The sequence below is a fragment of the Musa acuminata genome, chromosome BXJ3-4 (genome assembly GCF_036884655.1).
Source record: "Musa acuminata AAA Group cultivar baxijiao chromosome BXJ3-4, Cavendish_Baxijiao_AAA, whole genome shotgun sequence".
Lineage (NCBI taxonomy): Eukaryota > Viridiplantae > Streptophyta > Magnoliopsida > Zingiberales > Musaceae > Musa > Musa acuminata.
The window spans coordinates 39,300,378-39,807,959 of record NC_088352.1 but is presented as its reverse complement, the minus strand read 5'-3'; the positions used below and the strand labels follow the sequence as shown (position 1 = coordinate 39,807,959).

General features: G+C 39.2%; 63 protein-coding genes, 6 long non-coding RNA genes and 1 pseudogene across 129 annotated transcripts; 35 read left to right on the top strand and 35 right to left on the bottom strand.

Annotated features, from left to right (window-relative positions):
- Window positions 1–1,186: 1,186 nt before the first annotated feature.
- On the top strand, window positions 1,187–8,918 carry LOC135636285 (uncharacterized). Its single transcript, XM_065147935.1, has 8 exons — window positions 1,187–1,483; window positions 2,648–2,824; window positions 3,855–4,089; window positions 4,542–4,603; window positions 4,699–4,743; window positions 5,550–5,671; window positions 7,172–7,277; window positions 8,599–8,918. The coding sequence occupies exons 1-8, from the start codon at window positions 1,202–1,204 to the stop codon at window positions 8,632–8,634; spliced, it is 1,065 nt and encodes a 354-aa protein (XP_065004007.1). The 5' UTR covers window positions 1,187–1,201; the 3' UTR covers window positions 8,635–8,918.
- Window positions 8,919–9,515: 597 nt separating this feature from the next.
- LOC135636286 (uncharacterized) lies at window positions 9,516–26,663 on the bottom strand. Of its 2 annotated transcripts, none has more exons than XM_065147937.1 (10): window positions 26,504–26,663; window positions 25,495–25,587; window positions 25,244–25,380; window positions 25,094–25,160; window positions 24,162–24,214; window positions 22,319–22,373; window positions 22,164–22,238; window positions 10,270–10,387; window positions 10,066–10,112; window positions 9,516–9,973 (listed from the first exon to the last, which is right to left on the bottom strand). In XM_065147937.1, exons 2-10 carry the CDS (start codon window positions 25,561–25,563, stop codon window positions 9,866–9,868), a joined length of 729 nt encoding a protein of 242 aa, XP_065004009.1. In that variant the 5' UTR covers window positions 25,564–25,587; window positions 26,504–26,663; the 3' UTR covers window positions 9,516–9,865. The 2 variants fall into 2 exon arrangements, with proteins under 2 accessions (XP_065004009.1, XP_065004008.1); XM_065147936.1 differs by having other exon boundaries at window positions 25,483–25,587; window positions 26,504–26,662.
- Window positions 16,763–19,477, bottom strand: LOC135636284 (uncharacterized). Its single transcript, XM_065147934.1, has 3 exons — window positions 18,211–19,477; window positions 17,577–18,133; window positions 16,763–17,511 (listed from the first exon to the last, which is right to left on the bottom strand). Exons 1-3 carry the CDS (start codon window positions 18,890–18,892, stop codon window positions 16,900–16,902), a joined length of 1,851 nt encoding a protein of 616 aa, XP_065004006.1. The 5' UTR covers window positions 18,893–19,477; the 3' UTR covers window positions 16,763–16,899.
- A 5,964-nt stretch (window positions 26,664–32,627) lies between the features above and the next one.
- On the top strand, window positions 32,628–39,631 carry LOC103983242 (lysophospholipid acyltransferase 1-like). 3 transcript variants are annotated; one of them, XM_065147195.1, is made up of 9 exons: window positions 32,628–32,982; window positions 33,978–34,033; window positions 34,764–34,783; window positions 36,572–36,792; window positions 36,900–37,305; window positions 38,137–38,222; window positions 38,623–38,686; window positions 38,797–38,915; window positions 39,282–39,631. In XM_065147195.1, exons 4-9 carry the CDS (start codon window positions 36,580–36,582, stop codon window positions 39,402–39,404), a joined length of 1,011 nt encoding a protein of 336 aa, XP_065003267.1. In that variant the 5' UTR covers window positions 32,628–32,982; window positions 33,978–34,033; window positions 34,764–34,783; window positions 36,572–36,579; the 3' UTR covers window positions 39,405–39,631. The 3 variants fall into 3 exon arrangements, with proteins under 3 accessions (XP_065003267.1, XP_065003266.1, XP_065003265.1); XM_065147194.1 differs by having other exon boundaries at window positions 34,764–34,850; XM_065147193.1 differs by lacking the exon at window positions 34,764–34,783.
- Window positions 39,632–44,258: 4,627 nt separating this feature from the next.
- LOC103983243 (BAG family molecular chaperone regulator 1) lies at window positions 44,259–46,037 on the top strand. Its single transcript, XM_009400456.3, has 4 exons — window positions 44,259–44,682; window positions 44,783–45,039; window positions 45,136–45,282; window positions 45,362–46,037. Exons 1-4 carry the CDS (start codon window positions 44,448–44,450, stop codon window positions 45,743–45,745), a joined length of 1,023 nt encoding a protein of 340 aa, XP_009398731.2. The 5' UTR covers window positions 44,259–44,447; the 3' UTR covers window positions 45,746–46,037.
- Window positions 46,038–50,879: 4,842 nt separating this feature from the next.
- LOC103983244 (protein DETOXIFICATION 49) lies at window positions 50,880–52,864 on the bottom strand. Its single transcript, XM_065147623.1, has one exon. The coding sequence runs from the start codon at window positions 52,634–52,636 to the stop codon at window positions 51,080–51,082; it is 1,557 nt and encodes a 518-aa protein (XP_065003695.1). The 5' UTR covers window positions 52,637–52,864; the 3' UTR covers window positions 50,880–51,079.
- A 6,603-nt stretch (window positions 52,865–59,467) lies between these two features.
- On the bottom strand, window positions 59,468–70,690 carry LOC103983245 (ribosomal RNA small subunit methyltransferase, chloroplastic). The gene is made up of 11 exons (XM_065148721.1): window positions 69,625–70,690; window positions 69,376–69,525; window positions 68,139–68,195; window positions 66,380–66,475; window positions 65,214–65,309; window positions 64,005–64,089; window positions 62,240–62,292; window positions 61,273–61,356; window positions 60,221–60,331; window positions 59,936–60,118; window positions 59,468–59,824 (listed from the first exon to the last, which is right to left on the bottom strand). Exons 1-10 carry the CDS (start codon window positions 69,838–69,840, stop codon window positions 60,053–60,055), a joined length of 1,014 nt encoding a protein of 337 aa, XP_065004793.1. The 5' UTR covers window positions 69,841–70,690; the 3' UTR covers window positions 59,468–59,824; window positions 59,936–60,052.
- A 345-nt stretch (window positions 70,691–71,035) lies between these two features.
- On the top strand, window positions 71,036–71,952 carry LOC135636737 (dehydration-responsive element-binding protein 1G-like). Its single transcript, XM_065148722.1, has one exon. It carries the CDS (start codon window positions 71,036–71,038, stop codon window positions 71,810–71,812), a length of 777 nt encoding a protein of 258 aa, XP_065004794.1. The 3' UTR covers window positions 71,813–71,952.
- Window positions 71,953–72,216: 264 nt separating this feature from the next.
- On the bottom strand, window positions 72,217–80,938 carry LOC135636736 (flap endonuclease GEN-like 1). Its single transcript, XM_065148719.1, has 9 exons — window positions 80,798–80,938; window positions 79,101–79,468; window positions 78,812–79,006; window positions 77,542–77,712; window positions 77,229–77,410; window positions 76,898–77,129; window positions 76,554–76,689; window positions 73,661–74,133; window positions 72,217–72,669 (listed from the first exon to the last, which is right to left on the bottom strand). The coding sequence occupies exons 1-9, from the start codon at window positions 80,823–80,825 to the stop codon at window positions 72,403–72,405; spliced, it is 2,052 nt and encodes a 683-aa protein (XP_065004791.1). The 5' UTR covers window positions 80,826–80,938; the 3' UTR covers window positions 72,217–72,402.
- LOC103983248 (sorbitol dehydrogenase) lies at window positions 80,611–84,678 on the bottom strand. 2 transcript variants are annotated; one of them, XM_009400460.3, is made up of 6 exons: window positions 84,416–84,575; window positions 84,135–84,202; window positions 83,799–84,035; window positions 83,058–83,348; window positions 81,374–81,561; window positions 80,611–81,197 (listed from the first exon to the last, which is right to left on the bottom strand). In XM_009400460.3, the coding sequence occupies exons 1-6, from the start codon at window positions 84,531–84,533 to the stop codon at window positions 81,005–81,007; spliced, it is 1,095 nt and encodes a 364-aa protein (XP_009398735.2). In that variant the 5' UTR covers window positions 84,534–84,575; the 3' UTR covers window positions 80,611–81,004. The 2 variants fall into 2 exon arrangements, with proteins under 2 accessions (XP_009398735.2, XP_018680634.2); XM_018825089.2 differs by lacking the exons at window positions 83,799–84,035; window positions 84,135–84,202 and having other exon boundaries at window positions 84,416–84,678.
- A 967-nt stretch (window positions 84,679–85,645) lies between these two features.
- LOC135635216 (L-idonate 5-dehydrogenase-like) lies at window positions 85,646–88,777 on the bottom strand. 3 transcript variants are annotated; one of them, XM_065146158.1, is made up of 6 exons: window positions 88,317–88,777; window positions 88,023–88,090; window positions 87,605–87,922; window positions 86,898–87,188; window positions 86,304–86,491; window positions 85,646–86,157 (listed from the first exon to the last, which is right to left on the bottom strand). In XM_065146158.1, exons 1-6 carry the CDS (start codon window positions 88,378–88,380, stop codon window positions 85,965–85,967), a joined length of 1,122 nt encoding a protein of 373 aa, XP_065002230.1. In that variant the 5' UTR covers window positions 88,381–88,777; the 3' UTR covers window positions 85,646–85,964. The 3 variants fall into 3 exon arrangements, with proteins under 3 accessions (XP_065002230.1, XP_065002231.1, XP_065002232.1); XM_065146159.1 differs by having other exon boundaries at window positions 87,686–87,922; window positions 88,317–88,769; XM_065146160.1 differs by lacking the exon at window positions 88,317–88,777 and having other exon boundaries at window positions 87,998–88,090.
- Window positions 88,778–89,500: 723 nt separating this feature from the next.
- LOC103983251 (nudix hydrolase 14, chloroplastic) lies at window positions 89,501–96,885 on the bottom strand. The gene is made up of 7 exons (XM_009400462.3): window positions 96,526–96,885; window positions 96,331–96,436; window positions 96,106–96,183; window positions 94,518–94,610; window positions 94,234–94,326; window positions 92,133–92,231; window positions 89,501–90,042 (listed from the first exon to the last, which is right to left on the bottom strand). Exons 1-7 carry the CDS (start codon window positions 96,789–96,791, stop codon window positions 89,818–89,820), a joined length of 960 nt encoding a protein of 319 aa, XP_009398737.2. The 5' UTR covers window positions 96,792–96,885; the 3' UTR covers window positions 89,501–89,817.
- A 199-nt stretch (window positions 96,886–97,084) lies between these two features.
- On the bottom strand, window positions 97,085–102,247 carry LOC103983252 (DEAD-box ATP-dependent RNA helicase 7). The gene is made up of 14 exons (XM_009400463.3): window positions 101,628–102,247; window positions 100,580–100,714; window positions 100,346–100,486; window positions 100,147–100,258; window positions 99,523–99,593; window positions 99,058–99,212; window positions 98,866–98,977; window positions 98,619–98,720; window positions 98,469–98,529; window positions 98,226–98,397; window positions 98,039–98,135; window positions 97,859–97,953; window positions 97,590–97,723; window positions 97,085–97,475 (listed from the first exon to the last, which is right to left on the bottom strand). Exons 1-14 carry the CDS (start codon window positions 102,144–102,146, stop codon window positions 97,231–97,233), a joined length of 2,151 nt encoding a protein of 716 aa, XP_009398738.2. The 5' UTR covers window positions 102,147–102,247; the 3' UTR covers window positions 97,085–97,230.
- Window positions 102,248–104,824: 2,577 nt separating this feature from the next.
- LOC135634804 (LRR receptor-like serine/threonine-protein kinase SIK1) lies at window positions 104,825–110,869 on the top strand. The gene is made up of 27 exons (XM_065145416.1): window positions 104,825–105,007; window positions 105,075–105,264; window positions 105,361–105,432; window positions 105,534–105,605; window positions 105,696–105,767; window positions 105,851–105,922; window positions 106,108–106,179; window positions 106,281–106,352; window positions 106,458–106,529; window positions 106,622–106,690; window positions 106,957–107,028; window positions 107,106–107,177; window positions 107,255–107,326; window positions 107,406–107,477; window positions 107,582–107,653; window positions 107,724–107,795; window positions 108,062–108,133; window positions 108,224–108,295; window positions 108,388–108,459; window positions 108,550–108,621; window positions 108,703–108,774; window positions 108,859–108,930; window positions 109,015–109,088; window positions 109,175–109,306; window positions 109,397–109,735; window positions 109,813–110,183; window positions 110,265–110,869. The coding sequence occupies exons 1-27, from the start codon at window positions 104,911–104,913 to the stop codon at window positions 110,613–110,615; spliced, it is 2,991 nt and encodes a 996-aa protein (XP_065001488.1). The 5' UTR covers window positions 104,825–104,910; the 3' UTR covers window positions 110,616–110,869.
- Window positions 110,870–111,511: 642 nt separating this feature from the next.
- LOC135634805 (transcription factor MYB61-like) lies at window positions 111,512–114,037 on the bottom strand. 2 transcript variants are annotated; one of them, XR_010495448.1, is made up of 5 exons: window positions 113,826–114,037; window positions 112,871–113,697; window positions 112,680–112,809; window positions 111,998–112,604; window positions 111,512–111,789 (listed from the first exon to the last, which is right to left on the bottom strand). XR_010495448.1 is itself a non-coding variant. In XM_065145417.1 (4 exons), the coding sequence occupies exons 2-4, from the start codon at window positions 113,001–113,003 to the stop codon at window positions 112,079–112,081; spliced, it is 789 nt and encodes a 262-aa protein (XP_065001489.1). In that variant the 5' UTR covers window positions 113,004–113,697; window positions 113,826–114,036; the 3' UTR covers window positions 111,848–112,078. The 2 variants fall into 2 exon arrangements, 1 of the variants encoding a protein (XP_065001489.1); XM_065145417.1 differs by lacking the exon at window positions 111,512–111,789 and having other exon boundaries at window positions 111,848–112,604; window positions 113,826–114,036.
- A 5,213-nt stretch (window positions 114,038–119,250) lies between these two features.
- Window positions 119,251–123,411, top strand: LOC103983255 (putative pentatricopeptide repeat-containing protein At1g68930). Its single transcript, XM_065149816.1, has 2 exons — window positions 119,251–119,640; window positions 120,068–123,411. The coding sequence occupies exon 2, from the start codon at window positions 120,229–120,231 to the stop codon at window positions 122,542–122,544; it is 2,316 nt and encodes a 771-aa protein (XP_065005888.1). The 5' UTR covers window positions 119,251–119,640; window positions 120,068–120,228; the 3' UTR covers window positions 122,545–123,411.
- Window positions 123,412–125,764: 2,353 nt separating this feature from the next.
- LOC135637239 (phosphatidylinositol 4-kinase gamma 6-like) lies at window positions 125,765–128,039 on the bottom strand. Of its 3 annotated transcripts, none has more exons than XM_065149817.1 (2): window positions 127,882–128,039; window positions 125,765–127,796 (listed from the first exon to the last, which is right to left on the bottom strand). In XM_065149817.1, the coding sequence occupies exon 2, from the start codon at window positions 127,721–127,723 to the stop codon at window positions 125,939–125,941; it is 1,785 nt and encodes a 594-aa protein (XP_065005889.1). In that variant the 5' UTR covers window positions 127,724–127,796; window positions 127,882–128,039; the 3' UTR covers window positions 125,765–125,938. The 3 variants fall into 3 exon arrangements, with proteins under 3 accessions (XP_065005889.1, XP_065005890.1, XP_065005891.1); XM_065149818.1 differs by having other exon boundaries at window positions 127,915–128,039; XM_065149819.1 differs by having other exon boundaries at window positions 127,886–128,019.
- Window positions 128,040–129,377: 1,338 nt separating this feature from the next.
- On the top strand, window positions 129,378–134,245 carry LOC135634781 (transcription factor BIM2-like). Of its 3 annotated transcripts, XM_065145368.1 has the most exons (8): window positions 129,378–129,582; window positions 130,702–130,816; window positions 132,138–132,225; window positions 132,305–132,397; window positions 132,663–132,801; window positions 132,898–133,048; window positions 133,429–133,564; window positions 134,023–134,245. In XM_065145368.1, the coding sequence occupies exons 1-8, from the start codon at window positions 129,510–129,512 to the stop codon at window positions 134,131–134,133; spliced, it is 906 nt and encodes a 301-aa protein (XP_065001440.1). In that variant the 5' UTR covers window positions 129,378–129,509; the 3' UTR covers window positions 134,134–134,245. The 3 variants fall into 3 exon arrangements, with proteins under 3 accessions (XP_065001440.1, XP_065001438.1, XP_065001439.1); XM_065145366.1 differs by having other exon boundaries at window positions 129,380–129,582; window positions 132,663–133,048; XM_065145367.1 differs by having other exon boundaries at window positions 129,382–129,582; window positions 132,156–132,225; window positions 132,663–133,048.
- Window positions 133,553–141,402, bottom strand: LOC135584526 (nudix hydrolase 2-like). 5 transcript variants are annotated; one of them, XR_010495444.1, is made up of 11 exons: window positions 141,189–141,402; window positions 139,998–140,218; window positions 138,413–138,478; window positions 135,973–136,110; window positions 135,678–135,755; window positions 135,526–135,576; window positions 135,360–135,394; window positions 134,895–135,003; window positions 134,438–134,662; window positions 133,978–134,255; window positions 133,553–133,888 (listed from the first exon to the last, which is right to left on the bottom strand). XR_010495444.1 is itself a non-coding variant. In XM_065145372.1 (9 exons), exons 2-9 carry the CDS (start codon window positions 140,178–140,180, stop codon window positions 134,453–134,455), a joined length of 870 nt encoding a protein of 289 aa, XP_065001444.1. In that variant the 5' UTR covers window positions 140,181–140,218; window positions 141,140–141,402; the 3' UTR covers window positions 134,257–134,452. The 5 variants fall into 5 exon arrangements, 4 of the variants coding, with proteins under 4 accessions (XP_065001444.1, XP_065001443.1, XP_065001442.1 ...); XM_065145372.1 differs by lacking the exons at window positions 133,553–133,888; window positions 133,978–134,255 and having other exon boundaries at window positions 134,257–134,662; window positions 141,140–141,402; XM_065145371.1 differs by lacking the exons at window positions 133,553–133,888; window positions 133,978–134,255 and having other exon boundaries at window positions 134,257–134,662; window positions 141,159–141,402.
- A 714-nt stretch (window positions 141,403–142,116) lies between these two features.
- LOC135584521 (vacuolar protein sorting-associated protein 32 homolog 2-like) lies at window positions 142,117–149,214 on the top strand. Of its 4 annotated transcripts, none has more exons than XM_065145375.1 (7): window positions 142,117–142,214; window positions 142,597–142,695; window positions 145,526–145,625; window positions 147,991–148,076; window positions 148,175–148,266; window positions 148,577–148,691; window positions 148,776–149,214. In XM_065145375.1, the coding sequence occupies exons 2-7, from the start codon at window positions 142,624–142,626 to the stop codon at window positions 148,965–148,967; spliced, it is 657 nt and encodes a 218-aa protein (XP_065001447.1). In that variant the 5' UTR covers window positions 142,117–142,214; window positions 142,597–142,623; the 3' UTR covers window positions 148,968–149,214. The 4 variants fall into 4 exon arrangements, with proteins under 4 accessions (XP_065001447.1, XP_065001449.1, XP_065001446.1 ...); XM_065145377.1 differs by having other exon boundaries at window positions 142,135–142,158; XM_065145374.1 differs by having other exon boundaries at window positions 142,135–142,376.
- A 4,225-nt stretch (window positions 149,215–153,439) lies between these two features.
- Window positions 153,440–158,651, bottom strand: LOC135635709 (uncharacterized). Its single transcript, XM_065146986.1, has 7 exons — window positions 158,518–158,651; window positions 158,187–158,383; window positions 156,362–156,587; window positions 155,941–156,033; window positions 155,307–155,394; window positions 154,720–155,062; window positions 153,440–153,764 (listed from the first exon to the last, which is right to left on the bottom strand). The coding sequence occupies exons 1-6, from the start codon at window positions 158,592–158,594 to the stop codon at window positions 154,778–154,780; spliced, it is 966 nt and encodes a 321-aa protein (XP_065003058.1). The 5' UTR covers window positions 158,595–158,651; the 3' UTR covers window positions 153,440–153,764; window positions 154,720–154,777.
- A 688-nt stretch (window positions 158,652–159,339) lies between these two features.
- LOC135636184 (uncharacterized) lies at window positions 159,340–159,952 on the bottom strand. The gene is made up of 2 exons (XR_010495831.1): window positions 159,810–159,952; window positions 159,340–159,648 (listed from the first exon to the last, which is right to left on the bottom strand). It is a non-coding gene; the product is annotated as an uncharacterized LOC135636184 (long non-coding RNA).
- Window positions 159,953–160,630: 678 nt separating this feature from the next.
- On the bottom strand, window positions 160,631–163,221 carry LOC103983262 (heavy metal-associated isoprenylated plant protein 47-like). 5 transcript variants are annotated; one of them, XM_009400484.3, is made up of 5 exons: window positions 162,775–163,216; window positions 161,778–161,822; window positions 161,598–161,679; window positions 161,280–161,358; window positions 160,631–161,193 (listed from the first exon to the last, which is right to left on the bottom strand). In XM_009400484.3, exons 3-5 carry the CDS (start codon window positions 161,601–161,603, stop codon window positions 160,850–160,852), a joined length of 429 nt encoding a protein of 142 aa, XP_009398759.2. In that variant the 5' UTR covers window positions 161,604–161,679; window positions 161,778–161,822; window positions 162,775–163,216; the 3' UTR covers window positions 160,631–160,849. The 5 variants fall into 5 exon arrangements, with proteins under 5 accessions (XP_009398759.2, XP_065003871.1, XP_065003872.1 ...); XM_065147799.1 differs by lacking the exon at window positions 161,778–161,822; XM_065147800.1 differs by lacking the exon at window positions 161,778–161,822 and having other exon boundaries at window positions 161,598–161,674.
- A 1,472-nt stretch (window positions 163,222–164,693) lies between these two features.
- Window positions 164,694–169,388, bottom strand: LOC135635904 (probable galacturonosyltransferase 4). Of its 3 annotated transcripts, none has more exons than XM_065147363.1 (9): window positions 169,150–169,388; window positions 168,976–169,010; window positions 168,783–168,890; window positions 168,600–168,714; window positions 168,212–168,420; window positions 167,047–167,318; window positions 166,498–166,855; window positions 165,828–166,409; window positions 164,694–165,344 (listed from the first exon to the last, which is right to left on the bottom strand). In XM_065147363.1, the coding sequence occupies exons 1-9, from the start codon at window positions 169,247–169,249 to the stop codon at window positions 165,069–165,071; spliced, it is 2,055 nt and encodes a 684-aa protein (XP_065003435.1). In that variant the 5' UTR covers window positions 169,250–169,388; the 3' UTR covers window positions 164,694–165,068. The 3 variants fall into 3 exon arrangements, with proteins under 3 accessions (XP_065003435.1, XP_065003436.1, XP_065003438.1); XM_065147364.1 differs by having other exon boundaries at window positions 168,810–168,890; XM_065147366.1 differs by having other exon boundaries at window positions 168,846–168,890.
- A 2,316-nt stretch (window positions 169,389–171,704) lies between these two features.
- On the bottom strand, window positions 171,705–176,638 carry LOC103983264 (probable galactinol--sucrose galactosyltransferase 2). The gene is made up of 14 exons (XM_009400489.3): window positions 176,230–176,638; window positions 175,535–175,794; window positions 175,363–175,453; window positions 175,196–175,244; window positions 175,005–175,096; window positions 174,499–174,606; window positions 174,288–174,416; window positions 173,806–174,216; window positions 173,572–173,713; window positions 173,332–173,399; window positions 173,110–173,244; window positions 172,781–172,998; window positions 172,173–172,261; window positions 171,705–172,096 (listed from the first exon to the last, which is right to left on the bottom strand). The coding sequence occupies exons 1-14, from the start codon at window positions 176,529–176,531 to the stop codon at window positions 171,809–171,811; spliced, it is 2,382 nt and encodes a 793-aa protein (XP_009398764.2). The 5' UTR covers window positions 176,532–176,638; the 3' UTR covers window positions 171,705–171,808.
- Window positions 176,639–177,370: 732 nt separating this feature from the next.
- Window positions 177,371–178,028, top strand: LOC135635812 (uncharacterized). The gene is made up of 2 exons (XR_010495741.1): window positions 177,371–177,547; window positions 177,813–178,028. It is a non-coding gene; the product is annotated as an uncharacterized LOC135635812 (long non-coding RNA).
- Window positions 178,029–179,045: 1,017 nt separating this feature from the next.
- LOC135636215 (uncharacterized) lies at window positions 179,046–185,123 on the top strand. Of its 2 annotated transcripts, none has more exons than XR_010495841.1 (4): window positions 179,046–179,557; window positions 183,922–183,988; window positions 184,068–184,191; window positions 184,632–185,123. It is a non-coding gene; the product is annotated as an uncharacterized LOC135636215 (long non-coding RNA). The 2 variants fall into 2 exon arrangements; XR_010495840.1 differs by having other exon boundaries at window positions 179,053–179,494.
- A 901-nt stretch (window positions 185,124–186,024) lies between these two features.
- On the top strand, window positions 186,025–189,473 carry LOC135635252 (ubiquitin-conjugating enzyme E2-17 kDa-like). 3 transcript variants are annotated; one of them, XM_065146211.1, is made up of 5 exons: window positions 186,025–186,174; window positions 186,572–186,677; window positions 187,325–187,452; window positions 188,585–188,689; window positions 188,922–189,060. In XM_065146211.1, the coding sequence occupies exons 2-5, from the start codon at window positions 186,608–186,610 to the stop codon at window positions 188,928–188,930; spliced, it is 312 nt and encodes a 103-aa protein (XP_065002283.1). In that variant the 5' UTR covers window positions 186,025–186,174; window positions 186,572–186,607; the 3' UTR covers window positions 188,931–189,060. The 3 variants fall into 3 exon arrangements, with proteins under 3 accessions (XP_065002283.1, XP_065002281.1, XP_065002282.1); XM_065146209.1 differs by lacking the exon at window positions 188,922–189,060 and adding an exon at window positions 189,086–189,473 and having other exon boundaries at window positions 186,026–186,174; XM_065146210.1 differs by lacking the exons at window positions 186,025–186,174; window positions 188,922–189,060 and adding exons at window positions 186,255–186,384; window positions 189,086–189,473.
- A 230-nt stretch (window positions 189,474–189,703) lies between these two features.
- LOC135635251 (protein ENDOSPERM DEFECTIVE 1-like) lies at window positions 189,704–195,158 on the bottom strand. Its single transcript, XM_065146207.1, has 6 exons — window positions 193,903–195,158; window positions 193,695–193,814; window positions 191,703–191,819; window positions 191,505–191,594; window positions 190,517–190,624; window positions 189,704–190,404 (listed from the first exon to the last, which is right to left on the bottom strand). Exons 1-6 carry the CDS (start codon window positions 195,016–195,018, stop codon window positions 190,321–190,323), a joined length of 1,635 nt encoding a protein of 544 aa, XP_065002279.1. The 5' UTR covers window positions 195,019–195,158; the 3' UTR covers window positions 189,704–190,320.
- Window positions 195,159–195,646: 488 nt separating this feature from the next.
- On the bottom strand, window positions 195,647–203,350 carry LOC135635005 (65-kDa microtubule-associated protein 1-like). The gene is made up of 11 exons (XM_065145790.1): window positions 203,210–203,350; window positions 202,057–202,163; window positions 201,883–201,971; window positions 201,600–201,803; window positions 200,369–200,626; window positions 200,073–200,288; window positions 198,321–198,476; window positions 197,883–198,194; window positions 197,207–197,294; window positions 196,226–196,374; window positions 195,647–196,121 (listed from the first exon to the last, which is right to left on the bottom strand). The coding sequence occupies exons 3-11, from the start codon at window positions 201,952–201,954 to the stop codon at window positions 195,816–195,818; spliced, it is 1,761 nt and encodes a 586-aa protein (XP_065001862.1). The 5' UTR covers window positions 201,955–201,971; window positions 202,057–202,163; window positions 203,210–203,350; the 3' UTR covers window positions 195,647–195,815.
- A 4,249-nt stretch (window positions 203,351–207,599) lies between these two features.
- LOC135637147 (fumarylacetoacetase-like) lies at window positions 207,600–215,366 on the top strand. The gene is made up of 14 exons (XM_065149619.1): window positions 207,600–207,908; window positions 208,016–208,094; window positions 208,667–208,725; window positions 208,816–208,940; window positions 210,048–210,122; window positions 211,283–211,358; window positions 211,606–211,705; window positions 211,803–211,862; window positions 211,954–212,024; window positions 212,482–212,544; window positions 212,725–212,789; window positions 213,994–214,090; window positions 214,203–214,328; window positions 215,105–215,366. Exons 1-14 carry the CDS (start codon window positions 207,684–207,686, stop codon window positions 215,165–215,167), a joined length of 1,284 nt encoding a protein of 427 aa, XP_065005691.1. The 5' UTR covers window positions 207,600–207,683; the 3' UTR covers window positions 215,168–215,366.
- A 546-nt stretch (window positions 215,367–215,912) lies between these two features.
- On the top strand, window positions 215,913–222,924 carry LOC103983269 (transcription initiation factor TFIID subunit 6). The gene is made up of 12 exons (XM_009400494.3): window positions 215,913–216,115; window positions 216,242–216,328; window positions 217,183–217,284; window positions 217,365–217,473; window positions 218,582–218,688; window positions 218,809–218,946; window positions 219,024–219,119; window positions 219,268–219,392; window positions 220,500–220,632; window positions 220,708–220,833; window positions 220,915–221,026; window positions 222,436–222,924. The coding sequence occupies exons 1-12, from the start codon at window positions 215,990–215,992 to the stop codon at window positions 222,786–222,788; spliced, it is 1,614 nt and encodes a 537-aa protein (XP_009398769.2). The 5' UTR covers window positions 215,913–215,989; the 3' UTR covers window positions 222,789–222,924.
- A 923-nt stretch (window positions 222,925–223,847) lies between these two features.
- Window positions 223,848–231,922, bottom strand: LOC135636705 (DNA topoisomerase 1 beta-like). Of its 2 annotated transcripts, XM_065148623.1 has the most exons (16): window positions 231,756–231,922; window positions 229,597–230,940; window positions 229,182–229,376; window positions 228,307–228,387; window positions 227,676–227,735; window positions 227,480–227,574; window positions 227,250–227,406; window positions 226,953–227,078; window positions 225,942–226,022; window positions 225,774–225,864; window positions 225,536–225,690; window positions 225,079–225,147; window positions 224,905–224,994; window positions 224,716–224,819; window positions 224,475–224,643; window positions 223,848–224,273 (listed from the first exon to the last, which is right to left on the bottom strand). In XM_065148623.1, the coding sequence occupies exons 2-16, from the start codon at window positions 230,899–230,901 to the stop codon at window positions 224,205–224,207; spliced, it is 2,847 nt and encodes a 948-aa protein (XP_065004695.1). In that variant the 5' UTR covers window positions 230,902–230,940; window positions 231,756–231,922; the 3' UTR covers window positions 223,848–224,204. The 2 variants fall into 2 exon arrangements, with proteins under 2 accessions (XP_065004695.1, XP_065004696.1); XM_065148624.1 differs by lacking the exons at window positions 225,942–226,022; window positions 226,953–227,078; window positions 227,250–227,406; ... (4 more) ...; window positions 229,597–230,940; window positions 231,756–231,922 and having other exon boundaries at window positions 223,982–224,273; window positions 225,767–225,864.
- Window positions 231,923–240,334: 8,412 nt separating this feature from the next.
- LOC103975070 (pentatricopeptide repeat-containing protein At2g19280-like) lies at window positions 240,335–243,116 on the top strand (annotated as a pseudogene).
- A 5,210-nt stretch (window positions 243,117–248,326) lies between these two features.
- On the top strand, window positions 248,327–253,266 carry LOC135636430 (zinc finger A20 and AN1 domain-containing stress-associated protein 8-like; the record flags this gene model as incomplete). The annotated part of the gene is made up of 2 exons (XM_065148117.1): window positions 248,327–248,726; window positions 253,040–253,266. Coding segments are annotated over 2 exons (627 nt in total), but the record flags the coding sequence as incomplete, so codon positions are not given.
- A 243-nt stretch (window positions 253,267–253,509) lies between these two features.
- Window positions 253,510–257,893, bottom strand: LOC135635380 (transcription factor bHLH48-like). The gene is made up of 7 exons (XM_065146413.1): window positions 257,002–257,893; window positions 256,758–256,916; window positions 256,603–256,668; window positions 255,623–255,691; window positions 255,396–255,470; window positions 255,023–255,260; window positions 253,510–253,754 (listed from the first exon to the last, which is right to left on the bottom strand). The coding sequence occupies exons 1-7, from the start codon at window positions 257,524–257,526 to the stop codon at window positions 253,717–253,719; spliced, it is 1,170 nt and encodes a 389-aa protein (XP_065002485.1). The 5' UTR covers window positions 257,527–257,893; the 3' UTR covers window positions 253,510–253,716.
- Window positions 255,256–255,929, top strand: LOC135635381 (uncharacterized). Its single transcript, XR_010495612.1, has 2 exons — window positions 255,256–255,494; window positions 255,574–255,929. It is a non-coding gene; the product is annotated as an uncharacterized LOC135635381 (long non-coding RNA).
- Window positions 257,894–262,820: 4,927 nt separating the features above from the next.
- On the top strand, window positions 262,821–266,775 carry LOC135636671 (uncharacterized). Its single transcript, XM_065148553.1, has 5 exons — window positions 262,821–262,973; window positions 263,105–263,535; window positions 265,111–265,394; window positions 265,503–265,730; window positions 265,976–266,775. Exons 2-5 carry the CDS (start codon window positions 263,112–263,114, stop codon window positions 266,468–266,470), a joined length of 1,431 nt encoding a protein of 476 aa, XP_065004625.1. The 5' UTR covers window positions 262,821–262,973; window positions 263,105–263,111; the 3' UTR covers window positions 266,471–266,775.
- Window positions 266,776–267,040: 265 nt separating this feature from the next.
- On the top strand, window positions 267,041–269,532 carry LOC135636672 (small ribosomal subunit protein cS22-like). Its single transcript, XM_065148555.1, has 4 exons — window positions 267,041–267,466; window positions 268,110–268,211; window positions 268,358–268,657; window positions 269,338–269,532. Exons 1-4 carry the CDS (start codon window positions 267,146–267,148, stop codon window positions 269,374–269,376), a joined length of 762 nt encoding a protein of 253 aa, XP_065004627.1. The 5' UTR covers window positions 267,041–267,145; the 3' UTR covers window positions 269,377–269,532.
- A 138-nt stretch (window positions 269,533–269,670) lies between these two features.
- LOC103983274 (myb family transcription factor RLI1) lies at window positions 269,671–272,773 on the bottom strand. The gene is made up of 7 exons (XM_065148554.1): window positions 271,823–272,773; window positions 271,522–271,708; window positions 271,335–271,411; window positions 271,218–271,257; window positions 270,711–270,762; window positions 270,552–270,621; window positions 269,671–270,460 (listed from the first exon to the last, which is right to left on the bottom strand). Exons 1-7 carry the CDS (start codon window positions 272,423–272,425, stop codon window positions 270,272–270,274), a joined length of 1,218 nt encoding a protein of 405 aa, XP_065004626.1. The 5' UTR covers window positions 272,426–272,773; the 3' UTR covers window positions 269,671–270,271.
- Window positions 272,774–276,753: 3,980 nt separating this feature from the next.
- On the top strand, window positions 276,754–279,011 carry LOC103983275 (uncharacterized). 2 transcript variants are annotated; one of them, XR_010495631.1, is made up of 5 exons: window positions 276,754–276,972; window positions 277,097–277,240; window positions 278,281–278,351; window positions 278,465–278,557; window positions 278,670–279,011. It is a non-coding gene; the product is annotated as an uncharacterized LOC103983275 (long non-coding RNA). The 2 variants fall into 2 exon arrangements; XR_010495630.1 differs by having other exon boundaries at window positions 276,754–276,980.
- A 2,235-nt stretch (window positions 279,012–281,246) lies between these two features.
- LOC135636824 (uncharacterized) lies at window positions 281,247–282,423 on the bottom strand. Its single transcript, XM_065148896.1, has one exon. It carries the CDS (start codon window positions 282,421–282,423, stop codon window positions 281,353–281,355), a length of 1,071 nt encoding a protein of 356 aa, XP_065004968.1. The 3' UTR covers window positions 281,247–281,352.
- Window positions 282,424–282,596: 173 nt separating this feature from the next.
- LOC135636825 (non-structural maintenance of chromosomes element 4 homolog A-like) lies at window positions 282,597–287,509 on the top strand. Its single transcript, XM_065148898.1, has 7 exons — window positions 282,597–284,264; window positions 284,345–284,425; window positions 285,117–285,363; window positions 285,502–285,592; window positions 286,455–286,671; window positions 286,789–286,880; window positions 287,220–287,509. Exons 1-7 carry the CDS (start codon window positions 284,099–284,101, stop codon window positions 287,295–287,297), a joined length of 972 nt encoding a protein of 323 aa, XP_065004970.1. The 5' UTR covers window positions 282,597–284,098; the 3' UTR covers window positions 287,298–287,509.
- Window positions 287,510–288,828: 1,319 nt separating this feature from the next.
- On the bottom strand, window positions 288,829–294,070 carry LOC135584497 (enoyl-[acyl-carrier-protein] reductase [NADH] 1, chloroplastic-like). Of its 7 annotated transcripts, none has more exons than XM_065147101.1 (14): window positions 293,719–294,070; window positions 293,109–293,500; window positions 292,732–293,028; window positions 291,808–291,917; window positions 291,663–291,718; window positions 291,454–291,538; window positions 291,310–291,357; window positions 291,068–291,142; window positions 290,893–291,004; window positions 289,987–290,038; window positions 289,853–289,904; window positions 289,691–289,748; window positions 289,285–289,383; window positions 288,829–289,161 (listed from the first exon to the last, which is right to left on the bottom strand). In XM_065147101.1, the coding sequence occupies exons 3-14, from the start codon at window positions 293,003–293,005 to the stop codon at window positions 289,031–289,033; spliced, it is 1,152 nt and encodes a 383-aa protein (XP_065003173.1). In that variant the 5' UTR covers window positions 293,006–293,028; window positions 293,109–293,500; window positions 293,719–294,070; the 3' UTR covers window positions 288,829–289,030. The 7 variants fall into 7 exon arrangements, with proteins under 7 accessions (XP_065003173.1, XP_065003174.1, XP_065003175.1 ...); XM_065147102.1 differs by having other exon boundaries at window positions 293,352–293,500; XM_065147103.1 differs by having other exon boundaries at window positions 292,732–293,029; window positions 293,378–293,500; window positions 293,609–294,069.
- Window positions 293,989–305,037, top strand: LOC103983279 (citrate synthase, mitochondrial-like). Of its 2 annotated transcripts, none has more exons than XM_065147098.1 (20): window positions 293,989–294,093; window positions 295,276–295,341; window positions 295,487–295,549; window positions 297,974–298,015; window positions 298,914–298,979; window positions 299,058–299,123; window positions 299,299–299,412; window positions 299,982–300,045; window positions 300,680–300,762; window positions 301,422–301,471; window positions 301,543–301,620; window positions 302,062–302,190; window positions 302,279–302,321; window positions 302,486–302,572; window positions 302,923–303,024; window positions 303,380–303,487; window positions 303,591–303,641; window positions 303,893–303,966; window positions 304,594–304,645; window positions 304,729–305,037. In XM_065147098.1, the coding sequence occupies exons 2-20, from the start codon at window positions 295,291–295,293 to the stop codon at window positions 304,819–304,821; spliced, it is 1,416 nt and encodes a 471-aa protein (XP_065003170.1). In that variant the 5' UTR covers window positions 293,989–294,093; window positions 295,276–295,290; the 3' UTR covers window positions 304,822–305,037. The 2 variants fall into 2 exon arrangements, with proteins under 2 accessions (XP_065003170.1, XP_009398778.2); XM_009400503.3 differs by lacking the exon at window positions 293,989–294,093 and adding an exon at window positions 294,960–295,071.
- A 285-nt stretch (window positions 305,038–305,322) lies between these two features.
- On the bottom strand, window positions 305,323–306,390 carry LOC135635777 (exopolygalacturonase-like). Its single transcript, XM_065147106.1, has 2 exons — window positions 306,047–306,390; window positions 305,323–305,981 (listed from the first exon to the last, which is right to left on the bottom strand). Exons 1-2 carry the CDS (start codon window positions 306,349–306,351, stop codon window positions 305,351–305,353), a joined length of 936 nt encoding a protein of 311 aa, XP_065003178.1. The 5' UTR covers window positions 306,352–306,390; the 3' UTR covers window positions 305,323–305,350.
- A 1,722-nt stretch (window positions 306,391–308,112) lies between these two features.
- Window positions 308,113–325,263, top strand: LOC135635587 (AT-rich interactive domain-containing protein 5-like). 4 transcript variants are annotated; one of them, XM_065146765.1, is made up of 14 exons: window positions 308,114–308,526; window positions 308,606–308,809; window positions 310,083–311,260; window positions 311,341–311,380; window positions 312,710–312,762; window positions 313,958–314,003; window positions 316,660–316,752; window positions 322,990–323,109; window positions 323,180–323,210; window positions 323,305–323,380; window positions 324,206–324,272; window positions 324,428–324,478; window positions 324,620–324,712; window positions 324,801–325,263. In XM_065146765.1, exons 3-14 carry the CDS (start codon window positions 310,086–310,088, stop codon window positions 324,903–324,905), a joined length of 1,950 nt encoding a protein of 649 aa, XP_065002837.1. In that variant the 5' UTR covers window positions 308,114–308,526; window positions 308,606–308,809; window positions 310,083–310,085; the 3' UTR covers window positions 324,906–325,263. The 4 variants fall into 4 exon arrangements, with proteins under 4 accessions (XP_065002839.1, XP_065002837.1, XP_065002836.1 ...); XM_065146767.1 differs by lacking the exon at window positions 308,606–308,809 and having other exon boundaries at window positions 308,113–308,526; window positions 322,990–323,088; XM_065146764.1 differs by lacking the exon at window positions 308,606–308,809.
- A 25,234-nt stretch (window positions 325,264–350,497) lies between these two features.
- On the top strand, window positions 350,498–357,205 carry LOC103995890 (pyrophosphate--fructose 6-phosphate 1-phosphotransferase subunit alpha). The gene is made up of 19 exons (XM_009416662.3): window positions 350,498–350,985; window positions 351,662–351,834; window positions 352,020–352,132; window positions 352,470–352,544; window positions 352,638–352,751; window positions 352,841–352,908; window positions 353,118–353,201; window positions 353,620–353,673; window positions 354,015–354,095; window positions 354,197–354,290; window positions 354,361–354,434; window positions 354,512–354,622; window positions 354,714–354,758; window positions 354,836–354,892; window positions 355,065–355,169; window positions 355,245–355,361; window positions 355,505–355,608; window positions 355,939–356,104; window positions 356,773–357,205. The coding sequence occupies exons 1-19, from the start codon at window positions 350,896–350,898 to the stop codon at window positions 356,899–356,901; spliced, it is 1,854 nt and encodes a 617-aa protein (XP_009414937.2). The 5' UTR covers window positions 350,498–350,895; the 3' UTR covers window positions 356,902–357,205.
- A 31-nt stretch (window positions 357,206–357,236) lies between these two features.
- Window positions 357,237–362,105, bottom strand: LOC135636568 (cinnamoyl-CoA reductase 2-like). The gene is made up of 6 exons (XM_065148338.1): window positions 361,943–362,105; window positions 361,089–361,258; window positions 360,548–360,733; window positions 358,818–358,980; window positions 357,747–357,936; window positions 357,237–357,641 (listed from the first exon to the last, which is right to left on the bottom strand). Exons 1-6 carry the CDS (start codon window positions 362,067–362,069, stop codon window positions 357,503–357,505), a joined length of 975 nt encoding a protein of 324 aa, XP_065004410.1. The 5' UTR covers window positions 362,070–362,105; the 3' UTR covers window positions 357,237–357,502.
- A 2,995-nt stretch (window positions 362,106–365,100) lies between these two features.
- Window positions 365,101–378,937, bottom strand: LOC103996027 (kinesin-like protein KIN-14I). 5 transcript variants are annotated; one of them, XM_009416863.3, is made up of 24 exons: window positions 378,585–378,937; window positions 377,848–378,090; window positions 376,729–376,801; window positions 375,044–375,175; window positions 374,554–374,792; window positions 374,096–374,423; window positions 372,626–372,725; window positions 372,322–372,503; window positions 372,107–372,222; window positions 371,910–372,012; window positions 370,995–371,147; window positions 370,762–370,908; window positions 370,441–370,641; window positions 370,072–370,236; window positions 369,810–369,980; window positions 369,514–369,651; window positions 369,149–369,343; window positions 368,869–368,995; window positions 368,568–368,770; window positions 368,215–368,397; window positions 367,341–367,436; window positions 366,874–367,071; window positions 365,915–366,186; window positions 365,101–365,464 (listed from the first exon to the last, which is right to left on the bottom strand). In XM_009416863.3, the coding sequence occupies exons 2-24, from the start codon at window positions 378,000–378,002 to the stop codon at window positions 365,272–365,274; spliced, it is 3,870 nt and encodes a 1,289-aa protein (XP_009415138.2). In that variant the 5' UTR covers window positions 378,003–378,090; window positions 378,585–378,937; the 3' UTR covers window positions 365,101–365,271. The 5 variants fall into 5 exon arrangements, with proteins under 5 accessions (XP_009415138.2, XP_009415221.2, XP_065002273.1 ...); XM_009416946.3 differs by having other exon boundaries at window positions 377,848–378,084; window positions 378,585–378,921; XM_065146201.1 differs by lacking the exons at window positions 377,848–378,090; window positions 378,585–378,937 and adding an exon at window positions 377,007–377,223.
- Window positions 378,938–382,921: 3,984 nt separating this feature from the next.
- Window positions 382,922–390,683, top strand: LOC135582120 (serine/arginine-rich splicing factor SR34A-like). Of its 9 annotated transcripts, XM_065149140.1 has the most exons (16): window positions 382,946–383,027; window positions 383,647–383,688; window positions 383,754–383,833; window positions 383,914–383,985; window positions 384,136–384,245; window positions 385,540–385,605; window positions 385,686–385,760; window positions 385,837–385,945; window positions 386,053–386,099; window positions 386,177–386,234; window positions 388,243–388,292; window positions 388,376–388,432; window positions 389,347–389,432; window positions 389,629–389,715; window positions 389,831–389,867; window positions 390,468–390,683. In XM_065149140.1, the coding sequence occupies exons 5-15, from the start codon at window positions 384,159–384,161 to the stop codon at window positions 389,856–389,858; spliced, it is 750 nt and encodes a 249-aa protein (XP_065005212.1). In that variant the 5' UTR covers window positions 382,946–383,027; window positions 383,647–383,688; window positions 383,754–383,833; window positions 383,914–383,985; window positions 384,136–384,158; the 3' UTR covers window positions 389,859–389,867; window positions 390,468–390,683. The 9 variants fall into 9 exon arrangements, with proteins under 9 accessions (XP_065005213.1, XP_065005215.1, XP_065005212.1 ...); XM_065149141.1 differs by having other exon boundaries at window positions 382,922–383,027; window positions 383,647–383,833; XM_065149139.1 differs by having other exon boundaries at window positions 383,914–384,245.
- An 851-nt stretch (window positions 390,684–391,534) lies between these two features.
- On the top strand, window positions 391,535–392,843 carry LOC103996625 (large ribosomal subunit protein P1). Its single transcript, XM_009417607.3, has 5 exons — window positions 391,535–391,658; window positions 391,742–391,835; window positions 391,958–392,081; window positions 392,186–392,280; window positions 392,415–392,843. Exons 2-5 carry the CDS (start codon window positions 391,758–391,760, stop codon window positions 392,466–392,468), a joined length of 351 nt encoding a protein of 116 aa, XP_009415882.1. The 5' UTR covers window positions 391,535–391,658; window positions 391,742–391,757; the 3' UTR covers window positions 392,469–392,843.
- Window positions 392,844–395,360: 2,517 nt separating this feature from the next.
- LOC103996709 (granule-bound starch synthase 1, chloroplastic/amyloplastic) lies at window positions 395,361–400,442 on the top strand. The gene is made up of 14 exons (XM_009417716.3): window positions 395,361–395,520; window positions 396,314–396,686; window positions 396,813–396,893; window positions 397,000–397,098; window positions 397,207–397,296; window positions 397,754–397,817; window positions 397,896–397,996; window positions 398,095–398,204; window positions 398,297–398,540; window positions 398,613–398,789; window positions 398,872–399,063; window positions 399,638–399,724; window positions 399,799–399,927; window positions 400,031–400,442. Exons 2-14 carry the CDS (start codon window positions 396,327–396,329, stop codon window positions 400,145–400,147), a joined length of 1,851 nt encoding a protein of 616 aa, XP_009415991.1. The 5' UTR covers window positions 395,361–395,520; window positions 396,314–396,326; the 3' UTR covers window positions 400,148–400,442.
- Window positions 400,443–402,353: 1,911 nt separating this feature from the next.
- On the bottom strand, window positions 402,354–406,934 carry LOC103996799 (AT-hook motif nuclear-localized protein 1). Its single transcript, XM_009417838.3, has 5 exons — window positions 406,168–406,934; window positions 405,326–405,393; window positions 404,261–404,392; window positions 403,251–403,412; window positions 402,354–402,947 (listed from the first exon to the last, which is right to left on the bottom strand). Exons 1-5 carry the CDS (start codon window positions 406,607–406,609, stop codon window positions 402,663–402,665), a joined length of 1,089 nt encoding a protein of 362 aa, XP_009416113.2. The 5' UTR covers window positions 406,610–406,934; the 3' UTR covers window positions 402,354–402,662.
- A 4,369-nt stretch (window positions 406,935–411,303) lies between these two features.
- Window positions 411,304–413,461, bottom strand: LOC103996875 (ACT domain-containing protein ACR8-like). The gene is made up of 6 exons (XM_009417960.3): window positions 413,181–413,461; window positions 413,063–413,108; window positions 412,794–412,979; window positions 412,155–412,712; window positions 411,964–412,068; window positions 411,304–411,883 (listed from the first exon to the last, which is right to left on the bottom strand). The coding sequence occupies exons 1-6, from the start codon at window positions 413,240–413,242 to the stop codon at window positions 411,515–411,517; spliced, it is 1,326 nt and encodes a 441-aa protein (XP_009416235.2). The 5' UTR covers window positions 413,243–413,461; the 3' UTR covers window positions 411,304–411,514.
- Window positions 413,462–416,362: 2,901 nt separating this feature from the next.
- LOC135635689 (kinesin-like protein KIN-UB) lies at window positions 416,363–430,068 on the bottom strand. Of its 3 annotated transcripts, none has more exons than XM_065146939.1 (19): window positions 429,705–430,068; window positions 428,068–428,168; window positions 427,802–427,924; window positions 426,169–426,354; window positions 425,778–425,999; window positions 425,530–425,695; window positions 424,151–424,300; window positions 423,587–423,675; window positions 423,218–423,421; window positions 422,075–422,191; window positions 420,827–420,961; window positions 420,602–420,733; window positions 420,034–420,172; window positions 419,866–419,958; window positions 418,997–419,122; window positions 418,737–418,862; window positions 417,559–417,702; window positions 417,012–417,140; window positions 416,363–416,930 (listed from the first exon to the last, which is right to left on the bottom strand). In XM_065146939.1, the coding sequence occupies exons 1-19, from the start codon at window positions 429,895–429,897 to the stop codon at window positions 416,770–416,772; spliced, it is 2,736 nt and encodes a 911-aa protein (XP_065003011.1). In that variant the 5' UTR covers window positions 429,898–430,068; the 3' UTR covers window positions 416,363–416,769. The 3 variants fall into 3 exon arrangements, with proteins under 3 accessions (XP_065003011.1, XP_065003010.1, XP_065003009.1); XM_065146937.1 differs by having other exon boundaries at window positions 416,497–416,930; window positions 426,169–426,309; window positions 429,705–430,033; XM_065146938.1 differs by lacking the exon at window positions 422,075–422,191 and having other exon boundaries at window positions 429,705–430,033.
- A 5,190-nt stretch (window positions 430,069–435,258) lies between these two features.
- Window positions 435,259–436,244, top strand: LOC135634912 (protein SMALL AUXIN UP-REGULATED RNA 12-like). Its single transcript, XM_065145650.1, has one exon. The coding sequence runs from the start codon at window positions 435,624–435,626 to the stop codon at window positions 435,921–435,923; it is 300 nt and encodes a 99-aa protein (XP_065001722.1). The 5' UTR covers window positions 435,259–435,623; the 3' UTR covers window positions 435,924–436,244.
- A 1,246-nt stretch (window positions 436,245–437,490) lies between these two features.
- Window positions 437,491–438,744, bottom strand: LOC103977449 (indole-3-acetic acid-induced protein ARG7-like). Its single transcript, XM_065145649.1, has one exon. It carries the CDS (start codon window positions 438,729–438,731, stop codon window positions 438,246–438,248), a length of 486 nt encoding a protein of 161 aa, XP_065001721.1. The 5' UTR covers window positions 438,732–438,744; the 3' UTR covers window positions 437,491–438,245.
- Window positions 438,745–440,607: 1,863 nt separating this feature from the next.
- LOC103997225 (protein IQ-DOMAIN 32) lies at window positions 440,608–447,476 on the top strand. 3 transcript variants are annotated; one of them, XR_010495763.1, is made up of 7 exons: window positions 440,610–440,838; window positions 443,564–443,902; window positions 443,980–444,171; window positions 444,908–444,982; window positions 445,061–446,735; window positions 446,820–446,895; window positions 447,102–447,476. XR_010495763.1 is itself a non-coding variant. In XM_009418429.3 (6 exons), the coding sequence occupies exons 1-6, from the start codon at window positions 440,752–440,754 to the stop codon at window positions 447,119–447,121; spliced, it is 2,379 nt and encodes a 792-aa protein (XP_009416704.2). In that variant the 5' UTR covers window positions 440,608–440,751; the 3' UTR covers window positions 447,122–447,476. The 3 variants fall into 3 exon arrangements, 2 of the variants coding, with proteins under 2 accessions (XP_009416704.2, XP_065003474.1); XM_009418429.3 differs by lacking the exon at window positions 446,820–446,895 and having other exon boundaries at window positions 440,608–440,838; window positions 443,573–443,902; XM_065147402.1 differs by lacking the exon at window positions 446,820–446,895 and having other exon boundaries at window positions 440,611–440,838.
- Window positions 447,477–454,335: 6,859 nt separating this feature from the next.
- On the bottom strand, window positions 454,336–455,678 carry LOC135637163 (uncharacterized). The gene is made up of 5 exons (XM_065149650.1): window positions 455,517–455,678; window positions 455,319–455,363; window positions 455,127–455,238; window positions 454,977–455,034; window positions 454,336–454,873 (listed from the first exon to the last, which is right to left on the bottom strand). Exons 2-5 carry the CDS (start codon window positions 455,350–455,352, stop codon window positions 454,571–454,573), a joined length of 507 nt encoding a protein of 168 aa, XP_065005722.1. The 5' UTR covers window positions 455,353–455,363; window positions 455,517–455,678; the 3' UTR covers window positions 454,336–454,570.
- Window positions 455,679–455,810: 132 nt separating this feature from the next.
- LOC103997468 (armadillo repeat-containing protein LFR) lies at window positions 455,811–461,893 on the bottom strand. Its single transcript, XM_009418741.2, has 8 exons — window positions 461,653–461,893; window positions 460,583–460,752; window positions 459,525–459,661; window positions 459,180–459,424; window positions 456,951–457,056; window positions 456,725–456,863; window positions 456,282–456,409; window positions 455,811–456,204 (listed from the first exon to the last, which is right to left on the bottom strand). The coding sequence occupies exons 1-8, from the start codon at window positions 461,831–461,833 to the stop codon at window positions 455,952–455,954; spliced, it is 1,359 nt and encodes a 452-aa protein (XP_009417016.2). The 5' UTR covers window positions 461,834–461,893; the 3' UTR covers window positions 455,811–455,951.
- A 1,832-nt stretch (window positions 461,894–463,725) lies between these two features.
- Window positions 463,726–465,591, top strand: LOC103997554 (hexose carrier protein HEX6-like). Its single transcript, XM_009418852.3, has 3 exons — window positions 463,726–463,926; window positions 464,015–464,334; window positions 464,414–465,591. Exons 1-3 carry the CDS (start codon window positions 463,803–463,805, stop codon window positions 465,491–465,493), a joined length of 1,524 nt encoding a protein of 507 aa, XP_009417127.2. The 5' UTR covers window positions 463,726–463,802; the 3' UTR covers window positions 465,494–465,591.
- A 144-nt stretch (window positions 465,592–465,735) lies between these two features.
- Window positions 465,736–469,320, top strand: LOC108952519 (uncharacterized). Of its 2 annotated transcripts, XR_001977540.2 has the most exons (4): window positions 465,736–465,870; window positions 467,244–467,326; window positions 468,313–468,363; window positions 469,182–469,320. It is a non-coding gene; the product is annotated as an uncharacterized LOC108952519 (long non-coding RNA). The 2 variants fall into 2 exon arrangements; XR_010495770.1 differs by lacking the exon at window positions 469,182–469,320 and having other exon boundaries at window positions 468,313–468,541.
- A 1,291-nt stretch (window positions 469,321–470,611) lies between these two features.
- LOC103997646 (phospholipase A1-Ibeta2, chloroplastic-like) lies at window positions 470,612–472,417 on the top strand. Its single transcript, XM_009418972.3, has one exon. The coding sequence runs from the start codon at window positions 470,668–470,670 to the stop codon at window positions 472,303–472,305; it is 1,638 nt and encodes a 545-aa protein (XP_009417247.3). The 5' UTR covers window positions 470,612–470,667; the 3' UTR covers window positions 472,306–472,417.
- A 550-nt stretch (window positions 472,418–472,967) lies between these two features.
- LOC135635986 (uncharacterized) lies at window positions 472,968–478,185 on the top strand. The gene is made up of 6 exons (XM_065147474.1): window positions 472,968–473,150; window positions 473,247–473,381; window positions 473,828–473,929; window positions 474,792–474,854; window positions 477,151–477,222; window positions 477,967–478,185. Exons 1-6 carry the CDS (start codon window positions 473,004–473,006, stop codon window positions 478,129–478,131), a joined length of 684 nt encoding a protein of 227 aa, XP_065003546.1. The 5' UTR covers window positions 472,968–473,003; the 3' UTR covers window positions 478,132–478,185.
- A 1,630-nt stretch (window positions 478,186–479,815) lies between these two features.
- LOC103997831 (uncharacterized) lies at window positions 479,816–483,546 on the bottom strand. Its single transcript, XM_009419194.3, has 4 exons — window positions 483,287–483,546; window positions 483,058–483,170; window positions 482,379–482,548; window positions 479,816–480,379 (listed from the first exon to the last, which is right to left on the bottom strand). The coding sequence occupies exons 1-4, from the start codon at window positions 483,327–483,329 to the stop codon at window positions 479,953–479,955; spliced, it is 753 nt and encodes a 250-aa protein (XP_009417469.3). The 5' UTR covers window positions 483,330–483,546; the 3' UTR covers window positions 479,816–479,952.
- Window positions 483,547–484,638: 1,092 nt separating this feature from the next.
- LOC135637034 (actin-2-like) lies at window positions 484,639–488,553 on the bottom strand. Its single transcript, XM_065149370.1, has 5 exons — window positions 488,406–488,553; window positions 486,964–487,036; window positions 486,468–486,861; window positions 485,079–485,692; window positions 484,639–484,986 (listed from the first exon to the last, which is right to left on the bottom strand). Exons 2-5 carry the CDS (start codon window positions 487,021–487,023, stop codon window positions 484,921–484,923), a joined length of 1,134 nt encoding a protein of 377 aa, XP_065005442.1. The 5' UTR covers window positions 487,024–487,036; window positions 488,406–488,553; the 3' UTR covers window positions 484,639–484,920.
- A 3,158-nt stretch (window positions 488,554–491,711) lies between these two features.
- Window positions 491,712–494,521, top strand: LOC135635549 (uncharacterized). Of its 2 annotated transcripts, none has more exons than XM_065146689.1 (3): window positions 491,712–491,939; window positions 492,925–494,088; window positions 494,169–494,521. In XM_065146689.1, exon 2 carries the CDS (start codon window positions 492,964–492,966, stop codon window positions 493,876–493,878), a length of 915 nt encoding a protein of 304 aa, XP_065002761.1. In that variant the 5' UTR covers window positions 491,712–491,939; window positions 492,925–492,963; the 3' UTR covers window positions 493,879–494,088; window positions 494,169–494,521. The 2 variants fall into 2 exon arrangements, with proteins under 2 accessions (XP_065002761.1, XP_065002762.1); XM_065146690.1 differs by having other exon boundaries at window positions 494,155–494,521.
- An 850-nt stretch (window positions 494,522–495,371) lies between these two features.
- On the top strand, window positions 495,372–499,859 carry LOC103998191 (vesicle-associated protein 1-3). Of its 2 annotated transcripts, XM_009419629.3 has the most exons (8): window positions 495,372–495,706; window positions 495,878–495,948; window positions 496,086–496,167; window positions 496,253–496,368; window positions 496,475–496,636; window positions 496,761–496,802; window positions 497,534–497,611; window positions 499,507–499,859. In XM_009419629.3, exons 1-8 carry the CDS (start codon window positions 495,640–495,642, stop codon window positions 499,609–499,611), a joined length of 723 nt encoding a protein of 240 aa, XP_009417904.2. In that variant the 5' UTR covers window positions 495,372–495,639; the 3' UTR covers window positions 499,612–499,859. The 2 variants fall into 2 exon arrangements, with proteins under 2 accessions (XP_009417904.2, XP_009417983.2); XM_009419708.3 differs by lacking the exon at window positions 496,761–496,802.
- Window positions 499,860–502,579: 2,720 nt separating this feature from the next.
- LOC135634581 (scarecrow-like protein 6) lies at window positions 502,580–506,701 on the top strand. Of its 3 annotated transcripts, none has more exons than XR_010495393.1 (4): window positions 502,580–503,022; window positions 503,212–505,860; window positions 506,318–506,392; window positions 506,479–506,701. XR_010495393.1 is itself a non-coding variant. In XM_065144966.1 (2 exons), exon 2 carries the CDS (start codon window positions 503,651–503,653, stop codon window positions 505,838–505,840), a length of 2,190 nt encoding a protein of 729 aa, XP_065001038.1. In that variant the 5' UTR covers window positions 502,581–503,022; window positions 503,212–503,650; the 3' UTR covers window positions 505,841–506,081. The 3 variants fall into 3 exon arrangements, 1 of the variants encoding a protein (XP_065001038.1); XR_010495392.1 differs by having other exon boundaries at window positions 502,581–503,022; window positions 506,327–506,392; XM_065144966.1 differs by lacking the exons at window positions 506,318–506,392; window positions 506,479–506,701 and having other exon boundaries at window positions 502,581–503,022; window positions 503,212–506,081.
- The last annotated feature ends 881 nt before the right edge of the window (window positions 506,702–507,582 follow it).

Below are 507,582 nucleotides of genomic sequence, written 5' to 3'. Positions count from 1 at the left end.
TTGGAGATGTTTATTGTGTTGTAACAAATAGAGAGAGATCAGTTCTCTATAACCAGTTAGCAATAAACATTGTAATAGACAACTGCACAGAGCAGATATTGTCTGAGTGGATACACTCCCCTGGTTAGATTGATTGATTCTAATTCCAGCTGACACCTTCATCCATCCATTAATTACATTGACCAAGTCAGTCATTTGTTTTTTAGATCATCCCATCCCTTGATGCTTTCATCACTCATGTGGTCACTCATCAATGAGCTCAAGACCATCAAAGGATTTTTTTTTGGTACTTGGTTGACAGGATTTCCATGTCAAGCTAAAAAGTAGGAAGAGAAACAGATGACTAAAGCCTTGGAGATGTTTATTGTGTTGTCACAAATAGAGAGAGATCAGTTCTCTATAACCAGTTAGCAATAAACATTGTAATAGACAACTGCACAGAGCAGATATTGTCTGAGTGGATACACTCCCCTGGTTAGATTGATTGATTCTAATTCCAGCTGACACCTTCATCCATCCATTAATTACATTGACCAAGTCAGTCATTTGTTTTTTAGATCATCCCATCCCTTGATGCTTTCATCACTCATGTGGTCACTCATCAATGAGCTCAAGACCATCAAAGGATTTTTTTTTGGTACTTGGTTGACAGGATTTCCATGTGCTAGTCTCATCAATCTTGAAACAGCAGAATTATGGCTGTGGACCAGTCTTTCATGAAGTCTGGTTTCTTCTAGGAGAAGGTAAAAGAATGGTGCCCTGACATATTCCACAATATGTTGTTTTCCTGATGTTTAGACAGTTCAATCAGCCATAATAAATGCTCTTATGATCCATCATCATTCATATGGCTACTAGAAGACTCTGATGGTCCTGGTCAAAATTAGTGCTTGGCACAAAGATACAGAGGGAGCCAGAGAATGGCTATGAACATGGTGCATGTTCTTCCTCACCTCAGTTGTGTAAATGCATCACATGATTAATCTTATCACCTCCTACAATATACAATAGAGAGATTGTTGACCCCCCCCCAAGTCGTCTTCTTGGATTTGCTTCAATCCCAAACTTGCTCCCATGGCCACAAGATGATGACAGAAGTGGTCCCAAGAAGAAAGACTTTGACTTGGCAATGGTCGTCTCTTGGAAAGCGCAATTGGAACGGACGGCCAGCTCGGGTTCGCCGAGACACGTCAACAGGGCCATGGAGGACGAAGTCCAACCAAGGGGGATCACGGAACCTATCGGATGGCGCCACGCAGGTGGCCGGTGCAGGGCGGCCACGGTGGAAGAAGCCAAAGGAAGAGCGAGTAAGATACTCGCTCTTAGCGATGAGGACGCGGTGGTTCCCGCGGCCCACTTGACGCCCGCCGTCCACCACTCTCTCTCTCTCTCTGTATATATATATGTACATATAAAACCCTCACAGTTCTTCTATAGGGAGAGGGCAGAGCGGCTAACAAGAGGAGAAGACCCATCAGACAAGGTGAGCTTCCTTCTCATCTAAGTTCCATCCTGAATGATCTCCGAGTCTTCAAGAACAACTGATTGATCTAAAAAAGTGAATTTGATGCCTTCTTGTGGTGTCATCTGGAATTCCTTTTCTTATTTTTGTTGCACCAATCTTTGTTTCTTGGGTAGAAGATGATCACAACTTCGTTATAATCTTTGGTTCAACCATTAGATTGGTTCTTTAGTTGGTGTTTTCTTGATGTGATTGATATGTCAGGAAGCAACAATGAGTTAAAAAGGCTCAGCAGAAAACAATCAAGAAAAGGTTTTTCTATATTTTACTTCGGAATGTGCAGCATCCTAATTGGTTAATTCGTTTGTCTTCTCTTTTCTTCTTGAGGAGTAAGTTGGCAGAATTTTGTGCTATATGAATACAAATCGAATTGGAAGATGAATCAAACAGTTCGAATCAAGAACATGTCTGAGATGTTTTGCAGAGGTCTTTCATCATAGGTTTGAACATCCAGAGCATGGAAGACCTATTCTCAACTGAAGGTTAGGTTATCCCTGCCAAATATTTGGGAAAATACTTTATCGAGGTATGTGTATGGAGCCTTGTGAGGACTAACAATCACTAGAATAATTCTCATTCACACCCAGGGTTCGAACTTTCTTACCTTATGCAAATATTTTACCGATTAATATTGACAAATGATAATGCCAATTTTGAGATACCGAAATATAACTTTGCATGAAACCAGGACTGAATTAAAGAGTATGAAATTATTTAGGAAAGACTAGTTGATTACCTCTTTGTTTCTTGTTGTTGCTTTTTAATCTGTCATCAAATTTTCTCCTCTTCCTGATTCGATGTCATAATTGATTGAACTCTATCAGGCTTTTTCCTTTTCATGTTTGCAATATGGTTTTCACTGTGAGGATTAACGTAAATATGGCAGTTGTATATTTATTTATAGGTCTCAGGTTGCCCTCTCTTTGTTGGTGTATAAAACTCATTTTGTACTACATACCATGTCGAGAAAGACTAATAATGTCTATGTAAATCGACTTAACGGTGAAGTTACTGTATAATATTTCTGGTGTTGTAATCTTCAAATATACTACATCACGGAAGGTTCTTTTCAAAACTGAGGTGCATGTCTTTTTGTGTCACTTATTGCAATTGATAAAATTTTAGCTAATAATCCTTCAGAACCAGGGGGAACCTTTGATCAAGGTGGCCATCATGACAATGGAACATCAGATTGTTGAGAAGCAGGATGTGGCAATTCACCGTCTACACACTATGGTACCAAATGTCTCAGAAGAGATCTCTGAAGAATTTCTCCTGGATTTTGATGATCTTGCAGTTCAGGTGGGTCTTCTTCTGACTTCTATTTTCCCTACTTTTAGATTGGTTACTCATGCATGGCATCTAAGGTTCAGCCATATATGGTTCACAACTTCATATATTTTATCTCCTTGTCTATGAGGCTAATCTAATTTCCCTCCCTGACGTAAAACTATATTTAATATGCTATACTCAATCCTATATTGGACTACTATTATTGTCCATTGCCCAATGTAATGCATCACAGAAGACAATCCGGAGGCTAAAATGTCCATCACCTTGCCTCATCCACTGTTCCTATTCTTTCTCCTATTCCTCTTATTGATGGAGATGTCTGTCCTCCTGAACTTGATAATTTTTTGTTTTGATTTTTTTAAAAAGGAAAAAGATCATAAAAAAGTTAAAAACATTGACCTATGGAAAAGAGAGTTGATAGGGGCATGTTTTCTTCTTCTTCGTTTTTTTTTCCTTCCCTTGTTTTCTCATTTTTCAAGGGAAACCAGACTGCAACAGATGTTAGAAGGGGAAACATTTACACAAGCCTATTCAGTCCAACAACCCACACCATGGGAATGAGAAAACTCTGCAGTTTCATCGTTTTTAAGACACAATTGGATCAAGCAGGTCAACCTGTTGAACCACTGACAAATCCAGCCTCTGAGAAAAACCTGATATATTTTTTTTCTAAAAATCATTGATCATATAGCTCATCATTGTTTCTTAGATATATAATTAGAAAATAAATGCAGATATTAAGAAGAATTGTTTTATATATCAGTGCCATGTTTGTGCCTGGATTTTTACCCAAACTTCTGGATTACTTCATATTCTGCCGAGTCTTTTAGAAAGCAGACTGGCATATGAAATTATCTTCTTACTTGAGAGACACTGCAATGATGGTTATTATAGTAATCAGCTAAGTAAGAAACACTATAATGTCACTAATTCGTGGTGCAATTTTTGTGGGGAGGAAACCTAATAATTTGATGTTCCACAGCTTGAAATGAGTTGGACTTATCACCAAGTAACTTTTTCTTGCAACTATTCTCTGCAGGAAATCGTTTATCAGTCATTCCAGAAAAATTCTCATGAACATCAATGCCATGCTTCGGTTAGTGAATCTAGATCCAATCATGAGATTGGCCAGAGCAGTAATGGTGGCAGCAGTTCAGTGACCACTGATATCCCACTAGAATTCACGTCTGATGAAGCTATAGCTCGGCAGTATGAAATACTGGATAATTTGCCTGCCGATGCATCTTTCAGTGCATTAAATCAGTCAGAAGCTGGTGAATTTTTGTTCAAATCTGCCTCTAAAAATATCAGATTTAACTGCTTACTGTATTTATGATATCTATTCTTATGCTGCAATCATAGCAATGGCAGAACCAACTGGTTGCTGGTTCTATGAAGATGCAGGGTATTTAAGCATATCATTACAACCATGAAATTTATGAGGATAATTCTCTAGTTTGATAGATGAAAAGCTAAATTTTGTTCATTATAGAGAAGAATAGTACTTTATTACTTGTATGAAATCTAGAAAAGTTTTATAACAGTATAGTTGGTCCTCCTAATAAACAGGTTTTTACATAATTACATAGTGATTATATCATAAAAATAAAGTTTGCTCACATTATTCATAATCTTTATTTTATTTAATAATTTTTGTCATATTATTCTCGACAATTTATTTATAAAATAACTTATGCTCATATGATTCTTATGGTTCTTATAGCAGAAAACATTTCAGAGTCTTCCACCATCAATGGTGGATCTTCTTCTGCCGACTCTCCTGGACAGGTTCATTGTTTTTCCTTCCATCCTTCTTTATAATCACAATTCCTGGTGTCACATCATGCATCATGCATCTGAGGTAATTGTTTTGCAATATGCAGGTCACAAGGCAAGACAGCATTGACCCAGATGAAATGTCTTATGAGGTATGCTAGTCTGTATTCAAGAGACCCTGTCCCTTGAAAGGCTTCGCAATTTCCTTTACATACAAACATTTCTGTTTCTCAGGGATATTTCTGGCTTCTAAATTGATTTTGAACTTTCAGTTTGTTTTCAGTGGGTGTAACCGCTAACATGACAGACTGAAATTAAAAACAATGTATTATTACCAATTCGAAAGAAAACATGGAGAAACTCATCTTTCCATTTAGACTGTTATATTAGCATGTCCTACTTGAGATGATATCTAAAAGACTTGGAACTTCTATAGGTAGATTGGCTGGACTACATAACTCTGAACAATCATCTGGACATCACTAATCTTGTTTGATAATATTTTCTTGCTGTGTGATGCTCAGTATTGTTGTGCATGTTTGATATGGAGTCTGTGGTGTTCTGTATAGGAAGAAACATATAGACGACAATGAACAATTCCAACCTACAAATTGGGAGAAACTTGTCTGTTTGCAGTTGCCAGATTACAGTCATGATTTTTTAGCAAGTGATTACAGACATGATTGTACATAGTTAAAGGTTCAGACATTTTCTACTATCATATAAGACACGTTGATCTCCAGCAAATGTGATTGTTGAACTGACCATTCAAGAATTTAGTTTAGGACCTTATTGATAGACTCTACCAAAAATGGTTGGTGAACTCTACCAAAAATGGCCTGTGCAGACTGTCGTTTTAGTTTTCATTTGCAATGATTCATCTAATTAATTGTCTACATCTTTTAGATGTATGTTATATATTCCTCAATTCAACTGAACTCTGATTTACTGTATTTAGCAATTGCAATCACTAGAGGAAGAAATGGGTAATGAAAGCAGAGGGTTGTCGGACGAGCTTATATCTTACTTGCGAGATCTAAAGCACAAATGCGGGTTCTTCTCAAAAGGCAAAAATGAGGAGTATGTCTATAGATTGGATCCTTGATTTACTCTTTGGTGGTTTTATATACATGTTTGAAGCATTTTTGTGAACTGTGCCACCAATATTAATGGATATTTTGTTTCTTATAAATTTTATATGATGATCATAGGAATTCTAAACTGTACAAAATAAAACAATTCTGAGAAAATATGCATATATTCATTGTTGTATTCGTGTCATGTTGTTGTGTCCTCTTACATGATCTGCCATGTTGATGTGTCTGTATTGAATCATGAATCATGTCTGTTTTCTATGTCAATGACCATGCTTCATAGGATATCCTAATATTCATGAAGTGATAAACACTACATGGACACATGTTCTTGTTAATTTCACTCCTTTGAATGTCACTTTGTTTCCCTTTACTAACGGATAAATGAGAGTCAAAAGGAGCTCCTAGGAAGACAACCTGAGAGAAAATAAAAGAAAAAATCTAAAGAATTTGACCTTTCTGTGTATATGTATAATTTGACCTTTAAAATATAATGTACAACCAGATATGGACTTTGCAGCTTATTTGCCTATTGATCTGTATCTTAATTTTTCTTTGAATTGCAACATTGCACTCTAAATATGCTCAGAAAAATGTGATACCAATCGTAGTCTTTTTAAGGAAACTCATTAGGTTTTATGAAGACATACATATATTTCTTATTTAAAGTAATGAAGTGACCTCTAATAAAACGAAGCCAGATTTTGTCATGCAGCACACAATTACTTCAGTACTGGATGACCGTTTCTGTAATATGCACTTAGGTAGAGTCATAGAAGAAAGATTGAGGCCTCAATCATATCACCTTTGCACATATGTATGCATGCATGCTGTTAGAATAATTCCAACATATGCATTCAATGGAGGAAATCTCAAGTAGTTTAAGCTAGAATATGATATGAGGCTAGTATTTCATTTTCTTGATCTAATGCTTCTGAAAATGTTGTAGCCAGAATTCTGAATCTCAAGTGAAAGTAAATAACTAATATAGTTGATCTAGAAGTTGCATCGCTTGGCTACAACTAAAACAAAAATCAATCAGATCTTGCTAGGGAACACTTCACACCAAGTAACAACTCCTCTCTGAAAGAAAAGGAATGCAGTAAAAAAAAAAGGTTTTGTTAAGTGACAACCATTTGAATTCTAGTCATGAAGGTACATCAATTGGCATGATCAAATATGCTTGCTCAGGTAATAAAATCTCGGAAGTATGACACAGAAAAATGCTTATATATATGTTCACTACTGATAACTCCAACAAATGAGCAAAATAAAAAACTATTGTAGTTGATGCAATTGTGATATTTCAAAGTAGGTTTGTTTCAATTGGAATAGATAAGAGTTCTTATGTATATTCAACAAACAAAACAAAATTCTTTTGGTGGCATAAGCACGGGGAAATGATTGTAAAATGTTCTTTAAAATGTTTGTATGCTTTCCTATAAACATTTCTTTTAGAATACTAACAATGACTTCTTTTGTGCAGATGTGTCATTTGTAAAACGAATTATAGGAGAGAATGGTTGATTACGTTGCCTTGTAAACATTGTTATCATTCACACTGTATCATTCGTTGGTTGGAGTTCAATAAGGTAAGATGTTATATGACATTGCTATAAGTATCACCTGCCTTTTAGCTGTGGTTAAAGAAAATTTAGGTTCATTTAAATTGCAACCAAACATGTGTATCATTCACAATATGTTAGTCTTCGAAGGGAGACTTTTCAGTCTAGATTTAGCTGTACAAGAAAATATCAAATTCAATGCTGACCTGAAACTTGAACTGGAAATGTTCTGATGATTCTGAACACTAACCAAAGGAGTTTTACCCGACCAAATAGTACTCTAGAGTTTAGAAGTCCCTAAATTTAGTCATCATTTAGTTATTAATGAAAACTAAGAAGTCTTTCTGCACTTCAGAATAGAACCTTGCAGTCAGGATTTGCTCACCTGATTGTATTACAGGACAACAGCAGAATCTGAACTCTCTCTCTCTCTCTCTCTCTCTCTCTCTCTCTCTCTCTCTCACAAAAACACAGTTTTTGGCAAAAACAACCCAGAACGGTTGAAAATCCTATAGGAGGCCACAAGCATCTGGCTCAGTTGATTGACCTATTTTTATATGAGCCGTAGAAAAAATTCATTATTGAACATATGACACCACATTTTGGATTCATTGAAACAGATTGTTCTATATGTCTAGTCCCAGAGCAGTTACATTTGCAACCTATCAAGCCTTTATCTAGAATGTTGGTCCATTCACATCCCATGTTTTGGTCTGCATTTTGTCTATGGTTTAGATAAAAAGAAGATCTAAAAGATATAAGAAGTGAATAAAAAAAAATACTATAAAAGACAACAACAGCACCACCAAAGGTATAAAGTCCCAACTATTTGAGTCGATTACATGAATCTTTTATCACCGTTGAAATCCGTAAAGAGTCATATCTTTAGTTAAGTTAAAACTTAAATGTATTTAAATTTTCATTTATAGTTTCTTTTAAAATATTTTAAGATCTCCTCTGACCCTTCTAATACTACTAATAATAATCATTTATCTCTTCTTGCTACTGCACTAGAGTAGTTACAAAAGAAAGGGGCTAAATTGACATGATTGAGCTTTGAATCTAACTATCTCAGCAGCAGCACTCAGATAGTAGATGAAATATTGCTGCAAGTGAAGTCTATATTACAGAAAGCTAAACACATTTTCTCTTGGTATGGAGCATAAGCTTTTAGAGCTTTCATATGGTAGAATATAGCATAAGAAATCATTGCTATCCCAATGTCAACCATTAGTTCATCTAGCAGTGTCAAGAAACTAAGATACTTTGTCATCTATTATGCATTCTGCAACATTGCCTGAAATGTGAAGGTTTGTAACTTTGTATGTTAATGAGATCCTTTTTGCAGGCATGTCCCATATGCAAAGAGGAGGTATTCGGATAATATTGACATTGCTGCAAAAGAATGCCATGAAACTGATGACTCAATGAGCCATGATGTGTAGATCACCATGTAATGAATTACTTATTCTGTAGTATGTGGTGCCAAAGAAATCTCGCCAAATAATCATACATTTGTCATGTAAAGGGGATGCATAAAAACCTGATTCGGTTTGGTGGAGATGGATGTCAAGCGTGTTTGAGTAATGAGTATGTTGTTTTTGTGCTTTGACTTTTTTTTTATTAGCAGAATTATATCAATGCTTATGCTTATCAGCTTCTAAGAAATCGGTTTTTGCAACAAATTTGCTTAAAACAATTGAGCTTGGTGGAGATGGATATCCACTTGTTTGAATAATGAGTATGATTACATTTGTGTTATGACTTTCACATTAGCATAGTTGTTGTATCAAGGCTTATGCTCATATGGTTTATGTGGCAACTTGTTTTCTGGAGCACAAGAATCTATAGAAGCTTGTTCATTCAGAAACAACACAAGTAAAAGAAAAGAGCAATAGGTTACCAGATCTGATATAAGAAAATAAAAGATAAAATCAAGATTTAACGGATCGAAACAATATTAAGACTTTGTACATTGTTCCTAAGTTATCGTAAAAAAATTATTTTTCATTTGAATATTCTTGATGCTATTTAGGAAATAAAAAGTCAATACTAGTCTGGAGTCGTTTCTTTTGTAGAAGTTGGCTGAAGGCATCAAGGAAGATGAGGGGAATCGAAATCCCCTACCGTCATCAACAACAGCAAAAGATCATAATATTAATCAGATCCACTTCCTTGATCATGAGCAGGTTAAGCTATAACAGCAGGTCATGGAGACCAAGCACCATTACATGACACAGGAAACCACCATAAAGCCACACTAGCTAAAGAGAAATGGAAGCAATATATACATAACAAAAGGAGATTTAGTGATATAGTTGCTGCTTGGGATTGCTAAGAATTCAATACAATTCCAATTCCAAAGAACTAGTTTTGGCATCTTGACAGGCAAAGCAGGCACCCATAGTTTGCAACATATATGACCAACTATCCAGATCTTGTTCTAAAAAGAGGATAATATCAAACAAGAACAATTCTGGGCATTCAAGCAAACAAGGCCCCGGCACGGCCCTGGGCACCACAAGATCCTGCAGAATGAGCAGTAGCAGAGAGTTCTTTCGGGGTTGGGATGGAAATAAATAGAGCACATTGACTTTGAACAAGAGCACAAGCCTCTATTCTTGTGCATCATTGCCAGATCTGCGGTAGGGCATGTAACGGTGGTCCTTGGAAGCATTTTTCTTCTGCCTCTTCTCAATGTAAGAATCAAGCTTGCCTGCAGCCTGTGATGTACTCAAGAAAAACGTGGAAGCCAATTAAGAAAATTGTAATGTTTTCAGACAAACAGCCAAGGTTAAATGGGAAAAGATAATACCTTGAGTTCATTGTACTTCTGTATCAGTTTTCTTTCTCGAATTTCCGCTGCATAAACAAAATTCAAGTTAGATGAGACAAGAAGAAACACAGAGCATAGGAAGACATGCACACGCACAAGCACAAGCACAAGCACACAAGAAATATCTGACTGTTGTGCACCTATAGAGATGCAAAAAAGAGACAAATGAGCATGTAGACTGACATTTCTTCAAGTAATACGGTTGTTTCCCACGTTTTGCTGCTTCTCTTTCTTTCTTTATATGCTCAGACAAAATCTCAGATTCAGCACTCTTCTGAGGACCTGATTTTATCTGTTTATCCTGAATAACCAAAGTTGTTTTAGACAATGATTAGCCTTTCAGGTCATCCAAAATGTAACATAGATAATTTCAGCAGATATTATTAGCACAAATTTCCAAATTTCAAGTAAATTGTGCACAAGAAAATGAATTTGTAAAGCATTTTCGACCATAAAAACAAACCAATCACAGAGAATATTATGTTGCGGACTAGCACATTCCATATAAGGTTAAATCTGGATAAGAACCAAGGCCTCTGCACTCTAGATAGAACTACTAATACATGGTCTTGTTCTTAAAGATGGCCTTCCACCAAAACCTTGACCTTGTGATTCAATATGTGAAATGAGACTTGGGTTCTCAGTCTATAGAGCAAGGACACAGAAGGTGATATGGCAAAAAATGGTAAACCCCACCCCCGGCGACTTCCCCCGCACGTGGACAGGCGCGGCGCCCCAGGGAGAGCCACGAGGGCAACAGCCTGCGTCCGGACGATTAGCCTCGCGGGGCCCGCAGCCCCTTCAGTTGACCCAGCACAGTAGGACGAGACAGGAGTGGGTAGCGGTTGAAGCTGGCCCATACCCTGCGATTCCCCGTTCCCATACGCAACGTCCTCAGCGATGTCGGACGCCATCAGAGGTACGGCCCCGACCGACGGGATGGCGCTGCCGAGGATGCCGAGCTCCCTATAAACGTCCCCAAGCCTGAAGGGAAAGGTAAGACAAAATTCCCCCAAAACAACCGCCACAGCATCTCTCTAACTTGATCGTCGGAGGGGTCGGGTCGAGTGCACCCGACCATTGTGCAGGTACCAAGCCGAGGTCTCCCGACCGGGACGCGCCAGCAATCCCCGCTCGGGAAGAGCCGCCGCATCACCCCAAGTCCGAGGCCGTACCCGACCACCCCGGAGGAGACGAGTACCGCCCCAGGGAGATCCCCGCCATTCGGACCCCCGAACGAGCCGAGACGACCTCCCGGGTCACGGCTAACGAAAAGGGTGTTTACATTAAGTAGAAAAAAGGTGTTTACACTAACATAATGGCGCTAGAAGGAGGGCCGGTCCGAATGTCAAGCGATCCACAGGCTCACTCCGACGAACCCCCAGTCATCCGGTCGCACGCGACCGACGCGATGGAGGAAAACCCCCAACAGGAGGGAGTTCGGGACGAGCGCCCCGCCGCGACCTCAGAGCGCTATTGGCGATTATTCAACGACCCGGGCCTATCGCCTCCCATCGCCAATCCCGGTGGCCCCTCACCCGTGCCGCCAGAAGCCCTCTACGACCTCACGCATCAGGTTCGGGCCCTTACGGGAGTAGTGCAGACCATCATCCCGCTGGTCTCTCCCCCGACGTCTTCACACTCAACCTTACCCCCACCGCGGCAACGGCCCGCCGGCGCTCAAAACGCCGCACCACTCCCCGAGTCTCCCGCTTCGCCACCGCGCCAATCGACCCGACCCGGGAGCCGAGGAGCGGAGGAACCAGCGGCGCACCCGACGCCCGTAGCCCCACTTTCAGGCTCAGCGGAGGAACTGTGGGCCCAGCTACGCCTCGTAGGCCGCCGGCTGGACGAGGTGCAGCGCGAGGTTCGCCGGACCGGGGGAGACCCGGGGGCCGAACAACACCAGGGGTCCCCCTTCGTCTCCGAGATTCAAGAGCAGGCCGTCCCGCCGCATTTTCGGCTCCCGTCACTAGATGCTTATGAAGGTGCCACCGATCCGGCAGACCACGTGGCTGCTTTCCGCGCCCAAATGGCGCTATACGGGACGTCCGACGCCCTGATGTGCAGGGCGTTCCCGACAACTCTGCGGGGCCCGGCCCGAGCGTGGTACAGCAATCTGAAGACCGCGACCATCGCCTCTTTCGACCAACTGACCAGGGACTTTGAGCTTAACTTCCTGGCTCATGCCAAGCCGAAACCGTCGGTGGCGATGCTCCTCGGGCTCAACCAGAGGGAGGATGAGCCCCTCTCTCACTTTGTGAACCGCTTCACCGCACAAATCCGCGGGCTATCTGATGCTCACCCTTCTTTGATGATGCAGGCATTCATGATGGGCCTGCGCCCTACCCGATTCTTTTGGTCTCTGGTGGAGCGACCCCCTACTTCGGTACCCGAAATGTTGCAGCGTGCGAACCAGTACATCGCTGCCGAGGCATGGATGGTCGGGAAGCGTGACGAGCGCAAAAGGGTCAAGCCAGAGCAACCCCAACAGCAACAGCCCGCCACCTCTCGGCGCAGGGCCGCCGCCCTCGACGATGCGGTACCTAGGTCCCCCCTTCCGGGCCTGAACTCCTCTCGGACCGAGATATTTCTCCATATTAAGGAGAAAGGCCTTCTCAAAGACCCCTACCCGATGAGGAGCCCGCGCGAGCTCGCGGACCGCTCCAAATACTGCCGTTTCCACCGACAGCCCGGTCACGACACCGAGGAGTGTCGGGAATTAAAAAGGCAAATTGAGGAGCTCATCCGCCGAGGACACCTCGGTTCATACCTCCGACCAGACAAGGAGCTCTCGCCACGACCGGAGGGCCCCATCGAGCAACACATAGATGTCATAACCGGCGGGCCGGCGTCCGGAGGGAGTTCCGCGGCGGGTGGAAGGGCATACGCCAGGGCCTCCCGGGTTGAGGATTCCAAACCCGAAAAAGGTCCCGAAGTCACTTTCCCGACCGAGGGATCCGAACTGGCCGAGCATGATGACGCACTGGTGATATCAGCCAGAATTGCCAACGCGCAAGTGAGAAGAATCATGGTCGACACTGGAAGCTCGGCCGATATACTTTATTGGGACGCCTTCCAAAAGCTCGGCCTGGTAAAGGAGAACATGCAGCCGGTATGCTCGACACTCACGGGGTTCACCGGCGCCTCAATCTCGTCACTAGGGGTCATCACCCTACCCCTAACTCTGGGGACCTTCCCGAAGGCAAAAACGGTGATGACCTCCTTTCTGGTAGTCGACCTCCCCACAGCATACAACGCCATCCTAGGACGGCCAACCCTCAACAAGACCCGAGCCGTCATCTCAACTTACTATCAAACCATCAAGTTCCCGACCCACGACGGGGTCGGGGAAGTGGCGGGGAACTCCTGGGAGTCCAGGCGCTGCTACTTGACCGCTGTGTCATTAAACAAAAGAGCAAGGATCCAATCCCCGCTGGAAGACCCCCGGGAGGGAAAAAAACCAACCCCCCGCCCCGAGCCAAAAGAAGCCACTGTCGACTTGCCGCTGGTCGAGGGAAGGCCCGATCAAACAGTCAAAATCGGGTCGGGACTCCTCGAAAAAGAACAACAACAGCTCGTCGGCCTTCTGCGAGTCAACGCCGACATCTTCGCTTGGACGCCGGCCGACCTAGCAGGAGTCCACCCGGAAGTCGCGCTGCACCACCTAAACATCTCGCCCGACGCCCGGCCGGTGAAACAGAGGCCCAGGCGACAGGCCCCGGATCGGCAACTGGCCATCCGAGAAGAAGTAGACCGGCTTCTGACGGCCGGTTTCATAGAAGAGGCAAAGTACCCACAGTGGCTCTCCAATGTAGTCCTTGTCAAAAAACCTAATGGGAGCTGGCGGATGTGCGTTGACTACACCAGTCTCAACAATGCTTGCCCAAAAGATTGCTACCCCCTGCCAAAGATCGACCAGCTGGTCGACGCCACGGCCGGCCACGCCCGACTCTCGTTCATGGATGCCTTCTCCGGGTACAACCAGATCAGGATGGCACCCGAAGATCAAAAACATATAGCCTTCATCACCGAGCAAGGGATATATTTTTACAAAGTTATGCCGTTCGGATTAAAAAACGCCGGGGCAACCTACCAGAGGACGGTGAACAAGATGTTCGCCCACCAGATCGGACGAAACATGGAGGTATATGTCGACGACATGATCGTAAAGAGCCGAACGGCGGAGGCTCATCCCTCTGACCTGGCAGAAACATTCGACACTCTGCGGAGGTTCGGCCTGCGCCTCAACCCCGCCAAGTGCGCCTTTGGTGTGACCTCGGGAAAATTCCTCGGATTCATCGTGCACGAGAGAGGGATTGACGCCAACCCGGAAAAGATACAGGCCATCATCGACATGCGGCCTCCCCGGACGACCAGAGACCTGCAGCGCCTTAACGGGAGGCTAGTCGCTTTATCGCGTTTCCTCTCCCGATCGGGAGATCGCTGCCACTCCTTTTTCCGGGCCCTGAAGGATCCGAAAAACTTCCGATGGACGGCGGAATGCGAGACGGCCTTCGAGCAGGTGAAGCTACATCTGGCCAGCCTCCCTCGACTCGCTTCGGTCTCCCCAGGGGAGAAGCTGAGTCTCTACCTTGCCGTCTCTCGGCACGCGGTCAGCTCAGTGCTAGTCAAAGAAATTTCCGGCGAACAACTACCAGTCTACTACGTCAGCCACATGCTGAGCGGGCCAGAAGAGCGATACCCGCCAATCGAAAAGCTAGCGCTGGCGCTCATCCTGTCGGCGCGGAAACTCCGCCCCTACTTCCAGGCCCACCCGATAGAGGTAATAACCGATCAGCCGCTTCGGCTTGTTCTGTCCAGATTCGATGTTGCAGGGCGTCTCCTCAAATGGGCAGTAGAGCTCGGCGAGCACGACATACAATACGTACCTCGGACCGCCATCAAAGCCCAATCCGTGGCAGACTTCATTGCGGAGCTGACCCCGAACACCGGCGAAGAACTCGAGCCGCTGCGCGACGCCTGGACCCTCCACGTAGACGGCTCGGCCAACGCGAGAGGCGCCGGCGCGGGTCTGGTACTAACAACACCCGACGGCCGCTCGATCGAGCGCTCCTTCCGCTTCGGGTTCAGAGCCACCAACAACGAGGCAGAATACGAGGCTCTCCTGGCGGGACTCCAGTTGGCACTGGAAATGCAGGTGACCGACATACGCGTCATCACCGACTCGCAGCTGGTGGCTAGGCAGCTCGATGGCGAATACGAGGCCCGGGACCCGACTATGGCGAAATACCTAGCGCAGGTAAGAAGCCTGGCCGCCAAGTTCGCCCATTTTGAACTGTCGAATGTTCCCAGGAGCGAGAACCAGCGAGCCGACGCCCTGGCTAAACTGGCGTCCGGCCCGTTCCCCTGGGCTCGACCCGAGACCGAAGAACGCCCTCGCCGAGCCATAGAGGTCGTCGCCACCGTCGCTCACGGCGCGCCGGCCACTTGGGTACAGGAGATGTTACGCTTCAAGCAGGACGGGACCCTGCCTGACGATACGACTACAGCTCGGCGCTTGCGTCGAACGCAGGCGTGGTACACCGAGATAGGAGGACGGCTGTACAAACGGTCTTTCTCGCGCCCCCTGTTGCGCTGCCTGGAGCCGAGCGAAGCCTGGACGGTTCTGTCCGACATGCACGAAGGGGCTTGCGGGGAACACATAGGCGAGCGAGCCCTGGCGCACAAGGTACTCCGACAGGGGTACTACTGGCCGACCATGCGCCAGGACGCAAAAGTTCTCGTGCGGCGATGCAGCTCGTGCCAGGAGCACGCCCGCACTTCCCGACGGCCGGCGGTCCTGCTCACCCCCGTCGACTGTGCCTGGCCATTCGCGCAATGGGGGCTGGACATACTCGGGCCTCTCCCGCCCGCCTCCGGCCAGCGGAAGTACATCATCGTGGGGGTGGACTACTTTACCAGATGGGTCGAAGCCGAGCCCTTAGCGACCATCACGGAGTCGCAAGTGAAAAGGTTCGTATGGAGAAACCTCATAACACGTTTCGGCCTGCCCCAATCCGTCGTCGCCGACAATGGGCCGCAGTTCGCCGGCAGGAAATTCCAAGAGTTTTGTGCCAAGCACAAAATTCAACTGAGGTTCAGCTCGGTGGCCTACCCCCAGGCGAATGGGCTAGCTGAAGTAACCAACCGGGCCATCGTCGACGGACTCAAGAGAAGGGTATCCGCTGCCCGATCGTCTTGGATCGACGAGCTCCCGAGCGTCCTGTGGGCGCTTCGCACTACCCCCAAGACCCCGACCGGGGAGTCTCCCTATAGCCTCACGTTCGGGACCGAGGCCGTGCTACCACCCGAAGTGGCCGTCCCGACTCCGCGGACGGCAGACTACAGCGAAGAAGCCTCGGGCGAAGGGCTCCGATCGAACCTGGACCTGCTCGAGGAAAGACGGGCCGACGCACACCAGAAAGCCCTTTCTTACAAAAGAGCCGTAGCGAGGGTCTACAACCGGAGCGTGCGACCCCGGTCAATAAAGTTAGAGGACCTGGTCCTGCGCAAAACCGAGGTCAGCCACCCCACCCAGGTAAGGGGGAAACTGGCCCCGAAGTGGGAGGGACCCTATCGAGTCATCGGAGTGTCCCGACCGGGGACATTCAGGCTCGCAACAATGGATGGCGACCCCGTGCCCCGGACTTGGAACATACAGAACCTTAGGAAATATTTCGTCTGAAGAAATAGACAAATACGCAAACACGGAAAGTCGAAAGGGAAAGATCATCTTATTAAGGAGGGGATACAGAAGTCGAAGCCCATATACAGAACCCTCACACCCTCAACCCATACAGAAAACAACCCTCACTCCTCGCCCGGAGTCTTCGGGCGGTCGTCAAACGGCACGTCCTCCGGCATATCCACCTCCAGGTCCACAGGGTGGGAGGCGAACGGATCCCTTTCCACCGCGGAGCCGGGAGGACATGAATCGAAGCGACCCAGGGCGATCCTGTATCCGTACTCGTAGGATACTCGCCCCATTCGGGTCAGTCCGAGCTCGAAGTTCTCGGACTTCTTGTAGGCGTCGATCGCCTCCTTGTCCTTCGATGGGCGGAGGCGAAGCTCCTCGGCCAACGCCTCGGAAGCAGCGCGGGCTTCAGCCTCGGCCTTCTCCGCCCTCTCGGAGAGACCAAGCGCCTCTGACTTCGACTGGCGGAGCTCGGCCCGATCCAAACGAAGGAACTCCTGGAGCTCCTTGACCGAATCGCTCGACCGCTCGAGCTCCGCTCGTAAACGCGCCACTTCTTCCTCGAAACAGGTCGCGCGCTTTTCCGCAGCCGCTACCGCCTCGGGGCCCGACCCAGCCCGGATCTCCTCCAGCTGACGACACAACTCGGAGTTGCGCTCGCTGAAGTCCCAGATTATCTGGCCAGCGTCGCGCACTCGATCCATCAGCGCCGTCGAATAGTGGAGGCCCTGCCACAAGAAAATAAGGGTCAGACCACAGTTGCGGGGACACCCGGAGTTAGCGAAATGCTTACCAACGTCAGGAACCTCCCCGCCTTGCTGAGCATGGTCTCCGAGGGCAGTGTGTACAGGTCCCGAGCCAGGTCGGGGTGGAGCACGCCTCGGAGGAAGGCGGCCGAAGGATCTCCTCCAGCCCATACCCGGTCCCCTCGGGACAGCCCCTTCCATCGGGCGACCAGCGGGTCGGAGGCCTCCCCTGTCGGAAGCTCGCCCATCACCGCTGCCCATAGGGGCTCATCGGCCCCCGCACGTAGCCCGCACAAATCATCCACCGTCGGCACGTTCGCCCTCTTCCCGGCCGCCCCCTGGCTGGGCCCTTCAAATCGGGAAGGCCCCTCCTCCCGACTGGACCGATTGGCACCCACGACTGTCGGAGGAGCGGTCCCCGCCTTGTTTCTCCCCGGACCCGTCGTCCTCGCCTTCTTGGACGGACGTCCCGCAGGGATCTCCAATGGGGCACCCGCCGAACCGGGCACCGGGTCGGCTGGGGAACGCAGAGGGGAAGCAGCGGACTGGCGAGGGGAAGAAGCCGACGAAGAGCGACCACCACGGAGGGACAGGAGCTTCATTCCTGCGAAGAAAACAAGCGAAACCGTCACAAACTGGGGGAACAAATAAAAACGTGGAGAACACCCTCTATAAACATACCCCCGAAAGCCGGGCTAAGACCCGCCTCGGCTAGCCACTCCTCGGTCATAGCTCGGATGGCCTGAGAGCCGGGAAGGATTGCCCGAAGCCTCTTCAAATCCCGACACTCCTCGTCGTTCAAATCCGGGACGGTGTTATCTATCACCCTCACCGCCCACCGAACCCCGAAGCCCCAATCCCTCGGCCAGCTGACGTAAAAAAACCGCCCCTTCCACCCTTTATTACTCGAAGGGGCTCCCCCGACGCGAAAGCCAGTCCGGGCCGACACGAAATAGCCCCCCGGCCCCTTGAGAAGGCGGAAACACGAAAGAAAGAGGTTTCGGGTAGGGGTGATGTTAGCATAGTAACACTCCCCCAAGAACGCTACCAGGTACCGCCATGAGTTAGGCGTCACCTGGGAAGGCGAAATCCGCCAGAGAGATAAGCAGGAAACAATAAGGGGGTGAAGGGGAAGGCGCAACCCAGCCTCTAGGGCATCTTGAGTCAGCGCAAAACCTCGGGGGACCGGGTCGTATGACCGCTGCCCCGGATCAGGGGCGACCAGGACAAACTCCTCCGGGATGTAATAACGCTCCCGGAGCTTTTCCAGCGACGACCCGCTCACCACCGAGTCGAGGTCGTGCGGCCACATTAGCGCCTCAAGGGCTCGCGCCGCCTCCTCGTCCGGGGAAGACGGAGGCATGCTCTCCCGGACTCGGTCGATGGACGAAGGCGAAGGGACAGGTGAGAAGGACACTCCTTACCGGCTCTTGGAACGAACAAGAGGGAGCGACGGTGGGATGGTAGCGTGGGAGGGGAGAAGGAGCGATGGCAGAAAGATACGACGAGGCCCAAGACTCAGCAGCAGAAGTCACGAAACGGACAGGACACGCCATTTATGTAGGGAAAGACCCGCCGAAAGAGACGTCCCTTCGCCTCCCCCTAAGCGGCCGACAGCTCATCCGCACACCCGCTCGCATCAGGGAAGACCAACGGACACCCCGCCATAAATGCTGACCCAAAGCCGCTGCAAGAAGCAACGTAGAGAACGGCCGCTACGACTTCTCGACGCCTGAAAAGAACGACGATCTTGCCTCACATTCCCCGAGACCACCTCCTCGGCGCGGCCGGCCAGCCCGCCCGAGACGTGCTCCTCGGCCGCATGCTCCCCGAGACCACCTCCTCGGCGCGGCCAGCTCGCCCGAGACGTGCTCCTCGGCCACATGTTTCCCGAGACCACCTCCTCGGCGCGGCCAGCCCGCCCGAGACGTGCTCCTCGGCCGCATGCTCCCCGAGACCACCTCCTCGGCGCGGCCAGCCCGCCCGAGACGTGCTCCTCGACCGCATGTTTCCCGAGACCACCTCCTCGGCGCGGCCAGCCCGCCCGAGACGTGCTCCTCGGCCGCACGCTCCCCGAGACCACCTCCTCGGCGCGGCCAGCCCGCCCGAGACGTGCTCCTCGACCGCATGTTTCCCGAGACCACCTCCTCGGCGCGGCCAGCCCGCCCGAGACGTGCTCCTCGGCCGCATGCTCCCCGAGACCACCTCCTCGGCGCGGCCAGCTCGCCCGAGACGTGCTCCTCGGCCACATGTTTCCCGAGACCACCTCCTCGGCGCGGCCAGCCCGCCCGAGACGTGCTCCTCGGCCGCATGCTCCCCGAGACCACCTCCTCGGCGCGGCCAGCTCGCCCGAGACGTGCTCCTCGGCCACATGTTTCCCGAGACCACCTCCTCGGCGCGGCCAGCCCGCCCGAGACGTGCTCCTCGGCCGCATGTTTCCCGAGACCACCTCCTCGGCGCGGCCAGCCCGCCCGAGACGTGCTCCTCGGCCGCATGTTTCCCGAGACCACCTCCTCGGCGCGACCAGCCCGCCCGAGACGTGCTCCTCGGCCGCATGCTTCCCGAGACCACCTCCTCGGCGCGGCCAGCCCGCCCGAGACGTGCTCCTCGGCCGCATGCTCCCCGAGACCACCTCCTCGGCGCGGCCAGCTCGCCCGAGACGTGCTCCTCGGCCACATGTTTCCCGAGACCACCTCCTCGGCGCGGCCAGCCCGCCCGAGACGTGCTCCTCGGCCGCATGCTCCCCGAGACCACCTCCTCGGCGCGGCCAGCCCGCCCGAGACGTGCTCCTCGACCGCATGTTTCCCGAGACCACCTCCTCGGCGCGGCCAGCCCGCCCGAGACGTGCTCCTCGGCCGCACGCTCCCCGAGACCACCTCCTCGGCGCGGCCAGCCCGCCCGAGACGTGCTCCTCGACCGCATGTTTCCCGAGACCACCTCCTCGGCGCGGCCAGCCCGCCCGAGACGTGCTCCTCGGCCGCATGCTCCCCGAGACCACCTCCTCGGCGCGGCCAGCTCGCCCGAGACGTGCTCCTCGGCCACATGTTTCCCGAGACCACCTCCTCGGCGCGGCCAGCCCGCCCGAGACGTGCTCCTCGGCCGCATGCTCCCCGAGACCACCTCCTCGGCGCGGCCAGCTCGCCCGAGACGTGCTCCTCGGCCACATGTTTCCCGAGACCACCTCCTCGGCGCGGCCAGCCCGCCCGAGACGTGCTCCTCGGCCGCATGTTTCCCGAGACCACCTCCTCGGCGCGACCAGCCCGCCCGAGACGTGCTCCTCGGCCGCATGCTTCCCGAGACCACCTCCTCGGCGCGGCCAGCCCGCCCGAGACGTGCTCCTCGGCCGCATGCTCCCCGAGACCACCTCCTCGGCGCGGCCAGCTCGCCCGAGACGTGCTCCTCGGCCACATGTTTCCCGGGACCACCTCCTCGGCGCGGCCAGCCCGCCCGAGACGTGCTCCTCGGCCGCATGTTTCCCGAGACCACCTCCTCGGCGCGACCAGCCCGCCCGAGACGTGCTCCTCGGCCGCATGCTCCCCGAGACCACCTCCTCGGCACGGCCAGCCCGCCCGAGACGCGCTCCCCGACCAAAGCACCTACGCCGCGCGGCCTGCTCGCCCCGAACATGAGTCCCGGTCGCGACCCACAAAAAGAACCGTCGCTTGCCGATCAAAAGCCATGCCTCGAATCCCCACCGTCCGATGCCGAGTCGTGGCTTCCTTTGGGGGGGGATATGATATGGCAAAAAATGGTAAACCCCACCCCCGGCGACTTCCCCCGCACGTGGACAGGCGCGGCGCCCCAGGGAGAGCCACGAGGGCAACAGCCTGCGTCCGGACGATTAGCCTCGCAGGGCCCGCAGCCCCTTCAGTTGACCCAGCACAGTAGGACGAGACAGGAGTGGGTAGCGGTTGAAGCTGGCCCATACCCTGCGATTCCCCGTTCCCATACGCAACGTCCTCAGCGATGTCGGACGCCATCAGAGGTACGGCCCCGACCGACGGGATGGCGCTGCCGAGGATGCCGAGCTCCCTATAAACGTCCCCAAGCCTGAAGGGAAAGGTAAGACAAAATTCCCCCAAAACAACCGCCACAGCATCTCTCTAACTTGATCGTCGGAGGGGTCGGGTCGAGTGCACCCGACCATTGTGCAGGTACCAAGCCGAGGTCTCCCGACCGGGACGCGCCAGCAATCCCCGCTCGGGAAGAGCCGCCGCATCACCCCAAGTCCGAGGCCGTACCCGACCACCCCGGAGGAGACGAGTACCGCCCCAGGGAGATCCCCGCCATTCGGACCCCCGAACGAGCCGAGACGACCTCCCGGGTCACGGCTAACGAAAAGGGTGTTTACATTAAGTAGAAAAAAGGTGTTTACACTAACAGAAGGAAGCAGGAATAGGATCACGAGTGAATGACAAAATCACGAGTGAATGAATTTTTGTCACATCACGCAGTTTGAGGTTAGCAATCAAGAGTCTACAATTAAGATTACACAAATGTGCACTTGTTTTATTCCTTTTTTTAGGATAAAAGCTGAAATGAACCATTACTAAGATGACAATAATATCAGTAAGTAAATAAACAGTGAAACAATGAAGCAACATTTAATTTAGACTCTCTCAGTGAAGACGTACAATCCAAGAAAGATGGCTCTTTAATTCCTCAACTGCATTTGGGTCTTTTGACTTCCTGATCAACTTTTGAAGTCTCTGCAGACATCCAATGGCATTAGTACAACTATCTATCATTCAGTAATAATTTGAAAAACATGTTCATCTGAAAAAGTCACCTCTTTCTCTGCAGGAAGTTCAACCTCAAACAGAAAACTGTACCGTTTTCTAAACCTGGTATTACAGCAAAAAAACATAATAAAAACATTTAGTTTGTTAAAATAACAGAAGAAAGCATAATGTTAATGAAACAACTAAAATTTAGAGGAAAAATAATGTAACAGCACAATTATTGAGTTTACTTTTTTTACCATTTAGTGATGTATCCATTCAAACGGTACAACAATAAAGGAACCAACTCAGAAAAAACATGTGAGAACAGGAAACACATAAGAAGGATACATAAAGAAAGGAAGCATCTTAATTAAGCGTATTTAATGTTCAATTGACTAGGTTATTTTCAACAAAGATACCTCGACACCACCTTTGAAATATTGTACATTGTTTATTACAGTTTATAAATTTCTGGAAGGCACATTCCACCCAATTAGCAATATACAATAATATTGGCTTGAAATTCGTTAGCGATCCTCAGATCATTCTCTATTATTGTAAGTATTTTTTCTCTTCATGAAAGGATATGGGGTTTTGCCATTGTTTTTCTCCTTTCACTTTTTCTTGAAGAAATTAAAGCTGAACTCTTAAAGAGAACAAGGTTGCAAATCCTAACTTGAACCATAGGTATCACTCAAAGTAGCACAATAAAAAGTCACAAAATTAGCATGCGTATACTCATGCAAATTGGTTCCAGTTGTCGCACTTCTGAACAATTAGCTTTTCATCTTTGTCAATTTGTAAGAGTCAGTTCACTTTTTGTTTCATGATCCAAGAAGTTCTACATGGAACTTGTCTCACAATCTATGTTTATAAGTGCTGAAAGAATCCATTTTTCACATTTAGGTATCATAGAGTAAGCGGCTGCAAATGATACATATATAAAGAACAAACGTCCTCACACTCAGTATAGTCAAATTACAGCAGTTATGCAAATGCCTGTAAAATTGTCTGACACAATTCCAGAACAAGATACCATCTCATGGAACTCCCACATTGCAAGTAACTGCTTATTTCATGTGCACCAGTAAGCATGAACTATATTCAGGATCATGTCATCAAAATGTTACGACATCGGCAGCATCCTCGAGTCCATTGTCTATGCCACACGCATCAATGTAGGGCCTTTGTTAACATTTTTTAATATAAAGTCACAGTTCAGTGAGTTTACTAAACAGGATAATTGTAAAGATACAGTGGGACAATCAATGTATTAATTTATCAGGATATGCTGAATCCAAACAAGTAACAGACCATAGTATTTTTCTTTCTCCAAGCATAAATGGTTTCGGCTTGATGGCCTGAAATTGATCATGTTCTTAATATAAGTAGCTTCAACATTTAACTAATTCATATATGTCAGATCTATCAACCTATATACTTTTATTTTGTAACTCTTGTTTTATGTTCTATTGGTATTGGCAGAATTAGTTGAATGAGCTAAATCTTTCTTTTATTTCTCATACAACTCTAAACAAAATAATATACAAAGGGAGAAAATGATGACGTAATCAATATGATGACATAGCTGTTGATCATTCCTATAATCCAAATCTTCAAAAAATTTCCAAATGATCTAACTGACTATTAGAAAAGGGATTACATTAAATATGTTCATTGTGTTCTAGGTAACAACTGGTGTGCTAAAATCATGAATAATATTTTCTGAACATTTGTGGTTAAGCACGTGGACCAAAATGCACACAAAATTATATATACAATCAGAAAGAACATCTAGGATACTGGATAAAGCTTATTCCATGGTACTTGAAACCTCCCCCACTCCCCACACACAAAACAAAAGAATCGCCAAAAAGGAAAGAAGAAGAAGAAGAATAAAAGGCATACCCATCTGTGTCAAGAGTTCCACATAAAGATTCAAACCGTGGATCTCTTACGACCTGCAAAAAAAATGATGACCACACTTAAAACAATAGATAAAAGTGAGTAGTTCACTAAACTGCAACTTATGGAGTTGTGATGTTATTTGCAATTTGAAGAGTTTTATTTTATGGGAATCAATACAAGGTCCAAACTCAAAGTTGTTCATAAATAATTGTAAAGCATTAAAAATCACAACAATACAAATCCAACAGAGTAATCATTGTTGAACTAAGACAAAACAGAATGACATCCGAATATCTGTCCCGAGGGGCTCAGAGGATTGGTATTTGGCAAATCCGGTGTAAGCACTAGGACAAGTTAAAGCATTGGTTATCTGAAGCAATTACTTTAATCAGTGAGTTCTGCTGCTGTTGGAGATGAAATTTTAATGTATTTTAAAATGCATTTAACAAGTGCAAAAAAGCATTTTAAGACATCATTCTAATAGTCCTTTAAGATAATTCGTAATGGGACAAGACCAGTATCATAAGAGTGGCATAGTCACAAAGCAGTATTGACAGTGTTGCTCACACAGATATGGAAGCAAATGCATAAGCATGACAGGGTTAAACAAGTAACTTCAGGTGATATACTGACGATCCATTCCCCGTAACATACTGTAAACCTACCTCTCTTTGGTGTAACACCACATTTCCAGACTGTACTAGCACAGATGTCATGCTGTGTAAAAGTATTGCTGTATGTACACATTTTATATGCTGGCATCTCATGCATCTCATGCAGATAGCAGGGTTCTGTAACACCATGCAATTGACTATGGCGTGGCACCACCAATACAGCAAAATAACATATCCGACTCCACAACTGTACTTCAAATGACATCAGGCATACTTCTGAATATGTGAATATGAAACTGTGGTATCACAAAAGCTCACCTTTTTTGGTGCCTGGACGACCTCCCTAAACCTCCCAACTCTCACTTTGCTACTCATCTCCATTGGCCTATTCAACAAAGAAATTCCAAACCAATGTGTATAATCAGTACCAATCAATTACAAAATACAAGAAAAAAAGAACTGAGATACCTATTCTTGTTAGCACGGCTGGGCTTCAGTTGTTGATTAAGCTTAGAGGCATGGGAGCCATGGGAGCCATCAGCCCGAGCTCTTTGGAGATCTTCGAAGGTTATATCAGCAAGCTCGTGCTCCAACTCCTCCTCTTCCTATTAACATAAAGAAGATCAATTAGATGAATGAAGAAGATTTGGAAGACATGAGGAATAAAAAGTTTCTCGAATGAAAGTGAGCGTTCACTCTTCTGTTACCTCTTCAGAGGCCTCTTCATCTTGTTTGTTGGGCTCCCTCCTGTTAAGAGCGCTAGAGAACATAAATTTCTCAGTTCCCATGGACACTCTGCCTTTTGATGTGTTCTGAACAGGAAAATCTCAATGTTAGATTCTTTTAGTTCTAATTCCTGAGTAGCTTAATCTGAGGCAGACCACCGCAGAATCAGTATAGTCAAAGGCGAGAGGCGGTAAATGGCGCCAAAGGGGCCAAAACATGGCACTAGGCGCTCGCTCGGGCAACATGAGGCTCTCCCGATTATTAAAATTTTAAAAATATATATATCATGACTAATAGATATAATCATTAAAACAAAAAATAGCACAAAAGGACCAAATTACATTGTTCAAATTTATATTATAAAAACAATTAACGTAGTAGGAGGACGAGGAGGAGGATGATGATGATGGAGAGGGGGTTGTTGGGTATGGGAAGGGGTTCCCCTCAATTGGGAGGGGAGCAAGGATGAAGGGTGGTCCGAGGAGAAGGAGAGGGAGGAGGAGGTAAGGGAGAGGGTTGCCGACGGTTGGGGTGGCTGTCTGATTGTTGTCGGTTGTGTTGCTGTCAGTTGGGTGGCAGTGGGTTGTTGTCGGTTGGGAGGGGAAGAGGGAGGAGGAGGAGGCTGTTCGCCGCAGCGAAGCGAAGGGGGAGTAGACGCTGGCCGCGGGGGTGAAAGGATGATACGGAGAAAGCCGCTGGCGTAGGGAGGAGCAGGAGGCTATCGGCGCAGGGAGGAAGAGGAGAAGACGGCTGCGACGAGGCGAAGAAGAGCGGACGCCAGCGGCGAGCGTAAAGGAAGAGACAGGGGTAGACGCCGGCCGCGGGGAGACGTAAAGAAAGAGACAGGGGTGTGGCTACGTCGAAGGTGGAGGCAAGAGGGAAGGGAGACGTTGGCGGCGGGGGGAGGGGAAGAACGCTGAGAGAAGGGGGGGGGGGAAGACGCTGGCGGCTACGGCGGAGTGTGCGACGGCGAAGAAGGAGGAGAGAGAGATAGAGATATACCGACGACAAGCCCGCTGGAGGAAGACGCTGCTGCCGCCGCCGTTCGTTGATGGAGAGGAAATTGCTGCCACCGCCGTTCGCCGATTAGGTTTCCACGGGTCGTCTCGTCGCAAGTGTGCGCCGGTTTGTGTGAAGATTCGTTGATCTGGTTCGATCGAACCGGATCCAGTAAACTCGATCCTGTCCGATTTGAATCAGGCGGTCGCCTGAGTCGCCCAGCGCCTACGCTCAGTCACGCGCCGCCCAAGTGAAGGCGCTGTGGGCCCCCGATCGGGCGCTCGGGCCGTGCGTCATCAAAGCACCTAACGCGCTAAGTGCTCATCAATATAAAAATAATAAAATATATATATAATTATTAAAATAAAAATTAGACATAATATGAGTTTCATATCATTTCATATTCGAATTATCACCACTAAGTATCAAATTATATTCATTTAATCATCTACAAATTATTAAGGTACTAAATTGTCCCAACTAGAAAAATAAGAAGAAGATTAACATCAAAATTAACGATATTCAAAATTATAGCAAAATTTAAGTCATAATTACAGTAATTCACTATTCATAAATTATTATTCATAATAATAAAATAATAGAAACAAAAATTAACATGATTTTGTGGGAGAGGGGGTTGAGAATAGTATAAGGTCAATTGAGAGTAATAGAATCCAAGTGAGGGATGTTGATGGTAAAGAAAGATAAGGATGTAGACTTAAAGCATGAGAATCCAAGGGCGAGTGCCAAGAGCGATAAGGGAAGGCAAGGATGTATGTTCAAAGTATGGGAGCCAAGAGCGATAAAAGATAAATAGGAGATGTTACGTCCTCCCCGAATTATCACATTTAAGAAGTGTGATCTTATCTTAAGTCGATATTATTAAAATTTCATCAACAATCTAATCCAGAATCCAAACTAACATTTGAGGACATTGAGAAACATTAAGTATCATTCACCTCCATAAAATCTATGTAATTTATAACACATCACTCAACAATTCACATTTATTAAAACCCAAGCCAATTTAACAAAACGTTAACCACACTTATAAATCCACAAGAGTAAGAATTTATATAATAAAAAACTCCAATCATTTATCATGAATTCATTTCATCGTAAACTAAAAATAACATTCTAAAATTTTAAATGTGAGAGCTCTTTTAAAACTTTTACAAATATATCAATTCAAATCTATTGCCAACATTTCATTACATATAAAATATACTTCTACAACAACCATAATATAATATATCCACTGATAAAACTTACCCAAAATCTGAATAACTTTCCACTACCTCAGTCCAATTCTAAAATTTCAATGAGTGACAAGTTAACTTGAAAATTTTATATAACAACAGAGTGAGTTACAAAACTCTGTAAGTGATAAGCATAACAACGATAAGAGAGGATAGTTTCAAACAAATTTGGTATCAAAACGCATGGTAGAGATATAAGAGTTCATAGATATCATCTCATTAGAAATAGAATCGCAATGTCATTTCATTCAAAACATATTTGATTCATAAAAAATAGAGTAAATAGTAATTGAAGCATATCAATAGTGTATGAAATATTTCAAAGTATATTAATAGCGTATAAAATATTTCGAAATATATTAATGACACATGAAATATTTCGGAGCATATCAATGGCATATGAAATGTTTCAGAGCATATCAACGACGTATAAAATGTTTCGAAACATATCAATGACATATAAAATATTTTGGAGCATATCAATGACATATAAAATATTTCAGAGCATATCAAAAGAACAAATACGAAACAAAAGCTTAAATGTCATATTTAATGTTGTATTCATTTAATTCTTATCCAAAGCGCACATAGAAACATATAACTAAACCTTTGAATATCATATCAAATACATAGAATGTAAAGTATGATCATAACCTAATATGGTTCATCTATGTCTGATTGACCACTAAATATAAGTCTCCAAAGTCTGGGAGCTTTATCCACCCGCGTCTGAGTAAAGTCATAGGGGGTCGACAAAGCATCGCAAGCTCTAAGCATAACTCTTTTTATAATTTCTGATAAAGATTTATATTATCCTATAAATACTAGAGTATAAAAGGACGTTGTGAATAATAAAATTGACACATATGGGAAGCACATGCGGAACAATAAAACATACATGTGTCTTTATGAGTCAATATAATACAAATATATTCTTTCACAAGTGTATTCAAATTTAAAAGAAAATAAAAATAAAAGTATATAAGGATTCCAAACAATCATATATAGCTCAATTGAAGGAAGAATGCTAGATAAATTCAATGTCCAAAGAGATAAAGCTAGAATAAGCACATTTGACGAAAGTTTTGTTCTAGTAGATTCTGTAAGGGATATTTTATAAATAGTTCAAACTATCAATTATACTCTAATTTACTTAAGAAGGATATCTTAAAAATATAGTTTAATCTACTTTCAGATAAAATAAGTCTAATATGAATTGAACTTTCCAAAAGAGAATTACAAATAATTTGGTAACTAAAGGTCAAAGAACAAAATCTTTATTTTACAAAATTTATAGTATCAAATTTAATAGATAACTAGGTAGGTATTTGCACTCCAAATCTTTCAATCAATATATAAAAAAAAAGATATATGAGTCTAATTTTTACAAAGTAATTTTTGTATAAATCAGAATTTCCAACAAGGATTTATAAGTAGTTTAGTATCAAAAGGTTAGAAGTTATGATCCCTATTTTGTAAAATCCATAGGGTCATTTGAAACATAAGCTTAGATAAGCAAATTTACTCTAAATCCTTAAAATAACTATCAAAAGAAAGATTTATGAGTCTATATTTAGATCAAATAATTTTTACCTAAATTAAAAATTAGTGTAGAGATTTATAACTAAAACAAGGTAGAATGGTAAGAATATCGATAATTTTTCATATTCAAATCTTTACATCCAAATAAGAGAGATATCATATTACAAGGCTAGAATTATTTAAATTTCCTAGCAAAAGAGAAGATAAAAATTATAGTAGAAAAGGATTAGGACATTTGTCTTTCAAACATTTTGATCCAAGAAAGTTTTAAGTCTAAAACCTTCTTCTACTCTTCCTCCTCCTCTTCTCCCTGGTTTGTTTTTCTTTTCTTCTCTTATCTTCTTTCTTCCTCCATAGTTGCTGTTTCTTCTTCCTCCCTCTTTTTCTTTCCCAACCATAGCCACAACCTCTTCTTTCCCCTCTCTTCTTCCTCTCATTCTCTTCTTCCTTCCTCATAGCCGTAGCCCCTTCTTTCCATTCTCTTCTTTCTCTCCTCTTCTTCCTTCCTCTTCTTCTCCCAACTGTAACCTCTTCTTCCACTCCTTCTCTCCTAACCACAACTGTAGTCGTAGCCCCCTCCTCTACTTCCTTCCTTCCTCCCCCCCTCTTCTTCCTCTCATTCTCTTCTTCCTTCCTCTTCTTCTTTCCCAACCGCATTTGCTACAGCTATAGCCACAGTCACAACCTTCTTTCTCTCTTCTTCTTCTTCTCCTCTTCTTCCCTTCTCCTCCCCGATGCACCGCACCTCCTCTCCTCTGCTTCCTCATGTGGGAAAACAGAGGTGCCGTAGCCTCCTCTTATTCTTCTTCTCTCTTCTCTCTTTTCTTCTTTTTCTCTTCTTTTTCCCTTCTCCTCTCGACGTACCACACCTCCTTTATTTCCTCATGCGGAAAACAGAGGTGTCGCAGCCCTAGCTGCAACCTCCTTCCTCTCTTCTTCTTCTTCCCTCTTCTTCCCTTCTTCTCTTCTTCTTCCCTTCTCCTCCCGGACGCACAGCACCTCCTGCTCTGTTTCCTCATGTGGGAAACAAAAGTGCATGGGAGGCGATAGGATAAAATTATTATTATTATTATTATTATTATTTAACTTTAACAATTTAATTCTTAAAATTTTTATATTTATAAATAGGTCTTCAAATTTATAAATAGGTCCTTATATAAATTTTAGAAGTGAGAGATATTATAGAAGAAATTGCACGAAGAAAGAGAGAGGAGGTACTTGCTTGATAGAGTTCGTTATGGCAACAACAGCAATGGAAGTTGGGGCTTTAGTTCGTTTTCTCATCGCACGATATTGGTTTCATTTTTATATTACCTTTTATGGAGCTCATCAAGTCAGACTCAACTTTCTCATTGTGTGACATTAGTTCTATCTATCTTTTAACTTTTAATAGAGCTCTAGGAGTTGACTCGAATGAGTCAACCGATTTCAACGAGTTGACTCATGATTCAATTTGATCATACAAAATTTTATATTTCAAGAAACGATTCAACTCACCCAACTTAACATAGATCCTGATCACAAGTTTGAGAATAATATTTTTTGAGCAATGACAACAACAATAATAAAATCATAAATCTCATTAGTAATATTTCTTGAGTAATTTCTATTAATTTTTTATTTTTTAAATATATTTTTTTATTGTTCTCATATTATCATGTCCCATATTTTTCATAATTAAAAAAAAAACTCTTCATCCTTTCCCACTTACTTCTAAGGTAGCCTTCTTTTTTTTCTAGTATTAGCTTTCACCTTGTTGCTACTCTTAACGATCTCCTACAACTCTCCTAGGCCTCGGAACCCCTTCACCGTCAATACCTCTTAGGTCGATTGCCTCCTTGATGACCTCCTTTAGGGATGTGAGTTGCATAGGTCCCGATGTCAAAATGGCAACAAATACGTTGTGGCATAGAATGTCAACTTTAGCCTCAAAGAGATGTTGCTTGAAGGTGATGGCGATAGAGTGGAAGGAGCCATGGCCATCGATGAGGTATCCAAATTTTATATTATAAAATATATATACCAAATATATCAAGGATGAATTCTTGAAAAAAATCTTTACTTATGAAAATTTCTCGTAGAGCATCCCTTTATTTGTGAAAAAAAGATAAATTTACTCCTATTTTTATCGGACCTTTCCTCGGCTCTGCTCTACATCATTGTCTCCTCCTCCTAGATTTGTAACTCATAGCTCTCATGCATCGCGGCCCTCATGTGAGTAACGAAGGGGTATAAAGATGACTATAGGTTTGATAGGGGGTTAATAGGGTCCACAGAAGCGACGATGACCCTTACCACCTCCTTCCTCGTATAAGAGTTACGAGAGAGATATATAAGCACAAGGTTAATAAGGTTGACAAGGTTCACAAAGGCGATGACGGTTCTCATGCGAGTGCCATGAGGCAATAGTATGACAATCAGAGGGAAGGGGAGGCAATGTAGGGGGGTAATGACGACGACCCTTATGCTTCATCATTCCTTATACGAGGGTCATGAACGAGCACGACAATATAGGGTGGAGGCGATAGCAGTCCGAAAAAATCCAAGAGTAAAATAATTATTTATGAAAAAATATTTTGAAAAAAATAAAGGCACTATACAGGAAAATTCTAAAATAATTTTTTTTTCAAAGATCCTAATTAGGCGAAGACAGCCTGTTACTTTTACAAACTTTAAAATGTAGCCACTCCGACACCTGCCAATAACCTTCACCAAGTATTTTACGCAGCACCAAATTGGGACAACTCAGCCGCATGGTGTGGTGAGTGGTACGTGGGACGAGTCGCCGAGCTATCAAGAAAGTATTATGTTATGCAGAGTCGACACCCAACTTTATACCCAATTTTAGGCCGCGAAGTTACCTCACTATGACTACTCACTATGGGTGTGTCTACGTGAGAAGACGTTTGTGGGCCCAAAAACTAGGTCGAGGAACACGCGCTCACTGTTGAACTCGTCGCCCCAATTTTAGGTTACAGAGCCTAAATCTTGGTCGAGCTTCCAATCAAGCTCGTTTTATTTTAGTTGTGGACGAGGACCCACAAACCTGCTTATGGGACCCATAATATACCCAAGGAAAAGTGTCCGTCTATGTTCGGTCCCTCGATCGAGACACAAAGAGTCTGCGATTCTCTTACCTCGTACCATCATATTAATAACTTCCTATTATATTCAAAATAATATATTAAAAATGATACATATAATGATTTTTATTTATTATAATATTATGTATATGTACATAATATTCCTTTTCTTCATTTTCTTTAGTTATAGAATGTAATTATAAATTAGCAAAGGAAAATTACAGAATTACGGATGTTTACGGGGACCGCAAACCCAAAAGAGTTGCCTCTTCTCTGTCTCTCAATCGCCCGTTCCCATGGCGGCGGATATGGAATCGATGGCGGCGGTGATCGGGGTCTCCATTCCCGTCCTCCGTTTCCTTTTCTGCTTCGTGGCCACGATTCCGGTGAGCTTCATGTAGCGGGTCGTCCCCGGGACGCTCCCCCGCCACCTTTACGCCGCCCTCTCGGGGGCGGTTCTGTCCCACCTCTCCTTCGGAGCCTCCTCCAACCTCCATTTCCTCATCCTCATGGCCATGGGCTACGCTTCCATGGTCCTCGTCCGCCGCTACGCCGGCCTCATCACCTTCTTCCCTGGCTTTGCGTACCTCATCGGATGGTAAGATCTCGCTCCGATTCAAGCCCAGTCGAGCTTAATTTTCTCCTATCATGTTGGATCCCCGGTGCTTTGTTTCGCGATGTACCGCCATTTGGATGATTGGGAAGACTGGGGGGCTTTGATTCCGTGAAAGATGATTCTTTTACTTGATGTGTTCTAAGTTTTCAGTAGAAACGGGCATTGATAATCACTTTACCTATCCTGGATATGTTTATGGTGCTTTGACGATCCTGTTTGCTTGTTATCTTTGTGGTTTGCATGATGTGAAGGTATTCGTACTGTCTTGCAAGCGTCATAAATAAGAATTTATTCTTTCTTTTGATATCTGATCTATGCTAAGTTCATTCCATGAGAAGTCATTGTCCTCTATTCTGAGTTAAAAAGGCACAATTACCACTGCCTCTCTTTTGACACCTACAAAGAAGTGCAGCATCAGATTTAGGTGATATATGCTGTGAAACACGTGGCACGTGTCTTTACAGCTATATGTCCAAAGGATGGTTCTTTTTACCCTTGAACGGAAAAAGTGACATATGTGGTCATTCACATGGGGACAATTTTTTGTACAGTGATAAGTATCAGTCAGTGGCATCTTAAATAATCTGAATTTCTTTGCTTTTCCTATTTATATCTAGCTACTTTTCCCGTGATCTGAGTTTCAACTAAAAATGTAAAAAAAATCAGTGGATTAATTGAAACCAAGCTTGAAACTTGATACTTCTGGCTGTTTCAGACAAAACCATATGTACTTCGAATTTTAGATCTGGTCTTGGCATGGGATTGGCTTGTTTGAATCGATATTGGTTGTGCTCCAGTCCCGTTCATTTGTGTTTTTTCTTTTAATTCCAAAATCATCATCTACCCACTACCCTATAAAAATGAGAAATTTCTCTTTAAAACCCCTTTGTTTTAGGATCGAAGTCATTATATTATCTTTTTAAGTGTCTAATTGTGTTCTCTTCTTGACACATTTTGTTAATTGCCTTCTTTTATAGCCATATGTATTACACGAGTGGGGAAGCATTGAAGGAAGGAGGGATTGATGCAACAGGTAATGAAGTTTTGCTGGCATTAATAAAATTTTTCATTAATTAATCATTAGTTTTATCTTTTTTCATTGGTTGTTTCTTGCTGAGCTATAACTTCTGAAGGCATGCATTACATGCTTCAAATTAAATACAATTTTTCATCCTTTTGTTTGGTTTAGAAGTTGGGTTTATATATTTTCTGGGGCATATTTGCATATTTAATTTTCCTCATTTGATTTAAAAAAAATCGCACGGAATAAAGCTTATCTTATCTCTGTTTGTAGAATAAGGGTGGTATTTCAGCTTTCAGAGAATATAGATTATTTGATTGGACGTACCTATTAGACCTGGAAGAAATTGTTTATTAGGGTCTTCAACTCTTTAAGCTTTGAAGATAATTCATTCTTCAGGATTTTAATGCAAAAGTAAGCGTTAATTATAAAGCATATTTAGATGAAAAAAAATGATATTTGCTGTTGAGCTGTTGTCACAATACTGCTTGTTTGAGGTGTGAACTAATTGTAGTCCTAGTCATGATAACCAACAGAAATGGACCACAAACAAATGAAGAACATCAATTCTCATTTAATCAAATACCATGTTCATTGAAGTTGGGCAAATGCGTGAACAAACTCTATGATGCATAAGTTTGTAACATGTACAGTGTTGTTTTGTTTGTTATCCTTTGTTACACAGTTGCTGATAACAGCTTGCAAAAGTGAATCATTTCTGGCCTTTTTTCTGAATTTTCAGGAAGGAGGTGAAGAAAACAGGTTCCTCTGAATTTTCTTCACTGATAGACTAAATTTTGCATGCTGCTGCATTGACAAGCTTATGCAGGTTGTCCTTCTGATCTTACTACTATTTCATTACCTTAGATTTTTGATAAACTTAGGCAAAATACGATAACCCTTTCTTTTTTCTTTTTCAAATTGCACCTTTTTGTTGCAATGATTGAATAGAATAGATGGATATATTTAAGGATATCTACCTATTATCTACAAATAATGCAGTAGCAGGTATATCAAGTCATTTGTTTGTTCTTTTGAAAGAAAAAAAAAGCTTATCTACGATGAATGGCAAGCAAATCCATTCTCAAAAGTTGAAACTCTGGGAGTCAACCAGGGAGCCCTTTCACAATGGAAGCATGCTTTGGAGAACTCATTTTGGGCCAACAAAAACCCTTACAGAAAGGCATGTACATAGAAGGGGTGGGCCAGATGGCCGCAATGGTATAGGAGGGGGAGGCCTTTGACACTCTCCTTAATGGGTGCCATGCAGTTGTCCTTGGCACAGGAAGCAACAAACAGAGACTTGTAGTATCTCTACTCAAGGCATGCTTGTGGTCAAGAATCTGGATTGACTTATAAGAATCTAGGACATAATGGATGTACTATCGCCAACTTAGGTTTAAACATTTTGGTTTTATAGTTCAGACTAAACGATTTAGTGAGTCCGTTATTATATTTAAAGGAATTGAGTAGGAAAGGATTACTTGTAGATAAAACTAGGGAGCATATCATAGCATGAAGTCACCACAGGGTTGGGCTTTATATGCACCATGCTAAGGTTCTTTTAGGTCCTTAACGAGGATATCAAGCCTTGATTTAGTTTAACATTAAATGTGTGAAAGAATTTATATTGACTTATAAGTACTACTGTTAACTTGATTTTAAACATCTTGGCTTAGTGGTTTAGATGAATGTACTACTGTTAACTAGGGTTTAAATACTTTTGGTTATTGGTTCAGGTTCAAAAAGTTAATGGTTCTATCAGGCTGGGTTGTGACAGTGTTTCCCAAATGATTCTCTTATTTTTCATGTACATGAAATTGCTTTAATGACTTCAGGAATACTTCAAGTTAAACTGAAAGAAAATTGACTAAAGATTGCCTAGATCTTAATTATGTCAGCATGAGAAAACTTTTGTTGAGTTCATTTCTGTTCATAGTGCTGATTCTTTCCTATCTGGATACGTAGGTTTCAAAAGGACTCTTGCATGATTCTTTGGCAACACGAGCTGAACTATTGTCACGATGTTAAAATCTAGTAATGATGAGATACTGTTCATCTAATAAATTTAGGCAATTCTGTATACTGATAAACAGTGTCTAAGTTGATGTCTCGTAATATTGACACTGATTGGAATATTCATAGTGTGAACTTATTCTTTTAAAGTGAAAAATAAGAATATTAACTCCTGAAGACTGCATCTATATAAAAAGATGCCACTTTTTATTTTTCAGATTATACATGAACCTGCATTGTAATAGGATGACTCTTTGGTAGTGACTTTCTACCTTTACTGTCTAGGAAGTCTGGTTCAGTATCTAATAACTGAGAAGTATTAATTTTTGTAATAATCTAACCACCAACATTCAGAAGTTCAACTCTTAATTCCTGTAGAGGTATCTTAACTCTTGAGCTCATAAATGATCTTTCTGTTGCAGCAAAACTAATCTTTGACATACGGATTTATGCTAGTTGGAAACACTATTCAACATCTGTATGACTGCATCATGCTTAAATAGTGACTCAGGGTTTCCCCTTTTCTCATTATAGGAGCTCTCATGGTGCTAACTCTTAAAGTCATATCTTGCACAATAAATTACAGTGATGGGCTGCTTAAGGAAGAAGACTTGCGTGAGGCTCAGAAAAAGAATCGATTAATACATTGTCCCTTTTTATTTGAATATATTGGTTACTGTCTCTGCTGTGGAAGCCACTTTGTAGGGCCTGTCTATGAAGTAAACGATTATCTTGAGTGGACAGAACACAAAGGAGTAAGTGCATCATGTCGTTTTTTCTTTACGTGATTTGATGTAGATTAACTCTTCACCTTTCCTCCCAGATTATGTTCTGTGGTTATAGTTTTTTGAATTTTATCCAGATTTGGGCTGCTTCCGGTGACAGACAATCGGCATCACTTGGTGCAGCATTATGTGCTTTGCTTCAAGCTGCAATATGTATCGGTTTATACTTGCAACTGGTACCACATTATCCACCTTTTCAGTTCAGTGAGCCTGTATTCTATGAATGGGGTTTCTGGCAAATTCTGTTCTACCAGTACATGTCTGGATTCACTGAACGTTGGAAGTACTACTTTATATGGTCAATCTCAGAAGCTTCTATTATCATATCTGGTTTTGGGTTCAGTGGTTGGTCAGATTCTTCTCCTCCTAAAGCACTGTGGGGCCGTGCAAAAAATGTTGATATTCTTGGGATGGAGTTTGCTACTAGTGCAGTTCAGTTGCCGCTTGTATGGAACATACATGTCAGCACTTGGCTACGTCATTGTAAGTTTATAAACCTTTTTTTTTAATGGATTTGGTTATTATATGATGTTTCCTGTTCGATCTAAAACCACAAATATTGATGTGAGCTTCTAAACACGCATTGATCTAAGTTGATCTTGGTCTGGTGTAACTTCTATTAGGTAAAATTGCTTTTGGATTGTGTCGATATTCGACTGTTGTACATAAAATGTGTGTATTGACCGTTTAAACTTGTGGATGTCTCCTAATGCATGTGTGCATATTCATATGCCTTCTTAGACACATCCTTTGCAGATGTCAATGTTGAAACAACAGTATAGTTGAACCTGTTATGTAGCCAGACTGCCAGAGAAGCTTGGTGTTTATTAGTTATTGCTACTTAATTGATTTTCACCTGTTGAATGTGTTCATCTTTCAGAGAGGCATCAGCAAAGTCGAAGAACTCCTTAGTGTGGTTTAAAGAACTTGAATGCACTTATCAAATTTGCAAGGATACAGTGTAACAGAAACTCTATTATTTTGTTAAGTTTATGCTGTTTTTCACTTTGCTTAGGTAGTCAGAGTGAGTATTATTTTCAGTTCTAATATGTTATGGTGTGTGTCGTTGCTATTACATGTTGCTAAACTTTAACTAGTTCTATTGTGATTTGTTTTGCCCATAGTTTGAACTCTTTGCTAATTTCACAAATTTATACCACATGATCTGCCATGAGATCTAAGAGGCCATTTTGAATCATACAAATTTATGTGATCTGAGAGCATGTAATCTGAGAGACCATAGCTGTTACTCTTCTGCTAATTAAGTTGATTTATTGAGTAGAATCTGTAACCTGTGAGGCTATTTTGTTCCAGATGTTTATGAAAGGCTCATTCAGAAAGGGAAGAAACCTGGATTCTTTGAGTTGCTGGCTACAGAGATGGTTAGTGCTGTTTGGCATGTAAGTTATGCATAACCTTTTCTGAAAAGCTTAAATATCATATGAGATGTTTTACATGGAGAAAAGTTTTACTTGGCAGTTTCATAAGTCTTGAGCTGTTTGTTTGTATTTGATTCTATTTAAGTCTACATGCAAGTATTAGCCCATTAAGAGCTAATGATCTTTATGTTTTACAGTGTCAATTTCTTTGTTCATTTGATCTCTTAAGTTATTTTAGACTTTACTGCTAGGTAGTTGTCTGTCAATGCTATTCAAAACAAACATTACCATTTTAGATCCATTGGTATTATAAATAGGACTGCAGTTTATCCATATTTTTCTTTTCTTTTGTGTTTGTTCTATACTAAACTTGCCTATGCAAAAATGTCTGCTGCTAATAATTTCTCTCATACCTGTACAGGGACTGTACCCTGGATATATCATATTTTTTGTTCAGTCTGCATTGATGTTTGCAGGTTCACGGGGTAATTCTCTACCAAAATTTTGTCTAAATGTTGCTATTTTCATCTTTATTTTATTTCATCATGAGTATTGTCTGAAGTGTTTTAACTTTCTTTTCCTTTGAATTGAACAGTAATCTACAGATGGCAACAAGCTGTCTCCCCAGAGAATCTTTTGTTCAGAAAGATGCTGATACTAATGAATTTTGCCTACACTCTCCTCGTTGTCAATTGTTCGTGCATTGCTTTCATGGTTAGTTAGATCATGGTTCTAGTATTTTGCACATAGCCATATTTAGGTTTACAATTGCAAATAGTACAAGTCATTCCAGCCTCATCTTCTTTTGTCATTATTATGCTCAGTTCTGTCCTCCTTTAGCATTAGAGATAAATTATAATGATTCCTTGGGTCCTTCCCCAACACTTTCCACACAAGTGAATTATTTGTGATGAGAATCACCAAACCTGGCCATTATTTTAGTATGTTTCTTGCTGAAACCCACTAGAAAACATGATGTCATACTCCTAATTACTAAATGCAATGTTACTTATTTCTGTAATAGATATCTTAATCTGTAGCAAAGGCCTTTGGTTGATGTTTTTTTTCTTTTTCTTGAAGGTTTTGAGCCTGAAAGAGACCCTCGCAGCTTACCAGAGTGTATATTTTGTTGGCACTATCGTTCCCATCATATTTATCCTGCTTGGTTATGTTATCAAACCAGCAAGACCTGCAAGGTCCTAGACAGAAAACCCAATAAGACAAGAAGGTTCTTTAGTTTTTGTTGGTGCGCTGACAGAAGAGGTGAACGTTGCAACTTCTGGTTATGGGATTTTCACCCTGATCCAGAGTTGGTCGAGGATATTTGTCTTTATGAATGCAGCTCTATTTCTCCATCTCTCTTCTTGTGTCAGCTAAGACACTTGGCTTCAGAAACTTAATTTTATTTTCTAACTATGCTAATTTCATCAGCTTTGCTGTGTTGGTGTTCAACATTTCTGTGTGACCTCCAAAGATTGCTTCATTCCAACATCCTGTTCTATGAGATTTCAAGTATATCAAGAGATAAGAACTCAAAGACAGTGGCAACCCTTCGGAGATGAATGCCATCTTTTATTCTAGGTCTCTTCTGTTAATTAGGTTTAGCCGTCTCTATATCTGATTATGTCATTGATTTGGAAGATAATCATAACTAATCATGTATATGGTTTTTAACCATTCAGATAAGACAGTTTTAGAATCCAGTCAACTCCAATGTGGTCCATTAGTATGCTAATTCTCTGTGTCTCTCTTGAAGTAAACTTGGGGCAAAGTTGACCTAATGGGAATGACATCTCATGGCCAATCTGTCAATGACTGCGACAGGCTGTCATTGTTTCCAAGAGCCAAAATTTTAATTTTAAAGGGAGGGAATGAGAATTAACTTTTGACCGGAAGCCTTATCAGCTACAAGATCAAGATGAAACTATTCTTTACTATATCATTTAATGACTAAAATGTTCTCAGTGATCTTTCTCTTGGTCTGCTGTAAAACAGTTCCTATGAACAGTGGGGGAGTGTTCTATTATTTGTGTTGTGTCATCTTTCCATTTGCTATAGAGTTTATGTCTGACTTCAATTAGCTAATAAAAACTTCTATCCATCACTGTCAAATCTTGCTGTTGAGATCTCAAAGTGATTGCATATGGAAGTTTTAAGGACCTGTCAAATAAATAAAGAATAGATCACTTGGTTCTTTATGCAACTGATATAGGAGTACCTATCCAATAAATAAAGAGCTTTAATAACCTTGTCTCTGCTACCAATATACATTTCCATGCATGGCCACACAACCTTGCAAAATTTACTTTTAATTTACATTTCCTTTTATTTTGTGTATCATGAATATCTCCCACTCTTTTTCTTTCGAACACATGATTTAGGTGCCATATTTGCTATAGTCGGTGGGAATTCATTTCATACCTAACTCATACTTGTGCTAACTACTTCAGAATCATGAATCAATAATCACCCTTTCATATTGAGTACTCTTTCTTAATGGAGGTCTAGTGACTCATAATTTCAACTCTCATGTCTCTTTGGAGTCCAAATTTGATGGATACTGATAGATGGAACTCTGAAGTAGATGGACTCAATGTGACTCACCACCTGCATCAACTTGAACTTACCCCCACCATCTGCTGTTCTGGGTCTCAATGATCCAGCTCTAGAACTTTGCTCTGCAATCCATTTGTTCTGGTGATTCCCTCTCATACTTTGAACTGGAGGTTCAATGGATCATTTTTTATCTTTGGTTCGTATTTCTGTGTTTCTTTGGGGATAAAGAAAACAAGTTGTGGTACTAAATAGAAAAAACCTTGGGACTCTTTTAAGTTGTTTACATGTCTGGTTTCTTCTTAGCATGCTCTAGAGACAACGATTGTAATGTTTTCTACATTTACTGATAACGCATGCATTCACATATGATTTGATTGTGTTAGAAACTTCTCCATTCTTGTGGGCGAGAATATAAGCTCTTGATTGATGAAGAATTCAACTTTCTTGTTTTCACACTGACAAGGAAAAGTTGAAAGCTTCATCGTAACCATTACAATTGACAGCAAATGATACATGAGTGACTTCTTAACCACTTCATATTAGCCACAGCTGAAATTTAGATACTTTTTGTTGGAATTTTAGCAGATTGGATTTCTTTATTGTTACTGTACTACGGTGATGATTACATGAGTGACTTCTTAACCACTTCATATTAGCCACAGCAGAAATCTTTGTATTCATCTGATTTAATATTCAATTTAGATGTTTTTTGTTGGACTTTTAGCAGATTGGTTTTTTATTGTTATCGTATCATGGTGGTTTCAGTGCCTGTGCTGAACTTGGAGAAAGTTTATGAATCTTTAACTTTTTTTTTTTTTTTTTGAAGCAGGCTTTAGCTTCTATCTAGTTAAATTTTGATGATCTATCCTATGATCTTTTAGATAATATAGATGGCAAAAAAGTATGACAACTAGTATAGTAGGACATGAGATTTTCATGATGAACATTCTGTTCATTATATTGTCTGAATGAATTGTTTAACAGGAGCCAGGATTCAACCTTGTTGCAGATTTTGGTTTTGCTTATATGCACATCATGAAGAACACCAGGATTTCAGTATCTGATTGACTGTATCCTTGGCATTATCTTTTTGTTGACTAACACGATATTGCTTAGCTAGCTCTGGGGGGGAGACAATAAAAGTAGAGGCTCACTTGATTCTTGTGAAGTTTCTCAAGCGACATCCAGAAGTTGGTGCACACAGGAAGCTTTGTCAGGGATGGAGAAATCTGACCTAATGGTATCACGAGAAGCCTAACTTTTATCTGTTAATTAATTTAATCTGTTTGTGCATGCACATAATATAGTCATAGAATGGAAGGGGCATAATCCTGTATCATCAAATCATTATGGTTTGATCTGCATGAAAGGCATAAACAGTCTTGTGGGTGATCCTAATCCAGCTTTTAACATGCCAATGTGTCTTAATTCCAGGATCATGATTAGTTAAAGTGACCTTAAAGCTTGTTCAACATGCATTATTCTAGGAACAAAAAGCAAGAAGCACTACTATGACATGTGACATCTGAATGTTTTGTGAAAGACAAATATGTTTGGTTGTCAAGCTTTTATGTGATGCATTGTGTTTGGGTGGACTCGAAAGTGCTATTTAATCTCCCTATGGACATGAAAGCTTTTTGCCTATCTTTTATGACCATAGACTTTTGCTTGTTGGTCTTCATGTCTTTTAGTCTGCACATATTGCTTGGAAAACACATGTACCAATCTCTAACAAATATTAGTCCTAAAAAACTTAAATATCTTTAGTGCTGAAGTTCTTTATGTTATAAAAAAATAAAAAAAATTAAAAGATGAGTAAATTAAAAGAAATATTATGAGTATTAATGTAAAATTGAACTGTTCTTAGTTTGACAAAATGAGATTCATATAGCTGATCTGAAATAGTTAAATTGAACTATGACAGCTGATTGTTGTGTCATAACATATGTAAAATGTGAGACATGATTCACATGATACAACAATAAGATTAAGTTATAGTAACCATGAATCACAACAAATATGATGAGCAATCAATAGAAGTTTATTTGTCATGAACTACTTTTTTTAATTTATTTTATGAATGAATGGCAGGGTGTGTTAGAATTGGAATTTTATAAGGTGTCAACTTCAGCAATAATTGAAGTATTTTCTGTTTTCATTGACAAGAAAGGTGAAAGTACTTTAGGAATTTTAAGTTGGAAGGCATTTTTGTTAAGAGTTTAGAAATGATATTTTATTCTGTTAAAGTTATTTTATTTTTAGGAATTTTTTTTTGTAAAACAATATTTTATTTGGTAGTTTTATAAATAGTGTCCTGAAAAATAGAAAAAAAATATATACTCTCATCCTTTTTTCTTTCCCCATTGATTGCAACATGTTTTTTTTTTCTTTTTGCTTGTTCCAGTAAAAGAGATTTATTCTATTTTTCATAATTATATTTGTATTAGAGATAATATCGATTGAATTTTGAGATTATCCCCAAATTCATTTCTTACCTTTTATCTTTTAATTCATTTATTTAATCATACTCGATTGTTTTATTATTTCTTTAGCCTATATTAATTATGGTCCATTTGGTCAACGAGCAAATAATTAGTGTCCTCTCTGCCTTACGCAAGAAGTACGTGTCACCTATTCGCTGTTATGCAATTATTAGCTGTGCTTCTTAATCATTCGACAAACGTTTTCCTTCTATTACGTGCCACCATCTCATCACGATGGATCGATCACGATCCGACGGTCACCAGCGGTCCGATTGATGTCGCACCCAATCCCTTTTGTCCTTTAGCTGGATGCTATACTGTTAATCATGCAATTAACATATCTCCGTCGATATATAATACTAATTAACCCCTCTTTACACTCATTGACGATGAGATTAATAATACGGCAGGCTTTATGTGGTAATTATTTCTTAATCATGTACAGCGCGCAGATCCGACGGCCCTGGAAGCCCCCACGTGGCTCCTCGGACGAGACCATCAAGTTCTCGGAGTGTCGGTGGGCGCGGGGCCCGCCATGCAGGTAGCCGACGTAGGAAGCCGGCCCCACCGGCTCGTGTCGGCCGATACGATCTGCGTGGGGTTCCAGTCACCAGGCGGGTATGACGCTGGGTGACTCGGAAAGAAAGTAACGGGATGGAATCCTGGGGAATTAAGACACGTGAAGGTGTTTGTTGACCACGAGACAGAGGGCGGGTCCCGCGAAGCGATTCGTTCCGACGCGTGGGTAGGTGGAGTTTAGCGTCATTATTGCTGGACTCGTATCGTTTTGGACCGGTTTAACAGATAATTAAGAGGGATGACGTAAAGCGTGTCGGTTTCCTCGTGGCGTGTGAATATAACGGGATGTTACGTATCGGCTTCGCTGCTGTGTCGTGCTTTTGGTCGTGTTGGCATCCTGTTGTTGTTTCTGCTCGGTTCGTGACTTCCTCACCGATATAAATATCCGCTTAGTCTACCCGTTGTGTTCGTGTCTCCGTTAACACGATTCATCCCCCCCTTCCTTCCTCCCTCGCTCCCTTCCTCTCCTCGAAGCAAGAAAGCGGAGCTCGGAGAAGCAGTTCGTCTCCTTCTTGGCCTAAATTTTGGCTCGTGCTCGACGAGTTGTGGTCTTCGTTTGCGGATTTGGGAGGAAAGTCGCGGTCTTTGGGTTGCTTGCTGCTCTGTAGATCCTCCGGATTCCGAAGATATGAAGAGCAAGATGCGGTCGAGGACAGGCGAGAGAGCGGCAGCTTTCAGCCCCATAAAGGAGTCACCGCCGGCGGAGAAGGCAGCGGAGTGGGAGGTCAGGCCCGGGGGGATGCTCGTCCAGAAGCGCGATCCCGACGCCGATGCCGTGGCCGCTCCTGTACCCGCTATCCGCGTCAAGGTCAAGTACGGCGCCGTGTACCACGAGATCTACATCAGCTCTCAGGCCACCTTCGGTAAGAACTCGAACCGGCGTTTTCTGTTTCTTCTCCTTGCTGTGGCGGTTGGTCCGGCCAAGGCGGTCGACGAATTGACTGAATGAGTGTGGCGGCGCAGGGGAGCTGAAGAAGGTGCTGTCAGCCAGGACGGGGCTGCACCCGCTCGACATGAAGCTGATGTACAAGGATAAGGAGAGGGAGTCGACGGCGTTCCTGGACATCGCCGGCGTGAAGGACAAGTCGAAGGTGGTGTTAGTGGAAGACTCCACGGCGCAGGCCAAGCGCCTCCTCGAGATGCGCAAGACCGACAAGATGGAGAAGGCCGCCAAGTCCATCTCCGCCATCAGCCTCGAGGTCGATCGGCTCGCCTCCAAGGTAATCGTTCTCCCACCCACCATTGTCTATCCTTCTCTCAACAGTAATCTCCGTAGGATCATCATCCTGAGGACCTTCCATTGACCGAACGACTAGGTGTCGGCGTTGGATGGGATCGTGAACAAGGGCGGGAGGGTGGTGGAGACGGACGTGACCAATCTCATCGACTCGTTGATGAACGAGCTGATAAAGCTGGATGCCATCGTCGCCGACGGGGACGCGAAGCTGCAGAGGAGAACGCAGGTCAGATCAATTCCTCGCCTTGTCGGCTAGGCGTTTGCTCAATTCGGTTGCTTGGCGATTGATTCCTTGCTTGGAACAGATTAGGAGAGTGCAGAAGTATGTGGAGACCCTGGACACGATCAAGATGAAGAACTGGATGCCGAGAGGAAATGGTCCCCCGGGCAAAGAACAGCCGCAGTGGTCACAGCCAAGGCAGCAGAGGAGGGACTCACAACCTCAGCATCAGCAGCAAAAGATGCATTTGCAGCAATCACAGAACCAGTACCAGCACCAAAATCGTCATCAACCACCACAATCCCATTTCCAACAGCTGCAGCAGCTAAATAAGCTGCCGCAGCAAGCCGTGGTACTGTCGTCGATGAACTGGGAAACATTCGATTCCCTGTTCACGACATCCACCTCCACGCCCACGGCCGCCGCCACCTCCACTCCCCATGCAAGGTTGGACTGGGAGCTGTTTTGAGCATGGATGATGCATTGCAGCCATCGGAAGGAAAGTTGCTGATGTGTGTGATTGAAGCTCTGTTGCTGCTGCAGTTAAAGAACACCAACACTTGCTTGTGCTCTCTTCGTATTCTTTGTGTGTGTATATCTACTGTTTGAGAGGGGTCTCACTGAGATCCAAGAGAAATAAATGGACTCACGATGGTCATGTCCTATCTATGTATGAAGAAGAGAGGAAGGTAAAATGATCATATGGTGCAACGAGAGAAGAGAAGAGTGGTTATATAATGGGATTGAATTCATTGTGTTGATATGAGCTCATCATTCAGCCTATGAGAACAGCCTTTGGGACCTTGGAATGTTTCCTATGTACCAGTATATATCTTTTAGGTGGATGCCTCAGCAATGATGATAAGGTGGATTTAGGAAGGTTCAGGACCATGTCTTGGATAGTGGAAATGAGTGGAACTTATAATTCTCTCTCTCTTCCTTTTTTTTCTCTTTAATTTCAGGAGAAAACTTGTCTGTGTTGGATAGTGGATGTGAGTGGAGCTTATAACTCTCTCTCTCTCTCTTTCTTCCTCTTTTCCTATGTTTCAGGAGAAAATTTTTCCAAATTTTTTTCCAAAAATACCATTTGTTCCATTACTTTCAGGCATTAAATTGCTACAGCCACAAGCTGGACCCCAGTGGGGTCTTGGTGGGCCCCTCATTTGGTGGATCTCTCTGTGCAGCAATGTATACCATCTGACTCAGTTGACCTGAAACTTAATGGATGGCCCAATGCTGGTTGTACAGTTGTGCTCTTCTTGTTCTATAGCACACTATCCACATGATGAGAAAAAGACTGCTCCTTGGATAGCATGTTGAATATAAAATATTGAGGAGTGAGATGAGTTAGAGAATATTTTTACATAATTGTGAATATATATATATATATATATATATATATATCATATGAACATAATCCATAATCCAAAAAATTAGTTATGAATGAGTTTTCTTTTTTTTTTTAGTTGTTAGGAGACAATAATCTAATGGCCAATGTTTGTGATGAGAGATTTGGCCTCTAGGCTACATGTTTGATCCAAGTGAGCTGCTATTAAAGTACATGAAGGGGCAAACAGTAGGTAACCTTATAAATGTTCAGCCATTGCTCTATGTTGTCTGCCAGTGTACCACAATGATTGTGTTCATGAAGGGAATCTTAGCTTGCCACTGTCTCTCACAGGTTAGGACACAATCACTTCTCTAGTTTTTAGCCTTTATCATGATTTGATGCATACCACATATCAGTAGTTCTGTTTACTTGCATTGCCCATAGTATGCTGATATCAAATATCATTTGCAAGGATGGAGGTCCTCATGACACACTCATTTCATTCATGAACTAGTTTATCCTGTAAAATGTTCCTGGGAATGTATTCTTTTTCACTTTTGTAAGTCTCATCAGATCATGTGCTTATGAAATTACTGGTAAAGTTCTGTTCTTGGCAGTTTATGTATGTGTGCTTTTGGCACCACTTGGTGTAGGGATGCTTCATTCTTCAAGATACACAATCTTTTCCATGTAGAGTAGTATAAATTGTGGAGTATTTCAACATCTATCCTACTTTGTTTACATGAATTTAGACATAAATACTGAATTTAATGTGCACTATATTTAAATTATAATAAGGACAATTTTAAACAAGACAATGTGTGGCACCTCAGTTAAATCACACATGCTTAGATGAGCTTATGGAAAGCTTAAACTATGGTAGTTTGAAACAATAATTCATATTTATAAGATAAATGAGTTAATTATCCCATCAAATCGGATGACGGGACGGGACATACAAATAATTTTAATAACATTATATATATAATATATTTTTACTAATATGAAAATAATTGATAAAAAGACAACAAAGTATCAAATCCATGGAATCTTCACAAAAAATATTAATTATAGCCTACCAACCACAAACTCCATCTTTAATGCTTCTTGTCTCATATTTTATGAGACTAGTGACCATATGTTGTGCTATGCTTCCAAGCTACCCATTCTTATCTGTCAATGGCTTTAAAGTTCACTAATGTGCTTCATCTCCATCTTTATTACAATGTTTGTTTGTCTTCTACCATATTGAAATATTCTTGTTCTTCAAGAAATTTAGTGCTGGAGAAATCTCCAGATGCTAAATGAGACCAGAAACAGCAGGATGATCTATGAATCAAAATCTGCTTCTACTCTCAGGTTCACAACATAACCTGGAATCTAATGCAAATTCAATGTAGAAAATAAAGATATTGCTACAAGGGAAGTTCATCAAGAGTTTCAAGTAAAATACAGCAACAATTTTCACTTAATTTTTTTGGGTCTTGTTATGTTTGTCAAAATATTTATAAATGAAGAGTATTTTAGAAAGAAAATAAAAACTATGGATCTAAAATAACTTTTGGTATCAGTTTATTAATCTAAATGGTCTCAGTAGTTTCTGCTAGCAGAAAATATACTTCATAATAGTGTCAGGATAGAAGAAAATATTCTGTGAAATTATTCTTCCTTGATTCGGAGGATTAATGTGACAAATAATACGTCGATCGAACCGGACCTAATATCGGATATGGTGAGAGATACAAGTTCACAAGGATCATCCATGGATGGTATTGGGCTGGGCTTTACATATTCTATTAAATGTTATTTGCTATTAGGTTTTGATGAGAGAAATCAAATTTTGGCTTGTATTGGGTCTATAGGTTAATAGATATAAATTGCTATTAACTTAAGTATAAGGATTTCAAATTATTTGATTGAAGTCTATATCATGTTAACGAGTCGATTATCCTATCGAACTTCTTTATGACCGACCAACAATTCTTACCTTCAGAATCTAATCCAACTCTGGCTCAAACTATTTCTTTGCCGTGATAGATTTAATGTTGAATTCTGTGAAAATATCAATTTTCATCCTCTGCTTGTCTTCAATAGTCTCTCTCTTTCATGGATTCTTTTGTTCAAGAACAGCTGAGGTATACCACCTGCATAGCAAGGTGTGGCTTTAATTCCAATCATCACCTTGATTTGATGTGACTAGTTAGTATAAATCAGTCATTTCTTTGTCAGTGATTCAATAATCCAACAGGTTTATGGTTACAATCAATTAATTTATGCTGTTCTAACTCCACTTTGCACTTCCTTCAACCTCAGATCATTATGCTGAATCACTTGCTTTCCAATGGATGCTGTCAATTTGCACTTCTTTCAACCTCAGATCTTTATGCTAAATCACTTGCTTTCCAATGGGTGATGTCAATTTGCACTTCTTTCAACCTCAGATCTTTATGCTAAATCACTTGCTTTCCATTGGATGCTGTCAATTACTACTGAACTGTTGCTTGATGTTCTTCCAGCACTTCCCCTACTTTAACCTCCTCTCTTCTTCTGGTTGTTGGTGTTGATGTTTCAACTGCATGCCTTTGTTTGACTCCCTGCTTTTGTCTTTAGCATTGGAGTCAACATCATCATCCTCTTCAGAGTTCCCTCAGAGCCGACAATCTCAATTTTGGAATCTGCAAGGAGCTGGTAATCCTTGTCCTCTCTGGAACTGAAAGCAAGCAAGCAAGCAAGCAGAGAAGACCAAGCCACACTGAGCTCTGCTCGTTTCTGCTGCTCACTTCAGATGGAAATGGCAGATTACTGTAAGTATACGGTCCCTGCCGGCTTCCACAAGACACGCCAGGCTCTCTCTCTCTAGAACAAGAACATGCATCTATGGGATCTACACCCTTTGTTCACTATAATTTATGATGTAGACTAGTCTTCAACACCATCTTCTTCATCGAAAGGTGGCATGATTAGTCCCTCTCTCTCCTTCTCTGTTCTGGGCACTGTTCATGGCCCTGAAAAGGAAGATTAAGAATGCAGTGGCACCACTTTCTGCAAGCACTGACAGTGGTTACTGACACTAAGATTTCACGGCCAGATTCAGTGTCGATGATGGTGTTTGAATGCAGAGTGGAAGTCCTTATCACCATTACCACTAAGACATGTGCACTCCTCTCAGAATCATCTTGATGAGCGAATCAGCAGGTGGGCATATGATCAGTGAGCACAAAAAGATGGTCCTCGACCTGGTGGATTTAAGCTGTGATTTGGGGACCAATCGAATGAATCATATAGCGTGAATTGCTCCTCTCGTGGATATTTTTCCTGGCAGTCGATGGTGGACAAGATCTTTTAGCTTCAGCCATCCAATAATTGGTGAGCTCAAGCGTGCATGTTCTTCTGCGTCATCCACCATGCAGGCTGGACCGCGTCCTCAGACGCAGGCCTGATCGTTTACTTGAATCTTACTCATTTTTAATCCTGCAAACAAGATTAGACTTTTGTGTCGAACAGTTGGGGAGTGATTAGAGTAATCGGGGGAGTTGACACTGCGGCGTACTGGTGACCTTTGGGGGTACCGAAAAGCCCGTAACGCTTTAGCTACGCGTTGCTTGCTTCGATCCTGCAGTCGCCCTCTCATTAAACTAGTCGACAACTGCAGCTCCGGAGGAACAAGTTGATCCTGGAAACTCGTGGGAGGGATCGGCTCTGCTTGTACTTGTTGTTGGTATATTCTTATACGTGCATGCATGATGAACAGGGCGACTAGGTATCCAAGTTGCTCCAAGAATCTTCTGGGCTCCACCTGCATCTCCAAGGATCAGATGAGTGCTGCCACTTTGGTGAGAGCAGGGATGGATAGGCCTCTGTAACTTCGTCTCTGGCAGGAGCAGAGTCATGGAGGTGAAAGAGATGGGGTTGGCTGTGTCTGTGCAAGATGATGATGGTCCACAATTTGATGGTCTTTTCCCGTGTGCTAGTGGAGTACTCGCAGGTTTCTTCCGGATTGACTGCGTGCTCTGCGAGTTTGGGCTCTGTTTCTTCCATGCAAGCTTCAAACTCTCTTCGATTGGAGCTGTACTCGTTTGACCGAGTAGGCGACGATCTAATTGGTGAGTCAACAACTTGGACGACGGATCAACCTGCACAACTTGGAGCCAAGTTGAGCGGTAATGGAATTGCAATGTATCAGGAAGGGGCGGCCAGCAGCGAATCACTGGAGAGAGAGAGAGAGAGAGAGAGAGAGAGAGAGAGAGAGGATTGAAGATGCGGCGAAGTCGAGTGGTGTGAAGCTTGAGGAGTTTTATTGTTCTTCCCTTTTGCTACAGTATTTGATCCCTTCACATGCGAAAAGATCACAAGAATTTGGGTGATGGCGACGAATGGAAGAAGAGATGAAGCTCAATCGACTACTGCGGAATGCAGTCAATCGGTCAATGGTTTGACCAACAAATGAATCGCGCGCACACACACACAGACTTCTCAGTGTTGTTGGGCTCCGAGCTTTGCGGCTTGCTTGATTGCGTCGAGATCGTTGTCTTGGACGACGACGACGACGACTGTGGCGTCGGTGTTGAGAGGGCCGCCGGTGAGACGCTGCGCCCGCTGGGCCTGCAGCTGCCAGTCGGTGCGGTGGATGACCAGCAGCATTAGCGCGACGCACGTGGCCTGCGCCGCGAGCATGCCGAGCCACAGCCCGGGGAAGTCCAGGCCGCCCCAGAAGGCCAGCGCCGCGGCAACCGGCATCCCCACGCCGTAGAAGGAGCCGAGGTTTATGTTGGCCCCGGTGCGGGGGCGGGCGCTTCCCCGCAGCACGCCGCATCCCGTCGTCTGCGGGCAGTTGCCCAGCTCGCACATGCCGACGATGGGGAGCACGGCGGCGGTCAGCCCCACGATGGCGCCGTCGGACGTGAACATGCGCGCCCACGCGTTCCTGACCGCCACCGCGAACGCGAAGGCGAGGAGCCCCAGCGCGGCGCCGCAGGCCAGGCCCACCGTGGCCGCGCGACGGGCGCGGTCGGGGCGGTTCGCGCCCAGCTCGTTGCCGACGCGCGTCGACACGCCGAAGCCGAGGGAGGAGGGGAAAATGTAGATCAACGAGGTGGTCTGGATTAGGATTCCCATGGACGCGACGGTAGACTTGGGATCGAGGAGGAGGCCGCAGAGCAGGACCATGATCTCGTACCACCACCACTCGAGGCACACCGAAATGCAGCTGGGTATCGCGAGGTTGAGCAGCGACCGCCAGCCCCTGAAGCTCTCCGCCGTGATGTTGAGCGCCCCCGTGCGCTCATGCACGCCGGAGTGGTAGATGTAGACGAGGAGGAGGAGGAGGAGGTTGAGGTTGGTGCACACGGAGGCCAGCGCGACGCCGCGGATGCCGAGGCGGAGGACGCAGACGAGGACGTAGTTGACGGGGAGGTGGAAGACGGCGGCGGCGGCAGCGCAGTAAGTGAGAGGGAGGGTGATGGACTGGGAGCGGAGGTAGATGCGGATGGGATGCAACAAGGACTGGACGAGGAGGTCGGGGAGGGAGGCGAGGACGTAGGTATGGGCGGCGGCGGCGATGTCGTCGTCCTGGCCGCAGAGGAGGAGGAGGCGGCGCATGGAGACCCAGAGGGCGGATACGGGGAGGGAAGCGGCGAGGAGGAGCAGGACCGCGCGGTGGAGGGCGAGGCCGAGGAGGGCAGGGCGGCGGGCGCCGAAGGCCTGGCCGCAGATGGGCTCCATGCCCATGGCGAGTCCGGAGAGCACGGAATATCCGGTGATGTTAGCAAACCCGATGGCCAGCGCGCCGCCAGCAAGTGGAAGACGGCCGAGGCGGCCGAGGAAGATCATGGAGACAAGGGAACGCGAGTAGAGGAGGAGGCCGGCGAGCGCCATGGGGGAGGCCAGGCACAGTATGGACCTTGCCTCCACCACGGCCGCGGTCACGTCCTTTCTCGCCTTGGGCTCGAGCCGTGGCGCCTCGGTTGGACTCGCCCACTTCCCCTCGACCAATGGCTCACTCAGTCTCTCCTTGTCCTCGCAAACTGACATGCTTCCTTCCCCCCCTCCCTCTCTCTCTCTCTCTCTCTCTCTCTCTCTCTCCCTCGCTCTTAATCCAACATAAAGCACACTTAAACACACCTGCCCTCTCTCTCTCTCTCTCTCTCTCTCTCTGTATTGAAGCTGTTCCTGCACTTGTGGGGGAGGCTGCCGTGTGGGAGAATGAAGAGGAGGCGGAGGAGGGGCCAAAGAGTAGCTAACAGAAGGGAGGAGCGGGAAGAGCTTATATAGAAGCTCAAGTGTTGTGATGCTGAGGGAGAGATAGGGTGGACAGGTGATGTGAGGTCAGAATTGGATGGGCAAGTCTTTTGTCTCTTATACTACTATTCCTTATAATGAGCAAACCTGCATGGCTCTCTACTGCCTATGCCTCCCTCACCTGGTCACCACCACCTACCAAAACTTGGACTTCCCCATTTTATTGCCATTATTATGACCATGTCATGCTTCAGGTATGCATGCAGGTATCCATACACACATACGTATACGGACTTACTACTGCTACTGTCCTCTAACCCATCACATGTAACTTTACAGTACACTCGCATCATTTACACACATTCATGGATAAGGGCAGGGGAGGGAAAGGGTGCACAGAGGCGGCGCGGGACCAGTGACTGGTTGGTGAGGGTGGGGCCGGCGGAGTCGTCCTATAGCAACATCTCACTCGCAAGTAAATAAGCGAAGGGTACCAGAATGGGTAAAAAGGAAGGACGGTTTGGAGTCTTCCTCTGCTTCCTCTTCATCTTCATGGGGAAAATATCTGGACACCTTCAGATGCTGATCAGATGACCGGTGATGGAGATTAGCGAGAGAGTTGACATCAGTTCCGTATGGCATTTGGAGATGATTTGGTCCAGCTAATTGATGCTGACTCTGTTCTCGGGTTGATGTGTCGGTGATCGAGCCTTGTGGTCTCGGAAGATTAAACCTCTGATGATCCCTTGGGAAGGAAGGGAGAAAGAAGTCAACGTGGTATGGTCAGCTTTTCTGCAGGCGGATAGCATTGTTAAAACAGTACGGCCAAATTACAGACAAGAGTACGAGGTAGAAAGAAGATTGAGAGAAGAGACAGAAGAAGAAGAAGAAGAAGAAGAAGAAGAAGAAGAAGAAGCGAGGTTTTTGGGTTCAGATCTCAAATCACATTGCTGTTAACGTGATAAACTGGGATCACATGATGCTTAAGGAGGAGGGAGAAAAAGGCATCGGTGTTGAAGCATGAAAGGAGACAAAAGGAGAACAGTGGCTGATGGTCATCACCTTTGCTTCGTTTGCTGCCGCCGCTGCTGCTGCTGCTGTGTGTGTCTTTGTCTGCATCCATTTCCTTTGTCGTCTCGTGTGGAGGGATTCCTTCTCCCCCTCATGATGTTTGATCCATCATCATCATCATCATCATCATCCGTGGTAACTGTGATGCATTTGCAGGCAGCATTATCCTCTGCAAATGCCTCTTCTGCAACCTTGTAGGATCAATAATGGGATTGCTTCCTCATTGCAGGACACAGGGCAGGATTGTTTCCTCCATGGGATAACAGTGCCTTGTGCAACCTAAAATGAGTTCAGTCCATCAATGTTCTTCCCCTTGTTAGAGACTGTAAGACTGCCCCCACAGTCGCGTAGCAGCAGCACTCAACAGTATCCTCTCCTCTCCTCTTTGGGATAAGCACAAAGGCTGCTCAAGTAAATCGTGGTGCATTGGTGTTGTCCACCACGGATCCAGATGGCCTCATGTTGCAAACAGGGAGAGTTGGGTGGCGTCTTCTTATCTTGTAGCCCAGTTGCACAACTGTTCATCACCATTGTGGTCCAAGCTGAGGGAGGACCACGAGATCCAGGTTCTGATTGCCCAGATTTGGAGTTGGATTCTAGCGCACAAGTAGGGAATCAAGGTCAAAACTTGGAAGATTGTAGCTGTGAAATTGGGCAAAGTCAAATCATTGAAGCCCATGGCAGGCAGGCGGGCAGGCATTTCCTCAAGCAGCTGGTGCGTACCACAGCCTGTGCACAGATTTGATCCGACCTTTATGTGCACAGTGAGAGGGTGGAGGTCATCAGCGTGTCTCGGAGTCCATTTCGGTGGAGAGGAGGCTTATCTGGAATCCCCTCCACAAGCAGCAACAGTGCTGCCCACCTGCAAGTGGGATTCGGTGCTTATCTGCTCGACCGAAATGCCAAGGTTTCAGCTGCCGACTTCGACTGTGGCCAAAGCAGCAGCAGCAGCTGCTGCGTGGTCCATGTTCTCATCATCATCATCACCATCACCCTTCTTGCCGCCATTCGAGGCCACAGCGGCGCCGGCTGTCAGGATAACTCCAACCCTCGCAGGCTTCGGTTCCACACGTTGCTTCGCTGTTGTCGCCGCCGGCCGAAGGCGATGGCACCGAAAAGGCTGGCGTACGTCTGCTTCTTCCTTTTTTTTTCGTTCTCGATCTTGGATTCAAGACCGCAAATTTGTCGCCTGTTAGGAGACGAGCAAGTCTTCGCTACCTCGTCGTCTCTCGTTCGGCCTCTCAAATCGCATCCCCCCCATTGCACACATTTTGGCCACCAAGCTCTTCTTCCGTGTCTGCATACGGAGAAACACAACATCGAACTCCGCAAGTAACGTGTTCGACCAAATGACACCGTCACGTCGAGGCGGAGTTACTTGACCCAACCACTCCTCCAACTCCATTTTCTCCGGCATTAGCAGCCGCAGACTCGATCATTTGCAGCAGCGACCCACGAGTAGAGAGAGTGCACCGAGAACCGGCGACGAAGTCACGAGTCAGAGTTGAGGGGCTTTGACAAGTCTAAGATCTCCACGGTCGATGCTTCAAATCTAGAGAGTGACAGAGAGATGCGTGTGAGACTGAGACTGTCGAAGAGTTTGGCCAGGAGATACCAGTGATTCGTACAAGGTTGGGAGCTGAAACCATCGCCGATCACATCCGTAGTATCAATCATCACGGACTTCAAACTTTTTGTCTTCGTCGATAGAACAAATAAATAACTATTATCGACGAGATCGTATAAATATTATTGGCAAGGCAACAAGTAAAACCACTTTCTAAGCTTTGGATCACCAGACGACGGAGGTGTAGGGTTCATCGGAGGGGGACGCTTCACATATATTTGTGTTGTATGGGCAATTGTGCGTGCAGATTTTGGTGGGGGGCAATGGACCGGCATAGCTGCTATTTGAATGATGGAAAGCTGGAAGAGACTTAGTTACTTGGATCCGTGGCCTTTGCCAAGTAATGAAATATTTGTGGAGTGAGAGGAAAATAATAATACCCAAACTCACTCCTTCGATTGCTTATTCTCACCGCTATTAGCATTACTCGATGGAGGGTGTTCTTACTTACACGTGCTTATCATGTTATTAATAATTTTATTAATTTTATTTAAGTCATACGATATTTTTACGTGTTCATCCACGCACGAAGGGTCAACATCCTCGAAACCTCTTATAATTTTATAAAAATATATAAAAGAGAAGATGAGTTTGAGAAAATATTTCATAAAACATTTGATAGTTATACAAATTAGACTTTTCAAACTCTAAACGATTATACAACAAAAGAGTTTACGATCAAAAATTCCTACAAGTATCCACATGATACTATTGCAGAATAAAACAATGAATGAAACCTAGATAAAAAATTTCTATAAGTATCCACATGATACTATTGTGGAACAAACAGTGAACGAAACCTAGACATTACCTCAAAAGCTCATCTAGTGATATGCCGTCCTAGGAGCTCTAGGGTGTTACGTTGGCTAACCATTCTGTGAAACTAGAAAATCTTCAAAATGATTGTTTGGATAATTTATTTTTAGATAATTTTATCTCTGCATAATAACTACACATAATCTTTATTTACAAGATTAAAATGACTCTAATAATCAACTAAAATAGAGCTGTCAAGCCTATTGTAAGTCATTTATATGCTATGTAAAATATGAACAAAACTGAAGAATGCAAACATACACAAATATTATATTAAATACTCTATTTATAGATTTATTTATGATATTCTTTCTCACTTATTCCTTCGATATATTTATTGAAGCCTTTATTGACTCTTCAATCATCTATTCTAATTATAATATGCCTCTTAGCTCCTAACTACTCTTTATTATTATTATTGAGTAATCGAACTTTGATAGCTTCAACTCGTTAATGACTCTAATTTTGATGTGTAGTTGGTCTAGTTGTGTTGAGCTTTGTTGGTTCCTACGGATCCCTTAGATGAAAAAAAAGACATTTCTTATTGTGTGTTAGTCTCTCATCTCTTGAACTGCTTAGATGCTTGATAGAGTTTTGACGAGCATCACCTCGTAGACCTTAGCTGTGGCACTACTATTGCATTGGATACATGTTATTTTGTTCATTCTATTATTAAAAATATTATTTTCATTTCATGATTGATAGTTTTTTAGAATAATAGTTATTCAATTATATTGGATAATAAGATCATCACTAGAGGAACACTACATAACAACTTATTTATACTAGATATTACTCTACATATCATGAATGTAAGTGTGTCTAAGAGAAAACTTAATGAGGTGAATAGTGTGTACATGTGGCATTGTAGGCTAGGTCACATCTATGAAAAAAGAATCCAAAAGTTGCTAATGAATGAATACCTAGATCCATTTAACTACGAGTCATATGTAACTTAAAAGCCCTGTATTTATGAAAAATTGATCAACTTTCCATTTAGTGGAATTAGAGAGAGAGCGACTGAGTTACTAGAACTTATATATAGTGATGCATATGATCTCATGTCAACTCAGGCCATAGGAGGTTATTCTTACTTTACTACGTTCACTGATGACTTCTCTAGGCATGGACATGTGTACTTGATGAAGTACAAATATGAGGCATTCGAGAAATTTAGGGAATATAAGAATGAGGTAGAAAATCAGACTAAAAAGAGGATTAGGACTCTTTGATCAGATCGAGGAGGCGAGTACTTGAGTACAGAGTTCACCCAGTTCCTCTAGGACCATGAGGTTCTACTCCAATGGACATCTCTTTATGTACCTCAGCTCAATTGTGTATCAGAAAGGAGGAATCACATGCTAATAGATATAGTGCAGTCTCAGAGTTCTAATTAAGTCGGTAATATCTACACCATATGAGATATGGAAAGGGAAGAAACCCGATCTTAAGGTTGTTATGATTTGAGGCTGCCTTGTCTATGTTAAGAGACACAACCCTAATAAGTTGGAATCTAGAATAGAGTTGTGTAAGTTCGTGGGATACCCCAAGGAAACTTGTGGGTATTACTTTTATCACATCGATGATCAAAATGTCTTTGTAGCCAAGAGAGCAATGTTCCTTGAGAAAGAACACATTCTTGGTGGGGATAGTGGGAGCGTGAAAGAGTTGAACGAGATTAGAGAACCTAGCTCAAGCATAATTCCATAACCCGAGTCTGTTCAGGTACCTAGCACATAAGTTTTGACTTTACGTAGGCCCGACAGAGTACTACATCCTTTTGAGAGATATGTGAGATATTCAAAGGAGAGGATATTGAAAATATTGATCCTTAGACCTACGAGGAGGCTATTACGAGTATAGACTCCGGGAAGTGGCAAGAAGCCATGAATTCCGAGATGGATTCCACACGCTAGAAAAAATATTTAACTTGGGATCTCACAAGCAAATATTTTAGCAAATACTTAATAGATAATATAAATTACAAGCATAAATTTCGTAAGCTCTAAACGATTGCATGATAAAGGGCTCAAGGTGGTTCATGACGATCAAAAGTCCTCACAAGTGCGCACATAATACTATTACGAAACAAGATAGCGAACCAACCTTATACGTTACCCCAAAAGCTCGTCCAATCATGTGCCACTTAGGTAGTTCTAATGTGCTGTGTTGGTTGATACTCTGCACTACCTTACAAAGCTATAAAACCCCTAAAATAATTATGTTTAATTTTTAACAATTTTATCTCTACATGATGACTACACGTAACCTTCACTTACAAGAGTAAAATGATTGCTCAACATAAACTTAATCGAAAATAAAACCATTAAGAAAAGCACTTTTGACATTCATTTGAAATAATTTAAAAAAATTAAAACATACATAGGTAAAAAGTATTCTTATAGCTTCAAGTCTAGCGATAAGAGCGAAGGTTTCTTCATAATATATACATTCTTTTTTGTTGAAGCTTTTGACCACTAATCGAGTATTGTTTCGAACCATGAGATATTGTTCCTTTTGCTTAAAACTCATTTAGTGCTAATCATAAGATGATCACTAGGTCTGGTAGATTATCATTTCCTTCGGTATATCGTCTAGTCCACAAACATGTCGATTTTCCCATGACATCTAATTTTTCGGTATAATATTCGATCATTCTAGCACGATGATCGAACCTTTAGCACGAAATCTTATTTTCGACATGTCAACCAATTCTCCAACTTGACATCCAATTTTTAACATTATAATTTTTCGACACATCGTTCAACTCTCCTTCTCAACGATTGACTCTTCGATAGTCCGAGTTGGTGTTTGAAGCATTTTCTATGTCACTTATTTCGAGATTCAACGTTCTAATTCATATCCGGCTCTTCTTTTATCTCAAAGATTAGGTGGTGTCAAGGAGGAAATAGAAATAATATGAAATGACACTTTATAAGATTGCATGGTGCTTCCTTCCTCTAATGCTTGCATGCTTATGTTAGTTTCTTGTTCGAAGGATTCGATCGAATATCGCGATCGAATATCGAATCTACATTTTAAGTGCAAGTCACTTAAAACCAATTCATTGTTAGTTCTTGCAAACACTTAATATTAGCAATTCAAGAACAGAAGCCGAATGAATGATCTCATTTTACCTTTACACAGATCTTGAAAGGGAGATACAATGCAACTGCAAGTTTTAATTCAGCTTACCAACCAGAGATTTCCAGTTCCAACATGTAACTTCGTCGTTGTTGGGGGTGCCATTCTCAGTTCATCAATTGTTCTTTCGATTCTCCGCAAGGTAGTCATAGACCCAGCTCCAAATCTTACACAAACCCTAAAGATTACCATGCGAGTAGAATCACTTCTTCTACATGTGGCAGCCGAAATTTGTAGGCGTTTTATACTGTAATCATGCTTCGTGCTATTGTGCTTCTAGGATGATATTTCTCACCTTTCGGAATCTGGTCTTTGCACAAACCCTGGCAAAATCGATCAAATAAAAATTATGCGATGAAGATTATAAGATCACATGAATGGTTAACAGAACAACAACCAGACATCACTCTTGTTCTCCACTAAATGCCGCTTACCTTCTCCACAGATTTGACCTACTTGATCAAATAACTCTTCCTTGAAGATCCGAGCACAAGAATTCCCTTTCTCGCTGTCAGGCAGCTCATGATCCATTCTTTATAAGACACGAAGAGCTAATTTTTTGCAATTAAATTGTGTAGGCTCACAAAATCATCCAACGTTAGCTCTTCGGGTCTGGCCTGCAAAAGAAACAAGGTAAAATAATTAAACAATAACAGAAGATAAAAATAAATAAATAAATAAATAAGCTTTAAAGAGAAGGAATTGTTGTAACCACTTACTGTGACCGGCTGACCAATGGTAATTAAAGCAGCCTCGATTTCAAAAGATGGACATATATGCTGCAGTGATTTACGCAGCATTTTCCTCTTCCCATTAAAGGCAGAATTAACCTAGCCAACAACAAGATCATGGGGTTTGAGTGCTTATTTCCATCAGAAACCTTGGAGAAAAAGATGATTATTTTACATGATTCATTTATCTCCATCCATCATATGACAAAAACTCCTTATCAAATCAAACTGCTTGGCCTTCTAATTCGCAACAATATATTGTATATAAAAAATCCAGATAGCAGGTTGAATTTAGGTCTGCTAAAATGAGACCTAAACAACTAAGTAATTGACTGTAAAAACCAACCTTATTAATTAATAGATGCACCATGAGATAGAAAAACAGAAAAGAGGTTAAGTACAACCACAAATCCGGAGGCAGGACCTATAACTTAGTCTCCTTTCTTCTAGAATTTGAATATCTTGAAATATCCCTCCAAAATATAGAATGTAAAGGCCAAAAAGAAAGCAGGATCTGTAACTTCGTCTCCTTTCTTCTAGAATTTGAATATCTTTAAATATCCCTCCAAAATATAGACTTCATTCCTTATTCAAACCTGACAGCAGAATTTTTCTTATTGCACCAAATTATAGTTATTAGTCTCCTCTCTTCTAGAATGTGCATACTTTCAAATTCCCTCCAAACTCAAATAGACTGCCAACCATATTCAACCTTGATTAAAGAAGTTTCTTACAGCTCCAAATCATAGTTCAAAAAATCCTTGTCTGTTTATTATAGAAGTAGAGGTAAAAGTTGCTTTTTATAATCCAAACAAGCTATATAAAAGAAAAATTACATAAACAATTGTATTTTGAAAGATTTTAAGCTGCTGAAATACAACCAAAAAAAAAAGTTACAGCATCACTTTTCAAACTGTATTAATCTAAGTTTACTTGCTCTGTCTTCCCAATTTGATCCAACGACAATTCAGAGATTATGAACATAGGTTCCAACTATTACAATCAATTGAAAGTAGAGAAGTGGAGGATTGCAAACTCACCATTGAAAAGAAGCTTTTAGATGAAGCAACCAATGGATATTCTGCACTTCGCTTCAGTCTAAATCTAATAATAGCAGCATCAACCTGCTAGGAATCAAGCATCAAACCAACAAAAAACCAATTTCTGAACATCCATGAATTACTTTCTAGACTTTTTTTTCCATTGTTTTTCCTGATGAATTTATAAGTAAAGTCAAGAGTCAAGACCATCGTATTGGATTTCATAAACATAAGTAAAATTTGCAATGTATGAGCAATCAGCATTTACTAGCCACAAAATATCAGGTGTTTCAAGGTATTCACTATTTACTCTGTAAAAATATGAATTGCTTCCAAAACATATTCTTAAAATACAAATTGAGGCAATATCAAGGATCAACAATATTATATTTTCCAGAAGTTAGTCCAGAAAAGGCCATTCAGACGACTTTGTACCAAAGATGATACCCCAAATTAAGCTTGCATCTGGCATAGCACACGACATCGGGATGAACCAGGTTGATGTTGAGCCAACACATGTAAGCCAGAGGCACCAATCACAAGGAGAGAAGCCAACATGTAATCCAATTTTATTAAACCGACTAATAGGACAGTCTAAGAGTGCTCACTTCAAAAAGATGAAACAACCTCTCTTTTGTCAGGGCTCATAAAGCTCTTTAAATTGAACTTGTAATAACGACCAAATGTTGGACATGTTCTATAGAAGCCCTAATTAAGTGATGTTAATGAAATTTTGAATGGCTTTTATGTTGATTGAAATCTCCAGTATGAACTTAAAATTTCCAGATAGAAACAAAATTGTAATAGCCAAAAATTCAAGGTAAACAAATATTCTTGGACTTAATCCAAGTTTTTCAAAACAGATAGGACAATGATGATAAACATGCAAGCCATTAGGATAAGGAAATCAGAAACAGAAAAGACAGTCACGGCAAGCACGTAAACCAAGATAATGAAAAAAACTTACATTTGGCTCAGGAAAAAAATTGGTCCTTTCAACTTTGATTATGTAAGCTGGATCTGTACCATCATGGAATAAATTCTTTGTTAGGAATAACACCATGGGAAAAAAAAATGTGCCAAGACAAAACTATATTATTCAGCATTCCCATGTTTTCACTTTTTCATTCACCAACACTGTGAATTCGAGGCACAACAAGACAAAGTAAACACCACCAATAATCTACTCATAGTCTTAGCATAAACAATTTAAGTGATGATTCAGGCAACGAAAAATAGCATTGTAACATGACATGGATCTTCCAACAATCAAGAGTCTCACACATTTTTTGTGGTATAACTTTTGTTGAATGAAAAAGCATTGATGATCCCATACTTGCTAATCATTGAAGAGAATACCAGTAAACACACAGCTAACTAGAAACTTTAAATCTAGCAAACAGCCTCTAACTAACTACCAAAAACTTTCAAGAATATCACGATCCCCTCCAATTCACACGAAAAGACTATGCCAATGACCAAATAGATATTCATTAAATAAGTTATCTCTTATTACCACTTAAAATCTTTAAAAATGGTACTAGTGGATAATGCATGTGCCTTATGCATCGTTCATAGAAACTGTGATTGCCTAGTGGAAACTGGTTGGAGTAATGCAATGGTGTCCAATATACTAACACCGAACAATGATTCTCTAGAATCATCTCCATGAATGAACATTAGCTGTCTTAAGGAAACAAAGGATGAATGAGAGTCCATCACTAAGTTAAACAAAGGCTGCACACTGTAGTATGCATGATTGATATGCTGTAGGCCATAAGAACCTCGTAATGGACCACCTTGTTCATTGTAAGTAGTGGTAAGAAACAATTTATATTCATGGAAAAATAAATTTGCATTCCTTTAGATGAACATTATAAAAATAAAAAGCACTTAATGCATAAGGACTTGCAAACACTTTAGTTTGCATATATGCTAATAAATATTTCCAAGCCCACCAAAAATCTGGATTGATACATACTCTAATTATTTAATGATTTATATCTCAACCAGTAACATAACCATGGTTTGGCTGGTCAAAATCTCACGCAATGGAAACATCAAAAAGTAATATCCATGCAGTATCTCCATAGTACATTTACTGCCTTCATCAGAAGTGTCTGCCTGTCAAAGTTACTTAGACATTAAGAGGGCTATATTTTCTCAAACCAGGCATCTGGCAGAGAAAAAGAGATTTCCTGCATTCTAGGATCCAAAATGTCAAGTGTAAAGTCCAGTCTATGTACCTAATTTTGTTTTCCATAATAAGGTATAAAGCTCGAACTAAAGATGTAATCCAATATTGAAATTGTATAAAAAATTCACTTAGAGTTGACATCAATCAAACCTACACTAGAATCCAGATAAGTTTGTCTGGCAAGAAAAACATATAGCTAACAAGTTCATTAGTAATCTGAACAAGAACAGATGACATTTAAGATGAACTGCTTTCAAATGTAAAAACTTCTAGGCATTCACCATGGGACCAAACCTTAACAGGTCACATTCGTCATAACATGTTGCCACCATCCAATGTTAACATGTTGCCACCATCCGATGTTAATAGTGACACGACAGAAAGACAAATACATGTAAGTAACCACCTAACCTGCATAACTAAGGAATTGGCTCGTCTCCAGTTTTCTCGGTGAGGGATACGACATTTAAGAGCACAGTATTTTCATGTAAATCAAAACTTTCCTCTTAAGTCCACAACACAGAAAAGTGTGTACCTGAGTAGAACTTCACAAAAATGTTAATGGGTCTGTACTCTGGTGTTCGTAAAGAACAATCTGCCAGGCGTGATGCAGCCTCATCCTACAAACAACGCAATTACTTCATCAGTCATTAACCAACTATCATGAATTAAAGCGTGAAATAATCAAGTAAAATATAAAACATAAAAAAAAAAAGCAGAAGCTTCTAACCTACAACATTGTCGATTGTCGCCAATAAAAGAACTAATTCTCCACACAAACTTATCAACCATAAAGAAATTTGACCAGCAAGTATTAAGTGACCAAGTATGAAAAGTGTAACATAATTTGTTCAAGAATAAATCAGTAGAACACTAAGTGAAAATATAACAATGCTCAAGACATAGCTTGACAAGTAATAGTGGAAGTTAAGCACATGACCAAAAAAAGTACAACTGAAAAACCTTACCAAAGTTTCAAGAGCAGGATCATCAAATATTACAAAAAATTAGAAGTGATAGGACTTAGGAGTAGATTGTCATGTGGCAATCATGAGTTGCCTATAAATGTAAGGACTAACGAGACCTTACCGCGTGCATGGTATGTATCATAGAATGCTGTGTTGAACTTGCATATGTGAGTTGTAGGTCATGTACCAATGGTAGCCGCATATGAAAGTTGATGGATGCCAATGTGTATCATGCACTAGCACAGTATCGCATGCACAGTATGCACCTCTGTACTGTATCAGTATTTTACAAGCATGATATGTAAAACATTACAATCCGTTGCTCACAGCACTTTCATTTTTCATACAGATTATGTTTATCAAGGTGAAACATCATCTCTGACAATTAACATATTTATGCCAGAAAAGAATGTTCATATATTCCTAGATCCACAGTAACATCCGAGTAGTGCATTAGACAAATCCGAACGACATTAGAAAATGTCTTACAGCAAGGTAAATGAATTGCAAATGACAGAAATTTTCTGGATCAAAATAGGAAGTAGAAGCAGTGAACAATTGCTGAACCACTACTGATATCTAGAGGATGGATTGAAGTATTATTAGCAATTCTAAGACCTTCCATCAACTTGCCAAATAAATCAGAAAGAAAAAATGCTGACCTACTGAGAGTGGGGGTTAATGTTACATTTCAAAGTAATAAATATGAGTGAGTACTCATGTCCCCAAATTATTCACATTGAAACAGGTATAGGTGACAAAGTAACACTCAAGACCTGAAGTAAAAGCACGACATCAGAGAAGACATCACCCATAGGAAGAAGTTGCTTTACGACTTCGGTGCTTATATTAAAAGGTAAGTTTGAAACCACCTGCAGAAAGAAAAGAAAGTGGAACCATAAAATAATGAGTTTGATGCCTTCTTATTGCTCCAAATCTATATATAAATATGATGTAATCAACTTAAATTTTATAACATGCTAGCAACATGATCTGCATAAATCAAACTGAAACTCTAATTGTCAGGTTTACTTACACTTGGTAAGGGACAAAGTAAATCCTGGGGTACTATTAGAACACAAGGTATAGGCCCATTAATTTCATAAATGAATGGCATACGTAACAACAATACAAGAGAAGAAAAGATAAAATGTACAAGTACAATATTTAAACATACCATAGATATAGGTCTGTTTCTAATGGCCTACCTAATGTACTTTGCAGCAGCCGAAAATTTTTATTCAGGACCACTGCTTTGGAAGCCTATGTTCTCAATTAAATACTAATTATTTTATTATTGTCTTTTGGTTTACTTAAGTGCTGGTTCTATGCACCAAACCTGTGTTCTATACTTCTATGTCTATTTTAAGGCACTAACCGCTGCTGAAAGCATAGCCATATATTGCAAACTACATACTGTACATAGATACTGTACATACATTGCAACTAAACCACATGATTTGCAAATGGATTGATGTTGAGAAGCAATACAGGTAGTTTTCCATGGCCACTCTGGAAACAACTTCTTAGTTGCTTAGTGGACTTGGAAAATACTAGTCCTTAACCGAAGCAGCAACTTGACAAAGTTATGAAATGGGAAACTCACAGAATATATACAAACAACTTTAACATGCTCTTCTAGCAAAATTAAGTATAATGTTACTCATTGTAACTATTATGTATGTTTCCTCCCATCACATTCTTGGAGTCAATTGTAAGACTCAAAAAGAAAAGAAAACAGAATCTAGATGCATCTAATGATGAATACTTGCTTATGTAGAATTGACAATATGGTAACTAGCAAGTGATAAAAACTTTCAGAAATGCTATTATAAACATTAATCAACTATGTCAAACTACAAAACTCACTAGGAATAAACTACACAATAGAATATGTAGTTTCATAAGAAATAAAAAGAAAAGAACCAAAAATAATGTAAACCTTTGCATATGTTGGACTGCTTTCCTTGTGATTCTTCTCCAATAATGAACTTAAATGTGAATGGATATGGCATTTTGTGAAGTCTTCTTGCAAAACCTACACAACCAGTAGAAGTTTCAACAGATACTTTATTAACTAATTGAAAGTACACTGCTCTGACATGTCGCCTTAAATTAGCCTCTCAAATCAATTGGAAATTCAGCTCATTACATATTGATCTGAGGGAATCTAGATGGAATTTTCTTTCTAAAATGTGTCAAAAGGGTTTGATAGGGAAGTGGTACTGAATCAGGTACAAGGTCCTGGACACTTCTTGAAAAATTTTAGGTGACTAAAGAATCTTTGATAGTCCAATTTAGAAATTTTAGAATTCACTATCAATTCAAGGAACTTTAGTTTAATAATGTGAGTTAAAAATTTAAATATTATTACAATCCTTGTTACATTTTCAGCTCAAGGGTCTTTAGTTTAAAAATTAAAAGCTTAAACTATATTGCGATACTAAGAAAACTGATTTTTTTTCATATTTAGAAGTCTGTTTCAGTTACAATTTAATTAGATATATGAGCCTGTTATCTTTATAAAACGTTCTTAACAACCAGAAAACAGCATGTCAGGAATAAAATATATTTTTATGAGAAGCACCTCCATTTCCTATCATTCTTGTGATAGTGATACTACATGTGTTTGTATGATACACACATAATTGTATAGAATTTTCAACAATTATAGGGATATAAATAAAACTTGCTAATTATCTTTCATATGTGTTACAGTTTTGTCAACATGATATGAGGTGCATATTACAGGATATATGGCATATTGAGAGCTCCACATAACGATTAAGTAGTCTACTCCAACACATTTTATGAAGGAACGGTTTTTCTGGAAAAAACAAACATTGAAAAGTTCTGGATTTAATTGCTTTGAGAAAAAAAAAAGGGATTTAAAATGAGAAAAGGTTTCCAAATCACGAAGAATGGGTGACAACAAGCAAGATTCAAGACAAGTCACACATGCAGACAAGGATATGCCCATTGAAAAAGGGAGATCAAGGATGTGAGATCAAGTACAACATATTAAGGTAATCTCAGAAGGCCATTAATAAAAATGATAACTAAGCTATAGATGACTCCTAGGTCAAATTTCATCAAGATAAATGCATTAGGACATGGCACAAGATAGTAATTATGGCTCCAGGAGAGATTCATAAGGTGGCTTGGTTGATTTACTCATGCAATGAGTTACTGAGAATTTGATTATTACAAAATGTCAAAAGTACTTTAAGGGCCATCAATGAAGAAATTAGCGATTTATGTTCCACCATTTAGTTAAACATGGAAATAATTAAATATTTAGATCTTCAAGTTTCGAAGAGAGCATGTCAATCATGTAGGTGTCATCTTCTTCTTTAGGCAGGTTTCCAAAAGGTTTAGAGAATAAGGAGAACTGCCAAGTGATATGATTCAATACCAAACTACTTGTTGGTAGGTTAATCAAGAACTTTCAGGTACATGCCTGATAAGCTGATAACAGGATCTAGAGGTAGCTGTATATTATGGAAATTATTATCACAAAGTCCGTGACTCCTGAAACAAATTACAGAAACTACAGCCTGAAGTATCATTTAAGTTTTTTAGAAAAGACTAAATAATCTTAAATCGTACTGAAAAACATTTCCATGGCAATAACCATGGCAAGAACAATGAAACAAACAACATTTAGGGAAAGATCCAATAGTAACTTAAAGCAGGATTACCATCAATTGGTCTGTAGAACGAAACCTTTCCTGAACAAGAGTGGCCATGTGTGGATCCTGAAATAGAAAGGAAGTTCCAAATTTTAACGATAATTTTGCAACAAATTGGAAATTTGGATTAAAAATCTTCATAAACAAAGTAGTCTAATCATTTATCTTAAAGATTTAAAGCATGAGTTTGAAGAAAAATTGAAACCGAAAATGCCCTATCTTTAGAACTAGTAGTCAACAGTGAATTCACTGTTAATCAGTTCAATACCTTAGTTGCAAATAGACATGTCATCTACAAAGGAGCCTAAAGTAGTGAAACTTCATACAAGCCCAATTCTCTTTAGTAAAGTAAGATGGATACTACTCCACTAGCTTGAAGACTCAAGAAATAAGAGATTCACTTTCCAGAACTATCGAGTCTGGAATAACTACTAAGCTCGCAATATGTGAGTGACAATTTATATTAAAAAATGTAGACACATATTATTATTATATATATATATATATATATATATATATATATATATATATATATATATATATATATATATATATATATGCAACTCACAAAGATATTCAATTCTTGATACATTGCAATCTAAATCATCAGGAACTTATTCCAAAAGTGGAAGATTTGCTCACAAGAGAAAAAGAAGTGAGTGAAAATATATATGGCCATATTTATTAATATTTTTATATGAAAAAATTTCAAATATCATGTAAAATTTTTATATAATTTTATATTTTTCAATTAAGCAAATGGTCTAATCGGTTAGACCAGTAACTGAGACTTGGCCGGACTGTCACTCCAGGTCTCATAGTTATGTCACTCTAGTGACAAGGAGGAAGAAATCAAGTAAAAAGAATCTAATTGACGTATATCCTTAGGCCTAAAGAACTCGCTTACACCCAAAAAGCCCGAAAAGTCTTGGCTGATTTGTGCTTTATCTTAAATGAATGTTCCTCCCGCAGCTCCCCAATATAGTCTTTCTTCACTCTATCATTATGGTTACAGACTATATGTCAAAACAAAATTAATAAAGATGTACAGATAAGAAAGGGAAGAATTTGTAAAACTTCATAGAGAATATGAGTTCTATAAATTAGTGGCAATTTTGAGGTGAAATACATTAATCTCAACACCTATTCAGAGAAAAAGTAAAAGAAAATTGCAGCTTCGTCATGTAAGCAAACATCTAAATAAAGAAAAATGCGTACAGGGTCGCGAGAGCGAAGAATTGCTGACCTTTTCGATGGCAACCACCGTAGCGCCGGCATCTATCAGGACGTTGGTCAAAGAACCTGTTCCTGGCCCTATCTCCAGGACCACATCGCCTTCTCCGACCCCCGCGACCCTAACGAGCTCCTCGTTAACGCTCGAATTCAACATATAATGCTGGGCGAACAGAGGAGACGAAACGAGTCGAATCAAGACCTCGAAAGGTCCAAGAACCGGACGATCGTTATCTTTCCTTCTTGCCGAACGTGTTCTTACCTGGCCGAGCGACTTTCTTGGAGTGTGGCGGCCGCGGGAGTTGAGGGACCGGATGGTAGCGTGGTAATCGTCGTCGCCTCGTCGCCTTCGTCGCTGTCCAGTGGCGGCGGCCACGGCGACGCAGGGGAGGAGCCGCCGAGCAGGGCAGGGGCGGGTGAGCGGCGGAGGCGGGGCCGCCAGGCAGGGCGGAGGAGAGGATGGCCGGACGGAGAGCATCTCGATGGGCGGCGGTGGGGTTTCTTTGATACACCGCCCGATGACCCGCTTTGAAGGTGGGATGTGGCAGACGCGGCTGGACAATCCTGACCGTTGGATGGATCCTGTCCTGCTCTGTTCTTCACATATCTATCCCTTCAAAGGTTCGAAATAGCATATTTGCCCCCTTACACACATTTCTATGCTCAACATATGTAAATATTAATTAAAAATATTAGTATCCTTGCAATGAAGTCACTTCCAATAGCAAAGACTTCAATCTAAAAGTAAAAGTAATTACTTTATGAAAATAATGTTATTTGAAGCTTCGATGACGTTATTAAAAATTAACTATAATGACATTAAGGATCCATTCAGCTTAATTGTGCTACCCAGCAGCATCAGTACTCCACTCCCTGAGAGAGAGTCTGTGGACGTTGGTGGTCGAGTACTGTGACATTTCTCATCTGCACCAGTCTGTGCAGTCCAAGTTGGTGCAGGAGTCGGATCTTTCCAAACTGCCACAAGTCAAAACAACATGTGCTTTAAACGGATGGTTCAATGCTTGAAACTCTTATCCTTATCCTGACGCCATGCTGCTAGCTTTGACGCAGTCAGAGAGAGAGAGAGAGAGAGATCAGAAAGACTGATGGATGGCTTGGGAAGGGTAGAGAAGCTTCAGGGGATGCTTCTTGAGTGGAGAGAAGGGGGCATGTTAAGTCGGGTTGTTCGGAATTGCCAACCGTCACCGACCGTACCACTAGAAAGCGCGTGTCTTGCGCGGGTGACCAAACTGACAGCTAACCGTCAGAAGTGCGTCAAGATATCTTCCATACCAAGAAAAAGTAAACGGGCCGCTGTGCCCAAAAAGTCGGTACTTGACACCTGCATACGTGGCATCAATCTCGGGTCGGCGGCTTCCTTCCTCGATCCTGCAGCAGAGGCTTTACCTTTGACCACCCCGAGTCCAGTTCCGGCAGCGCCGGGCTCTGACGACAGCCCGCACCGCCCCTGTCGTTGGACAAGTACGGTAATGCCAGCGCAGACGCGACGGCCACCTGTGTCGCGAAGGTAGAGCACGCCATTACCATTCTATTATCCTCGAGAAGGAAAAGAGTGGAGTGAAGTCGAAGGTCTCTGCTCGGCTTGATCCAGCTGTCATCGGTGTTCCCGCGTTGCGAGGGCGACGTCGCCGCTTGCCGCTGTGTGTATATCTATGTCCGCATGGCTCTGCCCCTTCTTCCCCAACAACAAGACACACCTCTTCAGTCGCTCCACCGCACACTCCGGAACAAAGCGTCATAGCCGAAGCATGGAGACCTTCTCTGGTGGCGAAGACGGCGCCGCGTCCGCCTCGGGATCACGGGAGACGTGGTCCTACCCAACGGTGTCGCAGGCGCCGCCGAAGCGGCCCGCGGGGCGGACCAAGTTCCGGGAGACGCGCCACCCGGTGTACAGGGGCGTCCGCCAGCGGGGCGCCGCCGGACGGTGGGTCTGCGAGGTCCGGGAGCCCAACAAGAAGTCCAGGATCTGGGTGGGCACGTTCCCCACCGCCGATATGGCGGCGCGGGCGCACGACGTCGCGGCGATGATGCTCCGGGGCCGCTCCGCCTGCCTCAACTTCGCTGACTCGGCGTGGCGGCTCCGCGTGCCGCCCTCGTTCTCCGGCCCCCGGGACATCGCACGGGCCGCAGCGGAGGCGGCGGAGGCGTTCCGGCCGCCGTCGGACTCCAACGGCGATGCAAAGGAGGGGAAGACCTCTGCAGCAGCATCATCGGCAGCGGCCACGACTTCAACGATGTCGCCGGAAGAGGATACCGGAGGAGGAGACGCAATCGATGCGATGGCTTACGACGACATGGATTTGGGCTACGGTTACTACTCCGGGATGGCGGAAGGGTTGCTGCTGGTGGAGCCGCCGCCCAACGGTGGGTGTAACTGGGACGACGTGGACGCAGGCGCTGACGTGCCACTCTGGAGCCACTCCATCTGACGACGGAGATGACAACGAGTTAAAGTAGCCAATATATTTTTTTGATGGTACAGATTAGGAACATAATAAATTACATACGATTTCTTCACATGAGATAGATATGTTTATGAGGGGTTGAATATATTACCAGCTTATGCAAAGATCTCTGTCAACATCTGCCTGATGACCTCTCGCATCGTAGGATCCAATATTGATGGGCAGCATTCTATCGAGGCAAGAAAAGGAAGCCCTGTCACTGTCAAAAAGGTACAGGTCTAGTTATAAGGAAGAATATTCCAGGAGAGTCTTAGTAAAAGAAGATGCATACCTGCACATCTGCTACCAACAATGGTAGTGATTCCCATCTTTCTCCACCGTTTTCTTAGTGATAAATGAGCTGAAGAAGCCAATTACAACAATTCAAATGTCAAAAGAACTTAATTGGTCAGGCTTTGTATCATATACTTCGATCACTAATTCTCAAAATGGGTTGGGCAAAAGATGAGGCTGCCACATTTAACATCATTTCTTCATAATATACATGAAAGCGCAGAACGAGCAAAATAGCTATACAGACACGAAATCTAAACTAAGAAGAGAACGGACACAAGCTAGTCGAATAAGAGGCGTCTCCGAACAGATTTGGGTAAGTTCTTATCCACATCATCTGACTTCCTTCTATGATCTCCTGGTGACTTGCCTTTGCCTGATTTCTTCTCTGAGTCATCACCCAATGCAGGTTGAGCCAATACTTTTTCTGAACGGTAAAACTCGGTGATGCTAAGTTGGACGCCAGTGGATTTAGAAGGTGCCAATTTGTCAGACATACCAGCTTTGTACATATATTTGCTCTGTTTTGATCTAAATTCTTCTGACCCCTGCAAAGTTTGACAATTGAACCTCTTAATATACAGAAACCTATCAAAAATTTCCCAAAGTTGGAGAACTAAAAGTGAACCTTACAAGATAGATTAAATCTGTGAGGTCCAAGATTTACTTGAAGGATAGAATTAAACGGTCCTAAAATAAGAAATACTTAATAATCTTTTATAAATTGAAGTGCTAATATGTTCCAATACTTCTGATTTAAGTACAATCTGAAAGTAGCAACAGATCTGCAGCATCATCAACAAAATAAATTCCAATACTTCTGATTAATAGCAAGAAACATAGAATACTAGAAGAATAGAGGCATCAAAGGAGGAGAAGAAAAGCAAACATAAGTTGCAATAGAGGATAAAAGAAACCAGAAATAGTAAAAGGTCAGTGACCCTTTGAAACTGTAAAAAATTTTTGACAAACAAGCTGTACTCCGAAGCCAAGACCCCAAGCAACCAGACTTTCTTCCTTCTCAAACTAGGATTCTGTTAGCTCGGTAAAAAAGCTAACAAACATTCTGGGAAGCAGGTGCCTACTATTATTGCTATAACATAAGAATTACTAGCATATACTGACAAATTTAATCTGAAAACTGAAAAGAAGCAAATCCAGTAATCTGGTCAAAACACAGCCAAGTATATGCATGGTAACTTGATACCAACATACTAACCTTCTGATTTCCCAATCCAATTTGACTATTTGAACTTTGTGTTGACTGAGTCATTAATTCAAGGACCTTAGATACAAAATAGCATAAGTAAAAGATTTAGAAGATTGTCCTGTTGGTTTTTGTATATCAGGTTAAAGGCAATCAGCTCATAAGCAATGTGCTCATAAGCAACACATTGATGTCCAAGGACACCGTAACTCCTGATTGACAAATAAACACAGAGAGCAAACACGTCGCCCTAGAAATACCTTATTACTGGAATAAATGTTACAACTAACAACATAGAAGATTGTTATGAACAAGTAAAGAATAGTGCGTACCTTTTCTTCCATGAAGTTGTTGACCTCTTTGGGAAATGCAGCTTGTACAAGATTTATGTTTTCATCAGTCAAGAGAAACCAGCATCCATTATCCACAAGAATTGTTGGAACATCTGGCTCATCTAATGGATCTGTTGACTCAATGGATCCCGATAATTGGGTCTGGTCGACTTCAGTTTGCTCAGTGGAGACACTATGAACGACAGTATTGATGGCAGCTCTCTTCCATTTGACCAAGTAGTAAGGATGACCATGACTTATCTTCACCCGCAGAATGGAGTGAAACTTATATTGGTCATTTAGCAGTGAGCTCTCATTCTGAGTTGAGGCCATTTCTCTCAAGTACACAGTAGACAACATGGGAATCATCCTCTGCCGAATATAAGATGGCTCCCAGTGCTGGTAATAAGTTAGGAAGTCAATCAGATCCTCAACTTTAGGCTTATCCCAGCTAAGCGATGGGCCATCCTTTTCTGCAGAGTACATTATAATTGACTAAGCAACAATCTTTTATAGGTGAAAACAAAGGTTGAGAGATTAATCATGAGTCTAACATAAGGTGGTAAAATGACAGAACATACTGAATCATGAAAGGAAGATAGTCAATGTAATCTTGGAGATGATTCTATCGGAACAGAAACTGTCCAAATAACATTTTCAATCTTCAGGATACTAGAAAAGATTAAAGCATCAAAATTTAGGAAATGGTTCAGCAATAAGCAAATTAGAATTTGTATGCTGCCATTTTGTTATTTATTCAACTCATCCTTAGTAATGTTTCGGCATTTAAGAACACCTCATGAAGATGAAAACCAATATGATTATTGGATATGAACATTTAGAAAACAGAACATTTTAACTTGTCACCCAAGTATCAACACATTGCATGCCCTTGTATGCTGTGTTATGCCGACCATGTCAAACTCTTGACAAAAGCTAATGTGAGACACAATATACTGCAATCCATCATTTCAATATTGAACAAAATCTAGCTTTATAAGCACAAAACATGGATTAGGTTACCAGGATATTAAATTTCATCGGCAATGGAGAGTAGCAGTGTGTAGGCCATGGTTTTACTTAAAAAGCCTTAACCGAACTAAACTGACATATACATCAGGTGCAATGTATACAGTCAATAGTTATCACAAGGAATGTGGTGAAAACTATCAGTTAAATTGTTCTAAATGGATAACACAGAATCAGCACGTTCTTAGATACCAAGGCTCTATGAAGGCTCCATGCAATGGCTTGGAGACATCAGGAAGGTAATACAATGCCACCTAGAACACTGATCTAAATCATCCTTAGGTTGCATTGACTGCTCACTGACTTCGATCAATATAAATGTTAATGCTCACATACCCCTACTTATCATTACTATCTTACTAAGCATTTAAACTTTACCTTAGAAAAATATGTGAGCCATACATAAAGTTTACACATTAATATGCATGTCTCTTTTTCCATCAATATGAATGGTAATAGCATAACTGTTATGCAAATTCTTTTGCTTACACTAGTATAAAGTTTGAAAAACAACATATACTTGCACTCGGTGGTGGACTACAAATATGTGTTTGATTTGGTATGACCTTGTATTCCTTTTTGTAAATGCATCATGTATCACCTCAAAGAACTGCACAAATTCCATGGTACTTGTTACAGGATTGACATCAAACCAAGGAAATAAAAACCAGCACGTAACATGTACTCGTATGCAGTGTATGCTAGCGCACGCGCGCACGCACACAAACACACGTAGCTGTACTTGTATGCATCTATGCAAATTCTTTTGCTTACACTAGTATAAAGATTGAAGAACAGCCTACACTTGCGCTCGGTGGTGAACTACTAATATATGTTTGATTTGGTATGACTGTGTATTCCTTTTTGTAAATGCCTGAAAGAACTGCACAAATTCCATGGCACTTGTTACCGGTTTTACATCAGACCAAGGAAATAAAAACCAGCGTGCAACATGTACTTGTATGAAGTGTATGCAGTTGAGAGTAACATACACATAACATATATATATATATATATATAACAGATACAAATTTTCTATACCACTATGGGGTTTGGTTGTATACTGGTATTTGAATCCATAACTCAGAATCTCTGAAGCAGTCATCCAATACGAAACAAAAACAAATACTGTGAGGAGCCCATACAAAATAAACTCTAGAACCCAATGCAATAAACCTATGTACAACATCTTCTCCAAATGGCTAAAAAAATTTGAAGTACATGCAACAATTCTTGTCTACAGGAGCTACATGGTCTATAGCTGCTTTGAGATAATTCTACCCATTCATGATATAAGGCACTACAGACAATGATAACTAATATCTCACTCATTACCAAGCTTACTATAGGTGTCCAAACTCTGGATGAGGAACAATTCTGAACCAATTCATGTTCACGCATACTGTCATACTAAAGACTATATTATGGACTGATTATTAAGTCAAGTATTTAACAATATATTTGTTGGTTGCCCCAAACAAGTTAAATCTGTAGTCACTTTCACAGAAAGGACACCTCAAATAGAAAACCATTAGGAGAAAAATCAACATCATTAATTAATGCAGAGGGACAGCATCACACCTCCAAAGAATTCAAACCCTTGGCCATGTATGATAATATTGCTATAAAGTATGCACAGGGCTGGTATATTTCGCTAGATTTATGACATAAAACAAAAAAGGCTCCTCACAAGGACTAATCCCAACTACTGTACTACAAACCACAGTCAGAAGAAAAAAGAAGAGAACTTTTACATCAATAATTTCTATAAGACCTAGCACATCAATTTATGCATAATGAAGGTTTCCTGTTTTTTAGGGGACCACCAAAACCATGATAAAATTCACAATTTTAGAACTTTTACCGCTGTAATACCCATGGTTGTTAGCTAAAAATAATGCAATGATCTCATTGTTCGGAAACTTCGGCTCAGCAGAAATGATCTTGCACATCTTGATTTGCCAATTTTCATGTTTTTGATGCACCTTGAACTTGCGCTCCTGCCATTACAAACCAAGATCACAAATTTACTCAAAAGAAGGTACAAGAGAAAACAAGTAGACAACAAGGGAGGGCAAAGACGAGTAACAGTTATTTTACAATAATTACGATGCTCTTGAGAGACAAGTCAATTTTAAACTGCTTAAAGACAAAAAAGAAAAAACGAGGACAGACTAGGTTAATGAGGCAATCAGAAATAAAACGTACCTCAGCACAGCTGGAGCATGTGCATTTGAAACCAGAAGACTTTTTCAAGCAGTTCCGAGAACCATTAGTAACACAGTACTCACAAGCAATTTTGAGGTGAGCACTTTTGCTGCCTGGATGACCACAGTTTGAGCAGTGTGGGGATCTTACATTTCCAGAACCCACACTTGAACTGGGTGACTTCGTAATTCCATTTACTAGGTCTATGTCCCCCTTGCCTATCTCCAATAACCTGTAAAACATGCCAAAATTGTCAAAAGAAAACATTTGCCTAATTGCTCATAACATCTAAACAAGTAAAAACAAGGCCAAAGATCAATCTGGCAGTTACCTATTCAAAATCTCATCCTCATTAAATAACCGGACGAAGCGAACAGCAGTATCAACCCCAAAACCAGGGACCCCATGTAAATTATGATCGCTGCCAACCAAAAGAGCAATGGCTATCAGCTGTTTTCTTCCCAAACCCAGGCCTGCTTCAATATCTGATACATTGTAGCATTCGAATGGTTCCTGATAAAGTGTGACGCTTATGCATGTTAGGGTGGAAAATCAAATATGCATGATGACGACAAAAGCAGTTAAAGATGAGAATGTACTTCAGTAAATCAAATATGACTGGGCATAAAAGACATATTCCTTACTTTAGAGTTAGATCTTAGTCTCTTTATGACGCATGTGGCTCCAAAAAGAAAGGCATCGCTGTCAGCAGTGATACAAGCATCCACATGACCTTCACTATTTAGTTGTGCACAGAGAGCTTCAGCTTCTGAACGAGCTTCTAAAACAGGCATTCCTAGAAGTCTGAGGAGCTCCTATTATTGAAAAGCATTGCGCATATATGACTACTCCAGTTATTTTAGAAAAACTGCATCCTTAAAGAAGATACAAATATAAAATCAATAAATTATCAAAACACGGAGTGTACAAACTCCTACCAGGAAAACGAAATTCCAAAGACTATCCAACATCTACAACACAGTTAACACAGAAAAGTATCAAGAAAACATAGGATACCCAATTTTACCTAGTCAAGAAATGTAGGAATTCAGTTGGCAAAACAACCTTTATTCTAAAAACCAAGGATGTAAAAAATGGATGACTTGGATGCATAATATTCCAACATATCTAGTGTTATGACTTGTAAAACATTAAAGTGCACAAAATATAAAGCATGCCTTATCATTCATAGCAATCAACGGATACTTTCTAGTCATATTAGTGTGTCATCCTTGCATCTTGCCTAAATGGTGTCCAACAGATGTAAGCACATACCATGGGGGAGAATAACATGCCAAACCATTAATGCAAGGGTGATAATGGCAGTATCATCCAAAAGAGCCTTCCAGCATGCTCACATCTGTCGGCATATTTATGAAATGACAGGCAATTTATTTTAATGTGCAATCACATTGGTCAAACGAAAACCAATGTGTGAGGAAATTCTTTTTATTTTGGGCAAGAATACTCCAATTTTGATGAATTATATCTTCTGATTTATGATAAACGAAGAGGAACTTTGGATAGTATGATCTTAACATCAGAAGAATCATAAATTATGAAATGACAAATGAAACAATTGTGTAAATGATGAACATGACTTTGTGTAATGCACATTCGATTGGCTTGTTCATCCATGGTCTAAGTGCAGGCGACCATGAAGCACCATGCACGAAATTACTCTAGCAGTAAGAATAATAGTCGGTGTGGGTAGTGTACAAGTGTAAATCAATATTAACTAGAAAAGTATTCCATTAATTCATCTTCTCTCTTTCTGTAGGTTTCTATTTTTTCTCTGGGGTTTTGCCTACCTCTGAAGTAAATCTTGAAAACAAGCAATTAATAAGCAACCATCAAGAGGAGGCCATGACAAGTGCATTGTGAATACAGAAAACGCAATCATTTTCAGCTCACCATGCACTCCCGCACACATCTGGTGAAGGCCTGATTCCGCTGCTTCACTGGACTTGCCTCCCCCTCCTCGTCCTCCACGGGCTTCGGCAGCGCCGTGGGGTCCAACCCCGACATCCGAAAGAAGCGCTCGATCCTCGCCTGCGCCTTCAACGGCGACGGCGCTCCGTCCACCACGAACACCGGATACGCCCCCATCTAACCAAATATTCCACGGATCATAAACCCTAATCAGCCATCTTCCCTTGAGGAAAGGAGGGGGGGTGGGGGAAGCCGGATCGAGAAACCGAACCTTGGAGAAGAGGGCGACGGTGCGGAAGAAGGTGGTGCGGAGGTGAGGGTTCCGAGCGCGGGGGCTCCTGCTTCGGACGGCGGCCTCGTGCTGGACGAGCCAGAAGGAGAGGTCGACGGCGACGCGCTTGTCCCGGAGGAAGTCGACCCCTTCATTGTGCGCGTAGGGCTTCAACAGGTCCCAGAAGTTACCGCCGACGCCCATCTCGGGCGAGGAGACGGCGGCGAACGAAGAGGACGAGGAGGAGAACGGTTTAAACCCGGTTGACGACTGCGCCGGTTCACCCCGGTACGATGGCGACTTGATCGGATATAGCCGGTAAGCCTTTGAGATTCGTGAATGGCTCGATGGCACTTGCTGCACAGGATCTGACCATCAAATAGAAATCGAAATGAGGATTCGCATTTATGATATTTGATTAGGAAAAATAGAATATAATTCCCATCTTAAGATACAATTAAAATTTAATTTAATATCAAAGTTTAAGTTAATAATAATAATAATAATATGTATGTTCATCAAGATCTTATATATCAATTTAATCATTATTTAACTTCTAATATGGAACTAATCGTCGTTAAGGATGAATATAATATATAGTGCTGCAATCTCTTAACCTAACATGAATATTTTAATGACTAAGTGATAGCTTTACATCATGATGTTTATCTAATCTCATCTCATTTACAACTTGCCTATGTCCTTGATTTTAATATTATTTACCATGATTCAATTTGATAAAATAATAAATCTATTAATCTTAATGCTAAACTAAAATATTTTTAAGTTTTAATTAATTTTAATATGGTCATAAAATTCCCATGAACCAATTCAATTCATTACTCTGTTACACTAACATGTATTTCACAAAAAGAATTGATGATGACACCAAGGCCCAAAAAACTCTAAAAAAAGCAAAAGTCAACCCAAGGAAGATCATAAGCAGTTCATTTTAGTGAATGCAGAGCTATATATTTGAAATGCATATTTCAAATATGAAGTGATATTTGTTTCATAATTTTTTTAAAATCATATCTAATCAAGATTTTGAAATGCTCAAATGCTAATGTTACCTTAGGATAGTATTAGTATTTTAATATTTTCGAGATGCTAATATAAATTTTTAGATTTTTAGAATACCATATGACATTATCTAAAATTATAAGATTACTAAAATGATGTAATAAAAAATCAACATAATTTATATTTCTATAAGATGCATTTTTAATTATTTATTTTTAAAATATATATATATATTTATTTATATGATTATATTTTTATTTAAGAAACAAATTTTTTTATAAGATTGCATATATATATATATATATATATCATTTACTAATTAATTTGAATAAAAAATATATTTAATTTTGAATAAATATTAAAAATATTAAAAGAATAAATTATTTAATGTACTGTTGAGATATAATTTAATTTTACCCAACAATAATTACGTCAATGCATATATAAAACACAGTCTTCATCTATTACTTATCAAACACCTAAAACATTCTATAACTGTATGTTTACTCAAACTTTTATTCTCTAATTGTATATTTAAAATGTATATATGTTCTCAAACACAACATATATATATATATACTATCATATCAATCCCTTTTGAAGAAATATGCTACAAACACTAGCATGTCTCGACTCTACTAGAATCTGAACTATCAAATTTATAGCATCATTACCAATATCTCCTCGGCAGAACTGCAACATAAACTCACTCGAACACTACCAACACTGGATGACCATGACTTGGCAGCTGGAGTTTCAACATCAAACTTAGAGCATCACCACCACCATATTCTTAGCAGAACTGCGTTGACATCTTAGCATATCTCTTAATAGACAAGCTTAGCTGCTATAAGCACTTGATGACCACCATGTCTTGGAAGCTAGAGGTTGAACATCACTTTTATGGCATCACCACCGCGAGCGCTGACTTCAAAGGCTTCCACCACCTCCTCCTGAGAGAATCCAAATCTATGTGTTATCAGAGGCTTGACATCAATCTTTCCACTCCTCAAGAACTCGATGCATAGTGGCCAAGTTTCCTTGTAGCGGAAAATGCCAACGACATCCACCTCTCTGTGAAAAACATACAAAGGAATCTTATAATCAGCAAGTAACGAATCAACTTCTCTCATCATGTCATATTCTAAATCTTTACTAATAAGATTTTACAGTTTGATATCAAAACTATTCTTTCAAATGTTCGATCATATGTAAAAGTTTTCATACGTCAGTCTTGAAGAATGTTGTACCTTGCTGCGGCAGGAGTAAGGGGGACAGTCATCTCATTATGTCCCATGCCTACAAGGCAAACTTTACCACCAGCACGGGTGGCATTCAAGGCTGTCGACATTGTTTTGCTAAACCCAGCACAGTCAAAGCTCACATCAATGTCACTGCCCATAGCCTTTTGTATCTGAACAACATCCTCATCTATGTCCTATAGATGTAAGTTGTGTTAGACAGCCACACCACAAGCAACTAATAGCGGTGACATCCTCAATAAACACAATAAAAAGCAACTACAATGAAGAGCATGCTGCACAGACAAAAAGGAAATCTGTTCCATTACCTAAACAAATTCAAGCATGACAAGTGACAATACCTATCTTGTTGGAGTTGCTTTTAGCATTGATGGCAAGAGAATATCTAATTAAGTCCGCATTTTTATAGCATGTCATTTACACACCTAACATGAAGAGCTGAAAATACCCATCCTTCAGACACATACATCCATCTCCATCTTTTGGGATCAGATAACTTCATGGAGAAAAATGCAGAACACATCCAAATTTGTTACTTCCAAGCTTTGTTTGATGCATCATGAATAATTACATTGGTTTCACTGTGGTGTGCTTTTGATGTGATTTTTCACTACTCCAACCTTGATCTTCATGTCTTCTAACAGCTTTTATCTATTAGCAGAATCTTTAACCTAGATAAGAAGCATCATCCAGCCTGGCACCAACTGCAGCTTAGATTGAACCCAACCAATCCAATTTTGTTATTAATTTCAAACCAGGATATGTCTTTATGAATTCACATACATATTCATATAGGATCATGCGTTGGCTTCTGCATGAAATAAAAGGTTGTGAACAACTTTCACATTTACTCTCAATTGACAAGTCACTTCTTCCAGTTCTCCAACGTTACTAAGAACAATCCACAAACACTATGCCAGAAAACAAGAACATCAACTTGCTTAAAAGCTTTTGCTGTACCATGCATCTAATAGGAAACATTCTGACATCAACTAGAATAAATAAGTTATCAACAGATGCCCAAATACCACCTAATAACATAGCTTTAACCCTGTGATGCAACCATCATTTAAATTCTGACATACATCAGGCAGATAAAAACTTGGGAACAAGTTGGACCAATCTAGTGTGAGTAGAAAGAATAATCATACGCACCTCATCTATGATCAGTGAGCGGTCTTAGTTTCAGGGGTAAAAAGAGACTTCTAATTCATATCAACTCAAAGCATCCACGTATGGACCCATAACGGATTGTTTTTGTTATTTGTATCAACTCAAAGCATGATCATGACAATAGCAACATTGATAAAGGTGATGGAGTATATGATTCAAGTCAAGTTGATGGAATTTCTGCAGAACTTATCATTAAATTTGAATTCAAAAATCGATCTTAACAAAGAGAGACACATAGGGTGCTGAAAATAGATCATATGACACTACAAACAAAGATAAATTGGACCAGAACAATATGAAATATAGAAGCCCAACCAATGTTTGAACAAAATGCTACATTAGATAATACGATATGTCATATCAAAAAGCTTATAAATCATGTTCAAGAATTTGCAGATTAGAAAAGATAAGGAAATTATTGTGCAGTAGATCAAAAAGTTAAATAGCACAATATACTGCACTACTAATTCTTGATGAAAGCGACGGAATAGGCAAGAACCTGATTGCTTGTAGAAACTTTTACAACGTCATCTGCACCAAGAGATTTTGCAACAGATAGACGATAACCATCAACATCCACTATGATGATTCGTGGAGCACCAAAAGCACGAGCTGCGAGCATTGTGACTAACCCTATTGGCCCAGCACCCATAATTAGCACATTAGTTTCTGAACCTACATTAGCACGACGGCAAGCATGGATCCCAACACTAAGGGGCTCACACATTGCCCCTTCCTCCAAGCTCACATTCTCAGGAAGCTTAAAGCACAAATCAGCAGGATGTACCACCTGTAAATGCAGCACAAATTTTCATTAATTCCAAAACCAGCAACTGTGCACATTACTTTTTGAAACTAATTTTTCATGTAAGTCATACAGGTTGCATTGCAAGTATATCATATGATAAGATCCATGATTATTAGCAACAATAGAATTTATAGCTGAAGATTATCAACACATCAACAACGATGCATTTTATGTTCAAAACAAAAAAAAGAGAAAGTGGAGAATCCATTTATTAAGTTTCTTAATGCATTGTCATCTTCTTCAGCAACATAGAAAACAAAAGTATAGAGACGTGATTGTAATTCTTTATTTTTCTTCTTAATCATGTTATGAGGAAATCCTACTCATTAGATAAAGCAAATTACCTCCAAAATTCTAATTGGAATTACAGCTTCTTTTCCTATTTATTTTAGCACAAATAGAATATTTTGGGTAAAATCTAAGCTTTGGCACCTGATTAGCTAGGGAGCCATGAACAGGGGGTGTAGCGAAGAACTTCATGTCAGGGCAAAGGTTATAGCGGCCACCCTTGCAGTATTTGCAGCGCCAGCAGCTGATCCCAGGTTCTAACGCCACGCGGTCACCCACAACCAGGGACTCCACTTCGCTGCCCACCTCTTCTATTACCCCAGCACACTCATGCCCGATTACCATGGGTTCTTTGACAACGAAATGGGCACACCTCAGGGTCTGCAGTTCTCAGACAAGATGAGAAGGGACATCACTCGATTCATCCAAATCGCTGTCCTCTCAAACCAAAATAGCAAGGATTCCGTAAGCAAACCTAACCTTGAGGTAATGAACATCACTGCCACATATGCCGACAGCCTTCATCCTCACCCGAACGTCGTAAGGCCCTAAAAATTTCGATTTTGATCAGTAATCTCCACCAAACAATCGTCAAGATAACTCCTTCCCCAAAAGAAAAATAAAGCCATGTTTGTACCCGTATCCAAATTCCATGGTCAAGGACTCAAGATCGGTTCTCGAATAAGAACATCTAAACTAGACAACCGTATAGAAGCAAATCATGCCGAGAAAAGAAAGAGATGATGGAAGAGAGGCCAAACCAAGAGACGGGAGTCGGAAAGGTTGGATCTTGAGGGTATTGACAGACACCAACCACGCGGCCATGTTCTCCTCCTCCACCTTCGCCCCATCTCCGCTTCCTTCTCCGCCCTTCCCCATCTCTGTGAATGCCGATCTGCTGCTGCACTGACGGTGGTTGCTATATAGAAGGGCTTCAAGGGAGGACAAGGAGGAGGGCTCCGATAGCGACGGGGAACAGAACAGATGACCATAAAGACGGATTAGCGGCGCGGAAGAGAGATACTCTCAATCATTGTTCCTTATCCGCCACACGATCCTCTAACTGAACTCGAAGTCTACCTTAGTAAAAATTACCCGCCGTGCACCACGGTTGATGGTGGTAGACCCCACATTGTGCGTCCAGTGGTACGATGCGTTGGTAAAGAATGATGTTACTGTTGGATGGGAAGAACCAATGCTCACACCATATGAATGTGATGATATGGTCCAGTCATAGACATGAATTGTCATCATTAAAAGGACTAGTATCAAATGCATGTAGTGTTAATGTGTAATTAATTGTAGCTTTTCGTTGTGATCATGACAGCATATTATATATATATATATATATATATATATATATATATATATATATATATATATATATATATATATATATAATTAATTAAGGGGCATAATAAGTTAAAAATCTAATAGTAAAAAAAAATTTTAAGTAAAATATCCTAAGATTTCTCAAGATAGTCATTCACCATTTTTTATTTATTTTTTAAAATAAGAAACTCATGATACTTCAAATTGCAAGTATAATTCACCATTTATGATCTCTTACGTCCGATATGTTTGGATTAGTTTCCAGTTTTATAGGTGGTTTTCAAGATTAGATTATTTTATGACCTTGTAAATAATGTTGCATAACCATTTATGAGTAAAGTATATGTGTTTTCGGTTGCTAATGAAGTTTTTTTATTTGATTATGCTTATGTGATCTCGATTATGCTTATGTGATCTCCGGTTATGTTTCGATAGAACAATGATAATAGTTACCCATGTATTAGCTAATTCTTGTCTTCTAAGAGATTGAATGAGATCTCAAAGGGGCTAATCCTTTGTCAACAGATATTACAAGGGTGTCATACCACCTAAGTCACATGAAATTATGTACACGACCTTATTCTTTTAATCAAAAATGTATTTTGTAGCTCAAATTCTAATCACCCAATGTGTTGTAAAAGGGATTAACCAAGGCGAAGGAAGCATTCAATCACCATATCATTTTGTTTGATCAAATCAACCCCTTTTATCGAAGAACACTGCTACAAGCACTTGATGACCATTTTTTGATGCTGCTACAATTTATAATTTATACATCAAATTCATAGCATCATCACCAACATCTTCTTAGAAGAACTGCAATGACATGAACACACTACAAACACTTGATAACCATGTCTTTCAGCAGGAGTTTCAACATCAATTTAGAGCATCACCACCATCATCTTCCTGCAATCACAACTCTTTCCAGACAAGCTTAACTGCTACAAGCACTTGATGACCAATATGTCTTGGAAGCTAGAGGTTGAACATCACTTTTATAGCATCACCACCGCGAGCGCCTACTTCAAAGGCTTCCACCAGCTCCTCCTGGGAGAACCCAAATCTGTGTGTTATCAGAGGCTTGACATCGATCTTTCCAGTCCTCAAAAACTCAAGGCATAGTGGCCAAGTATCCTTGTAGCGGAAAATGCCGATGACATCCACCTCTCTGCAACCAACATACATAAGGAACTTATTATCAGCCAATAACGAATCAACGTCTATTATCAAGTCATGTATTATTCTTTCATATGTTCAATAATATCTCTCAAGCATCTAACACTTTCCACAGATCAGTCATGCAGAAGGTTATACCTTGCTGCGGCAGGAGTAAGGGGGACAGTCATCTCATTACGTCCCATACCTATGAGGCAAACTTTACCACCTGCACGGGTGGCATTCAAGGCAGTTGACACTGTTTTGCTAAACCCAGCACAGTCAAAGCTCACATCGATATCATTGCCCATAGCCTGTTGTATCTGAATAACCTCTTCATCAACGTCCTACAGAAGTAATTGTGTTAGAGGCCACAACACAAGCGACTACTAATGCTGGCATCCTCTATAAACTCAATAAAATGCAATAACTATGATGAAGGGTATGCTGCACAGACATAAAGGAAATCTATTGCTTAAAATTCAAGCATGACAAATGATAATACCTGTCTGGTTAAAGTTGTTTCCAAGTATTGATGACAACAGAATTTCTAGTTGGGTAATGTCATAAATATTCGTAACTTACGACAATCATAGCATCAAGGTAAACTGACTGCAAATAGTTGGGGACATCACAGCTTGCTATTGGTGTTGTTGTTGTGTTTAAGAATGTGCAGACTAAAAATGAAAGTGACTAAATAGCACAATATATGCACTACTGCTTCTTGATTTAAGTGACTAAATAGGCAAAAACCTGACTGTTTGTAGAAACTTTTACAAAGTCATCTGCACCAAGAGATTTTGCCACAGATAGGCGATAGCTATCAACATCCACCATGATGATCCGTAGAGCACCAAAAGCTCGAGCTGCAAGCATCGTAACCAGCCCTATCGGGCCAGCGCCCATAATTAGCACATTAGTCTCCGGACCTACAATAGCACGACGGCAAGCATGAATCCCAACACTAAGGGGCTCACACATTGCCCCTTCCTCCAAGCTCACGTTCTCGGGGAGCCTAAAACACAAATTAGCAGGATGTACCACCTGTAAATGCAGGACAAGTTTATTATTAATTCCCAAACCAGCAACAGTGCACAAAATTTTTCTAAAAACTAAATTTTGATGCAATTATACAGGCTGTGTTGCATGTAATATATGGTAAGATGCATGATTATTAGCAAGAATATAACTTGTAGCTGAAGATTATCAACTTATTAGCAAGGTTGTGAAGCTGATGGCCCGACAATGATTCTCCTGTTTGCATACCGCTTTATGTTGAAAAGAAACAAAGGACACAGACAGAGACACTGTACGATTTAGAAGTTTGTTATGCATTTTAACCTTCTCTTGTATGAGTAGCAACATAAAAAACACATCATAGAGACTTGGTTGCAATACTTGATTGATTGTTGCTTAATCATGTTACTAGGGAATCCTATTCATTAGACAAAGCAAATTACCTCAAGATTCGAATCGGCATTGCAGCTTCTTCTTATTTTAGCAGAAATATAATATTTCGAGTAAACTCTAAGCCTGATCACCTGATTAGCTAGGGAGCCATTGACAGGGGGTGAACCGAAGAACCTCATGCTGCGGCAAAGGTTATAGCGGCCACCCTTGCAGTATTTGCAGTGCCCGCAACTGATTCCGGGTTCCAACGCCACGCGATCACCCACAACCAGGGACTTCACTTCGCAGCCCACCTCTTCTATCACACCAGCACACTCATGCCCGATTACCATGGGCTCTTTGACAACGAAATGGGCACACCTCATGGTCTGCAGTATTCAGAGGAAAATGAGAAGGGACAATCATTTGATTCATCCCAATTTAGCACTCAATTGATACACAACTCGTGACATGTTCGCACTCAATAACCTTGAGGTGATGGACATCACTGCCACAGATGCCGACAGTCTTCATCCTCACCCGAACGTCGTGAGGCCCTGAAAATTTCGATTTTGATCAGTAATCTCGATCAAACAAGCGTCAAGACAACTCCAGCTCCAACAGAAAAGGGAAGAAGAAAAGAAAGAAAGATCCATGTTTCTGCTCGAATCCATACTCCATGGTCAAAATTGAGTCCCGAGTAAGAACATCTAAACTAGATAGCAGTATAATGCTAATCATACCACCCATAGAAGCAATCAAACAAAGGAAGAGAGGCCAAACCCAGAGGCGGGAGTCGAAAAGGTTGGATCTTGAGGGTGTTAACAGCCACCAACCAAGCGGCCATGTTCTCCTCCTCCACCTTCGCCCCATCTCCGCTTACTTCACCGCCCTTGCCCACCTAAGCGACTGATATATAGAAGGGCTGTAATGGATGGGAAGGGGGAGGGCTTGTGTTGCGATGGGCATCAAAGCAGACGACCACAAGAAGGATCCCCTGCTAAATCATTGTTCCTTATCCATCGGATGGTCGTCCATATTAGGGTCTGGCGACAGTGGACCCCGATCTGTGCGTCGCACGGGTTCGTGACGAAGGCCGTTGACTCCGGACCCGATGAGCTGTTGGAGGGGCAAGGCGTAGTTCATCTGACGGCCGTCCTTGACTTCTATCCGGCTCACGATCCTCTCCTCCGAGAGAAGCTCCATCGCCATGTCAACGGGCCGGGGCCGGTGCCGATGTGGACGGCGGGTGATGCTGCTGTAGTCAATGCGATGGAAGAACGCGGGAGGAACTTACACAACAGTTTAATTGTTGATGGGAAGATTCTATGATAAAAAATCCATTTAATTATTAAAAAAAAATAATAAAAAAAAAGATTACCATTTGTATTTTTCTTTTACTATTTATAATTTTATTTTAATTTTTTTAACTTAAATATCTTCTTCTTCTTCGTCCTCTTCTTCTTTCTTCTCCGATGGCTACGTTTATAGCAAAAGAAGCAAACATGACATAAGAGATAAAAATATAAAATAAAATTGACATTGCTAAGGTAATAAATAATAAAATAATATTTATTTTTTTTTATTTTTTTTTAATTATCAATGGTAAAAAAAAATCAATAGTAAAAAAAGGATATAAATAATAAGCTTCATTAAAAAAGAAAAAGAACTACTATAAGATGCCTTGTTGAATCAACCTGACTTGAATTATGAATTCCTCAATTTACATGTTCTTGATGTCCAACATGAGGCCCCATCTGATCATGTAGTCATACGATCTCAATTGCAATCTTTGTTTAGATAGATCATATCGAATTGATTCCAATATCCATTTGAATTGAATATATCCAGAAAAAGGAAAATATCCTTCATAATAATATCGAATCTTGCTTTCATCACTTATCATTCATATAAAAAAAATAAAGATAACACATTTGGTAACACATTAACAAATCAGACGAAAAAAATTAGCCTTTCCAAAAGAAAATAACATGTTTACTTTCTCTCGCATATGTCACTCCATCAAATCTGGATTTGAACAATGTGGTTAATCTGTCTGGTAGCTCAAAATGTCCTATAGACAAGTCATCTAATTACCTTCACTGCTTAAATCAGCAAATTCAGATCTGCTTATCAAAGAAAAAATTGCATACAATTCGTGACACCAAATACAAAGATTTATTGGCTAAATGAAAGAGAGCAAATCTCCAATGTGAAATGTTGACAAAAGGCAGCTTCAGGGAATTTGTATATGGACTTGCACAGCATACTCGAGTCGAGCAGTTCAAGGCAAAAGGCCATTCCTCTTCGCCATTTCATATAGGGCAATTGCAGCTAGAGCTTTTGCATCAGCAGTCACACGCCAAAGTGTATCGTAAGGAACAACATGTACCTTAATCAGCTCACCATGATCACGGAGGCCCATCTCCTTTCCCTGCAGGGCACTTATGATCTCCTCCTCTACATGGCCTCTATAAAGAAACAGGCTCAGTTCCTCATCGCACCCACCCTAACAAAGAACAAGAAGAATCCTGTGGGTTTGAAAGTAAATAACAAAGTCTGAACTGCAATGTGATGCGGCAATTATATCATTCCACTGGAAGTCAATCAAAATGTTCATAGCATATTTTGACGACTTCAATAGAGAAGATCTACACATACAACCCTGTGAATTCCCTTGAAGACTGACTTAAAATGGTGCAGGAGAGGGATCAACAGCTCATGGTTACATGGACAAAATTCCAAAACTGAGAATACCTTCTCAACCTGAAAATATAGTCACAACCTAGAGAGTAAAATCTTCTACAGATTGGGGCCACTTATGCTTTATTTGCAAGATTTCTTTATACTCGTTGTGTTTTGTAAATCTTGGCAAATGTAGATGTTTCCTTAAGGTAAGCTTTCTGCTTCATCCTATAACCTTTGAAAATTTGAAGGTTTTTTTTTTTTCACAAAGAATAAGTAATGAAGACAAGATTCGAATACAAGACCTTGCGATAAACTATCAAGATCTTTACCAATTAAGTTAGCTGACAACTTTCAAAATATAAATCAGATGAGGTTTCAAATCCTCAACCTTTAGTAAGAGGATCTAGTACACCATCACCAGATTAATGTTTTAGATGTAAAAATATATCGAATAAGTCTTCGAATTCTCAACCTTTGGTAAATGAACCTGGTACACCATCACCAATATTTAAGATTATATTTTGTCAATTTTGTAGATTTGAAATTGTTTTACTAGTCAAGGACTTTGTAATACAATTTATGTTCCACATTATCAGGCAAAATCTAACTTTATTATTTTTCTGGTGGTGTGTCACGTCTTATAACAAACAACGTCGCCTTTGAATACACTAGCAAGCATGGCCTTCATTGTTGCTCAGCTCTTTACCCAATTGATGTAGAATATTAGTTGCGATTATTATATCTGAAACTAAAAGGTATTTTCTTTCTTGTTCTGCAAACTGTATCACACACATTTTACATATTTTCCCTTTAACATTTATGTTGAATCTGCTTTAGATTTGGTAAACTTTAAGATTTTTCACTGCCTTGCAAGTCATCTTACCCAGTGATTTAAAAAGGCACTCAGGCGCTCGAGCAAGGCGAGGCGAGAGCACCTCGTTTAAAGGCCAGGCGGCATGCTTCAAAGAGGCGTTGCCTGGGCGCTCGCCCGAGACCAGGCGCCAGGTGCTTGTTCGATTCAATTAAGCGAACCGAACCAGACTTTTAAGTCTGGTTTGGTTAAATAACGTAGTTTCTTACCTCAAAAGCCACCCTTCACGCCCACGCGACCTCGAGGAACCCTAGCACTGCTTTTGCCTTTGCCATCGATGCTTTTTGTTGCTACCTCCGCTGCATATGCAACGGACCGAGCCTTCCTCTGTCGCCAATGCACGAGTCCGACGGTCCCCGTAGCTTTCTTCCGTTGTTGCTCTGTGTGCAATTCCTTCCATTGTCGAGGGAGTGGACCGCAGTTTCCTTTACCACCGACAAACGTCCTCTGGAGCTTCCACCACTGTTGCTGTCCACAGCTTTCGTCGATGTCACTATTGCTGTTCATAGCTCCCGTCGCTACTAATTTTGTTGTCCGCAGCTTCTGTTGTTGCTATCGTTTGCAGCACTACCGCAACAATCTTAAACTAATCCTCTGTTACTATTAACATTTTTTCTCCCCTCTAACTACTATTAACAGTAAATAATATACTATAAACAATATATTTTAAATTTAATATCATATTTTTATTTAAATAATTATATTTTTATTATATTATATATTTTTTATATTTTAATATTCCAAAGTGTCTCGCTTCGTTCGGACGAGCGTTTTGGGACCTTGGCACTTTTTAAATCACTGATCTTGTCTGACTTGTCAAGACATTTAAATCAATGAGAACAAAATAAGTTGATATTATGAGATTTGACACTAATGGATCCCTTGAAATGGATATAAATAAGCTACCCTTTATACCCATCCTCGTCGGTGACATTTTATACTTCACTCTGTATCCTTTCTAGATTGACGGCACATGGAATTGTGGTTCCTGGTCATGCCATTAATTTTAATGCAACCTGGGAGAAGTTTCATCAATTTACCGGTGATGGAAAAACTTTGCATCCAGTTACAGGATCAAGAAATGCTGTAAGATTCACCATATCCTCCTTGTTCAAGTGTATCCCTATCTCCTCTTCAACCTGTCAGTGATTTATCATGCATCATTGACAAAATAAAAGAAACATAAGACAGACATTGGAGTGCCTGTACATTAAATAATTATCTTGAACTTAAAACTTAAGAGCTTAACAGACGGATAACTGCACAGACATTACATGTAAAGTCTGGAAGCATCATATTGACTCCTAAAGGTGTAAATACAATATATACCATTGTAAAGATTTTGTCATGCATGCCCAGGCTATCTGCATCATCAACTATCCTTATATCAGTTATGACTAGTGTTCAATAAGCAAAGGATTCACGTGTCAAATATGAAAATGCTGGAAATACCATCATCCTATGATTTGTCTTAAAGGATATATATGATTTGTCTCTATTGCAAATTAGAATGAGGAGAAACCCTGCAGCCCAAAATGGAACATGATGGCCAATACTGTTTTGTATGTCAAAAAGAGAAGTTTTGGTCCAATTATTGATCTCCATATTGATCCAGTTCATGTTATAAGTAGCTGATTCAGAAGACAAGTACAAGTTGAATCTCTGACAAAACTAAGAGATCTATGTTCATTTTTCCATTAGCAGAAGAGATCTTTCATGTAAAAGCCTATGTTTCAATAAATCTTTAAATCTTAAAAAATGACGAAATAGATAATTTCTATGTTTGTTTATATATAGCATTTAATATATCATATTCAGTTTTGTTTGAATGTATTTTTTAACCCCAAATGAAACTATATCAGGAGTGTCCATCGTTTAATCAACCCAAATTGATTGATATAAAAATCTAAACCAGCACCAAATCAAATGCAATGGTTCCATTTAATTACTAAGTTTGGCTATGCGACATGCTAATAGTCCCATGTCAAAAGTGGGGGATGAGTTAAAATGGTACATAGGGCTAGACAAATCTAATATCATTAACTTTGTTTTAAGCATTGATTAGCAATATAGTTTGGAAGCCTCCAAGTTATTGAGTTAATAGTCCACCAGAATCAATCATGACAAATAGTATCTTAGCAAACTAAGCATCTAAGGTGAATGGACTCGAGTTATATCAGATGTGGAGTGATCATTGGACTGGACTATAAGTCATGTCACCTACTATGGAAACTGCTCGAGTTATATCAGATGTGGAGTGATCATTGGACTGGACTATAAGTCATGTCGCCTACTATGGAAACTGCTCCAGTTCTATAAGACGTGGAGCCACCATTGGACTTGACTATAAGTCATGTCACCTAGACACCTACTACGGAAATTGCTCAGGTCATACCAGATGTGGAGCCATAATTGGACTGGACTGGACAATAAATCATGTCACATGTTATGGGATGATTCTGAACTATGTTGGGCATTGGGTTTTAACAAGAACACTGAGCCTTTAATTGGAGGAACTTATGTCACCCCAACCCGTTGGACTATTGATCCAATAGCTTTGAAACCACCTAGACAAGAATGCTTATGCATTTTAGTAGGCCGCTTGTGAGGCTTATAGCCCAATCCAGAAATGACTCTACATTGTCACATTCAATCCTAAAAGACTACAAAACTCAGCAACTCAAAAATGTTGACTCAAAAATGGTAATAGGCTAATCTAGCCCTATAAATAATTACAATCACTCTCCCACCTTGAGTGTGAGACTAACCAAGATGTCACAGGTTTAATAGGTTCATTTGCAAAGCCCCAACTAAATTATCTAATCCACCAAATTGCATGGGCATCAACATGTTGTTCAAATAGCAGATATGAAATGTAAGATCATGATCATCCCAAAGTAAGTTTTGAATAATAGGTTCATTTGCATAGCCCCGACTAAATAATCTAATCCACCAAATTACATGGGGATCAACATGTTATTCAAATAGTAGTCATATATTCCCTTCCCTAGGGCTATGCACTTGACTACCCCTTCAAATCTGATAAGTGCAGCACCTTCCATTCATAAGGTTAATATTCAAACGAAACATGCATCCTTTTATTGAAGTGGGTGAAAAGCAAATTAAAATAATGGATATTACCTCACGAACTGCTGTGCCAACAACATCACCGCCTTCATCATCTATCATGCCAGCTGGGAGTTCCAAAATGAGTTTTCCAACAGGAACCCTAGGCTTAAATATTCAGTAAATTTTATCAGATTTTCAAGAAATCAAATAGCATAAAGTCTAGAGTTCTGTAGATACTAAATAGATTTAAATAACTTGTTATAGCTCATAATTGTCTTGAGAATCTATCAGGCTGTGCCCTTAAGGCATCAAAGGTCAAGTTATTCATAAAATCTGTTCTCAGTGTTGGAGCATACCTGTTCTGTAAGAACAACATAAGTTTTTCCTCTCGAGTCTAAAAGAATCAACACAGCAACAGCTGGTCCCCTTGCAAACACAATTCCTGGAATCTAAAGATATTATAAAGGACACATAAACAAACCGAACAAGATCTTACATATAAATAAATGCTCATAACTAGTAACTAAAGATGCAAAGCTCACATAAGTTAAAAGTTTTAATCTTATGCAGATCACAGATAATATGATAGAACATAGTAAACACATGTATTATCAAAAACCATTCCAAGAAATTAATTTCTCAGCAGAATGCTACAATCAGAAAAAATTTCATGAAACAAGTAAATGCAGTTCAACAAAAGATGGTGATATTTTAAATGAACAATGTATACATGTGATTATTACCACAATGCATGCATGTGGCCTTCAACTCTACAACATCAGTATTTTATACATGATAACTGTGATACTTGTTTGTTGCTGCATCCTGAGCATTTCTATTTTAGTTTCAGAAACTTGCCTATTCTTCAAGAAGCAATAAGAAAAAAAGTTTGAGACAAATAGGCAGGTTCCTGGGTAAAGTGTGCTCATCTCTCGAAGACTGCAAGTATTTTGTGTTTAAGTATGCTAAATAAGCTTTGTTTACAGAATATCTTCTATGACAGTGTTCCTGATGTTAATAAGAGACATTTTTTCTTCCTATACTTCCACAGTTCTACTTAATGAATGGTTCAGTATGGTGGACACATATGAAGAGACATTTTTTCTTCTTATGCTTCCACAGTTCTGCTTAATGAACGAGTTAACTATGGTGGACACATATGAAGTTTCCTATGCATTCCAAAGAGTGCAAATGCAAATTTACAAGTCACAACCAAAAGGCAAAGACAGTAAAAGGAAAAGGCATATTAGTATCTCATTTTATGTACATTTTGCTATGCATTTATGTTAAGATGGGCTCTGTCCAAGATCTCAAAACTGCAAATTTTTTCATCAGTCTCCATCTTTTTGTCTTTAAGTGTTTCAATGAAAGTGGTCAAACACACCTTCAACAAAAAGAAAAATGAAAGGACAACCCAAAGGAATCTAGTTGGCTTTCAAGCTGAAAAACAGCATTCTCAGTGACTAACATAACTCGACAACGACATACAAAATGCAAGTTTTGTTAATTAAATATAAGGCATATTTGCAGAAGCATAAAATATAAAATGCATCACATACTAGATTGAAAGTTGTGATCCACCTTCTAAAGGATAAGCACATTATTTTTAGTTTTGTCAAGAAGCAATTTAACATAAAGTAAATCAAAACATACGCACATCAAAAGTGCAGCCACGTGATCACAAGCATATGCACTTGCATACAACAAATAGAAGAAAACAAGACACTGAGGAAGGATGAGATCTTTTTTCAAAGCATCTGTCTCTAGTAAGTGATATCTAGCTTGATTTATTTGGATTTCCTTGTCACCAAAGGAAAAAAGTCCTAAACTTTAAAGATCCAACACTTTATTTCCAAACATAGCACACACATACGACAAACACATCACTTTTCCGAAAATGGTGGACATTAAAGTTAATTATCCGAAAATTGATAATTAGGTTACCTTTGCTTGTGTTTCTTTATCAAAAACATCTGCTTTGAACTTTAAGAACCCAACACCTCTACCAAACATATCCACTCCCTGCAAACAACATATCAATCATTCAGAAAACTACAAGAATTCCAAAGGCTTGAAAACCAGATCGACAAGATAGGAGAAAAAAATTTAATTGTGCAACTGCAACTGGTTTCTAAGATTTAATCATAGATGAGCAGAAGATCAAGCCACCTGAATGTACACTTGTCTTAAAGACATGTGCCCTCCCGCTAAAAGGCCAGTGTCACTCTGCATATTCTTCAACCACTGCTTAAAAAGGGAAGAACTGATGGCATTTCTGCGATTAAAGATGCAGATGTAAAATAATAACTAAAATTTAATAGGAGATAAGCATGCATGTCATAGAAAAGGCATCATAACTTTAACCTGAGGTCAGAATCGGAGACGCCGGGGGCGGCTACGACCTCGACAGAGTCGCCGCCCGGAAGGGTGATGCGCGTGGGCGAGGAAGGGGCTCGGGAGCCACCAGACGCCATTCTTCCCACGATTAATTGGGCGCGAACGCGGCGTCGACGGGCGCCGCTGCAGATTGCGGTGCTCAGCAACGGGGGTAAAAGGTGGAGAGAGGGGTCGGGGATCACGCTTCGGTGGAAGGCAGAGGGAAGGAGGAGCCGGTGCGCGCGAGCTGCCATTCGACGCGGTCCGTTTTGGCTGAACCCCTAATCGCTCGAAATTGGAATTTTGTTTTGAGGGAATTATTAGATTAAAATCGATGATCTAAGAAATTCTGGTCTAATTTTGCTTTATTTTAGGTTTATTTGAGGTCACGTCTTTAAGCCGGCCGGTCGAGGGCAGAATCGACAAAACCAACCGGGCCGGCCCGCGGTTCATCTGTTGCCCCATCTCCCTCTTTGCTTGCTTTATCGATCGAACGTTGTCCACGGCGGAAATCGAACCCATGTTAATACTTACAAATCTGGAGATCGACTGCAACAGCAATAGCTACTGTTTCATTTTCATTCAAACGAAAAAGCGTAAGTCATTGCATGAATGGATATAGGTTTAAATAATATAAGTTTAATCCCTCGATTAGAAATACAAAAATTAGTTGGACACTCAAAAATTGCAGCTTCACTTCCTCCTGTTAAATCTGTTAGCTCCACCACCATATCCTCTTCCCCGACCACCTCCATTAGAGAAACCACCAGTTCTTCGATATGAACCGCTGCCGCCGCCTCTACCGCCAGAGAACCTGCCACCGCCGCCGCCACCGAACCTTCCTCGACCTGAGTTGCCACCTCTCGATTGGTCTCGGTCTTGCAGGGGAGGCAATTTTTCCAGGACCTCGATGTTCACCGAGTGAGCATTTTCTTGGCCTGCAAAGCGGAAGAAAAAATCTCAGTGGATACAAGTCCAGTGTGATATGTTTTGAACAATTAGCAGAACAGGAATAAGGTTACGATCAGCCCTGAAAGGTGTATACAGCTTACCTTCCAGGAATGCATCCACATCATCAGCAGGCACATCGAAAACTGCACCTGTGCCATCGGCAGTAAGAGAGAGGCCTTTAACACCTTCAATCTTGTCATCAGGCAAGAATCTTCTGAAGGTACTAAAAGCAAACCTGAGAAAAAACAGTGACCAAAAATGAGGATCATGTACTGAATACTAATGTCTCAAATTGCAGAAAACACCATCTATAAAGAGTTTCCAAATAACTTCAAACTTGAAGAATATTTGAAAAAGGTTCAGCACTTACGTAGGTGAATAGATTGGCCTTCCTGTCTGAAGAAGTAATGTTACATAATTCTCCATCGAAGAGAGCAGTGACCTCTTCTTTATATCAGTAAATCCCTGTCATAAAAAATATACATATTACAAAGGAGGATTACGAATCAGTACAAGAATTAATTAGCTTCTACAAGCAAGGGCGACTTACAGCAGCCTTAGCAAGGGCTTTTGCTAGTATATCCACTGCTGATAACCCAGAGGAGCTTAAGAGATGTTCTGCTTGTGAACGAAAAACTGGAATAACACTGCATTTCAACCAATAAACACTTTGAGTTGACAATAAAAGCTAACCTAGCACTGAGGAATTTCCAAATAGGAAAATTTTGACAGCTTACCTGTCAGAGACATTTGAGATAGCATCAACTGCTTCAGATCCAGCTGATTCAGCAATATCAGTAGGCTGAGGTGCAGAGATGTGCTCAAACTTAACACCCGACTCTCTTTCTATTCTAGAAATGCTAAAGGAGTGTTTGGGTTCATAAAGCAAAATCGCAACCCCGGTATTGCCTGAACGAGACATCTCTTAGCAACTCATTGGAATAAAAAACCAACATTGGCCACAAAGTTCAAATGATTACCAGCCCTTCCAGTTCGCCCTGATCTATGGATGTAAGCTTCAACATCGCGTGGGGGCTCACACTGGAAAAGTTAACCAGTGATTATTATTTATGAAGGTTAGATGTGCTCATTTAATTGATGGAAATACTTCCAGGAAATAAAGAATGCACCTGTATAATCAGCTGCACATCATTTATGTCTAACCCACGTGCTGCCACATTTGTAGCAACCAAAACCAAAAACCTGCCTGACCTGAACCCAGATAGTATGACCTGCATAATAACAAGTCATATATGAATATTGACAAAGAACACCTGCATGCCATCCGATTCTAAAGCAAGGATATATGATTGTATCTAGAATAACTGAAAAAGTGCAAGCAAGACCAGATGCAGTTTGAAATCTCATTGTACTTACTTCACGTTGTGCTTGCATTACGTCTCCATGCAAAGCCCGGGCTCCAGGTAATAATCCAGCAAGTTCAGATGCAGATTCTTTTGTCTCAGTGAAAACAATGGTTCGACCACCACTACGAAAGTTTGCATACAAAGACCATTTAGGAAATGAATAAAGAAAATTAATATATTGATGACCGTAAAAATTACAAACCGGCTATAACAACGGATGACATCAGGAATAACTTGTGGCCTTGCTGAACGAGTACAAGGAAGAACAAGATGTCTGACGCTAGCACTAGCCTTCAGTTTCTCATTGCCGACAAGATCAGCTGTTTTCTTATCTTGCTTTAGAAACCTTGTGGAAATCTGGAAGCAATTGAAAAGGTATTATATGCAGGAAAAGGAATTCAAACATATTAATGCACTTAGATCCAAGGTATTAAATAATGTTACTATTATTGATATTGGAAACTTGGACAGATACATACTGACCAATATAGTATTGTTTGCAGTGCACAAATGTATTAACTTATTAAAAAAAATTTAGTACATCTATGCACCAATCTACCAACTTGGTATTGTTGGCATACCATAGTATTTGAAACCATGCTTAGAACCTTATCTGAAATTTACTTGAATGGAAAGGGGGTAACACATAAGATAAATTGATTCAAACCTTCTTCACCCAGTCAGGCAAGGTAGCACTGAAGAGAAGCGTTTGAACCTTGGTAACATCCTCAACTTTACCTGCAAGATAAGAATAGCAAAAAGAACACTGAGTTCACATTAACCACATATATGCAGATTACCATGCAAGTAGTTAGTCAATAATTATAAGCAGGCATGAGCTGCCAGTCTGGATCGCAAACCGTAGATGTAAATCTCAAGATAAAACCAACATATTTGGTGCTTTTCGAGGAGAAAATTAAACATATAACACCAAAACATTAAACACACTACATATAAGTGGCCATAAGACTAAATTGTCATACATTCATCTGATCAAGTCAATCAACTGGAAATTAATATTGATCAAGCATTTATCTGAAAACTTACATACAGCAACATCGATTCAACAAGCCTTTCAGTACAGCTAAAAATAAAAAATCCAACAACAACAAGAATCTGCCAACATTTTTCAATATGGTACAATTAAGAGTTCAATATGGGACACTGGAGTTTGATCGGCCTACAAAGAAGGAAGGCAGATCTAACTCAAAGCATCCAATACACAGCATCATGGAGATATCCTTCACAACTTGAAAAGCTAGTGCAGAAGCTGTGAACAGAAAATCCATACCGAGAATGAGTTCCACATCATCAACAAATCCCATGTTCAACATTTCATCTGCTTCATCAAGTACACGGAACTTCAATGTTTTTAGGTCAAGAGTCCCCCTCTCTATGTGATCCTGTAAGAAGAACAAAAATATTTTCAGTGGAGAAATAAAGTCTAAAAAGCCAACAAAAACATATGAAGCTAAAGAAAGATAGCTCACTTTTATGCGCCCTGGAGTTCCAACAACAATATCAACTCCTCGCTTTAGTGAAATTTCCTGAGCACGGTAAGGAGATCCACCATATAAGCAGCATGAAGATAACCCAACTGCCCCACCATAGACCTCAAAGTCCGAATGAACCTGAGATTTAATATGATGTCCATCAAGTTCCATCTAAAGAAACATAAGATACTTGTGCATTTAACATGTCAATAAACTCAGATCCGAAACTACCTGATTTGCAAGCTCTCGAGTCGGAAGGAGTACCAAAACACTTGGACATCTTCCATAACCGGTTTTCCTTGATGCTTTATGAACCCCATTTGTCAATGACTCCAATATAGGCAACACAAAAGCCAAGGTTTTGCCCTGTAAATATGGCCAGATATATCAGAAAATCATCAGCCAGCCAAGCAATTAATATTATTTACAGCAAACAGTAAGTACAGCACAGATAACAAGGAATAACATCTAATTATATGCCCATGAATCAAAACCATCGTCACGCCAAATATATAGATAAAAGCAAGAAAGTAGAAGATATGGAAATACATAAAAAGATGTTTTTACCAGATTATATGACAATATCAGCAAAAATGACAACAGAATGCTTGGCTCTAATTGGTGTTGGCCACATAAACCCTTTTTGTTACTTAACTCTGTTGAGGGAAATTTAATTAGTAAACTTCACAACAGATAAGCCATAAGATTTTTGGATCTTGAACCAGATCACCCAAATTGGACCAGGCAACCAATTCAAGAAGCTACAAGTTTAAAGGGATCATTTTAGAACTGGCCATAACCAAGAAAGCACGTTCCTGTCAGATAATTCCATACATTTAAATACATGCATATATAGGACCTAGCCAATCTCAACCCACCAATCCGGATCAGCACCAACCTTCGCACAAACCATGAAAGTCACCACGTTACTAGTAATTAATAGATTGTCTGTGATGATAACATGTTATGCCATAAAATGTGGGATATTAGAAAAGGATTCTATATGAAACCTAAGGGAATACCCTTCATGCCACCAACAGTGGAGCAGACCGAACCATACAATACAAAAAAGCATGTTTTCCGAATAATTAGCCAGAAATTTTCAATTATACGTTCCATCTGCTTCCCCTATGAATTCTCAACACGTGCATTACTTAGTTGATTAAAAAAACTATTTGGAAGTCTGAGAACTACCACGTAAGTATGTTCTTTCGCAACAGTATTTTGAAGCATGAACTACCAATGTTGGTAAAACATAAACAAGCAAGAGATTCCGCACCTGACCAGTCCGTGCTCGACCAACTAAATCAAACCCATCGAGTACGAGATCGAAAGTCATGGCCTGGATGGGGAACAGCGCTTTTATCCCCTTCGAATTCAGAGTCTCCCTCAAGACCTTCGAGATCCTAAAATTGGACAAGGCGTTCGGATCGTCGGCCGCACCGCTATCTGTCTCTCCCTCGTCCTTCATCAGCTTCGGCTTCTTCGCCGGGGCCCCATTAGCTGTCGCGGTTTTCTTCTCGGGAACCTCGGTGGAATCCGAGGTGGTGTCGCTCTTATCCTCATCATCGGGAACCTTCCTCTTCTTCTCCTTCTTAACCTTCTTCTTCTCAGACGCCGTCGTCTCCCCCGTGCCGTTGTCGAGCTCGAGGTCGCTGAGCTCGTTCTCCACGTGCTGCTTCTTCTTTTTCTTGTTCTTCTTCTCCTCCTCAGGGGAGCCGTACTGGGGCTTCTTGGGCTTCGATTTCTTGGTCTCCTCGGAGGAGATAAGAGGATCGGACAAGACGAGAGACGGCATAGTGGCGGCGGCTGCGACGCTCTCTGCCGTGGTCGGTGGAAGGGTTGTGCGTGGAGGCGCAGCGACCCAAGCGGGAGAGAAAGAGGGAGGGATCAGTTGGAGGGCTTTCGATCTTTATACGGTTCGCGTTGTTTGATAGGAAAGAAACCCTAAGTCGGCACGTGCCGTTGCGGCCCGACTTCAGCCTTTCGTAGCTTGAAGTCGTATCCCAAGTCGGGGCGCAAAAGCAGCACTCACGGCAACGGACGCATGAGAAGCGGCGGCTCAAACGGAGCGGTTCAGTTATTCGGCTTGAAATGGATACAGGATCGGAACCGAGCCATCTGATTGGTAAGGAAGACAGCGGTCCCACATAAATAATTAATTCTTATTTTATTCCCCGACAGGATGACTGATTATTTATAATTAATTCTTTTTTTTTAGAATTCGACTTTATTTAAATTTATTTTAACATCATATACATTACATAATATTTAATCAAAAATATAATCAGATTAATTGATGAACTGATTCTGTCAACGAGTCAACGGCCCAAGATTTGATCGGGCCGAGCCGATGGATATGAGCCGGATCTCATAAGGAACCGAAGAAGGAAGCCGCGTGGAGCCCTAAGTGAGCGGTCCAAACCTTTATAGGTTGGAGAAGCCCACCTACGTGAGATGATGTAGAAGACAGACACTGTGACCAACTTGAGATGAGTCCACCAAAGCCATGAAAGTATCATATTGTCTTCTTCCTCTTCATAAGAACTCATGATGAATTCAGGGAAACAAAAGCATTCTTTCTCTCAATTTCTAGATTCTCATAACAAGTTCCACTGCAGCAAGTTGTCTTCATGCTCCTCCCACTACCATCGTTTCAGTCCCAGGTAAACGCTAAGGACACCACCACCACCCTATGTTTCTTCCAATACTTGCCATGGCAGGAGGAGTAAAATGCCGTTGCTGGGGGTGGGGGAGAGGAGGGATAAGATTTCTCTCAGTGCTGCAGCAGTCCATCATGACTTCATTAGACAGGAGAGAGAGAGAGAGAGAGGGGGGTGTCACGGATTCCATGACGGGTTCAATCAATCCATCTTCATGGTTCCATTGAATGCTGTAGGTCCCTCACCATGCACCACCACCGGCCACCACCACCAGTGTCAGCTACAGGCGGTGGCTGAGGTCTGATGAGCTGCTTCCATGAACTGGCATGTTTGAGGCAGGCAAACAAGCATGCATGCAGCTGCCCTATCTCAGTTCTTGTCTCCCCTCTTCCCCGCCCCACCCCCCCCCCCCCCCCCCCCCCCTCCCCTCATCTGGATGTGAGGATGTCCTGTTGCGAGAACTTCTTCTCTCTTTCATCCTTTTGGTGGTCTCCAATGGATCCTCCTGCTCGGCGGAGGAAGATTCCACTGTTGTTGTTGTGATTGTGTCCTCGTCTTAACTTGTCATGCCAGTTGAGCTCACTTGGCAATGGGAGGGATGAGCTGAGTCATGCCAATCTCTGTCTCTCTCTCAGAGAATCATAGGAGGGACACAACCGGTGACTTGAGTCAGGATGTAGATGAACCACATCTCCAATCATTGAAGCTCAAAACAAAGAGGATGAGGAGGCAATGCACGTTCCTGTCAATGGCTGCTATTTGGATGAGTTAGCGCTGTAGCAGTTGGATCAGTATCACTGTTCCGTGGTGGACACTGCATTGGAATCGTCTTGTAGATAGAACACATGCATGACTTCCCTTCCCCTCACTACATTATTGCTGGTCCCTTCTTTGATATCTTCCCCTCGTCCTTGCCTAATCGGTCTTCCCTCTTTCACTTCAATCCCATGCATGCGAATCCACACCTGTACGTACGTACGTATTCCGATATGCTCTACATGCATGTACACGTATACGTACGTGCGCCTTCTTCTCTGCATGAGCTGTGTTGCTGCCGCAGAAGTAGCAGTCATAAGCATCACTGTCGCCCGCGCCCGCGCCCTCCCATGTGAGCGTATCGTGGAGAGTGCAGGGCAGGTCGCCATCGCATTCTCCGGTCGACAAGCTGTAATCTCCCTCCTGCCGCGAACGTAGCCTACAGCGGCAGCGGGAGCAGCGAGGCACCGGCATGGCAAGGCCAGCTGTTTGACCACGCGCCCCCAGTGTGACTGAGCTCGACTGACCGCGGTGCACAACGCAGTCCCCCCAGACAAGCCCGCTCTTTCTTGTGGTTCCCTCTTTCCTGCCCGCCCCTACTCGCTCGCTGCGTCCCTCAGCGGCGGCCAGGCTCTGTTAGCATGTTTGTCTCTTTGGGCGCGCTTCCCGGTGCATGGAGATCGGCGCTGCCTTATGAGCGAGCGACCGGTATATGATACTTCCAATGGCGATATTGCTGGGCCGATTCGCGAGGGCGAAGTAAAGTTGTGTCACTTTTTGTGAAGGTTGGCAGAGCAGTAGGCCGAGCCGCGGAAGCACTGGTTGGAGCTGCAGCAGCAGGAGTAGGTGTGCAGGTACTGCTGCTCTCTACGGGGCGATATTATTGTGTGGTGCGCCCGCCAGGGAGAGAGAGAGAGAGAGAGAGGAAGAGGGACCACGGGTCCACCGGCGGGTCCACGGCTCTGGAGCTGGAAGGAAGAGTCACGTCGTTGTCGCCACCGCCGTTTTGGCTGGTGTGCCTGCTTCATCCGCACAAATACACACACACCACCTCTCAGTCTCACTCTTCACTCGTTCACAGTCGAGGAATGTACCACGCCCCTCTCGGTTCCCCGCTTGGCTAGCTTCCAAAGTGCTCGAGCTATGGAGGGGGAGGAGCCGTCGTCGACGCGTCTCGTGGTCGCTGCAGCAGTGCTGCTCCTGCTCATCGCGCCGCCCGTCTCCCCGCTCTCGGACGAAGGTCCATTTCCCCCTCCTCTTCCTCCTGTTCCTCCTCCTCCTTGCCTGAACCCGAAGTTCCACGACAGGGATAGCGCTGTTGTCGCTCAAGGCTTCCTTCAGCAACGTGGCCAACATGCTCTTGGACTGGACCCCCGCCGGCGCCGGCGCCGGAGCCGCAGCCGGAGGTGGCAGTGCCAACGCCACCGGCGACGCGGACGACCACTGCTCCTGGAGAGGCGTGCTCTGCGACAACCTCACCTCAGCCGTCATCGCCTTGTATGGGTTCCCCTCTAATCTTATCCTCTTTGTGTTGTCTGTTTGTTCGACTTTGGTGCTCATGAGCTTTTCCTTGGGTGGCGATTGAAACGGAAGAAACCTGTCGAACCTCAACCTCGGTGGAGAGATCTCGCCCGCAGTTGGGGAGATCAAGAACTTGCAATCCATGTGAGAAATCTGGTTCCTCTTTTAGGCTCTCGTTCTTAGTTGTTGGTTAGCTCAATGGAGTATTCTAATGCTGTGTAATGGATATCTTTTGACGGGTGCAGTGATTTGAAGGGGAATCAGCTCACAGGGCAAATCCCAGATGAGATTGGGGACTGTGTAGCTCTAAAATACTTGTAATATAATACACATTCTCTATTTCTTCCCACTGTTTCCTCGATATATATCCATTTTGGTTTCCTCAACATCTGTGGAAAATCGTGCAGGGATTTGTCTGGAAACGCTCTGTATGGGGACATTCCATTTTTGTTATCGAAGCTCAAGCAGCTCGAGGAATTGTGAGCTGATCTCTGCAACCTTCTTGGTTCCTGTTTTCACCAAAGAATCCTAAAACATGAGGCTAATGCATGTTGCGATGCAGGAACTTGAAGAACAACAAGTTGACAGGGCCCATTCCCTCAACACTATCCCAAATTCCAAACCTCAAAACCCTGTGAGCTTCTTGGATTCCTTGACCAGTTTTATTCTTTTCCCCTCATTTTAATGCTTCTCCAAGTTCTGGTCTTTTGCATGCCAACTTGTGCGGATCAGTTAGCTGTGGTGTTACATATTCTGTGGCTGTTGACCAATATTAGCTTCATTCCACCAAAAATCTGATGTGTTTGGCATTTTGGACAGGGATTTAGCCCAGAATCAGCTCACTGGAGAAATTCCTCGGCTCATCTACTGGAATGAAGTGCTACAGTATCTGTAGGTTCTTCGACACCTCCATTTCCAATCATCCATGTGATGAGCAAGATTTCATTTGGACACATAAAACTGTGATGCTCACTTGTTGTTGTGCATTCCAGAGGCTTGCGTGGTAACTCGCTAACCGGTAACTTGTCTCCTGATATGTGCCAATTGACTGGCCTGTGGTACTTGTGCGTCGTCTTCATCCTATCTTCGGACTGTTCATGTTTTCTGGTTTCTTACTGGCCAAGATTATGTCCTTCTCAAGTAACACTCTCTACATTCTTGTCATGCAGTGATGTTCGAGGAAATAATCTTACTGGGACTATTCCAGAGAGCATAGGCAACTGTACCAGCTTTGAGATACTGTACGCTGGTTTGCCTCCACAGAGATTGTTGGAATAGAATCATTTTTTTGATCAAGGGAAATGGTCTTAACATTCTTCTTTATGATTTGTAGGGATATATCATACAACCAAATCACAGGGGAGATTCCTTATAATATTGGCTTTCTACAAGTAGCTACACTGTATGTCTGCTTTTACTATGCCGAGACTAGGTTAAATAGTAGTAAAAACTCAGACTCTCATGTTCATCTTGGTTCTTTGGAGGTGGTTGCATGTACTACCTATTAAGCTTTGAACTTTGTGTTTCTCCTTTCACCTATGTTTGCCTCAGATTTATGATCTGGTCTCTGAATATGTCCCTTATCTTTATTAATCTTCTAATATAAACCTAACTACTGTTTCTTTTTTTTTGTTTCTAACTATATTCTGGGCCTGTTTTGTCTTGCAGCTCACTTCAAGGGAACAGACTAATCGGAAAAATTCCAGATGTGATTGGGCTGATGCAGGCCCTTGCAGTTCTGTAAGTGTCTGCTGTTTGGCTTGGGAGTACGACCTATTTCTGCTGAAATGATCCAATTTGTTCCTCTTAATTTGCAGTGATTTAAGTGAAAATGAACTGGTTGGGACCATTCCACCCATACTTGGCAATCTTTCATACACTGGGAAGCTGTGAGTTTTGAGCCTTTTCCTTGTTTTACACCAATCTTTTATCTCATTTTTAAATACTGTATCCTGATTCCTTCCAGGTATTTGCATGGCAACAAGCTGACTGGACCAATCCCTCCCGAGTTGGGGAACATGACAAAGCTTAGCTATCTGTGAGATTATTTACTTCAGTGAAGTGCTGAAAATTTTCCAGTCTTTGTTGATGTCTATTTTACTGTCATGGATAAACAGGCAGCTGAATGATAACCAACTAGTAGGTAGCATTCCAGAGGAGCTAGGAAAACTTGAAGAGCTGTTTGAACTGTGAGAACTTTTAGTTATATAACTTTTCAAGACACATTCCATTGTTTCTCGAAAAGATGATTTGATGAGTTTTATGATCATATGCTTCTATACCTCTGTCTTAGGAATCTTGCCAATAACTGCCTCGAGGGTCCTATTCCTCGAAACATCAGTTCTTGCACTGCACTGAATAAATTGTGAGTAACAGTTTTTAGCTTTCTCTTTTAATCTACCAGTATTTGTTCTTATCATGAATGTCATCCTCAGCAATGTTTGCGGTAACCGATTAAATGGTTCCATACCTCTAGAGTTTCAGAAGCTCGAGAGTCTGACCTATCTGTAAGTACCAACCACTTATTTTTCTTTCCTCTTTTTGTAAATCATGCCAGTGCTTTCAGCAGTAGGAAAGCATTGCTTTTGTTATTCTAAATGAATTATTCTTTTTTGCAACAAGTTCAAATATATTTGGCTCGGAGGGTGTTTCCTACTATGCATGTGCCTTTTTGTGAAGATCTCATGACCTTTTTTGCCGAAGCGACAAAGTTGACTAAAAAATTGATATTTAATTTGTCGTGTTTTGATGTGTCGTCTCTGCTTATCTCCAGAAATTTCTCTTTGAACAATTTTAATGGAGAGATTCCCTCTGAGTTGGGTCGAATTGTCAATCTTGACACTCTGTAAGTGATCCATTTACTTAATAGGCAAATACTTCTAAATAGTACTTTTGTGTCATATTCGATACTTATGTCTACTTCCATAACTTCCAGAGATCTCTCTGACAATGATTTCTCTGGTCCAATTCCTGATTCTGTTGGCGACCTTGAGCATCTTCTCGTACTGTAAGTCAATGGCATTCTTCAACTAATTTCTGTGTTTCTTCCTAGTGTTGATAGTTGCAATCAGTCTTACAGCATTTTTCTCATGATCGTAGCAACTTAAGCAGAAATGACCTTGCTGGACGTCTACCTGCTGAATTCGGGAATCTAAGAAGTGTTCAAGTCATGTAAGTCAATTCAGTTGTCATGTAAGGTTTGGTGTCTTCAATATTGTCATCCCTTTTCTTTTTTTCTGAATGTACATCTTTGTTCTACAGTGATATGTCATACAACAAGCTGTCAGGAAAAATTCCTGAGGAATTGGGTCAGTTGCAGTATTTAGATACTCTGTAAGTCCATTCACTTGGATATCTTAACTTGGAAATATTTGTTTTCTGCAATTGACTCTTCGTATTGGGGGCGGGCTACAGGATTCTAAACAACAACAATCTGTATGGAGAGATCCCTGCCCAGTTGGCTAACTGTTTCAGCTTAACATCCCTGTGAGTTTTGTCATATTCTTTAGTGTTCTGGAACGATGACTTGAAAATTTACTAATCATTGACTTTCCTTTTATATGAATTCAGGAATCTTTCTTTTAACAACTTTTCTGGTGACATTCCTCTGTACAAGAACTTTTCAAGATTTCCTCCAGAAAGGTGAACATTTAAGTTGTTTGTTTTTCCAGCTCAATTTTGTCGGTTTTGTAGTCAGATAAGTATTAATTTGACTTGCATCTCCAGTTTCCTTGGTAATGCGCTGCTTTGTGGAAGCTGGTTACAATCACTTTGCGGACCAACTTTTCATCAACCAAAAGGTATCTCAAAATTTGCAATTTTGTCGGCTGTCATTCTTTTATGTCATGCTTAGTGCACTATTCTTACTGTTTTCACTGTTTTGCAGTCGCTGTTTCTAGAGCTGCAGTGGTTTGCATCACTTTAGGGTGCATTACACTGCTAACAATGGTGTTAGTGGCAATATATCGATCCAATCAACCAAGCCAAGTTATCAAAGGATCAAACCGAGATATCCAAGGCATGTCTTAATTATTTCTCCATTAGTTATTCCTTCTTGGTGGTTACCGTGCATGGTTCTTTAAATTTTGTTATTGTTTCTATGTTTCAGGTCCTCCAAAACTGGTTGTTCTCCAAATGGACATGGCCATTCATACATATGATGATATCATGCGACTCACTGAAAACTTGAGTGAGAAGCACATAATTGGTTATGGTGCTTCAAGCACAGTGTACAAATGCATGCTCAAGAACTCCAAGGCAATTGCTATAAAGAGGCTTCATAGTCAATATCCACACAATCTTCGCGAGTTTGAGACCGAGCTAGAGACTGTCGGTAGTATTAGGCATAGAAACTTGGTCAGCTTACATGGTTACTCGCTCTCCCCCAATGGGAATCTTCTCTTCTATGATTACATGGAAAATGGCTCCTTGTGGGATCTTCTTCACGGTTGGCATATCTGACACATCTTCCTCTGTATTCCTTTTCCCTTTGGTCACAATTTCGAATGAATTATCACATTTCAGGCCCATCGAAGAAGGTGAAGCTTGACTGGGAAACACGACTGAAAATAGCAATTGGTGCGGCACAAGGGCTAGCGTACCTTCACCATGACTGCAACCCGCGAATCATCCACAGAGATGTGAAGTCATCCAACATCCTGCTTGATGAGAACTTTGAAGCTCACCTCTCGGATTTTGGCACAGCCAAGTGTCTCTCTCCTGCCAAGACTCATGCATCAACTTATGTGCTTGGCACTATCGGCTACATTGATCCAGAGTATGCCCGAACGTCCAGGCTCACTGAAAAATCTGATGTTTACAGCTTCGGAATCGTCCTTTTGGAGTTGCTCACTGGAAAGAAGCCGGTTGACAATGAATCCAATCTGCACCAACTGGTGGGATAAAGCCTTTAAACATCAAATTGTGTCTGTCACGTTCATAGTTTTTTCAAATGAATCAACTCCTTTGATGTGCAGATACTGTCAAAGGCGGATGACAACACTGTGATGGAGGCAGTGGATTCGGAAGTGTCGATAACATGCATGGATATGGGGCTTGTCAAGAAGGCATTCCAGCTTGCACTGTTGTGTACCAAGCGGCACCCATCTGACAGGCCCAGCATGCATCAGGTTGCGCTAGTGCTGGTCACCCTGCTACCTGCACCAAGTTCAAAACCCAGCACGGCAGCCCCAAAACCGACGGACTACACACATTATCTTGCAGCTGGTCCGGTCGTCAAGGCTAATGCGAAGCATGACAGCAGCAGCCTGTCTGACGGCCAGTGGTTTGTTCGATTCGGGGAAGTCATTTCAAAGAGCACTCTGTGATTCTCTTACTGCAAGGAAAAGAACTGGTTCCTGTAATTTTGTTGCTGTGATGGTAAATTCCGAAAACACATACAACCTAGAGTACAAAATCTTAACTTGTTCGGATCAATGGTCCTGTAGTACATATTAAGAAACTCTTCTTTGTTCTGTGTACTTTTGAGGCACAGGGCATTGTTTTTGGATGTCTAATATTGTGAATGCCTTGAATGCTCCACGAGACATTAATGAGTATTCAGGGAGTCCATTTATGTGTCTTGGATCTTGTGTTGTCATGAAGATTGTGGTGTGTGGGATCAGGATTGCAATTGCAGAATTGCAGATGATGAATGATGTATTTATAGCCTCCCAAGTCCAAGGAGAGTGAAGCCTGCATTGCTGATAACTAATGTGCAGTGAATCAGACCACTTGAAAGAAGAAGAAAATTTGTGGGATGTGAATGAACTCATTGCCAGTGTTTTATGCCTTGAACATGATGACCTGAGACACTAAACCTAGTTTGATCAACCACCAACTGAGATGAGGATTGATCCACACTTTGGTGAGCAGGCCAAGTTACTTGACCTCGATCCGTCGATAATTCCTTTTCTAGATAATTCCTAATAAAGAACAAGGATAATTCCTTTTCTAAAAGTATAGATCCATCGATAATTTCTTGTGATTTAAAGACTTGACACCGATAAGATTAATTCTACATTAGTTGGAGAATTAGAAAGAATTGACACTGATTTCATTCTTTTTCCTCATATATATATATATATATATATATATATATATATCTATCAATGATCAAATCAAACAGTTGGATTTAATAATTCATACAGTGACGTTGTCGAATGATTAAATTCATTTGTTGTATCATTCAGATAATCTTGTGAAAGTAACTAATGATGTGAACAATCTGAAAAGGAAATGGAGGAGAAAAGGGTGCTTTTCAAGGACAACACACACTTTGTCCAAACAAAAGAGAAAACAAACAACTACTGCATGACTATTCCACCAAATTGATTGCAGAGGTAGGGAGGGAGTCACCACCTTGCCATGTTTCTCTTACTTTTTTTTCCTTCATTTGCAAGTTCTGACTTTTCTAGACATCTTACCAGTAGTTGGCTGCCAGAAAAGTCAACATTTTCCTTTCCTGGATTCTGCATCATTTCTTCTATCAAAGCCTAGAAACTGAAGTTGAGGAGATTTAGATACCATCAGATGAGCAAGACACAGACAGCAGTGAAGGTTGATTACAATGCATGCATGCATGCAGTGAGATCAAACTTGAAATAGAGACTTGATTGTTCCATGTAATAAATAAGCTACGAAGTTTGGAAGAACAAATCCAGAGAGAGGTAACAGATTTATGTGCATGACAAATCTGTGACTCACAAACCTGCAAACAATCTGAAGTCTGATACTGTGTTAAATGAACTGCTTCCTTCATTTGGTTGGGTCATGTCACAAGAATCTTCTTCTACTCCTTTTTGATCTCTCCGAGCAATCCATCATCGGAGCCGATGGTGCCGTTGAGGTACTCAGACCACTTCAGATCCTCCGGCTCGCCGTCGAAATGGTGCTGGGCGCCTTTGCTTGGAAACAACTCCAACCACTGGAAGATGCTGCCGTCGAAGAGGCTGCTGCTGATTTGCAGCTCGAACTCACTGCTGCTGTTGGCACTGTTTGCGCTGGTGTTGCTGCAACTGCCGGCCTCCAAACACCGGAGGTCTGGCACGGAGATTGAGATCGATGACGGAACAACAACATCATTTGCTTGTAGAAGAGGAGTGCATTCGATGGTATGGGATGGTGGTGGTGCGGAGGTGGAGCTTCTGCCGCTGGCCATGGCTTCTTTGTCGTCTCCTCCCTCGACCTCGCTGAGTGGTCTGTGGGTGCTCGGATCGATCCCGCTCTGCCTCAACTTCTTCTTGATGCATGAGTTCCAGTAGTTCTTGATCTCGTTATCGGTTCTTCCCGGCAACTGGGCCGCAATCTGAGACCACCTGAAGGCGAGAGAGATGAGACGGCATTGGACTTCAAGACCAGTGCTTGAACTCGAGAACGTAAACTGCCGCTACCTGTTGCCGACGGCTGCATGGAGCTCGATGATGAGTTTCTCCTCTTGCTGCGAGAAGGTGCCCCTCTTCAGATCAGGCCTCAGGTAGTTGATCCACCTCAATCTGCAGCTCTTTCCGCACCTCTGCAGGTCTGCAGAATTGGACATGTCACGCAAGGAAAGAAACACTGCAGAATCGAACAGTCGAATTACCAGCAAGCTTGGGGACAGAGCTCCAACAGCCATGGCCATACTTGGCGATGTGCTTCACAAGCTTCTCGTCCTCCTCCGGAGACCACAACCCTTTCCTCAGCTTCTGCTTGTAGCAGCAAGAGTGCCTCCCCATTCGCGGCCAGCGGAGAGCTCACAGGGCCAGATGAGGCAGTTTTGGCAACCGGGATTCCGGCCCTGAATCGTGCTGCAAAAGATATAGTGCAGAGGAGGAGACAAAGGGGAATGGATTTATAGCAGGGGGGGATGAGCTTTAGATCTCTCTCAAGTGAATTCGCTCCTTGTAGATATGTTCTCCATTCAATGGCTGCCTCTTTTAGAGGAAGAGGCCAGGGGGGCTTAATTCTGCTTATTGCCTGCTTGATGCTCCAGGAAGAGAACTTGAAGGACTTGATCTCAATCCCTCCAAGATCTCTATCTTCCTCCTACAGTTCATCACCATACTCCAAACAAAGAAGCCATGGCTTTGTCAAGGTAAACCAAGAGAGAGAGAGAGAGAGAGAGAAGTGCCATGAAGCACCAAAATACTTCTTTTCTGATGGACAAGAAGCCAAAAGATTCACTGTAAAGATTCACAATCATGGTTGAAAAGAGCAAAAACACTTGAACATGTCTAAGAGTAGATTAAATGAGCATCACAATCAACATATATCATGAGAAGAACTCAACTGAGACTACTTGTGGCTTATGATGATTACATACCTTATTTTGCCACCTCTTTTATCTTTCCAGGTCAGTCGTAAGAGTGGATTAGGTGACCTTAAATGATTGCTGTAAGCCACCAACCAGGTCTTGATTCAAGTACATTTCTGGGTTCATTACATCATAACGTCATTATAATAATCGAGATTCAAGTTTGGACACAGTTCTTGTGATGCTATCAGTAGTACCAGTAAAGGTGTTCTTTTCCAAACAGTATGAACAGCAAGAATCTCACCATTTCACTTCACCCTTTGTTTGCTCATCTGTTCATTCTGCAACTAGAGAAATGTGAACAGATCGAAAGTGGTTTGCACAAGCATGAGGGGATATTTCCACTTTTCCTTCTCCATTTCCTGAGAAATGATAATATCATGGGCTCTTGCTTGACTGTGCTGCAAGTCAATCCCCATCCTTCCACACTTGTTCATGGCAGCACACAGCAAGTTCAACATCAACACCAACATCATCTTTGTTTGATTCCTTTCGAATCCCATTCCCCCCCCTCCCCCTGCAACATATTCCAAACCAATACTCCCCTCTTCTCTACTTCTCCTCAGCCATCAACTTTAGCATACTTTCCCTAGAAAAATGGAGAGTTCAATAATATAAAAAGTTAGACATAAGATTTAATCAAAATTTATTTTTTATGAGAATAATCAAATATGAAGAACAAAACTCTTTCTGAATTAATTCAATTTAATGTAAAAGTACTTTCTTTCTCAATTTTTTTTCTGATTGCTAAAGTTTTCATTAACTAATAGAATTTCAAACTTTTATATGCATGTAATTTACTCCAAAATGAGTAATGGATAGAAACACTGACCACAGCTGCGGCAATGGGGCCTTCTCGAAGAAAGCGGCTTCTCCTTACTGTTTCCAGCTTAGTGCGAGGGGCAGCTCGCGAGCAGTGTGGGGGCGGTCCATGAGCGTGACTGATCTCTCACGCACGAGCTCTGCAGCTACCAACACTGTCTGCTGTTCTCATTGCCAAGACACGAGGAAGAAGAGGAAAAAGTAGTCCATGAGGTGCACTGTGCAGCAAGGCACTGCTCCCGTTCGATTTGGCTCCATTAGCTGTCGCCGCCCGTCGCCGTCTGAGGTGCCAAAAGTCGTGTGGTTCTCCGTCCGAGGGGCGCGCAGGGATTCCACCTCAATAAGGGGGGGGGGGAGAGGGGAAGACGACGGCTTCTTTCTTATCGGGGTCGGATCCGTAAAGGATCTACACCCGGATCCGATAAAGAATCGTACGTAATTAATGTGAAGAAATGGGTTTGAACAATATAAGAAGAAAACGTTAAATATAATCAATATCTAAAATAAATCACCAAAAAAAAAAACTTAGTATTTAGACTTAAAATATATATAAATAAATAATAATTTGGGGAGAATGTCACGAATAGAGTTCTAAACAGGATGTTTAATATAGTGGGGGAGAATACCACGAGAACGTCGAAGGAATAAGTGAAGAAGAATGTCGCGGACAAAATTCTAAACATGATATTTGAAGAAGAATGTCGCGGACAAATAAGTGAAGAGGAACGATCGAAGGCTTAACAACCATATATTCAAGCTTCATTTATATCTCTATCGTGATGACACCGATGATGACTACGATAAGTCCGACGATCGACCTCATGGATAGGTGACATCTAACGAGCATAACCACGCCCACGACCACGACCACGATCCAGTATCCAACATCAACACATCTATGTCAAAATATAAAATGACAAAGTGTCGGTCCAATTATATCCTTTGGGGTACTGCTCAAGTCTTTGTGTGTTGTCAGTCATACATACAATGCCAAGCTACATGAGCTTGCTTTTGACATGTCAAAGATGAGATGCTAAATGCTTTTCTATGACTCCTCTGACCACCGTCTTCCTTATAATTAAATTCTTGTAATAATGCACTTCTTCCACCACCGACACACATCAAATTGAGAATATATAAATATATATATATATATATATACTATTTTAATCTCTTTTTAGAGAGAGAGAGAGAGAGAGAAAGAGAGAGAGCATTTTTGTAATGTCTTTTTTGTTATTGAATGAATATATATTTTTACATTATGTCCATTGATTTGATTGCCCAATTGACATATTTCACATTCAAGTTGATGTCAATTATAGTTTGAAAAGATGTCCTCGGCTGATTGGTGTTTAAGTCCCCTGAAAAGCGACATAGGGTGGGAGGGGATGAGAGTCTTGTTCGACTCGAACTTTGTTACATCATGAGATGTTATCGATAAGTTGGATTATTTGGAAATGTAATCCCAATCGAACGATAAATATTATCAAAGGCTAATATGGGCGAGAGATCAATAATAAATAAGTATCACAAGAGAAAAAAAAAAAGTTAAAGAGTGCTTGAAATTGTTAAGAGGAAAATAGATGAGGATCGATGATGCGTCTCTCGATCGGATGTATAATTTAATGAATACCAACTTATATGTCGTTTAATTTAATGAATAAAAATTATTTATTTAAAATAAAAAAAACATAATATATTTTTCGATATCACCAGATATGGTCTTGCAAATGGCAGCCCATGGGCCCAAATTGTCTGAGTTCTCGTTGTGCCGGCCCATGGGCCTAATCATTAATCCTATTTCATGTTTCCTAATTAGTCATAATCCTCATTGTTTGTGTGTCTCAGAGCACGAAATGGAAGAAAGAAGAGATGGATTAGGAATAGTTAGTTATACTCGTCTCTTCATAAGCTTTGACAAGCCTTACAGCCCACGCTCTCTCAACCTGCTCGTTGAAATGCCTTACTGAACCCAAAGCCTCCCTCGTTCCCTGTCATCGGCTCCTCCCGCTCCCGGCAGCTCACCTTCGGTCATCCTCCTGCGTTGTCTGACGATGAACTCCTCGGCTTTCCCGTCGATGTCGAACTCGGAGAACCAGCTGCCGCAGTCCTCGTCGGTCCGCCGAACCTTGCGCTGCACCGGATCCAGCGGCCTCGACGCGTACCGGTAAGCATCGTGGCCCTTCCGCCGCTGCTTGCTGTTGCAGCCAAAGCAGGCAAAGAGGCTCCCCACGTTTCCCATCGCTGCTCGCTCTCTGCGACTTGCCTTGCTCGCTGCTGCAGCGGGAGGAGCCCGGTATTTGTGGTGGAACGACAGGAGCACCTCGGGGATTCCACGATCCATAAAAGTCGAGGCGAAGGGAGGTAGGGGACGGTGATGCTCGATTGGGACGGTGATGCCCATCGTTTTGGGGAAGCTTCGGAGGATGCGATGACGTACCCGTCTTTGGTCTCTTGACGTCACTGGTCGGTCTTCCGCAAGGATTAAGATGGATACGTGGTGCCTAAATATTGGATGTTTTGTCCACGTGGTAAGTGGTGGGGGCACCCATAAATAGTGAGTAAACAAGAAGCCATGGTATTCCTTAGAAAATATTCTGATATTTTTTTATTTTTTATTTTGAATCTTAGCTTTATGGAATAATATGTTACTGTTGAAATATGAAAAAATTAGAATTTCAGATCAAAACACTATATATGAATTATATATGAACTATCTAAATAATAACCAAAGGCTATTATTACATCAAATAATTACCATTAATGAGACTATATAAATCCATTCGAAAATTAAAAAAATACATATATGATGAAATATTTATTGCTATGATCTTCCAATTGGGATATCTCCCATATAGATAATACATATCCTCTAATTTTAATTATTTTATTTTGAAACAAAGATATAGATCTGTTCATCTAGATATTCATACTGGATTGTTTTACGAATAGACGTTTGTTTATTTTATAATTCACTCAACTTGATCTATTTTGGGAACATTAAGTGCTCATTGAATAGATAAGTCGTCCATCCCTAAAATAAATTATTTAATGTACTTTATTTGTTGAGTTATGAGTATTTTACTAGAGGTTTTTATCAATCCATGTAATTATTTAATGTACTTTATTTGGTGGGTATAGGATGGAACTATAAAACCACCATACGAATTTTACTTTTTTTTAATGAATTAGAACATATGGATTAGAAACAGATATTAAAAAAAATACTATTCAGATAAAAAAAAATTATAAAGTCAAAAGAGTAATCAAGTTGGAAAAATAAAGGACTTGTTATCCTCTTGTAATTATAACAAAGATATCCTCTTGTAATTTGATAGAAAAAGCGAATAAAAAGATATATTGTTTGGACCCCTTTTTTTTTTCAGGTATACATTTTTATTACTATTATATTATACATATATAATAGAATATAAAATATCATGTTTTGACTATATTGCATTATGTATCATATTATCAGGATATTTAGAAATATAAATGAAAAAAATATAAGGATATTTAGAAAAAGATAGATCTTGATAACAAAACTTTTTACATTCATTTATTTTTCAAGAGTATATTTATGTATTTATTTATGATCATGATTTAAATAGTTTCAATTTTTATGAACCTATGAATTTTTTGGGTTATGGCAATAAATGTAGTTCAATGCTTGTGAAACATTTTTAATTATTTGAATGTATCAACAAAATTATTCGATTTATTCGATTAATGATTCTTTTTAAAATCGATTCGTTGGGTATAATAATTAATTTTATTTCCTTTTTATTCTCAAATGACATCATATGGTTTTGCAGACATTGTGGAAATTTCATTCTCACTGCAATTAGTGTCCATTCATTCAATAATTTTTTTTAAGGATAAATTATCATATTTAAATTATCTATCTATCTATCAAATATACGAAAACCTCATCCCATCCATAAGGAAATCTTGATCGATGCATCTATCTATGAACAAATCACATTAATTAATATATTGAACTTCCTTAGTATCAAAATGAGTTAGAATTAGGTAAATCGTAGTATATAGAATAAGGGTGTACGTAAATCGAATTCTAAATATTTTTTATTTACTTTGATAGCAGAAAAATATTTTTCTATTGTGAAAAGTATGGCATGATTATAATAAAAATGAAAATTCTTTTATTTCTTATATGCGTAAAAAAAAACTTAATTAGTTTGGTAAATTTTACCATTATATATATAATAAAGAGTATTAGTTCTCTAATGATACTAAGGTATCAAAATTGTTAGAAAATTTTAAATTCATTGGATGTAGTGATTAAATTGTTATACATATGAAATCCTAGTTATTTAATCTTCTTCGTTGAAAAAAAAAATATTTTTTATTTTATTTAAATCCATGAAATCAAATTAGATAAATACAAAGCGAATCATCCAATTACAACAAAATTATTAAGTTGTAACTATTTTAGCTTTTAGTATACATAAATTTATTATTAAATCTATACTTATATAGGGACAAACGAAATGTCTCGAGCCAATATCCGAGTACCAAGCGTTATTGTATGAAAATGATCAATGACATACTCCTAAGAAAAGTTCAAACGACCTTCAATAAAATCGTCAAGTGGGTAGATAAAGAATACATAAGGGAACAATACAACTCTCATATACCTCATATAAAAAATAATATAAAAACAATAAAAATAGAAGCAAAAATTATATGAAACCTTTGTCTTTTATTATAAGAAGAACTTATGTAACTAAAGAAAATACTTAATTATGATGAATTAAATACTTGTTCACTATAAATAAAATAACCAAATATAGTGTTATACTTTATATTTTTGTACCACTACGAGTGGTATCCGCTCGTGGTTTTCGTTTGGGTCGCACTTAGAGTAGGAGAAGGGAACGATGCCGATGCCGATGTCGATGAGGACGCCGGATACTATCTTGAAGAAGATGATCGTGCGGAGGAGGAGGAACTGCGCGGCGACACGGTGGAGCATGAAATCGACCAAGATAACATCGGAATCACCCCCGCGGCGAGGCCGGTCGTCGAGAGGCTTCCGATCGTGGTCTTGTCGGACGAGGACGCGGCTAAAAGAAACACCTTCTGCGCGGTCTGCAAGGATGGAATCGCACATCTACCATGCGGGCTGCATCCTGCCGTGGCTCGGGATTAGGAACACGTGCCCGGTGTGCCGCCACGTGCTCCCTACCCAAGACGACGATCTAATCTCTCGCTAGGTATGATCTCGAAAACCAGAACTCAGCTCTCCGTTCTGTAGTGCGGCATGTTATCGAGGTTTTGAGATAAAAATCGAAGCTTTGGTCGCTCAGATGATGCGTGTCAACGGATGCCTGTAAAAGTGTCGTCAACTCCTCTCATGCCCAAACGGTGTTTGTCAAAATGTCGCTTCGTCTTGTAAAGCTCATCATGCATCCATAGACAACAAACAATGTGTTGCTATGCATATTCGAAGACCATTTGTGGCAATTGCGAGATTGAGATTAAAAGATCGAAACATCGAGTAATGATAAATAAAAATCGAGAATTTTAAGTATTTTTTTATACAAGGAAAAAAAATATTTTTTTATATATTTTAAGTGACGAGAAATTCGAATCACATATAGTACCTATAAAGATATTGACATTGGAATCGTATTAATTTAGTTGACTTAAAAAGTCAAGACGGGCGAGGCTCAAATGGATCCAACAAAGATCTGCTGCAAGATCTTCTTGTGCCTTTTGTTGGATCTTCGTCTCTTCTATGGCATGACTGGTTTCACTTCTCCGGACATGATTTGATTAGACCTCAGAAGAACATTCGGTTGATGTCACGGCCACTGAGGAATCCTTGCGGATTCTTCCCCAATAAATGCCCGTCTCGGTCACCCGCTCTTCTTCCTGCCGCCATGGCTTCCTCTCTCTCAAACCACTACTCTTCCCTCCTAAAGCTCTGGTCCCAAACCCAAGACCGATCGCACCTCAAGAAGCTTCACTGCTTGATCCTGAAGACTCTCAGCCTCTCGGCCGACACCTTCCTGTCCAACACACTCATCACCTGCTACGCCAAGTCCGACCTTCTCAGCTACGCCCGCAACCTGTTCTACAAAATTCCCCATCCGAATTCCTTCTCATGGAACGCCATCCTCTCGGCCTACTCCAAGGCCGGGTGCATCCCACAAATGGAAAAAGTGTTCTTCTCGATGCCTGAAAGGGATGGCGTGTCGTGGAACTCCCTCATCTCGGGCTATGCAGGCCATGGCTCCCGAGATAGAGCTGTCGTGGCCTACTGTGCCATGTTGAGGGAAGGGCGCATACCCAACCGTATCACTTTCTCTACCATGCTTATACTCTCGTCAGCATGCTCGTCGGCCAGTTTGGGTCGGCAAGTCCATTGTCAAATAATAAAGTTTGGATTCGAGTTGTATGTCTTTGTGGGCAGTCCTCTGGTGGATATGTACTCGAAATCTGGGTTTATCAGAGAGGCACTGCAGGTCTTCCAAGGTATGGAGGAGAAGAATGTTGTTATGTACAACACTATGATGATCGGGCTGCTTCGTTGTGGTATGGTTGAGGATTCAAAGAAGTTATTCCGAGAAATGGCAGAAAGGGACTCGATTTCATGGACGACGATGGTTACTGGGCTTACAAAGAATGGATTGGAGTTGGAAGCCATTGATTTGTTTAGGGAAATGAGAGCAGCAGGTGTCGGTATCGATCAGTTTACATTTGGCAGTATTCTAACTGCCTGTGGAGGTCTTTCTGTTTTAGAACTAGGGAAGCAGACCCATGCCTACATAAGTAGGACTCACTACGACGACAATGTTTTTGTAGGGAGTGCTTTGGTCGACATGTACTCCAAATGTAGGAGCATCAGGCACGCAGAAGTGGTTTTTAGGAGGATGAGAACTAAGAACATCGTGTCATGGACAGCGATGCTTGTGGGCTATGGTCAGAATGGATGTAGTGAGGAAGCTGTCAGGATTTTTTGTGAAATGCAAAAACATGGGGTCGAGCCAGATGATTTTGCCCTTGGCAGCGTGATTAGCTCCTGTGCCAATCTGGCAAGCTTGGAAGAAGGCACACAGCTTCATTGTCGAGCAATAGTTTCAGGGTTGATTTCATTCATTACTGTTTCTAATGCAATAGTGACCTTATATGGTAAGTGTGGGATCATTGAAGACTCACATAGATCGTTTGATGAGATGCAGACTAGAGACTCGGTCTCATGGACTGCCTTGGTCTCAGGTTATGCACAGTTTGGAAAAGCAAAAGAAACGATCGACTTGTTTGAGAAAATGTTGAATGATGGTGTGAAGCCTGATGGCGTCACGTTTATTGGTGTTCTTTCTGCTTGCAGTCGAACAGGGCTGGTGGAGAAAGGATATAGCTATTATAATTCCATGATACATGATCACCATATTGTTCCTGTAGCAGATCACTACACATGTATGATTGATCTATTAAGCAGAGCAGGAAGGTTAAAGGAGGCTGAGGATTTTATAAAACAGATGCCTTGTCACCCTGATGCAATTGGATGGGCAACACTGCTGAGCTCATGCAGATTCCATGGTGAATTGGAGATTGGGAAATGGGCAGCTGAGAACTTAATAGAACTTGATCCCAATAACCCAGCAAGCTATGTGTTGCTCTCAAGTTTGCATGCATCCAGAGGAAACTGGGATGAGGTAGCAAAACTGAGAAGGGGAATGAGAGATAAAAAGGTAAAAAAGGAGCCTGGTTGCAGTTGGATTAAGTACAAGAACAAGGTTCACATCTTTTCTGCTGATGATCAGTCTCACCCCTATTCAGAGAGAATATATGCTGAACTAGAGAAGCTCAATGATAAGATGATTGCAGAAGGATACAAGCCTGACTTGAGCTCTGTCTTGCATGATGTAAGTGAGTCAGAGAAGATTCATATGCTTGGCCACCACAGTGAGAAGCTTGCTATTGCTTTTGGTTTGATTTTTATGCCACCAGAACTACCTATAAGAGTAGTTAAGAACCTCCGTGTTTGTGTGGATTGCCACAATGCAACTAAGTTTATTTCTAAAATCACTGGTCGGGATATTCTTGTAAGAGATGCCATCCGCTTCCATAAATTTAGTGGAGGAGTTTGTTCATGTGGTGACTTTTGGTGAGTAGTCGCTAGATCATCTTCTTTAGGCACATCATTTCTCTGCTCCTGATGTCAGGACACAGTCAGCTACTTGAACCAGGAAACTCAGTAGCCTACATAACTTAAGTTTGGAGTTGCTTTAGCCAGTAAGCAAGATATCCAGGGGTATAATCTTCTTACTTAACTACACTTGTTTGGAGCTGATATATGGTGGAAATATCAGCCAGTGGATGTTTAATGAATATATTGAGCAACATGTCTTTGTTCGTCAGCTTGTAGGATGGATGATATCACAGCAACCCTATAGTGACGGCCTTATTTGGGCACTGGCAGGGGCAAAGATTCATGTATGTTATGACCAAAATCAATACAGAAAATTGAGTTGGCAAATATGCAATTAGATTTTTACCCACATGAAGGATAGCAAGAGTTATAATAAAACCATGTGCCCTCACTGACTAGGGATCTTGCTTTTCGATGAAGGTAAATTAAGATAAGCTGATTGTGTTTCTGTTATAGTGGAGAGTGCAGAGACACCAATTTTTGTGGCCATAGTTATAGATGGAGATACTGACAAGATGGACGATTCTGTAAATACTCCGACGACTTCTTTTTTTGTAATTTCAGAAAGCATTTAAGAGGAAACTTGGTTATTGATTGAGCGAAAAAGAAATCTAGCTTCAAGAGTCTGCTAATTCTTCAGCTTCTTGTAATGCAAGAAAGGTATTCTTTAGTATGTGCAGGCCTGTGTAAAAGGCTTAGTGGAGTGGTGTGAGCAGGCACAGTGTTTGCCTGTTATTCAGTTTAATTTTGAAAATTTTCATGAATCATTCTTTTGTAATGGGAAGAGTAGAAATAAACATGGAGGCAAATAAAATCTGGGTTCTTATGCTGGAATTGTCTACGGAAGACATATTGACTACCTTTCAGCTTGCTAAGAATAATTTTGAACTGTTTTCTGTATAGTGCAGGTGACACCAGCAATTCTATAATTATAATTGTTGTTTTTGAGAAGTGATGCAGACTTTAAACTACAATTGCCGGGTTGCAAGTTCTGTGCTTCTTGCTGAACTGCAGCCTCAGTGTTGAAGAAAGCATTCTACCATTATCTCAGCAAATCTCCAAAGAGAAACTTCAGCCGACCACATTTCATTTGTAATAAGGTAATGTCTGTTCTGCTGCCACATTTTGTTTCAGATTGCAAAAATAAGAAAACCATTTTATAGTTTAAATTAGAATCTTAAGAATTGGCAAGCCTTCATATGAAGCAACATATACTCTTATTCACATACTAGTCTTTGTCCTTAATGGAGCAAGGAAGTAGGATGTTTCTCTTTCATAATCTTTGCTGAACAAGCAATGACTAGGTAGAATTGGATGAACTTTTTTTGCAGGCATTTCATGAGAGACTGTGATTGAAATTGACAGGGTTTACTGCTGAAAATACAAGATTCATCACCATGCAGAAAGGAAATCAGGAAAGAATGATCAGATATCAAGATGTCTTTACTAAGTTCTATGATATATTCTTTTTGCTGATTGTTGATTTAAGGTGAAACACATCAAAAATGGGTATTAGGAAATCTAGTGCTTCACTTCCTTAATCAAGTCAGTGTTCTTTTCCTTGTTGGCATGACAAGTCTCTTCACCAAAAGCTAATGATAGGAGAGGACCACTGTTTGTGGTAAAAACACTCGGTTAAGGTCTTAACAAAGCTCTTCGAGTTATCAGCACATTTCGTCAAGGCTCAGAATTGAATCCATAAATGATTTCAGACATCAGAAGTTAATGAGCCAGATATTTGTCATAGGGTGAGGTTAAACAGCTGTTAGTCAGAACTCTGCAATTGGGTTATTTAGCTATAGGCAAGCATATCAGCAGCAAACAGCAGAGAAATACTATGCAAATCACTGTAAGAGAAACCAGGGCATGGATCCTCAGGAAAGCTAGCATCTGAGAGTATGATACAATAGTTTCTGAAATTTTATTGTATTCAAATAATCTTATCACAATCAAAGCCATCATCTTGGAACTCAAAAATGGAGATTGTGGGTGAAGTTGGACAGGGACTTGCAACCTGCAGAGATGTTCCTCACCATCAGAAACAATTATGGTCAGAACCAAGATCAGAAAAACTTTGGCTGGGTGGTCCTACAAACTTACAGTGGGCTGTATCAGCAACTGGCCCATCATTTTCCTGTTTCCTACCAGCATCAATTATGCTGCAATGATTTCTTGGCATCTGTTTCAGAGACTGTTGCCCATAATTTTGGATGAGGGAGGCAGCAGAGCTTTTTGTCCCTATTTGGGACTCTCTCATCAAGCTTCCACCAGACTCCATTGGCAGAAATCTTTGCTACAGGTTTAAAAGGTTGCAGAAGTACAGCAAATGCTCCCAACAAAGTGAACAGCACAGTGTGACCCTTCAAAAAACAAAGTGACGAAATATAACATACAATCCCTACCATTGTGCTTCAGCATTTCTTGAAGAGGTCACCAACAGTATGAATTAGATCATTAAAGTAAATGAGTTAGCAGAGGTCATTTAGCTGATGAATGATCTATGACCATATTACTTGATGATATATCATGCTTGTGGTTGAATGAAGAATCTTGCTAGTGAATAATTTTGTATTCAAAACTAATTTCAAAGGATATCTACCCATGCAAAATTGCCTTATGTGAAATCCAGTCAACCTACACTTTATGAAGCCTACTGCATTTCTTATATCTTCAATTGGGGGTTCATTCTGTAGATGATTTTGGGCACCAAGCAACCAAGAATCAATATCTTTTACAAGGTCAGTGACTCACATTGTCTTTTATCCTCTACTTTTTTGTGATTAATATTATAGAATTGCTTTAGTTTTCTATTTTCAAGAATCATTCAATGTGATGAACCACCAAAATCCCCACAAGGAATCTACATTTAATCAACTAAGTTACCAAACCAATCCAAATTCTTAAATCCATAGTGGACCTGCCAGGAGTTCTCTTATTATTGCCAATCTACATACACTAAGCTATAGTTTCAACAGATGCAGAGAATGATCATTCCTAGGCAGCAAAAATGAGAATTATTTTTGTAAGTGATAATTGAACTTCCCAGAAGGATTTTCACATAAAAAATTTTAAATGCATTATTGTTACCTAAATTACAATCACAATCAATCTCCACAAATTTCAGTGCCTGCAGGGAAAACAGGTTGATAAAAACAATCCAAAGACCATTGCAGACAATATGCAAATTAGATTGCAATATACATTATCTAAGTTTTATTTCAAGCAGCCATGGCCTAACATTATTCATGTCCACTTTTTGAAGGTTTTATTTCTAGCAGCTACAAGCTGAAAATACACAGGAGCATCACAAGCTCACTTCCTCCTCCCTCACCAAATTGTATGCTATTATTATGCTATCCCCAGCCTCTGCTTCTGCCTCTGTTTTGTGGCCACTTTCGATCATGGAATGCACTCTGCAACAACACCTGGAAGTTCTCAAGAAAAGCTCCCCATTCCTCTTCACTCATGTCTGCCAGCCTCACAAAACTCGTGCCAAAAGGAAGTGTTTCATCCCTATCATATGCCTTAGCAGTCTGGTTTCTCTTGGTTGTTTCAGTGAGGTTGACACCCTTCAGTGATGCAGCAGACTCCTCACGAACATGTGTGAAGTAGTCAGTGATCTCCTCATCTTCCTCGATGCTCTCCTCCAACTTCGGCGGATGCTTTCTGAATGCTCGCAATGAATTGTACGTGTTATCCTGATCATCCACTTTGCATTCGACATGAAACTGTATGTCTTCTTCCTCCTCCTTCTTTAACTCTGCTTTTGGACAAAGTACCACTCTTTCTGCTACTAACCTCCTCGCCTCCATGCAAACGACCTCCAGCTCGCTGGGTTCTTCCTCCATTCCCCTCAACTCTCTGCTCATCATCTCACCGATCTCCGCCAAGCAAAGCCCGATTCTTGCTGCTTCCTTGAGAAAGATCGTGCACAAGACCAGAACTCGAAGGCAGGCTTCACGGATCATCGGCAGCTCCATCCGAAGCATGTCGGAATCTCTCGTCGGATCGAGATTGGCAATGTACTCTAACTCGTCTTCAGAAAACGGTACCGATGCCTGTGGCCAGTGGACCCACTCGAAATAGGGATCCTCCATGCTCTCCGGCAAGCAGAGGCCATGATCTATGGGGATCAGGTCCATCCATCCCCCAAGTCTACCATCCCCAGTCTCAACCTTCCTCACCAGCAGATTCCCAGCATGCCTATCCGTGTTGAGGATTCGTACATCAAGCATCCCTATTCTGTGGATCGCAGAGACAGGGAAGCTCGACGTGCCGTAGTCGCTGGCATCGAAGTCATGCGGGATGAACTGCTGGAACGAAGCGATCTTGCTGATACACTGTCGCTTTCTGCTGCAGGTGTTGCCGCTACTCAATCCAACGTTGACATGGAACACCGAGTGGGTGATCTTTACAAGCGCCGTCGGAGGAACGCGTGCGAAGCTCCCATGGTCAAGAAGGTACGCAGCCACCTCCCTGAAGCCGGTCTCGCCAACACGCACGGATCTCTTCAGGCCTGGTTGCCCGAGAGCTTTCCCGGCGAAACCTTTGGGATTGTTGGGTGCCAATGGCTCTTCATCCGTCGGCTTCACGATCGCGACCTTGTCGCCGCTGCTGTTCCTGAAGTAGTACGCACCTCCGAGCCCACTGTGCACGGGTACGGGATCGACACCGCGTCTGATAGCCTTCACGGCGTCCCCGACGAGCCGTTTCATTGGAGCACGGCGACTGGAGCAGCCCAGCATCTCAACTGGCCCGCTCGAGTCGCTCTGGTGGAGGTCCTTTACGCCCGGGGAGAGGCAGGGGGTGGAGGAGCTCCTGTGCATGGAGCTTCTCGTGAGAAGCAGTGGGGAGTCGCCACGAATGGCGCTGAGATCGTTCTTCAACACGAGATCACCGAACACGAGCGAGCTCTCCTCGGCGGGGACATGGAGAGCGAGCTGCAGCCTCCTCTTCACCGTGTGGGCATTGTCCTGCCGATCTAACTCGATCCCCAACACGCAGCCAGTCTCCGTCTGGATGAACACACGCCGCCTCCCCACAGGCTTTCCCTCGCTAGCTCTGTTGTCATGGAAGTCACCGCTAGTGGTACTCCTTAAGACTGCAACTGCCATCTGTGCCGGCAGGTTAGGAGACATGGAAACCAGGCCAGAAAAGCCAATGTGGAGAGCGTCTTCTTCCTCTCCTTGGTGCGCACGGAAGAGGCAAAAGCTGCAAGAGAGTAGATCGTCAGAAAAAGAGGACTCACAGCTAAGCCATACTTCTCCGTGAACTACTAAGATGCAGAAGAGCTTACACACACGAAGCACGGCAGGGTAAGCCCTCTTACCAAGGAGATCGGAGATCGACTCAGCTGGAACCGACGGCCGCGATCCCTCACTTCTCTCCGCCCCGTTCCCCGACCTCCCCTCGGTCTCTATGGAACCCCGCCGTGGCGGCGATACGGGGTTAAGGAACTAACCGTGGTTAAGTACAGAGATCTTGTCTGCGAGCGCATTCATCCGCCGTCGGTGCTCGTGATGCCAAACGATCTCACCCGTCGGTATGAGATCCGCACTCCCCTTACGGATCGACCGCCCATGCGAACTGCTCACCCGGTTAGTGTCAGTGGGGCCCATGCTCGCCGCCCAACGATGGAAGCGAGTGATGACGTGGAGGATAAGCAGTGGGGGATCTTTGCGACGGCGACGTCACCCTGTCCGCGAAGGCTTTGGCGCCTTCTTTTCCGAAGGGACCGAAACAGCCGTACCGCCACCGCGGGATAATTACGTCAAATAAAAAATACTAAAAACTCTTTTAACATAACATATTATAAATAATAGAATGCTGATAAATCATATTAGTAAGAAAATAAAAGGGATATGTCAATGATTGAATGCCTAATTCTGTGATCTGATCATGGAATGGTCGATGGAGAGCTCTTTATGCGTGGCAATAGTGCACAAGACAAATCGATCAATCAAGATGTTGAATTGAGAGCTGCATGACGACATTTCTGTGCCCACTTTGATGATCAAGATATCATCTTTCAGTGTAGAAAGTCTTCTCAACAAAAATAATTTAAAATTGATATTATAAAAACATTAATGTAAGATCGTTGCTTTGTAAATTTGATTTATTATATTCAAATTTAAGATGTCATTTTTTTATAAAATGATTTATTATATTCAAATTTGATTTATAATATTCAAATTCAAATTTTATTTTTTATAAAATGATTTATTATATTCAAATTTAAGATATCATTATTATAAAATTTACATTTATTATATTAATGTAAGATATCATTTTTCTTTTCCCTTTTTTTTAGCTCCTATTAACAATACTTCGTTAAATTTGATTTATTATATTCAAATATATAATTTTTAATTAATAAGATTATTATTATAATATTTTTATAAATCCACTTTTACTTTCTTCTCTTAAATTCTTAGTGATTAAATCTAATTGGTTCAAATAATTAGGAGTTATAATAATAATAATATTATTATTATTTTATTTTAATCATTAAACAATATAAACAGGAAAATGGAGATACATTCCATTATTCATCTGGATATTCTTCTCATAGTATTATAATCCATCTAAAGACAGTCAAAACTAGTGAGAAGTTGTACATATATTTAGTGTATTCTCTCTCATATATATATATATATATATATCAATATTATTATATTATAAAATGAACAAATATATATCAATATTATTTGGTATATTGTCACAATTTATAACGGAGTGTAAAATTGCACTTTGGCCCTCTATTTGTTGACAATTGGCAGGTAGAGGACCCAATCAAACAAAAGGGCGCGCCGGGCTTAGGGTTTCGGGTTTCTTTCCGTGGATCGATCAATCTCCATGTGGTCGCTGAGAGCTGGTGCGAGTTAGGCGGACGTTGGACGACGATCAGGAGGGGGGAATCGATTGATGGAGTCGGCCTGCAGATCGAGCGGAGACGAGGAGGAGCTCGGGAGGGGACGGCGCTCCTGCTCTCCGGGAGGTACTGTTTTCCTTTTCTTACCCTTTCCTTCCTTTCTCTTCTCTATTTTTCGGTGTTCGATTGCTTCTATTTTCTCTTCATTTATCTCCGTATAGAAAAATATACCCTTTTTATTCGTTTATCTGGATTCATGGGGAGAAATTAGGCTCTTAACTTGCGGAGTCGAATAGAGCAATTAGGTTTCGTGGGGCTTTAATTCTTCTTTCCAATTAAAAGATGAAATGCAGTAAGTTTCTGCATCAAATCTTCTTATTTTGCTAATTCCTATGTCGGAGACCTCTTTTTCTTTGCCCTATTCGTCCATCTTCTTTTCTTTGTTAAAATAGTCTACTTTGCTGAGTTGGAGAGTATCCAGATTGGGTTCCTAAGTCTGCTTTCATCTCTTTCAGAAAGATTTCTTCTTTTTTTTCCTTTCATGGTCTTTTAAGGTATGGAATAAAGATAGTATGTATTATATGGGAAGACTATGCCAGGAAGATAAGCTCGCATGCGTTTGTATAAGCTTTTTATTCACAATATTCTTTCCCAACAATAGCTGAATGTGCCCTTTGCTCAATGGCAAGAACGACTTCTGGTATTGAGATATTCCATGAATGAACAGGCAATGCGTGTTGAATGAATAGGGAGTGCATTTTTACTTCCAATCTCTTGTCCCTGTCTCTACAAGGAATATATATTAATTTGCTATGGCTAAATTAAATATTTTTAAGGTCTGCACGTGAGAGTAAGTGTTAGAAAGTTATGAGACAGTATGTTTGTAGATTTAATGAAATGATGACATGAGAAGCTACTTTTGTGGGAGCTATCAACAGTATATATGAATACACATATCGAAACATCACAATGCAATTCCTGAAATTTCAAACTGGGAAGGGTAGTGGTGGTCAGATCAACTGTGATTTGTTTGTTCCACAGTTCGAAGCTGTTTGGCCATCATTAGGTTTCTGATATGTTTTTTTATCGCTTGCATTTGTTCAGACCAAATGGCTTTTTTTTTTTTTTTTGCTTTTTGATGAATAAAATGTGTTTTATTAAGCATAACAAAGGGTACTTCCAAACTATCACAAAGTTTTGATTGGCTGTAAATTCGATACTTCTTTTGCTTCCTCTCTGTTGTAGTGGAACTTTCGGCGAAGGTGGATGGGAAGAGTGGTGAGAAGGCAGCCATGCCCACAAGTCCAAGATCAAAGCATTCCGCAATGGAGCAACGCAGAAGGTGCAAGATCAATGACAGGTAGGCAAAATTACAATTCATTTCTTTTTCACAGGCACATACTCCTTTCATTAATATTCTCAAGGAACTATCTTGAGATCTTCTTATTGGATCTCCTCCATGTCCTTATCATAGACACCTCTAAACTTGTTTCTGTAAAGGGTTCAGATTTCGGATTGGCTGCAGGATATAGGATCAGGATTTTTCGAATTGGATCATCAAAATGGTCTTTTCTAAGAAGATCGGAAGTTTGTCAGGAAAAAAATGCTGAAACAATCAGTTAGGATAGAAGCCAACCAGTATCGACCGTGGACCAGTCAGCACCAATTGAGTTAATATACAAAGTGATCCTTATAGATTGTATTTATTGAGACCTGTAAAAACTACTTAAGGTAGATGAGTCAAGTTTGTGGTTTCTAGACTATACCTGTCAAATACCAACTTGAAATGACCATTCTTGCATATCATGTCTAGTTATGTACTTGATGCAAAACCTTATAGAGCAACATGTGGGTGAAATATCACTTTCTATAGTATTGATCTTTCCCAATGCGGCATACATTGGTATTAGACTTTCAAAGGACCAATTGAAATCTTTTAGCATTTAGATATCTAATTAGTCCTAGACAATCTAATAAGTCATATGTAATCTTTTTAAAGAGGGGCCTCATGTCTAAAAGGTTGATGAATTTATGGCTACTTAATTCTCTCTCTCTCTCTCTCTCTCCTCTTTGGTCAAGTTAGCATCAGCATCCTTCAATTTTGTTCTAAAATATACAAATCTAGTATATCGAAATTTGTTTAGATTTTCCTTGTTTTTCTCCTATGGCTGTTTTTTTTTTCTCAACAATAGTTTTTTTTATTCTTTTCAACATGGTTCACCTTATTGATCCGTATCGATGTATCGACTGGCCATCGGTATGGTACGTACCGACATACCAAACACATGGTATGATGGGTTGTACTGACGGACTAGTATGTACCGCTCATACTAATCCCTTGTTAGACTGATACATACTGCCCGTATTGAGCGGTACACCATGATACAATGATCCTTGCTTTTCAGTGATAGTGAACTTGTTTCTATACTAACATCACAGAGAACAAATTTGCCTATCATGTGACCTTTGTTGCACTGTTTTGTAGCTATCTTTCCTTGTTTGCCTCGAGTTTTATAATATGTATCTTTTTTGGCCTTCAGTTATTTTAGGATCACTTTTGTGGTACTACATCATTGAATTTAGGGCTAGAATAGCCAAAATGGAACAATGAACAACTTATTGAGCCCTAAGCTTTTTTTTATTGCTCTTTGACTTACTATGGCCAATACATCATGCAAGAGAAATGGCTTATACTACAGATTTCAGATTCTTAGAGATCTTATACCACATAGTGATCAGAAGAGGGATAGAGCTTCATTTCTCATGGAGGTACAACTTTACTTATTTTTTCTATTTGCAACTAAAGCTATTTGAACACGTGATTCCTAAACATTACGCCCTTATGCAGGTTATTGAATATATTAAGTTTTTACAAGAGAAGGAACAGAAGCACGAATTATACTCAGGCTGGAATCAGGAAAATGCAAAACTTGTGCCATGGGTAATATGATATTCTATTTGGTTGAAATGGGCATGAGTTAATGCATATGTTTAATTTCTAGATTCCTAAATATTACCTATTTTCCCTTCCCAAAGAGGACATTTTCTTGAATTAACTCATTTAAAATCATTTAATTGTGGTTCAAGGTAGCTTATGTTTGAATTTCTTATGGTTAGTGTGATAACTGAGCATGCTTAAGCCTAGAAGTGCTCACATCAATAGCGATTTTTTGTATTGAAGTTCCTTTTGTGTTGGCTAATGACAGAGTAACACAGATGGCATCTGCGACCCTAAAAATGGGCCTGCTCAACCTGGATTTTTGTTCAGTGAAAAGTTCATTGACAACAACATCCCAGTAGTGCCATTAAATGCAACAAATGCTGCAGAGACTGATACTAATGCTGGTACAGATACAGTGCTTGATCCTTTGCAATCAAATGCTTATGCCTCGCTTGAAAGAGGACCTGGTTTATCCCATCCTCAAGAGAGGTTAGTTTCAGATCCAGATAACTTCCTATCTCAGCCACAATCTGGATGGCAAAGATCATCATGTCCAGCTGACTGCACCATGAGCAGCGACATGTTGAGTGAACAAGGAGAGCTAGTAATTGACGAAGGCACAATAAACATTTCCACTGTCTACTCTCAGGGGTGAGTCCTGATTAAACTACAATATTATTTTCTCTTTAAAGGTGTTTTAGGCTTTAAAACTGCCAGATCATCTGCCTCTATTTTGTCGGGGCATCCATACTTGTGATTACTCAGTGAATTATAGATCATAATATCTATCAATGATTCGCTGGGTATGATCGTGACTTTTCTTTGAGCATTTCTGCTGATAAGTCTTGTACAAATTGTTTAGACTTCTTGAATTTTCTGCAAGCTATCAGGAATTTTGGCGTTTGGTAGGTTTACTACTTGCTCTCTTTCTGTTACTTATATTTGTGAGAGTTTATTCATGCTTGTCAACTCTGGGTTCAGAATGACTTAGAAGAACTCAAACTGTTTTCTTATTGCTTATGTGCATACAGGTTTTTAACAACGATAACACAAGCACTGCAAAGTTCCGGTGTGGATCTGTCTCAAGCTAGTATCTCTGTTCAGATCAATCTAGGTAGGCGAGCAAATAGAAGGTCTGTTGCCACTACTACTATGTCCAGTGCAAAGGTATATGCTATGTATTCATTTTCATCTGTTCTTACTACCAGCTTTCCATTTAAATTTGTGAATGCACATGCTATCGCAACTAGAGATGTATCGAGGTCTCGTCGGTTGTGATCCTTTTTCTCTAGTGGTAACCCATGGATGTCGGTATTCGTACCTCCTTGGTTAAAGCTGTCTCGGACTAATCTTCATTGAGTTCCATTGTTTAACTCGGGCCCCATCAATAAGGTTTCAAACGATAATGTTTGTTTGATGCTTGTTTGGTGGTCAAGAATAACTCAGTGACCCTTACGATGCAGTAGCCATGTCGAATTTGTTGCACTTTATCTGCAGGTGATTAAATGAACATGTCGAGAATAAATTAGATATAAATGCAAGTCTTGTTGCAATTAAATCGAACATATCTTGTACAATACCATTTTCTTTTTATCTGAACATCCTATCAATCGATGTGCTTGTAGGATAACTGCAACCATTCACCTCTCGATCAAGTAATGGGAGACTCGGTGGTGGGGAGCAACGGTGATGAGTCTGAACAAGCTCCAAAGAGGCAAAAGATTGATGACCATTAAGAGCTACTCATCTTCTCTTTCTTAGTTGTCATCCATACTGTTACCATGTGACATTTCACGAAGCATGTAATATTAGAACTCAATGCGTGTTATTGATCACTTATATCTTTTAGACTCGGCACCTGCAGTCACAGTATCTTCATGCGTCATTAAATCATCCAATTACATCTGAATGGAAAGATATGGTTCTAACTTACAGATAGATATCACGAAGACTGTCAATAAGTTTGATCGCCCCTAATAATGTACGAGAAATTGCATGTGACTAGATAATAATGAAGAAGCATGAATATAATGAACTCACAGACAATTAACATCTCTAAGACATGTTGACAGTTCTTGGCAGGTTCAAGTCCCTGCTGTTTAGATATAGATGGCCCTGTGAACCAGAGAATGGTGCCTTCACGGAAACTGGCGAGAAGCCAGAATAGCCCTTGTCGATCTTTGCCATGCCGACATCAAGAATATACTTTAATAGCTCATGTTTCTGGACGAGAGGTTGTGCTGCATATTCCTCCACTGGCATCCACTGCATAAAGATAATTATCATCCTACAACATGCTGCAAATTGGAATTGCTACTTTCTATATGCTTGCATGATCACGCAGAAAAGCTGCATAAAGATTGTCACACAGCTTGCTACCGGTATTATTAACCAGGGATGGTCATGCTAGATGTAGTTATTCCAGGAAGAAACAGTTGCTTGTATGAAGAACCAAGGGACGATAATTAGCTTTTACCAGCCTTGTCTCTTCCTTTACCTGGGCAGCTTCGATCTCTAATTCTTGAGGATAAATGTCGTGTGAAAGAGGGCGTAGCATGCACACAAAGAATAAATCTGACTTCCCAAAGAACGACTTGTGGCTCTGCCTGTAAATACACAAATCATAAAAGGCTGAATGATGTCAACTAAATGCAATTTGTTGGTACAGTTTAGTCATGTAAAGACATCTACATCTTTTTTTACTTGGGCTGTAAAGCTTGCATGCCTGTGGTAATATCTAAAAGAACTATAACAGTGACAACGAATATAGAGAACAAGGCTTCCTATCGTAATAAACTCGTCACACATAAGTTCTCAAAAGCAATGAAAACCATCTCCAAGAAAGAATCACATGTTGAAAGAACTTGATCATAAATGCCAGATGGATATGGTACATACAACAAAAAAAGAAATGATCTTTTAGTTACATATATAGTTGTCATAAATGAGTATGCTGCAATACCTGAATGCAAGAACTTCAATAAATTCAGTGTCAATCTGTGATATATAGAAAGAGAAATTAGTTAGACTGAGCAAATTGGCCTTGAAAATTTTGAGGTTATTAAAATAAGAAGACCACTCCGATTTATTTTTTTATTCCTTTGTGTATCTGAAGGGAAATTACATACTCCTGTCTCTTCTTTTACTTCCCTTATTACTCCAGCATGAATATCTTCACCCTACAATAGAAAAGGAACTCTTTAGATGGTGAAAAAATAATATCTAAACAATCCAGAAAACATCAATATTTTGTTCAATATTCAAGGTTGGAGTATTTTACTTGTTCAACAACTCCTGAGGGAAACTTCCATAGACCTAAACCTCTAAGTATGCCATTCTTTTCTTGGACCACCAAAACCTACCAAGTGAAATTATTTTAAGATTCAGAATAACTGTAAACAATGATGGTCACTAAAAAAAATGAAACAAAAATCACAACACATAGAACTCCATTAGAGAAGTAGTAATGAGCAAAGTAAATGACATAAGAGCAAATGAATCTGAAGAAAGCATATCAGGTCCATATCTGTTGCCTATGGAGACAAATTTAAACATAAATAACACATTTGAAATACCTCTCTTTTATCATTCATTACAAAAGCTCCAACTCCCACTCTATGTGAGGCATTTACAGGTATGGTATGTTCGGTATTAGGAAGCCAACAAACAAGCATCAAGTAACTGGGTTCAGCATGGTGGTACCAAAATCCCTCCTGAATAAGAATAAAGTTCATAAAAATATTCAGGCAAAATTACTCTATTAATCAGGCTAAAATAAAATTTCCAAAATAAATGTAATGTGACTGCTTAAAAGGAATGATTTTTTTTATATGTATTTCAAAAATTCAGCATTCTATGACACATACATCTATAAAGGTCAGGCTAGAAGAACATACGCAAGTTCAACGACAAATTTTCATGAGCAACCAGTTGGTACAAAAGGCAATTCTGCCTAAAATGAGGTACACATGTTAGAAATGCAAGGAGATGTACTCATATAAGTAACAATAGATTGTTGGAAGATTCGATAATATGCCTCGAGTAAACAAATTTTCTTCAAGTTAAGATTGATTGAATAAAATAATTATGACTCCATAACAAGGAGAAAGACATAATCACAAACGTAATAAAGTAAAAAGGAAAAATAAATGTGTAACAGATAACAAACTGTATACTTCACTTTAACAGAGGTTAAATCCCCATAACAGATATCTGAATGTATAGGTACCCTCTTTATTAACCAATATTAGGGTGTATAAATTCTCTAATGGAATATTTGATAATTTGTTTACACAATTTTATATTTCTAAACATTGTGTCTAAACAAAAAATTCATGCTATTTTGCTCAAAATAGCACAAAATCATTGTCTATATATCCCCAAACAGTTTTGTTTAAAGAATAGAATTTCATGCTTCACTACATGGATATAGGCAATTACCATCTATCTGCTAGTCATAAGTGCCCTGCAAGCCAATCACGTGAGTGATGACATATGTGACATGACATGCATACTTTTTTGCTCATTATTATTTTGATATTTTATCACTTTATATTGCTTGATACATAAGTATATTATGATGTTCATGGATCTATGCAATAAGAATCGATTCGTGATTAGATTATAATATGACTGGTGTGTTGTATACCCATCCATATGATAGAGACGACTGGTGTGCTGTATACCTATCCATATGATATAGACGACTGGTGTGCTGTATATCCATCCATATGATACCTCTTTGTCAGACAACGATTTCGTCATCCTAGTAGTGTACCTGGTCCTTAGACTTGAGACCCCAAGGATGCCCTGTATGAGTACTCCACTCTTTGATACCGGACTTATAGGTTTGAAATTTCCAGATCTAGTATAACCGATCATCGAAAGTGACAAACCAACCTTACAAGGGCTATTGAGTGTCGACAGAGGATTATCCACTCTCGTTATCATGAGAGGAATATCTCATGTGTTCTTACTCAAATAAATCATTGACCAAGGTCATTCAGATTGAGAGAGAGAATACTCCGAAAAATTCCGAGTGAGATTTGAGGAGAAACCATATAAGTCTGACAACACACCAATCGATAAGTCGAAGTCGATAAATTGAGTGAATTGTTATGAAAATAATAATTCACTAAGTCAGAAGGAGTTCTGACAGGTACGACTCACGGCCAGCTCGATATTGGACCTAGAGGGTCACACATATATAATAAGTATTACGACGAGTAGAGGTTCATATATGAGATATCCACCGGAGCCCCTATCTTATTAGATATTCATTAAGGCTTGAATTATTAGATCTTATATATGAGATCCAATAAAAGCTAATAATAGATTAATGGGTAGAGACTCACTAATCTAATAGGCTTGGATAATTGGATGAAAATCCAATACCCAATAAGACAGGATCCAAGGAGCCTCTATAAATAGGAGGGAACCAAAGTACTATATGCTAGGGTTTTTTTTATTGTCACCTCCTATTATCCTCTTTCCTTCTCCTTGGACATCAAGAAGAGGTTGGGGCTTCCCCTTCTTGATTACGTGGTGTATGCTGCGATGAGGATTATGCAGCGATTTGAAGAATGCTGTGTGGATCATCGCTAGAGAAGAGGGACCTCTTTCATCCTATTTGTAGGAATTCAGGGATATATGATCTCCTCAGGTAACACAATCTCCTATATACGCACAGTTTTTTTGTTTTGCGGGTTTTTATGCACCAATCTTTGCACGACAATAAGAAACATTTTTATGTGGAAAATCTATTATTTCTGTTTCTGTTTTTTCGCTACGCATATGATGCCACCCCAGATTTCCCAACACTATCTTGGTTACATATAAATGTGTCTCTTGCATGTATATACACAGAAATAGGGGGTGAGAGAGGAGAAGATAGAATAAACTTTTAAGATTCATTGAAGAATTCTTTTTTACAAATTGTTGAATCATAGATAGAAGGCATTCATGAAACTTCAGATAGGAATTTCTTGCATATCATTTGTCTATAAAAAAAATTACCTTAACACAAGCTTCAACAAGATTTGCAAGTTGAATAGGCAATTTAATCCAAGCACCTTTTATTCCCTGAAAATGGAATAAAATAATGGCAAATATTAAATTTCAAGCCAACTGTACATGCATTCAAAATTTATGCAAAAGCCAAAAACAAAAGATGAAAGTATTTGGGAGACACAATTGTGCAACAACACACTAGTGCCCTAGCCATTTGGAGTTGACTACATGAATCTTTTACCATGTCAATCTTTGTATAAAGCATCATGTATAGTTAAACTTAGCAAACACCTACTTTTATTGCTTCTAAGAAGCCTTATCAAGTCTCTCTCAACCTTTTCTTGGCATCAACCATTTCATCTAACATCTAAATCCCCTTCAACATTTGTTCACGATAACTTATATGATTTCATCTTATATGTTAAAGTTAAACCTAGTTATTTATGAACGAAAATATTTCTTTCCTTTAGTGTTTTATCTCAACTACAATTAAATTTTTGTATGTTCTTTTAACAGTCCAACACCACTATTATAAGGCATGGCCAACCTAAAAAATATCATATGATTTTTTTTTAATATAAGGGACATTAGATGATCATAAAACCTTTGTTCAATTTTTACTATGTGAAGAATATCAATTTCTCCTTTTTGAATGATAATCTAAAATAACTATAACTGGACCCCTTGTTCTTTTCTTAGTATTACAAATTCATAGATCTTGTCTTAGTTCTACATGATATAAAACCTACGAAATAATTTTCTAGGTAAGTCTGTATAATTCAAGTTCATGATTAATCTTAGCTAATCTGTCACCAAGAAGAACAATACCATAAGCAAATAACATATACCATGTGAACTAATCTTATATATAACTAGTAAGACCTACATTAGCAATGCAGAACACTATGGATCTAAAATGGATAATCACTTAACTCTCTTAATCATTGAAAAATCACTATAATGACTATCCTATGATAAATATTTTTTATCATATCACTATACTTACTAAATACTTCTTTCTATTTTAAAACCCATCATAATAGATTCCTAGAATTCTATCATAGGCCCTTTTTAAGTCAATAGAATTATGTACAAATGTTTGTTCTTCCTCTATCTTCCTTTATCTTCCACCTTCTTACTCCTCTTCTTCCGCCCTTCCTCTTCTCTCTTTCTTCGTCGTCGAAACACGAATGCCGACAACCAATAAGGGTCCAGTACCTGATACGATACGACAATCCTTAAATATTGTAAATGTTCTATCTATTGCATAAGCATTTGGCAGCACATTCAAAGGTTAAAGTATTCCCAAGCAGCATATGCAATTTAGCATATGCCATAGAAAAGGAGTCGTGTTCATAAAGCAGCAACTCCAGTATACCATTTCAAAGTTTCTAAAACAAGGAGAGAGCATATAGTCCTCCACTATTGATATTAAAAATATTTCATGTAATGAACAAGCATATTAATTGGCTTCAGATGTTGAGCCAGTTGCTATTACTATGTAGCACTAGCTAGTTTATGTACCAAGAAAGCTGAAGCAAAACACAGGACATCCAAGAGGGGAAAAAATATCCATGATTGAGAAAATAACCTGCTTCTTCCAATTACTTATAGATGCTCTTAACGAAGTATGGAAAGCTGCAGGGTCCATTGGTTCCTTCAATTCAACAATGACACCTCCATGGTCATCATCGACTGCAGACAGCAGAGCAACCTCTACATCATCAGTCAATTCTGGGCCCAAAACGGATGACTGATTCACTAAAATCGACATAAATCTGTTCCTGAATAGTTTTGCAGCCCTCCTAGAACCTGATAATTACAAAATAATTATAAAATAAGATAAACAAAGTGAGATCGTAATCTTATTAAAATTGCAAAAACATCATTGGTGTTGCAACAGAAGAAATAAGACACTAAGAAGACCAAATAGTAACAGCAAGAAACTTAGTATGTGTTACATGCTTCTTATTCATCTAAGTGTGTATTCAATAGAAAACAGTATATTCAGAGTAAAAACATGTAGAATATGGCAATAAAATAATTATAGTCTACTACACAATTTCACCGAACGTAAGTGGCATGTCATTCTCAAACCCTCCTAAATGATTGTTCGACATTGCTCTTCTCTTTTTTTCATTTTTCGTTTTTTATTTTGCGTGTAGAGCGGTCAATGAAACATAGAGGTCAGATAGAAAAAGAACAGTAAAAGTTTAAAGTACCTGAAATGAAAGGCCTAATTTGTCCTTGGTTCTAAAATCAATTTGAAGGACACATTAAACAAGAGCAAATTATTGACTGATGTGGAAAGAACAGCTAGCAAAATAACAGTGTGCAAAGGTCAATTCCTAATGAAACAAAAAAGTGAATGGGCCCAATATAAGACGAATACAAATTTTCCGGTAAATAATCATCATGATGGTAAGCATTATTTTCCTCCATAAAAGGTCAACAAAAAAGTGGGGAAGATAAACAAACATTCATCTTTGTGTAATCCCCCCAGCCGGAAAGGAAAACACGCATTCAATTTCAACTAAAGTTGCAGCGCAACTAGTTGCTCTGCCATACACTTGGTAGGCGGATCAGATGCACAGGACTAAAACAACCAAAGGTAATCAAGAACCAATCTGTAAATGAAAATTGCCGAGAGGATAACATCAAAAACACATCTCCAAACGGAAATATCCAATTTTCGTCGAAAGAAAGGGCAACACCAAGAAGCCTAGCGCTAACTACGAAAACGAAGGAGGACCGAAATCGAAGTATCGGCAAGACTGTCGACCACGAGAGAGGATCCGTCGGCGGCGATTCAGGCGATGAAAAGGCCGATGGTAGCGAGCGTGTGTAGATCGGGACGTTAGGATCGGATCATCGCTTCAACAGACCAAACCAAAGGCAATTCTCTAAACGACAACCCTAAGCCAATGACGTGATGATGCGATTAGCTATTGCGGCCCGCAACCGAATCAGCGGCGGCACGGGAACCACTCCTCGAGAATCACCTGATGCGGATCCTCTCCAGCTTTACTTTCAAATAGAACTCACAATATTCATCAGGAGCCGTCCACTAATTTAGGCCGCACAACGGTATGCGCCCGATCGAACCGTTTCATCCTTCAGATCGAGATTGGACGGTGGGGATAGACATCCCCAAGCATGAGGAAGTCAAAACTGCGATGAATGAGTCGACGCCGTAGTTACAGATGTTGTGTTGGAGCTTCTCGGCGCCGTAATCTTTGAAGCAAATTGCAACTGCACGACCTTAGCATCTGTTCTACTCTTTGAGTTCTAAGGAGATAAAAGGATCGTATAGAGATCGAAATACTACAACGCCAATTCAAGAAGAGAAAGAACGAAAGCTCGATGACGTCTGCCGATCGGAGACGAAAGATCACCGAACACTGTTGCGTGGCGTCCGACTCTGTTTCGAACGAAGGGGAAACAGAGGCGTCTCATAAAAGCTCTCTCGAGAACAGGGTACACTACGATCTCTTTGTTTACCCAAATAACCCTTGGGTTGGCAACTTCACAGCGAGACTCCCGCGTAATTTAATGAGGTTTAGGAGGGCATTATAGGTATTATCGTTCCCGATCAAAAGCTGGATCCATCTCTCAGACCACCGAGATCAGATCTGGACCGTCCAACCTGTAAGGGACAAAGTCGTAACACAACGAAACGAGGCACAACTACCGTAAATGGTGCGACCCGCTTCGGTGACGGATGACGTCCGATCCTTGGGGTCTTCTCTGGGGTGAGTCAGCCCGATCGAAACACGCAGCGGCCGGACTTTGTCGGCCTACCTCTCGTGTATTCATCTTTACCCTCCTTCGCTGGATTCTCGTCGAAGGAATCCTGTGCTTCCTACTACCGTTACCCTCGAATTCTCGGATCATCTGTTGATCCCATCCACGATCGCCCTCGTAGGGTCCTTGTATCCCCTAAGGACGATCGATCGGTCTCCTCTTCTTGGTCCGTGTTGGGTTCGATCTCGAAGATTTGATCATCTGTCGCAGACATCTCTTTCTCCATGCTTCTTTTTCTTGTTTTTTTTTTTGTTTTTACCTCGTTTCGACAATGGATTATCCCGTACGCGATCGTTGGGAGCGATCAAAGAGAGATTTTTCAGTTTTCCATCTAGGGTTTTGGTTTTGAATTGGGGATCCGGGGCTAAAACTTTGTCTTGTTGCAGAGGTTTGTCCCTTAGAAGCCGGTCAAGATGTTCAGTAGGCTGTTTGGAAAGCCCAAGGAGCAAGCCAATGCCGTGGCCACTCTCGATAAATTAAATGAGGTACCGATGGATTTCGCCCCCCTTTTCTTTGGTTTAATTTATCTAATTATTTGTTATTGGGTGCAAAGTGCACAGTTAACTAGTGGAATTTCTTGTATTACGAAATTGCTTTTGTGTTTGTTTGGATACTATATGATCAGGGTATATGATTGATTGTCTTTCTAGATGGTGGCCTATTATGGTCCTCGCAGTAACGACACTGAAAACCTATGTAAACATGAAAGAAAGATTGTCTTTTTTACTTTGTCTAATGTGATGGTTATTTTGTGTTAGAATCTTAATGACAATCAATCTCTGATGTGTTTGGCCAGTTGTTAACAGAAACCTTCCTCTCGTTTTGTTATTTTCTGTTTGTTTTCTTATTGTCCTTAGGAAGTCCCATTGCTGCTGAACCCGCCGATAGTAGTCGTTTCATTTTTTGTGCTTCTGATAGTATATTTTATGTACTTTACTAGGAATGATGTTTGAAAGTAATTCCGTGTGGTGCTACCTTCCTCAAGATTTAGGTAAAGTCTGTGCAAGTTCATCATTATATAGGATGATGGCAGGAGAAATTTTTACTTATGACAAATATGATTTGTGGTAAGGTGTCTTGCAATAAGGTCTTTTTTTTTTCAGCTCACTTTGTGGTGCAGCTTAGTCTTTTTGGTTTCTTTTTCTGAAGCTAGATATGATTATAATTCATAATTACAAATGTAATTCTATCTTTTACATAATTAAGTTGCATTAGCTGTTGGGAGAACTAAGGCCAAGTGCTTTCCATAAGTCCAATGATTTTCTCAGATATGCTCCAAAATGTTGAAATGTTGAAGCTATGACATAATTAATGTGAGATAACTGACTTTGTTGATCTAAAATCTAACTGATCTATGTGAACTAAGTGAGATTAAAGACATTATAGCCAAGTAAGGGGCCAACAAAAGATCAAAGTAGAAAAAAATCAAGTTCTTGAATTAGAATAACATTCTTGTAGAAGTTGAAATTGAAAGGAGAAGCAAAAATTATGACAGTGGTTGCATGGTTGACCATGTATTGGACATTTATGTATACTCACATTTATGCATCCTCGACTGCATTGTAAGCTCCTTTCTTTCTTTGGAGGCAAGTCTTATCTAAGGCTTCTGCACTTCAACTTAAGTAAGCCTTTCTGTGATATTCATAGTTCATCAACCGTGCTTGTCTACAGATACAGGTTGCTCTTTGTATTCTTTGATTTATCATGGTGGAAAGATAGACTTTATACCTATCAAGTATAGAGATCTAGAAAAGAGTTTTTACAACCTGGATAAAGAACTAATTCATTGCATTCCTTGCCTTATGATGAGAGGATGTGTGTTGGGACATCTGCTGATGACGGATTTAAAAGTTGTCACTTGATTCTCCAGGACATAGAACCTTGAAGCCTGCCACAAGGGTCTCATGTTACTTGTCATGATCTAAGTGATAAAGGAAAGAAGTTCAGGTTCATCATAGGAGAAGGTGAAGAGAGTTCTAACAGGGGAATAAAAAGGGGAGGCGACAGTTATGGGCATGTGAAGTACTATAAAAAAAGTCAAGAAAGATAGACTCTTATAAAAAGAACTTGGAGTATGGACGCAGAAGATATATTGCCATGATCAGTTTGCTATTTCTGCCATAGTTATCAAATCATATAGACTATGATGTTTGTGTCTTGAGGTCCAATACAGTGCTTATCAAACTCAAAAGGAGTGAAGCCAAGACTCGGACATGTGTTCTTTTGGATTTCTTATTTGATTTGTTTCAATCTAAGCTTGTGCAATACTTTGTAGATTTGATTATTTGGGGTGGCTTCATGTACCTTTTCCTGCCATTGAGCTTTACTAAGGGTAATACCACTAGTCAAATTGATAGCCATCAATATTCTTTTATTGTTTCTAATAAAGCCATACTAGGGCTTCCTCTACCTTTCTTTGCACCACTAGTTTCTTATCTTAACAATGCATTTATAAGTCTACTTTTGAACATGCCCAGATTTTCTTGAACATATTTTCTTATAATGGGTGCTATCCTAGTTGTTCACAAATGGAAACATTTTTTGTTGTATAGTTTTCAAGTAACCTTACACATCCATTTAAATCTTGAACAACGTTATTTTAGCAATACTAACTCTTATGTGACCCTGAACTAATTAGGAGGTTAGAAGCCTTTTTCTTTTCCAGAAATTATGCTGGATTATTTTGATTACTATTCTGTTGGAATGCTATGCGTGAATAATGCACAATAATAATAAATGATGCTTCATCTGTTTGGTGCATCTGACTGATCTTAGAAAAATGATTTACACTATAAATTTTCCTTTAATGATTTTGTTATTAACACTGCAAATTGTGATATATGTGGGAATGGGATGTGAGCAATTCATTTTTTTTGTAAAATTGTTATAAAGAAAGCTGCCTTTGGGCTAAATATTGATAACTTTAAGATGGTTCATAGGTTTCTTTTTATTTAGGACTTGAAGAACAAAACTTCTGATGCTTTATTTTGTATTTAATTTCACAATGAAGTTTTTGAACTTCTATATAAATCTTTAAAAAATCATCTTTCTTCATCCAAGAAGCAGTATCTAAGTAAATAAAATAGATGTTGAGTCATGTATGGTGTCCTCTATTATGGTTTCACATGGTAGGTATGGACATTTGAAGTGACTCGTTATGTATATGCACCTAAGCATCTCCCTTAAAATGACTGTGATCCTCACGCCTCAGAGATATGATCTCTTCGATATACTGTAAAGTCATTGTTATCATAATTAGCATAGTTGCAATACTGCATTAATTATTTCTCTAATTTGCTGGTCTTTATGCTGCAGACACTTGAGATGCTCGAGAAAAAGGAGAAAGTTCTCTTGAAGAAGGCTGCTGCTGAAGTTGAAAAGGCTAAGGAGTTCACAAGAGCAAAGAATAAGAGAGGTACAGATTTATGATCTACTTGTGTATGTTTATAATGCTCACAAACACTAGTTCTACCAACATGATCTGTTAGCATGGTCTTTTTTGACATGCTTTTCCATGAAGGTAGGGCTACATTGTTTATGTAGCTAAAGAACCAAAATGTTGATACAAAATAATTTTGCCATTGTGACTAACATTGACAAGTGTTTTCTGTGTTGAGGTTCATGTACTGATTTGTTTACGGTGGCTGGATGATCTGCTCACATTTGTGTCTTAGTACTGAAATTTCATAGATTGCTTTGGGTGACCTTTTATCCTCATAAGTAGCTAGTCTTCTCCTTTCTATATCTCCTTGCATTCTACAATTTGAAGTTTCTTGTGAATACAGATGTGCATATAAATTAACTAGCATTCTATAATTATTGGTATTGAGAGAATGGAGTGTAGAAAAAAGTTTCGACTGGTTCAAGAATTATATTGGTTTTGGTGGATTTTTTTTGTTTTTTTGTTTTCTAAATTCTTTGTTTTCCATTCTCGCTAAAGAAAACAACTGGATTCTTTTACTTGTCAAATATGTTCCCTCTTTCTTTTGCTCATTTTATCATGGAGTAAGTACTTGTAGGTTTCAATTATTTAACATCTTTGCTTGAAGGGTATCCTTTATCACATTTGGCAGTCTGGACTATTCAGTATTGTGTATCTAGATATTGTCCCTGAGGGTACACCTGTCCCTTGCTAGCTTGATATTTCTGTTTAGTACAATAACCTATATACTGTTACTAAAGGCTTTACTGATCATGATCAGTCTCTTGTACGTGCTTGTTTCACTTTCGCAAAGTCAATTTTATTTCTTCTTCAAATTAACTTATCCATCCAATCTAGCACTTTGACCTCTGAGCTAATTTTGTTTTCGTTTTTCTTCCTGTTGTTTCCTGTGTGAAATTAGACATTTTCTTCCATCATTTTGTCCCTTATATTTTGTGATACATCTCGATATCTGCTTCGATTGAATACCAGACATCTGCCTTCCAACTTTGCCTTTGATTTTTATCCAAAGTTTTCTTGTCGACACTGTTAACTGCTTTGACTAACAGTTAGTCCTTTGTGGGTATGCTGTTGTTTATTATATCACCATCTTTGCCTAGGTATTGTTGTCCTTCGGGAAATGCAAAACTGAATATATGTATAAAGGAGATAATCAGAGCAATTCAGTGCATGAAACAAAGACGTCATGTTTATATTAACATTCTAAATATGAAACTATTTATCTTATTTAAGTGACCCAGGAAGAATAATCTCTTGTGTAACTTAAATGATGAACCTCTTCCCAGATAAACTTTTAGTTTAAATGTTTAATGGTAAAAACCTTTGCCATACAAGAAACAGCTCATAATAGTAGGCAGCAGGATTAGATTGACCTGATACTGCTCCTAGATGTTTTTCCAGTATATTATATATAATAATACAACATGTCATATGACTCCTACTAGGCTGCAGGGGTAGATCCAGTGGTTTTATGAGAGCAAAAACTGTTGAGTTGGCTGATTCAGGAGTTGGGCAATGGTCTGTTTATATCTGAGATGGATGATTCCTAGAACATTTTTATAATGTTGGATGCTTATCCTGGTCCCACTTGTTCAACAAAATGAATCAAGTGCTCCACCTACTCCATGCAATCATCCTTGGGAGCTGAAAATTTGTGTCATGGTTTTATAGCATTGTCAGTTCTAGATGCCATAGAGGTGACTAATGGCTCATCAAAGGATATTTTGGAACAAAGCAAAATTGGGGATGGCTATCACTATACTGTGTTACCATATGAGTGTATTGGTTCTATATTTATCTGTACTATGCTAATTTAATATTCACTATTCTCACTCCTCTCTTTAGTACATGCATGTCTGCCCATTCCAATTATTGACTTGTTCCTTGCATCTTTCTCAAATCCTGGTAATTTTTATATCATTATGCTCCTTCCTTTCTTTAGTGTATGAATGTTTGCCTGTTCCAATATCATGTAAGTTGATCCATAGGTAAATATGAAACTTACTTTTTTAGACATGGACAGGCCTGACATACTTTTATCATCATCAACCATTTAAGTTTCATGGAGGTTTTTGAAGGTTATTAACATGTTCCTTGCGTCTTTCTAAAATCCTGATTTCGGTAGTTCATTTTTTTCAGAAACTTGTTTAGTAATAATGTCATGTTTTTGATGACATGATCTCAGTGACCTTTTAGAAACTTGCTTTATTATACCAGCATTTGAAAATCAACATGCACATCAGTGCAACTATTATAGCCAGCTTTCTTGCGGTAAATGCCATTTTATGTTTATTTATCACATTTACACTAATGGGATTTTTTTATCTATCTCTATTAGCTGCTATACAATGCTTGAAGAGGAAGAGGCTTTATGAACAACAAGTTGAGCAACTTGGAAACTTCCAGTTGAGGATTCATGATCAGGTATTAACTCAAATTAAGTATGATAGTGGTTTTCAAGGCTATGCTTGCATATTTCCTTTATATCATTCTGACTAATATTTTATTGGGATGAACTCCAGATGATAATGTTGGAAGGTGCAAAAGCTACAACAGAAACTGTTGATGCTTTGAGAACTGGAGCAGCAGCAATGAAAGCTATGCAAAAAGCAACGTAAGTAGATGAACTCCTATTTGCTTATTTGTTTGCTTTAATATCCATTACTTCAGAATCATTTGTAGTGTTTGCCCTTAGACCTGTGAAAACAACTCATTGTTTGTCACCTACACTGAAACTTTCTTCCAGGCTATGGTCTTGATGAAGTCATTATTTCGTTACATGATGCAGATTTTGACTGACACTAGAATTGTTTGTGATGCTCTGGTCATCCTGTTCCTTACTGTAGTGTGCTGTTATTGTTGACCTCTTGTATAACAATAAAGAAGGGGTGAAAAACTGATTGATGTTGTTCTGTTTTCTATAGTAATATTGATGATGTTGACAAGACCATGGACGAGATCAATGAACAGACAGAGAACATGAAGCAAATTCAGGAAGCATTAGCCACTCCTATTGGAGCAGCAGCTGACTTTGATGAAGTATACCTTCTTCCCGTGATCAGTGTTCTTACACTTATCTACTTTTCTTAATTTTGATGTATGAACCAAAAACTGTGATGGCAGGATGAGTTGGAAGCAGAACTGGAAGAGTTGGAGGGAGCCGAGTTGGAGGAACAGCTTCTTCAGCCTGCTACAACTGCTCCTGCTGCGCCAGTTCATGTTCCTGCTGGTAGAGTACCTGCTCGGCCTGTTCCCCAGAAAAATACTGCCGAGGAAGACGAACTTGCAGCATTGCAAGCTGAGATGGCAATGTAGTGAGGCACTGTGATCTTCACATCTGCCATGTGTCTCGGAAGATTAAGACAGCAGCTAATGACGATCCAACCTTTCTCTTGAGACTGTTCTACCCAATCTCTCTGTTGAAAAGCACCTGTAAAATTCATGATCGAAGTGTGATTGCTACCTGTAAAATTTCTGTTATAATTTGGATGTGCCATGACAGGGGATCTTCTCTGTTGATGCTTTATGCGCCCGTGATATAAGAGCTGATTGCCATTTCCAATGTTTTATGCTTCTGAGGTGTATTTGATATAGTTGCTTTGTTTTAGATCTGGTCAAATTTTCTGTTAATTTTAATTTGAGATTGTTTTAGGTCTCAATTGGGAAGTTCTTGTCTGATTTGTGTTCGCGATGTTTCCCCTTTCTTTCATGAGTTTGTAACCTGTGGCACATAAAAAAACGCTTTGAACACTTCATTTCACCCTTTTTCTCTTTCCGAATGCTTCTAATTAGTTTTTCTTTTCTCCGGTCATAATCTATAAAGACTACTATTATTTTTTTTTATTGTGAATATATATATATATATATATTACACGTAATAATTAGCCCTTGAAAGTCGATAATATTAGATAAAATTAAGATAATATTAGATAAAATTAAGAAAGCTTTATATTTATGTTTGTGTTAATCTATGTTGATCGTTGTTGAGGAAAAAAGTCGTCCGAGCTATCGTTAAGGTGTACGAAACTTGAGGTTTTTTCGACTTATATATCTCGAACATATTTTGTCTTATGTCTCTTAATGACGGATTTCTCATTAAATTGAGTTTTTTTTATTTACGCATCTCAAGTATATTTTGTCTTGTGTCTTTCGTCGTGACAAGTTTCTTTTCATGCATTGGTTACTTTTGTGCCTTCTGAGGTGCCCTTTTGTCTTTGACTAATAACATCACCATTACATCACAGCTCTTTTTGATCGTGTACTGGATGTCGGCTACGCCATTAATCAATTGTCTCTCATGATCGACAATCTTCGCGAGGAGGTAGAGGAGATGCCTAACGATTATTGTTGAGGCAAAGGCTCGAGGAGTCGACTTGGCAAGACAACTATAATAGGCCAAGCGATACCTTGCTAAGAGCTAGGTTTGATTAGGGTATACAACTCTGAGCTCATCGAGCAAGTTACAAGATTTTGGGAGGAGACGTTCCTTGTCTTGTCTTGTGAGATGTTGGTTTTTACTAAGTCATCGAGTCTACCTAGCTAACTTAGTCCTTGCGTCTTTTTCCTACTGCATCATCGAGCTTATCCACTCGATCAGTCTCTACCTCGGTAGGTCAAGGTCTCATTTTGGATGTAGAGGCTCGATCGAGTTAGTATAGTCTTTTCATGTAATGAAACTTTCTTTCCTCAACTTGCAACACTAATACCCTGAAAATATTTTTACCTTTTTTTTTTAACTTGCACCAAAGATATGGTGGACCAAGACTTGATGATTGGGGCATAGTCACCTTGACATAACCTTGAGAGATGCCTCAAAGGGTAGAACCTCTTTTAAGTTTGCAATATGTAATGTCCTTAAAGGCACCACCCCTTATGTTGTCTCAAGGCAATAGGTTCCATTTCAAACAATCTTGATGACGCGATATGGCCATTTTGAATTTGGCACTAGCTTATCCCGGGATCTAGTTGGATCGTTGACTTTAGCTTTCTAAATTACTAGGTCATGTCTAGGAGTGCTTCAACCCATGGCTCTACCAACTCAGGATGTGGGATGAACTTGGTGAGGTCTCAAGGGTCCATAAGTGGCGTCTCGGGTTGAGCCTTCTTCAGTAGGAAGACTACCATCAGGTAGGCACTAGAGTAATTCCCTTGGGTTACTTCTCAGCTCTCTAATGTCGGTTCTCGTTAGAAACTTCATCACCATGTGGTAGGTCGACACGATCGCCCTAGGTTTATTCAGTGTGGGTCATCCTATGATTGCGTCGTATGCCGAGGGGATATCCATTATAAATCTAACTAGTATCATTTTAGAGGAAGGCTTATCTTTGAATGTAACATGCAGGTTCACGATCCCGAGAGAGGAGATAGAGCCGCTAGTGAACCCCGTCAACAAAGAAGTCAAAGAGGTAAGGTCATTAGTCCGGAGGCCAGGTTTTTAGAAAGTATCAAAGTAGAGGATATCGGTAGAGCTACCTATGTCAATCATGACCCTCTTCACCTGAGCGTTGATCATCCTTACAGAAACTATCAAAGCATTGTCGTAGTTTAAGTCGAGGTACTATGTCTTTTCCTCCTTGAAGGTTATCTCAAGGTCATCCTCTATCCTTGGGCGCTTTTCAATGGTAACTCGGGCATAAGTTTTATGACCCAAGGAGCTATTTTCTCCTAAGGCGGGTCCACCAATGATGAAATCAATTTGTCTCTCCACCGGCCCTTAGGTTGGGGTGAGGGTTCCCGGTGCTTTCGAATGAACCGCTCGAGGTGTCTCTGATGTATGAGTTCTTTAATTTGCTCTTTCAAGTTGCGATAATCCTTTGTGTCATGGTCATAATCCTGATAGAACTGACAGTATTTGCACTCGTCTCTTTTTGTCAATAGTCTTTATTAGGTGAGGTCTTTTAAGAGCCTCTTCTCTTTTATATGCAAAAAAAATTCAGTTTTAGACATATTCAAGGGGGTCAACTTGAACCTTAGACGAGGTAACTTGGGCTGTTTGTTCCTCCTTCACCGTGGTGATCTCGGGGTCGGGGTGGATTGTGGTCGCTCCTACTTCGGCCTCTTGAATGACTCCTAACGCTTACCGAGACCATAGCCTTGACGGTAATATACTGATTAGTCCTCTGAAGTATCATTGGTATCGTCACCGAAGGCCTTTCGACCATGACCAAAAGAGATGAGAGGGTTTGAGCCCCATCATGAAAGTTTATATTATAAGCGACAGATGGATATCTACCACACCTCAGATTTCATTGGTGAACCGATTGACAAAGTGCATTTCCTCCTCCCCTTGCTTGAGTCTAAGAAGCGTTGCCGCGGGCGGACATTCCGGAGGAAGTGAAGTTCGAACTCCCTCACGAGCTAGGAAAAAGAACCGATGAAAAGCGACTTCGGGCGGGTGTGTCATTCTTGTGTTGAGCCTGGTCCGGAAGGTGTGGCACATCAAAGCATCCAAAGTGCCACACAATTATATTTGGGCATGAAAAGTTATAATGTGCTATATTGGGTTGGCATTATCATTGAATGCATTCAACGACAGGAGGCAAAAGTTTATTGGAATCAATTCTTCCTAGATTTTCTAGGTTAATAATGACCGACCCAAGGTGGGGTCGACCAACGCTTCCCCTTTGGATTGTTGGAACTCTCATCATATCTCCTCCAAACATTGGTCCATCTACCTAACATGATCCATAGGGAATCCTCTGTTGAAACCACTGACTGGGTCTCGAATTCAGGTAGGGTAGAGTAGTGGTGTAGTTCATTAAATTCTACAGTTGATAAGTGAAGTGCCCCCTCGGCCGGTAATTTGACGGGTCTTGGGTGTTCTTGGGATATCGACACCACATTAGGTGGGGGAACCTCGATAGGTGTTGGTACCAATGCTAGTGCTTGTGCCGATGCCGGTAACGATTGAGCTAGTGACCATGGATAAGTTGGTGGCATCACTTATTAGACTATTTGGGGCAAAAGTGAAACGATAACTTATGTCATGTTTGTTAGCATCTACAATTGCTAGGTGAGATTCAAAAACACATCAACAAGGATGAATGTGGCTTAGAGTCATCCGTAGGGGTGAGAGGCCCGAGTCACTAAATGAACGCCAGTATCACATCGATGTTTACGCCGAGGTGGATGTGTCCGTGTACTGAAAGGGTGGCTATTGCCCAATTGAGTGAAAGTATTATAAGTCAAGGGCAAAGCCTCTTCGCTCGAGTGTTGATTGAGAGGGTCAAATGAGCATTTCTACGACATTGGGCCTTCCTAGCATGAGAGAAGAAGTTGTTGACGTCCTTGTCAATCCAACGTAACCCAAACCTGCATGCACAAAGTTATCAAAGGTACCTTCAAGGTGAAAACATCGAGCTCCTGATATACTACTTACACGAAGACCACGATTCAAAGAGATTTCCTGACTCGATCCCTTCGACGTCTAAGTTAGTAAACCGAGATGTATAAGTATGAATGCTAATAGTCAAAAAAGATAAACCTTATTTTTATTGTGTTGTGTTAAAGATCAACTTTTATATCTAATTATAAAATGATAAAATATTTAATAAAATACTTTACGAAGAGACAACCTCTAACTACCTCCAACAATCTCTCTTTGATCTCTTATCCACGAGGACAACAAGTATACGACGACCACCTTTGTCCACGTGAACAGACAAGTGGAGGATGACCTCCGTCTTCTTCTTTCACCTAAAATACCACATGCAAATCGCATATCGAATGATAATTAACTGATAATATTCTCTCTATCAACTATCATTTGTCTATTAAAATAGAGACAATGAAAGTATAATTGGCATTTATACCTTATAAAACTCCATGAAAATTGTTAGGAAGCAAAAAACAAAAAGTTTCAGCATCTTAAGTTGTGAAAGATATGATTGCTTTTGTGTGCAAAAATCACTGTTAGTCTTGTGTGCAACTAGCCTCACATATAGAGAATAAAGCTTGATTGCTTTTGCTGACTCCAAAAGACAATGAGATGAACGCACATCCCCTAGTGCAGGATTTGGAACATCAACCAATTGGTCATGCCATTATCAACATGCATCAAGAGTAGGCAAAAATGTTCTCCACAAGTGATTCAGCAGAAGCCACTCTCCAAACCTACCAAAAGCAGAGAAATCAACATCAGCTATCTGCTCAGTTCATGGAGATCTCACAAAAAGTATATTATGCATAGTGAAGAACATCAGCTATCTACTTTCCAAGAAGAGGAAGAAGAAGAAAAATTCAAGCACATATTTTTCCACATTTTCAAGCTGGTGCAATTGGACCATCCTTTCAGAATGTCACCACAAAGCTATTACATGTAAGGTCTTAGCTTTCCCAAGAACATAGCATTTCATTACAGAATGTCACCACAAAGCTAGTCATGTAAGGTGTATAGAGAGCATTCGGAAAGATCATGTAAACAGAATTTGATTCTTTGGAAAAAGAAATATTAAGAGAGAAAGATCATGTAAACAGAATATGATTCTTCGGGAATGGAAATATTAAGAGTTACCCAGGAAGAAGACGAAAAAAAAGAATTCGTATGAGGTACTCTACTGATCTACAACCTTAAGACTTCACAAGGCTTGGATGGAGTTTCCTTCAGTAGTGGTACAATGCAGGCAAAAGTCCATTTAATTAATGCATTCCAGACCAAAACCAAGATCCCTCTACTAATTCAGCTTAAATATTGACGTGGTCAGCATCCAGGGCACTAGCTCCATCACTTTTGCTGTGGCGATTTTGAAGGGTGGTGCCAAGTTAGATGAACACTTTTATGGAAATGTGTTACCTCTTCACATTTTATGGAACTGTGAAACACAAGCATTTCATAGTATAATGTAGATTACCTAAAGGAATTTCTATTGGATCCCATTTCTAATTTGTGAACTCATCATTTTCAAGAAAAACATGTGAAATGTAAGGATTACTGCCAACATTTTCCACTTTGTTTATATGTTATAATTTTCCCCCATCACATACTTGAGTTCTGCTGTACAATTGTGGATGCTTAAGGCTGTAACATTATATGTAATCCTTGGCTGTGAACATTGTGATGGTAATGTACCTGGGCAATAATTACAGCAGGATTTGGAGAAATTATCAGCAGGTTGCCAAGGACACTCTCATGGTGGATAATCTGATTCGAGCCTTCTTAATATGTTGTTAGTGATTACCCAACTGAATCCACGGTACTGCAGCCACCTTACAATTCTCGACTTCCGAATCTGAAGAGATGAGTCCTGGCTGCGAAACCACTGCTTAGAGGCCTGAAGATAGAGATGTTCCATTGAATGTTTGGAAATGCCATGTTGTATGTTCTGATCGTTGCCACCAGTGTCATCCTCCTCAAATACCTCTTTTGTTGCTTTATCTGCTACCATTTCACTCACCCCTTTGTGCCTAAGTGCCTGTTTGAAGACCATAAACCTGTTAGTGCATATGCCGACGATGTCCTTCTGGTAGCCAAAAGAAGGACCGGACATTTCACTGTGACACCAAATCAGCTATCGATGAATTTTATGCCAAACCTTCAAACAGATATGTGTCCAATTGTGCACTCAAAACATCAGCCATTAAGTTCCATTAAATTACAATGTCCAGGAGTTGAGACTAAAGAATGCATAAGAGAGGAGTTGGGTTCATAAGTCTCACCTTTTTTATACGCTTTGGACCCCAAGTCGAGGACAACCAACGGGAGTGAGAGAATGACTCCGCATATAGACCATCATTTATCAAACCCCTATAAGAATTAAAATCATTGAAACAGATGAATGCTTGAGAAAATTGTCATTTTGTGTGCATAAAAATATGTTGAAAATTAACATGTATCTATGTAAATTTTTCCTTATGATGCATGAAAGTAAAATGTCCAATCAAATCTTATATGTAGCATTATCAACAGAAACTACTCACTTAGCACTCTTATGTGGCTTCCTAGCTATGAAGATGAAGTGAAAAAAGTTAATCATTAAGTTGTTAGTGAGGCATAACATATCTCAGTCCACCAAATGTATGCATAACCTTGTAGCTTTCAACTGTTGAAATCAGAAATAGTTTTCCACCAAACCAGAAAACTAGTTCAATCTATAATATTACACAAGTACCCCTATTTTCACAAAAAATTAATACAAGCTAGTTGAAATTGACCATCATAAGTACTATTATTTTAATAAGCACATGAACAAATTGCAGTTTATCTCCATGGGACTGTTAAACCACTTCCTGATTGTTAATAAATAAGAACAGACTCAAAATAAATGTACTCAGAAGAAGATTAGAAACTTGCCTGTCTTTTAAACTGGCTATCAGCGAGTCAACTATATCAAGAGGGTATTTTTTGCCTCGTAATTTTTTTCGCAGCTCAAGTGTTGTAAATGCTCTGTGCAGAGACTGCATAGTTAATATCTTGTCATAATTATTACTCAAATCATCCATAACTAACATACAACAAGTGGTAATGGTAAGAGAAAAAGCAGATTGAAATAAGTTATTCATAGATTGAAGATGCCAATGCTTATAAGATAAGAAAAATAAGATATTAAAAATTTAACATACAACATAACAGAATAAGAAAAGAGGAACACATTAATAAGTCAATGAAAGAGCCTCTCAAGTTCAACAACATGGTTATATGGCAATGTGCAATAATAATCTTATGACACACCAAATCATAATAAAAATAACTTTATAGGTGCATAAGTCCAAACCTGGCCGAAAGTAATTCAATTGCCATTTGCTCAGCATCCTGCTTAATTCTACTTTTCATTACTTCCCCAGTTTCAGCGATCTTTGTTATATCAGAATCTTGTTCCTCACCAGGGCATTGTCCAAACTCTTCCTCTGCAGCATCCTCCATGATATCTAGAGAACAACTACTGGCATCTTTGAACTCTAGGAGTTCTTCAGTTCTATCAAAGATACCACTTGAGCTTGCTGCAAAGAGGTGGATGATAGTAAGCAATAAATGAAAGCATCATCAGTGTAGATAAAGTACAGTTGGGTACAAAAGGTTCTGAAACCTATCATTGGCTTAACTTCTGGTTGTTTGTTGCATTGCCTTCTCATAATAACCCGCCTAGTTCACTCAGACCCTCAGGATTACAAATAGGAATCTTAATTTACTATCAGAAAATGAAATGCATGTACACAATTCTTCAAGAACATCAGCACAATCATACAATATTTTTCAGTTTTTTTAAGAAATAGAACTAAGAAGCACTGACATGTGCTTTCGGTGGATGTGTCTGTGTTCGACACATGTCATCGTATCAGTTGTCTTTTTTTTTTTTTTTCATTTCTAGTTGTGGGACACGGCATTGCCCCCGCTTCGCTCCTGCACGCTTTGTCACATGGCCCTCACATGAGGGTCATCTGCTTCGGATTCTAAATGGAGACAAATCATTGGCATCGCAAGAAAAGAAATCTGGAGATCGTTGCAAGGAAACATATATCAATTATATCTGGAGATTGTTAAATATTATTTGATGTACTCAACCTTTATTTTGGATACTTACATTAGATGATTTTAATTGTGATATTTATTTGTTCACAATGAGGAGTTTATAAAATTTACGTACAAATACTATAAAACTCATGTTAATATAATATATATATATATATATATATATAAATACACATGTCCTCACCATGTCTATGTCCTATTTTTTTTTAAAATGACATGTCATGTCTGTGCCTGTGCTTCTTAGAACTAAAAAAAATGAACAGTGTACAGAATATGATCATTCACTCATATTATGTTCATGTCTAAAGGGGACTGTACTATTTGACAATCGTAACTCTGTTTCAAGTAAAAAACCAGGAAATTACTAGAATCTTCAGAAACTAAAATGGTCAATCTCAATTTTTAATCACAACCCTAAATAATTAGTCGGGTGACGGAGAGGAAGATCTCTATGTCTGCTTTGCTTAAAGTATAAGAAACAAATATCTGATAAAAGAAGCAGCTCAGATCATAATGAGAAGCTCTTGCCTCCTTTAGAAACAGAACTGACATGGTGTCCCATGGAACAAGAAAATCATCTAGTGTTCTTTTTCCTGTGGATACCAGCAACATTAACACGTCTCTTGTTTTGGCTAAGGAATGTTAGGAACCATTTGCATTTGTATTTTTTAGTATGTAACGAAAAATAATGCAACCAACGAGGCATGGTGTGTATGTGCCTTAAGCATTTGGCACCTTTTCTTTAGCTGCTTCTTATAATGTCACATGTAAAGCATATCCAAGAGGCACTTCTTCACTGAAAGGAACTAGAGGAAAGCATAATGTCACGAAACAAGCTCTTCAATGCAAATATCTAACCGATTTCGCTGTTTCTTCTGATGTCTCACAAAACACCAAAAAAAAAAAAAAAAAAAAAGAAATCCGGCCAAGCTATCATCAACAATAAAACCACAATTAAGATCAAGGTCTAAAACAAAAGCACATGATTCTACATCAAACCACATTTAACCTAGTCCTCAAGCGAATAATCAGATAAAAATGAAATTAAAAGACAGGTTCGAGGAACTCACTGCCTTCTGCATCAGGGAGACTGTTGCGTGAAAAATTCCGGTGAAATTTGATATTTTTGGAAGAGACTGTTTCGGTCGGGTAGGTTTCTTTCTCCTTGGCAGTCTTCAGATGCGAAAAATTTGATGCTTTCCTGATCTTGGCGTATTCCCCCGGAATGCATCTAACACGACCGAACGAATCACGTCTGTTCTTCACCCTAAAGATCAAAAAAGGAGAACGCAAAATTACTCCAACCAGGTAAAAATCCACATAATCAACCTCGGTCATCTTTCCCTCCTTCAAGCGATCGAGGAGATGGTGGAAAGAGAGAAGTTGGGACAGACGAATTACCCCGAAGAAATAACGAGGCATCGAAACTGGCCATGGAGGGAGATGTGAAACCTTCGGTTTGCCAACAAAGTTGCCATCTTTTCTTGCCTCAAGAGCTCCCCCTTCTGATTAGGGCAAGTGGAGGAAACCGAGTACGGGACTGGCAGCGGATCGATAACGTACTTTAAGTTATATATCGTTGGCAGACGACTGTTCTCAATATCGTCCGATACGTCGGCTGTTAAGGTCTCAGTAAATGTATGTTTGCCATATAAACTTTATTAAATCTTAATATCTTTGACATGAAAAATCATATTTCAGATCCGAAATGATCTAAAGAGGGCATTGATAATTCCTCAACAAGAATCTCTAGCAATTAGCACGAAATTATTGAAGTGTTAAATTGATTCCTTCTAAGCTCTTAATTGTTATAATAGTATATATATATATATATATATATATATATATATATATATATACTATTATGTTATTTAATAATAATTTATGATGCTATATGGATGTAATAAATATATTTTAAAATGCCAATCATATCGACAGATGTAATAGATGTTATGATCAAAAGTGGAGAAAGATAAGGATTGGATGAGTAAACTATTACTTAATTTACATATTTTTGGAACATATCTCATGCATTCTTACATGCCAAGGATTTTTTTTGTGTAAATGTTGGGTATTATTGCAACTAAGAGAAGATACAACCATGCATGTTGAAGATAACAATTTGCATTTAATGTGTACATAGAGAGGAAATCGAAGAGACACACATTCCCTACCTTGCTTGATAACCAAGTCAGATCTTTATTTATGAGAGAGAGAGAGAGATGTGGTAAGTTCATCTGCAGCATCTTCTTCTTGTCACAAGGAAAGAAGTGATAAGCTTCAAAATCATGATGCAAGTACACAGAAAGAGGTGTTCATAGATTGAGGACAGCTGAAGGAATGGTTTGTTTCTTCAAGGACTTCGAAGCCTTTCACAGAATGGGATTGGGTATTGCTGCAGGATTCCAGATTAGAAAGTAGCAACAACCTGGGGAACGCCTGTGAGACAAAGCTTGATAGGCTTCAACCGTGTGGTTCTTATATGGTGATGATTGCAAGCTATTGAAAAACACATCAACCAACCCAGCTTCTCTGTCATGCATGAATCAAACTATAATTAGTGGGTTTGATTAGACATGTTCCGAAATCAGTGTTGCTCTGGTGAAGAAACAAATCTATTGGCAAGACATTTTGCATATAAAACAGAGGTTTACTAGGAGCAAATCCATACAAAAGAATGGGTAGATAATTACCTGGAGCCAAAACATGAATATGATTGCAGTAATTGTTGATCTCCTGTAGAAAAGAAGACATCCAATTGCAATGAGGTGGGGCAGATGATAAGGGGAGATGACTGGTTCTCCATAGATCACATTTGTGTTTCAGAAAAGATAATTCAGTCTAACTGGAATTTAATATTTGAAAATGAAAAGCTTGCCTGCTATGACTAGAATTATTTTCCAAGACTGATTCAAATGAGATGCAGTGGATTGTACACAATGCAGTCGATGAGCTCTCCACATGCAGTTCTTCTCTCATTTCTTCACACTACCAAACCAAAGCATCTTAACTTGCAATTAGCTTTTTAACTTACATAAGATCATCTGGAATTAGCTACATTTTAATACAACAGAAGAAAATAAAAGTAAAAGAAGCAGATATCAGTATACAAAGCTAGGAAATTGCTCACAGTCAAAATTCTACATACTCTGCAACAGACTAAGCTGTGTTCTGTCACTACCATGCTTTCCTCCGCAGAAACTGTTTGCCTCACTGCCTTAGCTGCTCTGCAAGTCTACGTTGTCATACTAAAAATTGGGAAACACATCAGCAGTTTTACATAATTGTAAAACCATAAATTCAAACACTAGTAAGAACAATTATATACAAAAGAATAAAACTTAAAACTACTTATGTGTGCAAGACCTTGTAAATGACCTCTCAGCTAACAGTAACAGGCTGATGAATAGTGCATCACCTCTATTGCTTGAGTCTCCAGTGTGATCCTCGTCTTTGACTCATTCATAACCAAGAAGAAATGAAAGAGCAGATATCATAATCCTGAGCATAAAGGTTCCAAACTGGTCAACATAACAAAAGGCGAAAAAAAAGTTTGGTACACAAAGCTCCTGCCGTTGTGGAGCATAGAAAGTTCAAAGACTATGTTCAAGTTCATATCCATGTGGCAAATATACATGAGAAAGTACCTACCTTCTCCTTATCATTCCATTCAAGTTCCATATGAACAAATTATTCAAGCCCAAACCAACATGACATTACTTACAATAATATTTTACATAATCGTGCAAAAGCTTGGGCGAGAGGCATACCACCCATCATGGATGGTATGTGGGTGTGGTGGATAATAATGGTTGTAACCATTTGAATATGTATTGCAAACTCCATTAGACATCATCTGCGGAGGTCCACAGTAATTGTTGTAACATTGTGGTACTTCCTGATGGCCTGGCACCTCACACTCCTGAACCTCATCAATGCTCGCTCTGCTTATACCAATGATCTCTGCATAGCCCATCTTCTGCCTTAAAATGCTTGTTAAGCATACAGAATCAACCCCTTCTCCAGTCACTACTACACGGTTCCTGTTCCTGCCTTGTATTGCAACAGATTCCACACCTACCATAAGGAATCCTTTGTTAGGCTGATAGGAGCATTCAACCTATGGTAAACTTAGTGCCCAGGACATATAAAAAAAAAGATACCTCTCACACTTGATGCTAACTTCAGGGCCTTGTTGCGGCACCTGTCACATATCACATTAATCTTGATCACTATTTTCTGCTGCAAAACCAAGCACACATGTTAATTCCATCAATCAGATCATCAAAGATCTTGTTTTCTTTTTTGAATCGCTTCAGATAAGTAATAAGTTATGCTCAACAAAAGAAGTTCGCCACATAAACCACCCAATCGTCTTGGGTAAAGCTTGCAATCAAAATTTATTTCAAGAATCCAAAAGCGTGACAACTATTTAACAGTCTTTATAAATGATATATTTTAAGAATTATTGTCAAGTGTACCTCCATCCTTTTTTGTAGGGAAGAACTTGCAAAATTTTCAAGCTATATAAGTATGATGGAAACCTGCGGAAAGGATCCTGTGCTGAGAAGGTAAGAATGATGGTTAAGACAAGCCTGAGACAGGGAAATCATAATACTACAAGATTCTTGCTGAACTTTCAATGAGCAAAGCTTGTTTACTGAAATTCTAGCAACTCCAGGTTCAACGATGCTTCAACAATTGCCCTGTTTGATGGAAATTATGAGGATTTTGTTTAATCAAGAAGATGGTACTAAAGTCTCTTGGATTTTCTTAACTTGATATAAACAGGATATTATTGGAAAATCAATTAAATCTAACAAAATCTAGCTATGTATGCATAAAGTTATTATTTGAAATGATTTACAAGCCCTAAACCATGCAACAAAGCTACTTAGTGATTCAGAATTTTATAAAACGAACGGATAAATAGAGACAAAGTTGAATTACTGCTATCTGTCGATTTTTTTAACTATTGAGACAGCAGATAATTTCATGAAAGCTTAATCCTTCTATTTCTCTTTTTAGAAAAAAAAGCTGATAAGACAAAATGAAGAATTAAAAAATAAAGTTCGGTGACTTCAGACATCTTCAAATAGGAAAGGAAAAGGAAGAACAAGTAATCAGATTCTGAGTAAAATAAATAGGGTACTCCTGAAACAAAATAAGAAAGACACATAAAGCAAAAGAAAAAGGAAAACAACAACCAGATCAACGAGCTGATCGACATGACCAATGCCATCTGACGCATCAAAATCTTCATAAACCAAGAGTGTTCAACAGAAAATTAACACATGCATCGGGACTATCGGCGACAAAATCTCTCTAAACTGTTATAGAATCTACCGTATAGATTATGAAGGCCACTATAGTGGAACATACTGGTTCTTTCATTTCTGTCTATAATTCTTACATAGAAACAAAGTGGAGCAATTCACACAATTTCAACAACAAAAAGTAGAATATCGTAGATTGAACATCATCTCATACTTGCCAAGCAATGAACACCCATGCATATTTTAAGATTCCTGCATGCGGTTGAAAGGTTCAAGCCGACGCATGACTGCATTCATGATTCCCATGCAAACATTCAAAACATGGAATGGCATTTCAGATGTTCTGAAATGAGGGAAACATGGAGCACAAGAACTCACAAACCTCTGCTCACAGCCGAAGATACGATGAACCGTAGAAGACCAAGTGAGAAACGCACGTAAAGGATAAGAAGGTATCACTGCCCTGTTGTACTCTACGTTCCATCTCGCTATTTATGAGCTCGCAGAGGATAAAGGCCGCATCTTTCTTTGGATAGGTATCGTCGGGAAGTAAATTTGGCTTACCATATGAGTCGCCAGTGGATCGAGCAATGATAACCAAATCGCAGTATCCTCGTCCCACGAAATCCCGATCCACCAGCCGTTCTTGGCCTCTTTCTTTCCTTCCTTTCCTGGTTCGATCTTTCTCCTTCCTTCTCCCGGCCGGTCCCTCCTCCTCCCGGGCATCGGGGGAATCCATAGGCTTCTCGCCGCAACGAGCCCTAACCATGGACTTGAATCGAGTCCGACCCAATCAGATCGGAGTCTGCGCGGATTGGACCCAATTGACATATGAATGATTTCTTGTCTTCCTATCTCTCTGTAATAAATATGCGGATTAGATTCATGTAATGCAACTTAAATATCAAGATCTCGATCGATGGAAACCATTCTCAAATCTTGAAAATATGCACGCAACAACATACAAATTAAATGTTGGTGAATTATGATTAGGATGCTTCGATTAGGCGAAAGAAATAACCAATTAATAAGATTATTTGTCTTTAACCTATTGAAGAGTAAATGTAGATTACTCATTTAAACCTTGTAGATTACTCGTATAAGCGAATCTGGCATTCATTTTTGGCTTAGGAACAGGGAGTTATGTGGTCATTCTTGTCGTCATTAACCCATATTAACATGACATAGAAATATGATGTACTTAACCCTTCAATAACAATGTCATAGGATAATATTTATTTACATTCATATCATAATTATTCATAATAAGTTTGGGTTAACTCGATTGACGTTTTATACACTATTTAACGTAATAATTTTTTTATTTTTTAAATAAAACTCAAAGCTTTTCTGTTTGGGTCAACAATGAAAAAATAATAATCATTCCTTCTATAATTTTTTTTTTATACTTGTCATTTTCGATTCATCTAAAATTTTCAAATTTATCATAAATTTATCACTTCTGATAACTTATCATAAATTTCTAAATTCGAATCCTATTTACATCATTTATTTTAAAATAATTAATTAAAAAATCAAAGTACTCCTCCTCAGGAACATATAATTAAATTATACAGCGAACAATGTAGAGAAGACAGTCCACCGACATGTGCAACAATTCATTGCTCCTGGGACCGACCCTGTTCTTTCCAGCCATACAAGAGCTGATGGACACATCAACCTCTTGACCATCACCTCACATGGAAGGCATGCAAAGACAAAAGCCCTCACCAGATATGAATAAATGATGCACCAATTTGTCATCAATATGTCACTCAACACTTGTTTTCTTATCTGCATTCGGCACCATGCATTCAGGGCTCAGAATACACAGGTATTGAGAAGGGACAAAGGTAAGAGACAAAGTGCTTTGGCCACCGAGGAAATCCAATCAACAATCACATCAGTGTCCTCACAGTCATTATATTGATACGACAGATGAAAGCATTAAGTACATGGGGTAATGGCTTAGTCAGCTGGAAGAAAATACAGAGGCTCTCATGTTGTTAGGTGCAAGAAACCATGGACTCAAAGTTGTTAGTTTGTCAAAGAGGGCTCGACATGTGAATCATCAATGTTGTCAACTTAAAAGAAAAGGGACAGGAACTTACAGCTGCAGTATTTATGATGCTCGTGGAGGAGTTGATAGCTTTAGACCATGCCTGCTCATGTTTGTAATTTGTTTAGGACAGATAGCTTTTAGAACTAAGTCGAGTTCTGAGGAAGTCAAATGAGATCAGCAAACCAACAAGACTGATTCTTGACTACCAGAGAGAAGCATGATAAAAACACAAGTTATAATGATGAGAAAGAAATCCATTGCAATTAAATCTGAAGCCAATTGAAACAATTGGGCATACAGTGGTTTTACATGAAAGTGCTACAACACAAGTTTATATTACATGAAAACTTTGGAAGGAAAAAAAAAAAAAAGTATCCCATGATGTAATCCCTGATGCCTAATATTAGTAACGAAGCATATACAGTAGGACAGCATTTGTGCAGATACTAAAACCATGGGAACAAGAAAAGCTACAATGAATACGAGGCTATCGAGAAAATTCGAGCAAAATCGAGCTGAGCAGTTTTAATTCGGTGCTGAGAAGGAAAACAAGAAAGAACCTCAAAAGATACATGGAAAGTGGGTCGGAAAATATCTGAGAACCATGTCCAGTCTCAAGGATTGATGTTGCATTCCCGTAGGAAAATGTGATTGTAATCTACATTCTTAGACCAATAGCCACGATACTGAGGTATGCCAATATCCAACCAAGGCTTCATGTTTCCATTGTAGTGGATGACTGCTGCTTGCTCAATATCCTTGTGGTCTACATGTGGGTTATACCCAAGGCCCAAAACATGCCACCGACGATCGATGGAAAGTGTACGGTTGTAGAATGTTATTAAACCAGGAGGAAGACTTCCCAATTTCCATAGTTGTCTATCAATATTCTGTGAAAAGCATAGACATGAGACAGATTGGAGATATATGAAGTATAGAGTGCAGCTGCAAAGTCAGATAGAGAATTTCAAAATCTAGCATACAAGAGAGGCCTGGGAGATCTTTTACGTTTCTAACTAAATAAAGACAAAACAGAATTCTCTTTCTCCAAATAAACAAACCAGTTACCCTGATCACACTACTATATTGGCATGTGACACTAGAGAAGTTATAAGCTTATCCCACACCTATAAACATGGTAACCACATCACCAAGGCTCAAAAAGTTGACTGCCTTTCTGAAGAAGGTTCTGGTTCTCTAATTCAAATTCTCCAATATTGAAAAGAATATGAGACAAGATAATAATCCAAGATTTCAAAATCTTGACTGGAAAAATAGGTTATAATGTACAAAAGCAAAGCACGAGGGATAAGCAATGTATACAATAGATAACAAGTAAACAAAACATTAGAAAGATATGCATCATATCTTACCAGATTCTGCCAGTAGTGATAAACTTCAGTAACCTTCTGCTTCCTCCACTCATCCAAATCAAACACATTCATTCCGTACGCCCAACCACAAGCACGAGGATTGAATCTCTTGGCAATAAGAGGATTTGAGAAATTAAGATACTTATCAAAACGGTGAAAGCTTTGTCCACATGTCTCAATTGCACCATTGACTTTTCCTTTCATATTGATCTCCCAAAGGCCAGTCAGGTCTCTCCGTACAACAACATCATCATCTAAAAACACCACTTTGTGCAGCTTTGGAAATACCTCGGGTAGGTAAAATCGCAGGTGATTTAAGATGGATAGGTACTTTGGGTTTCGGTACTTCAGGTTTGCATCAGAGTTTGCAGTAGCATGATGAGTCCTGAAGTAATAGTCGATCATGGACTGTGACCTCAGCTGTTTCAACACTGGACTATAGCTGTCATTTAGCCATGTAAATTCTTCAATGTTCTGAACTTGAATGGCAGCTTTTCCAGGTGGGTTAGCTAAAAACCACATCCTCATGGCTGCATAGTTCAGTCTGTCAGTTACAATGTGGAAAACATGATCTGATGGGTTCTGCAAGAAAGATATTTCTGTTTAACTAACAGAAGCAAACTGAAATCAATAAATTAATATGAATAGCAGCAATGTATCAAGCACTGACCTTAGCATTAGATACAGTTGAGTTCACCACCACTGCTGTAGCCAACACATTATCCGAAAACAAAGCATAGTGAAAGAGGTCAGGGTCTTCAAGTTTTTCTTCATATGGGAACTGCCGCTGGCTAGAGTTCATAGAGAAGTACTCGGCAGAAAGCCTTAAAGGAAGACAATGTAGACCTTTGGGAATGGTCTTTGCAGCAAGTTGTGCTAGAAATAATGACTGTTTCTTATGAACTCGTAACTGTTCCTCGCTGGAGTGAACCATAGCACGGAGCTTCTTTACAACAGCAGCACAATCATCTTGGATCTGCTTGCCTTTCGCCAAAGTTAGCTCCATCGCCTTCAGTCTCTCATATGCACTAAATTAGACACCATGAAAGTAACGTCAAGAAAACCATAAGAGCAGAAGCCATGTATATATGAGTACAAGTACATAACATCCATATACATGAATAAAACATGCAGATTAATCAACATTACATAAGAATTAGAAACAAAATTCCATCAAACAATCAGATAATCAGAAGTTATTGCAAATCCAAGCGCTTACTTTCTTGGCAGATCAGAATCCTTGGTTGCATCCCCAAGGGCACGCTGAACATCCTTTATACGTAAACGTAACTCCCTTACAAAGTGAGGATTCGATCGAATGGGCCCGATGCTGAGATAAACCTTTGCACGAATTAACTGATCCTTGAGTTGCCTGACCCTAGCATCAGGAATTGTTGTGCTGCTGCTCTTTTTCTCGCTAGGAACTATATGATGTTTTTCAGTATTGTTCCTGGGAGGCACCTGTTTAACTTTCTCTTCAGATTTGTTTTCCTGAAAACCAACTAATAGGTGAACTTTGGTGGCATGGTTAGAAGCAAAAGATGACAAAAGGGACTGGAGGCAAATACTGCAAATTACAAGTTAAATGATTCTCTTCAGCGAGTAGTCATGTCATTCTTTTCTCTTCACTCTCTTGGTTAACATCAAAAACATCTTCCAAACTAATCTACGGCTCCTGCAGATCTCATCAAACTACCTTTTAAAGGGGCTTAAGCTGAATTCATTCAGATCTCCCATTAGTTATGAACTATTCTGATGCAATAGAGATGGTGACTTAAAGAAATTAAATTGAGAAAGCTTCCCAAATAATAATATCAAAAGTACCCATCCCAGTTATCGCTTTCTTACAAGCCTATTCTGAATATGTTAATTTGGTTGTGATGGATTGACGTAATCATTTATGCAGTTTATTATGTCAAGATTGCCATAACATTACAAGGCTAGTGCACCTATACACAGTTGTATCGCAGAATTTATTATATTTAATTTTCCCACCAAAGCATAGAAGTATGTCTCATGTCACCAATATAATATAAGATCTTCTTCCATCAAGCCACATCAGCAACTTATAGTTCATATGAATTTCTGTAAACAGTAGAGCATCGAAGTGCTCCAGCAACTTCAACAAAAAAATTTTCCCACCACAAAGAACTGTCCGAAAAGCACAAACAGATCATAAGTAAGTTCAAATAGGAAAAAAGTAACAAGTCATCACCAATGAAACTATGTAAACTTCATATGATCCCACTGGTCCACATACAGAAGCAACAATTAACAATTACAGTATGATATCCCCAAACCCAAAGATAATATAACTAAAATGGGGAAAAAAGAAACTTATATCAAAAGAGATGAATAATCTTAAAAATAAATAGTTAAGATACCTCTTTTTCTGGAACAGTAATTGGAATAGTATGTTGGGATCCTGTTTCCTCCCTGTTCTCTTCCACTGACTCAGGCTTCTCTAAGCTATTGTTTCCAGTCACCCCATCGGTCACTTCCTTGATCACGCCCTCCTCTGGCAAACTCCTCTCATCTACTGCAGCCGACAGAACTCTGCTCTTGTGCTCCTCAGATTTCCCCAATGGCAGTTCTGTAAATCATTGAACAAATTAACAGTCATCAGCAACCTACCACTTCTTGGAGATAAAACCATATATCTTGTGACCTTGAAAAGACCTCCATTGACAAGAGATCTCTGATCTACCAACACATCAAGATCCACAAAGTGTAAAATTCTTCCAACAGAAGGCAAATAAAGGGGAACCCGACCTTTGGCGGTTGAGTCTTTCGATCCATCCTCCGGAGTAGTCAGAATCTGATTGGAATTGTTTGAATTATCGGAGTATACGACTCCTATTGGCTCCTTCACAGAATTCGTCAACTCCTGTAACAGAATAGGATATTTTTATAGTGTCAAGATCAAGATCTTGCGAAAGAGAACCAAGTCTTCACCGGAACTTTGAGATCCAAAAGACGCACGGAGGCAGAGAACTTGGGAGAGAATTCCAGTGCTACCTGCGCAAGCGCGCGCAGTTCCCCGACGTCGGAAGTCCCAAAGCTCTGGAGAAGGAACAGTCGTCCCGTGAATTCTTCTAAGATTGTGCATCTCCAAAATTGGAATTAGAAAGGAAAAGTTAATACTTACCAGACTGGAAGCCTCATCCCCGACCTCATTGTTTGCTGTGCAAACAAGAAGAGAAAGAAGCATGAGAATACCATCAAAACGACAAGAATTTCTCAGAAATCATCAAGCACAACCCCCATTTCCCCCTTAAAAAATTCGATCCTTCCCCCCGTCCCCTAAAATTCGGGCACTCACAGCTGGGATTGGAGGATGCAGAGAGCCGATCGGTGTAAAGAACGATGGGCGAGAGGACCGTGAGGCAGAGCAAGGCCAGAACGAGTCTCCTCCTCGTCATCTTCAGCCGTCGCTCATCCTCCGCCGGGAAAGCCTCGCTCAAGACACGCCACCACCCACCCTCTTCCCTCCACTGTCCCCAACAGCAAGGACGACCAGGAGAGGGAGGCGCCGACGGGAACCGCTTCCGGCCTCTCGTCGAGGGCTGAAGCAGGCACGAAACGAGATGGGGAGCGCTTACGGCTTTCCTGCCCTTTTCCTTCTTTTTCTACTAAAAGGAGTATATACACCTGGCGAAGCAGATAAACACACCCCCGTTACGTACCATCTACCCCACCACGCAACTCTGTTCACCGGGAGAGAGTGCGAGAGAAGAGATGCGTAGTTACTCGATTAAAGGGAGTGTATGTATATATCGGACATCCCAGCCGTCCATTAGGCTTCAAAAGCCCGTTGTGATCGATCTGATGGACAACGTATATATACTTCGACGAATCAACTTGTGGATGGAGACAGTAACGTGACTGGATTAAACGATGGACTATTTGGGTTACAATTATTTTAATGTGGCTCGTCTGTCTCCCACAGTCTTGGTTGGTCTGATTCGACCATTGATCGGAAAATAATTAAGAAAGACGAAGTTGAATTGGATCCAATTTGATTGATTTTTTATTTAATTAAACGGAAGAACCAGCCAATTTGAGTTTCCTGAAAGAGAGTATTGGAGACTTTTTTAGTCCTTTTTTAGTGTTAATAATAATCTAACAAAATATAAAAATTGCTGGAGATTTTATAATCGAACTATCATATATATATTGTGAGAGTTATTTTTTAATTATTTTATTCATTCGATTAAAAAAAATCGGAGGCGGAGTGGGACACCCTCTGCTCCATTGGCGCCACGTGGTGGGCCATCAAGTGGGGTCCACCTCCATGTGCGTTGTCACTGGTCCAATTAAAATTAAATAAAATAAACACTAGAGAGAGAGAGGGGTCAATCGTCACTGTCTGGTCGAATAAATAAATAAATATATACATATAATGGGTTTTTTTAGAAAATATTCATATTTTTTAGTATTTCTTAAAAAGTATCTTATCTTTTTTTTTCAAATAATATCTATGATTTAAAAATACCTAAAATATCTCTCAAAAGTGTTTTCTGCTAAAATTTCTTATATATTTTTATTAATTTTTAATTATTATAATATTTTATTTGTCTTATTTATTTTTTAATAATATTTATAATATTTTATTAAGTGATATTATATTATATCTCTTTAGTCATTATTGTTCATAGACTATTATAATATTATATTTTTAAGCTTATAATTAGTTTGATTGAAATTAACAGTTTACTTAAATCATTTATAATATTCTTAAACATGTTATATATATATATATATATATAATTCTAATTTTGAGCACACTGTAATTTACACTGTTAGTATTCAATAAAAAATAATTAAATAGTTGTTATTCAATAAAAAATGATACTGAAAAGTTGTGGAATGAAGAATTTGGTGATTATTTTCTACTGTTCACATGGAAATTTGAATCAAAATAATTAATCCAAATCAAAGGCAATTGAAAAGCTGTAAAAGGAAGGATTTGGTGATTATTATTTTATCTACTATTTGACAAAGACATTTTAGAAAACAAGAGCTTACTTCATTTTGGGTGGGGCCCTTTTGGAACTGGTGGACCCACCTGTTCTCCTTCTTAGGAACACAAAGTCCGGGATCTAAGTGGGCACCAACTTTGGCAACCCCAAATTGTCTCCAACTTGTAATACACGTAGCGGTTCTCCAGCAATTCGCCATGGCAAGCTTAGCTGCGAAACATCATCAACAGCTCCAGCATCACCGACACTTTTAAAGGGGTCACCTGTCTTTTATTTATTTATTATTTATTTATTTGATAATATACATAATTTAAGATGAGGATGATAGAGATATAAAGGGCCATTAGAGTGATTAAGTTTTTTCTGACCTTTCAGTCTTTCTTATCCACTTAAATCAAATTTTTGAGTTTACTTAGAAAAACAAATATTATTTTATTTGGTAATATACATAATTTAAGATGAGGATGGTAGAGATATAAAGGGCCATCATTTATGAGTGATTGAGTTTTTTCTGACCTTTCAAGTCTTTCTTATCCACTTAAATCGATTTTTCAGATTTAGTTAGAAAAATAAATATTATTTTTATTTATTATTTATTTATTTGGTAATATACATAATTTAAGATGAGGACGATAGAGATATAAAGGGCCATCATTTATGAGAGTGATTAAGTTTTTTCGGACCTTTCAGTCTTTCTTATCCACTTAAATCGGATTTTCGGGTTTAGTTAGAAAAATAAATATCTAGCTCAAGATTTTTGTTCAAGCTTGGATGTGATGAAATTGGTGGGTGGTTGTGTTTTTGTTGTAAAGGTAAGTAGTAATGACAGGATTCCATATCTAGTTACTAATTAAGCTAGCTAATATCTTCAAATTTTGTTTTCTTCAAACTGCAATTTACTGAAATTCTTTAGATTGAATCTTTATTTTTCTGTCCTCTCTACATAATTGATTACAAAAAAAAAAGGAGAAATGAATGGTTTTGAGGCATAAACAAATGTCATGCATCAAAACAAACACATATTTCCCAGTAATCCACTCCTGAAGGAATTGTTAGTGTCAGCATGTGGTTGTCATCCTTGAACATGAACTCCTCAGATGTTGAGTTAACTGTGCAAACTTTGGGTTTTAAGCTGGAATAAGCTCCAAAAAGACCAGATCCTCTGCCTTTGATGCTCAAACGGCACAAAGATCCATCGCTCACGAAGTCCATGGCTTCGATGGCACCACCAGAGTTGTACATTTTGATCAGTCCGATCGGTGCAAATTGGATGGTATCGTCGTAGCTCTGAACAAATGGAAGAACAAGGCATGACGCAGAAGAATTGTTGAGGCAACAGTCATTAAAATGAATAATAACTTACCTTGATTGGAGATATGGTGAAAAGTTTGCACTGCAGAACATTTAGTGTGACATCCAGTGATCCATTCTTTGGCAATATGGAGAGAGATCCTGTTGTTTTGGAAGAAAGATGAGCAAGGAAAGGTGCCTGTGTCATGCGATTCTGATAACAAACTAGAGAGACACTCAAAATCAAACTCTACATGGCAAGTTTTAATCACTGTTATCCATCTGCTCATTCAGCCATGTCTCTTCCTATATTAGTTTGCAGCTCAATATAGTGTATGAAAGAATATATAAATTATACTCTTTTTTTCTTTTTCTAAAGAAAATAAGAAAGCAGTGAAGTAATTCTAGTCTGAAACCTGAATAGGATAAATTTGCCATTTTGTTCTCAAACATTCAGTATCCTGCAGCTTTAATGTCCATGTACTTGGCATCTCTACTATTTGGACACTGAAATATTACAGTGGATGGCAGTGTCTTTGGTTGTTCCACATTTACTGCCATGTGATCTGTCTCTCTTAAGGGTATAGTCAGAATAAATTTGCATTTGATGAAGTAGGTAACAATTCTGTGGATGAATATGTACTATGTATGAGAGCATGAGAGAGAACTAATGATACTTACCATCATGGTAGGAGTAAACTGCACAATCACCAGTCCAATTATCACCTGCAACCTCTTCAAGATACTCAACATCACCAGGGCTAACATGGCCAGTGAGGTATGTGACCTCAGAACTTGGAGTACTTGGAACTTTAAGGCATGGCCATGTCCCTGCACCCTGACAATTGAAGATGCCAAGGATTCCAGTACATTTGTTATGATTCCATATCTTCAGAAGGCTGTTCATTAGAGAGAGAGAGAGAGAGCAAATGTTATATAAAGCACAGTACTTCCTCTTGATAGAAGGTAACAGTTCTCTGATGGAGTTTACTGATAGAAAGGAACTACACCTTTTCCCATCCATCACTGGATCATCAAATAAACAATCTCGAGTAGGCCTCCCGGGATATTTAGCTCTGAGGATTGATCCATCGGGAAGAACAAGCTTTTTAAGAAGCTCAAAATCATGCTGATTTGGTTTGTCACTGTAAGACAGTTTGATCATCATACCTCAAAGTTTTATAGTTTGAACAAGTTATCTCTACATGCCAAAACATGTCATATGTTTTCACCTGATGTAGACTCCACAACCTCCCAAAGCTCTTGCAGCTGCATGGAACTCTGCGGCATAATGGAGGCTCTGGAATCATTGTTATGGCATTATTACCACATAGTCAGTTTACAAAGGGAAAGACAACAGATGCAACGACAAGAATCATAAATTATTTGCTGCATTATTGGCAATCAAGGTGTCATGAGAATAAAGAGTCAAAATCATTTCAATTTAACTGATAGAAGTAGCAAAGACTCACATAGAACATATCCCAGTCTGGGACCATAACTTCTCCAAGCCACATACTATTGAATGCAACAGCAGCAACATGAAGTGTCTGTGATAACATGTTTCTTGGCATGTAATCATCTGAGGCTCTGGTAATAGAGTTCACTTTCGAACTGGAATCACGAAATATGAGACAAAACATCACTGTGCTGTTAATGTTGAATTAAAATGAGATTAGAAGCATTGTTCTACTTGTATTCCTCGCCTGTATATTGAGTCTGTGCTTTGTGCCATGCAGCATATGATACTATTATCCTGAAAGTTCTTCGCGATAGATTTCTCGAGTGCCTCATGAAAGCGATGAGCCAAGGATACCCGGCCACCATGACTTGTTCCAATTGTTTCCAGGATATTTTGTACATCCACTTTAACTCCATCTATATTTTGTGACATGAGATAGCTGTGCAGATCATCATAGAAATCGAATGCTTTCTCAGGGTCGACCATGCCAACCCCATACTTCTCCATGCAATCCATAGTCAAGTCTCTGGAATGTGAAAGATTTCCTGGAGATTGAACAGGATAAACTAGCTTTGAATTGTACTTCTTTGTTTCTGCTGCATCTGGACTTACTCCTCCCCAGTATCCCATCAGTGCGTGCCATACATAGACATACCTAATTGGGGTTTAAAGAAGAATGTAACTTGTGATACATTGAAAGAAAAGGAGATATGGTTGAACATCTACCTTAGTCCATATGTTTGCTTTATATTTGAAACAAAATCCTTCAAAGAAGTAGCTCCATTGTTTGAGGCTCCATCTGCTGTTCTTCGGAATTTGTTGTTCTCTTTAACACTGACTAGTCTAGCACCATACCTTCGTATTGGAGATAAAAATTTAGATGATAGATAAGGACTACTTGTATCAAGATGAAGAACTAATGCTGTAAAAAACATACTGAGATCCTTCAGCAGCTGGTTCACCTTCTTTCTGGAATTCATTTGAGGTGTCCTGCCAACCATCATCTATCAGTAGGAATTTTGGCGGTGTGCCTCCTTTCGATAAACTAGATCAACAGAGATCAGTGAGTATATTAAGCACCACACACACATACACACACACACAGATCAATGAGTATATTAAGCACCACACACACACATAATGTATCTTTATACTTTAAGAAAATTCATAACAAGATATTAAAGTTAGAGCAGATATTTTTCTTGATTGCCACTGTGCAGGAACCAGTTTCTTATTTATGCTGCCAACTGATCCTGTAGACTGATGGAAACCAGCAAAGTTCTATCATACATTAAATCCACATTCTTGCAGTTGCAGAATAATCGTTTTGCAATTTACAACTTCAAACAACTAGACTAATACAACAAACCAGAATTGTCAGCAGAGGCAGCTACACATATAATACTTGATAGATTCCATTGGAAAAAGCATGAAGATAGTTACCTCTTCAATCCATCTTCAATTCCTTGAGGATTAACATCAAAGTAGAAAGCATCCCAAGTGCACCAGCCAAAATAATCCAGCACTCCAGGTTTCTGATTCAACAGCCAACAAACCAGAAGAGGTAATAAGTTTCAACATGTCTCATCCGATAAATCATTGATACATAACATATCATGTGATCCTCAACTTGCCATTTTATGCTCACGCACTGAAAAGGTCCCCTTGTGTTTCTCTAGCATTCTGTAAAGGGTAGTATATCAGAGGAGTTGATGATGATGTTCTAATCCTGCAGAAAATTTAAAGACTGTAACATTTAATAAAGATCAGATGTTCTTCATTGCAATTGGAGGAGACATACTTCATGGATTCCTTCATGAGGTCAAATGGATTGCTCCCGTGACTCACAAACACTGCTTCCAGGAACCGGGATCCTGTCGTCGCTGGATCACCTACAGGAGCAGTAACAACATCAAAGCAGTCATTAAAGGAGTGTGACGATAGCCATTAGACAATGGCTGCAAGATAGCTACCACTTTCAATGCAGAACTCAAGTTCATCTGAGGAGTTCCCCTGCAAGCTGCTTCTGTAATCACCATCTAAGACAGGCAAGAAGAGTATATAGAATGCTGGATTGGCTGCGGCTTCGCGAACTCCTCCATCAACAGCCTCATATTGTCTTGCTTCAAGAAGCAGCATTTGGGTCTCAAAAGGCACATCACTGCCTGCAGTCCCCATGCGGGGAATCATCCACCAGATCTTGAACCTGAATAAGCAAAGTAGTCGGTAGTCCCTGCATCACAACACCATGAATGAAGCTACATCAAAGAGACAATTCCCTTCATCTAAAATGATAGATGAAGATTGTTCTAGTTTGGCATCATATGATGAGGCATTCAAGCACATCAAAACAGTGGCATTCCAATAAAGCAAACTGAAATAAGAACAAGACGAGCAAAATAAATTAACAAGAGTGATAAAGGTTAAAAGGATTTTTTGTTGGGGGGAAAGAAGAGTAAAATGTGTATAATCAATAAAGAAAAAGAAAAACCAAATTTTGGCATCAGATGGTTGATTTCTTGACAATCTTTAATCATCTTGAATCAAAGTATAATGTATATTGCTCATCTGAATCATTCAGATCTCCAATCATGAGAAACCAAGAAAGGCTTCGAGATTCATATGCGAATGTATACGTAACACAGAGAAAGAAAGATGCAATTTTTACCTAAGAACACCGAGTTTGAAGACGTGCCGCGAGTCCTCTCGATCGGCCACCGCGCCCAAGAACGCCGCTGCTCCATCCATCAACGGCGGCGAGACGACGACATTCTGGGGCACGCTGGTTAACGCATCTCTGCCATTGACCCTCAGAGCTCCGTCCTTGACGAACGGCGCAGCAGCCAAGCACATGGAGCTCCTCCAAGTCCATCCCCGCCTCCGGCGCCCCCCATTTTCTCGGGGAAACAGAGGCCTGGGGCACCGGAAGGGGGAGCGCAGTCGTAGGGGACTAGGAAAAGACGCAATCATAGCCTCCTCCTCCTTCCCTTGGGTTAGAGGGGGGAACACTTCACTTGGGCGGTTAACAACACAGTCTTTAGGATGGAGAGGAGGACATAGGGAGGCGGCGACCAACCAAATCTATGGCCAATCATATGACTTGGATAACATCCGTTGAGGACACCTCACATGGGCCGGTAGTCACACGATCATAGGATGGACTTATCTTGAGAGAAGGGAGTGACGACCAAATCTATAGCCAATCCAAGAGTTGGATATGTCGGGGACATAACTATATCTGCATGGAGGACAAAAGAATGCGTGTCTGTATAAAATCTAATCATCAGATATCATTAAAATATACTTATTGCGTTAGTACCAAATCTAATGACAATATTCTTCCAATCGAATCTAATCCATTAAATCGTCAGACAACGTAAGTTAGTCTTCTCTCCTTCATACTATTTTTTTATATAGAATAACTTTTTATATAACTACCGAAGAAAATTTGTTCGACATACTCTTAAAAATTAGTCTAGTTATCGAGACAATCCAAACTGGGATCTTCGATGTTAAGAAAAGAATCATTTTTCAAGTTTGAAAGCATAAGAAAAAAAATTATTTTTGAAAAATAAATCGAGTCAAATTAATTTTAACACATCAATCAATCATCAAAATCAACATTAAATTGAATAAAATAGTTAGGCTTGTCCATTAGAATCCACACCAAGCCATTCAAAGTTTGGCATGGACCATAGGAAATCCTGACCAGAGTTGGAGGGTCAAACAGGGTACTTGTGACTTCTTCTTCATCAGGTGTTGACTAACAAGCAGCAGCAAGAATTAGATCCCCTCTGGCGAGGACTTCGAAGGTGCACTGACACAACTGCTCTATAAATCTAAGAGAGTAGCATCATGGAGAGAGAATGAGTTGAATGATAACATGGATAGCAGATGCTGTCACAGGGTTGTCTTCCTTCTGTTCCTGCTTGCTTGCTCAGCTGCAGTTGATTCCAGAGTCATCATGCACCTTCCAAATGCTCTTGGTATCTCTCTCTCTCTCTCTCTCTCTCTCTCTCTCTCTCTTGCTTGGTGGTAGTTCTTCCCCATTGGCAAACACTAGAAAATAACAGCAGGTGTATTGGTCTCTTCTTTTTTTGTTTTTTTGTTTTCTTTCAGTTTTTATCCTTTTTCTTTGGATTAGAATTGCTTCAAGCTCTGGGAGAGACTCAGTTCCTCATGCATCTTAGTTAGTCTCGCTTAGAGAAAGTCCATATTTAGTTTACAGTTGTTCTACATGTTTGTCTACAGAAGATGGAGTCCTTCTTCCCAAAAGGCAGCTCCTGGGTGACAGAGCTTCACAGAATGTGCCACCATCTCCCAAAACTCATGGCAGCTACAATAACTTTGCTCCTGGACATGGATATTGATGGATTCTACTCTTCTCTGGCATGGAGATCATGTATTCCATTATTTTCAGATCTACTTATCATTGAAAATAATACATTGCTCATCAATTTCTACTCATTTACAAATCTATGATTCTGACTGCTTCACTCCAAGTTGGAAACAGAAAAGACTCGGGTGTCGATATTGGTAAATGAGGATGAAGTTGTTCTAGCATTCCAAGAAATCCTGAAATCAAGTGAACATTGATCACATTACAAATACAATGATAATATCAGGCAATCAGATATAATTTGATAAGCAGATTGCATTGCAAAGGATGACATGATAGTAAGATTTCAACTGTTAAGGGTGAACATTTTTGTCCTGGGAGATGACAAGAACAGGTGATGGTGGTATCATTTCCATGGTCTCTGTTTGTGTCTGTCCATCAGCTTCTTTGTTTGTCTGTTTTGATGCATCTGAGAGAAGACCTGCAATGTGCAGCCACACCCATGGTTTTGAGTAGGCCTGTATCACTGAGGTCCATGACATGGCATCCTCTGTTTCCAGTCCATCATCAAATGCAAGCCAAGCTGATACTATTATGCAATAATGTCATCAACATCAATCATATTATTGAACTCCACGAGATTTCATGGACAGATAGCCACCATTATATGATCCACCCACTTATCATCATGGATAACCCAATGGAACATCAATCATTCCTCAGATTCAAGGTTTCTGAATCCTTTATACCCTTCAATCTTAGATGGTTAACAATCACAATCTGCTTCAATTGATCTTCCAACCTGTTACATATTGAGTCCAAGTTCTACCTTATCAAGGATAAAAAAGAACAAAGAATTCTTTTAAGAAGATGAATGATCATAGAAAAGTTGGACCTTCCTCTTATGTGCATCCCCCATGCCCACTTCCAGCCTCAGCAGGAGAGGATGAAGCTCTAAAGAACAAGCATCAACAACTCCTTTGTGAGGTTAAACAAAGAGTACAACCTATAACAACATCAACAACATGAAGAAAAGTAGATGGAAGAAGCCACAGCCGTTGACTTGTTAAAGACAATAGATGCTTCAGCTAAACGCAGAGGTCAATTGAAAAGCGAACGTTGTACGTCTCTCTCTCTCTCTCTCTCTCTCTCTCTCACTCTAGCCGTATGGTTCATTCTTGTTTCCTAATCCTTCTTCCTAGCCCATCAACAACTATAATTCAATTAAAATAGAGAGAGAGAGAGAGAGAGAGAGAGCTTTGAGCTTTTTTCTTGGTTCAATGCCAAAAGGGACCAAAGTCCACCTCGCATTAAGACCTCAAAGACCATTGGAATAACCACAGCAAAGAGCCAAAAAGCTACCACATTTCCTCTTCTCTCTCTCTCTCTCTCTCTCTCAGAGCTTGAGAGAGTGTGTAATTGTTTTGATCTTGTTTTCTGGGTTGATCCACCGACCCGAAGCTTCGATTCCATCGGAGGAGACCCACAGCCCGAGCCTGGTCCCGACGGCGGACCCCAAGCTGCAGCTTCCGATGGACGGCTGACCTCCACGAGCGATTCGTCGACGCCGTCGCCCAGCTCGGGGCCCCCGAAAGTTGGTACCTTTTTGCCTTTTGCTGCAAGTGTTCCCTGGTTCTCCATCATCAATGACCGAAAGGTGTGGGCTTTCGAATCGATTTCTCTGTCGTTTTGAATCGCTTCGAAAGTTATCTGGTTTTGTTGCGTTGTTTATTCCTCTCGCTGCCATCCCTGTCTCCCTCCTTTTGCCTTTTAGGCCGCTAGAACTTGTTCTCTGTTGTCTCTCATGAATGACCGAAACGTGCGCCTTCTCAATTGACTACGGGCTTTTCGTGATCCAAGTAGGAGTACTTTGATATCGTTGCTTATTTGTTCTTCTGATGTCCCATGCTTTCGGGTTCCTCTTTCCATTTGCCTCTCATTAGCCATCACTCAGCTCCAATGGCCACTGTAATGTGCAGTTGTTGCAATTAGTTTTTAGCTTTTGATGTACTCATTTGGCAAACAAAAGCAAACGACAGATTTAGGACTGACCAATAAAAGTTTGACTTGTTTCAAGTAATCAAAACAAGCAGATAGCAAGTAAGCAAATAAATGGTTTCGTTGGATACATTTTTCTGGCTTTCTTTAGACATAACCATTGCCTAGTGGAGTCTTGATCAGCCAAAGGCTTCACCAATGACTTTGCTAAGGATAAACAAAGCAAGATCCAAATCATTTTCATGAGAAATTTATAGCTGGTGAATCTGGATGAGGCATAGCTTTCTTGGTCGTGGTGAATGAAAATAATCAAAAATAGTTTTGATATCACAACTTCACAGCATGACCAGATTCTGCCTGACTTTACACTATTTCTTGGTGTCACTGTTTAGACAATTCCATCTAACTTACCTAAAACTTGTCGAATAATCTTGAACTAATCCTCAGCAAAACTAGCAAATGGAGTCGCAATTAAAATACAATTATGAAGCTGAATAATGTGTGGTGATATAGGTTGATGACACATGGAACACATGTATCAGAGTTATGAACAGTTTAATTTTCCCCCAGTCGTTGATGCTTCCCTTGTCAAGTAATCTTTTACGTTATAGAGTCAGTCATGAACATATGAATCAAATTCTCTTTGTTTAAGCATCTTTTAAAGCCAAAGTATTATCTCTCATCTTAGTGATTTGAATTGATGTAAATTGTTGGTTTTGATGATCGTTTGTCTGTGACATGTTGAACACCAAAGGCTATCATGATTCTCAATTCATGAAGCGTCATCCCCAGGTACTGTTAGACAAGTTAACGATTCTCAATTCATGAAGCTCCTCTGAGTTCTTGTTGCTGCTAGAATCAATTTGATTTTCACTGATACACTTGGTTTTCCCTATTAATGTTTTCAGAAATACAGTGTTAGGATCCTTTTTCTTAGCTTTTGAATAATGTTTATTGAGTCTAGTCCGGTTGTTTATTGAGTCGGTTTGGTTCGATTAGAGTCAAGTAGAGGTTTATTTAATATTTATTTATTATTAGAGTTCTAAGTCCTGATCGACTCTGGGTGGAACTCTATAAATAGGAATGTAACTGTTTCTTTTCAGTTATCTATGAAAAATATTATTCTGTGTTTTGATAAACCCTAGGAGGCCGATCCCCTCAAAGCGATCAAGGAGGCCGATCCTCTCGAAATGATCATTTTCATTCCCTTTTCTCTCATTTCTTCCACGATAAGACCTTAGGGTCTTATCATTTGGTATCAGAGCGACGATAAGACCCTTATCATTTGGTATCAGAGCCTACGATAAGATTTTAGGGTCTTATCATTTGGTATCAGAGCAGCGATCCTTGACGTTCTCGTTGCAACGAAGCTATAAAAAAAAAAAAAAAAGAGAAAAACGAAAGAAAGAAAGAAAGAAAGAAAGAATGAAAGAGAGAAGAAGAAGCAGCAACCGCAGCCACGCACCCCTGCTTCCCCTGCTTCCGGTCAGCCCACCCGCCGCTCGTCGTTGCTCTCTGGCCAGCAACCGACTCTGCCCCACTTCCAGCTAGAGTTCACCGCGCCTCCCACCCGAGCCACCACCACTGCCAGGAGACGACGCTGCCAGCGTCCCACTCCGCCGCAGCCCTGCTCATCTTCTCTACCTCCACTGCAGGGTAACTCCTTCTCCACCGCCGCCGCTGCTTCCCGGTCGATCGATCACCGCCGCTACCTCTCAGACCACAGCAAGCATCATTGCCTCCCACGCAGCGAACACAACTACATCCCCGCATCCTCGCAGCAACCCTTCATTTCCATAGTGTTGCCACCGACTGCGTCACAACAGCAGCACCGAATAGGGCAGTGATTGATGCCCTTTACCGACACCAAAAACAGGAGTTGAAATTACAAATTTGCAGTCTTACGCAATGGCCACTGATAACTCGGTGAAAGCACAAATGGAAGCATTAGAAATCAGAATTGAGAATCGACTGCAAGAAACACTTAATGATTTCAAAAAGAGCCTACTGGAGAGCCTCAGCAAATTTAAATAAAATGGGGGCTCAAGTTCTATGTTGCACAGATATGAAAATACAAAAAAAAGACCCCAAGATTGTGACACAATCTACTCATACATGAAGGTGGATGAACAGCTCTCAAAAATTTGTCAGACTTCTACAGTGTTCGAATATCATAGTAGGTTTGAAAGATTATCAAATCAAGCTAAAGATTGGTTAGAACGATAACTTCTGGATACATTTATTGAAGGTCTTATTCCAGAGATCCGGTGTGAAGTTAAGGCTCGTCAACCTCGCACTATGATAGCTGCGATCTCATTCGCACATCTACATGAGAAAAAAATCAATAGGGAAAATCATGGAACAGAAGTGATAATAACTAGATGATCAGTAAGCCACCATCCCTATCTATTCCCAACCAAAGCCTTGACACCCGAAGACTAACCCAAGAAGAACTTAAGGAAAGATCAGTACAGGGTTTGTACTATGATGAAAAGTGGAGTATGGAGCACCGATGTAAACAAGGGCAACTTCTGATGATTGAGCCAATTAGAGAGGAACCAGAAGTAAAAGAGTTGGACTCCGATCATAAAGATATGAAAACTGATGAAGATATTGAAGCCATCACACATACAGTACATGCATTGGCTGACTACACTAACCCACAAACTATGAAAATCAAAGGAACTTTGAAGCATCAACCTGTCACTATTTTGATTGATACAGATAGCACTAATAATTTTATGGACAGGAAAGTTGCAGCCCAATTAGCCTACTACATTGAAGGCTGTGATATATTCGAAGCTGATGGACGAATTTTAACTTATGATAGCAAGGGCCAGGAATTTCTTGCAACGATTACTACACTGAAAAATTGACCTATTTCTTACACTGTAAAAAAGTGGAGACCATACTTACTTGATCAACGGGTTGTGATGCGTTGCAAATAGCCTATGACTGAAGTGCTAAAAGACAAGCTCCCCGAGATTGATGCTGCTCAGCCTTGAGGACAAGGCTGATTTGAAGAGGGAGGAACTGTTAGGACCATTTTTTCTGAGCTTTTGAATAATGTTTATTGAGTCTGTTTAGTCCAGTTGTTTATTGAGTCGATTTGGTTCAGTTAGAGTCAAGTAGAGGTTTATTTAATATTTATTTATTATTAGAGTTCAAGTCCTGATAGACTATGGGTGGAACTCTATAAATAGGGATGCAACTGCTTCTTTTTAGTTATCTATGAAAAATATTATTCTGTCTTTTGACAAATCCTAGGAGGTCGATCCCCTTGAAGCGATCATTATCATTCTCTTTTCTCCCCTTTCTTTCACGATAAGACCTTAGGGTCTTATCATTTAGTATAAGAGCGACGATAAGACCCTTATCATTTAGTATCAGAGTATACGATAAGATTTTAGGGTCTTATCATACGGATCAGGAAAGCAATCAGGCAAAGAAATGACTAAATAGTCAAAAGATGGCAGGTCCAGAAGTTCTTCCTTTGTGTTGTCTTTGCTAAACACCTTGTCTGCTCATTCAATAATCTTTCCAAAAAGGTTCCAAAGAATTTGGTAGAAGGCCTTGTTGTCTTTAGGTGATCTATTTAAACCCCCATCGTTATAACTACCTATCGGGGAAAAGAAGTTTGGAGTCTGTCTCAGTTCTATCTTCTTTCCTAATATAGTCAGATAAGTCAGATCTCGGATCTCTTTCCAAATTCCTCTTAAATTGTCCTTCTTGTCGATGGAACTTGCTATATCTTTTTTTTCATAAAATGTTTCTCGTCGGCTACCAATTCAGAAGGCTAGTGGAAAACAGATAGAGCAGGCAGAGTAAATACTTGAAAGAGATTCTTGCATTGACTGTCTTGGGAATCACCTGTTCATATCTAGTTGTATGAGAGAAAATAATTGAATCCAATCATCGGGATTTTACGTTTTTGGCAATCAGTACAAGTGATCATACATCAGCCTGATTGTTTTACATTTATTCGGCTACATCACTTTTAACTCCTTGCCACTTGAATCTCAGCTTCCTGCATTTTAGAGAATAGGAGCAGCAGTGCTTTATCTCCAAAAAGTACCTACTCTTGATGTCAGTAAGTAGTATCTAACCTTCCCGTCGAATAAACATGAGTCTATTTTGCTTGGACCTCTAATTCTGTGAATTTGTACAAGGCACGATGCATGAGCAAGTCGGGAAACATTGGACATGGTTGGTGCTCCTGCTTTTAGGGGTCAGGAAGTGAAAGAGGCACTAAGAGCACAAATGGAAGTGCAAAGACTGCTTGAACAAGTGGAGGTAACTAACTCTTCTTTCTCTTTGATTTCATCAACATTTTTCATAGCCTCAGGTCCTAAACATTTGCCATCATTTAAGTGTTCTGCTCTGACATGATAAAATTTGACTTCATCCATGTTACCAAGTAACATCTTGTCTACATCAAGATTCCTGGTTTCGACCTACTACGCTGTGATCCATATGATCTTTTTCAGCCTCTTTGACTTTTAATCTGTGATAGACATTCACATATTTCTTACTACACTGTTTTTGTTCATCTTTCTTCTTTAGTTTTATTATCAGCCTGTCCACATACGTTCATTTCTGTATCAAGTTTAAACTTGGAGTGTCAACTGTGATTACACATAACATCCATCTTAACTTGTAGTATTTCTGTCAACTAAGATCTTCATCTTATTAGCTTCTAATGCTTATCAGATTGTACTAAAACTCTTTGTCAGGCTCCTTGATCAGGTTCAGAAGCATCTACAGATTCGAATGGACGCGCATCAGAAGTACATCGATTCCTTGCTAGCAAAGGCATATAAGATAGCGTCAGAGCAAATCGCTTCGAATGGTTTCAGCATGACCAAACAAGAAGCTCCAGACATGGCAACCAGGGCCATTTCCTCCCCATCTCTCCTCCATCAGCTATCGATGAGTTCAGTAAACCTGCACAGCTCCAGTTGCAAGACTTCTCCCTCATCCACCACTGCCGCAACCATCGAAGGCCAGTTCTTCTATCAGAAGTTTGCTGAATTAGGAAACCAACCGTGCTGATGTATTGTCTGCAAGATGGATTCATTCTCTGTTATCAGATCTTGCAAATTTGGTGCCATCTTGTAAGATCATTGAGAAAACTCCCACTGTCCCGCTCCACAATTGTTCTGTAACAGCCCTTTAATTGTTCGTGTACTACCTGCTATGAAACAAAGTCGCATTGTTGTGTTCTACGAGTTACTTGGAGTTGACTACGGTTGTCTTCTGGTCCAACACACAGCAGCGGTCAAAAGGTCCTCTGCTTTGGATTTAAGTTGTTAGTGGGTCGGGTTTGGATATGATACAATTTGCGGGTACTCCACCCGTTAAGCACACGGCTGCCACTAGTGAATAGCCGCAAGATCCATGTCTCAAGGGACCAGAAGATGCCACGTACCCTATTTGAGGATCGTCGGTGCAGGAGTGGTTTGCTCTATTATATTTCCGTTTTCCAAAGGCAAATAAGAACTTGTTAGCCAGTGTTATAACATTTGTTACGTGAATAGCTATGCATTATATCTTTCTATGGAGAATTATATTTTTATTATATATATTTATATAGTAATTTATCTATCCATATATAAATCTTAGATTTATGTGGATTTTATTTTTTTATGCAATTAATTATTTTTTTCATATATATATATATATATATATATATATATATATTAAAGAAAAATAATCAAATCAAACAAAAAAGGGTATTCATAATTACAAAATTCTGTCAATGTATTTGGAATATTATGGTAAAGTTGATTCAGAAGAATCCCATCAAAAAGGTTGACCAAAAAAAGTGCGATAGAAAAGTGTTGACTCTCTACTCTCTCACCTATCAAATATTTATTTTTAGTAGAATAATATTATTACTTTATTATTCTTGTTGTTGTATTATTGATAGTGGGGTTTCCTCCACCGTACAAGTGTAGGGCAGGGGGATGGCGACTTGAGACGAGGGATGCGACACGACTTGGTAACCGGCTACTTTAACCAGCGTGCTTCTCACGCGACCCCACCCCGCCTTTAAATCCAGAGGAAAGAAAAAGGATGCGGTTGCCTTTACGTGTATTCGAGCCATCGGATCCGTCCATCCACCATCCAACGGACAATATTTACCCATTTCCATCATAGGAAACGCGCCGGCACAATCCAAATCCCGCCCTATAAATACGCCTCGGGATCGGGAACCGGCCGAGCGAGAGCGCGAACGAGTCGATCGATCGAAGTCCATTTCTTCGACCTCGGACGGTATGATTCTGGCGATGGTGGTTCTTTTAGTTCTTGGTTTCTATGTTTGATTGGTACAGTTTCGACCGCTGACTCAGTGGATTTGCTGACCTATCCATCTTCGTTTTCTTTGAGGAGATGAGAGATTGCTGATCTATCTGTTCATCATCTTAATTTGAACTTCTCGATATTTTGGTGGATTTTGTCGAAAAAGATTGGATTTTGGGCAAGGTAATAGCTTCTGCCATGACATTTGAAGGTGTTATTAGGCCTCTGGAGGGATATTCTTCGTTGGGGGAGGGGCACCCGAGTCTCGATGTTACTTCTAGTGTTTGATTTACCGGTGCATTACATCAAAATTTTGCTTTTGCATCTCATGGGATCACTTCAAGTCTCGATTGTTCTTCGATTGTTTCAGAGACCTCGACAAGATTTGTGATTCCGATTGCTATTGATGGCCTCGAGGCGGATTTTGAAGGAGTTGAAGGACTTGCAGAAGGATCCTCCCACATCGTGCAGCGCAGGTGATGCTTACTTCCTAGCATTACCTGTTTGAATGGTTGCTTACATATCTTTATGCCGATTTCAACTAATTATTATAACGGAGATGATCCTCATATTAAACTAAATCTCTGCTCTTGTAAGTGTTGGTTTGGTGCACCCAAAATTTTGAGTAACAGGGTAATAGATGACTTGAGTCTTTATGATTCGTTTATTCAAGGAGCCTAGCTTCTTCAAGAAAATTGTTTAGAGAACTGTCTGCTTAATTTAAAAGACATCAAATGGTCCCTCACAAGCATTGGAACCAATGCTTTTTGAAATGTGTAAGCAATAAAAAAGAGGGAGTCTAAACTTGGGACTACAGCTTATAGATAGAGGGATTTCTGTGATATAGTTTTTGAAATTGTTGCAATTATAATATTATAGACTCATTATTTTTAGAAGGTTTCTTCCTATTACACAAGTGAATTATCAAATATAACATTTGATTGTGTATGAACATTTTCATTAATGAAATAGATGGTAGGAAATCTGGTTCTCAAAGAAAGGGACATATGAAAAAAAATAATGGATCTTAATGAAGGATAAATATTAATATAATTGCTACATGGTGGTCTTAATAAATTGCTTCTGCAATCACATTATATTGCTTGTTTCTTTGATTCTATAGGCCCTGTGGCTGAAGATATGTTCCACTGGCAAGCAACTATTATGGGACCTAGCGATAGCCCTTTTGCTGGAGGTGTATTTCTGGTGAATATACACTTTCCACCAGATTATCCTTTCAAGCCACCCAAGGTAAATTGTTCATATTTTAGACTATTGTTATTGACTTGGCGCACATCTATTAATGATTTGTGCTTTAAAATATATATCTGCTCTATCCTTTCTTGTGATCAGTTGCAATTTACTTAAATTTCTTCTTTGAAATTTTTGTTTGCTACCAGAGCTGCTTATAAATTTTATTTCAGAATCATGTTTGTTTCTTTTTTTTTCCGATAAATTTTAAAGGTTTAATAGCTTACTCAATCAGATGATTGAAGAATTCTTTCAAGTTAAAATGAAACTATGGCATTTAGAATGGATCATTATCCGTGTCAGCAAAGTTACATATTTCCCTGTGTTTTTGTATATGAACAAATTTAATAAGACCATTTGTTTGACAACACTAATAAATATGACCTTTTTTGACAAATAAAATAATACAATCAAAATCTATCTATACAAGTTTAGTGTCAGTTTCTGACACATAATTAGACTTTATTGTTAACTGAGAAACTTATGGCAATCTTTAAAAGCTTAAGTCCACTGGGAGCACCAATAAGCTGGCCTTTTAACAATATACGTAAGATATTCCCATGTATACATCTAGAGTCACAAACTTGTAAAAGGGAGCTCCTATCATGCACATCATGTCATATATGGCTAATACCTTTTCGTTTGTACATGAGAATATGTTGCAATTGGAGCTCATGACTAGGGTTAGCTGTAATGACTGAACAAAATAGCAATCTTTGTTTTGAGATAACTAGCATCATTTACATCTTTAGAGTCGGCTAAATCACCAAGTGAGCATAAACCAACATCTGTGTAGGTCTTAAGCTTATCTCATTATTAATTTGATATCTTCACATACTTAATTGAAGGATACTTATAGTTTTTTTATGGATAAATGTAATGTGTTTTTCATGTCAGCTTTTCGTGTCCTACTTCCTAGCTACTCAACTGTGGCCTAACAAAAACTTGGATCTAGGTGTATTAAATGTGAGCCCAAAATCGTGGGCATCATAGAGTCATGGCCACACAGCTTATTAACTTTATCTAGCACATTATTATGCATATCAAATTATTTGCACTGCTTTCCATTTTGTTGCCACGCCCATTGCTCGCATGTCGTAGAATAATTTATGCAACATTATGTCCTCTTCAGGTGTCCTTCTGCACCAAGGTTTTCCATCCAAATATTAATAGCAATGGGAGTATATGCCTTGACATTCTAAAGGATCAGTGGAGCCCTGCCCTGACTATATCAAAGGTACTTTAGATCTGTTTCTAGACCCTTGATTCTTTCTCATGTGTGGAACAGCCTCAATTAACTAGGTGTATCTATTAGTTCACTATTGGCTTAAATATATTTTGGTACTAAGAAGGGTTTGAGAAACTGCAGCTCATGATCCAAATTGTTCTTGTTCTCCATGTATGATTTACCATTTAACAACTATAAACTCCTAGCTAGTTTGAGAGCTAACTTTGGATGACTGGACCAGTTGTTATAGGCTTGTGGAATCTGGATGGCTGGACATTGTGGAGCTACTCTAGGATCTGTGGCAACAGAGATGTCCCAATGTTGCTTAGACATAGTTGTCTTGGTCAATGAATCTTTCCTTGCGGCTTTTAGATCTTAACATATGATGTATTTGTCTACTTCTAGGTGTTGCTGTCCATTTGTTCCCTTCTGACAGATCCAAATCCAGATGATCCATTAGTGCCTGAAATTGCTCACATGTACAAGACTGACAGAGCAAAGTATGAGATGACTGCCCAGGCCTGGACGCAGAAGCATGCCATGGGATGAGTGCAATTTGGTGCCTGGTATGTCAGCAAACTATGTGATGTCTGCGAAAAATGTATTCTCTTGGTGTGTCTCAACATAGTAGATTTCTATCTCCACCTTTACTGCATTAAGTTTGCAGTACTGTTGTTAAATTTGGTCTGTGTTGAAGCATTCCTTGATACTTACAAATTGCAGAATGCTTTTAGTTGATATAACTTCAAAATAGGTTTTCTTTTCCTAAAATTAAAAAAATTTCTTCAGTGAAGTATTTTTGTTGGACTTGGGTTGAGTCAGGTTGATCCATTCTTGTTGCATAGCAACGATTTATTATTCTGCCTGAATAATTTGATGATTCATTTAATTGAAGAGATGGTTTATCTGAGAGAGAACCTCCCCTGACCGTAGATTATATGTTAGAACAAGTTAACAAACTCTTGATAGAACAAGAGTTTTAACAAACTCTTGAACCTGAAATTTTAACCTCCCTATGATCCAAAAACTGTTAGAAATAAGCAATGTTCTGCAGCTGTAAAAACTCCATATATTCTTGAGGACAGATGAAATCTTCCCAAGCTTATGAGCAGGCTTGACACCAGTTTTGAGTTAAAAGAAAAATATCATTGAGCATGATACATTATGTTTGATACAATTCTGAAAACAAATCAAAGGCACCTTGTTTCAGTTGGCTTCATGATTTTTCCCTCCATAGCATTTATCAATATCAATCTGAATCTAGTTTCCTGTAGTTTCTAGCTTAGCTCAAAGTTAAATCTTAGCCAACAAGGGGACCAAGTTTCTTCTTCCCTAGATCCATGAATCGTGTACTCTCTTCAGAAATCAGACTAACAACTGAAGCACCAGAAGACACAAGACCTTATTCTGAAACTGTTCATCCATGATTCAAAAATGTTTCCATACAAGAAAAGGCCACTCTGTTTGTTTGCTTGATGTACAAAAGTTGAGATACTAGATCTAGCCTCATAATGAATGGATGTCACTGTCTTCACTGGAAACTCTCTCCTTTCTGACGGTTGTTCTTATTGACACCGTGGCATCTCAATGAACTCAAAGAATGAAAGAATAACATATGGTATTCCTGACAGTTGGAATGCTTAAGAGACCTGAAGTACTGTACTTGAGTATACATTGTGCTGCTTTACTTGAATAAGTTGGGTTCTCAAGCTGCATTCCTTCACCTGAAAACAACAGTATTAAAAAGATTAAACTTCTTTTTGCCAGATTCCACAACTACTAAGAGTTGCCTCAGAAAATGGATGTAAGCACCATCTTTGGTGAAACTAGGCTAACCTGCAACCTATGTGCCTCCGATAAAAGATTTCCACATTCCTCAACTAGAGTTTTCTGAGTACTGATTACACTTGCGAGATCTGAAGCTACATTATCAATATCTGCTGTCTGTTGTAAGAGTAATCCATTATAAGAGTCTAGCAATGTAAAGATAAACATGGTAGAACATCAAAGACAAAGAAGGACTACAAGCTGCAACTTAGCAAAGTTAAATCTTTACTACAGTCTAAAAGAAAATTAGGTGAGTTGGTGACATGATTTATCAAATCTTGGTAAATAGTCTTTCATAAGTAAATAGTCTTTCACATAAGACATACTTATGCAGTTCAAAAGAACTTAGCTAACCTTTAAAAAAAGAGTCCCCAGCACTTGATAGAACTTTATACTTTTCTTTGACAGTTACAAGTTTGGCATTCACAAGTAATCACCTAGGTGGAAGGCTCATGTACCAAAGACACAAGGGGAGAGAGGAGAGAAGAGAGAGAGAGAGAGAGACAGAGACTGTTCATCAGAAGTTAGTCATTGGTTTAGGTGTCTAGTTCTTGATAAAATTTCTTGATATATTGGTAACATAATTTACAAATACTTGAAAGTTCATTTGAAGTAATCATTCAGGAAACTAAATGCCTAATTCATCACATAAGACATGCTCATGCAGTTCAAAAAGTTTTAGTCAGCCTTCGAAAAAGAGTCAACCCTCTCAGTACTTAAACAGAACTTTATATTTCTCTTGCACATCACAAGTTTGGCATTTAGGAGCATCGACTTGGTTACAGAATCATGTATCAAACAATCTTATAAAAAAAAAATTAATGAAAAACAGAAATATTGCGCATGTGAGTGATATGATAAACATTGGTTTATGGAAGAACAAGCCTGCAGAACTAAGGAGAACATATGGCCGGTAGATTAGTAACGAAAATTCTCAAATTCTTTTTTAGAAGAAGTTAGAAATCATGCATGCAGTTATATATCCAACAAATTTTACCTTTGGTAGAAAATTTTCCACACATGGAGAAAGTGATTCCAGCATTAGTAATGCATAGTCTAGAACTTCTTTGAGTTCTCTATTATCAACCTGCAAAAAAGATCATATATAATTTAAAATTAACCAAAAAGAGAAAAAAAAAAAAAAAAGGGAGTAAAATGTTATGATTCATAGAGAAATTAACCAAAGATGTCGTACCTTCACATTCCCATTAATTGGGAGTCTAAGTGAAGCTTCCTTAAGAGCCTTTGTTGCTCCTGAAAGAGAACTTGAATATTCATCTTCAAGAACAGTCCACTCATCCAAATACAGCATCTAGGAGCAGAGGACCATGATTCTATTAGTATATGATCACGAACAAGATGTTGTATGTTTTTGCATTTATCATGGAAATGGATTCATAAATCATACAAGTCAGCCTTGCAAGCATCCCTCAAAGTATAAAAAAGAAAAGAAGAGAAAGAAGGTCCTCCTAGTAATGCTCCTACATGAGCATTGAGGCCACACATAAAAAGAGTCGATCATTGTCATCATGATGCAAACACACTTGGTTCATCACCTGTTGTTGGATTTGCCAAAATTACTTCACTAGATGCTTAAATTTTGCATTTTTCTTATCCTGCTAGTTTAGTTTGCTCCGGAATACTGCTGTTTCTGATGAAATCAGAGTAGTAAACCTGGGAAATCTGATGCATGAGTAGCTACAATGTCATTATTGTCACACGATGATTGACCTATTAACCTGTCTAAATCACTAGTTCAAAAATATTTAAACCCAAATTAATGATCGTAGGCTAAATCACTAGTTCTATCACTTTTGATGTGCGATTAAATAGGGTAACGTGTCTTTTAACTTCATCCTTACCTACTCGAGTCTTTTGAGTAGGTAGTCATCCTTACCTACTTGAGTCATTCGTTGTACGCTCGTCGGCTTTGATAGTATCAACCTATTAACATGTCTAAACCACTAGTTCAAAAATGTTTAAACCTAAATTAATGACCGTAGACCCATCTTCTATCACTTTTGATGCACGATTAAACCAGGGTAACATGCCTTTTAACTTCATCCATGGGTAGTAGTCATCATCCTTACCTACTTGAGTCATTCGTTGTATGCCTGTTGGCTTTGATAGTATCAACATATTAACATATCTAAATCACTAGTTCAAAAATGTTTAAACCTAAATTAATGACCGTAGACCCATCTTCTATCACTTTTGATGCACGATTAAACCAGGGTAACATGCCTTTTAACTTCATCCATGGGTAGTAGTCATCATCCTTACCTACTTGAGTCATTCGTTGTATGCCTGTTGGCTTTGATAGTATCAACATATTAACATGTCTAAATCACTAGTTCAAAAATGTTTAAACCTAAATTAATGACCGTAGACCTATCTTCTATCACTTTTGATGCACGATTAAACCAGGGTAACATGCCTTTTAACTTCATCCATGGGTAGTCATCATCCTTACCTACTTGAGTCATTCGCTGTATGCCTGTCGGCTTTGCTAGTATCAACCTATTAACATGTCTAAATCATTAGTTCAAAAATGTTTAAACCTAAATTAATGACCGTAGACCCATCTTCTATCACTTTTGATGCATGATTAAACCAGGGTAACATGCCTTTTAACTTCATCCATGGGTAATCATCATCCTTACCTACTTGAGTCATTCGCTGTATGCCCGTCGGCTTTGATAGTATCGACCTTTTAACATGCCTAAATCACTAGTTCAAAAATATTTAAACCTAAATTAATGACCGTAGACTCATCTTCTATCACTTTTGATGCACGATTAAACCAGGGTAACATGCCTTTTAACTTCATCCATGGGTATTACTCGTCATCCTTATCTACTTGACTCATCTTCTGTTGGCTTTGATAGTATCGACCTAGTCTGATGGGATAACTAACCTATTAGTTTGTTGAGCCTATACTACTGGTCCAAAAATCGTCTAAAACAACGACGGTTAACATATCTTTTTACCATTTTTGATATCCGACTAAATGGGGTGTTAAATTGTAGCTGGATTGAAATCCTAACCCTGGTTCAAAAACTTTGCCTATTGCAAGCATTGAAACCTTCTGAATCAACAAACACCCTTTGCGTGGATCAGAGCAGAGTGATCCAATGCAGATGAGGAGAGAATTGAAATCCACACATATAAGAAGAACAGGCCTTACCTGACAGCGGATGATGGACGAAAGACTTTCTCTTCTCTTGAGTTGTTCGAGTTGGATCTTCTTCTCAGTAACGGAGCTTTGGAGCTCTGCGATCGTCGCCGAAAGCCCGTGCAGTGATCTCTGAAAACAATACAATCTGTTCAGAATTTGTGTGATGATCGATGAGAAATCAGCTCAAATTGTTGATGGAGCCTCAACGTTCACCAACCTCGGCAGCAATTCTCCGAGCTTCCATTGCTGCTCGTGCTTTGGCGTTAATGAACCTCCACTGCACGTAATGGTTGTCCAGTAGCTTAAGCACATGGACTTCCTCCTTCCGGCTCGACTCCTTCTTCCCCTTCTTCACCTCCGTGCTGGATTTAGCAGTCGGAGGTTGCGGCGGCTTTGACGAGAAAAGGGGCCTATTGACGGACTTGCTCAAATTGAGCGGATGCTGCTGCTGACGGCAGGACATGGCCGGGGTTAGGGATCGGAGGCAGAACGAGCTGGTCGACGCCCTACAAGCAGAGTCTTCGGCGCCGGTTTGTCGGCTGGAACACGCTTCCGTGGTGCGTCTGGCCGACAGGAGGTCGGCCTCCGGCATGGAGGACCGAACCTCGGCCACCGGCCTCGATCTGCAAGACGCAGGGGGGAGGAGGGGTGGGCTGTCGCAGAGGCCGCCCTGGCTGCTAACGCTGCAAGTCTCTGAATCCGAGAAAGAATTCTCCGACAAGGTCTCCTCGAGCCGATTATCGCCGCTTCCATGACCGTAGCTGTTGCCCTCGAACGGAAACGGGCTCACCCGGGCCGGCGTGGGAGGGCGGGGGTTCCTTCTCCCGACGCTGGTGCCATCCGCGACAAGGTGGGGCGGCATCGGGGTTCCCGGCCTCGGCCTCCGCTTCGTATCACCCGGCCGCGGTGGCTGCTCCGCTGCACCGGTAGCGGCATTGTTGTCCGCGAACAACCGGACGACGGCCTTCTTCTTGAGGGTGGCGGGAGGCTTGGTGGAGACGGGGAGGGGCGTCTCCACGCTGCGCCGGGTGGATGCCAGGGGCTGATTCTCGTCGGCCTCCGGGGGTTCGTGATGCTTCTGCGGCTTCTTGGGGAGGAGCGGGAGGAGGGAGACGGCGGGGCAAACATTCCTCGGAGACGCAGCGAAGTGTTGGGTTTCGGAAGACGAACAGGAGGAGGAGGAAGGGGAGGGGGACAGGTAGCGAGAGGTGACCTCCCTAGCACGGGGCCGGCGGGGCCTCCTGTCGGTGGCCGGAGGGGTGGGGATCGGGGGCTGTGCAGCCGACGCCAGTGGAGGAGGAAGAGGAGGAAGTGAAGAGGATTCCACCATCATTTTGGCTTAGGGAAAGAAAGAACAAGAAGACGAACAACATCCAAGAAGAAGAAGAGGCGATTTAAGTAGCCGTTGGAAGAGACGGCGACGTCGATGATACCGCAACGGCTAGTTTCCCGTGCACGGGGGTTTAAAAAAAGGCTCCGGGATATATATATATATATATATATATATATATATTATTTATATGTATGTATATACATGTATGTGTATGTATATATGTATATATACGCAAATACATGTATGTATGTATATATATATATATATTTATATTTATATATACACACACGAGGAATTCTTAATAAATATTTTTATTTTTAAAAAAATTTCAATTATCCCTTGTCATGAGAAAAAAAAATCAATTTAGAGCCTTGTAGGTAGAGGAGATGGATCGAATGAGATCAGCATCATCACAAGTGATGATAGAGATGACATGAGGTGCAAGACAAAGACAAAAATAGATTGATGAGCGTTAAGAGTAAAATAATCATTTATAAAAACAAAAACACTCTTACGAAAATTTTTGAAAGTTTAGACCCGCTCTAGGAAAATAATATATTTATATATATATAAAGCTAATTCCATATATGCATGAATTCTGTTAATTAAGCATAGTCTTCACCAGAAATGAAGTAATACAAGGCATGCTTATTTAATTACAATGACAAATATTATGTTCGGAAAGTAAACAGGACACAGTTTATAAGTATAGAGCTGATTCCTCGGTCAAGTAGATCAACTTATCACAACCTAACAACGACTGCATCAATTGAGAAGGAGAAGAGGTGCAAATGTAGTCATGGTGAAGCTGGAGCTTGTTCAGTGGCAGACATTTGGGAGGTTGCCTCCTCCTTGACGTAGTTCACTGGAGCTGCAGGCCTGTTGCTGTCTCGCTTTCCATCCCTGCTCATAGATCGAACACCGTTAACACTGCCTTGATGGGCATTGAGGGATAGCCGCCGGCTTGGGGTCCCATTTGATGTACTGCCATTTGGGCGAGGCCCCACCACCTTCTTCGGACCAAGCGGCCTGGCTGGACTTGGCCTTGAACCGAACAAAGCTTCTTGTTCGGTGGCAAGTTGCTCATGGATGCGCTTTTGATCCTGTTTATGAGCACAAAGCAAGGAAATATAAGCCTCATGACCTGTGACTGGCCATGAATTAGGGTTAGTAGACCATCATGAACATTGAACAAACTGAAAATTACCCTTTGCTTTCGTTTCTCCCCCTCTCTTTCCTGCCTTAGCATGGTGTATTCGTCTAGCATCGCAAGAAGTGCAACACCATCGTAGATGAATGACATGCCACGATCCTCCTCCCATGTACGAGTTTTGGCAACCAGCATATCAACAAGAGCTGAAAAAACAAATGGTGTCAAGTCATTAAAACATTTTGAAATGATTTTCCAGCCATTACAGACTTAACTGTAGATCAATTTCTAATCATAAAAATCAGCTGCAGAATCAATCTACTAAAGAGGAACATTGATTGGCACTCATGTTTTCTGTTACTTGTCCCAATCAGGATCTTTTAGCTATCAAGGAGCTAGTAAAATGCAGTCTCAATCTGATTCTGATGATATTGGAAATAAAAATGCACCAGAATGATCCTTTAAGAAAAGTAATACAGATGATGAGAAGCCAGCATTCCTCAGTTATGGAGAAAATTACATTGTTTTCTAGGATTAGGAATACAGGAAAGCAAAGGATTTCACATCTTTGGCAGTTTGAATAATCACCTTAGCTGAAAGCTTGGTCATATATTTGGCAATTGCAATGTTCACTTGCCAACGACTCCATCCGATAATTGCAGTTGTTAACACATTACCAATCTTTTGAGGCAAGCTATCAATATGTTAAAATATGATAGCAACATACTAAAATATCGATCATTAATGCATGTGCAGGTACTAAAATATATTTGCTATAAACCCTTGCATCTATATATTTTTTCCCATCTGATAGAGCATTTATCATACTGCTCCAGTGTTAAGTGCACCTTTAATAGGATAAGGAACCTGGAAATGAAAATATCCATTGCTTGTCTATATGGAAAAGCAGCCACCTACTTATCCTCTACAAGTGCATTGAAAACAATTCTTGCCAGAAGGCATAAATTTTCTTACAGAAATTTGATCATAATAAGAGATACAAAATTGATAAACCTCAACAACGTTTTACAAAGATACCTGGAATCTTGTTAACCAATACACGAGCTTTTTCAGCACGCTTCAGATTTAAATGTGCACCTCTACTCGAGTTATATCTGTTATCATCCTGAAAAACGAAATCATACATCACACAAGTCAGATTTGGTTGGAATTTTATCATGGGTCAAGAGAATTGCTTGGACCACAGAAAGGAACTATTCCATTGTAGATTCCCTTCTTTATTCTAATAATTTCTCAAGTTCAATTATGCACAAAGAGACTACATGGACAAGCTAAATGTCAGATGTCATGTTCTAGTAGCAATTATATAACACTTCAAGCTGGTCTTTGTAAGAAACTTCAACTTTTACGTTGTCATAGCATGCTAAAAGAAACTTGATATGAAAGAACATATACCCAGAAGCAACTACAAGTTACAAACAGAAAAATGATTAGCATAAAGCAACATCAACAAATGTGTGCGCATCAACATAAGACACAGTGTAGAGAGACAATTGCTCTTGTCGGAATTAGATCTTACCTTCCATCAACAGAAGATTTTTATCACAAAGTCAGGAAATTTGAAAAGATGTATAACAGAATACTGTTGGACTTGGAGATCAAGGTGGCCACCGAGCAGAATAATAAATTAGTAATGCATAAAAAATTGTAAGTGTAAGAATATGTAAACATGATAGCAAGTTACTGTTGGTACCCGATTATAGTCTTCAAGCCAGCTTTCTTCTTCGCATGCTGACATCCATTTTTCAACCTTTTCCAAAATTTCTTTCCTGCTCATTGCTTCCTCTTTAGCTTTCAATATCTGGTTATCCATTTCTGCTAGTAAGTCTGAAGGTTCAACATTTCCAGAGTCAATTAGAGCCAATATTTTATCTCTTGCAGCTGCAGAATCGATGTCTACATGAGCATGAGTGTAAATGTCTTCAAGTTCAGTTTGTTTCTTGAAAGCTATTTCCTTCATCTTGCTTGCCTTTAGCTGATCTAACCTTTCAACTTCCACTTCAGCCTTGACATAGAAAGAGAGAATATGTGCAACAACAGAAGAAAAATGAAAAAAAAAAGAACTTTAGCATCGACTCAATTGTACGATACAAAAAAGTTGAGCATCATTAAGAATTCTCTTCTAACTAACCTGCTCAATCAGGTCAAGGGCGAGAGCTCCAGGAACAGTGACCTCATCCACTGTAGCAGACATATTACTGGTTACATGACTAAACTGACTCTGCTCTTCCATTGGTGTATCCATCAGATTCCAAAGATCAGTAAGCTGAGCAGCTAACTCTTGAAGCTGAAAAGGGAATAAAAGCAAAACTCAAAACTAGCTCATGCATTTTCTAATTGATATAAAATGTGAAGCCAAACATCAGAAGAAAAGAGATGATAACAATAGAACGGAAAATATTATTACCTATAAACATGTTTATTCCTGCCTCATCATCTAAACACAATAATGAAATTATGTTTGATCTGATCAACAGCACATAGTTTACACATATATTATTCGTTATATTCTCTCCATATAATCACATGTTCTGTGACAGAAACTCAATCCAATAGAGATGACTTAACAAATAAACCCCAAGCTGAATTCCAAGGCAAGATAAATTTAGGCAAGAGAGGAGACTGCCACATATCAAAAAGGGAAGAACATGGACAACTCTACTTTATTAGTAACACTTCTAAGGTCATTTAAAGATGAAAAAGTGATATGTTTTAAAAATTCCAGATATATTTTAAGCTCGCTTTTGCTTACACATGCATACTATTGCATCCTATTCATGGTAATCCCAAGCCTCAAGAATAAGGTTGCACTAGGTAACTAGACCAGCATAATAATTGGGAATATCAAATAAGGATGTGGATTTTTGCAGATGTTAGCAACTTAAAACAAATTTGATGGCCCTGGATTTGACTAGTGATATTGCTCTTGAAAGAGCTAAATCTCAGAAATATACAGCTGATACCAAATAGTAATAACTATGCTTGTTCTTGTTGAAGTAGCAAATGTAAGGATGTAGAACAAGGAACTGAATTTCTGGTCCATCAAATGGAAGCCTGTGGCAGAAATTTCCATGGCTTAATGCCCAGCAAGAAATTAAAGTCTGAATAAATTTGGTATGGCCAATGAAAGAAGGGCTTCGATCAAGAATATAGAGAAAAGAATGCTCCTCATGTGAACTAGAACAGGAAAAAGCTGTATCTTGCAGAAAGGAATGCGGGTAATTGGAAACAACAAATTAACACAAAATTAGTTGCTAAATCATAATCATGGTGCACCACGGAGTATAATCTAATCTCACTTTCTTTTAGGATATGCTCCATGAAGAATTGACATGTGAAATCATGGAGATCTACTCCGATAAATGAACCTCATTCCTGATGTTAACAAATACAAAATTAACATGTCTGATACAGAAAAGAATGTCAAAGATTATGAACCGGGATGTTTAACAAATACAAAATTAACATGTCCGATACAGAAAAGAATGTCAAAGATTATGATCCGGGATTTCAGTTGCTATTTAGAGTCAGCATGCAACAAAACCAGCAGTTAATTCCAATATCATTTTTCTAATACAAGACAATACCCATTTGATCAAACTATAGACATCAATATAACAAGCCAGAATCATTAACGACATTACATCTAAAACGGATGAATGCTCGATTGTCATAACATGCCAATACATGTGGAAGTTTAGAATTTCAAATAGTGGTAGACCCCAAGCACAATCAGGAGATTGAAAAGTTTGAAAGGAATGCTGTCCAAACACCAAAACTAGGATTGAATCCAGTGAAGTGTACAGTTATGTTGTTTATCCATTAGCATAAAGCTGAAAAGAACTACTGAAGAGCCAATATGATGCTGCATTGTAGAACTTACCTTTTTTAGTCGCATTTTTTTATCTTCTTTAAGCACCATGACCATCCCAGAAAGCTTGGATAAGGTATCATTACTGATGCTCTTTGATTGTACACTAACAGAGTCATTTAAGCTAGGATGAACTTCAGTTACCGTACTGAAGAAATCCAACCCCAGAACAGCACACAGATCATGAACTGTGCTAACAAAATCAAGGATCTTGTGCAGCCTATCACTCTGCAGAATTATACATGCAAATGTTACCACAGGAATCATCCTTTCAAGATAAACTCAGCAACATCACTATGACAAGGAACCTTTTCTTTCTGAAGTTCTTGCAGTTGTTGCTGATACTCATCCAGCTTTTTCAGTGACAAATCCTCCTCATCAACTGTTGGTGTCCTCATTTGCTCACCAATTATTGAAGTTCCAGCAATTTCTCCACGGATCTTCTCAATTTGCAGTTGCACATCAGCAAATTCTCTTATCCTATCCTCTTTCTGCTTGCACAGTTGCTCCAGAAGTGGTGCTATAGCTGCTAGTTGCTCCTTGATTGTGCCAGAGGATTTATCAGGCTGAAACATATGAATTAGCAACTGTTATTAATTAAAAATCCAATTTTTGATCATGGAAACAGAAACCAAAAATAGGTGGTTTTGCAGTTATGGTTCAAATCCTGTACTTGTTAAATAAGAACTATTCTGGTCTGACAAATACGCTGTATCTGTGTACTATGAATTTCAGGCAGTAACTACACAACCACTTCTCAGGACAAAGTTTTACATTGGAAGGCAACTTATTGCAATATTATGTTACTTATAAGCACTGATGGACTCTGGAAAAAAATCTTAGAAAAAGGAAAGTTCCAGCTCTCGAAGGATACTTACGTGTTCACAGGTATGCCAAACCTAATTAGTATGGAACTAGTTGGCATAAAATAGATGCGAGTTTTCTGATGATTAAAGTCAACGAAAGATATCAAAAAGAAAAGAGGAAGGGTATTAATGGCCATTAAATTTGACACCTTGTTTTGATCTCAAAATAAATTTATTGTTCCCGACGACATAAACAACATTCTTTGATGGTTTCTATCAGTTGAAATAATATGTCACTATAAACAAGGGCTCTTCAGGCATGGAAATAACCATATGTCAGAGAGTCCACCTTATTTCTATCAGTTGAACCCAACTCCTGCTCCAAGAGTTGATACAGATCAATACCTAATTATATCCTAAGGTCTTGGAGACTGAGATAATGGTATTGTATGATAAATAAAAGAACCAGTGCCATATTCAGAGAGTTTATTTTTATCTAAATATAATATTCTAAAGCAGACTTCAAAAGCATGCTTGTAGGTTACAGCGTAACCACTTTCCTGTCTCTCATCATAAAGAATTAATCTAAGAATGTGTTGCCAATGCACAAGGTAATGTCCCATCATGAAGAATTTATGCATTGTAAATATGATGCAAGTCATAAAAAGGTCACTTTTTTTATCCAGGTAGATTTCTTGGCCACTGGATTCTGAGGAACATAAATGTAACTCACGATGCCATCAAAAGACTTTTCTCCAAGAGCAGAAAGCAGTCTGAGAAGCTCAGCTTTTGAATCAGCCAAGGACTGCAGAAGAAGGACCCTTGTCTTTGAAGCCTGCTCAACTTTCCTCTTATATACCTCTAAGCACTCTTGCTCTAGCTGAAGCAACATCCTATCGCGTTCTTCATCACTTTCACCAACCTCGTCCCATATTAGCTGAAATACAGGGACAGTCATTTAATCAGCTTCATGTTGCTGATTGCAAGTAAGAAAAATCTGCAAGAAATTGAATAACCTGCAACTGCTGCAGCAAAGATCCGCATGTTGTTTCACCTAATAATGGATTCTGAGTATCTGAAACCGCCATTTACAGCTCAAGGGAACCTGCACAATGGAAGACTCCATACACATACTATCTCCACTGTACTGGACTAGAACAGTCAAATCGAATCAGGCCAGATCATTATACCTTATAGAACAGTAAGAAAGCTTACTCCTGCTGATTGATGAAACATGCAACAAGCGAGTCCTTGTCACGAAGTATGAATTTTAGACCGCTCCAACTAGCTGAGATTGCTGTAGTGATAAAGAAACAAAAGAGTTGGGTTTTTGTCTAGCAAGATGGAGTAAAGAAACATGTGGTGCAATTGGCACACTAAGAATTAATTTAAAAGAACTCCCGACAGGATTAAAGCACAAAATACTGAAAGTTTCTCAAGGCACCTGAGGGCCAACTACACCTAGCTAAACAACCTCAACAGTGAAGTGCTCCAGCCTCAAGTCCATAATTATTCCCAGATCAAACTAAAAATTCACCACATTTAAGGAAGCAGCTGAGTCTACTCCAAAACAGTAGAGAGCAAAAAGCAAATGAAGAACTCCAAAAAGAATGTAACTAACCATGTCACACAAGTTATATGTTGCCAACTGTATGTCCTTATGTTAAGATAGCGACTGGTTGACGTAAAGAAGTAACATTTTTAGATCAAACTAAAATTACACCATAGAACTAGCTAAGCCTACTCAAAGATTGTAGAGTAAAAAGAAAATGAAGAACTCCAAAAAGAATGCAACCATCACCATCTCCCCCAACCACATCACACAGGCCGAATCCTGCCAACCGTAAGTCTTTATCTTAAGACAGTCACTGGCTAAAATAGGAAGTAACATGTTCTCCAGCCATGATGTTACGATATGGTGTAATCGAGACAACTGTCCAGTAAAAGCAGAGTGGGAAGTTGAAAGCCGGACCGCAGATCCACGAAAAGGGCATGGAGTCGACAGTATCCAGCGAAACTCCGACGGAGAGACTCAAGAGAGAAGCAGCCTTTGGAACCTGAACTAACTCCAATCGACGGAATCGGAAGCAGGAATGACCATCTCCGAGCAATGCATCGAAGAAAAAGACTCTTCGTTTAGCGAACCACGCGCCAATTGCTAAAAGGCCACTTCGAATGGAGCCGAAAGGTACCCATCAAACCGATCCCCTGAGAATGCGGGCGGTTGGGGCAGCGAAAAGCCCGAGGCGAGCGGCGTTTCTTCACGAGATCACGAGAACGCAGAGGGTTCCAGGCTGGGAAAGAAGGGGAAGCAGGAAGAGATGGGAGGAGGAGGGCGCTCACCGTAGAGCGTCGATCGGAGGGCTACGGTTCGGAGGGGTGGATCTAAGGAGGAGATCCGAGCGCTTCCGTGCTCCTCTCTACCCTCCTCCGTTGCTGCTGCTGCTGCTGCTCTGGGTGTGAGAGAAGCGAGGGTGACGGTGTGCGTGCGCGTTCGCGTTCGCGTTCGCTTTGCTGGCTTCGGACAAAGAGACAGTGGGCAAAAACAATATAATAATGGAGGTCATGTGGTGGGCCCCGGTGGGCACCCCAATTGCGTATCGGGTATGGAATACTTGAGATTGCGATGCGGTCACTTCACCAATGGCCCCCAGCTTAACTGCTGCTACAGCGCTTGGCCCCCTCTCTATAGTACATGAATAATGTGCCATCAAAAATACTTGGAATCAAGGAAAGGATATATTATGATTGATGATTTGATGAGGCCAAGTCCGATAGTTATATCAAGAAATCAATTTAAATCTTCTTTACATATACAGTTGGGATCAGACAAATTTATATTTTACGTGCATTTTTTTTTATCTATTTTTCATATCATTGACATGGTCAAAAAGTCTTTTCGTCCTTTTGATTGGACTGGTGTTCTGTTACACTATTTTTCATATAAATCTAAAGTATTTTTTTTTGAAGATGTCAAAAATCACTATAATATATTTTAAAAAACCACAATCAATATAGAGTTCGATTATTTTATAGTTTATTTTTATTCTTGAACTAATTTTATAGTTTATTATATAGAGAGATCATTGTCTTAGATTTTGTAGCTCTTCGTAATTGGATAAAATATATAATATAACTAATTAGATTCTGTTCAAATATTTTAGTCAATAGAATAGAAATCCAACACGATTCCTTATAAAATAATCTTGATAGGAGGAAATCTCATAATATTTGATCATAAACCTCTAGATAGGACCTAGGGACCGTGGGCACACATAAACACACGACTCACAGCGAACATAATTGAGGAAGTACACTTTTCTCCTCAACTCTCTCCCTAAACCATCAATCTAGTTGGTTCTGAATCTAGTTTGTCCTGTCAAATGACAGGAAGAGAAAGAGAAAGGATCTAGTTGCACAAAAAATATCTGAATAGATCACATCAAAATGTATGCATCGTTAAACTAGATCTAAGTATTTGATTTCAATCTTGGCATAAAAGTTATTTTCATGTTCAGCATATTACATATTTTTAGGAAAAGATATATTATGATTGATGATTTGATGAGGCTAGTTATATCAAAAAATCAATTTAAATCTTCTTTACATATACAGTTGGGATTAGACAAATTTATATTTTGCGTGCATTTTTTTTAATCTATTTTTCATATCATTGACATGTCAAAAAGCCTTTTAGTCCTTTTTTATTTGATTGGTCTTTAGTATTTTTTTTGAAGATGTCAAAAATCACTATAATATATTTAAAAACACCACAATCGATATAGAGTTCGATTATTTTATAGTTTATTCTTGTTCTTGAACTAATTTTATAGTTTATTATATCAGCAAGGAGAGATCATTGGCATGCATGCTTCGACTTCTAATTGTCCACCAATGAGAAGACATCCTTCCCCAATTGAAGGCTGAAGCCGAGCACCTAACATATTTATAGCCATCCAATGCTCTAAATAATTGAATGATGATTAATTGAGTGACAAAGACCGGCATAGAATCATCAGTGGCACGTCGGATCAGCTACAGAGCACATACTGTCTTCGATGTTTCATCGATGGAGCCAATCATGGCGGAACGGATGGCAGATCCGACGGTCGATGATGCGCCCTCTTGGTGATCAGGGTGCATGAAGATTCGTGCCGGGAGGTGCGGATTTTGTCGCGGCCCTTCGTACACGTAATCGGATTTTGCCCCTTCGTCGAGGGTAACGGTAGCTGTCCGGCGGGGGCCACGCGCCGCACATGGTCGCGGGCCCATCAAAGGACGAGGGCGGGGTAGGTGTTAGAGTGGGTTGACGATCTGTACGTTGGTTTTCGATCTAAAATATCATGCAATCTAATAAAGACGTCTACGGAAACTTTCTTAGCCAAGAAAGACAACCAAAGTACAATATACTGAGATGTAATGTTAAAATAATGACATTTTCTTCACGTACGCAATTCATTGAATCATCATGAATTTTAAGACTAATTATAAATTATCTTTATAAATAATTAATTATCTTAAATATTTTTTTTTATATTTTTAAAAAATTAAATTAAGATATCTATATTTACGATGAAAATATACGTATTGAATGATAAATCGAATAAATTTTATGATATTTTTTTCAATAGAATTGATAACGTAAAGAAACATGATTAAATATTTTACTTTTATAAGTATAAAAATTTTAATATAAAATTTAAAAATATAAAGATTAAAATCTTAATAATAACTAATTATATAGAATAATATGTAATTAATCTTGAATCTCATGTAATCTTCAAATTTGCAAGTTGGAGTGTTCTGGATTGCATGTCCGCGGTTCTCATGGGTTCATGGTTGTGAACATGGCAGTGATTGATGGCGAGGAACTCGGGCCCGCCTAATACAAGGCAACCTTTTTGAGTTTGTTTCACGTTGCATGGTTGGTCAGACCATGTTGTTTCAGCATGGCTACGTGGCAAAGAGGAATTCATGGGCTCCCGTTCTTCCTCGGTACAACGAAACCCCAACGACTCTGCTCTTCTCCGATCGGAATTGAGGTTAGCGTTCGGATAGGCCTTCTTCTATCTGCGACTATTTCCTTTCGCCATCTCTCAGTTCTTGGGTTTCCGCTTTTTTTAGTTGATTTTTTATTTTGTAAGATCCTCTATTTCGGACAGTTTATTCCGATTCAAATACGATTACGCATAAAAATCGTCTTTTTAGTTGATGTTTTCTGGGCCTAGGACTATTGATATTGCCATCTTCGATGATGGACAATTTGAGGAGATGGAGACCTTTCGGAAGGAATCATTTCTCCAAGAACATTATTGATCGCGGCATTTATCGACATATAGACTCATAAATAAATCTTGTTAGAGTGAAAATTTCAATCAATTTGGAAGAGTTCCGAATCCTGTGTTCTGCTTTAGTTTCTCCATATCTTTCGTCGAAGAAACGCTCGTTTTTGATTCAGTCCAAACTATGCTGAACGCAACTTTAGTTAATTGCAGAGAAGGGATAGGCAATCATGGCCGATTGCAGGCTGCAGGGAACCCGGGTCTGGCAGAAAGGACACTAATTCATGTTCGCAATCAAGATGGAGGCAGGAAAATTCTTACTTTGATGGAAGCGATTCGAAGGATGATGACTCTGATAACCCAGAGTATTAAAAAAGACGGCCTTCGGGCTCTTCGATTCCTCTAAAGACGAGGTTCGACTCACTTGAGAAATACAGGAGGCACGGCTGGAAGGATGATGACAATGGCGGCAGGCATAGCAGTGGTGTCTCCAACAATACTCTTTCAGTCGGAAGAGATATTTACAAGAATGATGCTGATAAAGAAGAATCGGTGAAGACGTCTGAATTGGACAGGGAGATGATATTGGCCGGGAGGAGTTCCAAAGTACATTATTACGAGTTAAAGAAGATGGCATGGTAATCATAGTCAAAAATGGAGAAGAGCCGAAGGAGAGGTTTTCCCCTCTTGCCACTCCGTGGCCGCTCCTTCGCCCAAAATGACAAGACTCAAAGCTGTCAAGAGCGCTTTGTGAAACAACAAGATCCTGATGGTTATCACTGTCAGCTGAGGGATTTGGCTGGCGAGGGAAGAAGTGTTGGTGGCTTTGGTCTCTGGAATTCTCCCCCCTTTGAGCAATAGAAACTCGTAGCTCTCCTAGCAATGAAGGGGTCAGAGTGGAGGCAGTATCGGTTGAATTACGCCATTCCGGCTGTTTGTTCGAGGAGAGATGACTGCTACTCTTACAGCATTTTGGCGAATGCATGAAGCTTGGTCACGCAGCTACTTACTGTCTTTGTCTTGCCGTCACAGGTTATCTTCTTTTGCAATGCGTCGGTCTTAAATTAGAACCTCATTTGACGACCAAGTAGTGAAAAGCCTCCTTCATAAAGTCCCAGCACCAAAGCACATCAAGACAGATATGCTTCCAGTCTCACTTACCTTGATGTGGATCTTAAAGAGCTGGAGCTGGTAGACATGCAGATGTGGTTGCTGGGTCCGAAGACTGGAAGGTAAAAAGCATCCTTCCACTTCTTTTTCTTTTCTTGTCCTTTGTGAGATGATAATAATAATAATAATAATAATAATAGATCAATTGGTAGGGATTAATAATGAGGATTTTAAATATAAAATATATTAAGAAAAGGCGAATTGTAATAAAAAGTAATATTTTTATAAAATAGTCAAGTAAATTGGGATTTAAAATTTTAATAGATTAATTCCCTGTACCTAACCAACCCTTACTTTCTCGTCTCGCCTTTCATACGATAAAACCCTCGATCGAGAGAGAGAGAGAGAGAGAGAGAGAGAGAGAGATGGGACTGAGGTCGTTCGTCGAGGTGTTTCCCGACTCCCACTTCCCGCTCGAAAACCTCCCCTATGGCGTCTTCCGCCCCACTTCCACAGCCAGGGGTGATGGATCCCGTCCGGCACCTCGCCCCGGCGTCGCCATCGGCGATTTCGTCCTCGACCTCTCGGTTATCTCTGCTGCTGGTCTCTTCGATGGCCCCATCCTCAAGGACTCACCATGCTTCCTCCAGGTTATGGCATGAAGAACTGGAAGTTCTCTTTGCTGTGTTCCTGCTCATTACTTGCTTTTCGATTCTTTTATCTGTATAATAATTATTTAGTTCCTCTCTTGGACCAGCCTTCTCTTAACATGTTCGTAGGAATGGGAAGACCTGCGTGGAAGGAGGCGAGGTTGACTTTACAAAGACTTCTGTCAGGTAACAATTGTCCCAATTTTCCATTTTGTATTGGCTTTTGCATGTTATGCAACAATGTGTTTAGGATTTTGTAGAAGGTTTGCTTTTTGTGCAAGATGTGGAAGGTACCTTAGGTGAGTATAGACCAATATCTTTCCGTTATTGCAGGATTCTGCTGGTTTTAATCATAAGAGATCCCCTTGAATTTCCATTAGTTCATAGCATGCTGAAAATGGAAGAGACCGTGTTGCAGATTTGTGATTTTATTTTTGCTGAAACTGACTAGTTATCGTCGCACAAAAAATGCAATAAATGTTTGTCTTGCTCAATTTTACCTTTGATAAGAAAACTAAATGCTGCATAAACCAAAAAACTCATGCGTCAACGGTTCCATTATGACTATCTTTATCTATTCTCCTGTTGTCGTCCCAAGTTTTTTCTTGTACTGTATCAACATCTGCAGTTGTCATTGGCTCAGTGGCAGAAAAAGTAGGCTGAATTTGTTGTGTTAATGTCTAAATAGGTGTACATAATATATCAGTGATCCTGAGGTTCACAAAACTTCCCCTACACTTTTTTCTTATTCTATGCAGCTGAAGACCCAACACTACGTGACAATACTAGTTTAAGGGAGAAGTCCCTTCTGAATATGGTATGTGAATGTCATTGACTCATATCTATTTCTGAAGTTGAAAAGTTGTTCTTGAAGTTAAATGACCGTTTCACCATTTACCAAAAACAGAATGAGGTGGAGATGCTTCTTCCTACTGTAATTGGAGATTATACAGACTTCTTTTCTTCCATGCATCATGCAAAGAACTGTGGGACCATATTTCGAGGACCAGAGAACCCAATTCCAGTCAACTGGTAGCCTTTGTTCTTCTCTACAGCAGTTACCTTTACATGTTATCTGGACTCGATCTGCATAGTCGAACATATTATTATAATTAGTACATTTTTTAACATCAGCCCACAAATCTACTTTAGAATCTGGCCACTAAATCCTTTATAACATCCGTATCCTTTTATCTAATGCGATACTTGCTCATTTTATCCTTCTGACCTTTATCTGCTTTTATTTCTATATTCTAGTTATGCTATGCTAATCTTTGACACTTAAGATTTTTTCATACCTGCAGTTCTGGTTATCTGCTGTCCTTTTAGTATCTATTGTTTGTCCTGTAACCCACAAGTTCTGAAGTCATGCATTGATTATGTGATCCTATATGTTACTTTTGTTAGCTCTGTCTAGTTCTTCTGTTACATCTTGGTTATGTCTCATTTATTCTGTGCAATTATTTAATGTTAAATTAAACATGCTAGTATCTTCAATGGCAGATTGATTGAGATCTTCTATTTTCTTTCATACCTTAAATTTTATTTTTTAGAAATAGAATTGGTATTTTACACTTATCATTTGATTCAGTTAGACAACCACTTGACTTGTCAAACTTAAGATAATCTGAATCTATACCACGGTGATCTTGATTATTTTGGATGTATGTATCCTTCTCCGCTCTCTCCCAATTGATCAAAACCATGTAACTATCTTTTAAATATTGTAGTTGACCAGGAAAAAGAGAATGTTCTACTTTTTATGCTGCATCTATTCTGATTTACATAATCTAATATTCTCATTGTGAAAATAACTTATAACAATTGAGAGAGAGAGAGAGTGGTGGTGTCAGCAATGTTTCTTGCTCGTCCACAAACAAACTGTTGCTAACTTGCTATATCTGCCACCAAAAAATGAATATATTTGACCTTAACAGGCAATCTTGTAATGAAAACCTACTCACATCAGGTAAAATGCTGAAATTATCGCTAATATTCTGTTAATATCTCTTTGGGCACCATTTTTAAGCATTAAAAATGTTGTTTATCTATTCTGTTACATGCATTGTTGCATGAAAGCAAAATTTCTATATTGAGATTGTATGCCTTTTCCCTAATTGAAAGTTGGTGAAATTTCAGGTTTCACCTTCCTATAGCTTATCATGGGCGGGCGTCTTCTGTTGTAATTTCTGGTACAGATATCATTCGCCCAAGGTGCGCTTTAGTTGCTTTTGAGATGCTCCTTACGATAATTCAAGTGGCACCAATTTGATAACCTTAATATTTTTTAGAACATATATAATTTTTTAGTCTGTTTGTGTATGTTCCATGTCGAATATGTGATCCAGAGCATTTAGTTTCGTTGCTGAAGCTTAAATCCTTATATTTACTTGATTAGTTTTTTTCTAAACAACCATCCTTCAGAAAATATATGCATAAAGAGTGCATCTATTCAGATGATAAAGGTCATATCAAGTCCATAAGATTTTCATGTTTACCATCTAAAAGTATACCTTGGAACAATGAAAGGGTTAAATCCCAACTATGATCTTCCTTCAGAAATATATGCATAAAGAGTGCATCTATTCAGATGATCAAGCTCATATCGAGTCCATAAGATTTTCATGCTTTTTTACCATCTGAATGTATACCTTGGAATGACGAAAGGGTTAAATCCCAACTACGGGAAGTAGGCTTCAAGAAACCTTCTCTTTCCATTTAACCAGGTGTTCCCACTTTCCTTAGATAGTTCAAGGGTTATCATTTCCCTTCTCATTGTTTCTGACCATTTAGATGTACCTTGCAAGGACAAATTTTCATTTTTGTTGTTGTTTTATGAAGTCCCTATTCATGATTAATGGTCTTTTTTTCAATAAAGGGGTTGGTTTGGTTCAACCAGCTTGTCCTGCTAGGTCACTACTTCAATAAGATTTAAAAAAGGGTGTGAACACAATGCATGAGACTCTCACTGGTGTAGGGTTTGGAAGGATCAAATATGCGGAGGCCTGCTCTAAAAATGTAGAAATTGTCTCTGTGACTTGAATCCCTGATTATTCAAGTTGCAAAGAAGTAACCCGGGACCTAAAATATTCTGAAATTTTTATTCTTATTACCTCTTTTAATATCTTTGTTCCATGTCTTATTATGTCATACTCCTTAGCCATATTAGTAATTTACTACAGATTCGATCTCTTTCCCAAATTTTTTAGAATTGGGCTTGCTGATTTTATGTGATAACCTTCAGAGGACCCCACTAGTTCATGCCCACACTTCATTCACCTGTGTGGTTAATTATTTATTATATCTAGCAAATTTGACACAACACGCTCTGAGGTATTGTCATTTGAAGCTAATATATGTTTCTGTATGATTAGAGGACAAGGATATCCAACGGAAAAGTCTCCACCTTATTTTGGACCAACACAAAAGCTGGACTTTGAGCTTGAAATGGTTAGTGTTGTATGAAATTGTTTCATACCTTTTTGTTTCACATAAACCACCCAGTTTCTTATTTCATTTTTATATGAATTGATCTCCATATCTCAATGTCTTTGCTCATTCGATGGCTTGTTTATGAATCATGCATTGCCCATTAAATTACCAGAGGGTACATGTTTGTAATAGTTTCTGCTGAATTGCATGATATTTACTTAGCAGTTAATTATCATCTTTAAGGGACTTTCTCCTGCTACTCCAGGCTGCCATAGTTGGTCCAGGAAATGTATTGGGCAAACCGATCAATGTTGATGAGGCAGCAGATCATATATTTGGACTTGTACTGATGAATGATTGGAGTGGTAGTTAGCATTTCTTTTCTTCTTGTAGTACTTTTAACTTATTAAACATTTGGTTTCTTTGCTCTGGATTTTTAATCAACTAGAAGATTCTTGACAGCCAGGGATATCCAAGCATGGGAATATGTTCCTCTTGGGCCTTTTCTTGGAAAGAGTTTTGGTAAGCAAACATTTAGTGTTTTCTTTTAATGCATAATTGCATTCAACTTACTGAGGTTTGGAAAAAAATTGTCCTGCAATTTTTTTTTCAGGTACAACAATATCGCCCTGGATTGTGACACTAGATGCTCTTGAACCTTTTGCTTGTGATGGTCCAAAGCAGGTGCATATATCCCTTATTTTAGTTGGTATTAGGAATTTAAATCAAGATATGCAATTTCGAATAATACCGTCCGGTATGGGCGGTATGTACCGGTCCGTCAGTTGACCGATACATGGACCGCCCGTTACCGAACGGAACGAAAATAATATATATATATATATATATAAACGAGGCGACGTCGCCGAGCTGAGAGAAGAGTTCAACGACGTCGCCGAATTTTATATATATATACCGAACGGTATACCACTCGGTATACAGTATCGTACTGTACCGAGCGAACGTCGAAACTCCGGTACGGTACGATATTGCATACCTTGATTTAAATTACTCTGTTGAATACAGTTTGGACAATTTTTTCTGCCTGTTTGTTGAACTAACTTACATATGGTTAATTGACTAGTAAGATGGTATTTGTAGGACAAAATTTTAGCTACAAGTAATATTCTATAAATTGCAGGATCCTCAGCCCTTGCCGTACTTGGCAGAGTCTAAGCATATAAACTACGATATTCCTCTCGAGGTATGACCCTTAGCTTATTTCATTGGTTAGTTCCTTTGCTTTCCAACTGCTCCCCGAAACTTCAGTTTCCCAAAAATATTTCTAATATCAATGTTATATTGACCAATTACTAATCTGTATAAGCTTTCATGGATGGTTTGCTGTATTCTTCTATTGATATTGTACACTTTTGCTGTAAAGGTATGGATCAAACCTGCAGGGCATGAACATCCAGTGATCGTCACAAGGAGCAATTTCAATAATTTGTAAGGACATGCTATCCTTCTTTCAAAAATACTTCTGGCCATCTTTCTTTGCAAGATTCTGTTAATTTTTAGTTGGTTCTTCTATTTTCACCTTTCTTTTTACTATCTCAAAGAAGAAAATGTCCATCCTGATTATTTTGGTGCTTAATTTCTTTGATTTTTTTTTGTTATAATGGATAAAATAGTTGCTTCCTGTTGTAGTCTCGTGTATGTGTGTGTCTTGGGGTGGTTCTACTACAATAAACTGTCACTAGTAGTTAGCATCTAATTTGCCTTGTAACTTTTTAACTCATTGATGGAGCTGTGCATGTGGACCTAACAAGTTTTCTGACATTACAGTGATTTACATTTTACAAACAGTCGTTGAATATCTATTGGGATGACACTAGTTGATAAACATTCTAACTGAAAGTATTACATTTGCATTTGTTTTGAAGCCCATATGATGCAGTCTGATATATATTAGGTTGGATTGAGTTATGCTTTTAGGTCTAGATTTGATTGGAAGTGTTCCATACTTTGTTCTTAAAAACACTTTTGACATTTTCTTTTTGTATAATCTAAACAAGTAGTTGGCACATTCAACATTGCTGTTATATAAGATATACTTGCTTTGTCATTGTGATTGTTTAAAAAGCAATAATTTTTTTTATGATATACTTCTCCATGCAATTTGTATTTTCTGCAGAGAAAAGAAACCATTTGCAGATTGTCACACATTTATTCATAAAATGGAGAACAAATTGATGGTTTCATTCCCCTCCTTTTTTTCTTATCTAACTTTGTACAGATAAAACTTTCATAAGATGAGCTTTGGTGGCTTCACATGGCTTCTCATGATTGATTATTTATGTTTCTCTGGAGATTTTTACAATTATTTTTGCTTATCAGCACAATATATAGGATGATATTTTTAGTGTTTTTTACCTAACATCTTAATGTATAGGACATATACCTAGTATACACCTCTTGGAATTTTACATGTATACGGCATTTTACTTCATATCTTTATTAGTGCATCAGCTGTATAGGAACCTGAGAAAGTGAGCATCAGCTATGTGTCCTTTTATAGTGCTTCTGAATATATAATCTTATCTACTAATTGATCTTTATAACCAACTCATTGTTTTTGTTATATGCCCTTTTTGGAATCTAATACTCGATTTAAGCAACAAACTGTGGTGGTTTATATCATGTGAACTAGGTATTGGACACTAACTCAACAACTAGCACACCACACTATCAATGGGTGCAATTTACGACCTGGTGACCTACTTGGAACTGGGACCATCAGTGGACCTGTATGTGTTTTTCTTGGTTATACTTTTGAAAATAATCAACTTTTGGACAGTCTTTCTTCTTTTCAGTTATTACTGATCATTATTTTCTTTAATAAAATAATCATTCTACCAGGAAGCAGAATCCCTTGGATGCTTGCTGGAGTTAACTTGGAATGGACAAAAGCCACTTAACCTGATTGGTGCAGCTCGCAAATTTTTGGAGGATGGAGATGAAGTCTTTTTCACAGCTTGTTGCAAGGTCTGTTCCAATGATATTAAATTTCTTTATTTAAGGCTTTTCGTATTTACATCATCATTGCCCTCTTAAGGAAAAGAAAATGTTTATTAGACTGTTTTATTGTGACTTATGTCATATTGCTCGTGCCATTAGGTTGCTGCTTTGGGTGGTAGAAATATCACAATAAATTAGCTTGTTAATTTTCATAGACCTATCATGAATTATGCTTTACCAACATGCTTTCTAAATTTGGGCAATATAGACCAGTTATACTTTCATGTTGTTTTGTATAAAGTGTTTACTTTTAAGAGAGATCATAATTCGTGTAGCATGCTTCAAGAGTGACTCACAAATTATCAATTAAATGTTTAGCTGTAAGTTGATCTGCCTAAGCTTTAAGGTCCATTAAAACAGTAACCACAAAGCAGTGTTATCAGTGCACCTCTAAATCTTCTGCACTATGTTTATATATATGATTTGGTTCCTTTTTTCCAGCCGATCCTAAAGAGGCCTACGACCCCAAATTAACTTGTGTGCGATGCTATCTACTTTCCAATTGTTTGTTGAATGTGTCATTCTTTTTTCAGTCTCCCATTAGTTATCGTTCCAGAATCATAACAGTACAGTTGATTGTCATAATGAATTGTAGATCCTTTTTTTGTTTCAGGAGAAAGAAAGTGCTCATCATGATTTTATAAGAAATGTTTTCATTCTAATCAGAAAGAAAGTGGTAAATTATGATGCGACATATGTTATACATGTATGACAGTTGCTGATTCTCTGTGAAACAAATGTAGGGGAAGGATTATAACGTGGGATTCGGATCATGTACTGGGAAGGTTCTGCCAGCTATTCCGTGATATCAGCCTAAGACCAGTATGGCCAAGCTCATGTTGTGAATTGATGGTGGCCGTATCAGTTGACTTCTCTACAGCAACAATTAGAACTTATTTCAATTTGGTACCTTTATAATTGGTCTATTCAATAATCCCATGTCTCGAGTCCCTGAAAGAACAATCAATTCTCAGTTAAGCTCTCTTTTGTTTGCTGGAGGAGAAAGGTTTGTGTATATGTTCATATTAGTAAAGCCCGGTAGAGAAAGATAAAAACTCAACCCATCGTCTTTCATCATGTTGACTAGTTAAACACAAGCGATGGTTTAACTTATGAGTTTGGGACAGTAAACAGGATCTCGACTTTTTATGATGAGTAGTCCTCAAGAGCATCAATATCCCAACATTGGAGCCTAATGAAGTTATTAATGAAGACGATACTGCATGCATGTAAATTTACTGTGATCAAAGAAAAGAATCATAAAACAATTGACAGCATCCACCATATATTTGTACGGTTAAGATCTAGATTAATACTTGGGTGACTCAAACATGCTTGGACCAGCGAAATCATATCTTAGCTGATGGTTTTTACCAACACAATAACAACAGCTAAAAATGTTGCTGGATTCCGATCAAACCAACATCTCCCATGCACGCATCATCGCATAAACGTCGGAGAGTGACCATATCCCATCGACAGGCGGTCACCTCACCGTGCTCTTAGCTGGTTAAACCCGATTCGCCATAACCGGATCCGATTTAAAAGTGTCACCGGAACACGTCCTTGCGGTTTCTGCCTCGCGCGCGGTAAGAGGAGGCGGAGGAAGGGAAGAAAAGAGAGAAGCGATGAGTATCGTACCGAAGGAGACGATTGAGGTGATCGCGCAAAGCATTGGCATCGCCAACCTCTCCCCCGATGTCGCCCTCGCCCTCGCCCCCGATGTTGAGTACCGCCTCCGTGAGATCATGCAGGTTCTGCACAAAAATCCTCCTCCTTCCCTTTAGGGTTTTCTTGAGGTTCTGAGTTCCGGTTCTTTCAGCCTGATTCTTTGTTTTCTTTTGTTTCCGTGGCCTCTGACGTGGTGAGGGTCTGCGCAGGAGGCGATCAAGTGCATGCGCCACTCGAAGAGAACGATCTTGACGGCGGATGACGTGGACAGCGCGCTTAGTCTGAGGAATATTGAGGTTAGTAGGGTTCGTTTATGTGGGCCTTCTACCTTCGAATTTTGCTTCCTTTTTCTTTCTTTCGGCGGGGTTTTATTTGAAGGGCTTTTGATGCGGGACCACGAGATCTGTTGCTTGTAAAGGTACAAATTTTAGCTTCTGGTGATACAAATTGCTTCCTGCTGCTGTGGATTCGAACGAATGTTGTGGGAACCTCGAATAAACACCAATTTTCTTCTCTCTTCATAGTCCCGTAACAGTTTCGAATCGAGAACCACACTTGACCAACTTGATTTAAAAATTAAGACCTTTATTAGGGTAAGTACTGGTTATTATTCCCTCCATATCGATTATTCTGGGTACCAAATGAGGCAATGTACTAATTCATCACTCTTTGAGTTCCTTGTGTGAAAAAAGAGAACGTATATGTTAAGCATCCTGGGTTCGACTCACTTCAACAATGTTAGTCCTTACTGTGGTTTGGCATGTCCCCCGCCTTCTGATGACATTGTTAGTTTTTCTTCCATTGTCAATATCTTGGTGAAAGATCCCTGTGTTGTTACCTAGAGTTAGCTATAAATTTTGTGAAACATGCAAAATTTAGCTGTAACACCATCATTTTCATTGTGAAACTAGCTAGTCTCTGTAGTCCACTATGGTGGTTTCATTTCCGCTTCTCTGATTACCAAGTAATCTTTCACAAGGATTTTCAGTTCTTTTGACAATATGTTTAGTTTGAATCAGGGAATATTCGTGCTCAGAGGATTCTCAATTGGGTTGGAAATCAAAAGAGATTTGTTTGAAACTTTTTGTGTGCCTTTTGAGTAACATCACATCAAAACATAATTATTGTAGATGTGTTTTTTCTGTCACAGCCTTTATATGGATTTGCATCTGGGGATCCTTTGCGGTTCAAAAGGGCTGTAGGGCACAAGGATCTGTTTTATATTGATGACAGAGATGTGGATTTCAAGGAGGTATGTGAAGTTGGTATTTTTGGTATAATTTCTATTGCTCCACAGACACTGTCATTTTTGCTGGCATTGGGAATCTGCAGGTTATTGATGCACCCTTACCCAAAGCACCACTTGATACTGCTGTTGTGGCACACTGGCTTGCTATCGAGGGGGTCCAACCTGCGATTCCAGAAAATTCTCCTGTTGAAGGTTTTATTTCCCTATGTTCATGACAGAGTTAATATGCCTTTCTTTCTTGTCAACTTGGCTGTGGGACTGATAGTGTGATAGCTGGAATTGGATAAAAATTTGATCAGAAAGGAGCATTGCGAATCTATCTCACATCTCCAACTGTTAAGTAATTTAGAATATGTACCTTGTTTTTCTTGTTGACGTATTATATCTTAGACTTGCCACAGCATGTGAGCATGGCAGTGTTAGTCATCTATATGAGACAGCACTTGTACTACATTATTAGAATTGGCTAATTGGATGCCAGAAATCCCTCATCCTTAAACTGGAATTGGATAATTCATATGTTCACATCTGTAGATATCCAGCAGCATCAGCTAATATTAAAATGAACTCATACATGAAGAAGACTTGTACTATTTGACCTAAATTTTGTAACACAGAGTTAAGGGCCAAAATATCCTGAGATTAGTTGCATAGTAGCACCCTGTCCCTTAATAGTATCTTTTGAGAATGTTTATGCTGCAGTTGGACCTTATTCCTTACATGAGGCTTAAACCTCTTGGAAAGTGGAACAAAATCTATTATAGGCTGATGTACATCCTGCTTGCGAGCTTTCTGGCACTCATCATTTTTTTGTGTGCTTGCAATATGTTGTCTCTTTATGTAGTTGACCTTTTAACATAAGAAAGAAGAATATTACAATCATTACAAATCATAAAGATAAACTTTCAAATATCTAGTATTAAATTGACTTTTCATTTCTAGTATGGTCCTCGTGAAAGATGCATGCATAAGTACATAGACATAGACATCCACACCTAATGAAGTTTCTAGTACATAGCCTGAGGAAGCATGTTTACTACATTTTTAATTCTTTGAGGGTTATGCATGAATCTTTTAAACTTTGATGGAGTATGTGAAGTTTTAAACCCAACATTTTTAATTCACCCTAGTTTGTTTATTCCTCAATATTTAGATATTTGCTAGTTACTCAATCTCCTCTCTTGCTCCTCAAATCATCAATTCTAGAAATTCTAAATTTTATTTATAATATCCACCTCTCTTTTGGTCATATTGTTTTCTAATTAGAACTGAGATTGATTGTTGTGCATATTATTTCTAGCAATTGTAGCCCCATCTGAAAATAAGAAGTCTGATAACAGCAAGGATGATGGACTTCATGTTGATCTTAAACTTCCTGTTAAGCATGTATTGTCTAGAGAACTCCAGGTATTTTTTCCTTATTCCAGTAACTCAGTTTAGGTTCTCTTTTGGTTCTCATTGTTATATTTTATAAGCTTCCTTAAAAGAATTCTGTCATAGTTGTTTTCTCTTAATTTCTTGTTGCAGCTCTATTTTGACAAAATTACTGAGCTTACTGTGACTAGGCCTGAGTCCATCCTCTTCAAGGAAGCATTACTGAGTTTGGCAGCGGATTCAGGAATTCATCCATTAGTTCCATATTTTTCGTACTTCATTGCTGATGAGGTCAAGTTTGTCAATCACAAATCAGTAGAATATATCATCTTAGGTCATACATTTGTATAAACCATTTCCTGTTGCAGGTTGCCCGAAGCTTACATGATCTTCCTATCTTGTTTGCTTTGATGCGTGTGGTCCGAAGCCTTCTCCATAATCCACATATTCACATAGAACCTTATGTATGTCATCATTTTGTGGATTGTATCCAGTGTATTTGTTGGCATGAACTTTGATATTTATTATGCTGATCCTTGTGACACTATATTTCAGACAATATTGTACAGCCACCCACATTCCTTCTAATTAATGGTTTTTTCTCATCTACAGTTGCATCAGCTGATGCCATCAATTATAACATGTGTGGTTGCCAAAAGGTTAGGGAGTAGAATAGCTGATAGCCACTGGGAACTCAGAGACTTCTCTGCAAATCTAGCTGCATCAGTGTGCAGAAGGTTGGACATTCTGTGTCAAATCTAGAACTTCATTCTAATTCTTTAACAGCACTTCAATATTCCAAAAAAAATTAAATAAAGAATGTTCATCACTGTTTAGCATAGGGAAAATATCTAGATACAACTTATCAGTAGAATAATGCTGAAACAGAAAAATTATTATAAACTTCTATGCATATGCTTGTAAGGGCATCATTTTGTTTGACTAATCTTGTACATCTCCCTGTTCTTTCCAAAAGTTTTTCTATGAACATCTTGCATGCAGTAATCTGCAAGGAGATTATATCTGTTAGCATCCTTGAGATTCAACATTTGAGTGGTTGGATGAAAAAATGATGACATTTGGGACTTTCAAACGTCAGTCCCATAAACATATGAATCAGGGATGGGATGGGTAGCCTTGCTTTTAGTCTCGGGGATGACAGTTAGCCCATGTTGTGCTTCTGGCAGTAGTTTGACATGTTCTTTTAAGTCTCTTTCAATATTGTTATGATAGTCGTGTCTTAGTTTAAAATGCACTTTTAAAGGTGCTTTTGAAATGCCATTCATCTTAACCAACTGTGACCAAAATATTGCTAGTCAAGCGAAAGTAATCAAGTGCACCTATGAAAACAAGGTGAAGTGCAGACATCTAAATGTCCAATATAATATGTAAGTTTACTACAATAACTAAGACATTACTTCTGAGCTTCAGTGGTTAGTATTTACTCTTTTAAGATGGGTAAGTCATCAGAAAAGCTCTTGTTTTCATATTTAACAACTTAAAAATAAGTAGTCACTGCTTACTAGTGTGCAGTCTTCCATTGCACCAGCAAGAAGTTGCATTATATCCTTCTCTGATTGTCATTTTTTCTAAGAAGAGATGAAATTTGTGATACCTATATGCTAATGTTTAGGTCTTGGAACAGTTATGTCATGATGCAATTTGCCTGAGCAGTGATGTTACATGCTTGTGATGAATTGTCTATAACATTTTATCGGGTTCCAGTACTTCAATTCCCTTGAAGCATCATTTTGTGTATTCTTAGAGAACATTTGCACATTTGGTCATTTATGCTTTGAACTCCCAGTTCTGAGTATCAAATTCGCTAATAATTCTTTGAACAGATATGGTCATGTGTATCACAATCTGCAGTCCCGATTGACAAAGACACTGATTAATGCTTTTCTGGATCCATCTAAAGCACTGACACAACATTACGGTGCCATTCAAGGCCTTGCTGCACTGGGACCTGGTGTGGTAGTTCCTATTACTCTGTCTTTCTTGCAATCTTATTTCTGCTTCCAACTGATAGGTGTATCTCAACCTTGCTAGGTACGTCTTCTAGTTCTGCCTAACCTCGAGCCATATTTGCAACTCTTAGAGCCTGAGATGCAACTGGAAAAGCAGAAGAATGAGATGAAGCGGAAAGAAGCTTGGCGAGTATATGGTGCCTTACTGGTATGTCTTATCCATTTCTTCAGTTATATCTTAAAAATATATATTGAAACATGATTCTTATTTGTAGACTGCATATTTCAGTGTGCTGCAGGTAAATGTTTATATGACCGGCTCAAGTTGTTTCCAGGTCTCTTATCTCCTCCAAAACATAAAGTTTGGAGGAGTAATGGAAAAGTTGCAACTAGCACACCGAGTAAGCAATTTTGTTTATTCTTGAATTTTTAGTTGCTACATTTTTTCATTCCATATATCTTATTCTTGTCAAACAATTTTTGAGCAGAAATGCTATCTATCATCATCGTCTTGTGCTCCTCTTTTTTTGTTCCATAAGGACTTCACAACTTCTTTGTTATTCATCTCTAACAGTAGTTCATCAGCATTATCGTTGATCCTGATCTGTGAGGAATCTTCAAGAGTAATGGTTAAATTGAAAAACCTGGGACTTCTGTACTAGGGGATTTTCTCTCAAACTGGAGCAAGGTGGAATTCTGATAGAATGGTAAAGGCTTCTGAAATGATGCAGGATGGGGTTTTGGTAATAACAGTGACAACAAAGCTATTATTTAAAGGAAGTTCCAAATTGATCAGATGGTGTTAGTCACATTCCATCATGACTCCCAACCCTCTCACCACAAAATTTTCAGATACTGGAGTAAGGTGTAGCTGTTGTAGTATAGGAAGGGCTTCTGGAAAGATGCAGGATGGGGTGTTTGGTAATAACAGTGTAATAATACAAGACACTAGAACCAAGCAAAAAAATACTGAGAGGGGGAAAGAAGCCTGTAGCATTACTGTAGCGCTACTGTAGCACTGTAGGCTACTACAGTACTCGGCACGCCTGAATATACCGCTCGGTACACCTGGGTGTACTGAGCGGTATACCGTACTGTATCGGTACCGAGCCCAGGTCGAAACTCCGGTACGGTACGGTATTGCGAACCTTTCTCCAAATAACTGAGGTGGTGGTCACAATATGACTCGCTGAACTACGCTGGACATGATAAGTTTGTTTACAATCGATTGGCCATTCTGAAACCATGTCTAGTCATGATGGTGGTACACATGATTGCAACATGCATGCATGGTGGTACACAAGAATTTCTTGGAATCTGGTGGTGTTTGCACGGTGTTGTGCGTCTGTTGTGTGGCGAATCCAGATTTAGGGTTTTGTTTGTGTATCTATCACTGATGGACAATAATAGATTTATACACTTACGGACAAGTTAATTTTTTTTGTATCATTGTGCTAATTACTTTGCTTCTTGGAGCATCATTGAGATCAGTGTAGATTATTCATGTTTGATGGCAGGCTTTCATGGTGACGAGACTTAATCTTAATTAATTTTCTGTACTCTTCAGTTTGATGCTCCACTCAAGACATAACTAACTTATAAGAGGACATATGACATGGTGGTCTGCCATAAACAGACTAGTCAATCCGTACCTACTTTTACTACTTTACTGTAATATAAACATAACAAATTCTCTTAAACTTGGAAATGCCATTGTATATGCTCTTGGATAAGTGTTCTTTTCTTTCACCAAATAGCTAGTCAATATCGTTATAATTTCTAAGAGTTATTTGTTTTCTCGTGCAACCAGACAAGCGCAAGCCAAGCACCATCCACTCTATGCAGCAGCCACCATTTAAGAAGATGGCAGTTGATGGAGCTATAGGTACCATGCAACCGATTGCCATGACAACCGGCTCGCAAGGTGCAGAGGACAGATTTCCTACACAATCATCTGGAACCGGTATGGGGCAATCGTCTGCTGCAGGGCAGGTATCGGTCGAGGCATTCGGAGGTAGAAGAACACCGCCCGGATCTGCCGTGTTGGCCCAAGCCTGGAAGGAGGATCTTGATGCAGGGCATCTCTTGGCATCACTGTATCAGTTATTTGGTGAGGGCGTGTTGTCATTCATTCAGCCGGTGGAGATGTCTTTCTTTATCTGAGCCTCTGTTAAATCATGAGGGGCTTCTGCCACCGAGATTGGTGCATCTGCAACTTTTACAGGATGACACTCCTTTTAAGGGTGTAGTGATATTTATTTATATGGTGATAGCTGCTCTGCCCTGTTTTGAGATGAAACTGCTATTGTTTGAACCATGGTTTGCTGTGTACTGGTCCGAGGGTGGACCATGATCCAAAGTAGATTAAAATTTTGATCGAGTTATAAAAATCTGATGGATATATTGTTCTTAATTTAGATCTTAATATTTTACCTCTGTGATTTAGGTTATTGGGTTTAGGTTCAATAAGTTAACGATCCCCTATTCTATTCTATAAGGGATTTGGTTAAGTCTATTTAATCAACTATTAAGAGTAAAAGAGTAATATTATATTAAAAAATTATTATGTTGAAAATTGAATGTCGAGTTAAAAGATTAATACTTATCGAAAATCAAATTTCATGCTAAATGTTCAAACATTATGCTAAAAAAATATAGAAAACTTCTTTTTCCTCTGTTGTTACTCTTCTACTGTACAATATAAGAAAGAAAAAAAAAACTCTTTTTCTCTTCCTTTTATCTCAACCTCTTTTTGCAAACCTTCTCCCTCCCATTCAAATCTCTTCCATAGAATTTGGTTAAAGAGAGTCTAATTTATCAAGAACTTTAATATTTCATAACTTAATAATTTAACCTATGGGCTTAATGTAAGAAGATTGATGTTTGTTTTAGTGACTTGGTTTTAGATAGTCAATTATCAGATCCGTACTGATATAGCACGCGTCGGTACGCTTGGGAAGGTGGACCTGAAAAGAATCTATTTCTCACTTGGAAGGCTTCAGAGAAATGGTGTTTAAAAGTCTGTAAAGTAAAACACCTCTTAAATGAATGATCATAACATCAACTTCACTGTGGTTTCAATCAACTCTGGCAAAGAGAATGCGATGCAGGTAATAGATTATATTGGCACTTGGGCAAGAAAGATGGGTTCAAAATCACCTGCGATCAAATCATCCATCATAAATAATATCCAACAATACATCCAACACAGACAGCAGGATATCTTCCAAAGATGGCTCATTAAAGTTGGAAGTAGTCATTAGATTCCATCAACAAACAAAAGCATTTTGCCTAGCACTAGCTTCAACTTGGCGACTAAAAGGACCAAAGCTCACATAACAAGTTAGTCCCGGGGAGAACAGATCAAGGAGATCAATGTGAACATTTTAATGTATATAAAGAAACAAGAACTCGAGTTCCCTACCGATTTGAATCACAGTGTATATATAAATTTCTATGGAAGTATCGTGAGAGACTTCTTGATGCAGCTCCAGATGATTAGAAACAAGATTGGAACCTCCTTTGGTTTTGAGAAGTGGATGGCGCACATTAGAAATTAAATCATTACCAAGTGATGCATTAGAATCTGAAGTCTGGCTCCACGTCCATTGCCCAGGCGAATTTTGCAAGTAGTGACTTGTTAAATATCTGGATGGCATAACAGGCCAAGAATTATAAATATGAGAAATGAGTTTTCTGTTGGGAGAAATAAATATATGTATTTGACCGTGGAGTAACATCTAATAAATTAAACCATCTACTGGATGCAATCGCTAATGGATGAAAATAAGTTTCATAAACGCTAAGGTTAAGAGAATTTTCAGAAATATAAAGTAGCAGATGATGAACCTTCTCGATGGGAACTTCATGGCGCTTGCACCATGCAACCGATATTCTGGGATCAAGGTAATTAATCTTTGATGTTCCAAGTGCAACTGTTTTCAAATCCTCCTTTATTTTCTTATCCAACTCCATCTTTTCGATCTTTGCATCAACCTGAGCCAGCTTCTTTTCTATCCTGCAACTTGAAATGCATCAGATCAGACATTCAAAGAAATTTCAAGTTCAAGTCTCCAGATAAGTATATTACACTTCAGGGGACAAGTTTTTCTTTGTCTTCCCTTCTCTATCTTTGAGTGGAGGCTTCCCTTTCCTAGCCCTACTCAAATCCATCTCCAATTCCTCTCTCTGGGTCTGTTTGCAACACATAAATCATACAGGTATCTTTAGAGAAAAATTTACAGAAAATAAATCAACAAGAACTTGTAAAACAATAGACCTTTAAGTCGTTTATCTTCTCATTTAACTTAGACATCTGACTTTCGTGGGACTTTGAGACACTACGCTGATGATTACAAATAATTGCAACCTGTTTTGTCACAGAGACCATCAATTGTGATCAGGATTTAAAGCTACACAATCAATGAATAGACAAAAAAGAAGCCACCACTACCTCTTTGTTTGCATGCTGATAGACAGCGATCTTTTCAGGAAGAGTGCCATCCTTGGTTTCTTTATTCAACTGTGATATCATGGCAAAATAATTATGGACAAAAAGGAACCAAAACCCATTTCTCTAGTCAATAGGATTTCAATACATTGATGACAGTGTGGAATGAAATATCGATTAAAAAAAAGGTGCACATTTGAGGTGACAATAAAATCAAGTATTAGTAAAAGATATAGTATATAGTCTAGAGATCAATAGACTTAAAAAAACATGTTTCAATACCCAATAACATCATTCCCCAGCACTCAAGAGCAGAAATACAACTATACATCAGTATTGCATGGAATACCAAGCTATTCATTATCAGAAAGCAGGTCAGAGGAAAGGAGTTGATAGAATTTGTGGACTGTCGTGCTTACAGAGGAAAATCATAGAAATTTGCTGTCAGCTTCATACTTACTATATCATCCAAAGTAATAGAAGCATTGTATGTACGGAAAACTTTGGCGGTAAGCCCAGGCATGAGTTCCTTCAAATGTGCATTGAGTTTGCTTGTGTCCAGCAGGTCAAATAGATCATCACCCTTACTTTTTCTGCCTCCATCACTCTTTTTAGCTGATGAATAATAATGTATAATTAACGTTCAAACATACTGTTGACAGAAACTGGACATACAAATTTATGTAGTCACCTCTCACCAGTTTGGAATTCTCCAATTGCTTTATAGACAGGCAGTTCAACTACTACAGTATTCAAGTATCTGATAGAATCTTTACCCAGGAAGTCAAACTGGAGAGATAAAAAGTGTTAAAATCATTCGAGGAATGAATGAAACAAAACAAGTGGGTATACCTAAAAGATTATACCTTTAACATATTTGGAGGCACCAACTCAACATTCTCCACCTTTAGAGTGCAGCAACCAACGGTATCAGCCTCATCATCATCCTGTAAGAATGTTCGAGGAAAAAGAATAAACAGGCAACATCTCAATGTAAGAAACAAATATAATCAATTGCTCTTGCAAGATAAGATACACCCAGCACAAGAGCAACCATCCTGAAAAGTAGGATGGCAACATTTCCCATGGTCATTAGCTGAGGAAGTATCCCTCAGCAACCTGGAAAACTACGGCCAACAAAAACAACAACAAAAATGATAGTAAATTTTGATCTTCATGTTTAAGTCCTTCAAGATTGATCCTGGCGAAATCTGATGGATAAGCAGTCAAGGTTAGGACCATCAGCAATTTGATGTTTCAGTGTCAAGTGAATGAATAACTATGATGCAGCTCATTCGATATCAACCTCTCATGGTGAATAAGAATTTTACTAGGCACAGTGACTATGAGAAATCCAGAGTGCATGGAATTTTATGAGGCATTGTAACAAGCTTAAAGCTAGATTGACGCCATCAAAAAGTAGTAGGATAGGATTAGATCAAAGTTTTGCTAACAAGGTGTAATATAATAAGTCAAACTGCAACTTATAAGTTCTCAATAAACTGAGGTATCAACAAATAGGAACACCTCAACATAAGCTCATGTTTACATGTCGCAACCACATTTCATAATGTGTAAGTTGGAGACAATTTACAAGCTTCACCATCCATTCAATCATCAGCCTGTTCTTTTCGGAAATGACATAGCTAACCCATCTAGGTTACCAACAAAACTTGTAAAAAGAACATCTTGCAATTAATATGCATGTGTTTGGGGGGAAAGGTTGATATGGTCTGGCCTAGTTTTCAAGATCAAATACGAGTTGACCAGATAATTGAAAGGGTTAGAAAAATTGGAAATTTAGACACTAGCAAAACTCAAACGTACAACAATGCAAAATAAACGAGGATCAAACTGTCGAAATGATACTGATTTACCTTTTCATTGCCAGCCCTAAGTGCTAGCTTATCAATAAGGTAGGTTGCTACTGCTATTTGCCGCTTTGTTGGATCTTTACTGGTAAAGTCCCTTGTATAATTCGCACGAATATTGTGTATATAATTCTGCAAAATAAATAGAATATTATGAGAGACATGCACCAATGTCTAATGGTGGACACTAGAGATTTTTAACAAAATCCTAATTCTTTCTACTTAATGCCTAGGGACCAAAATACTGGTCAAAATTCATGCATGTTATCGGTTCCAAAGGAAAAAAGATCAAGCAATCAGTACCTTCAACAGCCTCGCTTTCTCATACTTCTCTTTGTCGCTTTGTCCTTTTAATGAACTGCTGGCTGCCAAAAAGACATACTTGAACTCTTTTGGATTTATGGGATCATTCCAAAAAGCCAACCATGTGACAGTGTTATCATGTTTTACTTCTTTCCACCTGAAAAAGGAGACTCGAGTGCTGAATTTAGAATGCTCACTAGTAATTTCATAGTATTTTTGAATTGCATTACCTTTCACCAGGTATTGGACATTCTGGAATTGGTGCTTCTTTTCCTATATTGATTGTAATATCACTTGGGCGAATTCTCTTTTTCAGCTTTCCCATCTAAAATTTCATAAACAATGCAAGATGTTTCTGAATTTATACTCATCCTGTCAGACGGCTAATAACAGTTATTAGCAGTATAGTAATGATGGGAATAGAACCTTTGGATGCTCTCCTCGGCCTCGAAACAACCCTGGTGGTTCAACCCTAAAATTTCCAACCTATAAAAACCAACTCATTAGCTCTAGGCATTATAAATCAAAGACAAAGAATGGCCACAAACTTTACAATATGCATCACCATAATCAAGGTATAATACTTGACAAAATGCATCCTAGATGTCATAGCACTGATGAAGAAAGATACCTTGCATTATGTATCAGTTCTCTTCCAAAAACACCTATGCTGAGAGTACCAATTTAAAAAATATATATCTATTCAAGAAACTTGTAGGTGACTTCCAAAATTCAAAGCATCTATCACGGATTTACTTATCATGTGGTGGATGGTATGTTTCAAGCTGCATAAAACATGCCCATAACATAACAAACTTGTACTAAACTCTAAATTTGATAAAAGTTACATGCACAAATCAATTCACGACTGTCAATAAAGAACAAACATGCAACATCTTAACTCAAAGCCATGAGAACCAGGTAATAATATAATTCAAGTTTAAAAGCTTTCCTGTAAATAGAGATGGAGCATAAAACATGTTAACTACCAACTTCATATTACAAACCAAAACACTAACAAAGAACATGAAATTTGAAGTCAGAACTTAGAGTTTACCTTCTCTTTCACACCATCAACAATAGCCCACATGTATTTCTCCTCTTGCTTTAATTTCTCTTCCTTTAAGGCCTTCTTCTCCTACATAAGAAAAATAGACACGTAGTAACTCATACTTACTAACACAATAAGATAAATTTTAATTTGGAGGTAAAAAAAGAAATGACATGGATTGTTTTGTCCAAGATGCACTGTCAATTAATAACTACATGCGTTTGTTCCTCTCGATACATCTTTATTCCTTTTTTTTTGAACTATTGCAATAACAAAAGGAATTTTTGTGGCACAAAATTTTCAAATCACAGCTAAAAGTAGGATGGTGAACAACATCTTAATAGTTCTGACTAACAATATTCTCAACAGATTTGCAATTTTATTCACATTTTAAATCATAGATGTATGATGAAAGTTTAGAATTTAATAACTTCAAATAGAAGTTGTACACTAAGCATTACTGACAAGAAAAATAACGAGGAAATCATTTAACAATCATGGTAAGTTATAAATGAAGAGCAAAAGACTAAAAGAAAGCCCTCTTCACAATCTAAGAACTTGTAATCAGTTATCCCCTAAAAAGCAGTAATGGACAAGAAACAAACTCACAAAAGAATATAAATGTGATTATTCCTAGAGGCTTATTCTCCATAGAGAAAAGGGCCAGAAGTACATCAACTACAACTTCTAATGTATGCCAGCATCAAAATTCACACGATTCCATGTACAATACTATATGCATGCAAATGAAGCAAATAGCTAAATCTATAGTTCATGTTAGATAATAACAAATTCAAAAGGTAAGAAACCATTGCTGGTGTGTCTATCTCATCAAATCACAGTATCAGATAACCTATATAGACAATTGCAGGGGAATTTACCTCAGTGCTCATCTGCTTCTTCTTTTCCTTCTCCCTTAGATGCCATTCATAAATTGGGGTGAAATCACACAGCTCAAATTTCTTAATTACATGACTTTTACCAAGTATTTGTCGCCAGTCATTCATGAAGTTCTCAATAAATTGGTTTTTGGTGGCATACTCTGTGTCCTTCATCACGGCAAACATTGTTGCAACCTGCAACCGGAGAGTTTAAGAAGTAAAAAAAGGAAAAAAAAAAAAAGATGTTTGAACCTGTAAATCATCAAAACTCCTTGCAGTTCGACAAAAAATTAACAAATATTACTGGTCTTTTTTGGAAGTACAGGAAGCAATATGCAGCAAAAGAGTGAAAGACAAGGGAACAAATGTTGTAATTGTAGGACAACAAGTGACCCAAACATCTCTGAAAGCTAACCTCCTCTTGTTCGGGAGTCAGATCAACTGGTTGTCCTTTGTAAAGCATTTTAATGCCATGGGGATTGTATGGAGGAGGAAAAATAACACCATTGTGTTCCAAGGTAGTCCACTTCTGTCCCCCACCAGATCCAGGAGGCACCTTCAATATCTTTGAAAATTTAGAATCCTTATCTTTTTTCTTCATTTTCTTGATATCTTTCTTAAATAATGAATGATTTTTCTGAGACACATTCTTGCTGGTTGATGCGCTGTTAGAAGATACTGACTTCTTTATTCTTTGTGAAATTGACACATGATTGGTATCGTCTGCTTTTATTTCTTTCTTTACCGCAACTTCGTGCTTAACTTTCACAGAAGCAGAGGTTTCAGAAACTTTTGCTCTCTTAACTGACGAAGAACCTGTAGGATCAGGATCACCAAGAGGCCGCTTCTGTCCACCACCAGAGGACCTATTCTCACTATTACCTTCCTTCTTGCTAGAACCATTTAATTTTAACTTAGAAGACAAAGGCTTGTCATCTGAAGTTGAACTTTTCATAGATGAACTGCCAATGGCTTTTGACTGAAACCTAGAAAGAAGAGGTTTTTCATCTTCTGAATCATCAGAGCAACCCTTGGTATCTGAGTTAATCTTCAGGGATGGAAGTAAAGTAGGCTTTGCAGATTGTGTCTTCATGGCATGTGAGGGACCACCTTTATTGACAACAGTCGAAGAAGAAAATTTTAAGCTCAGTGGCTTCTCATCATCAGAATCATCAGAATCCTCTCTTTTGATGATTGGCTTGTCCAGATTCATCTTATCTGTACTCTTGTTTACAAACTTGTGATCTGAGGAATGCATATGTGTCTTCTCTGAGCCCATGGAATTTTTCTTTTGAACTGCTGCTGGTGGTGAATTAAGTCTATGGCTTAATGGTTTACCATCATCTGAATCATCAGATTCTCGAACTTCAAGAGATGACACATCCTGATACTTTGGTCTCACATCATTGGTTGTGGATTTATGATAGGATATGTGTTTTGACTGGACAGAGACCGAAGACTGTGAATGTGAGATAGGCTTCTCATTCAATGTCTTTGCAGTAGGGAGCACTTCGGCACTTTGCAAACGAGAGTTCTCACCATTACGAGCAATTTGACCAGAAACAAGATTAGAACCGTCATGCTTTTGAGTTGTCTTCTTTGATGTAGAGCTCAAGTGGCTTTGTTTCGATGAAGAATTTGGCCTCTTAAAAATAATAGGTCCCTCGTCGTCTTCTCCACTGTCATTCATAACTTGATTGATGCAACCATGAACAGACATTAGCTATATTTTAGTTTGTCCACGTAGACCGAGTTCCACCTGAAATACATACAAAATTCTGGAAGCTGAAGCAAGAAGGTAGGAAAAAAGAAAGAAAATTGGATTCACAATAAAATAAAAACAATTTTTGCCAGACATTCACAGTGCAAGTGAAGCTAACGTTGAATAAGGAAACAGATCAAGGAATCAGCTCATTCTCTGCTAATCCATTTACATGTCTTGGTTCCTAGAGACACTAGCATCTACATTTCTCAGTGCACATAGTTGATCATATAAATGTTTATCTATTGAAGAAAGCAAAGAATACTTTAAGACTTTGGTTTCAGAGCTAAGAGGATCAATCAAGATATGTCATTTTGAAAGCATTTTTGCATAGTACATGGGAGACATGAGTAAATGCGAATAAAAGTTGCAGGTCTCACATCAATCACATCCAGGAAACCTGGATCTACCTCTCAAAACTCACAAATATATCATCCATTCTCCGTCACTTAGTAAGCCCTAAAATGAGTCCTCACCGTATAAATGGCTGTTGCAGCAGACATGCATTTTCTGCAAGTAAACATGCACATATAGGGACCATCTACAACAGGTACAAGCACTAATTCCACTTCAAGATATCATGCTCATAGTCGGCCTAAAATACAATCCACCAAAGACAACGATACAATGCGCGTTCAGCTGCACATATTCACGACCACCCAGATTTTTGCCAACGAGCAACAAATCCACAGAAAACATAACAAAACCAACAGATTAAAGGGCACCAATCGACAAGGTTCCACTTTTAGCGCACCGATCGGACAAAGACAGAGGAACACCAAGCCAATTACAACTATTCTTAGAGGAGCTACCTGATTTCTTCCACGGCAGAGCAACTACCGATGAGGAAAGGGAAAGGAGCCGGAATCAAGAAGCTACTTCTGCGGAGCTTCGAGATTAGGGCTCTCCCGGTAGTCGATTAGGGTTTCTTGGGCGAGCGATGCTTCCCTTTTGGCTTTGTCCCGTCTCTTTCTTCCCCAAATCCGTGAGGGTTGGATTTCTCTTGTTCTTGTAGGATCAAATCTTGCAGAAAACACCCTCGGATTTTACGGAATTGTATTCATAATATTTATTTATTTCTTCGGATTTAAATCCCCTCTCCTTTTCTGTTGCAGTTACATATTGATTTGGTTTGGTTTGGTCAAATTTTGATTAGATTTAAAATTAGGAAGGAATTGATTGGCTTAAATCTGCTTAATCTATATATTTATACATATAAGACAAATATTATCATTAATTTTATAACGTAAGAGTATATAATAGAAGAATTCATGTATTGTCGTATTTAATTTTGACTCCGACGGGGTTATATATGATTAGTTCCAATCCGGCTCAAGTTAGCACCATGATCTAACTCGAGTTCCAAAGCTATCGAATCAGTCCTGGTCCATGATCGGGTTGGGTTGGGTCGAGTCGATCGAGTTGGGTTCAATTGATCGAGATAGATCAATTTGGATATATCTAATCAAATTAAATCAATTTAAAACCGACTAATATGACTCGATTAATTAATTTATATTTTTAAATAATTTAATATATATATATATCTTAAATGAACCGATTCAATTTAATTGAACCCAATCAAATTTTTGGTCCAATTAAATAACACTATAAGATTTATAAAATTGAATTCATATCATTTGTAAAATTAGACCTTTGTGTTGATTTGATTAATCAGTTTGAATTGGTTAAAGGTTTATGATAGCCAATTTAATCGGATTGGTATCTTTTCAATCAAAATCACTTTTGTTCAACCTGGTTAAATCGATGGATATCTGTTATGTTATTTATTATGGCACTATTTGAGAATAGTAGCGGCTTGTTGGGGGTGTTTAAATTGATTAGCATCAAACTGTTAAGATCAAATCAAATCTCTTTTCTATTTGATTCAATTAAAGTAAGATAGTTTTAATCAAAATCGATTTGGATCTATCTAATCGAATAGATTCAAAACCGATTAATCTGACTCAATTAATCGATTTATAATTTTAAATAATTTAAAAATATATATCTTAAATGAAATTATTCAATTTAATTGAATCGAATTGGAATCAAATTGAAATCAAATTTAGATCAAATCAATTTAAAACCTAACTAATATGACTCAATTAATTAATTTATAATTTTAAGTAAAATTATATTAAATAGAACCGAATCAAAATTTTGGTCCAATTAAATAACACTATAAAATTTATAAAATTAGACTTTTGTGCCGATTTCATTAATTAGTTTGAATTGGTTAAGCATTTAGGTTAGTGAATCACTTCAGTTTGAATGGGTTAAATCTAGTGATATATGATATTTATTGTGATAGTATTTCAAATAAGGACCGATTTGAGAATGGTAGTGAAGTGTTTAAACTGATTCATATCGAACTGTTGTTGGATTTTTTTGTTGGATTTGATTAAAGTAAGATAGTTCTAATCAAAATTGATTTGGATCTATCAAATCAAATCGATTCAAAATTGATTAATCTGACTCGATTAATTGATTTATAATTTTAAATAATTTAAAATATATATCTCAAATGAAATGATTCAATTTAATTGAATCAAATTGGAATCAAATTGAAATCAATTTAGATCAAATCAATTTAAAACCCGACTAATATGACTCGATTAATTAATTTATAAGTTTAAGTAAAATTATATTAAATAGAACCGAATCAAAATTTTGGTCCAATTAAATAACACTATAAAATTTATAAAATTAGACTTTTGTGTCGATTTGATTAATTAGTTTGAATCAGTTAAAGATTTAGGATAGTGAATCACTTCAGTTTGAATGGGTTAAATCGATTGATATATGATATTTATTTGAATGTATTAAATCGATTGATATATGATATTTATTGTGGCAGTATTTTAAATAAAGACCAATTTGAGAATGGTAGTGGCTTGTTGAGATGTTTAAACCGATTCATATGGAACTGTTAAGATAAAATCAAATCTTTTTTTTTGTTGGATTTGATTAAAGTAAGATAGTTCTAATCAAAATCGATTTGGATCTAGCAAATCAAATCGATTCAAAACTGATTAATCCAACTTGATTAATTGATTTATAATTTTAAATAATTTAAAAATATATATCTCAAATAAAATGATTCAATTTAATTGAATCAAATTGGAATCTTAGTCAAATTAGATACCACAATAAGATTTATGTAATTGAGTTCAAAATATTTTTAAAATTAGACTTTTGTGTTGGTTTAATTAATTGGTTTGAACGGGTTAAGAATTTAGGATAGTAAATCCAATTGAATTGATATCCTTTAAATCAAAATCAATTCGGTTTGAATTGATTAACCAAATTGATATCTTAGCATCCGTCAATCTTGACCTTTAAGAAGGTCTTACCTCATTTTGATGATTATTAGTGTTAGATATATGTAAGAGATGAATCTAATAGCAAAAATTAGGTATATATTTTTCTTAATACTTTTTGTGTTGTTCATTCTAAAATGATATGAGTTGAATCCTCAAGTTCAAGTTTCCTCCCCTAACAATAATCTTTGGCATGACGGTTAAAATGTGAGGGTCCATTTTGGTCATCAGATATGATAAAATAGATTTAACATATATTATTTTCTTTATGATTTAGAAAAGATATTCTTTAGAGTTTGTATATCTTATTATGTTTCTACAACAGAATTACACTAGGAAATATGTTAAGTCCCACATAATCTTTTTGATGTTCTTAGTTTTAACTTATTGATTGTTGATGAAAAATATCCATAAATAACTTAAGAGCTTAAGTTTACTATTGTGAGTTCATAAATAAATTATATATATATATATATCATTAATTTAATAAAAAAATATTTTCTTAGTATGTGTGGTGGCCTTTTGTCATTTTTAGAAAATACTTAGAAAATATTTTTAGAAAATAAAATATCCAAGCATGGTCAAATTTCATAAGTCTTGATTCATCCAAAATAATAATCATATCATTTATATTTAGAATATATGTTTGTATATCTCAAACACAATGACCTTACCATTATTATTTATATTAGAAGGTAATGAAACGATACTTTAGTCATTTTTTTGGTCCTATGTAGACGCATAAAGTGAAAGGGGTTTGGTTATGTGAGATGTATCGAATGCTTTGTTATCTAGGGTGGATGGAATATGAGTTTGTCTATTCTAGAACACAAATATCATCTATAGACCATGATAGCTATTACCTACATTACAAGATAATTGAGTCCTTGGTCACCTTTTAATCTCAAGCAATGGAAGGGATGATTTAGTTATATCAAGAGCATAAGATGCTTTTGTTTCTTGTGGACACTTTAGTCATTATAGGCACTTAATATGTTTTTTTATCTTAAATGGATAGTTCTGTTGGATGCTTAAAATGATTTGGTTACATAAAAGAATGAGTTATACACAATAGGATGGTTTGGTCGTATCAAGTGTTTTACTTCTTTTATGGTGGATGGACGCATCAAATATGAATAATATTTCTTTTTAGATTGAGCACATGAATTATTTTTTTTAATTTGGTCTAGATAAAGATAGTTTAAACGGAAATCAATTCGGAACTACCTAATTGAATCGATTCAAAATCTCTTAATTCAATTCGATTAATTGATTTATAATTTTAAGTAATTTAAAAATATATATAATTTAAATGAATCGGTTCAATTCAATTAAATTGAATCAGAATCTTCCTCTAATTAGGTGACATGATAATATTTGTGAAATTAAGCCCATATTATTTGTAAAATTAAGTCTTTATATTGATTTAATTAATCAATTCGAACTGATTAAGGGCTTAAGTCAACGAACTTATCAGATTAATATATTTTAAATTAAAATCGATTCGATCTATTGTAATGTTTATAGTCTTCAAAACTGAACTATTAGTGAATCAGTTTTGATTTAATCGATTTTGGTGAAAGTTATGATTAACTTAGAGATTTCAATTACATCCATGGATATGATTTGACACTAAATAGTCAATTATCCTCGGGTTAACTTATTCAAGTTTATTTAATCAAAATCGAAACTAATCTATTTTAAATTAGACCAGGTCCAAATCGGTTAAATGATGATTGAAGATCGATTGAGTTAGGTTCCAGTTAAATCAAGTTAAATTAGATTATTGAGCTAGGGTTCCAATGAATTAAGAGTTAAGTGATATTCTTTCACATTAATGATATTTGAAAGATAAATTTGTTGAATCTCGTATTTTGATGATGAAACTACTTGATATATGTTTATGATTTAATCTGAGTTTTGAGTGACGTAGGGTGCTTCGATAAGGATGAGACAATTAAAGCAGGAACATCATGTTGTGCCGGAGGAACATGTCAGAAGATTGGACGTCGAGCCGGTGGATCGGTTGACGTATCGATAGAAGGCTTCGGGTCGTGGACTCGGGCATCGGGCCAAGAAGAGCGGGTATTGTGCCAAGGATATCGGAGTTGCGGAGTCAACTGGCCGATTGGACAATAGGCTGCAGGAAAGGACGATGCGCTGAATAATTGGACGAAGCGTCGAGGGACCAATGACATGCCGGACAACTTGGTTAATTGCTTAGGATTAATTGTCTCGATCGAAGTTTTTGTTTTAAGTGTGCAGGATTAACTACGATGAAAGTAAGACATGCAGTAGGAGTTGCGCCGGAGTCATGACAATGATCACGTTGGGAGTTCGAGAGCTCGACGGAAGTTCGGACAGTCGTTGGAGGTTCTGCAGGAACAAATCCGAGAAGTTCAGAAGCTTGCCAAAGGAGCTCGTCGGAACTTGCCAAGTGGATCGTCGCAGTCCAGGAGTTTGCCGGAAGTCCGCAGGAGTATCACCGAGGGTTAATCGGATGATCGACGGAAGTTCGCCAGAAACTCGCCGGAAGAAGCGAGTGACGCACCGAAGCAAGCTGCAGAATATGTCTTAGGAAATAATCATAGTTAGCACTTTGATTAAGTTAGAAATGGGAGGTGATCCCATTAGCTTAATCCTGGGGCAATTGGGCCCCTAAAGAACTCAAATTGGGTCGAATGGTTCAACCCATTCAGACCCAGGTTGCTGTGGGAGGTGCAACCGCCCAGGCAGGGAGGTAGCACCGCCCAGGCTATGTCTCCCAGCGAGTGTGGGAGGTGCAACCGCTCTAGCCAAGAGGTGGCACCGCCCCGGGCTCAGTCTCCGAGCGAGACTGGGCGGTGCAACCTCTTCTGTCAAGAGGTAACACCACCAGAGCTCAAGTTTCGAGCTCTGCCAGGCGGTCCAACCTCTCCAGTCAGGCGGTGCAACCGCCTGAGCTCGGTCTTCGAGCTCTGGCAGAGAGGCGCAACCGCCCCTGACAGAGGTGGCACCGCCCAGAGGCTCAGTCTTCGAGCTCTGCCAGGCGGTGCAACCGCCCAGTCAGGAGGTGCAACCGCCTGATCCCGGAATTCCGGGATTTGATCGTTTTGAGCTCCAAATTTGAACTGGGTTGGGGCCTATAAATACCCCACCCATTCAGCACAGAAAGAGCAAGAGACCTACACCGAAATCTTGATCTTCTCTGTGATTCTTGAGCTCAAAATTGTTGAAAAGCCTTTAAGTTCTCCTTCTTCTGTTCTTCAAAGTCTTGAGTTGTAAAGAGAGGAGAGAAAGGTTCTGTAAGGGTTGTCTCCTGATCCCGTCAAAAGGAGTGAAACTGTAAAAGGGCAGTTGGCCTTCGCCTATTGAAGGAAGGCCTCTAGTTGACGTCGGTGACCTCGTCGGTGGAGGAAGCCAAAAGTGGAGTAGGTCAAGACTGACCGAACCACTCTAAATCTCTGGTTTGCTTTTACTTTGAGCACTTTATCATTACTGCAAACCTCCTACATAGCTACTGCCCTCTGCGCTTTTACGAACAAGTCTCTAAGTTCTTATCTTTCTGAATCTGCATTCAGACGTAAATCGGTGTTTTCGTACAAACTTTACATTGCAGTTTACGTTTACGTTCTTATTCCATTTATAACTGCAAACTGTCTTCTGCGCTTTTACGAACAAGTCTCTAAGTTCTGATCTTTCCGAATCTGCATTCAGACGTAAATCGGTGTTTTCGTACAAACTTTACATTGCAGTTTACGTTTACGTTCTGATTCCATTTATAACTGCAAACTGTCTTCTGTGCTTTTACGAACGAGTTTCTAAGTTCAGATCTTTCCAAAACTGCGTTTAGACGTATAACTGCGTTTAGACGTAAAACTGTGTTTAGACGTAAACTGCGCAAACTGTGTTTAGACGTAGAACTGCGTTTGGACGCAAGCTGCGTTTAGACGTAAAACTGCGTTTAGACGTAAACTATGCAACCTGCGTTTAGACGTAAAATTACGTTTAGACGTAAAACTGCATTTAGACGTAAACTGCGCAAACAATGTTTAGACGCAAACTGCGTTTAAACGTAAACTGAGTTTAGACGTAAACTGAGTTTAGACGCAAATTGCGTTCAGACGCAAACTGCGTGCAGACGTAAACTGCGCTTAATCTTAAGTTATCTTAGAATCGACTTTTACATCGAAATCGTTTTTTATCGAACGAGCGCAGCTTTCGTTTTTAATCGCTGAAAGATTTCCGCTGCACTAATTCACCCCCCCCTCTTAGTGCTCTCGATCCTAACAAAATTAAGATATTTTAAAATATTATTTTATTTCGATACGGACATGACTAGTATGAGATGATTTTGTTTCTCTACCAAAGAGAGGTAGGTCGATCCTCTTCGGGGATTAACGGATTATCAAACATGACAGTTGAATGGTTTCTCTATCCGTTGTTGGGAGGAATGTGTCCCTAATTTCACGAGTGACGAACACCACTTTATTCGTTGTTAGAAGTGCAATATGAGTCTGTCTTCATCCATTTTTTTGAGAACATAACTTATCCCGTAAGATAAAGCTTCTTTATCTGCATTAGGGGTGAGCTCCTTTGAGTATTTGATATATACTAGTAAGATAATTGACTTTTAGATGTATATTTATTTTATAGTTGACTTATTGAGGTTCTTACTTAGTGTTGCTAAATAAAGCCTATGGCTACTTATTGATTTTCAAAACAATCTCCCGATAGCATAGACTTGATTCTAATAGAGAATATGCTTTTCTCTAATATTAGGTAGAATTAGTTGGATTTTATTTTTGAGTTAATATTAGTATGTTTACTATTTTGAACTTTTATTTTAATAAATAAATAAATTATAATAAATATTTATAATTTATGTGTATTAATAAAGTTATGATTATTTATTTATTTATTAAAGAGTGGAAAGATGTAATAATTTTATGAAGAAAAAAAATTCAATATGGGCTCAACGAAGTTGATAGGCTAATCAACCCATTAGGCTCGAATCATGACAAATGGTATCATAGTTGACCTAGTATTGAAGTTTAGTGAATGACTCGAGACAAAAATGAGGATGAAGTCAGAGGACTCATGAGTCACCAGTGGACTATGACTCACATGTATCATATTAGGATTCGATTTAGACTGTATTGGATCTTATTGAGGATGTCAAACCCTTAAACGAGAGAGATTGTGACACTTGTATTAGTCTTACATTATAATTGAATAAAACTAAGATGAACTTATAAGGTATGATGGATGAATTATTATTAATTTTAAATTAAATATTTTGACTAATGATTTGGGCTAAATGAAGTTGTGATAGGATGCAATCGATGAGATATTTGAGGATGATCTCATCGAGTATATTGGCCATATCATCAGGAATTGTATTGCTTACGTCTATCAATATAGATTATTTTCAAGGAATGAGGTGAGGATGGGGGATAAGAGATGAGAGATGAGATGTGTATAGGAACGGAGTGGGGAGTGCTATGTGCTAATAAAGAAAACCTTTCGTTTGTTCCTGCCTCTATTTCCATTTATTATCTTTATCCCCGCTCCTTATTTAACTTAGAAGTGTTAATTAAGCGACAAACATTAAAAAAAAATTTCTCTCTATGTGAATCAAATAAGATATAATTTAATGAATTTGATTAGTGATAAAGTACTAAGCAAACGATGAGACAATATTTAAATAAAAAAATGTTTCGATATGAAAAGAAAAAAATCATGAGCAATTAGATAAATATTTTATTATAAAATAATAAAATTATAAAGTTTATACTCTCTAAACTAATAAGAGGATATCAAATATCATATGAAATCTATGCATACAGATGAATTTTCATACTCCTAGCATAGGGAGTGAGAGTCATTCCTGCTTAGTCCCATCTTGACCTTGACAAACAATATCCTAAAAGTTGATCTTCAATACTCAAAGGGGTTGTTAGGTCGAGAACATCCCTCCAAGGCTGACTAATTGTATAAACAGCTTAGCGAGGCTTAGGTGGCACTTCGGGACTAATCCATAACCCGTTTACGATGAACAAACAATGCCTCGGATCGTGCCAGTCGGATCCATTTTCTGATCTTCTCACGTCACCCACCCCATGTGCCCCTCGGCGGAGCTTGTATTTTCGGGACCGAACCGAATCGAACCAATGTGGACTCCCCGTCGACGGCATCAACAACAGAGGCCTTTGAACAGGAGGAAACAACCACCAGCAAGGGGATGCTTTGAATGAAAGGCAAGAATCCGACGCGATCGAGAACGTAGTCCAAGAGATCCACAAGCACGGTCTCGCCGGCGCCGCCGGCAAGCCCAAGTAGCATGATGGTGATGACGGGGGATGTTGCTTTTCTTTGTACCTTCGTCGCCTCCCGGCGAAGGTACTCCTTCTCAAGACAATGGTTCTGCGAGGCCGACATGATGAAGTGGATGCGGGCCAGCCTCTCGCGCCGGGGCTGGATTCTGGGCTCCCCGAACTCGCTCGAAGTCGAGCTGTGCGAGTGCAATGTGGTTGCCCTGCTGAACGATCTGTTCGAGGGCAGCTCCGACGCGGCGCTGGATTTCTACTTCTTTAGGCTGTCGCAGAGGTACAGCGGTTTGAAGCACGGCGTCCGCGCGGTTTCCACGATGGTGCACATAGCGGTTTCGGGGAATATGAACCACATCGCAGTGAATCTCCTTCGGAGTGTTCTTAGGGATGTTGATGAGCACAGCGCTGGAGAATGGCATCAGCTCTTGTTTGATGCGTTGCGTGAAACTAGCAATAGTAGGAGAGTTTTGGAAACTGTATATAGCATGCTCGTTAAGTGTTATGTAGATAAAGGAATGATCAAGATGGCTATTAGTTTGGTGGATGATATGAGGAACCTTGGCATGTACCCGACCATCCGTGTGTAGAGTTCTCTCATCGAGTTGCTGCTGGAATCCAAGCAGTTCAAATTGGCATGGAAGGTATTTGTGGAAATGCCGATTATAAGTTTATTTATCCGGGAGTTTGGTGCTCATGGTGACTTCGACTGTGCTTATACATTGCTCTTCGAGATTCAGAACTATGGTGGTCAAGCCGATGTTGTTGTGCATACAACAATGATAAATGCCTTGTGCAAATGGGGACTCCTCAAAGAGGCAACTGCTCCACTATATAAAATGTTGCAGTTGGGCATCTCTCATGATGATGTTTGGGGCTCTTCAGTTGTTGATGGTTATTGCAAAGTTGGTAGGTTGGTGATGCCGTACATCTTTTGAACTCTCTAAGTAGCATTCCTGATGTTTTTGTGTATAATAGCTTGATACTAAAGTTATGTAAAAATGGCAATATGGTAGAAGTTTATGAGCTGTTCAAAGAGATGTTTGAGGTGGGGTTAGATCCTGACTCATTCAATCACACAGCTATTATCGTTGGTTACTGTAGAGCATGTGAGATAGATCAGGCTTTGAAGACATTTGCACTAATGATGAAAAGAGGGGTTAAGCCTACTGTTTTTACATATACAGTGTTGATAGAAAGCTGTTGTGACAGAAATGATCTTTGTGGTGCATGGTACACTCTTTTTTTATGCAAATGGAGGGTGTACAACCTGATGTTGTCACCTATAATACATTGATCAATGGTTACAGGAAGAAGGGCCACATGCATAGGGCATATGAGTTGAAGGATGTCAGAAAAGGATGGTGTATCCGCAGATGTCGTGACATATAGCATTCTCATGCATGGACTTATTAGGAGAGGCTACGTCAAGGAATCAAGAGAAGTCTTCAATGAACTTGTTAGAAGGGGGTTTTCTCCTGAAAGAATCACATTTACCAATGCAATTGAGAGTTATTCTCAAGTTGAAAATTTGGAAGAAGCATTTCTCATATGGTGTACCATGAGCAATAATGGAATAACACCTGATGTTGTCACTTGTTGTGCTCTCCTTAATTGTTTCTGCAAAAGGCAGCACATGCAAGATGCAAGTGTTTTATTTCACAAGACGTTGTGCTCTCCTTAATTGTTTCTGCAAAAGGAAACGCATGCAAGATGCAAGCGTTTTATTTCACAAGATGTTGTATGCTGGATAGGAGCCTGACCTAATGTGGATTCCGTAAAGAAGGGAACATTAGTGAAGCCTGCCGTTTTCTGTTCATGATGAAAGAAAATGATAATTTTCCTAATAATCTTACATATGAGGCTCTTGTTTGCTGCTTTGAGAAAATAGGAGTGAAAAATGCAGTTGAAAATGCTGCCATGAAGATGTATGAAATTTTCTTTGAAAATAGAATGATGGATTCTTAATGAATTTTTAGATGTGCTTTAATGCCATTGAATTGATTGGTGGAGCTTCAAAATAATTGTGTCACTTGCCATCTTCAAACTAATATGAGGGTGCAATTTCTTATGGGAGCTTTGGTGGACAAGTCTGCCAGTAAGGTTGTCAGTCAAAAAAGAAAAAGTAAGGTTTCTCCTACTTTCTTTTATTCTGTTCTACTGGACCGGAGATGTAAACATCACATTCATTCTGCATTCTCTTTGCTGCACAACATCAGGAATTCTGTTTTTTTAATGTTCTCAGAGTTTAATTTATGCAATTAGATGTGATGTTTTACCTGATTTTTCTAACTGATCTGGAATTTTTCATCTTCCTGTTTTATGTTTACTTGATCTAACATACGGCCAATTTCTTGAACATAGTTGGCAGGAGTATAAAGTGACCGATTGTTGTTAAGAACCATTCAGTTAATTCTGCCTGGTCCACTGACTTCTTTTTTGCAGTCTTCTCTCGGTGCAATAAACAATCTTTGAGAACTACCCGTGCATGCTACCCACTGGTCGCTCTTTCAAAACGATTCTAAGCAGCACCTATCATGACCAACTGTAAGATATTCCAATTAGAACTTTTTCCCTTTTACATTGGTACACGTCTTGATGCCTATGCACGATTGAATGTTACACAAAAACATGGAGTTAACTTGATACATTGCAATGTTGTGAATGTGGTTGGATCTGAACAAAGGTGGAGTTTGTGCTTGAGAAAAATGATAACAACCCTAGTTGTTTTCTAAGCTAGTATGCGGTATAGACTAATGTGCTCTGTCCTCTATAGGAACACTATTTTGTTCTCTTTTAATTTCTGCCTTTGTGATACAATCTGTTGCATACTATTATGATGTTTGTCAAAATCTCTGGTGTTACACAAGCTTTTATTATGATGAGAATTAAATCTTGATGTATCTAATAATCATTTAGAGCAACTAAAATTTCAATAGGATAATGCAACCACAATGTGTTGCTGTTGCTACAAGTTAAAGATGCATCCTGGAAGCAGTAATGTATGTCTCGAATATATCTTTACCATGTTATTTTTTTATTCTAATTCTTGCACTAACTTGGGTGGAAATTATGACAATACTGCTATGAATAGTGTCTGTAGTGATAGATGCTGAATTTGGAAATTCTTAGGTAACGAGGGGTTAAGAAGGTTAATGGCATTTTTTATCATGGCAATAAGTACACATAAGATCATTACTAGCTCGGAGAAAGGAAAACTAGATTTAATGATAATTTCTGGAGTCCTTTATCATTAGTTAACTGGACTCAAGCAGGCAAAGGTTTTAATGCACTCAGTATTTCTGAAATCACTTGATGCTTATTGGTAATGCTGAAAAACTGGAGATTTTTCATCTCCTTTGGTTGTCCCTGATAATATGACTGTTTGGAGGACATTCAACTGGTATCCTATCCAAGATTGTGAAATTTTGAGTGATCAAATTTTTGTGACTACAATCTCTCCATCAATATCTCTCTATTTTTGGTACAAGTTTCCTAGAAAATTTTGGATGGCGACAGATATGTCACCACAACTACACGATCAGCCATGTGAGAGTGATCGCTAGCGGCGCGCAAGTAGCAAATGACCGCAAGACCCATGCGCGTGGGCGTGATGGGACACAACGATGGCTACAAGGGCTATTGAGGTTTTAGGGTTTCTTTTTTATTAAATGTTTTCACACCTAAAAAATTAGATAATTCTAATATGTATCTTAAGAAAAATAATAATTTTATCTTTTAGAAATTAATTTTTTTACTTATATCCTCAATTATAAAAATGACTAATCGATTTATTTTAATCAAATATTTTGATTGAATTTGATTATGACTGTATTTTACCTGCTTGATTGAATTTAGATTCGATCAATCAAGTTTTTATTGATTTCAATAAAGTCAATTTTTGACTGAGTTAATTAGGTTAATATTTAGCCTAATTCTAGGTCTGCCTAATTAAATAGGATTGACTAGTCTAAGGGTTTCATATAGAATTTTTTTAAAAATAAATTATTAATTGTTTTTATTTTTCTCATATGACATATTGATAAAATTTTACATATGATAATTAAAAATTTATTTAATATTCTTGGATATCTGTTTGGTTACTCATATACATATATTCGAAATTATAAAATAATATTTATTTTCATATAAAGATATGATTTATGTTTTATCATTATTATAGTTATTATATGAGTTTTTATTTTTATTGATTAATATTCTATAATTATTATGATTATTTTTTTTATTATTGAACTATTTCAACATACATCATATTTAAAAATAATAATATTATTATTTATAATTTATACCCTTAAATTTTATTTGATTGATAGCTACCAAAGTGGTCTAAATTGATAGACATATGAGATATAAAATATAATAATTATTTTATTATTTATAAAATATTTTTAATTATATTTTATATTATTGTATTGATCTTATAGCCATCAAAGTGGCCTAAATCGATAACTTATAAAATAACATTAAAGCATCACTCTTAAATAAAATTAAAAAAATAATATTCATATGACACACATAATTATGATATTTAAATAATTTTAAAAAATAATCTATTTTGAATAGTTATGTAATGAGATAGGATGATATTATTTTGGATATTTTTATAGTTTAGAGTTATATATCCAAAAATAACAATATTATTCCATAAGGATGATATCAGTTCTCCATAAATAATTTTATATGAACACTAGATATATTAATATTTCACTGAGATAATATTAATAGTTTAATATTTATTAAAAAAATTAAAATATTAATATTATTTTATTTTATTATAGTGATACTTCCTTCATTGTATTTTTATAAATATCCCTATATTTTTATTAAATTATTAGAAATAACTTGAGCATATACAATTTACGTTGAGTATATTAAACTTTGATCAAACTAGTTGAAAGGATCACAAACATAACTACCAAAAAAATCTATGGAATAAATAATTAAAATAAATGATAAAAAAGCTATAGAAGACTTAATTTTATGATAATTACTAATAATATTTAGATTTTATTATAGTCTACAATTAGCACATTAAATATTTAAAGATCAATTTAAATATATTGATAAGTCATTGACTGATATATTAATAAAAGAACTTATTAAAATTTAATATAATAATATTTGAGGAATTCAAGATTATATTATCAATATGACTAACAAAACTGTAAAGTCAAGAACATTGAACATGAATATTGTTGAGTCTTTTCTCATATAATTTATTTTTATTTTTATTTCTTTTTAGTTTGGCTCATTTAAAATTCGTCACAACACAAATAAAGGATAAGTGGAATTTAGATTAGTTGACTAATATATACGTTAAGAAGAATTAAGACTAAAGTAGAAAAGGCTTGTAATATTTTGAATACTACTCAAGGAGTAGGTAATGATAAAAGAAAGTTAAAACGTAAATCATCTCCGGTTTATAAATGCTATGTAAACTCACAATGGGAAAATTTTTATAATAAAGTATTTGTGGTAAGAAAGGTTATGTGAAAAAGGACTATAAGATTTTGGTTTGAAAAGAAAAGGTATAAGTTTGACCTTTGCATGTTTCGAATCAAACATTATAAAAGATATTTTTTAAAATTTGGTGGATTGATTTTGACGCTTCAACTTATGTTCCCAATAATAAATATTTATCTTAATATGAGATTCAAAAGAGTAAAATATTCATCATTATAAGAATTCATCTTAAAGTGGAAGCGATAGTACTGGATATGCTTAGAGATGATTTGTATGATAGATCTTGAGGATGCATGTTATGTTACTACAAATTTATGTTCTTTATCTAGAATTGTTAAAAATATTATTTCTCTTTTGGTGATGGTAAACTCATCATTATGCAATTTTTTTTTTAATTATGTATGATAGTTTGCATGGAATTAATATGAATTTGAGTTTATAATGATCTTGTAATAAAATATTAGAATGAAACGTAGTTTTATGAAATCGTTAAGATTATATATGTTTGCATCTATGGGTTATTCCATATTTCATATTTATATATTTGCATCTATGGGTTACTCCACATTTCATATTTTAGCAGAGAGAAATATTTTATCACTTTTATTTATAACCTGTTAAGATATGATTATCTAATGTCTTAAGCTACTAACATCTTTAGGTGTACAAAAATGAAATCAAAAGATGATTAAATAAAAAAGTTAAAATTATCAGATCTGATAAGAGTGATAAATTTTACGATAGTTATGAGAAATTTGATCATAATTCTGGTTGGATATATGTTCTCGTTATGTTTTACTAGATGTATCATAACAGAATGAGATTACTAAAAAGTAAAATCATACTCATGCTAAGAACATAATGGGTTATTCTTATATATCTGGATCAATATCAGAATAAGCTCTAAGGACGATTATATATATCTTGAATAAAGTTTTTAGTAAGTCAATTCTATCATTTTTTAATTATAAATTTATAGGAAACCCAATTAAAAATATTTATATATTTAGGATTGTAGTCTTCAATTCACATGAAAAGAAATTATATTCAATTATTATTTATGTATTTACCTTCATGTACGAGGATCGTTAAATCTAGTAATACAATATTCCTAGAAAATTTTTATGACTACAATCTCTCCATCAATATATCTCCTATAAAAACTAAGTATGGTATATTTTAAGAAATAATTTTTTGGCAATTACACTTAAATGTTTTACTCATTATTGGTTAAGAATATGTTAGGAATCAAAATTGATTTAGTTATAATTATAAATCTTAGTATATATATTTTTCAATTTGGTTTAAATTAGACAAAAGTATAGATACGAATAAATATATAATATGATTATTAGTTATTTCTATTATGTAAAAAAATGAGATTATGTCTAGAGAAGTAGGATATCTCTTCTATAAAATCCCAATCGAATATCTTCAAGTCATCAAAAAGCAAGATTGATCGAAGGAAGAAAAGAAAAATGTCGACCGCCAAGAAAGAGGAGACGAAAGGTAGTAATCCTTATTATTTCTTATTGATACATTCTCGTAAATATCTTTTTCGATATATTCCTTCACACATTTTATGCATACCATAATCTATATTGAAAATCAACTTGTTTAAATTAATTTATCATACAATCTATTGAATGTAGAGGTGAAATTTTATGATCTAGTCTTGTTGGTCAAAGGCTAAAGACTGATAGTTCGGCTAATTAACTATAATTTTGGATCAACTCATTCCAATATGATAATTCTTCATTATTATAAATATCTCCTTGAACGCATGCACAGAAGTACTTTGAAACTAATTGGAGTGATCGTTGAGCTGGTTTTGGGCTAATGCAAACAGCATATTCAGCTAGTTCTTGCTTAATCCAAAACACCTCTCCCGTAAATGTATAGATTCAATTTCCTTCACTATAAATAAATAATTCTATTCTAGTTGTAAAATTAGATTGTATTATTATTTTTTACCTACTTTTTATTTACGTATCTATTTAATAGGAAACTAGTCAAAATCATTAAAGATTCATGGAAAACAAAAAGATTCATAATGTTAATCTAGCTATGATAGTTAGATTGATGATAAAGGTTTAGGGTATTGGCTTGTGACTCTGAAATGATTGAAGGTGCTAATTAGCCTCATTGGTAATAAAGATTTTGATAGTTCATCGTTCTGAACTTTGAGTCCTGTCTTTACCTCTTATCTTAAAAAACAAAAGACTTTGGAATGACTATATTTTTTTATTTATTCTCATCTGTGGTTAATTTGATGTAGGAGATGATGATGAGACTAGAAGCGAAGCCGGGGAAGAGCCAATTCTCTGTATCAACAACTGTGGTTTCTTTGGAAGTGTGGCAACCGGAAATATGTGCTCCAAGTGCTACAATGAGTTCTCGACGAACAACAATGTTTTGGCACCATCGGTTTGTGCTTCGAGCTCAAGCGAGCCTGTAGAAGCGAAGGCAAAGGAGGGGCCAAACAGGTGCAGCACTTGCAAGAAACGGGTTGGTTTGACTGGTTTCACTTGTCGGTGTGGGAACCTCTTCTGCTCTGTGCATCGTTATTCGGATAAGCATGATTGCTCATTTGATTACCGGAGTGCGGCACAGAATGCAATCGCCAAAGCGAACCCTGTTGTTAAGCCTAAAAAGCTTGATAAGATATAGAGAATTGGAGTAAGCAAATGCTACGGCCATTGGTCTATTGTTGGTAGATGTTGTTACTATTAGTCACCGTATATGAAACCTCTGATAAGATACATCGCTTTAATGCATGACACTCTATATATTATTTTTTATTATGCCTCGTTGCAAGGTTATGATTGCCTTATGTATTGATAAAATGCAACCTAAATGGAAGAGATTAAAAAAAAAACTGTTTGAAATTAGAAGACCAGAATTTATATAAGATATGCATCTTATAATTGCAAGATGTTTTGTATCGCCTTTGATTTATGTAATGCTCTGATTGGTTCTGCGTCATAAGTGAATGGTTCTATGTGTATTATTATTAATTTTAATTTAAAAATTTTGATCAATGATTTAGATCAAATAAAATTGATGATGAAATTGATGCTTTTTTAATTGGATAGAAAAAGTTATATATATATATATATATATATATATATATATATGTGTGTTAGATTTTTTAGAATTATGCTCGGATGGTTGTTTCTTAAGGTACCTTTGGTCCATATTTTGAAGACCTCTCGATAAATTATCAAAATCTTTACCGATTAAGATAGTTAACACTTTTAATCATTTGACTAACAAAGATAGTTTATTCGTTCAATTATTTACGTAAAAAAAACATAATTAAGATGATAAGATCTGATTCACTTTTTTTCTTATATTGATACTTTTTTCATTAAATAGGATAAAATATTTAAAATATACATTAATTATTTGTTATAATTAATTTTATTATTATTATTATTATTATTATTATTATTATTATATATATATATATATATATATATATATATATATATATATATATATATATATATATATATATATATATATATATATATTGTGAGGGATTGCTAGAGGAAAATATTAATTTTTTGTAACCAACTCACGTGTCAATGATTTTGTTTGTTATCTCTTACACTGACTCGTGTAAATAACGATTCTTATTGTTGCATTGCTTATGGATGTGGTAACACTTTTTGGATGGATGGAAGAAGCTATCAATTTTTTATTTTCATTCAATTAGAGGTGTTGAAAAAATAACCCAATCTTATTATACACTTTAAGAGTTTTTATCTTCTCTACCTTTTTTATTTATAATTTTTTTCTTTTTCAATATGTTAATATTAAAACATCTTCGGAATTCTTTTCGGTCTACCAATTGTATCTTAGGATGACTTTCCCAAGTATATTTGTATGAATACCAAAAATACATCTTAGGATAATGATTTATATCTCTGGATTTTTTCTAACTAATCTTTGTTTTAATCGTAATCACATATTTACTTGGTTATATAAATATTTTTTATTTATTTTATTCTAAAATGTAGTTAATCCCTAAATGGAATCATTCTATCGTTATACATTTTTCTTTGAAAAAAAATATTATCAAATATTATTTTATTTTATCATTTAGATAATTAATGCATATCCAATTATCATAATGAATCATGCATCATTTATTATAGTGAATCATGCTTAGTGAATGATATAGGGGAGTCATGACAACCCTTTGCTCCTTTTATATGGAGCATAATCGAGATTTTATGATTATATATTAGATCAGCTAGTTTAATTAGTAAAGAGCTTGATAGTTTATTATAGGGTCCTAGAATGATTAATAATCAGCTAGTTTATGATTATATATATAGTAATATAGAAATATATCTAATTATGTTAATCGGGCAAGAAATGCTTCCCTATCCCTATCCTCATCTCATCCTTTATCTTCCATCCCCACCCTATTTCCCATTTAGACAGGGTGAGAGCATAGACGAGGAATCTCCACTAAGGGCAGGAACCCATGAATTTTTTATATTCTCTTACTTAATTCATTTAATTTTTTAAAAAATAAAACTACTATAATGCTTAATTAATAATATAATAAATTATACTAAAAAGTAAATATATTTAAATACAAATAGAATCAAAATTGCCGTGGGAGAGGCAAGAGGAAGATAAAGGAAGATCAAGAACAACTATGATGAAAGGGGAATATGGGAAAAGGAAAGAGGGACAAGAGAGTGTGATGGGAAAAGGAGGAGAAACAAAATAATAGTAAGGAATCATTATTATCATTCATTATTTGTCATTTGTAGTTATTTGGAGACGAAGTTAAACAACCATGATGATAGTGCCTAGGGATTGAGTATGCAAAGCATGTGGGCCACGAGATGATATTTTTAATTAAACTATATGGTTTATAATTGAATCACAATCAATTGGTTTGCCTAACCTAATTTTAATAACGAAAGTTTAGCCCATCTAGCGTTTAGGTCTAACATCTCAACCCATATATTAATAGTCGAGTACAAGATAGAAAGTATCCTATTCGTCCTCATCCTATATTTGTGCAAGTAATATAAAATGTCTCCATCCCTAACTAATTAGGGCAAATCCTTATAGATATCCATACATATAAGTATAATTGACATCCCCACGTATTTCAATAATGGATATATGCTTGAAGAATAAATAACATGATATGATCGGTAAAATAACATTAATATTAATATTACATTTGTATCATTCTACTATAAAATCAATTTTATTCTAAATAATTGGCTAAACTAAATTAAATTAAATTTTCAAGTAATGACCTAAAATTCATTATAAAATATATTAAAAAATAACTCATTAAAATAATCATTGGACCTTAGGCTATGCCGAGGGATGATACATATCAAACCATGCTCAAGCCAACCCATATTCATGTACAAAATGTTACTACTTACGATTTAAGTAATTGGGAAAAATCCTAATGTTATTTCATTTAGAATTTAGGTATCATTTACATGTTAAGTTTAAAAATTATATATATATATATATATATATATATATATATATATATTAGGTAGGGTATATTTTAAGAAATACATTTTTGGCAATTATAGTCACACAAAATATGAATATGGGTTAAATATAGAATATGATTATTTATTATCCTATCATGTCTCGTTGGTAGTAGGATCTTTTATAAAATCCCCTTTGACTCCTTTCAATCACCGAGAAACATAATTGACTATAGGAGGGGCAAAAAAAAAAAAAAGGGGGCTATAGGAAGGGAAGACATGATGAAAGGTATTGATCCTTATCATTTCTTATTGATATTTTTGATATATCGGTTATAAACTTAGTTAGTTTTATATTTATTTATAATAAGCTTATAAAGTAATTTATATTGTATATCAAATATTTACTAAAATATTTTACTCGTGAGATTTCTAGTTAAACGTTTTATTTGACGCGACTTCTCTTTTGTAGGTCCTTAAGAAATCATAAGAAATTTTTTGGAGATTTGACTCTTTGTAAATGGACACATAAGGATGTTGTATAACTTCGGTAAAACCAACAAAGTTCATATATATCATATTTGATATATTCTTTTATGTGTATTTTACATAGTATATTCTATATAAAAATTAACATATTTAAATTAATTTATTATATGATTGAATATTTGAAGTAGTTACTTTTTGCATAGTGGTGAAATTTTATGTGGCAAAGGCCAGAGACAAATAATTACCTTAGTGTTAATAGAAAAAAATATTGGTTTTTATAAATCGTAAGTGATGGGGATTTAATAAAAAAATTTAAGCGGTGAGGATAAGATTTAATCTTTAGTCATTCGAAAGTATTAATAAGACTTAAGCCTTAGTATTAACGAAAGAAATCTTTTTTTTCTTTTGCAAACGATAAGTGATAAGAAATAGGTTTGAAAAATCTTAACTAGCTAAGATGGCTTAAGATCCTAAAAAAAAAAATTCTATATTCAATCAATCGGTAGTCAATTAGATTTCATGCTGATGAGGCTTGATGATTCATTTTATTTTAGGACAAACATTTGTACGATTCTTATGGCATGTTGACAGTCGAGAACTTACCTTCGACAAGTATAGCAGCATTAGCTGAACAACATTTGTACTATTCTTATGACATGTTGATCTGTCATCTTACTTATATATATATATATATATATATATATATATATATATATATATATATATATATATATATATATATATATATATATATATATATATATATATATATATATATATATATATATATATATATATATATATATATATATATATAATTTGTCATTAATACTTATCTGACATAAAATGATTAACTCATCCTATTAGGCGAATAAATGCCTCCCTTAATTCATTGTACTATCCGTAATAACATAAAATGATTAATTCATATTACTTAATGATTCTTCCTTATTATGAATACCTCCATTAGTATTCATGGAAATAAGTAAACTGACTGTTGCTCAAGGCTCGAGCTCTGGAGAAGCAAAGGCAAAGGAGGAGCCAAACAGGTGCAGCTCTTGCAAGAAACGGGTTGGTTTGACTGGTTTCACTTGTCGATGCGGGAATCTTTTCTGCGCCGCGCACCGCTACTCGGACAAGCACGCTTGCTCGTTCGATTACCTGAGGGCGAACCAGGACGCAATCGCCAAAGCAAACCCTGTTGTTAAGGCTAAAAAGCTTGATGAGATCTAGAGATGTGGAGTAAAGCAAACGTTGAAATCATTAGTCAGTAAGATGCGTCTTGATTGTTCAGAGCTTGGTTTGGTGATTGTTAATACACCCTGATAAGATCCATTGTTTTAATGCATAACACTCCATGTTTGGTGCATAGAAGCATTGGCTAGTCCAACATGTTTTAATTATGCTTCGTTGCAAAGATTATGACTGCCTCATCTAATTGATAAAATGCAACTTGAATGGAAGAGATAAAAAAGCTGCTTCAATCATAAGGCTGAAATTTATATAAGCATAATGTACGAGAAAGTAGAGTATATATTCTGCAATAAATTATCAGAGAGCTGGTCACATGAAATTGTGAACGAAGCTCTTTCAACTTCCACTCCACTAATCGTAACAATATATTAATTCTGCTCTGTACAAACTGGTGTTATATGCCAGTATGAAAGCACCATCACTTGCTGTTTAGAGTTCCGTCTTCAACTGGTTCGTGTTCAGCAACACTGCAAAACCAAGGAGGATGCAGTTCAGTGTTTCATCTATGATGCATGTCTAGATATGCATAAATGTCTAAAATAACAATAAACATGATCATTGATGCAGGTTTCTTATTACTTAAATAGACTGAACAAGCATCGCGCTCTCTCTCTCTCTCTCATATGAGGTATTTCTATCTGTTTATGTACAAGTGTAAAAGGAAATTTTCTCTTTTCATATATGAGGTAATGCACCACTGACTTCCAGATGAGGCGAACATGATTTGCAAAATGATCCAACTAAAACAAAAAATAATAATAAATGCATTCTTCTGTAACCAGGCCTTCCCATCCATTTCATATGAATGAGGAACATCAAAAGGATTTTGCTGAGTAAAAATGCTTGAACTCATGATAAGTCGAGCCGCTCGACATCTGTGACGAGATCTTAAGATTAGTGTCAATTGTAGAGTTAGAAAGTCAAAAGTAAACAGTAAAAGTTCCCGACATCCAGGATAAGATTCCAACCCAAAGTCCAAATACAGCGACTAGCTAGTTTAAAATCGTCCAGAGCGGTGGCCCAGATGCCTGTCACAGTAATATCAAGATCGTCAATTAATGACTTAGCTTCGACACACAATGGTACATGAGTTGTTCGGCACCGAGCTTGGTTGGTACCAGCTGGGCTTAGTAAAACCAAGTGTGAACATCCAAGACCTAGGGGAAAAGACAGTCTTTGATGGTGAAGTCTAGCGAAGAACACAAGAAGCAAAATATGACACGAAATGGAACCTACAGAATGGCTATGCTGCTTTCCACTTGATCTGAAGTAAATAGTCAATAGGCTTGTACAGGACTGATTGTGAATTATGAGGTTGGAACAGGGGAAAGACAGCCACTGCACAGACGAGAGTTATGACACCAACTTTTTCCTTGAAGGCCCAAGACCGTCAGAAATAGAAGACAGACAGTTGTACATGGTGAGGGAGGAAATCTACATGCCAAGGGGACCATTGGGACCAGATTTGAGAAAGGTGTGGTCCGGGGCAGGCCGATTAAACAACAGGCAGCCCACGTTGCCTGAGGCAATCATTTATGGCTTTGGGCCCGACAATGCCACCCGACTGGGACAGCAGCAGTCAGAGACCAAAAGACAACGGATCTCATCTCTGTCCTCCCAAAAGTTCTTCCTACACTCAGTTCGGAGCCCACGGGATGATTCAAGACGTGCATTCTCAATACGTGCCAATTAAGTATAAGAAGATGAAATAACGGGAAATTTGTGCAGGAATTACCGGAGCTGGCGGGATCGTAGCCGACGAGCGAAGCCCCGGGGTTGAGGAGGGCGTGCGGATGGGCGGGTCCATCCCTCGTCCACGCCGTCGAAGACTGCTGAGTTGGCCAGACATCGACGTGCCGGATTTGCGGCTGCGGCAGCCAACGTGCTCCGTTCGCCGTTACCGGGTGCGACGACCACAGCGCAGGATCCAAGGCCACTCCTCCCCTCCCATTAGCCGTCGCCAGCGGTCCACACTGCCATCAACGACCACGTTTCAGGTCACACTAACTCGTTTCCAGTCTTCGAGAACGGAAAATCGCAAGAGAATATTTCTAGCCCTTCCACATGGGATTCAGAAAAGATGCGCAGAACGGAGAACGATAAGTTACCTCCGCCGATAAAAAGCTGTCGAGGCCGCCAAAGTCGATCCTCGGGTTCACGGCCGCTAATCTCATCGACAGGAACTGCGAACCACAGTGGAGAAATCGGTGATCTCATCATTATTTCTCTCGTTTATCTTATCTTAAGCTAATAATAACAACTGAGGGGCTTTTTGGTGAATTCCAGTGATACAGCTGTGCGAGCGACAACACTTGTGGTGGAGCGAGTAGTGTACCTCAACTTGCCTTTGAAGCGACTGTACGTGATTGATGATTTCATCCAGCACCAAAGCCGTACCTGTTATCTGCGTCACGGACAGACAGATTAGATAGTTCACTCTCAAGTCCTTTTTTTCTGTCTCCGAATGAAAAAGAGAGAGAGAGTTCTAAAAGACCAACAGCTTAGTCGTTTGTTTCAGCCAAAATTTGGTTTTTGATTCTGATTTGGGAAAGAAAAGTCGTTCAATCACACAATTAACAACAATCCCTGTCGTGGGTCTGCACAAAAGTTGCTTAGCAGAATAATAATAATTGGTTTCCTCACTAGGTACTAGCATTTAAGTAATCGAGTGGATCCCTCTTTCTGCGTGATGATGTGCATCGTTTAATATACGTGTGTCAACCGCAACATACCCAAAGTCTACTCGAGCGCCCAAATCACATCGTGTCCCCGTCTCCGTCACTTTTCCTTCACAGGCACCTAGAGCATTGAGCCGCACTTTGCGCTGGATTGCACACGCCCGACCCACTTCGTTCGCGGCCCCATGCCTTATTTACCCACGATCTAACCCCATCGAGAGACTAACGGGCCTTCAGAAGACTATCGGATCAAAATCCAGATCCGACCTGTGGGATAAGGTAAGCGAACGAGTTCGACACATTGATTGACTCTAACAGGTCGGATCACAAGTGGATATACCCAGACCCGAACAGGGAGGGCACCTAGTTAGAAAGGGCCCCAGCCGAAGGACACACAAGGTCGCTTACAAAAGGAAGCCGACCGAACCAGATCCAAATTACCTGGCTCCAGGGAATCCCCCTCTCCATAAGACCACTAAGCATAAATAGTAAGCCATCAACGCACAATATTTATTGCAAGTTTAGCACAGTAAGCATTATATATATATATATATATATATATATATATATATATATATATATACTTGTTACTAATTAAATGTCAATTAAGAAAAAGCGTAATGAGAAAAATACCAACCTTGCTGCACCCGGGAACTAATTCTTGGAGAAGCTTCATCCTTGCATTTATTTTTTCCCTCCGCGCCTACAATAAATTAAAGAAATAAATAAATAAATAAATGAGCTAAAGGAATTAATTAATGGATCATTAGGCCACAAATGAAGCAGTAGTACTCTCTCAGCTAAGCTGTGGCTATCGGTGGCTTGGCCTCGGCGAGCACGGACGTGAACATAGGGGAGCTTCTCACCATCGGTGTTCTCCGCCGCCGTCTCCTTCGCTGCTGCGGCAGTGGTCTCCTCCGCGCTCTTGCTCTTCTTTGCGGGTCCCTTCGCCTGCGTCCCAAGGGAGGAAATTATATCATCCCCACAGCTACAAGAGGAGGTTACCTTACTGGGAGAGGGGAGGTTCCCGGTTTACCTTGCTCTTCTCGCACTCCTTCCTTTTTGCCGGCCGCTGAGTCTTCTCGGTAGGCATAGGGAGGAGAGGGGGGGAATCGGAGTCGAGGGGCTCCGCCTTGAGCCGTGGCGAAGGGCCGCCGCCGGAGCTCAACGCCGGTGAATCCTCGGCGGCGAAGACGGAGAACCTCGCGGCGCGCTCCACGAGGGCAGCGTTGGAGGGGAAGGTGGGAGAGCAGCCAAGCGGAAGGTGGAGGGGGCTGGCGGCGTGCTCGCCGAGGCGGAGCCGCCACAGCTCACCGGTAGGGGAGGGGGCCGCGGCAGAGCCGGGGGCCTCACTGGGGCCCGTCTCGTGGAGGAGCTCCACGGCTTGGTTGGCTGGGAGGCCGAGGAGCGCAGTGAAGGAGCCGCCAGCCGCGGGGGAGGAGTCCAAGCTGGGGTGGACAATGCTGTGGATCTCCTCCTCGAAGCGTAAGGATTCCGCAATTTCCGTCGTATAGGCCCCGGAATTCCCAGATCCGACGCCGGAGCACCGCGCTGGCCCCATCGACTCCCTCCAAACCAAACCGATCGCAGCCCAATTCGCCGAGTCCCCCGCCGAATGCCACCGGAAATCCACAAATCGAACCGATCCCTCTCGATTCCTTCACCCGTTCCGCCAGATCGAAACCCCTGCTCTCGGGAGCGATTGGGGGACACGTCGGATGGGGGGAAACCACCGCGGAAGGCCTCGAACCGGGAGGACAATACGAAAGGGAAGGCGCTAAGAGGAGGCAACCAGCGTCATCTAGAGCTCGCCTATGGCGGTCAAAGAGCTCTTCCTCTCTCGTCCCTTCTATATCATCTCTCTCTTGTTTTTTTCTCTTGAGGCGGTTTCAACGGCCGCGCTCTGAAACGAACGTATGATAACCGTACTTAAAAATTAGAAGGGGGTTGGGAGTCCGGTCACCTTCAGTCGTAGCAAAAAAAGAATCTCATCAAAGGTGAGGATAATTTTATGCTATTGGATCAAAATTCTGCTCACATTAACACAAAATACAACTTGAAAACTGTCTTAAAGCCTTTATCTCCAAAGAGATGTATCGACTCGTAGTAGCTACGAGCTTCCCATATTTGAAGATTCATGTGGAATGATGATGTTTCTTTGCCAAACTAGAAAATTCAACAAGCTGCTTCTGAGTAGACATGGCTGGCACATAATTGTCTCGGTAACCTCACCGCGGATTAGGTGTAGCACAGGCACGCGGCACTTCAGGGAAAGGCAACGGAACGGGGAACAGGAGCACGAAGAACGAGGAGGGTGCAGAAAGATGCGTTCGTAGGAGATTACGGGACTTTCTTTATTTCTTGTTCCCCTGTTCCGTTCTCTGCTCTTCTTCTCCGTGTTCATATACTGTGGCCGGGAGGGGAGAGGTGGGAGATCGAGACTGGCGGTTCCGAAGGGGGCGGCGACGAGGGCGGGACCGCGGGCCCCGAACCGGTGTACCTACGGCTGCCGTCATGCACACGTATAAACATACGGCGCGGGCGTACTCGCCACCGTATGAGGCGGGGTGGGGACGAGAAGAGAAGCGGTGGGGACGAGATAGCCGACAGCTTTTCTTTAACAGAGGCCTCGACACGTCGCTCTCTCGCATCGATACGGGAAAGCCAGTGCGGGCAAGTTTCACTGCGGGTAACTCGTCCGCTTTCGTTTTCTAACACCGGATCTCCTCCAGCTTGTGAGGTATACTTCTCGACACCAGTTTTACCAGTGGCATGTATAAGTACAGTAAGCATTTATGACGCTGTCCATCCCCACCCAGTCGTCTCCACCAGATCAAAGCGTCCACTTTAAGGGGTCCATCTAGATGGACGGCCCTGATCAACCGAGGGCGCAGTGATCCTTGCTTGGTCCCGAGTGTACTGACTCTGCTACAGTACGTGCGCGGTATGGTATGGTGGACAGGTATACGGTGCGAAGACGTAGACAACGGGGGCTTCTTATGGGGGTGGGCCATCAGGAAACACCGTATGTAGATCGAGTCAGCCTGTGACACGTACTCTGGCCTGCACGATCGAGAGATCACGAAAGTATGGCGACCTCGGCTTCAATGCTGCTGCGAATCAAAGACAAGAAATGGTGATCGCAACATCAATTTCTAAGAAGAATGATGGATGTCTAGAAGGAAAGAGAGATCTAAAGTCAAGTTCTGGGCTGCAACTCGAGGTACAATTGTGTCGTAATATATTTTGCAAGTCCATTTATGATATATAGGAATTTAGTTATCTATTTATGTTTGTAAGTAGCTCATTTTGCATCACATTTAATGAAGCTTATAAGGTTTCTGAAGATCATATGGGATGCATCACTAAGAAGTTCAATAGAAAAAATCTAATGGAAGAGGTGTAAAATTAGATTAATTTCACATCCAAAATAGATAAAATTAAGACTAGTCTATAAGGATCTGATAAATATAATATTATCATTTTTATCTTAAGTATTTTGACTAATAATTTAGATTTAACAAAATTGATAAATCAATTAGTCCGAGTTATGATATCTTGATATCAAAGTCAATCTTATAAGAAAGAGTTACTCGTGAATAGAGTCATAAAACTCACCAGAGCAACTAGAGTTACGTCCTATATACATCGGGTTTGATCGAAATTATAATATCTCAATTAGTTCTATATCAAAAATAAATAAAATTAAGATTTATTTATAAGAGTTTGATAAATATATTAATATTAATTTTAGCTTAAGTATTTTGATTAATAGTTCATGCTATACGAAGTTGATAGATCATTTTGATAGACTAAAGATGATTTGGATAATCATTCTAAATGTTATTAGATATATAATTTATCTTAATAATTTGTTTGTGTAGGTCAAGTTTTTTTAAGAAGAGTGTTGGACCTTCTTTTATTTCTGAAATATATTTTTGTTCTTTGTAAATAATGTAGAGTTTTTATCCCTAAAAATGAGTAATTTATTGGAAGACAACTAAAAGTTAGTAAGTGAGGATAATTGTTGCAAAAACAGTTTGAATCAATGATCCATAATGGACAAAGTGGGCAGAAAATTATCCGCCCATAAAGTGAGGATAATTGTTTCTTGAAGTAAGTCTTCATTGAGAGTGATGGGCTGACGAAAACCAGAGTCTCCATTACTTCTACCGTGCCAAAGCACTTTCTTCTCGTCTCTCTGTCTCGTATCTCCTAATTGAGCTCCTGGAGGGCTGTCAATGATTGTGTAGTCCATTTGACACCCTTATACTATCACAACACATGGAGTTGAGCATGTCATGTGTTGTTACGTTGCTCACATCACGGTGAGAAATAAATGTGGCTGATCAAGCATTTTGAGTAGCACCCTCACATCTATCATCCCTGACGTAGTGCTCGACTATAAACATGTTCTCCAGTGAACCCAGCATTGCCCTCATCCTCTTGTCTCCTTGGCTACTTCTCCTCACCTAGTGCACTTGTATCAGAAAGCTTTGGGGCTTTGATTGTCCAGACCAGTCTCAAACTGTGCTCAGATTCAGTGGTAAGCAACACAAGACCCTAAGGACTACTCTGAAGCTGATTTAGCTTGAACTGGTTGGCTATAGCTTTGCAACAGCTCTTTGCCAATGACCACAAGCTATCCTCGACCATCTCAAGCCTCAACTGGCTGAACAATTTGGATTTCCATTGAATTGAGCCAACCATGTTTTGTTGTGGGCTGAGATGTCCACATGACCAAACACAGTCCAACTATTTATATTTGTATTGTTTTAATAACAATCATCACATTGGCCATATCAAATGGTGTCATAACGATGAGTCAACTGGCCAATAACTTTTGTTTAAATATTTTGATCCATAGTTGATAGGCCAGTTAGCTCATCAGGTTCGGGTCATGACATTTGGTATAAGAGTCGACTTAACATTTGGGCACGGTGAGGGGGTTCGAGTAGGAAAGGACTATCTGTAGACGGAGTCAGATGACTCGTCACGACATGGAGCCATCATTGGGCTATACCTCACATGCACTATGCTAAGACCTGATTTGAGTTATATTAGGCTTTGACGAGGATGTAAAGCCTTTGAGTGGAGGTGATTATGATTAGTTCCATATCGAAAGTAGACAAGATTAAAATTGACTTAGTATTTTGATCAATGATTTAGACCAAACAAAATTGATAGACTAATTAGCCCGGCTCGAGTCATGACAATTGGAGCTGGAATAGAAGTTGAAAATAGCTTCTTATCTTTTCAAGATAAATAATATTTTCTTTCCCTGGATGCTGATATACAAATATCTATGCCCCAGGTTGAAGACTGGCACTGGCTGATCATGAAGCTGTTTTCGAGGTTGAAGACAACTTCTTGTTCCATGGAATGGAGAGATCCACAAAAATTGCACCTACTGACAAACATCAGAATATCTCCATGGCCTATGTGCTTATGGAAGTCTTTTCTTATTGGACGTCCCTGATGTCATGCTAAGCTCCATTTCTTAAACATGTGAGGTTGATATATTTTAAAGCAGTTTGCTGTTATATAAAATAAAGATCAGAATCAACAGCAGGCCTGATTCAGTTCATCATCTTGAATTCTTGATTCTGAAAGCTACTTGTTACTGTAGAAAACATGCCAGAATCAGCAGGTCTGATTCAGCTCCTCTTGAATCCTTGATTCTTACACCAATATCATAATCTTTAGCAAGCTTGGATCACCTCATTCTGAATCCTTGACTCTGAACATGATTCACATCTCGAGCTCTTGATTCTGAAAGAAGCTGTGTCATTGGTGTCGACTACCAATGAAGTTGCAATAGCTATTAAATGTAATGGGAGTTGCAGGACAAGTACATATTCTAATCATGTATCAGTAGCTCAAAACTGGAAGTAATCTTATGTCATTAACAGAGGAAGAAGCGTACAAGCAACCACACTAGCAGTAAGGCTGTTCGCGAACATCAGCAGAGCAACAAAGAAGGTGATCAGATCAGGGATTAAAGAACTGCTATACCATGTACTGCCCCAACTAGATCTGCCAAATCTCGTGGTGGATCCCCTGCGTCGAGGACAAGAATGCACGAAGCAGGGAATAGAGAAATGATCGGAGGTTTCCTCCCATGGCACGTTCCCAAAGTCGTGTCATTGCAGCACAGAATCCAATAATGTTACGGAGTCTGAGGGTGTTCACCAATGAGGAGGGAAGAACGTACCGTTGTCTCATGCTGACTTTGCAACGACAAATGTTGTGCTTGATTCCACTTGCAGCAGCGAATGGACGGCCGTGATTGGAGGTTCTCGTGGTTTTCCAACATGTAAAGTCAGCGGTCTTTCTTTTATATATCATTGGAAGAATTTTTTTGAAAGAATTCCTTAGTTTTTAAAAAATATTTACATGTATTTTAATTTTAAAAATATTTTACAAATCATTTTACTTTTGTCTTTAGTGAATCCGTCATCGTCTTCGGCCTACACCGGCACTCTCGTCTTTATAATATTAACATAAACACACGTGAAAGGGGTTACGATTATAGAGATAATAGGAGATCGATGAGGCAAAGGTGAGTTGAGTTAGCATACGAGTCCAACAATAACGAGTAAAAACGATAATAATAAAACAAAAGGAGAGTCCAATAAAAACCAATGGGTTCAATAAGGGTCATAATGCTAAACAAAGCAATAAGGATAATATCATTATTTATAAAAAATATTTTTTGATAATTTTAAAAAATAAAAGTGTTAATCAGAAATTAAAAATAAAATCGTAAATTCGCTCTAAGATAATTATATCGTGTGGAATTGTCGCTGTCGCTAATATCTGCTCATCGGAAGACAACGAATGGTGGCTTTTCCATAGTCAAAGTCTTCCTTTTGGTTGCAGGACTTTTGGGTTTCTTAAGTTAATATCTCTCTCTCTTTCGTCACGCGAATTGGGTCTCACTTTGAAGCTTCTGGAGGGGAGCGACGATCTTTGTCTCCCCTCTTTCTCTCGGACTTCGGGAAGAACGTGAGTGCAAAAAAAAATAATTTCAAATCTTTCTTCGAATTTCACCCTTACAGGGATACTTTATCATCGATTTCGAGAAAAGATCGATTTTTGGCGGTGGAAGAGCCGTAAAGATTGAAGCTTTGTTGTAGAGGCGCGATGAAAATGGACCGATACGACGGCGGGGGACGCGCGACGGTGGTGGCGATCGAGTGCGTGGCGGGGGGCAGCAAGGCGGAGGAGTGGAGCGGGGCCGGCGGGGAGACGGCGGCGCTGCAGACCGGGGACATCCTGGAGGAGGTCACCTTCGGGGGCTCGCCTCCGGTCCAGGCGCCTTTCAAGGGCGGGCGGGCCGGGGTCATGAAGTACCTCCACACCGCGTTCAAGCGCGGCGACACCTCCGTCCTCCTCAAGGCCCGCCGCGGCGGCGGCGACCCTAGCGCCGTCATCCTTGAGCTCCACGCCTGCGTCGTGCCCCACCCGCCGGCAGGGCGGCGGCAGTACCTGCTCCGCTCGATCCGCGACCCCAATTACGCCGTCGCCCTGGCCGACCGTTCCGAGTCCGAGTGCATCGCCTTGCAGAGTAAGTAATTCTCCTCCTTTCCTCTTTCATTTGCACATAAGCCCCTCCAAAGTTTCGAATAATATATTAATGCAATTGTCAAGAGGCAAAGATGAAGTTCTGCGGTGCTAAATCTATAAGCAATAGTTTCACCTTCTTTTACTGTGTTTTCTTTTGGTGTTAAACGGGAATCAAATTCCAAGAATCCATTCATTCTTCTTCAATTATAGAACAGATCTTATGGAAAGAATGTTTAGAATAACATTATAGATGCAGATCACTAGCATACAAAATACTAAGTCTCTCTTGCATGAGCTCTCCTTGTGTAACATATAATTGTTAATTCTGAACCTTTTAGGTTTTATTTGTTTGTATAGAGAGAATGTTTCAGGGGTGAGTCCACAACTTGCGATTTGAAGTTTAAGTTCTGTTTCTGTTTATAGAGAAGTATGAGGATTTCAGGTTGTATGCCAAACCTATTGTGGTTAAGTATTGATTTCATTGGCCTATTACGGAAAACTATTGTGGTTGAATATTGATTTCATTGGTCTATTTTTCAATTGATGGCTAGAAAAAATTGAAGATGAAAGTTCTTCTTTTGTGTTGTTTCAGTAGGTCGGTAAAATTTTACAAACCTGTGATCGAGATATTTCTTGTACTTACATTGGTCAGTGATTAGGTTTCTTGGCTGAGAATGTTTATGTAGTTTTCATACAGACTTGAGGTATCTAGTGAATATCTATCTGATTTTTGGAGTTTTCTTTTTAAATCCAAAGGAATTGGGTCGGGATCCCTTTGTAAGAATAATGTAATTATTTCGTAATCAGCTTGTGGGACACTAAATTTATGTATTGAGACCTCGTGAAATTTGTCACGATGCATGGAACCAATATTTTGCTCTGTAAATATGCTTATGTGAACTTGAAGGGTGAAATGAAGGTTTATCACCTTCTTTGTTTATATATGTCGTTTGGCCTTTACAGAAGCAGATACTCCATAGACAGTACTAGATTCTATTCAACAGAGAAAATTTTGTCTGATTCTTTTTATTTCCAGTTCTCCACATGTACTGTTGTTAGTCTAATGTCAAATAAAATTTGGCTTCTAGGGCACATCCACAGGGATGACTTTTGAATAAGATTTGTTTTGAAGAAAGCAATGGGTCATGGACGGTATTCTAGAGAACCACTCGCATGCCACTTCTTGGTGATTGCAAGAAATGTTGCCCTGGGTGATTCAGATTCTAGATCCAGTCCCCAAAGTGTTAGAATAAACATTGTGCATCTTCCAAGTACACAAAACATAATGTGGTCACAATAAATATTTCTAGGATTTGTGTGGAATCAATCCACATGAGTAGATGCTTAAGTTCTTATCGGCAGTTAAGATCCCTGCTGTATCTGTAGATTGCTTTGAAGAAGATGCATTATAGCTTCGCTTCACTGGGATTAAGTTAAATTAGTGCCATTAAGAAGTTAACATTAAGTTAATAGCTTATTTTGATATGGCTATTTGAAAGAGCTGGCAAAGGATGCTGCCAGATTGGGTTTCATCTTTCTCAATCTAATGGTTTTTGTACTGACCGCTTCTGAAAAGGGTCAAGGAGCTCCAGGGTGGTGTGTGTGCTGAGCAACACACAAGTCCAGGATGGTTATGTCTCGTATCCATGGGAGAAGAAGATGAAGGAGTCATTGCGCACCTCGAACTCGAGCTGTTTTCTTTCCATGCTCATCCTTCCCAAGGCATCAGATCCTTCAGGCACCCGCTATAGCTCTCTCGAGGACACCTTATCCCGAGCCAATGCTTGGTTCAACTCCTCGCAGGCATCAGGGGTCCCCATTGCCTTCAGCAGCCTCCAAACTGAGGCCCTGCTTACTAAGGTAATCTGAGAACAAGCTCCAGATATCACCCAATGTTGTTCTCTTCACCAGTCTTCTTTGAGCTCTACTGTTTGTAAATTGAAAGTAATTGTAATTTTGTCGTGACAGATCTCAGGAGAGACGGCTTCATCTACGGTAAACATGGGATCACTGGCTGACCTCTCAAACTTGGCAAATGTCAGCCTCTATGGATTTGAGGATTACCATGGAGTGGACATTGGGGTGGTAAGAGCTGTTAGGCTTTGGTACACTCCAATAGCAGGGGAGATGCCATTGGAAATTATGCTACAGGAAGGTGATACGAAGCTTGGCTTTGCGATTAGTCGCACCGAAGAGGTTTTCTTTAACACCTTTCAACAAATTCAATTGTTGGATTTGTTTTGTTGGTTGTTCATTCCTTAACTTTCCTAAAATCATTCATCCCTTTCGCTAGAATTGTTTGAATCTAGACAGAATTTATGGACCCTAAGTCTTCGAAATGCTACCGCCATTTCCTTCAGTAAATGTTTTCTCATGCCTTCAAACATGTCGTAGCTTCAAGATCCTAAATATGTTCTGAAAGACGATAGTTTTTTTAACAGGGTTTTATCTACATATCGTCCGTAACGGATGATAACAACTCAGGAGTTGCTGCAGCTCGATCGGGACTCAAAGAACTCTTCAAAGAAGCTTCGGAAGCTTCAAAGCGACTAGTGATCTCAAGGGTCGGGGACGAGAAGGTCCTTCCATGGATGGTGTCCACATCAGGAGCCATCAGGTGCTTCGACACGGTCTCCCTCAGCCAGAAGCTCTCACTGCACCGACATGCGCTGAAGCCCATTTTACTCCACCTGCTCATGTGGAAGACGCCTCCTTCCAGTCCGACGAGCATGGCCGAGAGATCAGAGGCAACGACACCGTCGTCGCTGCCATTTGAGCTGTCACCAACACCGTCTCTTGTGCCGCCATCCCCAGTGGATAAAGTGCTGCAGGATTTGGTCTACAGAGGTGGTGCCGAGGGCGGTCTCAGTAGGGACACTGCCGGAGATGTGTCCTTCAGATTCCACAACTTCTCAATTACCAGGAACTGGGTCTGACCTTGACCTTCATGTTCTTCTCATCTCTGTACATAAAAGAACAGGTCCTCTGCATTGAAGAAACATCACCAGGTAACAACTATTACAGATTGAAGTGTAGAACCGAAGTAATAAAGGAGCTCTCAGACTGTAAATGTAGCATTGCAGCTTGCAGCTTTCAGCTTTGACATCTAAATGTGGTTGTAGAATTATAAGTCAACTGCTTTGCGTCGATCCATTCTAGCAAAATTCCGAGTTTGTCAGTGTTTTCATAAAGACATGTAATGATGATTGGATATAATGCAAGTGAAGTTGTTTTTGCCTCATTTAATGGATGAGTGATAACTTAATTCTGATGAAAGTGCAAACGAGAAAGAATATAAGATTTGACTTTGGAGGCATGGTGGCTTGTGCTGCTCGTTGACATTGGTTTGACTTTGGGCTATAGTAAGTGACATGGGCCTTCCTCTTTGATGGGCCGAAACACTGTTGCGGCATTACGATGTGCCTCAGGAACATGTGAACGCAGTCGCCATCACCCCTTTCGCCCACCGTTGTCACCGTTTAAAGCAGATAACGCTCCTCATCTCTTTCCCTGCTTCGCCCCTCTTCCTTCGCCCGCCCCAAAAACCCTAACTCGCTCTTTGCTAGAAACCCTACACCTCAATTTCCTTGTTTCTTCGTTCTCTGGAAGGAATGGCGGCGATCTCGTCGTTCTTGTCTCCCAATCTCTACCATAATCCCAGGGAATGCAGCGGAATCCCCAAAGTATCCGCCTGGCTGGTTGCCGGAGCTTCTCCTGCGAACTACCGATCATTATCCTCCTTCTCTTTGTCCTCTTCTGCTTCTTGCTCTGTCCGCAGGAGGAGAGCTTTTTCCATCTTGGCCGTGGATTCCACCGCAACGGCTGAGCCGGAAGTCGCGCGGAGGCTCTACGTGGGGAACATCCCAAGGACCGTGGACAATGAGGAGTTGACCAAGATGTTTGCGGAACATGGATCTGTGGAGAAGGCCGAGGTATTATGACCCACTTTTTCCTTCTTTTTTGTGATTGTTTCCCCTTAGAACTTGAGAACTTCAATTGGTCGTAGTTCAGAAAGCTTCTATCTTGGAGGGGATTTGGCAACAATTATTGGGTGTACTGTGTTGTTGATTTGTTTTCGTATATTTAAACTTTTAACAGACGTAATGATACTTTGAATTCTCTGCTTGGATGTTTGAAGTTGATTGTCTGCCACATTCTACAATGAGAGTTTTTACTTCTCTGGATTTCTTTCTTCCTATTTTAGCTCTACAGCTTCGTGATATACCGAGTTTAATTTGGAGTTCGTCTGTCTTGTACTATGTAAAAAAATTTAATAAGAGCTGTGTTTGGTAGCGAAACCGCTACTTTCACCCTACCTAGTTGCAAATTGGAGAGCTCGAACTAGAGCTTTAATAAACACTCTCTGCCACGAATGAAAGCTGCCTCAAATGTTTCAGAAGCAATGGTCTGCAAATTCTTTCAGCATGCTCATAATATCGTCACTGTAATAACTGACATTAATCTGCAAGTTGATCATGGGTAGAAGGTTCGGTTCCTTGCTTTCTCTAAAACCATGTTATGTATGCCTGATCATATTCTAGGAGAATTTAATATGTCATGTGTTTTCTCTTTCAGGTTATGTATGATAAATATTCTGGAAGGAGCCGGCGTTTTGCATTTGTGACAATGAACTCTGTAGAGGATGCAAATGCAGCTATTGAAAAGCTCAATGACACTGTAAGTTTGTGAGGTTCGTTTGTTTGTCCCACTTTATGGACCATCAGATATGGGACACTTTTACTTGATATTTAGAGCATTTGGTTTACTTTCATTTGCTATATGGACATGTTTGAGCTCAAACATTAAATGCAACCTGGTGTCAGGAAGTTGGAGGTCGGAAAATCAAAGTAAATGTGACAGAGAAACCTTTTCAAACCATTGATTTATCCCTTCTCCAAGCTGAAGAATCGACGTTTGTTGACAGTCCACACAAGGTTTACATAGGCAATCTTGCGAAGACAGTTACCACTGATGTACTCAGCAAGTTCTTCTCTGAAAAGGGAAAGGTTCTTGGTGCAAAAGTATCCCGAGTTCCAGGAACTTCGAAGTCCAGTGGCTTTGGCTTTGTATCATTTTCTTCTGATGAGGAAGTGGAGGCTGCTATTGCATCATTCAACAATGCAGTAAGTCGTGCTACATCTTGTTCTTAATATTAGTTGTGCTACATTTTGAGCAAAGAACCACTTATAGTAAGTCTTGTTCATTCTGTATCAACTATAACCAACTAGCAAAACCATTGCATTATTTCAATAGCTTTAAAAGGAATCAAATTTCAATCCATAGTTTAGTAGCATTTGAAGCTTCTATTCTCTTATGAGAGGACACTTGTTCATTTAGGTGTTATGTGTGATTCCAATTTATTTCTGCTTATGTGTTTCTGTTTGCAACATTTAGAAGTCTCAGAACATTATTTTCTTTCCATCTTGCTGATATGATTTTATCACTAATGTATTAGTTGGGCAGCTGAAGTGTGGGTTAATCTTTAATTTACCCAGCTGATTCTTCTCGGCAATGTAGAGTTCACTTGGAACCACTTCTATAGGAAACCCTAATAATCTCACATTCGGTTCTTCATTAGTATGTAGCTCATAACAAGCTTCTCCCTAGCACAACCTATCATTCAACACATGCCCTTCGCTTTTGAAGAGATATACTTAAGTAGATTCTTAGGGTGAGATTTTGCTTGAACCATATCTTTCCTCCTAATGCTACACATTTTGAATAACATGTAATTGACTCAAGAACAACCATCGTAAGTGGCTGGAATTTTTTTCTTTTTTCTCTAATACTTTTGTCTTTTCAGATGTTGGAAGGGCAGAAGATTCGCGTCAACAAAGCATAATGTATTGCTTAAGCACCCTGGAGCACTGGAGCAGTCGTGTGTTTCATACAACATTGAAGGCCTAGCTCCGGAAATTTTTCTTAAACTGTCTTGTAAGCTTGCTACCAAACATTTCCATCCCAGATTTTGAATACAAACCTGAGCATTTCAGTGTCAGGCTTACTGTGTTTTTTTTGGGAATTAGGTGCTCTGAATAAATAATCTCTGGTCCATTTCTAATCCAAGTCATTTCTTGTTGACTATTGTAAGTCAGCTGCAGCAAATTGGCATTAGGAGAGAACAAACAGCAATGTTGTTGAGAGATACCTAAAGCCACTCAATTTGAGGTACTAATGGACTACCCTACACACTATGCTGTTTCGGATAGGTAGTTTATCAAGTGCCACCATCCATAATACAACTTTACTAGGCCAACTTACTTAGGTCATGACATTACAAGTGCTCATCATAGATGTAAAAAAACAAAACCTTTGATCTTTAATATTTGTTGGAATGGATAGGAAAAGCGAAAATTCTTTGCCAGAACAAAATAAGAGCCTTTTATTATGGTCAAAAGTTATATGAACACCAGCTAAAGGACCTTAGAACACTTATCAGCATCATTCTTCTATATGTAAGAAAGATTCATCTATCCTTAATTCAAACAGTGTGATCATATGGAATTCCAAGTCTTGGATCCGTTTTTGTACCAAAACAGTGGAAAAGCTAAGTGAATTCACACACTTTGAGTGTTGGAAGAAATTGATCATATTACACCAAGCATCCATTCAACAAGAATTTATCGGACAAAAATTTCATCTTTAGTACGTGTTAGGAGACTTGACTTGAGGAATGTTCAAAGCTGGTGAGCCTGTCCACACTTGAAATGGAACTGTGTGCTGCATCTTAAAGCTAACTAATCTTCGATGGAAACTTGGTGTAACAGTTGAGCATCGTCGAAACTTTCTGCAGGACTATCTCCTGCAGACGAGACATCCATGTTTTCAGGCTGCACAAGACTTGTATTGCTTTTGGCTTGCTCTTCAAGCATCTGCTGCAGCTTCCTACTCTGTGCCTCTATTCTCAACTGCAGGTTCTTTTGAATCTACTCAAGAACAATGAGACAAGACACAACAACTTGTGATGATTCAACATGAGAACGCCTATCAGAATCATAAGCAGGAAGAGCATCGCACCTTCAGCTGCTCGTGAAGACGCACTTGGACATCTAGTTGAAGCCTCAATGCTTCTGTAAACTGCATGCCACTGCAACAGAATGGTAGCCTCTGATTAGTGAAAGATGCAGCTGCACCCAATCGATTCTTTTTGTGCATAAGATATCAATCAGAAGTTACATTTTCGGATCGAGTTCTGCAACATTGGCAGCAGCTCTTCTTTCAAACTTGCCTGCAACATTTAGAGACACACACTGTGAAGTTGGAGATGAGGCCATTGACAAAGTAGCTCTAAGGGCACATCACACATAAACAGTGAAGAATATGAACATCTTTAAGAGCATACATAGTATGGGCAAACTATATTTTCTTCAGGAAATCAATATACGGCAGCAAGAAACTCGTTTGTGTGATTTTTGATGCAAACTTGTTCCGATGCATTGCTATATCTTATGAGACATGAAAAGCACAGAAGCTTAAGACTGAAAGTTCACATGAAAGACAGATGAGTCTCAAGCAGGAAAAGATTTTGTTCTGCATGCCAAACAAAACATTTGCAGGCCATGTTTCCATCTTCAACATCTCTCGTTTTATTCATTTGCTAATGTAAATCTTAATTTGCTTCATAGAAGTTCGAACGACAGCTTATGGATTAGGCTAAAGATTCTTACAGAAGAAGAGTTTTACCTTCTGCTCGTTCTGGCATGTGCTTGGCAATCCTATATTTCTGCAAGACAAACCATCTCAGCTTGAAACTGCAGACTATGATGCATCAAACTATTCCCTGCTCAAGTTTAGGATTACCTGCAAATGGCTCTTGACATGGTATATGGTTAACCCAGCTGAATTCATCAACTTCAGAATCCCCTTTGGAGTTGCTTCTGCAAGCGAACCCACAAGAACACACGAGAATGATGATGGTTTAGGATCCGAGGAGAAGTCTAAACCAAATTCTACCTTGTAGAACAGGTAATCAGATCAAGCTACTTACTCTCGGCTCCTCCGAGCCGATTCGCACACTCCACAAACCGCTCATGGAGATCCTGCGTCCACCTTATTCGCGTTTTGTTGGAGAGAGCCGTGCCGGGAGCAGTCGACAAAGCCTTGGGCAGTTGCTTCTCTGTCTGAAGCTGAGAGTTCTGCTTTTCCATCGAGGAGCTTGATGGACCGCATCCGACCTTAAGAGGGAGAACCGACAATTAAACAAGCAGGGATACGTGCGCTGCGGAAACCAATACCAAACAAGCACGAAGAGGAGGACAGAACAGAAAAGAAGAGGCAGAGATACGTACAGAGGGATCATGAATGACAAGAGGTGGACTTGCGGCACTCCAACCTGCCTGTCTGCTCCTCGGATGAGGCTGGGGATCTTCACGTAGAAAATTACTGAAATCATCTCTGGAGCTTGGAACTCTGCTTTGCAGCATCCGAAGATTCAAGACAGAGTCCAAAGCATCATCCGTTGACCGACAACTAATACCGTCTTGCTCGAAGAATGACGCTGCAGGCTTGTTCGACGACCAAGCTTCCGAGGAAGTCCTTGTCGGTTTAGAGACGGATCGGTAGTCGAGCTGAGGCAAGCCCATCATTTGCTCAGCAGCATAGAAGGCGGCAGGAGACGATCCAACACAGCTCGAAGCAGGAGTGGGCATATCAGGCGGCATGAAACCTCGCCTCGGTGCATGAGAAGAGAAGGGATTCCTTCCCACAGGAAAACAACACCCCAAGAAAGCGGGCGCCTTGTAAGAAAGGTCGGGAGCCTCGAACGGAGCATTGCCTAATGATCCAAAACAGAGGTCATGGAGATCATTCGTCTGGAGATTCATCGCAGACCACCACAAGAACGACTGGAATTCCCGATAAATATTAGATCTTTGATCACCGGAGCAACTCATTCACTCATTCTTGATCCACAAGAATCCTGAAAGCGAAGGCAGGCAAGCCGCGGAAGTTATTCTAGAGACCGAAAGCTCTCTGTTTGCAGGATTACTGTCACCCCATATTCCACGAGGCTTCAACGACAAGACAAGCATAACGCCCTCAACTAGCTGTTGAAGCAGAAGGCTTGAATGAAAACAATAGCCCACAACAAATGACAGATTGCTGTCATCAAGATCGAACAAGAAGCAAGCTTGACTGTCAGCTCTCTCTCTCTCTCTCTCTTTCGGATCGAGACAAGAGGCTGGAAGAAGGTGGAACTACGTTTCGGCCATAAATATAGCTGGGAAAAGGGAAGGTTGATCGTAACGAGGTGGGCCTTCCCTCAAGAACATAAAGAAGCACACAGAGAGAGAGAGAGAAAGAGAGAGAGAGAGAGAGAGAGAGAGAGAGAGAGAGAGAGAGGGAACGCAAGAGAACAAATCTGGGAATGGAGAATCTCTTTGGAGTTATCAACCATGCTGACACCGGTGGCATTTTCTTTTCTTTTGCTCTTTTAGTCTATAATGATAATAATTAACGACAATATGAACAAATATGTATGAGAATTATATCCAACAAAAAAAGGTCAATATTTCCACGTTGGAAAGCTCGACATTGTTTTCTATTTTACTTCTTGTAACGAAAAGTCAACAAATAAAGAACAAAAAAAAAAAGAAGTTCCAAAATCAAAGTCTAACAAAAGCACTTGGAACATTTTATTATTTATTTTATATTTTTAGGAAAAGTAGATTAGGGTTTGGTTTGGTGTTCCTCAGGTCATGTTCGAGGATAAAGATGATGGCCAACAACAGCACCTCTCTCTCTCTCTCTTCTACGTGGGGATCCATGCACTACAAACACTCACGTCAGAGAAGTCTGTCTGTATGTATCGACCTTATGAAATATTTTCTTCAGCTGGTGATGGAATAAGATGGGAAAAATAATATCACTTGAACCTAAAAAATAGTATCATTACAGCTATCAACACTCTCTTCTTGCTATCTCAAGGAGAACATTATAAACTAGTAAGTAATCCAAATCAAGAATTAATCCTTTGCATCATATTCTATTCTCAATCTAGCTAGCTGTATACAAGAGGACGGCCATCTCATTACAGACGCGATCCGATCGAGTGAGAAGATAAGTGTTGCTTTGAGATCTATGAACTCTTGTAATAAAAGATTACACCAACAATGAGGCACACCATATCATTTTCTATCAAGTCAAGGGAGCACAAATGACAGGTTTGCAATAATCAAATGCACCCCTCTCACCCTTATCACAAGTCAGAAAGTGTTGTTCTCATGTAAACCTGCCTCAGTTGTTTGCAGTATTATGCTCATCATCATCATCATCATCATCATACAAAACAGTCTTTTGTTTAGCTGCATTAAACATAATTTGTAGGCAGCTAAAACAGATTGATTCACAGGTTCATATTCAATATAGAAGAAGAGGGAAGATAGTGAAGGCTTGGATGGATTCATCTTGTAATTGTTGATAAGCTTGTGCTAGAACACCTAAAATATATTTTATTTCTATGAACTAGATAAGGTTCTTAAATTAATCTAGACTGAAGGGAAGTACATCCCAGAGAGGCCATGTTCATCTTCCAGTTTGTAACTCTCAGTTTGGTAGCACATCATTGATTCAAAGTGATTCAAAGTCTGCGACAAGGATCATTTGGAGTCTTGTTATCTAAAGGACTGCAGATGCAAAGTTTTCTGACTTCTAATGGTGAGCCTTTTCTTGGTGATTGGATTCTCATGTTGGGTAGTGAAGAAGGGTGGAGTCAGAATGTTGCCATGGCACCAAAAGAAGGCTTTTTTGGCATATGGAAAGTTGGTGATGTGAATTAAAGATGACAAGTATCAGATGATGGGGAATAGACAAATGATTGGATGCTCTCATTAGAATAGGGGAAGTGAGACACCACAGAAAAGGGATGAAGGCTTTGCAGATTTGTTTAAAGCATGTTTGTATTAAATGAAGCATTTTAATTGTTTGTATTATTGCCCTAAGCAACAATATGACTCTTTGGGTTCTGAAAGGACATCAATTATTGGATAGCTTTTTTCTAAGGGACATCATGATCACATTCAAGCACATAAAAGCTCACCAAATGTCATCATCCATCATAACAGTGAAAAGACATTGTAGCTTATAAAGAAGGAAATCAAAATCTTCATCTCTTTCCAAGGAGAGATGCTAGAGAAGGATTTAGCCTAATAAAAACTTGGCTTTTGTGTCAGGGCATATGAATCCTTACGATGAAAAATATAGGTGAAATTGTGATAAAAGTCATGAAAATTAAATGATAAAAAATATTTAATTTCAGTTGTCAATACATAATGCTCATCTCTTTCAGAGGAGAGATGCTGAGTTAACGCCTCAACAAAATGTTATTCGTTCAACAAATTTAGGTAAAATTCCGATAAAAGTCATGAAAATTAAATGATAAGAATGTGAAATTTCAGTGTCAAATGTATAATGCTCACCTCTTATTTTTATTCATCATGAACTTTTTTTAATTGACCATAACCATTAAATTGCTGCTTCACAAAAAAAAAATATCATGTATGTTGTTGGGAAAAAATATCATTGGACATCCTTACCGATCTGATGTAGTCCTGATCCGTATAAACAGAATCAATCGAGGTGAAAAGCATTTTCTCCGAAGATAGAAACATCATGCTCATAAGATGTTATTTGCACAAAAATTAAAGTCTGGAGAAATTTTTCAAATCGATTCATTCTATACTCAAGTTACTTCCGAGGTTAACTTTTGTAGATCTATATTCTCGATTTTAAAAACCTTTTCTATGGAGTTGAGAATATTTTACGAGTCTCTTTGTTAATAAATGTTTAAAATGAAAGTAAGAAACCTGTGTAATAATTTTGACCATGAGTTAAAAGGGAAATTCTATTTATCAATTTGATTCGAAAGAATTTGGTCTTTACCATATTGATAATTTTAATATACTGGGAATATTTACCATACCATTTTAATATACTTGTACACTAAAACAGTTCCATTTTTGAATTATCCCTAATAAGTGTCACTCACTTGAATTCTTTCTTTCTTTTTTTTTTGTTTTATATTACCCAAAATACTTATAATCATTTATTTGTGAATTCTAAAAAAATTATGTATTTTTTAAATTTTTTTTACAAAGCACTCCTATTTTGAAAAATTATGAAAAGATTATTTTGTCACTTCTTTCGTCACCCGTCACTAATCTCCCTCTCTATCGCACTTGAGATTGCCTCCCATCGACTTTAGGCGATCATTATCATTGCAAGCTGTTGTGTTTCGACAAGGGTGATGATGAAGGTAGTGGCTGGGCTAGGCTAGGCGGAGGCAGACAGAAATAGTGCAACCAATAAAGGGATAGAATAATCATTTTTTAAAAATATTATTTTAAATTTTATTAAAGTAGGAGTACTCTGCAAAAAAAAATCGCTATATGTTGAACGTGTCTAGCTACTATGCTTTTACATTACGTTAAAGTATTTTCAATAATACCAAAAAAATCGCTATAACATAGTAAACAGACATTGTAACTTTATAATATAAAAATATTAATAATATATTAAAAGATACTGTTCCTTCAGCATTGCAAAATAAACACTATGTTACGGCATTTATTTGATTTTATTGAAAATAATATAATGTAGAATAAAAATTTATACAAAAATATTATAATTTTATCGAAGACACGATAACATAGTATAAAATCAATGTAACATAGTATTTTATTATTATTATTATTATTATTATATATATATATATATATATAATACTATGCTACAATATTTTTATACTTGGTTATAATGTTTTTATGATATTATTGAAAATAATGTAACACAGTGTAAACCGTATAGGCGGTCCATAGGAAAAAGGAGAAAAAAGAATATTTCATATTTTAGATAAAAAAATACTTTAGAAAATTCAAAAAAATAGGATATCTTTCCAAAAAAAGATTTTTTTTTTCTAGAATTCACCCCAAGAACATATAGAAAAAGAATGTGGGCCGTGACTTAAGTTGTTAGGACAGCCATCACCTCATCGTCACTGGTTGGGCTTGCAAAGCCCATGGGCTTTTCATGTGCTACTCGACCCGGGCCTAGGCCGCCACGTCGGATCTATATTGCCCGCCGAATCAGAGACTACAAGCCGAAGCTGAAGTGCAATCCGGGAAGTTCATATTTTTAGGTAGTTTACTTAAAAGAACCGCCTAAAAGGCCGAAGATTTGGGAAGGCTATATAAAGCGGCCTGTCGAGCGCTCCACATCACACGGTTCTTCCTCTGCCTTCTCTTCTTTTCGGTTTCCCCTTGCCAAATCTGAACCCTAGACTCCCGAATCCTCTCTGAAACAAGAAGCCGTCACTTCCGATCCAAGAACTCAGATCACGCAGGCGATGGCCTTCTCTGATCGACCGCTCCTGTTGCCCCGGCATGGCGACGACTGGGGCGTTGGACAATCTCCCGATGCCAAGTCCTGAGGGAGATTCCTCATGGTTCGGCGGTACCTCTGTTTCCTTCTTGTTTTCTTCTCCTTGTTTCCCTTTTTGGATCGAAGCGATTATACTTTTAGGCTTCTAAGATCGATCTACATCTCGTTCTCCGTGTTTCCGATTGCAGCTTCTAATGTCAGGTTGTGCTCGCCGATGTTGGAAGGGGTTACCGCACCTGGAACGTTTGACGCACCAAGAGAAGGACATGATCGTGAAGCTCGAAGCAAGGTTGTGGATGTCTTATGGAAACCCAAACCCTTCACTGGCTAAGGTACTCTTTCTTGCCGTATCGGTCGTTTGCGTAGTACTGTTAATAGGGCATGGGGTATCAGGACAGCAAGCGGGGTCATGATCTGATTGACTTTGACATGAATGTAATTTATCTAACAGGTCGAGCTATCTCTTCTTTCCTGGTAAGATGTCTGTAACCATAGGAGCAACGAAGCACATTTGACAGGAGCGCTAGGGTTCTAAGTGACCATTGATTGAATATTACTTTGCATTGTTTAAAATCTTCATTCAGTATCTATCTGTTCTTGTTGAGAGATGATAATACCAATTCTGTGACCCTTGACTTTATTCCAACAAATGCCTATAATGTTGACATGTGGTCCTTATAAAGAGGATATAGAGATGGTTGTAGATCCTTTAAAGTATAAGCTAACACTATTTTAGCATTCAAATTGAACTGGACATGCATCATTATCAATTTCTATTGTAAATTATATAAATAAAAGAGAAAGAGTGGTTGCGCGGTCTGGGGAGGTCATTGTACATAATCTTACCTTTAAATATTTAAAAAGATGACTTTTGTGACACAAATCTTGGTCTCGTAGGGGTCTCAAACGAGCAACCTTACCATTGTCTCGAGGCCCGTCTACTGTAAATTAGATAAATCTCTTTATAAATTAAATTGCATGAAGGAACTTGCATGTTACCGTGGTTTGGAACTTGGCAAAATTTAGTGCATTGCTAATGGTAACATTTTATGCTCAGCTGCAAAGGAGTGCAACTCACCGTCCATCTATTCTAAAATTTATGGAGCTTTTGATTAGATCAAAGCATTTTAACTTTTCTCATTGGTTTTATGCTGTCGTCTTGTTAGCTTTTCATCAACTACAAACTGATGTGACAAGAGAAATTCCTTAAAAATACAGTATTTAATCTACGTTGAAGCATGTGAAGTGTCATGATGCAATATTGCTCTTCTTTTTTTATATGTTCATCAGGAGTATTCTATTTCTATTGTGATAAGTTTTGCCTAATGTTTTGATGTTTATGCTCCTGACCTTGTTGCAAATTTCATTACAGAAGCAGGCATCAGCTGTGTCCTAGCTTCATTTATAACCAGCAGTACCTTCCATCCTTAATCATATTATGATGTGAGTACATGAATTTTCCTTGACTATATAGCTTCAATTTTCTTGTATAGGAGTAGAACATGTTTTTGTAGAAGTATGGTCACTGATGGCGAAGTTTATCTTTACATTGGCAGCAGCTGATTGAGTCCTGTGTTCGTGGTTCACTGTCTCCAGAAATAATCCCATCGATGCTTGCTGATGGATTTGAAGGATGAGCGACAATAGAGGTACAAGCCATTTCAGCTATGCTTCCCTCTCTCCTTTTTCTACTCATGCATTTATTTGTTCTTTTTTTTTTTGGTTATTTGGGTAATGACCACGAGGTCGATGATTAATCAGATGGTGGGACCAGCTGGTTTTGCAAGGGGTGGACTCTCCCCTTCCTAGTGCTTGTAAGAGATATAGTCCTAACCCCGTTAGGACTCTCCCTTGCTAGGGTCAGCCTCCTTAATTGTCCTCCAATTTGGCTGCAAGGCTTCTCCCAGTCCGAGTGTAACTCTGCTTGGTTATGCTAAAATTAGAGTTGATGTTGGTATGATCAAAACTTGATCTTGAGATTGGGCTTGCATGGTGTTTGACTAGGTTAGATTAGAATTAGTGTTCGAGTCAAACTTTAATTGAGCTGAATTAAACTTCGATCGAAATTCAATTTGAGTTGAACTTAGTAAGACTTAAGTTGCATTTGAGTTTATTCGAGCTTGAATTTGATTTGGTTGGATTTTGGCCAATTTGAAGTTTGACTTGAACTTTGATTGAATCAAACCGGAGTCTCTTTTGGATCAACATCGTTGAGGAGGAAGGGGGCCCGGTGTGATGTTGGAGTAGCTCTTGTCAGCAGCGGTATCTGAGATGATAGCTTGCGTTAACAAGAGGAAGGGCGTGATGAGAAGAGGGCTCTGTGTGCAATCAGAAGATGGTGGCAAATGATACTTGTTGGGAAACATGTCCTCCCTTGGGAACAGAACATTTGGAGGAGAGGTAATTGTCTTCTCTGAGTCGAGGTCAAAATGCACTCGTCTTCTTGCCAGATCACCTAAAGGCATGATTACCCTAGCTTCAATAGCAAAGCAACGACGAATAATGATGGTAACGAATGATTACGCAGATGACAACAGGTAATTCCTCTTGGGCTCTTGGGCTCGTTAGCATCGTGATTTTTATATTTTAAACAAATATATTAAAATCTTAATTAATAAATTATTATATTTGATTTCGGTTTTAGTAACACTATCTATTTATTTGGAAATCGTTACGATGTGACATCAGCTACACTATCTATTTTTAGTAACACTACCGATGTGACATCAGCCAAATTCAAGGATAAAATGATTATTTCATATACTAAGATATTCGTACAAAGCCTCACACTGTTATCGCTGATCAAGATGTTGTTACCTCCTCCACGATGCCCATTGTCATGCTTGCATCGTCTGCCCGTCCTTCGTTCCCCAGCTTTTCTTCCCTGTTCCCAACCCAATCCCTCCTCTCCTAAAGTCCTCCACAACAGCCACTTCCATAAAAGGGAGGATGTCCTCCGCTATGTTCGTATTCTCTAGTATTACCGTCAACTCCTGCTTTGTTGGTGTCGGGCTTCTGCTCGACTCTTCCCGGTTCGATGCCCTCGTTGCCCCCTTCTGGGCCCACATCGCTTGCGCCTTCGCCATGGAGCCGGACGCCCCTCTCGGCTCTGTCGACCTCACCCTCTGCATCGATTCCCCTAATCGCAGGCACGTGCATCTCCCACATAGGTTCTACGGCAATCCCTTCATTGTTTCATTGCTTTGCTTGCTTTGTCTCTCTCCTCAACCCTTGCAATTGCTTCATCCCCAAGCGCTTAAACTTCTCTTCGACTACTGAGGGTTGGTCGCTGGCGGGAGCCACCCGGTGTGGAAGTGACGGTAATGCCTTGGAATATATAGTTGCACAGCATGTGCATCTTAAATCAGCTAACAAGCATACCAGCTGTGCAAGTGGTGCATGCGGATACGGTGATTTAGTTGACTGGCCTCCGTTCTCTTCTATGATAGCAGCAGGAAGTCCTATCTTTAAGTCGGGCGAGGGCTGCGGTGGTAGCTATCAGGTATCCATTTGCTTCGAAGACGTGCACATCATACTTGTTCAAAAGATTGACTTTTTTAACCTTGGTGGTCATGGAAGATTCGATGCACGGAGAATGCTGCACGCTCTGGGAATCCTGTGACGACTGTGCTCACGAATGAGTGCCCTGGCAAGTCTCGCCGAGCTCGTCCACTTCGACCTAAGCGGCACTGCGTTCGGGGCCATGCCAAATTCTGGACAATCATATCAGCTTTGCAACGTCGTCGATCTCCAAGTACTGTACACTCGGTGATAACTCCTGAGCTTTTTCTACTGGTTTGTGCCATCTTAAAGAGGAACTCAGTCCCAACACCAATTAAGATAACACCATTTCACGTGGCATGTTTATATAATCGCAGAGTGGACTGCAACTACGTAGGCATCGACGTCCACGCGGAAGTCGCCTACTAGATCACGGTGGTTATCGAATACGGAGGGGACGGAGATCTCTCCGCGTGTGTGGACATCAAAAACGTGTCGTCGAAGCCCAACTCTTTATAGAGGGGGGTAGCCGCATGCTGATCCAGCAGCAGCAAATTTTGTACCAATATTTTAGTACATGAAATAATTATTTTATGTCCGGTGTCAGCTCAACGTATGATGTAACGGGCAGTGAATTTTATGAAATAAAATATTGTTTAAAATAAGATTAAATTTAATAATTTACTAATTATGAGGATCCAATGTAACTTTTTTTTAAAGTGAACCGGACCCGTAGAAATTAGCCCGATCAGAACGTTATTATATCTCATAGAACTGTTACTCGAGTTCGCTAAAGACACCTAATTAACTACACAGTTTCATCCATAAGCCCAGACATGAAATCATGGTAGTATATTTTGAAAACCATGGTAGCATATTTATCGGCTCATCTACAATTCAACAACCTTCCACTGAGCGCAGATCAAGTGTTCGACGTTGGTGCTCACTTCCCGGAGGAGCCGGTGGCAGCCATCAGCGCCTTCTTCAGCTCCTCGTTCACGTCCTCCGTACGCGCTTTGACTCCAGTTCGCAGCGACTTCCCGTCGATTCGCCTATCTTTGGTATCCGTCGGCGCCGATGGTGGTGGAGGCCTCATCTCAGCCTTTCCGCCCCGTTCGACGCCCCTCCATTCCTTGACCTGGGCTCCGCCGGATGTCGGGGCCTGCCTTCTCGCGAAGACCTCGGCACAAAGCTGCCGCACGTCCCTTTTGAGAACTCCGTTCTCTGCCCTCAACGCCTCCAGGTGCTGCTTCACCGACGACCACGGCTCGGCCACCACCCCGGTGGCGGACTCGCTCTTCTGTTCCCGTGCCTTATTACGTTCCACCATGTGCTCGATCGTGATCTTAGTCATCACGAGCTGTGGAAGCCTCCGGAACGAGATCCCATCTCCCGCCGCGGGGTCCTCGCCATTCGCGATGCGGAGCTCCGCCGGCAGCCTTACCCCCCAGCGGAACCTCAGGGCCGTTGGCCCTCGCAGCGGAAGGACACTGCTCGCTCGGAGCTCTGTGCCGAAAAGCAGGCTGCGGGCATCGTCGACGGAGGCGACCCCGGGGCCGAACCCGTTCACGCTCTTACCGTCGTGGAAACCATTCTCCGGAACTGTGGATCCGAAGCCAGCCTGCGGCGGAGGCGTGCCTGATCCGGATCGAGCGATCCTTTTGAGGGAGAAGTCGCCGAGGCGGGGCTTGAAAACGACGGAGAAGAAGGGGCTGCCTCCGCCCCATGCGAGGGGGTTGAACTCAGCGCACATGCCGAAGGGGGCGGCGATCGGGGAGCCGAGGGCCCCGGTCCCCATCCTTACGGCGAGACAGACGGGGCTGCGGGTGTCGTTGGGGCGGTAGGAGAGGCGAACGACGGGGCCGGCGTCGAAGGCGGTGCTGAGGTCGAGGCGGAGGTCGCGGGGGTCGCCGGCTGTGAAGGCAGAGAGGAAAGGGAGGCCGAGGGCGGTGAAAGGGAGCTTGGCTCGCAACAGGGGACTCCGATCCTCCCGGAGCTCGAGGGATGCCTTCATGGCGACGCCGAGGAGTGGGAGGGTAAATTCGAATCTCGCCTTCTTCTACCACCTGTGATCGTCGGTCGCCATGAAAGAGCGGAAGACTTGCTATTTCGCGATTGATTTGGGTGATGGTGGTGGCGATTTGCGAGGAGCATGGGAGAGAGGGCGGGGCGGCGACGGCGTTATCCTTCGTCCCTGGCTTGGTTGGATGCGAGAAAGAACGTCGCGTCACTATTATAACGTGCGGTAAGGCATGGGGACACGTAACTCAACTGCAGCCGTTTAGATTCCACCGTGAACGACACATGCCACGATGAAACAAAACAATGATAGAGAGCAGGTACTCCAAAGATTACTTGGCTAGAATAAAAATGCCGCTCTCCCAAGCTTGATAACATCACCTTCTTCGACTCAGGTACGCAGCAAGGTCTTCTATGGAAGCCGCTCATGGCACATTTTGATTGCGGTAATAGACAAAGGACATTCGGACTAATACAGAGCGACACCTCATATCCGAACGAGGTGACCATGTGACCTCCGTATTGTTTGACGTCGGATACCTTGGAGCTGTTTCTGTAAAACTCGTGATGGCACCAGACACCCTAGAGTCGTTCCATAAAACTCGGGATGACACCGCATGATATTGACCTATACGATGTTGGATACCCCAGAATCGTTTCGCAAAACTCGAGATGACGTCGCACGACGTCGACCCGTACGAGTTGATCGATGCTTGTTTGCATGGTACAAGTCATCCTCTCGAGGAGTCAATAACCATTAAGGGATAATGTATGACTGATTATCTCGTCACATGTATAAAAGTTAACCCTCTGACCAATGAGGGCGACTTCGAACACTCAACTATCTCTTACTCCACTCAAATATAATTTTAGCTTCGAAGGGATCGAATCGAGAAATCTCTCTCCTGATCTTGACTTGAGTATAGTAGCCCGACGATGAGGCCCATAGGTCATCTCGACCTAATGCCCACTTCTTCCACTTGAACATTTGCGTGGACAACCTTACGCATTCAAGATTGGATCAAGTCGTGTTGACACCTAAGCCATGGTGTAAAGGTTCACCAATAGCTCTCATCTGGTTGAGTACGAGAATGATAGTTTGATTCCACACCTCATCAATATCCCTTGATGATATGAAACCTGGGTTAGATTGACCGATTGGATTAGAAAATTAGAGAATGGACCCCATAGGATTTAAGTACCCTTATTATAATTATCATTTTGTGTACCTCATAATATCATCATTTTCTTCATTTTTCTATCATTTCATTTTGCGTTCGGATTTAACTATAATCATATCGCACATTAGAGTTTTTATTTCGAGACAGTTCACAGATATATCTAATATGAAGTATTTAACAGCTGTGAGTGATCATACTGACGTATATTACATAGCCGCAAAAAGTCCGTTCCCTTCACTGCTTCCGATGCGCGCACGAACTCGCTCAAGTTTCCCGGCAACAGCGCGCGGGATATCCGAACGATCCTCCCATTGCGGAATCCCCTATCAGTTACCGCTCCTCTTCCCGTCCTCTCGTCCTCCCGTCTTTTGCTGCCTTCTTTAGGGTTTTCGATTAGGGCTCGGTCGGGAGATCAACGCCGGAGTATCTCGTGGGAGATCTTTCTGGCTTCCGCGAACAATAATAGCTCCTCTGCTGTAGACTCGACCCATGGCGAGGGCTGTTAAGAGAAAGCCGGAAACCAGGGGCGGGACGGCGGCAGAGGTGTTGGGAGGCGAGCACGGCGGCAGCAGCGACGCCGGGCGGCGCCGGCAAGGGACGGCAGACCGCCGTATTCTTCGATCTCGTTACATTGCCGTCAAGAACCTCATCAGCAGTGCGGATTTTTCTGCCGTCTCTTCTTAGGTAAACGAATTAGGTAATCCCTTGTGCTAATTTGTGTTTTCGCTGCTTCAGGTAAACGGGAGGATATCACAAGCGCTAAATCGGAGAGGTTTAATTCGATCATCACGGAAGTGGAAAGCTTGCATGAACATGGTAAATTTGCCGATCCTCCAAGGATTTGATGTTTTTACCTCGTATATTTCATCTTTCAGCTCCCGATGTTATGCCCTACTTGCCAACCTTCTTCACGCTGTTGTAATTCCCGTCAACCTGATCTTGTTTCGTGAGTTACTGATATCCCACGACATGCCACTTATGCTCATGATCGAGCGCTGACTCGCATGGTGGCGATGCTTTTTGCTTGTCGTTTGATGGGCTTTTCTAGTCTCATCACAGTGAGCGATGTGGTAATTCTTTTTAGCAATTCCTCTTGGTAATTTCCCACCTGGAACAGTTGGAATGGAAGGCTTACGGTAGTAGTTATTGCTTGTGTGGCTGGCTCGACTGCCATGATCAATGATGACAACTGAGCTCCGGTGTTTTAGATTATTGGCTGTGTTCATTGTTCAGTTGTGATACGGCAGCCTCCACAGTATCATTCATGAACAATTTCTGTTCTCTTTAGTGCTTCTGTGCTTTGCTTGGGATGTTCTGCGTGACATGAAAACTGCATATATTATGCTGAAGATCCATTTAGGTGTGGTGAATTGTTTTCCTTATGGCTTTAACATTGAACAATGTTGGCTTGTTCCTTTTCTTCTCCCTTAAATGCTTTGAAGTGAGTGAGATTTGAATAACAAAATTCTGGATTCTTTTTTCTCTTTTCCTTTGCATATCATTACAGTTCAGAGACCTAGGGAACAAGTTGCAGATGCTGAGGCTCTACTGGACATTGCCAATACCTTGTTAACCTCAGTTAGGTCCCAAACAAGCAATGGAGTGACACCTTCTGATTTTGTGACTGCATTGCTAAGGAATTTTGGTCAACAACAAGGTGAAGCAAATATTGAGAATATTCCAGTTTTCAACTGGGATGACATTGGTCATGCAGCTTCTCATGTTTTTAGGACTGCTCCTGGATGCCCTACGATGTAATGGACCAATCTAAACTGTAAATTCCCATGGTCTTTGAAATGTGTTCTGGTTTGGCTTTCAAATAGTTTCAAAATAAGTAGATCCTAGATATTGTTGCCTGTATTCTACTTCTCATTTGTTATTCACAATGTCAGGATCGGTCCCATGTATACTGAATTGAAACAGCGCAAGGTGGTTGTTCAGAGAAAACGAACAAGGGCTACTGAAAGCAGTCATCCTGATGAGGTATCAGGTGTTGTTTGTTTAGATCCTTTTTATCTGTCAAAATATTTTCATCTCTTTATCCTAATATATTGGTCAATATTTTTCTTTGAGCTGTAATAGTTAATAATTATATTGGAAAAAGAAGAGTGTCACACTATTTCTACATTGTTACTTCTATTCAACACTTTCTCTTTAGATGTAAAGATTTGAAGTTTAGATATCTATTATATGAAAATCTATTCATTTGTTTCCAGGCAATATCATGTACTTTCTCAAGCACTGGTTATCTGTTATTTGTCTTGGCTTGTCGTCGACATGCATTTAGCTGCATCATAACTGCTACTCCTCTTTGGAGTTTGAATTATCAAATACATAATTTATTATTTTAGGCAACTTTCTGTAATTTCTGAAGGACCTCTTTTGTCAAGTATTTATTTTTCTATGCTTGCTACAGAATATATTAATATGCAATCTTCTACAAGTTTTGAATATCTATGTTTTGATATTTAATCATTCAATTTACTATTTACTATATTGAGCACTATTACATGGTTTCTGAAGGACCACTTTTTTTTATCGAGTTTTGTTGTCTATGCTTGCTGTTAAATTCATTAAGTGCATCATATCGGTAAGAAAACACTGCAAGATTTAATGGATTTGCAGCTGCTCATAATGTTTTAGATAGAATATGGTCTGCTGTTATCTGAAGAACATCTTTACTGTGGCAATTACATTATAATGCTAATGTTTGTGGCAATTGATTCCCCTGCATTGAATCTGGTAGTGACGGGTAGGTCTGAACATAAGTTGTAGCCTTGTTGAAGTTGATTGCGATTGTTTGCATGCTTCACTCAAACAATGTCGTTCTTTCATGAACTTACAGCTCGTTGATGCTGGGTCTGAGGTGAAGGCTGATACCGAAAAGAATATGTCAACCATATTTGAGATCTTACGGAGGAAGAGAAACGTAAGGCTGGAAAATCTAGTGCTGAACAGGGGATCTTTCTCCGAGACTGTAGAGAATATATTTGCCCTCTCATTTCTTGTTAAGGATGGAAGAGCTGAGATTACGGTGGATGATAGTGGGCATCACCTAGTTTGTAGGTCTTTCATCTTTGAATGCTGCCTTTTTCTTTTGGACTCCATCTTGATCTTTGGTCACATTCTCAAACACATTCGGTTGCATTGCTTCTGACATACTTGTTGATCATGGTTAGCTCCAAGAAATGCTCCCAAACCCTCTGCAGTGGCATCTGGCGAAGTATCATACAGTCATTTCATTTTCAGATTCGATTTTAAAGACTGGAAGGTATTGCTTCTTTAACCAGGTTCTACTAACTTTTCTTTTATATATATTACAAACGTTACGAAGTGAATGAAGAACTTATTAGATGACTGGTTTAAGAGGAATATGGGCAGAATTGCCAGTTCTTAGGCTTCTAAAAATTTATCAATTTCTATGGCACAACCTTAGTGCTGCACTGCTTCTTCGTGATCTTAATAATGTTTGAATCGGTAAACAATCATAGGGGGTAAGATTGTAAACAGAAATCAGTAGAATTATTGTGTACTAGATTGTCACTTTTATGTTCTAAGATGTCACTATGATTGCATTTGATTCTTCCTGATTCATGTTATGTTTTTGCAGTTGATGATGGATTCTGTTGCTGCTGGGGAAGAGCTAATGCCGCATAGAACTTTTGCAATGGATGATGTGGTAGGTTAACTTACATTTTATTGAACTTTGTCAAAGCTTTGGAGGCCTAAGCGTCTCCGTAGAAGGACATGTATATATTAGCCATATGGTTTGTTCAGCTATCTTTGGAGAAAGTAAGAGTCCAGTGATTTTTTTTCCAATGTCTTAATAGCTTCATACCACATGTATTATTGACATTCGTTCTTTTGACTAATTAATTAACCCAACTATTTATACTGTGAGTTTGGGAATGTCATGAAATACTAACTTGTGATGCCAACCAATTAGTTTATTTTTTATTTAAATAAATGTAATTACTTTAATAATATTTTGGCGTATGTAATGAATTGTGAGAGAGGAGAAAAACTAACCAAATACAGAAAAGAAAAGATGACGTTAATCAAAATATATTTTTGATTGAAGATTATGAATCGGAAGATTCATCTTTAACAACTGAAGATTATTTCTTAATTCAAATTAGAAATTTTATCCCTGTCAAAGAAATAAATTTATAATTGTATACCAGCGAAAGACAAAAATATATATCGAGAAAAGACGAACGATAATCGTATTTATAATTTGATGGACGATAGATAACAACAATAATAATAAATTCGTATGTCCCAACTATTTAAAATCAACTATTTATATCTTTTCTCGTTATTAAAATATAAAAAATTATATATTTAATTAAATTTAAAAATATTTAATATTTATTTATAATTTTTTTTATAATCTTCTTGTATCATTAATATTAATTATTTCACCTTTTCTAAATATCATATTCTCTCCTCATCTTGTTTCATAATTATTCATGAATAAAATATATATTTTTATATTAAAATATCTTATATTTCATAATAACTCAACACATCAATCAATCCTAACATTTTCATCTCAATAACATAAATTTTTTTATATACTTTTTTTAAACTATCTCAAAAATATTCAATGATCACACAACTCTCAATGACCTTTATCATTTTACCCATCATGCTTTCAATGAAAAAATAAAATGATTAAAATAACAAAGAATGTCAAAAATCATATATGATCATCAAATATTTTTGAGATTAAAAAATATTTATAAAAATATACATTAATACAAAATAAATAATAAAAATATATATCGACAAAAGATGGCAAACAAAAATATATACCAACATAAGACAAACGATGAAGATATATACTAACGAAAGATAAACAACATAAAATATATGCCCATAGATGATGAAAATATATATAATGAAAAACATATGATAAAAATATAAATCGATAAAAGTTGAACGATGAAAATACATACTTACGAAAGAATGATAAAAATATACATTGACAAAATACATAAGATGAAAATATATAAGACCGACGATGAAAACATATGCCAACGAAAAGTGAACGATGAAATTATATACCAACGAAAGACAAACGATGAAAATTATATTGAAGGAAAATAGATGATAAGAGACTAAATCTCATGATTATCTCAACATTCTATCTCATGATTATGCTTTCCACGACACCCAACTAAACTGAAACTCAACAAAAATATATGCCTATGAAATGTAGAAAACAAGCATACTAACATCATAAATTAGACTAAAAATAGTTTGAACACGTTTGACTTTTTAATTACTCCACTAGCAAGTGCCAAGTAAAATGACTTGAACCCTAAATGCACCAAGACAATCCCACTCTTTATTCAATGGTGACAAAGCCGCAAAAGAAACAAAAGTCGAAACCTCTATTCTTTTTTATCCCTACGATTATGTTGCTAGCGTTGAGCTATCGATTGCGAATCCCATGGTGTTCAGACCATTGTCCACATACACAACAGAACCTGTCACTGCTGAAGCTAGTGGGGATACCAAGAAAGCTGCCGTGTTGCCAACTTCATCTGTAGAAGGTATTTTATTTGATATAAAAAACATGGTAAGGAAATGGGAACAAAGTGACACTCATTGCACTTGATTAAAATAAGATAAAGTAGCAATGATTTAATTAAGTTCTGAAGTTTGACCTGCGAGCAATTCTTTCTGCAGAGGTGCATTAGAGTATGAATAATCTATCATCTTTTCAATGAATCCAATAGCTTTTGCAGCTCGACTTCCCAATGGCCCTGTGTACATGTTTAATCTCTATGTGATTATCAAGATAATACTTGCATGTGATAAATGGTTTGCAACCGAACTGATCAGTAAAATATGATTGATAGATAGTAATAACTGAAAACAACCAAATGCTTAGCTGAAGTTTGTGTGTGTGTGTATATATATATATATATATATATATATATATATATATATAATAAAGAGAGAGAGAGAGAGAGAGAGAGAGAGAGAGAGAGAGAGAGAGAAGGTTTAATCTCATCTCAAACAACACGAGACTCCAATTTTAACATAATTAGAACTTGCAAAGAAAAATACCTGCAGATATTGTATTGACTCTAATTTGGCCTTTTCTTCCAGCTTCAAAAGCCAGCACCTACAGCCAGGAACAAAGGTACTAAAAAACAATTAAAAAGCAGCAATAAACACCTTGCTAAAACATTCAAAAATTCAGGACACTTTGTAGAAAATAGACTTTACTCTGGTATCACTCTCCAAGGCTGCTTTTGCTGAACTCATTCCACCACCATATCTACCAGTTTAAATAAAAGATAAATATATAATTTGAACATCATATTAACTAATTTTGAGCAAGAAGGTAGGAAAGATTATACCCTGGGATAGTTCTTTCAGAGGCAATGTATGTTAGAGATATTGAAGCACCCCCTGCCACATTGAGTTGCAGATTTTAAACTTGGTTTTGAGTCTTTTGACACATTTGCAAAATTGAAGCATTAATAGATGAAAATATCAAAACTTTAGCAAAGAAGTAAAAAATTAGATCCATCAGTCCAACTAGCACTTGAGAGGTAACTAAAAATTTGTTGATTTACTTGGGTGACTTATATGATGAGGGATTGTTACAACCCTGTTAGTTTTAAAATGTTTCAGTTAATTCTTGTTTTAAATTGTATAAGTTATTCCTAGGTAATTTTAAATGATCTTGATCCTTCTTCTACATCTGACCTCCCTCTCACTTTTCCTAGATCTACATATAAAATGCTGCTGTTATAATGTGATATTTGTTTCCACTTTCCTACAAGGTCAAACATATAATGAAGGGCTCCTACTATTCAGGCTTTTTTTTATACTATCCTGTGGGTTAAAATATTCAGGTTAATTTATCCTAATCCATTTAAGTTTGGCTGCCAACCAAAATATCATTTGGTAGATAAAGATAGTCTATCTAAGATAGACATGACTAACAAGAGGAAACATGTAAAGAAAAATAAGGAAAGGGTGGTTATAGGGACAAAAAGTGGTGGATTAATCAATTTCACATCTTCCCATGGGTTATTTTATCCAATATCAACTAGGTTAAGTTGCATTGAGGAGATTCATCTATTCCACCTTAACCAATATCAAGTTTAGCAGGATAAACCCTTAACCCACCACTCAACTCATCTTAATCAGCAAAAAAGCAATACCTAAATTAACAGTTGTCACCAGTATTAAAAAGACACCTACACAACCCATGATAAAATATGGCACATGTAATGTTTTAAGGAAATGAAATAAACCTGAATTCATTATTGGGAGGAAATGCTGGAGCAATGAAACAAAAGAGTAACTTGATGCTGAGATCGCAGCAAGGTATCCTCTTCTAGATGTCTCCAACAGTGACTTGGTTACCTGTTCATATAAATTAAGACTTTGAACCAACACACACACACACACAAATTGAAGGAATAATACCTCCGGGCCATTGGCAAGAGAATGCACAAGAATGTCAATGCTGCCAAAATCATTCTTCACAGATTCAGCAACTTCCTGTGCAAATAACAAAAAACTGCAGTATCAGAAGACAACCAATATGATATTCAAAAGCACCATTGTCACAGAGATCGGACTGATGCACTCTGTGTAGTGGCAAGAAGATATGTATAATGTGAAATAAAAGAACATAGTTTGGTAAAAACAAGGATTTGATGGTCTACCTTAACAGTCCAGTTTGAACATCCTGCATAACGTTTATTTGTCTTGACCTAAAATGATAATAACACACCAAAAACTGTTTATGATTGAAAAAGGAAAAAGAAAAGACCAAAGGAACAATAGAATTATAGGCATTTGTTTCATACATCTTCTGGAACATCCTCAGGTGTATCATAAATAGCATCAAGAGGATATATTTTGGAGATCTCCATAAGTGAACCATTTGGCAATCTGCAGAATGCAATCATTGACATAACCACTTCATAGAGTTACAAGCCATGGGAAGCTGTGCTTATACATTAAAAGGAAACAAATAAATCAAATCATAAATGCATGACTCTCATAAAGTGCATACCGACGTGACTCGTCAAATTTTCCACGCCTTAAGCTTGTCTCAAAAATGTTTAGTGCCTAAAGGAAATAGTATGGGTCATTAGAAAACCTGATAGGTAGTTACCCAAAACAAATGGCAAAACTAATTAGAGTTCAAATTGACATACAGGCACCCATGTACCAACGATAATTTCAGCCCCAGCAGCAGCAAGAGCCTTTGCAATTGCCCAACCATAGCCATTGTCATCAGCCACTCCAGCAATAAATGCTCTCTTACCTGAACAAAAGAATTTGGTATGTGGACTTAAAGCTTACCAAAGATGAAACAGTGGCTAATCATCAAGAGGAGGATGGAGGTGTCTCCACTTGGAAGTACAGGTTAGTGATATGAAATGTGTAACACTATCATAAATTCAGGAACCAAGCATAAGTGATCATCTGATCTCTAGTAGTTTAAAAGATATGAGGTTAAGGAATTAGGCAATGATCTGTCATAAGATATAATGGGAAAAGATGTCTACGGGCTTCAAGGGGAACCTGGAAAATCTCAAAGGATCAGATAGTGTAATATTTAACTAAGCGAAGCACAACAATGTGAAGGTACAAATGGCTGAACTATGTATTATTGATCTGAAAATCAATTGACAAAACAATCTGAAATGTTCAGATGGATATATCAGCTGCGTATAACAAGTTTCACCAAAACTCCAACGTTGCAAAACAAAAACAATGCTAAGCTAATTTAAAATCAGAAAGTAGTTCATTTTTCTATTTTCTTCTTACGAGCTCCTTTCTATACTTTCTTCTTACTAGCAATGAGAACAACAATCTGCACCCATTGATTCCTGATAAATCATTAAAAGGCTCATTATGTGAAAAAAGAACCGAGAAAAAATATCACAAAAATCTAACTTCTCAGGAAACTGAACAGATTTTTCACAAAAAAGCAAAGTCATTACAAAATTTGATATTTTAAGTAAAGAGAACAATTTCAGGTAATCAATCTAATTTGGTGCAATGATACGAGAAGAAAGAAGTTCTAAATTAAACTAAGAGGCAAAGAACTGTTTAAACTACAACGAATCCTGTACCTCTTAGATCAATAGGCAACCCATATGCAGTCCCTTTCTCAGTTTCCCCAGACATTGCCCTAGTAACAACTCTGCAGTTCTTTGAGGAGGCTGACGGATATCTCTCACATAGAGATTGGCGAGAGAAGATGCCAGATGAGTTTGTTAATCCTTGTTTGGCTACTTTCAGGTTGAACCCAGAAATTGTTGTCGTCGATGTGAACATTCGTGTAGGAGAAATGATGTAAGGCCGTGCTACCACAGCTTGCAAGCCAGCAGCTGCGGATGCCCCCATTGTTCTTCACAAGTCAGATAAACCTGGATGAACCATGACAGAACCCAGTGATTTGGCTTCAGATACCCTAATTTGATCCAACGAACAAGTCTGAAAAACATACAAACAGCTTATATCCAACATTCCGAATCACAGGAAAGCTCAACTCCACATTAGCATCTTAGAAAGATAAAGTCAATTAGTTCAGGTATTAAGTAAGCTACGAATTCCATGTATCAATCAATAGACAACCGCACGTAATCCGGTGAAAACGCACATCATGTTGCCTAAACACAACTAATAAATGCAGTTCATGAAAGAATCGACAAACTCCGCATGCATTGAAGAAAAAAGCAGAACAAGAAACCAAGTCATTCAAGAGCGAAGCATTCCACTATTTGAGCTTAGAATGAGATGTAAACTCCAGTTCACTGTATGATTCCTCGCATAGACACCACCACGGGTAAGATTTCATCTCGTCCCTTGTGCTCGATCTTGGAGTTTCAGTACAACATACTGCACCAAATTAAGCATTTCGCACGAAAAGTCAATCAATTTAATCGCTCCAAACTTGTTTCAGAGCTAATCTACAATATACAAGCAAAACAAATTCCACACATCGACCTTCCTAAGAGAAAGAGATCGGCGGCCATATCTCATCATCGACGGCAGAAATGCCAGATACAAGACCAAAGAAACCATGAGAATCACATCAGGATGACGCGATCTCTCACCTGCAGGAGGAGGATGCGCGGGGTTCGCGTCTGGATCGATCGGAGGCCGCCCCACTCCTTAAATGAAAGAGGTTTCGATGAGACCGAGGCGCTGCGACCGGTTCGTCGCAGGTGCGGAGAGATCGAGGGGGTTTCAATGAATTTGCCGTCGAGCCACGGGTGGGTTAGCGTTGAAGGCTTGGGTTTGGCTCGATGTCATCAAGCCTTTTGCTGGGCCGGTCGATCGCTGGTGATTTCTAAATGGGCCAAAAGCCCTAGGGTTTGCTTTTGGAGCGAAAGAAACCCTAAACGCCATTAGAGCTGCTTCCAAGGCTTGGAGCCGCTGGTTTTCCTCTCATCATTCTTCGTGACTCGCCGCAGATTCCTCCGAATCAGGTTTCTTCGGTTCCCTTGATTTATTTGCCCATGTCGCAGTGATTTGGTCGTCCAAATTTACGATTTTCTGATTTATTAGCAAGAAATTTCTGGTTAGCAAGAAAATTTCTTCGTCGACCAGCCTCGCCAATCCAATGGTTCTTCCTGCCGTTCATGATGGTGCTTCTGCACCTACCATCAACACCGGTGTATGCAACAGGTGCAACACATCCGAAGGCTGCAAGCCCATTCTATCCACCATTGATGGTCTAATGACACCCCCAATGGGAAAAAGACTGGGAGGCCGATTTGAGCCGCCTCCGCCTGCTGGTGTGGATGCAGCTGCTGCTAGCTTTGCAGCCACTGCCACTGCCACTGCCACTGCCACTGCAAAGATTAGCGTGGCTGCAACCCTTGCCGGTGATCGGTGCATATCTGTCTGTTCGTGATTATGAGTCTGACCCTAACCTGAGGAACATCGAGCTGGAGGGACCTTTGGATCACGCAGCATGGTTTATGCGAGGGGAAAAGAAGAGTACATTTCCAAATTTGCCTCTTGCACGGTGTCCGGTCTGCAGTGCAGCGTTTGGTTCACGCGGCCTACAAGTTCCTTCCAACGACTCGACCTTTTGGTGGAGTCAAATCCCTCTCAGCCGTCCGGTACGATCTTTAATCGGGTCAAATCTTTCTCAGCCGTCCGATCAAGCGGTGACGTTCCTATTATTCCGGAGATGAAGCACGTCTCTATTTAAAAGGAGGGTATAAAAGGAGAGTCCATTTCGGAAAAAGGAAAATAAAGGGCCCCATTTCCGCCTCCAATCATAATTAGTAGGGAGAGGGGTAAAACGCAGAAACGGGTGGCAAAAAAATAAATAAATAAATAAACAACAGTTGGCCACTCCCTAAATATGATCTAAAAGTCCTCTTTCTTGGCTTCCGCCACCCGCCCGCCACCGCTTCTCGAGTCGCCCTTTCCCAGTTTCCATCCTCTCGCTTCAGGTAGTTCGTCTTACCCTTTGTGCTGGTTTTTCTCATCGATCATGTCATCTTTAACCCCTTCTGTTCACCAAAACCCTAACTCAATCGGATCTATTTCTGTTTATTGTTTGCTTTCATCTGGACTCAGATCTTTATTGTATGTGATTTCTTTCTTGACTTTCATTTCTGTTGTTGTTCTTTGTCTTGATATGATGCTTATCGCAGGCGATTTCTGAATCCATGGTGTTCTTCCGGAGTGTTGCGGCGCTCTCGAAGCTACGCTCTCGTCTGGTAAGTGATTCTCGTGGGAATATAATATATTTTTCTAGACTGCTAGTTTAATGAAATCGGAACTTCTTGTATGGTCTATCCTGTGTGGTTAATCTGTTTGCATTCTGTTATTTGTCATAATTCTTTGGGCGACCTTTGATTCCAGGCACACCAATCAACATCGTTGGGTTCAATCCGATGGCTGCAAGTCCAGAGCACATCAGATCTTGTGAGTCCTTCTTTCTGTTTCACTACTGGATTTATTTGACTAGTGGTGATTGCTGATATGAGACTTGATGTGCTGTGGACTGAAAAAGAATGCTTGTATTTGCTAAAAGGAAATTTGGTGTTCATGTCTACTTAGTCTGACATGCTTATTACTGGTATGACACTGACATTGCACATTATGGCTAAATATGGTTCTTGCAATCACCATTAGATATAAATTTGAACTGGAGATGCTTAATTCTTTTGGTTGGTCGTCCTCTGAACTAGTTAGTGAGAGTTGACATGGACCATGCGCTGCAAGTCCCAGGGGCATGAGGGTTCGCTATGGCATGGTTGCCTGTTATGGTCATGTTCACAACTGATCAAGCTAAACGAGTAATAACTGGGACTCTAAGAGAGCCTAGGCATCCCTTGGCTGCCTTCACATCCCTTTATACAGGCATGGTTATACATAAGTAATTTAGTAGAGGTAGTGGATTTCATTGTTTGTGACCTCAATAGATAAGGATATCTTGAATGGCAATTGTTATTATTGGCCTAATCCAACTCAAGGGGCAGCTTAATTCTCCTCACTTTGATTATTTCAAGTGTTGTAAGCTTTAGTGACATTGAAGCTACCACTACTAACTGTTGATAATGGGAGGGATCAACATTCCCCGAAAGTGGAATGTTGAAAACCATTAAGCAGATTATCTTGTATTGTCTAACATACCTTTCTTTTTTATACAAACTCTTATTTATTTATTCATCAAATACATTTACAAGATTCCAAGTCATGCCAAAAATTGGATTGAAATCTCTAGAATAACTGATTTTTGGGGGACCCAAAACCACCCTGATAAAATGAAATGCACTATTGGCCATCGATAACACAAAATTGTCAATATCGATTTCTTTGAACTGCATGACCCGAGAACCATTTCCCAGGATTATCTATCATTTGGCAATCACCTTTATCTTATGTACCCCACCACTGGTTGGTGGTGATCCAAAACCTTCTTGATTGAATGTACTTATCTATCTGGCGATCCAAAATCGTCTAGATTAGACAAACTGTACTACTAGTCAAAGTCTACGAAGATTATCACTGTCAATTGCTTCGACTTGGAAAATGGGAACATGAGAACTGTTAACTAAAAACTCAAATCGTTGGCAACCTAAAACCACCTTTATTGGGCATACTTGTGGGTGCTACATTGGACTAATTATATTACAAACAATAGTTCTCATGACACATGGATTTCTATTGTGGGTGTGTCGTTGTCCTCCGAGGTGGGTGTCCGGGGCCATACTTTGCCCCGGTGTCTGGAGTGGATCCACTGATTACATCATGACCAATGGTTAAATCTTCCTAATTGGAAGTTAATCTTTGTCAACTATAAAGGTGTTCCCCCGACATAGGTTCATGCTTGCTTCTCCAAAAGTTCTTCTCTTTTCTGAATTGACACGTATATCTACTGTTTTGGGCTATTAATTTTAGCTCCAATCCCAATAAGTTGAGGCCCATGGTAAACACATCGAAAATGATACCCTTTTGTGAGGAATCTTTAACTCTTTGTTCAGGGAGTGGGTAGATCAGACTCGTCCCCACCAGATGCTATGGATATTGGAATTAAATTTTGAATCACGATTGAACACCCCAATCCTGAGATAGTTGATTAGCATGGGAAGAAGAGATGAGCTTGGTTGACCAACCACCACTCGAGGGTGGTACATGTGATGTGAAACGGGCTTCATTGGATTAAACTGAAAATGAGGCAGCTTGTCATGATTTTTATCAGCTTGCACAGTGTTATAATGCTTCTTGGTGTATGACATAGAGGAAGGGGTGGAAAAGAAGCTATTAATACAAAGAAAGAAATGGATGTATGATGTGTCAGCTCTCTCCCCTCCTGTTACCTAATAGTGGCGAAAGCAGAAGAGAGACAGGATCATGTCTGTCCCATTGCTTCTTTAGTTATAGCTTCTTTTATGCCACTGGCCTTCATGTCACTAGCTAATAACTTCTATAACAACATGGAGAGCACCTCATCTACCGCTCTAATTTGCCTAGAATCCCTTCCCTGCCACATGTGCCACCCTTGACTGAAGGTTTGCCAGTCCAATGGTGATCAGGTTCATGCCCTTCTTGTGCTGGTCCTTCGTCGAAGGGTCGGGTTGTCAAGCCATATCTCGGGATTTGGCATTGATTTTAGTAGTGCTGGGTGGGGAAGGCAATTATCATAGGATCAATGAATAATCTACTTGATCATCTCTACTTTTTTTCTTCATAATCTAGCGATTCTCATGATTCTGTCACGACAGCTAGTTTGTTAGATTGCTTGCCTGTATTTATCTTCTTCCTTTTTGTGCTAAAATTCATAATTTTGGTTTGTTTCCTTTATTATTTAACTGTTTGCTGCATGTTCCATGTTTCGCATTGCAGGATCTTCATGCTCAATTGAAGGATATGATTCCAGAGCAACAGGTATTGTTTTTTTTTTCTTTTTCTGAAGTAGTTCAATCCTCATTTTGGAATCATGGTTTCCAGTCATAATTGCTGGAGAAGCATATGGTGTTGACTTGATAGTCCACGATAAAATTTAGTACTTAATGATTTTTTTTGAGTCTTGGCTTATTATTGTTTTGATGTTTAAAACAACTATTAGCACTTAATTTGAAACATATTTTAATGTCTGACATAAAAGTTTAAACAGCTAAAGCTGCTGAAAACAATTTGTTTGATGTTTAAAACATGAAAAATTTGACAACTGAAGCTTTAGCTTGTTGTGGATTTTTATGATATTTATATAGCAAGTTTTTTGTTGCTTGCAACTGACCACTGTGTAGCTATTGTAAAATTCAATAAACATATCTTATAAACTTTTCTTCATTCATTGTGTATCTCTCTGTCATTCATATCTTATCTCTCAAGTACTCTACGAAGTATTCTTTCTGTAATAATTATGTAATTACAAAGAGAGTATAGGATATTGATTAAGCTTTGTTTTACGTGACAATTTGCTTGGAAAACATATCATCTTTTCCATTGATCCATATTTGCATGGGTGTGAATTTGTTCATTGGTTCATATCGTTAAGTTTTCTACTGGATTTTATTCTTATTTATGCAACTGTGAACTTGAATCATGGTATGTGAATGCTGAGGCAAAGGAAGGAGCCAACAATTTGTATGGACTTGTTCTTCTAACCTATATTCAACATACAATTGACAAGCATTAAAGGGCATTTTTTGGGATGCATTAATTATTTAAATGCCTTAGAACTAGTTTGCATTAATGTGAAACTTCCATTAGGTAGAAGTAATGAAATTGTGAAAGAGATTGTTTCTTATGCTTTGCTAGCAATACTATTTTTTTCTTTCAGGAATGCTTGAAGAAACTGAAAGCAGAACATGGAAAAGTTCAACTTGGAAATATCACTGTAGACATGGTATATGTATTTGATCACATAGCAGTTTAAGATACATGTGAGTAGTTGCCATTTCACTAGTAACTTGCATGTGAGCAGGTCATCAGTGGGATGAGGGGAATGACAGGTTTGCTGTGGGAAACTTCATTACTTGATCCTGATGAGGTGCATTTCCTCTGAATATAAATATTTGTGCTGAGAACTTATAATTTCCATAATCCCCCTTTATGTACAGACAGTTTACTTAAGAATTCTGCTTTTAAGCACATGATTTTTTTCCTTAAATTTATTATTTGTTCCAAGATTTGGTAATACGATAGACATGCTGATTATTTTTCAGGGGATAAGATTCAGAGGGCTTTCTATTCCTGAATGTCAAAAGCTATTGCCTGCTGCAAGCCCCGGTGGGGAGCCATTGCCTGAGGGTCTTCTATGGCTTCTTTTGACCGGAAAGGTGATCTCCGAATTTGTTTATCATTGCATTAGTACTGACTCCTTGTCTCCTTGGTTCTCTGGAAAGTGCTCATTATTGTAAATTTTGGTTCCTTAAATAGGAGACCGTATATGAGTAGATATGAGATTCTTAATAGACTGATAAAGGAAGTGTCTTTGCTAGTGGTTTAACTAGCAATGCTAGAAGAGTGCTAATATACACAAGACTGCTGTGGCTATGGTTTCTAAAATTAGGTCTTCTGTATATGCCAAAGGTCATTTGGTTACTAGTTCATAGTTTTTTAGACATTTGCTGGGAGTTTAGTTCTTAGGGTGCCACAGTTTCCTCATTGGTGAAACCTGCATGCCTGGTGGTCACTAATACTACTCAACTGAAAACATAGTCACCAATATGATTTCATGCCTTCCTGAACACTTTGTGGTTCTCCTGCTATCAGTTTTCTCTTCTATGCTTTTCTATCTCTATGATGTGTATTCTACATAAAGTGTCTTGTCTTTGCCTTAGTTAGTTTGGTTAAAAGCATAATCTTTTTCCATACCTCAGGCTATACTACTTTTTCTTTACCCTAGGTGCCTAACAAAGAGCAAGTCAATGGGCTGTCTGCAGAATTACAGAGCCGTGCAAAAGTTCCAGGTTCCCTTATTGACTATATATTTTTCGGGTTTTTCATGGTTAACGAGATTATTGCAGCTAATATTTTGGTAGTAATTACATTCTTCCAGTATTCTTTTATATTTCAAAGACATTGGCTGGTCACTTGTGTTCATAATCATAGATATGTTAGGAATTTTAAGGCTCATCAACATAGAGATATCACTATTGTAATATTTTTATACAACATAGAGATTACCTGACATACATATAGCTATGCTGTTTCATAGTTGTGAAGAATTAAGATCCTTTAATTTATCACATGAATAATTTATGAGAGGGTTTGTCTTACATACAAGTAATGTGGCATGAAAGGTCACCGTATAAATTTCAAAGTTTGGTTTCCTACCATGGTTTACACTGTAAGTCTCATTGTGCTTGTTCTGTCTTCCAAAGTAGCAATAATACTGACAATTGACTGCCGTAACCAACAGATATTCTTAGAATAATCTAATATGTATGCCAATGACATCTTTTAGGACACATGGACCTAATACTTTGTTAGGCCAACACATGGATCTATTACTCTATTAAGCCATGTGTTAACACATATGAGTAGTTGAACTTTTTTTCTTTCAGATTTTTTTCTGAATTTTGTGTGGAAACTTGGCTGCAGAACATGTTTTTAGAGCAATTGATGCTCTCCCTGTCACAGCTCATCCAATGACACAGTTCGCTAGTGGGGTTATGGCACTTCAGGTAATTAGCTGACCATTTTTAGCACTAGGTTGGGCTAAATTCACAAGATATATTTAGTCTGGACTCTGGAATTTATAACTTTTGCATTATATTGTGAAAAGGCCATTTAAATGAATGCCAGATTTTAAAGATGCATTTTTTGGTATAGTAGAAGAAAGAAAAGAAGTGTTAGACTATCTTGGCTATGAATTATTAGAAAGAATGCATATGATACGGTTGAAGTCATATATAGTTTCACATAGCGGTATTTATGCATCCCCAACATCTTATATTCTAATTCAATTTCACTTTAATTTGTAATATCATGTCTGGTCTTGTGGGAGTAGTTCGGTCTCAGGATACCTAGCTGACCTCCTAGCTGCCATGCTCACAAGTCACAGATTTAGATTAATTTTTCACTAATTAATTCCATTTTTGGTAGAAAAAGCTAGTTGGAGTTTTTTTCTCTCCTTGAGTTTTAATTATTAAAAAAGATATTCCTAAAGGTGATCTTTCAATTGGTATATCTTTAAGGTAGTAACAAAATTAGCATCTTCCCATGATTCAAGAATTTAAGATTGTAAAAAGGGTAAAATCTCTCAGTTCATCAAAAAGAAAGGATAATACATTTGAGGTTTATTATAATGCCTTTTAAGACAGAATTTACTATACTATCACAGGTTGAAAGTGAATTTCAAAAGGCATATGAGAAAGGGATGCCAAAAACAAAGTAAGTGCTCGTGACATTTATTTACAATTGATTGATATATAGGAGCACATAAGAGTTACTATTCTTGATAGGTTTTGGGAGCCAACATATGAAGATTCTATGAATTTGATTGCTCGGCTTCCAACAGTGGCTTCCTATGTCTACCGGAGGTAAGTTTCTGCAACTTCCCAGATTGTATTTCTACTTGATGACTTATTACCTAGTCTTCCAGTCTTGTAGAGTATCTCTTTACCAGCAAAAAGTTTTGAACTACGTTTTATTTAATACAGTTCTTATTGCCTGGTAGTCTCTCATTACTGAAGATGAAGCTTAACAGTGATCTATAATTTTGTTCATTTACACAGATATAATTTCATTTTAGCTGGTTCTTTGGCGAGCTGCCTGATTATGTCAACTGTTCACCAAATTGACTTGCTCTTTATTAGTTTCCTGAACACACAAAACTTCTTTTAGTATCTTGTTATGTGTAAAGAAATCAAATTTAGTTCTTCTATATGGCATACATGTCTTTGTTCATTATTGTTTATAAATTGTCAGTGCCAGAGATTCATGTTTAGAAATTGATGGAGTTGTTTTTCTGCATCATTCAGAATTTACAAGGATGGTCAAATCATACCTGCCAATAGTTCTTTGGATTATGCGGCAAATTTTTCTCACATGCTTGGGTTTGATGATCCCAAAATGCTTGAGTTGATGAGACTGTATGTAACTATACACAGGTGATCAATCCGTTATCCTTGCCCAAGTTTGTTATTATATTGGGGGTATAGGTCCATATCTGACATTTTGAGGCATATAATTTTGCAGCGATCACGAAGGTGGAAATGTTAGTGCACATACTGCTCATCTGGTAAATGAGATATTATAATCTATTGGTCTTCTCACTTGCATCTTATTTTTTGTTTGATTTAAATATTTTAGTCCCAAGTATTCTATTATTGAAGATAAATGTAGAGCTTGTTATCTGTTGCATCTGCAAAACTTTTACCTACGAATCATTTACACAATATTCAGGTCGGCAGTGCTCTTTCAGATCCTTACCTTTCGTTTGCAGCTGCACTGAATGGTTTAGCTGGACCACTTCATGGCTTAGCTAATCAGGTATGACTTGTTTGGTGGCACTTTTCTCCATGTTATGCATCACCTCTTAGGCTGTGACATATTCTGGAATATCTTGGTACCATAGTGTTGGTTTTCAACTAACTAGCTCTTGAAAGATAATGTCAAGGCAGTAGCTTATGATTCTTCAACAATCTTTACCAGTTTGCCCAAAATACTTGCTGGAGTAGCAAGATATTTTGGACTGCCAACTGACTTTTTTGCTCCTAGTTCTACTTATGCTATAGGCCATGACTGTTCTTTATGCCATCTAAAAAAATTAACGAGATGGTTAGATGCTATCTATCATTAGTTCTAAAGTTTGTGAATTAATTTGTTTTCTACTGTCTCAGGAAGTTCTTCTGTGGATAGAATCACTTGTCAAAGAATGTGGAGAGGACATTACAACTGATCAGTTGAAGGACTATGTTTGGAAAACATTAAAAAGTGGCAAGGTACCTAGTTCCTTATCATGTTGTTTATTCTTGCATATAATTGGAGTTGTATTTTAGTCTTCTGTTGTTGTGATGAATGCTCAAAGTCCAATTATTGCAAAAGGTAAAATAATTGATTTCAAATTTGAAATTCCCCAATTGCCACTAAACTTGAAGATCAAGTCTTCCGTACTTTTGATACTAATTGTTGCCATTTGAGTTGATAAAGTTGTAGCCACAAAAAACTTTTATTCTATTTTCTTCTGTTAGCAATATATGCTCAGTACAGAGCTAACAGTTTTTTTCATGTCATGGACCTCGTATTTACTTTATGCATCATATGTTGTCATTTTAATTGCAATTTCTGTGGCTACAGGTTGTCCCTGGTTATGGGCATGGAGTTCTACGGAAGACAGATCCAAGATATACATGCCAAAGGGAATTTGCATTAAAGCACTTGCCTGATGATCCATTTTTCAAGCTGGTTAATTCCACAATACCTGTTCTGATTGTTGGTTTGTCTCTATTCACTTGGAGTTGGGAACCAGATTGAACAATGCTTTTGTTTGTCTTTTTTTTTTGTGCAGGTCTCGAAGTTGTATGAAGTCGTTCCTCCTATACTTACTGAGCTAGGCAAGGTAACTTTGCCAGACCCCTTATTAATCAATTTGATTGGCAATATTTTGTCAGGGAAAATGATTCAGTGGATAACCAATTTGGTTATTTGGTCTAATATATACAGTCAAAAAGCTAATGTTGTGCCGAACAATAACCAGACATGATATTTTCTTGTCCAGGAAATTCTAGTACAAGTTCTTGTGTGCTTCAACACTCATAACATTGTCTTACCATTATTTTAGAGTAATCTTGTAAGCTGGTATTGTTGCAGGTCAAAAACCCATGGCCCAATGTTGATGCTCATAGTGGAGTTCTGCTGAAGTATTTTGGATTATCTGAAGCAAGGTAAGTTGTTTTCAATACATTAACGAGGTACTTGTACTTGTTTTCCTGGTAAAAGTTTTGAACACTCTGGTCAAGACATCATGATGCAGTGTTTTAGCTTGTAGTCTTTCTACCAAGCATAGTGAGAGCCTTGATGTCATGTTAAGGTCACCTCTTTGTTACCTTGGTGAGCAAGATTTCAGTTGCACTAGACCACCTTTTTAACCTTTCTGCCACCCTGGTTGGATAGAATTATGGAGTTTGACATGACATTATGTAGGATAAGAAAATTTAGTTGCAAGTTTCTCTTTTTCTCTTAATCTTTTAAGCTTATTGAGTGCGAACCTTGCCCACCTATTTCTGTTTTCTTTTCTTGACACAAGTAAAAGGTTTGAGTCACGGAAATAAAGCTTTCTTACATATAATGTATGGCTGCAGACACTGACACTGCATAGGTAACGGATTGCCTGTTGGACTGCCTGTTTTTGTTTATAAGCTGATCGCTGACCCCATAGTACCTAGTCTATAACCTGTTTGGGGACATCAGCCAACTGCTTTACCATTCAACCATGAAGTCCATAGCGGCAATTCAATTGTTATTGAGTCAGCTACAGCTATCCTAAGTTCTGTCATATTTAATATTTGCAGGTATTTCACTGTTCTATTTGGAGTCTCAAGAAGCATCGGGATAGGCTCCCAGGTTCAAATACATTTCCTTAGACACATGATTTCAAACTTATCTTTATTTTCTTCAAATCTTCAGAGTGGGTGTTATTGATGCAGCTCATATGGGACCGAGCACTTGGTTTACCACTCGAGAGACCAAAGAGCGTCACCATGGATTGGCTTCGAACTTACTGTACGAAGGCTACGTGAGTTTCACTGCACCCCCAGTTGTTTTGAGATTAATTCCTGTTTATTTGCTTTTGTTTTCCAATAAGCAGCATAATGCCAGAAACTTATAATACGAGCCAACATGATGTTTAGGGAGGAGTACTTCCGTTATCTTGGTTAATTCTTTTTGTTTTATCATTCATAAGAACCACTAATTTGATGGATGGATCCTGAGCAACTCGGATCTTTTTAGCTTCATTTGGAATTGGAGGACACCAATTTTGCTTGCAAGAACTTGAGCGATCACACATGAACTGTCCATTATAATTATTATTATTGTTATCATAGCACGATGATGTTGAGGAAAGTTACGTCACACAAACTGCATCGACAGTCTTATATGTCTAAGTACAACACTGTTGAGGAGAAAATATTGCGGTATCGCAATGAATAATATATATATCAACAATTTCATCAATACAGAAGGTGAAGGGCGACATCAAACAGCCATCACTTCATCTCATTCCATACAGGAACACATAAGTTCTCAAGTCTTACAACTCTCATCATATCATCCCATCTTGTAGCCCTGCCTCACTTTGTTGGCTAGATGGATGCCAAAACACTTGTATATGCCTAGTAAATTAGTTATCCATGCTATATGTATTACTCGCACGGTGGGGGGTTGTTTGTGCCACTGTACTCTGCCTTGACGTTGAGACAGGTGGAGGATGTGTTCCCGGGACCGGCGTGTTGGAGGTTGACGTCGTGGAGGCTGAGCTTCTCGCAAGGCATCCCCTTGCTGCACTTCAACGTCACCGCCACCGGTGACGTCGTCGTCCCCTTTATGTTCCTGAAGTGGACGTCGGTAAGCTTCACCTTGGACCACACCTGCATGCATAAGAAATCTCTTCCATCCACAGCAGGACCACGATAAGAATACGAGTACGAAGAGTGTCGCTTCATCGCTCACCGAGTTGTCGCACTTGTCGTAGGGGCAGTACGTCTGGTCGATGACGATGGGATTGCCGACGTTCCTCATCACCAGGTTCTCAAAGGTCATGTTGATGGCGCTGGTTTTGACCGGCGAGTTGGCCCAGGTCTTCACGCGCACTCCGTTCATCGTCCCGATGAGCTTGCTGTCCTTCACCACGATGTTCTGTACATCCTCTTCGTCCTTGTACCTCCCCAGGCTTCCGACACTGTGATGACGGCATATGAGAAAAAACACGGCTGAGATGCGTTCGTACTGATGCAGATGCCTGACCTGATGCCACGGCCAGGGCCGCAGGTGATGCCGGAGATGGTGACGAAGGAGTTGCCGTGGCCGATCGAGACGCAGTCGTCTCCGGTCCTGATCTTGGAGCTGGCGATGGTCACCCCCGAGTTGCCCTCCAGGTGGATGCCGTCGGTGTTGGGGCTGGTGGCCGGGGCGGTGATGGTGATGCCGCTCCCCTTGAAGTTGTGGCAGCCCAGCAGCGCCATGTGGAAGAACTTGCTGTTGAGCGAGGTGATGTCCTTCACGATCGTGTTGTTGGTGTTCACGAACTTCACCGACTGCGCACACGCCATGAACACCAGGAAGAAAGCTGAGAACGCACATCGGCTAGTATAGATGGGGATAATATGCACGGCCAAAGAGATGGATCGATTACGGTTGGTAGGACTTTGCAGTTCTTCTCCTTGCGGCACTTGTTGTAGGGCCAGGTGACGGCGCCCTGGCCGTCGAAGGTCCCGCCACCGGTCACGGTCAGCCCGTCGACCCGTCCAAACTGCACCCAGCCCTCGCCGTTCCCGAACTTGTTCAAGTCCGTCGTTGCCTTCAACGTGCCCTGCAAAATGTCTGTCTCTGATCACGAGAAGACATTGGCATACTGACTCCAACGCTTGTAAGATTACTTGAAGCCTTTAAAGATCAACGAGGTCTTGCCTGCAACATGAACTCCAAGGTCTGGACATCTCGACAGGGGCCGCTGAACTTAACAGGATTGAGCAGGTATGTGCCGCTGGGCACCAAAATCTTCACCTTACCAGATGACTTGCAAGCTGCATCCCAAGCTGCCAGGAACGCCTGCATGTGGCATCAGAGTGAGTTGCAGGTGCACAACCAGTTAGAACTCTTGCATTCCTATGTTAAACCTTCTGGTTCTTGGAACAAGGATTCAACCTCTCCACATAAAATGAGAGAGAGAGAGAGAGACAGAGAGAGAGAAGTATCATGCATCCAACATCAGACTAATACCTTGCTATCATCACTCATGCCATTAGCCTTGGCACCGAAATCCTTGACATCGAAGGTGCCCGAGCTCTTGTCCTTCCCCGAACCCGCTGTTGTTCCCATGCCATGGCATGGGAAGCACAGCAGCAGCAGCAACATCTGCTTCACGATCTCCATTTGTGTTTCCTCTCTGCTTCTTTTCCTTCCAAATACAATAGCTTCTCTGCTTGTTTGATCCTTCACAAGCGTCTCGTGCGTAGGATTTATAGCTCTTCTCCATGCCCAAGTTTAGAGACGAGCGTGTGGAGACGCTTAACTACCGTTATCGACCTCCCACCATCATTCCCAGGCAACAACCTCCGACTCTGCTCCCCTTAATAATAGCAGCCGTGCTCGTTGACCTTGGTCAAAATAACATTTCGCAGGGTTGACCTTCTTCGCAATTCGGAATCCATTGAAAGCACACGAGTTATATTTTTCTCATTCCTCTCTTGAATTAATAATTAATAACACATTATTATTATTATTATTTCGTGCATAATATTAATATTCACTTAAAAATATTATATCAATTGATGTACTAGGCCTATCGCTTATACAACAATATACTAATCAATCTGACTGCCTTAATCGCAATATGATGCGTAAGATTTTCAATAAGATACGTGCAATACTCAAATTAATAAATACTTAATAAGATAAAAATATATGATATATTTGATTTAGAGAATATTTAGGTTAAGATTTGAATTTGATGTGATAAATATTATTATCTTGACATTATGTGATTGGAGAAAAAATATTTATTATATCAAAATAATTAAACATATCCTAACATATCACATATCTTGATAGAGGTAGACTCGAACGTCTTATTTATGATACATAAATATTTAAATTACTTTGAAACTAATAAGAATTCCTAATTCGCAATTATCTTAGACCTGTTTTGAATTTATTTGTTAATTTATATCTATATTTTTTATTAACAGAACTACAGTTTATCTTCAACGGAAAGACATTCGATCGTTTCTTACTTTGGCAGGGTAATGGTTGCGGTAAGCTGACGTAGCGGTAATCGTATTCCACAATCGGGCTCGTGTCCTGATGCAATTCATTCCCCCCTTTCTCTCCTATTTCGGAAGGCATTGGTTTTTCGGCCTAGGGTTTTTTTGGAGCGAAGGAAACCCTAAACGCCATTGGAGCTGCTTCGAATAGGATCGTTGGTCGTGTCTTGATTCAAGAAATCTCTTCGTCAACGGATTTTTTGCTTGTTTCGTTACGAATAGGATCGTCGGCCGGCGTTAAATCTCGACCAACTGCCTCCGCCACCTGGGTCGCGAAGCCTTCTTCTTCACCGGCGAAGCCTGCTGCCTCACCGGCGTGGACTGTGGAAGTGGCTCTGTCCCTGCCCGAGCCCACCTGCGTCCACCAGACCACCACGACCCGTCGCGCATCCTCGGGCCCTCGGCGACGTCACCGACGTCCGACGAAGCCTTCTTCTTCACCCTCTACTGCTACGTAGCAAGGTACCACGCTGACCCGCAGTTTGCCCGCTTCCACTATACTATACCGAACTCTATGCGATCCTCTCTTTTTGCTTATCAGGGCCCAGATTTCTTGTTTCTGGTTTGATCTTTGGGTTTGGTCCCAGATTTCCGACCCTTCTCCTCTCCGGATCTTGATTTGTCGCAGGGCTTGTTTCGTATGAGATCTGGTGCCACTTGCTTTTGATATCCCTGGGTGAATTCGGGTGCATAGAACGAACTTTCATAAGAAAAAGTCTTCCAGTTCAACCATAAAAAATCATAGGTATGGCTCGCATGGAATAGTGCTAGATTTGAGAAGCAAATTGATCAGGGTGTTCCTCCTATAAATAAGAAGTTTAGAGGACACATATTCTTTGCTTTCTTCAGATTCTGGGACTGTGGTTTAACTATTGTCCTCTCTCTTTGCTTTGTGCAGATTATTAACTAAAACAAGATCTGATTTTTTTTAACACACAGATGAACTCCTAAAAGTTTTGTGGATTCTGTTCCACACTAGTGTCGATGGTATCTGACTTCTTATTAACATACTAAGCCATCTAAAGAACTGTAGTCTTACTCAGGCTTCAACAGCAGTTTAAAACATTCTTCAGATTTTATGTGCATATATTTCGAAATTGTATTTTGCTGTTATCAAGAAACCACAGACCATATGCTTTACTTGATGTTATATGAAACATTCTTCAGATTTCATGAGCATATATTTCGAAATTGTATTTTGCTGTTATCAAGAAATCACATACCATATGCTTTACTTGATGTTATATGTTACATATGTTAGAGATCATTTCCTTGTCCAATTTTCCTGAGCTCATATTATATGATATGGTTTCTGTACTTTTCTAACATATTGTTTTATTATTTTGTTTTTTGTGTTCCAGAGATGCTAGGCTCAGATGGAATTCTTGAACTTTATAATGAGGATTGTTATTAGTGTTAGTACTATAAAGCTCATGTTAATCGAATATTTTATATTTATATATATATATGTACACACACACACGTGTATCTTCGCCATGTCTGTGTCCTAATTTTTTAACAATGATGTATCGTCGTGTCCGTGCCGTATTGTGTCCGTGTCCCATTTTTGTGCTTCTTAGCATGGGTCGCGGAAGATTCCTCTGAATCTGGTTTCTTCAGTTCCATTGATTTATTTGTCCATATTGGAATTGTTTGTTGGTGTTGAGTGATTTGATCGTCCAAATTTATGATTTTCTGATTTATTTATTAGCAAGAAATCATCTTCGTTGATAGTGGTTAGGTTCTTGGAAGAGCAGGAATATTGGAATCTGTTGATCGTGTAGGGCTTGTGGCTATTGCATTGTTTTGATATGGTCTTTCTGCTCTTCTTGTTGGACCTTTACTTCTAACGTCAAGATACCATTCTTACCATAGATTGCAAATAGGGATGCAAAGAGCTTTTGATAAATCACAGTTACAACAACATATAGATCGTGTACAATTTCTGTTTGCCATCATAAATTTTTGCTGATTTCTTTTTGTTTTTTTCACTTATCTTGGCTTCTTGAGCCCTTTAGCTAATGATGGCTGAGCCAATGGCTACCGTCGGTCCAGAGCAAGAAATGCCAGTGCTTCCTGAAAACAAAGTGACTGATGCCAAAGATGATGGTGGGGACCTTCAAACTTTGCCAAAGGACCACACAGACAATCAGAGCTCTCAGTTGGGAGCGGAGCCTGATTTGACCAGGAAATCTGAATCTGTCAAGATCGCTGCCGAACACGATATATCCAAGGAACTGGACGATACACATTTGGACAAGCCAACAGAGGAGACACATTTAGAGAAGACAACAGACAACACACCGTTGGAGAATTTAATGGAAGAGATATCCTTTGAGAAGCAAACAGTCGAGACACCATTGGAGAAACGAACAGATGGTGCACCGTCAGATAAGAAAACAGATGATGCACCTTCAGAGAAGCAAACAGATGATGCACCATCCGTGAAGCTAACAGGTGATGCATTGCCGGAGAAGCAAACTGATGATGCACTGTCCGTGAAGCTAACAGGTGATGCATTGCTGGAGAAGCAAACAGATGACATGCCCTCGGAGAACCAAACAGATGACATACCCTTGGAGAAGCAAACAAATGACATGTCCTTGGAAACACAAAGAGATGAAATGTCCTTGGAGAAGCAAACAGATAACACGCCCTTGGAGAAGCAAGCGGATGACACCCCCGTGAACAATCAAACAGATGACAGACCCTTCGAGAAACAAAAGGATAACACATCCTTGGAGAAGCAAACAGATGACATGTCCTTGGAGAAACAAACAGATGATGCATTTTTGGGGAAGCATACAGATGATCAAGTTATCATGCCAACGACTCATATGGAGACCGATTCTGACCAAAGTGGCATTCTCAATGTCAAGGCTGAAGCAGAGAATGGGGCTGCAACTATAACATCAGAAAATAAGACCATATCAGCAGTGACTGATGTGAGGGAGCCTCATCCTGGAGATAATTACACCAAAACACCCTCAAAAGAGGAACAGACAGCAGGAGATAATTCAACCCCTATAGAGGGCTCAAATCAGTCGTTCATCTTTGAACCCTACTCAGATGGTGATGATTCTGGCACAGAGGAAGAACAGGTTGCTTTCATGAAGGAGTTGGAGAATTTCTATCGGGAGAGGAGCATGGAGTTCAAACCGCCTAAATTTTATGGAGAAGCACTCAATTGTCTCAAGTAAGCCGTGGTTCATCCCTTTGACGTCTTAATTTAAAGTTCAAACTCCAAAAAAGGGTTTTTGGTCTTTTCTTCGGCAGGTTGTGGAGAACAGTTACTAGATTGGGTGGTTATGATCAGGTATGTATGATGTTTTACTTTTCGAAACAATCACTTCCTTGCTTCCTTGGACTCTATATTAGTGGGAGCCTTGTGATTCGGCTGCCTGTTTTCTAGATATTGCTTAGCTATGATTTTTTTATGTTGGTTTTTACAACTGTTCTCCATTACTATGCTAAAGTGGTTTCCATTTTTATTACCTTTATCAAAGAAAATAAAATCTTAGTCAGCTTTGGATGTAAATAAGAACAGCCCTGATAGGCATATTATGTGAACTTCTTAGTTTAAGTTCCTAATTTGCAGTATGTATTTTTACTATGGTGTACATTCCTGTCTCTTGTAGGACATGATAGTCGTATTTATTTTATATATACGAGTTTGGCATCGCATGGGCTGCATAGCTTTATGCAGAGTGAACATTTAACCAGACATGCATGTGGTTGCTCAAACTACATTTTGAAACAAAGTGCTGATTAATAATTAAATTCAAATATATGTCAAATGTTCAGTTGCAGCATTGTGTATGAGAGTCCCTGACATCATTTTTACAGCTAAATTGCATTTAATTTCCACCAGTTGAAATGTCTTGTTTGTCATTCTAGACATGCAAACTTTCAGTACATGGTTCACTGGAAGTTAACTGTTAGATTGAGGGATATGAGCATGGATGTTGGTGTAGGAACATATTGGCAACAAGAGTGATGTCTTAGTTAGAAACAATTAAAGAGATCTGATCACTCTAGTTTGAATAGCAAAATTTCTTAAATGGCAGGAAATGATTCACAAGGTTGATACCAGATAGTTGGGAGATGTGGCTTTGCACTGTATCATTTCAACCAATAACAACAATTCACAATTTTTTTAATAGTTATTCCCTTTGCTTTCATCTTTAATGACTATCAGAGTAACAATTGCTGATCAATTATCAGTTTGATCAACTTAGTGCTTCATATGAGATTTAGGTGATAAACTCATCTTTTTATATTGCTCATAGCTCTAGCTAGTTACATTTTTAGTTGGCTATGGATCAACACACTTCACCTGCATTGCCTCATGTTCCTTCGAAATTGTTCAGTGATTTTGCTTGTCATAGGACTGATTCTCCACATGGATCAACACACTGCAACAGTAAAAACAAAGTTGTAATATTAGTGGATCCTTGTGACCAGGAAAATATGACGTGAATGCTAGTAACTAGTTACCTTTGCCATGTTATTTAAAACAGGACTTCACTGTACACTGAACTTCTTCGATTCTGAACATCTGGGTTTCTATATGTGAATGTCCATTTAGCAGTTTTGTAATTTTTTTTTAATTCTGGTGCTGACATAATTGACCTTTGATTGCTAGGTGACAGCATGCAAGCTTTGGCGTCAAGTTGGCGAGTCTTTCAAACCTCCAAAGTGAGCCTTTATGTCTTTCATTGTTGTTCTTATAGAATTGTTTTATTTAGACATTGGTCTTAAAGGAGAATTAGAGGACAATTTTATGAACATCTAAAACCCAGTCTGATCAATTTATCATCATTTTTCTACATTAAATGGATTTAAATTCATTTACAATATATGCATCCTTGCGAATGTTCGTGCAACTGGTTAGATCAATTATAATACACTTGTAAGGTCTAACTGAGTGGAATGGATCAGCTTGGCTAACTCAGCAGCATTTTGCATGTCTTTTAGTGTTGATATTCCTTTTGCCAAGTGTATTGACTCATCAAAGAACAGGGTTCCTGTTGTTTCCAATAGGATTTGACAATCTGAAAGTGATCATCAAATACTTAATGAAATTTTCATGAATCCACGACTTAGTACTCAAGAAATAATATTTATTTCTGCTGGTAGTTCATATAAAAGATTTAGACTATGTAAGGGTAAATCAATTAGCTGCTGAGAAAACCATCCTAAATGGACACCTAATAGCAGTATGATATAAGTTGTACAGACAATTGAACTTGGGAAAAATAAACTATCCTATTCCAGTAATCAAGTTATGTTAGTTGTTTTTGTATAATTAAACTTTGACATTAGTTAAATATCATATTTCTTAAATAGTATCAACAGACAAATGAAATAGGAGAAAATAACTAGGATTAATATGGTGAATTAACTTTTTATTTTGATATTCTATTGTTGTCTTGAAGATTTCTAATTTCTAATTAATAGTTGGTTGTTTAATAGGTATCCTGTCAACTCAAACATTTCATTTGGTAGTGTATTTTTTTTAAACCATTCTTTGAAAAGATTTCCTTTTTGATCTTCTGCTGCACCATTGTTTATCAATACGGCCTAAACTAGTCACTTAATGAGCAAGACAAACAGTTCGTAACATGGATGAAATGTACTTTTTATTAGCCTTTATTACATGAAATGTTATAGATTAAATACAGAGATGATTATGCTGATGAAATGTACCTTTTATTTGCCTTTATTACATGAAGTATATTATAGATGAACTACAGAGATGATTATGCTAAAAGTTCACAAGGAAAATATAAGCAGCAAACTGTCTAGGAGTGTGGTATTGCTACATCAAGTGGAAAAGCATTGTTTTTCTTGGGGGGATATGAAGTATTAATAGATCTCACTTTCTATGCAGGACCTGTACAACAATTTCTTGGTCATTTCGAATTTTTTTCGAGAAGGTAATGCATTAGATCATCATATTACCTTAATCTACTGTCATCAATCTTGGCAACTTGCTTTAGATGTTCACTAAGTAGTTCAGAGCTCAACTCTGCATAATTCTTCATGATGATTAAAAGCTGTTTTGCCTATCAACTGTAGGGCTTTTTAGTGAAGGAATTATTTTGTAAAATTTCAAATATTTGCGTATAATTTAGACTAAAATATTTTTTCTTTACAAAGTATTGTGGGCCATGTCTATATGTTTTTTTATTCGAAAGCTGTCAAACAATAACCTTTTTGCACCGATCTTTGTCTTGCAAGCTTTTTTAGTACTGTGTTTTTGTTTTTTCTAAATGCTACAAAGGGGTCAAAGTCCTTTTAAATATGTTTATGGAATATGGCATCTAAAAGCCCACTCGTGCATTGTGTGGTTGGTGTAGAAGACTGTTCAATATTTGCTCAAACTGGTTGTTTGACAGTAGACAAGTAGTTGGATATTCTGCTATCTGCTTGTACATTTATATCCTTTACATTTTTGGTGTATGTATTGTGTGTTCCTTATAGTTAAACATTAATATATGTTCATATTTGTAAGCATGGTTTAAAAAACCATGCTTGTCAGCCAGTACTAGTATGACAACTCTCTCTTTTTTTTTTCTTCTCTCCTGTCACACTTTCTCTCTCCTATTTTCTCTTTCTTTGTATCTCTTGTGTGTTCCTCTGCCTAATCTCTTCCTCGTGTTGGAATGTTTGCCTCCTAATTTTTCTCAACCGGTTCTTTGCCTCTCCCTCTGCCTCATCCTCCATCCTCCATCCTCTTTTCTCTTCCTTTTTGGCCCAGATAGTATTGACCCATACTGATTTTCATTACATTGATCCTTACCGATACTTTCTGGTTCAGTCGTCAATTGAGATCGAAATTGAACCGAGATTTTAAACCTTGTTTGTGAGTATGTAAATATGTAGATGTTTGGGTCTGGGAAATTAAAATTTATCCCAGACTCTTATAGATATACACCTACAATGACAATGATGACAAATGGTGACCGTCGCAGATACACATTTACAACTACGGCAAATTTGTAGTGTTCCAGAAAACATAATAGAGTTGCACAGACATGCAAACCCCCTTAGATGTACAAAAAGAGTAAGCCATCGTGTCCCAACTATTCATGGAGATGGGACATTATGGACTATTTTTTAGTTGTATCTGTGAGGGTTCACACTTCTGTACAATTCTCTTCTTTATCTGCAAAAAGGTTTGATGTTATTTGCTAAAGCTTGATAGTCAATCTAAGATTTCTTCATTGTGCTTCTTAATAGTCAACTATGGTTTACACAAGGTGTTCCTACCTGCTATGTCTAACCATGATGTTCATGACTTAGTGTTTTCAATATATATCTAGAAGATCACTTTGTCATCATGTATATGGCTTCCAGTAGACATCGTAATTATTCCCAAACTTGTAGTTTAGAGTTTGTATTGACTTTAGCTCACTTGGCATACAAAGAACAATTTCCGCAAGTATCATGTGGCGTTTGTTTTTTAGAATGTATTGCTATTAGTTGTACCATCTTGATCTACTAATATTTAGCTTAAGAGGATCACTTGGATGTATGAAAGAATATGTTGGCAGCGTTAACTTAAATGTAAAATGAGTGAACTTAATGTTGGTCCGAAGTCAACATTTGTGGATTTTTGAGAAAGATTATGTTGGCGGCATTAACATGCAAAAGAGTGGACTCAATGTTGGGGTCTATATTGTGTTTCGAGCTTGGGTCTATATATACTAGTGGAACATTCCCTTTACCTGTGTCGGGAACTCTAGAAGTTAAAGATGGTGCTCCATTGTCCGAGAAACCTACTCTGTGGCTGCACTTTTGAATAAATGAATTGGCTTAGGAGCAAGCTGAGCCAACTCAGATGAATGTGGTCCTCCAGTGTTTCTTTTATCATATCACTTTTAATGCTTTCTTCTGTTTAAACAGTTAGATATCTTCTTTTAGGAAGTATAAAGTCGCCAATCACCACAAATTGGAGAAAACAAAGATTAAACTGAAGTAAGATCCAGTTGGCTTGTGCTGGTCATGCTTTTACACAACATGAGCCGACACTCCATCATGGCATGAGTACTTTAATATATTGAACAACAAACTTCAATGGGTGCCTTTTTACTCGTCTTCTCTTCTTTGGCATGGAAAATCATGAGATTAACATAACAATTTAAGAGAGTGAATCTGCAGAGATATGCACTTAGTGTTAATGTTTTCTTATTGTTTTAACTTAATTACTCGAGGACTTTGGCATCAAATCTTGGAGTTTAATAATTCCAATTTCTCTATGCTTATATTTTACTAGTGATTAAAAGTTTCTTCAATTGTTTTAGCTTCATGGATATAGTTTTGTGTCTTGAAAATTGAATTAATGCTTAAATAAAAGAAAATATCATCCATTTTTGTGCAATGAGGCATATCATTCAGTTCCCTAGTTTTAGTTTTAACTTGAGATAGTGGTAGCCATAAAACTAGCATGGATGCAGTTCTATAAATGTTGACAATAAAATTCCTTTTGGTGTTTAATTGCCGTTTTCAGCAAATATAAAAAAAAGGTGCATTTTTGGTCAATATTACTCTATGTGCATTGTTGTTTTCTTGTTTTTGACCCTTATACAGGCACTCCTTGAGTACGAGAAACATAAGATCCAAACTGGTGAATTAAAATTTTCCATGGCAAATCTTCCAGGATCTATGAGTGTTGATAATCAGGTAAAATTTCATTGTTTTTCTCTGAATGTAAAACCTGTACGGTGTAAACCTATGGATGAAGGCATATTGTTCATACATTTATTATTCTTGTGACCTATAAGGGAGTTAAGCATTGTGCATAAGATCTATTGTTACTCTCAATCACCATATTCAACTTATTGAGGTTCATTTTAATGACATGATTTATTCTTCTAAAGGTCAAGTATTTTGACATGTTTTGTATATTGTGATCTTTTCTGACTACCGAATGTACATATTGAGATTATATTATCTGTTAATTCCACATCAAATTTGTGTTCATAATTTATTCTCATAAGAGTCAAGTTTTTAAGGGTCTGTGGTTTGTTATTTTTTGTGCCAACTATTGTGCATTTTAAGATAGTGTACCTCTGTCATGCAATGTCCAATAATCAATCTACATCAATCCATCGCTAGCTACGTCTGTGCCACTCTACCGAATGTACCTCTGTCATGCAATGCTCACTTGCTTCTTTTTTATATTTTTTGTTTTTAGATTGATATGTATTCTCATGCCCTCTGATTGATCTAGTGATCCAGTTGATCATGCTAATCTTGAATCTATTGTCACTACTGAATCACAATCCTGATTTTGATGCCAATGCTAATATTCTAAATTATAATCTTTGGCTACAAGTTGAAACATTTGCAACAAGTGAATTACTTAGCCGTTGAGACGACAATTCAACCTAGTCATAAATCGTTCAGATCTTTTTAGGTAACTGGCTGTCTAAACAGTGCATTGAAAAAAAAAATGATGAACTATAAAAGATCCTACAAAATGGAAGATATTTACCAAAATGAAACGAGGTCAGAGTAGACTTGATCATTAACTATAATTAAAATAAATCCTTCAATTAAGAGTGGACTGCACCAATTTGATTTTGCTTCAATAAGCCACACCCTATTATGGGTTGAAGGTGACTCATAACGTTCGAAGTGCTCAACCTCCACAGACTGGTTGTGATTGTCAATGTCTGAGTTTGTGCATTTGGATTGTTCAGGAAATCCACTCTACTAGAATCAGCTGGGATGCACAAGTCAGTTGAAATCTGAAATGGGCTATCAAACTTTGTGAACATTTAGATGGGAAGGCCATGCAACCTGATGTATACAATGCTTAAAAGTGGAAGCCTCTCTCTCTCTCTCTCTCTCTCTCTCTCTTGCTCTCCCTCTCTTGCCACTTCACCAGCCAAAAGGTGGGCTTCCCTGCCTACTTCATCAGTGGCAATCTGGCATAGGTCATTGGAGCAATGGTCTCAGTCAGTTTAAGCTACTGGCAAAATGGGATGATGGACTTGGCAAGGATAGGGCGAACAACGGCATTGTGATCCACCCCCTGAAAAAGTGAGTTCCATGGTGCAAGGATGATGACAACAACTACAATGACACATCTAGGACATCTCAACTATTCGAGGTCAGCTATATGGACCTTTTGCCGTCATTGGACTCTGTAAAAAGTGGTATCCTTAATAACAAATCATGGTTCAAGAACAACTGAGTAAGATTAAAAGAATTGTTGACAGTTGTTCCAGGCCATATCCCAACTGAGATCATCCAATCTGAACCATTGAGACACAGCAGGTTAGGGACACCATTTATATGTGAAATCAAGGGTCCATTGTGGCCTCTAGTCTGGATCAAGATGTCTCCATGTTTTAGACGAAGAAATGGTTCTATCTAAGTAATTTCTTTTTATAGTTTGAAGGAACTCCAATAGTATCATGAACTACGAAGAAGAGTTTGCTTATAGGATCTTCGAGACATATTCATTCAATTTGTTGCTTGGCTGCAATCGTTGTTCTTGTCTAATTAATTTTGAGCTCTGGGTCTTTGGTTTCTTTGGTAAGCTTTATTATGACAGGTTTAGAAAAAATTGTCATAGCTATTGGTTGATAGCTCTTCTTGCTGTTTATTGTCTTATCTTCCAGAACAATGGCTTCTAATAAAGATTGTTTAATTTCATACTCTTGCCTTCTATGATTTCCTTTTTGGTCTGGCAGAAATGAACCCAATTATGTTGGTTGTGGTTACTTTCTTAGTTAGATCAATCCTAATGATTATTTAATTGCCCTATTATTATTTGTTTGTTCTATGGTTTGGGTTAAGACATGGTTTTATGTGAAAGAAAGGAGAGGCCAGAGGCTTCTTGCCCAATTGAGCTGATACTAATGTATCAAGAACTGTTATATGAGACAGCAATATAATTTCCATGTTACTGAATCTCTTAACAAAAAAATTGGAGTAAGAGAAGATTATTTTCTGGAATTACACCTAGGTAACTTAAAACCTGAAACCATGATAGTGTCCAATACAACAAGGTTGCAACAATTTAATGAAGCGTAGATAAATTCCTGATTTTGGTTGCTCAATCTTCTGCAAACTTCTGGGAGAGTATCAACTTAAGCTATTGCATTGTCTGAGATAAAGATGATGTATTCTTGGTTGGCAGATGCTATTTATCATGTACTTCAGTCCATGTTATTTCTGGAAAGTGCTAAAGATAATGATGCAAAAAAGGAAGATTGTAAAGGAAAATATCAATACTGAAAGAATCAAATCAAGATTGTTTAAACTTTTAAAGTCCCGAGTAGTAGGACAAATGCAAGAAAGCCAAGACTGTAAAGGAAATTTTAATACTGAAAGATTCAGATCCAGATAGCATTGAAGACCCCAGTACTAAGACAAAAAAGGCACCAAATAAAGAATGTAAAGATAAGTAGCCTGGGGCAGATATGGAAATGGGTGCAGATGTTAGTACGCGTAGGAGGAAGCAACTATCTTTTCTGTAAGATGTGGGAGAATCAAGGAAAGTTTGTATCTTTTTTGTAAGAGGTGGTCCTTTAGCTATTAAGCATGCTTATCTTTTAGTTCACTTATCTTATCTCTTTCTTTGATACTTGATAAAAATAAAAGGGTATATTATAATCAACATTAGTCTGATAATATATTGCTGTGGTCTTAAAAAATAGTAGATTGCATCTGAACATCCTGGAAAAGATGCACGTTCACATTACGGCTTGAGTTCTGAGTTGGTAGGCTATTTTTTTAGGATTGTATTCTGGCTTCTAAAGCATGCCTTTTTTACTATGAATTAAAGGTTTGGCATGAGGCCAGCTACCTATCCTTATTTCACAGGAAAAATGAGCTTTAGAAAAATGTACAGTTGTATAGATTCTGCTGAGCACCTGACCTGCACACACATCCGACACGACCCATAGGGTGTGATCTGAGAATTTAGTTAACCTTGGCTAAAGGTGGAAGAGGATGAAGATTATTTCCAATCACATGATTATCAGAAGATTGAGATGATTTGATGGACCCATTATCAACTTAGAATGGTCCTTTTGATTGATCCAAAAAGATGATAGACATTAAGGCGATCTCGGTGACTATTGGTGCAGAAGTGAGGAGGTATTTAGTTATTTATGTAGACCCTCAGGGATCTCTATTGAGCATCATATATCTAGTAATTTACAGCTAGATATCAACTAAAACTTATTGAACATTATAAGAATGTGAAATTAATATGCTATATTAGGTCCATATTTCTTACTTAAGTTGGTTACCAGATCTAATCTTTCAGGATCTATTGGTAATTTAATTTGCAACTTTTACTTATATTATTTGGTTGTTTAGCTTGTAATTAGTGTGGATCATCATAGCAAGTTGTGAAGTACTGGTTTGTTGTTTGTTATAACATCCTGATTAGAATGATTACCAGCTTCATCGAATGCCTCTGGTGTGCTCTCTCATTGCATATTTGGAGACTTTTATTGTGGATTTAGCAGATGTCTGAATCAATGTTAAATAGCACAATAAACTTTTTTAATTCCCTATGAGTTGCCTTGGAGGGCTCTTATTTGGAAGAAAAAGGTTAGTTAAGAGAGCATTTATTGGCTGATTGGAATCTTAACATCCTGTTTAAACAACTCTTAAACGAAAAATATGACTAATCATTACAAGTTCCATAAAAACTGCTTGCAATTTAGAAAAGAAATTGGAATTAACCTACCAAGAAGATATATACATTTGTGTGCTTAAATGGTACCAAACGCAAGTCATGAAATCATTGACAACAAATGTAAAAGAAAGTATTAAATTGATTGCATTAATTACTAAATGACAGATACAGGAGGCTAACTACTTAAAGAAAGTAATAAAAATAGGTAGTTTTTTTTGGAAGACATAACGGTATACTCAGATAGCAACACTAGCACAGTTTGGACTGGATCACCTTGATCATCGAAATGGTCAACGGAAGTCAAAATTTTCGATCACTATTCCTCTTATAACTATAGGATCCTTGATGTTGTATTATAATCTAAAATTGCTGAATAGAGTTGAATGTTTGCACCAAATAAAGGAACTAAAAAAGGATCTAATTTGGTGTAACAAAGTAATTAAACTTAATCAAAAGAGATTTGGGAAAGAAAAAATGAGGTTAAAATCAGATTATGCTAATTGATAAATCTTCACAAATGTACCATAAGAATTTGAGTTCATTTGTTAGCTCATTTATGGCATAGATAATAAGCTTATTTCTTAGCTCATTTATGACATAGATAATAAAAGCATCTATAAAAGATCATTACTTATCATGGGGCATAATTCATAAGAATCATTATCAGAAAAGTAGTCAGCATATGTAATGTTGATATTTATTGTTGAAGCAAAATATTCAGAATGTCTTGAAAAGAAAAGACTGATCATCCTTTACATATGAGCCATGTTACTTGAATATGTAGCTGCTAGTGGATGAGAATTGCTTATGAGAACTTCACATTAAGTTAAGCTTTTGGGAAAGGTTTAAGAAAAAAAAGTAGAGTTTAGGATTGGCAATGAATGCTACATAAATAGAATGTTGTCAAAATCATAATTATAATGTTAACTGATTACAAACGTATTTTGCAATCATATTTTTAGTGTGGTTCACAAAGTGCTTATTGCTTCTACTCACATTTTTGCTATTGGCGATGGCTTTGCTTTATACCTACTTTCCAACCATTATCTAAACTCTCACTGGTGAGTAACCTTATGATCATGAAGAATGGGAGACATTTCAAAAGATGATCTGTCACTAGAAATATTATTGGTAATAGAGATGCTCTAATTTTTGGTCCTCATGTGCTATAACCACAAGGACTCATCTCATTATTGGTAATTGAGGGAGTAAGACTCATCTCATTCATTTTCATATTGCAAAATTATCATATATAGCTGCATAATTATAAAGAACATAACAAAGCTATGTTCTAGTGTCGTACTTTCATCATATGAGATCTAGTGCCTCTATGGAGAAGAGGTTAACAAGTCTCTTGCCTTTTGTTGTCCTTTTACTAATTAAAGGCACAGTTAGTAAGATTTAAATTAATTAGAAGAAGATGGGTGAAGGGCTCAAACAACGGATACAGAATATGGTAGATGGAACAGGTATGATTGGCCTTGGATTGGGAAAAAGAGTCCGGAGGAAATGAATTGTTTAGGATTAAATGGACACCTGATGGAGATGGTGACAGATGGTGGTCTAGAAGTGTTCTGCAGAGATCCAATTAAATTTATGGTCGAGTAGAGATAAATACTTGCCAAAATCAGCAGGAATTCTGTTCAATAATGTGACTAATTTCTCTGATAATATGTTATTTACCAATTTTTGGAGAGGAAGCAATTATTTTTCTTTTATCATATAGCAACTAGTTTCTAAAGTGGATGACATGTTAGAAGTTTTTGGCTGCCAGTGTTTCTCATTAGTTTACTGAATCTGAACATAATGATTTGGATGAGATAGAGGTATCATTGATAATGATACTTTGGCAAGTGACTTTCCTTGGATTCTTGATCAAATTAGAACTAATCAGTTGCAAATAACATAATCATCTTTTTTTTTGCATACAAAGCATAGTGTACTGTGCCTTGGAGGATGCACAAATTAGAACTAGTCAATTTCAAATAACATAAATTACTCTTAGTGGTATTCAGACTTTCCGTCCTTCCATGGTGCTGAGTGTCTTATAGCATATACAACAACAACAACAACAACAACAAAGCCATTAGTCCCAGCTATTTGGGGTCAGTTACATGGATCTTTTGCCACTATTGAGATCTAGTCTTATAAGCATATGAATTATATTTATTTAAACAATCTCTTACCCTAAGTTTGAATTTGTACGATTCAGTAAGTCCTTCCCAGATTTATGATTTTATCATTTCTCATTATAGGTAGGTGGAAATCAAGGGTCAGGTTCTGGTAGAGCTAGGCGGGATGCTGCAGCCCGAGCAATGCAGGGATGGCATGCACAACGGCTACTTAACGGAGAGGTTGGGGATCCAATAATTAAGGTTTGCATGTATTCTAAAGAAGTGCTACGCATGGTCTTCCCCACATACTGATGCACTCTTTCTCTTGTAGGACAAGAACTCTCTTTCTTTCATGAAGAGGGGTAACTAATTTAAGAGCATTCTTTTATTTAGGTTGATCATTTTGCTTGAATAAAAGGGTTCATCTATTTACTTGTATCACTTTACCTTGTATAGGCACATTGAAGAAGAGAAAAGCTCCAACCCTAGAGGATGCAGTAAAAGTTGCAAAAACAGACCCTGTTAAACGACAGTTAAGTCCGTTTCTTAGTATTTGTGCAATTTCTTTCTCAGACAACTTTTGTTTTTGTTTATTCAACTTTACAAGAAACTGAAATTTTTGTGTATACAATCTAGAATTGTGAATGCCTGAGGTTATCAGGTACTTTTGATGTCTAACTTTTCTATTTATTTTGGTTGGCTATTGTCTTGGAAAAATCTGAGACATCTGGAACATTGTTTAGACCTCTCTAAGTTGACTTGCATAGTTTTTTTTATATTATGTACTTTCAAATAAAAATAGAAGAGACGTTATATATGCTTTGTTACTTTATGCACACGTAACAAATTCAAGTATGCGAATGTGATGAGTCACAGTGAGTGCGTAATTTGTATATGTTTACCTGGACTGTGGTTAACCATAGATATTGACTAAGGACAAGACTTGTATATCTGCAAAATTTGAAATAACAAACTTGTTGCAAATAACCAGTGCTGATTCTTTGATGCCTATTGGTTGAAAAAGAACAGCCACAGGATATTGCAGAAAGTGTTTTGGTAACAGACTTTTTTATGAACATGACCTTGCTATAGTGCTCATTCCTCCCTCCCCTACCCCGCTTCCCCATCTTTCCCCTTTTCTTGATTATTGATGTCATATATCACCAGAAAGAAACAAAAACAAAATTTACAAGGACTAGATTTTCGATTGATTATTTGATCATTCACTTTGAGGAGTTGATCTGAATTTTATCTCCTTTTCCTTGCTGCATGTTTGGCATGAGCCTTTGTGAGTTTTTCTAGTTGCCTAATGTTATTCACTCAATAAATGATTATAGATTGTGTTCTTTATGTGCAGAGGGGATGTAATAATTACTGATGCTGGTGCCCCTGCGGACTGGGTGAAGATAAATGTTCTGAGGACTGTAAGTGCAAGCAACAGATTCTAACCCTTTTTCGTATTATTGTTTGTCTCCAGTGTAGCAGCTTCTATTTACAGGGAAGATGTACATAATGAGCAGAAACATATAGCACCATTATGATTTTCCTGAGTACTTGAAACTAATGCTTGTTTCTGCAGAAGGAGTTCTTTGAAGTCTATGCCCTAGTCCCTGGGCTTTTGCGTGAAGAGGTACAGGCTGCACTCTGTTGTCATCATTCTTGAAAACTGTAATTTGCTAGTTTGAAAGCATTTAGGTTATGAGTCATTGCTTGTAGCTTGTTTGCAAACCAACATGCAACAAATAATGGACTCATTTTTGGTCGTACATAGGTGCAAGTTCAGTCGGATCCTGCAGGACGTTTGATTATTTCTGGCGATCCCGAGCAGCGAGATAATCCTTGGGGTGTCACCCCCTTTAAAAAGGTTGGTATATACTTTATTTCCGGGGGATCAAAACTGTGTGATATTTTCGCTGAGTTACCAACAAAATCGGAACCTTTTTTTCAACCAGGTCATAACCTTGCCTTCACGAATCAATCCACATCAAACATCTGCAGTAGTTTCCTTACACGGCCAGCTATTTGTTCGTGCGCCAATTGATGAATCAGATGTATGACACTGAGAGAGTTGAGGGTCTCCCTTTTCCAAGTGCTGAAATGTCTTAGACCTCACCAAGCAGTGCGAATTTGAAACCATCACATGCTACAGGTTTTGCCATAGAAGCTTTAGGCTGAAGTGAGAAAAAGACTGAATGATATGCTGACTTATCGACTTGCAAAGACAACTTACTCTTTTACTCTAAGGTGGTAGTCGTAGTTACGTGTTAGTGTTCGTCTTACTCGTCAGTTGTTTGTCATTACTCTTATAGATAACTGGACCTCGAAACAGTTTGTGTTGTTGCTCTTGTAGTGAAACCTGACGACGTTAATCTTGACTTGTAATATTCTGATTCAAGAAAACAAGGACTTTGATGATGAGGGTTTCTCCATCATGTCATAGTCTGATCATAGACTTTTACCACGCACTGACGTTTTTGCCTCTTTGGACTGCATCAAAAGAAGTTTCTGCTTATTGAAAAGGACATCATTTTGGTATCTATTAATCCTCTGCATCTCAATGCAGCCGATTGCTTGCGCAAGTGGATTCAAATTCCACATCTCTGTTCGGATCTCTCTTATGTTTTTAAGAGCTCGTCATACTGCCTTACCTATCGATTGATATGGTCTGCATCCTATGCTTCGGCAGAGTAGTCTTGAGACTGAGCACGAAACGTGTTTGCAGTCTTGCTAATACCCGCGGTGATCGAACTCCGAAGCCAGCAAAAGAGAGGTAGTAGGTGGACCCTCTGGTGAACTTACTGCACAACGGCAGTTCGTCAAATGGCCTCATAAAAATTAAAACACTACAAAATCACCAGAAGTGCACGTCCATACTCTCACCTGCGGTGACGAGACTCTGGATCCATCACTGTCATGTCGGTGAGGGGTCTATCATGTTCAACCTTCCGGTGTGCTTACCTCCTATCGTTGACGGGCTTCAGTGCCTCCAAAAAAAAATTAAATCACAGCAAAATCATCAAACTTTCATTACCTTTATGTAACAGTACATGCCACCACTGTCGATCGAAGACGCAACTCAGCTTGCAGTGCATTCTCCTTTTCTTTCGTTCACAATGCATACAGAGTCGTATTAGCTTTCTTGATTTATTCCTTTCATTAACTGCATGATACTAAACATCAAACATGACCTGCTCGTCACCTCGTCGTTACAATTGCTCGTCTCTTTATGCCAAATCCAGAGTGTGGTGTAATCAAATAGTTTATTGTGCTCACGTAGACGTCGCAACAGTATGTAAATTGTCGAAGTTATCCTGCTTGCTGCTTGTGAGATACTTGCCTCGCTACCATCTTTTAGATAATTCATCGAGAAACGCGCTCGTAGAGCCGAATGCAATCCATCTGTTCAAGTTTGGTCACCGCCAGTCGGAGTATCATCACAGACATTTGACGATTTTAGGGGGATTAAACTTCTTTGGAGGCACTTTATTCCACCAAAGACAAGTGGTAAGCACACGGGAGGTCTCCGAATCTTCCGCACTTAATTGAGTCCGGTCACTGTTGTGACAGTACTATCACCGACATTTGATGATTTTAAGAGGATTAATTTTTTTTTTGGAGACACTTTATCGCACCAAAGACAAGCGGTAACCGCACCGAGGTTCTCCAAATCTTTTGCATGTGTTGAGTCAGGTCACCATACGATTAAGTATTAAAATTTTTTTAGTGGCACTTAATCCAACAAAACACCGGCGGTAAGTTCACCGAAATGTCAATATTCTGCGACTAGAAGCTCGGTCACCAAACATTACAATATGATCGTACAGAAGGTATACGTTGAAGGCACTTAGTCGAACGAAGGACCGGCGGTAAGTTCACCAAGAGTCTCCGAATCTTCTGCAACCAGAGAGACCGGTGACAATATGATTAATGACGCTTTAAAATTTCCCAAGTACTATTTGTTCTCTACGCACTTTATCCAAATAGGGGAAGGTGGTAAGGTCACGCAACAGATTTCGGTCACCGCTTCGATGGTATCATCGCGTCCGTTCCACAATTTTGCACGGACTCGAATGCCATTTGATTCTAATCTTAAACGAAAGCACGTAAAGCAATAACATGATGTCATCGGGAATCGAAATCTCAGGATTCTCATTTTTCGTGCTTTCCTTTCTCTTATTAGTTAACTATTGAATTGAAGGAGATGTTATTATCATTGTTTACATTGGATTCATCGGTCATTCGTGATGAAGAAGACTCGATAAGTGAGCAGCATAAGCTTTTTGACAACGACATATTCTTACTCAACACAATTGGAAGGAAGAAGGTAATGATTAGATAAAATTTTTGACAGATTATTATAAAATTCTACTCAAATCCGGTTTTTATCGTAATCTCATCGAAATCTCTTATGATCCCTTAAGAACATAAAAAAATAAAATGGATTAAAGAATATATTTAACTCATGATCCATAACTAGTCATTTTAGTAAATATTTAATTAGTAATATAAATTACAAATATAGACTTTATAAGTGTTGAATGGTCAAGCGATAAAATGAACCAAGATGGTATGCCATGATTAAAATTTTTCACAAGTGCCCGATATTATTACGGAACAAGACAGTAAACCAACCCTATACACTACTCCAAAGACACATTCACCCATATGCCACCCAAATAACTCCAGAGAGCTATGCTGATTAATACTTTATAATACTTTACAGAGCTAGAAATCCCCTTAAATGACTGCTTGGATAGTTTATTTTTGGGCGGTTCTACCTTTGTGATAACTATATAACCTATATTTACAGGCCTAAACGACCATAATAGTCAATCAAAATATGGCTACCAAACCTACTATAAGCCTTTTACATGTCGTGCAAAGTATAAATAAAACTAAAAGACATAGATATACACAAGCATTACATCAAACATTTTGTTAACAGCTTTATCTGTAACATTCTAAACACCCTCCTTGAAGTCTTTGCGGACATTGTATCTCCTCACATTTGCTGAATATTCAATTTTCTACTCCAATTGCAATGCACATCTTAGCACCTAGAAGCACTTCACCATTATTGTTAAGTAGTCGAATTATGATCCGCTACACTATTTCAATTCGCCAACGACTCTCACTCTAGTATAGGATCGATAGAGTTGTGTTGATCTTTATTGGTTCCTGTAGATCCTTCAAACAAAGAAAAATACCTTCATTTGTTAAGCAGCAATCCCTGAAGCATCTTATGCCACTTGAACTGGGTGGTTATCTATTGTAACTTTAACGAGCATTGGATTGCAAGCTTTAAAGTTTTTGAGATTTTTTCTCAATAAAATTTTTCTATCGATTCTTCTTCTACTTAGTTGTCGCCTCCAAATAAGATTACATCACTTACGCTTTCGATTGATATTTTATTAAAAAATAAAGTGGACAGTATCCTCTCAATAGCTATCGATCACTATTGGTGAGGATTAAATCATTATTATCTTCTACTAAGTTTTCTTGAATGGTCTTTAAACCAGTGCATAGTTCATTTGCTCGACAAATAAGAGAACTGGTGTACTTGGTTTCACTCATTAGTTTAAGAGTTGAGAAGACAAAGGTTGCTCAACTTCTCCTGCTTCCTCGAGGATTGTACTTCATGCATCAAACTGGTTACTGGCCTTCGTTTGTTCTTTGCTTACACTTCCGAAGTACCCAAAATGTTTGCACCCTTGTGTTGAGTTAGCTACTGCAATTTGTCTTCTCATTGCCATCGAACTTTTAGAATGCAAGAAGTTTGCTCGAAAAGAAAAAAAAATTTCTCCATGACTTGAAGCAAATCTCTAATAGTTTTGGTCCCCTATGAGATTATACCATCTTCTTCTTCATCTTTGTCACCTACTTATCTAAGTAGAAAAGGTATAACACCACATATTGTCTACTTTGTTCCTTGGTTGAGTACTCCTGCATTGACATAAAGTTCTCCACTTTTGACTATTTTGATGAGAAGCTTACTGACACCGGTCTTACGAAATTTCCTAACTTGTATCCTTCAGTCTTATCTCGATAATTTGGGTTTACCTCTATATTCTCTTTCTCCTCGATTCCTTTCATGACCAGGTGCTCTCCCTTTATGCAAGCAAGGGATCGATGGCTCCATAGAAGTCATGCCTTTGAAGTACCATAATGTTGCCATGCCCATGATCCTGTTAGAACCCTTTTTTTGAGTTCTAACGGTATTAGGGTAGCACAAAAATTCTCACCGAGAAATTGACGAGCCCAACTAATATCAAACATGTGCACATAACATAACTAATTGTAAAATAAGACCTCTATTGTCACACAATATGCCCAGACGTCATTTTAACAAAATGCACAAAATAATATTTCTTCAGATCCTAATGTGATCAAACATCTTGACACAGACCATTATATAGCAACCACATGATATGGATGATAAGAGGTGCGTTTAATATGAGATTACTTTTGTAGTAATAATAAATGTAATACACGAACTAGCTTAACTCACCTGCACAATCATGAGGGAGTGGAATTTAACATCTGTATGTAAATCCAAACAATAAATTCGGTGAATTATTTTCCTAACTTTCATCACTACACATTCAGTCATGGATGTGTTCAAAACAATCCCTAATGTAGCATAATTGAATACGATCATTCAAAAAAAAACACTTACTAGAGAACATCCATAAAATGCCAAAATGTTGCTAAAACCAATATATCTCTACCTTTTGATGCAACCATCCACATTTTCAGATCAACTAAATAAGAATCCTAAAAGGGAAGGAAAAAACTAGAGAATGATATGTTGTTTGCAGCAAACAATGATCGTTTTATATAATCCAAATCCCTACTACCTGAACAAACATAAGTGCAAACAGTACAAGGAATCATTTGTTGTATGGGACATATCATACAAGCTCTGAATAACCAAGTACAACCAGTAGCACAGTGGCAAACAAAAGAAACAAAATATCTAAAATAGCAATAACAATCCCAACAACTACATGCGCTCTCCATTAAATGCCTCTTTGCTTCAAACGATATTGATGTACTAAACATGATTTTTAAGTACAACCTCAATGCTATTTTTTTTTTCTCAAAATGATTTTTAACAGTGTGATCATAATCCTTAAAAGTATTAAAATTAACATAAAGTTGAAGATAACATGTAAACTTCTCGTACAAGCTTAAAGCACACAAAACATGTAAACATTTAAGAATGTCATATGAATACTGAAACAAAAATCAAATTAACATAACATTTTGGTTAACAAATAACTTTTTTTTTTCTATATTGACTCCATCCAATCCTCAGAAAAAATAACACAACTTAACAAATATGCCATGAATACGTTAAAAATAGTTGGTACTAGAAAAGAAAGAAATGGAGAAAATAGGTGTAGTAAACCTTGATCAGGCATTAAATGATTTTAAATATTCAAATGGTCAAAATAATCAAAAGAATCATTACGAAATAAGAAATAGGAAGCTCATATTTATCTTTGTCAATCACAAGGACAGACCACATATATTCCCTCTTTTTGCCCAAATCCCATCCTAAGATATAGGCATGGCTGCAGCGATTGCCATGAAGGCCATCCAAACTGCCCTGCCATTATCCTCTTAAAGATTAAAAAAGTGAGCATTGAAGAGAGATGCTTGGTCTACATGGTGATTGCTCAATCCATTATTGACTTTTATTTATCATCATAGCCTATTCATAATTCAAAAACAAGATAGTGAGAAGCAAAGAAGAAAATAATACAGCAAAATTTTTGAAAAAAAGAGTAAATCATCAAAACTATGAAAGAAGAAAAAAAAAAGTTGGGAGAAAAGAAGCAATCCTCTTGAATGTATTATTTCTTTCCCCACAGAAAATGAACTGAATATCCCCTAAATGCCTCAATTAAATAAGAACCCTAAATTGGAATAAAAAACTAAAGAATGATTTGATGTTTGCATCAGACAATGATCATTTTACATCATCAAGCTTAACCGATGCTTAACCAATGGAAAGGCAACAATATCATCAATACAATAGCAATCCCTACTACCTAAACAAGCATTTATATAAATAGTACAAAGAATCATTTGTTGCATAGGACATAGCATTTAAGTTCTGAATAACAAACAAGTACAAACAGTAGCACGACAAAAAAAAAGAAAAAGAAATAAACTATCTGAAATAACAAGAATAACCACAAAACCACATAGTTCACCCTCAGATGTCTCGTTGCTTCAAACAATAAAGATGTACCCCAGGACAAAGTGAGTAAAAAGGACTTCCCATGGAAGGTTCATTTTAAAAAGAAAACCGAAAAAAGAGCTGATAACGCACCCCAAAATTGTACCCACACTAAGTTCTCACCATAGATGGTTTGCTGAAGGCAAACTCAGACTTACTCTTATTGGACCAACTGTCTGATTGCCATTTTTTCCTCAAATGATTTTTAACAGTGTGATAATAATTCTTAAAATACCTAAAATTAAAATAGTGTGAAAGATAACATGTAAACGTCTCATAAAAGAGTGATTCAAATAAGAGGTAAAAAAATTGAAATAAAACTATGGAAGCACAACACTAAAACATTTAAAAATGTGATAGGAATACTGAAAAAATAATTGAACATAACATAACATTTTGATTGACAAATAATTTTTTACATAGTGTCTCCATCAAAACAAATCTAAAAATAATTAACACAACTTAATAAATATACCATAAATACGTTTAAAATAATTGAACATAGAAAAGAGTGAAATGAAGAAAACAGGTATAGTAACCCTTGATCAGGTATGAAATGATTTTAAACATTTAAATGGTAAAAATAATCAAAAAAATAATTACAAAATAAGAAATAGGGGGCTCGGATTCATCTTTTGTCAATCACAAGAACAAACCATAGGTCTTCCCTCTTTATGCCCAAATCTCATCCTAAGAGATAGACATGGCTGTAGTGGTTGCCATGAAGGCCATCCAAACTGCCTCGCCATCATCCTTTTAAGATTGGAAAACCAAGCATTGAAAGAGATCGTAAAGCCTTTATGATTCATACTTATGCATAAGAATATGTTATTTGCCAACACCATGGAGAAACAATCTTATGTTGTAAAGCCAAAATGGTGATTGATCAAATGCATAATTGACTTTTATTTATCATCATAGCCTCTTCATAATTCAAAAGCAATATACTGAGAAGCAAAGATGAAATCAATACAGTGAAATTTACAAAAAGAAAATGTAAATAATCAAAGCTATGAAAGGATAAAAAGAAAAAGGTTGGAAGAAAAGAAGCAATTCTCTTGAATGTATTATTTCCCCACACCAAAACAAGCTCCATATCCCCAAAATACCTCAGTCAAATAAGAACCCCAAATGAGAATAAAAAACTAGAGAACTAATTGTTGTTTGCAGCAGATAGTGATCATTTATGATCATTTTACATCATCAAGCTTAACCAATGCAGGGGTAACAATGCCATCAACACAATCGCAATCCCTACTACCTGAACAAGCATTTGCACAAACGGCACAAAGAATCATTTGCTATATGGGGCATAGGATTTAGGCTCTAAATAACAAACAAGTACAAAGAGTAGCACAACAACAAAGATAGCTTGTTGTAGCCAAACTCAAGACTCTCTTTAACTGGACCAATTATCACATCGCCATATTTTTTTACCTCAATTGATTTTTAACAGCCGGATAATAATTCTTAAAAGTAATAAAACTAACATAATGTTGAAGATAACATGTAAACTTCTCATATAATCTTAAAGTGACCCGAATCTCAAATGAAAAAAAAAAAACCTTGAAACAAAATTATGAAAGCCCACCGAACTTGTAAAACTTTAAAAATGTCATTTTGTTGACAAATAATTTTTTCTATAATGTCTATATCAAAACAATTCTCAGAAAAATTAACACCACTTAAGCAAATATACTATGAGTACATTTAAAATAATTAAACCAAGAAAAAAGAGAAATGGAGAAAACATGTATAGTTTAACCCTTGATTAGGCATGAAATGATTTTAAACATTTAAATAGTAAAAATAATCAAAAGAACCATTACAAAATAAGAAATAGGAGGCTCAGATTCATCTTTTGTCAATCACAAGAACAGACCATAGGTCTTCCCTCTTCTTGCCCAAATCTCATCCTAAGAGATAGACATGGCTGCAGTGGTTGCCATGAAGGCCATCCATACTGCCTCGCCATCATCCTATTAAGATTGGAAAATCGAGCATTGAAAGAGATTACAAAGCCTTAATGCTTCATAATATGCATAAGAATCCGTGACTTGCCAACACCATGGAGAAACAATCTTGTGTTTAAAAGCTCAAATGGTGATTGGTCAAATCCATCATTGACTTTTATTTATCATCATAGCCTCTTCATAATTCAAAAGCAAGATACTGAGAAGCAAAGATAAAATCAATACAGTGAAATTTACAAAAAGAAAACGTAAATAATCAAAGCTATGAAAGGATAAAAAGAAAAAGGTTGGAAGAAAAGAAGCAATCCTCTTGAATGTATTATTTCCCCACACCAAAACAAGCTCCATATCCCCAAAATACCTCAGTTAAATAAGAACCCCAAATGAGAATAAAAAACTAGAGAACTAATTATTGTTTGCAGCAGACAGTGATCATTTATGATCATTTTACATCATCAAGCTTAGCCAATGTAGGGGTAACAATGCTATCAACACAATCGCAATCCCTACTACCTGAACAAGCATTTGCACAAACGACACAAAGAATCATTCGCTATATGGGGCATAGGATTTAGGCTCTAAATAACAAACAAGTACAAAGAGTAGCACAACAACAAAGATAGCTTGTTGTAGCCAAACTCAAGACTCTCTTTAACTGGACCAATTATCACATCGCCATATTTTTTTACCTCAATTGATTTTTAACAGCCGGATAATAATTCTTAAAAGTACTAAAACTAACATAATGTTGAAGATAACATGTAAACTTCTCATATAAGCTTAAAGTGACCCGAATCTCAGAAGAAAAAAAAAACCTTGAAACAAAATTATGAAAGCCCACCGAACTTGTAAAACTTTAAAAATGTCATTTTGTTGACAAATAATTTTTTCTATAATGTCTATATCAAAACAATTCTCAGAAAAATTAACACCACTTAAGCAAATATACTATGAGTACATTTAAAATAATTAAACCAAGAAAAGAGAGAAATGGAGAAAACATATATAGTTTAACCCTTGATCAGGCATGAAATGATTTTAAATATTTAAATAGTAAAAATAATCAAAAGAACCATTATAAAATAAGAAATAGGAGGCTCAGATTCATCTTTTGTCAATCACAAGAACAGACCATAGGTCTTCCCTCTTCTTGCCCAAATCCCATCCTAAGAGATAGACATGACTGCAGTGGTTGCCATGAAGGCCATCCATACTGCCTCGCCATCATCCTATTAAGATTGAAAAATCGAGCATTGAAAGAGATTACAAAACCTTTATGCTTCATAATATACATAAGAATCTGTGACTTGCCAACACCATGGAGAAACAATCTTGTGTTTAAAAGCCTAAATGGTGATTGGTCAAATCCATCATTGACTTTTATTTATCATCATAGTCTCTTCATAATTCAAAAGCAAGATACTGAGAAGCAAAGATGAAAACAATATAGTGAAATTTACCAAAAACATATAAATAATCAATGCTATAAAAGGATAAAAGGAAAAAGATTGGAAGAAAAGAAGCAATCCTCTTGAATGTATTATTTCTTTCCCCGCACCAAAACAAGCTCCATATCCCCTAAATACCACATTTAAATAAGAAACTTAAATGAGAATAAAAAACTAGAGAACTATTTGTTGTTTGCGACAGATAGTGATCATTTATGACCATTTTACATCATCAAGCTTAATCAATGCTTAACCAATGCAGGGGCAACAATGTCATCAATACAATCGCAATCCCTACTACCTGAACTAAGCGTTTGCACAAATGGTACAAAGAATCATTTGCGATATGGGGCATATGATTTAAACTCTGAAGAACAAACAAGTACAAACAGTAGCATGACAACAAACATAAGAAACAATGTATCTGACATGGCAAGAACATCCCCAATAACCATATGTGCTCTCCCCTATATGCTTCATTGTTTCAAACAATAATGATTTACCTGGACATGAAAGTGTTTTGCAAGCATAAATCCATGATAATGTGAGCAAAAAGGATCTGTTCATTTAAAAAAGAAAACCTTCTAAGATGCTCACCCGAAATGGTACCTATACAAAGTTTCCCCCAATGTTAGTTTGTTGTCATCAAGCTCAAGACTTTCTTTAACTGGACCAACTATCACATTGCCATATTTTTTTTCCTCAAAACAATTTTTAACAACCTGATAATATTTTTTAAAATTACTAAAATTAACATAATATTGAAAATAACATACAAACATCTCATACTAGCTAGAGGTGATCCAATCTCAGAAGAAAAAACAAAAAAACATGAAACAAAATTATGAAAGCACACCAAACTTGTAAATTTTTAAAAATGTCATTTTGGTAGACAAATAATTATTTCTATAATGTCTACATCAAAACAAATCTCAGAAAAATTAACACCACTTAAGCAAATATACCGTGAGTACATTTAAAATAATTGAACCTTGAAAAGAGAGAAATGGAGAAAACATGTATAGTAACCCTTGATCAGGCATGAAATGCTTTTAAACATTTAAATAAAAAAAATAATCGAAAGAACCATTACAAAATAAGAAATAGGAGGTTCAGATTCATCTTTTGTCAATCACAAGAAAAGACCATAGGTCTTCCCTCTTCTTGCCTAAATCCCACCCTAAGAGATAGACATGGCTACAGTGGTTGCCATGAAGGCCAAAACATTCAGATAAATATTTGGTATAAGAGGCTCAGATTCATCTTTTGTCAATCACAAGAATAGACCATAGGTCTTCCCTCTTCTTGCCCAAATCTCACCCTAAGAGATAGACATAGCTACTCACCGACCGACCTATCTCTGAATAAAGTAGAACTGTTTGTTTGCTTTAATTAAGATCCAAAGTAGAGCTGTTCCATTGCTTTAATTCAATTCAAAATCACTTGCTGTTTTTCAACCTAGTTCACTTCATAAAACACTCTCAAATATCATATAAAATCACTTTCCATACAGAATGAAGGCAAGGCAAGAGCCCTGAGTGTGTATGTTGGGTTCCAGACTTCAATCGAGGAGTGCCGGGCTAAGAGAGGTGAGTCAAAGCCTCAGAATTGGTAGTTGGTTTCCCACCAAGTAACGTATAATGTGACGCGGTAGTCCCATTTATTTAATTATTCTTAGTAATAGTGTTGGTTTCAAAGCAAGCAGTGTTAGGCTCATAAGCAAGTAAAGCAAGGCTAGAAGTAAGGTATAGCATACTTTGAGTTAGTAATCAAAGAACGAGACCAAGGAAGCAAGAAAGCAGTACAAGAGTTTTTAGATCTGGTGTGATTATCGACAATCTTTCCATTTTACGGATTAGTGTTATTTTACCTATGGAAATATTAGCCAAGAATTAAAATCATTTGACTGAATTTGACTGCATAAGAAAAATTTCTACAGTGACAAGTTTCTACGCAAACCGGATGACTCAGCTTTAAACAGGTTTGACTTATGAAGCAACTCCAAGATCCAAACGGGTGTGTTGTATGGTATAGAATAATTCTGATCAAGTTTCGATCTAGTTGCATTTTATTTCATGAAAGCGAGAAGCATCTGATCAAGATGATTGTGGATGATTATAACTCATAAAAGTAGTATAACTCATAACTCATCTGATCAAGATGATTGTGGATGATTATAACTCATAAATTTGGTATAAGATCACCGCTATAAATGCTCTTAAAAGAGCAGCAACTCCATGAAAACAAAACATTCAGATAAATATTCAAACAAAACAATTTGATGCATTCATACCAATCCCTTATATATCACAATTCAATAATATCATTCATGAAAACAATCCTATTGATACCCATACAGATGATTCTTATGTTTGGGGAAGGAAAGAAACATGTGAGCACCTTGATTGACACATTATAAAATAAAAAATTACAATTTAAGCAGAAATTATATTTTGCATCATTTAGCTCACCATTATCAACACCACAAATCCAAACCCTAAAATTTAAACAAACATATGACACATTATAAACCAAGGATTGCCATACCGACCCGTACCGCTCGGTACGAGCGGTACGTACCGGTCCGATGGTATATCGGTACGCGGACCGCCCGTTACCGGGCGGAACGAATAATAATAATATATATATATATATATATATAAATATATATATTAATAATTTAAATAAAATCGAGGTGACGTCGCGTCGCCTCGGCGATGTCACCGAGGCAACACGACGTCGCCTTTCTCGGCGACGTCGCCTTTTTCGGCGACGTCGCCTTTCTCGGCGACGTCGCCTTTTTCGGCGACGTCGCCGAGGCGACACGACGTCGCCGAGGCGACACGATGTCGCCTTTTTCGACGACGTCGCTATATATATATATATATATATATATAATTTAAATAAACGTCGCCTCGGCGACGTCGCCCCGTGTGGGGAAGGAAAAGGCGACGTCGCCGAGGCGATGCGACGTCGGCCAATAAAAAAATAAAAAATAAATAAATATAATATATATATATATACATATAACACTCGGTATACCGCTCGGTATACCGTTCCGTACCGTACAGAGAGATCGTCGAAACTCCGGTACGGTACGAAATTTCAAACCTTGTTATAAACAAAGATGCATCTGCTCGGTATGTGGCATATCATTCAAGCAAACCATAATATTTAAACAAACATATGACACATTATACAACAAAGATGCATTTGCTGGGGCATACCATGTAATTACAACTCATAACAAACACATAAATCCCACATATGCAGCTATGTAATTACAACTCATAAATTTAGGATAAAATCACCTTCAATAACAAACACATAAATCCCACATATGCAGCCATGTGATTATAACTCGTAACTTTAGAATAAGATCGTCGCTATAGTAAATTAGTAAAAATAGACTATAAACAATTGCACATAAACATAACAGGTTCACCATTGTAAGTGCTCTTAAAAGAGAGAATATAGATGACCCTCATGTTTGGGCCAAATAAAAAACTCATGACCCTTAATTAAAGTAAACTAAATTCAATATGAATCTCAACTGAAAAACAAAAAATTACTGAAGAAAAGTCGTCTAGAGCAGACATTATGTTTTACATCATCAAGCTCAACAGTATCACCAACACAATCCCAAGCCCTGATAACAAAAATAACATTTGTGCAAATTATACAACGATGCATTTGATGGGCATGGAGCATATCGTTCAAGATTTCAATAACAAACACATCGTATCAAAAGCTAACAATTTAGAACTACCCAAACATTCAATCAAACACATCGACGGAGAATGTAAATTATGTAGTGTCACAAACATTGCAATGAATACGAGCATGCTAAGGTGCCAAAACATCTTCCACAATCTCAAGGTGAAAGACATTCACATAAATCCCAAAGGTGATGAAAATGACCAACACTTGTTTCGACAAAATGCACAAATGAAAAAGCTACCATATTTTAGGTCCTTTAGATATACATAACACTCGATTGAACATTTACATACCAATACAAAACCACAATATCTTACTCACATATCGGTGCAGATTATTTTAACTTCAACGTCGAGCGAGGGGCAAATGGATCACAAGAAAAGAATTAAGTAGCAAGATATCCAAACTTAACACATGGATATATTTGGACCCACCATTACTGTAGGACAATTGAATGTGATCATTGGAACAAAAGAAGTTCCTAGTAAATAACCATAGATATGTAGCTACTCAATTAAAGATTTTCAACCTTACAACTAAAATGGAGCAATCTTCAAATGTAACCATCCACAATTTCTATTCATTTAAATAAGGATTCAATATAAAATTTGAAAAACTAGAGAAGAATATGTTGCCTAGAGCAGACAACATTCACCACTTTACATCATCTAGTCCAACCAACAAAAGAAAAGAGGGGAATGATTTCATCATTTATGCAAACCATAAAATGGATCATTTACTTTATGAGGTGTACCATCCAAACCTTGAATAACAGACAAACATCAATAGCAACACAACAAACAAAATAATAGCTTATCTGAAACAGAGAGGCAGCCAACAATGACACACACACTTCCTCTAGATGCCTCGTTACTTCAAACAATAATGATGCATCCAAACATAAGCTTTGCAAGTATAGATCCATGAGGAAGTGAACAGAAAAGACCTCCCAAGGAACGTTCATTCAAACAAGAAACCCTATTACCACAGAACACATCACACATTCTACGTATCGAGTAACAACTAGAGAGAATATTAAGCTAGACTTGAGCCATTGGTCTCAACTTGTTTACTTTCCAACAAACTCATAACAAATAGCCAAAGCAACAGAGAACCAGAGTAGCAATGTACTGGACACCCAAGTTCGAACAGCAACAACTAAACGATGCAATATTTTTCATCAAAAAAGGTGATATAAACATGTGTCAAACATATGTATCTAGCATAACTCATGGTAGTATAAGACACTTATCAATCACACAATACTCAAGTTTCATTTAAAAAAAAAAGCATATTCTAGAGCACTATAACATATCTGCACAGACACAATATGCAGGCACTATGCATAATTCCAACATGAAGCTTATCAGAGAAAATATCTGAACAGCATGTTCTGCAGCACTCCTTTGCAAACAATGTCTTTTTTATATGAATCTCAAAATGACAAATACTACATCCATGGAGCAGACATTACGTTTTTCATCATCTAGCTCAATAATATTATCAGCACAATCCCAAGCCCTAATAATGTTGAAAATAACAAGTAAACTTTTTCTTAAAAGCATATAATGAACCGAATATTAGGAAAATAACAAAATTTAAGAAAAAGAAGAAATATATAAAGCACACCAAAAATATAAACAATAAAAAATAATCCTATTATTGAAAAGTAAACAAAAAACAAGTCTTTAAATTGACATGTAACCTTTTCTTAAAGGTCCATCAGAACAAACTACAAACAGGAATAACATAACTTAAAAGAGATAAAAGGAGAAAAGATGGATTGATTGGGTATCAAACTCTTTTATAAATTTGAAGGGTAAACATAATCGAAACAACAATTAAAAAAATTTGTAAGAGGTTCAGATTCATTTTCGTCCAACATGAGAAGAAGACATCATATGTCTACCTTCTTCTTGCCTAGATCCAACCTAAGAGGTACACATGGCTGCAGTGGTTGCTACATGGGCCATCCAAACTGCCCCGCCATCAACCTGTTTTGGTTGGAAAACAGAGCATTGAAGAGAGGAGACAATGATCATGCTTCATCCATACCATATGGATCTAGGCTTCAGCATCACCATGAACAGTCAATCGAACACCAAAATGGTGAATGATCGAAACCATCATTTATTTTAATTTCATCATCATCACCTCTTAGTGAATCAACAGAAGTAGTAAGAAATTAATCAAGCACTATGAAGAGAAAATTAGGGAGAAAATAAATCTTCAATATTAGAAAGAGAAAAAAGAAGAGCGAAGTCAATTATTTCAAAAACATCAATTATTTCCTCATCGCAAGACTACATCTTCAGCATCACCATGAAGACCCAATCTGAGTTCGAACACCAACTTGGTAAATGGTCGAAACCATCATTTATTTTAATTTCATCATCATCACCTCTTACTGAATCAATAGAAATAGTAAGAAACTAAGCAAACAATGTGAAGGGAAAATTAGGGGAAAAATAAATTTTCAATATTAGAAAGGAAAAAGATGGATGAGAGAAGACAACCTTTTCAAAGCTGTCAATTATTTCCTCTTCGCAAGACTACATCCTCTGATCCCCAAATGTCTTATGTTGTGTACTAAACTAACCAGCTAGCAAGGATGACATCACCACAATCCAAGCCAACCATTGTAATTACCTTTCCTTCCCCCATTATCAGATAGATCCCTTTGATTATTAACAAATATGATACTCCCAATAGATCCTCCTCTTTTCCATTACATTTAAAATTGTAGTAACCATATGAGTGAATAGACAAGAAAATCTTGGTTCCAACAAATTAATTCACAGAATAAAACAGAAAAACAAATTCTGCACAAGAGAACAACAAGACCAAATTGACATAATGAGCAGAAACACCACAGACTAACCAACCGAATTCCAAAAACAAAATCATGATACCACAAAAGTTTTCACTGATATAATGACATGGACTTATACCAAACTTTTGCATACGATAGCTCATGGTATAAAAAGATAATAATTTTCCCAAACAATATGACCAACTGTTGTTTCAATAAAATGCACAAATGACAGACTATAAAATTTCAGGTCCTTAAGAAATACACAACACTTAATTGCACATTTACATAACAATTCACCACTACACAGATATTTAACTTAACACAACTGCAAGATCATATGACGTAATAAATTCTGAATAGTATATAAACTCCAGACAAATTCCAGACACAAGGGCATTATTTGTTGTCAATTCCAGACAAATTCCTAGGAGTAACATATATTATGGCCAAAACAACTACTATTTATAACTTGCATCAATATGTCTTACTCACATATCAGTGAAGATTATTAGAAAAACTATATTGTTGAGGGAGAGGCAATTGAAAGAAACAAGAAGAATAAGTAGCAAACATCCAAACTTAACACACGAATGTATTTGGACCCACCATTAATGAAGGACAATTGAATATGATCATTGGAACAGAAGATGTTCTTGGTAAATAACCATAGAAGTGCGACTACTCAATTAAAGATTTTAAACTATACAACTAAAGTGGAGCAATCTTCAAAAGAAATCATCCACAATTTCTACTCAATTAAATAAGGATCCCATATAAAATTTGAACCACTAGAGAAGAATATATTGGCTGGGGCAGACAACATTGATCAGATTATATCATCCGGTCCAACCAACAAAAGAAAGAGGGCAACACAATTCCAAACGACGCCGACTGAACAAACATTAATGCAAATTGTAAAAATAATCATTTTACTTATGAGATGCACCATCCAAACCTTAAATAACATATAAATACCAATAGCAGCACTACAGCAAATAAGAGAACAGTTCATCTGAGAATGAGAGAAGCAACCAACAACTACCTGCACACTTCGTTTAGATGCCTCATTGCTTCAAACAATAACGACACATCCAAACATGAAATCGCTTTGCAAGTATAGCTCCACGAAAAAGTGATAAAAAAAAAACCTCCCAATGATAGTTCATTCAAACAAGAAACCCTATTACCTCACAGCACATCACACATTCTGCATATTGAGCACCATCTAGAGAGAATAACAAGCCAGACTCAAGTCATAAGTCTCATCTTATTTACACTCCAACCAATAACAAAGACCCAGCTTAATAACATACAGCCAGAGCAACAAACAACCAGAGTAGCAATGTATGAGACACCCAAGTTCTAACAGTGATTAAAATAGCATAATATTTCTCATAAAAAAGGTGCATGAACCTGTGTCAAACATATGCACATAGCATAACACATGGTACCATAAGATACTGATAAAGTCACACAATACGTTCAAGCGTCATTTCAAAGAAATAGCATATGCTAGGGTGCTATAAAATATGTGTGCAAAGAGAACAGATTATCCGAAAAGGAGAGAAGCAACCAACAACTACATTGACACTTCCTTTAGATGCCTCATTGCTTCAAACAATAATGATGCATCCAAACATGAAATTGCTTTGCAAGTATGGTTCCACGAAAAAGTGAAGAAAAAAAAAAATTACTTCCAATGATAGTTCAAGAAACCCTATTACCTCACAGCACGTCACACATTCTGCATATTGAGTACCAACTAGAGAGAATATGAAGCCAGACTCAAGTCATAAGTCTCAACTTATTTACTTTCCTACCAAAGAACAAAGACCCAGCTTCATAACATACAGCCAAAGCAGCAATCAAGCAGAGTAGTAATGTATGAGACACCCAAGTTCTAACAGTGACATTAAAATAGCACAATATTTCTCATCAAAAAGGTGGCACGAACCTTTGTCAAACATATAGCATAACTCATGGTAGCATAAGATACTGATAATGACACACAATACGCTCAAGCATCATTTCAAAGAAAAAGCATATGGTAGGGTGCTATAACATATGTGTGTAAACACAATCTACAGGAATATGCAAAATTCCAAAATGAAGCTTGTCAGAAAAAATTTTCAAACTACAAGTTCTGCAGCACTCCTTTGCAAACAATATCTTTTTTAGGTAAACCATAAACTTCTCCTTAAAAGCATACAATGAACCAAATATCTGGAAAAATAATAAAATTTAAGAAAAAGATGAAATATATAAAGCACGCCAAAATTATAAACATTAAAAAATGATCCTAATATTCAAAAGTAAAAAAAAACCAAGTGTTTAAGTTGACATGTAAAATTTTCTTAAAGATCCATCAGAACACAAACAGAAATAACATAACTTCAAGAAACAGAAATTATAGAAGAAAACTATCATGAAAATGTCCAAAGTAATTTGTCTTAAAAGAGAGAGCAGGTCAAAAGAGGAATTGATTCAAAGGGTAAATGTAATCAAAAGAACAATTAAAAAAATTAGCAAGATGTTCAGATTCATCTTTTGTTGATCACTTAAAGAAGAGACGATAATATCTACCTTCATCTTGGCCATGAACCCAACCTAAGAGGTAGACATGGCTGCAGTGGTTGCCACATGGGCCATCCAAACTGCCCTGCCATCAACCTGTTACGATTGGAGAACAAAGCATTGAAGAGAGGAGATAATGGATTCATGCTTCTTACATACTATATGGATCTAGGCTTCAGCATCACCTTGAACTACTAATCTCAATTCAAACATCAACATGGTGAATGGTAGAAACCAATATTTATTTTAATTTCATCATCATCTCCTCTTAATGAATCAATTGGAATGGTATGAAACAAATCAAGCAATGTGAAGGGAAGATTAGGGGAAAAATAAATCTTCAATATTAGAATGGAAAGAAAAAAATAAGATAAGAACCATTTCAAAATCATCAATTATTTCCTCATCACAAGACTACCTTATTTCCTCATCACCTTGAACGACCAATCTCAGTTCGAACACCAACATGGTGAATGGTCGAAACCAATATTTTTTTTAATTTCATCATCATCACCTCTTATTGAATCAATAGGAATGGTATGAAACGAATCAAGCAATGTGAAGGGAAAATTAGGGAAAAAATAAATCTTCAATATTATAATGGAAAGAAAAAAAGATAAGACAACCATTTCAAAAACATCAATTATTTCCTCGTCACGACTATATCCTCTGATCCCCAAACACCTTATACTGTATACTAAACTAATGTAATCATATGAGTGAATAGATGCAATTGAACAAGAAAATCTTAGTTCCAATAAATTAATTCACAGAATAAGCCAAAAACATAAATTCTGCACAAGAGAACAACAAGACCAAATCAACATCCAACAAGCAGAAACACAACAGACTAACCAATCAAATTCCAAAAACAAAACTATGTTACCATAAAAATTTTCGCAGTTATCGTGACATGGACTTATACCCAACTTCTGTATACGAAAGCTAGTGGTATGAAAAGCTAGCCCCAATCAATATGACCAACTGCTTTGTCAACAAAATGCACAAATGATGTTGAAACACACGGGCATTTAGCTTAAAACACCTGCACGATCAATACACAATCAATACACCACACAAATGTTATTAAATTTTAGGTCTTTAAGATATGCATAACACCCAATTGCACATATACATAAAAATTCACCAATACATGAGCATTTAGCTTAAAACACCTGCATGATCATTATTGTGCGTGTCAAACCTTCACTCAACAAGCATTGATTATTGTCGATTCCAAACAGAGTTGGCTTTTCTATATGAATTTTGAGCTACATATATTATTGCCAAAACAGTTATTCATAATTTGCATCACTAAATATTATTCGTATACCACTCGAGATTATTTTAATAACTATACCGTTATGGGAGAGGCAAATGCATGAAAAGAAAAAATAAGCAGCAAAACATCCAAAACTCAAGCACATGAATGTATTGGGACCGACCATTAATGTAGCACAACTGAACGTGATCATTCGAACAAAAAACATTCATTAGTAAATAGCCATAGAAATGCAACTGCTAAATTAAAGATTTTCAGCATTACAATTAACACGATAGCAATCTTCAAATGCAATCAACCACAATTTCTACTCAATTAAATAACTCAAGAGAACCTAGTGCAGATTATTAACAGAGGCAAATGCATATAAATGAATAAGCAGCGAAATGTCCAAACTAAACACATTGAATCTGATCATTCAAACAAACAAAAAAAATCCTATAAGTAACCATGAGGTGCCAAAAATCTGCTCAGTGGCAAAAAAAAAACTAGAGAACAATATGTTGTCTGAAGCAGGCAACACTGATCATTTCACACCATATAGCTGAAGAATAACATAACCAGAACAATCTTATACCCCATTTAATTAATAAACACTTGTGCAAATTATGCAAAGAATCATTTAACTTATGGGCCATATCATCTGAACCTTAAATGGAAACTAAATGTAAATCACAGCATAGCAACAAACAAAAGAAACAGATTATCTAAAACAGTGAGAAGCAAACCCCAACAACTACATGCATACTGCCCGCAATGCTTGGTTGCTTCATAGGGTGATACATCGAAACACAAAAATGCTTCTCAGTATAACCTCTTCACAAACATATATCCCAACACAAATTTATTCAAACAAGAAACACTAGTAAGACCCTCATAAGAGAGTGTTGTGCTAAAACTTTTACCACGAGTTTCAACTTATCTTCCAACAAACGATTTCAGGTTTCACTTTACTAGAGGGCATATCTCATTACCACATTTTCTTCAGATGATTCTTCACAATGTAATAATAATCCTAAAAACACACTTAACGTTAGAAATAGCACGTCAACTTCATGTAGACACTAAAAAATGATAATACTACTGAAAGGTAATCGAGCTACGGTAGTGTTTAAATTGGCAGGTTTCTAAAGTTTTTTTTCCGACCAAACAATTCTCAACAGTAACAGAAACCTTAAAGTAGAAAAGAAAATGAGAAAATAGGAATCGAAATCTTTTAAATACTCTAAGGTTAGAAACAACAGAGAGATCTAGAAAAACGAGGCTCAGATTCATCTAACGTCGATCATAAGAAGAGAGGACAAAGAACAGAGGACAGAAACATCGTCTCCCTATTCCTGCCCGAATCCCTCTAGTATTGGAGAACAGAGAGGACAGAAGAGAGGAGACAACGGACTTAGGGTTAGGATCAGAAACATACGGACTCAAGGAATATGGGATTCGCCATCGCAATGGACGATCGATCCAAAAGAGCCAAAATAGCAGATGATTGAATCCATCATTGACATTCACCAATCATCATCGCCACTTAGATCGAATGCAACATTCACCAATCATCATCGCCTCTTAGATCGAATGCAAGAAAGGGAAAGGTAAAGAGAGAAAAATACCCTGACGAGCTGAGAGAACAATACCCTCGTCTTAATCTGTGATTCAAACTGACGAGCTGAAGAGGGAGAACCGCCTCGACGCCAATTTATATAGTCGAGCCGCATCGACCTTGGACGAGTTGGGTCGGGTAAGAACGCCCTTGATCCGCCCCAAATTCAATTTACCCGACCCGTTAGCCTGCAAATTTCATTTTTAGGTATTTAATAATGTGGACGGCTTCGAAATTCGTCATCCTAGAGGACGTCTCACTCTATTTTTAGGTGGGTCCCACAAGTTTCATAACTCACCGCGCAGGTGCAAAACGACGGGTAGAAGAGGACGTCCTCGTCCCCGCCATGCCTCCTCCGGCCATGCATTGCCTTTTAACTTCTATTTGCCTTTTACTCAACCGTCAAATACACACAGCGGTTGCCAAGCAACCCAAAGATGAATAATATGGATTCTTTATATGGAATATGACTTTTCAGTCACTGCCATTTAATGTTCTTCATCTATATGTACGAAATAGTTTATACTGCTCGTGAATGTTTATCCAACGTATGTTCATCTATAAGGAGGTGAATCCATTAATTTATTTTCAGTGCTTTGTAATTTATTTGCAAGTTGGACTTCAACTTCGATCTTGATCACACGCAACCAATTAATTTGATGGTGTCTGCTCGGAGGATTCGACGTAACTTCTTGTAGATGTGCATGATGCGTGTGTACGACTTCGGAGTACGAGAGTCACACGTGCTTGGGAGTGAGATAAAGACCAGTCTATTATATGACCCACGTTCTTCGTTCGGTCAAAATTTGATCAAAATTGTGATAATGAGCTCAGGCGGTCGAAGTCTTCACCCAACTCAATCCGGCCACTCGGTCCGTCGGCACCGTCGTACACACTTGACCCGTTTGCGGTGCCCACGTCACATCACACACAGCAGGTCCCACATCTCACAAGGCACCGTGGTCGGCGAGGACTCCACGGGTCCGAAGGACACGTATTGATCTCGTGGCATTGGTTCCGCAATGCTCCCCACGCGTTCGGGTCGTGGCATCGACAACGTTTTACGTCCCAAAGTAGTACACCCCTCTCGTCTCCGCATCCAGGTGGCACTATCCGACAGTTCTACTGATGGAACCCATCTAACGAGTTAGTCTGTGGGAGTCATCTCTCATACGCATACGTGGCATCCAACTAATTTGCCACGGAATGATAAGCAAAATTACATAGCCTCTGACACCATGTTTTAGGGCTTGATTCTATTCTTTTTTATTTCCTTAGTAACAATGTTCATTTACTCAATTTTATTTTCTGATTTGTTAGACTCTTTAAGTGCACATGAGCTTTGAAGTAATCCAATTCTCCAACTATTCTAATTATACATCTGTATGATCAAGCCCCCCTTAGGACTCATTAGCAATTACACTCAGAATTCCCTCTCAACAGTATATAATCACATATGCTGATGACTAAAACTTTTATTGAATGTACGTACAAAAGACCTGTTTTTATAGTATTATGGTATTCACTCTTTAAATACATAGCCCTTCTTGCATCTACTAGTACATTACAAGCCTTTCGCCACCTCTGATTGTATTCACTCCTTTGACAATCAACCTTCGTTTACCCGTTTTTTGGATTATACCCAGACGAAGCAAAGCTCTAGCTAGAACAATCTGACATTTAATAGCTCTCAAAGTCCTTTGCTAAACTTTAGGAAAATACAAATATAAGAATAAGAAAGAGAATATGAGAAAAAAAAAAGTTTGAGATAATTTACGAGAATGTCAGTGTGAAATGGAGTGAAATAGAGGGGAGAATAGGTTTTAAAACCTGTGAAAAAGAGCTCCAACGGTCAAATTGACCATTGGAATACTGTTATAGGTAAGTAACAATTGATTTTGACTGTTACCAACTTGTACCAATCGGTAATAGTCAAAATTTTGATCATTATCACCTGATGCAACCCCATATCATCTTATACAAAGCTATATCAAGCATACCGCCCGATAGTAGACGGTTCGGATACCAATTTGTTGGCGGACTAATATGTACCACCCGGTATAAGCGGAATAATTTGAAATTTAAATACATGCATCCCACCTTGCACGGTTTTATCCTTTGTCAAATACCTCGCTTGCCTTGAGTACCATTAGGTTTGATTGTTAATGACATATCATAGCTCAAATTCAACTATCTCAACATTTATGTGATACACGTTCTTCAAAGCTCGCTTGTCTTCGTGATGTCTCTCGTGCAAAGGGTTGATCATTTTTTCTGAATGACAATATCAGATGTCGACTCCTTTAAGCAACTTCTTTCCCTATATCTCAATGTTCATTTCCTTCAAAATGGTGACACATCCTAGCTATCCTCGATATAATCACGTTAGATCTCTCACGTTTATGTGTCAATTATTTTAAAGTATGTTTGTTCTCCCTTGATTTCAACTTGTTAATTCTAAAACAATGTGAGAATGCTATCAAAGTCTCAATTAGAATTAACAATTTAGAATCCAGACCTACCTTTTCAAGCCCAAATTAGTGGGCCTAAATTAACACTCTACCACCCTAACCTTGTCCTTACACATTGCAAGTGTGACACCATGGTAAACCATTTTCTAAAGAAGACCTGCACTCATCATGAGATGATGACTGCAACAATATATATACATGCAAATATTAGTGTTTGTCAAACAAGGGTGGAAGAAGCAAGATGGGTTTTGGCGACAAGATTGTTGCTATATAAGCTAAGCAATGTGCATAAAAATAATGACCTTGTTTGCTAGGTGATGCAAGGACTCGTATACAGTGTTTACTGGCTTGCTAATATAAGGATTTCTTGATACAGGGCATGCCTTCCATGCTAATGGAAGATGGGCAACACAGATGCTGACAAAGGGAAGATTAAAATGACCCCATTAAATAATAATGGATCTGAGAAGAAGATGAACTCAATAGTGCTCTTCTGTTGTGGCAGTGAGGTAAGAAGACATTAGGAAGTGACTTTCATGAGATAGAATCGAGGCTTCGAACTTTTTTGTTTCGGTAGAGAGAGAGAGAGAGAGTCATCAGTAACACATCGATATTAATGTTTGGGTGATCTCACCTTCGGGTGGCCATAGAAAGATACCACGGGCCTCCCTGCTGCGGGATCTACGGCCGACCCGCTTTGATAGTCGTGCAGCCCATCGATATCACAGGCTCCTCGGAGTCGAATCGATTTGAGCCGCGTGTGCGAACTTGAGGCTGCTTTGAGATCCGTGAAACAGAATCATTTGCTGTCATAGAATGATACTGCAAGAATCCCGTGCAGCGGGATCACTTACCTCATGCCAATCACGTGCACTCCTTCCACGGTGCTGATCTGCTTCCGACACGCTTTGTTATCCGTGCAGATCGTCCTGCATCACAGGTTGCGCGGAGTCGAAAAGATTTGAGCTGCTTGCGGGAACTTGAGACCGCTTTGAGAGCCGTGAAAGTGGATCATCAGTAACACATGGAATTTTGATTGATCTCCCATCCCCGGCGACTCACATGCATCCGTCCCACGGTGGGGATCTGCGTTCGCTGCGCTTTGATACTCGTGCAGCCCGCCGACATCAGTCTGCTCCGAGGCGGATCGACTTGAGGCTGCTTTGAGATCAGTGCGCAGCGGGATTCTTCCATCGACCTGCCCCCCACACGACGCGTGTGTTTGCGGTTGAGGTTGATCGCGCCGTGACGACGCCGCTGCTATCTCAGACGTTGGACGTCTCAGCGCCAATGAACATTAGGCGGTGAGCCGAGTCAAGGTCGGACCGGACCGCAGCCTGATTTGAAGAATTAGGCAGCACCAAACCATAAGATCGAACGGCTTGGCCTTTGATTCAACGACAATTCAAACCTGGCCACCTCCTCGGGTCCTAAAGGTGGGTTGGCCATTCCAGAAGACGCCCAATTCCATATGTTTCCCATGGTCAACGAAGTCAAAATCACCATCAAACGCGCTCACCAACGTCCCGCAACGAAGTCAAAAGACCAGGCGAGTTGTCCCTCCGATCATCGTCAACATCACGTCGTGGGTTCCGATTAATCCGATGGCGAAAGGGCAAATCCGTCTGAAGGGTACAGAATCGCGGCAGTTGGAGGAAGCATCGTCGCGGGCGTGAGGTGACCCGACACAAAGCCGCAAAACCGAAGGCGCGGTCGTGGTAAAGCAGGCCCGCCCGTCGCCCCCGGTTAGAGTCACCGGCTCCTCCTCCGTGCCGCCTCATTCCATGTCATGTATGTAGCATGATGCTAATGACATGTATGTATATATATATCAAGGATGTGACATCAGAGGATTTGAGCATACCAGAGAAAGATATATAGAACGAAAGAGAGGAGAAGACTAAGAATAGGAAGTTATGGATTCAGATTTCGGGGTTCCACGGGAGCTGTCGGAGCTCCAGAAGAAGCGAGCTCAGTATCATCCTGAGCTTCCACCATGCCTTCAGGTCTCTTCTTCTCCTTCTAATGGTGGTGGTGGTGGTGGTGGTGGTAGTGGTGGTGAATCTCTGGTATCTTGGTTCTTAGGAGAGATTCGGCATCGTGTTATGCGCAGTCTTTGTTTCTTCCTACGCGATGCTTTGGATGGCCTCGTGATGCTACTTCCTCCCTTGGGTTCTGGTTGATTCGTGGGTGTCTGTCTTGTTTGGGGATTAATTGCTTCTTGTTCTTCGCAGATATAGTGATCATTCTTGTTGCTTCAAACTGGAGTTTGATGCATCTCCTTTCCCCCTTTTTCTTTTCCTTTTCAGACTAAATCTATGACCAATGGGCAATACATACGGAAGGTTGCAGGTAGCGATGATCGAAAGACTAAATGTAATTTATAGAATGATATATAAAATAGTTTCCGAGATGATTTAAATTATTGGATTCATCTGCCCAAAATTCTTCTTGTGAGAAATAATTCTCAGGAATTGTTGACCTTTTGTTAGATAAATTCTCTCAAAAAGTATGTGTTAATCTGCTAAATTATGGATTCCAACTAGACTAGTATGTTCAATCTTTATTGTCCACTCTAGGATCTTTCTATGTACTACTAATCTTCATGCCACCACTGCTGGATCAATACTTCTTATGGGGGCTCATCTGTGGATTCATGTTTATTTTGTTCATGGTGAGCAGGGCATTACAGTCAGAGTGGAGTTCGGCGATTCGACAACCTGTGCAGATCCATCTAGTACAAATGTCATCGGCCGGGCCTTTCCGCACACATTTGGCCAGCCCTTGGCTCATTTTTTGAGGGCAACAGCAAAGGTACCTGATGCCCAGATCATCACAGAGCATCCTCCTATGAGGTTTGTCAACATGAGTTGCCCCCTAATATATGCTGAATCTATAATATTTCTTCTTGAATGCATATCTGGAACTGTATGTTCTGTTGGCACAAAGTGTCATTGCAAACATAAAATTCAAGATGACCCTCTGTTTCTTTGGTTGATCAATTACTTTATGATGTATTGACTCAAATGACTAAGTGCAGGGTCGGTGTCCTATTTTGTGGAAGGCAGTCACCAGGAGGACACAATGTTGTATGGGGACTTTATAAGGCTATCAAGATTCGCAACCCTGACAGTGTCTTGCTTGGTTTTGTTGGTAAGCATGTAGTATTTTTCTATCATGAGCTGTAAAATTTTCTGCTTTCTGTCTCACCTAGAACTATCATGAAACATTCTTTTGGTACATTGCATATCTTTTCAAGAATCAATCCTTTGAGGTAAGGTTTAGGAAAATTTAATATTCAACTTCATGAAACAAATACAACTTTTCGTTAGCTTATAATCAAAGATTAAGTTGCTGGTTGATATTATGTTTGGACCCATCAGCAGGCTGATACAGTATGATATAACAAATTGGTAAATTGGAATGCTTATAAAGGTGGTAATTGGCCCTCAGTTGAAATGAATGTGCTGAATTCCTTTCTTGGATACAGGTGGCACTGAAGGTCTATTTACACAAAAAACTCGGGAAATCACAGATGAGGTTCTTGCTACCTACAAGAACCAAGGTGCACGGAAATCTTACTTTTGTTTATCTTCCCTTCATCTTATTAATGTCAGCTGTCTTTCTAATTGGAACTAGGTGTTTGTTGCATTTGAAGGTGGCTATGATTTGTTGGGCCGAACAGTGGATCAAATCAGAACTACTGAGCAGGTAAATGCTGCTATGACCGCATGCAATGATCTGAAGTTGGATGGTCTTGTCATTATCGGAGGTACCTCAAAAACCCTTGTAGGTCTTCTAATGTCTTTTCAGATTGTGGAATATACATTCTCACTATTTCATTATTTCTTATGTCACAAGGTGTCACATCCAACTCGGATGCTGCTCAGCTTGCCGAGACATTTGCTGAGGCCAAATGTCCAACAAAGGTAACTTGGCTTCACATATGCTTCACACTCATTTATAATTATATTGTTGACTCCATCGATTTTAAACCGATTGCTTTCTTCCTGGGTGACCTTTAAACTTGTACTATAACAAGTCATACACCACATCAATATAAGTTTTCCCCTTTTTCTTTATCTCTGTATGTATTCTAGGCTTGTTTCTATACATAACAAGTGTACCATGTGAACAGGTGGTTGGTGTGCCTGTTACTTTGAATGGGGATCTTAAGAATCAATTTGTTGAGACAAACGTTGGATTTGATACTGTATGCAGGGTAAGTCTCATATAAGCTCATAAGCACTGTGTGCATTCGGAGCTTGAGTTTTCTGTTTGGTCCTCTTTTGATAACTTCGTGCCATACGCGCTTTCCATGTTTCATTTGGGATAATCAACAGTCTATTGGATGACTGTATATATTAACCTGAGTACGCATTTTAAAATTTGAAATGCAAAAGTAATAGAAATTGTTCTTTCTTTTTTGTGATTTCTAATGGCTTTAGCAGTCAATGTTTGTGAAATTGTTAATAAGCCAGAGTTATATTTGTGTTTGAGGATGGGGATAAACGTTAGCAACTAAATTCTTTTTTCAGCTAATATTTGTCACAAAAATCTGGAAGGTTGACTTGACCTTGTAGTAATGTATATATTCTAGATCTCTACACTGATATTTACGGAACACATTTCAATTTCAGGTTAATTCGCAACTAATCAGTAATGTCTGTATAGATGCGCAATCTGCAGAGAAGGTAAGGCAGGTCTTTTTACAATCTGTAGAACATAGATCACCTTTTAGTTATCGAAGTAGCTTAGGTGACTTGGTTCTTATGTCAGACCAGGGAAAAATCTTTGTTTGTACAAAATTTGATGGCAATATATGATGATATATTCCTGTGGGAATTAACCTCTTCAAGCTTATTACCTGAGTACTTTAAAGGAATTATAAATACTTAATTCCAGTGCTTTTCCATAATATCATTTTTTAATCAACAAAATATTTCCACAATATCATTTATTAATTTAAAGATATTTGATGCAAATAATGCTTTGTCATTTAGATACTTTTACATACTAATGGTCTCTGTTGCAGTATTATTATTTTATTCGCCTGATGGGTCGCAAGGTATCCCATGTGGCTTTAGAATGTGCACTTCAATCTCATCCTAATATGGTTTGTCTTCCCTTCTAAAAAGTTTTTATTGTTATAAGCATACTTTTTTCTTTTGTTCTAATCCTTATCATTATATGTTGGTTTGCTTTATCCATTCTCAGCTTATCTTGGGAGAGGAGGTGGCATTGTCAAAACTTACTATTTTTGACATTACAAAGCAAATTTGTGATGCAGTTCAAGCCAGAGCAGAGAAAGGTTGGGAGTTATGTTTAATGCTTTGGTTATAACTAGTATGTTCTTCTGTGATAACTTAAGCTTTCTGCAGAAAAGTACCATGGCGTCATTCTTATCCCGGAGGGGCTCGTAGAGAGCATTCCAGAATTGTATGCTCTTTTACAGGTAGTTTATCTATTTGTAAAATTTCGAAAGCTGTAAACGTTTAAAATTTTCTGATGTTTCGGAAATAACTATTGCAGGAAATTCATGGTCTCCACAACCAAGGCATTTTGACCGACAAAATTTCTTCTCGTCTTTCACCTTGGGCATCTGCCTTGTTCGAATTCCTGCCGCCCTTTATCAGGAAACAGGTTTTCTGTCTTCTGACTAACTGAGAGCAAATTGTTTCAGTGATTTTTTTTTTTCTTTAAAGCAAACATCACAAAAAATTCTATGATGCAGCTGCTGCTTCATCCAGAGTCTGATGACTCTGCCCAGTTGTCCCAGGTGTGTTATCTAATGTTGCACAGAGAAAGACTTCTGCTCTCATTTACTTATATTAACATCAATGATTCGATGCTCAGATCGAAACAGAAAAGCTTCTGGCACAATTAGTAGAAAAAGAAATGAACAGAAGGATGGTAAGTCGACTTCTCTACTGAATTGTGGCATATTTAACAAGAATTTCAATTTCCCATCAAACAAATTTAATCTGACTACTGACATCGAGATGGAACAGTTCCGATAGTCCACATCTTGATAGTTATTTCATGTATTGACTCTAAAACACCGAGTGGTTTGGTACCCTTCCAGGAAGAAGGCATATACAAAGGAAAAAAATTCAATGCTATATGCCATTTTTTTGGATATCAAGCTCGTGGATCTGTACCATCAAAATTCGACTGTGACTATGCATATGTATGTGCCCGCTAGCTTGCTTTCCCTTTCTTTTGGTTACGCCTTGAATACTAAATACTTAGCTTACATGATCAGGTTCTTGGACACATCTGCTATCATATTCTAGCAGCTGGCTTGAATGGATACATGGCTACTGCAACGAACTTGAAACACCCTGTGAACAAGTGGCGTTGTGGTGCTGCACCACTCACGGTAAGGGTCTCTTCCCCACATTGTGTTTCCTGCATATCAAAAACATTAACCATTTACGGAGATATCATATCAGTAACATTCTGGCTTAAACTGGTCATCCATTTACGAAGATATCATATCAGTAACATTCTGGCTTAAACTAGGCGATGATGACCGTGAAGCGATACTCGCGTGGTCCTGGAGCTGTTCCTGTTGGAAAACCTGCCATCCATCCTTCCACAGTCGACTTGAAAGGGAAAGTATATGAGTATGTTTCGAGATCACACCTTGATGGCTTTGAGTTGTGTCCTGTTTAATTTTTAACTGAATAAAGTCAAAGTACTTCTCTGGTTCCACTGAAAATCTACAAGGTTGCCTTAATAACTCCTCTTTCAATCATCAACTTACAGTCTCAGATAATTAGCAAATTTGATCTACAAAGTTGTGTAGATCTTACATGTATTTCATGTTGGTTCTTTTGGACAATGCCTAACGATTTATTAGGTGCGATCTTAAATTATATTTGTAACAAGAGCTCCACGGTTACCTTTGAAAAGTAGAGCAAGTGAAGCCACTGTTGACCAACTTCTCGTTTCAGGTTGCTGAGACAGAAGGCTCCGAGCTTTTTAATGGATGATTTATACAGAAACCCAGGGCCACTTCAGTTTGAAGGGCCGGGTGCTGATGCAAAGACCTACACACTCGCCGTTGAGGATCAAGATTACATGGGCCGGATGAAGAAGCTTCAGGAGTATCTTGATAAGGTTCATCTTATGATTACATTTGCCTCCTTGTTCTCTTCAAAGTTGAAATGCTCCAGACAAGCGCTGTTTTTCGTACTAACTGAAGTCACTTTAACATGCATATTAACTACTTGAATCTATGAAAGGAAATTATCAGTTCACAGGCTTTTAGGTTCATCATGGGAACTTTATGCTTTCAGTTTCTACTTTCTTTCTATGTAATTAATAACTTCTAGTGTTCCTAGTCTAACTTGGACTTTTTAAGTGTATTAGATATCGCTTCCAACCTTTATGCTGTTTGATGCATCCCATAACATCTCAAAATATTTTCATTTTGGAACTGTTTCCAGCATGCCATAACTATTCAAGATCCGTACCTCTACATGCTCCATTGTTATAATTTTTGACTCAATGAGCATGATTTAATATATTTTTTTACGATCCTATAACTCAAGATTCATCATACTATGACATACCGTTCAGTATGAACAATATGTACCAATCCGACATCAATACACCCTCATATATTATATGTTGATATACTTGATATAGCTCGATATATATCATACTAATAGCTGAATAGTTTGATCTATCTATCGGTACAAATCAATAAGCCGAATCATGTTATAATTTACTGAGTGATCTAACACTACCATGTCCTGAAAAGAGGTTGCTTTGTCTATGTGCAGGTGAAGAGCATTGTGAAGCCTGGGTGTTCACAAGAGGTTGTGAAAGCTGCTCTGAGCTCTATGGCCTCTGTGACAGAAGTACTATCAGTGATGACGACTCCGTCGTTTGGTGGCCATCAGCCACTTTAACTCGAGGCAACCATAATCCACGTAGTTCCCAGTATCAGACCATCAGCAGCCAATCATTCATTTACGTATGTAGTAGAGCTGTATGTCACGCAAGGCCTCTGGTAGTTTTGGTCATAGTAATTTTGCTCCATAAAGCAAGAGTGTAACGTTACTTACAGATATTCACAGTTCCAATATCTGTGAAGAACAGTAATAAGCAGAGGTGGTACATATCCTCTGGATTGTTTAAACAATGGTGCACAGTTTATATCTGCACAGCTTGTGATCACTTTCAGAAGGCGTCTTTCTTCTTCCTTCTCTTTTATTAACTGCAATCATGATCACGCTTATTTACATATCAGTCTCATAATGCCACCCTCTATAATTATGTCGTTAAAACCAAGCAATTCACAAGGACATATTGAAAGGCTGTATCATACAGACGTTCTACGGTGAACATGGCTGCAGCCCATATAGCCTACAAATTGGTTTACTCGATGACTTGCTACGAATAATTGATTTTTTTTTTTTGGGCAAAAGATACTACTCTTGCTGAAATGTCAGATAAATGCACGAGATTGGATGCACGTAAAGCAGAATTAAAGCACCTAAATGATGTGCTTTACACCCTGTCCAGAAGACCTGCAGCTCGGTGGCATTCAATGGTGTCGGTGAGGCTCTCCTGCAGAGTCCTGCATTTCCATCCCAAGTTGTTCAACTTCGCCGAACGAATTTCGGAATCCTCCTCCACCTCAGTAAAACTGGCATTTAACATGCTTAGATCAATAATATTCAGACGAATCATAAGATTACGACATTCCAAATTGCATTGATGCAAAGTATAAGAAGGGTTTTAGTTATATCACATTTCAGGATATTTGTAGTGAGGATATACGCTCTTCAGTATGTCCACTAAGTCATGCATTTTCACCCGATGAGGTGCACAAATGTGCCGTCCTGATGCATTCGGTTCCTCATACACCAGCAGCAGAGCATCAGCTACATCTCGAACATCCACAATGGATAGAACTTTATTCTCCACAGTCGGACGGACACCTGCGAGCCAAAAAAAGGTTTACGTAGCAAGCACAATATCCTTGCTTAGAATGTGTATATCGCATCCACCAAAAGAAGGGATGACAGGAATCAGTCAAAAGTCAGATTCTAGTATCATGGCAAAAACTGAAGCTAGTCAACATCTTATGCGACACAATTCGTATAGAGGAGTAAAAATCCAGGTAATCTGGCTAAACAGATTTGCAATCTGAAGCATGCTTAAGTATGAATGGACAAAATAGAGTAAATAGACTCCTGACTCCTTTTAGCTTCATTATCTTATTGTACCACTAGCATATTGGAGAATATCCACCGTATAAATGTCTTTTTATTAGTAGAAGAAAAGACCATGGCAGTTAGTATAATTGGTTGAAAATGACCAATATAGTAAACTAGTAATTGGATATAGGAACAGCAACATGAATTAAAGACGCAAATGAAAATTGATTCTCAAAGGCCTCATATATATTAGTTAATGTAGGTATCTTTAAGCATCGGTTGCATTTACTCATTCTCAATGTTCTCAATTTTCTACCAGAATCCTTCCGCAGTTTGTTCTTTTGGCAGTTTCCTTCAGTACACTTATAGGTACTTGCTGGTGCCAGCATGTTTTGGTGACTTTCAACTTTGTAAATAGCACTAATGCCTACATTAATACCATTCTACTTGTATGATATGATATATGCATATATATAGGCATACATATGCAGATATGTTTATATGCATGTAGACACAAAAGTAGGAGATTGGGGCATCTCATGGTTCATGTCGGCGGCTCATCCCTTGTTAAAACAAAATTCCTGATAATCTTAAAATGAAAATACTTACTTCTTACTACATCATCTGAACAAACTAAATAACAAAGGAAAGTATATATGGACCTTTTAAAAGATTTATGAGAACTAAGCTGCTAGCATTGATGGTGGATTGGAGCAATGGCCCTATAATGAAAGATGGGCAGACAGTGACAACATCAAGTCTGTTCTTCTCAGCAAAGTCCAATGCCTCTCGTTCTGCCAGTGTTTTTGAAAGGTAGTACCAATTCTACAATCATTTAGAAAACTATGATCAGTTTTAGTGCAGTAAAACACAATATATAGTCATCTTTACTACTTTCTTAAAGGCTTCAACCATATTTTTTCAGCTGTTAATATTTGACAGTAGGAAAGAACAGATATAAATAAGATCTCTAAATTTGAAGTACATAGAAGCAAAAAAACTTAAAAGAAGGATCCTTTCAGAAAGAAATGGGTTATTATTCAGAATGCCAAAAGGTCAACGGTAAGTAACAAGAAAGGACATTAGACTGCCAACCACTCAGTTGACATGCCTATTCTCTTTGATGTCTTAAATCATAAAAAACACTTTTCAGAAAACCAAATGGGAGATTCGAACTTCCTACAACATGGGTCCAGAGTAAGAAGTCTTTTAAGGTTTTAAAAGCAAGGCAACAACCTGTGATGGGTAGCCATATCAGTAAGGCCATTATCTTAATCGAATCAAGGGACCTGATGTTGATGATGCAAGGAAGAAAATGATATTATCATAATCTTCCTAGACCACCTTCCTGAATTCTTCAAAATGATCTCAATTTAATATGCCCAATATTTTTTCAATATTTCCTTCAATCATATTAATCATAACTGAAAAAGTAGTCCAATATACATCATATTCTTGAAAAAATAACACTAAAACCTACGAAAAGCGCAAAAGGAAACGTATGCATGATAGGAGATGCTCAATGGAAACTAACTTGGTGTGACAAACTATATACCCAAGCGTAAATGAATGGGAATCAAGTTGGCAAAAGAATAACATCCCAAAAGATGATATGGAGATCTATTATAAATCTTAACATATATGTTTCAGAATGGTTTCAAATTGAGTTGGAGAAGACAACCATTCATAAGAACATAACTGCATGAACTTCAACTCTTATGGGATATGGTTGTAATGAATAAATGTAACATCTGTAACTGAAGTATGTCATACCAGCATGATGACAGAGCAAAATAATGGTATAGCACTTTTAATGTTTCTTAATATGTCCAAAAGCATAAAACGAATGATGAGATTAATGTTTGGAGCAAGGTCCGCCATACCGTACCGTACCGTACCGGAGTTTCGACCCGAGCTCGGTACGGTATGGTACCGGTGTACCAGGCGGTACACCAGGGTGCACCGAGCGGTACACCCTGGTGTACCGATACTGTAGCAGTGCTACAGTGTAGTACTGTAACACTGTAGCGGTACAGGGTGGTCCGCGTACCGAGTACCTGGCAGACCGGTACGTACCACCTGGTACGGCCGGTACACTTCGGTACGGCAGACACTACTTTGGAGTAACATAAAAAGCTACCACAGCCAACGATAATAGCATCAACAACAAGAAATAGTTCAACTAATCAAGATACTTAGAGAACAGCATCACTAAGAAGAAGACCATCCATAAAAGAACAGGAAGTTATATTAGCACACATGGTAACAGAAAATTTCACATGGCAAACGAAGATACTGGTTAAAAATCATGCAACCATGTTGTGTACAAGCATGCATATGAATGTCAGAAATCTTTCTGTGTATAATTAATCAGACATTGTACATCAATTACCTCTGATTTCCGACAATATTCCTCATCTGACCAACAATTCTCATCCCTAATCTTACCCTTTGGCCAATTGGGACTCATTGAGACAGCAACAACTGATGATACCACTACCACTCGCTTAACTTTAGCCTCAGAACATGCCTTTAGTACATTCAAAGTGCCTGTAACAGCAGGAGCAATGACCTCCACCTGAAAGACAGTCAAAAAAACATGCTGAACACTATCTCAAAAACCAAAAATGTTTATCTGGAGAGTAAGTATCGCAGATGAAAAGATATTTAAATATTTAACTAAATAATCCATGCTTGCAGGTGCTTTTTAAAAACCCTGAATCACCTACGTCGCCTCACCACGACTCATCTTATCTATTAGTATTTATGCTGATGGACAAGTGAAACAAGATATGCTTCTTTAGTGGCATAATTAGTACAGCAGCAAGGACTTCAAATACATAAGGGTGCAAGGGTGCAGGAGCTTCTGAAGTATGTCAAAAGAAGAAAAGGCTAACATATGAGAGATGTCAGGACGTAAGGGAACAACTTGCCTCTGGATTGGACGCTTTCTTTGAAGGAACAGGGCTAGCAACATGAAAAACTCCTTCACATCCAGCAATTGCAGATACTATAGAATTGTAGTCTAGCATGTCTGCTTTGAATAATTGCAGGTTTTCAGCAGCACTGTCCAGATTCTTCAGGTGGGCATTTTTTGGATCACCTGAACCCCGATTTAGCAGAACTCAGAGCCAAAAATGTGGTAGCTAAATGAGACAGTGATGTGAGGTTTAGTTACATACTAAAAAGAAGTTTCCAGTCACATGCATTCACAAGACAAAAAAAATCTGTTCTTCAAATATAATAACTATTTATATCATTACCCCGACAGCAAAGGAATTTGGTCAAGTTTGTGCCAAATAACCTCAAAAAAAAAATCACAATTCTGTTGGAAAATTTTGACAAATTAAAAGAAACTATTTGGAAGTTTCTTTTTGCATCGATTCACAAACAACAGTTTCCAAATGGTTGTGGGAGTTATCGCTCATCGGTTGGAGAGGAAAAAATTGTCCAAAACTTCACTGTTTCCTGTAGTTAAGAAGGAAGCAGGACAACAGGGCGGAGGACAGCTCTGAACCGACCAAAAGTAAGGCATATTCCTACTAATTCCTAACCTAAAGAGGTACTGCTGCAGTTTACCAAGTAGTGGAAGGACAAATAGCGGACATATAGCTACTACCAATCTTCAACAGTAATAACTTGGTGACAAGAAATTACGACTGAAATAGCGAACTCCTAACAACATCCACAACACTCTAATGAAATCAGAGTGTCATAGCCACAAATCAAATCGAGGTATCACAACGAGTGAACGACCAAAATGAGGCAAATAGGGATAACAGCGTACCTGGGTCCCTTACAGTGCCATGAACAACGTAGCCCCGGCTGAGGAGAAGCTTCACCAGCCACGAGGCCAGGTAACCTCCGGCGCCAGTCACGCACACCCTCCTCCTCTTCTCCCCCGCCGCCTCCATCGTTCGTCTTTCCGCTCTTCGCAGATCTTGGATTTGTAAGATTCCAGAAGACTCAGGAGCCGTGCGGCGTAGATCTGAATCGACGGTGTAGGTCAAGCCGCGTGACGATACATCAACTCAGTGATCAGGTTGTGTTGGCCGGACGCGTCCTCACGTTGGCCATGTTTTACTCAATTTGCTTCCCTTTTTTTTATAACTTTTTGAATTAAACATATCCTGTTGGGCACATGATCAGTCTGATAATATTCAACAAAATCATAAACTCAAAACCACATGGTGCTTGCTTTGCATGATGATCAACCATTATCAGGCAGGTGTAGGTTTCTAATTTTTTAGCTGGTGGAGTAATGAGAATCAAATTAGGTTTCCTACGTTACACATGATGGTTTGAGGAAAAAGTTGCTTGTCATTAATTATATATTACTTTATGTACTTGTTCCTATTAATATTATAATCTTTTTCCTATTAGTATTATGATTTTTATATTAAAATCTTATGATTTTAAAAATAAAATAAATAAATTTATTTATCCTAAGATCGCTAGCTATATTAATGGAAAACATAATATGTATTAGATCGATATAAAAGTGATAAACAAAAAAATAATTTTAATATTTGTCAAAATTATCTTTTTATTAATAAAATCATTAAAAACATAAAAGAAGTTAAAATTATTTTTTTGTTTAATATTTTTATACCGATTCAACATGTGATGTTGTTTTTCAATAATCCAGTTGATGATATTAATATAAATAAAATTATTTATTTTATTTTCAGAATTATAGGATGCAAGTAATCTATGCTTAATAAAAAAAAGGAATGATTGAAACGCTGCAAATGAAAAAAAAAAAAAAAAATCCATGTTTAAAACTTACAACAACAAATGCAATAATCAGAAGCCAACAACTAAACCTAGAAAAATTGCACAAGAACATACTACTGCAAGTTTGGGGGCCAATTATCTGAGGCTAGACAGGGAAAAGTTGCACGATGGTAGTCTATCAGCATTTGAAGTAAACTAAGGGTCAGCTTCATTTGGAATTGTAATAACTTAAATAACCTAGCAACTATGTGGAACAAAAACAAAGCACTGACTTTCTAGCACTTCAATGTTTGAACCTCTTTATGCTGTTGATTATACAGTAAGATGCCGATCGATCATTATACTTATGATTCTAAAGCAGACAAGGAAAGAATTTGACAAAAATATGACACGACTTAAGATGGATATGGAAATTAGTTTTATGTTTTTTTTTCATTTAGTATTACAATTTTATACTTGTATGAAATATTATTTATCATATTTCATATAAAATTTGTAAGCATAACAACTACTAACATAATTGGCAGATATATATGAAAGTACTCCAAACATAAGCATATATTACTGATCAAGTTAAAGGCCCAAACTACGTACCTATTCCCAATATTTGACTGCCTAGTCCTATTGCTTTGAACCATCCGATGTGTTGAAAAGGATACCACAAATATCGGTCAATGTCACAACAAATATATCATGGTGTTCAGGATCTTTAGGCAATAAAATTTGCTTGTGATGCCAAAAGGTGCACACACTGCTTATACGTTATAATCAACCGTAAACATTCTCCTCCAATTGGGAATGAATTTTGAACTCATTTAATGCACCTTCACTGAGAAGCATAATAAGATCGGGCGGAAGAAACAGAAAGGTATAAACATTAATTATGCCGATCTCGCCGTAACAAATAGATGTAAGGAATCCGAATTCAGGCAAAGTTCATTAAAAGGCCCCGAATAAAATAAATGATGCTAAAATTTCCAGATAATTGATGTGATTATGATATCAACAGGCATAACAACAATAATCTAGTTTATACCACCATCGACAATTTTTTGGCAAAACAGCAACAAGAACCACCCTAGTCATGTTTTTAACGAGTAAGAATGATACTGAGGGCGACTTCTACAAGATCTTGAATCTTCAGGTGATAAGAACCAAGCGGTGAAAGAAGACAGGACAGCTCTACCACTAATCGAGTGAGAAACCCTTACCAAGAGATCAACGGCCTCGATCGTCCTCGGGAGATATTGTCAAGAAACGAGAAACCCTATAAGACCACCGTCGATCAATCAACAAGGTATCAAGAAGAAAGACTGTGGATAAAGGATGAGTATATAACTGGTGATGAGGGATTGAAGAGCTGCAAGTTTCCGCCGCTGTTCAGGGGGGGTCGAGGGGTTCACCTTATACACCTTCGATCCTCGTATACTGCCGCTACTCTAACGCCGCCGCTCTACTCTTCTGCAAACGAACACCTGCGCGCGATCAAAACCAGAGAGCGAAAGAGGCGGATTCAAAAGTGGGCTGCCGTCTCAAATACCTTCTCCCGGCCATTTATAGTCACGATCCCCGCACGTGTCCGTCCGCGTCGCGGGCAACTCGAGTGGAATTTTGGCGGTTCTTAACTGACGATTCTCAGCAATGCAAGCGATTCGAATCTCTTATGATCGCTACACAGGTCAGACCAAAATCACAATTTATCAAACCCAAATTGGACCGGTCAATCCCATAGAAAAAAAACGAAAACCGAACCGTCGATCGGTTCCACTCACTAATGAGGCCTTTCCAACCTTAAATATACCGAAATATCCTCAACTGTTTCTTTCCTACAATATTATTCGAGGATATTTTAATCTTTTTTTATTTATTTTAAGGCTGAAAGATAAAATAAATATTATTATATTTAAAAAATATTCTCATATTTTTGTAGCTGAAAAGCAAGTCAGGTTTATAAGAAAATAAAGTTGAATTCATGGCTGACCCTACCAGCTTTGGAACATCAGCTCGGTGTGATCATAAGATCTTACTAACTTTAAATGCACTGAACTTGATTGATACACGCCCTCATTTACTTGGACTTGCTTCAAGAAGAAATTAGTAATCCTGACTTTATCCATCAACTATGCAGAAGAAAATCTAAAAAAGAAGTGAGAGGAACAATCGATGTTAAAATGATTATAATGATGAACAATATTACATAAAACTATCTCTTGAAGAGCTTTTTCTTATAGATTGAGGTCCAAAAATACACTGTACATCAACTTACTGCAGAAAACCATTGTACATGTGCTGCTGGCACAGTTGAGCCACAATTTGCAAGCCATGATTTCACATCAAAATAAGTGCAGCGATCTCGAATCTCCTCCATTTTTGTCAATGCTACATCTCGAGTCGGCCATCTGGTCGGTCTTTTGCATGCCGCTCTTCTTGGATCTCTCCTAGTTCTTCATCGTCGCCTCGTTTTCCTGCTTGATCTTTCCAGTAAGCTACCAACTTCTTTAATCGTGCAATCTCTTTGGAAGAAACATTCTTGCTTGGCTCGTTTATAATTGATCGTACTCTTGATGCATACCTGCAAGAACAAATAGGTCAGACACTAGGAACTAAGATGCTGAATGGAGTTATAATACCAAAGGCGACAGAAGGATGAAAAGCATGTCAAATTATGTATACTAATTATGATTACTAACATACAAAATATGTTGACATACTATCTGCATGGTATGTGACTGAGTAAGCACGTGCACACATGAGAAATGCAATTTTACATAGATAAGAATGGAAAAATAGACTAATTTTAAGATGCAGTAAGAGTGGAGCACAGTTTTCAATTCATAACATGTGCCTAATTCCAACTTGCAGGATAAAATGCAACCTATCTGTTCTTGTGTTGCTGAATCAACCAAATAACATCAGTGGTGTTTTCTGCAGAATGTGAAGTAAAAGAAGACATGTAGCAAAACTCAAAACAATGACATGTTTAGAATACCAACAAAAAAAAGTGAACAAAGAGAATACATACATCAGGGAATTATATGTTTCTTCCAAGTTTGATTCTGCTGGAGACACATTCACAAACATTAGAGTCTTTGCATTGCCACCAAGAGAGTCACTCATGAGCATTGTCAATTTATGGTTCCTATATGGTATATGTTGTCCATCAGAACATAATGCACCAATCACATCCGCTAGAGCCGAGAGGGACTTATTGATACTTTGAGCTTCTTTCAGCTGGTTCCCCAAGGAGCCAGACTTCTTAACCCTTTCAGAACCAGCAAGGTCTACAAAGCTAATCTGTGGACAACAGAAATAGTTCGCTTAAGACAATATGAGCTGAACTTAACTAATAATAAAAACTTATATAACACAACCACAACAAAATAGCCCATTTTAGTCTGTCAGCCAGATACATGATTAAATGTTTGCTCTTCACAGAAATCAGCAACTAAATTATCAAGGAAACAGTTGATGTGTAAATAAATTGCCCAATAAAGTAAAAAAAAAGGTTCTTGTTAAGTGACCCAGTAGGTGCCTCATAACATATGCTTAAAGAAAAGAAAGGATGTTAATCTGTTGGTCACAAAAACAAATCAAGTCCATAATACAAGTAATGCCAGAGAAAGTTTTGTTCTACTAGTGAGGATGGCAAAACAAAAAGCTTCTGAAAAGGAAAATGATTGGACATAGCAAAGCAATGCCACTAAAAGTGTGTGTCCAAGGGGTAAGTTAACTGAAATATCTTTACGAGCATAACGATAAGACAATGAACATTTGCAGCATAGTTTGTGATGTATCTGAAAAAGTATGTACTGAAGCGGTTGGTACAATGAAAAGAGAAATCTTCTTTGCAACTCTTAAGAGATTTTCTACTATGGTTATCAAGCAATGTTTTTTATGCTGTTATAAAGTGACAGACTTATCATAGACTTGCTGATCATTGTTGACTCTCAACAACTTAAAGCTTCTCTAAAAAGTGCATACCTTTCCTCTAGCAAGAGATTGAGTCTGAAGGTTGGTGCTTTCAATGATTATTGATAGTATTAAATGTGATCTTGAACTTTCATCATTCATGTGAGTCCCAGCAGTATGTCGTTGCTCAGACCCTCTAGAGATAATAGCCCTTAGTTCATCAAAGTTAGAGATCTGCATAATTGTTGCATTTTCAATCGAGACCAAGCCCTGAAGAATCAAGAACAATAACAAATTTCAGAAACATCAATCTAAATTATAAGCAATTTCCAGTATTACAAAGTGACATAGTTATGGGACACAGAATGTTCATTTCGTTATTGCAACGTTTTCCTAAGCTGCCTTAGAAACTTGGAGATAGTGTTGCATAGAGTTCTCTATCTGCATGTTCTATCAGTATCATCACCTATTTCTCTAATGAGAATTGGAGGACGTTTTGTGTTACAATTCAAGCACCAAAGATGGAAGTATGATGTTACCTTTGTGTCCTTTTTTATTTCCAACTTTAGGCGTTTGGCATTTTTTGGTAGTAAGAGATCCACGAGAGTGTCCTGATACAGTTCCACCATATATGCCTGGAATTACATCAAGGAAAATGTGATAATATATTAAATAAAGAGAATAAAGTGCTTGAAAAAGAAAGTTTAACAACTTAAACCATTAAATCAAATAGTTAAACTTCATTACATTTATCTGTGGGAAAGAATCTGTCAAAGTGGGATGCGAGAGACAATTTCTCCATATGCCTTAACATACTTAACGTAGCTATGACAGAAATGATGCTTAGAAAAATTTCAAGATAGATTTAGCCTTCGGCTAAAGACATGAAATGTCAATCTATTCTAGATCAGAGAAGAAGTGAATATATTAGTTTATGGATGAAACAATCAGGAAAGAGACTAGTTGATGCTAAAAAGTGTGAAATTACAACTTGTAGCCTCCACCTACTCTGCTGCCAACATGACCATCATCCCCGGGCTCGAACTTTTTTGTCCCCAGGACCTGCCACCGCTACCGGTACCACGGACACTTGTTATCTTTGTCAGTTATGGAGTTCAATAATTGTTCGGGTAAAGATGACTCATTTGTCAAGCCAACTTAATACCAGTGACTAAATAACTTGTCTCTTACAACTAATGATTATCTGGAACAAAAAAATTTAAAGAAACAAAAATGAGAATGAATCGAAAAATAATTCCTGTGTATTTAACAAATAACCATCCCAATTTCATGAACCAAATGAAGCCCCATAGTGACTAACACTTCTATTTCATATCTGGAATACACCAAGCAGGAGAGAATTCAGAACATAAAAACAACGACAGAAATGCAAGAATTGGACTGTGCACTCACCTTCAAGGAAAAGGAATACTTGCTGCTATCATGCTTTATAACTCTAAAAAGTTCAGCAGTTGCCCTTGGAGTAAGCCCTGGATTACTTTCTGAACCATAGATTGTAAAAGTCTTTCCAGAACCAGTTTGCCCATATGCAAATATGCAAACATTATAACCATCAACTGCAGATTGTACCAGATACTGCATATTGATTACATTACCAATCAACACAGTGACACACAACAAGAAAGTTAAACATTATTTAGATGTGAAAAGAAAGATGTGCAGGAAAATATGTTCACAATGATCATTCAGCAATTTGTTTGTAAATTGAACTTTGAAACTTCACAATAAGTTTAACTGCAACTTACCTTGGTATCCTCAAAAACTTCATCCTGTGAAGCACTTTGATCAAACACACAATCGTAAATATGTTGCTTTGATTTTTCATCCTTCCACGGATGTGCAATTGTAAATTCATCAGGACTGACAATTATTTGCTTTTGTCCTTCAGCAATCTCCTTCTCATTTAGAGGACGCAAACGACAAAACACTCTTATTTTGCCTTTCATATCTGTCAAGTCAAAAGATAAGCAAAAGTTTATTATTGTGAGAAAATAAAATAACTAACAGAAAGAGCTTCCATAAAAAACTGGAGATCGCCATAAAAACCTTCAATCATATTATAGTATCTCTTCCGTAAAATTTGCTCTTCCTTATAAAGTGCCTCTAGCTCAATGAGTTGCGCCCCCTGTTTCTTTAAAATAGCAGCAGTTTGTTCGTTCTTTCTATCAATATCCTATAATAATGATTAAAAGTGAAATGCAGATTTAAATTTTCTCAGTATAGAACTTACAAATATGAAAAGCATTTCCAAATAAAAAAATCTTGAGAGAATATCGCAGATTATCTTTTGTAAGAAAAGAAATGTGATATACTATAATATACGTACCGCCTTCCATTCACGTAATTCCTCCAACTCTTTTGAATTATTCTGTAAATCATCTAGTTCTCTGTTTCTCATTGTAAGAGTAGCGTGAGCAACATCAAAGTCCTGTGTAACACGCTCCAATTTTTGTTCCAGTTCTTTAACATGTGCCTTGAGCTTTCTTCGTTCCTCTTTGAAGTTCTTTTCCAGTGCACTCTTCTGCATTTTACAAGACATAAGTTCAAGGAAAAATAAGCACAGTTATTGCACTTATATAAAAAAGGTTGTTTAATTATAAAAACACATCCAATATTTAATGTTTACAAGGTTACTGAGTTAGCATATAGAAGTGAACATAATCTAGAAGAAAGTAAAAGCAGACTAAATACCTCATCGTTTTTCTTCGTCTCAAGCATTTGGACCTTTTGTTCAAGCACAGATTTCTCGTTCAGCATAATTTTATAACTTTCTTCTGACGCATGTAACTCCTTCATACATGCATTCAGATCCTCCTGTGTTCTTAATGTCTTTGTAAAGATCATCAGAGAAAAAAATACCCATATTATCATCTTCAAAGTGAAAGATCTTTCAGAACAAATAAAATTCTCGCCTTAAAATTTACATAAGGTGAATAGCAAGAACCGAATCCTAATAGACCCTCTGAAAAGTAATCAGACATACATACTTCGGTGTCAACATGATCAGTCTTCATACTCCCCACTGTTAATGTATTTTTCCTTTGTTTATTAGATACATTTACAGGTTCCATCTCATGATTGGTCTCATCCATAATATGTTCTTGGATGCTCACTCTTGCTAATGCAGACTCCAGAATACTTTTATCCAGCAATGCAGCCTAATTGTAAGAGTACATGACAGAAGCATGAGTCACAAAGCAACATCAATTAGGAAAAGGCAGCTAAATTGTTAGTTCACCAGGACATAACCTGCAAAGAAGAATCTTTTTCATCACAAAGTGCTTTAAGATTGTCACAGTCATAAGTAACATCTCTTAGACATTGCCTCTCTGACCTCAATGATTCTTTCAGCCTTTCCAGTTCCTCCTGCATCTCCAGCTCTTGTTTCTCCCTCATACACAATTCTTCCAACAACTACAATAAATAAATAAATATATATATATATATATATATATATATATGAATATGAGTTTATTGCTTAATAAAAGTTGAGTTACATGAAAATTCCTTTAAAGTTCTGGAGGAAAAAGTAAAAAGTTGAGTGAGCAAACAAAATGGACAATATGGATTACAGCCATTAAAAATACACAGAAAAAAAGAAAACATGTGATTACTTACATGATCTGTATACTTTTTAGATTCTTCAACAGCTCCAGACAGGTCTTGTAAACGTTTTTCATATATATCTAAGCTTGGAGTTTTTATTGCTTGAGAAAAATCACCATGATTAACTCCACTGGTAGCAGAGCGAGCTTTTGCATATCGACGAAGCATCACATCATTTATATGTGTCTGAAGAGCAACACATATTTCCTCACCCTGAAAATTTAAGTGCAGAACCAATGTGCGATTAAAGAAAAATATAAATAAGATGAAGACCCAAAAAAGAATCCAAGATAAGTTAAGAGTAAAAAATGAAACACATGGATATGCCTGAACCTGCTTAGTTTCGAACTGAAAAATGTGAAGGATGCCAGCGACCCTCATCTTGAAAAAAACAGCAGTATTGCTACTACCAAATTGCATAATATCTCTTAGTTCTGCAGAGTGCAAATACTCTTTTGGAACTGGGCGGAAAAAATGAACCTAAAACCATAAACACAGTTTGCTTTTTAAGTCACCCAATTATGGTAGCTTGGAAGCACCAAAGTATAGTCCAAATTGCAACTAACCCCACGCTTATTGATTCCTAAAACAATCCGTCCAGGTAAAAGACCAATAGGATCATCTATCTTCCGCACACTAAAAAAGACAGAATTTCCATAAGGAAGAGTCCTTAGAATTCGAAGGAACTGATGTTTAGCATCATCCTTTGACATATGCTCCTGCATGAATCAATAAATTGAAATAAGTTCCAAAATCATAAAAATTTATAACTGAATAAAGTTTTGGCAAAGATATTCCAAAAAAATTTCACCACATAATATTGAATGTCGAATAAATGATGTATTAATATGTGCTACTCATATGTGCATGAATGATCCTCAGTCACAACTTTAATCAGCACATAAGACATATAAACATGAACAATAAACATCTGCACATAAGAAGAAAAAAAATACAATCAACGTATATCATTTAAGCCTTTACCCATCAATTTGAACAGACAGTAATAACTGAAGAGGAAGGTTCTATGGAATTTCAAAAGAATTTTACAGCCATCTCCTGTTTTGGTTTTGACTTCTGCAAATTGATGCAAAATTCCTAGCAAAAAGCAACTCTATGGAAGAGAGAAACTTGCCATATATTAGTCCATAGATAATTTAACAAGGAAAAACTTGATAGAATAACTGTCATCAAACAAGCTTCATATATGAAGCAAGGTTCGCCGTACCGTACCATACCGGTGTTTCGACCCAGGCTCGATACGGTACCGGTGTACCGGGCGGTACATCAGGGCATACCGAGCGGTACACCCTGGTGTACCAAACAATTTTATATTTTTTTTCATACTGTAGCACTGTAGCGGTACCGGGCGGTCCACGTACCGATAACCTATCGGACCGGTACGGACAGTACGCTTCGGTATAGCAGACCTTGATATGAAGTAATATTTCAATTATTACCACCGAAAGTTCAATGCTTACCATTAACCGATAGCGGGAAATAATATCAAGCTCCCAGTCTCCCTTTGCACGTGTAATAGCAATTTGTCTAGGCAGAAACCTTTCGAGAAGTGAAAACCATTCACTGCAAATCACGAAGAACATCTAAAATCTAACATTTCAACCAAAAGCAAACTCCACAGAAGTGACTTGAACAATAAGGTAATTCAGACACTCACACACATGATCCCGGATGTTGTATGCTCCCAACCTCAACCAAAATCTGTAAAGCAGATAATTGTGCAGCATCATCCCTCCCAACAGGATAGTTTCCTAGCATATAATCATGTTGTAACTGCAATAAAAGGAAAATATCAAGGTAAATAAAGCGATGGCATGATCATAAGAATTACACTTCAGCAATTGTTCGTGTCTCAGGCAAAATGTCTGATACCTGTACATAAGACAGCTGAACAAACATTGGATCAGCTACAGTTTCGTCTGATTCCCGAAATAATCGTTTTTTGAATATAAGTTTGCAGTGTGAAATCTCTCCTTTAGTACGATCCTTAGCTGCCTTGAATTCAGCCAGCAAATCACTAACATACTTGTTATCATCTAAGGCTAAATATTCCTCTGCATGCAAAAGAATACATAGCCACTCACATTAATAGTGCAAAAAAAAGACCATAGACAATAAGCATCTTAGATTCAACTTTTTCTTTGCTATCATAGAACTTCCTTGCAATAATAATTACCATTGCCAGAATCAGCACACTTTGAACCATTGACAACTTTTCGGCACTCAAATAGACTGAAACTCGAATAAACTGAGAGTTTGATGATTCCTGCAATTTCCTAAAGGAAAATCACATTTCATCATCAAGAACCTCAAAAATAACTCAATACAAAAACTGATCTTTTTATGATGATAGAAGAATGATTATTTTAGGCCCGTACGTTGCCAAAGATCACATGGACTTAGATTACAACCAACCAAAAAGCCAAGGAAATTACAGGAAATGCAGTTAACATGCTGCTTCCTAGGCAATTGCTGCTTTTATGGGTATGGATCTTAGAAATTTGGAATAGCTAATAACTCACTGGTTCTTCCTTAATTCATTTACTAATCCTTTAGAACTTTTCCAGTCATGTTAGGTCTAACAATTTTTAGATGAATGTTTCTTAACATCCTTCTCTAGGCTTTCTTGCTGGAACATTTGACAGAGAGTAAGTGCTTGATATATATTCAGGCAACAAAATGCTGAAGTGGTCTGACAACTCTAACCAATTAAAGCCAGTAGGGAGATTGTGAAGGATCTAGGCCACATTTAAGATGTGTTTGGAAAAACAATTAAGTAATGTTACAGCTATTACTTAAATTCTACTCATTTTTTCATTTACCTGATGAAGAAAAAAATCAATTGTATTAGTCAACAAGCACATTGCAGTTTTTTTATATTTAGCATGAGTGCATGACTGCATGAGAATGCATCAAGCATAAAATGTATCCACTGGATATGTTGCCTCCATCTGAAAGGTATACAATCACAGAGCAGTTGCTCAAAAGTTGACAAAACATGAGTGCATTTGGCAAAGAACTTTTTGTTTTAGCAGGAAAATTCTGAAGTATAAAAATGGTCATTAAAGGGTTGCCAAGCCTAGATGTTATAGTGTTGTTGGGGGAAAATGTAAAAACAAATGTACGTGCATAATAGGACAAATCCAATGAGGTCACTTCAACTAATCAATATGTTGCACCTACTGGGATATTTGTGTTTAGGCAGCCCATTGCACAGGATTTCTGCAATTTGCAGTCTTGAGAGGGTCAAAGTATACAGGCTTACTTATGGGTGAGTGTTTTTTCCAGGACTCAAACCATTGGCACTCAAGTCGAAGAGGAGCAAGCAACCTTAGAGAATTACATCATCTTATATCAAACAAGGTGATACCGGCAAAAATATAAATTTATTGTTTCCTAAGAAATTTCAGTATACCAATCTGAAAAATATGCTTGCATGCCAATGTTCACAGCATTTGTGTTTTTCATCATCAATAGTAGATTCTTCACATCTCTTTCATACTTGGCTGAAAATGCAACATAGATATTAAACAAAAGTAAACAGGTGGCCAACCTAAGAGCATAATAAAGTAAATTTTGCATATGTAACTGTAAGTAGATATACAGTTTATTAAGAAAAAGGAAAGCAACAAGAATCATTCTGTACCTCCACAGCATCAGCAACAGTTGTTGCCATGTCATAAATAATTTCTTCAAAAGTTTCGTCTAGGAAAAACACTATTGTTGTAAGCTTCTTGCCAGTTAACAGAGCTTCAATCTCCTCATGTGTAGGTATTGTAAGTCTCGGTCCTGCTTTTACTGAATGCTTCAATGCATTCAATGTATTTAAAGCAAGGACATGAACTTCAGGTTCATTGTTCATCCCATGAGCTACATAATGAATATATTCTGATAAATATGCTCCAATATCCTTGCTTGGAGGCATGGCAGAAGCACATAGATACATGAGTTCCCAAGATTTTATTAGAGAATCTCTGCAGACATAAATATAGCAATACCATGGAATTGTGAGCTGATAGTGATATGATGTTAACAGGCAGCATACTTATGGAGGAGGAAACCAATGAATGTTTGTAACATCCCAACGTCTCATGTATAGCTTACCTATCAGGATTATTGCGAGTTTGCTTTGAGATTTGAACAAAAAGCTCATCTCGAAGTTCAGAACGCTTTAAACAGTGCTTATAAATTTTTGCAACAAGCTCTGTACACTCTTCAACACTCAATGGAGTTATTTTATCTGAAGAATCAATCCCCATGTACTTCAAAATCAACAGGAACAACTTTATGGAACGGCTTACTAAGTCATTGTCTATTTTAAGCAGAGAAGTTGGGATTGGATCCTGCCAAAATATGTAACAAATTTTAGTATGTTCTAAGAAGCACAAAACAGGCTATATTGTATCTATCTCTCACTTCACACACACATGCGCATGTAAATGCAAGCATGCACCCATGCACACACCGATGCACCCGCACACACATGCACCCACACACACACACACATGCATAATCAGAATTCTGCACAGCAACTGATAAACCTAATTGTAAGTGTTTTATCAAAGCAGCCATATATAGAAAGAAGATGTGTCACCTTTTGAAAGCACAGCATATCTTCCAATGTATACTTTTCACGAACTTGAGGGCCAACAGATTTTTTAGAGAAAAATCCACGTTTTCCGGCAGACTGCATCTGCTTTTGCATTGATTTCAAAAACCCCTCTACCTATGAAGAGAGGGCAAAACTGAGATAATGATGGAATACAAGACAAGCAAAAGAAACCTTATATAACTAGTGGTCATCTTTTGTGGGGACCAAAGCTACAAGGCAATTTGAACACATTTAGCATGAGACATGCAATAAGAAGTTCCATAACATAAATGCTTTGGCCCACAATTAATACTGATTAATTTGCTGTCAAATGATTGAAAATATATTAGCTAGCATTTTACTCAAAACAAAAGCTGTTAAAAGCCAAATGAGCCTACTTTCCAAGAAGATCACAACTATCAAAAAGAACTAGTGCAAAGATCCATTCAGTTGCATGAAGAATGCATGAAAATCAAGGATATTTCTAGTGTCATGAAGTTAGCACCAAATAGTATGCACACCTCGTGAAGAAATCATGTGTAGTTGAAAAACCAAAGGCAAATGTTGAATCAGGATAGAGAACAACTAGTGATAAAAAAGGATAAAAATAACAAGTCAAAAAGCTTGTTTTCTGGAAAGGAAAAAGAAAATAGAACTGGTGAGTTTTATGAATGACTAAAATTACAATACTACGTAATGCAAGAAACTAGGATGAATGAGAAATATATTATCCGAATATGGATCAAGATCACTTGCAGGATTTAGACATAGACAAAGTGAAGGATGACTTCGGTGGTTTTTCGTAATGGTTGCCTATATGAGCTACACAAGGTAGCCAGTTAACATATAAAATATGTTTCTTTGGAAACATGCACTAAATCCAGAAAGAGAACTTTCTGGGCTAAGCAATGTAAGAAAATCGCCAGCCAAATTGCACATACCCAACTTCATTGGGAAGATGAAACATGCAGCATCACAGAATCATTATACATATCATGGTACATTAGTCATATGCATGATACAAACACTACATAAAGAGAATAAAGTAATATGATATTTTGGCTTTAGAATTACCTTTATTTTTCAAACTACCAGATATAATTTAATTTAAAAACCTAATAAGTCAGAGAAAAAGAATCGTCTCTATGATGAATTTGTAATTATTCCCCTCGTTCATCATATTGTTAACTATGATCGAAGTAATAGTGTTCAGATCAGTCAAATTCTGGAGAGGGCAAATAATGACAATTTATAATATGATACCAAAGGAATCCATTACTATGGGATTAGCATAATTGATATTTGATAATATTGATCATAATGTCTTTTAACAACCACAAACAAAAGGCAAAATTTTGCACCTGTGTGGTTTGAGTATCCTCTATTTGACAAATCTCTCGATAAATTTTTGACATAACTTCACATTTTGAAATTCTTGTCCAAGCATACATGACCATATACTTGTCAATATGGATATTATAAATAAGTATGCTGATATGTAGAATGTTTAGCTGTAATTAGTAAGTATCCATTCCAAGAAAAATATTTTCCCTTGGCTTAAAGTTCACAAAAAACAAGTCTAATTAAATGAAAACAAGATTTGAAGGAAAGATCAATGTTTATATGCATATATGATCCTTGTCAGTCAGAGATAATTGCTGAGAACCAGTGAAGGTTCAAATGCATACCTGAAACCTATCGATCAAAGTTATAGCACCAGCAAGATCAGCTGGTATGGACATTGATAGGGTCCTTGGGGTACTACAAAAGCAATAGTCAAAGAATAAGCATATGAAACAATGAAAAATTTTAGTGCAGCTTCTCTTATGTTCTACTCTACGATGACCATATAAATTATGGAAAATACAAGGACGTGTCCAAGTGACCATGAACAGAAAATGAACGCTAGGCATCACCCACTGATAAAACAATGAGATGAGTGTAAATTTGCTCCTTTGAGACCTACCTAAGCAAGTACCCGAATCATGAAGCAGCCTCTTTGCTTGCATGTTACGTGCATTGACCCTCTCCAAACCCTTCATTGGCAGGAGCCTCGTGTATTGGACTTCCTTTTTTTTCCATTTCTAACATATTAATTTATATTAGCATTAATGAACTAATTGTTATGTCACATAATAGATTATTTAAGGATTTTGACCTTAAATTCAGTAGTTCAAACAGATGGAGAAAGTAGAGAATAAAGGAAAACATCCATGGAGCTACAGATATGAAGATGTGTCCCCAAAATAAATGAAAAATGTGAAGGTACATATATCATGTTAAGAGCAATAAAGGCTGAGTTTTCCTAATGTAAAATAAATCTTCTCATCGTCTATACATTTGAAGTAAAATAAAGGTTTTGGTATTACCATGATTTTCTAGAAATCAACATTTGGCACTGTATCTAAAATTGGATGGTGGTAGTCAGACAAGACATCATCAAAGTATGGGTTTAAAACTCATACATAGTGATGAAATAAAAACAAATAGATCCCACACGCTTCAAAGTTTATGAGTGTAAGATTAACATGTGTGCTTCCCGTAGATAGAAAATTAGGTTGGAAGTCTATCAATGTGGTGAACTTCTCAAGATATGTTCAACTTTTTAGGATAGCCCCATTCCACCAAGGCATTTTTATTGCAGATGCACAACTGAAAAGTCAGGTGAGAAGGTTTCTGGTTTAATGTTCTTACGCATCCAGCATTAAGCCATCAGAGAATGCAGGTCAGTACTACCAAAACAATGAAAGCAATCTTTATCTAATTCCACAGTTTGTGGAACAAACAACCAAGAAGTTTAAACTTACGGAGGAGCAAAATAAGATCCGTCGCTGTCATATCCATCCCCGTTTACGCTGGCAGCAGAAGTATGCAAAGGCGTTGCATTCCCATTGCTGGAGTTGAAGGATGATTGGCTTGCCCTAGCACCCTGGGCTGCCATGGGCAGACTGCCGACATTCATTTCTGTGGATCAAGAGCAACAGACTTTCCACACACTTCCTCCTAATGCACCGCAACTAACCTTCTTGCACCCCCTCTTTTTTCTAAATCTTGGAACCAATACAAAGTTCAATATAAAAGTCATGTTGGATTGAGCATTCCAACGAGCAAAAGTGTCTTCATACAAAATCTACATCATACCTTGACTTCCAAAACAAGAATTCTCCCGTGAGAAAAAGTTGATGGAAAAAAGAGGGGCCCCTTTTTGGCTCCAAAAAAAGGTGGGGATAGACATGTACGAGGGTTTTTCAGCATGCAAAATCCAATCTTTATGCAATTTTGGCCAAGAAAGAGAATCCTATGCAACAGTTTCTAAGACTGAAGAGAGTAAAACTCCTCTACGGCAGCGAAATAATTATTCTAGAGAACTGGAACTCTTTGATCTTTCCCCACCATATACATTCTGGTGATGTCAAGGACACCACGAGAAAGAAACATCGGCCGACAAAACATGACTAGAAAAGCTTCAGATCAAATAAAATCAGGGGAATCCAACGATGAGAACCGAGAAGAACCGAATGTGAGACGGAAAACAAGAGATCACCTGTAAGTGGAGAAATCAGGGGAATGTGGTCAGCACGAAGTCGACCAGCCGCCAAGATAACAACCGAGCAAACCACATGATACGGAACGCTAAACCTTAACTGGTCGTCATCATCGGATTCTTCTTCTTCCTCCTCCCGAAGCTGCTGCTGCTGCCGGCTTCCTGTTGTTCTCTCTTCTCTGTCTCCTCTCCCGTGACGAGATCTAACCCGAAGGCATTAAAAAGACGGATGGGAATCGAGGAGGTGAAGAAAAAGTAGGCGAGGGATGGCGTTGGGGGCTCACGAGGATTAAAGAAATCACAGGGAGAGGGAGAGGGAGTGGGAAGGAGTGGGAGAGGAGAGAGAGAGAGAGAGAGAGAGAGAGAGGGGACACGAAGGAGACGACGTCATTTTCGTTTGCTAAAATAAAAGACTAATGTTTTAGAAAACAGAAAACATGGTTTTCAAAATGCCCATGTTTGATTCCATGATTTTACATACCCGGAGTCCACCCAGCGAATCCAAGAGCACCACGTCATCGTATTTTCATATATCAGCGAATAGGACTCTCGGTGCACGGTTAGGGCTTCAACTTGGGCTCAGCATCTCCGCGGTCGAGTAACACGGAAACAAAAAACCCTGGATTCGTGCACTTCAGAATTTGAACGTGCTTGAGATCTCCCCTCTTTGTTTTGACTTGATGTTATTATTAAGGCTTGTCTTAAATATATATATATATACTCTCTTTTTTTTTTTTCTCTCAGATAGTATTTTTAATCTAAAAAATATCTAAATTACTTCTGAAAAAAATTTCTTTTGTTATAATATTTTGATCACCACAACGAAAACACTAGAAAACATACTTCGAATATTATAAATGATCTAAATAGGCTTTTAATCTCAATTAAACTAATTATAAGATTAAAAATATAATATTATAATAGTTATGAACAATGATAACCAAAGAGATAAAATAACATGTATATTTTTCAATAACATTTATATTATTTTCAAATCATTGATAAATTATTATAAATATTATTATAAATACTATAAATTAGTAAAAATATTTTAATAATTAATTTTTTTTTACAATTTACACTCTTATCCTCTTACATTTAAGTTTATAATATATACCTTTAAAATATTAAAAAAATATGCATAACATTCTAATTAATCTTCCTTGACTAATATAGATTATTAGTTATATATTAATTTTATATTAATATATTTTAAAAACTCATTATGGTATTATATCTATTAAAGTGAATGTGTCAGCTAGCTTAGCTGATAAAGATTTTAATAATTTATCATAATATTTTATGCTAAAATTCAGTCTTCATTATTTATCATTTAAAAAAAATATACTTTTTAAGTAATAATGATCATAAGCAATTAGTAAATGATCATTCATACTCAGTATGATAAGTTTTGAGGGGTGATGAGTCGAATTTAGTAAACTTGATTTTTATTTGATAAGTATATATAAGCATATACGGTGCAAAAATATATATTATAATATTTTGATAATAAATATATAATTATACAGTGTTTTAAGTGATAAAAAAAATATCATTACGACATTAAATGATGTATACATGAATTCAAACTTGAGACACATAAGTTATGATATATTATGTCTCGGTAGAAAATACAGTTAGGTAATTATTAGATCTTTGTTGGAGTCTTATTAGCTCGGCTAATGATTGTACTGCAAAGAATAATAGGCGAATAATTCCCCATGCTCGACAACGTGGAGTGCACAGTTGTGTTTGGTGTTCGAGGTAGAGCCGAAGACGAGACAAGAAGAGAGGCTGACGTGACGCACGTAGACAGTCGATCAGGTGATCATCACACGAATATTTCAGCCGCTACCGACCTGGCCAAGCACCCCCATCCCGGTCCGGCCGCGGCCGGCTTTAGGTGATCATCACACGAATATTTCAGCCCCTCTCGACCTGGCCATGCAACCCGTCCCCGTCCGGCCGAGGCCGGCTTCCTTTGGTCAAGAAGAGCACGTGCCCGTCTGCTGCGTAAATCAAGTTAATCTCCAAATTAAACTGATATATTACATTATATATTATATAATAAGAATGTATACTAATCATTAGGACAGATTATGGAAAAGTATATAATAATTATCTTTTTTTTCCTATCAATTTTCCTTTTTTTATTTCCTCTAGAAAAACTTTGCCCGGTCACATTGGGTTGATTCTAATGTGATTGTCATACTAATTATAATATTTTTCAATAGGAATATATTATTTTTGACACACCGATAAAAATATTATGTCTATATAAAAATACTATGACTAATTCAAAAGTTAACATAAACTAAGTTATCATTATTAGTTATGTTTAATATAAGCCATTTTTTTGGTTTAGGAACAAAAACAGACCAAAAAGTTGATTTAGAAAATTGATAAAAACACTATAATATCATTCAAAAATAATCATAACTCATATAACAATGAATCAGTTCACTTCATCGATTGATCTAATTAAAAAAAAAAAACTTCAAGTATCATGTTATTGTTCATACAATAATATGATATCATATTTTTATCATCTTGATTATTTATAATATTTTTAAATAAGTCTTATAATATTTTTAAGTATACTTTATGGTGTTCTTATAATGGTAATCAAAACACTATAATAAATTAAAAATATTATAAATTATGAAAAAAAAATTAAAAATAATTTAGATATTTTTAAATTAGAGATACTATTTAAGAAAAAAAATATTAATTAAAAATATCCAAAAAAATATAAATATTTTATTAAAAAAATCGTCCATAATATTTTATGTATCAATGTTTTCAGATTTTTATGGAAATTCACCCTCACATCATTTTGCCGATCCAAAATCTTATGATTTGGTTCAGTGTTTTTATCTACTAGTGGGCCCTCTTTCAGCGTGTGGGGCCCACATGAGAAGATGTATTAGTGGACCGACACGAGAAGCGTTGAGATGTGACGTTTGTCTTCATCCCTCGCGAGCCTCTCTCTTCTTAATCCAACATTCGGCTGTGTAAGACTGGAAGGAACGAGTTACTAAGACAAGGCCGAGAGCTAATTATGGCTGCTGATGGAGACAGACAACAGATCAAGCTCACGCCACCCTTAAACGAGTCTGGTTAAGAGGCTTTTCTTAAGCGACTGCGGATTGGGTGGGCTCCCATAAATCAACGATCTATAAAGGATCACTGATCATGACATTAATATCAAACTCGCCCTTCCTCTAACATTAGTTTATCATTGTTTTTAACGAAAGAAATATTAATAAAATATTTCCCTTTGCCTCATTTCCCGATTTATGAAGAAAAAATTGATTTATCGGTCAACATGAGTGCAACTTAACACATTATCCAACTTCTTATTACTAAAAACAAAAAAGAAAACTATATCACAAATTAAAATATACATATACTTATATCCATTCCATGGTGATGCATTACGAGAGATAGGACATATCACATGAAGATAATCAGATATTGATCCCTATATATCTGTATACATATATATATATATATACATATATATATATATATACATATATATATATATACATATATATATATATACATATATATATATATACATATATATATATATACATATATATATATATACATATATATATATATATATATATATATATATTCTCAATGAGGTGTCTGTTTGTCATAATCTCCAAGATGCCTCTAATAACTCAAGCAATACAAGTATATGTTAACTTAAGGAGTAATTGGTTAAATTCTTTAGTTATAATATTCTTAGATATATTTATAATATTTTTTAGAAAGTCACTATAATTGATATAAAAGTTTTTATATTTAATTATATATTAATTATTAAACTAATAATAACGTATATTTTAAACTTAATTTTTGTATGTGGATGTTTTTCTATTGAATTTTGAGTTTGTTTATCTCAATCGTAATGTTTTCGGATAGATTTACAGTGTTTTGTAGGTAGATGTCAAAAAAATAAATATGTTAAAAAATATAAAATAATACAATCAGTAATATACCAGTTATAGTTTTATAATATTTAGGCATTTTAAAGTTTATAATAAATAAAAAATATTTTTTAAGAAATATGAAAAAGGGAAATCTCCGTGTAGAAAAGTAAAAGTACTCGAATGCCCTTTATATATATATATATATATATATATATATATATATATATATATATATCTATATATATATATATCTTCGTGGGTTAAATCGTGAGACGTCGATGGTTCAAATTAGCATGTGGGTTGGGGCTGGGCTTTCTGTGCGGCTTAAGGTCCAAATTTGTTGCTTAGAGTCACGTGTTTGTCACGATATCACTAGGTCGACTCGGCACGCCCACACTAGCTATAAATTGCCCGCTCCTCCGGGATGCTCGCTCGCTCGCAGGGTAGGGTTCGGCGAAACGGAGCTCGTCAGGTCGTCTCGTCAATTCCTCTTTTGGTTCGCCCTCTGACCTCTTGCCGTCTGTCATCTCGTATACATCTGATTTAGTTTCCCCAGCGATTTGTTCTCTGCCGATGCTCGATCTGATCGAATTGCCTTTGGTGTCTCCTCTTGCCGTCTGTCATCTCATATACATCTGATTTAGTTTCCCCAGCGATTTGTTCTCTGCCGATGCTCGATCTGATCGAATTTCCTTTGGTGTCTCTGCAATCGATGTTAGATCTACGCTTTGGAACTGTTAGGTTCTTAAGGTCGATTGATTTAGGGTTTATTTCTTTCCCCATTTTTGTCCCGAGAAGCTAATTATATAGTGAAGCAGTTTTGGTTTTAACTTCTTATGTTCTGTTTTGGTCCATCTGTTCGTCAATTTTTTGGACATTACGAGCTCTGTCCACTCCTTCCTCCTTACATATCTTTGGTTAAGTTAGAATTTTATTTATTTGTATCTGAGATGCAATTAGCAACAATATATTGTGTGGTTATTTATGTCAACATTGTACATGAAACACTTTGACTGTTTGCATGTTTGTTCTTTGTCTCACCGTCCTATGGAACTATTAGTGACGATGGCTAAACCAGAGGTAGACTAAGTCTTTTTTTATTATACTTATTCCAGGTCTTGTTCCATCAGTGCTCTTTATTGAAGGAATCTCAAAAGGTAAATGCGTAGATCTATTTCAAACCTTACTGTATGTTGTAACAACCACAAATCCTTTATGATAGATGATGGATGCTGGAAATGTGAGCTTTGGAGCTGTCAATAGGGCTATAGAGGAGTGGGAGGAATCTATTTGGAGTTTTAGGTACTTTGAGAGGTTCTGGCATTCACAAAGGAGAACTAAAGTGGATGGTTTATCCAACATATAATTTCAATTGATTATAGCTGTGGAGCCTTTTGGAGTGCTTGGGCAATGGAGCTTGGGGAGCACCATTCGCATCAAGAGTTGCTTTATTGGTTTGCCTCACAGTTTGGACTTTTTTTCTCAACTTTAATATCAACATGGGTCCTTGTCGCTCTGAAGAATCAACATTACCATGGAAGCAAGAAACTAAAAAACATGGATTTGATGTTTGGCTTGTTGCGTCTGAACCTTCTCTTTTACAGGGTTTACATCTATAGTGCTGATCATGAGTGCTCGGTTGAGTCGTACCATTTATGTGGGCAACCTTCCTATAGACATACGAGAATCAGAAGTTGAAGATTTATTTTACAAGGTTTGAATTACAACCTATTTGTCAGATGCTCATTGTGCATTAGTTCTCTTATTTATTTGATAAATCTATGAATTTCTCCAATTATTGATTTTTATTCGGACTTTTGCTCTGCATTCTTTGCTATTTAGTACCTGGTTAAATTATTTTATTCATGCTCCAGACCAACCAAACACTATCCATCTGCTAGCATAATATGACACTCTCAGAGGCCTCTTGTCACACTTCTAGCCATGTACCAGAAAAGTTTAGTTCATACATGCTATACATGTAATTTTTGAATTGCTGCATTGGCATGGCAGTTTTGGTGCATATATATTTTGTAGGATCAGGTCACTACTTCTGATACATACGACTGTGAGAAGTATATATCACCTATATTTTATGGGGAGGACAGTACCAATGCTGGACCAACTCAATCAAACCTGGTCCATATTTTTGTGCATCGTATATTCAGTAACCAGGTAGGGTTAGCAAGTTCTAATTATGAAGCAGTTGGAGGGGCAATGAATTACTTTGTTTAATGTCGTCCTCAAGGATTAAAGTTTTGGTCACCATCAATATATTGAGTGGTAACTCCTGTGCCATTTATCGTCAGTGGAAAAATATAATAAAAATTGAATGCCGACTGTACCTCTAGCACCAGTCCAACTAAGGATCAGTAAATACGGTTGGTATGTACTGGTTCAACGGATATTTGTAACCATGGTCCTATCTAATAATTTAATCCCCAACATATTGATACATCATTTCATACCAATCGAGGCTTCCTTCGATCCAAAAGTTGTCCATATAATATGGGGCAGCTAATTCTTGTTTTACAATTTTTTGACACTCACCAAATTGCAGACAGATTTGGTGCAAGGATTCAGGTAGGTTATTGTTCACAATGATGGATCAATTTAAAGCAGGTGTTGTACCATGAAGTATTGGATTTTTAGTTCTACAATCTGATATGTAGGAGCAGAGCGTTGCAGTTTTTAGTTTGTTGACATGTTTTTGCATATGATTTTTGCCTCCAAGAATAATTAGATATGAGTTATTTGATCATGCAAAACACGTTCCATTTGAAATTTTGAGTAGATCACTTAATTGTTAAACATCCAAGAATTTGATTCTGATGTGAGTTATTGCTGATCATGTAGTCAATTTTGACGGTATAATTTTTTTAAATATGCATGTGGCTTTACTCTTCTGGATTTGTTAAGTAAATTATTTTGTTTATCGCAATAATGTTGTGTGTCTTAGAAGGTTCAACCATTATTACTTTTGATATGTTAACTTGTTCTTGTTATAGTATGGCCATGTAGTGGAAATTCAATTGAAGAATCCACCTCGCCCTCCTGGTTATTGTTTTGTCGAGGTAAATTTTATTAATGTGGAATTTGTTATATTACATTTTTAGGCTTCTAAGTTCTATAATTCAAACTGTTTTTTATTTAGTTTGAAAGTTCACGAGATGCTGAAGATGCAGTCAGGGGTCGCGATGGCTACAACTTTGATGGGCACCGTCTTAGGGTATTAAAATTATCTATTATGTTTGTGGACCATGTGTGCAATCAACTTTCAATTTATTGATCCTTTTTCAATAAAGGTTGAGCTAGCCCATGGTGGCAGAGGACAGTCAGTTTCGGTTGGACGAGGTGGTCGCCATGGGAGTGGAGGCAGCAAATTTGGAGTTTCACACCGTTCTGAATTTCGAGGTGATTAATAATAATTTCATAACATATTGTGGTATATCTTGCTAATTCATCATAGTAATCTTTTATGCTAAGGTTCTGAAATATGTAACACATCTCAACTTCTGCAGTAATTGTGAAGGGACTTCCTTCTTCAGCTTCATGGCAGGATCTGAAGGTGTGTAAACTTCTTAGGGGATACCTTATAGATTGTTGTTTCCATTTTTCCGTGTTTTACACCTCCTGACATCTCAGGATCATATGAGGAAGGCTGGAGATGTATGTTTTGCGCAAGTTTTCCGTGATGGTGATGGTAGGTTCTGAAATCATTTTAGTGTTTCACTGTGAATTTATTTTAACATTTGCAAATGTGACATAATATTCGAAGGTCACATTTAATTTTTACAGTTTTTTCACCATTTTAGTGTCAGTGATGAAAAAAATAGGGAACTCCTGAATGCTTGCCTGCATATGCACTTTTTCCCTTTATATGTTTATGTTTGGCAGTTGTCAGACATGCATTGGACGCTCATTTGAGTGACCTTGTCATAGTTTATGCTGCACTAAATAATTTCCTAAATTTATTTTCTCATTGTTAGCTCCAAAGGATTATAGATGCAGCAGATGAAACAGACAGCATGGTATAAGAGATAGGAGACCAAGAAGAATAAAGAAGAGAGGAAGGGGACCACGAGTTGAATAGAATGAGGAGTAATAATGAAGGGATATCTGCAAATGTCCCAAGGACAAATTCACTTTATGCAGCCAACCAGAGCTCTTAAAATAATTTTAACTAAAGATCCTTTTTCAGTCGGTCATCCTGAATTTAGAAAAGGACTAAACTGGGTCCACCTATTACTTAAACTAGACATTCCTTTGTTTCAGATAATATGCGGATATAACTCCACCAAAAAAATTGATTAAATTTGACTAGGACAAGCGAGGATCTTAGGTATTTGTTTAGGATAATTGATTATAAACTACTAGGTTATGTTTATCGCTTAAAATTAGTGATCAGAATCAGCAAAAATTGTTGGATAACTGAAGTATACCCAGCATTTGCTGCCATACGGTTGGCCCTTATTATGTTCTTCTTTCTCAATGATAAATGCATGAGAATATATAATGCTGAGAATTTTCCAAGATCAGGGGTTTTTTTAAAGATAAATAGTAGTCTGTACCCTTTTGCTCTCCACTCTTCTTGTCGTGTTAGGAAGCAACATCACCATTTTATGACCGTAAAGTATAACTATTGACTTTATTCTCTATTTTCTTCTGAAAATTGAAAACATAATACACTAATGTTATATGGTTTTGAAAATGAACTAATGTCGACTTGTAAGTTATATGTCATATGCTCTGACTGCTTGACCTAGAGCCTTGAGTATTTGTACAGGGAAAATTGATAGTAATCACTGTTACCTTATTGGTCGAATTGCCAACATGTTGGCAATATGGTGTTGTTACCAGGAATTTTTGCAGAAGGATATTTCCTTTTGGTGGCAAATGAGCATTTTGGTTTGAGGTTTTTGAGATTCACCCTGTGCTCACTGCAGAACCCCAGTGCTTGCTAGAGTCTTGTTTGGCTGTCGATGACTTCTATTTTTATGACTTCTAAATGCATGGATCAATGAGCAACCCTTGCTGTCTAAGTTCTGTCAGGGAGGGAAAACAAGAGAAGGCTTTGGTTATGACAGAAGTCTATAAATGCCTAATTTGTGATAGAGATTTGACATTCCCATCATGTGTATCTAGCTATCATCAAATAGGGACATGCAGGGACATTTGCCTGTGTAGGATATCAATACCCATAAACTTGTAAGGTTTATGTGGTATCCTGATGAGATCAGGTATTTCTAGAATTTCTTTCAAATATTGAAGCTGATACTATGAGCTTCAGTTTTCAGACCCTATTAACGGAATGTGTACTCCCTGTGGAATTATAGCTGGAGAGCATAAAATAATCACATTATTGCTACATCATGTATACAACACAATCAAACCTAGTCCACATATGGTTGTCCTTTTGTTTATAATATTACACATGAAGACAGGCATATGATATGCATTCATAATCTATCACAATTTGCAGACAAATCCAAAGCTGAAACGCCTTTATGCCATATTTAATTGACATGGTTGATCAACCAGCTAATCTCTTTTATCACTCAATCCAACAGCACCTGTCAGGGTTTGCTGATTGTTCAACCTGGGATCTCTCCTTGCTTGTTTTCTCATTTATTTGCTAGTTGTGCCATCTCCATCACCTACTTATGCCGCATGCATCAATGTTGCATAAAAATTTGCTTTTATTTTTCCAGGTGCGATGGGTTTGGTTGATTATACTAATTATGAAGACATGAAATATGCAGTAAGTTGCCTGCTTGGCCATTTGTCATTCTTTTAAGAATGCATGTTATCGATGGCTTCCTATTGTTCTTTTTTGCTTTCCAGATAAGGAAACTTGATGACACTGAGTTTAGAAATCCCTTTTCGAGGTCCTATATTCGGGTATGTTCTATCAAAAATCTTGGGTGTGAATTACGAAATAAAGTAACAATGAAACAGTTATTACATTTTGCTTATTTTCAATACCTATTAACTGTCATATAGTAACTTGATTTAGCAAAATCTGCTTCTTATTATGTTGAGCAGAGGGATAAACATATTGGACAAAATCCTAGGACTTTTTGTCTTCTCTTACCATGTGAATATTGAATGTTGTCGGACTTTATGTTCCAGTGTTTCAATTAAATATACAACTAGTTGCACATCACCTATTCCAAGTTGATATAGATTGGGATATCCAGTAGTAACCAGCTTATAATGCACCATAGATTGGGATTTCACGGTTATATTTGTAAAATAGATATTTGTGGGAATAACAAGCAAAAAATTGTTTATAAGAAAAATAAGAATAAAAATGTTAAAAAATAAGGAAAATAAATGTAAAAAATAAAAATAAAGGTATGTTTGCAGAACAATAAGAAAAAATATATTTGTGCAAAATTTTTTATGTCAAATCATGATATTATTGGCTTGGGTCCAAGTAAGACATGGAAGTGCATTGATACAAGTAGTTCGGCATAGTCTTAAACAGGTACAAACAAGAACAAACAAAAACTATACAGAATCAATATCCGGTTACAACTGAAATGCTCACAAAGTGACATATGCCGACACAGTTTGTCATATTGTTAAGGCTGATTTTGCTGAGATTTCACATCTGCATACTACTTTACTTGGATGATTTTCTGCCTGAAATTTTTATCCGACTTAACAGACTTTTAATTGTCTGCTATTTTTTACTAAATCATTATTTGATTATTAGAAATTAATAACAATTTGACAGTATAAATTCTATAATTTGATTTAACAAGTGTACCCCATTCGTTTTCTATTTCATTTGCCCCTTGTTTTTCTAGGTAAAAAGCTACGAGAGAAGTATGTCAAAGAGTCGAAGCCAAAGCCGAAGCCGCAGCAGAAGCAGAGGCCCTAGACGGAGTCGGAGGTAAATCTTGAGTTTTATTTATTGCTTCGCTTCTAAGGATCCTCCTTAAACTTGCACTTATTGTTTAAAGCTAGTACAAGTAATTGGTTGCATTTAGAGATTAAGAATATCTTTACATCTCCTATGGTCCTAGTAGATGCAACTCCAAATAATCTTTATGTAATGTAACTGATTTTCGATTTTCTGTTTTCTTTAGCAAATCAATTGAACGGCCTCTATCACGATCAGTATCCAAGTCTGCATCTCCAAGACCCAGATCTGTGTCTCCAGCCAGAATGTCGAGGTAATTTAATGTAAAAATTGATATGTTTTTCTGTGTTTTATGTTAATTTTCTATAAATTTAACATTATTGTATCTTTCATTTTACTCCAACCAACATTTTGTGTTGTACATACAGATCAAGGTCTAGATCAAAGTCAGGCTGACTATGCCAGGTATTCTTTAAAATGCTGAACTGTAGTTGAGTGAAAAATCATATTTAGTGTATTCATGGATTTTAAAAGACATGATGCCTCTCTCATTTAATATAGATAATAGATGAAAGCATGATAGGGAGAACAAATTAGGATTAACATAAACAAATAGGCTTGTGATGCATTTTTTGAATTGGAAATCAACAATCAACAGAGTGTTACCACCAGATTATCAACTGAAATTTTCTTCATAGCTATTATTCCTTCTTGCGTGCATTTAACGAGGATTTATTAAGCTTGTTGGACAACCCCGTGGATTAGTTACTTTTTTCTTTGCTGTATCTAGCTGGTACCATAACAAATTACTTTGATTTTGATATATGCTCACTACATGCAGTTCCCTGAATTGCTAACTATTCTTATGCTGGTGTAATTCATCTTAGAAAAACAAAGAAAATTGTGGTGGTACGAGTACAAAAGGATTTCTTTAACAGGCACTTTTGCCTACTATTAAAAGTTCCAGTTGGTTGGTTTTATAGCTGTTATGCATTCTATGCCTACACTTTGTTCATCTTGGTCTCAAAAAAAGGCCTTTAAACAGATACATTCTTTTTTCTCCAGGTTTCACGACTACTCCGTAGAGTCTCCAGTTGCGGGTCTGAAATCTTCATCCGTTTAATGCTCTCCAACTTACTGCGTTGCTTCACTCTATGCATGAAGTTTAGTTTGAGGTATTACTGTTTTGAATTCTATGTATAAGAGCTTGCGCACAAGGATGGCTGAATCACTTCTTTGTGTTTGTTTTCCCTTTAAAATGGTGGATCAAACTTTGTCGACTGTTCCGTGTGATCTCCTGAGGTTTTTACATGTCAACTTAAGCGAAGTTTATGGTTGTCCCTAAAAATTATGATATAATATATATTATACTTCAAATATTAAGATCCTTACTATTTATTCCTTCTATTAACAGCCAAAGCCTTCCTTCATCTATCAGTGGAGTAGCTTGGGTTGGTCTAAATGTATTTTTGGGTTTGGGTTGGGGTTTGGTTGAGATATCTCAATCCTGCTCGAATTCATGTTAATGTTGCTTCAAATCCCAAATTCAACACTTGAATCCGACCCACCGTAATCCTCTCTCGCTCTCTCTCTCTCTCTCTCTATATATATATATAGAGAGAGAGAGAGACATCAAAATCGAAACAGCACAGCCTCTGGTTGTATATATATATGCTTCGGTTGGAGGTAGGGTAGCCAGAACAACTCGACTTGAACCTATATCTCCACATATGATTGTTTACTGTAGTTCATAGATATTAAGCGTAAAAGTGACAAGCACTTCTCAACTTCAACGTGAATATATATACAACGTATATTCTCGTGCCAATACCAATTACCAACCATATGCGTCACCCATCATCCAACATTAGGTAGGTAAAATGAAACTGAAGAGTAATCTTTAAATTACACGGTCAATTCAAATCTACGAAGCGCGAGAAGAATACGAACAAATTATTTATTCTAAATGATATATCTATATCTATATATATATATATATATAATGTGTGTATGAGTTTCATTTTCTAGCCGTAAGCAGTTGAAACAACTAACTCAAGATATCTTAAAAATATAATTAAAATAAAAAAAATGCAATATATTGCACCGCGGAGGATGCCGAACAGTCGAGCCGCGCTTTCTCGCGCATAGCGTGCCCGAGAAACCCTAGTTCTTCTGTCCTATAAATTCCACTACTCCCGCTTACCGCCGTCGAGAACCCCTCATTTCTCTTCTTCTTGATCGCCTATATCTCCCAAAGTAAGCTTTTATCCCACTTTCCTCGAGATCTTTTCCTTTTAGTTATCTGTTGTTTTATTCTTTCATTCGTCAATCGGTTGCAGAGTTCTTCGTCGACCGATGGCCGCCTCATCGATCGGAGAGCTCGCCTGCACCTACGCTGCTCTCATCCTTAACGATGACGACATCGCCATTACGGTTCTTCCCATGCTTCCCACTTGTTTTTTTTTTTTGTTGTTTTGCTCCTTGCGATCATGTAGTTCTTTTTTCCTCGGTGCTATCTGATTTGTTTATTTGTTTTGCATTTCCGAAACGATCAGTCGGAGAAAATTTCAACCTTGGTGAAGGCCGCAAACGTGACGATCGACTCCTACTGGGCGCCTCTCTTCGCCAAGCTCCTCGAGAAGAGGAGCGTCGACGACCTCATCTTGAGCGTGGGATCCGGTTTGATTTAGTTGCTTTCTTTTTCGTCGTCTCCGTTTTGAATTTTTTGCTGAGAAAAAATGGATTTTGATCCCATTTTACTTAGTCTCTGAATGTTCTTGCAGGAGGTGGTGGTGCACCTATTGGAGTCTCCGCTGCCCCAGCCGCTGGCGATGGTGGTTCTGTTCCTGCAGCCGCTCCTGCTGCTGAGGAGAAAAAGGTGACATTTTTTGTTCTTTGTTTTCTGTTTCCTATATTCGTTACACGAGAATGCTAATCATTTCATCGAAGTGGAGAAAGGGTTTGATTTGTTTTGTTCCGCTGTTGTTGATGCTGCTGTTGTTTTGGTTGCAGGAGGAGCCCAAGGAAGAGAGTGACGATGACATGGGATTCAGTTTGTTTGATTAGAGAGAAAGAGAGAGAGATCTTCACATTATCATCCTTTGTCAGTTTTGATTTTTAAGTTACTTATTGCCATCATTAAGTCTAGTCTTTAGGAATTTTGATGTTCTTATGATCTGCTGAGGTTAATTTGTTTCTTTAGGTGAACTCGAGATGACATAGTTTTTGTTCTTGTAAAATTTGAGACTTTCTCAAATACAAATGTTGATGTTTCTCTTGTTAATTTGTTTGTTTAGGTGAACTCAACAAATACTAATGTTGAGAGTGACAAGAATAAATTTCATTTGCAGGGTAAGGTGGCTAAATTAGCCTAATCTTGACCCTACATTTGATCCATTGAACTGATATATGCTGAGATATGGGTTTGTATGTCTCCATATATTATCTTTGTTGTTCACATCATGCTAGATGGATTATTATTAATATTATCTTTAAGAAAACATCCTATGGTTAAGATGTAATGTGTAGCAAACCTCGCTAGAGTTAGTGGTTTGCATTTTGTTTGGAGGGACACGATTGACCGTCGATCTTTTATGTGTTGATCTTCAAAGCACAGGATGTACCCCTTTTTTTACTTTGATATGGTTATCTTCTCTTTTTCAAAAGGAAAAATATAATGTGTAGAGTAAATTTTTAAAGAAAGATTGATTATTCTTGTTCCAAATGTACTTAAAATATTCGTGTCTTGTTTATTTTGGTCACTGTATTTTAAGTTACAGTGAGCAAACTACACATACCTAACTATGAGTTAGGCTAATGGCATCAATGTATATGGTATGGTTTCTATCCATGCCACTATGGTAGTGCAATGCAGTGGTGGATGGAAGGTTACAGATGGGTAATAATTTGCATCCATCCTCCAATAGAATCTTAGTGTCATAGAGGTGGTTATGGTATATCATCAATTTCGTTTTATAGGTTGGTCATTGCAGAAAAATAGCAAATCAGCTTCTCACTGTTAACCTACCTGTAAATTATTAGATTCAACATGTGGTCTCACGTGGATAATCCGAGTACTCCTTAGCTCCCCGACCATGTAAGTAACACCTAAGTAAAAGTCGGGGAACCATCTACACCCTAAGGTCACTAATAGGAGGTTGTGACGTCTATCTCAGTTTTTCAAAATGGGCTCGCGGGACCTCATCATCGATCCACGGTTGAAAAAGAAAAATCTGATTATGTATTAATAGTCGATAATATGGCCAAATCTCACAAGCCTTCCCTTTCGGGTGGATAACGAAGGGACCATGTCTTGTCTGACCAAAAGAAGCAAGGAAGCTAGATCGAATATGTCATCTCAATAGTCCTAAGGCGTTACCCTTGGGGCACACGTTGACAAATTGTCTGCATTAAAAGCCTCCTCCACATAGGGTAAGGGGGGTGTTGATGGAGATCTAAATGCTTCCTCCACGCATGATAAGGGAGGTTTTGACAGAGACATGTCTACTTCACCCAGCACTCAGGTATAAAGGTCAAGCCTCGAGCTGAGTCGACACAAGTAGGCAAAAAAGATTATTATTTTTTTCTTATTTACACTATTGATATTGAGATCGAGCCGAGATACTCCGACATAAATTTCTAACTAAGCTGCTTGTGACGAATTACCTCTCTTTATAAATTCCTTCGCCCTTCTCGCAACACTTGTTCTTCAGGTTAACCAAGAAGAGTAATCAAAATGGATCCACACTTTTGACAATAAATCAATTAAACCGACTCATCTGGTTTCTGTGTTAGTATTTCCTCATCTTTCAAACGCCTCATTTCTCATCTTCGTGGCTTCATAATGCTAAATTTGCCTTTTGCTTATTTCCACCTTTAAATATCTGTTCATTCTTTAATGGGAATTATTTTGAGAGTTGAGTGAGATTCTCCTTCGTTCTTCATCGCCATTCACATCAATATTTCGAGTTTTGCATACTGTAGATCGATGTTGACAACACAACACTTTTCTCTCTCTCTCTCTCTCTCGGAGGAGCAAATAGAAAGAGAAGACAAAACGCACAAATAGATCCAAAGTATTCCTTCCAACCACGGGTTCACCAAGTCACGGGATCTCACTTGTGGTGTTCTGCTCACCATTTCCCCTGCTGCTATTCTCAGGTAGGCATTGAACGAACGATGGTTCTCACGAGCCACATTCAAATCATTCATGCCTCTAGTTTTCCTTGGCCGTCCATCAATTTCGGTCCCACCCGAAACCGATGTCAACCAATCATGATAGTTTGTGGTCGAGCATATTGTACATGCTAACCTCTAATCACTTCTCATTCCTTTCATGTTTCTAATTACTAATAGGTGGTTCTCTTGTAGCCTCGTGCATGTCACGTGATTTATATACAGTGCATCTTCAGTTTTTGTGGACGTCTACTCTATTGGCGGCCATCATTCAATGTAACTATTTGAGTACAAAAATGCCCCTCATCTTCTAATTTATCACGCAAGATTGTTAATGGGCACAAATATCTTTAATCGCATGTGGTTAGGGCCATAACGCTATAAATATGTCTCTACGTGCTTCCACACATGTCGCTGTGTAATATGTAATTCCTGATTACAACATTAATATCCACTTTACGATCCGATATCCAACCCGACATCCGACAATTGACAAGCTATGTATGAATCCAATAATGCCAGTTCTGCAGATCCTTTTATCGGGCTTGGATCCGGATCCGATATGAAGCCTACTTGACGAGCTCGAGGGTAATCCTGGTAATGTACACCGACGTGACCATTCCAAATAAAAATCTTGGCTAACGTGGCAGGGCATCTGCGTCTCTACTCTGCCCCGCTCGCATATTCCCACTTCGTGTTGCTGGTTCGCCTGGGACCCACAGTCACTTCCTAGGAGACTGTGTGGTTAAACCGCCACTAACACGTCGCCACGCGTCCTCGGCGCGTCCCCCGCTGCCCCCGCACGGGTTACAAGTACCGACGCCTCGCTGCCAACCCACCTCACGGAGCGCACGCCGGCCTTGGTCATCACTGCGCGAGGGGAGCGAACGAGAGAGAAGGAAGTCTCCGCTCCCTTCATCTTCCTCCTCCGAGAGAGAGAGTGGTAAGTTTGGTTAACGGGATCGGTTGGGTTACTCAATTTCTCTCGTTCTCGTTCTGCTCAAGTGATCATGGCGGATTTTTGTATTGTTTCTGTAAAACGCATTTAGCTTCGTTTTTTTTTTTCTGCTTCCTTTTAAGATTCTTCCATAAGTAACCATTGATTGTCTTGAAATAATCCTTTTTCTTGTTGGATCTATCGGAGACTGGGACAGGGAATAACCATCTGCAGCAGAGTAGCAACTGAACCAACTTATGGATTTGGGATATTTCTAATCTAATGATTATTGTACACAAGAATGGGTAGATTGCTACACAAAAATGGCGATTTTTCCAGAGCTTCGTGTCTGTTAAGTCTAATTCTGCTAATTATACTGCATAAATTTGTCACTATAATATATATAGTTTGAATTAATTGAAATAAAAAAGTGGGTTTTGTGGTACTATAAAAAGCTTGTAAGTTCATTTCCATAGTGATAGTATTCATGTAAAATGAGAAATTTGAGGGTAAAGCACCTTTTTTTTACCCATTTGTATTGTTGAATGAAGGTGTAGATAGTGTTGATGGTAGTTGAGTTACTACATGGATCTTCACACTAAATTCACAGAAATAATTTCCGCTTTGTCAAATACAATTTGAACTATCCTGGGGTAGTATTTGTATGAAGAACATTAATAATTAATCAAATAATGCAAATAAAGGTGGAGGCTTTTTAATATAATTTGGATAATTTGTGTTCTTTTCTTTTCCGTTCTTTCACCTTTTGGTCTTTACTAAGCATTTCGATTGATTGCAGTGTGCGTGTTCCAATGGCTGCTGTGATGGCGTCACGCTTCATCTCGAGGACCTCATGCTCCAGCTATGGTGGAGCTTTTGATTCTGAGGCAATGACTTTCCAGAGCAGAAGGGTTCCGTACTTGAGTACCCATGCCACTACCTATGAAGGTCTAAGAACTCGGAATGTTGTGGATTCACGTCAGATGCAGTTGAATGCCAAAGCAACTTCTAGGCAAGCTAGGAGGGGCACTCGTCATGCTAGCCATAGGCCCTGGGCTATTGTTGTCTGTGGAAGTGGAATGAACTTGGTGTTTGTTGGTGCTGAGGTGGCTCCATGGAGCAAAACTGGGGGCCTTGGTGATGTTCTTGGAGGGTTGCCACCAGCCATGGCGGTACTCAGTTGCTATACCTCTATGCAGCATTATCACCTCATGCATTCATTAATCTGATAGCCTGATTAATAATTTGTTGGCGTGAATATATATTGACTAGATTCTTTTGTTCCGATCTTTGTGCAGGCAAATGGACACAGGGTTATGACTGTAGCACCACGATACGATCAATACAAAGATGGGTGGGATACTGGTGTCTTGGTTGAGGTATGCTAGCTTGACTACTGCTACAATTACAAGCTGCTGCACTAGTTAGGTAACGTATTTTCCTATCTTTTGGGTCATTGTGCTCTAATTCTGTTCCTATATGCAGCTAAAAGTTGGGGATAGAACTGAAACTGTTCGGTTCTTCCACTGCTACAAAAGGGGAGTTGATCGGGTCTTTGTTGACCATCCAATGTTTCTTGAGAAGGTTTTCTTTTATCTAACCTGGAATAATCTTCTTGTTTATGAATAATGTCAACTATTTTTATCAAACATTCAAGTGGCACAAAGCCTACTGACCATCTACATGCCAAAGGTTTGGGGCAAAACTGGAGGAAAGATATATGGTCCTGTGACCGGAACAGATTTTGAAGACAACCAGCTGAGGTTCAGCCTTTTGTGCCAGGTGAGTCATCGTTATAGATGCCAGTGACAGATTTTGTTATGTCCTGGATCAGGAATATCTTTATTTCTGCCAACGAATCATAGGGATTAGCAATAGTTTACTCTGCTTCACTTATGAGTGCGACTTCAGCGGAATCACATGTGCCAAGTGACCCATGAGTAGCTTCACCTTTTAGCTTGAATTATTTTAAAGAAAAGTTTTCTTTCATGAACTTATCTGCTATGTTTACATCAATATATAAACCATACCTTAGGATGATGAGTAATCTGCAACAGTAACTAATTCTGTTTAGACCTATTCGATGATAGTAGTATTTTATTTGGGGACCTGAATCTGCCAAGGGGCTTATGCATTTCATGTTCAACATTATCTGCCGCATGGAAGTTCTACTGAAAGCTTGTGAAGTTAAAATTTCTACCTATGATGGTTTTTACCAAACTGTATATAACTTTTACAGGCAGCTCTGGAAGCTCCAAGAGTTCTACATTTCAACAACAGTAAATACCATTCTGGACCATATGGTATGCACAATCTTTGTGAATAAACCCATTCTATTGATTAAATCTACCAATGATTTTTTTGTTATTTCTTTCTTCCAGGGGAAGATGTTGTGTTTATTGCCAATGATTGGCACACTGCCCTTCTACCATGCTACCTAAAGACTATGTACCAATCACATGGCATTTACAAGAATGCTAAGGTATGTCTCCACTAAAATTGGTCATTTTCTTTCATTATTAGGAATTATTTATAATGTAGGTGATTGATTGATGGAGCAATGGTTTTAATTGGTTTCAGGTTGCATTTTGCATTCATAATATCGCTTACCAGGGCCGATTTGCCTACTCAGATTTTGCACGACTTAATCTTCCTGATAAATTTAAGTCTTCTTTTGATTTCATTGATGGGTATGCTCTTCATTTTTTTGATGTCATAACTTATTATTGATAATAAATTTTCTATTTGCATGCAAAATTCACAAGATACATTTTATTTGCAGATATGACAAACCTGTGAAAGGAAGGAAAATTAATTGGATGAAGGCTGGAATAATAGAATCAGATAGGGTCCTGACTGTAAGCCCATATTATGCCCAAGAGCTTGTCTCAGGTGTAGAGAAGGGTGTTGAGTTGGACAATATCCTGCGCATGACAGGCATCACTGGGATAGTAAATGGGATGGACACCAATGAGTGGAATCCATCAACAGACAAATATATATCTGCAAATTATGATGCAACAACAGTGAGCATTTTCAATGGAGTTGTTTTTGCCTTAATTTTAATTTTTACATCAAACTCACCAAGGAAGTTACAGGTAATGGATGCAAAACCTCTCAATAAGGAAGCTTTGCAAGCCGAGGTTGGGCTGCCTGTTGACCCAAATATCCCTGTTATAGCCTTCATTGGAAGACTAGAAGAGCAGAAAGGATCAGACATTCTAGCTTCAGCAATTCCAGAATTCATTGATGAGGATGTTCAAGTAGTAGTGCTTGTAAGTAATGAGCTCCATGATCAGTAGCCTTTCATATCTCACTACATATCAGCACAGGAATACTAATTAACCACATGTGCAGGGTACTGGTAAGAAGAAGCTGGAGCGTCAGCTTGCATTACTTGAAACAATGTTTCCAGACAAAGTCAGAGCACATCTGAAGTTCAATGTTCCTTTGGCTCATGGAATCATGGCTGGAGCAGATATCCTCGCTGTTACAAGTAGATTTGAACCATGTGGTCTTATTCAGCTCCAGGCCATGCAATATGGAATTGTATGTTACCTCTTCTTCGTTAGTATTATCGCATTCATCGACTTCATTGTTATGCCTGCCATAAATGTCTACATCTTTTAGCAACCAGTAGTTCAATGGATCCGGATTGACTTTATCCTTTTTAATCAATGAGCTTCTCGTTTTATCTGTGTTAGCATGATAGTCCCTTTATCTGTTTCTTTCGAGTTAGAATGTTCTACTTTTCTCAGGCTTGTCGCTTGAATTTTTTTCAGGTTTTGGCATAAACTTAGAGCAATATCTAAATGACATATTTAGGTGTTGACTAGGTAGAAATTTATAAAGGACCATGTCCCGACTCATTTTTATTATGGTTCATCGGTCATTTCCTTGTCCTGGTGTCTTGAATCATATGATGGCACGGAGTAGTCTTTATTTCACTTCTAGAATGGCACCATATCATGACATTTTGCATCCTTTACTAGGCTTCAGTAACATGATGATTAGTATCCTGTTGAACAACTTGAACTTCCAGAAATTGTATTGACTAGAAAATGATGGTCTTGGCTGCTTCTACATAAGTGAAAACCTTGATGGTTGTTAAAATTTGGTGCAGCCTCCCATGTGTTCCACAACTGGGGGACTAGTTGACACCGTCAAAGAAGGTTGCACTGGCTTCCACATGGGTCCCTTCAGTGTGGAGGTAAGGAAACTCTTCCCGAGTGAATCTTCATGTTGATGCATTGACATGATTCTTACTCGATCCGCTTCTTCCAGTGTGCTGTTGCCGACAAAGCTGATGTACAAAAAGTTGTGAAAACCGTGAAGAGGGCCCTCAAGGTCTATGGAACACCTGCTTTTGCAGAGATGATCCAGAACTGCATGGCCCAAGATCTCTCCTGGAAGGTGAGCTACAAAAACATCCATTTCTCCTAAGATTTATATGCTGCACTCCATGTGTTTCTTCGCAACTTATGTGATTTGGGTGTCAATCGATCGCCTGTCACAGGGACCTGCCAAGAAGTGGGAGCAATTTCTCCTGAGTCTAGGGGCTGCAAATAGTGAACCTGGTATCGACGGCGAGGAAGTAGCTCCACTTGCTGTGGAAAATGTGGCCGCTCCATGAGAAGTCGGATACAAATTTACATTGTATAGTGCTTCCATCTGTGTTATTGAGGGACTCTGAGGATTGTCCATAGGCAGAATAATCTTTTTCATGTGCCAGTAAATCTTGTATGTCTGGTCTGAAGCCGATCTTGTAGACTTAGTAGAGTATGTCTAGTTATTAACCGTGCTGTAATCGGAAAGCCATCTATGATGCTACCTTGCAATCGTGTGCAAGTGCTTCTTGTATCTATCTGATCTGAAGAAAATCTTGTAACCGCAGTATTATCTTGCTATTAAATGAGAGTTTAGCACAATCCTGACTGTGAGAATGATAGATGTAGATTATTAGACTATGGTTCGGTTTGAATCAGAATCTAATTGAATGAATCATTCTAAATTGAATCAGACAGTTCTGAACTGAATCGATCAGAAAAATAATATAAAAAAAAATTAAATGATCAAATGCATCTACAAATAACAAATCTGAGGTTTCTAATTTGAATATTATTTTTCAATCATTTTTCAACATGATATTTTAATCATCTAAACAAAGTTTGATTTGAATGGACCAAAATTATATTTTTAAGAAAAAGAAAATAATTAAACAGAAAAATTGAGTGTCGAGTGAAGATGGATCCGACAACCATGGATGGATATATATATATGACATTCCATCTGATGACATGTGTATTATACCCTTACAAATACATAGTCTTATTATCATACCGAGATTTCACTCTTATAATAATATTATCGTCATTACCTTACTGTAATGATAAACCATATACTATTACTCGTCATTATTTTTGTCGATGGCAGAATCACCGAAGCTTAACCTCTTCAAATGCTCGAACAAATACTCCGTCTCCCACCATCTGCATCTGCGGATGAAGTTCCCGAGACTACCTGGTGAGAATACCACGAGTCGGTTGCGCGTTAAAGGTCTTCCAAAGTGCCCAAGCACTCCCCTCTTTAGTCTCACTCGCCGTCCATGTAACGGGAGCGTACCAGCATACTCTATGGTGAACTTACCGCACGTCATCCGGATCACAAACAAACCCAAAAAAAATTAAAATGGCGTCAAATCGTCCAGAAACTGGATTCTTATTCTCACCTACCGTGACCATAACGGAAGTGTCGGTAGACCTTCCGGTGTGGTTACCACATCCTCACCGGAAAATGAAGAGGGCCCCCCAGAAAACAAAACATAGCTACTCGAATGGACCAATTTCTAATCAATTTTTTTTCGAAAAATAATATTATTTTCAGAACTTCCTAACAGTGTTTTTTTGTTTTACATAATACATGAAATACTCAATACTTCACATATTCCTTTTCTTATAGACAAATCCATTGGGTGTATCTATCCAATTACAAAGTTTTTACACTGTTTTTAATAACACCAAGAAACATTACAACGTAATACAAATATATTACAATATATAGTATGCTTATACAGATTTTATAAAAACATTATAAACACAGTATTTTTACATTGTGTTACTGAGTTTTCAACAATAATAAAAAATATCATAACATAATAATTTTGTATTATGTTATAATATTTTTTGATATTGTTAGAAATATAAAAATATTATTACTGAACCAATTTATTCTATGGACAGATCCATAGTATATATATATATATATATATATATATATATATAAATGATGCCATATATAAAAAAAATGATGCCATTAGATAATTCTGAAAATGAAAGATATTTAAAAAAAAATCTAAAAACATAGATTTCTTTTAAAAAATATTGCTTTATAAAATCGCATAAAATATCCAGCAACATCTAATTCGACGATTGCAACGATAAGCAAGTTCATAAGTGAGCTACAAATCGATGCTTGAAAGAACATAGATCCAATCAATATCAATGAAGGTATGAAAATGAAGTAGAGGATCGATGTATGAATTATGATAATTTGTTGATTGCAAATATAATGTCTAAACATGTTAGAGATAAATAGTAGAAAGAACCAAGTACTTATCGATATTATGTGAGATCCGTAATAGGGCTACTATCATAAAATTTGAACATTGCTTTCACTTCCAGAAAATAACGTAAGGTTCATATGTCTTTGATAGAGAATTGATCTACCAATTATTTAAGGAATTACTTGATCTCAATAAAAAAATTACTAATGATAATAATATCATCCACATAGACCAGTAGATATATGCAAATATGTATGTAGAGATATCCACATGCTACTAAACCAAACTTCTACTTCTATAAAATTTGTTGGAAAGTATCAAGCCATGAATGAAACCGACTCCCATCAGATACAAAGCAGGTGTTACAATGCTGAACATCAACTAAATTGGATGGCAAAACCCTACGAAATCCATATAACAAACCATATAAGTCTACTCAAATGAATGATAACAATACATGTGTTCGGACCTCAAACTTGCAATCACAAGGATGGAGCTTGAACGACACGACCACTTGGGTTCGATCCGAAAACCTAGAAGCTGAATCAAACATACTCACAAATGCGAGAGAGACTCTAGTGTAACTTCACCCACCGGGCAAACTTGTGTTTATGTCCATCGTGTTTGTGGCTCCCGGTGCCGGCTGTAGGGATGCAGACCAATTTTCTTCACTGAAAGGGGATGCAGTTAAAGGATTTGGATTCATGGTTGCTGAACTCTGCTGACCTTGGCCACTAGCCAAAGGTTCCTCCATAGTTGTGTTTGAACGTTGAATTGCAGATGTCGGTGTCGATGCTGATCCAGTTTCAAGTCTTGGCTTCTTTATTTTCTGCTCCATCTTGTAGCTCGGCAAGAAACTTCCTACCACAACCTAACATAGAATGTCACGTAAACTAAGTGCTGATGTTTGAATAAATAAGTTTTGCATCCATAACTTTACGTGAGAAATATAGAACAAGTATGGGTGAAAACTAAGGGGGAGTAAATGTCGTTAAAAAGAGTTTTAACAAGCCAAGGCAGATACTTAGATGTACTTGATCGGTTTCATCGCAAAAGACTAGAGTCGAAGAAGTTCAATTAAAAGAGAAAATATTTTTCAGCCAAAAAGAATAACTCAGGTATCCAAATGAGAAGATTTTACATCATGAGAATGTGTAGGTTTGAGCACTATTACCTGCACCGGACTCGCAGCCACCAGTGAGCCAGCAACTCCACCTCCAACAACTCGACCGTCAGGACTTGCCAAAGAAACACTCAGACCACCTGATCGGCTTCTTGTTCCTCCATTTTCGGTTGGCATAAATGATCCAGATAAAGAGAGCAGTTCAAAACGGCCCTGATACAAAGCGGGCAAGACTAAGCACAACATCTAATACACCCACACGACCCCAGAGATGTTACACATCCCAATCTATAGCTGTAAGTATTTTACTCCCACTTTACTGCTAAAAGCATTAGTAATAACCTCCATCAAAGTTAACTTGCATTCGTGTTTCTTTTCCTTCAAATTTTGACTAAAAATTAAACTACTATGATGCAATTAATTAACATCGCCCAATATCAAATCAGTTCTCTACAAATATGTTCAGTATCCTAACCATTCAATATGGTTCACCTGATCTAAATGCCTGCAATCTAATCTCTTTGATGATTCCATTTATGTTAAATTATAATCTGCGGAGCCATGCTATATTCAAGTCAATGCTTCAATTTAAGTCAAATTATAATCTGTGGAGCCATGTTACTGCCAAAACTTAGTTCAAGTTACTGGAACAGAATGATATTCTAAACATGATTATGCCACAGATCATATCTCAAGATGGAGAAGCCCCAACGATGCATAACTCCAAACTATTGGAAAAGCAGAGAAAGAAGGCCTTGCTCCTTAAAGCTTAATTGACACAAAGTCCCACACTTCCCCCAAAATTTAGGAAGAGTTAAGAATTGACAAACTGTTCATAAGTGCACTTAATCTCAATGGCACAAACAGCCCAATCAGCCAATAGATGTAAAGTCCTTTGACCTTCAATGTTTGCCACACAATATTTTTGCATGAATATGTGCTTATTAATATTCAAAACTAATTTAGTTTCATATTTATTGATTTAAAACTATTTTTTTTGTACTTAACAAACAAATGTACTTGAATCCTACACTTCCTTCCACATGAAGAGATATACAGACCTCATAAGTTAATGTACCACCACTTGAATCAGGCTGACGAAGCGTAACGTTTGAGATAACACCATTAGCAGATAAGATACAAATAGCTCGAGGCCCCTGTTGTGAAAATGATATGATCTTCATAGTAACATCCTGCAAATAATAACAAACATAAAAAGAAATGTGTTCAATGAAGATTTTTTTAAGATAAATTTAAGGACCAAAAAAGCAACATATGACAAGGGTAGGATATGCAACTTTGTCAATTTCAACTTAAAAAAACTCTTCACTTTAGTTTTTTTCTGGTTTATTTATGAAAGAATCAAAAAACAGTAATGTCTTCAATTCATTTTTTGGGATAGAAAATTTGGGTAATCAGAACCCTGTTGCATACAAAACAGATGAACCAGCTACGGAATAGTCTCTCGAGAAGCAACATCGTTTCAATAAAAGTTCAGAAGCTTATGTAGCAATTTTCTGTTAGCTTACGTACAATTTGAGTCTTTCTTATTGTTCTATACATCCTAATGATTTGGTTCCTGCAGTAATAGATTGTCAATATGATGTAAATTAGAAAAACCAAGTGCTTCAGCATATAATATATGCGTCAAGCATAATGACAACTCCATGAGAGGATCTTTTTGGCAATGTAATCATTTTATAACTTCCTAAAACAAACTAAGTTTCTGTAGACATCCAAGTTTTGGCGACCGATGAACACAATAAGCTCAAACTTTATAAGCTACCCGCAGATTTAAGCTCAAACTTCACAAGCCAGCCACTGCAGGAAAGAAATCTACAAAGTTGCAAAAGTGACCCAAGTATAAAATGCCGAACAACCAAGAAAGCAAATTGTCACAAAGTTTTCAAGTGGAGGTTGGACAAAATATAACCAAGGGAAGGCGATGATGACCAAAGTACCGAACGAGAACATTGTAACACAAAGACCTTTCCGCTTTGCAGCTACTTGGATCACACCAAAGAGCTAAATAACAGCTACATGAACCATGTTGAACATTTGCATTTATATTTGACAATAATAATTCATAAGAAGAAAAGTAATTTAAGGTTCAAGGAAGCAATTACCTCGCCAGCAGGAACAGTGATAACATGAGGTGTGAAATTAGCACCAGCAGAGCATGCTACCATCTCTCCTGTATCAATAGGATTCCAACAATTAGATATACTACAGTGAACGATAAATGTGGCCTAACCATAGTTGAGTCCAAACAAAGACTTTGCTATACTGGGATCTCCCCGGAAGCAACTCGAGAAAAAGGCAGCACCATCTACCGACGACGACGATGTAGCCCGCAACCTCCATTGCAATTTGTCCAGTTGTTATGAGATTCCAACTAATCGTGCCGCGGGTTTACCAAGTTTTACCACAAGCAATAATGGACAGTGAGGATCTGTTGCCAGCGCTAAAATTGACTCCAGCCAACCAAAGTAGGCAACTAATGTTCTTATCCGGTAAAATGTTCTCCACACAACTTCTTCAGTCGGAGAATAATCCAATCCAACCCCACACATTTCGCTTTCACCATCAGATCCGATACCCCTCTACCTTATCATATCTGCAGATAGGGATCATCGTCCACTGACCCCCTGACACAACTTACGGACTCGTTTCTTGAACTCCAAGTTGACAGCTACCACCAACACCGAGCTCTGATGAAAAGCAGCAGAGACAGATAGAGACAGAGCCACAAAAAGATGATTTTTGGGGTTTCGACAGCCTCATCATCACCAACAACAACAACAAAAAAAAAGAAGAAAAATTCAGCTAAAAAATGTAATCCACTAGATCTCGAATGCAAATCTCATCGTTGATTGAGCAAAACAGTCTCCTTGATTTCAGATTCGTTAGAAGCTGTTAAAAGAGCGAGAAGGAAACGGGCGAGGAGAAGAGATGATGAGGAGGTTACCTAAAGGGTCCTCCAACTCGAATCCGTACGGGGGTGACTTGCTGACCGAACCCAGTGGCCGCCCTCTACCCCGCTTCATCGCAGCCCCCACCGCGGCCACCGACGTGTACTCGAGGCCGGTCGGCGCAGAGGCCGAGATCGGCATCGGGTTCAGCGGCCGCAGCAGGCTCCCGTCCGGCCCGTACTTCCTCGGCCTCCCCCTCTTCTTCTTCACCGTCCCCTCCACCCCCACCCCAGCCGGCCCCACCACCAATCCGGCGAGCGGAGCCACCGGCGCCGCCATTCCGCCAGCCTCGCCAGCAGGCTTTTCCTCCCCCACCACACCTACCGCCAGCGCAGCCGGCGGAGGCTGGAAACTCCTACTCCCCTCCGCCGTCGTCACCGCCACCGCCACCGCCACCGCCAGCCCCGGAGACGGCACCCGTCCTTCCGTCCCCTCCATGCATAGGCAAGCACCCCGCACCGCCGGATCAGAGGCCGGAAGGAGATTCTTCGCCCGCCGGACACCCGATCGCCAGGGTTTCCTCAAGCTCTCGCCATTACAATTCACCTCCAACAGCTCTGCCGCAACAAATTCCAAAAACAAAAAAACAAAAACAAAAAACAAAAAAAAAATCTCGAAACGTTTTCTCCTAGCAATTCTTCCCGGCCTTATTTCTTCTCGTCCAGTAGACTGCTGCCGACTCCGCCGCGGCCGTCCTCACCAGAGAGAGAAGACGAACACAGAACAGTGCAAGAAATGGGAAAGAGAAAGGCCGGAATTAATATTAATATTATTACACCATTATTATAAATGTAGTGCAAGAAAAATAATGATGACGATGGTGATAAAATATGGAAAGAATAATTAAGTAGATAAAAATGGTATCGTATTTAAAGGAAAGATAAGGGTATAATTGGAATAGGAAATTGCTTTTTTTATATTTATGGGGTTTAATTTATTGTATTAAAGCTGCGAGGCGACCGTCGGAGACTCCGCTGTCACTCACCAGCGACCTGCTTCTTTTGTCGTTATCCGATTTTAATATCATCGTACCGAAATGCCATTGTCGTTCAGAAGATTTACATCGGTGCCACTGATCCGAGCGTTTTCCTTCAGGTGGAGATTTATGGATATAAACGTTAAATGGTCTTTGATATTTGTGTTCGCGTTGATATCATTTATTCGGTCAAAAGAAGTTGATCTTAAATCGCCGTCGATGGAAGAAAGGTTTTGGGCGAGCCAAAGCGAGGATTGGAAAGCAGGGGGTGGTCTTCGACGAGCTGGTCGGTGGTCAAAAGGAGGAGAGCAGGCCATGACTAAACAATGTTTTCACAGAGAGAGAGAGAGAGAGAGAGAGAGATCTCCGTCTCATACAACACCGCAAGCGAGGTTTCTTCTTCTGCTCTTCCATTTGACTGTAACCTACTGTTGATGGAGGATTGAGATGGACAGACAGACAGATTCATTTGATGGAGAGAGAGAGAAAGAGAGAGCTTCGACTTCTCATAAGTAGCAGACGACAAGCGTTGTACAACAGTGATTCCATGAGTCAGTTTTGACTATAGCACAAGGAATTGACAGCTCGGTTGACCATATTTAGTTAGATCGAGTCAAAAACTGAAGCATCCATGATAAATCTTGTACGACATCAACCACAGTGAACCTGCAATGGTATGTTGTCTTCCACTTGGATCATCAGCTACTTGGGAGAACATGTTTGTGACTGTAATCTGTCTCTGAGCATGGCAACGATATTATCCTCGAGTGCCACGATTAGTACTGGAATCTATATGTTCTCGGTCAGTAGCAACCATGGACTGAGGACAACCTTCACGACAAAAAGGCTGCATCTGCATGCATGTTAGAGCATTAGGCTTCATGCTAGCTGATGGAGAATGAATCCAAGAAGCTGCCCGGGAAGATTCCTACTCCGTGGAGGGAGATAGATGGATGATCTGGCTTTTGTTCTTCCACCTTCGAAAAGACACCTTTAAGGAACACACTCCACCGAGTGAGTGCCCAATTGCATGCAGGACACTTCTTCTTGAGTATCCAAAGCATGCTTTAAGGAAACACTTGCATGGCGACATCTCTCCCTCCTCATGGGAGGTGGAATCAGATTCAAAGGCACACTTCCGGTACTTGCTAAGTAGTTGCATGCATGCGAGGACACTTTGTTCTATTCCCCAACATATATGACATGATCTATCACTAATCTACTGCTACTTGATGTGTGCTTACCAACCCGCACAGGAAACATAAACTAGTGGTTGAAGAGATAGATGGTGAGCTCCTCGAGGGGAACGCATGTGCCTCGAGCATGATTACCACACGGTGCTCTAAACCCGGCTTGGAGTGACAGCTCGGCCGAGCTCAAACGAGCCGCATCGTTTAGCGCGGAGCAGCAGCGAAAAGATGGTGGGTGGGCATCAAAAGGCGAGAGAGAGAGAAAGAGGGCGAGTGCGGACGAAGAACAACACAGCGGCCGGCGGGGCTCGCGGCACGTCAGTCCATGCAATGGAGACGCCGGCGCTGCTCATGCGTGCAAGTAGATGCAATTAGCTTGTCTTCATGTGCTGCTACGTTTGTGTTGGGCAGAGCAAAGAAACAACGTGGAGAGGAGTAAGACGACAGTGATGAGGAGAGGTCAACGGGTTTGGGTGCGGCAGCAGCCATTTTGTTCGCCGACCAATGCTGTAAGATGAACATTGGCGGCGACTTCTGGGAGTGGGGGCAGAAGGAGGAGGTGATGACAAGCAGATCAAATGAGCATTTTGGGATGTAATGTCCTACCAAGATCAAATCAACCAATCAGATGGTAGATGCTGTTGCCACAAGAGCTGAGGATTCCTTTTTGTCCTGGATCAAAGAAAAGGGTAAGGTTGATGTCTTCCTGGGGGGTCTCCAGTGGCACAATTAATGGAGGCATCAAATGCCAACAAGTATCACATTGGAAGTACATAGATTCTGCTGCAAACTCCAGCTGAAACCCTAGCAGACCAGACAAATGGTGAGAAATATCATCAAAAAATGTTCCCAAAAGAAAAACCTTTTTCTTTTAAAGTGAAAAAAATGAAATAGTTGATAGCCAAAAGAAATGAAATAGTTGTATTATATCAAAATGATATCTAAAGAATATAAGTCATTGAATCAACATGACATCAACATGATATCTCAAAGTAATTGAATCTTTTGATAAGGGTAATAACGACGACATGACGTGCCACAACGTCAGCCATGCCTAGATGACGCTCTACCCCAAAAGAGGGCAATAATGCCGACGCGATGTGCGCTGATGTCACCCACTCTCAGACAACGATCCCATCGTCGTCTGACCCGGCATGCTTGGCCGAGGCGGAGAAACACGACCACCGAGGTTCGCCCATACCCTGCGGCAGTTCGGTTCTCCACGCAACGCCAACGGCTATGTCAGACACCATCAGAGGTACGATCCTGCCCTCGTCGACAGGCCTGTCAGGTAACCTTAAACTTACCTATAAATACCCCCGAGTCCTAAAGGAAAAGGGGGAGGGGACCGACACAAAAACCTTTCTTCATCTGAAATCCTCACTCCACATCACTAACTTGATCGTCGAAGGGGTTGGGCCGAGCTTCCGACCCGACCTGTGTGCAGGTACGAGGAAGAAGCGCTCTCATCGGGCGCACAAGCGAAGAGCCCCTTCTCGGAGGAAACCGTCGAGTCCCGCCTGTCCCGAGGAGCTCCTCCCTCGGGAGATTCCCCGTCATCCAGACTCGAACCGAGCCGCGTCGGCCCCGAGGCCACGGCTTAAAAGTGTTTACACTAACATCTTTCACGTCTCCTTAGTCTTCTTTTTATTTATTTATTATCTAATTCACGATGGAGTATTGTCGAATATAAGTTTATAAGATTTTCTGACCATCAATCTTTTTTTGAACTTTCATTCTCTTGATTACGAGAAATAATAGGTCGATCATATCAATAGTTGACCCTATGCCATCATCAACTTTACATATATCGAGGATACCTTACGTTAAAATTTATTAATATAGTTAAATTATAAATATTCATCAAATCATATATTGTCTAAAAAATTTATCATCTTCATGATTGTTTGAATAAGATTAAATGATAAATGTTAGAAAATCATATTATAATCTAAATACTCTATGCGGATTTGACTATGCCTTATGTGTCGATCGATTATCTTCCTATGATACGTCTACACATAATAATAATAATAATAATAATAATAATAAATAAAATAAATAAAATAAATAAATAAAAATAACATCTCTATCTATTCAAGACGAAAAGCATTTACAATACCCCCATGTATCATAATCGAGTAAGTACATCCATATATCTGTTATGATCAAAGCATATGATATGTTGATATAAAACATTTAGAACTGATACATCCTCCTAAGACATAATACATGCAGAGAAATCAATGCACCCCACTCGAGCAAAATATCTCCCTACGTCTCATGCATTCGTCCAATAGATAAACATTCATAACACATCAAATGTATCATAAGAAGCAAAGCATTTGCTTCTCATACATGATGATGCATCTGCCCAAGAGATAAGAAATCTAAAATATCTGATACACTCCAACTGGGTAAAGCATTTCCTTAGCTTGATGCATATGATCATAACAAAAATATCTAATTGGACAAAGCGCTTGAGGTTCAAAGACGACCATTGCACTCGAGTACAGATAAGGCCTTACTTCAAAACGTAATATCGAGGCAATTAAGATGACATTTATCGACTAAGAAATGATAATATGTCAAATAAATATACCATATCACAATGATCTAAAGGAAATATTCTTTAACCTTCTATAAGAATTCCTTAGAACCTCCGAATCGTAAAAGGCTTTATATTCTTTTTTAAATAAATATTGACTTAAATATCAGAGAACTTTTACCATAAGATTTAACAATCGAACCCTTTTTACGAGTTAAACTTTATATCTTTTTTAGAAAAGAAAATTATATTGATTCAACTTTATTAATCTGGAATTGACAATCCAAATCGATGCTAATAGAAATTTTAATTAATATCAAGAAAACTATAACAATCAGCTTTCCAAAGGAGGAAGAAAGCTAATCGAACTCTCGAATGTTGTCAAACATCAGCACTAACCATCAATGCACGCAGCACGTAAAAGATGTGTGTGCAATAAACCATAAACCATAACAAACAGCAGCAGCAACAACAACAACAACAACAACACCATCACCATCTCTCTGCTCTCCTCTCTGTCACAATGCACGGCCCCGTTGCTGTGCTCTCCGTTGTCTCACTCCCTCTCCCCCACCTTCTGTCATGCAGTGGTGGCCCATCAGACACAGAAGCAGAGGAAGACGAGGAAGCTAAGAACATGACTTGATCAACCCCAGATTGTACAGATTTCTCTTCACTAAACTACCTAAGTAGAACAGTCCGATGCCCACGCCACTCTGTGCCTCGTCACCGTCAGCTGACTCCTTGGATTGGAACCTTGGGCGTTGCTCCTCCTTCACCATGAGGCGCTCCAGGCCAATCCGCCGCCGGACGGCTTCGATGGCCTTGGGGTCCGCCGTTTCCCCGCCGGCGTCACTCACGTAGAACACGTTCGACGCCATGCCGGCTTTCGTCGCCACCTCTGCTCTCGTCACCAGAAGCCCGTTCTCTCGGAACGTCCGGGTCACGTCGGAGAGGAGCCCCGGCCGGTCCTCCATGTAAAGCTCCAGTCTTGTGCCCTGTTCATCGTCGAGCACCGACTCTGAATCTTTAATCCTTTGGGAGGAAGTGGATTACTGCAGATTGTTGGGTTATTTACCTCGGATGTTCTCCTCTCGATGGCTGCTTTCAAGCTTTGGATCACTCGCTGCTTCTCTGCTTCCGAGCTGATGGGGGTTCCATCGCTGTGCCTTACGTAGAACTCCTGAAGAGATGAGAATGAGAGATTAGAGCTGAAAGAATCGCAAAGATGGAAGATTTCATCCCATTTAACGAGAGGAAAGATCGAACCTGATGAGCTAAATCTCCGTCGGTGTCGACGGTGCCGTGGAACACTACGTACTCCATTTCCGTCAGCGTGCACACGACGTCGAACAGAAGCTTCGGCCGGTCACGACACTGCACGCTGACGACGGAGTAGCGCCGCTCGACGCAGTTCTGGACGGAGACGGAGGATGACGGAGAGGTGTGCCCGTGGTAGCGGTCGGCGAGCATCAGTTGGTGGAGGCGGCGGTCGGGGTGGGTGACGGACGTGGTGGCGACCACGGCCTTGGCTCCTCGGACGTCGTGGTCGCTCTTGAGGACTTGGCGGAGGCGGGACTCGATGCGGCGGATCCTGTGGGCGTCCTCGACGGTCGAGCCGGAGAGATCGTCCTTGACGAAGAGGAGGCACGCGATGCGGCCGTTGTGCGTCCACACCGTGGCCTCCACCACGCCGCATCGGAGGTCGGCGAGCACGGCGAAGACCTCGGAGAGCAGGCCTGGGCGGTCGGTCCCCATCAGTTCCATGGCCGTGAGCCCTTCGCGGACATGCGACGTGCCGATTTCCGGGTTCCCCGTCGCCAAAGACTGCAAATATAAGCCGGAAAGATCCGAATTTTTCTTAGCCGCTCTCTTTCTCTCGAAGCGAGGAAGGGAGAAGCTTCGAACCTGCTCGAGGTAGGAGATGACGCTGTCGTCGGTGAGCTTGTGGCCAAACTGGTCGGTGACGTGGAAGACGTCCATGAACCAGCGGCCGTCGGAGGAGATGTAGGCCTTCTTGACGGAGAGGTTGAGGTTGGTGAGCACCTGGATGGCTTCCAGAAGAACGCCGTGCTTTCTCGACGCGCTATCCACCTGTCGTCGGTGGATCTCCATTAAAGACCAGTAAAGAAGCAACTCTTGGATTGCACGAATGAGAACTTGAGACGACAGCTCACCTTGACGAGAGTCGCGGTGGCGCAGACGGCGTTGTCGATGACGACCCTACAGACAAGATGACCATCAGTCTCTCATCAACGAGATAACAAAGAAGCGTATGAGATCGACACAAGGTACCTTGGGGTGTCCATCTTGATGACGAGCTTCTCGTACTCGTTCAAGCACGTCGTCCACTCCATGACTGCTTCCTTCGCCGCAGAGGAGAAGCCAACCTCCGCTTCTCCTTCTCACCCTTCTGTTCTCTCTCTATCCCTCTCTCGCGGCTTTATCCCAGCGAGAGGACGGGCACGACAAGGCACAAGAGACGAGGGAAAGCGTCCGAAGGATCCGCCGTTGTCCGAATCGAAGCGCCTCTTTTTGTCTCCACTCTCTCGCACTTCCCTCCCACGGTGCAACGGATCGCCCGCCGCCCCAGTGGCTTCGCCGCTTAAGAGCCCCCCGAGAACCCGAACCAAAGGGAAAACCCGGCCGGAGAGGTCACGTTGTGTGGACCAGACCGACAGCTAATCCTTAAACCTCCGACCGGGGTCGAACCAGCTCACGCCGGCCCCACCGCTGCTGACACGTGGACGTGTCCTCGCTCTTTTACCTTTGCTTCGCTTTGGGGCGAAGGCACAGAGCGCTCACGTGCCACCACGTGGGGTTGGCCCGGTTCAGCGTAAGCCGACACAAGCCGGTCCGACCGCCTCGCTCCGTGCCGCCCGTGGCATTACTGAAACGGCCACGCTTCTGCCGTTTGGTCGTCGTTACTGCCGTTTCCATGCGATTGGGTTGCTTGATGAGCTCTTAATTAGTGACTAATCGTTCAGATACGGCCAAACAAAACCCGGTCGACCCGTCAATTACTAATGCTTTTGATGTGAAGGAAGAGCTATGGATATAGTAGTTTAGAAAGGTCTGACGTTGCGCAGTGATACTTAGCATCCTGAGAGTCGCTACATGGGGTCCATGACTCTCACCAATCACAAGCAAGGTAGATGAATCGGGTTTCGGTGGAATTAGAGAAGAGGCACGCGCAGCGTAGTTGGCGAGTGATGGAACTCCACGAAGTCACTGCACTGCTGCACGACCGGATGCCGACATGTTAACAGCAAGATCAACCATTGTCGGATACTTTTTATACACTCCATCACCTCTCTGTCAAATGCTTACATGGTGTGGCAAACATGGAGGGAGAATTATAATAGCAGGGCATGATCAGTGAGGTTGTGTCGTGGGAGGAGTTGACGTCTCATGGAGCGCAGACCACATGGCGTCCACGTAGGTTACAGGTAGGCATGCGGACGTACGTCTTGCCAACGTGGATGTATATCAGAGTCAGCAGTGGACACACGACACCAAAATGAGAAGCAATACAATATACTGAATACAACAGATCTCATTCGGCGCCATGATTCAGATAGGTGGGGTCACACGGCTCTTCCCTTTCTTCTGCGCTTGGGCGCAGCACAACCCTTAGGAACAGGAGCTGATGCTCCCCAAAGGAGTTGCAGGGGCACGCGAGCTCCATGAGCCCTGGACCCAGTTTCCAGTAATGGGGATGTCTCTAAGGTCATCAGAAAAGCATTTCCTTGTCGGCTCAATTAAGTTAGGGAGAGAGAGAGAGAGAGAGAGAGAGAGAGTACTGTTGTATTCTGCAGTTGTTCTTGACCTGATGTCAATGTTATAGGACTGACACAAGTCATATTGGTAATGTGCAGGGTGAACCGTGGGCATTGAAGTCCTGTGACGGAAGGTAAAACAGAGGCCTCCTCAGTCATCATTTCTGTCTCTCCAGAGCAGCGAAAGTTCTAATGTCATGAGTTTTCCAAAGATGACAACTCCAAGCAGCAGCAAATTAAATGTTCTCATGCGGGTTGTGCGAGTAATCTGTGCTTCGTGGTACCGAAAGGGGACGGCCACACCTCTTGGATGGGTACCCGCCATCGATGAGTGGGAAACAGTGCCATACTGTTTGCTGCTGCTGCTGTACGTAGTTGGGTCTTGTGGATGGCAACAATGGACATATGATCCATCAAGAGATCTCCGAGGTCGCCACAGAAGTACAGTATACTAATGAGATTTTGAGAAGCTTTAAAATCTGCACCATTCTAAAGATTTTAAGACAGCAGGAAAACACTACCATAAGATAACTTTGAGCAAAAGCATGAAGCCAAATCCATGCACCTCCAAAAGCTTTGATACTTCCATGATCTGTACCTGCAAAGATAAACAAACAAGCCTTTAGGACCATTTTTGCATTCTTACATCAGAAGGAAGGTCTTTTTGCCCAACCAAATCTAGTAAGCCTTTGTTCTCAGGATTTGCTGCTGCTTTCCAATCAAGCAGCTACCAGCTGTAGATCTCCTTTTCAGCTTTCCGGCAACAGAGCAGTGGACCGAAGAGTGAGATGTGATGGCTGGTAGTAGCAAGCATGAGCAAACTGGATAGAGTGAGAGAAAGTTGGGTAAGCTCTCATAAAAAGGTGGCAGGTTGCTTGTCATCGGAAGTCACATAGGCTTTGTTTCAAAAAGATGATACAAGTAAATCGAGAGCAGGAATCAGTGGAACTACATAATAAATTTCTGATGCCAAGTTCCTGCCTTTTTTTTTCATCTAAACAGAGCAGGACATATCTCTTACCACCTAATTCTATATACTGTTGGTCGAACTATTAATTAAATAAACGGAAATATCAAACAATTGCTCCTGCAGCTACTTCAGAAACAGAGAGTTTAGATTTGTCACAAATATACTTGAAGGCAGAGTTTTATCATCCAATTTTTAGCCCTTACAGCTTTAAAATGCAACAAGAAAACTTGAAAATCTTCCTGCCAATAATAAACCATCCAAAATTATAAAGTGAGAGAAAACCTAAAGGCATTCCAACATACATGTTGCAGTTTGAACCTGTAATATCATATTGAATGAATTCTCCTGTCTGTGTGATCTGTCAATGCCTCCCATAATCCTACCACAGAATATTAGTTACCGATTGGAATATCCGTGGGCACTTTGTTGGGAGTTGATGCCCGACTAACAGACAATTACATTGGTTTTGCAAAGTCAAAGGAGCATATACCTTGTATAGATTTTCTTGACCTCATTGACCACAGCTTGGTAGTGTCTTGATCACACAGTACCTGTAATGCAATGCACCAGTTTAGTTAGCATTATACACAAGTGAATCATAAAAGATCTTGAACACCGAGCAGAAGACAACAAAGCACGGTTCCAATACTAAAGATGTTCCAACATACGATGGCTTTTCATTTCTGTCGATCATCGAATGTGTTTCAATATTGGACTGATAAAATATGAACACAAACTGTGTCAAAATCTCAAGTGAACTGGTTAATTATCAATTAATACAGGTGAATGGTGGATCGAGTATAGCTCGTCCAGAGTTGTCTTTAACTCAAACCACCTCAGTTATTTTCTACACACTATTTACCTTCAACAAATACATTTGCAGTGTGGGCAGATCCGAATTTAGGGTCTCAAGTCATAACCAGTTTGAACAGACACCAACCAATGGCAGGAAAAACTTGACCTCTTTTGGCTGAAGGATGATAGTTACTTCCATGAGCCACTGGTTTTGTACTAAGCAGATGCTAGGCAAACCTTTGTTATCTTCTTTTACAAACGCTCTGAGATATGAAGCTCACAAACAACCAGATACACCTAAACCAAGATACTGTGCAGATGGCAGGCTACTTTTAGCGTCTTAAAATTCAATGTGCAATCGTCTCAATTCTGTCCGGAGTGTAGCACTTGAGATCAGAGTTCTGTGTGCCAGCATTCTAATATCCTCTCGTGAACAATCACGTGAGATGCGAACCAGTTCCCACAAAGCTCCCTCACTGATCATATCTTTTGCATTGACTTCTGCAAATAATAGTTCATAATATCAGGAAAAAGAGATGCTAGGATTTCAGTCACTACATTGAGGATATTAAGTAAAATTACCATGTTGTGCCAAGTGGCACAGTGCAAGCTCAATGTGGCGTCTTATAGGTGAAGCATCATGGTTGGCATTTTTTACAATCCATGGAAGAGCTCCATCTTCAATTAAGAGAGATACACCCACCTTATTTCCTGCAGCAAAGCAAAGTGTGACTAATTGCTTTACACTGAAATAACCAGCAAATTTATGCTCCAAGCTTATCTGAGGCCGAAGGCACTTACTAAAACTTCCAATAAATTAAAGGCCATATCAAAAGTGGTACACTTTGGTACATGACCATATGCTAACAGACAATAAATAATATTTGATACTGCCACAACTAATTAATTAAAAAGGGATGGCTTTTGATCATCCAACTGATTTAAACAACATGTTAATGTAAATAAACAATTCGCTCATCGTTGATCTATGACCAATGTAAACACTACATATTAACAAGAGTAAAGATAAAGATCACCTAATAATAACCTTTCAAATTAAATAAAAAAATTACATCAATATAAAAGGAACAAGGTATCATTTAAACAAGTAGAGCAAGAATATCTGTACCTTGAGTAGAAGCTCGTGACTCACATTTTGCAAAGTTTGCAATGCCACGTGCAACTTGTGCGAGAACATCAGGGTGCCCACACGTAACCATACCTAGCAAGGCTTTAATGCCACCTTCTACACTAAGCTTCATCTGTAGCTTATCTGTAGGAAACAGTCAGAGCCTCAACAATCTCGGAAGACAATGCATGGGTAGGTCATCAGGTTATCATATGATTAATGATTAGCAGTGAAAAAGTACCATAAATAGTTCATTTTACATAACAGATTGTTGTAAGCAAGATTTGGGTGATGTTGAAAATAGTCCATATGAAAAATTACCCAGAGAAAATCAACCATATCTGCACAGCCAAGACCTATGCTACGAAGACTCATGTATGGTATCAGATCATATTTACTTCAGTTACAGATGAATTTCACGTCATTATACATACACTATAGGGTAACATGAATCTACCTGGTAACATGAGGTCAGAAAATTAAATTTAACCTTTCTGAGCTACATTGGGATAATCATATAATTATAGCAGCAAAAGCATGTCAGAAACCAAAATTCCGTGTAAACAGAAAAATTGGTCAATCTTAAGCAGTCATATTGGGAATTGATATGATATCATCCTTTGACCTAATTAGTAATGCTTGTTCTTGTTATTCTGAATGGAGAAAACCTTAGAATATAGATGTTCTAAGTAGGAAATAGATACAAGTACAGAAGATTGTATATCCAAGAACACAATGACACATCCCTATGGGAAAACTTAGAAGATCACAGTAATAAGTTTGGGGACCTTTATATGTACCATTTGATATATTTATTATTTATATATGCTCCTATAGCTGAAACTGTAAGCTGCTTCTTGAAGACAGATATGCATATATTTTTATGATACTATATTGATCATGACACAATAAATACTCTAACACGGTCACAAGTCCACCCCATCAATAAGATAGTTACTTCACAGTGTGGGAACAATTGCTCCAGAAAGTTGAAAGAACAAAATATCACAAAGTGGAATTCTTGATCAAATATATGCACAAAGACAGCCTAGTTATGCGTCCTTTCTATGCAGTTACAATAACAAGCTTCAAATTCCAAATTATCATGTGGTCAATAACATTTATATAAGTAGCATTAGCAGCTTGACTAAAGATTGAAAGGAAGTTAAAGGTGTCACCGTTTCCACATAGATTAGCAATGGCTCCAGCAACCATTCGAAGTGTTTGAGGGTCCTCAGCATCAGCAGCAGTCATAGATAACAAGACAATGCCACCTTGAGCCATTATGAGCTCTTGGTTGGTTTCTGCAATGACAAAAGTATTATGGAGTAGCCACAATCATGTGAGGAAGTAAAAAACGTTGACCGAGTAGGAGATCTTAATTCAAGGTTTCAGTCATAAGAAAACACTGCCAGCATATTAATCATCATACACATACCATTCATCGCAAGGTTGGCAATTGCACCAGCTGCTACTCTACGTATAGTCTCATCCTCTGAGTTTCTTAGAAGCATCAGCAATGACGTAAGACCACCAGCTTCTACAATCTTATCCTGGTTTGCTTCTGATTATAAGATGATACATTATTAATAAAAGAAAAAATACACAAAGAAAACAATTACTTAAGACCATAAAAGAAAGATCCACATAGCTAATTAAGTGTTAAGTGACAGCAAAGACACTAGGTTACGGAAGGAAACCACCAACTAAAAGGTTAAGTCGTTCAAAATGAAGATGCATTTCACCCATTTTTTCAGTTGTGCTTGTAAATTGTAAAGCACTCATCCTTTCCCATTCCCCGATTGGATTCTTTTTCCCCAAGAATCATTGCACTTCATACCTCGCGCTTCGAAACCACATCTTGCTCTCCAAGCGATTCAAATTCTAAACTAAACGCTTTTCCAAGTATTTCTTAGGTCATAATTGATTAATATTGATAGAAGCTATATGATTAAGGCTCCAAATGTCATTCAAGCCACATAACATGTGAGAGAGATGGGAAGAATCGTAGAGGAAGAAAAACGAAATTCCAGGCAAGATATGTGATAGTTTTTTTTCTTTTTCTCCTTCCATTTTCTTTTACTTTTTTTGGCTGATTCCAATCTACCCCGCAGATCTACAACTTGGGACCATGGCATATTGCAGTCCATGGGCATATACCGCAGAGCCTTTTTATGTAAGTTCAACTCAGCTACATGTTAATTTGTAGAAAAGCAGTTTAAAGATGCCAAAAAGGAGAAATAGGACAATTAATATAATAAAACAACTGCAGAATAAATTATGAAAGATTCCTAAATTAATGTTCACCTTCGGCTGCCAGGTTTGCTACAACTTTCACTGCATGAACTCGAACATCATGATCTTCTGATTCAAGCAATGACAATATTTTTTGCAAACCCACTGCCATATGGAACAACCAATTTAGAAAATCAACAAACCCAACCATATTAAAAACTATTAGCCAATGACAAGTACCTTGTTCAAAAAGTTTAGCAATTGAGGCCTTCGGTCCATTTGCTGAATCTCTAAGCTGGGGATGCCTAGCTTGTGGTACAAGGGAATCAAATCCAGTTAAGGCTTTTCCAGACTCACCTCTGTCAAGACTCCTACTTGTCTGATTCAAATAAATGAAAATACGAGAACAGTGATTAGCAAAAGCTGGATTAAACAAGAACATAATAAAAAAGAAGTTCTCATGTCAAATGGAATTGCAGACATCCTGGTATATAAAATTCTAAGAAAAAGAAATCTGGTGTGAATGTATTGATGATTGTCAAATGAAAGCAGTCAAGTTGTTAGCACAGAGAAAAGATGGTTGACATGCTGGCAATCAGTCAACAGACATCTGTCTCGACATAACCAAACATTTAGGATGTATTCAGTACCCTATGTCAACAATTACAGAGTGACACATGTCATGATGGATCAGAAGACAGAATAACAGTATAATTATAATCAGGACATTCAAGAATTTTAGTTGTCTATGCAACAACTCAGTTGATCGACTTGAATGGTGCAAACAAATTAATTTATAACCACCTACCTCATCGGCTTGAAAACTTAACTGCAACAACTGACTTCTCAGTATTGCTATTTCTTCTTCAAGTTTATGTTTCTGATTGGCTTCACTGTCCAGCATCTTGCGAAGTTTCACAATTTCAGAATTGCCAGCTGCCTAACACCAACAAAGTGCAAAACATGCAGAAGACTATTTGTTCAGATATCAGAAACTGAAAGGTCTGAAGAATCATATCAAGAGGAACCATACCTCTAATCTTTTCCAGTGTGATATTTCACATTTGAGGTTCATAACCACCTCTTCTGTAGATTGTCGCAATATCTTTTCATTCTCGAGTAACTGTCTGACTTCGACAATATCAGCTGAGCTGGATGTTGTTGGAGCCTATGCACCATAAATTAATTATAGGTAAAGACTCATAAACAATATAATAAAGAAGGCAAAAGCAAAGATAATGTGTTTCAACAAAAAAAATCTTAACCAATTGTCATTAAGGTCAAGGCAGAATTTATGTGGCAACTACAACACCAATCATGCAAATTGGTCAGAGTGTTGAATTAGGAGCCTACACCTACAAAAGTCACTGCAGTACAAAGATGAGGAAAATTGAGATTAACTAGTATTAGAAGGAAAGAGAGAGCAAGGAATGACTACTTTCAAGTTCCTTCAAGCAACTCAAATTAGAACAAGAGGCTGAATGAGTAGTGTTAAAAAAATCATTAAAAGCACCAGCAAATAGACATGAGTTAATTCATATCATATGAGCCATAGAGCAAGAGGAAGTATAGCTGACTTGGTCAGGGATGGTTCCAACAATATTAGAGGAAAAAGAAAGAAAGACCAAGTAACCCTCCGCAAATATAACATTAATCATCATAGCTTCTTGGCCTGTCAGCCATTTGTTAATTCAAATATGACAGGTAATTTTCACCAATGAAGTAATCCTGACCAACAAGTAAACATATACTATAAGTTAATGCAGTAACTAGAAACAGCTCTATTGTAGAGTATGACTATGATATCACAAGGCTGTCACTTTTTTAAAACTTGTAAACAAAGAATTTGGCCAACAAAATTGTGCTATCATCTTCTTCTTTTTTTCAATTCATTCCATGCCTTTCCCAAACCAGTCAATGTATTCATCATACTATTCCATTGGTTATTGGTTGGACATCTGAAATCACTCCTATAATATGGATAATAATTGTTTATGATACAAGTGGTACTTGTACATTACATGAGTTACCAATTTGGTATTTTCTGAATGGAGCCTGGATAATTTATTTTTATTTTTACCAAGTCAACCATGAATTCTCCTAATTGATCCCCAAACTAATTGCATTTCTTGTATTCTACATATGCTTTAACCAAGCTTTTACCACACAGTATACAATAATCAATTATTACAGAGGCCAATAACAAAGACAACAGTATCTGAAATTGTTGCATAAGAATGTGATAGAAATTCAAATTAGTATATCCCTTGCTGTTACATGCCTTTTCTAGACACGCACTCTGATGTTCTACTCTGGCTCTATTCACATTAGCCATCCACTTCTCCTCAACCTTCTTGATTGAGTCCATATTGTCTTGTTGGTACTTTAGCCTCTCATTCTACATAAGAAAAAAGTGAAAAACGAAGAATGACTCACTAGTCAGTAAGACAGTTTTAAGGCCACACCAAGTTAAAGAATGAGGCTAAAACTGGAGCCAGCAATTAGTCCAGATAATCTTCAAGGATTGTACTATCAATTAATATATAAAACCTGGTAAGAGTTCACATATTGTAACTACAAATGGTAGCTGCTGTTTCCAATTAAACTAATCAGACCTTTAATAATCCTAGCAATGATCACACATCTCACTTGGATAAAGTGGGAGTTGAACCCTTTGATTGATTACAGGACGGACTCTATTCTGAAGATGAATGTGATTTTGTAATCCGCAGTTCTAATCCTCACATTGCTGGAACAAGTGTCCATGACAGGAACTTCTCCCTCAGCTGCTGAGACATGGATCTTCAAGGAGGTTTTTGAGTGGGTTAAAAAACTAGGTTGCTTTAGGATTTGGATTTATTGCAACTCTTTGACCTTGATGAAAATCTTTAAAATAAAGGCTCTTCTCGAAGATACAGGACAATATTGCTGAGTGAAGCCATATATGGAATTTTTTGTGCTTACAAATTTTCATATGGTTAATGTGAGGTCAATATTGCCAAATTCCAAATGTACACAATACCTTACCTGATTGTTACATGTGGCTGGGTGTTGTCTGAAGTCAAATTTTAGTAACTGATGATTACATCTAAAACAACCATCACAAATAGTGAATCCAATAGCAAGCTTGTAACTGTGACAAGCTGACAAATGTGACCATCGGTGATGTGCTACATTGAGATTTAAAGCTTCATGTGATTGACCTAAATATTAGATTGAAATTCACAATTAGTGTCCAGGCGCTACAATTTACTAGTTAAATTTTGTTTCCTGTTTATTATCACCTTCGTTAGAGGATAACAAAGGGACAAAAGAAAAAGTTTACAGCACAACAGGAAATGCCACTTTAAAGGCAACTGATTTTAAGTTAATGTCATAAAGGACTTGCCTATCAGTGGGTTGACTGATAAATCTAAAAGCACACCTCAAGAGTGTTATTGTAGCCTTTTTCAACTTCAGCAACTCGGCTGTCAGCTTCTGTCCTTATTCTCTCAATCTCATCTTCAAAATCTTTTCTTTGCCTTTCATTCTCTGCCATTAACTTATCAAGCTCAATATCAAGCCTCCTGCACAAGCTTTTATAATCAAATTCTTCCTTTAGTTTCACCATGTTCTCCACCTTCATTGCCTACAACGGACGCAAATCCAGCAAAAAATTGCTTCTTAGGACAAAAAATAATCTATATAGCAGAACCACTGGTAATCGGTGTTTCTGAATGTAATATTTATCGAACAAAGATTTAAAATAAGTTTTTTGAGGCAAAGCAACAGCAAAATGATTTGAGAACCTTACTCTTTGTCCAAACATTATGGTGCTTGCAGTTTCTCCTCTATGGCGAGGAGATGGACCAATAGTCACCACTAACGAAGTTCTTGCACTTCCTGTAAGATTTTTATATGTTACTAAAAAAGGATACACGGAGTTACTTCAATAACAATATACAAACTTCAGTTAGTCGTCATAGAAAATCCTTACAATCAAGTTACAATTTAATCAAAATTCAATTTTTCAGCTTTCTAAAATCAGGTTTTCAACCAGACTTGTACTATTAATGAACAAGAGTATAATACAATCGAAGCAATTGGAAGTCAGAAGCAAATAGTAATGGACTTCAAGTTTCAAGAATCACTAAATACTTGTGTTGGGCATCATGTGTTCAGGTATTATCTATTGGTGCTTCAGCTATACAATACTCTCAAAACCCAATCTTCCACACATGGCTCAATCAATCATTTGTAAGGTTGACGAGAAAGGATACCACAAAAAATGAAAAATTATGATCATATGATATGGAAAAGGGCAACACTTCAGATATATACTTTAACTGGTATGTCCCAGAAAGCTGTTAAATCTTACCTCCAAATGAATCTCGAAGCAGTCTTGTCAACTTTGAATCACGAACTGGAACATGTGGACTATTTTCAGCAAGTGCATTAATGCATTTGCCTAAAGCACTTAATGATAGATTAATCGACTTTGCTTCTTCTAGAGTATGCCCCTCACTTCCTGTGAACAATGTTGGCACCAAAAAAAGCATCAGTCATGATATAGAATATCCATCACATGGAAGTGCATATGTCCTTTGGTTCTGACCAAACACTCCAATTAGTTACAGGAATAGAGAACCAGGCTGGTTATGTAAAAATTACACTGAAATTTTATTCAATTTCTTCTGACTATATCTGATACAAGTAACAAAATAAAAATATGAATGGATATGTGACATGTGTGCCCATCATCATTGTAACAAACACAAAAACATACATCCAGGATGGTAATTATTTATATCACATGTTAACAAGCAAATGAACCTCATCATACATGGAATAATACATTGTCCTAAAAATCATTTAGTGCTGTACAGAAACTTAAAGGAGCATGTAAACTTCCAGCACCTCAGTCAAATAAAGTGGTGAATCTTCTCTTTGTTATGTGTGCCGGATTTTGCAAACTGTGAAAACTTTTAAAGCAATATCAATATACATTGTTGGCAAACTGATGATGTTCAATATATTTGCAAATATCCAATTATTTCAAAATGTTCTAAATCATAGTAGTGAGACAACTATATTGAGAACATGTGTATCTTCTATACATTTTCACTCTTGCCATGAGATACCCATTTCACCTAATTGTTTTGCTTTCATATTGTCATACTACACCCATATCACCTAATTGTTTTTATTTTATGCAACAGAGTTTGTCAAATAGAAAAAAGTGATCACATCACCTCCGATTTAGCTGGATAGCTGTTCAATCACTCTCCCTAGCTGCCTTCTCATTCTCCTCGTTGTTGAAGACCACATGGGTCTTCTCCAACAAGCAAATTCTCCTGACTGCCACAACCAGAAGATCAATGGCTAGTGAAATTCCCTTTTTCAACTTTCTTTCCCTCTCACTTCTTTTTATTACTTACCAACAATGATACACCAATAAATATCTTATATTTAAATTCATAAAGTTATGGAATGATAGATCTAACTAGATTAACATTCAAGAAACTTAGAACTTATGGAATGCATCTTTTTTACTTTGTATTCCTGCATTTTAGCTTCTTTACGTAACCATCACTATGTTCGACCATGCAGAGCATTTGCATCGGTCAAGCATACTGCCATTAACAAATGTGGTGTTGCTGGGGAAACATAAAATTCTAGGATATATGCCAAACAGCAAGCAAGAGATTTTTAATATAAGGTACAAATTTTCACAAGAAATTTATAGGATATCTATACCTGACTTATCAATCCTCTCTGAACCGGCAAGATCCACAACTACAAGTTTGCTTTTTCTAACTATGGGCGGTCTGAAAGATTTGACCAAGGTGGAATTAGTACCATTCTCACTGGGAAAACCATGATCTGCATCATGCCTTCCCTTAAGTGACCTCTTAACATGGACCTGGCACGATGCAGCAATAGTTATTCTTGAAGTTTCAGTTACCACCATTAGAAGTTATCAAATATATAAAATATCCACTCACAATTAGAATAGCATGGCTCCGAGATGACTCGGTGTTCAGCTTTGTATTAGCAGCAAAACGGTGCACTTCTCCTAATCTTAAGAGCTCCATAAAGCTTTTTTGATCTCTAATATCTACACTGGTAGCCCCTGGTAGTGAAACATCTCCTGTCTTTGGATCTTCTATGATGGCAATGTTGTCATTTGCAGGAACAAGAAGGTCCTGTATGCTTTCCATGTATAACTATAACAAACCATAAATACAAATGTTAGCCCTCTGATGCAAGGTCGTCTCATGAATGGATTTAGAAGTCTGAACAAGCTGCATATCAAGCTTTAACTATTTTTAGGGTTCTCACTTCCATAAGTAAAATCATGTAGCAAACCAATGACTATTTTATCTAAAAAAGAACCTGTAAATATGATACAGAAACAGAATCGGTCTCTGGAGATGTATCTGCCAAAATGTCTTCCATTGCACGGACCATAATGCCTCGTGCTGCAGTGTCTTCCTCACCAAGCCTTCCAAGAGTATAAGTCTTTCCAGTACCCGTCTGTCCATAGGCCATAACTGTACCATTATACCCTTCCAGAACACTCTACATTAGAAATGATTTCTCATCATGAGCTGCAGTATCAGAATGCCCTAAAAAAGTAGTGACACTAGAATCATCTATTGATGATGTCATTGCAGTCTAAATTGAATACAGCTAATCCATCAAGCGAGAGTAAGAATCTCATCTGTCTATAACTAAGCAACATTGGGAAATATGTGTTTGCCAAGAAAACTACACTCACCAAGCTACAACAGTGACTATAGCAGACCTTAAAGCAGAAATACTTAAGATATGCAAAAGCAACTATCCAAGTTTTCCATTGAATATCTCAACAGGCAAGGAAAATGCTGTATATTATAAGGAATTAGATTGAATAGTAAAAAGAAAAAAGAAAATATCCCAATTGTTCTAAATGTCCAATTAAGAACCTAAGTATATGTGCCAGGAATATAAAAGAACACAAATTCTGTAAAACATTAAATGTACTCCTTGTAAATGATGCAACATTAAATGTACTTATTAGAATGCCCAAATATAATTAGTGAAAAGTAGCAAGCAATTGATATAAATTTTCCTGAAATAAAAAATATGTAGACTCCAACCATCTAATGGAGTAAGATTAGAATAACAAGCTAGGTTTCAAGTATTAAACACCAGAAATAGAAAAGGCTTCAAAATACCTAGCATTTTCTTTTATTACCACAACCTATATCAAGCACAAAGAAATCCTGGTCATAAAACAAATTATGGCTCTTTCAAAAGCTTCTTGTGATGCCAACCTAGAGCTAAGGTGACAATGTTGTTAGGAAGATCTACTCATGGAGATATTTTAATTAGGAAAAGTTATTTTAATACCAGATTTAGAGTCTGAAATTTGACTATGCATGTTTAGTGGGAGAAGAAATAGCAAAAAATTATCTGAACTGAGAGTATAGCATTCCATGTACTTTTCTCCTGTCTAATGGAGATGAAAACCTTTCTTCTCAGCCTTTGGGCAGTGGAATGTTCAGATGGATGGACAAAGTAGGTTCCATCAAAAACTTGGAAAATCCATCATAAGAGAGAAAAATGCAGGTGTCTTGGTAAAATACAGTCTGTAAATGTAAGACTAATGCAATACCAACCAGCAAAGCTAGATTATGTAAGAAAAAGTAGCATAATGAGTATATTAACAGATTTGATCACCTCTAATCATACGCAATACCAAGCCCTAAAAGTACATTACTAACAAGAATTATTATCCTAACTAAATCATAAATGATCATAGTGTATGGCAAGAATTGCATGTCCAAGCCATGCCAACTATGCTGTCTAGTACATGGTACACGAGCAAGGTAAGATTCCATAGATAAAGGAAACAAAGTTATGAAATTATACCTAATTAATTATTCATGGCAAGAATTTGAAACCAAGTTTAAGATTGATCTGGTGTAGTGAACATGAAGTAAACTGGAAAAAATCAAGTGTTAGGGATGTGTATCATATGTACCTCCACAACTGGTTTTGCAACAACTTCATATACACGTTTTTGTGAGGCAAATTCTGTCAGCACTTCATCAAATTCATAGGTTTCTGACTCCCAATTGTTCTTGCGGAGCTTTAACCTTTTAAGCTGCAACCCAGCAAAAAATAAGAATAATAAATGACACTATCTGTAAGCTTCAAGCTTGCACACAAAAGCAGTCACAGTTACATGAAACTTTCAGCAAGCTTATATAGATGTCCAATATAAAACAAAAGGAATATGTCAAGAACCTCAGGCTGCAATTCAACACAGTCAGCAAAATCTGCATCTGCTATTGTTTCCTCTGCATTTCTAGGCCGAAGTCTTACAGCCACTCTAACTCTTCCAGGAACTGTCAAGGACATCAAAGATTATCAATTCTTTAGCAACTTGAAAACAATGCAGAAAGGACTGACAGAATACTTATGTGAAACTAACAATATCACGGTCACAGCAGTATGGAACTCTTTTCTCATTTGGACCATTCTTCTAGTTGGGGAACTTGATAGACATTTGATGAATTAAGAAAAGAACATGTTGATTTCACGTTCTCTGGTATAAATGAAGGCATCTTTATTCTAGTTACCATAATCCAGATTCCAAACTAACCATAAGCCTTAAGTATCAGTAATAATGCACATATTCACTGTGTGAAATAAGCTATTCTTCCATCAGATATCGCTTCCTTCCCCTTGGAAACATCACACACATCATGCAAGCGGTATGCCACTCGGCAACTTGTCTTGCTGATGACATTAAAATTGAATTCAATTTTGACCAGAACTCTGACTAAACCTAGATTTTTAATCAATGTTCATATTTGAAAATCAAAACAATAAAGAAATTTCAAGTGTCAATGATAATGCCATTTGTATAATCCAAACAAAAAAAGGTTGCTTTTAGTTTCAAATGCTTCTCACAATTTTCTATGCATAGTTTCCAGAAAACATCCTATTTCTTTCTGACAAGGTGATTGAGCAAACAGCCAAGAGTAATTCATTCCTTCATTTCTTTCTAGATCACTTTGTGCACAATTGCATCCACACCACCCTGAAACCTCCCTATGAGCCTTTACACCTTTAGCTTTGATCTGAGATAGCTCCAGCAACCTACACAAGCTTACATTTGAGGAGAGGTGATAGACAAACTCGTTACACATACAACAAAGAGATAGGACAAATCGCGGCTGTCCATTCTTCAATGAAGTAGCCTTTTCTAAAATCTCACTGTTTTGTTGCCACCAGTATACGTCTTATAATATTGCCCAGAAACTTACAGTTCTAAATTCTACATGTTGTCCGGTAATCTATCTTGACAGCTCCAATGGCCGGTTCCTTGTCCAATTTGTCGAATCTAGAGCATCTGAAGGAGCAAGCTGTTTAAGTGGGTCACATAAACACAAACTTCACCACCCATGTTTGCGACCCTTACAGAATCAACCACACATGAGACAATCACAACATCTTTGAATCAAAAGTCTCAACAGCATTTTCATTCCCAGCCGAGCTATTCAGATGCCACAACCCGTTCGTTAGCCTGCCCAATCTGCATATAAATCTATTTGCAAATCTTAGTACACCTCTACCTCAAACACTCGCAGCTCCACGCTCTTCTCCTATGCCGCCACGAGCATAAGAATTCAGAATAGTCCCCCAAGCAAGAAGGAAACAGAAATTCCCTATTTATGAAGCTTTCGAGTATACAAGCATCAACCGCAAAGAACGACATGTTGATAGGTTAGGGTGAATTGCCACTTTAGGCTAACAAAAATGCAGCTCAAAACAGTAGCATGCACTTATAGGGGAAAAGCACAGACTAAAACACAGATCAATGCGCAGAATGTACGTGATCTAAAAGGACCTCAGTGTGTGTGTGTGTGTGGACGAACCTCCAGCATCGCCGCCGGCTTTGCCGGCGGAGGCAGCGGCAGGAGCGACGGAGCCGCCACGACGAGGGACGGGAGCGGCGGAGGGCCTGGGCTTGGCGGAGGGCTTGGGCGTGGAGTAGGCAGTGGAGGGGGGCAGGCGGTCGAGCTTGGAGGTCGGTTTGGGGCCTCCGTTCCTGTAGCTCCCGGAAGCCATCCCCCACCGTCGATCGAAGTAGGCCAAGAAGCAGAAGAAGCCCTCGCCTCTTCTCTTACAACGTAATGCGGTACTACTTCCTCGATCACAACCGCCGAGAAGCGATCGGAGACGAGAACGAGAGAGAGAGAGAGAGAGAGAGAGCGAGAGAGAGAGAGAGAGCGAGAGAGGTTCAAATTGAAAGGCGACCGAAAGGGTAAAGAAAGGATGAGTGGGCTTTTGGTGGTGGGCCCACCGAGGTGGATGAGAGTGGGGGAGAAGCAATTGGGGCCGCAATTGAAGTTCCGTTTTTATTTGGGGCTCTGCTTTTCATTCAGTTTTCCCTCGAACTTTACCTTGTTTCTGATTGGTTGCAGCTTTTTACGGGGTCTCGCTTTGTCCCCTTAAAAGCTTGTTGGAGCGGCATGGGCAAAGAGTAGTGAGACGGCCATGGAGCCCACCATGGTGGGATGGGTACGTGAACGGGTCCGACAATAGTACGATCACTACTTGATCATTATGATCATGTACCTCATCATCATTATCAATATCAGTAGGTTTCAATGACTCATTAAGATATTGTCCCTTCTTGGAACTGAGCTTGCACAATTTTGGTTTTTTGTTTGGATGAATTCAAAAGAGGTGAAGAGATTTTAAGTTTCAATTACTCGAAAGACCGAGGATTTAAATTTTTATTTAATATATTTTATTTGTGTATAAAACATTGATCGTATCAAACTCTATCGAATTCATTTAATTGAGGATTTGAAGTATCATATGATATATCTTTGAAATGTGCTAACTATCGTGGCCGGTAAAAGCTTTATGATATCATCATAAGTTTATGGGATCAATTCGAGCGTTCATCACTTACTCTTCTAAGTTTATGGGATCAATACGAGTAATATCGTCGATAAGAGATTCGCACAAAGATAAAGTATTATTTATAATAGCTTTTGTTATGATTAATCTGACTCATTTAACATATTAGTATCACGATTAAAATAAGATGATATTTAGATATTAATCGGGCTAAAATTCATAATCAATCAAGACTTAAGACATTTGAAATCCAATCAAATCATGGATGATCAATCTAAACTCAACATGTTCAATAAATCAAGAGGTATACGATTTTATGAATTATGTCATATTAACTTCATCACATGAAGATGTGATAATCATTCATGACACTAATTTATGTTAATATATTTTTCTATTTGAATTTGTGTGCATAAAAACTCCCTATATACTTTATGCACACAAATTCAAATCGAATCGAATCGATTCAACTATCACCTACACATATCCTCATGCTAGGAAGGAGCTCTCCTTTGCTAGTATTGTGGTTCGAACGTCGCCATGAGAAGAAAACACCAACTTAAGGTCAATAAATTAAATACACATGATACAGTATCATTGAAGAGATAGAGAGAGAGAATATGATGTTTGTGGTTGGCAAAAGGAGGATGCGAGGCTTGGATTACCTAATAACAAGCCAACATCAGATCTCGCAGTCCATCATTTTCCTACAAGCAAAGAAAAGGACGAGGTTGGCAATCAGTGGAAGTAAGTTCAAAGGCGATCAGATCTTGCATGAATGAGAACTTGCACTTCAGATATAATAACTTCTTGCCAAAGCATCCACTGTTTGACTACCATTGTGATGGCAACTCGCTGCCTACAACCAGATGGTGACCCAACACTTCCTTTCTCGAGAAACACTAGGGCTAAAGATGCCATCTCGATCTGTTTCATGACATGCTGCAAGCCCACCCAGTGGCTTGTTCTGTCACAAAGATGAATCAGAAGAGGTTGCAGAATTCGAGGAATCGCAACAAATCTTTTCCTGTTGTTCTTTCACTTGAGGCTGTTCTTACTGCTTTCAGTCAAATCTGTTCTTACTGTTCTTGTTGATATCTTTCGAGCAAAACAGCTGACCTGTAATCCTACTGCCGCTGCATCCGAATTCATCATCATCTAGTCTGAGTAGTGCATTGACAAGTACAAGCTTATTTAGATGTCAGTGAACTCAAATTTACACTGCAATTTGTATGTGAAACGGCGTTTATGACTTATGTCTGATTATCGATATTTCATCTATATGTTCACACATATCGACTTATCATCATCATTTAAGCTGATGCAATCACTTTTAGTCAAGATGATGTTCTAAGTAATCCAGCTCTCTAACTATTTCGATCACTATATGATCAAGTCCTCTTCCATGGGATTTACTGGTACTTGCATTCGATATTCACCTCGACGGTACACAGCTCCTATATACTGATGACCAAGGTTTTTATCTAATGTAAAATTCGATGCACATACGAAAGATCCGTCTCTGTGATACCATGTCATTCACTCATTTAATCCACAGTTTTTCTTATTGTTATGTTGTTCACCGAAGTGGAGCTCCTAGTAGCTCCCGATCAAACCTCTATATGATCTAGTTCCTCACGATATCGACTAAGAGACCAACTGGATCCTACGGAACTTGTTATGTTATATAACTAAGAAGCCAACTTAGCTAACCATTACCCTATGACCTCTGAGTTTGATACTACGTGATCATATAACAAAAACAACAAAGAACCTTGAATAGATCGGAATCAATATCCATGTAAGATAATTAGAAATTCACTTAACAAACTCACAGTTCTATAATTCAGATCAAAGACAGGTATGAGTAATCAGATGTTGTTTCCTCTTATCATTGACTGGTAATGGCCTCAGCATCTGCTTCACACGAGTAATCTTCCAAAAACTTATTATAATTGGACCCCGATCCAGAAAGCAAAAAGGAACATTTATTTGGTATGGTGAAAGGTTCTATCAAGTTAGCTAATCTTTAGGTATGATGATTTGTTTCTAGTCTTTAATGCAATGATTTGGGGATCTTTCATGGTATTGTTTATTGAGAGCACAGCAAAAGAAACGTCTTTACTTATGGAGAACAAATAGCCTGTATTTGACTTCAATGAACAAGAATGTTTCTTCGTTTTTCTTTTTTAAGATTTGATTTCGTTTGATTTAAATGATTGATTAAAATACTTAAGTTAAAGTTAATAGTAGACCAATATTAATTTTGATCATTTTATTTGATTTAATATGATATATATTAGGCGTAGTCTATCTTCATAGATAGTCTTTTCCTATTAAACCCATTATCTAATATTAAATGTGATTATTTGGACTTGATAAGTTAATTGGTCTATCAATTTTATTTATTACTTAAGTTAAAGTTGATGATATTATACTTATTAGACCTTTATAAACTAATATTAGTCTTGTCCACTTCATTTTCAATATAGGACTAATCGAGATATTACAAAAATTTAAATAGAGAGACTAAGTATCCATATGTTAATATCAAATTTAATCGTTAAAACAAATAGTTTAGTTTTTAGAATCATATTCTTGAATAGATTGTTAGTTGAATCCTAAGATGAGATCTTGACTTGATTTTTAAATGATTTAATTGATGATTTCGATTCCAAATCAATTATTTCGATTCCAAACTAATTAAGTATGATAAAAATAAAAAATTTAACATGAAGAGGGTATATAGTGGTTAAATTATATAATTTTAAACACAATAAACTTGGATTGGAATCTTGATAGCATTGTTTATTTGATTAAACTTTTTATAGTTTTATTCTTTTCTGTATCATTTATTTTATGTTATTACACTCATTATAATTATATTTTTTTAAAAAAGTAAACAAAATTATTTAAAAAATATCTTTTTTAAATTTTAATTTAAAAATTAATTATTCGAATCGGAACCAACACAGAATCAGCAGTTTAGTTTCGATTTCTGATTTAAAAAAAATCAAAACTAATTATTTCAAAACCAGAATCAAAGGTTTCGAAATCGCGATCAATCGATCGAGCAATGTACTCTCAGAGAATTATTGGCACAAAGCCCAGTCTGCCTCAGCTGCTGAAATTTGTGGTAGAACTCCAAAATGGTGACACACAACTGTAGCACAGAGAGAGAGAGAGAGAGAGAGAGAGTTCACTTGAGGTTGTATTGGTTAGTCTGACATATCGTTTTCCTTATCATTGTCCTTCCTCGACTACTCCTACGTACGTCATGCTGTCCTCGAATGACAGATCCGGTTCAAGGTCAGACATGACACTTGCAGTCATGCTGTCAATCTACGTACGTGAATGACTGCTGCATGTACTTAAACGCGCCCTTAGATGTTGGTAAGTACACATCATTTACGTTCCTTTACATGAATCGGTGTCATCGGATTGCGATATTGTCTACAGTATCGCTGTGTGTTTGTCTCATTTCACTGGGCCTTCTCTGTGACACAGACAACTCCTTTCCCTCTCGTCTTGCTACCGATACCTCTTGACATGCTTGTGTTGTGCCTCAAAGAATCGTCCGTTTTGATTCCTGAATCGGTGGTTTTGGTTCTGTCAAATTAAGAATCGAAGGTTTCATATGGTTCTGATTTCAATTCGAGTTTCAATCATCTGTTCTAATTAATAAAAAGAAAAAAAATATATATTAGATTTCAAGTTTACGTTTTAATTATTCTCTCTATTAGATATTGAAGACTTCAGCTCACTTCTCTGCCAATTACAGTGGTGTTGAGAAAGATGACGAGTAACTTTCTGTGTGAAGCAGTAGTTGGCTTGCAGTGACCTTAATGGGACCATCTGTGGTTCCTATGGAGGAAACTTTGGGAGCAAGAGTAACATGGCATTCATGTGCAGTGCAGAATCGTGCAGTCACTGTCACCACAATTACATGATCCATTTCCCATCCATTGCCGCTCCTGGCAACTGCATTCTGCTTGCTGTATTGGGGTGTCTCCCTCTTCCCTCTTCCCTCTTCCCTCTTCCCTCTTCTCCTTTTTCTTGGCTCTGTTCTTGCTAAAGATGGCAAGCCTTCAAACCCTTGAATCCATTAGTGTTTAGTGCTGAGGCTAAAGCAGGTCTGCAAGCACTGCAAGAGTCCAAAAGTGCATGCAGCAGTGTGTCCCTCATCCGGGATAAAGCACAGGCGATTACTCTGCCCACTAAAGATCGACAGTGGGCTGGCGGAGCCACCACATGGCTTCTGCTATTGCCGTGATGACACAACCCGCACCGTGGGAGAAGTACCCTCGAGTACGGCTCATCGCTCTTTCTCTCTCTCTCTCTCTCTCTCTCTCTCTCTCTCTCTTGGGGTTATCAGAGAACTTAGCGAGAAGGAAGGTTCCTACATGTTTGTTCTGTTGAAGTGCACACAAAGTTAGTGCAGAAGACAAGTCATGTCGTGGCTTCTGAGAAGGACGCAATCAAATGGTATTCGGATTAGAAACTTGGCATAAAGTTGGAACCTTTTGTATCATCAGATCTCGAGCCTAAACGATGCTTTGAGGTGCAACACAGGCAGAGCTTACGGTCATCTCTTACCTCATGGCGTTGCAGTGAAGGAGTTCCGGTGATTAGTCCTTGGGATGCATGGGCGTGTGGCACGCACAGGTGAACCACGTCAGGTCATCACGGCCACTGCGCATGTCGACCCCGCACGTCCTTTTGCACGGCCGCAGCACCCAACTGTACCCCTCCCTCTTCCCGTCCTCTGCGTCCTTTCCCTTCTAACCCCCACCGCTTCACATGCTCCTGTCCGTCACTCTCCACCTTGCCTAGATAAATAACCCCCCACCCTCGTCTTTCCTCCGCCACAATCTCAACCTTCCTTCCTCTGTTTCTGCTGCTCCTGGTGACGAAAAAGGGTCAGTATGGTGGTCAAGAAGCAGAGCAAGCTGGTTCAGACTCAAGTACTGAAGCAGATGCTGAAGCGGTGCTCGAGCTCTGGGAGGGGGAAAGGGCCGCCGGTGGACGTTCCCAAGGGCCACTTCGTCGTCTACGTCGGCACGAACCGGAGCCGCTTCATCGTGCCCATCTCCTACTTGGACCACCCCCAGTTCCAGGGCCTCCTCCGCCAGGCCGAGGAGGAGTTCGGCTTCCACCACCACATGGGCCTCACCATCCCCTGCGACGAGACCGTCTTCCGCTCCCTCACCTCTGCGCTCAAATGACCACCTTTTTTGCCATCTCCGACGTGCTCGGGATGGATTAGTGTGTATACTACATGGCGTGCCGGTCGCGCCATCCAACCGTACGCCATAATTTGTTGAGGAGAAGAGGAGAAGTTGCTCCTCTGTCACTGCAACACTCTCTCTCTCTCTCTCTCTCTCTGTCTCCCAAGTATTGTCTGCTTAGAACTCTGTTCTCTGAGTTCTTGCAGCAGCGCAGCTCAAACTTCTGCTTGATGCTAAGAACCAGAACAAGTTAAGCATTAAGACATGAACGATATGGAGTGTAGTGTGAGATCTACGGTTGATTCACGGTAGAACAAATTAAGTGTAAGCTTTGGAACTTCTTCTGTTGCCCAATCCGAACAACTCTCAAACATGTATGAACAGTGAGTTGTGATATCACCTTCAAGCTCGGAAATGGCCCATGCTTTGCTAAAGCTAGACATGGCCATTGCATCCGCATGTGATCTTTGGCATCTACGTGCTTTACAGATTGCCAGCTTGTGAGCTCTCTGCAGTGGTCTTTCCACGAGATCAAGCTCTGTCAATTCATGCCTTGTAATGTGCCGGGAGAAGGTTATACACTCATCATCATCAGAAACTCCCAAGTCGAAGCTCACGAGTGCACAGATTACCCTATGAAGTCCGTGGTTTGTTCCACCATAAGAAAGGCTACAGATATTTCATGTCCCTTCAGTCGTCTTCTACCTCCGACATGCACATGACCTGCTCCTCATGGGCACCTTTCAAGCCATTGCGATGGATGTCAAGAGCTTTAACAGCCTGTTACAACCATTGTTTGTATCGGAACAACACCAATCAATCATCCTCTCAACTGCATTCACTGTATGAGACTAGTAATCTTTATGATTAAGAGACCATGATGCGTGAGTGCCTGCAATAATTGCTGTTGAACACATCACACAGAAACCATTTGTTCTTGCAAGCTGTTTCTGCGCTTCCACTGCTGATATGTATCATAGTGGGTTCCAACTTTCCATCATAATTGATCATAATTCATACTGTTGAGATGCTGCTCCTGCAGCTGGTGATGATGTTGCTGATAAACGGTGAGAAACTCAATAATAATTACTAAAATTATACCCTTCACATGATATTTTTACAGTGACTTGCTTCCAAATTATTCTCACTCGACTGTAGACTTAAGTCAACATACAAAATATATCATGAGACTTGAGCAACTCAGATCGCCGCACAGGAATAAGCACTGTTCTTCTACTTGAAGGGGTGATGACGTTGAAGCCTCGATCATCTACAGTTACACTCACTTTCCTCGTAGTGAACTGTGCTCTCCAACATCTAAGCGACAAATCCCATCACCTTTGACTTTTCTTGGGGATCTTTCCATATGAAACAAAGTACAAATGGGATATTATGCAGCGATTCATCATTGACAGCAATATACTATAACAACGAGCTACCAACCTGAGCAGTCCATTAAGTGAAAGAAATGGCTCTATCATGAGCAATACACATCTCAAAGCACCATGAATACAGACACCTACTGTGCACGGTCCATTCATGGCTGGGCCACAGAGAGACACTTGGTGCTACGGACACAAGTGAGTATGCAATCACGTAAGCTGCATGTGATCGCACGGCAACGTGCATGATGGGTGAGAAGGTCAAGAGAGGAGAGGAGAGGAAGGTCCACGGACTGTACATCAACCCTGTCTTCGCCATGTATTGATTGTCCCGAGCATGCACATGGCGTGCTCCTCATCAGCATCTTTCATGCGATCGCCATTGACGGGTCCAGTCTTCTTTGTTGGTAGTCTCTCTCACGAGCATGGGAAGTCCTTTTACTCCATCTATCCACTGCATGGCGTGCAGGTCAACTCCTCTAATGGCTATTAATTACAACGCATTGAGTGCTCCCACTGTGCCCACTGGAATTACACCTTCATGAGCTCGTCCTCGATTGAGTACGATCCATGGACCACTCTAAAAAATTTGGGACCATGACAAGCCCATTCCAAGCAAAAAAATCGGATCGTGTATGTACATTAAAAGAATGACTCGTATCCTAAGTAAAAGTGAAGATAATAATGTGTAGAACAAATCAGTCAAGTTGAATCTTGGTGAGAGTGATTTGTTCTTATTCTTGTTCGATTCGCATCATTCTTTCGTAGAAATTTGCATCAAATCATACATGGCATCATGTGAAACGAATACAGAAGAAAGAGTCGAGCGAGAGAGAGAGAGAGAGAGAGAGAGAGAGAGAGAGAGAGAGAGAGAGAGAGAGAGATGGGTTCATTGTCATTCAATGGCAAAGCGAAAGGCTTCGTCTGCACGAGGAGTTCAGCTCACCAGACTGGCTTCTTCGCGAGGAAGGCGGTGGCGGTGCAGAAGCGGCAGTGAATCGGCAACGGGCCGCCACCGTCCTACGTGGCAACAACAGGAAGAAGTGCGGGGGAGATTATCGAAGTCCTCGAGATCATAATCCGTGAAGCTCGAAGAGGAGGAGATGAGGCGGAGGAGGTCCTGGAAGAGGGACTCGTCGCAGGGGAGGGAGAGGGGGCCGGGGTGGGAGGAGAATCCGTACTCCTCCTCGGCCTGGCGGAGCAGCTCCCGAAAAGCGGGGTGGTTGAGATGCGCCGCCCGCACCACGAACCGCCGGGAGCTGCTCCCGACGCACACCGCCACGTGCCCCGCAGGCACGTCCGACGGCACCGCTCCGCCGCTCCTCCTTCTCGACAACGACGACAGCGCCGTCGCCCTCATCCTCCACCGCCGCAGCATCTGCCGCAGCCGTACTATGTGCCGGATCTTGCTGCATCCCTCCATTCCTCCTCCACTGCTCTCCGTTAGTGAGGAAAGGGCGGGTTGGCTTTATAGGCAAAAAACTACAAGAATGCCCTTATTGACAGTTAAGTCAAACAAACGACGACTTCATCACAACCGTCAATCCCTTTTAATCATCCCGCTTGATGTGATGCAAATTCACCGCTCCTAACAAATACACGAACAGTGTTTCGAACTTCTCATATGTGTATACATATAAATGAATCCTACAATACCAAACATTCACAGATGTGGGCGAGATATACTAAAGTTGGCATTTATGCCTAACCACTATACATGTAGGATAATATAAAGGACGTATCGATCATTGAACATGGAAAGGTTTATCCCCCATCAGACCAATCCTTCTTTGTACGTGCTCTTTGAAATGTACAAAGGTAGAGGCCGTGTTGATGGCTTCGGAATTTACGTGCTGTGAAAGTGTGGCATTTATATCGACCTAAAAGAATGTCATGTGTAATGGCTCCATTGGCTCTGAGCTCCATTGTTTGAAGGAAAAGGTGGCCGGCGAGGTGCCATAAACAAACCTTCGCCTTCTTCCCCACCCATGTGCCACCGAGACGCTCTCTCTCTCTCTCTCTCTCTCTCTCCCTCCATTGCTTGCTCATGCTTCCTCTTTTCTTTATTTGGGGGCCAATGGTGATGCATTCAGGCCGCGGAGACAGATTGTTGCCGTCTCCTCTCAACCATCCCCTGCAAAGTTACGTACTTTGTGGCGGCACATGAGCGGAACTCGTCCTCTTGCAGCAAGCTTTGGCGACAGGAGCAGTGGGTTTTGGGTCATCCACTCTCTTCTAGGTTTATTAAACACCCCAATCATCCACCGGCCATGGCATTCTTATCTGAGCTGCTCTTAAAGAAACTCCTCGGTCCATGCCTTCATCTCAATGATTAGGTGTTTGATTAGGCAATCATAGGATGATCATTAGCCCTGAAACGATAGATTTTGTTCAAGCTTCGTTGCGTGATTGAACTCCAGATTGCTTGACTCGTTCATGTTAGTACGAGACACTCTTCACAGAGAACTATGCCGGTTGACATCCAGCTGATCTCCATCTCCTCCTTGTAGTTTGGTGCTGCAGATTCCATTCGTTTGTTCTCTTCGAAGACGACGCTTAAACCCTCAGTGACACAACAGCAGACAAGCAAGAGCTAAAAAGAAAAGCAAGCTTGCTTAGAGCCATCACTGGTTCGCATCTCTCGCTCATATAGCTGAAAGGTCTTTATTAAGGCATGACCGCAGCTTTGCTCCACCAAAGATTAAAGCATTAAGTCTTCTCTTTTTTCTATCACAAGCAACATGGAGTGTAGGCTGTCACTGCCCCCACAATATACGTCCCATCGTTAAACCCTCAACGTAATAATAATGTTATTATTTATATCATTATTATTGTTCGTCATCATCCATATCCTCATATTGGCGACGGCCCAACTCGTGCGTCGCCGTGCGCTGACCGGCGGATCGAGGACTATTGCCAGTCGTCATCATCGCGACGTAACGGCGTTGTGCCCCACGGTTGGTGATCGACTACTTGACAACGACCCGAGCGGACCGTTGCCGCCCCCAACGATTCCCTCTGCCGTTAGCGTTCCGGTACTTTCAGTGGTGATCCCGCGGTGTCGTTACCGCCCCCAACTTACGGCACGCATCACATCAGTCGGGCATGGCATGGCGGCCGCGGCAAGTGCGGTCACCGGATGCTTGACATGAAATAAGAGCTTCTAAACGTGACGCCTCACTGGTTTTACCCACGTCTCATGTTAGCGGGTCCCACGGGGACGCGTCGGAATCGGACGCCAAGAGGTGGGATTTAAACGAATTTAATGAGGAGGTTTTAAATTCCGACATTTGACGCCGCTCTGCTGTAATTGATCGCTCGAAAGGGAGTACTCTGCCGTCCCTCGCTGTTCCGCTTTCTCGATAGAGACGACGATACCTAATCCAAACGCGAATCCGAGTCCAGAAGGATTGGCAAAGAGAAGGAGAAGGAGGAGGCTGGAGATGGGGAAGTCCTCGAGCTCATGCTTCAAGATCATGGGCTGCGGCGGGAGGGATGCCGTTGACGACGACGATCTCGAGCCGGAAGAGGTAATATCTGGTTGGCTACTTCGAATTATCTGTTGGTTTTGGTTATGACTGCGGTCCTCCCTGCTTGCTTGACTTCTGTATCATAACCATCGCGACGCGGTTCGAGCTGGAATTGGTGCGATTGCTGTGGATCCTTGATGAAAATGGTGGAATGTGTGATCCAACTTGGCCTTGCTTGAGATCGATTACTTGGATCTCTCGAGTGCCATTTCATAAGGGATATTGACCAAATCAACAGATTCTTTAATTAATTCCACTGCTAGACTGCGTTAGATGTATGTTCTGTTTAGTTTGCACGGTTACATGTTAGGCTGAGGATCCGGGTGGGGGTCGATGAGGCTGATGGGTTGTATCTTGATGATCGCACAGCACTAGGTGGATGTTCTCTGTCGTATGGATCTGATAACAGAGATGGAAATCATTTCAAGTTGATCTTAGATGGAAGCTCCTGACTACGGTCTTGTAGTCCATTTATGGTGCGCCTTAACTATGTTAATTCATTCCAACTGTTGGAATGGAGAGCATGTTCGAATACGGTTGACATAGATCTGTCACGGCAGATCCTAATTACACACTTTCAACCTGGTGAATGGAAGAGGCAATATCAATGGCCTTACACAGAAACATGTTGCATTAACGGAAAATCTTGAGAGGATGTAGCCCATATTTCTTTTCGCTTTTATGAGCTATTGGTGCAATATGCTATATTAGACTGATTATACTCCTGAATTTTGAAGGCTGTAGATGTCTGATTGCAGTTAGAGATTAGACGTATTCTTTGATCAAGTTCCTTCTCTTAAAGTCTACCAATTGGTCAATGTATATTTGCAATTGCTTGAAGGCTGTAGATGACTGATTACTAGCCAATGTATATTTGCAATTGCTCGAGGATGACATCACAGTGGGTTTCTAGGTTCCCTCATGGAAAGATGGTAGAAATATATCTTCATTAAATTTTGGGAGATGATGTTTTTCTTTTGTTTTACAAACTAAGATTAGTATATGCTAAGCTGGTATCCATCAGGAAAATAAAGATTTCAAAGCTATAAGGTCATAAATAAGCATGAAACTACATACTAAAAAATAAATTATGTTAATCATGATCTAAAATCTCTGCCTCTGGATAGCTTAAGGCAAAAAAGGGACTATTGTTATTTTGAGGAAAATTTGCATGTTCATTTGCCAATACAAAATATTGTGTGTAAATATGTGATACCTCAGTACAGTTTCTTACTAGGCGTGGGCTATATGTAAGTGTAGTATATGAATTCACTATCCACCTTTTTTGGTGTCTTATCCAACAAAGTTTTGGACCTTAATAATAAAAAAATGATGTTTATGCACAGGTCTATGTCTTGGACTATCTCCATTAAGTATACAGTATCACTGATTTTATCTTTTCTTTTCATATGTGCAGATGGTGTTCAATAAAAAAAGTTGTTTCTTTGTTGTTAATTAAAATTTAACATGTAATATGCCAGCTTTTCTTTTTTTGGCATTCCTCTGTAATTATTGCACGATATATTCAATAGAGTGGGTCTTCAATTTGGAGTTCTGTTGGTAGGTTTGACCAAAACTGGTTACGGCTTCAATTATTTGTGTAGTGCCATTTTGTGTCTTATAATTGGAGTTTGACAATCTGGTCGTTGTAAGAAAATCTTTTATGCTGTTTAATTAATTAAATGTGCCTTCTCACTTCTTAGCCAGACCTAACTGTCAGTATACATGCATGTGAATTAGTCAGTTTGTGAATGTTTGCCAAGAAGTTAAACAGTAACCCATGTTGGAACTTTGCTCAGTACTGTAGATGACTGCATGCTAGTGCCTGGCCAGTTCATGTGTATTTTCTTCTGTCTTAGTTTTGGTGTCGCTTAATACCATCTAGATGTTGCATCACACTCTGAAGTAACTTTTCTGTCACTAATTTTTCTCATATTGGTTCTTTTCTCTGTCAAACCTTATAAAAGGAAAGCGGACCACATAGGGTAAATATGGAGTGCACCATGAGTTTTGTTTTATAGCTGTGTTGTATAAAAGACAGAACTCCTTTCAATTTTTAGTTAAAAGTAAGCCTTGAATACTATTTCTGTTAAATAAAACTTAAGTGAAAGTGTATAATATGTGCTTTTATAATTATGAGATATTTGATTAAACCAGTGTTAGTCAATCAGAAATAAAGATCATTAATGTGAAGCAACCTGTTTCTGGGATCATGGAACAGTAAACTAGGAGTTAGAGGTAGTGTAATCAATATATATAATGATTTAAGCAGATAGGTGGTACTTCTTTTTTCTGAGTTGTTGTCACATCTATGTGATACATCTTCATACCTGAGTTCTATAAACACTAAAACTGTCTTCCTTTCAAGCACTGCATGGATGGAAAACCAAAAAGCAACACAATACAGGCACATGTAGTTAGTTATTAGTTTGATAAGCCAATTTCTCTATAGCTAATGAGACAACTTGTCAAAGCATTTTGGCACATATGCCAGTTGTTTTTTTTTTTTGTGGGTAACTTCATCAACCACTTATGACCCTAATGGAATATTTCGCAACTTCGCTTCACCTACCGCACAACCTTTTTTTTCTTTGGTGTCACATCAGGGTTCTGTTATCTGATCTGAAATCAAGCACACATAAATGTTGAAGTTGACACATTAGTTTGTCAGGTTCTATTTTCTTATAGGTATCATTGCTGTGTAGGTAATGAATTTTCTAATAAGTTTTTTCAGGCCAAAACTTCATCAGATACACACAGGTGGAGTTTCCGTAAAAAATCATCCAGGCAAAGAGTGCTAAGAAACACTGTGATCTCCGAACCCGTATCAGTTTGCTCTAGCAAGCAAGGCCAAGAGGTCTCAAATACTAATTACCACTCACTGAAGTATTCATCCCCAGTAAAAGCCCAAGTGCAAGAAAGACCAATTGAAACCTCTTCATCACCATCAGACGTAGTAAATACAGAAGATCGTCCATCTTCTGACAAAAGCACAGATCCAGTTGCTCCAGCCTTCAATGACACTGATGCTATTGAAGTTCAATCTGTTATAAGGGGATATTTGGTATATTGTTTACCTGGTTCTGAATCTTTATTACATCGTCTTGTTTGTGTCTACTTTCTACCTTTAAATATTTTTAGGCCAGGAAAAAGTTCCACAAACTTAGGAGCATTGTCAAGTTGCAAGCTGCTGTACGTGGACATCTGGTAAGAAGACAGGCTATTGGAACTTTGCGGTGTATTCAAGCTATCATTAGAATGCAAGCGCTTGTAAGGGCTCGTCATGCTTGTCAATTAGTTGAAAAGTTTTCTCCAGAGAATACGAAGTTCCAGGTAGATAAATCAGTTATCCTTACACTTTTACTGTTGTTCCATCTAATGGTATTCTTATTGCATGAATACCAAAATGCCAGACATATTACTAACTTGACAATCACTGTGTAAGAAACAACATTTCAAGTGCTTCTAGAATCTTGGCATGATTTTGTTTTGGTCTTGGAGAGTGTTTGAAGCTATGATAATTCTTATGGATGGGCCTTAGCTTGACAGTTTAGTTTCCTGTTTATGTATTTATTTTAAACTATGTGGTCATTATACATTCCTGGAAAGCTATATTTATGTCTGACTGTGATTTGTGATCTTGATATTATTTTATTCCAATTGTTTAACTAATGCATTTTATGCACATTACTTTGCCTATTTCTCATGACCATTGTGGTGTTTACTCCATCTGTTAATAGATATCATATCCCTTTTCTCAAAATGTCACTTGTAAGTGTCTTAAGGCCCCAAGTGAACTAGAATGTTTTTAATTATGTCGAGTTTTATGACGGCAATGCTTACATTAGGTGATCTGGATTCCATCAGCAAGTAAATGCATGCCAGAATTATGTTTGTGCATAAGAATGGGTTTCTTCATCAAGAGTCTGCATTCTATGGTGAATTGTGTTTGACGCCTACTGAGTAATGTCGTTGATGTTTGTTATTAATATCTATATAACATGATATGTGTTGCTTTTATTTTAGTTAGATTTTAGATTTATATTCCTTCTTTCACATTCTTTCTCAGGGCAAGGGAGATTCTTTTGAGAAATCATACAAAACATCAATCAAGAATTTGCTTTCAAATGGGCTTGCTCGTCAGGTATGGCTAATCATCTTTAATCTTGGATATACTTGATTTATCTCTTGCTCTCATTTGGTATAACGTGTTTCTTCCAAGCTTTTGGAGACTACACCAAAGACAAAAGCCATCTACATAAAATGCGATCTATCAAAGTCTGATTCAGCATGGAAGTGGTTGGAGAGATGGATGGCTGTAACTTCATCTGGAGTAGGCCAGCAACAGGAGCAAAATCTCAACCATATTAGTCGGCCATTGGAAGAGAATGCTAAAATGGCAGATAGTGAACCAGCTAAAGAGATCCCACTTGCAGATTCATCAGTATTATCTGATTCAAAGTTTGCTCCAACAGAATTAGTCATGGTGAGTAACGGTAAAAGTAGTTCAATGACAGAAAACACTGAAAACTTTGAGTTTCAAACTTTGGAAATTGCCCCAGAGAATTCCTCCAAATCTTTACTTAAGGATGATGTAGAACATTTAGAGCTCAAAATTGAGCTTTTGAACACCACTGTTGAAGATTATACAGAAACTTGGATGGTCAATGAGGAAAGTTTGAATTCTATAACAGATAATAAACAATTGCAACCAAATCCAACTTCAGAAATATTAGTTGAGACTATACCTAATAAGCTTGAATGTGCAAAAGACAGCTGGAGCCCTAGTCCCGAAAGTACATCCTGTGAAGCACTGGAGAATGAAGGAAAGAAATCTGTTATTGGATCGAGGAAACCATGCAATCCAGCATTTGTTGTAGCTCAGCCGAAGTTTGAAGAGCTGAGTTCAAGATCAATTGTCGATCAGTCTGTTACTCCTGTTTCTCAAATTGTTGCATCAAAATCAAAAACAGAGAGCCAAAATATTCAAGTGGATTCGTTTTCAAACAGCAAAGAAGAAATTTCGGCAGAGAGCTCAATGTTGCATGAATCAATTGTTCAAGCTGCAGTTTCAGAATGTGGCACTGAAATATCTCTCTCCTCCACTCTTGACTCACTGGACAGATCTGAAATGGAAGGTGGGGAAATTGTTCTTGAAATTGGGGCCCTGGAGAAACAGATTCATTCCACCAATGCTGATGCTGAGAATGCTTTTAGTATTTCCCATTTGGGTGGTGATGAGGATGGCTCGAGGTTTAGTTCGCCTGTGGCCGACTTGAATGCTTCTGTTGACTCGGTGCAGGTCGATCAACAGCCAGCTGAGCCAACTATTTCAGATGGGCAGACTTATCTGGAAGGTATGATAGGGCAAGCTAGTTCGCCTCAAGGAACTCCAAGAAGTCATGCAACAGCTACTGATCTTCATGGAACCCCATCTAGCGATGTATCTGTAAATGCCAAAAAGAGTAAGAAGGATAATAGCAGGCATACCCATAGGCAAAGGTCTCATTTGGTAGGTAAAAGATCACCATCTAATCCAAATATTGATTCGGATGGAAAAAGTAGCACAGAAAATTTAACCAAGGGTTTGAGGATTTCAATGACGCATAACTCATTTGGGATGGCTAAAACCGATCATGTTGACCAGGAACCCAGGCTCAGTAGCAGTAGTTCTCTTCCAGGTTATATGCAAGCCACTGCATCTGCAAGAGCAAAAGCCCATGTAATTACATCTCAGAAGTCCAGCCCTGATTTGAATGATATCCAACCTAAGAAAAGGCATTCCTTACCTATTGAAAACGGAAAGCAGAGCTCAACCCCACGCATCCAAAGATCAGCATCCCAAGCCCCGCAGAGCACGAAAGGCAATGGAGCTCATTCTCCTCATAATTCTACTGGTAAATTACTAATCTTTTGAACACTTGGGAGCTTCATACTCTATTGCATTATTGTCTGACTGCTAATCCATGCGGCGTTTTTAGGTGTTCAGTAAGTGAACCTCAGTAGAAATGCTTATTCTCCAGTTATAAGAAAAGAAAGTGATGTCTCTCTCTACGTGTGAGTGCTTCTGCATGTGATTGTTGTGCAAGGAAACATCTATATACTATGAAATAAATCGATTAACACCCTATTCATGTAACATTTGTCCGGTTAAATCTTCTTGATATTTTTTATTTTCCAACAAACTGTAATCTGTTTCTTTTGCTCACCTGAACTTCTAGACATCATTCACTGACATGTCCCAGTTGTTTCATCATTTCCAGAGAGAAGATGGCAAAGATGATCAAGCTTCAAGACCAACACATGATCTGAACCCGCACTTGAAGGATGCCAATGTCATGTTTATGCGAGGGTTCCTTTATTCAGCCAGTTGTGGAGTTGGCATATTCTAGGGTATTGGGCTGAAATGTACATTATTAACTGCTGGTCAGGTTATTAGTGTTCTTAAGGTTTCCGTGTGGACGTCTCCAACCAGGTTAGATGCTGGTGAGCGTTTCTTTTCTTTCTCTTCTTCTGTTTGCACATGCGATGCTTTGTGTATTTATTTGTATGTGATTTGCTGGTTTCAGAATTTCTGTTAACAAAACTGGCTATCTCTCATCTCTTACTTGGAATACCATAAACATAGGTTTGGATTACCACGTCTTTCATTTTCAATTTGGTTACCTGAGGTTGAATAAAGACGTAGAGCATATATTACATTCTAGATATCTAAGGGTTATAACAATATGCACTCTCAAAATTATGTCTGTCTTCATGCAAGTTAGATACTCCAGGAAATGGGTTTCAACTGCTTTTTCACCTGCTGCTAGTTGCTAATTATAATACCTTAGGCAGTAAAAGTCATACTTGTACTATACATATAGAACTCTTATCATCTCAAGCTCAAAAGTTATGTTAATATCCTATCCAAGCCCAATCAGATGCTAACATATAGCTTTTTTTACTTCTTTTATCATGAAAAGAAAGTGAAAATAAAATAAAGATAAAAGAACCTTAGATAAAGAATTAGAGAGTGATTCTTTTGATGACTTGAGCATGATCTGAGAGCCAGGGTGATCAGTTCCTGATTGATATGTGGTGAGAACGATCAGAGAGAGAGGCTGGGCTGGGGCCCAGTTGTGGGCAGCCTTAGAAGAGGTGGTAGAGGGAGAGGATGACAAAGGGAAAGTGTGGGTCCGTTGCTTTGTCGAATAAGCGTAGGGTAAATTGGTTAGAATTGTCTTTAAATCAGTAATGGGACTCGAACCAGAAGGGGAGGTCCGATGTTTTCCGGCTAAGCTGATGACTGCCATCACCCGAATGAAAAAGTGGTCTTCATAACAAGTCATCCGTTCGTACTCCTAACGAGACGGGAGGACTGGGCTGCTGTAAGAGGCGGCTAGTGATACCCATATATTCCTCTGGTAATATACAAATAGTACGGGAAGAGAAAGGGACGAGGAGTACGGCTTTTGTGATGCCCATATCCTCTAGTAATAGAGGGAAGGACCAATGCTTTCGGTACCCTGACCTTTCTAAAACTCCGAGAGAAAGAGAGACTAGTGGGCGTGGGCGGTGGGCGGTGAGATTAGTAGGGCAAAGGGCGAATGTGCAGACGAGGCTAGGGGGCCAAGCCAGTGTGACAAAGATAGAAGCATATATATATATATATATATATATATATATATATATATATATATATATATATATATATATATGGCATCTTTGCCATAATCCTGATACCCCTAATATCCAAAAACCCGTACATACCGAGCCTCAATTATGTGACACCGACAGACAGAGAGGCTACGATGCTTCTGCCGTACCAGTTACCGACGACGATGGCAGCAGCGGCATCTGCTGACGCGCGGCCAGGCCAACATCCCGTACCCACTTCGTATCGGCCCTCCGCGTGATAGATTGCACCAAGATACCCGCTACGGCCCTTCCCAGGCAACGTGGAGATCATGGAAAACATCTATCTGGCTGCCGCGAGGCCAAGTGCGAATGCTATCAAATCATAACATCGTCGCAGCGCTATAATGTTAAGGGCAAGCGCATCCAACTCCACCACTGGCAACTGGTTTTGGCCACACTCTAAGCCTTCTCCGATACCCACCCAAAGTTCGCCACCATCGGCTCTCGTTCAATGGCAACTGTCTATCTTCCAGCTTTAGAGTTGGTGAGATCTTGGCAACCAAACTACACCAAACATATCGCAACCTATTATCCAACAGCTATCTGAAATCTTACTTCTGGACATTTTGTGTGAGATCTTGCATCTCACTCTTACCAGAGCAGACATCCAAAAGCTCACTCTCTTTGGTTCTCACATGAGAAAAATTTACAAATCTTAGATCCAAAAACTAAAGTTTTGAGTTATGGGATAGACAAAACTGGCTTAATTCTTCGTAAAGGAGACATTACAATAACCATAACAACTTAATCCAATAGGATAACTGATCTATCAACTCGTTGGACTTAAACCATTGATCCAAAATGCCTAGACCCAAGTTGATAATAATATGCTCATTAAGTTTTTACCCATCTTGATATGAGATTAAGCTCGAGAGTATTACAAATTTTCTTACTTACTTAATGACTTGACTTTAGCTATTATGCTGCCTCTTCGTTGTTGTTTCTCCTTCTTCACGTCCTATTCTTTTTTCTTATTCTTCCTTCCTCCTTTCTCTTTTGTTCCTTCGCCATCCCTTCCTCTTCACCCTCTTTTTCTTCCTCATCGAAACATTGGTACACACCAACATACTATGTGCTGGTACACTGGTATCGATCGATATGTATTAGTCTAATAGATTGTCGAAATGGATCCGATAATCGAAAAGGCAATCCTTGCATGTCACCAATAAAATTTCTTTGTACACTTAAGTGCTCACTAAATCAAAAATTGAAGAAAGAAACAATTGCACATAGTATTTTAGTGAACATGGGGGGGGGGGGGGGCATTTAAGATATTTACAATACAAAAGAACTATAATGGGCAAAATATAAGTTTGACAAGAACTATATCCTAGGGCGAGGAGGACAGGAAACTGGTCACAAAGGAATATTAGAAGACAATCGTGTCGTCGACATAAAGAAATATAAGGTTATTGATGAGAGCCAAAAGAAAGAATACGGAAAAGAGATGCTTATCTTGTTGCTAATCAACCACAAAAATATAGTTAAGCTCTTGGGTCGCTTCATCTAATCCATGAAAAGAACATCATATCTCCTTTTTCCATGGGTACCCACCCACCTAACGATTGCATTAGAGTCTGCTGATGCCTTGGCTTACCTACATTCAACAGCTTCAGCTCTAATTATTCATGGAGATGTGAAGTCCTCCAACATATTTTTGGATGAAAATTTCATCACAGAGGTTTCCGATTTCGAGGCTTCAAAGCTAGTGCCAAAGGATAAAGATCAGCTAGGTACCTTGGTGCAAGGAACCAGGGATTACCTAGACCCTGAGTACCCTCAAACTCGCCAATTAACAGTCAGAAGTGATGTTTATAGTTTTGGTGTGGTTCTTCTAGAACTGCTTACTGGTAAGAATGCACTTTATTTCGCAAGATCTAAAGAAGAGAGGACCCTTGCATCAACTTTCACTTTAGCGATGGAGAAGCGGCTATCAGAGATCTCAGATAATCAAGAGAGGAAGGAGAAGAACTGATTCAGGAAGTCAGAGCAATCGCCGATGAAGGAAGTGGCAGAAGAGCTAGACAAGCTGAGGAAACTCAAGCTGCATCAATGAGTACCACCTAAGGAGACTGATAGCTTGCTTGGTGAGCCATCAGATGAAGGTGGAGTCAATACTACTACTCACTATAAATTATACACAGTATCAGCACTAAACATCAACTAGGGAAGGTAAATCCAATATGCAAATTCAGCTAATCCTCATGGAATTATGGGTTCCTTGTAGTAATCTTGAATAAAGAGTGCTGGCAAGTGCAATTGTGAACATTCATATGTGATAGTGAGAGTAGAATCTTGTCTGTAACTAAAAGAAACCAAGTGGTCCATTTCATCCTCTACAACAGTATGTTGTATATCTCCTATGAGAATATGGATGCAATGTGATCGTTGTTGTTAATAAATTACAATTTCCGATCTATTCCTAAAGTATTAAAAAGACCATGTTTCTAAAATGGCATTTTTTGCATTGCATATCTATAAAACCTTTAAATTCTAGCGGCACATAAATGCTTTTAAATGTGACTAAAAATTGATGAACCCCACTACCATAATAATCTCTATTTGAGCTTTTCTCATTACTGGTTCAGAAGCAAAGAAAAGGAAGGAAAAAAAAGAAAGAAAGACAGTTCATATGACTTGATACTCCTCCCTCAAAGCAAAGTGACATGGTACCTAATTATAAGATTCTATGTGCGCAAGCGATAAATTTGATTAAGCTTGCGATGGTCTAAGTCTTAACACGGCCAAGTGCATAGGAAATATTGGGTAAAATCTGATAATCCAATCATTTACTAACACATCTCACCACCATATGAAAAATTTTAACTTAGTAGAAAGAGATCAACAACATGTAACTAAAATTTCATATACATTATTGATAAGCATGTCTAATCCCACATCACCCTCACCCCGAAAGGTCAAAACTATCTATGCCCATCCAAAGCAGACAATTCCTCCCTGAGTCATCATGCTTCGAACGTCAAAGACAAACGATGACTTATCAGATAGTGCTAGAAAGAGGGCCCAAGAAATCTCAGCTCCCCTACTAGGGGTATCGATAAGCACGTTTAGTTTAGTCCCATGTTGATTGAGGAGTAGAGAACCGAGATAAGCACGCCGCCTTTTTTGGTTCTATAAGTTATCAATTATTGAACTATTTTTTTAATCTAATTGATTGTTAAAAAGGTAAGCGACGTAAATGGAATTCGAGCTCATAAGCTTCTGATAAACTATCAAGATCTTTACCAGTCAAACTAGCTAACATCTTCAAAAGGAGAAAAGAGAAAGAGATCTACCAAGCAAAAGGATACGCCATTTCTACCTTCTGTTGGGTTCCATAGCAAATCCACCGTGAAATGGCTCATAGACACAGCTACAGTAACGCCTATTTTTGCAGTGGAATGTGGCAAGAAAATGGGGGAAATAATTAATCGAGAGAGGAAAATTTAGAAACGACAACTATCCAACCAATTTGCCGACCACAATCAAAAAGAAAACAATAGGAAAATGGGTTGTAATAACAGCAGCACAGCAACGAGAATAAACACGCACAAGAACGCCACCATTTCAACAGCACGAAAACGTGAAGGACCAAGGAATCAAACACATGATGATGCGTAAAGGAGCCGCGGGATGCGAGGATTCGATTAGTAATACCTGATGCAACTCTTTGGCCCAAGAAACCCTCTTCGTTCGATGCCTTCAAGCCGGCCATTACAACACCGATCTGAAGCGATCCATCTACCTGCAAAGCCGACGCAATCTCTTCTCCTGATAGGGCAGCGTCGGGAAAGAAGGGTAGGTTTCGGGAGCCGAGCAGAACAAGTGGAAGCCTCCGAACCTTCTTGTAGGTAATTTTTTTCTAATTTTTTTTAATAATTTCTAAAATGATTTTAAATTAATTAATATTTATATATACTTAAATAATACTTAAAAATAAAAGTGAATTTTTGGAAAAAAAAAAAACTGATAAGTTCCGTTACAACTATCCAACTTTAAAAAAAAATTCTTATATAATATTTTTTATAAATAATTATTTTACCCCTGACTTGATTAGTCCCGTTACTTATGCTATCCAGTGCTTACCAATGACCCTCATGCGAAGAAGAAGAGGACAGAAGAATTATCGTTGTTTTCATAGACCCTCCTACTCTATGGTAGACCAGCCTTTACTCACCCAATGGAGACTAGTGGGGATCGTAGAGGTGACGGCATCCCTTGTGCCGGAGAGGATTGCCCAAACTCGAGTTTAGGGTTGCATACGGCAATGACTCACCCTCGTGTGAAGGGTGTGGGCACGACGGTGAACCATCGCGCTAAGGTTGTAAACGACAATAATATCTCTCGCACCCCCTCCTTCATAAGAATAGAGTTATTGAGGTTAGCGAGTTCGACGAAAGCAACGACGAGTTCAACGGAGATAGAGACAAAATGATCTCTTCACATAGCGAGGAGCATTTTACGAAAAATTCTTAAAGTTATGAGTGTTTTTTTCATAAATTTATGTAACAATAAAAATATTTTTTTATTCCTTCTATTTTTTTTTTCAATTTTTATATATTTTAAAAAACAATTTAAAAAATATTAATTTGATTTGGTCTAATTCAGTAAACCATTCTTAACATAATGAATCAGATTGAAAAAATAATTGATCGTAAAGGGAAATGGAGAAAGGGATAATAATGGAGTTCTGAAAAGTAGATATAAAAATGAAAATATGACGTGTTATGGAAGAAAGCCAAAAACCAATATTTTTTTTCTCGAATTCATCCCACATTATATACATAAATATTCTTCAACAAGTATATGTTATAGTTAAATTCTTAAAGTACGATTATTCATTTGAATGATAGATAAGTGCTATTGAATTTGACTCGAGACATATATATATATATATATATATATATATATATATATATATATATATATATATATATATATATATATATATATATATATATATATATATATATATATATATATTCCCTTTTTTGACTTAATATATGGAGGTGTCATCATTTTTCTAGAATTCCTTCTTATTCGTGCGCCCCACCCCCTATTTTGCTATTTTCTTTATTTTTCTAGTTTCGGACGAATTTAGTCTAATTATAATATTTCTGTATTATACTATAATATTTTCAACAATATCAAGAAAAGACTGTAACACAATACAAAATTAGGAAAAAATAGATAGATCATTGGGGGTATTTAAGGTATTAGGAAATAAAAAAGGTTATTAGAGAATTCTATAGATATAGGTACTAATTAGGTAAAATATATTATAGATCTGTTTAAATTTTGATAATGGTTATCGATCAATAAAAAAAAAAATCTAATTATAATATGAATTTTTAAAAGATAACAAGAGAGACTATTTTAATTATTTATTCTAGATCATTTGCTTTCACTTAAATAAAAAATAATATCTCCTAAGAACGAATTAATCTAATTAATTATTGATATTACATATATTCTCAATCCATCATAAATCTTTGACATTAAAGATTTTCATATAATAATAGCATAATAACAATTTCTATTCTTACACTTTAAAAAAAAAACTTAAAAAGAGAGACTTTTCTCTTGAATTCATCCTATTTCTATAACAAAAGATTAGGATATTACTATTTACTATCATAACTATAGGATTTATAATCTTATTTTAATTTATTTTTAAATATTTTTATATTATAAATATCAATGGGTTAATTAACTTATATCAAAATACTTAAATTGAAATTAATAAAAAAATATACTTATCAAATTTTAATCTTACTTATTTTTGATATGAAACTAATTTATAAACATAACGTCGAGGAATCTAATGACTCTGTTTACGTCACATCTTTATAAGCAGCAATTACACGTAGGAATTTTTCTTCACGGTCAGGTGGCTGCTTGCCGGCTTTATTGAGATGCCTCTAACACCACAAATATTCCCGACCCTCATCATACTAATCAAGCTAAAACTCGATGGCGTTTCGTGCGAGTTACTGGGAGAAGAACATATATGGCATGGGACGTGGGGGCGGGGGGGAGGAAGGTGGGAGTGTTAAGGGGCAGCCCTGGTGACGTTGAGGATTCTGACGCCGATGAGGAACAGCACAGTGACGGTGGGGACGAAGACGACGTTGGGGATGAGGTCGATGTGGAGCATCTTGAGCGGCGGCACCTTCTTCCCGGTCTTCTTGATGAGGATGGCGGCCGGGGGGGCGGTTACTCCGGTCAACATCATGGCACGGGTGCTCGTCTTGTACTCCTTCACCTGTTCTTTCATGAACTCCACAAGCAGTGCCTTCCTCTCGCTCTCCGTCCCTGGATCCGCCGACGCTTTCGGCCACTTCTCAAAGAATTTCTTCAGGCAAGAAGAAGAAGAAGAAGAGGAGGAGGAGGTGAGGGATGCATACACAATCAAAGACTAATTAGTAGTGAAGTTAATGGAGGACTGATCAGCTCACCTGTATCTCAGTTGCTTGGATAGTAAAATGTTTACCAGGCATGACTAAATTGAAATCGCTGCATTACAACAAGAAGAAGAGGTAGAAGAAGAACACATAATGATCATAGCACAAAGGAGGAGATCAGGATCAAATATAAAGAAGTTTCACCTGCAAAGGTCAACAAAAGCAAGGTGAAAATCTTCATATTTCATTATGTTTTTTGGGCCGAAGTACTTCTTGTAGACCTGATCTGTGGATAAAGAGTCCACCCCAAGCAAGCCTGCAGACAAAAGGATGATATTAATGCAGGAAGAGTGATCAGAAGATATGATCTCATGTGAGAAGAGTGAAGGTGATCACCGAGCTTGCCGAGAACACTGATGGCAATGCCCATTATCTCTGAAACTGAGAGATCAAATACTTAAAAAGTTTGTGAGGACCGGAAAAGCAGGAGGCGATAGGAGGATTATGGTGGGTGGGAGGCCATTTTATAGCACAGGATGAGGAGACGTTGGGAGGGTCACAAGGAGGAGGTGAGAAGAAGTTTGGAATGTGTACCTTTCCCTTTGATTGGTTTTGTTTCTGTGCGACTCTTCGATTCCTGACCTGATGCGGACGATACTAACAATGTGGCTACACAGCCTATAATAGAAACTGGACATGGTTGATGCAGAGGACTCCCAACTGATATGAGATGTGAAGATCCAACCAATCCTGTCTTTGCAAGCCAATCAAATGAATCATGTTAGATCAACTAGTCAGACCTTCGGTAAAGAAGAATGATATGAGTGATAACATGAGGATAGACATATTGAACGAATCAACTAATAAATAATAGGATTCCAAAGATCATGCAACTAATTAGCCATATTTTCTCACAGCGACTTGGGTGTTCAAATCACTTATCCTTTGTTACAATAGAGTGAACAACAGTGGACGAGATTCACATTACAGCCATAAGAAGTTACAGAAACAAATCATACATGAAGAAGCTCACATTCCCCAGACACCACGAGCAGCAGTAACTTTGTTTGGCCTCGACGTGAGATCGTAGAGTAGACGAGAAAATGTATCAGAGTACCTCGCATCTGACATCAGCATCTCGGCGAAGCTACTCTCGTGAGCCATTAGCAGATGCCTGTTTTGAGGATCGGAGACGAGGCTTTCCAGTATCATTGCGGCTTTTCTACAAACATCGGGCACAGGATGTGGAGTCTTGATTACCTTGAAGAGTCTATCGACCGCCCTGAAATTTGATTATAACACATTAGAAAGAAGATTAAAAAGGGCATCCAAGTGTTGCTGTATAAAATTTGGGCCAACCATCTTTCACTAGCAAGCTTCAGCCTGGAATCTGTATGCACTTCTGCAAGATTGTAGAGTGCCCCTACCGCTGCTGCTTGTGCATCCACAGCTGGTAAACTAAGAAGATCGACTAGTCTCTTGTAAATCTAAACACAAAAAGGAAAACCCATATTAACCGCCATGATGATTATATATTTCCAATATAACTACAAGCTATACCAGCATTTAAGCAGAATGGTGTATCAGTATAAGTAGGTTGTCATGCATAGGTGGACTATACAACTAATCTTACAAGTACAATGGGATGAGGTCAAACACCTACGGTATAAGTAATATTACCTTTCAAAGTCCAACCTGATGTATACCAGCCGGTGGCGAAAACAGAGAAATTGGTGATGTTAAATATTGGAATCAACACCAATATAGGTTATCTACAACCAAATTAGTAAAAAGCTACTGACCTCTGGAGTTGAAGGAAGAAGAAATGGCTCATTATCAGGATTTATTATGAGGCGTCCAAGCAATTCAGCAGCTGCACAATGCCATGCCTTCACCGAAGATCCAAGCATCCCCATGATGGCCTGAACTGCACGTTTCTCACTGCTTTCATGAAGTATTGTAATTTGCAGGTGCAAAACCATAGCCATAAGTGAATAAGAGGGATCAATTTACATGAAGTATACTCACGTCATTCCAATATATGATGGCTTAGACGAGCTAAATATACGGAGGTCCAAGAGTGGTGCTAAATTGGCAATTGTCTCTAGTCCATTCGTTATAAGCTCCTCATCTTCTGTACGATCAAATTAAACAAGATACCTTTACAACCTGGTGTTAGAAAAATAAGTAACTGAGCAATATTGATGCAGATTATCAACCCTGCCTATGTTTGACAACATCAGTTGCAGTGCCTGCGACAGTCATTCCGCATTCTATAATCAGCAGGCTCATCAGTGATAATTACTAGAGCCTAAAATCCTAGTATGACTAGTTTCAGGAAACTCAGATTGAGAGCTTATGGAAGTGCAAAACTATGTGATTACAACATTCACCTGCACCAATGTACCTCATAATGTCCTTAGTTGGCAGTAATTCTATGAAAGGGGAGTTCCTGAAGCCTATTCACTTGACCATTCTGTATCATACAACTTTCTAATTGCAAGTGTCCCAGCATTCGGATCATCAAAGGTCCTCCCAATCAATATGTGATTGGATATACAATAAGTATAGAAGGCTCAATAGATGATTCAACAGAACTTATGATTGACTGTCTACTTCACATATAACCTATTAATCTAGCACCAAGTTCCTGATGCAGTTATATTTAGGCAGGAGAGATTGCCTTGAAAGCTAAACAGTATCTCTGGGTAAGAAGAGTTACCTTATGGATTAAGTTTACCTTACAAAATCATAAAACAATCAACAAATTCACCTAGATATGAAAAGTAGTTTCAGAGAAAGAGGGGAGTTGCAACTTGTGGGGTAAGCTATAGTTAATAGGAAACAAAAATTGTAGCCCATGAGACCAAGATCAACAATATCATATAAAAGACAGATTTACCATATAGTATATTGTCGACTAAAGCAGCAAGCTTTATTGTCAACTTTGTAGTGACACGGTAAGCTAAGACTGCTATAACAACAATCATAAAGCTTGTCTACAACAATCCGCTATAACAAACCAAATTGCAGTAGAAAGTAGAAACCACCAAAAAGCTAGGCTATGGCGTACCTTCAAGGCTGCATTTTGGATGTGACTTTGTCAGTAGTTAAATCTTTGGACCATGAAAGGAGACGAATGGCTTGTCATGATCTAACCTAATGTATAACTGATAAGACCAAAATCACATGACTGAAAATGCCGAAGTCCAGGTTAATAGTAGTAATACCATCAAACCTTATATGCAATATTATAATCACATTCATCCTCCCACTTATGATGTGTAACTAAATCAGAATGTTATAACCTCCCTCATTTAAGACCTCATGACATCATCAAAGCCCAAGAGTCAACATTTAATATAGATAACATATGTGGCCCAACCTTGTGGTGTCATATCATGATGTGTCACCTGTCTCATCCACGAGTAGATCACCTTTTTACTTGGGCCCCTCACCATATGAAATACTACTAATGCTTCAATACCAATTGTCACAACAAGACCTAACGGAGAAACTTACCTATTAACTTAATAGGCTTAAAACCGCATGACTTAAAATGCTTAAGTCCATGATTGACTCATCTAGCTCTATATTCAATCACATTCATCCTCCCACATCCAATGTGAGACCATTGAAGTGTGAATCGGCTGGCTGTTAAATTATTTCTTCTAAAAAACTTTAAGTTCCAGAGACTTATACAACGATATCAGTATTTCATTTATCTAGTTTCTTTCTTAATATTTGAGAATATCAGCTATTATTTCCTATTTTCCCCCTAAACTCCAGTTTAATTTTGTGTATTCAAGAAAATATTATTAATGAACTTTGAAAATGATATTTTTTTTATGTCGTTCAGACTGTTGATAGCTTTGCTATTTGCCATAATGTTTTAATGTACATCAACCACTGTTATTTGCCTATGCCTAGTGGGTTCACCTCATGGGAAAGCCCCTTCTTTGCTATTTGGTCAGTTGTGTACATTTGACCCTTATACTGCACAATGACAAAAAGCCCAGTGCATCCACAATGGCAAGAATCCCAGTGCACCTTGGGCTCTGTATTCAACCACAACAAAATATTAGCATCAAGACATGCACAAAGAAAAGAGTGATGTATCAATAGCAAAATCAACAAACTTGAGACCATATATGAGTACAGCAAGTATGTGTCCCTTTAGAAGGGTAAATGGACTAATATTGTTAAAATAAAGTGTCAAAAGAAAACAAAAATACAAAGTATGACAGAGTTCTGTACCTGTGTTCTGATCCTCTATGCACTGGAACATAGTTTCCATGCAATGCCTGTGCTGTGCCATTATCGTTTCATTATCAGGCATGAAAGAGAAGTTCCTAATGACATTAGAAGCAGCAACTGCACACTGTTGTTTTTCTGCATGAGCTTCTTCATCCAGATTAAATAAGCCATCATCTTCAAACCACCAGTCTATTGACCGATGCCTTTTCCCACTGGAAACCTCCATATTAGATGATTTTTTACGACTGTAAAAAAAAAAAATCCAACCTAAACCTTCATAGTATAAAGGTATATAAGGATGTCTAGAAATGAGAAGTTGGCCATGAAAAGATCATTCTAACACACCCGGGGTAGGAGGTGGTGTCAAGACTGGTTGTCAATTCATTCCCAAAGCCTGTCACCGCTAAATTTGCTCCCAGTGTTCTCACTCGTGCAGGCTTTGTATAGTCTCGAGGAAGAGCAATGTCACGCCAGTCATCAACCTTGCATACAAAGATGACATAATTTAATGCGAGAGAGAGAGTACTAAAAGGGTAAGATTTCAGAATGAAACAAAAGCTACATATAAACCAAGGATTGAAATTTCGTATCGTCCGGAGTTTCAAGACTCGCTCGGTACGGTATGGTACTGTATACCGAGTGGTACAATTCAGTATACCGCTCGGTATATATAAAAGAAAAAAAAAAACTGACGGCCTCATCACCCTTGTGTGTGTGTGTGTGTATGCGTGCGTGCGTGTGTGTGTGTGTGTGTGTGTGTGTATATAAGTAAAAAAATCGTTTTCGCCGAGGAGACATCTTCTCTTTTCTGCCCGCAACATTGCCTCTCTTCTCCCCACGATCGCGGATTCTTCTCCCCACGCCGAGAGAAGGCCGACAAACAAGGAGGGAGAGCGGCATCGATCTCCAGGTTCTCCTCTTCTTCTTCCTTTTCTTTCTTCCCTTGCTTAATACCACCTTCTCCCCTTCTTTCTTCTCCCTCGATCACCGTCCGAGGCGGAAACGGCCCCAATCGGCGGTACCGCCCGATACGAGCGATATTATTCAAAATTAAAATCCTTGATATAAACCTAATTGTCTTGAAAATTTTCATGAATACTTGAGTTGTGATCAATATGCTTAAAGGAGTAGTCAACCAATACAAAACTTGAAGACCACAAGCATGTTCAAGCTGGCGACATTTATTGGTGAATTAAAACAGATGAAGAAAGTAGCTAAAAATTGAAATGGCAAAGCATCAATTTAGAAAGGACAGCTAGTACTCTAAGATTTCCTACTAAATGTCATGAGGACCAATAGTTTGAGAGCGAACCATGCAGTAAACTACCTCATGGGAATTCAAAGATTTTAAAACATTATATAAAATAAATTAACAAACAAACAAAAAAGATAATATCACCCACAATTTGAAGGAGAGCATCCAGCAGTCCAGGTATCTTAGCAAGCGCTGTTGAGTCTCTACGTAGGTCATCCCTTTCTTTGAAAGAAAGCAGGGTGAGTGTGTTCAATGCCCATGTCAGTTCACTCTTCAATCCACTTTGCAATGCTAAGACAATTCTTCTATTGTTTTGATCTGTAAAACTTTAGTCAGTAAAATAACCAAGAAACTGAAACATACATACATTTACCATCGAATTAACATAAAATAAGCTCCCTATCTGTGGAACAATCATTTCATACAACAGTACTGGTTGATGAAAGGACAACAGACAAGACAAAATGAACAAGAAAAGGAAAAACAGTTCCAGTTGACTCACTGGTGGTTTATAACTTTTATGTTAATATCATTCTTTTTTTCTAATTGAAAGAAATTTTCATTACATCAAATATAGTACACAACACTCATACATAGATTCGAACCTGAGACCTATCACTTATGCAACAATGTACTAATCAATCTGTCTCAATAGATACATATGAATATCATTCTTAGTGATGAACTTGTCATTAAGATACTAGCCATTATGCTTAACCATTGGGTTACCATGGCATGACTATAGAACCAAACCTCTTTTAAGTCTTTTTCTTGATGGTATACTCTGCAATGCAAAGTGTGTGAGTGTTGGAAAAGAGCCATGTACAATATTGCCGAATGAAACTAAGGACTTAAGTGTCTTTATGCAGGTTAAACGTCCGCCAGCGGCTACCACAATCAATCCCAAAGATATCCCCCTTTTAGACCCAAATACAGATGGGTACACCACGAGGGGCTGGCCATGTCGGAGGGCCCTTAGACCAGTTCATCACAACATCGTGCGAGAGAAAATGAGTCCCATGGAAGAACAGGCCTTCCATGGAGCCTCGACAAGCACCAGCTTGGTGGCTTCAATGTTCTACTGAAATACCATCTTGTAGTTCACCTGTTGTAGAGTGATTCAAGAAAGAAACATCCTCACAAGTGATTCAAGATTCTAAGAAGAAAGGAAAGGAAGGGGAAGGGAGACGAAGAGGAGAGAGGATATAGGCGGATAACCGGCCAAGGAGGTCGTGATCTGAAGCGAAGGGCCAAGGAGAGACGCCGGGGAGGAGGCGTCGCCTGCGGCAGCGGCAGCAGCCGAGGTGGCGGCGGCAGCCGCAGTGCTGCCGAACGGGCGACCGCGCTTGGCGGGCGTCGTGAAGGAGCCGCCGGACTTGCCGGCTTCCCTCTTCTGCATCTCAAGTCGCCTTCCCTCCCTCGCAACAACCCACCGGCCGAGGATGCTAATGATACCCTTGCTGGCTATCCGAGTCCGTTATGCTCGACCAAGCGGATCAAAGTGGGGTTATTTGGATAGACCCGATCCGACACATTAGCGGGTCTAGATTTCTTGACCCGCATCCGTTCCGTTTCGTTACTGAGCCGTGTGGCCCAACAGATCAAATCGGGCTACGTCAGCTCGAGTCATGTTGGCTCGATACGTGAACTCATTGTGAACTCAGCATCACAACGATCGACAATAGAGAAACAGATTGAAGCGAGAACGGATTCCAATTATTATCTTTCTTTTTCGCCCCTTTAATTTTGGAATCTTCAAGTGGAGCACGAATATTGGAAAGATGAGCATCAAATAAGAGTGTCTGCGATGGAATAGTATATGTTCCTCTTGTTCTTCTCGACTTGGTGACAATTTCGATTTATGAGATGCTTAAGGACTGCTTTTATTGTTCTCCTCCATTATTTGGTCTATCATTGAGATTGGATGTGTATCTCCTTTTCCATTTACTTGTGGAAAGGAGAATGAAGTTTAGGTATCTTAGATGATATCTAGCAGGCTATCCTACATTAGCTACATACAACTAACATTATGATATAACATAAGAATGATTTTGATTTATGACTTTGATTTTGTACATAATTAAACTCACAATCTCAAATCTTTAACTTTGATTTTCATTAGCACTTCCCCATTTATCACTGTCTCTTGTTTTATTATAAAAGTCCTCGGGTATATTGTTATTTAAAAATTAATTATTTTTAATCTAATCGGACTCTATTTCATTTCGATATTAAATTGAACCATTCGAACACTATTCTAATTTAAATATTAGATGGGCTTTATCGAACATACCCCTAATATATATTTGTAAAAGACATATGGTTATATTCGAATCGTCTTTTACATTCGACAATCAAAATATAACATAACATATGAAAATAAAATATTGTCCATCTTCTATCAACGTTAAAATCTCAAACATTTCATAAAAAAATTTATAATCAATTTTAAGCTTAAAAAATTCTAATATAAAACTAAAATTCACTTAAATATTGTAATTAAAGAAACTCTGGAAGTTTAAATCCTATATTTTTCATATGGTTGAATTGTATCTTTGGAAATCACAAAAAGAATACCATATAGCGTTTGAATATAAATAACAATAAATAAAACATCCATAATAACTTGCATACTTGAACATTTCATGTGTTAATCCCCAAAAGTATTAATCTAGTATACAACATAGAGAGGGATTAAAAGTGTTTATCTACTCTGATTCCATGATGGATATTTCGATTAAAGTGTTCATTAGTTCAAAACATACATTGAATTCTAACATTCCTCACCACATAAAGAAACCACATGAAGTATAACTTTGATATGGATTACTTTTCATCATGTTTCCTAATATGCTCTATAGCACCATTTTGTTCCACTTCCACTTTCAACAGCTATGAGTAGCAACTAAAAAAGTCCCTTATTTCTTCTCTTTCTGTTCTTTTCCACCTAAACATAGGCCTTAATTTATATTTCCTTTCAAACTCCTTCGATTCAAATATGATAAATCACTTTCATTAAATATTGATCGGAGTTTTTTTATTTTTGATAAGGGATAATTTGATCGATCGACCATTGATACGATCTGTAGGTCTGTACATTGAAGCTTACATATTCCAAAAAAGATAAAATTGTACGGATATGTTCATTATTCAAAACGAATAATTCCTTACGAGTCTACGGATCGTATCAATGATTCTTTATTAATTTTGATGTATTGTACATGATTCGATCTTTAGACAACTAAGGAGAGTCTGATGTGACCATTGCGTCTTCGTTGGCTGAGATAGAAGACAAAGAGGTATATGAGCTGCACGTGACGCCTTCACTTCATCTGCTACCTGCGTTGACATCTACCTTCCTCGAAGCCATGGCGTTGGAGGTCGCCGGAGAGTGCCAAACCTACAACGGAAGGGTCACGTCCTTTGTCATCCTCTCATGCGCTGTCGCGGCCACCGGAGGACTCCTCTTCGGCTACGACGTTGGAATCTCTGGTCCTTCTCTTCCACTCATGACTTCTTCTTCTTCGTCGTCGTCGTCGTCAAGCGGATCGGATCTCATGGTGTCTTGGGTGATATGTAGGTGGGGTGACTTCCATGGAGCCGTTCCTGGAGAAGTTCTTCCCGGACGTGTACGCCGATATGAAGGACTCCAACACCAGCAACTACTGCTTGTTCGACAGCCAGCTCCTGACCGCTTTCACGTCCTCCTTGTACATCGCCGGCCTCTTCGCTTCCTTGTGTGCGTCGAAGGTCACGCAGGCCTTCGGTCGCCGGGCGTCCATGCTCCTCGGTGGCGCCGCCTTCATCGTGGGGGCTGCTCTTGGCGGCCTCGCGGTTAACGTTTTCATGCTCATCTTAGGCCGCGTCCTCCTCGGCGTCGGCGTCGGTTTCACCAATCAGGCATACTTTACTGGCTCCGTACTTCCTCCTCTGCTTCTTGGGCTTCTCTTCCCTCCTTTACTTGCTGTTCTTCGTGCAGTCTGCTCCTCTGTATCTATCGGAAATGGCTCCACCAGAACACCGAGGAGCAATCAACAATGGATTCGACTTCTTCGTCGGACTCGGAATACTGTCGGCCAACTTGATCAACTATGGAACTCAAAAGATCCATTCTGACTTGGGATGGCGAATCTCTATAGGGTTCGCTATATTTCCAGCCACAATCATGGCATTCGGCACTCTGTTCCTTCCGGAGACTCCCAGCAGTATCATCCAACGCACCAACTCTCTCCAAAAGGCCACGGAGATGCTTCGGAAAATACGAGGCACGGACGACGTCCACGCCGAGCTCGACGACATGATCGCTGCAGGCAACGTGTCGAAGGCGGCACGACGCCCTCTGCTCATCATCATGCAGCGCAAGTACAGACCCCATCTCCTCATTGCGATCTTGATCCCTTTCTTCAAGCAGATGACGGGCATCACGGCGATCACATTCTACTCCCCGCTCATCTTCCGGACCGTCGGCCTCGGAGAGAGCTCCTCGCTCCTCTCCACCGTCATCTCTGGGGTCATCAACGTGGGATCCGTCGTCGTGGCCATGATCATAGTCGACAGGGTGGGCCGGCGCAAGCTGTTCATCGTCGGAGGAGTTCTCATGTTCGTGACGCATCTCATGGTCGGAGGGGTGTTGGCGGCGCAGCTCGGGGATCATGGAGGGATAAGCAAAGGCTACGCGTACATGATCTTGGTGTTGATATGTGTGTTCACTGCAGGCTTTGCGTCGTCTTGGGGGCCATTGGGATGGCTGGTCCCGAGCGAGATACTTCCACTGGAGATCAGATCGGTAGGACAAAGCATGGGTATAGCAGTGGCCCTCTTGTTGGTCTCCATCGTTGGCCAGACCTTACTTGCCATGCTTTGCCATCTCAAGTCCGGTGTGTTCTTTTTCTTCGGAGGATGGGTTTTGATCATGACAGTGTTTGTCATATTGCTCTTACCCGAAACGAAGGGTCTTCCTATCGAGAAGATGGATCAGATCTGGAGACAGCATTGGTTTTGGAAGAAGGTTGAGGGAGTGGAGAAGGAAGGCTCTGCTCCAAGTGCAGGAAGAGACTGACAGCGAACTCTGTAGCAGCGAAACCAATAGCTGCGTCAATTGCCGTCTTCATGTAATTGACTTGAACTCGAAATCCACTCAATGCCACTGTACTCGCACTTTCTGTGGTGTTGTATCTTGATCCAATCCAATTACGAGCTAAACCGAGTCAATTGGGTCCGTCCAATTTGGTCGGGTCAGGTGCGAGGGGTGGGCCCCCAAAATGAGGTGTAGGTGGCCCACGTGTGTATCGTGTACTTAAGCGAACGAATCTCGAATGAGGACGCGAGGGAAGAGCGGTAACCGAAGAGGCGGATGGGGAGAAGCCATGGCCGTGATGCGAGCGATCTCCATGGCGGCAGTAGCGGCACCAACGATGATGCTACCGCCAGCAAACTGTGCGTATTGTACCCCTGACCCTCTCCCTCTCTCTTTCTCTCTCTACGAAATTGCATGGAACAAGAAAACCCTGGTGATATACAGTTCATCGGTTCATCGATGGGGGTTTGCTTGCTTGATCCTAGTGCTTCTAATCATGGTGTTTTCAGTTCTTTGTCTGATCGATTCATCAAGATCGCTGGTCCTCTTGTCTTCGTCGCTGAAGAAACCGCGATCTACCGTTGCATTTGTGGGGGTCTCCATGACTGCGATGAAACATTAGAGAAGGGAAAAAGGGGCTTATCTCATGATTGAATTCACCCTAGGTTTACAAACTGGCCTTGGTGAGGCAAACATAGCTGTAGAAATAGCAACTAGATATCCATGGCAATGTGAGGAGGGAGATGGTATATCCATGATTTTAATCTGCATAAATGCAAATTACATAGGTAATGACCGATTTGTAGTTGCCATCGTTTCGAATCCGATATCTAGCTTACTCGAAAAAGAAGTACATGATTATTGAAATCGAGTTCACTGGAACTAATCACTTGTCAATGCTCACACAGGTCCTTAGTTAAAACAAGGCAATGTGAAGAATGGATACGAGAACTCATTTGTTAGAAGACCTGTGAGGAGAGCTGCCGCCAGAAAGAATTTAGTTCTGTTCTTTTTAGGGGAAAAATTGATAGACTTACTGTATGCCACTGCAAATGGCATTTGAAGGATATCATGCTTGTTGGGCTGCTCTTAGGAAGCTTCTTGTTTGGTTGTCTAAATCTGAGAGTAGGACAAAAGACAAAAGACAGACAAGGAACAGATACATTTTGTTGGTGCTGGCTCTGGTACAACCCATTTTCAGTTGCTAGAATGTGATACTATTTATTTGTTTTCCCTGAACCGATTGATTACATCTATCTTCATGAGCACAATTCCACTTTTACTTGACATCAAGGAAAATATTCTTGTTCTTTATGTGAAGGAATCAATTGTCATTGTTTTATTCATGCATCATTGAACTAGCGGCACAACACATTTCAAATTTACTATGTTGGAATTCTCAACCTTGTCATTTGGACTCTGCTTTCTCGGTCGATGCGTCAGCCATGTCTTTATTCATGATTTTAGGTTGATTTTATTTCATTTACTTTTTATGGGATGAAGTGATCACACATTATCTGTATGTGGAGCTGGTAATTCATTTTTTGTGTCACGCTGTCGCTGAATTGGATAAAGGATGTCTAGCTATTGACAGCAAAAGAAGTAGTATTATCTCAACGGTTTCATTTAGCACTTCTCATTTAATATTATTTTCTGCTAGTCTTGATCATCTTATCAGCATGCTGGTTGAAAACTAGATAAAGATTATTTGGTTTCTGTGGTCATGTTTCAGGTCACTTAGTCAGAAGGCAGCTATGACAAATCATTACGATCAACCAGAGAACAGAGTTGAACGTGAGGCTTTTATTTCCAAAGGTAAATTACCTCAAATGAGCAGCTAAACCAAGTACCATATCTTTCTGTTTTTCAACATTGTTCCTTTATTAGCTGTAGTTCCCTTTTATTCATCAAATTTGTAACATCATCTGAGAAGATATTAAAATTCATCCATATGCTTGACTTTCACTTGAGTTGTAACTGTTCAACATATACAAAAAGTTTATTGTAAAGCAGAAATCTGCAAACTACTTACTCTGTAGGAGGCTGTGGGAGGGTATAAATGAAGAATCAAAGGCAAGGGAGTTTATTACTCGGCACTCGAAAAATTTAGTAATTGTATCAGCTTTGTCATTTTTATTGGAGAGGTGGAATGTGTACAATACACACAGTGATCCTTGAATGGGCCTAACCATTTGCTCTTCAGGTGGGATCCACTTGAGGTTCAATTTTTCATTTTACACACAAAAGATAACATACATATATGGGTTGCTAGAAGCACATAAAATCATTCACTCAAACTAAAATAAACTAATGAATATTTTCAGTGGCAAACTTTTACATGTCCAAAAACCCTTGTGTGGCTGATTATGCACTGATGGAGAGTAAAATTTAGGCTAGCAATACTACTGCTTGTGATTTCTCGGTGGTAGGTAAAGTGATAATATGAGTTATGCCGTTAAGAGAATCATAAGATTAGACCACTGAGTGACAAATACTTGCAAAGTGTACTGTATAATCAAAATTTCAACATGTACAAATTACATGTGAGTAAACAAATTTATAGTAGTGTCTTAACAAGGAACGACTAAAAGTTTCACATGCTCATAAAACTGAATTAAAGCAATCCACAGTGATAATGCACCATATACAGATTATTTCTGATATTTCTTTTAAATTGCACACACACATGCTCTATATTATTTATATAGATAGGTCCTTTTTCATATATTTTTATGTTCTTGGATATTCTTTATATATTTGAAATCAATTAGCATGTACATTAATTGCTTGGTTTTTTTCAGATCCATCCCGATGATGCTCGTGGACAGCAAATAATAAAAAAAAATCTCGAGGTAGAACATCTTTTCTTTCTAATTTTCTGATTTTTAACTTTGTTGTGTGTTGCTTATCTTATGTGAAAATTGCATGTTTTGGTCACAGTTTAGTTATTCATTGGAGTTTCAGACTGTAGTTTGCATAGTTCTATCTGCATATACCTCCTACTGCAATATATCCCATTAAGGTGGTGTTTCAAGATGCTGTGTGCATAATTGAAACGAGATCCATTACGGTCTTAAAGAGTAATATCCATCTTGGTTAACCCAAAACAGACCATCTGTATCAAATTATGCCTCTTAGTTACTCCTTGTGTCTTCTAAACTGAGTTCATGTGGTTGGAGAAATGCATAGAGTCAGTTTTCTCTCAGGTTTCTGGGAGATTCAAATTTGCATTGGATTCATTTCAATTAAATTGACTTATAATCTAGTTTGAAACCAACAAATTCAACTTTGATTTCTTTGATCACTAAAACGATAGTCAATCAGACTGACAGTCAATAGTATTTTTTTTCTAGTAAAAAATAGGTGACAAAGTTGAAATTTGATTTCATGACTTTAACCATTACAGTCAAAAACCTAAATCTACTGTAAGCGAGTATGCCTAATATTTTTGTATAAAATTCACAGGATGAGGTTAACCTTTCTTGTTATTAGATTAAACATTAATCGACTGGAACCTTCATTAGGCTTTCAAATTCATTGGACTCTATATCTATTAACAAAAAAGAAAAATCCTATTGTGCTGTAATTATGAACTTGGAACAGATTATGTTTTCTTGTCTCGAGCTCATTATCATATCTTGTTAACAACCTCATAAATGCTATCTTTTAGCTTGGGTTAGTAGCATTCATGGAAAGCCGGAGGAGATATTGTGGTAGCATTGCGAGCTTTCAATTGCCATAGTTTTACACCAGGGAGACCCCCGTGCTAGTCTTATTGTTCCAGTCCACCGACGTTGAGTTGATCAAAAGACTTCTTCAACTGCGTTGGCAAATCCACACAAGAAAAACTCGTCAAAACGTGGAACGGTGTGATGCTGAAAGAGAACACGGACGAGTTCGTCATCGCATAGCTGTTTGTCGATGACATCTCAACTCGCCATTACCCACCATATCATCCATATAATGACTATTTCTTGCGTTGGAAACTGCACTTCATGGACTGGTGGAGAGTTTATAACGTCTTTGTTACAGCTGGTGCCTAACGAGAGCTGTTGGGAAACCCAGATAATTCCAGTATCCCGTCGGCAGGACACGAGTCGGTCACCTTAACACCACCTGTCGCTTCGCCTTCCTCAGCCTTTCTACTTCCATCTGAAGGCTAAACGATGAGGTTGTGTTGCGGTACTTTGAATCTTTAACCTTCAAATCTTTTGATATCTACACTATTTTGGTAGGTTGCATCAAACAAACCAAACCATTGAATACAGATACACTGGTGTGAGATGAGTAAAAGTATGATGCATTACAAATGATGGTCAATGTTGTAGGTGAAAGTTGGTCGTCGTTTTTGTGTGTTTCAACTGCATGCAATATGATGGCTCTCGTATGAACAGAAGGACCCAAGGCCCTTTTGACTTTTTTTAACGTCGTTACGGTGATGTCAGCTCTGACGGATAGAGGGAATTGTCAAACCCGAAGCCGCAGACTGTCGTTCGTTCACAGCAGCACCAAGTGACCTTTCACCGACGGGATGCATGCGTCGTTCTCCGCGCGTCTCACAAATCTATCAACTCCTCGACCATTATGACACCACCAAAAAAGCTGTGATGTTTTGATTGATAAATCAAACGAACATAGCTGTGTCATTTTCTTTGTCGGCGAATTGTCTAAACGGGGTGGTCTCTTTCATGGAAAATATGGCACCCCAGTTCTCTCTCCCTCTCCTTCTCCATAGTGAAGAGGATCCTCCATTGTTGTGCCTTGAGTGGATTAGTTGATTGAATAAGTGTAGAAAATTTGGTACGAGCGCATGGACGACTTGAATTATTAGTACCGACGTCGGGTGGTCGTTGACCGATTAAAAGTCAAACAACTAAAGCAAAATGGAATTGCAGAAAACCTGACTACCGTCGAAGAAAGCCATACCTCATTCGACGGTTGGAGTTGGAAGACGCGATGGGCACACGAAGTCGACCGGTTCCCGTTTTCCTATGTTGAAAGAGAGGGCATAGAAAAGCCTTCTCAACTCCTTGTTTACCAGTGTAGCAGCCATGTCTTTTTATATGCAACCAACCAAGAACCGCACGGACGCTCACTCCGTGTTCTTCTCCCCGCCTTCTCTTCTCTCTCGCATCGTCGCCTCCCTTCCTCGACCCATGTCACTCGGCTCCGCTCCTGCGGCTCCACCTCGTCGCGTGTCGCCGGTACGGAACTCCTTCCATCGGCGGCGACCCCGCTCTCCTCTCGCTTCCCTCATCACTCGCCCCCGCGCAGCTACCCCCTTCAAAAAAGCCGTCGCCGTCGCTGGAGTACATGCCGACGGTAGCGCTGCTGCTTCTTCTTCTCCTCCTGCTGCTGTTATATCCACCAGAAACCACCTCTCCAACCTCGAGCGCCTCCTACAGAAGAAGCAAGCGCCTCCCCCGCCCCACCTAGTCGAGGTAGAACCGGAACCCCGCCGCCACTCGCCCTCTTCGTCAATACACCAGACCCGCGGCCGCCTCCTCAATGTCCTCAACCTCTCCTCTGCTGCCTTCCTCAACTCCTCTGACAAGAAGACCGAAGAGATGTCCCCGCGCAGCCTCACCCGCCTTCACCGGCTGCTCTCCGACTCCACCCGCCCCTCCCCTCGCGGCACCATCGGCCCACGTTGGCGCCAGTACCACGGCGCCGCCAACTGGGACGGCCTTCTCGAACCCCTCGACGTCCACCTCCGCCGGGAGCTTGTTCGATATGGTGAGCTCGTCCAGGCCACCTACCATGCCTTCCACTCCAACCTTATCGCCGCCCCGCCAGACCGCCCACGCCCCGTCGTCCTCCCTGACTGGTCCTACCGCGTTACTCGCAACCTGTTCGCAACCGCCTCCGTGGAGCTCCCCTCGTGGGTTCAAACCGTCGTCCCGTGGATGATGGCCGCCCAACGCACCAGCTGGATCGGCTACGTCGCTGTCTGTGACAACGAACGGGAGATACAGCGGATGGGGCGCCGCGACATCGTCATCGCCCTTCGCGGCACCTCCACCTGCCTGGAGTGGGCTGAGAACCTCCGCACCGGGCTTGTCCCGGTCGATGACGACGGCGAGGACGTCACGGACCCGCAAGGGGACGTGCCGAAGGTTGAATGCGGGTTCCGGAGCCTCTACAAGACAGCTGGCCCCGACATGCCGAGCCTGTCGTCGTCAGTGGTGGCGGAGGTGAGGAAGCTGACCGAGAAGTACGCAGGGGAGGAGATAAGCATCACGGTAGTGGGCCACAGCCTGGGCGCGGCGCTGGCGGTGCTGATCGCGGACGAGCTGGCGGCGCGCGCGCCTCCGCACGTGCCGACGGCGGTGTTCTCCTTCGGCAGCCCGCGCGTGGGGAACCAGGCGTTCGCGGCCCGGGTGGAACGGCGGGGGGTGAAGGTGCTGCGGGTGGTGAACGCACGCGACCTGGTGACGCGCGTGCCGATGGTACTGCCGTCGCGCACCGGCGGGTACGCGCACGTGGGGCGGGAGCTCCTGGTGGACTGCCGCATGTCCCCCTACCTGCGGCCGGACGCCGACCCCGCCTGCTGCCACGACCTGGAGGCCTATCTCCACCTGGTGGACGGCTTCATGGCCACCAACAGCCCTTTCCGCTCGGACGCCAAGCGCGGCCTCGCCCGCCTGCTCACCCAACAGAGCTCCAACTTGAAGAAGCTGTACGTGAGCAAGGCCCGAGCCATTCAGGTGCAGTCCACCCCGGGCTTTCCCCGGCGCCACTGTGGTCACACGTTACCTTCAACTCTGTCTATAGAAAACCTGGAAGTACAATGATCGACAACTATATATATATCCGAACCATCAATTGTACCATACAAACAGTTCCAATTCTTTTGACTAGCGAAGGTGATTTCTGCATTCAGCTGATAATAACATTGTCCGACGGGATTACCTGTTCATGTGCAAGCTTGCTTAACAATGCAATTTCAAATTCCCAACTAGATATTTGAAGGGGATTATTATCATTACAAAGACCGATAACTATTGAACGTCTGGAGACGGTGTTCCTCCAGGGCATAGCGTCGAACACTTGGAGGGCAGAGCGGACGTCCGCAACTGCGGAGGCGGGCCTGTAGAAGATATGGTGGGCCGTCTCGATGAAAGCTAGTATTTTACTGACACGCAACGGTTTATTTTACTCGAGCCTGGTACCAAACCGGTCCAAAACGAGAGAAGATTAGGGTTGTTAATTGTCGGCCCGGTTCGACCCAAGTACATATAGCTTCTCTGACCACTAAATCTTGACTTAATCGATCGGTTTCGACCTAAAAATTGAGAACCGGATTCTTGACCGGTTTAATTAACCGATTCGACTGGATCCCAAAGATGACGTCACTCAACTTTATGTATCACATCGAGGGGGGCCAATTTAATATGGGCCTATAAACCTGTCTTGTCTTAGTTGGGCCTATTGGCCCACGAAAAGGTACTCAAAACCCTCTCCTCGCACGCGCTGTCGTCGTCCGTTGGGAATGGCGCACGCCCGTTGCTGCCGATCCGCCGCCTTCCGCCGCCTCCTCGGTTCGCAGCCACCGTCTTCGCGCGATGGCGTCACCAACCCGCTCTTGTTCGCAGCACAGGGCCTTCGCTACCGCAAGCTTGAGGTCATCCTCACCACGGTACGGCCCCAGGTCTTTATTCGATGAAGCCTAAATCTCTTCCTTCTCTTCTCTCACTCTGTGTGCGCGTTCGTGCGTGTTTCTTGGGGTCATCAGACGATCGACAAGTTGGGGAAACGGGGGGAGACGGTGAAGGTGGCGCCGGGGCATTTCCGCAACCACCTGATGCCCAAGCTGCTCGCGGTCCCCAACATCGAGAAGTACGCCTTCCTCATGCGGGAGCAACGCGAGGTTGGGACCCTTCTTACCCTGCAGTTCTGGCAGGATGTTAATTACTTTTGATTGCTAGATCAGTGCAATTATATGCTCAGTAAATTCCTGATGTGGGAGTGGAAAGAGGTCGGGGAGGAACTTCTTAGTTTACTTGTAGTATCCGGGTTGGGCGTGTCGTAAGCGTAAGATCACAAATGTTGTTTGAGTTTATCGCCATGGTTTCTTCCTTTTGCGGTCTTAGCCGATGTCAGGCTTTTTGAATCTGACACATTAAGTTTGCCTGTTTGTATCTTTGTAAGTCCTTCCATTAAGATCATGTGATTTTGTGTTTTCCTGTAAATTACAGTGTATTCTGGTTTTGAATTGTTGCCTTGTCTCCATCTTCACGCAAACCTGTCCCCAAGAAAATAAGAATGCAACTGACCCTGTTAGATTTCTCTTGTATGCTACATTGTTTATAATAGCTTTACCAACGAGGAGTGGAAGCTGCAAAAGAAGCTCCTATGATCAAGGTAGATAAAGGGCAAGATCAGACATCTGGGAGGGCGCTTGATGATTCTGGAGGGGTGAGTTGTGAGATGTTCTCTTACTTTTCCCTTCTGTACATTAAAATTTTAAAATGTTAATGTTTAGCACTATGTTATATTGTATTACGTTACTTGATTCTATCATCTCTTCTATTAATTATTTGCCTTCACAACTATCATGAGTCACATTTTGTTTTATTTAATTGGTGAATTAGGTTTGATGAAATTATTATGAAGAATTTTGCTAATGCTTCTGGTATTACATATCATTATGAATTCCTTTTTTTTTTGTATGGTTATACTAGTTTTATCAAATGCTTTTTATGTTTTTCTTCATAGTGATCTAATATGCATCAGAGATAGCTTAGGTAGGATAAGATTGATGCCACTGAATTCTATAACTGGCAATGTCTGCCAAAAAAGTTAATGTAAGACAAGGCATCTATCCAAGCGGATCATCAAAGTTCTTCATTTATTATATGCATAGCTACAGTATCTTCCTGGTTTTGAGCTTTTCATTTTTAAGGTGTCTAGTGATCAAAATATATGGTATATTCAGTTACCAAGGTAACATACAAATGAATGTATTCTACTATATTTGTCCACATATTTTCATGTGCAGTTGGCCTATTATTTGCAAATGGTCAAACTTGGATACTAATTTTTAAAGTAGCCATTAAGTGAAATGGGTGCTTATTTGTCACTATGTAGTTAGGATGGTCAAGTTATGAATGTTGCTTATTTCTGATTCGGTTACCTTCTCTTGGTATATGGGTTACATAAGCTTCTGACTACTAACTTTACCCATCTTTGCATATCTTCATGTATTTATTTGCTAGAAGCTTTCTAGTTCTAGATTTTTTTTTACCTTTGAAGTGCCTAATATATTCTTTGTTAACAGGCCATGGTGGATAAAATGAAGGAATATCATGCAGCGGCGAAGCGTCTTAATAATGCTCGCCTTGTGAGTATAATTTGGGAGTAATTTGACTCCATTCTGTGAATTATAAGATGAAGTATGCCATGTTTGTTGTTTAATGTGAGATTCACATGTCATTATCAACTTTTATGGAATATATGCTACTGATTATGATTGCTGTACTTGGCAAGATTTATCCCCATGATATAAATCTTTAAGCATATCGTTATCCATCCTGCAGAATTTATGATTCAGCGGTCACTTGAATTGGACTAAATTCTGCATCAAGAACTCTCGGAAAAAATAAAGTGGAAGGAACTTAAGAAGTGTATAAAAATATACTTTATTAGGTAACTTGAGTTAATATCAAGGGTGAGCTAACATTGCAGGCTATCATATAGTGCAAGTCAAAGAAGGATGCAAAGAAACTTTAGACATAACAACTGATCCCATCACTGAAGCAGAGATATCTACTTTTAACAACAACAATGAGTCGTAAGCGCCAAACATTTGGGGTCAGATAGAGATGTCTAGTCAAGAGGGAACCTACATGTATCACAATTTATATCAAATATCTCCTGCTTGTAATTCTTACAAGTTGTTCATCTTATACTTGTTTGAGATTTCTCAACCGTGCTTCACTACTTCCTGCCTTGAGATTAAGTTTATTTAAGATTCATGATTCACTGTTTTGTGTTGGTGAATACTTTTGCACACTGTACCCATCTTTGAGTTTATTATAATTTTCTGTAAACATATAAACTCTTGTGTATAATAATCTTGTGATTGGTACTTAATATGGAGAATCCAATATGAGAAATTATTTTTTGCCATAAGATTATTAAATTGCATGGAATTAGGATGAGAAAATAGAAAAATAGGGAGATTTACCATTTTCTTTAAAATTTGATGTGGTAGAAGTTTTTTTGACTATTATTGTGTTGTGTTGTTACTAAATAAGTCAGAAATTTAACAATCTTTCATATGATTCAGCTTAGTCCTTTCAATAGGATTAAATAGGGCTATAACTTGGAAGAATGTGAAGCTTAATCTAATATGCTTTTAAGACACAAAATTTAGAAGTTGGCAATAATACTTGCCCCACTAGGTTAGTAAGATACTGTGGGAAAAAAATATATGTTCAGAGGATTAGTGTATTTGAGATGAGAAAGTGCCATTACCAAAATTAATAATAAAGAAAAGCCATCTATTTTGAAGGTTTAATAAGAGGTGCCAGGACTGAAGATGTCTTGAATCGAAGAAGCTAGTGAACAATATAACCCTCATAATTGGGCCACAGCCTTAGAGTTGAGTTGTGGAGGATGGATGCATCTGAACCCAAGTTGTTGGGGTCTTTAAAGTTTAAACCCCTTAATTGTCTGAAAACATGAGAAGCTTAGAAATAGGAAATAGGGATAACTTACTTCCATGAGTAACAAGCTGGCTTATGTTGCATCATGATAGCAGGTTAAGGTCATATAGAGGGATCCTGCTTACAATATGGTACATCTTTCTGTAGTGCTAGTTTTTTGGAAAATCATGTTGGAATTTCATGGTATCAACTTCTGTCATTACTTATCTTCAGAAAAACATCTGTCACTACGGAAGTCAAACAGATCCTCATAGTAAGTTTTAGTAGGTTCTATTTAGGTGTTTGCTTTTGTGGCAAATGTTAGAATTATTTACCCTGTAGAACCTTGAGTTACCAGAGAGGGGACAGGCCCAGTCATTGTAGTAATATTCTACTGTAGTATCTGTGCTAGATGCTTCCTCAGAATGGCTAATGGCATCGCAAGGAAGCTAGAATCTCATTTCATGTCTATTTGTCTCTGCAGAGTAATTAGTCTGGAAGTAGATTCAAGATTATCTATAACAGAATACAGAATGGTATTATATTTCATATTTGAGCAGCCTATATAAAGATAGTTATAGCCCATTTTGTAGTCTTTGAACATACAGTTCTTAGTTCCTTTACACAAGTTGTCCTGGAGATGTCACTTTTCTCGTGGTTCTTACACGAATTCTTGGACATGCTATGATTGGAAGGACTGTTTTTGTTCAAACCAATAGAAATGAACTTTCTGCTGAAAATTTACTTGAAAAATTAATGAAGAATATAATATTTATCTTCCTTGCTGGAGTTAATTCATGCAAATCTTTGATTTGTATATTTGTATCAAGTTCGTCATGTACTTTCGTTTTTCATTCAAAATCCAAATGCAAATCTGTTGCTGGAGATTATTCTTGCCAATGCTATGCAGATTTAGTAAAATGTTTCTGATTATTTATTTTGATTTTTTATGTCTAGATTGTTACACGTGCTATATGATTTTGATTGTAGGTCTTGAGGAGGTATATCAAAATTGACAATGAACTCCGTACACCCGTGACGAAGGATGAAATTGTTGCTGAGGTACAAGTATAATTCACTCTATTGTCCCTATGTTTCTTGTTCATTCACACTTACGTATGTATATGCGTCTGTAGGTATTATGGATATATATAGCTTATATATGCTACTATATCTATTTGCGTAAGAGGATGTATAGGACAAAGTTGACTACTATATCTATTTGGGGTCAATTCAGCCACTAAAGTTGTGTCTAATGTGTGTGCAAGCACACTATATTACATGAAAAAAAAAGAAAAAAGAAAGAAAGAGGCCATCACCAAAAATTCTCCAATGTATTTCAGAGAAATATGCTCTTTAACTTTTAGTCTGCTTCTGAAAGTTGGTGAAGAACATTATATTTGTGGTTCCCAATCCATTTAGCATATTCCATTTTATAAGACAAAAGCAAGGTCTCAACATTGAAACTCATGTCTTCGATGTTAACATTCTCATGTTTATGTTTCCAAAGAATGACATGCTTTAAGCTTTATAGCTTGTGTCATTTTTTACTGCAAGTTGAAGTATCGGATTTCAGAAAACACGAGATTCTGAGTCTAGATGACTCCGATACTTTTATGGAACTCTTTGGAGACAGCTATTTCAGGAACTTGTCAATTTCATATATCCTGTCAAGCATAGAATAGATGGCTTACTGTTTTACTTTTTTTTTTTTTTTAGTATCGAGAAACAAATCCAGTAAATTAGCAGAGAAGTTTACGCTCTAACTCATCAGTCTGATGCATTCTCAAATCGTCTCACGTTCAGGTTGCGAGGCAGCTTTGTGTCAACATACATCCTGATAACCTGCGCCTTCCATCCCCACTTGGATCTGCAGGAGAGTATGAAATCCCCCTCCTCCTACCAAGGGAGATACCTCGCCCGGAAGGAAGGGTTCAGTGGACCTTAAATGTCAAGATCCGGAGAAAATGAAAGCTGGCCTTTTAGTTCTGTTAATTTAAAATAATAAATATCTTCAAGAAATTTTTTTTAAAAAAATTTACCAAGTCAATTTCATCCAATGTTTTTGTGATAACATCAACCCATGTAGCTAGAAATTTCTGAGGACCAGCAGGTTTTGCAGTCTTGCGATTATTTTGATGTAACACTAGTCAAGTTAGATGCAGCCCGATGACTGAGTTTACTCTTTTTTGAGTTGTTGATTAAGATATCTGGAGATGTAATCGATCTTTCTGCATATGCTTTATTGTCTAATCATATTATGATCCATCTATTTCTGTTAACACATGTAGCAGTTAACTGGGTTTTGTTTAGGAGTTTAATGCAGGCTGAAGAGTTGTTGGGGTGCCAGAAGAACCGTTCAATTCATATTATGTAGAGAGCCAATGGGATTTACTTGGGAGATATCGAAATGATGAATGGAAAGAAGAAGAAGAAGAAGAAGAAGAAGAGATTTGGGGAATCAAACAGCCCCAAACTATCGTTTCTACAGTGCATAAAAAAAAAGGGGACGGTGGGACTTCAAATCTCATTCTTCCTGAACAAGATGAGAGTGCATCTGCTTACTTGGTTGTAGCTAATGTGTAGCGAATAGCATAACATTAGGAATTTTCTCAATAAAAGTATTTTTATTACATCAAATATTATGTCTGATGATCCTCATATATGAATTGGTGAATATGAGATCTATCACTTATGTGATAATATATTAATTAATTTAAACATCTCAATAAAAATATTAATATATTAACTAATTCGAATTTCTCAGCTTATATAACTTAAAATTGAAGCTGCTTTGTCATCAGCGAGGGGTCACCCTTACCTAATACAAAGTCCCAGAGTGGAATTATTCGTATACAACGATGCATCAGTAGGCGAGAGTCGACTGATTTCTTGTTGTTTTTATTTTTTTAGCCTACTTTGTCACACCAGCGGTCAAAATAAGATCGCGGAAGCTTCGACATGGGGTTGGCGTGGGTTCTGCTCCCTCGGTGAGACTAAGAAAGCTGTGTTACGCGGGATTTAAGCTATTTCCTGCTGTTCTAATTTTTTTTCGGCCACTTCATTGGGTTGCTGCCCTGAGGTGTTCTAATTTTTTTTCGGCCACTTCATTGGGTTGCTGCCCTGAGGTAAGCCTACTTTTGGTCTTCGTAACTGTTTTCAAACCAGCAGGTTCTAAACACCGTCGGTCAAAATACGAATTCGAAGGTTCGCTCTTCGGCGCTGTTTTAACATATTGTGGGCCGGCTTGTCGTTGGGGCAAGACGCACGGTAAGCACGCAATGAGTAAGCGGATAGACGTGTGTTCTGCTCACCACAAGTGAGAACAAGCACACGGAGTTTGGGGGATTTGCCGACGATTTAATTATTTTTGGGATACCTTACCGTCCAAACCGGAGTGCGGTAATTTCACGAAGGTCGTCGAACTCCTTTTGTCGTGTCGCAATGTCTGTAAGACGCTGCGATATATGCTCTCATAATCGATTAATTGGGGTGCCATTTGTTCGCATGAGCGTGCAGCCAATTAGAAGCTGCAATCTTGCTTTATTGGAATGGTATTGGATCCGATCATCGTGTGTGATCACTGTCACATGTATTTTGGATCCATGATGCTATCGAGACTATCATCACAACGAACCAAAAATCAATCTCTACATGAAGAAGAAGAAACTGTTGTTTATTCCCATTCCATACATAACGTGTTTACTCAACATTTGGATGCCACAACAAAGAATAGGCACAAAGACAACCACGGCCTCAAATTGTCATCACAAATCCATATTACGACAAGCGTCAGATACCGGACTCACTGCAGCTGACACGGTTCTCCGCCTCTTGGAGCCACTCTTCAAATTTAGCCTCTCGTTCAGATTTGAACTTATCATAGTCGTCCAACACGGTCGACGTGTCAGGAACGTACAAGCTCTCGTCATCCAAAAGTTGGCTTGACAAAGGTAATTCGTCACCATCTGTATCTGTGGTGGCGGGAGTAACCGAGCCGACTGCTTGTGGCGGTGTTACAGATGACAACGGGTTGCCACTCTTGGGGTCTTCCATCATCGAATTTGTCTGGGACCATCTGAGCCCACCCGCTTTCCACTTTGTGGACTTGAAAACAGCTGACAGATAACTGCTGCGACTGCTTCCTTCGCGCGGGGCAGTCATGATGCTGCGACCGGATGTATCCTCCTGACCACCCCAACTTGGGTTGCGGATTACACTGTATTAACATGTAGAAACTCTCAGAGTGGAGTACCAGATAAATATTCCTCCATCTAAATAATATCTTATCACCATCTCTATCCAACAGAAAGAAGTGCTACAAGACTTTGGAAAACAAAAAAGAACTTCCATGTTGCGTTCCATATGTCAAGGCATTCTCCAGGGTAATAATATTGTAAAATTCATACCATCAAAATGAAGCCTGAGGATTCCATGCATGATCAACTTAGCATCCATCAAAATGCTTCACTGCTTAAAGGCTTCAAGGTCACGAGGTGAAGGATTATATGATGGTCCAAAGGATCGCTTATATCACCGATTCCAATGGCCTCAAGTTAACCATGGCAGGCAATAAAGATATATTTATACTGAACGATGAAAGAGCTACAAAAAAGCATCTTCCCTGGAATGGTCATTGTTGAATTATGAGGAAGATGTCTCTCTCCACAAAAACAGACCACATGTTTTACAGAGTGCAAAGATAAGCAGAGGAGTATGGAAAGGAGGAAGAGAAGAGAGAGGCAAAGGAATGAAGAAGGAGATGGGGTTAAGATATTTGTAATCATTAAAAGAAGGATATATTCATCATTGGATTTCAGTGAAACATTCAAATGTTCAAAAGGAGTACACTAAGAGGGGTACTTTCATCAATCAATTTTCAACCAATATAATAAGAGGGATACTTTCAGGAGTTTATCACAAAGGGAAAGATGCTATAACTTTGGAAAACATAGGTACAGCATGTAATTTCCAAGAAGCAAGGGTTTAAATTGTAATTTTGAAAAACATAGGGTGCAAATGATTTTTGTCCAGACCAGATATTATTGTGCTTCATCCCTACCTCCCCAGTATCTTTATCTATTTTTTTCAAATGAGTTTTCCATGTTTGGTCAGTCAATGTAGCTTTCACTCTAAAAATCTACATATCATATGATTGTTATAAACAAAATATTTTCCTTTTTAAGTATAAATTTCCCTTGAACAAGATTAGTTTACTGTCTCTATTAGGTTGTTTTTTGGTCTTTCCTGTGTGGTTCTTGCCTTAAATCTTTATATATCCATTGCAAATATATTCCTTTATAGTTGAGTCACTTATACGCCAACTAACCCATCGTCATACCAACTACAAAGACACATCAAAATATAAAGAAAAATGAGGAGTTAATATCAAGTTGCAAGTATAAGAAGGTCATGAGTTTCTCTTTTTTTTCTTTTTTTTTTTCTGCTATAACCTAGCTTATTTGGCGCTCCACCCTTCCTCATTATTCACATAAAAATTAGTTCCATAAAAATAAAAGCCTCTATTTTAGACCTGATTGGAGCAGGGTAAAAGCACCGTAAAGTCTGATACCCGATATTATTACTCCCCCATAAAAAGTTCCACAGAGGAGTTTGGTGCGGGTTCCATTGTCTTCTATGCTGCAGTTTTAAGCCTATACTACACATTGACATTATATTTGCAGGTGTAAAGCTACATGCATTGATCCTCTCCAAGCCCTACATAGATGGAAAGTTTTATGCAATTGGCTGCCATGTTAAGCTAATACCATAGAAGAATAAAAAAGATCTCTCCTTCTCGGCACAGTGATAATCTACTCTAAGTGGCAATGAAGATCTCAATCTCTGGGTCAATGGAAAAACTAAATCAGCTACTGGGTTGAACCAACTGGTGCCACTAGTGCAGTATTTTGGATAAATAAGATGGAATTAAGACTATTAAGCTAATGAACTACTTTGAAGGATAAACCAATACAAGGTGAATTTCAACTGCAGAAAAGATGTGTGAGCAGAGTGTGACAACTACAATTAAATGGTTGGTATTTTATGGCAGCTGGTACTGACTCCATTTTTTTCTATATGTTTAGTCTAGAGTGTCAGCCATTAGGTACTGAAGAAAAATAATTAGTAAACATAAGGTCATTCAAGAAGATTGTTTAGCATATAATTTAACAGAACTTTCTATTCCTTACTCTGAAAAGATAGTTAAGGAGTCATACCCTCTCTTAGGTTGGGATGCTGACACGATGTGTAGTGATCTATTAATGTCCTTAATCATCTCATCAGCAATAGGAATACCATATTCTGCCATTGACCTGACTGAACAGATAGAATCCTCTATGTCCTCGGTGTGCAGGGTCACTTCATGAATCTTTTCCCCCACCTTGTCCTAAAATAAGAAAGTGATATTTAGTGATATTTTTTTTTCCCAAAATGGTTAAAATTCTGAATATCCAAAGAGAACAGAGTTAGTGCAGACAGCAAATTCACATTATTGGAAAACAGAATAAGTTCTACAAGTAACACCTGACGAAAAAGTAAGATGACAATCACATGTTCGTTTGATTTGCTACAAGTAACAACAGGAAAGAAATCACAAGTAGAATAAGTGGTAAGACCAGTCGTCCAAATCAAAAGCAGTAACAAACTATACTATACAATTCGATGATGAAAGAACCAAATGAACGATGAAAACCGAAAGCCCCAATTATCAGTTCCTGCATATACAAGCACTCTTTTTCTTTTTCTTTTTATCTCTGATCATCAGCGGACACAATAAGAGTTAGGGATCATAAAACAAGAAATCTCAATGGACAATTCATTGAGATTTCCAGATCTACGAAATACGCCAAAAACTTCCAAACTAGGGTTAGAGGAAATAGAGGAGAAGACGCATACCTTGAGGTTGAGGAGGTAGGGCATGGAGGTCTGGGCGTGCTGCTGGACGAAGAAGAGCCCCACGGAGGGCTCATTGGCTAAGAATTTGATCATGTCGTCCACCCCTTCCTTCACTGCTTGGCCCCCAAAGAAAAGAAATAAAGATCAATGAATCGAAAGAGGAACGTAAAGGAAAAAATCGGAATCGGCGGTGTGTGCGAGAGAGAGAGGAGGATGGCATGATGAATACCGTCCAAGAAGAAGCCATCGAACGTGGAGGATCCATGATGCATCTTGCCGTCGCCGGGGGAGAACGAGCGCTCATCACTGAGTTCGACGGGAGATAACGCGATCTGTATATAGATCTCTCTCCACAGGAAACGAGAGAGAGAGAGAGCGGTGATGGGATTTGGTCGGTGGGATGGGAGGACCGACCGATAGGCGAAAGAGGGGGTGAGGGAGAGAGATGGGGGCGAGAGAGCGAAGTTTGTCCTCGCGTGCAGCGATAGCGATCATCCGCGGAAGAAAAGAAAAAGGAAAACGAAGGTAGCGACAAGACAACAGCGCACGGTTGTTTGCATGCCCCACTGGTCGGGCCCACGCGCTGCCAACTGACTTGGCTCGTTGTCGTTCTTGTAACAGCCTCTCCTCAGAATCATAATTTCTTACGAGGGAAGGAAAAAATAAACAAAGAAGAAAGAATTAATTTCTTACGAGAGGCGGATTTTTTAAAAAATATTTTTATTTTAAGTATATTGTGAGTCATCATGAACAGACTAACATTTTTGAACTGAATATAATATTATCATACTTAATAAACTTATTAATTTATTTTTATAATTTATGATCATATATAATTTTTTTTAATTTTTTTAAATCAAATTAAATAAAATTATCTTTAAATAAATTTTATTTTATTTTTATTTTATTTTAAATATTTTTTTTATATCTTATTAATTAATGAACCAAGTGAAAAAATAATGATAATTTAAAATTAAATAAGATATATAATATAATTAATTAAATTCTAAATATTGATATTGACAAAGTGAGCGTAATTATACTAATTATGTCTATAGGGTTCAAGATTTGGCACACAATTTCATTTCCTACATAAAATTCCTGCGTCCGTTGCATCATGTTGATGGTTCGGTTCAAATTATTTTGATTCGGTCAAGAATCGATCAACAATTCGAAACCAAAAAATTAAGATAAAAAAAAAAAATCAACGATTCAAAAAAGTTAAAACATAGATAGAATTCACGATGAGGAAGTAGTTAGGACTTAGAACTCAGACTAATGACTATGGATTCAAGTCTTAGTACAACCGTTTAGTTTTTATCAACGAAAATCGATAATTCCAATTATCGGAAAAACCACCTGAAACTAGTTTGGTTTCGATTCCATTTTCATTGAAACCAGAATCGCCGGTTCGAAACCATCCGAGATCAGGTACACCTGTTGATAATGGTACTACTAGTTTTGCACTTTTCGGTATAATTAGAGAGCCGAGTCGATGAGATCAAATAGTACCAAGAAAAAGTATTCACCCTCGACCAAATATTCTTGCAAATATAAACAATAGCCTTTAAACATACATACTAATGAGAAACGCGTTTAAGTAACGCTTTGATTTAGACATGAACGCAACACAGTTTTATAGATTACATGAATACAAGTTCAAAACATGTGTCCAACCTACTTACTAATAGACTGTAACTAAAGACTGAAAAAGATTGAGTGACGACACAAGTACTCATACCTGATATGTATTAATAGAGTCCGATGCAACAAAGCAAAAAGAAATTACAGAATTAACGCCTAAATTATCCTCAAACCAAACACCAAATAAACCAAAGTGCAAGATGGAAACTAGGGGAGCATTTAGAAACATTTCCTGTGGACGATAGCAGGACCAGACTCCTCGTATTCTGCCTTTGAGATCCACATCTGCGATGATGGCCGAACATCTTATTAAATTTTACCAATTATAATAGAAATACCATGAAAAAAAATTATAGATTAGTTTGGTATCTTATTACCTGCTGGAATGTGCTCAACGAGGCCAAAATAGAACCACCGATCCAAACACTATATTTCCTCTCGGGTGGAGCCACAACCTTTATCTTCATACTGCTAGGAGCTAATGCAGTGATTTCCTTGCTCATACGGTCAGCAATACCAGGGAACATGGTTGACCCACCACTCAGCACTATGTTCCCGTACAAATCTCTCCTGATATCAACATCACACTTCATGATGGAATTGTAGGTGGTCTCATGGATACCTGCCGTTTCCATACCAATGAGAGAAGGTTGGAAGAGCACTTCCGGGCATCTGAAGCGCTCTGCCCCGATGGTGATGACCTGGCCATCAGGTAGTTCATAACTCTTTTCAACCGCTGAGCTAGTCCTAGCTGCCTCGAGTTCTTGCTCGTAGTCAAGTGCCACGTAAGCAAGTTTCTCCTTGATGTCACGAACAATTTCACGCTCAGCACTGGTTGTGAAGGAGTATCCTCTTTCTGTCAGAATCTTCATAAGGGAATCTGTCAAGTCTCTTCCAGCAAGGTCAAGACGCAGGATCGCATGAGGAAGTGCATATCCCTCATAGATTGGGACAGTGTGACTAACCCCATCTCCGGAATCCAACACAATACCTGAGCAGATGAGAACAAGTGGATTAGTTTTCAAGTGCATCTCCTTGCATAATCACATTCTATAACAGGGACACAGTTGCAAATTATGTACTTTGCATGCTTGGTGCTAATATCCAAATAATTGAACTGTTACTCTGACGATTGCTAACATTTATCCTTCTTAAAGGTGGACTAACAAATAAATACTTCGAGAAGATTAAAACTGAATGCAGCTATGGGTCAAAGTCTAATAGACAAACCACAGGATTCTGACAATTATAGAGGAAAAGGAAGAATTTAGATAACAGCAATTTATCAGAGAATTTTGGACGCCACGTAAACAATCAAATATTACATTCCAATAACAGAGAAGACAACCAATATAAAACAATAAGATAGATAAGGATATTCAAAAATAGTAATTGCTTAGGCATCAAGGTAAATATGATTAGCCTTTCCAGGGGAGGACACAAAAGGTAAAGGTAGTAACTAAAATCCATATCACTACTAGCAAGAATTTGTATAGATGTTCAATAACAGTAGACATCCTCATACGTATTTTAGATAATCATCTTGCTATATATTTTATAGAGCTTGTTGTCATTGTTGTTCTTGTTTTTGTATACCCCCATATGCTTTCCATGCTGATGCTTTACCTATTCTTGCCTACATAATGGAAGGAAACAAAACCTGATGATGTATGCATGTTAAACACAAGTTTCTAGAATATGTAACTTAGAATAAAGCCATGAGATCAAAAGATAATAGTCAGCATCCAAGACAAGTGCAAAAATACCTGTGGTACGTCCACTAGCATAAAGGGAGAGGACAGCCTGGATAGCAACATACATGGCAGGAACATCAAAAGTCTCAAACATGATCTGTGTCATCTTTTCCCTGTTCGCTTTGGGATTAAGTGGCGCTTCTGTGAGAAGAATTGGATGTTCTTCTGGTGCCACACGAAGCTCATTGTAGAAGGTATGATGCCAGATCTTTTCCATGTCATCCCAATTGCTAACAATTCCATGTTCAATAGGGTACTTCAGAGTCAGGATACCTCGCTTGGACTGAGCCTCATCACCTACATATGCATCTTTCTGTCCCATTCCAACCATCACACCGGTATGTCGAGGTCGACCAACAATGCTTGGGAAAACAGCCCTGGGAGCATCATCTCCAGCAAAACCAGCCTATTGCAAGTGATAGAAGATACCATAGAGAAACATTAATGAATCATTACATATGACTTTCCACAAGCAACAACCAAGTATCACAACGAAAATATATGTTACCTTCACCATTCCTGTCCCATTATCGCAGACAAGAGGCTGGATGTCCTCAGCATCAGCCATTGCTTATGCTAACCTGTCAAAGGCATTTAGTGAGAAACTACAAGATTATCACTTGAATAATTAAGATCGAGCTATATGATCCAAAGCGAGTTGGCACTGAAGGACAGAACTAATGACAATCTATTTAAATGCAGCAGTAAACGAAAGAATATAAGACAATTCTCTGAAAATTTTGGATGAGGAAAAACATTTATATGTAGTTGAATTGAATATAACAAAGGCAAGACTCATGAATTTGTATGACCTTATGATGGAAGTTATTATATACTTAAAACAGTACCAATTTTCTCATGTAGAAAAGAGCTCTGATGCTCTGTCACTGGCATGACCAAAATGAATCGTCATAGGAAATCAGATCAGCTTCATTGTTCAAGAATAGCTAAAGGAAAAAAGTTGCAATACAAGGAAAGGGAAAAAATGTAAAGATTCCAGAGATGAAAGATAGAAATATCATGTATGTTGAGTTTGAGAGTTATCCATCATCTTCGAGATCACAAAATTATAACTTCCATAACCAATGAACGCATGGATAGTAATGAATTGCATACATGATAGTTTCTTATTCCTTCCTAAAGTTCATATAATAAGTTGTAGTTCCTTCTCGTTTAGGATAGACTTCGTGAAACATGTGTTTCCATTCACTTCCACCGAAGGAGACATCACTATTTAATTTAAGAGACAATATATCCATTTTTTGAAATGATTGTGTCAGCTCATAATAAAAGAATTTTTTTCATCGATTAAGGTTCAAATAAATCCAAAAAAAGGAAATCTCTCAGCACTAACATAAGTTATAAATTCAGCATGTCCATCACCGTGGTTATTGTAGAACAAAAGAAGAAAAATGAGGAACAAAAAACAATCCCTAAATGACCCCACTACGAAATGAACAACACCGATCGGCGTAAGTAACATGAAATCTTTGCTTCCTAACCAATTCCTGATCTAACCCCCAAACAAAAACAACTCAAATAGTGACCCCAGTTATTGTAGACTCTTACGGAATACACTCCTTTATTTGAAACAGTGCATTTGTTCGAGTTCTAACAGACGGGATCATCATTTCCTACAACATCACTCCCAGTACCACCGATCCGGCGATCCATCAGACTGCATATACCACAATCTTTTTTTCTGGTTCTTTTGCAATCTCTAGAGCCCTTCTTCTACCAACAAATCAACTACGCGACTCAGAAGAAGACTTCGAACAGTCTCCACCAAGTTTCATGATGCTTCCATTTCTCGTTTATCACACCCACAGACGATCTTTGCTCGATCGCCCAACACCGTCCAACTTAGAAGAGAAAAACGAGAAAGGGTCCGGCAACAACCAAGGCGAAATCATCCCGCGATCGGAGAAGAATAGGGAGGGACTTTTTTACCTTTCGCGACGAAGAAGCAAGGAGATCGAGGAACCCTTCCTCCTCTGGCCTCGCTCTCGAGCCACCACCAAGAGCAGAAACCCGAGGAATCAGCGAGGGCGCAGTGATGGTGGGGTTGGTTATAAGGACAATGAAAACTAGCACGAGCGTAGGTGGCGATCGGTGGTCCGGGATCACCTGTTTCTTTTCAGCCACCAGAGACGAAGGTAAAAGCATGAGTCTGTGTGGGACCCATTTGAATCCGCAATGGCACAGCATTCTTAGGAGTTTGGTGGCTCGATCGAGACGGAAGAGCCCGACGCCAGCGACAAATCAGAACTCATGAGACCGGTGGGTGGGGATCCTCTCCAAATCGACTTGTACTTGGCACCCATCTCCAGTTAGATCCACGTGACGTACCGACAGCAAAACCACGAGTCGCATGTGGGACCCATTAATAGACCCAATGGCAGAGGCCTCTTACGAGTCCGGTGGCTCCTTCGAGACGGAAGATCCCGAATCCCGCAAGAGAACAGAACACCGGTGACCGGGGTCTTACCGTGGGTGGGTAGGGATCCTCTCCAACTAGGCTTGTACTTTGCACCGGACGGTGGGCCCGTATCCGCCGTCCACTTCTGTCCTCGCGGTCAGTGATGGGCGGTCGGATCCCCGTTGGATCCACGCAGCACCGGCGAGCCTTTTTGAATTGTCTTGCGAGGAACACCAGAAAACAACAAGAGGGTGCATCGCTTTTTCGTTTGGTGTCGTCATTTATCATGGTTTTCTTCGTGCGGAAGGAAGTCGGGGGGGTGTGGGCGGTGCGGACGACCGAAAGGAGGAGACGGCCGCCCAGTTTTGATTCCATCCGCTTTCTCTCTCCTCCTCGTTTTTTTTGGGGGAAGGGAAGGGAAAGGAGAAAGGGGGGATCCCCTGCAATCCTACCTCTAAGGAAGAGACGCCACTGACGACATCTTGACCGTTCGCTGACGGTGGGCGGCGAACCGACGAGAAGGATCGGTTGATGGTTTGAACGAGTCACGGCGGCTCGTGTCGCTCTAATGGGACCCACAAAAAGATTAAAAAGAAATCGGGGATTTAATTATGGCAAAAATTCCGTCATTTTTGCTTTGTATGTATTTTATCGCTATAATAAGTGATGTATGTTTTTTTCCCCTCTCATTCGATCTAAAAACTTAAACGCATAGATGATACATAAAATAATACTGAACATCTCATGTACAGTAAGTATTAATTGGATTCTCAGTTAATTAAAAATAATGATTATATAATTTATCCACTTATGCTTCGAGTAAGGATTTGAACATATCATAGCATAATGTTACTTGATAAATAGCATCGGATGCTTCAAATTTTCTTCTTTTTTTTTTTTTTTATCATGATCGAACTCATATAAAGGTTCCATTGATCTGAGTTGAATTAATTTGGATCGGACTCGATCGATTGACTCGGTTTCGTTATCGATTTTGATTAAAAAAAAATACACTCATCAAAATAAGTATTTATCATGGGGATAAAGCTTGCAAGTAAAACAATCATTATTTAACATATATTTTATAGGCTAAATTGAATTCGATCAATGTTAAGCAAAGACCAAAAATATGTTGGTACGAAAATTAACAAAAATTAACAAACATATGAATTTATGTAAATGCTACGTTCTTCATGTTATGATTCACAAAATGGAGTAAAGTTACTGCCAAATTATACATTCTTTGTCTTATATTATCTTTCAACTTTCATGACTTATTAAAAATAAATACTTAAAGCAATTTCAATGGTCAAAATATTTTAGAAGTGGATAGCTTATAGCAAATAAATGTATGAAGTGATAGGTGAAATTAATAATAAGAAGCTTGTTTATATATTTCTATTGTAAAAAGAAAAATGTTCGGACGATCGTGCAAATGTTCAGATAAGATAAGGTGTGGTGTGACCTAAGCAGCTCCGATAAGATCGGAACAAACAATATTAAGCGATCATGACTAAGATACGTGCTTGAGCCCAAGCTCTAGGCGAAGGTCCCAACGACCATTGGCTCGAGCACACGCTTGAGCTTAGGCATTGGGCTACTCATGCATACGCCTAACTTGAATTAAATTCGATCAGAGGTTTAACCAAGCATACAGGTATATGATGAACAACTCAATATTATAATATGACATGATGGGATAACTGACTTATTAATTTTATCGAGCCTTGCTGGTTGAAAATATGTAAGCTGAAATTAATAATAATGTACTCATTAAATTCTTGTAAGTCAATATTAGTTTTAACTCGTTTACTAATCGAAATTTTATAATTCCTCAACTAAATAGCTTAGCATCATTGTCTCGTATCAAACCTTAGCATAATGTTAATTTCGACTTAAGCATTTTGAGTTGTTATCATAGTTGATTTAGTATTAAGTTATGATAAATAACTCGAATAGGAAAGGATAATCTGTTGATGGGTTAAAGGACGTGCGACAATGTAGAGTCACGATTGAGCTAAGTTTCACGTACACTGTGTTAGGATCTAATTCTGGACTATGTTAAACTTTGATGATGATGTTAAGCGTGTTATGAGAATATCTTTCAACTTAAGAATTGAATTGAATTGAATATAGTTGATAAGCTAATTATCTTAACATATAATAAAATAAAAATAAAGATATTATCAAAATAGGCTTTCTTTAGATAAATATCACACTAAAACAAAAATATATTTATAGGAACATTTTACAAAAAAAAAAAAAACGAATTCATGTGATTGCCATAGAAAAAAAAACATTAAAAGTAAAATTAGTTACCAAATTATACTCACAAGGTGAGCACTGTCAAGACGATTTGCTGTTTTCTATGATTCCTTCCATTTATGTTCTGTTAACAAGAAATATTTTAAGCAAAATCAAAGGTCAAAAAAAGAAAATCTAAAACTTGAGAGATTGTAGCAAATAAATACATCACGCAATCAAGTGATGGGTAAAATTCGGAATAAAAAGGTTACGTGTATTCCATGGTTAAAATTATAACATTATTTTTACTATTTATAATTTTACTTTAAATTTTTTAAATATTTTAAATTATTTTTTAATATAAATAGACGTAAATATCCTCTTCTCCTCCGTCCATTCCCTTGTATAGTCTCACTTGAGCTGACTTAAGTTGGATTGCGCTCGAGCCAATTGGACTCGAGCCACTCGAGTCAATTGGACTCGAGCCAATTCGACTCAAGCCAATTGGACTTGATGGCCCAAAACACCCCTGCAAACTATTTAATGATCATTTTGATTTCACATGCTTTCTGATCAATCTATTAATTGCAACTCAATCCATCGAACAGGCAAATGTGCAGATGTCCGGTAAACGGTTGTGACGGTGACTAACATTGCGGCCATCGCTCGTTTCAGATCGAAATGAGACTTCCGTGGCTCCAATAAAGTCGGATTACAGAGATCCATTCCCTGCAGCCCTAAATCGGCGATCCCCTTTCCTCTCCCTCCGCGTGCGAAGGCCGCCGGCGGTGCGCCTCTCCCCCCCTACCGGCCTTTCGGTGGTACGTGTCTCTCTCTCCTCCTCCGTCTACTCCTTCCCTCCTTTGTCGCGCTCCCCTCTTTCTCCTCCTCCTCTTTGCTTCTTTCCTCTCCTCCGCCGTGGCCCCCAACCGAGCCTCCCTCCCGCTTCTGCTTCCACATTTGTTCCTTCTATCCCCTCTCCTCCCCTGCCGCTGTTGCTCTCCCTCTCCCTGTTTCTCGTCGTCGTCCTCCTCCTCCTTCGCCGCCTCTTACCGAACCTCCCGGACGGCCCCCCTCCCCGTGTTCGCTCTCTGCTTCTTCCACCGACGACCTCGCTTCCTCTCCGGACAGAACCCCCTTCTCGGCTTCTTTCTCTTCCCAACAGCCCCCATCCGACCTCTTTTGAATTTAATGGTAATGTATATCATTGTTAATAATGGTTAAATTGTTAATACTATGACTGAATATGTCATTGCTGGTATTTTCAATTGTCACTTCTTTGTAGATGATTAAATGAATGTAATTCGATGTTTTGATGGTAATATTTCGAATATCAAATAGTATGAAACTTACGTATTGTTTAATTTTTATCTCTATAGTATTTTCTTCTTAATTATATGTGTATATTTATAATTTTTATATTGACGAGTGCCTGAGTTTGACATTGCCCGTTTTGGTCTCATATTTTCTTTTAAAGAGAAAAAAAATACTCAATTGATTATATATAAGGAGTCATAGAGTTTTTTTTATAGATATACTGGTTTTGGCCTCATATATATTTTTCAACAAAAAAAAAAGTCATAGAGGGATAATGGTATTCTGATAAACAGTTTGAAGGAGCTTCCTATCCCTCCCTTTCCAAATTCTATAATCCATTTCTAATAGGCAACCAGTATCCGTTTAACTAATGGTTTCTAGCGGTTGGTGTAGATACAATCAACATAGTTGTATAATGCTTTTTTATCGGGTTGCTATCCTTATTTTGCTGTTTGTGAGCTAACTGATGTAGGCATATTGTTCATTCAGGAACTCCAGTTCCGTGGAAATAATCACTCCAAGGAATTGATGAATAATGCCAACACTTATAGCGGTAGCATTCGAGCAGCCTTCTCTTACTGTGTGCAACAAGTACGTAGTTATGATTACCACCATTACCTTTGCCTGCTTCATCTTCCCCCAGCCATGCGCAAGACTGCCTTTGCTCTCCGTGCCTTTAATGTTGAAACTGCAAGGGCTATGGATGTTGCATCTGATCCCAAAATTGGCCTCATGCGCCTCCTTTGGTGGCAAGACGCAATTGACAAAATATTTGCGAAAAAGAATGTTGAACACCCAACGGCTCAAGCTCTCTCGTCAGTTATATCAGAGCATAAGATCAGCAAGCACTGGTTGAAACGCTCAGTAGATGCCAGAATAAATGATGCAAGCAAAGAAGGGGGTGTCCTTCCTGAAACTATAGCAGATTTGGAGCAGTATGCAGAGGACACTACGTCAACCATGCTATACATGACCCTACAAGCTGGTGGAATTTGCTCAACTTCGGCTGACCATGCAGCCTCACATATTGGCAAAGCTAGTGGACTGCTTTTGCTGCTCAAATCCCTGCCTTACCATGCGAGTCGCCAAGGGAGGATATCATATATTCCAGCTGATGTGGCTTCTAGGCATGGTTTGCTAATAACAGCCCACGGAAGGTCCGAGATTAAGATGGAGTCAGGTGAGGCACTTTCAGATGCTGTTTTTGAGGTGGCATCCGTTGCCAGTCTTCATTTGCAAAAAGCTCGGGAGTTGGCTCCAGCGGTTCCCACCGAGGCTCTTCCCGTGCTGCTCCCGGCGGTGCCTGCTCAGGTTCTTTTGGACACTTTAAGGCGGAGGAACTTCAATGTGTTCGATTCAAGGATTTTAGGTGGTGTCCAGGGCGTATCACCACTATGGTATCAGTTGAAGCTAAAGTGGCATGCCTGGAGGAACAAGTATTGAGTTCAGCTCCTGGCAGTCAGAGATTGTAGTTTGAAGCCAAGATTTTTTAGTCTCTTTTGTGTCTCTCTTGGTTGCTGATTTATTCGTCTCTCAATTTTACACCTGGACTAAATAAAATTCATGAGTGCCTGATTGATGATGGTTTTTCATCAATCAAACTCACCAGCATTGCTGAACGTGGGTGCAGGATCCAATCTGTCCACTCCTCAGGTATAAAATCTCTATGCTTGTGTTCTTGATTCTGCCTTTGGATTTCAATTTTTATATGGGTACCAGTTTCTTGCAAATAGGTCAGCAAGAATGTTTGGATCTTTAGCAAATGGAAGAATCAATATGACACTGGTCATGTGTTTCACAAGCTCAACAGCATGCCTGAAGGATTCTGTATTAGTCTTGGAGCATTTCCTTGTCTTCTTCTGTTGTAGTAAGCTTTCTGGGACTTACTCTCCCAATAAACAGAACGTTCCAATTCATTTCAAATCCCTTGTAACCCTCCTGCTTGTTCAAGGGTGAAAAAATCACTGAATGCTTCCTTTCATCCATGTTTTCCCTCTTTTCTTTATGCTATATACATTGGTTGGAGGTAAAAGCATCTCCATGAGCATAAATCAAATTTATGGTGTATGCTGAGGATGAAGGTCCATTGCTGCTTTATCTGTCTGCACCAACATTGATACACCTAAACACCAATATTGATCTTGCTTCATGCACTGGGGGACAGTGTTAGAACAGCTAAGATTAAAGAGAAGCCACCAAGGAGACAAGTATCTCTCACTCCAATGATTAATGTTTACTCTCCAAGGAAAGCAAAGCTCATGATGTTTTTGATGTCCTTTGTATCCAAATCTTCTTTGCTTGACTCATTTCTCTGTAAGCTCAATGATTGCCTTCTGATGAAAAAGGAGATACTTGTATATCCAAATCTTCTTTGCTTTGCTTTTCATGCTTCTGTTGACACAACAGGTTATCCGACGTAATAAGGGATTCGAAATTAATCTCGAGTCTAAGGTTGAGATGTTCAAAATTCGGATGATCTAAATTGAGATTCAACAAGAATTATATTGGGGCATATAACCAACCTATGGACTCATATTTTTCGTGGTACCATATGATTGACCTGACCTCGTGGAGTGAGTGATCGGTGCCACACTGTTTGATCTAATTAGTCGTAGTCCCACATGATATATCAATAATATGGAGATAATGTATCAACCACCATACACGTATCATATTCCCCACATAACCTTCAAATTGAATCGACCAACCTTTGAGTCAGTTTCTAGAAATCTATTGGATCTTCTTCCCGCGGTTGGGTCCTGATGTTTAGCCATGCAAATTGCGGATCCGGAGTTCGGTGGCATTCGGATCCGATTCGATCTGGTAGCATCCGCACCCGCACTTGGGATTTTTTCCGTTCGCGGATGTGGTGGTGAGTGACGTCCACAAAGTGTTGTTTATTACACACGTGATGTCCACGATGTGTTGTTTATTACACACTACAGTCGAGTAGGGGGAGAGAGAGACAGAGTGCCGATGTCGACTACTCAAACTCCCTTAGCAACCTATGCCTTCTCTTCCGTGAGGGGAGAGATCTCTTCTCCTCTTTGGTGTTTCTTTCCTTAAACCTTGAAAGCAAGTGACAGAGATCTACTGATCCAATTCCTAGAGGTGGAGGAGGGAAAGCAAAGAAGTAAGAGAAGGAAGGAAATCCCGAATCAATCCGTCGTTTTCTGGTAATTAGTTCTTGGTACCCTAGATCCGATGTCACAAGGAGAGTTGAACGACGGAGGGCTTCTCGACATCCAGCCGTCGGAGCTCCGATTCGCTTGTAAGCGACCGTCACTTCCCTCATTCTTGCCCCTTTTTTCCCTCTTTGATCGATAGGTGTTTGCTTATCTGGAATGAGGAATTGCAACATGTATTGGTGGTTATATTGGACTCCATATTTCTTTTTTGCTGATTATGCGTGTGATCTGTCCACTGGTTATGCCTCGAGAAGTCGAGTTGAAGAAGCAGAGCTTATGTTCTTTCCAGCTGACCAATAAGACAGATCAATGTGTTGCCTTCAAGGTATCTCTTTACTCTTGTTTGTCAGGTTGTTGCCTCTATATGTCTCTTTTCTTTCTTTGTCGCTGCATTTCTTCATGTAAAGTGGCAATTGGAATAATTTATCTGTAGTGATGTGTATATTTCTGGCTGTATTCCAGGTTAAAACAACCAACCCAAAGAAATACTGTGTCCGACCCAATGCAGGGATCATTTCACCGAAGTCCTCGTGCGATGTCACTGGTAAACCCTGTTTTAGTTGGATTTGGTTATCAAACTTCAAACACTCGGTCTTACCACATTTGTTACCCTGTCTTTGATGCATTAGTTACAATGCAAGCACAAAAGGAAGCCCCACACGACATGCAATGCAAAGACAAGTTTTTACTTCAGAGTGTAATCACAGAGCATGGTGCGGCGACCACAGACATAACTGCCGAAATGGTTGCTACCTATTTGCAATTCATTAGGATTTAATCTTGATGTATCTTCTGTTGAATCTGTTTTGTACCACTGTGACTTAAAAGTGATAATAGCACTAAATTGTCAGTTCAATAGAGAACCTGGTAAGCTTGTTGAAGAATTCAAGCTGCGGGTCACTTATGTTATGGCTAGTCCTCCTTCACCTGTTTCTGAGGAACAACAAGAAGGATCCTCGCCTAGGTCATCGACATTTGAAGATGGGGCCCAAAGTTTGCAGACACAAGATTCTGTAAGTGGTTGTTGACTGTTGAGGGCTGAGGGCCTTAATATGCTATGTTCATCTTTTGTCTCATATGCGCACGTGGAGTTATCTTGCATCATATGCTTAGTTCACATGACTAATAAAATTTCAGGCATCACTATTGAAGGAACCTTCAAAGGAGAAGTCCTCAGAGGTTACTTCTTCCATGCTTAATCTTTCTGTTTTTGGTCTTATAGTTTCTTGAAATTCCTATTGATGGCAAACTTCTGTGATTCATTTGCAATATGGATTTGGCATCCAAAGCTTTATAGACTTAATTTGTACACAATCATACACGAAGCAAATGTTGAATGCTTTAACAAACAACTGATGACTTGTTGATAATCTAGATCTTTTATTTAGCTTTGTCCTGTGCCTATGATAAACAATTGCCAGAGAAAGCAAGGGGGTTTGACTTTAGTATCCTTGTTCAAAATACCTTCTATGTTATGATGCCATTAGGTTGAACTTGACAGTCGTGTATGCATTTTGATTAGTTGCTTTTGTCATAGAAGTCTCCTTGGTTTCAGATTTTGTTCTCCTTCTGTGGAGATCATCTTCTTGATTTTTGCTTACATATGGAGATTGTTAGCAGTAGGAGAACTAATATTTACATGACAATCATCCATTTGATACTCGTTTACTAAATGCCACTATCCGCTGCCCGTATAATCTATGGTGTCTTATATTATGGATGAATTGTTTCACTATCCTGCTTCACTAAAACCTTACTGATTAGCTACTGCAATTGAGATCGTACCACCATGACGGCTATTTCACCACAGCACCATCATTATGAAACCTTAGAATGAGTTTTGATTTGATTGTAGGCACCACTAGCTATTTATTATTTAGTGAATTTTTGTTGCCTTTTACAATATGCAGGCATTTGCTATGATTTTAAAGTTGACTGAAGAGAAAAACAATGCCATTGCGCAAAACCAGAAGCTTCAGCAGGAAGTGGTATGCAATTTAAATGACATATGATATGTGATACTTAAAGGCTAGCATTTTTGTGCTTGTAGGTTTTACAAACTGGTAAATGGATTGCAATGAAATATATGTTGTCGTGCTAATGATTTCATCTTTGAGTCTTGAATATGAATGGACTTCCCTTTTTCTTCTTTGCTTTTTGATTTATTACATTCTCAAATCTCAGTAACTTTTGTAATAAGGATAATCAATACATCTATCAAAGTATGAAAATAGTCAGTTCCTTGCATGTATCCATTTAGGCGTATATATAATTCTAAGATACAGAATATGATATTTTTATTAAATTGGATATGAAAGATGAGTTGCTGAAGTTTGAAGTGGATAATTCATGCATAATTAGTAATTGTCTTTTGATGAATTTAATATATTCCTTTAGCTGCTTTTGTTTCAACAACCAGGGAATATATTGTAGAGAACATTTCAAAAGACGAACAATAATTCCAACACAGGAACCATGGAGGCCAAGCAAATATGGAGCTTATTTATGTTGCCTCCAGCATCATCAAAATCATGATTCCTTCAGTTTTATTTAGCCTTTGCTAAGATCATTGAGAGCAACACTTCTTCTCCAGCTTCTAAAAATATAATTAATAATGCACAAGCACCACCTAAGCATTTTGATCTAACACTAATATACTTTGTCCTGTGAGTTCCAAGTTTGCTTTCTTCCCTAGTGTATGATTCATTATAGGCCATAGATATTCAGAGAGTGTATACAGAAATCTAAAGGGTTTTCATGATTGTGTATATATCATTTATATGAGATTTAGATTTGTGCTCCTTACTTAGTTACACAATTTTGTATTGAAATAACGAAAAACCATGTCAGTGATCAATAAGCAACTTCAGATGTAAGAGGGCTATGCAACAGGTATTGTAGGCTTTGATCAAGGCAAACCTATTGGTTATCTCTATTGGAACTGTTTGTTCAAAAGCCTTGCTGATCCTTTTTTGCATTTTTCTTTGGTAAATCAAGGTCTCAGTTATCTTGATTTTACCATCCATAGTTTTTTATCATACAAATATTTGTCATGGGATTTGTCTTGGTGGTATTTATCATTTTTGGGCTGAAACATGCATACTTTTCATTATTCCATTTAGAAGTGGCTAAAGGGTCCAAACAGATCAAACTGTAACTTCATTGTTGGCTAAAACACTTATTTCTATTTATTACTTCACTAGAAGAGTCCAAAGGAGCTAGCAGAGATCAAGCAGTGCCATTTCACTTTGAAATCTTTTAGCTTCCTCCCTCATTTGTTCTGAACAGATGATTTAGATGGGATCATTTCTCATTATAAGGAGGGTGGTCAAAAAATGAATGTACATACTTGGAGTATTATCTAATTTTGCCATATGGTAAAACTACAGAAAAATATTCATAACAAGAACATTGTCTACATATCTGTTTTCTTACCTTAGCAAACTGAGATGAAGGTGCTAGTTGAATTTGTTAAATATGTGCTAGTTGAATTCTGGAAAGTTGATTTTAGGGAAGCTGGATGAAACAATTATCAGTATTATTATTATTATTATTTGATAGATAGCATGATATGAAGTTAGAGCAGAAGAACTACTTACTACAAATGGTTTGGGTTGTGTGTGTGTAGCTCCATATGATAGTTTTACAGAGAAGGTTCAACTAAACCATTTGAAATGGGATCTGACACATGAAATGAACAACACAAGCCATTTGGAGATTTGTCAGCGTTGATGTTTAATTTATCTCAGATCACAATTATTGCTGAGAGAGTCGAGATGTTTAGTTTTCACTAGCAGCTCCTGTTCGATTGATGCAAACAAGTTGCATAAGACTCCTAGATTTTATCATGAGACTCGGACTCCTCACTCTATCTTTATCGCAGGATCTGCTAAATAGTGAAGTCAACAGGCACCACATGTTTTTTGTGGTGGTTGGAGCTGTTCTTGCTGCTCTAATTGGGTATGTCATCAAGAAGTCATATTACTGAGAGCACAAAAACATGGGGCTACTGCATGTGCAAGGTACCTCGTTGTGGTCTACCACCACCATTCAACAAAAATGGACAATGTGTTCTTCCTAATAATTGGTATTGTTTGTCTTCCATAATTGTGGTGAAATATTATGTAGACTATGTTGATTCATTGTGTTTTGGATTGAAATTTCAGGAAGGTGTGGATCTTGTAAGATAATTTGAATGTGATCTCAAACTTCTTTAAATAGGTTGTTTTTCCCTTCTGTTGTATGTGAGTTTTTTTTTCAGAAATTTAAATGGAACATGCAAAATACCATTTTCCTTTAGAAGAGAGATACAGTGGATGGATACATTGGTATGCTAAGGTTTGCAAATGAAATAAAATACAAGTGCTATCTCAAGGTCTGACCATGTTTATTCTTAAAATCATTTTATCAACATGTAGTCAGTCAGTGTGATAGATCACATGGTTCAAAATTGTTTAGTTTCATTATTAATTATAAATCCATTGTTTAATTTCTTCACCTACCAAATGCAAGATCATTGAGATGACCCACCCCTATTTGAAGATGACCACTTGCTATGCTGATGATTACATCACATTGAGAACAAGAATTAAATAGCTGCATAGGTCAATCATCAGTCTCAGGGACATGAGCAGACAGCTAGAGCAATCAAATTATCACACCATGTAGAGCAGATGTGCTGCCATTGGCTACTTCGATGACCATTTGCGACCATATCCAGGTCAGTCAACAGTAGCTATATATTGAGAAACATTTAGCAAGCTTTTTGATGTTTAAGACAGTAATTTAGACAAATTGTGGTCGAAACTGTAATCGACTTAATTGCCATGTATGTGGCTATTATAACCTATCCTTATATTGGTTGAATCAGTGAGGTAATTACATCCATAACTTGTATTCTGTTGTGCTAATGTCATAGAGCAAGTTTCACTAGCAAAAGAATTCCTTCCTAATAAATGATAAAAGAGTTTTTGCTTGACAGTGTTCATAACATTGAGAAATATGACCATGATCATTGGGGGATGAAACTTTGTTCCAGGAGAGGATGCTTTTAATAATCACAACTTAGTAATTAGTTAGTACAGTACATCATGACCAACATGCTTTTATCCAATGATGTGTTCCTTTTAGAAATATATGTAGAAGTTGCTGAATGAAATGCAGTAATGCTGCCCTGTCAACTTTTATGCAGTTAAATAACTACAACTATATAACACACAAGAACATGATCTTAAAGAAGGTAATCTAAGCCTTCATTAACTCCTTCCTCAAAGATCTATCTTATGCCATGACAGGGATACATGTCCTGATGTGTTCTTTCTCTTCTCCCAGCAGCACAGGGTGGAAGGACGCAGGCAAAAGGCAAGCACGAGGAACTGGCATTTCTCTTATGATATTGCTTGAAGCGAAGGAAGTCCTTGGAGGAGAGGAAAGAACATGTCTCCATCCTCCTTTTCCCAGCCACCAAGACTTGGACCATACAAAAAAAAAACACAGGAACATCAACCTCCTTCAGATAGAGTTTTCATCACAAACACAAGGAGGTATGTGTCACTTTCGAATTCAAAAAAGAAAAAGGTTAGGAGGTGAGAGAGGCTTGTTAGACATCACATGGGGTTTGATCTAAACTAAGCTAATCTTTACATGTTGTCCAGGTGTCCACATCATGCTTCCATTAAAATAATACCCACTGGCCCTGTGCTTGTCCCCAGTTCCTTCTCATACAAACTCTCCCTGTCCTTTTTCTTAAGCATGGACAGGGTAACGCCCCATATGTACCATGTTATCTCTGTCCCTTTATTACTTCTGGGCCACCACCCTTGCCCCCCCCCCCCCCCCCCTCCTTGACCTTTCCTGGTGAGGTGATTGCAGGGCAGATAGCCGAAGATGGCCACATCAATTGAGAAAAAGGAGAGAGGCTGCAGCTACCATTCATGAGAAAGAGATACAGAAGGTATGAATGAAGAAACTTGGAAGAAAGTTAGTGAGATGTAAAGCTGCAAGCTAAAATGCTTGAAGCTGAGGCTACTCCCATTTGCTGCCCAACCAAAAATTTGGAAGATGATGTCTTGCAAACATCTGATTAGATGTAAAGCATTGCGTCACATGAAGCTGGCAAAGCTTTCTTTTTCCCTCTTTTGGGAAGCAGAAGCGAGCAAAAGCTTTTGATCACAGCAGGACACAGAACTCATCAGCTATTTACTTGCAGGAAGGAGACCCACTCCGCGTGAGATGGAGGAACATGATACCCAGTATCACATGGATAATGCTCAACATCTAGTATTGTATCAGCCACCACAGTCTCTGTTATCTGACATCCATATATATGATATATAGTGCTGCATTAAAGCTGAGCAAACACAGGCAGTGAACCAGAGATGAGACCCATCAGATTCATGGCCACAGGCTGGGACAAGAGACAATCCAAAGATTGTGACAATACTCATCCCATCAATCGAGTCTTGATACCTTTCTCCGGAGGTAACGTTGCATCTCACTTCATTACTTGCAGGTTAGACTTTGGCTCCAATATATATGTTTCATCAGCATTTTGTGGCGCGGAATATAACCTTAGCTTTACCATCTTCAAATACAACTATGTCCATCAAACAACGTTAAGAGCACCACTCTTCAAAGACTGTTATGGGCAAGTCCATATCACACTACTTTCGATATCCAATTGAACAGCATCTGATGTACTTAATATAATGAGAGAGAAGAAGAAAGAATAGCATCTAATGTAGTTCTCGTATCTGGAAGAAAGATTTTGTTCTTCGCCGAAAGGCAGATCAATTATTAATAATCCCAACACAGGTATTGTTACTCTCATGCAAAGCAATGAAGGCCTTCTTCGTTGGCTTCCTTCCTCATGCAAAAAGCTCTCATTTATCCTTGAAATAGTTTTTGTTTATTGACATATTATAACTACCCGTTTAGGTGGCTGATTTATTGCAGGGGTAGAATGGTCACATCGGCGGTCAGATAGAGCCGTCCCCAGCGACTCCCATCGCCACCGGGGGGGCCACCGAGCAAGTGTCACACTGGCGGTGTTCGCTTGTCCCTATCCCGCGTCCGGAGCCGTCCATCTCTCGGTGCCATCACCATCCGACGGCTCCGATGACGGGACGTCCAGGGACCGCGGGCCCCGCGGGAGGAATGGCCTCGATTGGCGAGCCCGCGGTCCCGACACATGATGATCACAGATCGCGACCGTCCGATCCCTGGAACTTTATCGCGGGGGGCCTTCTCTCAATTTAAATGGCGAGAGTACCCTCGTTGCAGTCGTTGATATATCGGCCGAGTTGTCGGATTCTTTTGTCGCGAACGCCGGTTCGTCCGAAACGATACGAACCAATGCCTCGGAATGATAAAGGGAGGGTGGTTTGGCCAGAAAGGGAAGGTAATAATGGTGATCTTTTGGGCATAGGTGAAACCTTTTCCTTAAGCTTTCTTTCTTTAATCTGTTAATTATGGGATTTATAATCTATTTCTCATTGTTATTTGTCAATAATAAGTTTTATTCTGTTATCTCTCATTTGCCTCTGTGTCACGATGGGAACATAAACAATTAGGTGACTGCTTTCTGCAGATAGAGGAGAGAGAGAGAGAGAAAGAGGAGAAGCGACTTGACTCCTTTTTCCTTACGGTTGCATGCGTTCGCAGCAAGAGATGGGGGTATAGACAAAGAGGAGGAGGGTACAACAGGGCTTTTCTTCTACGGTTGATCATCTTTTCTTCCAACCACAACCTATCCCATTTGGAGAGAGATTGAGGGATAGAGAGCAACCAGGCGTGGATAAAATTGATATTGGAGGAGGAAAAAAGATGATCTTGGAGACAGACAAGGGGCCTTTTCTCCTCTTCTTTTTGAGATTGGAAATGCTGCATTAGCGTCTGCAACCATCAGCAGAAGAGAAAGGAGCACTATCAACCAATCTCCTAAAGCAACAAACCGCAGATCTCTTTCTCTCTCTTTAGACATCCCAAGATCCAGTGGGATTGCAGGTGGTAGTGTTGCGGATTATTAGATGAGAGGAGGGATGCCCTTTGCTGTCCAAGAGAAGGGAGCTCGTCTGCAGGTCTTAGAAGGAGAAGAAGGCCTCTTTTGGTGTGCTTCTGCTACCGCTGCCGCTAATAACAGTCTTAGGAAGAGGAGGGAGGGGGAGGAGGGGAAGGAAGGATCGCCGCTGGAGCCGCGGTCAGTACTGGAAAACCTGCGAAGCCCCAGCCCGCCAAGCTCCTCCGCTTCCACCGTGTCTTCCTCCCGCGTCGTTAGCGGTGGAGGGCCGGCCTCCTCCGATGGCTCCGCCACCGCCACCGCCACCCACACCCCCACCACATCGGCGGCGGCGGAAGCTGCCCGGAGGGATGAAGGGGCTGCAGACCTCCCGCCCGTCCCCACCGTCCTCGCCGCTGGAGAGGACTGCTCGCTAGGCGGCGTCGATGACTGGGAGGCCTTACTCTCGGAACCGGCCGCCTCCATCGGCCAAGACCAGACCTTTCTCCGGTGGATCATTGATGAAGCCGACAACAATTCTGCTGCTAGAAGCAACGGCACCGGATTGCTCTTCGATCCGGCTTTCGTGTTAGATGGTGCTTCGGCGTCGGCGGAAACCGCTAGTCCTCCTCCGATGGCTTCCTCTGTCCTCTCTGCCGGTGTACTTGGATCCAAAGGTGCCACCTTTGGGTGCACTCCCAGCCTCGCTCCTCGGCCGGCGAATAGCCTTCCCCTGTCTCTACCTCCGCTGCCGCCGGGAGTCATCTCCCAAGAATCCACGGAGGAAAAGCCCCTCTTCGGTTCGAGCCTGTTCTTTGCGCACCAACAGCAGGCCCAACCCCCGCAACGCTCTTCCTTCTTCCTCCCTTTGAATCATTTCGCCGGCTACCATGAGGGCCAGCCACTGGAGCATCTTGCCCCACCTCCGCGAAAACGCCCTGCCATCGACCCGCTCCCTAGTTCCCACGTCCCTGACCTCTTTCTCCGCCGTAACCAGCCACAGCAGCTGGGACTCCCTCAGCAGTTCAATACCGCTGCATTCCAGCTTCAACCGGCGCCAGGAAAGCCCAAATTGGCAAACGGAGATGAGGCGTCCGTGGCTGCAAGGCAGCAGCGGGAATTGGTTGACCAGCTCTTCAAGGCGGCCGAGGTGCTCGAGGCCGGGAACACCGTCAGCGCCCGTGGGATATTGGCGCGGCTCAATCACCAGTTCCCCTCTCCCGTAGGGAAGCCATTCCTGCGGTCCGCCTTCTACTTCAAGGAGGCCCTCCACCTCCTCGCCAGCCACTCCCCCCACCCGCACCCGCCTCCGTCGCTCCCCATCTCGACGCCACTGGACGTCATGCTCAAGCTTGGAGCTTACAAGACCTTCTCCGACGTCTCCCCCATTGTCCAATTCGCCAGCTTCACCTGCATCCAACCCCTCTTGGAGGCGCTTGACGGCGCGAGTCGGATCCACATCATCGACTTCGACATTGGGGTCGGAATGCAGTGGTCAGCCTTCATGCAGGAGCTTGCGCAGCGATGGTCCTCATCAATGGCTGCCGCCCCATTCCTCAAAATCACGGCTTTTGCCTCCGCCTACTCCCACCACTCCCTCGAGCTCAACCTCATCCACCAGAACCTGTCTCATTTCGCCAGCAGCCTCAACATCCCCTTCGAATTCAATGTCCTTAGCCTCGACCCCTTCGACCCAACAGTGCTCTTCAGAATGTGCTCTGCCATGGATGAGGCTGTCGCAGTAAACCTCCCCATTGGCTCTGCAATTCGTCCACCCATCCCGACTCTCCTACGATTTGTGAAGCAGCTCTCCCCCAAGATTGTAGTCTCAGTCGATTATGGATGTGATCGCATTGACCTGCCCTTTGCCCATCACATTCTCCATGCATTCCAGTCATGCACAGTGCTCCTCGACTCAATTGATGCAGCCGGTGCCAATCAGGATGCAGCTAATAAGATTGAAAGATTCCTAGTGCGGCCAAGGATAGAAAGTGCAGTTCTGGGCCGGCACCATTTGTCAGACAAGACACTACCTTGGAGAACTCTATTTGCTTCTGCTGGATTTATGCACGTCCAATTCAGCAACTTCACGGAGACGCAAGCAGAGTGTCTTCTGAAGAGGGTGCTGGTTAGGGGCTTCCATGTGGAGAAGCGCCAATCTTCCCTTTCCCTCTGTTGGCAGCGCGGGGAGCTCGTTTCGGTGTCAGCATGGAAGTGCTGAATGAACTTCTTTTCTTACAGGCATGTCATTACAGTTCTTTCTTACCCACCAAGGTCCAACTCTATTTACTTTTGGTTCATGGTAATTCTGTGTAAGCAAAGTCGTCCATTTGCCATGGTATTTTGTTGGATAGTTTCTGTGTCCAAAGGCATTTAACTAACTTAGTGTCTGGTACAGTTTAATGTTTCTAGTTACCTTATGATTATGGACATAAATGGTAATGCTATGGTGTCTCTTTGCATCTCCTTTGGGTTATTGTCATTTTCGATGAAGTAAAATTGCTCGTGAAAAACTTCAGCACTCCAAAAACTTGATCATCTTGCAAACTATGGATTCTATCTCATAATTTTGACAGGTGTTCCTCAGAATGATCATACATCAAAATATGTCAACAGAGTGAAATGTTAGATCATTTGTATTAGTCACAAAATTTAGTGACACCTCAGCTGTTGAACATGACAAGTTACATGTATACAGTTTCTGCAGCTATAAGAGATATGCACTTTATTTCTTGGCACAAGAATCAACTCGGATTTGCCGAAGTCGGTGCTGGTAGGTTTTGCAAGTAGTTTCAAGCCTATCAGTAGGAAATTAAGTTTTGTATATAGCTTTCTTATGTTTCTTTTCATCTATCGCAGAAGGAACACATACTAAGCCCCTATGTACCACTGATGGTGGATTATGTTGTGATACTTCTGGGTGCATCCACAATTGGAAGAACCAGACTTGGGAATGCACACTGTCATCACCTATGTCTAAATGAATGTAGCGTATAAATAACTTGAGTCTCCGGATGACTATTACTGTTAAAGTACTGCCAACTTTTAATCCTTATTGAGCATATCCAAACATGTTTTAACATTGTGGTATTGCCCTATGATCTCATCTATCTGCTTACCTAGCTAATAAGTCTCCGAAATATATGGATCCACTGTATAATAGGTTTGCACTGTCACATTCGGAGTCAAATTCGTCTTTTCATGTAGCCATCATGTCAAGTGTCATGAATTATTTTTGAAGGTTGATGTCATGTTTAACAGGTTTTGATTATGATAACTTATAGATTGGGTATTTGAGCAATTAGATCTGTTCTTATGCGAGAAAATTTCAGTTTACTATAGTTCGGGTCAGTATTGCTTTGACATTTGTGATGTCCATCTGACTTTTATATAATTGCTTATTTTCCTCATCCGACTAGAGTGAGAACATATTGACTATATACCAGTTTTTGCTCCTGTCTTATGTTTGCTTCCACCCAGTACACTTTCTTGGTTAAGTTGTCAACAACAGTGTACATGCTCGATGTGGCTGTACTGAGAAATAAAGTCCTTCAATTCTAGTTTATTGCCTAAGGTTGAATCTGATCCATCTTTCTGTGACCTGTGTGGATCACTGTTACCCGTTAAACATTTCATCTCAACACTCAATAGCTTCGCAAGTGAAACAAAAATTATATTACTGTGGGCAAACAACCTTCGTTAAAAACCATCCTCAACATTCGTTACCAAACTTTCTTGTGATTTAGTTATGCTTTCTGTCATTATCATTTAGCCTTTGTTTTTTCTGCTTTTATAGTTCATGCAGCTTTATTTCTTCAAATAGAATTAGGACATTAGCCGCAAGAATGTATAGTTATCGAACAGTGTGACCTGATATTAATAAAAAGGTTGCTTGTCAATCATTGCTTCTCAGTTGACTGCCTCTTTCAGTAAAGCTGTTTAACTCGGGTGTCCCTACTGTTT

Excerpts from the sequence above, each read along its gene's own strand:
- LOC135636285 (XM_065147935.1), top strand. The coding sequence starts at position 1,202 with ATGGAGGACGAAGTCCAACCAAGGGGGATCACGGAACCTATCGGATGG. Across the intron at positions 2,825-3,854 it reads TTGATGATCTTGCAGTTCAG|GAAATCGTTTATCAGTCATT; the intron begins GTGGGTCTTCTT and ends TATTCTCTGCAG. Across the intron at positions 4,090-4,541 it reads ATTAAATCAGTCAGAAGCTG|AAAACATTTCAGAGTCTTCC; the intron begins GTGAATTTTTGT and ends TTCTTATAGCAG.
- LOC135636284 (XM_065147934.1), bottom strand. The coding sequence starts at position 18,892 with ATGCCTCCGTCTTCCCCGGACGAGGAGGCGGCGCGAGCCCTTGAGGCG. Across the intron at positions 18,134-18,210 it reads TCTTAGCCCGGCTTTCGGGG|GAATGAAGCTCCTGTCCCTC; the intron begins GTATGTTTATAG and ends TTTTCTTCGCAG. Across the intron at positions 17,512-17,576 it reads CGGGGAGGTTCCTGACGTTG|GGCCTCCACTATTCGACGGC; the intron begins GTAAGCATTTCG and ends TTCTTGTGGCAG.
- LOC135636286 (XM_065147936.1), bottom strand. The coding sequence starts at position 25,563 with ATGGGAACTGAGAAATTTATGTTCTCTAGCGCTCTTAACAGGAGGGAG. Across the intron at positions 25,381-25,482 it reads ATGAAGAGGCCTCTGAAGAG|GAAGAGGAGGAGTTGGAGCA; the intron begins GTAACAGAAGAG and ends TTATGTTAATAG. Across the intron at positions 10,113-10,269 it reads ACCGTATTACTTGAAGAAAT|CGGAAATTCGAGAAAGAAAA; the intron begins GTCAGTCTACAT and ends TTGTTTATGCAG.
- LOC103983242 (XM_065147193.1), top strand. The coding sequence starts at position 32,894 with ATGGCCATGGGCTACGCTTCCATGGTCCTCGTCCGCCGCTACGCCGGC. Across the intron at positions 34,034-36,571 it reads AGGAGGGATTGATGCAACAG|GAGCTCTCATGGTGCTAACT; the intron begins GTAATGAAGTTT and ends TTCTCATTATAG. Across the intron at positions 37,306-38,136 it reads CAGCACTTGGCTACGTCATT|ATGTTTATGAAAGGCTCATT; the intron begins GTAAGTTTATAA and ends ATTTTGTTCCAG.
- LOC103983243 (XM_009400456.3), top strand. The coding sequence starts at position 44,448 with ATGAAGAGCAAGATGCGGTCGAGGACAGGCGAGAGAGCGGCAGCTTTC. Across the intron at positions 45,040-45,135 it reads TCGATCGGCTCGCCTCCAAG|GTGTCGGCGTTGGATGGGAT; the intron begins GTAATCGTTCTC and ends CCGAACGACTAG. Across the intron at positions 45,283-45,361 it reads AGCTGCAGAGGAGAACGCAG|ATTAGGAGAGTGCAGAAGTA; the intron begins GTCAGATCAATT and ends TGCTTGGAACAG.
- LOC103983244 (XM_065147623.1), bottom strand. The coding sequence starts at position 52,636 with ATGTCAGTTTGCGAGGACAAGGAGAGACTGAGTGAGCCATTGGTCGAG.
- LOC103983245 (XM_065148721.1), bottom strand. The coding sequence starts at position 69,840 with ATGCTCTCCGTCCGGCCATCCTCTCCTCCGCCCTGCCTGGCGGCCCCG. Across the intron at positions 68,196-69,375 it reads CGGTGGTTGCCATCGAAAAG|GATCCACACATGGCCACTCT; the intron begins GTCAGCAATTCT and ends TTTCTATTTCAG. Across the intron at positions 61,357-62,239 it reads ATTTTTTTCCTGAGCCAAAT|GTTGATGCTGCTATTATTAG; the intron begins GTAAGTTTTTTT and ends GATTCCTAGCAG.
- LOC135636737 (XM_065148722.1), top strand. The coding sequence starts at position 71,036 with ATGTCCGCATGGCTCTGCCCCTTCTTCCCCAACAACAAGACACACCTC.
- LOC135636736 (XM_065148719.1), bottom strand. The coding sequence starts at position 80,825 with ATGTTGCAGTTCTGCCGAGGAGATATTG. Across the intron at positions 79,469-80,797 it reads GTTCTGCCGAGGAGATATTG|ATCCTGTGCAGCAAGTGCCA; the intron begins GTAATGATGCTA and ends TTTGATGGTCAG. Across the intron at positions 74,134-76,553 it reads CAACCATGGGTATTACAGCG|AAAAGGATGGCCCATCGCTT; the intron begins GTAAAAGTTCTA and ends TGTACTCTGCAG.
- LOC103983248 (XM_009400460.3), bottom strand. The coding sequence starts at position 84,533 with ATGGGGAAGGGCGGAGAAGGAAGCGGAGATGGGGCGAAGGTGGAGGAG. Across the intron at positions 81,562-83,057 it reads AAGTTTCTACAAGCAATCAG|GACATAGATGAGGATGTTGT; the intron begins GTTCTTGCCTAT and ends TTACATCTATAG. Across the intron at positions 81,198-81,373 it reads CTTACTCCTGCCGCAGCAAG|AGAGGTGGATGTCGTTGGCA; the intron begins GTACAACATTCT and ends TGTTTTTCACAG.
- LOC135635216 (XM_065146158.1), bottom strand. The coding sequence starts at position 88,380 with ATGGCCGCTTGGTTGGTGGCTGTTAACACCCTCAAGATCCAACCTTTT. Across the intron at positions 88,091-88,316 it reads TTTTCGACTCCCGCCTCTGG|GGCCTCACGACGTTCGGGTG; the intron begins GTTTGGCCTCTC and ends CGAAATTTTCAG. Across the intron at positions 86,492-86,897 it reads AAGTTTCTACAAACAGTCAG|GACGTTGATGAAGAGGTTAT; the intron begins GTTTTTGCCTAT and ends TTACTTCTGTAG.
- LOC103983251 (XM_009400462.3), bottom strand. The coding sequence starts at position 96,791 with ATGGCAGCTCGCGCGCACCGGCTCCTCCTTCCCTCTGCCTTCCACCGA. Across the intron at positions 96,184-96,330 it reads TAAGACAAGTGTACATTCAG|GGAGTGGATATGTTTGGTAG; the intron begins GTGGCTTGATCT and ends TGTTGTTTGCAG. Across the intron at positions 92,232-94,233 it reads TTGGCACAGCAGTTCGTGAG|GTTGAAGAGGAGATAGGGAT; the intron begins GTAATATCCATT and ends AATCACTGACAG.
- LOC103983252 (XM_009400463.3), bottom strand. The coding sequence starts at position 102,146 with ATGCCGTCTCTCGTCTTGTCCGATCCTCTTATCTCCTCCGAGGAGACC. Across the intron at positions 98,136-98,225 it reads ATCTCAAATGTCTCTGACAG|TGTTATTCCAGTTTTTCGTT; the intron begins GTAAGCTGTCAA and ends GTTGAAATGCAG. Across the intron at positions 97,954-98,038 it reads AAGCCCTTGCTAAGGCTGCT|GGATTTACTGATATAAAGAA; the intron begins GTAAGTCGCCCT and ends TTTTTATGACAG.
- LOC135634804 (XM_065145416.1), top strand. The coding sequence starts at position 104,911 with ATGGAGGGGGAGGAGCCGTCGTCGACGCGTCTCGTGGTCGCTGCAGCA. Across the intron at positions 105,008-105,074 it reads CTCCCCGCTCTCGGACGAAG|GGATAGCGCTGTTGTCGCTC; the intron begins GTCCATTTCCCC and ends GTTCCACGACAG. Across the intron at positions 109,736-109,812 it reads CTTGTGGGATCTTCTTCACG|GCCCATCGAAGAAGGTGAAG; the intron begins GTTGGCATATCT and ends ATCACATTTCAG.
- LOC135634805 (XM_065145417.1), bottom strand. The coding sequence starts at position 113,003 with ATGGGGAGGCACTCTTGCTGCTACAAGCAGAAGCTGAGGAAAGGGTTG. Across the intron at positions 112,810-112,870 it reads CTCTGTCCCCAAGCTTGCTG|ACCTGCAGAGGTGCGGAAAG; the intron begins GTAATTCGACTG and ends CCAATTCTGCAG. Across the intron at positions 112,605-112,679 it reads CATGCAGCCGTCGGCAACAG|GTGGTCTCAGATTGCGGCCC; the intron begins GTAGCGGCAGTT and ends TCTCGCCTTCAG.
- LOC103983255 (XM_065149816.1), top strand. The coding sequence starts at position 120,229 with ATGTCACGGCCACTGAGGAATCCTTGCGGATTCTTCCCCAATAAATGC.
- LOC135637239 (XM_065149817.1), bottom strand. The coding sequence starts at position 127,723 with ATGTCTCCTAACCTGCCGGCACAGATGGCAGTTGCAGTCTTAAGGAGT.
- LOC135634781 (XM_065145366.1), top strand. The coding sequence starts at position 129,510 with ATGGAGTCGGCCTGCAGATCGAGCGGAGACGAGGAGGAGCTCGGGAGG. Across the intron at positions 130,817-132,137 it reads AGGTGCAAGATCAATGACAG|AAATGGCTTATACTACAGAT; the intron begins GTAGGCAAAATT and ends ATCATGCAAGAG. Across the intron at positions 133,565-134,022 it reads CTACTATGTCCAGTGCAAAG|GATAACTGCAACCATTCACC; the intron begins GTATATGCTATG and ends ATGTGCTTGTAG.
- LOC135584526 (XM_065145372.1), bottom strand. The coding sequence starts at position 140,180 with ATGTCGATTTTAGTGAATCAGTCATCCGTTTTGGGCCCAGAATTGACT. Across the intron at positions 135,004-135,359 it reads ATTGAAGTTCTTGCATTCAG|GCAGAGCCACAAGTCGTTCT; the intron begins GTATTGCAGCAT and ends GTGTATTTACAG. Across the intron at positions 134,663-134,894 it reads TAGAGATCGAAGCTGCCCAG|TGGATGCCAGTGGAGGAATA; the intron begins GTAAAGGAAGAG and ends ATCTTTATGCAG.
- LOC135584521 (XM_065145375.1), top strand. The coding sequence starts at position 142,624 with ATGTTCAGTAGGCTGTTTGGAAAGCCCAAGGAGCAAGCCAATGCCGTG. Across the intron at positions 142,696-145,525 it reads CTCTCGATAAATTAAATGAG|ACACTTGAGATGCTCGAGAA; the intron begins GTACCGATGGAT and ends TTTATGCTGCAG. Across the intron at positions 145,626-147,990 it reads AAGAGCAAAGAATAAGAGAG|CTGCTATACAATGCTTGAAG; the intron begins GTACAGATTTAT and ends TATCTCTATTAG.
- LOC135635709 (XM_065146986.1), bottom strand. The coding sequence starts at position 158,594 with ATGGCAACTTTGTTGGCAAACCGAAGGTTTCACATCTCCCTCCATGGC. Across the intron at positions 155,395-155,940 it reads ATAGCCAGTTTAAAAGACAG|GGGTTTGATAAATGATGGTC; the intron begins GCAAGTTTCTAA and ends TAATTCTTATAG. Across the intron at positions 155,063-155,306 it reads GTCCAAAGCGTATAAAAAAG|GCACTTAGGCACAAAGGGGT; the intron begins GTGAGACTTATG and ends GTCTTCAAACAG.
- LOC103983262 (XM_065147798.1), bottom strand. The coding sequence starts at position 163,118 with ATGCCCGGGAGGAGGAGGGACCGGCCGGGAGAAGGAAGGAGAAAGATC. Across the intron at positions 161,359-162,956 it reads ATCCACTGGCGACTCATATG|CAGAAAATAGTGATCAAGAT; the intron begins GTAAGCCAAATT and ends TTGGTTTTGCAG. Across the intron at positions 161,194-161,279 it reads GTTAGCATCAAGTGTGAGAG|GTGTGGAATCTGTTGCAATA; the intron begins GTATCTTTTTTT and ends TCCTTATGGTAG.
- LOC135635904 (XM_065147363.1), bottom strand. The coding sequence starts at position 169,249 with ATGACGAGGAGGAGACTCGTTCTGGCCTTGCTCTGCCTCACGGTCCTC. Across the intron at positions 168,421-168,599 it reads GAAAGACTCAACCGCCAAAG|AACTGCCATTGGGGAAATCT; the intron begins GTCGGGTTCCCC and ends AATGATTTACAG. Across the intron at positions 166,856-167,046 it reads GATTCTGATCTGCCAAGAAA|TGCATATGAGAGACTGAAGG; the intron begins GTAAGCGCTTGG and ends TGTCTAATTTAG.
- LOC103983264 (XM_009400489.3), bottom strand. The coding sequence starts at position 176,531 with ATGATTGCGTCTTTTCCTAGTCCCCTACGACTGCGCTCCCCCTTCCGG. Across the intron at positions 173,400-173,571 it reads CAGACTGGGATATGTTCTAT|AGCCTCCATTATGCCGCAGA; the intron begins GTGAGTCTTTGC and ends CAATGATTCCAG. Across the intron at positions 173,245-173,331 it reads GGTTGTGGAGTCTACATCAG|TGACAAACCAAATCAGCATG; the intron begins GTGAAAACATAT and ends ACTGTCTTACAG.
- LOC135635252 (XM_065146209.1), top strand. The coding sequence starts at position 186,608 with ATGGCCTCGAGGCGGATTTTGAAGGAGTTGAAGGACTTGCAGAAGGAT. Across the intron at positions 186,678-187,324 it reads TCCCACATCGTGCAGCGCAG|GCCCTGTGGCTGAAGATATG; the intron begins GTGATGCTTACT and ends TTGATTCTATAG. Across the intron at positions 188,690-189,085 it reads CTGCCCTGACTATATCAAAG|GTGTTGCTGTCCATTTGTTC; the intron begins GTACTTTAGATC and ends GTCTACTTCTAG.
- LOC135635251 (XM_065146207.1), bottom strand. The coding sequence starts at position 195,018 with ATGATGGTGGAATCCTCTTCACTTCCTCCTCTTCCTCCTCCACTGGCG. Across the intron at positions 191,595-191,702 it reads CAATTAATGGGAATGTGAAG|GTTGATAATAGAGAACTCAA; the intron begins GTACGACATCTT and ends TCTTTTTTGCAG. Across the intron at positions 190,405-190,516 it reads CGGAGGCACATAGGTTGCAG|GTGAAGGAATGCAGCTTGAG; the intron begins GTTAGCCTAGTT and ends TGTTGTTTTCAG.
- LOC135635005 (XM_065145790.1), bottom strand. The coding sequence starts at position 201,954 with ATGGCGGTTTCAGATACTCAGAATCCATTATTAGGTGAAACAACATGC. Across the intron at positions 198,195-198,320 it reads CCCTTGACCTGATTGAGCAG|GCTGAAGTGGAAGTTGAAAG; the intron begins GTTAGTTAGAAG and ends TTCTATGTCAAG. Across the intron at positions 197,295-197,882 it reads GGCTTGAAGACTATAATCGG|GATGATAACAGATATAACTC; the intron begins GTACCAACAGTA and ends TTCGTTTTTCAG.
- LOC135637147 (XM_065149619.1), top strand. The coding sequence starts at position 207,684 with ATGGGACTGAGGTCGTTCGTCGAGGTGTTTCCCGACTCCCACTTCCCG. Across the intron at positions 208,095-208,666 it reads TTTACAAAGACTTCTGTCAG|CTGAAGACCCAACACTACGT; the intron begins GTAACAATTGTC and ends TATTCTATGCAG. Across the intron at positions 211,863-211,953 it reads TTTTCTTGGAAAGAGTTTTG|GTACAACAATATCGCCCTGG; the intron begins GTAAGCAAACAT and ends TTTTTTTTTCAG.
- LOC103983269 (XM_009400494.3), top strand. The coding sequence starts at position 215,990 with ATGAGTATCGTACCGAAGGAGACGATTGAGGTGATCGCGCAAAGCATT. Across the intron at positions 218,947-219,023 it reads CGTACTTCATTGCTGATGAG|GTTGCCCGAAGCTTACATGA; the intron begins GTCAAGTTTGTC and ends TTCCTGTTGCAG. Across the intron at positions 219,120-219,267 it reads ATATTCACATAGAACCTTAT|TTGCATCAGCTGATGCCATC; the intron begins GTATGTCATCAT and ends TCTCATCTACAG.
- LOC135636705 (XM_065148623.1), bottom strand. The coding sequence starts at position 230,901 with ATGTCTGTTCATGGTTGCATCAATCAAGTTATGAATGACAGTGGAGAA. Across the intron at positions 228,388-229,181 it reads AGAAGCAGATGAGCACTGAG|GAGAAGAAGGCCTTAAAGGA; the intron begins GTAAATTCCCCT and ends TTTCTTATGTAG. Across the intron at positions 225,148-225,535 it reads CTATTACTTTGGATGATATA|TTGAATAAAGAAACCAAGGA; the intron begins GTAAGTATGAAG and ends ATGATATCACAG.
- LOC135635380 (XM_065146413.1), bottom strand. The coding sequence starts at position 257,526 with ATGGGGCCAGCGCGGTGCTCCGGCGTCGGATCTGGGAATTCCGGGGCC. Across the intron at positions 256,669-256,757 it reads GCCACAGCTTAGCTGAGAGA|GCGCGGAGGGAAAAAATAAA; the intron begins GTACTACTGCTT and ends AATTTATTGTAG. Across the intron at positions 255,471-255,622 it reads CGCTTCAAAGGCAAGTTGAG|TTCCTGTCGATGAGATTAGC; the intron begins GTACACTACTCG and ends TGTGGTTCGCAG.
- LOC135636671 (XM_065148553.1), top strand. The coding sequence starts at position 263,112 with ATGAAAATGGACCGATACGACGGCGGGGGACGCGCGACGGTGGTGGCG. Across the intron at positions 263,536-265,110 it reads CGAGTGCATCGCCTTGCAGA|GGTCAAGGAGCTCCAGGGTG; the intron begins GTAAGTAATTCT and ends GCTTCTGAAAAG. Across the intron at positions 265,731-265,975 it reads CGATTAGTCGCACCGAAGAG|GGTTTTATCTACATATCGTC; the intron begins GTTTTCTTTAAC and ends TTTTTTTAACAG.
- LOC135636672 (XM_065148555.1), top strand. The coding sequence starts at position 267,146 with ATGGCGGCGATCTCGTCGTTCTTGTCTCCCAATCTCTACCATAATCCC. Across the intron at positions 268,212-268,357 it reads TTGAAAAGCTCAATGACACT|GAAGTTGGAGGTCGGAAAAT; the intron begins GTAAGTTTGTGA and ends ACCTGGTGTCAG. Across the intron at positions 268,658-269,337 it reads TTGCATCATTCAACAATGCA|ATGTTGGAAGGGCAGAAGAT; the intron begins GTAAGTCGTGCT and ends TTGTCTTTTCAG.
- LOC103983274 (XM_065148554.1), bottom strand. The coding sequence starts at position 272,425 with ATGAGTTGCTCCGGTGATCAAAGATCTAATATTTATCGGGAATTCCAG. Across the intron at positions 271,258-271,334 it reads ATGTCAAGAGCCATTTGCAG|AAATATAGGATTGCCAAGCA; the intron begins GTAATCCTAAAC and ends TTTGTCTTGCAG. Across the intron at positions 270,461-270,551 it reads GTCTTCACGAGCAGCTGAAG|ATTCAAAAGAACCTGCAGTT; the intron begins GTGCGATGCTCT and ends GTTCTTGAGTAG.
- LOC135636824 (XM_065148896.1), bottom strand. The coding sequence starts at position 282,423 with ATGAAGGCATCCCTCGAGCTCCGGGAGGATCGGAGTCCCCTGTTGCGA.
- LOC135636825 (XM_065148898.1), top strand. The coding sequence starts at position 284,099 with ATGGCGAGGGCTGTTAAGAGAAAGCCGGAAACCAGGGGCGGGACGGCG. Across the intron at positions 285,593-286,454 it reads AAAGCAGTCATCCTGATGAG|CTCGTTGATGCTGGGTCTGA; the intron begins GTATCAGGTGTT and ends ATGAACTTACAG. Across the intron at positions 286,672-286,788 it reads TAGTGGGCATCACCTAGTTT|CTCCAAGAAATGCTCCCAAA; the intron begins GTAGGTCTTTCA and ends GATCATGGTTAG.
- LOC135584497 (XM_065147101.1), bottom strand. The coding sequence starts at position 293,005 with ATGGGGGCATCCGCAGCTGCTGGCTTGCAAGCTGTGGTAGCACGGCCT. Across the intron at positions 291,719-291,807 it reads TCGTTGGTACATGGGTGCCT|GCACTAAACATTTTTGAGAC; the intron begins GTATGTCAATTT and ends TATTTCCTTTAG. Across the intron at positions 291,005-291,067 it reads CTCTTGCCAATGGCCCGGAG|GTAACCAAGTCACTGTTGGA; the intron begins GTATTATTCCTT and ends TTATATGAACAG.
- LOC103983279 (XM_065147098.1), top strand. The coding sequence starts at position 295,291 with ATGGTGTTCTTCCGGAGTGTTGCGGCGCTCTCGAAGCTACGCTCTCGT. Across the intron at positions 295,342-295,486 it reads CGAAGCTACGCTCTCGTCTG|GCACACCAATCAACATCGTT; the intron begins GTAAGTGATTCT and ends CTTTGATTCCAG. Across the intron at positions 304,646-304,728 it reads GCATCGGGATAGGCTCCCAG|CTCATATGGGACCGAGCACT; the intron begins GTTCAAATACAT and ends TTATTGATGCAG.
- LOC135635777 (XM_065147106.1), bottom strand. The coding sequence starts at position 306,351 with ATGGCGTGTGCGCAGTCGGTGAAGTTCGTGAACACCAACAACACGATC. Across the intron at positions 305,982-306,046 it reads GGCCCTGGCCGTGGCATCAG|TGTCGGAAGCCTGGGGAGGT; the intron begins GTCAGGCATCTG and ends CCGTCATCACAG.
- LOC135635587 (XM_065146764.1), top strand. The coding sequence starts at position 310,086 with ATGATGGCTGAGCCAATGGCTACCGTCGGTCCAGAGCAAGAAATGCCA. Across the intron at positions 312,763-313,957 it reads GAGTCTTTCAAACCTCCAAA|GACCTGTACAACAATTTCTT; the intron begins GTGAGCCTTTAT and ends CTTTCTATGCAG. Across the intron at positions 323,381-324,205 it reads ACAGACCCTGTTAAACGACA|AGGGGATGTAATAATTACTG; the intron begins GTTAAGTCCGTT and ends CTTTATGTGCAG.
- LOC103995890 (XM_009416662.3), top strand. The coding sequence starts at position 350,896 with ATGGATTCAGATTTCGGGGTTCCACGGGAGCTGTCGGAGCTCCAGAAG. Across the intron at positions 354,096-354,196 it reads TTCAATCTCATCCTAATATG|CTTATCTTGGGAGAGGAGGT; the intron begins GTTTGTCTTCCC and ends ATCCATTCTCAG. Across the intron at positions 354,435-354,511 it reads AATTGTATGCTCTTTTACAG|GAAATTCATGGTCTCCACAA; the intron begins GTAGTTTATCTA and ends TAACTATTGCAG.
- LOC135636568 (XM_065148338.1), bottom strand. The coding sequence starts at position 362,069 with ATGGAGGCGGCGGGGGAGAAGAGGAGGAGGGTGTGCGTGACTGGCGCC. Across the intron at positions 360,734-361,088 it reads AGAAAGCGTCCAATCCAGAG|GTGGAGGTCATTGCTCCTGC; the intron begins GCAAGTTGTTCC and ends ACTGTCTTTCAG. Across the intron at positions 358,981-360,547 it reads AATATTGTCGGAAATCAGAG|AATTGGTACTACCTTTCAAA; the intron begins GTAATTGATGTA and ends AAATGATTGTAG.
- LOC103996027 (XM_009416863.3), bottom strand. The coding sequence starts at position 378,002 with ATGAATGTCGGCAGTCTGCCCATGGCAGCCCAGGGTGCTAGGGCAAGC. Across the intron at positions 370,642-370,761 it reads TTCAGTTCGAAACTAAGCAG|GGTGAGGAAATATGTGTTGC; the intron begins GTTCAGGCATAT and ends TTAAATTTTCAG. Across the intron at positions 369,981-370,071 it reads AAAAAGATTCTTCTTTGCAG|GCTGCATTGCTGGATAAAAG; the intron begins GTTATGTCCTGG and ends TCTTACAATTAG.
- LOC135582120 (XM_065149141.1), top strand. The coding sequence starts at position 384,159 with ATGAGTGCTCGGTTGAGTCGTACCATTTATGTGGGCAACCTTCCTATA. Across the intron at positions 388,293-388,375 it reads ATGAAGACATGAAATATGCA|ATAAGGAAACTTGATGACAC; the intron begins GTAAGTTGCCTG and ends TTTGCTTTCCAG. Across the intron at positions 389,433-389,628 it reads GGCCCTAGACGGAGTCGGAG|CAAATCAATTGAACGGCCTC; the intron begins GTAAATCTTGAG and ends TGTTTTCTTTAG.
- LOC103996625 (XM_009417607.3), top strand. The coding sequence starts at position 391,758 with ATGGCCGCCTCATCGATCGGAGAGCTCGCCTGCACCTACGCTGCTCTC. Across the intron at positions 392,082-392,185 it reads CATCTTGAGCGTGGGATCCG|GAGGTGGTGGTGCACCTATT; the intron begins GTTTGATTTAGT and ends ATGTTCTTGCAG. Across the intron at positions 392,281-392,414 it reads CTGCTGCTGAGGAGAAAAAG|GAGGAGCCCAAGGAAGAGAG; the intron begins GTGACATTTTTT and ends TTTTGGTTGCAG.
- LOC103996709 (XM_009417716.3), top strand. The coding sequence starts at position 396,327 with ATGGCTGCTGTGATGGCGTCACGCTTCATCTCGAGGACCTCATGCTCC. Across the intron at positions 397,997-398,094 it reads GCATTTACAAGAATGCTAAG|GTTGCATTTTGCATTCATAA; the intron begins GTATGTCTCCAC and ends AATTGGTTTCAG. Across the intron at positions 398,541-398,612 it reads CAAATTATGATGCAACAACA|GTAATGGATGCAAAACCTCT; the intron begins GTGAGCATTTTC and ends AGGAAGTTACAG.
- LOC103996799 (XM_009417838.3), bottom strand. The coding sequence starts at position 406,609 with ATGGAGGGGACGGAAGGACGGGTGCCGTCTCCGGGGCTGGCGGTGGCG. Across the intron at positions 404,393-405,325 it reads TCACTGTTCCTGCTGGCGAG|GATGTTACTATGAAGATCAT; the intron begins GTAATTGCTTCC and ends TATTATTTGCAG. Across the intron at positions 403,413-404,260 it reads GTGGTACATTAACTTATGAG|GGCCGTTTTGAACTGCTCTC; the intron begins GTCTGTATATCT and ends GCTTTGTATCAG.
- LOC103996875 (XM_009417960.3), bottom strand. The coding sequence starts at position 413,242 with ATGGAGTGGACGACGTGCTTGAACGAGTACGAGAAGCTCGTCATCAAG. Across the intron at positions 412,713-412,793 it reads TCATCTCCTACCTCGAGCAG|TCTTTGGCGACGGGGAACCC; the intron begins GTTCGAAGCTTC and ends TTATATTTGCAG. Across the intron at positions 411,884-411,963 it reads TCGAGAGGAGAACATCCGAG|GGCACAAGACTGGAGCTTTA; the intron begins GTAAATAACCCA and ends GACGATGAACAG.
- LOC135635689 (XM_065146939.1), bottom strand. The coding sequence starts at position 429,897 with ATGGCTTCCGGGAGCTACAGGAACGGAGGCCCCAAACCGACCTCCAAG. Across the intron at positions 426,000-426,168 it reads TTTCTGTATCATATTTACAG|TTATACATGGAAAGCATACA; the intron begins GTTCTTTTTTAG and ends GGTTTGTTATAG. Across the intron at positions 419,123-419,865 it reads AGCAAACCTGGCAGCCGAAG|AAGCAAACCAGGATAAGATT; the intron begins GTGAACATTAAT and ends TCTTATAATCAG.
- LOC135634912 (XM_065145650.1), top strand. The coding sequence starts at position 435,624 with ATGGTGGTCAAGAAGCAGAGCAAGCTGGTTCAGACTCAAGTACTGAAG.
- LOC103977449 (XM_065145649.1), bottom strand. The coding sequence starts at position 438,731 with ATGGAGGGATGCAGCAAGATCCGGCACATAGTACGGCTGCGGCAGATG.
- LOC103997225 (XM_065147402.1), top strand. The coding sequence starts at position 440,752 with ATGGGGAAGTCCTCGAGCTCATGCTTCAAGATCATGGGCTGCGGCGGG. Across the intron at positions 440,839-443,563 it reads ACGATCTCGAGCCGGAAGAG|TTTTTTCAGGCCAAAACTTC; the intron begins GTAATATCTGGT and ends TTTTCTAATAAG. Across the intron at positions 443,903-443,979 it reads CTGTTATAAGGGGATATTTG|GCCAGGAAAAAGTTCCACAA; the intron begins GTATATTGTTTA and ends AAATATTTTTAG.
- LOC135637163 (XM_065149650.1), bottom strand. The coding sequence starts at position 455,352 with ATGGGCATTGCCATCAGTGTTCTCGGCAAGCTCG. Across the intron at positions 455,239-455,318 it reads CAGTGTTCTCGGCAAGCTCG|GCTTGCTTGGGGTGGACTCT; the intron begins GTGATCACCTTC and ends TTTTGTCTGCAG. Across the intron at positions 454,874-454,976 it reads TCCAAGCAACTGAGATACAG|AAATTCTTTGAGAAGTGGCC; the intron begins GTGAGCTGATCA and ends TCTTGCCTGAAG.
- LOC103997468 (XM_009418741.2), bottom strand. The coding sequence starts at position 461,833 with ATGCAGAAGAGGGAAGCCGGCAAGTCCGGCGGCTCCTTCACGACGCCC. Across the intron at positions 460,753-461,652 it reads GATCACGACCTCCTTGGCCG|ATCAAAACAATAGAAGAATT; the intron begins GTTATCCGCCTA and ends AAAGTTTTACAG. Across the intron at positions 457,057-459,179 it reads CATAGAGGATCAGAACACAG|AAGATGAGGAGCTTATAACG; the intron begins GTACAGAACTCT and ends TTGATCGTACAG.
- LOC103997554 (XM_009418852.3), top strand. The coding sequence starts at position 463,803 with ATGGCGTTGGAGGTCGCCGGAGAGTGCCAAACCTACAACGGAAGGGTC. Across the intron at positions 463,927-464,014 it reads CTACGACGTTGGAATCTCTG|GTGGGGTGACTTCCATGGAG; the intron begins GTCCTTCTCTTC and ends GGTGATATGTAG. Across the intron at positions 464,335-464,413 it reads GCGTCGGTTTCACCAATCAG|TCTGCTCCTCTGTATCTATC; the intron begins GCATACTTTACT and ends TTCTTCGTGCAG.
- LOC103997646 (XM_009418972.3), top strand. The coding sequence starts at position 470,668 with ATGTCACTCGGCTCCGCTCCTGCGGCTCCACCTCGTCGCGTGTCGCCG.
- LOC135635986 (XM_065147474.1), top strand. The coding sequence starts at position 473,004 with ATGGCGCACGCCCGTTGCTGCCGATCCGCCGCCTTCCGCCGCCTCCTC. Across the intron at positions 473,382-473,827 it reads TCATGCGGGAGCAACGCGAG|CTTTACCAACGAGGAGTGGA; the intron begins GTTGGGACCCTT and ends TGTTTATAATAG. Across the intron at positions 477,223-477,966 it reads AGGATGAAATTGTTGCTGAG|GTTGCGAGGCAGCTTTGTGT; the intron begins GTACAAGTATAA and ends TCTCACGTTCAG.
- LOC103997831 (XM_009419194.3), bottom strand. The coding sequence starts at position 483,329 with ATGCATCATGGATCCTCCACGTTCGATGGCTTCTTCTTGGACG. Across the intron at positions 482,549-483,057 it reads CCTACCTCCTCAACCTCAAG|GACAAGGTGGGGGAAAAGAT; the intron begins GTATGCGTCTTC and ends TTCTTATTTTAG. Across the intron at positions 480,380-482,378 it reads GCATCCCAACCTAAGAGAGG|TGTAATCCGCAACCCAAGTT; the intron begins GTATGACTCCTT and ends ATGTTAATACAG.
- LOC135637034 (XM_065149370.1), bottom strand. The coding sequence starts at position 487,023 with ATGGCTGATGCTGAGGACATCCAGCCTCTTGTCTGCGATAATGGGACA. Across the intron at positions 485,693-486,467 it reads TGCTAGTGGACGTACCACAG|GTATTGTGTTGGATTCCGGA; the intron begins GTATTTTTGCAC and ends TCATCTGCTCAG. Across the intron at positions 484,987-485,078 it reads CGTTGAGCACATTCCAGCAG|ATGTGGATCTCAAAGGCAGA; the intron begins GTAATAAGATAC and ends CCATCATCGCAG.
- LOC135635549 (XM_065146689.1), top strand. The coding sequence starts at position 492,964 with ATGAATAATGCCAACACTTATAGCGGTAGCATTCGAGCAGCCTTCTCT.
- LOC103998191 (XM_009419629.3), top strand. The coding sequence starts at position 495,640 with ATGTCACAAGGAGAGTTGAACGACGGAGGGCTTCTCGACATCCAGCCG. Across the intron at positions 496,168-496,252 it reads GTCCTCGTGCGATGTCACTG|TTACAATGCAAGCACAAAAG; the intron begins GTAAACCCTGTT and ends TTGATGCATTAG. Across the intron at positions 496,369-496,474 it reads CAGACATAACTGCCGAAATG|TTCAATAGAGAACCTGGTAA; the intron begins GTTGCTACCTAT and ends CTAAATTGTCAG.
- LOC135634581 (XM_065144966.1), top strand. The coding sequence starts at position 503,651 with ATGAGAGGAGGGATGCCCTTTGCTGTCCAAGAGAAGGGAGCTCGTCTG.